General features: G+C 40.4%; 32 protein-coding genes, 3 long non-coding RNA genes, 2 other non-coding genes and 2 pseudogenes across 58 annotated transcripts; 14 read left to right on the forward strand and 25 right to left on the reverse strand.

Moving 5' to 3' along the window:
- Window positions 1–8,309: 8,309 nt before the first annotated feature.
- LOC136776110 (lachesin-like) lies at window positions 8,310–37,526 on the reverse strand. Its single transcript, XM_066731479.1, has 10 exons — window positions 37,294–37,526; window positions 24,504–24,595; window positions 20,452–20,558; window positions 19,059–19,244; window positions 14,901–14,984; window positions 14,415–14,538; window positions 13,526–13,663; window positions 13,305–13,424; window positions 13,016–13,186; window positions 8,310–11,951 (listed from the first exon to the last, which is right to left on the reverse strand). The coding sequence occupies exons 2-10, from the start codon at window positions 24,571–24,573 to the stop codon at window positions 11,656–11,658; spliced, it is 1,296 nt and encodes a 431-aa protein (XP_066587576.1). The 5' UTR covers window positions 24,574–24,595; window positions 37,294–37,526; the 3' UTR covers window positions 8,310–11,655.
- Window positions 37,527–51,547: 14,021 nt separating this feature from the next.
- On the reverse strand, window positions 51,548–56,661 carry LOC136776102 (zinc finger protein 300-like). 4 transcript variants are annotated; one of them, XM_066731464.1, is made up of 9 exons: window positions 56,438–56,661; window positions 55,359–55,590; window positions 55,065–55,286; window positions 54,792–54,986; window positions 53,433–54,003; window positions 53,180–53,360; window positions 52,855–53,092; window positions 52,359–52,772; window positions 51,548–52,302 (listed from the first exon to the last, which is right to left on the reverse strand). In XM_066731464.1, the coding sequence occupies exons 2-9, from the start codon at window positions 55,578–55,580 to the stop codon at window positions 52,057–52,059; spliced, it is 2,289 nt and encodes a 762-aa protein (XP_066587561.1). In that variant the 5' UTR covers window positions 55,581–55,590; window positions 56,438–56,661; the 3' UTR covers window positions 51,548–52,056. The 4 variants fall into 4 exon arrangements, with proteins under 4 accessions (XP_066587561.1, XP_066587559.1, XP_066587560.1 ...); XM_066731462.1 differs by lacking the exon at window positions 56,438–56,661 and adding an exon at window positions 56,212–56,423; XM_066731463.1 differs by lacking the exon at window positions 56,438–56,661 and adding an exon at window positions 55,889–56,200.
- A 546-nt stretch (window positions 56,662–57,207) lies between these two features.
- Window positions 57,208–58,563, forward strand: Muted (biogenesis of lysosome-related organelles complex 1 subunit 5). Of its 2 annotated transcripts, none has more exons than XM_066731458.1 (4): window positions 57,208–57,440; window positions 57,578–57,660; window positions 57,740–58,024; window positions 58,396–58,563. In XM_066731458.1, exons 1-4 carry the CDS (start codon window positions 57,422–57,424, stop codon window positions 58,561–58,563), a joined length of 555 nt encoding a protein of 184 aa, XP_066587555.1. In that variant the 5' UTR covers window positions 57,208–57,421. The 2 variants fall into 2 exon arrangements, with proteins under 2 accessions (XP_066587555.1, XP_066587557.1); XM_066731460.1 differs by having other exon boundaries at window positions 57,241–57,440; window positions 57,740–57,928.
- A 74-nt stretch (window positions 58,564–58,637) lies between these two features.
- Window positions 58,638–59,565, forward strand: LOC136776099 (transmembrane protein 199). The gene is made up of 2 exons (XM_066731457.1): window positions 58,638–59,055; window positions 59,119–59,565. Exons 1-2 carry the CDS (start codon window positions 58,638–58,640, stop codon window positions 59,373–59,375), a joined length of 675 nt encoding a protein of 224 aa, XP_066587554.1. The 3' UTR covers window positions 59,376–59,565.
- Window positions 59,566–59,722: 157 nt separating this feature from the next.
- Window positions 59,723–60,761, reverse strand: LOC136776101 (chromatin accessibility complex 16kD protein-like). The gene is made up of 2 exons (XM_066731461.1): window positions 60,366–60,761; window positions 59,723–60,227 (listed from the first exon to the last, which is right to left on the reverse strand). The coding sequence occupies exons 1-2, from the start codon at window positions 60,498–60,500 to the stop codon at window positions 59,832–59,834; spliced, it is 531 nt and encodes a 176-aa protein (XP_066587558.1). The 5' UTR covers window positions 60,501–60,761; the 3' UTR covers window positions 59,723–59,831.
- Window positions 60,762–70,632: 9,871 nt separating this feature from the next.
- Window positions 70,633–71,793, forward strand: LOC136776098 (uncharacterized). Its single transcript, XM_066731456.1, has 2 exons — window positions 70,633–70,718; window positions 70,805–71,793. Exon 2 carries the CDS (start codon window positions 70,848–70,850, stop codon window positions 71,787–71,789), a length of 942 nt encoding a protein of 313 aa, XP_066587553.1. The 5' UTR covers window positions 70,633–70,718; window positions 70,805–70,847; the 3' UTR covers window positions 71,790–71,793.
- An 80-nt stretch (window positions 71,794–71,873) lies between these two features.
- Piezo (piezo type mechanosensitive ion channel component) lies at window positions 71,874–88,220 on the reverse strand. Its single transcript, XM_066731455.1, has 36 exons — window positions 87,959–88,220; window positions 87,483–87,597; window positions 85,963–86,047; window positions 85,509–85,724; window positions 85,201–85,427; window positions 84,470–84,904; window positions 84,144–84,275; window positions 83,489–83,600; window positions 83,300–83,409; window positions 82,953–83,219; window positions 82,529–82,858; window positions 82,283–82,428; window positions 82,063–82,209; window positions 81,861–82,006; window positions 81,641–81,783; window positions 81,379–81,555; window positions 80,783–81,299; window positions 80,151–80,689; window positions 79,672–80,080; window positions 78,858–78,920; window positions 78,464–78,600; window positions 78,031–78,219; window positions 76,999–77,304; window positions 76,860–76,936; window positions 76,415–76,498; window positions 76,098–76,169; window positions 75,596–75,863; window positions 75,363–75,532; window positions 75,126–75,281; window positions 74,865–75,047; window positions 74,652–74,799; window positions 74,370–74,584; window positions 73,315–74,294; window positions 72,766–73,003; window positions 72,447–72,674; window positions 71,874–72,367 (listed from the first exon to the last, which is right to left on the reverse strand). The coding sequence occupies exons 3-36, from the start codon at window positions 86,024–86,026 to the stop codon at window positions 72,223–72,225; spliced, it is 7,776 nt and encodes a 2,591-aa protein (XP_066587552.1). The 5' UTR covers window positions 86,027–86,047; window positions 87,483–87,597; window positions 87,959–88,220; the 3' UTR covers window positions 71,874–72,222.
- A 365-nt stretch (window positions 88,221–88,585) lies between these two features.
- Window positions 88,586–90,604, reverse strand: LOC136776320 (peptidyl-prolyl cis-trans isomerase 6-like). The gene is made up of 5 exons (XM_066731748.1): window positions 90,359–90,604; window positions 89,920–90,124; window positions 89,623–89,825; window positions 89,404–89,546; window positions 88,586–88,820 (listed from the first exon to the last, which is right to left on the reverse strand). Exons 1-5 carry the CDS (start codon window positions 90,416–90,418, stop codon window positions 88,724–88,726), a joined length of 708 nt encoding a protein of 235 aa, XP_066587845.1. The 5' UTR covers window positions 90,419–90,604; the 3' UTR covers window positions 88,586–88,723.
- On the forward strand, window positions 90,589–93,598 carry LOC136776318 (carboxypeptidase B-like). 3 transcript variants are annotated; one of them, XM_066731745.1, is made up of 7 exons: window positions 90,589–90,679; window positions 90,808–91,020; window positions 91,168–91,329; window positions 91,621–91,815; window positions 92,436–92,745; window positions 92,819–93,050; window positions 93,170–93,598. In XM_066731745.1, exons 4-7 carry the CDS (start codon window positions 91,629–91,631, stop codon window positions 93,527–93,529), a joined length of 1,089 nt encoding a protein of 362 aa, XP_066587842.1. In that variant the 5' UTR covers window positions 90,589–90,679; window positions 90,808–91,020; window positions 91,168–91,329; window positions 91,621–91,628; the 3' UTR covers window positions 93,530–93,598. The 3 variants fall into 3 exon arrangements, with proteins under 3 accessions (XP_066587842.1, XP_066587844.1, XP_066587843.1); XM_066731747.1 differs by lacking the exons at window positions 90,589–90,679; window positions 90,808–91,020 and having other exon boundaries at window positions 91,066–91,329; XM_066731746.1 differs by lacking the exons at window positions 90,589–90,679; window positions 90,808–91,020; window positions 91,168–91,329; window positions 91,621–91,815 and adding an exon at window positions 92,244–92,311.
- A 1,094-nt stretch (window positions 93,599–94,692) lies between these two features.
- On the reverse strand, window positions 94,693–96,664 carry LOC136776317 (odorant receptor 49a-like). 2 transcript variants are annotated; one of them, XM_066731743.1, is made up of 10 exons: window positions 96,580–96,664; window positions 96,363–96,477; window positions 96,152–96,271; window positions 95,975–96,092; window positions 95,644–95,908; window positions 95,449–95,574; window positions 95,292–95,397; window positions 95,135–95,221; window positions 94,894–95,026; window positions 94,693–94,821 (listed from the first exon to the last, which is right to left on the reverse strand). In XM_066731743.1, the coding sequence occupies exons 2-10, from the start codon at window positions 96,465–96,467 to the stop codon at window positions 94,721–94,723; spliced, it is 1,161 nt and encodes a 386-aa protein (XP_066587840.1). In that variant the 5' UTR covers window positions 96,468–96,477; window positions 96,580–96,664; the 3' UTR covers window positions 94,693–94,720. The 2 variants fall into 2 exon arrangements, with proteins under 2 accessions (XP_066587840.1, XP_066587841.1); XM_066731744.1 differs by having other exon boundaries at window positions 95,109–95,221.
- A 1,773-nt stretch (window positions 96,665–98,437) lies between these two features.
- On the reverse strand, window positions 98,438–103,763 carry LOC136776204 (transmembrane protease serine 9-like). Its single transcript, XM_066731585.1, has 15 exons — window positions 103,749–103,763; window positions 103,330–103,434; window positions 103,205–103,270; window positions 102,977–103,103; window positions 101,704–102,019; window positions 101,281–101,587; window positions 101,045–101,209; window positions 100,959–100,969; window positions 100,532–100,619; window positions 100,186–100,209; window positions 100,084–100,127; window positions 99,495–99,587; window positions 99,119–99,418; window positions 98,694–98,994; window positions 98,438–98,605 (listed from the first exon to the last, which is right to left on the reverse strand). Exons 1-15 carry the CDS (start codon window positions 103,761–103,763, stop codon window positions 98,438–98,440), a joined length of 2,130 nt encoding a protein of 709 aa, XP_066587682.1.
- LOC136776301 (trypsin-like) lies at window positions 103,671–105,189 on the reverse strand. Its single transcript, XM_066731725.1, has 4 exons — window positions 105,120–105,189; window positions 104,730–105,045; window positions 104,301–104,607; window positions 103,671–104,207 (listed from the first exon to the last, which is right to left on the reverse strand). The coding sequence occupies exons 1-4, from the start codon at window positions 105,181–105,183 to the stop codon at window positions 104,037–104,039; spliced, it is 858 nt and encodes a 285-aa protein (XP_066587822.1). The 5' UTR covers window positions 105,184–105,189; the 3' UTR covers window positions 103,671–104,036.
- Window positions 105,190–105,866: 677 nt separating this feature from the next.
- LOC136776205 (trypsin-1-like) lies at window positions 105,867–106,869 on the reverse strand. Its single transcript, XM_066731586.1, has 3 exons — window positions 106,541–106,869; window positions 106,121–106,427; window positions 105,867–106,034 (listed from the first exon to the last, which is right to left on the reverse strand). Exons 1-3 carry the CDS (start codon window positions 106,867–106,869, stop codon window positions 105,867–105,869), a joined length of 804 nt encoding a protein of 267 aa, XP_066587683.1.
- Window positions 106,870–108,247: 1,378 nt separating this feature from the next.
- Window positions 108,248–110,579, reverse strand: LOC136776300 (trypsin-3-like). Of its 2 annotated transcripts, XM_066731724.1 has the most exons (4): window positions 109,421–110,579; window positions 109,035–109,350; window positions 108,618–108,924; window positions 108,248–108,535 (listed from the first exon to the last, which is right to left on the reverse strand). In XM_066731724.1, exons 1-4 carry the CDS (start codon window positions 109,479–109,481, stop codon window positions 108,365–108,367), a joined length of 855 nt encoding a protein of 284 aa, XP_066587821.1. In that variant the 5' UTR covers window positions 109,482–110,579; the 3' UTR covers window positions 108,248–108,364. The 2 variants fall into 2 exon arrangements, with proteins under 2 accessions (XP_066587821.1, XP_066587820.1); XM_066731723.1 differs by having other exon boundaries at window positions 109,035–110,579.
- A 150-nt stretch (window positions 110,580–110,729) lies between these two features.
- LOC136776299 (trypsin-like) lies at window positions 110,730–112,555 on the reverse strand. Its single transcript, XM_066731722.1, has 4 exons — window positions 112,399–112,555; window positions 111,999–112,317; window positions 111,573–111,882; window positions 110,730–111,042 (listed from the first exon to the last, which is right to left on the reverse strand). Exons 1-4 carry the CDS (start codon window positions 112,466–112,468, stop codon window positions 110,875–110,877), a joined length of 867 nt encoding a protein of 288 aa, XP_066587819.1. The 5' UTR covers window positions 112,469–112,555; the 3' UTR covers window positions 110,730–110,874.
- A 2,176-nt stretch (window positions 112,556–114,731) lies between these two features.
- On the forward strand, window positions 114,732–117,271 carry LOC136776303 (uncharacterized). Its single transcript, XR_010823052.1, has 5 exons — window positions 114,732–115,161; window positions 115,224–115,448; window positions 115,693–115,901; window positions 115,965–116,033; window positions 116,096–117,271. It is a non-coding gene; the product is annotated as an uncharacterized lncRNA (long non-coding RNA).
- A 3,618-nt stretch (window positions 117,272–120,889) lies between these two features.
- On the reverse strand, window positions 120,890–123,415 carry LOC136776304 (uncharacterized). Its single transcript, XR_010823053.1, has 5 exons — window positions 123,000–123,415; window positions 122,713–122,937; window positions 122,260–122,468; window positions 122,128–122,196; window positions 120,890–122,065 (listed from the first exon to the last, which is right to left on the reverse strand). It is a non-coding gene; the product is annotated as an uncharacterized lncRNA (long non-coding RNA).
- Window positions 123,416–125,590: 2,175 nt separating this feature from the next.
- Window positions 125,591–129,196, reverse strand: LOC136776206 (transmembrane protease serine 9-like). Its single transcript, XM_066731587.1, is given in 9 exon segments — window positions 125,591–125,849; window positions 125,918–126,224; window positions 126,555–126,870; window positions 126,969–127,144; window positions 127,857–128,023; window positions 128,090–128,396; window positions 128,746–129,036; window positions 129,038–129,061; window positions 129,156–129,196. Coding segments are annotated over 9 exon segments (1,797 nt in total). The 3' UTR covers window positions 125,591–125,681.
- Window positions 129,197–130,089: 893 nt separating this feature from the next.
- Window positions 130,090–131,590, reverse strand: LOC136776207 (trypsin-1-like; annotated as a pseudogene).
- Window positions 131,591–133,208: 1,618 nt separating this feature from the next.
- On the reverse strand, window positions 133,209–138,124 carry LOC136776208 (transmembrane protease serine 9-like). The gene is made up of 10 exons (XM_066731588.1): window positions 138,064–138,124; window positions 137,676–137,991; window positions 137,023–137,329; window positions 136,779–136,937; window positions 136,473–136,532; window positions 136,015–136,206; window positions 135,879–135,939; window positions 135,474–135,789; window positions 133,867–134,173; window positions 133,209–133,796 (listed from the first exon to the last, which is right to left on the reverse strand). The coding sequence occupies exons 1-10, from the start codon at window positions 138,122–138,124 to the stop codon at window positions 133,629–133,631; spliced, it is 1,947 nt and encodes a 648-aa protein (XP_066587685.1). The 3' UTR covers window positions 133,209–133,628.
- Window positions 138,125–138,726: 602 nt separating this feature from the next.
- Window positions 138,727–140,073, reverse strand: LOC136776286 (mast cell tryptase-like). Its single transcript, XM_066731708.1, has 4 exons — window positions 139,949–140,073; window positions 139,566–139,857; window positions 139,169–139,496; window positions 138,727–138,998 (listed from the first exon to the last, which is right to left on the reverse strand). The coding sequence occupies exons 1-4, from the start codon at window positions 139,992–139,994 to the stop codon at window positions 138,837–138,839; spliced, it is 828 nt and encodes a 275-aa protein (XP_066587805.1). The 5' UTR covers window positions 139,995–140,073; the 3' UTR covers window positions 138,727–138,836.
- Window positions 140,074–141,763: 1,690 nt separating this feature from the next.
- On the reverse strand, window positions 141,764–145,432 carry LOC136776249 (carboxypeptidase B-like). The gene is made up of 8 exons (XM_066731642.1): window positions 145,258–145,432; window positions 144,511–144,777; window positions 144,288–144,387; window positions 143,895–144,000; window positions 143,618–143,782; window positions 143,088–143,301; window positions 142,323–142,735; window positions 141,764–142,237 (listed from the first exon to the last, which is right to left on the reverse strand). The coding sequence occupies exons 1-8, from the start codon at window positions 145,395–145,397 to the stop codon at window positions 142,062–142,064; spliced, it is 1,581 nt and encodes a 526-aa protein (XP_066587739.1). The 5' UTR covers window positions 145,398–145,432; the 3' UTR covers window positions 141,764–142,061.
- A 279-nt stretch (window positions 145,433–145,711) lies between these two features.
- On the reverse strand, window positions 145,712–177,722 carry by (blistery). Of its 3 annotated transcripts, XM_066731605.1 has the most exons (21): window positions 177,004–177,722; window positions 165,947–166,055; window positions 165,754–165,791; window positions 159,998–160,174; window positions 156,855–156,935; window positions 155,767–156,048; window positions 155,545–155,708; window positions 155,101–155,250; window positions 154,724–155,021; window positions 154,407–154,644; window positions 151,693–152,012; window positions 150,983–151,569; window positions 150,630–150,843; window positions 150,374–150,556; window positions 149,651–150,178; window positions 148,949–149,313; window positions 148,739–148,828; window positions 148,294–148,408; window positions 148,019–148,205; window positions 147,289–147,940; window positions 145,712–147,211 (listed from the first exon to the last, which is right to left on the reverse strand). In XM_066731605.1, the coding sequence occupies exons 1-21, from the start codon at window positions 177,100–177,102 to the stop codon at window positions 147,049–147,051; spliced, it is 5,040 nt and encodes a 1,679-aa protein (XP_066587702.1). In that variant the 5' UTR covers window positions 177,103–177,722; the 3' UTR covers window positions 145,712–147,048. The 3 variants fall into 3 exon arrangements, with proteins under 3 accessions (XP_066587702.1, XP_066587703.1, XP_066587705.1); XM_066731606.1 differs by lacking the exon at window positions 148,739–148,828 and having other exon boundaries at window positions 177,004–177,721; XM_066731608.1 differs by lacking the exon at window positions 149,651–150,178 and having other exon boundaries at window positions 177,004–177,720.
- LOC136776227 (putative sodium-dependent multivitamin transporter) lies at window positions 169,247–171,735 on the forward strand. The gene is made up of 6 exons (XM_066731609.1): window positions 169,247–169,298; window positions 169,383–169,496; window positions 169,616–169,837; window positions 169,927–170,270; window positions 170,347–170,466; window positions 170,562–171,735. The coding sequence occupies exons 1-6, from the start codon at window positions 169,293–169,295 to the stop codon at window positions 171,475–171,477; spliced, it is 1,722 nt and encodes a 573-aa protein (XP_066587706.1). The 5' UTR covers window positions 169,247–169,292; the 3' UTR covers window positions 171,478–171,735.
- A 1,536-nt stretch (window positions 177,723–179,258) lies between the features above and the next one.
- On the forward strand, window positions 179,259–194,262 carry LOC136776398 (KICSTOR complex protein SZT2-like). 2 transcript variants are annotated; one of them, XM_066731900.1, is made up of 21 exons: window positions 179,259–179,520; window positions 179,588–179,781; window positions 179,865–180,179; window positions 180,244–180,321; window positions 180,381–180,789; window positions 180,877–181,097; window positions 181,180–181,817; window positions 181,886–182,629; window positions 182,712–183,075; window positions 186,060–186,360; window positions 186,451–186,642; window positions 186,772–187,371; window positions 187,459–187,835; window positions 187,930–188,026; window positions 188,108–191,167; window positions 191,250–191,344; window positions 191,422–191,860; window positions 191,940–192,303; window positions 192,374–192,756; window positions 192,836–193,872; window positions 193,961–194,262. In XM_066731900.1, the coding sequence occupies exons 2-21, from the start codon at window positions 179,758–179,760 to the stop codon at window positions 194,087–194,089; spliced, it is 9,867 nt and encodes a 3,288-aa protein (XP_066587997.1). In that variant the 5' UTR covers window positions 179,259–179,520; window positions 179,588–179,757; the 3' UTR covers window positions 194,090–194,262. The 2 variants fall into 2 exon arrangements, with proteins under 2 accessions (XP_066587997.1, XP_066587998.1); XM_066731901.1 differs by lacking the exon at window positions 179,259–179,520 and having other exon boundaries at window positions 179,567–179,781.
- Window positions 194,263–194,654: 392 nt separating this feature from the next.
- On the reverse strand, window positions 194,655–212,124 carry HUWE1 (HECT, UBA and WWE domain containing E3 ubiquitin protein ligase 1). Of its 4 annotated transcripts, XM_066731895.1 has the most exons (28): window positions 211,953–212,124; window positions 211,143–211,850; window positions 210,526–210,612; window positions 210,224–210,442; window positions 209,917–210,156; window positions 209,760–209,822; window positions 209,438–209,665; window positions 209,078–209,349; window positions 208,740–209,016; window positions 207,967–208,656; window positions 207,623–207,892; window positions 207,045–207,554; window positions 202,535–206,937; window positions 202,280–202,421; window positions 202,071–202,176; window positions 201,126–201,980; window positions 198,460–200,783; window positions 197,995–198,352; window positions 197,866–197,919; window positions 197,569–197,789; window positions 197,236–197,473; window positions 196,886–197,161; window positions 196,614–196,802; window positions 196,354–196,541; window positions 196,144–196,277; window positions 195,870–196,035; window positions 195,574–195,764; window positions 194,655–195,505 (listed from the first exon to the last, which is right to left on the reverse strand). In XM_066731895.1, exons 3-28 carry the CDS (start codon window positions 210,568–210,570, stop codon window positions 195,403–195,405), a joined length of 12,762 nt encoding a protein of 4,253 aa, XP_066587992.1. In that variant the 5' UTR covers window positions 210,571–210,612; window positions 211,143–211,850; window positions 211,953–212,124; the 3' UTR covers window positions 194,655–195,402. The 4 variants fall into 4 exon arrangements, with proteins under 4 accessions (XP_066587992.1, XP_066587996.1, XP_066587995.1 ...); XM_066731899.1 differs by lacking the exon at window positions 211,953–212,124 and having other exon boundaries at window positions 202,286–202,406; window positions 211,143–211,287; XM_066731898.1 differs by lacking the exon at window positions 211,953–212,124 and having other exon boundaries at window positions 202,280–202,406; window positions 211,143–211,287.
- A 166-nt stretch (window positions 212,125–212,290) lies between these two features.
- On the forward strand, window positions 212,291–213,862 carry LOC136776400 (uncharacterized). Its single transcript, XR_010823063.1, has 3 exons — window positions 212,291–212,590; window positions 212,651–213,231; window positions 213,727–213,862. It is a non-coding gene; the product is annotated as an uncharacterized lncRNA (long non-coding RNA).
- alpha-PheRS (phenylalanine--tRNA ligase alpha subunit) lies at window positions 213,731–216,978 on the reverse strand. Its single transcript, XM_066731902.1, has 8 exons — window positions 216,672–216,978; window positions 216,259–216,599; window positions 215,971–216,192; window positions 215,787–215,902; window positions 215,504–215,688; window positions 215,063–215,424; window positions 214,898–214,999; window positions 213,731–214,825 (listed from the first exon to the last, which is right to left on the reverse strand). Exons 1-8 carry the CDS (start codon window positions 216,810–216,812, stop codon window positions 214,174–214,176), a joined length of 2,121 nt encoding a protein of 706 aa, XP_066587999.1. The 5' UTR covers window positions 216,813–216,978; the 3' UTR covers window positions 213,731–214,173.
- A 542-nt stretch (window positions 216,979–217,520) lies between these two features.
- Mlf (myeloid leukemia factor) lies at window positions 217,521–221,474 on the forward strand. Of its 3 annotated transcripts, XM_066731804.1 has the most exons (7): window positions 217,522–217,838; window positions 218,734–218,923; window positions 218,991–219,279; window positions 219,345–219,486; window positions 220,146–220,226; window positions 220,443–220,504; window positions 220,783–220,923. In XM_066731804.1, exons 1-6 carry the CDS (start codon window positions 217,786–217,788, stop codon window positions 220,459–220,461), a joined length of 774 nt encoding a protein of 257 aa, XP_066587901.1. In that variant the 5' UTR covers window positions 217,522–217,785; the 3' UTR covers window positions 220,462–220,504; window positions 220,783–220,923. The 3 variants fall into 3 exon arrangements, with proteins under 3 accessions (XP_066587900.1, XP_066587901.1, XP_066587899.1); XM_066731802.1 differs by lacking the exon at window positions 220,443–220,504 and having other exon boundaries at window positions 220,783–221,474; XM_066731803.1 differs by lacking the exons at window positions 220,146–220,226; window positions 220,443–220,504 and having other exon boundaries at window positions 217,521–217,838; window positions 220,783–221,474.
- On the reverse strand, window positions 221,473–224,826 carry LOC136776351 (uncharacterized). Its single transcript, XM_066731805.1, has 5 exons — window positions 224,676–224,826; window positions 223,275–223,608; window positions 222,988–223,177; window positions 222,346–222,897; window positions 221,473–222,264 (listed from the first exon to the last, which is right to left on the reverse strand). The coding sequence occupies exons 3-5, from the start codon at window positions 223,141–223,143 to the stop codon at window positions 222,085–222,087; spliced, it is 888 nt and encodes a 295-aa protein (XP_066587902.1). The 5' UTR covers window positions 223,144–223,177; window positions 223,275–223,608; window positions 224,676–224,826; the 3' UTR covers window positions 221,473–222,084.
- A 3,377-nt stretch (window positions 224,827–228,203) lies between these two features.
- On the forward strand, window positions 228,204–231,770 carry anchor (integral membrane protein GPR155 homolog anchor). 2 transcript variants are annotated; one of them, XM_066731467.1, is made up of 10 exons: window positions 228,204–228,261; window positions 228,585–228,707; window positions 228,780–228,926; window positions 228,997–229,286; window positions 229,365–230,173; window positions 230,258–230,472; window positions 230,545–230,678; window positions 230,745–230,889; window positions 230,968–231,154; window positions 231,258–231,770. In XM_066731467.1, the coding sequence occupies exons 3-10, from the start codon at window positions 228,838–228,840 to the stop codon at window positions 231,756–231,758; spliced, it is 2,370 nt and encodes a 789-aa protein (XP_066587564.1). In that variant the 5' UTR covers window positions 228,204–228,261; window positions 228,585–228,707; window positions 228,780–228,837; the 3' UTR covers window positions 231,759–231,770. The 2 variants fall into 2 exon arrangements, with proteins under 2 accessions (XP_066587564.1, XP_066587563.1); XM_066731466.1 differs by having other exon boundaries at window positions 228,217–228,707.
- A 431-nt stretch (window positions 231,771–232,201) lies between these two features.
- On the reverse strand, window positions 232,202–236,424 carry Elp5 (Elongator complex protein 5). 2 transcript variants are annotated; one of them, XM_066731475.1, is made up of 3 exons: window positions 236,337–236,424; window positions 233,069–233,281; window positions 232,202–232,992 (listed from the first exon to the last, which is right to left on the reverse strand). In XM_066731475.1, the coding sequence occupies exons 2-3, from the start codon at window positions 233,127–233,129 to the stop codon at window positions 232,208–232,210; spliced, it is 846 nt and encodes a 281-aa protein (XP_066587572.1). In that variant the 5' UTR covers window positions 233,130–233,281; window positions 236,337–236,424; the 3' UTR covers window positions 232,202–232,207. The 2 variants fall into 2 exon arrangements, with proteins under 2 accessions (XP_066587572.1, XP_066587571.1); XM_066731474.1 differs by lacking the exon at window positions 236,337–236,424 and having other exon boundaries at window positions 233,069–233,434.
- Window positions 233,188–235,409, forward strand: LOC136776209 (FK506-binding protein 15-like; annotated as a pseudogene).
- LOC136776106 (uncharacterized) lies at window positions 236,159–238,890 on the forward strand. 4 transcript variants are annotated; one of them, XM_066731471.1, is made up of 6 exons: window positions 236,159–236,241; window positions 236,782–237,072; window positions 237,153–237,261; window positions 237,344–237,688; window positions 237,775–238,096; window positions 238,157–238,890. In XM_066731471.1, the coding sequence occupies exons 2-6, from the start codon at window positions 236,804–236,806 to the stop codon at window positions 238,693–238,695; spliced, it is 1,584 nt and encodes a 527-aa protein (XP_066587568.1). In that variant the 5' UTR covers window positions 236,159–236,241; window positions 236,782–236,803; the 3' UTR covers window positions 238,696–238,890. The 4 variants fall into 4 exon arrangements, with proteins under 4 accessions (XP_066587568.1, XP_066587567.1, XP_066587566.1 ...); XM_066731470.1 differs by lacking the exon at window positions 236,159–236,241 and adding an exon at window positions 236,549–236,678; XM_066731469.1 differs by lacking the exon at window positions 236,159–236,241 and adding an exon at window positions 236,577–236,710.
- Window positions 238,891–239,030: 140 nt separating this feature from the next.
- On the reverse strand, window positions 239,031–289,600 carry mbo (Nuclear pore complex protein Nup88). Its single transcript, XM_066731468.1, has 13 exons — window positions 289,339–289,600; window positions 251,221–251,390; window positions 244,332–244,445; window positions 244,067–244,256; window positions 243,875–243,969; window positions 240,877–241,084; window positions 240,630–240,790; window positions 240,471–240,556; window positions 240,137–240,384; window positions 239,916–240,029; window positions 239,609–239,835; window positions 239,281–239,529; window positions 239,031–239,176 (listed from the first exon to the last, which is right to left on the reverse strand). The coding sequence occupies exons 1-13, from the start codon at window positions 289,546–289,548 to the stop codon at window positions 239,107–239,109; spliced, it is 2,142 nt and encodes a 713-aa protein (XP_066587565.1). The 5' UTR covers window positions 289,549–289,600; the 3' UTR covers window positions 239,031–239,106.
- Window positions 289,601–290,043: 443 nt separating this feature from the next.
- On the reverse strand, window positions 290,044–290,117 carry TRNAT-AGU (transfer RNA threonine (anticodon AGU)). Its single transcript has one exon. It is a non-coding gene; the product is annotated as a tRNA-Thr (tRNA).
- Window positions 290,118–290,388: 271 nt separating this feature from the next.
- On the reverse strand, window positions 290,389–290,462 carry TRNAN-GUU (transfer RNA asparagine (anticodon GUU)). Its single transcript has one exon. It is a non-coding gene; the product is annotated as a tRNA-Asn (tRNA).
- A 186,023-nt stretch (window positions 290,463–476,485) lies between these two features.
- Window positions 476,486–478,240, forward strand: LOC136776305 (zinc finger protein 2-like). The gene is made up of 3 exons (XM_066731726.1): window positions 476,486–476,702; window positions 476,783–476,944; window positions 477,420–478,240. Exons 2-3 carry the CDS (start codon window positions 476,792–476,794, stop codon window positions 478,134–478,136), a joined length of 870 nt encoding a protein of 289 aa, XP_066587823.1. The 5' UTR covers window positions 476,486–476,702; window positions 476,783–476,791; the 3' UTR covers window positions 478,137–478,240.
- Window positions 478,241–489,884: 11,644 nt separating this feature from the next.
- LOC136776210 (kinesin-like protein KIF20B) lies at window positions 489,885–494,985 on the forward strand. Its single transcript, XM_066731590.1, has 6 exons — window positions 489,885–489,954; window positions 490,006–494,263; window positions 494,335–494,412; window positions 494,461–494,473; window positions 494,540–494,630; window positions 494,717–494,985. The coding sequence occupies exons 1-6, from the start codon at window positions 489,885–489,887 to the stop codon at window positions 494,983–494,985; spliced, it is 4,779 nt and encodes a 1,592-aa protein (XP_066587687.1).
- The last annotated feature ends 81,731 nt before the right edge of the window (window positions 494,986–576,716 follow it).

The raw sequence follows: 576,716 nt of genomic DNA on the forward strand, positions 1-576,716 counted from the left end.
GTTTGACCATTATTCATTCCATATAGCAATAATTATCGTTTCTTTCCTGTTCGAGAGGGTTAGCTCAGGGGAGTTGGAAAACTAACTTATATAGTCCAATGGTACAAAGTGGTTGGCATTAGGCATTCCAGATGATCGTGGATGTTCCGGCTACGGAAACTATTGCCACTGCAGAAGCATCCACGTAACAGTAGAGCAGCGCACAGATGTCATCGATGCATTTCGTGTTTCAACCAAATGAAATTAGTGTCAGAATAGGGAGCTGCAGTTTATTCTATACATAGCCGATTTCCATTAACCGTTCGCGCACGAAATTCTACAATATTTATGAAATTATATTCGTAATACGTTACAGGCATAACTATAATTTAATTATAAGGTTGCGGTAACCAGGTTTAGCTTTCTTTCTCTCCGCCTCGTTTTTTGTTTTCTTCAGCGTGTATTACAAAAGCCGCAAAGGATGCACGCGCCAGTCCTCTAAAATTTCGTGAAACACAAGGCTGACTCCTCTTCCCATAGCAAAGACAAACTAATTAACATCGTCCAAAAGTCTAGGACGACTGCGCACAGCTCTGGTACAGTGGCCCCACTCTCCCCTCCCCTCCCCCCCCCCCCCCCACGTGCGAATCCAATAAGAAGGACACTACAAAGAAAAAGTGAAATATTTGTCCCGGAGTCTTTTATGAAGGGAAACAATGGGAGATAAGATTTACGACATTGACAGGAAGATTGAGAAGCGCAGTGAATAAAAGTGCGAAAGTGAGGAGCAGCAGAAGATGGGGGGATGCGAATGGTGGAGAAGAGGAGAGAAGAAGTACAAGAGGTGAGGGGGGGGGGTGCGGGGAAGAAGAGCGTTAATTAACAGTTGGTCTCGATCGCGCGATTCAGACGTCGAACTATAAAGATAACAGTGAACAGGGTGCTCCTGGGCAAAGCGAGTTTCTGTGCCCAGCCTGTTGTTCGAGTGCCCGAGTGGTACATACTATGTATATCTGGCCAAGTCTCCGCTGGCGGTGCGCGCGGCTGGGATGTCGGTTGTTGTTGTTGTTATCTCGAGCTGTTTCCTCGTAATTGTCTTCCCTCTTAGCAGTACGAGCCGCGCGGCGGCTTGTTATCTAGTGAATAATTCAATAAACTGCCGCCGCCGCGGACTTTGTAAGCGAAAATTTCACAGTTTAGATGCAAAAAACAATGGAGGACCGCTTCTTACGACATTCGTCTTTTTAGCCTTCTGCCCCGCCTCCCTTATCTTATCTGCTTTGCTCTCAAAAGAATAGATTAAGAGAAACAGTATATATAATATTTGTGTGTGTGTGGGCGTATGTGCATGTGTAATATGGTAAGGTGTGCGCAGACATTACTGCAAAATCTATGTAGATCGAGTCCATTAAACTCTGTTTCGAATTGTTATTATCGAACTAGTGTTTGCGCACATGAGTTTGCTGCAATGTATACATGCAGGCAGCATATTACTATAAGTACTGTAAGCTATGAATGGTTTTTGTCTCTTTACTTGCGCCCCTCGGAGCTTCGAGGACTGAAACTGCCTCTCTACACCATTCTCCAACATTGTGAATATTTCACGACACACAAATGTTGTCTCGGTGCTCCAGCTATTATTTTTCGGAAGCACTTAAAATGCACGAACGGGCGTTTAATTGGTTTTTCACCATTCCCACCATAACTAAACCTTTTTATGAAATGAATTGAACCATTTCAGCAAGGGTACTCTCCTTCGGAAGAGAAACAATTTATTATAACGAATATTGCGCTTGTCGAGCTGGGAGTCATGAATCCTTCGTAATACTTTGCAAAGTAAGGAGACACAGATTGGAGATTAGTAGAGGGAAAATTAATAGGACGCAGCCTGACAGGAGAACAGTGCAATCCACCTGAGACCATCCGCGTCCAGATTGGTCTCAATGTATCAGCAACGCTACGAGAGAGAGAGTGAGAAAGTGATTTTAAATAATTCATGCGTCACTCGGAAAATTAATTATTTATTATTTACATTAATTTCTATCCGTCGGAATTGTTTTTAAATATCGAATTGTGCGGAGCGAAGAGAGAGAGAGAGAGAGAGAGTGAGTGTGAGAGAGTGGGGGAAAGGAGGGAGGGAGGAAGATAGTAGGAGCTTTGTCACGGGTGCAGTGTGGAAGATGCGATAAAAGGCTATTATCTGCACTAGCGAGGTAAAAGTGATGACACAAGTTGGAAAAAGTCTAGTGTGGAAGAAATGAAGAAATGCTGCTGGAACTGCTCTATACTAGAGAGAGAGAGAGAGAGAGAGTCGTTGATGGGGGGGAAGCTCGATGAAGCAAGTGGTAGCGGTCACTTGTACGGACGGCCGTCGTTAATCAGTATGGCTACCGAACATAACGCTGCTTTATGTATCACACTCACGCGCAGCACGAAGGAAGCTTCGCCTGAGGTTATAGCGCGTTATCTCTCACTTTGGCTGACTATAGCGTTACGATGATCGTTATGACGTTGAATTTACGCGTACACGTAGCTCGTTGACCGGTTTCGTTAACTGCTTTTCCCCGTGAGTATACAGTATCTCGCCTTTTATTTCAAAACGCCTGCCTAATAGTCCTTTGACTTTGCCAGCAACATTCCTTTTATTGTACTAAAAACTGCTCGCCTTCATTATTTTTAATATCTCATTAGTAACGACTATAGCATTCTCTCTCTCTCTCTCTCTCTCTCTCTCTCTCTCTCCACAATTTTTTCAAATTAGCATCCTTCAAATATATTAATCTTCTCGCTCGTCTATATGATAGATTACGATCGCTTCAATTTACGCTCGTAAATTCTAGCGAGGCCAACGTATACTTAAGTGGAAACGCTTAGAATCCAACCAGCTTCTCTTCCAAACTTAATGCTACTTTATGTATTATCTAACCGTGTAAGGTATACGCTGCTGCTGTAGTTTATCGAGCGTTATCTCTCTCCTTCTCGTGTGTCCTTTATCAAAATTTTCCAGTCAGAAATACTACGTGCTGTAAATAACGGATCATTAAGCTAGTTGGATTTTGTTAAATTAAGCAATGGAAACGTGAAACGCTATTACTTCTATTTGGAGGATTGCCAAGAAGTATTGAAAAGTATTTGTCACGTGTTGACCAATCTTTCTTATATGTATTTACATGTATACAGAGGGCAGCAGACGGAGCTGCTGAGAATATATATTGCTTTACCTACTAAAATATTCGACCGTCTGCCAGCTAGTGTAAATCTCATTCATAATAACGAAGTGTTCGCGCGCGCGCGCGAGAGCGCATCTATCGCTTCATCGTGTGTTGGCTTTTCAGCTCCCTGAAATTTCGTCCCAGGCTATTTCTATTTACTTATCTTCAACTTTTCCGCATGCGATTTCATCCACGCGAGACACGCAGTTAAAGTTTGAAAGAACGAGGAAAGAAATCTTTCTATTCTCCGATGCAGAAAGCGAGTGGATGACTTGAGCGAAGAATATAATTCTCCTATACTATTTTGCGATTTCGCTCGCTATGCCAAGGATATTCTATTATCGTCGTGGATTCTATCGTATACTAATTAATTATCGATGGACAGGCTCTCGAAGAAAATTCAATCTCCTCGATCTATACCGTAATTGTATATAATATAGAAAATGAACATTGGTATATACACATATTATACCGATATAATACTATAGAGAAAATAATGAAAGTATGAAGGAGCTGACGGAAAGTATCGTTGTTTGTTTTTCATTATTTTCTCTTTCCAGAATGATCCATTTGTTTGTGGAAAGAGGGCGGCTTTTCGTTGACAAAGTGTCACTTAGGGCTGTGGGCGGGGGAAACATCTCTCTCGGAAGTAAAAGTGAGCCAGTGCCAGGTGATAAGGCGATCCTGTCTCTGCACAGAGCAAAGTAATCCTGAGTTATGCGAAATACCACCAACGCCAGCACTTTCCTCCCTCTCTGCAGCGTTTCACCTCCAGTCCCACATCTATCTTTGCTCGTCTATGCCTTGTGTATTCGTTTATCGGGCCAGATAAATTATTGACTGTTCTACTTTCGCTCTTCCTCTCTATACTTCCAGTTCCATCACTCGACGATACTCCTCCGCACGATACTATAGCTAATGACATTCGTATATATATATATACACATCTGCCATAGTACTATACTATATATATATATATAAGCTTGCTTTGAGAGAAAACGTGTAGGAAGATGGGAAGGTTTTCTCACGTTTCTGTGGCTCTAATCAAAGTCGAGCAATGTGAAAAGGATTCGCGTACGTGCCGGGCAAAGGTGAGCGCTACAATTGCCGTATGTGCGTATAAAATAGGCAGAGAATGGGGGGGGGGGTGTGGAGGGGGGAATCCTTGATGCAATTTAGCGCGTGAGCCGTGACAGGCAGCCGAACGACCATAGTGAAACGCACGAAGGAGGCTGTCCTGGCGTAAAGAGAAAGCATAAAATGGGCCGAACGCCCACCACGCCGCTCGAGAGTCCCGACCGACGCGAAACGGCTTACTACTATACTATACTATAGTATACTGCTATACGTGCACTCGCATGGCGAGCTAAACAAAGTCCGGCCCGCCCAGTCCAAGAGCCCGGCGCGCATTACTTTACGAGCGGAGAAAGACGTGATCCATTCCGTTCCGTTAATGCGACGCTATACGAGAGTATCTCTATAAAAGCTACTTGCGATCTTTTCCCACCTGCACTCTTCAAGCTTGTCCGACAGCTTGTAAAATTGTTGCTTCGTCAGGGATATCCCCTTGCAATAATGCCTTAAGACGGAATTAACCCCAACGATGTTGGCTTATCTTCGCAGTTCTACCTTCTTCTTCTTCTTCTTCAGCTTCTTCAGCTTCTGCTTCTTCTCATTACCGTTATTATTATCATCGCGATTCCTCCAATTCCAAGCGCCAAAATAGCAAGAGAAAGCTTTGATAATACTAATGAAAGACTACATTTTGCGCATTCCACTTAGCAGCACCCCCCCCCCCCCCCTGGCGTCACTGTAGTGGAACGTACGTACATCAAATCGTGCTGGCGAAGCAGCATATCTTATTAGAAACAAATATTCATGTCACATACCCGGCACCGGCTGGTGCCAAGTGTTTGACTCTTACCCTACCTACACTGCACGTGCGTGAGAGAGCAAGCTCGGCATATCCTTGCTCTACTCAAACAACTTTCAAATAATATTGAACGAATTTTACTGTCTTTTCCTTCTACGCCCCTCTTCCCATCCATCCCTCTTCTTTCCTGGTACAACACACACACACACACACACATGTTTATATATATTGATAAAATCAAATTCTTCTCAAATTTTCCTCTCGTTTCAATTTTTTCCGCGGAAAACAAAAGCACAAACACGCGCGACGAACAAACAACTCTATTCTTCCTTCAGTCTCTCCCCACTGACAGGAACTATTTTCAGTAGCCGCAGCTTTGTGCAATGGAATCAATTTGCAGAATTGCAGTTTCCAGTTTTATATTCAACAAGCAGTCTACTACAATATTTGTTAAATGGATTCTCGCTTACCTCTTTTTTATCTCCCTCGTTCTCGCGGTGGCTACAAAAAATTTCGCTAATAATGCAAACACGATTGTAGACACTGATTTCATCGAATTTTAAAAGAAGCTGAGCCTGCGTGTCAGTCGCGGTTCCAATCGGAAATTCGTCAAATTTAATATGTCCCATAACACATGCAATACGAGATATCGCGCATATCTAGACTATCTTAAGGATTCATACAGCTCTCTTTTACTTTACTTTGCAGGCACGTAGATTCAATATTAAATTCCTCAAATCATTGGTTTATCAATGATGTATGCGTCAATGAGAATTTCTTCTATTCAAACATGAAACGTTTCCATCTGAAATTTCATCTACTGAATTAACGTTGATCATGTTAAATATTTAATATTTAGAAATAAAATTTAGCTTCTGTTGCTGCGGAATCTCATTATTAATAAAGCAAAACTGCTCTGTATTCAGCATTGGTCGCTCTATGTGCTTTCTGATTTTCTTTCGGTCTATACTCGAGCTGGACCTACCATACTCTATATATATGTATATACATGCTTCCCAAGGAGATTCCGAATAGAGATGGAATAAAATAGTCGACAAGATTGGCTTCACAATGTTTCTTAAATACTGCATTTCATGTAAAAAAAGAGCATCCCTATACTTGAGCAATTTCATTCGAAATTAGGAAACTTCCGTTATACTTCGTTAAGTAAGTTATAATGAAGTATATTATTCCATTAATAGAAGCTTTACGTACCTGAAAAATGTAATCTTCGTTTTAACCAGCTTGGAAGTAGTTTGAGTACTTCATAACTAATATACTATTTGTTTTCCATGGACAGCAAATCCCTCGGGAGAGCGTCATGCAAAAGTCAGATGATGTTTAATCTCCTTGCGCCAAATCATTTTTCATGTAAACTTTCATAAACCAGAATTCATCGTCGAAAATCGAAATAACAATAGAATTGGTCAAGCTTTTCTTTTATTGAAATATGGATCAGTTACAGCGTATGTTCACAGTTATGTACAGACTTGTTCGACAATCTTTTTACACAACTAATATATTATACAATCTAAACTTACAACTTAACACGAACTCTTCCTACGTTATTTAGTCGATCATTTAAGATCAATTTTGTGTCAATTATTAGAGCGAATGTCTGACAGCCCAATCTGAAGGCCATTGCAAGCTTAAAACATTAATTATTGTATAGAAAAAATGCACTTTGCAAATCAATCTAGCTTTCTCTCTCTCTCTCTCTCTATAATATATTATATTTAGCCTAAGCTTTTTAAAATAGCAGATAAGCTATACATCGCCGTTTAGTTATTAAGTCGTTTGATGGATTTTGCTGTTAGAGATTCGTTCCACGATAATTCGGAAGTAAAACCTTTGTGGCATGATCAAATAAGAACACTTATCGCAATCTCAAACCAAAGTCTTAAATAATTTATCGTACAATGTAAATAGCATATTTCTATAAAAACTAGCAACAAATAGAAACAGCTATTTACATATACATATACTACATATATTATAAGTACAATGCATACTATAATTGTATATATGTATAATAATATTGTATATATATATATATTTTTTTTTAAAGTAGTATATTAACATTAAGGCCATTTTATTTATAAAAAATCATGCTTGATCCTCCAGTAACGCTTCTTGGATAAGAATCATCTGATCGAATCAACATCGTATTATCTCATTTGCGCGCGGCGATTAAAATACGGGCACCCTGTAATTGTTTCTACTAAATTTAATGCATATCATTTATGGCATGATCAATTATCGCAGCCTCGTTCGTAGGAAACCGCGAGAGATCAGCATGAATGTTGGTAATCGCATCTCAAATAATGATGGAATTATATAGCATATATATTCTAGACTGGCATCCACATTGAAATGAGCGAATTTTCGGGCTGATAGAAGAAAGAAGATTCGGTCGTACCGCGTATACGGGGACGGGGGAGAGGGGGGGGGGGGTAGTGTTGAAAAGCACTGATACCGGAGAAGTTAAAAGAAAAGAGGGTGGGATGGGAGGGGGAGGGAGGAGAGTATGCAACGTGGTGGGAGATCAGGGGAAGAAAGCTCGAGTGCAAAGGACGTAGATGAGTGGGGGGTGGGTAGGGGAAAGGGGTGGAGGAGTGAAAAGAGGGCTGGCGGCGGAAGACTTCCGACTTTCGACTCCGATGTATATATATATATATATATATATAGTATATGTACAGTGTGATATAGCTCTGTGCTGCTATGGGACTGCGGTATGAGGAAGCCGTAAGAAGAGAAGACGAACGCAGGGGTTTTCACTGAAGCGTGAAATCCTCTTCACGAGGTGCGCCGCGCGTTCGATGGGCCATATTTCACGTGGCCATTATGCTCCTGGGGTAATAATACCGCACAATTACTGAGATCTCAAGTTCGCGAAAGAAGGGAAATAAAATCAGCATAAAGCGAGCCACCAAATGGTGCTGGCAGACCTTTAATGAAAGTAGTGCTGGGTGCGGCGGGGAAGGAAAGCATGGCCCTTAAATTAATTCGCGATGAATTACGTCCGCGCCAGCTGTTCAAGCAGTTGTGTTTATTTATGAAGGAACTAAGATCTTCCTCCTAGAGTCCTTAAAGGAGGATTTACCGTTAATTTCTCATAGTGACCGTGAAGCTCTCTTTTTTTTCCTCTTTCCTTTTCTCTCGAACCCCACCCCCACCCCCTTACTTATATTCCAATAGTGATTCGGGACCAACCCTCCCCCCTCCCTCGAACGTATAGCCAGGTATATCAAGTTTCAAATGTCAAATTAAGCATTCCCCATGCTGCAGTCCGTTTCCTCGAGAGATTCAAGAAATATTCATTATTCCTAACAACAATACTTATTCGGTTTCCGTATAATAACGAAAGTTCGGCTCTAGCCCGACTCCCTTTCTCGTCATATTTGGAATGTTAATCGAGCGGTTAGTCTCGCGTTACGATCTCGTTCTTAAAGTTGAAATATTGTGTGGAATAATAATGACTCGTTGCGAATAAATTGCTGCTGAATCAGCGGGGCTGAAACGAGGGAAAAAAGATTTTCGTGTGCCAACGACGCGGTGAGTGATTCGAATGATTTGAATTTCGGGACGTAGTGTGTGCTATGCATGTATGGTATAACAATCAATGATGACTCGCATTCGGGGAGTTGGTTGGAAAGGGAGAACGGCGCAATAGAACAGAGTTACTGCTGTGCAATAAAAGAAGAACTGCCACAAAATAGTGCAGCTGACATTGCAATTCTTGCAGGTGTTGAGAGAAAGGAAAGACGAATGGAATGAGGTAAACTGTAAAGGATTGCCGAGGGATAGGGATAGAAAGAGATAGTGTGGTGGTGGTGGACGAAATGGCGGCAATGGAGGAAGAAGAGGAAGTGGAAGAGGAAGAGGAGGTGGAGGAGGAGGAGGAGGAAGAAGAAGAAGAAGAAGAAGGATCGTATGACAGGCTTGGCTGCGATAAAACTGAAGAACTGAGGAACGGGGGAAAATTCGATTTATTCAGCAGTAAATACACAGAGCATCAGGAGAACGTCGCGTCGACGTAAAGAAGGATACGTCCTAGCGCGGCCAAGCTTCAGCCTGCAGTACCTCTCGCCCAGCTTTCAGCTATCGTTTGACATTCGATCCTTAGCTCGGATTTAACCCCCTTTCCAAACAAGCGAGAGCCTGATTAAAACATATTTCCTCCCCTGCCCCTACATAGTTGACTCGAAAAAATAAATATACCTACTATATATGTATATTACGTTTTATATGCCTTATGCCTTATTGCACTGCCCAAATGGCTCATTCATTGTTTTAACTATTGCGCCACGATGCTTATTACCGAAGCAATAAATTATCCTGCAATATTTCACGCTGCTTGATGTTCGTTGAGAACAGTGAGAGCTCTATTTATTTATTCTTTCCAGTCTATCCAAAAGTGAAAATAGCGAGAGTTTCGGTCATTTGTTTAAAACAATTTTCTTTTCGTCAGAATCTTTAATTCTTTCTCACACGCACACACGCACACTCTAGCTAACTGACTAAATAAAACGTTAATCCATCTAAAATAAAAATCTGTTAAGGAGATGTATATAAAAATACTTTTGGCTCATGTTTATTATAACAACAGCATTATCCAACCTAACGCTAAAAATTGCTCGATCCCTATGGAAAAATAATCTGTCCAAAATTGGAGGTTGCTCGTTTGTTAAGAATTTCATTTCGTTCGGCTAGACTAAAATTCTGGAAATGGATTCTAATTGATTTTCAAGCTAAAATGGCATAGTTAAGTGGAGTTCAGCATTAAACATTTAATTGAGCTACGATGCATTGGTTTTTTTTTCAATATTTGCTTGATTTTATCACATTCTTTATCGTCTATTCAAATAAAAAGCCCGGTTTCGTTAATTATTTCGTGAATTATACGCTTGCATTGAAACCAATTATAAAGCAGAATTAACTGATTTGACATTATTACATATCTGTGCCCTATTGCAATTAATCACGTTACACTATGACTATTAATAGAAAATCAATATAGGGTACATATTAATCTTGCATTGCAACGATTTCGCCTAAAGAACGATTTAGAAATAACAAACGAAAGGTGTGGTTCTTTCGATTAAATTATAATTACTGCATGCACAAATAGTCAAAATAATAGCATAAGTCCTGCTGATAGCTTGGAAGTACGACAAGCATTACGAAAAAGCATTCAACATTTTGAGCATAATACTAATTTAAGACACAATGGAGGAATTAAAGGGTATTGTTCGGAATACAGTCATTTTGCCATTATTGTCAGACTAGATTCGTGAATTACTTCATTTTCCGATCTGCCAACAAGTAATCAAGCTGTACAAGGGAATTTAAACTCGATTCTTTTTTTGTTGGAAGAGAAACGTTAAGTAGGTTATAAGAGTAAATTCGCTGAATAAAATTTCACGCGGAAGAATATGGAAGTCGTGACAGCAACAACACATCTGTAAGTACGAATTATTCACGAACGAGCAAGCAGTTATAGTAAATTCCGGGCCACTTATTCAATCGGTATACTTTGATGAAAGTTGGATCGTAAAAGTTGTCGTGATACTCGTTAAATGTGGTATATCTATTAAAACGATGTCATAAGAGCTTCCCATGGACGTTATGCCATTCGCACAAAGTATAATCTCGATGAATTATCGTTACCCTGCCGTGTCAGTATATTCACACGCGTATGAACTCTCTCGCAAGACCCTCTCATACGTGCACACGTCCAATGGAAAATTTGCAAAAGCGCGCTGCACTAGTTACTTTTTTTTTCTTCTTTTATTTTTTTCGTAACAGGACAGGTATTGTATGTACAATTAAATGCATTATATGTATATCATGTGTTATGAGCCCCGCTCAATTTGAAAGTACGCATCTGCGGCTCTTATATAATAGTAGAATCTACACTCGTACATCTCTGACTCCTTTTCTTCTTGCCACCTCTTTGGCAAATAAAAAAGCTTAAAGAGCATTGACTGCGTTGTACGAGAAACACATAATATATTTGATACACGTATATCCTTGAAATACGAGAGATTCGTTTTAATTAAAACATGTAATATAATGCCTGTGCCGATTCGCCCCTCCCCCCCCCCCCCCCCCCCGCCCCCTCTATCTTCTTATATAGCACGATCAAGTTTAATGACAATTTAATTTAAAGACTGGTCCAAGGAAGATAATACTCGGCAAATATTAATTATATTACCTCTTTATTATAAACTTGTTATTTTACGGTGATTGGCAGAATTCCTGATTCGTCGAGCACTCGAGCGGATGACTGCAATATGAGGTTAATTGATGAAGTACAGTTTTACCTTTCGGTTGCTGTACTCTAACATCTGTGATTGACGACTCGTGGCAATGATGGTTCCCGGCTATATATATATATATATATATATATAGCATATAACGGTAAATCAATGTAAATTGTAGGAAAGAACAGTAATTCCTCCGTGGAGAAATCCGAGAGGTGCATCACCCTGAAGAAGGACGCAGGTTATGATCGAGTGATAATTATATAGCCAGAGCGTGCGGTCAGTTGTTAGTTTTTAGAAGCATCGGGATCTCCACTCGAGTGTTTCATTGCCACCTGTGACACAGACATACCATCGACCAAATGATTACGAGCGTTAGGAGAGGAGAAGCTCTCTGGAGTTGATTCGCCCTAGAGCTCATCTTAACTGCTGGTCTCTTCCTGCTGATCCTTACAGTCGGCGAGGCTGTTGCCACTGAAGGGAAACCTACGTGACCGTGAATCGTATTGTCCTGCACAGCTGGAGACTTGTTCTCCATATTCTCCAACTCAGCGGAACCGTAGATTACCTCGTCTTCTTCGTCGTAAAACTCTATCTGCTTCTTGTCCGTACCTAAAATCTCTGCAATGTAAGAGAAAGCATTATCCGCTTGTAATCCGATTAAAGAAATGGCAAATAGGGATTTTTTTTAAATCTATTCTCTGAAGGAAAAGGGAGAGAAGATTAAAATGCTGACAGCTCGGGCTTCGCATCCTTTAGGCAAAATAGATTGGCGCGTTGGCGGTGGGGTTGAGTGGCTGTATAGCGCGCGACCCCAGTCGGAAGATCCAATGTCGTATAGTATATAGTTTAGTATACGCAGTATAGTATAGACGTATAGGAAAAGGATGAGGATTGACCGAACGAAAGACGCTGTCGTATGATACAGAAGAAAATCCTGGGAGGTTTCTACCGCAAAGTGAGGATGCTTGTAAACGTGAGCATGTTTGCTGTAAGAAGAAAAGCTTCTTATTCCTATCATCCCACGATCAGTCTAGAGGAGAGAAGCTTTCCTCCCTTTACGAGTATAGACCTATATGTATACTCTACCCGGAGAGACCGGTTAGCCTCCACGCGACTTACTTGATTCGCGTTGACGCAACAAGAATAACGCAGCTAATACGGAAGCGATTCTTGCCTAAAGAGGCGGAAAATCAAAAGTCAGTTTCTCGTCCGGTAGGCTGGTCGAGCCGGTTGCTCTAGTAATTGTACATATATATAGGGTATGTACTTTAATTCCTCCTATATAGACACTCAATTCTAATAGATATTAATATTATATAAAGTAAATCTTTTTTTAATTTATTATATTCTTAGTTACATGTATATATATATAGATTCAAAAGAGAATATCCTTCCAAAATTTTCTACGTTGCACGGTTAAAGAGTCGAATGAATTTTTGCGCAAACAATTCGGTGAGAATTAAAATATACACCCTGTATTGCAGCATTCTCCTATATATATATATACGTATACATATACCTACATAGTATATGATCTTCCAGATCTCCGCTTTATCCTATACATATTTTATCATTAACGTATACGTTTATGTTGACGTTAATGACCGACATTTCTGCATCTGCATGCGTGTATACTACTTCGATAACTCAAGTCTAAGTAGTAAACTCGACAATGAACTTACCGTATAATCGTATGCTGCTCTCGACATCCCCCAACGAGTTCTTCGCGGCGCAACGATACGTTCCCACGTCGATGTTTCGGAAGTTTCGAATTGTCAGAATCATCCTGACTTCGAATTGGGATATCGAAACTGTCTGAACAGAGTGCCTAATGCTCGATATTATCATAGCTCCTTTTAACAAAAACATACACAATTTTCTATTTTTATAAATACATATATATATATATAAATACTTATTACAATGATAAATCGAACGATTGCACGGATATTAGGACAAACCCAGACTCACCCTTATCCGTGACCCAATAATTGATAGCCTTTGGGTAAGCTGCAACGAAGCACTCCAAGCTCACATCTGTACCCAAGGGAGCTCCGACCAGCTGATTCGGTACACGGATTACTGGTGGAACTGCAAATCGAAACATTAACCGACACGTCACGTCGGATTAACATTTTACCATTGAAGAAATTAAACCCTTTGGTTTTCTCAATAAGCACTGCGCTACTTACAGTGGACGCTTACGGAAATTCGTTTGCTGACAGTTGGTGGTACGTTGTTGCTCGCGATGCACAAATAAATTCCCATCTCGTTTCTCGAGATCTTGGACATTTTCAGATCCTCGCCATAATATTCGGCCACTGAAATCACTGCAGGCATATAACGTATATATATTATGTACTATGATGGAAGCTGTGTGTAATAACATTCGTGAATAATAGACACGATTTTTTAGTGTTTCTATTATTAGATACATCATATATAGTACACTAACTCGACGGATTATATAGGCTTACGTATCGGAGAGCTAGTAGTGCACTAAGATTCAAAGCTTCGGTAATAATTAATTTCTAGATAGGGAATACCAGGCATTTTCAATAACTATCTAGCTGGATTATGATCGATATTCGTAGGTAATGCCGATGATGATGGCATAGCATGGCAGACAGCTGCGCGCATAGCTGAATCAAGTTTACCGTTCATCGTTCACCGATCTCCAATTCGAGCTGCCGCGGGAGAAATAGTTTTCGCAAAATTCTATACCCACTAATTCTATAACAGACAATGTCTAGATTAAATCCTCGGAGTTCTATATATATATATACACAGTTGGCACATCGCAGAATACGTTGTACTTCCGCTTCCGCACAATTTCCAACATTGCTATATGAGTTTACCGCGCGAAATTCCACGACTTGATTAAAAATTCATAAATGTTCTCCAGCAGTTTTTGCTATGAACTTGTAGTGCCCGATCGAATCACATAAGTGGGTCAGTAGAGCGTGGATTATACACGGTATAACGAAATGGAGTAGAATGAAATATCAATGATAATTTAGCGTAAAGCATATGGTTCGTTGTTTCCGGAAAGGTAAGAATGTCATTTGGAGTAAATCGTACCGTGAGGTTTCTGGTTCTGTGCATTTCCAGCAGATGACTCCCGAATTGTAATGTTCCTCCCATCTTCTCTGCGCCAAGAGACGCGAGGCTGAGGAATGCCTCTTGCTCGGCACGTTAACTTCACCTGCACGTGTTATGAAAACAAAGTTAATAAGGACCAAACACTCACCCTTCCCACTAAGCAAGCGCCTTATATTGAAAAAATCCCAGATTACATATTGTCTTGCCATGAGGGGAAAGAATAAATTTCTAACAGTCCAGGGCCCCGTCGGAGCTCTATATTTTTACAACACGCCTGTCTATGAATTTCACACACACACACATGCACGTACGATTAATTTGAAAATTTTCCAGTAAACCAATCTTCGAGCGAAACGATCTTAATCATTTACTTTATTCCTATTCGTACGTGTGCGATTACTCTAAATTAACCAGGACGTGACTATTATTTTACAGAGTCTTCGAGCTGCAAAGTAATTATTGTACCTGTCCACCCTCGGTTACCATAATATCGCCCGACGTGTCTTCCGGTATAAAGTCAGGTGGAACCACTATTTTCAGCAATCCTACCTGAAACGAAGAAAAACACGGTGCTTGGGTGAACAGTGAAACAGAATTTCCTTGTATAATGTTATTGATGAAATTTCAGAAAGAAAATTAGAATTATTATGAAATCTTCCTCCATTGTTTCAGCAATTTCTGAATAGAGTTCCAGTGATAATAAATAAACCAAGTACAGGAGTGTACGTTGAGATATAATTGTATAGACGATAGAGCGACGCCAAGTTGCTGCCAAGTTTCACGAAGCAGGGTTCTCAGTTGGTATATAATATGGAGTATTAGTAACTCTCGAGGTGAAAACTCTAAATCTCACTTAGTAAGAGTTTTTCACACAATTGCACGGTTGCGCGGATTAAGTCTGGCGGCTTAGCCTCTTTGTCGAAAACTATCTATATATATATGCGTGTATAATATAAGGGTGAAATCGTAAATATGGGAATTATCATGGGCCATTTAGCGAGGTAAACGTTTTCTTTAGAGGTGGTGGTTTCCGTATAGTGGATATTTGGGTTATAAATAAGAGATTGCGGCTCTTCCGTTAATCCAGGAACAGCAGATATCTGGTCGTGTTTCTTCCTCGTTGGGTCGACGCCGAGACGCCGCCGCGCCGGCTGCGCCCTGATGTGCGTTCGCGCGTAGCCTTGCACCCGTGTAATTACGCGAGGATGTAATCCACGGGACGACGAAACTTCAATCGTTATAACCGAGTTGTCTCGCAAGGCGCCGAACTGCTTCAGAGTTCAGACAGTCCCTCCCCAACGAATGCGGGAGCAAACTCATGTCAGCTGAGGAGGCGCATTTATCTTTTGCTGCTGCCGCGTTGCTGGGACAAACTTGCCGACACACAAGCCTCTCTTTTGTTGTTCGCGCAGCTAATTCTCCGCTAACGGCGAACCTTCCAGCTTTTAACGTGTTTCGATTACGTAGCTCGACTATATATATAGGACGAGGCAAGCCTCGTTTCAATATTCCTTCCTTAATAGCGTGCTCATTAATTAATTAATGCTATTGGGAATATATACACATGTACAGAGCGAGTCGAGGTTGGTCTTCGATAAAGACATGTGTGTGTGTGTGTGTGTGTGTGTCATGCATGTGTATATAGCGACACTCGGAAAATTGACCGTCGCGTCAGGACTCGAGCTCAAGCGTCGACTGTGTCTCTTGATAAAACTGTCAGTATATATATATGAGCGCAGTGCTGCTAATACCTGGAAATCCTCGGCAAACTTGCATAACTACATCGGAATATCCGAGCTCGAATTGGCACGACTGCCTCGTCGAACACATTTTCCGCACGTCCGCGCGCCGCGTCTGCGTCTGCGTCTGCTGCGTCTCAGTCTGCGTAGTCTGCTAGACTGCACACATAAATCTCATTAACACGGCTTTCAAATGATGCACGGTACACCATGAGGAATTTAACCAACAGTCCTCCCCCCCTCCCTCTTAGACTTAACTCAACGTTCAACCGTAATGATTTTATTTCTCATTGCAACATTTGGAATTTTAATCATATCTTCTGCAGTGTCCATGGTGTGTGTTTAAATTTATATATATATATATATATATATGTATATGTAATATTTAATTATTCTTAGGATTAAATCGAACCCTCGAGTCAGCTTTCATATCGACGTATTTATTTTGGATTTTTTCATTTTTTAATGTACATTTTATTGATTTGGATAATTATATATATATATATACGAGAGACGATCGATTGTATATGTTTGAAATATATATGATCTCGTATAGAAATGAATAAAACTTGGATTCAAAGTGCACAGGTGGAAGCAAGTTGAGATGGTTTTTCGTCGATTGACCAAGGCATTCGATGCTGTTTCTTACGGTAGGGTGTTCATTACTTAGAGTCTTGCACTATTTAAGATTACCGTAAGACGGACTTTCGTTCGTTCCGAATCCGTCCTGCGAAGACTCGCGAGCTACTACTCTCTAGCCGAAGCGAATTCAATCTGAAACGTCGAGAAATTAGATCTCTGAGTTAACCTGCAGAAAGAAACGGAAGGTGAAAGATACCTTGACTGTGCAGCCTGATACTGAAAGTATATCTGAAATGCTTAATCAAAGAGCCCTGTGCACATACACCCACAAAGATAGGTAGTATCTCTAATTCAATAAAGATCTTCACTGTGCGTTCTTCCTTGTGCTCCAGCAGCAGCATTCTATCCCTTGTACTAAATGTATATTAGTACGGAAACTGACGACATTTTTCTCAATGCGATTTTATAAGATTAGGGACATGCGAATATCACGTACAGCACTCGATTGTGTTTAGTGGGAGAATGTAAGCCTTACACTTATTGTTCATTCTTAGGAACGTTTGTGTAAATGTCAATTGAAAATATATAGAAAAGCACTGGTGTTATAAACATTTAACCTATTTTATTGTAAGTGTATCATTTTACTAAATATAGGAGAATGGTATTAGCAGACCCCTCTAGTTTATCAGTCTGTTTTGCAAGGGTTGAAATATAATGAAAAATTTGATTTTATAAAGATTGGAAATAATAACTGTAAATCAACAAGAGAGATTCATATATCTCGAGGAAAACAAGATTACAAATTTTATATCTCAATGAGCTTATCTCTTACGAGTCTGAAAAATCGATTATAACTATTGGCGCGCGGAATTCGGCCAAAGCTGTCTCGCTTGTGCAAGACGTATTTTTTAAACCGAGTAAAATAATTTTATAAAGTATGAAAACATTTAAAAATTGAGGTCTTGGTTGATACGGAAAAAATTCTCTGTCTAGTCTGCGACTTGATAAGCGTTTCTTACAATCTTGGAAATTCGTGTAATATTGAATAAGAAGGATAAATAGCAGCAGTATTTTAGAGAATGAAGGGCAATATTTAATTCGCTTGTTTTTGATTGAAAATCAATTGGCGAATGCATTTTTATCATCGTTTTTTGTGATTTGATCATTCGTATCACGTTTGATAATCAATTTTATTTGTTGCTGATGATTATTAAGTTATGGTTGAGAGTAATTTTTCTTATATTAAACGTATTGTTAAAAATTTCTATATTTATATATGATAGAAAATTTGATATATGCAATCACAAAAAATAAAAAAGAGTTGGTAGATGCGGATGATATAAAAGGCGATTACGAACCACTTATAACAACTTAAATTAGATCAATTGTGTTCCATTTAATGTATGACTTTTCGAATATTTTGTTAGTTTAACAATTTCTATCCAAAGCTGTATTTTTAAAAAATAGAATCTAACGTTCATAATAAAAAAGTATCCTTCGTTCCCTAATTTAACACTTCATCATTTAATCATGACTATGAAAATTGTCAATTAATAGAATTTTTTAAAACCTGCTTCTTTTAGTTTTTTTTTCTTAATGTTTAAAATAATTTTAACATTAATAATATTAAGCATCTACGAGTGTGAGACTCAAATTTCCACACTGTACAAGACCGTACATCGTAATGTTTGTAGTTTGCTAATTTTATAAAATCACATTGGAAAAATGTCGCCAGTTCCTGGGCTAATTAATAGCTCCATATTTTAGCTATACATTATACACATACTATTTATATATTATACATATTGTCAACTCTTTCAAATGAAGCATAGAGACACGTGGATAGTAATACCGCCGCAAATTGTATTTAACCTAAATTAATGACGTTCCTCTCTACTCTCAACGGACTGGGTCCCCCGCACATCAATTATACAGAGAAACGTGACAATTCCACAGAGATTAAATTGTTGAAAGGACTCAATATTAGGCATCTGCGCTTAGAGCGATGAAAGATCAGATTTTTAAAAGCGATTTAACGAAAACCCAGGGAGGGAGTCCTGGCCACTCTATTTCGACAACTGAGTTCCGGCTTACCTCGACGCGACCCGTACAGTAGTATAAGCGCACTAATGCGCCGACTGGCCAAACTCTCCTGAGCCGTGCTTATACTAGAAACACTACTACTCGTTCGTGTACATACGTCTGGATCGATTAAAAGTTTCGCACGTGTTAAGAAAATAAAACATGTAGGTATATACTATATATATATATATATATATATATATGTATATAACATTATTACTTGGCTTTTCATAGGATCGGTGTTGATTTGGCACATGTAGAGTCCCTCGTCTTCCGGCTGGACGCCTTTGATTTTCAGGTGCCAAGTACTGTGATCACTGTGCGACACAGAGATACGCTTGTTTTGCGTTATCACGCTCTCGTGGATGGCCTGAATTGCCTTGGTGTCGACCTTCACCCAGCCCACCTGCGGCAGAGGAGTGAAAAGCAAATAGAGATACTAAATGTGTACAAGTGGAATAAGCAGACATAAACCGATACATATAGTGGTATAAAGAGACAATAAAGAGACCTGTCGACATTGGCGCGACGCGATAGCTCGCTGCGCCGGAACTGGAAATCGCTCAGACTACGCGGATCCTCCTCGCAATTTCCCCAAGCCGACAGCGGATGCCGTGTGTTAGGAGAGGCTGAAGGCCTCTTCAGCATCTCCTCTCCTCTCCTATCTTTCGCGAAACTTGCCTTACCTATCTCTCTAGCCAAACTTTCAGCGCTATTTGCATTTTCCGTATAGAATGCTTGGAATACATGCTACACACGAAGATGATACGCGTTTGCGGGCGCATAAACGCGTGCCCTGCCCCTCCCCCCCCCCCCTTCTCATCCCACCAGCTCCGTCAAGTTTGCGTCACGCCAGGATTCCCGCTAATACATCTATACTACTGGATGCAGTATATCATTATACAAGTGCCAACAATCTCGTCTGGCCTTCATTTTTCTTTCCACTTTCGCGTATAGTTTTTTCTAGACAGTTGAACGTTCTGCATATATATATATATATATATATATATATATATATATATATTAAATGCGTTAAATGTAAAGGCATAGCGAGCACGTTAAATAAACTAAGTATATAGTATACCAAGCACGTTAACTACACAGTTTCATTGCTATTATAAACGCCTATCTACTGCATTTATTATTCGCTCCGTGCATGTAGCAACAAAGTCACACCAAAGCGACAATGTGTGCTCGTGCATATGCGTACTATCAGCGTTATATATCGTAGCTTTTGTAATTTTGACTGGGATTTTTTCCTATATACGTATACGTATATACCGTTCATTTACACATTCTCGTTATGTCTGTGTTGGTACACGCATAGAACGAATATAACACACGCGTATAGACGCCTTTCTAGTCGTACGTACATACTTCCTTACTACGTAGATGTACAGAAATACACGATAGTATTGTAGCGCGAAGCAGAGCACAGCAAAGCAAAGCGGACTGTATTGTAAACCAGCTAAACAATTATATAATCATTTTGTGGCTCCGCAGACTGAATAATTGTTCACACATTATACATATGTATAGCCTTGTCTATTGTAGCAAGTACATCTATCCGTGATATTTACAACAGCGATAATTGAATGCTTGAAATAACTCACCCTGTAGCCCCCTAGGTGATTGACTACACACGTGAAAAGTGCATCTCTTCCAAGAGCCACTGTCAGATTCTCGATGGGTCCAGCAATTTCCGGTTGAAATGCACCACCTGCAATATATAAAAGTGGAATATAACGTGGAACGTCGGTGGTGAGGAATGCACATGATAGTTTGACCAAAAATGGAGAAATTTTCAGGAGTGGCCTGCAAGCACACGGAAGGCCAAGTGAGAAATGCGTAAAACTACAGGTCTGCGAGGGCTCGCGCTTATTGTGCGGGTTTTAAGAAAAAGAAATAAGTATGACCCCCGCGCGCGCTAAAGGAATTACGCTGTTTCAAGCCAGGAACCAAAAACTGGATGAACGCTGTCGGTCGGACGGAGATGAATAGGCTTGTAAAATGTATTCATCTAACTTTTGCTACTGCCCATCAAGCGTACCACCGCATTCTCTATGGTTTCTTGACTTCGAAACTGCCTTCGCGCTTTTGCACTTGCTCGTTCGCTCGTTCGATCGATAATTTAAAACTGGGTCGTTACAGCGATTCATTACTAAGTTTCGTCGGTTGCGGAGCAAGATCTTAATGCACTTGTATGTCTTTCCCAGAATATCCCAGAAAATGCCTTATTACGCGAGCCTAAGATCCTCGACAAAAACTCAGTGAGACCCGAATAGAACAAAACAAGCACGTGTATGTAACCTAGATTTAAAGAACAGTCGTGTTTTCTCTCGACACTCTCCTGCAATTAAATCTGCAAATCTTATTTATTGTTAAATACGCGTCGTATAACGTGTACCGTGATAATATACAATTTGTCATATTCATAATCTGAAAACTTAATTATTTGTATCGTTATTACGGAAATACGTATACTGGTATAATAACAATTAATAAATAATATTAATCAATTGCAATACTGTTAACTGCTCGAAAATTTATAATCAATTAGCTCATTAATTAGAATTTAAAATTGTATTTAATAGCTGTCAAGCTTGATTTTTCTCTCAATTGCAAAAGTTTCGAATGAATTTGTCTCATGCAAATAATGAAAAGATTATTATTAGCTGAGGAAGAGAGGCGGAGATAGGGGTGATTGTGTGACGAGAGTCGAAGCTCAGGATCAGAATTGATCAGAAGGAATAAGGCGAGAGGGAAGAGTGGAGCTTTTGAGCCGCATTTATTTTGTAAGAAGTGTATACATTTATCCGTTAGGTAGCTGCTAATAGATGAGCAGAAGTGACAATCGCCGTGGGATAGTCGAAACATGGGATGCCAGAGATTATATATAAGGGAGAATTCTTGACTTTACATTGAACAGATTCTATATACTCTGCTGAATAATTAAGTGAATTATTTGTTAAATGTTGCATTATGCAATAGCAGATGCTTTGCATGAAAATCCTTTACGAGTCTAGGATCGAGATGATCAAAAGAATAAGGATCCGGAAGATGGTATGGCGAATTACATTGCGGCGCGGATTGAGCGCAAGAAACTTTACAGCGATTTGAAAAATACATCTTGGGTAAGATAATGGCTGGATGGAATAAGTTGAACGATCGCAATTATAAGTAGCTTTAGCATTCGAGTGGCAAATAGTGGACCGCGACACTTGAATGTTGAAAGATAGTTCCATTACTGCTGGAACACTCTCCAAGATCCCGCAATAAAGTGTCGTAATAAAGAATGACCCAATTTGCGATAATAAAATGATATTGTTTCGCGCTTTATTCCAGGCGAATAACAGTTTTCAATAAACAGGAAATGTCAAACTTACTGGAGGGGTTTCGCATTAACAAATTGACATCGTTTATCGGCCATTCATCGACGTTTTCGACAAATGCAATTACATGCAGTACATAAATGACAACGAACGTCCACCGCTGAACGTCATTTGGTTAAACTTAATAAGAAATTTCGTGATATAAATTTAATGCCATGCATGCAATTAATGATGGCAAGCGTGACGGTATAATTGTGTTAAATACTGAATATACCTATATATATGTATATATTGTATATGGGAATGCTTAATGAACATTAATGAAATAACAACAAAGCTACCGGGATTTAAATCAATACTGGCATAAAATCAGATTTCTCGGGGTTTCTTCATATTTTATAAAAGCGTATGGTGATGAAACATTTAACAGGAAGATTCACGTTTCGGAAGAACTCATTTCATTTCTTCTCATGACCAAGCACACTGGTCGGCAGCACAGCTTTCCGACTGCGAGGCTACACAAACGAGACCTCGAGACTTTAAATCCGTGTTCAAGTGTATCCCGCATGTTAAATGCATCGGGATTCATAAATACAGATGCATCAAGTGCAAATGTAAGCACCTCTGTATACGCTAACGAGGAACCATCTTGAAAAACCAATACTTTCTCCAAAGCTGCCACACTAAAAACATTTGTTTCATTTCCTTCTTTTTTATTCGGCTCTCTCATCAAACAAATTTGAAGAATAACAAAAATTAATAAATAAAACAAGGAGATAACTCTTGCAGCGCCCGTTATTGCTATATAGCTCTTAAAAGGAGGCAGACCGAAAGAATAATTTAATTAAGAATTTATAATTACCGAGAGATCTAACGTAATATCAATTGGAAAGTGTATCGAAAGAAAATTGTGATTGGGAGGTCAAAGGGAAGCATTCGTATTGATTAAAATATGTCGAAGCTTTTGAATTTAAGGGCATTTAACATAAGTAGCAACTCAAAATCTTTCAATTTAATTAATTCTCCCACGTGAATAGCCACTCCTTGACGTTTCACCCTTCGTTAGGCGCGCGTAATTTCATTTGGTATTTCCTCCCACGCCACTTTGAACCAGCGACCGAGTCCATTTTATTTTTCACGAAACATTTATTTGTGCGCGATAAATATTTCATAGTCACGTACCGGTATTAAATAGTCGATTTAAATGTAAATTGTTGCCTTTATATAGTCCTATTAAGGAAAATTTTAACAAATTTTCTTAGCAAAGCTTTTGTGTCTCTTGCAAGTGGAGCCGCTTGAGACAAACGGTCATCAGTTTGAAGTCTCTTCTATATATATATATATATATATATATAGGTATATACACTGTATATATCTCTCCATACATGGTATACTGTACTATTTTTTCGAGAGCACGCTTCAAATAACGTAGTCTATGTATCATGGCGTAGTGAACCTTATACTGCATGGAAGCTCTACTATACATACCGTGCTATTACTAAACTTGACACTTTAGTTACTTTACTGTACTTCGCCAGTTACAGGCCCCTCAGTACTCTTATGACGTTGCAACGTTTGCAGAAGCTAAAATTTATGTCAGCGAACATTCCCGTATTAAACAGCTATACATTTTCCATAAGTTAATTAACAGTTTTATGGTTCAATCCTTCTTCATTAGATTGAGCAAAAATTGTAGCTAACGCGAGTTACGCCAACTCATTATACAGAATATACTATTTCGATAAAGCACGCATCTGTGTTACGCTAAAATTTTCCCTAAACATTAGTCGAACATTGCTTAACGTTAGTTTAACCCGGCAAACAGCGTTATACTATTTTAACTCGATAGTTAAATACGCGAATTTCCCTTGGCTTTTTCGAGTCAAATTCTGTGCCACTTATTAAACACGAGGAGGCTCGGGGAGAGTGTACACTATCATGCTACACGTGTTCATGCACACAGGGCCAGAAAATTCACAAGCTTTTTCCAATTGAATCGTGCAATCAGTCGACTGCACCATTAGCCCAGCAACATTTATACTTGCTGAGCATCCTGAAATTCTGCTGCACGTGTCTTCAGTTTTCTTACCGATCTTATATATATATAGTATATATGTATGTATATATAAGTATTCAGCAGACGTTGGTATAATACCAAAATCTTGCTTCGTCATTTCTTCGGATGGCCTTTTATCGATCGAAGCACACACACACTTGCAAAATTATTTTTTACGTTAATCCCTTACTACAAATTTTTGTGCAGAGAGTGTAAATCGTATATTGATATTCTTCTTATAGAGTAAAGCAGCAAAGGTATAGTGATCGTTACTCACCGAAAATATCATTGGCAGAGATCAGGACAGCCAGTAATATCATTAAGAGCGCCTTTTGACGATCCACCATTTTGTTACTATCATGGATCTAACTGAAAAACAGAAGAATCGAGATTATTTTTTATACCCCAGAGACTATTAATGCCATTATAGAATACAGTGTATACATATCAATAGAGTGGATAAGAGAGGCGAGTCTGATCATTTTGTCTTGTTTCTACTGGAGGGAAGCATCGGAAAAGGAAAAAGTGGTATTTACTAGCGTATATAAAATGTTTGGGCATATCGTCGAAGAGTAGTATACTATACTATAGCTCCTCATTCACGGACAGAGAATTATTTGTATAGGAAGCCAAATAGAAACTTCGATGTTAAGTAGAAAATGCTGCTTAGGAGGAATTACTTTTCGAGCAACTAATGGCTAACTATTTCTCTTTATTAGCTCTTTAGTTTTGCCGGGATACGGTAAACATTACTTAAGTTTCCCGTTCTTTAAATACCATGCAGTAACCTGCAGTCTTATCGGCACCTCGCGTCTTCAACATTTGTCCTCTAAATATTTACAGCTTTCTTCATTCTCGTCCTCTGCCATACAGCAGGACTCATACACTCTTGCAGGGTGTAGCTTTCTGCAGATGTAGAGAAAAAATCGAAAAGCATGAATATTAAAAGACGGGGCCATTGGGAAATGGCGCGGGCCAATACTAAGACCCTGGCTATATATGCTTTCACCAGTAGGTATTCCCAGATGAGATTTCTTATCCTTTCATCTACGGTTCGCGCGATGATCAAAACACCTTACATTTTTAGATCGATATAGATTGATGTTTACCATGTCTGCTGAAATTTAGATCTCTGCGAAATTTATTTATGAATCTGATTGCACGAATGCGACGTAAAATACGTGAGAACAAGTGTATTGAATCAGAAACAGTTTTCCAGAGTGCAGAGTACAGAGAAATGGTTCAGGTTGCTGCGACAGCATCTTTTGCGATCGCTTCTCGCTTATTAGACAATCTGTATTACGAATCATTTACATTTTCTGTAATTTATCATCGTCGAGGGAGAGAAGCGGCGCTCTGTCTTGACAGCTGTGGCCGAAAACTTGAGAGTACCGTACCAGGCTGGAATTTTAATTCCCACAAGATAATTATTTCGCTCGTCTGAATGTTAATTCCTGCTGGTATTCCAACCTAAATTCGATTCTTTAACTTATTTGAGCAGGATTCAAGAGAATTTTTAAATTAGAGCTACATATATATATATACTATACGTTCCAGTATATAGAAATTAACGTTTCAGAAACATATAGTTGCCCATTTGTCGTCCAGAGCCCATCACTGATACGAGATTTTTGTGGTAGCATCTTATTGCACACGAGGGGACCAGGTAGCATCGGACGAGCAATAAGCTAAAAAGCGAATTAATCTGTTTAACTTGATAGGATGGGAGGGGGAGGGGGTGGCAAGAAGCAAGGCTAATCAACTACAAATTTATTTGACCACATTGGGAGTTGCAGACTTAGTTTGGTGAAACTAATTATTGCTGCTGGTACGAGACGAGGGTACCTATTGTATATACTATATACATACACTATTCAGTCTGCTATCTATATAGTATAGGAAGACAAATTCACATTGCAGAACATTGGAGAATTGGGATAAACGAATGTGCAAAAATCCAAATTACACAATCAGGCTGTTCGAAAAAGCTAATAAGCAAAGTTGCCAAGGCTTTTGCCCGATGAGCGCGGTGTATCTGTTTGAGGTTTGAGGTTTGTGTGCGGGACCGATACAAATGGGATCCCCTATGTGTGTGTGTGTAGATAGCACTCGCGGGGGTGTGACGAAACGGAGAAGAAGAAGAAGAAGAAGAAGAGTCAAGTTCGGGACTTTCCGGTAGTTTCCGCACGGTTACAAATAAGCAATGACGATGCAACCAGCACCCATTCTCGCAACAAGTTTCGAATGTGATGAGCGGCGGGGGTCTGCGGGATGCAATAAAACTTGCTGCTAGCGCGAAGTTAATAAAATGTCGGAATCCGGTAGGAATTCGCCCCTCCTCTGGGCATATTATGCCAGTAGGTACTATACCACCTATACTTGTATATTGTAGAGTTGCAGGGAAGGGAACCTCGGCTAGCAGATATCCCGACTCATAAACTATGGGCGCACGACTTTATTCAAAGTGGATTCCGACGTTTGCCGCGGATGGATGCCTCGAAGAATGGTAATATTGAGTTTGCCTCTCACCTACTGAGAAAGCTAGCCCTCCAGCAGATTGAATTTACTTTAATAAACCTAATTATATAAGTAGATATACCGCGCACCGCGCACAGCACCGTCTACCAAACTTCTTCGGATGAATGTATATAGTTACTATATGTATGTAGCATAATGCAGGAATTTAATGCGCCGGCTCTCAATTTCATTCTTCGCGCTCTTCCCCGCAGGCCGTTTTTACCCAATCTCTCGTCGAGGAATTATTATATGGCAATCGAACACAGTTATCGCATATCTATATATATATATATATATATATATATGTAATACGTGTGTCGTAGACGCGTTAGAATTTAGAAACGCGATTATTGTACCGATCCGACGAGGAGCGGAATAAGAGGAGTTTCACCGCTCGAGGAAAGTTTGTAGAATGGAACGTTATAGATAAATGTCAAGATATTCAGCGGGAGAGAGAAGCAAAGAGATTGAAAGACCGAACGGAGACGGGACGCGGGAGCTCTTTGTAATTGGGATTTATTTGTAATGCCCCCAGCAGGTGGCGCTGTAGCCTGCGTAGACAGAAAAAGACACCATTGATATTCCAAACTTCTAACGCAGAGGAAAGTTTTTACCTCTAATGAAGCAAGGAACCTGCAGCCACACTGCCCTTACGCCGTCTGGTCGCGGCCCTTTTAACGAACTTCTCTTCAGGAAATAACATTTTCTATAGCCTTTCCGCTTTTCAGAATTCCAAGGGCAAAGATTCCTATAAGCGTTGCAGGGAGGAGTACCAAACACCACCTACGATTCAACGCCTCCTCCGATCTGATTAAGCCAAGAAATCTCGACATTTTTCTCCCACCGACCAATCGACCTTTAATCTACGATCATCATCCTCGTTGGAACAATCAAGTTTTCGAATGTTTTGCTTAAGAGATACAACGTGAAAGAGAGTCTTTCATTATCAGTGCGGCCTTTTCGCACGCTACCTTCTCATCTCTCTCTCTCTCTCTCTCTCTCTCTCTCTCTTGAGTATCCAATGGAGAAGCCATAATGATAAAAAGAATAACGGCCCTACCATCGACGATATTGCGAAAAGGCCAGTGGCGCGGTGGTAGCTGAACAGACATTCATAGCACTGATAAAAGGAAGGCTACTGTGTAATCCCCTTGCGTCTTTAGCTTCGCTGGATACGACAAGTTCCCGTCGCAATGCGATCCCTCCCCCCCCCTCCTCCACCCCCTTCTTCATCTCTGTCCTCCCACAATCGAAAATAGCTATGACTCCCTCATTTCGACAAAGAGCTTCGATACACGATTCAAAGTCCTATATAATTAATAAACCACGCAACCTTCACTAATGTCCTCCGAAAGATTTATTGGTATATATAATATATATATATATATTTTTATTTATTTTCTAGATAATTATTTGCAATATATTACGCGCGATTATTTCACCCGACATTGAGAAGGTATAATTGAAAATCAAGAGATTTGCGTCATGAAAGTTGGATTAAGCCATCATATGCGATGAAAATAAATTGTACGAAGGAGCTTGTCTCTGACATGCTGACTAATGATCGATTGATTAATGTGCCAGAGAACTTATGCGGAAGCTAATTTGTTCAGATTTTCAGGAAGCGCCACGATTTCTTTGCGCATGCACGAGTGGCTGGAAAAATGCGATATTTGCCGGAATTTTAGGATTAAATAATCGGGGTAAAGCAGAAAAACAAACAGAAGGGATTACTGCAGTATTCTCATAATGGAGCGCCTATGAAAGAAGTCGTGTTCGTTCCTGAAAACTTTTCTCCCGATTTCACGAGGATGCAGCTTAGCTACAAAGGGATTGTCTACCATATCTAACTGATATAAATGAGTATGTATGTGAATGCGTACTATATATAGTATAAAAATTCCCCCCCAGTATAGCTATACTATATATATATATATATATAGAAGTTAGGAGTGTGCCGAACTGAGCGCGTCTCGCTCTCAGCCCTCAGCCCTCAGCCCTCACGTCGAAGCCAGGACAGCACCACCATAAATCTTTCAAGCTGAATTCCTTACCTGTGCAGGCGCAACACTACCGGATACCGGAGCTCGGCGCAATTATCCTTCAATTATTTCGAAACGAGCAGTTACCATTACGACTCAATCAATCACAGATATCAACTCATCTTTAGCAATAAGTGGAAAATTATCAAAATCCTTGCCTCTAAAGTCATTATAATACTGCATTCTTTGCGGATTCGTTCTAGCGAAGAACTCAGTTATTATCCAGTTTTTGCGTGTAACCATTATACTACCTTCCCTTTCATGAGATTACTTTAATGAAGATAAAAATGCCATAATTCTTCAAATGCGGTTGAGCCACAGAGAAAGTTTTTAATTTTCCAGTAAGACTCAGCATCGAAAAATTTGCACCTTTTTCCACCAGAGTTTATCATTTTCGTTGCTTATCCTTTAAATATTGTCCAATCTTTATAAGAGACTCGGAGGAATTAAGATTATTATAAAAACAATAGAGGAGACTGTGGATCGTAGCGAACTGAAGTTTCGTTTAAAAGAAAAAGTCAAATAAATTTAGTCTTTCATACCGGTTTTCCTTGGTTCGTCCTGACAGTGATGAACGATGTATTCGATAAAGCTGTATAAATACATAGCTCCCGCTTGAATAGCTCAAAGCCTTACTTATCATTGTCTCTCCTCCGCTGTGCACTACCAGAGGAACACGCAACATATATGTACTATAGTTATACATGCCACGTTTATCGAAAAATTTTCCAACTTTACAGCACACGTGAAAGTGAGATCGGTAGCAAAATGGGGGAGCTTGTGACTCTTGAGAGGAAGCACTCTAAGTGGATTTATACCGTACTAGCCGGAACATCTTTAAATTTCAATAAATGTTGTATCTTTATTCAAACAATCAATTATAAAATATTTAAAAACAATTAGAAAATCATAGAAGATAACGTACTTCACTGCAATAAACTATATTGATTAGTACCATTGAAGAATTTTTATTTTTATTCGTTAAAGCATATATACCTTAAATTTTCACCAAGTGAAATTGTTTAATATTCCTGCAGGGAAGGGAAAAATTTAATTTCTTTGATTTACTTCAATTTTTCATTGGAATAAAAAAAAGCAGATTCATAAATACATTTATCATATTTTTAGAAAACTTTAATTAGTGAATTGGTAGAGGATATTTTAACGATTTAAAATGATTCCTGAAAAATGAAACTCGAGGTAAAAATAAATATTTTTCAATGAAGCTATAACTGGATAGTAAACAGAGAAAGGGTAAAATAATTAGGTAATAAAAAACTGCAATAAGGTGCCAATAATATCTATTCCAGTGAAATAAATCATTTCTTTATGCGCTTTGCTTATTTTTCAATATTTCTTCATAAATTATATTCAATAAAGTTCTCATTCAAATTTGAAGATTGTCTAACTAGTAAAGTTTGAGTTCATCAAGAGTATTATCTTGAGGTATCCAATTCACGTTTAAGTCGAAGGCCGGATATACGTGGGAAGTGGAAATCTTCCAATTCTTAATGTACATTTTGTAATCAACACATAGCAGTGCGAGGATTCTATCATTTCTATCAGGTTAGAGAGCATACGCGTTTCTACGTAAATATTTGACGAATACCTTGGTAATATCCAAGCTGACCACGCCATATATCTTTCATATATGATCTGTGTCGGCATAAAATGCATCACGCATGCGGCCAAGGTGCTTCCCATCATTCGAATAAAAAATTTAAGCGCAACTCTCCTCGCGAGAATTCAATATTTATAGTACCCCTACTTCCACTCCCCTCTCTCCTTCTCTTTGATCGACTAATGAAGGAAATTCTTGCTTAAGAACGTTAAATAGTTCCGACAACGCGTATATAGTCTTTCTTTTTCGTTGACCAAACTTTTCCGCTCTGGTAATTTACGATAAAATCGCCGAATTACCGAATGATTTACTGGGAGCTTGCTTCACACGAATCTGCTTATTTAGTCTGATTATGGTTAGCCTATATTAAAGTGTATTCACTGCAGTATATGCCATGTATAGTTGCGTGCAGCGAATGCTTCCTGTACAGGTCCTCCACACAAACACACATCACTTTCCTAGCTTCCGTTTTCGCCAGGACTATACGTATATAGGATGTCTCGATTAGAGACTACTTAAACTCTTTTTAATATCCTGAAAAATCAAGTTTTCGAAATATTTTAAAATTCAAAAATTATGTTTTTCGAATAGGTATTTTTATTTTGTTGGACATACACATGGGGTAACTATGGGGACTAGCTGTAACAAAGGTAAGTTGAAACACGCTTGATAAAACGCAATGGCTTTTGAAATTTTTTATCAAAATTTTCACTGAAAATTTCTAATATTAGTTTTATTACGTAAACACAATCAATGCCTAATCGAAATGAAAATGTAAGAGATAGAGGGACACTCTGCGTTTTAGCCAATAAATGCGAAAAAATATATATTTTGATAAGATTAGAGTAAAATTGTTAAATAATTTGTTCGTGTATTACATGAACGAATAAATGATTTTTAAGATAAAATAGGTATCACTAAGTAATTATAAATAAATTTAAAATTATACACAGCTGTCTAAAAATTTTTACAACTTTTCCCAAGCTCTCATACTGCCAACCCGAATGTATTTAGTCCGGAAATCCTTGTTTTATTGATTACAAGTCTATTTTTAAACAGATATGGATTTTTGTATTGAAAAATAAATTCCTTTTGATTAAAAATAATTGACACTTCTTGGTAGGTGAAAATAGGGTGTTTCGGTAAAATAGGTCGTTTTATTTTTATTAGATACATAACTCAAGCCATGTAAATTGCCAACAATGAGTTTCGGACTAGCGATATGCGGGCGTCAGAAATAACGTACAATGTTTTTTTCAAAATGCATCGTAAGTCAACATTCCGGTCCGAATACTGCACTTCCAGCCTGAATCGGAAATTGAACGTACAGACAAATGAAATGGAATATTTGAGAAAAGTGTAATAAATTTTTTCAAATTCTCGAAAATATAATTTTATAGAATTTAAAAGGGATCCACTTGTAGTTTTAGACAACCTCCATAATACTTGCTTTATCTATTCTTTGTTTAAACAAATTCATAAAAAGTATGATTAAATAAAAGTGTATGTAAAAGTACCTGTATAACATAATTGAGAAGAATAAGAAAGGGAAAATTAGAAAAATGATAGTGGTATTTGTATGGATTACATTCGCTGCCCTCAACTGTACATAGATCCGGCTCTTCAAGTTCATTACTTTCAATAAAAAAACTATAATACATCCCGTCCCGCACAGGTTGCCGTGCACTTTCCATGAATTATATGCTACAAAATGCCGTGAAATCTTTCATTACATTAACACAATAATGAAGCAATTAAATTATATTTCAATTATCCATCTCGCCCTCCTGCTCTTTCCAGAAGGACCGAACGAAGAAAAAAAAGAAAAACCCATTAATTTATAGTATTGCATATTTCCAGAAAATTGAAAAGCATAAAATCAACAGCTGCATGTCGTGGACAGAATTTAAAATCGGTTTTTTCCATCATCTCTTGGGATTGCATAACCGCAACTTCTCAAATAACATCGCCATCAGTAAAAACTAATAAAAATCCAATCCGGGCAAATCACGTTGGAATGATTGAAATTAAAAACTTGTATCAATATGTAAACACGCATTGGCCGATCAAACAAGTTACGGCGATATAATAAAGCCATTGAAATTCGTCAGTATAATGAAAAATATTTTCCTTTATGTAATATACATATATTCCATTGGCGAGAATAGTTTTATTTTAAGCATACATTTTCTTTGATTAAATTATAAAGAATCTCTGACCATAATTTATAAGAATTGTCATGAGAATTATTATGTAAATTATAAATAAACGTCTACTTCATTTTCGATAATTAACGGAATAATTGCATTGATTTAAAAGTGATTAATGCTGCTAACCCGAATAAATTAAAATAAATTAAATCAGACGAGATCGAACGAATAAGTTAAAAATTTAGTGATATTCCGAGTGAATCTTAATCTCGAATTTTTACAAGAGCAAGACTAAAATAATCAACTGAAGACCACGCAAGATCAAGATCGGTTTGAATGAAGCAAAAAGTTTCAGCAAGACCACCGTGCTATTTTTTGGATTCAATTAACGATGAAATTAAAGGGGAAAAGGTTTAATGGATAAACCGCGAGCACATTTATTGAGTTCACATTATGCATTCTCCAGAGGGCGAGTACTATAGGTAAAAATTTTGAGCCGCCATTTGAAAGGCTGAAAAAAGGCCATTATTCTCTTTTCCGTCATTCCTTGAAAAGAAGTCTTACGTATCCTTATCAGTGCGGCCCATAAATCAAACCACGTTTGAAGAGCGCACGCATTTGAATCCTTCTCTGCTGATATGGCAAAGGGAGGACGATGCATTTCCCTCTAATTGCATTACAAGAATACTATTTATCAAAGTCCCGCAGCTGTGCATCAATCAAGATATAATACATAGCATTGATATAATGATGAAATTCATTATTTCCATATATATATATATATATATGATGACGAGGAAAAATCCATTAATGAAATTGTAATTTCGCCTTTTTCTTCGGGCGAGTTGAGACTAAGCCTATAGGACAGAGCTAGTAGTATAAGCAGTGCACGAATAAGACCAGACATTGCAGCAGCAGCAACGGGGGGCGCGCAAGAAAATTAGCAACGTTTGCTTCGCGTAAGAGTTATGAGGGCTTTGTAGCCAAACTACTCATGAACATTAAGGGTCATTACAATGGCTATAAATTGTGGCTACTGTCCGCCACAATATTTATGTTATCAATTCTCCACTGAACCTAGCACCATCCGAAGATGCCAGCGACGCTGTAAGTACCGCGGCTCGTAATGCAGTCTTACTATTACAGACAGCCAGGAAGCTTCATTATTGAGCCACCGCACAGTCCCGGCCGGGAAAAATCATCCAAACTATATTGTCCCTTAATGCTTATATATCGGACGGACGGAAGCTTCGTTGAACGAAGATTAAAAGATTTGCAGCGACGCGCGATCGATTATGCAAAAAAGGAAGACTGGGAGATTGATCAAACCGAAGGTATATTATAAAGTATAGATTTATGATTCGCACAAGTGTGCAGGTGTGTTTTGTGTTATGTCAGCGAGCGCGGGCGGGGCTTCGGTATTTCTTGATGTCCGGTGCATTCCTGCCATTTAATGTAGTAGAAAAATGTTTTCATGGTCCGACCGAAGTGCTCGAACGGAACAGTGATGGGACCTGCGGGGTGCAACGTGCGCAAGGTGCATTCATATCTCACGGAGATGTATGTGACGCGAGTATGATGGTAACAACGCAGCTGTAATGAATAAATCCTGAAGTTTTTCAGGCCGCAAAAGTTCTGCAGGTAGCCCGCGCGCGAAAAAAGCCAAATAATACTTTCCGTTTTGCAGCGTTCCACGCGGCAGAAAAAAGGAAAACTACGTATAGAGTACCCATAGGAAAAAGTGGCTCGAGCTATGCGAAAAGGCCCGTGATCTTCATTCGACTGTAAATCAACGTTTCACGGCCCGTATCTCTAAGTTATGACCACACGCACAAAACCAAAAGAAATGTAAATCGCGCTGCGCTCTCTTACGTGCTGTAAATAAGCTCTCTATCTTACTCCATTTCCCTCTCTATTTCGAAAAACAGATTTTTACGGGATTTAGAGCTAAAGTGCGCGAATATCGCATAAGAGATACTTATTACTATATATACTTCCGTTTATGGTTCGACGCGTTAACCAAAATAAAACGTTTCACAGCTGTATCTCTAGTTTATGGCCACGGACACAATTAAAAGAAATATAAACCGTACGCTCCCTTATGTATTGTAAATAAACTTTCTCTTTTACTCAATTGTTTCCTATAAAAACACACAGATATTTCAATGGTATTGAAAACTAGCACGCGAAACAGTTAACGAAGGTGCTTATTACTGCTTGCGGAAATTGTTCGACGCGTTAATCCAAATAAACGTTTAATGGCTGTATCTCTAAATTATATCCACGCACAGGCGGAATAAATGTAAATCGTGTGCTGTTATATATATATATATATATATATATTGTAAATAAACTAATTTCTCTTTCACACGATGGTTTTCCACAAAAATACGAATTTATACATAGAGTACTGAGGAACAACGTGCGAATCTGTCAACACACACACACACTGCTGCTGATTACTACTTCCGGTGATGGGTCGTATTATACAGAGTTGGACGCGATACTAAAAGTAAACGTCTCACGGTTACATATCTCTAAATCATAGCTACACACACATAAGCAAAAGAAATATAAATCACGTGCTCTTATATATATATGTTCTGCATAATCGAGCATTTTCTGTCTTATCCAACTGCCATCCTTTTAAAAAAACCAAGAATCGTATACTATTAAGAATCAGTGCGCGAATCTGTCAACGGGTGCTTATTACTGGATTCGGTGGTGGTATTATATATCGTTCGACACGTTAATGAAAATAAACTGGCGTGTGGCATCGGGCGATGCAGGAAGCAATATTATACTATGCATATACAATATATATAGTAGGTACATGCCATAGCGCCATAAAATGAATAAATGTTTCGGTAAACAGCCTGCGGTAGCTAACCGATCATGTCCAGCAAACTTTTCGCTCATGAATAGCAATAAGAGATAAAGCAATCAATCGATCAAACGAATAGCTCGAGACGCAATTGATTGTTTTAAAAATATATATTCTCGAGTACTGTATAGAGTGTACGATATGCGCGCGGAGGCTGGCAAGGCTAAAATAAGTCGTGGAGGAGGAATGGAAAAATGCTTGGCAACACTATAGGGGTAACTGCTCATTACCGGTAAACCGAAGACGGGGAGAAACAGCGTATTGTGCGGTTGCACCGCACGGCGGATTTAGAGATCGTTTAGCGGTAGGCAAATTTCACGGGATCAACGTTATGGATAATACAATGAACATCATTACACCACTATAATATCAAACAAAAGGACAAACGACTATCATTAATTTTATGGGGATGATTTATTATTGACCTTTTTTCCTTCCACCTAATTCTCTCTCTCTCTCTCTCTCTCTCTCTCTCTCTCTCTCGCTAACTGAATTTTTTCCCATCTCCCCCTTTCTCTCTTTCTATCTCTACTGAAGTATATGTATAATATACCATGCTGTATATAAGTATATATAGTGCAGCTGCTAATTAACGCGTTTCGACAATTCGGTGGGTAGAAACGCGAGCGCCAGTCTCTTTGTGACTCGTGCAATGTAATAATAGTCGGTTCAATTAAAGAATTATTATATGTATATTATACGTCTAATGCGCAGTTAAATTACTGCACTACAATAATTATGCGGGGAAAAGCCGTTTGTTCCCGCTAATTGCAAAGCCAGTTATAAATTAGCATAATATTTTAACCGTGTAAATGACAAACGAATCAGCAGTGGCACGTAAAGTAATTAGTTGGCCTACCGCTAGTAAAGCTGCCCATACGCGCTATACTTATTAGCGCCCATGCGTATCACGCATTTTAATGGAAAATATTTCACGTGTCCCCCCCCCCCCCTTCATCCCTGAAAACTAACATTTTTACGATAATTGCACCGGGTAGAATTCCAACGATCGATCAATGCTCCTGGCACATGTATAAAATCATCTATATATAACTGAATAATTAAGAAAGCTCGTGTCCATGTAGGTATATACTTTAGAGTTCTCAGCCCATTTATGGTTCGCCTGCACAAAATCTGCACTTTAATTACAGCTCGATCAGTATCTTAATGAGTCTCAGGAATTAAGCCGTGATCTAGGAGCTGGAACGAGCTTAATTTTTCAGCACGCGTGCCATTTACATGTTCTCTCTCTCCATCTCTCTCTCTCTCTCTCTCTCTCTCTCTCTCTCTCTCGACCTTATAACCAAATAAGCTATACAATTGAAACCTACAATTCACTTAATTATCTTTTCAAACTCAATCGCCAACTATTTCAATTCAACAAATTGCGGTCATCTGCATATATTCCACTAATATATCGATTGTTAAATAATTACCAGAACTTGATTATTATTTAATTACCCTAACCGATATAACTGATTAAAATTCAGATATCCATATATGCACGGAACGAAGGGCGCAGAAAAATCGTTCGATATCGCGTACAAAAAAGTTGGACAGATTTTCAATTAATTTTATTAATATACGGTTGAAAATCCGCGAACACTGCAGCGCGCGAGCTACACCTTTATCATCCACTTGAAAAGTTTGCCGCGCAAGTCGCGACTGAGAATTTTCTTCGGATAAGATTCTATTTTTTTTTCTTTTTTTATTCTTCCTCACCGTCTACAATAATAATTAACGTTGTACGCGAAAACAGGGTAGAAAATGAAAGGAAAATAGAGAGTGGAATATCCTTGGTCGGGGAGACTCCTAGCGTGAATTTTCCGTGGCTTTTCGCTTTTAGGACTCACGTGTCGAATGAGCAGGAAGATCGGAGACATCTGGAATTTTGGCGAAGGCCGCGTGGGTACACTGGTGAACGCGAGCGAGTGGTGTTATATATATATATATATATATATATATATCGAGTAAAAAGGTGCGAGTTGTTTGGGATTACTCCGGAGGATAGCCGCGAGGACTCGGCGAGTGTACGCGCCCGCCTCGTGCACGTGATAAGAGGACTGCACGAGGATCTAGGACACGACCGCGCGGTTCGCCGAATGCCGGTACACTGTCGACGTCGAGTCGAGTCGAGTCGAGTCGAGTCGAGTTCGAGTAGCGGAGGCGTCGAGACTCGAGCGCTCGCGGCTGGCTGGCGCTCCTGCCGCCTGGCTGCTCCTCCTGGCTGCTGCCGGCTGTGCCGCGATGGTCCTCCTCCACCACCGTAACCGACCTACGGCGTACGCGCCGCAACGGAACGGAGCACCTCGCTAGAGCAGAGTAGAGAGAACGAGAGAGCGCAAGCTCGCAACTCCATCGCATCGCCACCGCCGCTACCGGGATATCACGGCCAAAGCTTTTTTTTACCTTCGGTATTTCACGAACAAGCCACGCTAATTTCTCTGCTTCCCAATTAGCCTCTCTTGAAAAGAGAATCTTCGTTTTTCGCTGAAATCGACAAATATTTGAATAATAATTACAAGGACACGTCCCGTCGTTTGCATTTATCTGATTTATCGCTTCTGTATATATATATATATATATATATACTGTTGAGTTTAAAAGAGAATCGGAGAGTGATAATGGAAAGAGAGAAACGCAAAGTGCACGGGTATTTGTTCGTCCCTGTGCGAATTGTTGATTGCGCTATATAGTGTATCGAATATTATGTTTGGTCAAAGATAATAATGGTACGTGTGATTTTGGGCCAAGGCACATTCGAGTTTTAGCCATGGTTCTTATCCTGCGCAGCAGGGAGGCTTTGATTATCTTACAAAGTTGTAATTACATTAGTGTGTCAAGGGCTGCATCACTGGCGTCTGAAAATTAATAGACGTCTGCTTTCGAGTATAAACCGTACGCTACAACCTGCCAAGGATCAACTGCCTTATGATGGATTTCATAAAGAGTCTCTCTTAGTCTCTTAGGTCCAGCGTGAGTCACTTTATTCACGAAGGGCATCTCCTGATTAAAAATAACCGAGTTAACGCAAATTTTCTTCACGAAATAATCCTTTTTCTCCGAATTTTCTTCAATCTCGCCTCGCCTAACGCGATAGCTCGTTTTATTAATGATTTTTCGCAATCGAGCGTTAATTTCCCCTCGGATCCCCTTATTCCCCAAACAAGATTAATCGAACAATGTGATCTGCTGGTTATTGAATTTATTAAAATAAGCCTGCTCTGGCTGTACACGAGTGTTGAACTGTCCATTACGCGGTTATGGCCATTTTATATCCTCTATATTAGTATTCAATTTAATTAATTGAAATATCTTGTATCGCGTTGTACGTTTAGTAAAACATTTCATTCACCGTCTCTATACATATTGCTCGCTACATATTACCTATACATATATACATATTATTACACAAGTACACGGGCGATCGAGTTCAAGAAATAGCGTTGACTCGCAGAAACGTTAAAGTTCCTCGTTGACGTTTGTGTGGAATTAATATGCCACCGACTAATAAGGAATAAAAGCTCCAGTTACACGCTGCCATGGAAATAATTAGCTCATAATTACGACTAGAAATATCAGGCGTCAAAGCATCCAGGCGAGCGCGCAAATTCCTTTCGCCATTTGATCGCGAAGGAGAGTAATGTTTCGTTCTCTCAAAGAATTAGGTACTTTAAAAAGGGTTATACAGTGCAGGGAGAGCACGAGAAACAGCAGTGAAACGTAATGCTTGAATTTTCATCGTTCGCGCGGGATTTCAAGCAAGTTTCGTTGGCTATATGCATCAGGGATCGAAAAACTGGATCCAAGTAATTTACATGGTTGACCGCGAAGTGCATGGAGGATACACGGGGTGAAACTCCCTTTGGCTCGTTGCTGGCTGGCTTTAAATCGAGTGGCGCATGGGATGCCTGAAAAGTGCGGACCATAGCAATTACCGACGCGCGAGTTTAAGCGACACCGAGTTCGCGCTTTAAAGTTTCTTTGATGTTCCATCGCGTTGCTATAGCTACTATGCCATGTATCTATTTTAACGATCGAACGATCGATCTCGACTAAGCTCTTTTAATTTTTTGCAAAAAATCTCTCATACTCGTTCTGCAGCTATATAACTATATTAAGGTATAACCTTGTACCTTGAAATACTTTTTTTTAACTTTCTTTAACTTGGGCAAAGTAATTTACTGAGATTCTTTTATGAATTTACTTTATGCATAAATCATTAGTTTTTTAAACTTCATTAGCTGGCTTTTCATTTATATTTATTGGCTAAAAATATTCTTTTGATTTAAGCAAAATTAACAAATGTTCCTAGGTACAATAAGGCTCTCGCTTATACTTGTGGCTAATACTATGTCCACAAGTAGATTCTACACTGGTTTTTCAAGCACTGAGGAAATTGTGTACAGTTTTTTTTACTATTGCATGATATATTTCAACTACGCGTAATTCTTTAAACTAAAGCAACAACATTTGAAAGTCAGTGTAAGAAATGATAAAATAGCAGCAATTTCAGAAAAAAGTATCAATTGACCATATTTATCTATATGCATAGCCATTATAACTGCCAGGTATCTTATACACTGTACTATAAATGAAACAAGAGGAAACTCCATCACCCAAGCGCTCGTATTTTCATCAGCGACCAACTATCCTAATGTTTCGAGCTTCGAATCAATATTCGACGCATGAAACTGATAAAAAAAATCAGTATTTTTTTGAACGAATACTTGAAGGAAAGTTGTATATATATACCAATATAATATTCGTATATTATGGCCGATGAGAAACTGGGTTGAGTATTTTAGGGGTTTCGCAGCACGTGTTAAAAAGGTTAAAAAGGTTGCTTTTCCCCTCCCACTCTATCGAGAGCCACCACCACAGGAGAGATTCTACTACAGCTGGTATAGGTATATAACTGGGTCAGATGAAATTGGCTAACGATAAGTATTTTAGGTGTATAGTTCGCAGCGTGTGTTTAAAAGCGTTTCTTTTTTCTGTTCCTTTGGTTGTAAAATATATGAGGAGGGGGGGAGCAAACGCGTATATATACTATATCACGCACACTACTACAGGTAGAGCACGTATATACGTATAAGTATAGCCGGGCGTTCAGTCAATTGTTCGCTGGGTTATCGGGATGTGACTTGGTAGCGAAATGGGTGATCTATCTGGATCTATCCTCGACGAGGAATAGGAATAGCCTGTTCAGGCGAGACTTTTGCTGTGGAGGAATGCAATACTATATATATATATATGTGTGTGTGTGTGTGTATATATATATATATATATAGATCGAGGAGCGCGAATCTGAGTGAAGCGTGGCCAAGTCTCCTTCTTTGCGACATCAATGAAGTTTGTATCTGGCGCACATGGCGCGTGTGTATCCCGGTTGAGTTAGTGACGGGCGAGCTGTCGCCAGTGTGTGCCAGCTGTTTCACTATACCAGTCCCCTCTGCCGAAGCCGAAGCCGAAGCCCCTTTCTCAAGCACTGGTACTGCTGCTGGCTGCCTGCTTGGTTGGTGTTGGTTGGCGGACGGAGCTTTAACAATCTTGTATGACGCAGGACGCAGGACGCAGAAGCTTTGCTCGTGCGCCCCAGCTGTGACGCCGTTCGGCATATCATCGAAATATTATTTCGACGAATTTTAACTTTCACCACCTACTCTCCTCCCTGACTCCCGCTGAATCTTCTTCTCTCCGAGCTAAAACTTGCACCCCGAACCGAACAGACCGGGAACAACTCGGCATATTATTGGAATATCGTTTGGACTTTGAAGACTTTCTATACGGTGCCCCCAGCCCTCCCCCCCCCCCTCCCCTCTTCCTACTCCTCCCCCTCCGCCACCCTACAACGGTATCCAATCTGAATCTTCCTTCGTCCTTACCAGCATCGTGCACCTTCTCGATTGAGATATTCTCCTGATATGCACAAATTCGTAGCTTTCTGCCATAGTCTTAATTTATAATTGGAAAATTGATTATACTGCGAGTATTATATAAAATAATGCTACATGGGTGAACATTAATTAACTCGCTTAAGCTGCTTTAATTTACAATACGGCAAGTTTCCTATAATTTATTGTATATCAATATCGGATAGTATAGATAGACGTTAAAAATTCCTCGGGTAATTTTTTCATCAAGTAATTTAACATTCGTATATAATTTACGCGTGGTTGTAACCTATATAGTCCATAGCTGACGAAGAATTTTCTATTTTTCAATAAACAGTTGCGCGCCTTACTGCCTCGCACGCGTATAACCACGTTTGTTGTCAGAGTCCATATAATAGTAGGCGCGCGCTCGCGCGCGCATATCACGCAGGATGAGGGTAAAACTTTTGGAACGTGGACCATATTAATAACTCCCAACGTATACGGTCGATCGGCTTTCTCACTCGTGCCAGTAGTTCAATCGATTCATCACTTTGATGACGCGTAATAAAAAACAAAAGCAGCTACCACGCGTTCCTGAATCATTCAAATCTCAATGTCTCGCTTCATGCATCTTCTTCTTCTTCTTCTTCTTCTTCTTCTTCTTCTTCTTCATTTTCATCTTCTTCCTCCTCCAGCTGTTTGTCGTCGAAATTATTAAATAAATAATTATAATCGTGTTGAGAAGATTTATCAAGTTTTCGAGAGTGGGAAATTAGATTTTAGAGTATTACTGATGTGGTTTGCAGGTGTCCAGGGACGTTGAGTGGACACTGCTAAAAGGGATGGTAAATGGTCATTATAAGCTCTTTTCGTGGCTGCTCGGAGTGCTGTGGTTTATACAAGAGCTCTATTTGTGCCCGGTTCAGTTAAATAAAGTAGATCCGCGCTGACCAAGAGTTTGAGGCATTGCTGCAGGAAAAGGTCAAAAGGTTTGTTTAATTAATAAAGCGATCTTGGCATAAAAGCGGATATTATTACATGCACATGTACTGCAGGTATATATATATATATATATTCAGGTATACCGTTACATATTTGACGGAACGATAGAAAGCAAAAGCAGAATGCAGAGTAGCTGCCAATAATAGCGAAATCCTAACGTCCTTTATCTCCGCGAGCCAGAGGAATTTTTTCACCACCTGTTCCTCTTTCATTAAGGGAATAATATGCAGCCGTTGAAATGAGGGAATAATCCGGATTATTCCTCGACTCTCCTCCATCGTCTCAAGCCTGTCGAACGGTACATAAAGAAGCTAGGCGCGCGCTATAGCTTCGCAGTTTTGTGGCTATACAGAGTACCTCGAATTTTCGTGCAGGCTCACACGCACGCATATACTATTATATTTATGTGTATCGTTGGCGGCTTTACGACAGAACCAGGTTAACGTCTGACACAATATTTCAAGAGCCGCTCTCGAGGCGTCGCGTCGGCTAGAACTAAGCTAAGTGGAAGAAGGAAATTCCTGTTGCACGCGTAGAGCGTCCCGCGATGTGCTTTGCTACGCGACAAAGCAGCTTCTAATTTCGAGAGATTGCTCTTTAATTGCAGCTGAAAGTTCAATAAGTACGAGACTGTCGCTACTCGTATTCTCTCATTAGGCGTTTTATATATTTGCTAAAAATGTCGTGGCATTTGACAAAAGCTCCAATTTCTCCTTTGGCTCTGTAAAAATATATATATATATACATATACATATACACACACGTATAGAAAATGGAGAAAGATTTGGCATTGGTGAGCGGAGCAGAAAGAGAGAGATAAGGTGGTAATGTTTCTCCTAATTTTTTGAGGCTTCTATATGGAATGGTTTAAAGATAACGCTAGCGTTGGGAATGGAATGGAATGACATACGCGACACGTCTTATAGCTTAGAAAGCCCATATAAGAAGTTTTAAGATAGTTGGCTGGCATGGCGCTCGCGTGGTGGGCGCTGACTCAATGTACCAGAGGAAATCGCTGACTTATGGGTTGGCTGGGGTGGGAGGGGCAGGGGAGGGAGGAGGGGGAGGAGGAGTCATACCTTTTTTCATAAACCCTACTGAACCCCCAACCTCGCGACTCTTTTACATTGTAGCCAGATTTCAGCGATTAATTTTCCCCCATTGTGCTGGCCCCTCTCTGGCCTCTCCCAATCCCCACCTGCTGCTGCTTGCTGCTGCTGCTGCTGCCAGCTCTATATACTACTATTCCGCCGCGCGCAGCCAGACACGATTCTTCAGCCTCTTTTCCAGCCCTTTTCGCTTTTCGCATTGTCATTGGCAAACAAATCCCAATGCCGCAGGTATTAAAAGTATCCGCTCTAATAGAACTCTAGTAGCATCCGGTCTACAAAAATTCCTTCCCCGCAGCGCTCGATCGTCTCTGGTACATACCACTTCATGTATGTATTTCGCACAATGCGAATCTGCTGAGTGTTCTAAACTTTATCCCTATGGCATTTATATCTCCTGGACTCAACGACGCTCTCTTTCGGTTATTAACTTTTTCCGCTTCTCTCTTTCTCGCTCTATATATGTGTATGTATACACTGTGTACCGATATATACATTCTTATATCTATATATATATATATAGTATATAGAATAAGTGTCTATGAAATCCGGACACGGTAGATTATAGGGCTGGAGAGCCGTAGGGTGCAATAGCAAGGTGTTGTTTGGTCGAGAGAGAGCATTGTTTCACCCTCCTCTGTCAAAATGTCGGACCATTGTTTAGATTTTTTCCTCTTGATGTGGTGATGATAGCAATATTGGGGAAAACGCTTAACGCGCTATGAATACATATCAGAGTTGCTTTCACAGTCTCACCATTGTAACTGACCTCCCCCCTCCCCTCCCCTCCCCCTTCCCCCCCCTTATCCAGCTCTTCACCGAACATCCAAACAAAAGACTCGTAGAAGTTTATCTTTCATTGTAACATTTACAGCACCCATCGAAATAACATTCCTCCATCGTCGCAAAGTTTGCGATATCTCCCTATACATAGCCGAAAAACAATCATCCGGATCCTGTGCTCCAAGTTTTAATCACCTTCCTCCCGCACAATCCCAATTCCATATTTATTTCTATAATTCTCCTTCCGTGTCTTCCGGCGAAAGTGAAAAACTGTAACTCTCCATTTTTATTCAACAACTTTCAACTTGATTTTATGTTAATCCCGCGTACAATCCGGCGGTACAGCCTTCACGGCTAATTCTACTAATTTAGATTTACAAGCTCCGTTCAGGTTCGGCTCAGACGCTTCCTGGCAAATCTAACGCAGACTCGGATATTTAATCGAACTTTATAACTTTTAAATCCACTTCGCAAAAACCGCGCGAGACTAAGGGAAATCATTTATAGAAACAGATTTAGCGTCGTTTCATTGCGAAACTTTTCTTTCTCTTCTTAATTCTCAATCAATGCAGAGAGAGAGAGAGAGAGAGGCCGGACCGATCCGGCCTTTAGAATTTCAATAAGCAGATTTGTGTCTATAGTGTATAAAATAAATTTTTCTGCTATAATAATACAGGCGAGGTATATTGGTGTATATATATGTTGAATAGATACACGAATGCTTCGTTTGGTGTGTGTGTGTGTGTGTGTGTGTGTGTGTGTGTGTGTGTGTGTTTCCTGCAATATAATATATAAAGTAGAAAGAGTTTCATCAGGATGTAACGAGTGAGAGAAAGGACGCGGCGCGTTCAAGAATGGACCAATTGAGCTTAGGCAGGCTTGAATAAAGAGAATAAGGTGAGAACTGGCCGTACTGTCACCTGTCACAGATAAACTTTTTTCTTAATGGAAATAGTAAAAGTAAGCTCGGTAGAGAGAGGGGGATTTTCCTGTTGGATGGGTTATAATGAGAAAAGTAATTCCAATTTAAATAATATCCCCAAGCGCGGGAGAAAATAATATTCGCGATAGCGTTGAAACTCCTAGAGAAGAGGGAACTAATTCTATTGAGATGGGCAGGCAGGCAGGTCAAGCTTGCGCTTGCTCCGTGTGCTCCGTGATTTTTTATTCCAACGAAAACAGATTCCATTTAAAGGTGGGTCTCTAAAGAGTCTGCATCTGGATTTGCTCGTCAACTGTCCATGCATAGCACGCGTGTATACGTATATATATGTATATATATACATTATTTCGATCGAAAAAGAGCATAGGTAAAATAAGCGGTAATTTCTCACGATAAAACTTGAGTGTGACGTAAACAATGCTTGAAGAGGGACGCGGACATTGAGAGAGGGGGAGCTGTGGAGTTGTTTGGGGTGGATGAGATAAAAACGGACAAGGAGAGGACCGAAGAATAAGGGCGATGGCGGCGTTAGAGGGCTGAGAGAGGAAATTAAATAGATAACATTTGCCATGCTGAAACGAAAGAAAAAAGGGAGGGGGGATTTAATCGCGCGACATGAGATAATTTCATCGACGTTTTAGGTGCTGAACGGCCAATCCAACTTCCAAATATATAAAACTGTAATACATATATATTGTATAGAAATATATTTGAAACTGCTAGAAATTATTTGTGATGGAAATACATGCCATAATATAGCAACCCTTACCAGATTTCAATTTCAACATAGTTTTAGAATATAGATGAGTCAAGAGCTCACTTATTTCTCCACATCACTCGCAAAAGTAATCTCAAATATTAAGGAAGATTTGAGAAAGTTATTAGATTTACGGGGAAGATGAGGTATGATTAATTTATTGGTGCTTCCAGCTTCGGATATAGCTACGCTGAAAATTTCATTTTGCAAGAAGTTGCAGTGTTTCATTGGATTGACGCATATTCGGCTAGAGGCGAAGGTATATAGTACTATTGGCTGGCCGAAGAGTAGGTATACGCATCTCGAGACTCGAGGCCGAAGCTACGAGAGACGCGACGAAAGAAAGGAGATCCATTCCGGTAGTGATGGAGCAGAGCGGAATAGGGGAGAGGGCATGGCAGGGCAAGACAGGGCAGGGACGGAAGTCGTGAAAACTTATGGAGGTCGTGAAGAGCGTGTGTGGCTACTCGGACCACTCCACTCTGCAGCCCTGTCAAGCTTTGTCTTCACCTCCGGCTTTACGATCGCCAAGATTCATGAAGAGTCCCAAAGTCACTTGAATGAGAAGCTGCGGACAATTACACAAGCCTGCGAGCCTGAGACACTGATATATTATACGTTATAACAAATTCTCCAGCCAACTGGAAAACTTGGGAAATGACGACTGATGGTGAGAACTGTCAAACTTGAAAGCCTGGATACTTTTTCTCCTCTGTTAAAGGGATTCAATGATATCGAATGAAGCGGCTGCCGTATAAACACGTGAATGCTTTTAGAAACTTGCCGTTCATAACTTTATAAGCCAAAGAAATACCTGTAGTGCTATTAATGCTACTAGTATTCGAAAGAGGATTACCTTTAGCTTTCTCTATCCCTCTCTCTCTCTCTCAAAAACACCATCATCCCGGAAACATTTGTCTAATCTCTGATAAAAACAACGGCTAAACCATAACGAATAATATTTTTTTATTTATATTGCAATATAGAGTGTTCTACATGTATATATATATATATATATATATTATAGAAAATCTTGTTTATCTTTAGTTTCTTTCTGACCTGAGGTATTACGTACGACGTGGTTAAAAATGAGATTTGATAAAAAGGGATCGTTTTAAAAGAAAACTGAATAATTCAACTCGGCTTTGAATGAAGCTACAGTTTCTTCTTCTTTTTTTGTTCTTAAGTTATGCAGATTCCTGGCAATTTACAGATACTATCGAGACGATATCTTGCATTATCCGGAATAATTTGCATTATCGACTCGCCGGCATTAGCAATGAAAGAAGGGACTCGGGGACATTAAATAACAGATACAGTTGTGCCGGTGTCGAAACGGCATTAAAAACTTGCTGCACTCTCCCTGGTGAAATTGTAACGGGTATAAAGTATGGTGAGGGAGAGAGAAGGAGAGAGAGAGAGAGGAGATTTGGCAGAGAAGCGCAGGGGTAGAATATTAATAAACGTTGCTTGTTGCGGTCACGAAACTTATCATTGTCTCAGCTATAAAATAAATCTAAAAGTATATTTGTGCATTTAAAGAGCAGCAGCTTCTTCTGGAGAATTCCAAATTATTGCTTGGAAAATATTACAAGGATCTCCTTGCTATAGTACACTCGAGCCAGTCCAAGTATCAACAGGTTTCTCATCGATATTGCCATTTTAATAACGTAACAGTTTTCAGCATCTCTCGGCAAATTAACTCTAATCAAAAGCATCAAAAGTTTATTATGTAATATATATATATGATCATTGGGATTTGGCATGAAATTAATAAACTTGGCTTATCGCTCGGGAGAGATAAGTGGATCTGTTGTTTTTCCCTTTTTTCTCCATCGATAAAAGGAAGTATAGGTGCAGGTAGTAGGCGCAAGGTGTGGCCACAGGGGTTCTTCAAGTAGGACATTGGGCCATCAACGTTATCTCAAGGTGGTGATTGATCGAAGCAGGCTTTTATAATAATTACGCGATCATTCCAATATTGTTTGCCGTAATTTTGGCGGAAAGTGTTGCCAATTAGTTTAATTGGGCAGCAGCTAGCGTAGCTCCGATATACGATAGCTCTAATGTAAACTTGATTTGGTCGGAAAAGAAAGATCTATTAATCTTATTAATGTTGGGGGGGGGGGGGGGGGGAATAAGAGCAGAGCGCGCGGGCAGCGAGCGTCTTACTACGGAATGTACAAGTAGAAGAAAAGCGAAGCTTCCGAAGTCTTGGGTCGCGTCATAAATCGCAGCGGTCGACGTGCAACCGGTAATAAAGACAGCGTATGCTATCGATTTGTTCCTTAACGCGCCGCGCCGTACAAAAGGAACAAGGGGAAGAAAGATGGTCCAGGAACTGAAAAAGCAAAGAGAGAAAATAAAGATAGCCAGGAAAAGGCAAGCATGGAGGAATTAAGAGATTCGGTTGCTTGAAAAGGGTGAAAAAATATTTGATATTGAGCAAGTTACGGTGAGAAGATAAGAGAGGCAGAGGGAGGGAGGGAGAGAGAGAGAGAACAGTAAGATAAGATATCGAGAAGGAAGTGGGAGAAAAGAGGCTGCCAAGCACAGAGAGTCGGGCCAGGGGTTCGGAGGAAAATGTAGAAGGGAGATGGAGAGATTCAGGAGGCCTGTAAAGATATTAGGCTAAGGCTACGGAGTAAGCATGGAAACCCCATCAGCTCGTTGCTCGTAAATTTCTCTCGAGCTGCCGAAACTCAGCTTGCTAGGCCTACATAAGAATATACTGCAGACTGTCTGTCTTCAATCCACGGCTATTCTACTTTTCTCCACACTCACCTTTTTCCCTCTTCGCCTTTGCCAACTGTGGCAAACTTCTCGATCAGGAATCAGCCCTGCCACGCGGGTAAACGCATAATATATATATATATATATATATATATATATATATACATCAATTCTTCAGGTACAATCGAGACTATTGATTTTTCGAAATACTTGCATGGAAACACTCGCTATCGAGCTTTTTAATGGACATATCACTTCATTCAGGGCGTCTTGGTTTTTGTTGCGTTTTATTTTTCACTTTCTGCCTGTCATGTCGCGCGGCAAACAGATGGATAGTATTTTGTCGAGTGGATTCGAGCCACGAATATTCCCTGAAAACTGGATAAAGTATATCTATATTTAATAGATTCAAATTTTCTCGCAATTAAATCTTTTGACGAGATCGATATTTAACCGCAGAGCTTAATTGCTACTTTCCTCATCCATGCAGTCAGAAATACATTGCGCGGTACCGCTCGACCTAAAAATTACCATCTCGACGCTTCACATTTTTCATGGACCAAAGGAGAATCTTAGAACTATAGTTATAGCGTTTGGAGAGTTATCGTATATACATATATGTATAGTATATATATATATATAATATAAGACGTATATATAGGAATTGGGTGATACTATCGGGAATTCCTATTGTCTTTCTCGCTGAATAACATGCATCAGCCTCTCGGGAGCTTAGAGATGGGGAAAGAGTCAAAGTAGATCGAGAGCCAGTAAGGATTAGCATATTATTTACAGCAGGGACGTCGTCTCGTCTCCAACGTCCGAAAACAGTTGTCCAAACTTTAAATCTCTCTCGAAGAAAGTAATACTTGGCTACTTTACGATTACGCCGGTGCTCGCTGCTCTCTCGCTACTCGCGTCTCGCCTCATTAAAGCGCGATGCTCTACAAGTTCTGTCAGGCAGAGGCAGTCGCAGCTCCCTGGGCTTTCTTCGTTTTCGCCTTCTCCCCCTAGACAGGCACGTACGAGCGTCCAGCAAGGAAAAGAGAACCGGAGCCACATTCATTTCAAGTCTAATTTTCTGTCTAGAAATTGAGCTGAACCCGCCTTGGCGAGTCAGTCTTATGTATACCGACAACTCTTTATACTACGTGCTTCCACAAAAATGAAGCTCTACCTTCCTTTCTTCTTCTTCTTCTTCTTCTTCTGCACTCCTTAATATTCATCACACTTACAGGGCAATATCCGATCTTATAAATCTGATTATATTTGGCCCAACTTGTCAAATGATTTGAAGGATATTCCTTTCTCTGTCTCTCTATTTCTCTATCTCCCTCACACACACATACACACACACACACACACACACACACATATACACGAAATAAGCCCCATCGCATTTGGCAAAGTTGGCAAGTGACCCCGGCGATCTGTGCAAGACACTGGCTCAACTTTCTTTCAATTGAAATCCGTGATTCCGCCGGAAGATAAAATGAACAAATTACTTTTTTCGCCAATGACAAAATTCAATTAAAAATGGAGAACTGCTCGCGACATATGAATTCAAAGGATTAAACACATATCTGTTACCGCTTGGGATGACAAGAGCTAAAAGAGCCCCCTGAATTTTCAAAACTTTTATGTCTTTTTTAAATTAAAGCGCGATAGGATATTGCATTGGTCCAGCGACTAAAAGTAATCATTTTATTACGGAGCAAATATTTTCGGATATCAATTTTTGTTCAAACCAATATTTTATGTAACCTCCCTTATCGCTATATGATTCATTATCACGCTCCTTATAAAAGGGTCATTAATATTATCCTGCAGACAAGCAAACACGCTTTGGCACTAGCTGTGATACAAAAAACTTGAGAAACTATAACTACACATTCAAATAAAATTGAAAAAAAAAGATATATTAACACAGAGTCAAATAGGCTTAATTAGCAAAACGTGAATGAGATTGATACTGGCTCGGTAAATGGATCTACTATACATATATATGTGTGTATGTGTGTGTGTTATATTAATTCAATAGAGAGTAAATGAAAATAATTCCATGCAAAATATCACGTACCGAGGAAAACATGATAGTCGAGTTTGGGCCATCATTTGAATGGGTGATTCGCTAAACATTGCAATTCAATTAGAACGTCGATTAATTAATTAATGTGGGAAGCTTAGCGTCTCCAAATCCAGGACACATCGATCTACTATTATTACGGATTAGCGGTGAATGAAGGTGGAAATTTCGGCAGAGCAATCTTAGTAGAGATACTATACATACACAGTATAATATATATACACACATACTATATAGATAATTGTTTCTACATAATTAAAGCCCATTAAGACTCTTCGAAAAATTAAATTGCAGCAATTCATAAAAATTGGGATACTTTCTCTCTCTCTCTCTCTCTCTCTCTCTCTCTCTCTTGTTTTTCGACGAGAAACTTTTATCACGAACACATATTATACTTTACCTCTGATGGGGCAAATTCAAAATAGATTTATCGAGGTTAATGGCTTGGAGAAATATCAGAATAATTCATGATTACCGTTTGTGAGAAAAGAATTAAGCTCGCACACAATGCTTTTGAGTTAAGGAGGCGCAACCTCTCAATGGCGCATAAGGAGCATTAAGAAGTCTTGAATGCTCGACACGAGAGCTCGCAAATTCAAATATTACTCACACTCAATTTAACTTATTGAGAGCCACGCGAGAAACTGGTTGATGGTTTCAGCTTTAATGGCGTAACAATTAATCGTTGAATGGAAATTCGGTAAGGGTATTATGTTTTTTATGCCATTTATCAAAATCATTCTTGACTCTTTATTGACATATCCACTTAATAGTAAATGCATTAAGAGGAATAACTATTCAAGAAAACTTTCCTCTCTAATATGTATTTTATTATTCTTAAAGTTACATAAGTACAAAATATATCAGGAAAATAATATAAGTAAATCAATTGTGAAAGTAAATTGATTACATTAACATTTTAACATGTGAAGTCTTCGACTTGCTTCCTTCATTCGAATCATTGTTGAAAAGGAAATAAAGAGTAATTTAAAAGTTACATAATTATTATCTTTCTCTCTCTTATAGAATAAATGGATGAGATATCAAATTGCGCGCGTAAATACACACGCATACACTCTGACACAACAAACGAGCAACGCGCATGCACACATACCTTATATTACACATATGTATAGTATATATATTTCATCGTGTTCTTCTGCTTACAAGTACCTCAGTTTTCTGAGGATCTATAGTCGTACATTACAGTTATTAATTCAATACGTATATCTAATCTACTTAATAATTATTTATACTGGATAAGCCGCAATGCAGAGTCAAAAAACTTAATGGTTTATACCTTATTATGTAGAATTCTAGCTTTTCACGTATTTTGTACTAAGCTTAGCCAACTTCTACCGTCGCTACCTACGGAAGAAGGAAATCTTATTTGCACCAAACGCACCGAACCTTTGTCATTATTGGTCATTTCTCGATAATCCGAGCTAGTAGCAGGTACAACGATTGTTTCACCTTCCTCACTGTCATTGTAGCTATACACTTCCTCAACCGTTTCTACATCATCTTCTTCTTCTTTGCATTCCATTATCTCAGTTTCGGCTAGAGCGATCTGCAATTCGTCACAATAAAAATACAAAATTTATACATATTTTATATTTCTCGTACCTGACCATCCACAGAAAGATTATCAACTTCTTCAGCAGTCACATTTTCCTCCGATGAAATATTTAATACGTCCTCTTCATTGTATATTTGATCATCGCTGCCTTGTATTATTACATTTTTCAGTTCAGTTACATACATTCCAGTGTCTTCAATCTGATCAGCATCGGTGTTTTCCATCAACAGTTCAACATTGCCCTGAGAGATGTTAATAGGTTGATCATTTTCCGTTGTTAACCGTGGTTGATTTACAACTATAGTATCATTCAAATGGCCTTGTGCTTGCATATGAGCGTATAATAGAGGCTTTCTCATAAAACCCATGCCGCAGACTAAACATTCGTATGGCTTTTTATCGCTATGTATAAATCGATGCGCATTTCTATTATCCCTGCTGTTGAATGCTTTGCCGCAGACCTACAGTAAGCAAAAGGTTTCATATTAACATTGTCAACAACAAAAATTCAATAAGGGCATTTATAATAAACAAACATCTTACTTCGCAAAGGTAAGGTTTTTCTCCTGTATGAATTCTCATATGCTTCTTAAAATGCTCAGGATAGACAAACGTAGCCGAACACACCTCGCATTTATACGGCCTCTCGCCGGTATGCACGGCTTTTATATGATAATCTAGTAATCTCCTTCTTTTAAATCCTTTACCGCAAGAATCGCACTTGTATCTTTTGTCATTATAGTGCGTTGCTCGCTTGTGTGATTGAAGATTGGACCGTTGGCTAAATATGCGAAAACAAACATTTAATTTAATATTAATAGAATAAGCTGTAATACAGCTGCTTGTTAATAAAACAAGTACTAAATACCTGAATGTAGCACCGCAAAATTCACACTGGTATGGCTTTTCTCCAGTGTGTGTTCGTTCATGATCTCTTATTTCAGCCTTTCTAGCAAAAGCTTTATTACAAATTCTGCATATGTATGGCTTGTAGCCCGTATGAACAATGTTATGAGTCTCTAAATTGTGCGAGGAACCAAATGCTTTGCCTGCAATTTAAATGTACGTCCACAGTATTTCATGAAATTCAACATGACGAGAAATAAAATTTAAATACTTACCACATTGAAGGCACACGTATTCCTTAATCCCGTTGTGTGTTCTCTCATGTTGATTTAGATTTTGTTGACTCAAAAAACTTTTGTTGCACTGAGAACACTCAAACGGCCGAGGCCGAATTTCGTGAGTTTTTACGTGCGCTTTATAAGTATACTTTGAGGCAAAATCTTTTCCACAGGTATTACAGACATATGGTCGAATGCCTGTATGTGTATTAATGTGTTCTTCCAGCAAATTGCGGGAGCTGTATCTTTTACCGCAAGTTTCGCAAGGCCATGATTTCACTTGCGGATAATGTATTCTTTTATGGATTCTAAATAGACGCAAGTTACTAAATATTCTATTACAAATCTCACACTGGAAATCGCCTTCTTCTTTCGCGACATGATCATCCAAGTGGATAGATAGCTCGTTTCTTTTTCTGAAATCTAAACCGCAAATATCGCAAATATACAAGCGTGTATCGTGCTCGGTTTTCATATGAGCTATAACCGTTTTTGCACAACCAGAAAATTTAGTACTGCTGTTAGGGCACAATAAACAAGAGTACGTTGAGTCTTCTTTAGACACAATCTAAAATTAATAAATGAAATATTACTACAAGAGGACTAAATTGCATTTGAGGCATCTATATGAGGGTACTTTTCTATTTGTAATTAAATAAACATTATATTTACAACAATTAAACTTCTTATATTATAAATAAATAGTGCATCATAAAAAGATTAAAAACAGCTAAATAGTAATAAAAAAAAGATATACCACAAATGTATTGGTGCCAAACACAATTTCAAATCTTCTATCATTTACTTTTCCTTTTTGACCATTTTTGCTTATTTAGAAATTTCTATTGTTGACTTCATTTTAATTTTTGAAGAACCATTTTTATTTACAAAGTCAACTTTTTAAGTTTACTGAATTAAAGTTTCTAATTTAATTGAAGAAAAGAAATAAGAATTAATTCCTCAATTTTAATAAAAACTTTTTTTGATAGAAAATTGATTATGAAGTACATTTACATTAATTTTAACAAATTAATTCAATAAACTTGTAGAATATACTTTAATGATTGAAATATTGCTTCAAAAATTGAAATGAAATCAAAGATAGAAATTTTAAAGTAAACAGTGGAGGCCGAAAATGAAATTAAACAAAATGGCGGTTAAAATTGCAATCAGTACCAATAAATTCATAATATTATTTTGTAGTTTCGTAATTTATAGTTGTTTGTAATATTTTGTGATTAAATACCTAATTATAATAACGTTATTTTTTTTTTATATAAATGCTTTCTAACTAAAAATGAAAAACTCCCCTCATATATGTACTTAGAAGGCCTAGAGAAATATTGTTATTTTTACCTGTTCTTGGATACTGTCCCCTTTTGGTAAAGGTCGTGATTTCTTCCCTTTCTTCTTTCCCTCTTCTTTTTCCTCCTCTTCCTCTTCGTCCTCCTCTTCTGGACTATCTAAATTCAACTGGTAATCATTATCTTCCACAGTTACTTCTTGACTATCAACTTTTCGTTTCTGCATTTCTTTTTCCACGTGCTTAAACTACATTTCAAATTAAGATAACCTATCATTATTGAATTACACCTTCAATTTCTCTCATATTATAAATTGTCAACTTACATTTTCCTTAGAGATATGATCATTTTTTACATTTCCATCAGTCTTTGCATTACAATGCTCTTCCGATGTTTCCATGTTTTGGCTTTCTGCATTTTCAACATAATCATGATCGTTATAATCCTCATTTTCATGCTGTAAATTAGTTACGATTTTGATTGTTTTCTTATAATTATTTAAAAGTTGAAGCTTTACTTCTGCGAGTCTAGATTCCAAATCATCAACCTATGAATTAAACATGCGATGGCTGTAAATAATGTTAGAAACAGAATTTTACAATCAAATTAATGAACTCACCTCACTAAATAGTTTGTAGCATTTCTTGCAAATAACCAGAGAATGTGCAGTGTCCTCGTTTAGATCAGTATCTAATACAGTAGATATTAGCTTAATAAGAGGCTTTTCAGATGCTACTGATGAAGATTCGTTAAAAATTCGAACGCTGTTTCTCGTAGAGACTCCTACTTTACTATTGCATATTAAACAATGAGTAGAGTCTTTCTCTGAATCAGCTGTCATCTTTCTAATTCTAAAAAGGAAAAGAATTCAATTGCCTATAAGATAATGTTTGAGCTGATTATAGTTTTAGGTTACAAGTTCATGAAGTGTAAAGCCCGTTCTATAATGAGCCGTATGTTACTGTCGGATGACGGAAGCATGCGCATTTCGTGTTTCTGATGTTATCAGACCAATTCAAAATTCCGAATATGGATACGTATATGTATTTCACCCGATCGGCATACGACAGTGTCGTACGACACATCGAAGAATGGGCTTAATGAATATTACAACCTAAATACGATCGTTCAATGTAAATATTCACATACAATCTACTGTAATAAAGATTTCTGTGATTCAACGACTGAAAAATTTAATCATATGGCACTGCAATTAATAAAAATACACTTGCTGCTCATGCACTTATAACTAGCAATATACTCGAGATATATTAAATTATTGAAATCTGTTTGGAAAACTTTGCAAAAAATGTTGTTCGACATGATTGGATCTTATATACGTTGGTGATGTTGAAGTATATTGTATCGAAACCAAGATAAAAGAAAATTAAAATAATATCGTGTACAACATATTTTGCGTGTTTCTTGTCACAGATAAACATATAATAACGTAAAAAGTTGCCAGCACTGACTTAAAATTTTCGTTCCTGTTTTCGAGCGATTGGCAGCGAGCAAAACAGTAGAGAATTCTTGATACCAACGCTACGCCATTCACGTCTTAATGATGACAGGTAGTTCAACAGATCCAAACGAAAAGTTCAACAAGGACCATTTTCGCTTGTTACAAGCTTTGTAGGCAGTTATGGCGGTTACTGTGCGGGTGGCGGGTAGGTGATGATACTGGTAGTAGTGACTTACCTGTATAGTTGCGTCGCGTCGCTTGCTTGTTACTCGTCCACATCAAAAAGCCCTCTACCGGAAGTACTCAAGTACCTTTGAGAATGTTCTATCAGACGCCATTTTCTCATAAAAGAATCAATTTTTGAATTTGAAATATATATGTAATGTTCTCTTAAGAGAAGAAATAATTTTCTCCCCATGTAATAATTATTAATGCGTTTTTTTCAATAAAGCTCTTAATTACGAAATACATTAATAAGACTGGAACTGAATAACCAGCGCTTTTAAATGATCTATATTATTTTGTTAAAATATCAAGCGTGGACAATACGGCGGACATATATTATTTATTATTTACTTAATAAAAAATATCTGCGGCACAACGACAACTTCGGTTATTTCGACCTGGTTCGACCTTCCCTCTATCTCATTTCACTCCTGTCCATGTTTCATTAGAAGTTTGTTCTTTTTCGTCGTACTAATAAATCTGATGTAATTAGTGTAAAACAAACATATTCCAACTTATATTATGCTAATACAGCAGCACAGCAAAAAAAAAAAAAAACAGAATTTCGTAGATATAATATTGGATGTATTTTAATTGATAGAGCTGTGTGTGTGTGCTTAAATGCTGAATATTGTATTCCTCAATTACTTAGCGCTTCTTGAAATTCGACTAATCATGTTGAAGCAGTTTATAGAAATGTGTTAAAGTTTTTATACCCACTGAATATTTTTAAATGTGTGTTACATACATATGTATGTGTGTACAAATTCGTATATTTACACGATCCGGGTCTAGTAACTTTTAAATTATTTGTCTAACAGTTTTCACACACATTTCTCTAAACAGGCCCTTAACTCAACGTAATGTACATATATGTAGTAAATGTATGTAATGTACATCGTAATGAAGTGTGAATTAAACACACCCACCCATCAACAATTGTGGCATCACTGCTCCAGTCAAGTCCAATTCAATCCTAAACAAGCCATTGCAAGATGGCGACCGTCATAAAAGGTGTGTAAATTGTGTAATTTGCAATTGGCGATAAGTACAAATAATAATAAATTTGCAGAAGCACATAATTGTATGAAATCTTTATTTTACTAATTATGGTAATAACTATTGAGTGATTCGTGTCATCATTTTCTCAGACATAGGAGAGATTTGGACAAGGCTTTTTGATCACAGACCATTTATACAAGGTGAAATTACATTTTTCCTCCGAGAATTTGAGGTATGTGACTTTAATACACAAAAATGAGTAATTCTTATTATTATTGAAAGCTGTAAATTAATGCAAAATTTTTCAATAGGAAAAAAGGGCAGACAGAGAAGTGGAACGATTGTTTAAAATATTGGAATATACAACGGAACTTAAGCAAAATCAATTAAATCGTACTGAACAACTCGGTGATTGTCATTTACCTAGTCTCAAAGCAAATGTTGATGTTGCTCTGAGTATGTGCGAAAGAGTTCTTCAACAAGAAGAAAGCTTTAACAGTGTAAATATACTTTTTATAAAATTTGAGAGAAAAGTACAATTTTTTATGCATGTTTTGCAAAATGAAAATAATATTTACATAATATCTAAAAGGAAGGTATGACTTTTCATGTTTATTTGAGAGAAATCAAAATATATATTTCATTAACTAGCTGGAAAAAGATATTCCATTTCTATCCTGAGAATTGGATAAGAAAAATTATACTCGTCCCTCAATTTTTATAAAAAAAAATATTAACCATGGTGAGAAATCAATTATCAATGAAATTCAAAGTTTGATTGCAATCAACCACATTAATAGCCTTTATTTTTGACTCTTGTATCAACTGTGCATTGTGTATAACAAAACATTGAAATTTGTTGGGAATTTCTCTCTTTCTCCCCTTATTTAATAATATACTTCTAGTATGTTATTAGTTTTTTTCCCCCTAATTTTGGTTTTCTGAAGACATCCTTAATTTGTTTTAGGACAAAGCATTACAGAAGCATCGAACAACTCGTAAATATGAATGGGAAAGTTTTATTAATGATATGAGTGAAAAATGCCAAAAAGTAGATCAAACGTTTCAAGAAAAAATAGATGAAATAAAAGAATTTTACATTGACCTTGAAAAAAAATTACACATTGAATCATAGAAATAATTGAGAGGCATTACTAGCAGATTAACTTTTTCTATTTGTTCCCAAAATTCTAACAAATTTTTATAATAATGCCAGTGGAGCCTATGGAAGATCCTACTATAAAAATAAAACCAGGAGATGACTTAATAGATTATATTTGTAAAAACGTCAAAAATTCTGAAGATGTTCCTGATGAAATTAAAGCTATAAAGGCAAAAAAAAAAAGTGAAAAAAAGAATACACACCTGAGAATTAGACACATTAAATGGTTGAATGAACATTTAAAAGAGTATAGAAAGCAAAGTGGGGATAAAATTTATGTACATGAACTTTTGAAAACATCAGACATAATATTACCAACTCCTAAAGTAACACCCAGAAATCCTGAACTTGAAAAAAGAATTCAAAGATTAAAAGCTGAACAAGAGGCTAGAGAATATGCAGCCATGACCAAAAATGTTGACGTGAATCGAAAACACTTGCCAGAAGACACAATTGCCTACCAAAGTATGATGCTATATTATTAAAAAATTGTTGTATTATAAACTAATCAATTTGCTACATTTGCAGTGAAGCAGATAAATAAACAACTCATTGCAGTTGCTCAATTTATATTCTCAGTACTGGCTGGTTTTGCCTTTGGATTTATCGGAGTAGAGCTTATTATTGGAAACTTAGATTTTGGATTTAGATTGTTACTAGGTATAATTTGTGCATTGGTGGTGGCTTTAGCAGAAATTTACTTTTTAGCTATCAAACTCAGTGAAGATTACATTGAACCATCCCCTTTAATTACACCTAAACCACAGAAACTACATCAAGAATAAGAAATATTTTATAAAGTTTTTCACTACTGACAATATACAAGAGAATTTTTGTTATATAAACATGGCAGCCAATATTACCAAATATAGTCTCACTTCATGTCAGTTGTACCAAGCAGTTAACTAAGAAATAATCTAAATTGTAATGAACAGTTAAAGCAATGATAAATAAATGCTTTAAAAACTTGTTAAATCTGATACTTAAATAACAGAACTCTTATATGTTGCTATCAGGAAGAAAAGCCTTATATATAAATTCTTACCTTTATGTGCATATTTATGTCTATGAAATGAATAAATATTAGAATAATGTAATCATGTAATATGGATACACAGGAAATGTTTTAACATTTTATAAAGTTATCCAAAATATAGTTTTATTTATTTTTTTAAGAAAAATTAAAAACTATAAAGTTTCACATTTAATGTGAATTATATATTATTGAATGAGAAATATTCTTATTGTTTATTTTCTTCATCACTACCACTATTTTCGCTTTTCTCACTGACAGAATTTGATTTATTATTCTCTTTATTTTCACTTTCATTTTCACTTCCAGAAGAATTGCCATTCTCTTGTTTAATGTCATCATCACTGTCTGAACAAGAATCTGTCTCTGATTGACTGTCACTGTCCGAGTCAGAGCTGCTTTCTGAAGAACTGCTGTTAGATGAATTTTTTGATGCCATCATTTCCTTAAATTGTCGTACAGTAATTTTTCGTGGCATTATCTCCCTTAAGAATTCTAAAGTTTCATTGGTCTGAACAACTTCTGCCAAATGCTTATAATCTAACGAATGTCCTTTATTGCTCTGCTTGTGAGCTTCCTCTGTTAAATAGTGTATAAAAAGCTCCTATAAGCAATACAAAATTGACAAGAAAGGATGTCATTATTGAAGATTCGACAAAAGAAAGTTTGTTTACAATAGCGCCAAATCTTGGCACCAGCCAGTTTTAATATATTTGTGTAAACTACGTTAAAGAAAACTCACTGTAGCTTTTGTAACTAAATACAAGCCATCCTGTCCAATGGAATCAACGTACGGTGAACTTTTCATAATTGTTTTTACCCTTGAAATAGGTAAACGCAATTCCTTCATCTTTGGAGGTGATCCTTGTGTGGCCATTGTCAACGAATTACTGCACTGGGAGAACTAGTGGGAACTGATCAACTGATTACTGCAGATTGTTACTTTATTGTTTTTATTATCCAGAGTTAATCAAACTACAAACTACAAACTACAAAAGTTAAAATGCTGCCAAAACAATTATTAATCTTCCCTTTTCATTTTTGGTCTGTCAAATACCAAACCTTACAGTTTTTGCGCCAGTTTGCCGTGTTAGCACTGTTAGCGGCAGCACCAGTTGTGCCAGTTGTGTTTGATTGTCTGATATCATGAAATCCCTATTGATTTGAGTGATTTGAGCTTAGCACCAGCGTTGCCAAGTGTAGTATAATTATACTACCGTAGTATAATTTTCCTATAGCGTAGTATCCTTAGGATACTACGCTACAGTTTCTGTTCCCTGCGGGATCCTACACTATAGTTTCTGTTCACTGCGGGATCCTACGCTACAGTTTCTGTCCTTGCGGGATACAACCAATGCCAGGTATGGCTTTTTCTAATGTTTCGATGCATTTAGGAACTGCTTTAAAAAGACACCAGCGCTCTTACTATGTACTACTATGTAGTACTAATACGCGCGCCTATGTATAACTCATCCTCGCTTATCTCGTATATACACAATGGGAAATTAAATCATATGTAGCTCAGGCATCAGATAGTGTAGTAATGAATTAAATAATATAATTCAACCCGGGAAAGAAAACTATAGTATAATTAACGGGAATCCATATACCGACATTACAGGGCGAAAACTATTTCGCATGCAGCGTCGTCATTTGTTGACGGATTGTAAAGTTATTACAGGTTTTTGGGAATGCCAGAAGCTTATCTACTAAGTTACGTTAGGAAAATTAACAAAAAATGAAAAAAAATTTTTGTTTAAATAAATATATTAACATTATTGAGAAACAACAATTAAATCGCAAAATCCCCCAACGTACTTTACTAGATAATGTTCATACGTTTCCAAAAAGTCCACAAAAATGCAAATCTGTCAAGAAATGACGATGCTGCATGCAAAATAAATAATTGAAGAATTTCGTGTTGGCGACTTCCCGAACACGAAATTCTTCCATTATTTATTTTGCATGCAGCATCGTCATTTCTTGACAGATTTGCATTTTTGTGGACTTTTTGGAAACGTATGAACATTATCTAGTAAAGTACGTTGGGGGATTTTGCGATTTAAATGTTGTTTCTCAATAATGTTAATATATTTATTTAAACAAAAAATTTTTTTCATTTTTTTTTAATTTTCCTAACGTAACTTAGTAGATAAGCTTCTGGCATTTCCAAAAACCTGTAATAACTTTACAATCCGTCAACAAATGACGACGCTGCATGCGAAATAGTTTTCGCCCTGTAATGTTGGTATATGGATTCCCGTTAAGGTGTGGTGTGCTCTTGGCACTTCTACAAGATTCCCAAAGATCAGAAAATTAATTCGAATCATTTACTAATCGGAAGGGATCTTGTAGAAGTGAGCCCCCCCACCACGACAAGGTGGCACACCGTCGGGGAGGGAGGCGGCGCCGCCTCACCTGAAACAAAAAGAAAACAAAAATATACTTGAAAAAACGAGTATTTAACCCGAAATGTGGAAGGATTTTCAAAGAAAATATTTCCACATTTCAGATTCTAATTAGGAATTTCAAAGACAGACAAAGATATAAATTAATAAAGCATGCTAAAAAAAGTGAATGAATAGAGAAACTAACTAAATTGTTACTTCTTTCCAGCGGTTAGTTGAGAAGCTTCCTCCTCTCGAGCGTGAATGTTAATTCACACAAAGGTCAACCAGATCATGACTGATACTCTCCTCAGTGACTAATTACCCTTACTTTCTTTGTCCCTTGGTGTGGATCCGAGTTGTCACACGAAGAACTACTACGTCGAGGAAACGATTTACACATCAATAAAGATGGACCCCTATTAGGTGAACTTAATGAGCCAACGTCGAGAGTCCACAAGGACAAAGTAAGTAAGGGTTGATAGTCGCTGAAGGAGGATCAGCCCGAGCCAGTTGACACTCGAGAGTCCACTTCTCAATAAACACCTGTACTTGAATTAACAATGAATGAAAATAATAAGATTAAATTTATCTATCCTTGAAATTATTTAAATAAATGTGGACTTAAGTAAACGGACTGGTAATTAAGCCCTACTCGTTGACAGCCTTGTCCTACAAGAGTCCTTCCTAAAACATAAAATAAATTAAACAAGTATGAGAAATAAAAAAATAAATTATTTGCCAGTACGTCCTCTCCCGATGATGTCCCGATTCCAAGTGAGGGTTTGACTTGGTCCAACCCAGGATGGCAATGGCGCATGATTAGTGTTGGATTTATGTCGATATTGGGAAAATGCGGTCACTATCCATGGCTCTCTCCCGCTCCAACTGAAACAGAAAGAAAACAAAAATAAAATTGAAAAAACGAGTATTCAACCCGAAATGTGGAAGGATTTTCAAGGAAAATATTTCCACATTTCAGATTCTAATTGGGAATTTCAAGGACAGACAAAGATATAAATTAATGAAGCATGCTACAAAAAGTGAATGAACAGAGAAGCTAACGAAATTGTTACATCTTTCCAGCGGTTAGTTGAGAAGCTTCCTCCTCTCGAGCGTGAATGTTAATTCACACAAAGGTCGACCAGATCACGGCTGATACTCTCCTCAGTGACTAATAACCCTTACTTTCTTTGTCCCTTGGTGTGGATCCGAGTTGTCACACGAAGAACTACTACGTCGAGGAAACGATTTACACATCAATAAAGATGGACCCCTATTAGGTGAACTTAATGAGCCAACATCGAGAGTCCACAAGGACAAAGTAAGTAAGAGTTGATAGTCACTGAAGGAGGATCAGCCCGAGCCAGTTGACACTCGAGAGTCCACTTCTCAATAAACACCTGTACTTGAATTAACAATGAATGAAAGTAATAAAAGTAAATTTGCCTATCCTTGAAATTATTTAAATAAATGTGGACTTAAGTAAACGGAGAGTGTTTACTTCCTACTCATTGGTAGCTTTGTCCTATAAGCGTCCTTCCTAAAACATAAAATAAATTAAACAAGTATGAGAAATAAGAAAAGAATGTATTTGCCTGTACGTCTTCCTCCAACGACGGCTCGATTCCGAATGATGGTTTGACTCACTCCAACCCAGGATGGCAATGGCGCATGATTGGTGTCGATTCGTTATAGGGTTTATATCGTTATTGGATACGGGGTCACTATCCATGGTCCTCTAGCGCTCGACCTGAAACAAACAGAAAAATTAGAATAAATTTGGAAAAAAACGAGAATTCAACCCGAAATGTGGAAGTATTTTCAAGGAAAATATTCCCACATTTCAGATTCTAATTAGGAATTTCAAAGACAGACAAAGATATAAATTAATAAAGCATGCTACAAAAAGTGAATGAAAACAGAAGCTAACGAAATTGTTACTTCTTTCCAGCGGTTAATTGAAAAGCTTCCTCCTCTCGAGCGTGAATGTTAATTCACACAAAGGTCAACCAGATCATGACTGATACTCTCCTCAGTGACTAATTACCCTTACTTTCTTTGTCCCTTGGTGTGGATCCGAGTTGTCACACGAAGAACTACTACGTCGAGGAAACGATTTACACATCAATAAAGATGGACCCCTATTAGGTGAACTTAATGAGCCAACGTCGAGAGTCCACAAGGACAAAGTAAGTAAGGGTTGATAGTCGCTGAAGGAGGATCAGCCCGAGCCAGTTGACACTCGAGAGTCCACTTCTCAATAAACACCTGTACTTGAATTAACAATGAATGAAAATAATAAGATTAAATTTATCTATCCTTGAAATTATTTAAATAAATGTGGACTTAAGTAAACGGACTGGTAATTAAGCCCTACTCGTTGACAGCCTTGTCCTACAAGAGTCCTTCCTAAAACATAAAATAAATTAAACAAGTATGAGAAATAAAAAAATAAATTATTTGCCAGTACGTCCTCTCCCGATGATGTCCCGATTCCAAGTGAGGGTTTGACTTGGTCCAACCCAGGATGGCAATGGCGCATGATTAGTGTTGGATTTATGTCGATATTGGGAAAATGCGGTCACTATCCATGGCTCTCTCCCGCTCCAACTGAAACAGAAAGAAAACAAAAATAAAATTGAAAAAACGAGTATTCAACCCGAAATGTGGAAGGATTTTCAAGGAAAATATTTCCACATTTCAGATTCTAATTGGGAATTTCAAGGACAGACAAAGATATAAATTAATGAAGCATGCTACAAAAAGTGAATGAACAGAGAAGCTAACGAAATTGTTACATCTTTCCAGCGGTTAGTTGAGAAGCTTCCTCCTCTCGAGCGTGAATGTTAATTCACACAAAGGTCGACCAGATCACGGCTGATACTCTCCTCAGTGACTAATAACCCTTACTTTCTTTGTCCCTTGGTGTGGATCCGAGTTGTCACACGAAGAACTACTACGTCGAGGAAACGATTTACACATCAATAAAGATGGACCCCTATTAGGTGAACTTAATGAGCCAACATCGAGAGTCCACAAGGACAAAGTAAGTAAGAGTTGATAGTCACTGAAGGAGGATCAGCCCGAGCCAGTTGACACTCGAGAGTCCACTTCTCAATAAACACCTGTACTTGAATTAACAATGAATGAAAATAATAAGATTAAATTTATCTATCCTTGAAATTATTTAAATAAATGTGGACTTAAGTAAACGGAGAGTGTTTACTTCCTACTCCTTGGTAGCCTTGTCCTATAAGCGTCCTTCCTAAAACATAAAATAAATTAAACAAGTATGAGAAATAAGAAAAGAATGTATTTGCCTGTACGTCTTTCTCCAACGACGGCTCGATTCCGAATGATGGTTTGACTCACTCCAACCCAGGATGGTAATGGCGCATGATTGGTGTCGATTCGTTATAGGGTTTATGTCGTTATTGGATACGGGGTCACTATCCATGGTCCTCTAGCGCTCGACCTGAAACAAACAAAAAAATTAGAATAAATTTGGAAAAAAACGAGAATTCAACCCGAAATGTGGAAGGATTTTCAAGGAAAATATTCCCACATTTCAGATTCTAATTAGGAATTTCAAAGACAGACAAAGATATAAATTAATAAAGCATGCTACAAAAAGTGAATGAAAACAGAAGCTAACGAAATTGTTACTTCTTTCCAGCGGTTAATTGAAAAGCTTCCTCCTCTCGTGCGTGAATGTTAATTCACACAAAGGTCAACCAGATCATGACTGATACTCTCCTCAGTGACTAATTACCCTTACTTTCTTTGTCCCTTGGTGTGGATCCGAGTTGTCACACGAAGAACTACTACGTCGAGGAAACGATTTACACATCAATAAAGATGGACCCCTATTAGGTGAACTTATTGAGCCAACGTCGAGAGTCCACAAGGACAAAGTAAGTAAGGGTTGATAGTCGCTGAAGGAGGATCAGCCCGAGCCAGTTGACACTCGAGAGTCCACTTCTCAATAAACACCTGTACTTGAATTAACAATGAATGAAAATAATAAGATTAAACTTATCTATCCTTGAAATTATTTAAATAAATGTGGACTTAAGTAAACGGACAGGTAATTAAGCCTTACTCGTTGACAGCCTTGCCCTATACTTGTCCCTCTTAAAACTTAAAAAAATTAAGCAAGTATGAAAAGTAGAAAAATAATTAGGATATTTGTCAGTACGTCCTCCTCTGATGACGGTTTGACTCCAAATAATGGTTTGTCTTTCTCCAACTGATGGAGAAAAGGGTACAGGGTTAGTATGAATTCCATATCGAATATATATCGATATTGGACTGTTTTGCCACTAGGAATAGTCCGCTTCCACTCCACCTGAAAATAAGAAATGTTAATAAAATTTGAAAAAACGAGTATTTAACCTGAAATATGGAAGGTTTTTCAAACAAAATATTTCTATATTTCATTTTATAATTTGGAATTTCAAGAACTGGCAAAAATGGTATTTAATACGAAGATTCTACCAAAAACATACGATTTTAAAAAAAAGGGAAAATGGTATTTGATTCTAGTTATTAATTGAGATGCATCTTTCTCTCGAGAGAGTGAACGTTAATTCAATTAAGATGTGCCTTTATTAGTTGAACTGGACGTGTGGGAAGATAGAATCTCCGTGGAAAATGAAGTTGAGGTGATTCCCTTTATTTTAAAAGGAATTAAGAAACCTGAAAATGATACCCTACCTAATACCGAAAACTATAATGACTATCTAATTCACAAAGCTAAAGAGCCTACATATAACGCCAATCTAAACCTAATGAAAAACAGAAAATAAGCGCAAAATAGAAATAGACGATACGGAGGATCTGAAAAACATTAAAAACAAAACAAGAAATGATTTTAACCGAAGAATGGCCAACTGTAACCTACTGATAGGTTTTTGGTCATTCTTTAGTTAATAAAAAAAATTTCCACGGTTTTACCCGTGGGACTCACTCATTCAGCGAATTCCCAGCCATAATTCATACATATTCTGCGATAATACCGAAGATGGGAATGGTGATGTTGATGGCGATGATAATGGCGTTTATGATGACGATGGAGATGAGGACGCTGACGTTATGCACTCGCGAAAAAATGATTTTTAAACGGCACTGCGCGAATTCTTTTTAAGGTACACTTCTCGCGACAACCGCACTACGCGACGAGCAGCTCACGACTGACACTACGAGACTCGGATTATTCAAAAGGCACTACGCGACGCGATTTCTTTTTAACGTACACTACCGGGATAGCCGCACTACGCGACGAGCAGTTCACGACTGTCACTACAAATTCTAATTTATAAAACAGCATTGCGCTACGCGATTTCTTTTTAACGAACACTACGCGAGAGAACCGCACTACGCGACGAGCACTACACAACTGACACATCGAGACTTGGATTTTTAAAGTAGCAGTGCGCTACGCGATTTCTTTTTAACGTACACTACCGGGACAACCGCACTCCGCGACAAACACTTATCGACTGACACTACGAAACTCGGATTATTCAAAAGGCACTACGCGACGCGATTTCTTTTTAACGTACACTACCGGGACAACCGCACTACGCGACGAGCAGTTCACGACTGACACTACAGACTCGGATTTTTAAAGTAGCAGTGCGCTACGCGATTTCTTTTAAACGTACACTACGCGGGAGAACCGCACTACGCGACGAGCAGTTCACGACTGACACTACAGACTCGGATTTTTAAAGTAGCATTGCGCTACGCGATTTCTTTTTAACGAACACTACGCGATTTCTTTTTAACGAACACTACGCGAGAGAACCGCACTACGCGACGAGCACTACACAACTGACACATCGAGACTTGGATTTTTAAAGTAGCAGTGCGCTACGCGATTTCTTTTTAACGTACACTACCGGGACAACCGCACTACGCGACGAGCAGTTCACGACTGACACTACAGACTCGGATTTTTGAAGCAGCTGTGCGCTACGCGATTTCTTTTTAACGAACACTACGCAGGAGAACCGCACTACGCGACGAGCAGTTCACGACTGACACTACAGACTCGGATTTTTAAAGTAGCATTGCGCTACGCGATTTCTTTTTAACGTACACTACCGGGACAACCGCACTACGCGACGAGCAGTTCACGACTGACACTACAGACTCGGATTTTTGAAGCAGCTGTGCGCTACGCGATTTCTTTTTAACGTACACTACGCGAGAGAACCGCATTACGCGACGAGCACTACACAACTGACACTTCGCGACTTGGATTTTTAAAGTAGCAGTGCGCTACGCGATTTCTTTTTAACGTACACTACCGGGACAACCGCACTACGCGACGAGCAGTTCACGACTGACACTACAGACTCGGATTTTTAAAGTAGCATTGCGCTACGCGATTTCTTTTTAACGAACACTACGCGAGAGAACCGCATTACGCGACGAGCACTACACAACTGACACTTCGCGACTTGGATTTTTAAAGTAGCAGTGCGCTACGCGATTTCTTTTTAACGTACACTACCGGGACAACCGCACTACGCGACGAGCAGTTCACGACTGACACTACAGACTCGGATTTTTGAAGCAGCTGTGCGCTACGCGATTTCTTTTTAACGAACACTACGCGAGAGAACCGCACTACGCGACGAGCACTTCACAACTGACACTTCGAGACTTGGATTTTTAAAGTAGCAGTGCGCTACGCGATTACTTTTTAACGTACACTACCGGGACAACCGCAATACGCGACGAGCAGTTCACGACTGACACTACAGACTCGGATTTTTAAATCAGCAGTGCGCTACGCGATTTCTTTTTAACGTACACTACGCAGGAAAACCGCACTACGCGACGAGCAGTTCACGACTGACACTACAGACTCGGATTTTTGAAGCAGCTGTGCGCTACGCGATTTCTTTTTAACGAACGCTACGCAGGAGAACCGCACTACGCGACGAGCACTTCACGACTGACACTAAAAGACTCGGATTTTTCAAACTGCACTACACTAGCGACAGAATATGCAGTTTATCTCTCCTATGTTTTCACTTGTCGCTTGTCGCTCGTCGCTAGCAGCGACATATTCTGAGGCGGGTTCTGAATGTAGGAACGAAGGAAACGGGTAATCGCTAGCAGCAATCGCATAATGGTTTCTTAGGGGTAGTGACTGTGGTGTCGTGTTATGGTGTATGACATTTGAATTTAATTTGCATGTATAAAAAAATTGTGAATATTCAAATAATAATCAAAAGTTATGAGGTATGCACATATATTGAATGAGGAATTAATAAAGGTTTCATATATATTTGAAATGAATGTGTTTTCTTAAATCCTTGTTATGAAAATATTTCCTTCATTTTCCTATATAGCATGAGAGGATGAAAATTATATAGTTCATATATCAGAAAATAATAATTTACATTAGTAAAGTTATAATTATCCTTAGTTTGATAATTTTATTAGTAAAATTCATTGTTGCTACATGTTACTCATAATAAAACTTAATTGAATTTATTTTGTAATAAAAATGTTACAATTTAAGATTCTGTTTTTAGTAAGAAATCTGTACAGGGTGAGGAACTTAAACCGCCCCAAAACATTAGTAGAAAAAGATGCATATCTTTTTAACTATAAGAGATATTCAATTTTTTTATATGACCTTTGCGAAAGCAAATAACAAGAGGATTCGAGAATGTCCTATGCACAAATTGAATATCTTTTATAATTAAAGAGATACTCGTCTTTCCGCATCTATATTCTAGGGCGTTATAACAGCTTCACTCTGTATATATGCCGTATTATTTTACAAGCAAAGCCTGTTTTTTGGGTTAATTATATTCAACGTTTTTTATATATTAATTACAATAATTATTCATTATATTATTTTAGCTTCATATGTATCGGCTTGCTATAATTGTGACAAATGTATTTTCAATTTGAATTTCCATCCATTTTTCAAATTTAAAATTCACACGATCCGCCTGTTCCGTTCCGTTGAATACATAGTATACAGAGCAGCGATACAGGCGATACGGGCGATACTAGCGATGTCGCTGAATAGTTGGATAAATTCAACTTTATTTCAGTGTCGCAGAAAGTGTATACTTTATCCCACGTGACCATTTGTCGCTAGCGACGAGCGACAAGGCCGACAAGTGAAATCGTACCTTTAATGGCCAAAACACGTCCGAAAGCACTGAGAGCTTATTATACCTAAAACACTATACTTCGTTTCTTCTCTGTGAATCACACTTACTATACATTTTGCGTGGTATATTCAATTCTCGCCAACAAACTATACAGCGTAGTATCTTCCAACATGGCGGACTTGGCAACGCTGCTTAGCACGGCCTTCACACTAGCTGACACTATAGCAAGAAGCAAGAGTTTGCATTAGTTTGCAACTGCAATTGTTGTAACGGTGGTGGCGCCAGTGTGGCCAGATCGAGGACGATTTCTGTGCGCAATGAGAGCTGTGCGCAGTGCGCACTCCGGACAGCGTGGTGGGGATAGAAATTAGAAACCGTCCTCGATCTGGCCACACTGGGTGGCGCCACTAGCAGTATTAGCTCAGCTCCCGCCTCCCACCTCATTCCTCCTCTTATTTCCATTTAAACCATGGTTTAATCGTTTAAGATTTAAAAGTTCAAACTAATTTAAGAAAAGATCCAAAGGGATCAAAACCGCACAGTGAGCACACACAGGGGGTATGATTTTTATTAATTTTTAATTCATACACAAGTTAACATTAACCCCAACGAAAAATGTAATTATATGAATATATTTTCTGTAGGTTTTATTTTAAATACGTTAATACTAGAAGTATACAAAATAAAATGAACGATTCATTCTTGGAGGATCTGGGACTGGTTTCCGAAAATTTCACTTCGGTGTCTACTGTAAATTTAATGTCCGGAAATATAGCAAAAAAATGTATAACATCTACACCATTAATGAAATTGCCTATCAAAGATAGCACAGACCCAGAAAATATAAAAAAATCTATCGTTTCATCTGTATTAAATAGACATGAATCCAATTCAGAAGACATTAAGAATTTAAGAAAAAGAGCTAGTGATAATAAAAAACAAATCACTACAAAATTGCCAGGGAAACTATTAACTGATATAGAGTTGAAAGAGCAAGAAGTTAAACTGAAATTATCGAAAAAGTTAAGTAAAACTACTGAGAAAAGACTGAAGCCTTTGGAGAGTAAATTTAATGCGAAGGAACCTCATAAATCAAATGAAAACAGGATTAACATAGAGGATCGTTATAGGCGATCTGCTGGATCCAGGCAATCCAGACTATCAGACTCATCAAGTAAAGAAAATAAGCAGCCTTGTCAAGTTATAAGTGAACCTTGCTTACAGCAACAACATTCAAAAGAGAAAAACTATTTAGATGATGATGGCCTCCTGAGAAAATCTGATTGTTTAGAGACAGATAATATTGCTCCTATGTTAGCTACTCTGAAAGAAAATATTAAAGAAATTGTAGAAACTTCTGTAATGCAGGAAAGTTCAAAAATCTTGAGATCGATGCAAGACTTGCACATTATGTCACAATCGTCTCTTATTAAGCAGCTTATAATGCAAGAGGAACTACTTCAAGAATCGTTGGGCAACCTCAGCCTTGATAGAATAAAAATATTGGTAGAGGAAAATACCCAGTTACACCATAATGTTGATATCCTGCAGAGAGAGAATCAGGAGTTGAAAGAGAGACTAATCAGAATGACTGACAAGCTAGAATGTAGAAAGACCAATGACAAATAAAAAGGCATTTCATTGTTGCATTAAAATTTCCTCTCTATCTGGCTTAATTAGATATGAAGGGTATCGCATAAGAAATTTCAAGAATAAATGCTCTGTATGTATATATTTTCTTAAGAAATAAGATAACCTTATTATAATTTAATAAGAATTTAAAAAATGCGAATGTTTTAATAAATTTGTAAGAAAGCAAACGGGATTTGTATTGTGACAAATATTTATACACCTTGAACACCATTATGATTAATATACTATATTTTTCTTTATAAAAGTTTTTATGAGATAATTATTTTCTCATACTTGCTATATTCGCTCGCATGTATACATACACACGTACATTACAATGATAAATTACAATACAATTATATGGATTTCCTGAGATTTTTACTGTTTGTCGACCGTCAGTTTATCTATATTATTTGGCAGCAAGTGTCAATCAATATCGTTTTGAAGTTTCGGCAGATTCATCGTCAACATGGTTATCATCCTCATCTTGTTCATTTAACTGTAGCCTTGCCGCGTATTCTTCCTCTTGATTTTCATTATCGGCAATCTCACCTGGTTCTGGTGGCCTTGTCCATCTGTACACAAAATAATTGAAGGTGTAACTAGAATATCTATACAATATATGACAGAAGGAAGACAAAAAAAGTATCGTACCTAATTAAGGTTTCGGGTGATCTGTAGAGGAATATTAATTTAGCGAAGAGATCTTCTTCTAGGCAGAGATCGCCACTCTCGCGAACCAAATAAATGTCCAAGCATAGTCTTAGTATACGATCGACGAACGGCATGTCGTCGAACATAATTTTCGGTGCCATGTCGCTAACTATTCTCCTCATCATTTGACTTATAACAATTACCGCTGTTGTATATAATCCTAATATTCTAGGGAGAAAATATGATTATTAATACCATTTCAAAAGCAAATACTAATGTTTAAAAAATTATGATCGCGGTGTATCAATCGTTTTTTTACCCATAGCCGCTGATGAAGCTTAAGCCCTCCGGAAATGCCTTATCATTAAACAGGAACAACATAATGTCTTTACAATTATTCTTAGGGATATTTTTAAGCAGTACGTTATACAACGGGTCGCTGCAGTTCTCTTGCACGACCCACCATTGCTGCTGAGGACCAGTATTGAGTCGGTTAACTACTGGGGATAACTGAAGAATAATGTCCCTGTATATTGACTGATTGTTGTTGGTTGTCACTGAAAGTTCATTGAATTTTTATAATTCTGCCTTAGACTAAAATACTATAATTTACGATTACAATTTCAACTGCGTTTGCCCACATCTTAGATAACTTAATTCTACTTTCAACATTCCCTCATATAAAACACAAGCGTGTAATTTTTTCGTGTATAGTGTAACATCGAAAAACACGATGATACGAACGTTTTCGCATAATATTTCTTTGCTTTAACGTCTGCAAACGAACAAACCGAATAGAGCGTGCGCATTTTAGAAAACGTTACGCGTCAGTGTTCTATATAAGCGAACGTTACAAGTGTAAACGTACAGTGTGGTGACGTCATGAGCTGTGGAACAACATTGGTAGTCCTACTGGTAACTTTGAGAAATTTAGGCAATGCATTCGGCAAAGTTACAGTTGCATTAGTGCTTCCATTCAACATTTCGATCAAAGTTTCTCTCATTGGATTTGGTTGGTCACCGATGATAGCCGGCATTTCGACATTCCTCATGCTTGTCGTTACTCCTGACGAATCCTTAGCATCTGTTTTCCTCGACACTGTCCACTCTATGTGAAAAATTACAGTGTTTGGAGATTCAAGCTCTTCTATTAATCTTTCACGATCCGGTGGTGATATATCCCAAAGCGTGCTGGAAGAGGAGCCGAGCATAACCGCCGCAACATCACTGCTTATGTAATTCTCCAAGAAAGTAACAGCCACTCTGTCCTTGCTGTACTGATTGGACATATTCCTAAAGTCATCCTCGCTGTATTCGATAATCGAGCTTCCTTGAGCAGCCATGTTATAGATTGGATCATAAGATCCTATCCTTATCTTCATGGATACGTCGTAAGGGAGATTGGACACACCAACTGTTCCTCCCAAGGCAAATAATAGCAATGGGAACCATATGAGACCTATGATTACGAATAGAGCTCCACCGCCAACCATGTATTTGCTCATCTGGGCTTTCTTGACGCCACGAGGTTGTGGGAAGTCCGACTCGACTCCTCGCATACACTTGATCTGATAGATACTGGCAAAGATATCTTCCATCTTGAACCAGTCCATTATGGTCATTGACGTATCCGTCCATATCCAATCCATAACAGCTCGCAGCTCAAAGAGAAAGGGAATAAGCATAAAACCTTTGAAGAGAACGTAATTTACAATGCTATAATTTTTGCAGAGAAAATTGCCCAATATTCGGGTAGGGTAGCCCTGGCGCAATTGATAAGCTGCTAACAGTAGGTAGAAGCATTTGACCATATACCAAATTTGTGGTGGTAATCTATCGTTGAATGGTCTGCAAAAATCAATAAATAAATATCTTGGTTTCATTTTCCTGTCGCTTATACTATTTCTTTCTTCCACCACCTACCTTTCTGTAACACTGGGTAGGATAAAGAACATCCAAATATGTACACCAAATATAAGGACGTAGTGAAAGATCAATTTGCCGAGAATAGACTTTCTCAGGAACAAAGCTCTATCCGCTACTATCAATGCGAATTGCAGCAGTAGCATTAACAGAAATGGCATTGGTACGCGATTCTCTTGCAAATAAACCGCCACTCCACCATCACCTTGTTGTGTCTAAAAATAAATATCTATTGTAAATTACCGTATCTACTGATATTTCAAAACCAATCATAATACGTACTCCAAACGCTGAGAATCCAAATATCAATAGGAGGAAGTTGAAAAAGTCACAAAGGAACATGTAGGCGTAGACGTTTGTTTTTTCCTTCCCAGTGAACGTAAGTATTTTCGAGAAGAAGTTATTTATTGGTTCGCAGTATTTATTGAGCCTATGAAATAAAAAATTACAGAGAAATGATATGACATGGAGCGATATGTAATATCGATCGCTTACGTTATATTAATGGCTTTAGAGAATTTCTCGTCGGTGGGGCTGATTTCTTGACCGTCAAGAGCCACTATCTGATCCTGTTTCTCCTTCGAATTTTCGCCTTCTTCGGATGTATAACTCGGCGCACTCCCCCCTACGGTTAAGCTCAATCGTCTTTCTCGCTGTGCCACTGCGCCCCCTACATCTCTTTAATACGAAAGATTTTTTAAAAATAATATCGCATAATTATAACTTTAAAAATAATTAATTCTTCTCGAAGCTTACAGGGCAGACCGTTCTCCTGCTTGATCATCTTTTGCTTTCGACATATCCGTATTGTTATCAGATTTTGGCTTAGCTGAAATTACAGTTAGACTCGAGGGAATGATTTTTCTTGGTATGGAAGATGCAGTCCATTGGCCCAAAGATTTTAACATGAATCTAACGAGAAACAATTTCAATGTGTATGTTATTACTTTATTCAAACAAAACGTAAACAAAAACAAAAAACTATACAATTACCTGTGGAAAAACACCATAAGAAGTACTAATAAATCCCACAATGCGTAATTAGGTTTTCGTTCGACTCCAATTATACGTGGACCATATAATGGATGACCCGAGCCGAAACCAGTCTTCTGATTCCAAGGTATTAGTTCCAGTTGGAATAAGCATTTTACAATGACAATCGCCTGTAAAAAAACAATAAATTACTAAAATAAGTTTAAGATAGAGACACCAATTAAAAAATTAACCTCGGTGTATGCAATTAGAGTGATCCAAAATGTTTTGGAGGGTCGCGGGATGGTAAGAGAACCCCAGCAGAAGACCATCAGTGGTAACGGAGTTGAAAGCACTGAAGCATTCTTGATTTGATGAAGAAACACCATGAAGTAGCATAAAAGGCTGGAGTGAGCCAGAATTCCGAACCAGATGGATGCTGCTAATTGAATGATAGGTGGCTGATCGATTTCGGACAATTCCGCACCTTCGTCCTCGAGCCGTGGGACTTGCGAGAAAATGCTATTACGTACATACAAATTGAAGCTGATTAGAGAAAAGTGGTGGAGGGGAGAGATAAATAAATAACTAAATAAGAAAAGAGAGAACGGAATAAAAAATCTCTTGGACTCAACAAGCAAAGGAATATTGATTTATAGAGGATGTAGGAACTCTCTGAACCGATCTCTTGTTATTTCGTATTATAATTTTATCAAAGTACAAGTTTAGTACTATCAGATTATTCAAGGGACTTACGGGTACTCTTTAGTTTCAACGATATTCGACCGCTCCATGCGCCGTTCATACCACTTTGACAGAGCTGTACCTCTGCACGAGAAGAAACATCATCGACCTCAGCAAACAGTGTTCATTCGTGTTTTAAAGGGGTTTACTTAATACATTAAATATGCAAATCACTCGGAGAGTCCTACAAGGATTTTAAAGGTCTGGGATTAGGAAGTAGATCTGCAAAGGATTCAATTATAGGAAACTGCTAAAATCACCGATTATTTATACATATATACATAAACATACGAAATTTCTACAGCACGATAAATAAAAAGCTTTCTTACCGCTCATCTCGCGTTGGCTTTGATTGGCTTGGCTCTGCAGAAGCATTCGTTTCCACTTCGTCGATATTTTCGTCAGTGGTTAATCTATCACGTTGAGTACACTTACTATAGTAATATCTAACCTTATTAAAACATGCTCTATTGGGGCTATTTTCGCTTAAGCATCTCCTTCTCCTCTTCTTCCTCCTCCTTTACTACTACTACTACTATACTATACTAGTATGACATTTTACATTACATTAATTATCATCATAACCATCCTCATCCTTCGAAATCTCTACTATAATTTATATACACATACATATAATTATAATTATGTTTAGAAAACAGAGATCAAACAATGGATACCGATTAAAAGAAATGGACTTAAATTCCAAGCAAGTTGCATGAGGATGCTACTGGTCTTTTCTTAAGATAATTCAACGTAAATAGCATTCGCGTTTACCTTTCTTGCATCAGAGGAATAGGTTGCCACATTTTGCTTATTCCTAGCCGATAGCCAACTCTGAAGTCTGGTTTAGCCTGTAAGAAATAAACAGAATGAAGTAAATTTACTGAACACGAAAGCAATAATTATTCCTCACCTTTAACAGCTTCTTTTCTTTGGCCAAAACTTTTCTTATATACCTATAATCGCGTGAAAAGCGATTTAGGTATCTCGTCATTGAAATCAATGCACTGTTCAGCACGACCCAGATAAATTTGCAGTAAGTCAACACCGAGATTCTCTTCTCCGTTTCGTCCTTCGAGCTCCCACTTTCTTTGCTCCCTTTTCCCTCTGTCTTATCATCATCGGAGTGCTCCCTGCTTTCCGTAAAATCCACCGTCGCCAGTTCTCCTTCCCTCGCTTCGATTTCCGCAGATGACAAACTTCCTCTGTCCGCCTGTGTCTAACATTATTACACGACTAAGTAAAAGGTGAGATATACGTCCTACGCCATAGCATTAATAGAGACAGCGTTAAGCGGTTAACTATACATTGCTACGGTAGCTAGAATTAGATAGGAAGAAAGGAAAGGAGCAACAAAAAAATTTGAGAAAACAGATAATGAAGAAGAAGAGCGGGGATCGTATGCACCAACGATGAGCCTGGCAGCAGCTTACTACGGCACGCGGTGAAAACCGGGGGTTGGAAAAACAGAAGAAAAGCTCAAGAGCAAAATTTATTAGATATTAGGCAGTGCGAATAAAGAGTGCTAAAGTTCTTTTCAGTTTGATCTGTATATATAATAAATTTGCATTAGTTGAAGGATCATTACTGTAACAATGATCGTAAGAAAAGTAAAGAGTATACGGTATACAGGGTCCGCTATTTGAAACGTTCCAGAACAGAGATGTAAGCTAGACGTGTGTATATCTCAGTCACTACAAGAGATATTAAATTGTTACACAAGAAATTGACGAAATTTTGCTATTTACATTCAGAAGGGCCTTGCGCAAAATTTTATATCTTCCATAGGTACTTTAATACAAATAAGCACAAGCCTTTTCTTACATCCATAGGAACTTTTACCAAGAGGACCTTGTATACAAGAGAGTGAGTATAGATTGTGTGAGTGAAATAGGATTCGAAATGCAAATACGGATCGATTCATGCAACCATTGTAGGGTCTCACATCAGTGGCCGCGGCAGTTTCAGTTTCGGTTTCAGTGTCAGAGCGAGCGCTCAGATAGGACATGGATGATTTCTTGCGTGTCAAGGGCACGCTCCTACGACGAAGCCTCATGGCATCCTGCTGGTTCCCGCCATACATGGCGACATGTGTCGCGATTTCAATGTCAGTCTTAATCAGTGTTGTCATCAGCTGCAAAGACCACACTCTTTCTTTTAAAGTAAAATTAGTCAAGATAGAAGGGACACACACATACACACGCACACACGCACACAGAGCGGAATTCACGCGTTATCATTACTGAAAAATTATTGTCGAATTTTGTGTATGTGTTATGCTTTTTCTTATGTTAGCCTATTGTGCTAAAATTAAAACCAAATTTTAATGATTTTCTTTTGATATATATATAGATATAGAAAACACTAGTATTTGGTACCTCGGACATGGTCATCCTACGGCCACCCTTATCTCGACGTTCTTCATCCCTCCGCTCCGCTTCCGAGTCCATTACGATATCGGTGAGATCGTCATCGTCCAAATCATCGAACATGTAGTAGTCTCCTGATCTCACAGCTAAATTAGAACAATAAATACGTCTTATTAAAACATAGGGACACAATAATACACACAACAGGGATACACAACAATCTTTGTACAATCTATGTAAAACGGTTCATGCGTGTTAATGCAATTTTACACGCACAGTTAAATATATATTTATATATATAGATCTATAATTATCAATAGAAATGAGAGAGAGTACGTTACAGTATTAAAACAATGAAAATTGGGATTTGGCTGGAGAAAATATTATATACACAAGAATTTACCCTCTCTGTTGGTCTTTGGCGCACGATGTCTGTACAAAGGCCGCGTCTCCGGGAATAGAGTATCTGACGAACAAACAAAAAGTAAAAGAAAAAGAGGAAGAAGAAGAAGCGATTTAAAATAAAGGGCAGGCATTTAGAGTAATCAGAGATTATGCGGTGTCTTTGGTACAGCGAGGATGACGACGATCTAGAGTTGTCTGGCGTGAAGAAGCGTCGGAAGGAAATATGTACAATCGAAAGAGTCACAGGAAGCCGGCTGACACAGTTGACGTGTACTGATCGATCGTTACATGTTCGGTGCGATCTTGGCCGAGGCGGTGGCGAGAATACTGGAAATGTCTCATCCGGTGATGCGCCGCGAGGGTTTAACTCGCTACTGGGTGGGGAGCCGAAAGAGATGCGAGTCGGCTCGAGGTAACCCTCGAGGCTGACAGTCATAACGGCTGAATTTGGCGTGGGCGCCTGCAGAAGAGACGCGGCACGCGGTGTCAACGGTGGATGATCATCTTCCCGGTCTCCATCGAGCTCTTCCTTCCCTATTTTAACTCCATCTTCATCGTCGTCTTCGTCATCGTCGATCGGCGTTTGATAGCCCTGCGGAGGCGTACGCCCCGATGACAAGCACGAACTCATGCTGGATGACCTTGCCAGTGGTGCGACGGTGTTCCCTTCTTCGGATCAAACAGCCATTTCATTTTTAACTTACTTCTGCCCTTCTAATTTTATATTTTCGTTTCTCCCGCGCTTTCCGACTCACGCATTTTATTTTTAATTTTTTATTTTTATATAAAATAATATATCCCTACTGCCTTACCGACTTTATGCGTTTGAGGCTCCCTGTACGTAGGACCCTGAATCTTCCTCTGGTTGGCCTTGATCTTGTCCATCTTGAACTTGAGTTTCTGCAACACGGTCTTCTCCACGCTGTCCTGCAGTTCTATCCGTTTTTGATGAAGCTCCTCGAGCAGCTCGGCACCACGCGATGCAAGAATGCTCATAGCTTTCGTCTCGTCCACTATGTGGAAAAAGTAGTAGCTCTTGAAGAGCCTCTTCTGTATGAGAAGAAAACCGAAGCAGAGGCCGTCCCATACCATGCCGATATCCTCCCGTGGAACTATGCAGGTTTCCGATGTTCCTGGTACTAAATCGCTGGCTGAGCTCTTGAATTTCTTCAAGCAGGCGATGCCTAGTAATTGAATTATCCAGCAAGCTGACTCTTTCAACTGAAATGTGCAAAATAAATAGATAATACACGTGCTGCATAATAAGCATGTGTTATATGCCTTCGTTTACCTCTGTTATCAACACACAACTGACACCTTGAAGAAGCGCTTTGCAAAAGATTACAGTAACATTATAGCCAATTAACAAGTTCCACCATTTTAATATTGTCTTTACAGGCCTTAGGTAAAAATCGCTCCCTTGCCAGAGAAAGACAAATGCTCCGATCAAATAGCCCAGTGAAAAGATATTTGTCCTTTTAGTTCCAGCCAAGAACATGATTGATAGGGTGAGCCACATGAGACTCATCAAACCTCCACGTTTAAATATATCCAGCCAACAGTGTATGTGCGATACGTAATCTTTCACAGGATTCACGAAATTTGGTTTATCCATGTCTTGAAAAACTGAATAATTGTGTCCAGCTGCAAAATCTCTGTCCGGCGCAGAGATACTTCCCTCGATACGGAATACTAAGCTTTGACGTACTATCATTAATAATAATATAAAATCGCAGATTAACTTTCTCGCATTTGGTGGAAAGTCGGGGTCCGGGAAATACATCCAGTCTTGCAGCTTTCTGAGTATTTCGTTCTCACCCCATGGATAATCTGCGCATAGGAAGAAACTTTCGTTATTCGAGCGAACTTTTCAGAATGTTATGTGTCGTTATACAATATATTAATATAAAGATTTAACAGTACCTATGCAAAACCATGTTGGAGGAGCTACTACTGAAGCATATTGAATAGGCAGTAGAACTATCGCAAAGATTTTTAAAATAGGCCAAATCCTTGATACAGTTTTCCGCTTCAGAGAGAAGAGAATGATCAACCAAACACTGTACAGGACTGAAAAGAAATCCAGTCTGGTCCCGATCAATGCTACGATACCAATTAGACAAAACTCAAGGCCAAATTTGTAAAATCCATAATTCAAAAGAAACTTGAAGCATTGCGGTAAGCCTTTGTCAGCATCTGATCTCTTGATCGAAGGGAACATCACTTGGGGAGTGTCCAAAGATTCACCCCTCTTCTGTCTATGGAACCACTGGCGAACAGTGATAATCTTTCTGAAGGTGGTAATAGTGATTATTCCAATGTAGCCTTTCAGCAATTCTGCTAACATTCCCGGTTCAGCCTTTCTCATGCCGATCCACTCAGCAATGTTGTAAATTGTATTGTTACTTGCGAATTGTCCATTAGTATGATTCGAATCTCTCTAAAATAATGGGCCAATCAGTTAGTATCCATACATTAGAAAACCGAGAGATTTAAAATGTATTATCCCTTGGACTTACCGTACAATTCACGTCCCAATTTTTATGATCTATGTACTTGATTTGGTAAAGCATTTTTGTGACCATTAATATAGCTATTACGGCTGCTATTATATTAGCGGTCAATATCTTTATGTTTCTTTGAAAGTTTATCATTACCACTGTGGTAACAACGAAGAAAAAATTAATGGCGCATACCTGTAAAAAGGAAATTCTTTCAATCCAATCGAAGAGAGAAACGCTATTGTACATGATAGATAAAAATGAGAAGCGCAAACGTTACATCATTGACGCACAAAATGATGACTGAGAAAAAGATAATTTTTAACATGTGAATCTCAAGAAAGAGCCATGTGTAATTGTAAACATTGGCTGCGTGCTTCATTAAATTTCTGTAGAGGGCTAGTCTTTCGAGTCTCGACATGCCTGCAAAGACACACGCAAACTTGGTGAGTGCTTGTTCGTTTCGTTTAGTTTGATTTAGTGTTTAAGCTTTTTCATACGTTTCAATTGCTTGAGTGTGTATATCGTCGACCTCTCATCTTCCGATAAAATAACTTCCGTGGGAGAAGTAGCTGTTGCAGCGGAGGGTATATTTAAATTTGGTGAATGACCAAGGCTAGCTCGCCTGGAGTAAGATCCTTCCGTTCTGAAATTTAAGTAAAAGTAGAATTGCCATAAACTATCCGAATTGTTAAATCTTACCCGATCCTCTCGATATTGGTCACTTCGAGGAAACCTTGATGAAAGTAATGAATTTGAAGGACTGTGATAATTACGAAAAATGTTGGCGTAAGTAATCTTAAGAACAAATCTTTAGTCTCGTATATTTCCAAGCCAATGTCCATTTGTCTACAAAATTTAAAATTTTAATAAAAATACTTGTGCGTATCGAAAATCAATCAGCCGATTACAGTAGACTCACAAATCTTTGTCGATGTAGAGATACTCCCAATAGCTTGGAAAATTATGAAATTGATAGGTGTATACTAGAATAAGCATGATTACTGAATATCCAATAACAGTGAGCCAGAATGCGTACATCATTTTTCTCCAAGCGACCCATGACATCTGTCCAGAAATAAAGCAAAGTTAGATTAACCTCGTTTGCAGCTGGGTTTTCCTTTCCTAACAGTATATATATCTATAATTTCAAAGAAAGAAAAAGTACCTGGAACGTTATAACGAAGAATAGGAAGAGAGACATATAGATAATACGGAAGACTGTCATTCTTTCGCCAGTAATACCACATATAAATAAAGTAATGGCAACAACAGCTATCCAAAATTTAGTCATTAAGGTCTTGACCACTTTTCCAACGTCTTTCATGAATTTACTTTTGATCTCTGGAGTTTCGTGGTTGATCGCCGAAGTGGTTGCAGTTGACACAGATATATGTAATGGTGCAGCCATGTCTCTCAATGCCGACGTTTCCCTTTTTCGCTTCCTCTCGGCTATGTACTGTCTCATGGTTATCCAGAACATGGATATAAATAGACACTGTTGAATAGTGAACAATAACCTTATCAGTTACAATTACGATGGAAGCCAATTAGTTGTATTATTCATAAAATAATAAAATTTTCAACAAAACCTTAATAATAAGATTCCATCGACTGCTCTGATCGATCTTGCTAAACCCTATCTCCGAGATTTTCACACCATTTATCACAGTCGGTAGTTCATCCTCGTTTAAATCCATACTGTAGACATATTGACCCAAAAGAAGGAGAGTGGCATAAAAAACAATGAAGGGTGACCATTTCATCATCGAGGCACGTTTGTCGGGCACCATCCACAGAAGCAGGGCCCACAATAAGAGAACAAATGTTGTCCAACTGTGATACATTATGCTCCATGCCTGTAATAAACACAGAAAAATTATACACATACACCATTATATATAAAAGAGTTATACAAATTATCAATAGTATCATTCACCATCATTATAATATTCGTAGCTAGATACGACGAATTTACGATCAATTGAAAGATGGAATATACAGCTAGGAGAATATGCTCAACGATTCCTGGCGTATCATCAGTAATACCTGTAAATTGGAATAATTAAACGATTGTACTTTCATTACTCTCATTGTCCTCTTTTTATCTCATTTAGTGTCAACTTACTTCCACTAAGACTCTGCAATTGAATACTGTCATCTCTTCTACCATCATTTACAATTACACTGCCAGTGGAATCCTGAAGAAGTCCCGTTCTACCAGAGCCAAATCTCATCAGCTGTCGAATAGTTCTTTTCATTATTCACTTGGTTCTTTCCAGAATTCTTATTATCGTGCAAATTGATCAAACGAACGGTACAAGAAGAAGAAAATACAAGCTATTTAGCTCCAAGGCGCACGAGAGAGATTAGAAAACATTTAAATAAAAAAACAGAAAAGAGGATAATGATACGTACGGGCGTCGTCTCATCCGCAGCTGGTATCGGTGAAGCAATGCGCGGCTTCTAAAACAATGACGAGCCAAACATAGCAGCATCCAAAAAGAGACTTGCGATCGAGCAAAATGAAAGTAGGAATTTAGAAGGAAATCTGTAAGGCGACAGCAAGTGAAACAAAATGGCAAATAGATTTTAGCATTTGCGTTAGTGCAGAATAGAGCAGAATCTTCGAGGATCCAGTGATTAAAAAAGCTTGGTCCATGATGAAAATTGACTGGGATAAAAAAGTGAAAGCTGCACCATCTATACTAGTGTAAACATCACACTATATATAAAATGTGTAGTACACATCTACGTAAAAGCCTGTTAAGTGTGACTCTTACGCGAGCCTTTCTTCTGGCCGATTGCCATCTTTGAGAGGGTGTCCTAGGTCGGATCGAAACATGCCTTGACAGAGGCAGATCTAAATTCTCCATTCTTTCGCTCAACCGTGTTCCTTTCTCTACCTGCAACTGCTGGTTAGTAAAACTTAACAGATACCGATCATCGCAAGATTTTCTTTTTGCGCACATAAGCACTCGTGTTAAAAGGACGATGCTATTTTCTCAAGCACGGTATGTATAGTATATATTAGTAGTAGAGAAGGGATCATGTTAATACGGTATTTAATTATAAGAAAAAAAGAGAAGAGACGGAGTAGGCGGCTTACCGGCTTTTTCTTGGCGATGAACTGTGACTGAAGCGCGAGAATGTAATAGAGCCAAAAGAGCCTCAAAGGATATCCGTAGATAAGCCAACCCGCGTCATTGGTATAATCGACGTGTCTTGGATCGGTACAATTGGTATGATAAACCGCGACTAGAGAAAAATATCTAGCCCATGTGCTGTTTAGAGGAACGAATTCTTGAGGCCATTGGTTCTGGTAGCTCAGCAGGGCCACTATGTGCAGGGAGACTATCAACATGGCGAATCGGCTTATCGCAGCAAAGCCCCTCCTTAGCTCTTTGTTGCAAGCCCACCATGTTCCCGCGCCGAGAAACATCAGAAAGTAGAATGCAGCCTCGACTGACGGTCTCAAGGACGCTGTTATGCACAATGATCCAAGCACTACGTATGTCCCGATACGGCCCAGGAAATTGATTATCTGTAAACAAAGCATTGTATGTAATAATTATTGTACACGGTGTACAGCTTAAAACCAATGCAGACAATTAACGTAAATTTCGTTTAAATTTGTATCCATAAGAGATATAAATTTTTTGTTTAAGATCTATTAGAAACGTCTTTTGATTTCAACTTAATAAAATATTATACAAAAGATCCGTATCTCTCATAATTACGAGGATAAAAAAATTTACTTCCATGGTCTGTTATTTTAAGTAGCAAATCCTATATAAATATTCTATAAGAAGACTAAATTTCCAGCCAATGTTTTTGAACCTTTGCATTTCGATGGTTCATTTTTCTGTTAGCGCTCTCAATCCTAGCCGATTCCTGCTGATTTTGTGCATCATCGCTCCCCGTTAAGTATCTACACATTACATACACCAGAATGGTTGTCGGCAAGATTATTATCTCTGGTGCTAGCCAGTAGCAGATTTCCCACAGAGACGCATCGTCCAACCTTACCAGTCCCACGTGCCTCAACAGCTTCTCCAGAAATTCACCTGAAAGCATTATGCGATCATTAAATAAAACTTGCAAAACGTTCCAACAATAAAAAAATACAAAAAAACAAAGATACTCACAATTTTGCAAAAAATGTCCATAGGTTGGCAAGGATAAAAGAACTATATGGAAGGTGAGTAACGTGAAGCTGACCAAAAACGACAGGCAAACGGATATTCTGAGATACGTTCCAGTGTGGCCATTCATGGATTTCCTAGTTGGTACCGGGACGAATGGGGAGTACAGCACGAGGCACAAATAAACCAGAGACAATCCTATTGGTCGCCATACCGTACCTGATAAATGCGAATATTGGAAAAGAGAAAAGCCGGTTAGAATTTCTATTATAAAACAGTACTTCGTGGTATGCGACGTCCGAAGTAGAAAGTTTAATTTTAGACGAAGCACAGACCAGCGAAAGCTGATATAGTAATTCATCGTTCTATTCTAATTCATTGCGAGTAATCCGATATGTCTCGTCACATTGTTCATCGATGCGCATAAATTTTCTTTCGATGCAGTGTATATACTCACATCCCGCCAAAATCGCCGGTAGGATCACCCTGACAAGAGCCACGTTCAGCCAGTAGCTGGCCATTCTGCTCGCTACCTCTTACCACTGCAACATGAATTTTTCTACTTAAATTGTCGTTCCAAATAAATAAATATAAACATACATGTATATATACGCGCGGTACAATCTATCCTCTCCCATTCAATCTCAAAGGGACGCTCCCGCTCCCTATTAATTAAAAAGCAATAACGAAAACGCGCTCCGTTCCAGGAGGTGCGGCGATGACGATGGGACAGTTTTCGAGCGTGTCGAGTAATAATGCTACTATGCTCTCTCCCCTCCCTCTTCCCCTCGTACTCTCTTTCTCTTTCTCCCGCAGACACGGGCAGAAGCACACCGCGTCCTTATCCTAACGTTATCGCAGTCAGGTCACACAAGAAAAACAACACAATTGCGTGGTTGTTTGTTAATCGTATCAAACGCAAAAATCCATTATGAATGTGTGAGCGATATATATACTTATTCGGCTTATTTGCTAGTGCATTGAATCATCGTTTAATTAGACCGGCATTGGTCGCGATGGATTTTATTATTATAATCCGGCTTATCGTTTCTGTAAACGCATTTGGATTTTTATTTCCATCGTGTGGCGTCGAATATTTTGACCAATTTGACGGAGAAATGCGGAAGAAATTGTATTTTGGTGCTGTCGCTTACACCGGTCAGCGCGTGGCCGCTCGAAAATATCTTTTTATGGGTTTCGCAAAAAATAGGAACGGCGACGATAGAATCCAGCTCAATCTGGGTCGTAGGTTTTTACGGAAAAAGAGAACTGTAAAATTTTGAGTCACCGCCTCTTAGTCGCAAAGGGCGTGTTGTATACACAGTATAGTATGTATGCTATCCCCAGTGTGTCAATAAAGAAGATAAATCGATCGTCGAAAATTTAATTATACCTTGTGGATAAGATACCTGGCTCTTCTTTGTACTTTTGTGTATACTACAAATGGGATAATAATTTGAAAATAATAATCTAGATAGCTAATATGCTTGAAAGGTTGGTCAAGAGTCTTTGGTGTAATTTTATTTGAAAAAGCTTAACAATCAAGTCCGCGCCCCTTCCAGTTATTTTTCCTGTGGTGTAGTATTTCATACATTGGACACGCGAGCGAAAGGGGTTAATTAATAGGAGAAAGTAATACTTATTAGACGCAATAAGCAAATTAGTTTGTTTGCCAACATGCCACCCTTTAGATTTCTGCGAATCTACTAGGACGAGTTGATTGCAAAAAATCTAACACTATACGTTTCATTTCTGACTTTTGAGAGCTTTGTATCAACGTGGAATTTCAAGGTTAAATATAATATACTCGTAAAATAGTATATGTCGATGATTCAACCATGCCACGCAAGTATGTAGATTTTATTTTATTCCTCTTTTCCATTAACTTGAAACAAGTATAGTGCCATGTGTGATGTTGTATCCAGGAAGCATGAAGAACAGCTGTGCAGTAATAAAACACACATTACACATACATACCTTTTACTATGCAAAGTTATTATGGGGAGCGTTTCCAAAGCATTTCAATTATCAGTTGAGATACACCTCGATCCTCGAAACCACAGGGAACTGCAGGTTTATTGCGGCAGTTTCTCTGTTAAAACAGGTCAATTAGCGTCCAGCTAAGTCTACTAATTATCTTTCATTCTGAAGATAAAAAGAGAGCGAGAGAGAGAAAGAGGAGTGTTTAATCGGAAGTGCAATTTATACCGATGACAAATCTATCCATAATGACAGAATCGCGCGAAACGAGACTGCAAAGTGTGAAATTGTGAAGTGAAGTGAGGAGAAGGCAAAGGTCAGCAAAAGTAAAAGAATGTATATGCCAAATGTCAGCCAACTTCGCCTATTACCGGTTTCCAAAAGCTGTATCTTCCTCTTATTCTCGCTCTCTTTCTGTGTATATTAACTATAACTACTACCACTTAAAATAAAAGGAGTGACAAAGTGTTTACCAATACACTGTCTAACATACGGTGATTGAGAAGCACTAATGCCGGGTTTCCGGGTTCTCGGAACATCCAAGATGCAAACTATACGAGACGCACGATACTAGACCAGTCCAGACTGGCCTGACTGCAGACTAGCAGACGGCACTACGCCAGCAGACAGCATATCAAAACAGGATAAGTTGTAAAACTCCGTCTCCGACTGACTGTGTGCGAGAGACGAGACCGAAACTGAGTTTTTCTGACGCCGCTGTGATTAAAGCGACCAGCGGATACCACAGAAACAACATTGCTCTATCACACACCTGGTGGGCAAAGACAACATCCGCGTTTTCTTTCCGCTCGGTTGGTAAAACATAATTTTTTAAAGAGTTCTCTGTGATGTCGGTATATAAGGGATCGCGTAATAATGCAGCAATTCCAGTAGACGACGCCACCTACCAGCATCGCTACTATAAACAGAGCATACACGCAGATAAATATTGTACACATATTAATCCACACACACGCAAAAGCTTCCAATCGACGCGTGTGCAGCTTCTCACGGGTCTTTTGTACATACGATGATACGAATGAGTTGCAACGACCAAGAGCTGAGAGTAAACGCGATAATTTCAATGTTTTCTCACACTATTCTTTATACACATTTATTTTATTTCACCTTAATCTTTAACACGTTTTTGTTCGACCTTACACAGTTTATGTACAGTAAAAAATCATTGTCGTAGATAAAATCTGGAAAATTGTTCCAGCTATTGAGAAGTTCGCCGCCTATACGTCCAGCTGCTTCATCATCCAATGGAAGAAGCCAAGAATAGAAAAACTAAAACTTAACGGTACAAAGGTTGCTTTGATCCAGGCCCAAACGCTGTAATTTGACGAAAACATTGAATTTTATAGATTCATTGGATATGCCTTATCAGAGGTAGCTCACTAGAATACGACAACACATAGCATCAAAATTGAACTTGATTCCTAAATAATGCTACTAGCGGGCTCGAGCGTTACTCGCTAAGTGACAGTGATTACCAATTTTCTAATAGCCTGCGTTAAAGATGTGCATTCGACTGACATGAGTGAGAACCACTGACGTACATATCTTGGATGGAGTATCAACTGCTACTCTACAGGTCACATAGGGGAATACAAAAATATAGCCAATGGCGATGATAAAGGATAATAATAGATCGTAGATTGGCGTGTTGACCTACTTCAGTGCACTGTCTCTTTCCATTCAATTGACCCATTTACAATAATTGTTTTTTTTTTTGTTTTTTACTTTTTCGTTATATTTTCTACGTGAGGGAGTGGAGGTATGTGTTCGTTTCTTGACTCTCTTTCTCTCTCTTTTATCCAATAGATAATAGGAAACGAATAAAGACACGATTCAAAAAGCACAGAGTAGGCGGAAAAGGAAGTGCGATAATACAGTTGCTACACTAGAAATTTACTCGTATGGTTCGTCGCTTATGGTAAATGGCGTAGTTTTCGGAAGCAATCCGCTCTCCAGGATCACCACTGGATTCACTGGTTTGTCATTTGCATCGGTTTTAGTCTGTTCAATCTTGAAGACGACGTCTTGACCCTCTATCACCTATAACAAGAAACACAAATTATGATTAAAATAATTTTTTAGTCGGAAAACATTTGTCAAGGTAAAAAGGCTATACCTTTCCAAAAACGGTATGATGGCCGTCTAACCAAGGTGTTGCTATGGTGGTGATGAAAAACTGACAGCCATTCGTGTTCTTGCCAGCATTCGCCATGCTAACGAACAATGGCCCGGAATGCAAAATATCAAAATTCTCATCATCGAAATATTTGCCATATATGCTAATAGATCCACTACCATCGCCCTTGTCTATATCTCCACCTTTCACGAGAAAGAAAGAAATTTGATTGAAGTGAATGTAGAATGACAAAACACGTACATAAATATATGTACGAGCAAGTGATATCATTCTCACCTTGAATCATAAATTTCTTGATGACACGGTGGAACATCGACCCTGCGTAAGTTCTTCCATTTATACCAGTCGTAGCGAGTGATATGAAATTATTAACTGTTTTAGGTGCAACATCACCAAAGAGGCCAATAACGATTCTTCCAGCTGGATAGTCATCGATCATGATATCGAGATAAACTTGATCGGTGACTTTGTACGACGCTGCCTAAAAGCGAGAATACCGGAAGCAATAAATTAGCATAACAATCTTTGAATACGGAAAAGAAAAGCCTCGCAAGAAGACATCCCTTTATAAAGATTCTCTTGTAAGGCTGCTCCGATCTGGGACAATTTAACTCGTCCATGTTACGGATTGCATAAGAGTGCAATTAATTACGCCAAAGAGCAACTAATAGAGAATGTATCTTTAATAAGGAAGTATTGTATAATTACACGATACCTCGATGGTCGAGGAGGCAGCGAGGAGAAGACAGATGACGATTGGTAGCGAGCACTTCATGGTGTGGAGCGGGCGTCTCTTTGAATGACGTGCCAGAGTGGTCTGTTTGTTTTATTAATACGCTGTGGAAGCAGAGGAAGAATCAGCAGCGGATGAAGAGGATGAAGAAGGACAAGAAGAGTAGGACTGTTTATGTATCAAAGCGCGGCTCAGAGTTGGAAGTCGGAGTTCGACGGCTGACGGCGACTCACGGCCCACGGCCGTTGATGCGATGCGCGATGCGTTGCCACTTGCCCTCCTCTACGCGCTCCAGCTCCGCATGTGGGTTCTCAATGCTCCCGCAGCTAATTCCATTGACCGATACTCGATAGAGCAGCGAGTCGCACAGCGTCGTAATCTCCACCTCCTCTACTCCCCCTCTCACCTCTTTCTTTTTCTTCTTCTTCTAGTGTATTATACATATAGGCTTTCGAGAGCTGAAAGAAAGATCGATCAAAGGGAAAATACACTTTACTGTAATGTATTGTATATGCCAGTGGCGTTCGTGTTCGTGCTCGTCGAACGATCGCCCGGCGGGTCGGCCACGAGCGTAAAATCCCGTTAGCTTCCGAACGTCGACCGTGCCGAATATTATAAAAGGTAGAAAGCCTCTGGTTTCCAAGGTAAGTTTCGGAAAATGAAGAGACACGCGAGGTACTCGTGGCAATGCTCCTTAATAATTCTATTGGGACATGCTTTTATTGTTCTTCTTGTTTCCTCCGTGGATGGGTGCTCTCTGAAACGATCTCGTCGTCAACTGGACGATTTAGGAATTCCCATCGACGAGGCATCTCAACCTGCGCAAGATTCGGTAGTCGTCAAGGCCGTTGATATTCCTGAGGCAAAAATCAGCTACGAGGGAGCACAATTATGGAGGGTTCGCGCTACTGGAGATCAATCCGATTATCTCTCTTATCTTCAAGATACTGGAGGTTTTAATTCTTCTCAAGTTTCTTCATACGAGTGTGTACTACCGTGAAGACGCACGAGAGTGCGATCATAAAAACTCGATTATCTCCTTAACAATAGAAGATATCAATTTTGTTCACAGAAGCTTTTCAAATCTGCTATCTCCATTCTAAAAAGTCTTGCGCAAAAAATTGATATCTTTATTAATTTCGGAGATAAATGGGTTTTCATAGTTATATGTTCTAGTGTGTCTTCGAGTGGTATAGAATAAACTAAACATAGAGAGTAGTTTTGACAATTATTTTCATCAACAGATGTATCCATGTGGTCCGGCAACGACACAATGCTGGATGTTTTGGTACAACCTGAGGTCATTCCAAGAGTATCCAAATTTTTGCACGAGAGGCACGTGAATTACGAGATTGTAATATCTGATTTACAAAGAGCAATTGAGCAGGAAAATCCAACTTTGTCCGCCGAAGAGATGGAAGAACTTGAAGGGAGGAAAGGTAAATCTCGTTTGATTTCTGAAAGGAAGAAAAGCCTCTCGAGTTGATTTTTTCATGCTTCGATGTTGTACTGGTGTGCGTGGCTAAATTATATATGTATGTATTGGATTTAACAACGTAGTACCTAATAAGATTAAGCGTGCCGGGGTCATCATCCTCTTGGGTGTGGAAGAAACCTGGTAACCCAGTTCCGCTCGATCCACAATGACGATTGAAATGAACAGTTATAGCTAGCGGGCTGCGATTGATCAAGCGGAGGGTATATATTATATTATAACATATATATACAATATTTAGCTACGCACATGCAGCAGCACGCGAACACTCCATGCAGCAAATAGCAACGCAAGACTGCAGAGATTGAGAAAGCAAAAAAAAAGTGATTTTTTAGCCCGATACGCTTGGTGGCAGGGGTTCAAGCGCAAATATCCACGTCCTCGTCCAATTCGCTATCCCGTACCTTACGTAGTACATCAAGGTCCTTGGCATTTTAGGGGTGAGCTATGCTTATTGCGCTTAGAATACGCTTCGTAGCTAGCAACTCGCGTGCGACCTTTATCAAGTGTCAAGTTCACTCTGATCGTGTAGCTACATACGTACTATATACAATGAACATAAAGGCCACAGAATGGAATGGAGCAGCTATCATCGATTGGAGGATATACACGGTTATCTGGATTACCTGGCTGAAACATTCCCGGAGCTATGTTCGGTCATGAGCATCGGTAATTCGGTCGAAGGTCGTCCACTGAAGGTTTTGCGCATCAGCAATGGGAAAGCAAACGTGCCAGCACTGTGGATCGACGGGGGGATCCACGCGAGAGAGTGGATCTCACCGGCTGTAGTCACTTACGTCATCAATCATTTGGTGGAGAATAGCGAGGATCTCGAGGCTGATTATTATATACTGCCGGTGGTCAATCCTGATGGGTAATTTTATATGGAAATTTTAATGATATTATTGTATAATGGAAGTAATACGAACCCTTGTTTCTTCATTTAGGTACGAGTATACGTTCAGAGGCGATAGACTGTGGAGGAAGAACAGAAGTAGTCCTGAGAAAGGGGGTGTCTGTATCGGGGTTGATCTCAATAGGAACTTTGGCTATCGGTGGGGAGGCCTTGGAACCAGCAAACAACCATGTCGAGAAATTTTTGCTGGTACCGCACCGTTCTCCGAACCAGAGACTAGAGCCATTCGTAATTTCTTCGAAGCTAGTGCGGCTAATTTTAAGGTAAGTTATATATATATGTTGTATATAATATATTATGTAGTTTTTATAGTAGATAATAAAGCACACTAGAGGGTAAAGTGGAACTATATATATATTTATGAAGGCTGCTTGGTTTTCAGGCCTATCTGACATTTCACAGCTACGGACAATACATCTTGTACCCTTGGGGATACGACAGAAGGGTACCACCGGATTACGCGGACCTTGAAAGGGTCGGTCGTCAAGCAGCACAAGCTATGAAAATTGCCGGTGGTGCCGCTAGTGTTTACACAGTAGGAAATAGTGCTACCACTTTGTACGCTGCTTCCGGTGGCGCCGACGACTGGGCAAAAGCAATCCTGAAAATCAAATACACTTATACGATCGAATTGAGGGATACAGGCAAGCATGGATTTGTTCTGCCTGCTCAATATATCGTTCCAACAGCCAAGGAAGCACTCGCCGCTATAGATGTGGTCGTACAGGCCTCTAAATTATAATTAGTTCATTGGTATATTTATATATACATATAATACATATAGTACATGTTCGTTCATAACTTATTTATTATCTGCGCAATAAAAATCATAAGAAATTACATAATTATAATAATGCTCAAACCTCAATTGTTCAACATAATCATTGCTATCCAAGGTAAGTAAGCCAATAATCGTGTATAAACGGAGGGCGCATTCTTAGTACCGTAGGGAAATAAATCCTAAGAGACAATGCTGATAATTTCCGTTTGATCAAAATCGTTGATAGCTATATATCAACGGTTCCCCGGAATCACCCTGAAAATTCAAATAGTATAAGATGTATCCTTGAAAAATCATATAGGTTTTTTGGATTTTCTACAAATAATTTAGTAGAATATCTATACAATAAAATTCATGATGATTCTTGAAGGTCATAAATTAATAGCATTATCTTATGCCCTTTTCAAGCAAAATAAATTTGGTCTGAAACATTTTTCAATATAATTTTGTTTATATTAATTAATTAAATTCACTGCCTCGACGAAATCACCCTATACATGTCAATACCAGAAACTCACCCTTTCGTGTAACCAACGTCCAGCAGTCTCCAGCAGTGATGACTCAATTATCTGTCAAAAAACTTCCGCCACAAACGTGTCTCAGTTTTATGCCTCTTGCTCGATCACCCTAATGAACCGATACCAACCATGAATATTTTCCCCTCTTGGCGTTGACACCACCAACGACTCTTGGCTCCCTTTGCACTACAAACCAAGACTCCAACTCTTTCCACTATTATATTTGCTCGTTGTCCTCCTACTGGAAACTTTTGAAAAATTCGCGATGCATAAACTCACCAGCCCAAAGAATAATGCTTAGCAAAGCATCTTTATATTTAAACTCGTGAGCTCAGCGGTCGACTGCACGTGTTTCCAAAGTAAAAAGGATGTACTTCTTCCTTTAAACTGGAAAACTCGTCATTCGACTTTGTAGAGGAGTGAAACTATTTACTGCGTTTTTCCTATTTTCCATCTAAAGAAAACCAAGATGGACGTATCTACTTCAACAAGCAGTTTTCCATTTCTATTACTACACAAAGTGGTAATTGAGAATGTCAAAAGTCTGGTTCAACTTTGCTAAAAACTATACATGATTGCATATAAATAAGACGCTTAAAATGATATGTTTTTGTGAGATTGCTTTTATTATTTGTCAATGATCATTGTAGTAATTCGCATTTTTCTCATATGGGACAATTGCTTCGATCACATTTCTCTGAGAACCATGAAATACGATAGGCCTGTTTGCAGGATCTAAATTAAAATGTAGTAATAATTGTGAATCCTCGATAATTATAGTAGACGTAATCGTCAATTGTTTCTTACCGTACGAAAACAATCGAGGGAGGGTTCGAAAAATCCATAAGCGGATAAGCGACAGGGTTTGATGCTTCTTCTGATCAATAATATTATTAAGCTTTGAACCTCTCTGGAGCAACGATACCATTGACCAAAGTACCTATTATCAATATAATCAATTGTAATTCTTACGATAAAATTAAGCTACGTCCATTTCTCGCTTAATTATATACAATATTTACGCTTTTACAGGGACGTCCGAACTCACGTTGATCAACCTCTGACACATGAAATTAACAATGAAGAAGAATGCCAACAGAACAATAATTTGCAACAGAGCTTTATAATTCTCGATCTAAGAAATATGGAGGAATATTTATTATATTATAAAATATATTCAGAGTAATTAGTAATATTTTACTCACTTGAAAGTTAGTCAATTGATACAATGTAGGACTCAGTATGACAACCACCCCAACAACAATGATAAAGCAGCTAGCTCCATAATATGTCTCCATGACCTTAACGAATCTGAAAAAATACGAGTGTACCAGAAATCACTGAGAATCTACAAATACTTACTCCGTTGCCTTTTGATGACGTTCTATACACAACACAATGGAATGACGATAAGCTACGTCCACGATAATTGACTTGTTCTTCGACTTAGCTATAATATCGTCTTCTATAGCGTATTCCAAACGATGACTAAAATCATTAAATAAGAGCTATATATAGAGATGCTCTAAAAGCATTGAACGAATAAGAATTTTATACCATAAAATAGCAAACATTCCACAAATCTGCTGTATAAATACGCAAAACATAGCTGTGTTTGCTAAGCCAAAAATACATATTTCAATCATAACCAAATAGCTGAACATTAGCATTTGGCTGATATAAATCTCTTCCTCGACGAATGCATAGCCATGAAAAATCATTTGCTTTCGTCGGGTTTCGTTGAGAGGAATGAATGTGTCCAGAATGTTCGGCATGTAAAATGTCACAGGTATCATTATTATCAATGGTATGCCAATGATGACTGTATAGCATAATAATGCACAGGGATTAGTATATAAAACGTTATGCACTTGCAAATTTAACTTACTGAACATAAAATAACTGAACAATTTGGCATGTTGGGAATACTCCCTGTTAATTTCATCTTCCACCTGATTTCTTTCAGCTGCCCAATCCTCGCAAAGTCTGTACCAAAGGTCTGCCAACTGTAATTTTAATTAGTACATCTGTATTGTTAGAAAGCTGTTAGGAAAGAAAGACTTACTTCTTGCATGTTGAGGCTTAAAGAAATAGATGTCCCAAGTGCACATGAGACGATGGCGAATACAGGCAAAATATCCAACACGACATCTTTATCGTAGTCAGCCACGACGATACCTGCAAACTGTCGTCGATCAGCTAATTTATTACCCAAACATAGAAAATTAAAATATTGCCTCACGATATAAGTAGTACCTATACATGTCAATGAATACCTGCATAATTAGACAAGCTGTGAGAACTACGTTATAGAACATCGCGCGAATGAAACGAAACCAGCCTGGTAAGGAAGGCCACTGTCCGGATAGAATAAGAAACATTATGTTTAGTCTGTAATATAAATTTGGATTTACGTCCATCTCTGCGTGAATCTCTCCAGAAGACAAGACAAAGTCTTATTATATTATATAATAGCAAGTTTTTCGATTATACCCGAAAGGGGGACTATATACTTTCTGTTTCACACGTTATCCCTTTTGCTCTGGACTTATTAAAAAATCATTGCAAGATATCGAGCCTGTGCACGTACGCATATTCGAATAATAGTAAGTATTTACCATTTATTGCCAGTTTTTATTTTTCAATCCAAGGCAAGTACAATTATAGCTTGATAAATAATTCAAATATATAGGTATTATTAGTATAGGTAAGTAAGAATTGCGTGCTATGACACGTGCTGTTTCGCAGCTTGAAATAAAGTCTAGTTAATTATTCATATGCGCAGGAAGCACAGAGGGTAAGAAGCAGTGCGCTGTAGGTGGAGATTCGACAATTTCAAAGGGATTCGTTTAATTGGCAGCAATGGTATCTCCAATCGATTCCACGAACGAAGAAATCTTCGTGTAGACGGAGGGAGTACTACGTGATCTACAAAGATGCTTGCCCCAGGAGACAATGCCTACTATCTCAGTCTCGCTATTGGATTTAATGGCTATCAAGTGTCAGCTGGAATCATCCTGAAGAACCGCAAGGAAAGAATAACGTATGTATATAAATTTATAAAGGATTCTATCTAAAATAGACCATAAATATCAAAATACTAGCATTGCAAGAAGAGACTCCACCAGTCAAGGGACCTGTGTAGATGTTCGACTCTTGCAATGATGAGCGTTCTTCAAGGTTCTCGATGGTCTCTTTGCAAGTTTGAAATCTACGATTGATAATTTATCATTTGCAGCTAATTCGGCCATGCTGGAGTCTTCGTGGTGGAGATGGAATCCCAAACAGAAAACACAACTGTTCCGGCAGGCTCTGTACAGGGTGAGTGTAAACTGATCGCAGCGATGGATTTCGACAAGGTCAAAGGCTTCTTCAGGTTGAGCAGTCCAATGTCGTAAGGACCCACATCCCTATATACGCATCGATAGATGAATTCGTAGAGGCGGAAAGAAGATTTATAGAGACAAAATGCAAAGAGAAAACACTAGATTGCTCTACAGCTATTAAGTATATACTATTTATTTGATGAACCTATTACAGATTATCATTTGCGATCCTATCGAAAAGCAATAAGTCTCAAACAAAAAGTGTGATGTACGTTTGATAAGATATATACGTTTGATTTGCTGTGTAAAATTATTCGAAATATTTAATTTAATATCGAAGATTAAGAAAACAATCTTGCAGAGAATAATTGATAAATTCGCGTGGCGCTACAGTGTCAGTTTTATCGGTACACGACAGACGCTAAGTGTGCTATTTTGATGCCCATGAACAATGTATTCTCTTGTAGTCATGTTTTATCTAGTTTAGGAATTACGTTCTTTGTATTACGCAGTTTCAAATGTATAGTTTCGAAGGAAACGAAACATTCATATGTCAATGATGAAAAGATGAACACTAAGTCATAAAGCTCATTTATAGATTATTATAGGTGTTATTAATAATTCGATAACAGAATAATTTGATTTTACCATGTGAAAATTTATTTGTCCATATTTTATCATGTAGATCGACAAAACTCGTGCTAATTTGGAGACATTGATTCTATTTAAACTAGAATGATTGTTTAAAGTGACTTCTATTTTGATAGCTGTAAAAGTTTTCTACAGCATGCGACTTACTATTGGACTAGCATCAAAGTCTTAGCAATAAAATCAAAAAATCGAATGACAATAAGTGTTGGAAAAAAAAGGAAACATCATATCTTAGTTACTCCATTTGCAAATGCAAAAGTATAATATTTAATTAAAAAATGTTGAAGTTATTATTAATATATTGTTTGCATTAAAAAAAAATCAGCTTCAAATAACAAATGATATATTAAAAGTTCGGTGCGTTTAAAACCTATTTAATTGTCAGCAATAGTTTTTTGAATCCAATCGATGTACGAAGAAACCTTTGTAAAGATGGAAGGAGCACCTTTTGTACCACATGGCTCTATTCCCCAAGAAACAATACCCACTAGTTCAACCTCACCGTTTGATTTAATGACAGTTAAGGGTCCACCCGAATCACCCTGAAAAATCAGACAAAAAACAATGTATGTACACATCAATCTGTAATATTATATTTTATATATAGTATAAATATTACGAGATACTAACAATGCATGCAATTTCAACGGTTGATGTATCTGTACAGATGTTCGTCTCCTTCAATAATGTGTTTATCCCAAATTTCCGTAGCAACTTTCTGCAAGTATTATAATCAATGATTTGTAATTTGGTTGTTTGCAATTTTTTGCTATATTCTGGAACGTCGTTGGGAATTAGGCCCCAACCAGAAAGCACTACAGTCCCATTGTACTCTGCGCCGGCTGCCGGTAAACTGATCGTGGAGACACTTGTCGTTATGGAGAACGGTTTCTTCAGCTTGAGAAGTGCAATGTTGTCAGCGCTTCTGCCACTATATGCGTGGATAGACGAATTCATAGAGACACAAGCAGAAAGATATATAATTAATAAATATCAAATGAGAAAACAGAAATCCCCCCTTTACTCGTAGTGCAATTAAATATCATCACCCTCACCCAACATAGCCTTTATTCATGATGATCTTTGCAACCTCAACCTCTTGCAAGGTATCTACAATGATATGGAACTTATTTACTCCTGCTACAACGATAAGCTTTTCCGGTTGACTGTTATCGATCACGCAAGCACCAGCCGTCAAGATCCATTCGGGACTTATAATAGCACCGCCACAAAAATGAGCACCATTTATACCTTTCGTTTGCAGAGAAATTTGATACGAAAACTGTTCTATTTTTGGCGTCGATACTCCCTCTGCACTTTCTTCTATAAAATTGATAATATTGGTAGATTGTAGCCTGTTCTTGGTTTTCAAATGATGGACACGAAATAAAATGAAATATTGTTATATATAGACGAGCTGATATTACTCACCATAATGCCCAAGTGCACTTCCAACTACTAGGCAAAGGAGTGATGAGTTTCAAAGACTGCATCTTTTTTCGGATTCTGATTGAACTGAGCTCTCTGTGAATCACAGATATTTACATACTATTTCATCAATGATCTAATTACAGCTAAGTTATCGCTTGAAATCCCTATCAGGAAATGTCGAATAAACGTGTAAGATGTGCCTGATAAGATAGGACCTATGGTATGCTATATGTAAAACTATCAAGAGACACAATTTTAGCTTAAATATTAAGAGAGAAATTCTATATACGGAATAGTAAACGGTGTATTACAAGCAACAAGAGTTAACGATTATGGATGGGTATGAGAATGGTAGTTTGTGTGCAAACAGGGGATACTATTTACACTTGTGCTTTTGTCAATTATTTGTTTCCATGTAATAGATGAAATTTTTTACCACAAGTTTATAATAATTGACTATTTTTGATGTAGTTAATTATTAGGCAGAAAATTTTATATAGCTAATTTTGTATCCGCACAAGTGCACTAAGGTGTACCTTTGCTTTCCACTTCAGGGATGAAATCGAAGTAAAACTCTTAGCGCATTTACATGACTGAGATTGGCGTGAAAATAACTCTTTTTAGCCCGATAAACTATATTGAAAAGACGCACTTCTCATGAACTTACTGTGATAAAAAAGAATCGATATACTTGCAGGGCTCTATTGTAATAGCTCTATCGGTATACTTCAAACGCTAATTATCTTATTTTGAAGCTGACGATCAATTGATTCCTCGATATTAATTTATTATCAATTTTCAGATATGTTCTTTATATTACAATGTGTATAGTGTATGTATAATTTTAAAAGAAATATTAAATATTCATTTGTATTTGTGTAATGATTACAATATTGTTTATTTTATTCTATAAATCTGGTATGATATACAACATTATTACATAAAATGCTTTTAAGTAAATATGGAATAAAATTGTAATTACAGTATAGTACGTTTTATGGTACAGTAATTAAGGCAAGTCAAGCATTTGTAAGTACGCTTTTAAGTGAAACCGTCGGTAGTTGAAGCTTAGCATTACAGCATACAACATCATCATATGTTATTATAAGTCTTATTAAAAACTTTCTAAAACATAATATTTTAATTTTAACAAATCACAATTTAGTCACATACATTTTACTTTATCAGTTAACAGAACTAGTGTACACTTGGGGAAATTGATTATGTAAAAATCTAAATAATTATTTCAAAAGATTACAGCTTTGCTAGTCAGGAGAGCTTCCCCAGCATCAGAATTGCTACTAAATTGGCATTTAATTTCTAGAAATAAAACCTAAGAACCGATGAGAATAATCGAAGCAAAAAAAAAAAAAAATAAATCTCGTTATCTGTTATTCCAATCAGAAGTCCAAAGTTATCATTTTTAACATTTTAATAAATATAACTTAGCTTTCTTATTCATACACTGCCAGCATCTTCAAGAAGTAAATTCACTTTAAACATTCAAAGAATCTATTAATAACTCGAATAATATCAAAAAGATTCTTTTAATTGGCAGCAATACTATCTCGAATCCAATCGATATACGATGACACCTTGGTATAAATGGATGGAGCACCGGGTGTACCGCACGGAGTTATTCCCCAGGAAACAATGCCCACTAACTCAGTCTCGTTATTCGATTTAATAGTTATCAAGGGTCCACCAGAATCACCCTAAAAACCAGAGAAAAAAGAATAAATATATTTTTAACATATAGTTGTAGTATAAATATTGTAATACTAACATTGCAAGCAGAGAGTCCACCGGTCAAGGGACCTGTGCAGACGTTCGTCTCGTGCAATGATGAGGATAAGTTGAACTTCCCAAGGGCTTCCTTGCAAGTCTGAAAATCTATGACTGACAAGTCAATTTTTTGCAATTTTTCAGGCCAAACTGGTTGCTTCGTACTGGAGATGGAGCCCCAACCAGAAAGCACTACCGTTCCGGTAAGCTCTTCGCCGGCTTCCGGTAATCTGATAGCAGCAACAGCTTTCGACAGGGTCAACGGTTTCTTCAACTTGAGCAGCGCAATGTCGTAAGGATTCACACCCCTGTACGCGTCGATAGATGAATTCGTAAAGAAAGAGAGAGATTAATAGAGACCAAATGCAAAGAGAAGATACCAGATTAATCGTACAGTTATCAAGTATATATATAGTACACATACCCAGCATAACTTTTGTGCGTGATGTTCTTTTCAACCTCGATCGATTGCTCAGTGTCTTCATCAACCCCGAGTTGGTACTTTCCTGCTTTTACGACAATTATTCCGAATTCCGGGAGGTCGACCATGCAATGAGCAGCCGTCAAAATCCATCTCGAATTTATAATAGTACCACCGCAATAAAATATAGAACCTGTGAATTCCCAATGCAGGGAGACTTGATGCGGAAACTGACCTTTCTTGGCAGGCGATCCTCCCACTATGCGACCCTCGATGGAATCGCTGAATGTTGGTGCATTGTAGTCTATCCTTGGCTCAACTGATGAACATGAAGTGTAAAGAAATATTATTTTACACAAAATGTTTCAGTATTTGTCTACCCTAATGAAAGGGTGGACTTCTCAGCTTATTTTAGAAGTATTTCTCCTCGGCTCCTTTTTCACATCAGTAAAAGGGTAATTTTAGAGTTATTAAATTTTTTAATTTATCAAGTGCGTGACGTAAAACAATGTGTTTCACGACGCGATTTACAATCTAAATAAAATTCAGACATTCGTTCACTATCTAACAATATTATTTAGCAGCTGTGTACAAGCTATTGTGTAATTACTTGATTGATTATCGAGTAAAGTGAAGCTTCAAATTCCTTCTTCAGCAATAAAAAAATTAATTTGAAAAATAATTTTATTTTTATTTCCACTTGAAATTAATAGCCTTCAAGATTCCTGTTAACCAATTACTCGATCAATTACTTCAACGTCCCCACTAGAAAGATTTACGTATGGTAAAAATATTTTTGCCTTTCATATTTGGACTCATGAAAAGATTATATTCATTTCATTTCAAATTTCGGAATAAGTTTGATTTAATATTAATTACAATAAAATTGTAGCTCCTATTCATAGTAAGAAAGTACATTGAACTATTTGAAAACAATAAATGTATATTGTTCAAATAGTTGAAGACATTCCTATGCAAGTTCTTAAAAAAATTTAAACTAATTCTTGCAATTATTCAGTGAATACCTGTTATTTTTTCATACATCAAATGACACTGCTGATCGACGTTATCTGTCCAGTGTGACGTTAAGTACGGCATTTTACATTACGCAATTAGATATATAATTAAAAATATTAATAACTCTAGAATTTTTCTTTTATGAAAAAGTGTCTTTTGAAACAAAGTCCTAAAATAGGTCCCTCTTTCACTGAGGCATGCGAGTACTGCAACACAATGTAGTGCAGTGTGGAAAAAGACAATAAGTTCAGTAACTCACCATAGTGGCCAAATACGCATCCCAACAATCCCAATAGGCAAACAAGAGTGAGAACTTTCAAAGACCGCATCTTAATTCGAATTCTGATTAGTATAAAGTCTCCCGTCGAACTTGAGGTATTTATATACTTTCATAGATTAATTAATTAAGGATTATCTCTTGTTATCCTATATCGAAAAGCAGAAACTTCGAATAAAACGTCTGATGTGATTTTTGAAAGATAAATACCTGAGATAATTCGTGTAAAACTATATCAAATGATGCAACTTCAAGTTGTTGATTAGGAGGGAAATCCTACGCAAAACAATTGATATGCTTGCGGGACATTATTGTGTGTTTTATCGGTACATTGCCAATGTTGAGTGTCTTATTTTTATGTCTACTACCAGTGAAATCCTTTTTAGTCGTGATTCATCAATTTCAAATTGTTCTTCAGCATTTTCATTTTGACTCAATAACTATATGACCAAGAATAATTACTTATATAATCGTAATATTTCTAAATTTTTGTTAATATTTTAAATAAATAGTGTGTATTGATTCATAATTGGAAACATTCAGTGGTAAACGTTTTATTCTTGATTTTATAAAACTATTTTTAGGTTGGATTTTAATAAGAAGATTAAAAATTCTTAGTTTCAATGGAATTTTTTATTGATATTACATCCTATTTTCTACAACGTCCAATATTTTTTTAGTTCATATTAGTAACTTTATAATACAATAATTTAATTTTACCATGGAGCAACTCAGTTGCGACTAGGTAGTTTACAAGGTAACATAGCATAGCTATACTATTTGGGGAATTGATTACTTTACCACGTAAGCGGTTAGCAACTAGACTAGCATAAGAGGACCCAAGAAAAAATCCAACAAACAAATCGCAATAAATGGAGCAAAAAAAACGAAATAAATTTGTTAATCAAACAAAAAATCCAAAGTTTTATTTTTTCTCAACAATTCATATTATTATTATTAAATTGTCTATTCTTTAAAATGAAATTTCTTCTTAGAAATGCAAGCGATGCATTAAAAATTAGATAATTACAAAGTAATTGATTCAGTTTTTAGCAATTGTATCTTGAATCCAATCGACATACGCAGAAACCTTAGTATAGATGGAAGGAGCACCGTCTGTTCCACAAGGGAAAACACCCCAGGAAGCAACGCCGACTATTTCAGTTACGTTTCTGTAGCGATTAAAGGCTATCAAGGGTCCACCTGAGTCGCCCTGTAAAAGGACAGAAAAAAATATGTATACATATAACACATTTGTAGTATATATTATATTTAAGGTGTATAGTACGAATATTATTATACTAACGGCGCAAGCAACGGCTCCGCCTGTCAAGGGACCCGTGCAGATGTTCGTTTTTTCCAATAACGAGTTCCCTACGAGTTTTTTCAAAGCATCCGAACAAGTCTCATAATCGATGATTGTCAAATTTGCCGTTTGCAATTGACTCGGCATAATTGGCCTGTCTGTCGTGGAGACAGAGCCCCAACCGGACAACACTACATCCCCGCAAGGCTCGACGCCAGCTATCGGTAAACTGATCGGAGCAACAGCTTTCGATAGGGTCAACGGACTTTTCAACTTGAGTAGTGCAATGTCGTAAGGACCCACGCCACTTCACGTGTCCATAGATGAATACGTAAAGACAAACAAAAATCAAAAAAGATCGAATTAAAAGAAAAACTCCTATATATAGATAACTTATATTGCACAATTGTATATCGCGCACTAGCTTACCCTTTAAATTTTTCGTGCACAAATTTCTCATCCACATCGATCGATTGCTCAGTCTTTTCATAGATATCGAAATTGTTCACTCCTGCTGTAACGACAACCAAACCAAACTTTGGGAGGTCAGTAATGCAATGAGCAGCCGTCAAGACCCATTCAGGGCTGATAATAGCACCGCCGCAAAAATGTTGAGGATAATAGAAATCCCATCGCAGAGAAACTTGATGCGGAAATTGACCTATTTCTGCCGTCGATCCTTTCGTTATGCGACCGTCCACGAAACTACTAAATTTTGGTAGGCCTAGTCTTACCCTTGGCACAGCTGATAAGCAGGTGGGAAAAGGGAATATTATTACATATATATGCACTTGTAAGAGACAGATTAAGGTAACTCACCATAACGGCCAAGCGCGCTTCCGATCAGGCAAAGCGCAGCGATCACTTTTAAAGACAGTCCCATTTTTATAACTCTAATTGATATGAACTCTCTGTAAATCTGTGGTATTTATATACTATTTCGTTGCTAGCCTAATTAAAGGTTTATCACTTGAAATCCCTTCCACAAATAGGAAGCTTTGATTAAAAAGTGCGAACATTGTTTGATAAGATACAGACTTGTGATACGCTATGTAAAACTAGTAAAACTCTATTTCATATCGAAGATTAGAAGGAAAATCATATACAAAAGAGCTTATATATTTGTGGTACACTATCGTGTCAATTTTTTCAAGGTATTACCAATGTTAAGTGGCTTATCATGCTACCTGTTAGTGTCCAATTCCATCAGAGTCGTGTTTTACCCACATTAAGAAGTGTTTCTATTTCTTTTAAGCACTGGAGAGTTTGTAGTATTCAAAGATTTGAAAAATATTCGCATGTATTTTGATAATCGTATAATATTCAAAATTATAACTTAGACGTTCTATGCAATAAATCCAATAAATAAATAACAATTAATAAATGGATCACAAAATACTTAATAGGTTTGTTATTACAATGACAAATCAAAATCAATATTTTTTATTATTTTAATCATAACATTTTGAATTTCCTATTACTACAATTCTTTGTATCATTATATAAAAAACATCGTCTTCAAGTCCAAAAATGGATTAAAAATTCGGAGATAGCAAAGGAGGGCGTTCAATTTACAGCCACTTTTTCTTGAATCCAGTCAATGTATGAAGACACCTTGGTATAGACGGAAGGAGCATTAAGTAAACCACAAGGGAGTACGCCCCAGGAGACCAAGCCGACTATTTCGGTTTCGTTTATGGCATTAGTGTCTATTAAGGGTCCACCTGAATCGCCCTGCAAAACGAGAGAAAAACTTATTACGATTAACATATATATGTAATTTTATATTTGAGGTATATGGTATATTATAATCTACTAACGTCACAGGAAGAAACACCACCGGTCAAAGGAACCGTGCAGACCATCCTCTCATCGAAAAATGAGGCGGAGTCAGACTTCTCGAGGGCCTTTTTGCAAGTCTGAAAATCAATGACTGCCAAGTCCGCCTTTTGCAAATCATTCGGCATAATTGCGTCGTCTGACGAGGAGGTGGATCCCCAACCGGATAGCACTACTGTTCCTTTAGACTCTGCGCCAGCTTCCGATAAATTGATCATAGCTACGTATTTTGATAGGGTCAACGGTTTACTTAACTTGAGCAGTGCAATGTCGTAAGCAGCTAACTCTCTTCACATGTCGATAGAGGAATTCGTAGAGAGCAAAGTAACAGATTAAAAAAGACAAAATTAGAAGAAAGATTCCCAGATAACTTGTATAACAGTTGTATATTGCACACTTACTCCTTGTATTTTTCGTGCACGATGGCCTTTTCAACCCCAACCGTTTGCTCAGTATCTTCCTTGCCCCTAAGCTTGTTTATTCCTGCTGTGATGACAAGGTTTTCGTAAGACGGGATACCATCCATGCATTGAGCAGCCGTCAAGATCCAATTGGGGCTGATAATAGCACCAGAGCAAAAATTGTAATTGTTTGTGTTTTTCATTTGCATGGAAACTTGATGCGGATATTGACCTTTTGCGGCCTTGGATCCTCCCGCTATACGACCGTCTATAAGATTGCTAGCTTTTGGTAAATTGTGGCCTATCCTTGGCACAACTAATAAACACATGGTAAAAAGATATGTTGTTATATATATATATATATATAGTGGAAAGAGACCGGTTAAAATAAGTTACCATTGCAGTGTTTTAGTGGCAAAGAGCGCTACTGATCAGGCAAAGCAAAGAGATAACTTTCAAAGACTGCATCTTTTAGCGGACTTGGAATAATGTGTGCTCCTTGTGATTCTGAGATGTTTATATACTATTTTATTTATGACCTAATTACGAATTATCTCCTGTGATCCCTTCCAAAACCAGGATTCTTCGAATGAAACTTGGGAGCTACATCTGATAAAATAGAAACGTGTGATACTCCCTGTTTATAATCAGAAAATAGTTCAATTTCAGATCGAAGATTAATAGGAAAATCTTTTAAAAAAGAATTGATATACTGGCGGTACACTATCGTGTCTGTTTTATCGGTTAATTACCAATGTAAAGTGTCTTATCTTTCTGACCATTAGTAGCCAATTCCATTTTAGTCGTGTTTCATCCACTTCAAAGTATATTTTTTCTATAAGATTCTCTCAAGTTTGTAGATTTCAAAGAATTGAAAAACGTTCGCATGTATTTTGATAATCGCAATACCATACATTTACAAAATTATAAATTACATTCTCTTCACATTCCTTTTTTTTAATAAAAATTTTTTTTTTTTCATTCATACCTTTAGTAGTATTCAATTCTTCGAGCAAATTAATCTAAGAAAGATTTTGTTTTTGGAATGTTGCCTTTTATTCAATGAAAACTGGAATAGGAAGTACTATAACAAATGTTATATATATATATAGAGAGAGAGAGAGAGAGAGAAGCATAGGTTATTAAAACAAATTAATAATAAAAAATTATTTAAGACTGGAAAGATAACATAAAAGTGTAGAACTACTTTATTATCCCATTCCCTAGTATAGTTATATAGCTTTTAAGTTATTTCAATCGTCGTATAAGGATATTCTAGAATAAAATTTGATTAGGTAAAGCAATTCAATGGCATTGAAGTCATATTTAATGTTTTTATCGAAAACCTTCTATTAAAGAAAAAACTCTATTGGCAAATAATCTTTATTTAGAATGAAACATTAACTACATAAATGCATGGTAATTAATCTAATCGTATCACGCACAGACATGCTTACCATTAATAAATTTATACATATAAATATCAGCATTTCCATGTTAACTTAAAATGTATCAGTAAAAGTAATAAATAATATTTTAGTGTTTATAAATGCTCATCATATTTTAAATAAATAGTGTATATTGATTATTAACTGGAAAATATTTAACGATAAACATCTTTTGTCGATTCTATAAGAAACGGAGCGAAAAAACTTCATAGATCTGTTACTCCAATCATAAATCAAAAGCAATAAATTTTATGATTTTAATCAAATCATTTTAATTTTCGCATTACTATACATTATTTCTGCATGTTTGTAGAAAATAATTTCGTCTTTAAATTCAAAAATAGATTAGAAATTCAGTGATCGCAAAGGAAAGCGTTCAATTTGGTTCAGTTCTCTCTCGAATCCAATCAACATAGAAGGACACCTTGGTGTACATGGTAGGAACTGGTTGTGATCCACAAGGGTTGCCTATGGTGAAGGCAACAAGGCCAATTAATTCGATCCCGTTTTGGGAATTAAGGCCTACCAAGGGTCCACCATGATCGCCCTAAAAACGAGACAATAATTATTTACTATAAAATTGATGGTTTTGTATATGAAACATATGGTACAAATATTATAATATTAACAAGGCAAGCAGAGACTCTCTTAGTCAAAGGACCCGTGCAGACCATCCTCTCGTTTAGATCTTCGGATCCGACGGACTTATCGAGGGCCTCCTTGCAAGTCCGGAATTCTAAGATTGGCACGATCACCATATGCAAATCATTCGGCATAATTCTTTCGTTCGTCGAAGAGATGGAGCCCCAACCGGACAACACTGCCATTCCACTAGGCTCTGCGCCGGCTGCTGGTAAATTGATCGCAGCTACATATTTCGATAGGGACAACGGTTTATTCAACTTGATCAATGCAATGTCGTAAGCAACGACCCACCTTCGTGCGTCGATCGATCGATCGATTCGTAGAAACAGATAATTTAATAAAAATACAATTAAAAGAAGAACTTGTAACTTGTGTATATAATAATTGCACGAGGCACTTACTGCCGATATTTTTCGTGCCTCATGACCTTTTCAACCCCAACTTTTTGCTCAGTGTCTTCGTTGCCTCTGACCTTGTTTGTCCCTGCATTAATGATAATGTTTTCGTAGGAGGAGAAAATGTCGAAGCATGAAGCAGTTGCTACAACCCAATCAGGGCTTAAGATAGCCCCACCACAAAAATGGAAATCGTCTTCGTCTTTCAATTGTATAGAAACAATGTATGGAAATTGCCCTTTTGCTGCCTTGGATCCTCCCACTATACGACTTTCCATAAGATTGTTAACTTTTGGTAAATTTTGGGCAACTCTTGGCTCAACTAATAAACACGAGATAAAAAGATATGTCATTATATATGTAGTGGAAAGAGACAGATTAACATATCTCACCATAGTGACCAAGTGCGCTTCCAACCAGGCAAACGAAAGCGATTACTTTCAAAGACTGCATCTTTTTTCTAACTAGGATTGATATGTGCTCTTTTTGTAAATCTGAAACGTTTATATACTATTTTATTGATGAAGTAATTACAAGCTATCACCTGCGTTCCCTTCCAAATCCAAGACTCTTCAAATTAAATGTGTCAGGTATTCTTGATAAGATAGATACATACTTCTGATTCGCTTTGTTAAACTAAAATTAATAAAAGATTTAATTTCAGAGAGAAAAGATTAATAGAAAAATCTTACACAAAAGAATTAATGCACTCGTGGGGACTATATTGTGATAGTTTTATCGGTAAACTATGGGTACTAAAGTGTTTAATTTCGATAACTATATATATATATAACTACGTATTTTCAATATTCCCGTATAGATCTTTTGATTGATTTGTCTAGGTGTTTATAGCCTTTGTATTGCACGGCATCCAACATATAGTTTCAAACGAGACAAAAAATATTCTTATACATACATTTCTAATGATAATTATTACTGATATATTTAATCCCACAAAAAACAAGCTTCGCTTGTAAAAAAAGGCGGCAAGTACATCAATCGTCCAGCATAAATAATATAGTAAAATTATCAAATTAAAAAAAGTAGTGAAATCCAAATATTAGGCAAGTATATTTTTTTACCTTAACAAAAGTTACATTTTCGAAAAAAAAAAGGAACAAAAAAGTTACTTGCCGGGTCCGTAATGTCCATGGACAGTGGAAAATGAATCGTGTATGGTTCAGGTATAGCGTAGTGTAGTAAATTTGATGTTAGAATAAAGAGTGAAGTTAGCCGAACTACATACGATTCTATTACTGATATATTTAATATCGCTAGAACTGATGGTTTTATAAAATTCCAAAGATACTGAAATACGTACTCTTTTAAGGAAAATAAGGATTTTTACCATGCTGATCAAATATTAATATTAAACCAGAAAGCAAATCCTTACATTATTATATATAAGTCCAACTGACAGCATTATAATAAAATAATTTAATTTTATCACATAAACATTTAGCTATGCATTTACTCTCATGTAAGCTATACAGCTAGTATACACTTTAGGAAACTGGTTCTATCAAAATCGAAACAACTGTTTTAAAAGACTTAAACCCCACTAACTATCAAGCTCCCTTTCCCTCCCTAAAATGCAACGTATTATTGCACTGACATTGAAGCTCTAGCAATAAAATCAATAAACCAATGATAGTAAACGGAGCAGTAAAAGAAAATATTATATATATGTTACTCCAATCGTAAATCAAAAATAATAATTTTTATTTTTTTAATAACAAAATTTTGAATTGTGTACTACAACATTGTTTTCATCTTTAAAATATAAATTAATTTTAAAGTTGTAAACTATGTATTAAAATTTCGGTAAGAGTAGAAAGGGATGGTTTTAATTGGCAGCAATAGTATCATGTATCCAGTCGATGTACGAAGAAACTTTTGTGAAGACGGAAGGAGCACCAAAAGATCCACAAGGGATAATACCCCAAGAAACAATGCCCACTACTTCGGCCTCATCTTTGGATTTATAGGATATCAAGGGTCCACCTGAATCACCCTGAAGAAGCAGAAAGAAAAAATAATATTAATAGGTTATTTCATAAGTCGAGGCCAATGCAGAAATTTTATATAGAGGGACAGATTCTGAGAAGAAAATTCTTATAAAAATTTGTAATACTGTTAATCATTATCGAGTTACATAAAAACACATTTATATCAAAAAGTTGTATAAATTGTTATGCCGTTTGGTAAATATTAAAAAATATTTATAAGAATATTTTGTAGACATGATAAGATTGATAATAAATTGATTAGACTTTCTTCATCATTAGTATCATATCTAAAAAATCTCTTATAAATTTTTCTAACATGATTAATATTTATCTAGCTGCATACCATTTTTTCAGACTTTTAACACAATCATATTGTTAAACCACTTCGAAAAGATTAAAAATATTAAAAAAATGTCATTTTTTTCTTCTCAAATCAGATTCTATATTCACTTTGCCAATAAATAAATCCTTTGCAATAAACTCATGAATTTATAATATTATATTTAAAGCATAATATAAATATTATAATACTAACACTGCAGGCAGAGATTCCACCGGTCAAGGGTCCCGTGCAGACGTTCGTTTCCGCCACTGGCGAATATCCTCCCATGATTTTATTCAAAGACTCCTTGCAAGTCTGATAATCAATAACTGGCATCTCCACCGTTTGTAATTCGTTGGGCATTTTGACATCTTTCGTTTTGGAGATGGAGCCCCAACCAGACAGCACTACCGTTCCTTTAGGCTCTGCACCAGGTGATGGTAACTTGATCGGAGCTACGTATTTCGACAGAGTCAACGGTTTCTTCAGTTTGACCAAAGCAATGTCGTAAGGTCCCACACCACTGTACGCGTAGATGGGCGAAATCATCGAGACAGAGAAGGAATGAAGGAAAACCAAATATGAGAACAAATCAATCACTCTTCTCGTATACAGCAATTAACTATTGTGTATACTTACTTTATACCAAATTGCTTGTGGACGATGCTCTTTTCAACTACGATCGTTTGCTCAGTGTCTTCATCGACGTTGATCTGATACTTTCCCGCTTTAATGCTGAAGGTACCGTAGTTCGGAAGAGCGAGTATGCAATGAGCAGCCGTCAAGACCCAATTAGGGTTGATAATAGCACCACCGCAAAAATGCTGAGATTCGTACAGTTTCCATTGTAGAGAGACTTGATGCGGAAACTGACCTCTTTCGGCCGTCGAACCTCCCACTATGCGACTGTCGATAAGATTGCTAAGGGTTGGTAGACTGTAGCCTATCCTTGGCTCAACTAATGATCGCCAGATGAAAAAGAGTATTATTATGTAAGTTTAATAGAAAAAGAAGAGAGAGATGTGTGATAAAAACTCACCATAACGACCAAGTGTGCCTTCGAACAATCCCAAAAGGCAGAAAACAGCTGGGACTCTCAAAGACAGCATCTTACTTCCGATTCTAATCGATTTGAGCTCCCGTTGTATGTCTAATGTTTATATACTATTGTATTGAAGCAACGATAACAGGTTATCGCTTGGAATCGCTTCGGAAAATGATAAGCTTGGAACAAAACTTATAATTTGCGTCTGATAAGATAAAAAAACGAAGATAAGCCGCGTAAAACTAATAACTGTCGCAATCTTAAATCGAACATTAAGAAGGAAATCCTGTAGAAGAGATTTAATATACTTGTGCGGAATGCTACACATGTCAGTATTATCAGTATACTGGAAAAGCTAAGTTTCGTACTTTGGTGCTTATAAGTGGGTATTTTCTTGCAGTCATTTTTACCCATTTAGAAGCGTTCTCTTTTCTTATTGCAGAGTGTCAAGTGTGTATTTCTGTAATCAATGAAAAATACTCACGTGTTATTGTATAATCCCACAAAAAACAGACTTCGCCTGTAAAAAAAAGACGGCAAGTGCATAAGCCATCTCGCATAAATAATATAGTAAAATTATCCAATTAAAAAAAGTAGTGAAATCCAAATATTAGGCAAGTATATTTTATTACCTTAGCAAAAGTTAAATTTTCGAAAAAAAAAAGGAACAAAAAAGTTACTTGCCAGGCCCGTTAATGTCCATGCACAGTGAGAAATAGAATCGTATGTGGTTCGGCTAACTTCACTCTGTATTTTAACATGAAATTTGCTATACAACGCTATAGCTGAATCTTACACACAATTCAATTTCCCACTGTGCATGGACATTACGGGCCTGGCAAGTAACTTTTTTGTTCCTTTTTTTTTTCGAAAATTTAACTTTTGCTAAGGTAATAAAATATACTTGCCTAATATTTGGATTTCACTACTTTTTTTAATTGGATAATTTTACTATATTATTTATGCGAGATGGCTTATGTACTTGCCGTCTTTTTTTTACAGGCGAAGTCTGTTTTTTGTGGGATTTCATAACGTTTTGTAAGAGTATAATATTTAAAAAATTAAATAATTCTTTTAATTTTTCTACAGAATTTAAAGAAAATTTCCACACTTCTCATTTGTTGAAACAGCAGCGCTTAACTAATAAAATAATATATATTAATATTGAAAAAATATCACAGTCAACACATTGAATTTATTGATATTTGTAATGCATTCTGCATAAATGAACTTCATAATTAATGCCCCGGCTACTTGTTTAATGTTTTCAGTTTCACTATAATAAAAGTTTGATTAAATTTTTCATACTCAATAAACATACTTTCAACATATAAAAATAATTAAGTAAAATGTATGTTTTAATTAATTTACATTTTCTGTTTATCAACATTTGACTTTTACCACCATCTGACCTTGCCAGACTTCACTAGTTTCATCAACTACTTGAGTTGATACTGGGGCAAGACTGGACAAGTAATTCGCAAAGCTTTGAATAAGCTACAATCAAGCATATATTCAAAGCTGACAATGTCATTTTGCATACCACGTTTCTTTTTAGCACCAATTACTATCACATTTATGCTGCTAATTCTTGACAAAGGTGATATAGGAGATACATTGGCGAGTCGTCCTTATAACATTTCCTGTGCCAGAGTCCTCAAATGTGTTCGTTTCGCTAATTTCTATACACTGTTGAAACTGGTCGGATTTCTGGTGCTGCAAAATGGAGTGGAAACCATTAATTTTTGGACTGAGTTTCAATTGAGAATAAACGTACATTTTTTCATCCATACCAATGACCAGTATACTGCTTTTGGCCTAGAATACTAGCATAAGTAACGGAGGAAAACAATCAGCAGTTACTAACTCAATTTTACAGAATTTCATCTAATGAATTTCATCCTTAAATTATGGCTGAGCAATAGATGACGTTTTTCTGAATATTGGCTTATTCTTACTTTGCCAATCTTTCAATGCTTTCATCTTTGCCTGTGTCAAGTTCCAGAATGCAGGAGTGAAAAGCCCAATTTTTTATTCAACTCCAATAGTCAGTATGTGTGCGAATCTTCCTCCTTGGATTTTTAATTCCATTGTACCAAATGTATTTAAGTCAAAGCACAAGTATTACTATTTGCTATAATACACTTGCACAATGACTGTAAAATACTAAAAGAAAACACTATGAGTAAGCCTCAAATCAAATTCATCATTTAACAATCTTAATCTTCAAAGAAAATAAATATTTGAAGGAACATGAAACATCTCAGTTACCAGTATTTGATTTGGTAGTGGGTCAATTGTCCTACTTTTCTCTAGTGACAAGATGGCGTCGACGGTAACACTTTCCATGAGGTGAACACAATCTATGTTGTCAAATGAATTGCAGAAAATATAGGGCTTAAAGATCAGTCATGTGTTTCCGGTGGGTACAGTGTAGCGAAAAGAATATCATGAACTGTCAAAATTCGAAGATTTTGAAGACGATAATAATATTTATAAATATTTATGGAATGTTCATTTATTCAAATTAAGAGGAGAATTATAGGAAAAACACAATTTCAGATGAGTAACTCAATTCACATAAAAATAAAATAAAAGTTTACTCTAAATAAAGAATGTTTACTTTGCCTTAATTTTACTTTTTAAAGATAAAGCGCATGGAATAATTGGTTTTTATTCACATATTATGGGTCTGACTCTTTTATTGAGATTATATAAAGAAGCACTTTAGCTTATCGTACAAGGATAAAAGGACAGGTAACCTTGTTTTCAATTATAGTCATACAGTATAAATACCTTCACTTCTAAATAATTTACAGCGGATATAGAAGATAATTGTTGTTGCTCCTGTTCCCCCCAGCAGAGCATCAGTATATACAGAGCGGCTAAGCACAAATCATTAACTGATGTACCATAGTTTGCTTAATGGGATAATCCACCAACATTTTATAGAGCCATGATCGAAGTTGAAAAATATACAAAGTTAAAACTTTAAAAAAAGAATACATATGTTGAGCAATTATTCAGATGGCTTAACATTAGTGGTATGAAAATGGATACATTCATAAATTAGCTTTTTATAAAAATGTTAACTTTAAGATATAATTTTGAGACACATTACTCTAACAATGTCAGTAGGGAAGTGCTATTCAGTGGTCTAGGGATACATTATACATATGATAACTAAATATTTTGTTGATGTAGGGTGAAATATGAGAGTTTTCATACGTATTTCAAAAGTGTTGCAGAGGTTTTCTCTCTACTATAAATTTTATTTATTTTTTATAGAATTGAGGATGGAATTGCTGTAAATATATTGTCTATCATATTTTATGGAGCAAAGCTGTACGCAGCAAACCTATGTTAAAGTTATGGTATAATTGGAGAATACAGATTCTACAACAAAGGACATAGTAGTGGAGAAACTGCGTGAATTTATTCCTATTTGCTATAATCAATTAATTATTCCCTTCGCAGTACCCAGTATTTGAGTAGCGGTAAGTTATTGTAGTTAGAAAAGTATTATTCTTATTATTTCTTTTTTAATTCTCTTATTTTAGATACTATGAGCGCACAAGGTTAAAGCTGATAAGTTTGAAAATATTAAACGTGATTCACAAAAGATACCGGTATGTAATGATTCTATACAGAAATGAAACCTCCATTTTTGTCAATACTTCTTTTTTTATAGGTTTATATCTTAAATCTAGTTTGTGTAAACTATTCAATATATTGATACAGCTCATCAAGAAATAAGGTATTAAAATGAAAGGGAAGAATCAAAAAGATGTAAGGATAAGAAACAACAAAATTTATTTTATATCTTATACCTTAGAAGAGATATATATAAAAAAGAAAATAGTTAGAAATGAACACTGACAAAAGGGAGATTATAATATTTTTAAGGAAAAATGTATCTGGAGTTGAAGAGAAAAAGAGATCGACAGATTAAAGGAAAATATTAAAAAATGTAATAGGAAGAAATGAGAAGAGCAAATAAGAGATAGCTAGATACAGGGAGGGGGAGGGGGATATTATATAGAGCTTTATAGTTTACATGTTGCAACACGAAGAAGTACAAGAATGATGGAATGGAATAGAAAAGGATGGATCAGAAGGGAAGAAGGATTAGATGTAGATTGACGAAGCAACGGGTGGAATATGAAATTAAGGATACATTACTGTATTGAAAATAGAACGAAATAAATAGAATGACAAACGGTTGTAAGGTGTAGGCTACATAGTGAACGAAATATAAGAAAGTTGATGCTGTGTGCAGGGAAAGCAGGAATGAAAATTGAGAGAGCTCTTGGCAAAAATGTTGTTAGAAGGGAGGATTAGACTTAAAAATAAAAGTGAGGAAACTATTAAGAGAAGAGGAAAGAATTGATGGATAGAAAAATCATACATGTAATTAGTATAGTAGATACAATAATATAGAAAGAAACAGTTGTAGATGCAAGTATGAATGGAAAATATTGAATAAAAGATTATGTATAAGCGTAATGAAACAATTGGAAAATAAATACATCAGTAGATTGTATGTACATAAAGTATTAATTTATTTTTTTAGAAGGAGAATCTTTATAACTCTTTGCAGGAGCTAGTAGAATTTATATAAATGCAATTGAAACTTATGTTACAATGGAGTAAATCAAAGTTAAAAATAACTATATTGAATAGCCTGACGAAAAACTTCTTTACTATATTTATAAATGGAATTATTTTCATGCTAATTAAAATTTTATTTCAGATTGAATGAATCCTTGATTAAAATATCTCTAATTTTTTTCATTAAAAGTTTGTTCTGATATACTGATGTAGATAAAAACTCGTCAATTTGTCTAATTTTTGACTCATCGCTCATTGTTTGTAATCTATTTAATTTTTCCCAGCTTTCCTTTAACCATAAATCAAAATTTGTTGTACACTTCCGTCTGTTGGTGGTAGTAATAACCAAACCATTATTTAGTTGGCTTATTTGTATAACCGTTTTGATGATCAAGTCTTTTAATTTCACTGCAGATTTAAAAATATTTTAACTTTGTGTTTAATAATAGATGAAAAGATTACTTACATATAAATTTATAAAGTGTTGGCCTATGTCTCATCATCTCGTTTAAAGACTTATGATAGCGTTCTTGATTGTTGTTCGTTCGCCGTTCACATTGAAAAACGCTAAGTACATTGGCATCGACTTTTTTCATCCAGAAATCCTCAATATATCTTATTAGCTTTATAAATTGAACGATTTCTTTTAAATCATTACTGGCGTTAATGTTATTTTTTATGATTTCAAATCCAGTTTTAATGTAGGATGAAGGCAGCAGTGGTAAATTAAACAATTTCCTTAATAGAAAAATTCCCTTTATGTGAACTTTTACTGATTTCCCTTTTAAAATACTGTAGATTTTTAATTTCTTTGCGTATTTCCTAACATTCTGAAAGCAAAAATATTAGTTCCGGTTGCTTAGGTTTAACACATAAAAGTTATACTTACATACACATAATGAAAATAACATCCCATTAATGTACAGTGTGGAAAAACAGTTTTTATTGCATTTTGGAGTGCAAATTCGTAATCAGAAATTATCTTGGAAACGTTTAAATCTTTAAGAACAGAATCCTTTAAATACCTAAATAACCGAATATATTCGATTTCAGTTCTTCCGCTCATTAAAACCCATATACACGGTAGAAACTTAAATATTTAAAATTCATTAATTAATTGAATTGAATTATAAAGTTGAAAAAGGGTCGGTATTGCATACAAAAATATAACATTACTTTATTATTTATTCTACCCATAATTGTCACCAATTGAGAAATTCCAATTAATTTGGGCATTGAATAAAATGTTCCATCAATGCTATATTCATCACTTTTCACAAACATTCTTATCAATTTAACGTCATATAAAATTACTTGACAAGATGCGTCTAATTGTACAACATCAATTGCGATGTAGTGATTTTCTTTATCAATATTAAATTGTAAGGCTTGCATCCATATTTCATTCATCTGAATGAGACCTATATCACTCAGTTTCTTTGGATTAAAAGGACAAGTTTGATGTCTTTTCCGTTTTAGAGTACTTCTTAAATATTTCAAACTTAGAAATTTGGATGCTTCGATATGTCTATATTTCAATTAATTGAGGAAAAAATGAACCATTGAAAAAAAATTTGAATGTACGTAGTGTTACAATTATATTTTATAGTTTATATTGTCAGCTTACTCTTTAGATTTATAGTCATAAGCCTCTTTAAGCGAAATAGGGACAGTTTTCACGCAATGGTATAGATCCTCACGAAACGAGGCGCTTTTTAAAAACTTTCTATCTTTATCGTGATTATGATTTTTAATGGGATAAAATTGATTTCGTACTAATTTCCCGCTTCCGCGGCATTCACGCAATTTGCATTTCAGGTAACTACCAAAAGAAAAATTATATTAAATATTTGCTTTCATTATTCTTAAAAACATAAGTATATACTTACGTTACTTCATTTCCAGCTTTGTCTATTTTCTTCACGTTTTTGTAATAACAAAAACCATCGTCATATATAATTTTTGTCGTTTTATAATGGTTCATTTTGGTAAAGATGAGAAATTGCGCTGATTATTCTAATAAGTTGACACATATTATGACAATTGCAAGTTTCGCACATATCATTTGTTTATAAGCGCATTGGAAATTGTCATAATATGTGTCAACTTATTAGAATAATCAGCGCAATTTCTCATCTTTACCAAAATGAACCATTATAAAACGACAAAAATTATATATGACGATGGTTTTTGTTATTACAAAAACGTGAAGAAAATAGACAAAGCTGGAAATGAAGTAACGTAAGTATATACTTATGTTTTTAAGAATAATGAAAGCAAATATTTAATATAATTTTTCTTTTGGTAGTTACCTGAAATGCAAATTGCGTGAATGCCGCGGAAGCGGGAAATTAGTACGAAATCAATTTTATCCCATTAAAAATCATAATCACGATAAAGATAGAAAGTTTTTAAAAAGCGCCTCGTTTCGTGAGGATCTATACCATTGCGTGAAAACTGTCCCTATTTCGCTTAAAGAGGCTTATGACTATAAATCTAAAGAGTAAGCTGACAATATAAACTATAAAATATAATTGTAACACTACGTACATTCAAATTTTTTTTCAATGGTTCATTTTTTCCTCAATTAATTGAAATATAGACATATCGAAGCATCCAAATTTCTAAGTTTGAAATATTTAAGAAGTACTCTAAAACGGAAAAGACATCAAACTTGTCCTTTTAATCCAAAGAAACTGAGTGATATAGGTCTCATTCAGATGAATGAAATATGGATGCAAGCCTTACAATTTAATATTGATAAAGAAAATCACTACATCGCAATTGATGTTGTACAATTAGACGCATCTTGTCAAGTAATTTTATATGACGTTAAATTGATAAGAATGTTTGTGAAAAGTGATGAATATAGCATTGATGGAACATTTTATTCAATGCCCAAATTAATTGGAATTTCTCAATTGGTGACAATTATGGGTAGAATAAATAATAAAGTAATGTTATATTTTTGTATGCAATACCGACCCTTTTTCAACTTTATAATTCAATTCAATTAATTAATGAATTTTAAATATTTAAGTTTCTACCGTGTATATGGGTTTTAATGAGCGGAAGAACTGAAATCGAATATATTCGGTTATTTAGGTATTTAAAGGATTCTGTTCTTAAAGATTTAAACGTTTCCAAGATAATTTCTGATTACGAATTTGCACTCCAAAATGCAATAAAAACTGTTTTTCCACACTGTACATTAATGGGATGTTATTTTCATTATGTGTATGTAAGTATAACTTTTATGTGTTAAACCTAAGCAACCGGAACTAATATTTTTGCTTTCAGAATGTTAGGAAATACGCAAAGAAATTAAAAATCTACAGTATTTTAAAAGGGAAATCAGTAAAAGTTCACATAAAGGGAATTTTTCTATTAAGGAAATTGTTTAATTTACCACTGCTGCCTTCATCCTACATTAAAACTGGATTTGAAATCATAAAAAATAACATTAACGCCAGTAATGATTTAAAAGAAATCGTTCAATTTATAAAGCTAATAAGATATATTGAGGATTTCTGGATGAAAAAAGTCGATGCCAATGTACTTAGCGTTTTTCAATGTGAACGGCGAACGAACAACAATCAAGAACGCTATCATAAGTCTTTAAACGAGATGATGAGACATAGGCCAACACTTTATAAATTTATATGTAAGTAATCTTTTCATCTATTATTAAACACAAAGTTAAAATATTTTTAAATCTGCAGTGAAATTAAAAGACTTGATCATCAAAACGGTTATACAAATAAGCCAACTAAATAATGGTTTGGTTATTACTACCACCAACAGACGGAAGTGTACAACAAATTTTGATTTATGGTTAAAGGAAAGCTGGGAAAAATTAAATAGATTACAAACAATGAGCGATGAGTCAAAAATTAGACAAATTGACGAGTTTTTATCTACATCAGTATATCAGAACAAACTTTTAATGAAAAAAATTAGAGATATTTTAATCAAGGATTCATTCAATCTGAAATAAAATTTTAATTAGCATGAAAATAATTCCATTTATAAATATAGTAAAGAAGTTTTTCGTCAGGCTATTCAATATAGTTATTTTTAACTTTGATTTACTCCATTGTAACATAAGTTTCAATTGCATTTATATAAATTCTACTAGCTCCTGCAAAGAGTTATAAAGATTCTCCTTCTAAAAAAATAAATTAATACTTTATGTACATACAATCTACTGATGTATTTATTTTCCAATTGTTTCATTACGCTTATACATAATCTTTTATTCAATATTTTCCATTCATACTTGCATCTACAACTGTTTCTTTCTATATTATTGTATCTACTATACTAATTACATGTATGATTTTTCTATCCATCAATTCTTTCCTCTTCTCTTAATAGTTTCCTCACTTTTATTTTTAAGTCTAATCCTCCCTTCTAACAACATTTTTGCCAAGAGCTCTCTCAATTTTCATTCCTGCTTTCCCTGCACACAGCATCAACTTTCTTATATTTCGTTCACTATGTAGCCTACACCTTACAACCGTTTGTCATTCTATTTATTTCGTTCTATTTTCAATACAGTAATGTATCCTTAATTTCATATTCCACCCGTTGCTTCGTCAATCTACATCTAATCCTTCTTCCCTTCTGATCCATCCTTTTCTATTCCATTCCATCATTCTTGTACTTCTTCGTGTTGCAACATGTAAACTATAAAGCTCTATATAATATCCCCCTCCCCCTCCCTGTATCTAGCTATCTCTTATTTGCTCTTCTCATTTCTTCCTATTACATTTTTTAATATTTTCCTTTAATCTGTCGATCTCTTTTTCTCTTCAACTCCAGATACATTTTTCCTTAAAAATATTATAATCTCCCTTTTGTCAGTGTTCATTTCTAACTATTTTCTTTTTTATATATATCTCTTCTAAGGTATAAGATATAAAATAAATTTTGTTGTTTCTTATCCTTACATCTTTTTGATTCTTCCCTTTCATTTTAATACCTTATTTCTTGATGAGCTGTATCAATATATTGAATAGTTTACACAAACTAGATTTAAGATATAAACCTATAAAAAAAGAAGTATTGACAAAAATGGAGGTTTCATTTCTGTATAGAATCATTACATACCGGTATCTTTTGTGAATCACGTTTAATATTTTCAAACTTATCAGCTTTAACCTTGTGCGCTCATAGTATCTAAAATAAGAGAATTAAAAAAGAAATAATAAGAATAATACTTTTCTAACTACAATAACTTACCGCTACTCAAATACTGGGTACTGCGAAGGGAATAATTAATTGATTATAGCAAATAGGAATAAATTCACGCAGTTTCTCCACTACTATGTCCTTTGTTGTAGAATCTGTATTCTCCAATTATACCATAACTTTAACATAGGTTTGCTGCGTACAGCTTTGCTCCATAAAATATGATAGACAATATATTTACAGCAATTCCATCCTCAATTCTATAAAAAATAAATAAAATTTATAGTAGAGAGAAAACCTCTGCAACACTTTTGAAATACGTATGAAAACTCTCATATTTCACCCTACATCAACAAAATATTTAGTTATCATATGTATAATGTATCCCTAGACCACTGAATAGCACTTCCCTACTGACATTGTTAGAGTAATGTGTCTCAAAATTATATCTTAAAGTTAACATTTTTATAAAAAGCTAATTTATGAATGTATCCATTTTCATACCACTAATGTTAAGCCATCTGAATAATTGCTCAACATATGTATTCTTTTTTTAAAGTTTTAACTTTGTATATTTTTCAACTTCGATCATGGCTCTATAAAATGTTGGTGGATTATCCCATTAAGCAAACTATGGTACATCAGTTAATGATTTGTGCTTAGCCGCTCTGTATATACTGATGCTCTGCTGGGGGGAACAGGAGCAACAACAATTATCTTCTATATCCGCTGTAAATTATTTAGAAGTGAAGGTATTTATACTGTATGACTATAATTGAAAACAAGGTTACCTGTCCTTTTATCCTTGTACGATAAGCTAAAGTGCTTCTTTATATAATCTCAATAAAAGAGTCAGACCCATAATATGTGAATAAAAACCAATTATTCCATGCGCTTTATCTTTAAAAAGTAAAATTAAGGCAAAGTAAACATTCTTTATTTAGAGTAAACTTTTATTTTATTTTTATGTGAATTGAGTTACTCATCTGAAATTGTGTTTTTCCTATAATTCTCCTCTTAATTTGAATAAATGAACATTCCATAAATATTTATAAATATTATTATCGTCTTCAAAATCTTCGAATTTTGACAGTTCATGATATTCTTTTCGCTACACTGTACCCACCGGAAACACATGACTGATCTTTAAGCCCTATATTTTCTGCAATTCATTTGACAACATAGATTGTGTTCACCTCATGGAAAGTGTTACCGTCGACGCCATCTTGTCACTAGAGAAAAGTAGGACAATTGACCCACTACCTTTGATTTTGCCCCATCTCCATTTTCTTTATTGCGTAGTGACCTAACTTCTGTAATATTTGGTTGTCTTAGCATCTTTTGTAAACATCTACTATTGTAAAATTTGTTCAAATCCAAATACTGGTCAACTTGTATTTTACGTAAATGAAGATTCTTTGGAATGTTTCACATCTTTCAAATAAGCTTTGCCATAATTTAATCCGAAATATTTGTTCGTATATATATGATATAATCTATCGGATAGTTACAATCAATGTCAGTTTAAAGAACAAAAAGCAAAACATGCATTTGATTAATGATTTCATTACTTGAAAGTTTAGCATATGATTATTAAGTACCTTAACAATTTCTTTCAATTAATATCCTCCTGATAATGACCGATGCACATTAATGTTGAAAGTATACTTCTCATTGGCACAGAGTTGTAAATATTAATCTTATTTAATTCAGTCAGCTTTATCCTCATCAATGAATATGAAAATGTTCTGTCTTAATTTAATCTGAAAAAGAAATACCCTACAAAGTATACTACATCCTGTATTGTAAAATAGAATGTTATACTTATCTTATTCGCGAATCCTTCAGTCATTGTTAATTGAATTATTTGTGATTGTAGAAATTAACAGATGCAATATCGCAACACGATGAATAACCTCACTGCATTAAATAAAAATAACCTCACATTACAATTTACACAGTTCAATATAGTCGCCGAATTGACAGTTCACAACCATATATAGTTTGGTCGTTGAGTATATTATGTTGCAAGCGTTGTGAAAATGACATCATTTTTCTTAGCGACTAACTTCAGCCCGAGACATACATTCTGGCTGGAAAAGAAGAAGATTATGGAGAAGAATCTGAATTTCGATATATATATATATAGCTAACATAGTCTGAGATCTCTGGATTGCATTAACCGATTTTCATGTTTATGGTCTCAAATGAAAGCTTGTTCAAAACCAGTTTAGGAAAAGCTTTAATTAAATCATGACAATAGATCATTCACGAAGTTAAATTGGTTTGAAAATTGGGACGGCCGAACTAGCTGTATAAGAGAGGTAGTGCTCGACGGCGGTATAGACATGTCTTTATCTACTTTTGTATGTACTTGCCGTCGAGACACTACCGTGTCTCTTGATAACAAAAGCATAAACATATACAATGTGTTGTATAGCTTACGCATTCTTTTCATATCTTTTTTTCCTTTTAAAAATCCGATTTTATATATTCACCTTTGATAGGATCGAGCCTGGGATACATCTCATGCTCGTACGTTTTATTTCTGGACCACTCAACATAAAATATATAATGTTTGTATTTCATAAGATCCAGATTTACCGTTACTACATTAAATATACTGCTTTTAGGTCCCTTTTAAACTCACTAACATGGATTTTGAACATTTACAGAACCCTTCCTAGCTAGCACGAATATAAATAAAAGTAGTTGTAATAAGCAGTCGATTATTGCTGCAGTTTTTTTCCCAGTAATACCCAAACATTGTTCTCTTATGAAACTGTTTAAAGTAACGATCCTCTATAAAGACATAGTGGTACACTTTGATTAATAGTTAATAATAAAGAAAAATAAGACCAAATGATATATGTAGAAAGAGAATTAATATTATTGGTATATTTAATATTATTTCAACTAATAATTTTTTAAATATCCAAACGTACTGGGTTGCAGTTTCTTTAAGAGATTTCGATTTTTACCATGGTGGATCGATTAACAATAATCCATATGGCATTTATACGTTATTACGAGATTTATTAAAAAATTGTTAACATAAGAACTTTTTCTAATCGCTAAGCAGTAATTTAGTTATGTCTATTTTAGCGTAAAAAAGGTACAGCTATAGTATTCTTAAAGAAATTAATTCTGATAAAATCAAAATAATAGTTTCAAAGGATTTCAAATTCCTTAGCAGTAAAGAATCCCGTTACCAAGTAGGTTATAGCTGAACTAACGTCGAAGCCCTAATACTGTTTCCAATAGATCGATGAAAAGAAATGGACTGAAATAAAAAAATCTCATCATATATCTGTTACTCCTGTCTAATCGTAAATCCAGAGTTATAATTTCAACATTTTTAATTAAACTAGTTTTAATTTATTATCAATACATTCTTTACACTTTTAAAACAAGTGTTCATCTGAAATTTGTAAACAATATATTAACAATTCGATAACTTCAAAAGGATTCTTTCAATTGGCAGCAATGGTATCTCGAATCCAATCGGTGTATGAGGACACCTTGGTGTAAACAGAAGGAGCACCGACTGTTCCACAAGGGAATATACCCCAGGAGGCAATGCCCACTACTTCGACATTATTTTTGGATTTATAGGCTATCAAGGGTCCACCTGAATCGCCCTAAAAATCAGTAAACAAAAAAATAAATACATACTTATTTATAATAGTATAAATATTATAATACAAACACTGCAGGCCGCAACTCCACCGGTCAAGGGACCCGTGCAGACGTTCGTCTCGTGAAGTGGCGAGACTCCTTCGAGATCAAAGACGGCCTTGTGGCAAGTTTTAAAATCGACGATTGGCAACTCCGCCATTTGTAATATATTGGGCATAACAGCAGAATTCGTGGTGGACATGGAGCCCCAGCCGGAGAAAACTACCGTCCCGGTAGGCTCTGCACCAGGTGATGGTAAGTTGATCGGAGCAACGTCTTTCGACAGGATCAACGGATTCTTCAGTTTGAGCAAAGCAATGTCGTAAGGAGCTGCCTCACTTTACATATCGATAAACAAAGTCATAGAGTGAGGAAGAATTAATAAAAATCAAATGAGAAGAGAACCTCTCAGATCACTCGTACAGCTATTATATAAGGTAATGCGCTTAATTAACACGTTCCAAAGCATAGAAGCATTAAATAGAAGTATATAGTCATCTCCTCAAATATAATATAAAAGATGTTAATATTTTGCACAAAGCTTTTTTTGAAAATATCTTTAAAATAATTGATATTTCTCAGAGGTAGGTAAGTGAATAAATATATTTTATTTCTACCCCTGGAACGTTATATTTAAGTGCTTCATTCTGTATTACCCGTGCACTTACCCAGTATACTTATCATGAATGATAATACTTTTAACCTCGGCTACTTGCTCGGTGTCTTCAATGCTGTTTAGCTGGTACTTTCCTGCCTTAACGAAGATGGTGATATCCTCCTTACTTGGAGGTAAGCAGTGAGCAGCAGTCAAGACCCATTCGGAATGTAAAATAGATCCATCGCAAAAATGTGTATTTTCTGTTTCTGTCACATGTAGAGAGACTTGATGAGGAAACTGACCTTTTTTGGCTTCCGTGCCTCCTGCTATACGCCCTTTTGGAACATTACTAAATATTGACGGGCTATAACTTATCCTTTGTTTAACTGACCAAAAAATATATAATTTAAGTTATTATTATTATATATATATATATATATATATATATATATATATAATGAAAAGACAAATTGAAAAAACTCACTGTAATGACCAAGCACGAACTCCACCAGGCAAATGAGAACGATGAGTTTCGACGACTGCATTTCAGTTCGAATACTGATTGATATGAGTTCACTGCCAATCTGAGATACTTTTATACTTTTGCATCCATGACATAAGCACGAGCTATATATTGCTACCCTTTCCACAGTAAAATAGCTTCAAAGAAATTGTGTGATAGACTTTTGATAAAATAGAAACCTGAAGTACTCAATGTATATATAGTAATTGGATATGGAGGGCTAAAAACGGATATATATATATATATATGAACTTTTCTAAATATTTTGTGATAATAATAAAATAAATGAATAGTTAAGCAAAAATAAAATGTTAGGCGATAATAACAAATTAATAAGTGGGATGATTAATATAAGAAGTTATGAATGATAATAAAGAAAGAACAATAATATAAAAATAGTATTATTGATATATTTAAAATTTTAGATTTATCAATTTCATGAATACTCGAATGGGCTTTAATACATTTTCTATTGAGTATACAGAATTTTTCCATTTTGAACAGATTAAATTGACACTAAGCAGTGCAATTCATATGTTATTATAAGTGTAATTAATATAACTTTGTAACGTAAAAATAATATAAGCTTACCGGTAAAAAATTTAGTTACGCCTAATTTATTGCGTAATACAAAATAGCTAGTGTATATACTTATAGAAATTAATTCAGACAAAATTAAGACAATTGTTATAAAGCATTTCAATTTCGATCGTGACAAAAGCATCAAAACTAAGTGACTTCCAATCCAATCGGTAACATAAAATTATAATGTCCTGCATTTTTAAAAATAATAAATTTCGAAAAATGCAAACTATATATTTTAAAATATTTCTTTCCAAGGGATTCATTTAATTGACAGCAATGGTATCTCGAATCCAATCGAGGTGCGAGGACACCTTGGTATAAATTGAAGGAGCACCACGTGTACCGCAAGGCATTATGCCCCAGGAGACAATGCCCACTACTTCGACCTCACCTTTGGATTTATAGGCTATCAAGGGTCCACCTGAATCGCCCTAATAATCAGAAAAAAATAATAAGTACATACTAATTTATAGTAGTATAAATATTATAGTACTAACACTGCAGGCAGAGACTCCGCCGGTCAAGGGACCTGTGCAGACGTTCGTCTCGTGAATTGGCGATGGTCCCACAAGGCTCTCAATAGCCTTTTTGCAAGTTTGAAAATCGACGACTGGCAAGTCCACCGTTTGCAATGTATTGGGCATATTTGGAGAATGTGTGGTGGATATGGAGCCCCAACCGGAAAGAACTACCGTCCCGGTAGGCTCTGCACCAGGTGACGGTAAACTGATCGGTGCAACGGCTTTCGTCAAGGACAGTGGTTTCTTCAGCTTTATCAACCCAATGTCGTAAGGCGCCACGCCACTTTACGTATCCATAGACAAAGTCATAGAGTGAAGGAAAATTAAATAGATCAAATGAGAAGAGAAGCTCCCGGGTTACTCGTAGGGCTAATATATATGGCAAGACGTTTAATTAACACGTTCCAAAGCATTAATTACAAGTAATTGGTGTCTCCTCACGCACATACAAAGGTATATAAATGATGTTAATATTTTACACAGCCTTTTCGAAATTCCTGTCTATTGAAATTGATAAAGTCTTTAAATTAATGGATATTTCTCAGAGGTAGATACATGAATAAATAAATTTTATGTTTTAGCTCTGGAACGTTATATATAAGTGCTTCACTGTGTATAATCCGTGCACTTACCCAGTATATTTATCATGGACGATACTTTTCTCAACCTCAGCTAATTGCTCAGTGTCTTCTTTGATGTTTAGCTGATGCTTTCCTGCTATAACGAAGAAGCTGTAACCAGGCGGGATAGCGAGTATGCAGTGAGCAGCCGTCAGGACCCATTCGGAGTTTAAAATAATTCCGCCGCAAAAGTGTGAACTTTCTGTTTTTGACACTTGTAGAGACACTTGATGCGGAAATTGGCCTTTTTCGGCTGCCGATCCTCCCGTTATACGGCCTTCCGGAACATTACCAAATATTGGCAGGTTGTAACCTATCCTTGGCTTGACTGAACAAAAAATAATTTAAATTATTATAATTATATATATATATAGGGAAAAAATATGAATTGAAAAAACTCACTGTAATGACCCAGCACACACTCTACCAAGCAAATAAGAGCGACGACTTTCAACGACTGCATCGTAGTTCGGATTCTGACTGATATGAGCTCCTGGTCAGTGCATCAGAGTTATTTATATTATGTTGCATTGATACACCAATTATGGATTATCACTTACGATCCCTTCCAAAAATGCAAAGCTTTGAATAATCCGTGTGACGTTTGTCTTAAGAGATATAGAGACCTGAGATAAGCTGTGTAAGACTAGTCAAATATGAAATTTTAAATCGAAGCTTAAGAAGCAAATCCTGCAAAAAAGGATTGATATATGTTCGTGCTATTATCGTATCACTCTTATCGCTGAAAATCGTTTTAATTAAGAATATCTACATATATATGAGCTATGCGCTGTGTGTATTGCAATGTAATTGCAGTTTTTATTCTTTTCTTAGTATTCTTTTGCAGCAGAAACAAGGGATATGATTGATTAATATATACAAGAGAGGAGAAGTGGAGATTTTTGTCAGGCAAAGAAAAATTGATCGCGCGGGCAATGATTCATATTGATTATTTATATTACATATGTTTGAAATGTTTAACCAAGCTATATCTGTTAACGTCTATATATACGGTGGAAGAAATGGAGAATTGAAATAAGCTAACGAGCGTTTCAGTTTTCTTTAATGTAATGATAAATAAATAAAAAATTGGGATGATTAATATATAGAATTATGTACGATAATAAAAAGAGGAGCAATAATATATAGAGATAATATTATTGATATATTTAATGTTGTAAAATTATCAATTTTATATAAATATCCGAACATGCGCTCTAATATATTTTCTACTGAGTATATACAGATTTTTTCCATGATGAACAAATTATATTGAAACTAAACAGCGCAATTCATACGTTATATTGTAAATCTAATTAATACCTTTGTAAGTCACAAAATAACATAATCTTATCGGTAAACAATTTAGTTATGCCTTATTTATCATGTAATGCAAAACATTTTGTTTGTACTTATAGAAATTAATTCAGACAAATTTAAAACAATTATTTTAAAGGACTTCAATTTCGACAGTGAATATAGCATAACAACTAAACGGCCTCCGTTCCAATCACTAACCGCCAATAATAAATTTTTACATTTTTAAAAATAATAATTTTCTCAAAATGCAGATAATATTTTTTTAAAAGAATAATTCCAAAGGATTCATTTAATTGGCAGCAATGGTATCTCGAATCCAATCGATGTGCGATGACACTTTGGTATAAACGGAAGGAGCACCACGTGTACCGCAAGGTATTATGGCCCAGGAGACTATACCCACTAATTCGGTCTCATTTTCAGATTTTATAGCTATCAAAGGTCCACCGGAATCGCCCTGAAAGCCCAGAAAAAAAGCATATGTGAAAATGTAAACTACCAGAGAATTATACTTAATTCATATAGTACCTATAAATATTATAATACTAACATTGCAGGCAGAGAGTCCACCAGTCAAGGGACCCGTGCAAACATTCGTTTCGTGCAATGGCGTGGGTCCTACGAGATCCTCCATGGCCTGCTTGCATGTCTGAAAATCGAGGAGTGGTAATTCCGCTTTCTGCAATTCATCCGGCAAAATTATATCGCTCGTGGTGGTGATAGAGCCCCAGCCAGAAAGTACTACGGTTCCGGAATGCTCTGTGCCAGCCAGTGGTAGATTAATCGGTGATATGGCTTTCGACAGGGACAATGGTTTCTTCAGCTTGAGAAGTCCGATGTCGAAAGGGCCTACTCCACTATGTAAGCGTTGATGGATGAATTCGTAGAGTCAAGGATGGAGTTGACAAAGATAAAATTTAATGATACAAAAAAAAACCCCAGATTACTCATAAAACTACTACACAGGGTGAAATACTTGAAAAAGAGTTCCAAAACGTATAGTTATAGACGCAGGTATAAGATATTTTGGTAACTGTAGAAAAATTGTCAAATTTTTGGCACAAGATCTTACTGAAGCTTCTGTATATTTGCATTCAAAAGAATTTATAAAAAATAAATACTTCTTAGACGCAAGAAATAGATAAATGAATGTTTATATCCTAGTTCTGGAACGTTATAAGTGTTTTACTTTATACTATATTACACACTTACCCTTCATATTTTTCGTGAACGCAGCTTTTTGCAACTCCGACCGTTTGCTCGGTGTCTTCCTTAACGTTGAGCTTGTGCTTTCCGGCTTTAACGTTGAAGGTACCGTAAGACGGGAGAGCAAGTATGCAGTGTCCAGCCGTCAGGACCCATTCAGGGCTTATAATAATACCACCGCAAAAGTGATTAGTAAATATGTCTCCCATTGCAGAGAGATTTGATATGGAAATTGACCTTTTTTGGCTGTCGAGCCTCCCGTTATAAGGCTTTCCGGAACATTATTAAATATTGGCAGGTTGTAACCTATGTTTGGCTTGACTGAACACATAGTAATTTATATTATTGTAATTAAATATATATATATATATAGTGAATAAAGAGATATAATGGAAAAACTCACTGTAATGTCCTACCACACACTGCGCCAGGCAAATGAGAGCGACGAAATTCAACGACTGCATCTTAGTTTGGATACTGATTGATATGAGCTCCTGGTGCATCAGAGACACTTATATATTGCATCGATGCACCAATTACATGTTATCGGTTGCAATCTCTTCCAAAAGCGAGAAGCATCAAGTAATCCATATAACGTTTCTCTTAAGAGATATAGAAACCTGAGATAAACTGTGTAAGACTAGTCAAATGTAAAATTTCCAATCGAAGCAGAAAATCCTAAGAAAAGGATTGATATATGCTCGTGCTATTATCGTATCAGTCTCTTATTGGTAAAAATCGTTTTAATTAACAATACATATACATATACGTATAGTTGTGCATTATGTATGTGCTGCAATGCAATTGCACTTTTTATTCTTTTCTTTTTTTTTGTAGCAGAAACAAGGGATATGATTGATTAATGTATAGAAGAGTAGAAATGTGGAAATATTTTTGTCAGGTAAAGAAAAATCAATCAAATTGATTCATATTGATTATTTATATTACATATGTTTCACATATTTAACTGAGGTGCCTGTTATCGCCTATACGGTAGAAGGAATAGACAATTGCAATAAGCTAACGAGCATGTCAGTTTTCGTTAATTTGATAATAAATTATTGGGGTGACTCGGTACTATATGAGCTTCCACAAAATTTCTAAATATCAGTAAATTTGTTCAATTATTGACTCAAGTAATGAGCACGTGAAAAAAAACAGATATAAAATTTTTTAGGTATTTCGTGACAATAATAATATAAATGAGTTGTGAACCAAGAAAAAAATGTTGGGTGATAATAATAAATGAATAATAGGGAATGATTAACATAAATAGTCATGTATAATAATAAAAAAAGAACAAGTATATAAAGATAATATTATTGATATATATACATATATATATATACAGGGTGTCCCACGAACGGTGGCCATGCCAATACCATCGGATAGGGGACAAAAATCTAAGTAATAAAGTTATAAAAACTTTTTTCCTAGCACCCTTGGTTAAAAAGTTATTTGCAATTAAAGATTATCAATTAAAGTAGCCTTTCTTAAAGAGGAAGATTGTTTTGGTCGCATTATAAGGCCAAAAATGCTAAGATTCTGTGAATTAAAATACTAAGAAAGGCACAAAAGCAAACATGCACTTGAGCCTATTGAAGTGGTCGAAGGTCGATCGGCAGTTTCGAGTGCGAGTGCCATAAAAACAATCAAAACATAAACACACCACAGGCTCAAGTGGATGTTTGCTTTTGTGTCTTTCTTAGTATTTTAATTCACAGAATCTTAGCATTTTTGGCCTTATAGTGCGACCAAAACAATCTTCCTCTTTAAGAAAGGCTACTTTAATGGATAATCTTTAATTGCAAATAACTTTTTAACCAAGGGTGCTAGGAAAAAAGTTTTTATAACTTTATTACTTAGATTTTTGTCCCCTATCCGATGGTATTGGCATGGCCATCGTTCGTGGGACACCCTGTATATACTATATAATATTTTAAGATTGTCAATTTAATAAATAACCGTACATACTCTATTACATTTTCTATTGAGTATAATACAGATTTTTTTCACGGTGAACGAATTAATCTGAAACTATGCAACGCAAATCATAAGTTATTTTAAATCCAAATAATAACTTTGTATATAATTCAAAATAATATAATCTTAATGGTAAGCAATTTAGCTATGTCAATGTTATCATGTAATGCAAAACAGCTGCTGTACACTTAGAGAAATTGATTCAGACAAAACCAAAACAATTATTATAAAGGGCTTTATGTTCCATCGTCACAAAAGCATCAAAACTAAGTGGCTTCCAATCCAATCGCTAACCAAAAATTATTATGTCCTGCATTTTTAAAAATAATAATTTTCTCAAAATTGCAGATAATATATTTTAAAATGAATAATTCCAAAGGATTCGTTTAATTGGCAGCAACGGTATCTTGAATCCATTCAATGAACGAAGAAACTTTGGTGTAGACGGTAGGAGCACCGATTCTTCCACAAGGGGATAAACCCCAAGAGACAATGCCCACTACTTCGGCCTCACCGTTGGATTTATATGCTATTAAGGGTCCACCTGAATCGCCCTAAAAAACAGGATAAAAACAATGAATACATATTGAACATACATAGTAGTATAAATATTATAATACTAACACCGCAGGCAGTGACTCCACCGTCCAAGGGACCTGTGCAGATGTTCCTTTCATGAAGTTTCGAAACTCCATCGATGTCTATGACGGCTTTTTGGCAAGTTTTCAAATCAATGATTGACAACTCCGCCATTTGTAATATATTGGGCATATGAGGATAATGTGTTTCAGACATGACGCCCCAACCGGAGAGAATTACCGTCCCGGTAGGCTCTGCACCAGGTGATGGTAAACTGATCGGAGCAACGGCTTTCGTCAAGGTCAGCGGTTTCTTCATCTTTATCAATCCAATGTCATAAAAAGCCACGCCACTTTACCCATCGATAGACAAAGTCATAGAATGAAGGAGAATTAATAAAGATCAAATATGAGAAGAGAAGCTCTCGAATTACTCATACGGCTGTTATAAATATGCTAAGACACTTTATTATCACGTCCCAAAGGATACAAGCATTAAATGTAAGTAATCGTTATCTCTTTATATGTATAGGGGGAGTCCGGGAGAATTCACCAGGTGGGAGACATAAACCATTTGAAATATATTTTTTAATATTTAGGCAATTGAAGCGAAATTTTTTTGTAAATATATACTTAAGCACCGCTTACTCTAGCGCATGACAAAAGAGCGCTATGCAAAGGCACCTAGTTACTATTAAGGAAAAGTTGTTTGGACGTGTTTCAAGTATAATATTGCAAACTCCTCATTTTGCTTCCTATTTCTTCAAATTGTAAGTTATTTATTTGAAACTTTGTATTTTAACTCTTAATATTCTCTAGTTTGATAAAATAAAATCAGTTTAGTATAAAATAATTTCAATTTTTTTTTAACAAAATAATCCTAAGTGGTATAGGGTGGGAGACACGATCCATGTTGTGAAGAGAGAGATAAACCACTGTTTTGCGTTTTCGTAGGCACGTAGTCAATTTGGAAATTCTAATAGAAAATTATTTGATTACTTTTCAGATGTGAGATGCCTTTTCAATATAAAAAGAAAGTAAAGTAATAGAAAAAGAAAACAGCTCGCCGTGGCAGAAGGCCTAAACAAAACTTTATTTGTATTCAATGCAAAATTCTAAAAGATAAATAAAAAGTAGTTTTTCCTCAAACATGGCTTGTTAATAACTAATTTGTGTATTAAATTTAATATTTAATGTTTACATTTCCGACTTCTATTGGTATGGTGAAGTCTCCCGTCTCACTGGTTTAAGTTTCCCACCTCTGGGGGAGATTTGAGTCACTTTACAGTTTTTATAAGAATAAATGCCACACTTTTCTTGATCAATGAATATAAACCTACAGGTTACCTGTATTTGTCAATACACCAAGCTATCTATCTTTAGCCACCCGTTTCATCTATCTATATTGTTTTGTTAAGGAAATATATTAATTTTGTTGAAAAGTGGCTCGAGTCTCCCGGACTCCCCCTACATATAATAGATATTAATGTTTTGCAAAGAATCTTTTTAAAATTCCTGTTTGTTGACATTCAACAAATCTTTTAAAAATTTGACATTTCTTAGAGGTATAGATTCATGAAAAGATATATTTTTATGTTGTAACTCTGGAATGTTATAATTAAGTGCTTCACTCAGTATTATCCACGTACTTACTCAGTCAAATTATAGTTGATGATAGCTTTTTCAATCTCGGCTATTTGCTCGGTGTCTTCCGTGATATTTATCTGGTACTTTCCTGCTTTGACGAATACGGTGTTAATAAACTCACTAGTGGGTGTGCAGTGACCAGCTGTCATGATCCATTGGGGATGTATAATAGTTCCGCCGCAATAGTGTGAACTTTCTGTTTTTGATACTTGTAGAGACACTTGATGCGGAAACTGGCCTTTTTTGGCTGCTGAACCTCCCACTATACGCCCTTCCGGAACATTGCTAAATATTGGCAGGTTGTAACCTATACTTGGCTTAACTGACCAGAAATAATTTAAATTATTATATATATATATATATATATATATATATATATATTTAATGAAAAGAGAAATTGAAAAAACTCACTGTAATGTCCTATCACGCACTCTATCAAGCAAAAAAGAGCCACGAGTTTCAACGACTGCATCTTTGTTCGTATATTGATTCAAATATGTTCTCTGCTAATCTGAAATATATTTATACTATTTCATCAATGATATACGGACGACCTATCTATGCTATCTCTCCCAAATCCGAGAAATTTGTAAGAAATTGTTATGATGGACTTTCGATAAGATAGAAACCTGAAGTACACATTGTATACTATAGTAATTGGATATGGTGGATTAAAGAAAGATAGATAAATGAAATTTGTTAGGTATTTTGTGACAATAATAAATAAATGAGTATTGAACTAAGAGGAAAGTGTTGAGTGGTAACAATGAATGAAGGCAAAGGATGGAAAAGAAATGAATAATTATATAGAAAGATTAACATAAAAATTTATGTATAATGATAAAAAATGAACAACTGTACAGAAATAATATTATTGATATATTTAATATTTTAGAACTATCAATTTTATGATATCTGCAATGCTCTAATACATTTTCTATTGAGTAGCCAAATTGTTTCGATGTTGAATTGATGGAATTTAAACTGTACCAACGCAATTCATACGTTACAATAGATCTTATCATAAATGTTGTGACACAGTGTCAGTAAACAATTTATTTGTCCCTACTTCATCATGTAACGTAAAGCAGCTAGTGTATACTTATAGAAATTGATTCGGACAAAACCAAAAGAATTGTTGTAAAGGAATTGAATTTCGATAGTGGTAAAAGCATCTCAAGCAAGAGGCTTCCGGTCCAGTTGCTAACCAAAATGAATAATTTTTAGTATTTTTAGAAAAATAATTACTTTTTCAAGATTGCAAACCAAATATTTTAAAGTATTTTGTTCCAAGGGATTCGCTTAATTAGCAGCAATGGTATCTCGAATCCAATCGATGTATGAGGACACCTTCGTATAAACGGAAGGAGCACCTGGTGAACCGCAAGGAATTATGCCCCAGGAAACTATACCCACTACTTCGGCCTCATTTTCGGATTTTATAGCTATCAAAGGTCCACCAGAATCGCCCTGAAAACCCAGGAAAAAAGAATATATAAAAATGTAAACTATCAGCATTATACTTAATTCATAGTATAAATATTATAATACTAACACTGCAGGCAGAGAGTCCACCAGTCAAGGGACCTGTGCAGACATTCGTTTCGTGCAATGGCGAGGGTCCTACGAGGTCTTCGATGGCCTGCTTGCAAGTCTCAAGATCGACGACTGGTAATTCCGCTTTCTGCAATTCATTCGGCATAATTGGACTGTTCGTGGTAGAGATAGAGCCCCAACCAGAAAGCACTACGGTTCCGGAATGCTCTGCGTCGGCCAGTGGTAAATTAATCGGAGATATGGCTTTCGACAGGGACAATGGTTTCTTCAGCTTGATCAGTGCGATGTCGTAAGGGCCTACGTCACTATACATGTCGATAGATGAATTCGTAGAGTCAGGGAAAGAGTTGACACAGATAAGGTGATAAAAAAAAATTCTCAGATTATATTCATACAATTATTGCACAGGGTGAAATACTTGAAAAAGCTCCAAAACGTAATTATAGACGTAAGTACAAGTATTTTGTTAACTAGAAAAATTGTCAAATTTTGTGCACAAGATCTTACCGAAGCTCCTGTGTATTTACATTCAAAAGATTTTATGAAAAAGAAATATTTCTTAGATGCAAGAAGTATATAGATAAATCAATGTTTATATCCTAGTTCTGGAACGTTATAAGTGTTTTACTTTATACTATATTACACACTTACCCTTCATATTTTTCGTGAACGAAGCTCTTTGCAACTCCGACCGTTTGCTCGGTGTCTTCCTTAACGTTGAGCTTGTGCTTTCCGGCTTTAACGTTGAAGGTACCGTAAGACGGGAGAGCAAGTATGCAGTGTCCAGCCGTCAAGACCCATTCGGAGTTTATAATAATACCACCGCAAAAGTGCTGAGTGGCTATGAATCCCCACTGCAAAGAGACTTGATGCGGAAATTGACCTTTTTCGGCTGCCGAGCCTCCCGTTATACGGCTTTCCGGAACATTATTAAATATTGGCAGGTTGTAACCTATTCTTGGCTTGACTGAACAAATAATAATTTATATTATTGTAATTAAATAAATGTAGTGAATAAAGATGAATTGAAAAAACTTACTGTAATGACCAAGCACGCACTCCACCAAGCAAATGAGAGCGACAATTTTCAACGACTGCATCTTATTTCGGATTCTGATTGATATGAGCTCCTGGTGCATCAGAGATATTTATATATTGCATCGATGCACCAATTACAGGTTATCGGTTGCAATCCCTTCCAAAAGCGAGAAGCTTCGAATAATCCATGTGAAGTTTGTCTGAAGAGATAGAGACCTGAGATAAGCCGTGTAAGACTAGCCAAATATGAAATTCCAAATCGAAGCTTAAGAAGAAAATCCTGAAGAAAAGGATTGATATATTCTCGTATATAGTATTATCGTGTCAGTTTAATCCGTATATAAAAATCGTTTTATTGAAGTATAACCAAATAACTGTATATTCCAATGCACTTGCACTTTCTATTCTTTCATTATATATATATATATATATATATATAGTATATTTTACTGCATCAGAAAGAGGGCAGTTGATTGATCGGTGCATACAAAGAAGAAAAGAAGATTTTTGGCAGTCAAGGAAAAATCGATCAATGATTTATATCCATTATTTACAGTAGGTATAAACACATGACACATTTAACCGAGCTGTCTGTTATCACGTATACTATAGACGGTAGAAGGGACAAAGGATTGAAATAAGCCGACGAACGTGTCAGTTTTCTTTAATTCAATAATAATTTATTGGTGACTTGTTAATAAATTGTTACAGCGGTGATCGTTGAATTGATTGTACTATACATGATTGGAGATTCTTGTCAGTAAAGTAAATCGATCAGGCTGGAATGTAGCGATGGATCCAATCGACGTAGCTAGAAACGCGAGTGAAGATGGAGGGAAGATTCACTTTTCCACATGGATAATAACCCCATGAGGCAACACCAATTTGCAACATTGTTCCATTTACCATCTGAACCAGTGCTCCACCGGAATCACCCTGTTCGTACATCAAATATAGCATCATATTTATATAATAATACGTATATATATATATATCTATATACAATATATACAAAACACGATAATAATACATCGCAATAATATAAACTATACCGAGATAACGCAGTGCAACTACAACTACATACATATATATACAAGTTTACTCACCGAACAGACGGAGGCACCATTACTGTTAATCGTGCAAACTTGCGTATCGTAGATGTAGGCATTTGGCACGATAAAGTTCTTGTGCGTTTGTGTAATATTGAAGCATTGATCGTTCGGCAATAAATTGAAATTAGCCGTCTGTAATATATAATGGGTTGGCTTAACCGGGAATAGCTTTCTCGATATGGACCCCCAGCCAGAGAATAAGGCGACACCGTTGCTGAGATCCCTCTCGTTATTTTCGTCAAGTCGAATGGCCTTGACGCGCTCGTTGAACACGAAAGGCGTCTTCAATTTTAACACCGCTATATCGTGCTGCGAGTGAGACCTGTGACAAAGGAATCCGATGAAAAATTTTGTGCGAATCCAATCTAATTCAATGGATGCTCGATATTACCCTTGGTACAAAGGATGGAAATAGGAGCGTTCCGCTTCGGATTCTTGCTGAAGACGACCCTCGTTCTTCGCGAGATAATGCTTCCCAGCTAGAACAGTCGTCTTTCCGAGCCTCCTAACGCAGTTACCTGCGGTGAGAACGTGTTGCTCGCCGATTATCGAACCTGAGCAGATGAATTTCTTCGGGATGAAGGGGGGCAGACTCCAATATATAGCTACGTGATGTGGAAATTCACCGGGTTTTGCATTGTGGCCACTGGTAACTCGCGGTGATATACCCTCGGTCCAGCAGACTGTGTAAAAATTATTTTTTGCATCTCACTATGATAAACTACGTATAGTCACTGCCTAGCTTATGTATTCTATAAAAGCTCATCGACTTACCCTGAACTAACAACAGAACTGATGCGACTAAACTTAACTTGAACATGCTTGCGACTCGAAATTAACATACTATAAACTCCAAAATTCGGACAGTGCAAAGCTCTTATATATAGGAAAACTATCTTCAATCGGAGCGTGGTATCTTCTGCTCGATAAGAATCTCTGCCCTATCGTCTACAATTTGCTTACATAACAGGCCTTTCTCTAATCTGAGAATCTTTTTTAATCTAAATAGAGCAGTTTCTTTCTCGGTGAGAGTGAAAGTGGGAGAGAGGGTAACAGCAAATACGCTTTACCTTTGTAGATATATAGGTAATGAACTAAAACGTGTTTGCTTTTCTTGCGATACTAACAAACAAGGGCTGAAAATGGAATTTTCCCATCAGTCAATTTAACAAAGTGCTGTGGAAAGGATTGAGAGTAATGTTATAAATTTTGAGTACCTGTTATTTCATTGAAATTTTTTGTACAACTTTTGTCGTGTCATTGTACATATTACAATGTAATAAGGTGAATAAATTTGTAACATCGAAACGGAAAGTGAACAATATCTTCATTGAAATGTTTATATTTTCCTGAATCCAGTTAACGTAGAAGGCAATACTTGTGTTTACCGAGCAACCTCTGAATTCCGCAAGGAACGCATTCACAAAGGATGATACCAACCTTGATCCATATTTTTCTGATAAATTAAATCAAAGGGCTAACGGGATCATCGTGAAATAAAATAAAATTGTGGTGCAATGACATCAAATATTTATAAACATACAATAAATAGTACTGATCGAGCTAGAACCAATATCATTAAAGTTTAATATGCAATTTTGAGTATCCTAGAGGGTGACATATTGATCAAAGATACTCTTCTCTCATTCAATAATTTCATCGCATTTATCATTATAGCCAGCAATAGAACCTATAGTATCCACTTTCAAGACTTCTGTCAGGACTGGTAAGATTTTGGTCAACGTGGATCCTCAACCGGTTAAGACATCCTCTACCTCGTATACTTTGTCTTTGACTGGCAATTCAACCGGTTACACGCGATCGTCCTAAACCAACGGTTGCTCCATTTTCAATATAGCAGTGTCGTGTTGAGCGACGTCTCTGTCATGCAGAAAATACTGTGGACCTGTCACTGCGCAGACTACTATAAATTATAACTAATTGTACTTTATAATAATTCTACTCTCTTTACTCCGAATGAACATACGTAGCACGTACTTGGAATATATTTGTTCTAACACTATAACCTCGCTCTTCGTCAAGTATATAATGTTTACTAGTGACAACCCTCAGCTTTCTGATTTTCAAACATATAGCGACCAGGCGTTAATATATATGTATATTTGGCTTAGCATGGTACCGCTATACAGACATGAATCCATTTTCTACGAAAGGAAGTATACCCCATAAGACAGCCAATTATGGTATACGGATATTGACTTGCTTCGGCATCCTGTCCATTCGTTACGCGTGGCTCAAAGCTATAGGCGTGGACCTAATATCCAGTTACAACATTTTAGCATTCTTTCTTAATATCCGACGGATCAAATAATTCTGGACTCTTCTTACTATGAATCATTAGTTAGAGTTGTTGCTAAAGTATATTACCTTGGCACTCTGCCCTTGCGGATTAATACCGGCTATAATCATCGATAAAAAATTACCTACTTATATAAGAAGCAAATATCATTACTTAGATCAGTATCTTACGAGATAATAATTTTATTTTTGCCAAATTTTGTGAAACATACGATTACCAAACCACTGAATTCTCGACTTTGAATCCTATTGATAAATTTATTGGAAGGTTCAGATCAGGGCTATCAATAACAAAATCAAGAGGTATAATAAAATTTTAGGTATATAACAGAAATGTAAGACGAGACGTTATATTAAATACGAGACTCAATGGAAGATTCTTAATCGTTACAATAAATAATAATTTGATTAATGAATCAATCAACCGATCAATTATTCCATCCAATCCGATCGATCGATCCAAAGATGCATTTACAAATATAATAATAAATATAGACACACATACACACAAATGCACGCACATACTGCAGTATTTATATTTATAACGTGGGAAAAGGAGATTTGGTGGTTATTTATTGGATGTGACTAGACGTGCCAACGCTCGTATTCCTGCCCAAGTTTCACGAGCCGTTGGAACGATCTGAGCGGCGGGTAAGAGGAATCCGTAAGTACCGCGATCTCGAAGCTCCAAAGTGTAGGCATATTTTATTTCCGCTTCTCCCTTGGCCCAATCGTCCGAAGATCCTGCGTGGATATTGTTTAGAGATTATTGCAAGAATTCTAACCTATACTATATATATATATATTATATAGCGAATGAAAAAATTACCCGAAGTGGGATACAACATGTCAGCCGCGTGGCCAACTTGGTAGCGAGTTCCATGAACCTTGGCAATAGCATTGGCAGCTTTTCTGGCTGCACTGGCCAAATCTGTATAGTCCGAAGCCTTGCTCTTGGTGTAGCCCCAAGGTACCAGCCACATTTGATTGTAAGAATGCAGCGTCAGATACATCCTGATGGTCTCTTTATTGGCTAGAATGTAATCTGCGATGGCCTTGGTTTCGGGCTCGGAGAAGGCTGATGGTCCTGCGTAAGTCTCGTGACAAGGATCGAAGCTGGCTCCACCATCCTTGTCCTCTCCCCAGTGGTAAGCAAAGTTTCGATTTGGATCGACACCCTCGCATTTTGCCCACAGCCACCTCGTGTAATGGGCCAGTAGACCAAACAGAGTCGACGTGTATCTGTCAATAGTATTAAGATGCACGATTCATTAAAATCTCCCATCTTCTAATACAATTTATATATCTACAGTATATATATATATATATATATAAAGGGTCCAACAGTTAAAACTATCAAGAATATTAAGATTTGTATCTTTGAAACTATAAGAGATTTAATTTTTTTTTATTTTGCATAGAACCTTTTAAAAAAATCTTACAATTTGCATTCAGAAAAAAATGTTATATAAAATTTTGAAGACTATTTACAATAGTTAGAGAGATACGCGTCTACTCGCATCCTTGTTCTGGTTATACTTTTTAACTGGCGGATTTTACATAAAAGAATTTTTGTGGCCTGTTTTCAGTATACCTGGCTTCGCTGGACGCGTCCCCGTGATTGCTTCGAGTTTTTCGCCAGAGTCTGTCGCCGGTATGACTGTACTCGTAGCCATCCGGATTAGCAACTGGCAGAATCAACCAGTCCGAAATGTCCAGCAGTTTTGCATAACTAGAGTTCCTCTCGACCAACTGACTGAGAATGTAGGTCGCTACAGCCGTACCGATCCATTCCCTCGCGTGCATGCCTATATATTGTTGTCATTGTTGTTGTTCTTGCTCTTATTATTATCATTATTATTATTATTATTACAAACAAGTTCACCATAGCCTCCCGCATATCCTATGCACACGTGTACGGCACACAAAACATCTGGGTCGATCCCCATTCAAGATCGTTAAACGCGAGTAGCTTGTCAATAGAATTGTACCGTTTAAACTGGCTGAAAAACCAGATTTAGCTCAAAGCTTGCAGCATATGGAGCATATGTGTTACAGGGATAAATGACTTTTGATGTATACTGTACACGTGCGTACTGTGTGCTCGTCTCTCTTTGCTCTTACCAGCATCGATCCAAATGGCAGGTTTTGGCCCTCCCCCCTCTTTACCAGGTCCTGTCGAAACCTTTGCCATCCTAATGGGCTGTCCTTCGAAACTATGACCAATCGTTGTAATCTCCACCAAATTCGGATATCTCGCCGATAGATATTCCAGGTACTTCAAAATGTCTAGAACCATTTGGGGGGAGAGAAGAAAATTTAAGACTCTCGTTAAGCCAATCTCTCTATCAAACTACGTGTCTCTTGTCCATACATATATATAGATCTTACGAGGAGTTACCTCCGTATCTGTGATAACGTTTCCATGTCATGGAATGGCCTTGATTGGACACAAGGTCGTTTCTTTGCTCCTTCGACATTTTTGGATTTTGATAAGCGATGGTTTTCTGAAAGCAAACCGATATTACTCTAATGTACATGATAGATGAAATAATCATTCGATTCTAATAAGTTTTGCTTTGATCGTTCAGAATTATAAATATTTTATTTGTAGTGTTAATAAATAAGATTTGTAGCAATTTAGGAGTTCAATTTGACACAACGAAATATTTATACCGAAACTAAGTAAAGATTTGATTGTTTGAACATTCAAAGCAAGATTTATTTAAATCGAATAATTAGTTTTATATTTGTGAGTCGATGTAACTCCAATTCAGATGCTCTTCGCGCTTACCTGAAGATCGGATATGAGAACTTTGAATTTCATTCCTCGATCTTTCAGATAATCCTTCACGTCGTCCAAGACTTCCGGTGAGACCACCACGTCGGTTGTCCTGATTGAAGAATTTAATGGACGAGTTAGACGTTACATATGTAATATTCGTAATAACTGTACAAAAGCAAACACGCATTTGCACGTTCATCGTGATAACACGAAGGATCGTTAATAAGCAGACCTGTTGTCAACCGGTTGTGTCCAGAATTTGATATGACCAGGCTCAGCATTGTACAATTCGCCAAGGTCCTCGACGTACTTCTCCGCCACCGGAAATATTCTAATCAGCTGATGATTTTTGTAACTTATCCTATTGGAACGTTGCCTTGAAGTCTTGTACTCCATACCGAACATGGAGCCAGCGAAACTGGATAACGAGCTCAGCATGTTGTCCAGTACATCGATAAATGACCTCTGTCCATTCTCTCCCTTTCTACCTCTTAATGGACTATTGAAAAATATACATTCATCCTTTAATTCGTATTTTTGTTTTAAGTATAAAAATTAATTCAAATCAAATTAAATGTTTACTTTAGATTAACCCTGTCTTTCTCTACGTGCATAAATTTTCTTTACACGCGTATAGGAATTTTAAGTAACAAAATATATCTATTATTTAACCAAGTTTTATCATTATTTATCCATTCTACAAAAATTTAAATTTTTATTCAATTTGTTTAGTCCCCCATCTACCCCTTCCACTCCAGCTAATGCATAAGAACCGTAAGCAATTTCAAGATCTCCTACCACTGCCTCCAGTTGCAGTATATGTATATATAGTTATGTGCGTAAAGGAAAATATCCGTTACATGCAAAGAACGCAAAAGAAGCATCGTTTCCTATACCGCGTATGTATATATATATATATATATATACGAGAGATGAGATATTGATCGAAGATGAAAGAAAAACTTGAGGTAAAACTTACCTTTGACCGAAGGGTATTTCAGCGTTGGTTATTTTCCCCGGAGAATCAATCGTTAACGAAGAATCAGATAAAATCGGTTGGACAAATATCAGTAGAAATGCGATGCAACAGTAGAGAAATGTTCCAATGTCCAGAGTCATGACGACGATCCGCGGCCTTCGGGCCTTTGGTTCGGGAAGCGATTACTTCGAAGGTTTCACGATGACTGGTAATATTGTCCTGCAGTGTTGGAGTAACCGGCGCGGTTTCGCTACTCTATCTCCCAGTACAAACAGGTCTTACGGGATTCTCATAACTAAGATTCCCACCTTCCGTATATACTTTCGGTACCTATACTCCATACTAGAATATCGGCTTGATCGCTCGTCGTATTCTTCGTATAAAGCATGATACAACGATTGTGGGGTGGGACCAGGAACAGGAAATTACAAATAAATGAATCAGAAGCGTTGGCTGCGCGATAAACAATATTTTTTATTATTATTGTTACAGCTACCGCTAAACCAAATCGGTACATGCAACAATGTACAATTACTGCCTGGTAATAAAGACGTAAATAAGTAATGGTATAAGAGAAATTATCGTAATGACTGACGTTAAATTAATGTTACGTTTAAAATCTTTTGTTAGTCGAGTTGGAAGAGCGCGCAAAAGTCAAGGGGAGGAGGGGAGGGGAAGAAGATAAAGCGAGAAATTAAGGTTTTAAATTTTAAAAGCCTGCTGCTCGACGCGAATCCGTCGAGTCGCAACGGCGCTCGAAATTATTCTAATTCTTAGCCATTTGAAAGTAGCTCGAATTTTGACTAGTATAAATAGCATAAAATGGGAGAGCCCCTTCGTCCATCTATACTCCTTCTTTCTTTCTCTTCAAGACTGGAGGGGTCTCAGCCGCGAAAACTTTGGCGCCTTGAAATGTTAATTGAATCGTTAAGAAATAGGTGAGTAAGATAATAACGAGAAAGCAATATTATTATTACTGACCTCGGTCAAAAGCTGCTTTAGCTCTCGAACGGAAAAGAAAAGAAAAGAAAGAAAAAGGAGGGATGATAAAGGATAGGCCAGACCAATCATGCTGGGGAACATCGCGTCCCCTTTACAGTACGATATTGTCGTAACTATATATAGTTATCTACACTTATTATATTTAATGTATACTAATAATATATATATATATTAATGTATACGCGATTTTAATAATTGACTGCTTATCGTGCTTCGCGCAGAACGATCGTTTGTGTCTTCGTAAAGTTTCTTTACGAACGAGAACAGTAGTAGAATGTAGGTAGTAATGGCAAGAGAAAACCTCTCTGATGCTTCTCTAAATAACAATTAGCGAACTTTGACAATTTAAGGCGCCGAGCATCAACGTGTAATATATATTTATATCGTATCGATCATATGTACAGTTATTTATTTATAACAATATCGTTCCGCTCGCTGTAACAGCGATAGGTATCGAATAGCGCGTAGCAGCGCTATTAAATTAGAGCCGATACGGATTTAACGATCAGCCGGAATAAATTAAATATTGCTCTTCTGCTAAGATTCTCGCATTCGATATTTGTGTTTCTAAGGATCGATCGGTGCATAAGTACGATTAATAGTACGCTACTCGATCGATTAATTCGCAACAATAACGGCATTAAAATCTGTCCATCGTAAAATGGTGGATAGCTCTCGGCGCCTTTATATTATACATATATGTATAGTGAATACTATATATAGTATCTTAGAATTAGCGAAAACTTTGGATTATCCGTGATCGATTACTGTCCGAGCTATGAATCTCTCCTAAACGATGTTGGCTTTGTTAACGTTGGAGTTTCCCATCATGACCTTATTGACAAAATTGACTATGGCTGTGGCAGGCTGTTCCGGCTCCAATTCGGCGAAAACGTGGCACTGGTTGTCCGATTTGTGCGCAGGTTTTCTCGCCACGAAACCAAAGCAGCGACTGAAAATCACACCTCCGTTAATACGCGAAGCAAAAATATGTGAAAAATCGAGAAAAGCAATCTCTCGTATACTCACTGGGCACTCAACGGTCGAGCCAGAATATTCTCGTTCATAAAGTCCCAGGTACGCTCTTCGGTATCCAATCCGCAATAGCTGATGTTATTTGTCGGATAATGCCTACGGAAGAAAAGCTTCCTGGCATTGTCCGTCAACGTGATACCCTGAGTGGAAACTTTGAAATGAACAATTGTGGCGGACGGCAATGGTTTCTGTTCGAACAATATCGTGACTGCCTTCTTGATGGCTTGGGGTCCGGTCAAAGACTCGGTGTCAATGGTAAAGAGATACAGAACGTTGCAGGCTGCTCCCTGGGCAAGAAGCTGATGCGTGCTGTTGGCGCCAGGTGAGTCCAGGGCCTTGGCGGCAGCTTCTGGTTCAGGTAGCAGCAGCTGGCAAGGTAAGGCCATAGCCATGAGACTGTGTTGATAGACCAATGCCGAGAGAGAGCTGAAGACAGGCTCGTTGGCGCATCCCTTTAGGCGTACTCCTCGCGAGGTCGGCTCGATCAGGAAGTGCCTGACCAATTCATTCGACGCGTCTCTCGGACTGCTCGGTGCCCCAGGAGGGGGCGTTGCCACTTTCAACGCTAGACCAAACGCCCCCGGAAAAGAGTTGCTGTCTCGCACCACGAATGTTCCTGGCGATGCATCTTTCAGCATCGAGATTGCTGGCAAAACATTGGTCGATTAGATCGCAATCGTCTTATTACGTACATTTAACACGCTCAAACGCAATTCTTTCGTACCTTGCTCGCGTGATATGTTGGGCTTATACCAGATCCTGCTGGTATCGCGTACAAACTTGACATTTGCATCTGCCACTTCTTGAGGCTCGCTATTAGAATGAACACTCGAGCGTCTCGAGCTGTAATAATGCACCACCTGAGGGGACGAGTGTCCACCATTGTTTATCGAGGTATAAGAAACGGCACTCTGTAATCAATAATTTATGATTCATTAAATTTCGTATTTTGTGAATGCACGCTCGAACCAGCACACACACACACACACACACACATACCTTTGGACTTTGGGCCAATTCGATGTAGGTCGGTGCCCCTCCTGCTGGATGTCGAATAGTCGATTGCATCTGAGTTATCATCGTCTCGCTTATCGGAGAAGTCGGACGGTCCTTACTGTGAAGTATTTTACAGAGGAGCGTTACATAAGAGAAAATAAACGCATTGCTAATAAACAGTTGTCAATTATTGTGCAGGAAGAATTACGGCACACGTGCATCTATTGTACCAATTTTAAGGAGATTTTACGTGCTAGAAGCAATGATTGAGAAGGACAGTGTATGTATAGCATTACGCTCCAATTACAGTAATGTACTCGAACATTTAACAATTTGCTGGTTAGTGATTCGTGTAATTAATACACATACGTGTAACATACAAGTGCACTTTCAAGATTCACGTGGAATATCAGTGCAGTGAACATTTGATCTCTGACAATATTATTACCTATAGTCGAACGACGTCGACTGATCAGTGAGCGGCCATCGTTTATTATGCATTTGTTTAAGCAAACCGCTTGCTGGGAAACTCAAGCGTCTAAAATCACCAATTGTTTCATCATTGCCTAAAGTCTCTTAGTTTCAAAGACTATCATTGAAAAATCGAATTGTTTTTCCTGTTGTTTTAGAAAATTCTATAGATTTTACGACTCCTTACCGCTGTGTTGTCGGACTCTTGGGTGGAAGTCCCGTCTCCTTGGAGGCTTCCCTTCGTTCTTCAATGAAGATGGATCGTTCGGTGGTGTAATTGTTGTTATTGCTCACGGTCTCAATATGGTTCAAATTATTGCTGACGATATTATTGTTGTTGTTGCTGTTGCTGCTTGTATTGTAAATATTGTTGGACGTGACGTAAGAGCGATCCGTGGCAAAAGTTACCGTGGGCGAGGAGTTGTTGGCGTAAGGCGTTCTGGGATGAACCGGAAACGCAGGAGTCTGTGGTCTCGAGGCACTTCCGATACCAACGCTTCCGGGACTGATGCTCCTGTCGGTCCACGAGGTATTGGCAGAATCATTGTAAGACTGAAATATAAAAAAGATTGTAATTTCATCCTCGTTCCATTTAACACCAGTGATAATTACAGGTATTAAAGAAATAATTAAACATAAACAAACCAGAAGAGCAAGAAAACATATGGGGAAGAAGTGATATTATTCTCAACGTGCCCCGCAGCTCTCTCTCTCTCTCTCTCTCTCTATGCCAAGTAGCTTTACGTGCAATAGCAAGGATGTGAGAAGAGTTAAAGTATAATTATATCAATTGTAAAAAATTCATTCTTTCCTTGTGTGTGTGTGTGTGTGTGCATAAACCGCAGAAATGACGCAAGAACGTTAACGAGGCAATGGAGACGGGACAAACCTGGATGGAATTATTGTGCCATGCTTTTGGCGACTGCAGGTTAGGTGAGCTATTAGTGGCATTGTTTCGTGCTTGAATCTGATGATTCTCTCGAAGTCTATCAGTGCAGCCATTGTTGGACGGAAGAGAGGAGATCGGTGAGATCTCCGCCAACGATCGGATGAGGCTGGTGATAGGATCCGAGCGATTTGGTAGCAGAGATCGTTGACGTTGAACCATCGTCAGCAATCCTACGTCCACCGCATCTTCAGTTTCCTTGCGAAGTGCGGAAGAGTTCTTGGAGTCCCTTCCGGAATTCCGGGGATGACGCAAGATTTGATTGCTGCGTTCCGCTTGAGAGCAGTCGCTTCGAAAAGCTCTATTCTGATCCACGCAGGTATTAACGCCATTGTGAAACGACTTTTGTTGTCTGAGGAAAGCGTCCGCGCGTACGAAACTATCGCTACGGGAGTCTGGAGGCGGAGGCGGAGGCGGAGGCAGAGGCGGTTGCTTTTCGGCTAAGGCTGAACGGGGAGATGTTGGAGGGCTCTGGAAAGCAAGCCAAGCTCTACATGCTACAGCGCTCTATCAGAGATTTATATAGATCGGATGTGTAGAGCAATGTAGCGAGATATAGTTATGAAGCATCGCGCGGCCAATTCGTAGTTTACCGTGTGCAGTTCTCTAGTTAATTGTTTTAATATAATGGTAACAATTAGTCGAGTGCGTTGAATGCGCACTTACTTGATTTTCGTTGTACTTTCGATAGTCGTAGGCCTTCTTCGCGGAGACAAAAGGCCGTTCGTTCATCGTTTCAGCTCGTGGCCTGGCAGACGCGAGACTCCCGTTGTACTTTCGTGCGTGCGACGATCTCTGCGAGAGCAGAGGGCTCGCCGGTGCTGAAGTGTACAGAGATCTGCAGGGCGTCTGAAAATACAGCTTTGACTTAATTTATAAACTTTATTAATAGTATGCCATATTTATAGAATCATCTTTATACTTGTCCGGACAAAGAGCTAGCGGTCCAATTATCGTCGTCGTCGTCGAGAACCGCGGAATCACTGGCGTAGCCATCCTGCCTCAGTCTGCCCCTCTGCAGACTTCTCAGCTCACCAATAACGCGATTTCCCGTTTCTTGGCGCCAGAGCTTTCCAGGATTCCTCTCGTCTCTCCTCGCGGCTAATTTCAACTGTTGCTGTCGCAACCAGGACAACCTGTTATACAATGATAAAAGATCGTGAGAGGCTTCGTTTGGGCCGTTCTAAATTTGTAAATATGTCAGAGAGCGCGGTTAGGCGGGCCTCTAGAAATAGTAAAGGGGATTTTTCTCGATAGAAATACAATCTATCTCACCCATCGATGTGATCGTTGTTCGTAGGTTTGCTGGTAGATCCATTGGCAAAATCTGACGGAGGATCGGGAGTATTCGGAGTGAGAGGACTGATGGGTCTCGTCGATTGGAGATCCGTAAAGTCGATAGCTGGACTAGCAGTTATCGATTTGGCAGTCGCTTTCCTCACGAGAGACGGGGACGATAGCTTTTGCTGCTTTATCATGTCCGTAGTCGCGCCATAAGAGAAAGGTTGACTAGTCTGCCTTGCATGGTACGGTATATCCTCGTCGATGAAGTCGATGTTACCAGGTGGCGAGAACGAGTCCGTCTGCTGCTGAACTTTCTTGTAATAAGAATCGCTCGGGACTGTCGCTTTCCCAGGCTCGCTATATTCGTTCCTAAGGGTGCTACTGTAGCTGCCACCGGAGTTGTACGTAGGAGTACTGCAGGACTCTTTGAGTCCGTAACTCCTGCAGGAGGAATCCTTCAGAGTGGAGTAAGTCGAGGTGGAGCCATGGCTGCTCCCATAATTGCGGCCATCTTGGATAAACATTTTGTCCGCTCTGTCTCGATTGTAAAAGCTCTCGTTCGGCGGATCTGGCATTGACTGTTGAGAGGAGGAAAATCGTCATTGGTATACATACATACATATATATATATATATAGTTATTATACATCCGATGGAAAATGAAGGATTAATAGCGAGGTCACGCGTGGGTGGAGCACTGACCTCAACAGTAAGCATCATATCGTGCAATAGCTTGTCAAGATCACCGTGGGCCTGGCTCTCAGGTTCAGGTTCAGGTTCTGGCTCGGGTGGGCTGGGACGTTGCGGGGGAGCACTGCTGATACCGCTGTCCATGGAAACCGTCAACGGCGAGCCACGAGTAACGGCCGTGCCAGTCCCTTGATGCACCACTGCGTAAAGGGAGCCATCGATGGGTCCGCAGGTGTAGCCCAGGCCTCTCGGCGACGTCTGCACCGAGGAACTAGTCCCTGCAGACGCTGCTGCTGCCGCTACTGCCGGAGCCAACGAATTTTCTCGATCCTCTGCAATGACGAAAATACAGCGATTACCATAACGGAGAAAACCTTCGCTGAAAAATCATCCACTCCGCACTGCACTGGCGATTCGCGGTTTCTCCATTCTACGGGCTTTCACACAGACACGTGTATCGGCGTACGTGTGGGCTCTTACATACGTGTGCACGCTCACGCTCGCGCGTACCATTTCAGTCGCTGTTCGATCCTTCTACGGCAACTCTCCGTGCAACTCGCTCGCTCTTTCGCTCCTCGCCTCAATCCCAATTTCATTTCTACGAATTATCTCGCGTCTTCCCGAGTCGCCTTCTCTTCTTCGACCCTGCGTGCAGCCTCTTTAATATATGTATAATATAGAATCAATCGAGTTTACCGCACTCTGATGAATCACCAGTGTTTTCCACACTGCGATCGAGGCTATTTTCACTTTGGTCGACGGATATACATATACATAGAGGAAAAGTTGGCCGTTGCTGCTGTTTCGTGGCGAACGACACTGTTCGTATTCCTGGTGTGGAGACTGAACTGGGACAAGGACGCGTGGTTTGTGCGTAAAGGGAAGCTTTATACGTATACGCTAGGTGGGGGTCGCTCGGGCGAGCTGGGTAGGTGGTTGAGCGAAGCAGCCAATTAAAAAATAATGCAAGCGGAAAAAATCAAGGATCCCACTGTTCGTTGCGTCACTATTGTTTACTCTAGTCGTTCCAACGAGTTTTCGTGCCTCTGTTTCTTCTCGCACCAATTGTAGTGCGACTAAGAAAAGAGAGAATATATAGGGAGGAGGGGGGGAGGGGGGGGATAAGAGGTCGTTTTGCATTTGCACACCGAATGTTCCGGCCGCGTGTGTCTGGAGAAACCATAATTAGCCTCGGACAGTGCTTGAGACTGGTCGTTAACCTTACAGACTGACCTAAATCAGTAAAGTTTCATTGGTTGCTTTTTCTAGTAAAATTTGAATGAAAGATGACCGATAAGAGCAGGCCAAGTAGAAAAAGGGAGATATTCCCATGTACATAGCTACGTATACGTAAAAGGAACGAAGTCGAGTGTATCGCTGGCGACAACTACCAAGTACGGGATATTTTTCTAAAGATCGTGCTTTCCGAGAAGAAACTTTCCCGCGTACACCGTGTTACGGTAGGTAGCGCGTACATATATATATATAATATTATTTAGGAGGAGGAGCAGAGAAAAGCCATGCATTCGGATTGGTGCATGTGTTTTGCTCGAAGAGTCTTTGAAATGGGAATTAAAGTCGATCTTGAAGAGAAAGCTGAATTTGGTGAATGAAAAATTAAGAGTGAGTGAGTGAGAGAGAGAGAGAGAGAAGACTCTCGTTAAATCGCAATGAAAAAATAAAACTGACCTTTTTTAATGACGGGGCTAGATCGTAGGATGGGAACCTCGCGAAAGATCCGGTGCAGCGTAGGGTCGCGCGAAAACTATCCAACTGACTGTTGAATGCTGTCCTCCTGACTGACGCGCTCTCCTTCTCTTTCGATCTATCTATCTATCTCGCTCGCTCTCTCTCACTCGCTCTCTCCTCTTGGCGTGACGGTCCATGCCAGGAATAAACCACCAAGTACGCCCCACCACCAAAACCGCACCTATATACCATCCTCCCACTCTCTCAATTTTCCGTGTCTTTATACGTTTCCTACGCATAACCGGGACCCCCTTATTCTTTCTTAAATACTATACTCTAGAGCTCTAGCTATTATATATATATATATATATATATACATCGAGAAAGCAAATTGGCATAGGATGCTGTGATAGCCCTACGAACGCGTGGGTGAAATTTATATAGAAAACGCGAGGCTACGCTACCTACACGCGTTTTCTCTTTCGATTAATTCGAATTGACCCGACCGAACCTCCTCCTGCAGCAGATGATCGCCTTCCGCGAATCATCGAGCAATCTCATCATCAGCCTCCGACCTTCGATCTATTTCAAGAGGCCCGATCCTACCATACCGACGCCACCACGCGTTCCTGTACCATTCAACCAAAGTTTCCGATGCCAAAGCAAACTTCCATCCACTAGTTCCATCTAATTGCTTACATACATATACATACTGTATTGTATATCACACTCTCGAATAGAACCCTCCACATGTCCGATAGGTTAATGAAGCGACGTGAGCAAATTAGTGGAGGGAAAACTCGTTAGACGAGCTGATTAATTAGCTGGAACCTCGTCAAATTAATATTACGAATATCAACGGATAAGAGCTATTACGTTCTCGCAATAAAACGGTAATTATAGCTAGACGAGGACCGTGCGCGTTGCGTGTAAACATTAAAATATCTTGACCTCGAATTGGCCGTTACGTCGAGTATAATTACATTGCACAGTTTGCGTAATCTTTACGTCTAATCGGATCGTCGAAAATGACTCACCGTCGTCGCTCATTTCGAGATTCGTATAGCTGTCCCAGTGGAGGATCGGATCGTGATGAGCCGAGGCACGAGGAACACCTGGCGTAGGTGCCGGTACCGGGCCATCCTGACGGCGAGCATCAGTAGCGAAGTAGAGGGTCACAACGCTATCCCGTGGACAGCGTGGATCGTCACAAGCAACGTCCAGCTCGGTACGAGAAAATGAGACGACATTCTCGGTGATTACGCAGGTGTGAAACTTTGAACACAGTTACAAAGATATTAATTTACATCCTTCGCCTGTTAAATGCACACACGAAAATCAATCGTCCATTCACCTGCAGCGAAAATATCACTTCTCGGCTCTGTTTCGAGTAAACCCGGTGGTAACATTTAACAAGGATGTCGCCTCGCAAGCGAAGACCGCCGAGATTGACGGTGAATTCGTGCGCATTCGTTACGGAGTAAAGATCCGACGTGTAGACTGGAGTTAGGCCTTCGTACACTTTGAGAAACGCTCGACAGCCGGTAGGTTCGAACAGGGGTACTCCCAGGACTGTCAGGTGAGTCAAGTACAGGGGAGACTGGCTGATCCTCAAGGATCCTGAGAGCAGACCACTGAAGTATTCGATGTATCTAGAAATACAGAAAACGTGTTACTCTCGTTAAAACGCTTCGTTAATTTCTCTGGATGAAGAGAGCAAGATATAAATACCTGCGATGCGATGGAACCCTCAGCGGTCCAATCTTATCGTGAAGGAACCTCCTCATGGCGAACCTGTCCAGAGCCTGATCCCTCCCACCACATATACTGCTGTAGTTCATGTACGCCGAGACTGCCACACCCAGTCGCTCCTTGTTCCCCCTGTGCATGAATGTTTAACTCATTTAAATTGTGAAAATCCATGATCGACGTGACTCGACATCAGACCTATTACAGGCTTGCCATCTACTCCACTTTTTCCTACACCGTGTCCTCTTTCGAAAACGTACTACAAGAGACTTTACAATTCTCCTCCATTTGCAATATTCTAACAAATTACAATGTTCTCCAGTAAACTTATTTTTAACAATCTTATATCCTTTACTTGAAATTTAATACATAAAATGTAACAAATGTCAAGCCTATGTTGGTGTATATTATAAATTAGAGAAAGACCTTGAGTGCAGAACCACAGCACGATTATTGGCGCCTTTTAACCAGGAGTCCAGCTCCTTGCAGAGTGCGCAAAGTCTTTCCAAGCTCGGTGCCAGGCCTTGCGGCCATCCAACTTCTCTCGTGTTCGCCTCGGCATTGCGACCAGGAGCCGATAAATTAAATATCTGCGAAAGAAAATGAGTAAATCGTTTTCTCGGTTATGCAAGGCCTTCGAAACGGTACCATGTAATTGTTGGCGTGTTTTGCCCGCAGTAGGCTAGTGGCGTGCTCCAGGACTCCCCGTACATCCTCTCTGTACCAAAGAGCGATGATTCTCTCGGTAACGTAACAGAGCTCCATTACTTCCGTGACGCGTCCGCCTCCCCCTCCACCCCCTCCTCCTCCTCCTTCTGAAATTGTTGCTGTCGCTGGCGACGTCGTGGTACCCTTTCCAGCGTCGATCTTCCTCGACGCTGAGTCCGCGCCAACGCCCAGCGTCCTTGCCAGCGACGTGACTCCTTGCATCTGGAACAATCGTCATATATATATATATATATATATATAGGTACATAAACAATAGACTTTGCTTCTTATTTGCTACGCGCTCTCCCAGATTTCGCGCCGCGCCTGCTGGACTCCAAAAATACATTTATAGGATCACGCAAAATCACAGGGGGGGCAAGAAGCAACGTTTATTGAGAATCGCCGCGCCAAAAATATTCCACCTTAGGAAAACATTACGTTATACACAGGGCGAGGCACTTAAAATGCACCAGAGTTGAAATATAAAAATTCATTTATCTCTGTGACTGTACAAAATATCAGATTTTTAATAGGCTTCTCTGAATGCGAATATAAAGTAGTTTTTAGTAGTTTCTATAAAAAAAATTTAATGTTTGTTTTACAGTTACGAAGGTAGACGTATTCTTATACGTGTATATTCTGCAGAGTCTAAATTACCTAATTCTGTATAAATACACGCGTAAGTCCGAAAGTTTCAATTTAACATAATCAAAATGTGTAGACTTCGATACGATTACTCCGTATATCTCGAGATTCCTTGTTTACAATTCGTGGAATTCCAACACGTCTTTCCTCGAAATTGTTATTATATAATACACGCAATACTATATACAAATTATGTATATATTCACGGGTAAACAAACAAAACTCTCAGACAACGTATTATACAATTGCAGGAATTCACAGTAGAAAGAGGAGATCCGAAAATGTGTGTAAACACAAGAAGGTATATGAAGCAGCGATTATATTGGTGTGAAAATGAAACTCGTGGATTTCCAGGAATACAAGAAAAACGCAGCATTGCTCACCTGCTGTTGTTGCAGATGCTTTTTGCTTCTCGAGATGGTGGTAGCATTCTTTGGCTGTGCAGTCTGGTAAACGCCATTGTGCTGAAAGAAAAGAGCAAGCGGAAGTTTGCAATAAAGAAATCATAGTGTTACGTAATGATAAAGATCCAGGCGTTGTATTGTACTATATAAGACGGACAGTCTCAGACAGCTAGCAGACACACTGGCAAATGTAGGATATCACACGCACACGCACAAGCACACACCTCGCTCTCAATATGGAGGGCAGTATGCCAAACCGTAAAGGCTATACGGTGCAAGAGGGTCTCAGTCTCCTCCTCGAGCGGCCGCTCTTCCGTTTCGTCCTGCAGGGCGTTCCCTTCGTCGTCCTCCTGACGTTTCACACCGCAACGCCAACAATTCGCCCGCAAAAACGCCCTCGACAACGAACTCGCGTTCGAGCTGATCATTTACAATTTTTTGTCACGCTTTTTCTTCTTTACAGCCGATTAAAAAACGCCTGACCTTTCGATCGAGCTACGGAGATCCATATCCGGTTTAGTCGCGAAACCAACGTGACTGGTATACGTGCTTCATTATCAGTCCAGTCCTGCGCTACGTTCACGCACCACACCTATATATATACATATAGGAATATTGCAAATAGCGATATTTCGATTTTTCCGCATACGGAACCGCAAGGATGGAATCTTCCTGCTACGTGTCGCAAAGAGTTTTTGTCGAGTTCCTCGTCGAGTCGCGTCGAGCTTGCGCCACGTTCACGCACCAAACGCGGACCAACGTCACGAACCCTCGCGCACTGATTCGCGGCCGCACGCGGAGAATCGAAGGTACAAGATACTTGCGTTCGCGGCCGGTGACACTCGTAATTGCCGTATACACGTAACGGGAGCCCCCGAACCCGCACGATGTTGACGCGCGACTCGCGAGACGCAGGAATGCCGCCGCCCCGATCGGTCCGCCCGCGGAGCAGCCGAAGGGATGAAATCCTCCTGGTCGCGCGGGTGCAGCAGGCTACCGGCTGCCGGGAATCCGCCGCGTCTCCATGGCGACCGTGCCGTTGCAGCGTTCACGCAAACTCGCCCTAATGCCCGAAACCCGCGAAATTCCACCTTACACACTCCGACCTACCACTGACGAGCTGCAACTGACCCTTCCTGCTCAACACAGAAACCTCCGCGGCGTTTCACTGTGCCACTCCCCAATTCCGACCTTAATTTTTTAGCCGCTGCCATGCCGCCCCGACAATCCCTGCATAATTACGCGATTGGCTCAAAGTTCGATCGACCCGTGACCAGCGGTATTCCGCGCGATGATATCATTCCGAAGAACCGTGCTAGGTACACGTTCCTGTATATACACTAATAATATTGTCAAAGCGCTCGGTATACGAAAGCGTGCTACGCATATGTATACTCGCGTCCTTCGAACGAAAGAGCGCACTGCTGAACGACTTATCTGACCACGGTGACCTCTGACCTCTTTGTCTCCCGATCATTAATTCTTCTTTCCTTTTCAATACGCTAGCAAGCAATTATCCGTGTTGCGTAAAGCAGCGATTTGTCCGGCTCGAGAGAGGCAGTTTTTAGTCGCAGAGTTTTAACCTTATGCGCGCCTCGCGATAAAAGAACCAAGAATAGACTCTCTCTCTCTCTCTCTCTCGAGTATATACACATGGTATATATATCATAGCGTGACTGACGGCGCCACGTAATATTTTTGAAATCGGCCAGGTCTTAGCGGAATCGCCGACGCGAGGCGTTTCGAGGAACGACGAGGCTTCGGCCAAATGTGCGGAGTCAGCTGATCAGCGCAGCGCGACGTGCCTCGTGTCGGTTGACTTTTCCTGCACGGAGCGAGATTTTGCGAGCGAGAAACTCAATACAGATTACTTACCGGATAGATAGGCTGCTGCTGGCGGATCGGACGCGCGTTGCCACGATGAATAATCGAGCCAACTGCCGACGGCATATCATGGAATAGATATGTATACGTATATGCGTGCTGTCGAAGGAACGAAAAGCCACGCGTGTTGCGCGAGCGAGAGGCGAGAGCCGGTTTGGGCGGTTTGGCCAGTGAATTGGCGCTTGCGCTTACGCCTCCGCGCGCACCGTTCCTTGCGTCGCATCCATCGCGTTGTAGCGCTCTTCCGCTACAGTACGAACCGAGAGAGAGAGAGAGAGAGAGAGAGAGAGAGGACTCTACAGTAGTAGTGGTAGGCGAGTACTAGCGGCCTCCAGTCGCTCTTTTACTTTTTCCAAAAGTTACCCCGAAGGATTCGACTCGGCCGCCGAAGATCGTCTATATCTATATCGTTGTTACGCACCGCTGCATATATATGCGTTTTACGGATAAATCCGGCACAAGCCTACCCCCACTCAACCCTCTGCATCCAATACCATCAGCACCCTTCCACCGCGAGACTCGCGTGTGTCAACATCTGGATAGTCTCTCCCACCAGACGACGCAGACGGCTTTATCAATGGCTATTTTCATAAATTAATCGAAATAAGACGGCGCTAAGCAATATGGAGAGTAATAGAAGCGTGATTGAGGATGAAGGACGCGTTAAAAAATTCGCAGAGCCCGCATACCTATATAGGACGCGAGACGACAAACGATCCGCGATCCGTCTACGCGGGAACCGGTTTTCAAGATTACGTCTTGCGGTATGCTCATCGAATTTCCGTCGATATATAACGAGGACCATTCACCTCGCCTTTGAATTATCTACACCGACTTTGCCTAGTGTATATTTAAATATATATATAGTCGTCCTTACGTAGACACGATAGGAAAAGGCAGATGCTCCATTAACAGACCTATTTTCGTTCTTTTTGCTTTTCCACGCTTGACAGAGACACGAAATGAAACACGTGTTTATAGCGCAGTTAGTACACAGCGTGCGCGAGCTACGCTCTACGAGATGTAAATCGACGGTTGACGATTAGCAGTAGCGCGGAGCGCCCCGGTCGCAGCCGATGGAACGTGTTATTGTTTATGTGTCGAACGAGAATACGCGCCTGCGCAGACTCGACCTACATCGAGTGCTGCTGTACTTCGCAGTTCGCACAGCAGCACAGCACAGCGATCTGCGATGCTACGCTACTCTACTGATCATTGCTACTCCAAGTTGCACTCACCGCGACTCGTTGACTGTTGATCGGACTAGGGCTGGAACTGGGGGTGGAATCCGGCGTGGAAAAGTCGACGGCTATCGGGGATGGAGAATTATTGGCCAGTACCGTTGGAAAGGCTCTAGCTGGATCTGCCTGCCATTGTTTGTGGATCTGTTGAGAGGTGTCCCGAAAGCGTGCACCCTGGAAACGAGAGAGACAAATGGAGAAATGGTCGTGAGGAGTTTGTAAACAGAGGAACGGGCGATACAACGCTGCATCGTAGGAACAGTGTGCCCTTGAGGAATCGGATCATATGCAAATTGCGTGAAATACGTGCCACGCAAGATGGCACACACGCTTCGATTAGTCTCGGATATTTGCCTACGGACAATCGACAATTGAATGGAGAATTCTCGTAATCGTCATCGGCTCGCGTGTAGGAACAGCTTTGATAGATATACCATTACACATACGCAGGTATACATTGTGCAAGCAGAAGGTTCGATCTTATAAAGAAATATCTATATTTGGAAGTGGCATCTGGATTTACGGTCGAGATACAGTTTCCGTGGCCTCTCACGACCAGTCTTACCGCGTACCTCGCTGAAGAGGTCGTCCAGTTCTTTTTGAGGGATCCTCGTCTTCATCCCAACATTCTTCGAGATGAAGTTCTTCGTAGAAGAAGAAGAAGAAGAGGACGAAGAAGCAGCAGCAACTCTTTATCGGGCTCGTCTTGCCAAGTGTACGTTGTCGGATGGAAAAAAAAACACAGGGAGGAAGCTCAGCGAACGAATTTCCAGAAATTTCTATACCACAGCTTCCCATTCAGCATTCTTGCAATCGTTTTGGCGCAGCAACTTTTCGCTGGGTGCTTCGTTAATACCGAGCGAACGAATCTCAGAGTTTATTGCTGCTTAATCTCGATCTATGAAAAGAGGTCGCTTGCTTATCCTCCATGCCGAAGCGATATGGTGCATGTATACGAGGGATATCCGCCTCGCTCTCACGTGACCTGCCATGATGTCGTGCCTCGAATAACACTAAATGCCGACGCGCGAACGACGTTCAGAATGTCAGCCGAGAGATTTTTCTTAGCTTTTCAAACAGCCCTCCATCACGTATTTCTTTCAATCCTGCATAGACGAGCTATCGTTTCGCGAGATTTCTCTCCTTTTGGAAAATCTTTCGAGGAGATTAATGTTAATTTATGTGGAGGAGAATCACCGGTGGTTGAAGAAAGCTCGGGATGGCTGGCGAGTGAAAAGAGTCGCATAATAATGTATGAGCTTGACCGGGGCAGAGGCGATACGCGCGCGGCGCGGTTCAGGTGGTTCAGCGTGTTTGGTGCGACTGAGAGAAGTTGGGAGTTGGTACTGGCTGGCGGTACTGGCCAGGCTGGGCAGTACTGGCTCGTGTGTGCTGCGCGCTCCATTCCTTCCCTTGGCTTGCCTTGCCTTGCTAACTTGCTTGCTTGGCTCGGCGGATCACTTGGATCGCAAATGCGCACACTCGCTCATTCACTCTCTTGCTCTCCTCTACGTGCATACGTATATATATATATATATATATATATATATATATATATATATATATATATACATAATGCTTATGCCCCCCCCCCTCTCTCTCTTCTCTTCTCGCTCGCTATTCCATTGCTGCCCATTCCTCGTTGAGACGCCGATGTATTGCCCTCTGCCCCGCTTCCTCAATTGTCTTACTGTCCTCTCACGTGATCGAATGCCACTTAATTCTCCTCTGCCTCTCTGCTATAAGACTAAAAATGTCATTTTCTCCTTTTTTTCTCTCCTCTTTATTTGCAACGCACGCAATTTTTATTGAACAACCGGAAAGCTAGTTCGACTATCGCTAGTCATAAAATATATATATATATATACTGGGTGACTAGTTAACTGCAGTGTCCAGACGTTTAAATGGAGATAACGCGAATAATTACAAGAAAAAAAAATACTCTACTATTTCTAAACCTAAATCTTATACGAAATAAACTATATAAATCCTAAAAATTGTTTCATTCAAAATTTTGTATTTGTCGGAGAAATTCTGTTCAAGTATAAATAATAGAATAATATCAAAGCAAAGTTCTATACCAATAAACAGTATCGAACCAAGCAGCTTTTAATCTTCGAAAACTTCTTAATTACAGAATTAACAATGTTAAACGAATTCTCTTTTCCCGATTATTCAAACTATTAAAATTTAGTTCTTTCTAAATTAAGCAGGCACCCGGTATAGCAGTGCACCAACACGGCGTACTGTTTCCACGAACGTTATCGAGGTTTGCGCTACAACGTGCCACGCGTAACCCTACCACACTACTACCATACATATGTGCGTATAGCGTAAACAAATGTAGCAATCGAGTCCTAAAGCCAGCCAGCTCAGATTTTATTGCCTCGGGACAAAGGGGGGATCGTAAGTGTCACGTGATCCTTTGACAAATAACTCAGCCTGCATCGTTCCTCCCAATAACTCGAGTCGAACCAACGGAAAATCTCTCGGTAAAATATACATACGTTACTCTGTATCGAAATGCATGATTAACTGGAGAAAGAGAGAGAGAGAAGTATAAATGTCATCTTGATAGGAATAAGCGGACTAGTTTTGCAATACTGCAGCGAATTTATCTTCTCGTCTCGTTAGTCGCTCGCACTTGGTGACCAAAGGTCTTCCCAGAGGTTATATACTATATACACACACACATATATATATAGTATATATATATATATATACGATAGGTAGGATAGCCACGGCAAAGCAAACAACCTTATGGCAACCCACTTGAAGCAAGCACCACCCACGTGGCCGTAACCGATCCACATACGCAGCCCTTTACTGCACACCTATATATATATATATATATATACTACCTCTACACTAGAATCCTCTTTGCATTCCTTCGGAGGCCCAACTAAACTCGTACACTACTAACCCTCGCGGCTGGGCCTTATAAAGGTGAGAAAAGCTAACAGATTGAAAAAAATCTCTTTTCTTCCTTCTCTTTCCTCCTCTTCTTCTTACTTCATTCCAGTGAAAATCAAAAGTACATATACATACTACACGTGCTAAGTATACCCAGCAGAGTGTTAATATCGCTAACGAAGCGACCTCGCGCGAAAGTTTCTGCGAAAAAGCATCAATATTCATTAGTGATTGCTTTTACGAGGCAAATGAATTTGGTGTACCATATATATATATATATATATATATATAAGGTAACCGAGAGACCTGGAACACTCGCATGAAAATTGGCCATCAATCTGCTCCTCCCGATAGCACATTAACCACGCGACGGTTATTGCGCGCAAAACACAGTCCAGTGGAGAGTTTATTATTGTTGGATTTATGTATACGTATATACAGGCTGTAGGTTCGCCAACGAACAGTGCCATACCTGTCAACGCGCGCACCTTATCTAATCAGACCTACTCTCTTATCTCCACGAGCATTTACTCGCGGCCTAAGCAGCCGCTTTCAGTATTTTCTGCTTTAATACAGTATATACATATATGCGGTAGAAGAAAAAAAGCCGAGGGAGGATCGATCCCTGAAAAGTTAATTAAGCAAAATTTACCCTCGAGTGACAAAACGTGGACTCCCCGATGAATTATTCAAGCCGAGCAGCGTCTGATTACAAACTAGCAACGCAAGGTCCATGTAAAGCAGCGAATCTCATTAAATGGTTGAAAAGGCGTTTAAGAACGTAGACGCAAAAAGGGCTGGAATAAATGATGGTAAATTGGAAAATACCTGAGCGGTGGTTGAGCCGTGGCCGTTCATATTTCTCCATTCATCTCGAGCGCCGCGCGATTTTGGTCAAACTTTCTCGATCAACGACGGTGCGTGCCTCTCGGCGAGCAGAACCGAGCCACTGCAGCGGAGTATTGCACCGAGCAAAAGATTCGTAAGTCACAGGTCGGTCAGCACGAGTCAAGGACACTCTCTCGACGTTCGCGCCACTAATTTTGGCACACTGGCAGACTGGTTCGACGACCTTCCTCACCTTTCTTTCCCTCTTCGTTCCTTCTCTCATGCCAGCAGCCAATTGCAACAACAACAACAACAACAACGAGAAAAAACAACATTAATATCAATCCCACGATCTCTTCCTCATCTTCTCTCCCGTATAGAATCAAGTGATATCCTTGGTCCCGGTCTCCGTTCCACTTGGACAATTCATCTTTGAAAAATCAGCGGAGAGTGCAGCGTGGATGAATTATATCGACGAACGAGTTTCGAAAGAGAAGAATGAAACCTTTCCCACGTCCTTCGACTTTGAGCGCTTCTCGCAGACTAGCCGTGTAACGCCGTAACTGCCGCGTTCGTTCGGTCGACGAATCACGGAACGACGGACGGACGGACGGAGTAGTTGTGCTACGGAGAGAGCGCGAGAGAGAGAGAGAGAGAGAGAGAGAGAGAGAGTGGTACAACCACAGACACGAAACCACACAGCTATATATCGCCACAGGTAGAGAGCAGAGCAGAGCAGAGCAGAACAGACTCTCTCGGACGATCCGCGATATATGCGAGAAACGAAACCCCGCCAAATACGCCGACACGAGGTTTCCGCGGCCGACCGGTACACGCTATCCCTCGACGCTCTTGAAATTCCTCGAAAAAGTCCCATCGAGGGCCATATTGCGCGGAGATGGCGATATATTCCTCTGGTGGAATCGTTCACGGATCTTATTAGTCATTAAGCCGATATCGTGCATCCGCGAGCGAGTCGAGAGCCAATGTCACGACTCTCCTGCTCCTTTTTCCTCCTAGGCCGGATCGATAGCCCCGACCTCATCGCTCCAAATCCCGTTAAAGCCCCCACGTACCATGACTTTCAAGCGTTCATCCGAGGGACACGCCTACTACACGCCTGACTCTCCTTAATTTACCAACGTGTTTCCGCGATGAACGCGTCAAATAGCGTGGATCATCGTGTATATATATATATATATATATATATACAGTGTATTATAGAGAGAGAGAGAGAGAGAGAGAGAGGAAGGAAGAATTAGCAGGAAATTGCAATTGGAGAAATAAAGAAGCGAGGAAGTACCTAAGCGGCGTGGCGGTAGTGTTTTTGACGAAAGTAAATGGATAGTGGTTTGCTAGTCGAGGATCACGATTTCATCCTCTCCCTCCGGAGCCGGAGAGATTCCTGGTGACCTCGCGCGCTCGCTCTACCGCCTCCCCCTCCTCCCACTACCGCTATCTTCTCATCTTTATTCCTTCGGCTTTTCTCTCTAGCTATATACCAGCAACAGGAATTATGTGTGCTGTATATGTTATAAGCGCTGGACTAGCTGGCCAAGGAAACAAAGGGAAAGAGGAGAAAAGAGTTTTTTTTTCTTTTTGGCTAAAACATTTTGTACGTTGCGAGTGTATACAAGTTCTCGCAGTAGGTAGTGTAGGCACGCCGTGTAAAAGCGTCTATATAGATAGAACGGCAAGTATATCGCGCGTACATGGTCGCAGCATCTCCCGTTTCCTCGGTTCTTGCTGGCTGTTTACAATCCTGGAAGCCCGAGGAAACACGGTTTTCGTCGTCGTACTTGGTCAGGACGGGACGCAACGGTCGATGCACCGTGCCTCCTCGAACAGCCGCAAGCTCCTCTTTGTACCTCCGCTACACTGACTGCACTGGCCCTGCCCTGCCCTGCCCTGCCCTGCCCTACCCCGTTCGACCAACAGTTTCCTCCCCCATACGCGGTAATCGTAACACGATCGTGCGCGCGCACCATTAATTAACCACATTTTTCACTTACCTTATCCTCGCAGCTCTTGTGGCAGATGTATTTGCATACTGAAAACAAACAAGTTTTCTTTCATTATTTTATGTAAATATTTACATCGGCACGCTCGCTCTCTCTCTCTCTCTCTCTCTCTCCTCACCCTGCCTCCCTCTGTCCCCCGAATTACCAACTACCGAGAGAGCCACACTCTGTTTTACCGACTTACCTCTGCAGCAAGATGCCTGCTTGATCATCGCTTGATGGCACAAGTGACAGGGACGTGATTTGCGCAACTGCTTCGTTCGAAAGACATGGCACTGCGGCTCAAACTCCTTCTAAAAGTCAAGAAGAGGAAAACAGCTGAGTGAGTGTGTACGTGTATGATACATTGCGAGTCTTCGATAGTGAAAGCCTCGAATAAATATTGGCCTGAGAGCCAAGTTTAACGGGTTCAAAGCACTGCGAGTGCCATAAGCGTTTCAAGTGGAATCAAAAGTGCTTAACTTCTGGCCTCGCCTAACGTTACGACGCTCTTTCCCGGAATTGAAGACAATTGGTCGGAATTGGGCCAAACTATGAAATAATCTATTATATTGCCTGTGAAAGAAAGGGAGGAGGAGGAGGAGGAGGAGGAAGAAGAAGAAGAAGAAGAAGAAGAAAATGAAAAGAGTGGAAACACAGAGGCCGCTTTGTCATCGGATTGCGCTTTCACTCGAAATGATTGCTGCCGCACGAAGCTGCTGCTGGACTTGTTGCATTAAAATCGCCAGAGGCCTCTCGAAGCGACCCACGCGCATCTAATATCTATTCGTCCCTTTCCGATCTCTATCCTCTCTCCTGCGAGAACTCACACACTTTTTCCCTTTTTCTCAGCCATGCATGCACGTTACATTATACACGCGTACACTCCGCAGGAAATGGCCGTCGACTATTCTTGGAGCTCGTGTCAGTAAACGCGGTACGCCCAGTAAACCGTACTGCAGCGACTCGCACCGTTTGCACGTGAAATCAAGCAAAGTTCCGAAACACGCGACGCCTCGAAAATAAGGGGACGCGTGTAAGAATTCGGCATGAATGCGTTAGCCGTGGTCTGTTTCCGCGTCGGATTTACCGCATGGCCGACGACCAAGGGATTACCAATCAGGGCCAGAACAGCCTATCCCTCTCCCAGTTTCTTTTCTTTTCTCTCTCTTTTTTTTTTTTTTTTTTTTCTTATTTTTGCACGCGAAGAGCACCGCGCCCGGAATGCCAATGGCCGCACTTTCTGAGTTATCGCTTAGCTCGGAGGGAAAATGCTGCCTGAGCGCCCACACGATGCTTCGACGCTCTGCTCTTCGTTTCGTCGCGTTAATATAGTGATACAATATATATATACCGATATAAATTGAGTAGACGTTATAGAGAATCGCTTCGTGCTGACAGCAGGACTAACGCGGAATGGCAAAAATACAAAGTGTCGCAGTCGGCAAACTTTTGCAATCCATCTATATACGCGCACGAATACTATATATACATGTATATAATACATGTGAAAAATAAGGAGATTAGGTTGCGTCGAAGAGCTGCAATGAATAGTAAAACGTGCCATGACGGATGAGCCAGATGAGCGCGCCTCGTCTCTCCACTCTATACCTCCGAACTAACCTCTCGCGCGTTTCAAGTTTCAGAAGGGTTTTCTGCGACAAGCTCAACCGGTTCCTCCTCGCGTCATGCACGTTCCAATTTTTCTGCACTATTGCCTCGATTGGCCGCTCATTCGCTCGTATCAGTATTTCCTCCTCCACCAGATGATACTTCTCATGGAAAGTGGTAAAAAATCCAAACTGCTTTGGCCTGCTTACTGCTCTCGAAGCGAGCGAACAGTGCTTCTTTCTTGGCTTGTCAAAACAAGACGCGAAGGGGGGAGGAGGAGGACCGAGTACCGACCGATGGCCATGAGACACACACGTGTCTCCGTATAGGAAGCCGCTTTACTCGGAAACATCATAATCTCTAGCTGTTGGCCCGCATGCTTCGTCTAACAAATACAACACATATATCTTTCTTTCGATGGACCCATCCCCCCCCCCCCCCACCCTACCGCCATCTTGGAATTTCCACTCGAACTACCCGAGTCCAAGGAGTCGATGACGAGCAATCTAATTATAATATATCCAGGAGGATCGTCATCGCCGTCGCTCGAACCGGTTAACCAGCGACTTTCCTCGTTAACTCGCAATAAATGCCTGATTTACAAACTGCTGTTTCCTCCGCGCCGAGATTTACCAAAGTTTCCTTCTCCAAGCTGTATGGGCACTGCTATATGTATACATTGTTCGAGTGGAGAAAAGTAGGAAAGTGGAACGCTCGTAACGAGCAGAGTCTACTGTTAGGAATCTTCGAGTTTATTCTGCTTTTGGACTCTATACTCCATCTCCCATGTGTCGTCGTATATATAGATCTTTCATCGTAATTATCAGTAATTCCACATATATCGACTGGAGCGATCGGCATTCCGACCTCGGTCCGCCGCCTGCAGGTTACTCAATCGTTTCTTCTGCATCCGGTGTGTACGCGTAACCTTCGAGCAATCGTATCGACGCATTAGCATATTAAAATCTGATCGTTTGGGAAATTCAAAGTACCAACGATCGACTTATCCCCGTAGTGATCTCGTTAACGAGGCTGAATATTTTGCGCGACTCGCTGTGCGTTACGTGTTTATTATAATGCTACACCGCAGTGCATACGTCCCATTGTTCGCGCTAATCGGTTTAAATGATATAAAACTGAGTTCAGTCAAGGACTTTGACTCATTCATCGAATATAGCTGCCGCGTGCGATCTCAAGACAACAAAATATGTTTTCAGCAGCCGAGTCGCGTGCTGCCGGAAATAAAGGGGATATATATAAAACTTTATATATCGCAGTTGCGCATTATTGATTTCCGTACACATAACAGCATCGTGTATATATATATATATATGTAATTACAAGGACGACTCAACTGCATTACTGTAAATGTTTAATGGGTGATTAGCTGATTTTTGGCTGCCATGGTCAACCAAACGCACGCACGCAACGCACGCACGCACGTACGGAAACAAAAGGTGTGCCAACAATCGAGGGTTACGAACTTGTGAATCATCGTGCGCGCGCTCTGCCTGAAAAAATGATTGACCAAGCTTCGTGGAAAATCAATTTCATTGAAATAAGTTTACGTTGGCTATATTCAGACGTGTCTCGGGGTCCGGGGTCAGCAGCCCTCCCCTAATTCCGTCTAATTGCGTAAGTAAGTATAAATAATAACTATATATAGGGGCCAAGTCGTTAAGTTAACGAAGGACGGGCATCGATCGATGGGGGAAGCGAGCATCAACAGCATTTTTCCACTACTGCTAAATACATACACTCATCCAACGCACGATTCATCCCGCGATGACTCGAAAACCTCTAATTTGCGAAGAACAATGAAATAGGCTAAAAATGCTGAGGCAATATTTTACATAAGCTCGAATGGAATACGTCGAGTGCTGGTACGAGCCATCGAAACAGTCTCGACGATCTTTCCGAAGCCGATACTTGGAAATATCATGCAAGTCTGTAAATAACCGCACTAATCTGCGTATTCTTTGAAATTCAGGGTGACCTCTCTCTCTTTGATTGCGTTGTTGCTGTTGCAGAAGCAGCAGACCTTGCAATGGCCGGATTATCTGGTAATCGGCGTAGTCCTCGCGATTTCTGGCCTCATTGGTCTCTACTACAGATTCACCGGTGGTCGACAGAAGACTGTGGAGGTTCCGCGACTTATTTCATTATAACTATATATATATATATATATATATATATACATAATGCCACTGTTCGGTGATTCGACTTTAATATTTCGTGCACGCGGTGGTTTTTTTATCGACAGGAGTACTTCTCGGCGAATCGTTCGATGAACGCACTACCACTGGCAATCGCCTTGATGGTCTCATTCGTGTCAGCAATCACCCTCCTCGGAATAAGCTCGGAGAATTATGTCTACGGTACGCAATTCGCCATTTTTTATCTTGGCGCTGCCATAGGCACGCCACTGGCCATGTACCTCTACCTGCCAGTTTTCTTTCAACTAAATACCACTAGTGTCTATGAGGTGAGTGATAAAGGAAAATATATAGATTACATTAGTATAAATAAATACCAGAGTTAAAAGCTACGGCGCCGTGCTTTCATAAATAACAGTATCTCGAGAGAAGATTCGGCGTAACGACCAGATTAGTCACGAGTGTAGCCATTTTCGTGCAATTGATGCTATACACCGGTGTCGTCCTCTATGCGCCCTCCTTGGCACTAGAAGCTACGACTGGTCTATCCGGGACTACCAGCGTACTGCTAATAGGACTGATTTGCACCTTCTACTCGACCATCGGTGGCATCAAAGCCGTTCTCGTAACCGATGTCTTTCAAGGCTTCCTCATGTTCGCGTCCATCCTAACCGTGCTTGGCATAGCTAACGAGGAAATCGAAGGAGGATTGGCCAGTGTCTGGCGCTTGGCCAACGAGGGCGGTCGAGTGAATTTTTTCGAGTTGGTTATTCACGCTCACGGTGAAAAGAGAGAAAACTTTCGACTCAACGACGACACACTACATTGTAATTCACAGTTTCAGATTAGATCCAACGGTACGTCACACCTGGTGGGGCCTGTTGTTCGGCGGAGCCTGCTTGTTCCTGTCTCTTTACGGCGTAAACCAAGTCCAGGTGCAACGATTACTTACCACCAAGTACGTGCTTTATGTCAATGCTCGGTATATACCCCATAGAAACGCGTAGAAACTCAATTAATAGCAGCATTGATCCCGCAAACTTTTATCCGCAGGAGCCTCCGGTCGTCGCAGATGGCGCTGCTATTGAATCTGCCATTCATGCTAGCCTTCGGATTGGTCACGTGTTACTCCGGGCTTGCGCTCTACGCCATCTACAAAGACTGCGATCCAACACTGTCGGGGAGCATCGATTCACCGGACAAGATCATGGTGTTCTTTGTGGCGGAAAGAATGTCCAGGCTGCCGGGACTTCCTGGTCTTTTCGTCGCTGGAATCTTCAGTGCCAGTCTCAGTACCATCTCCGCCATGTTGAATTCGTTGGCAGCGGTTGCTCTCGAGGATTACGTTAAACCACTGTGCAAGATATTTCGCGTTGAAATCTCGGACGAGCGTAGGACTCTGTTGGGAAAGGGTCTGGCTATACTCAATGGTGTCATCTGTCTGCTCTTGGCCTTCCTGGCCAGAGAGATGGGAAGCTTGGTGGAGGTGGCAATGTCGATTTCCGGAGCGATCGGCGGTCCCGTCCTTGGCGTTTTTTCACTCGGCATCTTTCTCGAGAATGCAAATGAGATTGGCGCTGTGGTCGGTACGATAACTGGCCTAACCCTCGGCCTGTGGGCCACTTTTGGCCAACCGCGGCCCATCGATCATGGCCTGCCGGTATCGATAGACGCCTGCAACTCGACGATCCTCTCGTCGACGCCAGCACCGACCAATCAAACGCAAGATTATTTTTATTTGTACAAAATATCTTACGTCTGGTACACTCCCATGGGAATGCAAATTACCATGGCCATAGGCATTTTGGCCAGTTTCATAGCCAGCCGAGTGTTTCGAGTGAAGCAACGTCCATTGGATCCCAATCTCTTTACGCCGTGCTTGGCCAAGAGGATCAGACGTCGCATGGAAAATGCGGAGGTAATTCCTAGCAGCCAAGTCTTTGTACTGGAAGCAGATTTAAAAAGTTGAAAGAAATGTTACGCCACTTTTGGCAAATTCCGCAAAACGAGACCGTGATTAAAAGGCAAGCAGTTTTAAATGATGCAAATACGCCAGCGTTTCTTTGTTGGCGTAAACGACAATCCTGTGTGTGTGTGTGTGTGTGTGTGTGTGTGTGTATACGTAGATTACATGTATAAGCTAGAAAAAGAGATGACGCGGGCGTGAGAACGTTGCCTCTACTAAGCTATTCTAATATCCTATGGCACGGTGTATTTAAACAGGAGGTCCCCTTGTACCACGGCGTGACTCGTTAAAATGATCAACGATTAAAAGTTTTTTTTTCCTTTTATCGATCCAACGGATCATTTTCGGTAATCGTCTCTCTCTCTCTCTCTCTCTCTCTCTCTCTCTCTCTCTCTCTCTCCGTCTCTTGCACCGAAAAGTTCTCAGGTACCGTGAAAGTCGAGGATGCGGCGTTGTGTACAGGTCGTAGGTTGTAGCAAAATATGAGGAAGAAGGGGGAACCCTCATGAATGGTACGTTGACCAGCAGAGCCACAGCCACTGCAGCGGCCTATGCCTCGAGAGATCTTTCTTTCTCTCCGACGCAGCGCAGGCAGCGTGCATTCACCGTGCTCGGGACGAAAATTCAGAGTAGGCGCGCGAGGCTAATGCTAAATGTTACGACAGATGGTAGCATCAGCTGTTCGGGGCTGCCCCAACAGACCGCGACGATTTGGTAAATCAAGCAATTTATCGGCTACGACTTTCGATCGAAGCGTGCCGGAATTTGCAGGTTATGTTGCGCTCTGCATCCCCCTCGCGCACAATAGTCTTTTCATTTACCTGCCACGTAATTCGAGATGATCCCAGGAAGATCAGGCAAAGTATATTCTATACCATCTTGCTGGGAGGTCCAAGGAAGGAAGGTAATACCTACTCGCGGTACTCTTCTTATTATTATTCTACTCTTCGGTTCATCGACTGACCAAGGTGACCAGTCGACTGTGCTTCCGAAATGAAATTTCTCCAGAGACGTTGACGAAGAAAAAATTCCTTTTTTCTCGCCATTCCCTTCACCGTCATTTGTCTTGCGTCATAAATATTCTCTACTCTTGGAATCTTGACGCGAAAACATGGTAATACCTACTTGGTGCTCTTATTATTATTATTACTCTCTACAGCCGACCATCCAAGACGACCAGTCAACTATGCTTCCGAAATGAAAATATTGCCGAGATGTCGACGAAAAACAGATCGTTCTCCTCTCATGAATCCCTGCACTGACATTTATCTTCCATCACATCATGGGTATTCGCCAGTCTTTCTTACGACACAAGAATGAGGAGGAGGAGAGAGGTCATAAAACCCGATGCATGCACGATCTTCGCTTGTTTCCGGGATATCGAATTTTTGCCAGTGTAACGCAACACAACTCGTCCCAACTGCCGCAGACAAATTTATCAATCCGAAGATTCTACGGGTTATCCGTGTCAGAAGATTTTAGACTATAGCACTATTTATAGTGCGCGCGTGATAAGCAGACTACTCTGACTACACTACATTGTCATTGTATATGTGCACTGGACATTTTTGTTGTCTCGATTGTGTTCGGAGAATACGCAATAATGCCAAGCTGTCAAATTTATTGTCGCGTCACGCCCGCAGAGGAAATCAGGTCGTGAAAATCGCATTTCCTGCGCTCGAGCATCGTGTATATTTTATATATATATATATATATATATAGAATATGTATTCGGAACGAAAGAGAAAATTCATTACAGCATGGAGAAATTTGTTGGATCGATTCCATTGTTGCTTACCGTTCGTTGACACCGTTCATGACACGTGCATCACGCACGCCACGAAGGATCGGAAAAGATACGTGACCAGGTAAATGGATCGTTCGATATTATTCTTATAATTCCAAGAAAAGTATATATATAGGTGCTGCAAGATCGGCAAAATGGGTAACATCGTTGTTACACGATGCTACAGCGTCATTGTCGCTGACAGCAACACGCAGTCGCTATTAGCAAAGCGAACAAATATTTATTCGGATCGAAAATTACACGTTGTCAAAGTGTTATCCACGATAAGCTTGCATTATGGTTGTTATTCCTCCTGCTGCAGAAGCAAGCATTGTTCTTGCGCAGTGATTTATTATCCAAGATTTAGCAGCCTTCCCCCTCCCCCTCTCGAGATATTTATCATCCCTCTGCAACTTTTATCGCCTATCTAATCAACATCTATAGTATACTGGTCAGTTATTGGTAGTGCAACTAAGAAGGAATCGTCAGTCTGACTAGCCAAAGATGGTATCTTTGAGAAATAATAATTGGTGAGGTCAGACACCGTCTCACGAATAGTTATTAGTTTATATACAGGGTGTCCAACTAACGATTGCCATGCCAATACCATCGGACAGGGGACAAAAATCTAAGTAAAAAAGTTCTAGAGACTTTTTTCGGTAGCACTTTTGTTTAAAAAATTATTTGCACAATTAAAGATTCTCGATTAAAGTAGCCTTCCTTAAGGACATTCCAGCAACATAGGCGTATTTATACAAAATAAAGCTACTGCCCCGCCACTGCATTTTCAAACACCATAGTCCATATTGTTGAAATAATTTATGATTATTTTATTTTAGAAGAATAATTATTTCTTATGTTCTGGCATTTTATCATATAGAATAGCGCATGCGCATGCTTATATATAGTCCTAACGAGACATTGCTAAATTGCTACACCTGGTGCATTCAAAGCGTTAAAACTTTTAAAAAAGGTCCGCTTGCCCATATCGTAAAAAATGATAAATGTTCCTTAGATCTTTATTAATAACATATTTAAATTGCAGCTATAGTTTGGAAAAACTCGTTTCACAATAACAAGAAATGTCACTCTGAGAGGAGTTTTTCCATAAGAAGCAATGCTAAATTTAAAGAATTTAACTTCGAATATCTCATAAAATCACCCCGCTTAGCTTATTACGACCTTAATAAATTTTATTCAGGAGTCTTAAGAGATATTATTTTTCATGTTTATAAAAATAAAATTAGGAACACTGTTTTTATGCTGGAACGTCCTTAAAGAGAAAGATTGTTTTGGTCGCATTATAAGGCCAAAAATGCTAAGATTCTTGGAATTAAAATACTAAGAAAAGCACAAAGCCAAACATCCACTTGAGACTATTGATGGGGTTGAAGGCCGATCGGCAGATTCGAATGCGAGCGCCATAAAAACAATCAAAACATAAACACTGTCGAGAAAAGCTATAAGCTAAGATTGAAACTTTTGCAGCTTTTGTTTAACAAATTGATTACTTATATTTTTAAATTGTACGTTTTTTTACGATGAAAATAAGGTCAAACGCAACATAATTACGTCAATTCTAGAGTTAATTAAAAGTTTTAATTGATTAATAGTATGGCTAAACATAGCCGTAAATATGTCACGTTTGGACTCATTTTTATCGTAAAAATGTACGTACAATTCAAAAATAGTTATTATTCATTTGTTGAATGAAAATTGCAAAAGTTTCAATCTTAACTTGTAGCTTTTCTCGAAAGTGTTTATGTTTTGATTGTTTTTATATCGCTCATACTCAAAACTCAGCCGCTCGTTTTTCAATAGTCTCAAGTGGATATTTGGCTTTGTGTTTTTCTTAGTATTATAATTCCAAGAATCTTAGCATTTTTGGCCTTATAATGCGACCAAAACAATCTTTCTCTTTAAGAAAGGCTATTTTAATCGAGAATCTTTAATTGTGCAAATAACTTTTGAACTAAGGGTGCTAGGAAAAAACTTGTTACAACTTTTTTATTTAGATTTTTGTCCCCTAACCGATGGTATTGACATGGCCATCGTTCGTGGGACACCCTATATATATACTAGTAGTAAAAAGACAAGACCAGAATACAGTCTGCTGAACGTAACGGTTCCTACGGGTTTTCAAGTATTTTTATTATTATTAAAGAAAAATGCTTGGAATAAACAATATTGAGCGTTTTCTCCTAAATAAAGTAAGAGAAAGTATTGTATAAGTAACAATATACTGTCATTTTGAGTTTTTTATAAATGGAACTTTTTTTTGTTACATATTTTTCTAGCTTACTTCAAGAGCTTCCCAAGATGCTGCATTAATTTATTATTTCATTCAGTGGTTCACTGGGTATTTAAATCTGAAATTGCATAAAGGATTCGGCTGAAGTAGTGTGCTCTACCGCTACACAAACACACAGGTATAGTCACTCGCTTATAATTTCAAATCGAAATATCTACTGAACGAATGGATGAGATAATAAATTTGCATGGTGTTTTGGAAGGCTCTCGAAATAAATTACAAGAATATACAATAAAAACATGGCGTTCTCGTTGAAAAAATAAAAGGTAACCTCAATCTTTTATTTTCGCAGTTTATTCAGCAGTAAATGCCGGTCATTTCTAATTCAAAGCAGTTTCTTTTTAATGCTATACGAGATAAGCGTTTGAAAAATCGAGGCGACCGTTACGCTGAACTTTATACCCTGTAGATGTTTCGATTATCGAGTATTACAATTGTCGTACGAGCGAATTGAAGAAGGCAGGACATAAATTTTCATCAATGATAATTTTCGTGGGAGCACACACACGGTGTACCAACACCACCGTATACACAGTATATATGGACGGTGGACAAGCAACCGACAGGGTTACATCAGCTGCAGGTTACATTGGCCGTGTATATAGCAAGCACGCGACCATTACGTGCCTCGATCCTAAGCTTCGATTGGAAGGCCAATGTCAAAGCTAATGGAAGCAGCAGCTTATCACTCTTTTCCATAATAATCTCATTTGCTTCTAATGCAGCGTTAAAAACAAATGCAGCTCGCATCAAACCGTTTTAGCTTCCCTTCCGGCAAGCAAGAACCAATTAGAAGAACGAAAGCAAGCAGTTAGATATCGAGCAGTATATCCTTATTGCTGCGTCAACCGCGCGATAAATTCTCTCCGTTTTCCCTAAACAGAAAGAGGAGCACTCATTTATTTGTATACATATAGCACAGACTGCCTCACCACTCTGATTGAGAACATTACCAACACAGATGGCCGCATATACCAAGCGCCGAAAACACTCTGGCTCCCGCGCGATAAGCAACCAATAAACATAACCCTACCTTTTTCACCTAAGAATTTTTCCCTTTCAGCTTTCGAGACGAAAGAAAAACTGTATACCGATAACCTTCGATGATTTTCTTTTCCGAGAGCCACCAGTCACCCGGATTCGAAGATTTATTAGCTTCAGATTCACACGTTTTATACACACACACACACACACACACACACACACGAGAAAAGCAACGTTACGTTGCTTCGTGATGCAACGAAACGAATCGCGCGCGCGGTAAAGTATCGAACAATGATTATACGTTTCGGATCTTTCGGCGAAGAGAGTTGTGGTAATTGGCGATTGTGCAGTAAAGAATGAAAAGCGAGGGGGAGAAAATAATCGCGATTACGGTACGCATTATTAGGTACCCGCATACGTTTTAATAATAATTACAAGCTAATCTTACCTTCACCAACAAGTGGATCGGTTGACTGACGTGAAGTTGTTTGCTCCTCCTGACCTTTCCAGCGGCGTCTCCGCCGCCCAAACATTTCATCCACGGCATCCTCTCTCTTTCTTTCTCAAAACGTTATTAGGATCGCGTCGATAAAACGGGGTAATAAAAAACAATGTAATACCTTACAAATCAAAATATTATTTCCAAGAGCACAATCGCATAATACTTCATTTCGTCCGCTCGTTGCAGGAAGTGTCTTAATTGCAGCTGGTCATTGTCGCGAGGCAATTTGCTTCGCCAAGTTACGCACGATCGGTTCCATCTGTGCGACCAGTTGCGTAATCGGTAGCGCGCACCAAACACGACCTTTTCTTTTGAAAATAGTCATAATACACGTTGAATACCCCTATCCATATACGCACGCCAACATACTACTCGTTCCTCTACTACGTTCCATGTAGAATATCAATATCTATCATAAACTGCCAACAATACAATTTGCAATGACCGATTTGCAAGTGAACATCGCTTGACGTTTCGTCACTATCATCATTATAAAATTACCGTTCGATTTTACTCGAAGGCTTGGGACATTCCTTAAGAAGAGCACGCGTCAGAATGTGAATGGAACACGTGAGAGCGTTGAGTATGGCAAATGGCAAGAGCGCGTGGCAAAACTTTCTTATGCTTGTTTGGAACTCGAACCGGCTTGCCTCGTGGTCTGGCACAGACTGACAGGACTGGCTCTCTCTGTCTGCTGACTCTGCCTGGCTCTGGGCTCTGGCCTGTGCCGCCTGTGCTCAGTGCTGTGGCTCGCTGCTTGGCTGGACAGAAGAGAAGAAAGAACGGATACAAGCGTGTGTATATGCATAGCGGGTGTATGTACATGCTAGCAAGTAGAGCCGAGGCCCGAGAGCCGACGACTCTGAACGAAAGCCAAGTCGGTTCGGTACTCTATCGGTACGCGTATATAGTCGCTCGGTACTCGGTATGTATATATATATATATATACATTGTTATATGTATTCGGGCCGATCCAGCTGCGATCCAGCATCCAGACGGCATCCACCAATCGAAACGCTCAATTGCTCGGCCTAAATGCTCAATTGGCACGCGAGTGAGGCATGCGAATTCGTACGAAACACGGTCGTTGCAGATAATACTAATAACATCAATTATAATCCTCCTCCATCGTACATACGCAGCATAAATTAAGTTTACAGGCATTTAACGAATGCCTAATTATCCAATTTTTCTTTACCCAACGGAAATATTAAAAACCATGTGAAATGTTTTCACTAGTTTCACTATATGGTATACCGAGTACCAGAGCGACAGAGAGAGGAGAGCGCTAACTATAAGCAAAACTGAGCTCGAGCCTGAGGCACGGCGGTTTAAACAAATAATCGCCGTGCACTGCGTAGGCTGAAACACGTCTCACGTCTTTCAAAAGGAAAAACCAAACGGACAGACTAATGGCAGGAAGCCTCGAGGCTCGAGCCGCTCGAGAAAGCGAACCGATTCGCATGTCCAAACTTTTCTCTCTCGACGATCTATCTTAAAATTAGAATGGTAGTTCGATTATGCCATTATCGCTTGTGTGTTGACTTTCTGACTGGAGACTCTAAGCGTGTACCGTCCGTGCTGGTCCTTACAATAATGAGAAACTTCCTTTTATCGGTTTAAACCTGCCTCTTTTAGGCTCATTCTTCGTAATTCTCAATTCAATCGTAATTGTATAAGCGCCGCCCTCGCTCCTGCTGCTCTGCGCATCACCACCTGGTCCGCGTCCGCCTGGTCGGTTGAACATCTGTTCCATCTGTTGATCATTACATTCAAACATTACCACGAGTTACGGACACTCGCTCATCGCATAACGCATTATTCACATTTCACGTAATATTTACCTCTGCCAACTTCTTTACCATTTTTACAGCTTGCTTCTTTTTTTTATTATCCTTCTGTGCTGTCGATTTCTGATCAGTTCAGCAAAGTCCAATGCTTCTTCCTCGCTTCTTTTTCTTATAATAGGAAATAATTATGGTAACGTAGATCATGACGTTAACGAATAGGCTAGAGTGGTACGTACTGCCGGTCGGTTCTCACTGGTAATTTACATCAGTCGATAAAAGAGAGTTTTTCTGGACCACCCCTTCCTCCATCTACACTACTCTAGTACTTCTCTCAGCTCAGCTGTTTTGCTCCGTATCTTCGACTGGATTGGACGGATGAACTCATAGAGCTACAGTTTTTTTTTATAGATCTGTGTGTTTATAGTAACAATACTGATGCGTTGTTCATAGTTCTAACATTTATTTTCAGTAATACATTTTTCCTTGCTTTAGAATATGATAACAAAATTAAAAGATGAGCCCAATGTTTCAATTAAATAAAGCGCATAAAATTATCTACCTATAAAATTAAACGATATAGAAATATTCAGTGACAGATGTAAGGATTTACATTTTTTTTAAGTTTATATAGTACTGGTGAAGAGTGATATGATGTGAAAAACATAAGTTAATGGTATATTCTTATAATTTTTATTATTGTTACTTGTTATTTGTTATTATATAGAATTTATTATGCACAGATTCAGATAATGACCTTTGGCCCCATTGCTTGTTCATACGATTAATTGGATAAGTGAGAAATTAAGATTGCTATTCAACAATCTGTAAGATCATTACAAGATGACAGCATTTTATTTGAAAGAAAATATATCTTATGATAGCTACAATAAATGGACAATTTAAATAAATCATGATGGCCAAAGAACAGCATGAGGTATTAAATTAAAATAATCTTGATTGCTAGTACCCAAAATCTATATTGTCTCCAATTTTATATAATGTATAATTCATATTTAGGAAAAAACGGTTTTGGAAGCAAATACAGTTTTTCTTTTAATGAAGAAAGGCTTTCCTATATCTCGAAATGTAAGGGCCCAATGGTTACTTCAGCACTTAGAATCCATCATAGACATCCAGCAAAATGTGACAAACGATGAAGCTGCTGAACTGGAAATAGTCTCAATATTACCTTATGAAGCGGGTTCTACTTGGTCCATTGATACTTGCCATCAATTTTTATACAAAATTACATCAAACTCAACAGTAATATTTCTTGCTCACAAATATAGAATGGTCTTTAGTTTAGACTTGAGTCCCTCCTTAGCCACTGCTGTGAGTATTTTCTAGCTTATGCATTTATTCAATGTGCTTAATTTTTTTTTATGCATTCCCTTAGGATATACAACATGGAGAAATTGTAATAGACGAAGTTCTTCTAGCCACTAAAAGATTCCTTGAAAATATTATTAGGCCGGTAAGTATTCTTTCCAGAAAAAAATTGAAGATTATCTTTCATTATTAATGTATTTGCAGTTTACAGTCCCTGGTAGCTCTCGTCTAATGAAACCAGACATTTATATAACTGTGGTAGCTCATACATCCTTTGTCACAAGTCCTGCACAGCAAGTGCTAATCCAAGGATGGCTTTTAACTACAGAGAATGTTGGCTATCTAGTGCAATTAATAGAAAATCAATTGAACCTCCTGGAAGAAAAAGTAGCAGTAGTTACAGCGACTGCTAATCAAGAGCTGGAAAAGGCTGTGAAGGCAAATGAGGATTTTTTAGGGGAGGATATTTTTATAGAAAATAGCACTTGTTTAGATAGGACTAATAGTAATTGCACAGCTAATACCTCTATAATATCTCCTGAAGCAAGTTTGATAAATATGCTGAGGTATGGTATGCTGGCATTGACCCTTCTACCAGAGCACAGTTGTTCACGTATGTATTTCATAGAAACTAAAATAGAAATCACACTAATGATTCAATGTATGTCACATTTATTAGAATTTCGGTTTATTTTATTAGATTTAATAGTGGTTACCGATGGAATAATTGGAGCAACAAATATTCATGTATTGGACTCTATTATACACCAATTGCGCTCAACGACTGTTGCGTGCAGCTTCCTTCATATAGGTAGTCCATATCACCCCCATTGCGGAGACGGCTTAATACCTTACCAAGACCTACTATACTTCCTTGCTACTGCCACATTAGGCAGCTACATGCCATTTATTCCAAATTCAGTAAGTATGTTTTTTTTACAAATGTCACAATTTGCAATTAATTCATTATAATATATCTTGTGTTTCATTGATAAATTAACAGAAAGAGGCAAACATTTTGGACATGAACATTTATCACAGGAATTTTTTATGCTGGCAATTGTATCGACAAGCATCTTACGAGACTTGTCAGAATCATCAGAGCAGCTGGACTATGGAGAATAGCTTATTCCATGGGCATAAGTCGACTCAACTTTTGAGAAAGAAACATTTTGACGATAAAGTAACCTGTAGTTTAAGCAGTTTATTGTGCTGTCGCTTGAGGGAAGGATATTTAATGAAGCGAGCAGTGATACGCGACGAAATGCTCGAGATTACATTCGTCCTTTTATGGAAAAGTAACGTATTTTTGGAATATTTAGTAACATGTCCATGGTCTGCAAAATCACTGTCAATGTCTAACACGATTACTTACATAATCACAATTGAGGCACCTTACGAATTTTTACACGACATAACATGTCTTTCAAAAAAGCCTTTGAAGTCATTGTATCGTCGAAATGTGGTGACACGATTTTGGAGTGCATTAACATCTTTAACGGAGAGTGATAATATGCTAGCGCATTTTAGCTGGTTTCCTAGCTCCGGCTGGACCTGGTACAGTGTACCGGACACTGTAAGAAGCGGCATGCCAGTCTTCTATCTATCTGCCTATCCATCGCCAAGCGCCGTTCAATTGAGGTACGTCAATTAAACCAGTCGACATAATTTCTTGTGTTGCATTTATTCCTGTTATATAATTTTTACAGCGATGCAGCTTGTCCACAATTTGGACAAATTTGGCAACCCGTTGTCTCTCTGGATCCCTTACAGTGGTCTCGTTGGATGCACGCTCAGAGAGTGACCCTCGTATTATCACACGACAGACCATTACCGAGGCATCTCCATCAAGCAAACCAAAGTGGTCGTTTCCAATGTGTTCAATCGCGTCAGGCAGCAGCAGTCCTCTATGCAATGCTAAAAACCTGGGCGACGTTTGTACTCGTGGAGAATCACACTTACGTGCAATTTATTTATAGAGAAGCAGAGAAGCCACCCGTATCCTTCTCTTTGATTAGAATAAGCAGTAAAGCTCTCTGCGTTGTATTGAATATTGCTTTTGCCGGTGGTACCGAAGGGGTAGTCCGACACAATGTGGTAGCTGATCTGGCCGAAAGACTTTCTAAATTAACTCTGCCAAATAGACCGACCGAACAGCGTGAAACTCCTTGTTGCACGATAATACATAAATCCTTGGAGAGGATATTAATTCGATACGAACGTATGCCTGGAGATTTGAGCATGGTTATCTTTCCCGATGGGACACAGCCAACTCCTACAAGGTCCATGCTAGTTACAGGAGGTAGCCTTACCACCACTACTCTATCAAGATATTTGTATCACAACCGATGGCTTTGGTATGTTAGAAAGCCACTGGTCCAAACTATTCCAGGAATTACATTGCCCAGGCTAAGCATTGCTGCAATTGCAAGAATCTTATCAACCGTGACTAGGTAATATATGTATATATCGATTCTGTCTTTAACTCAATTTTTATGTCATACGATTATTATCCATTAATTATACATCGTTTAGAATGCGCTTGACCGAAGGATTTAATTTTGCCTATTCGGCAGCAGGAATTATAAATATGGTTTCTGAAGTCCAGATGCAAAATCTAGGAAATAGCGACGTTTCTTATCCATGTATGATTCAATACATCGTATTTCCACCGCATGTCGTGGCCAACGCTCCAACGGAACACGAGAGCGCGTCCGACGACGACACCGACGAGGGCACGGCTGATGGAGAAATAAGCATTGAGGATGGCGAAACTACCGGTGATTTTCAAATTGTCACTGAGATTTGGATCGAACCTCAATGCGGTTATGCCCTTGCTCCTACCCAACGTCAGTCATCCTTCATGCACGGTTTGCAGTATCACCAATTGTCGGAAGCTGTAAGTCGAAAACGTTCGATCAGAAGCAATATATATCTTTATTTATATATTAGGTTTCAAGTTCGAAAACAGCTTTCTCGTTTAATTCATTTCGCAATCGTTCGGCTTACATCTATCGATAAGATGAAGATAATTTCTCGGTATTTTACGAATGATAAGCTATATCAGTCTTAAATTACCTCTTTATTAGATTTTTCGAAATAGTCACAAGTCTTTAAAATACATTTTCTGTACTTACCAATTATCCAATGCTCGAATTTTTATTATACTACATTTTGTACATATAGCACGTACGAGGAGAGACAATTAATTGTCTGAAGAAATTAGGAATATTATTTTGTTTGGTTCCGTTTCTCCTTATATAACTAGAAACTTTTTCTTCTTGTTTACCTTCATTTCTTATCTAAAGCTAACTTGATAATACCTGTCGGTAGAAATATATATTATATGTATATATATATATATATATATATGTACATATATAAAAAATTATTACGGTCATTGGCACTCTCAAGTGGTTTATTTTGTTAGATGTTACATTTATATATACATTATTTTTACAGTTCAATGTGCATAATCTGTGATCAAATTTTATGCAAACACTTGAATTATTCCTCCGAAAGTTACTGTGTTTTTGAACGATCTGTTTCTCACCAAGCTTTGACAACTAAAGATTAATAAATATTAAAGTCCGGAAAGAAGAGATGATTACCAAGATAAATTAGATTTTTCGTTATAATATACACGATTTTCATAAAAAATATAAGCTTCGTCAGTGCGCACGAATCAGCGTTTATCTCAAATCTTATCTTCCGTTTGGTCTCGATAGTGATACCTGTAACTCTCTCATACATGCAAGTTTGGTCTCGAAAAACGTAAAAGGACATATACTTTCTAACTGAAAGACGAAACAGCACTAACTTTACTCGTTTTTCCAATGTAACTTTTTTTAGAATATCGCTACGCTATACCAATGGTATTTCTAATTTTATTAAAATTTATTCTCTTTTATTATTACGACTCTAAAATCTGACGCAATAAAAGAAATATTGCTGGCCATCGTGCAAGCACAAACCTATAATCAATAACTTTTACACTTCGTTCTTTTCCTTGGATTGATATATTTCGACGTATTCAACATTTTATTAAATTCCTGGCTCTCCATTAGCATTCGTCTTACACGATTAAAGATACGAATTGGAATTTACTTAAAAAGTAGATAATTGTTATCTGGTATTTATGTACTCGCAGGACGTTAATCAGTAGATCAAACTTCAAGGTATTCTCGGTAATATTTGAACTAAAAATTGATTCGTTTCTTCTGTGAAATTTATTGAAAGGAAACAGCTCACGTTTTACGTCTCAATGTTCCAGATTAATCGTCGAAATATATAGCGTGCGCTTCGATATACTTATAATTTGCCAAATGATGAATAATTAATTTTGGTCCTCGATGATTTTGGTATTTCATCTATTATATCCCGAAGAAAGAAACGCGTATAGACGTCGCTTCTGATTAACATTGGATATGGTCCCATTAATCGAACAGGAGAGAACGATCCAAGGAATTTCGACAAAACTCACGCCTTGGAAAAGAAAAGAGAAAGAACGGATATACCTGTCAGCACGTATCGTTATCGTTATCGGGGTGGGGCCTCGGTTTCGATGAGGGTCTACAAGAAGAACGAGGTTTTCCTATCAGTTACCTCTCAGGTATATATAGGGCCCAATTGTGTCCTGCACGTCGTAGTAATCGATTTATCTTTTCACGACGCCTCGTCCACCGATACTTTGCATTAGTTCTCTACGTTTCTTCATGGATCTTTCCACGCGCAGTCCGGATCTATATACTCTATATACGCCCGAATCTGCATACAATTGCACAGTGACGTGGAAAAGACTCGGGCGATGCGGTTGCGCCTCGAATAGCGTATTTTCTATACATTCGTAGAAATAATTTATTTACATATTAACGAACTCGGTCAATTTGTTTCTCCGTAAATTCTCATTGTATGCGCGAATTGATATTTTCGCTAGAACGACGCGACGACGGGCCAATAATTGTTTGTCGAGACTTTTCATCGCGAATGTGTTATCAACTAGCTATAGTTATCGTCGCTACCTGCTGCTAAGCATTCTGTGGATTTTCAACAATCTCTCTCTCTCTCTCTCTCTCTTTCTCCGGAGTCTCCACTCGTTATCTCGCCACTGCGTGCGAGGCTTCGCCCGGAGGATGATTTTTGCTCCCTTCAGTTCCTCACGAGCAACGTGAACGGTGAAGCCTCTCTCTTCTCTTTTCTCCGCCGTCGACTCGACTCTCCGTTGGATGGTCGGACTGGCCGCAGCATCAGCCCGCCCCGCTCAACCCTTAAGTTGGAAGTGATGGTCTAGACAATGAGTAACACGGCTCGAAAATGTTGTCAGATCTAACTCTTCCAGCTCAAGGTTGCGTGGATCTTCGTCGATCGTTCTTCGTGCTAACATCCCGTTGGAACTCTCTGTGTCTCTCTCACTCTGTCTCTCTGCCCCTCTCGTTCGCTCCCATTCTCAGGAGCGCTTTTTAATATAGTGGAGTTTTATTTATCAAGTGCTACGGTACAAGTGGAGAAGTGGTCTCTGCGCTTTGTATTTAAAGTGAGATTCAACTACTCCAACTTGTTCCTAATCGCTTGCTTACTTCGAGCGCACCCACCCTTAATGCACATATGTTTTATATTTATTTATTTATTAAATCATTATAATTGCATGTAATCTTTAACATTATTGTCTATTAAACCAATCAAAAAAATCTTCTTTTCTTTTCATTTCCGCACTATCGTTTCAAATACAATGGTTTCGCTTATCAGTGCGTGGATTGTACCTATGTAGTATAAGACTGATATGAGTGTGGAATGAATTAAAAGTAGGAAAACAGAATGAGAATAATTAAGAACGAGGAAGCAGTAAAGAGGGAAATGTATAAATCTCTGTATCTTATTCCTTAGTTTGCAAAAATAGATGGAAAGAGCATCAATGCATTATTGACCTTGGAATATCTAAGTCTACTCAGCCAAGTTACGCCAACGGAGAAAAGCTCTGAAATTATATATGGACAATCATTTCAAGGTGGCAAATTTGTTGATCTAAGCGGACCTCGGCACAATGAGCATTGGAAAAATTCTGAATTTTTTGAGGGTCCGCCAATCATGGACGAGAGGATTCATCCGATGTATTTTTCTTTTGATATATTATCCGTCCTACCTAAATGCCAGCTAGCGGAGCTCTTGTTCTCCATGTTTGCAAATGGTTTGATCATTTAATTGAATATTATTATGCATAGTTATATTAATGTATAACTTGAAATAATTAAGAAAATCAGATTCTTTATTGACTTAGATGCGGATTGTGGAGAAGGGAGCAAGGAAAGCGCCAATAGAATGCTCATGGAGGGATTTCTGGAACATATCAAACGTTTGCACAATAAAGAATTACTTTTAACCTCGGCGGAATCTAAGAGATTTACGGAAATGTTAGCAAAACGACCCCGGGAAGAAGGTTCCCCCTTTCTGCCCTTCTTTTCCCAAGGAGGTAGATGCTTTATTCTATTCCAATAACTTGTGGAGTCATGCGTCATGGCCAATGTAGAAATAGGGAAGGTTCTATACATATACTTTAAGCACTGTAATATATCACTTCAAACAAATTAAATAATTCCAGAAAAATATCAAGAAGCTGATATCGACAGTCATCCCTGTTGGAGGTGTTACGTAAAGGGTGTCAGTACCAGTCATGTAATAGTTACTATTTTACCAGCATCAGAAAGAGACGTGCAGCTATTAATGAATCATGGAAGTAGCAGATCTGCCTTTAGTAGTAACAATTCTGAGCAAAATTACGAATCGGAACAATTCCTGAGGGAGACGATTGACATAACGACTGCATCGCCTGGTTCTCAATCCACTGATCTTAATACTTCTGAGGATTTGATCGTTGAGATTCAATATGTTAAGGAGCCCAATGTTTCTGATCCAATACGTACCGGACTTAAAAAGGAGGTTACTATTAATCACTACGTTGAAAAATCAAGGGAAGGATTAATTATTCCGGTTTATGTGTGCGATTGTTCGTTGGCATTATTGATCGATGCATTGATAGATAAATCGCCATCACCACGAAATAAAGATATTTATAGGGATTACACTTTTCGGATTGGTCAAGAAGAGAATATTGATTTTATTAATTTAAGAGCAGCTTCGAATTGTAGCAAGCCTCCCTCCCCCGAACCAAAGAGTGAAGATTCCGATAATATTGCGGGTGGTTAGTGGTAATTCAATAACTAGAAAATGTACATTTATGGAAGGATAGAAAGCTCCCTACATTGATCCATCTTCTTTTTTATTATAGATCAACGAAGTCTCATGGAGCATTGTAAATTAATCAGCTTAGCTCATTGTAACTGTTACGTTGTGACGGTTTACAAGTCGTTGGCTCTTCAACAGCATCTGAGCTATGAGGATATGGAAGCAGCCGTTGAGCAATGCAAAGAAACAGTCATTGAGATCAATGTAACGAAATACCTACGGACTGTTTGCAGGCATTTGAGTACTGCCAATAATGACGCTCCGCTGTCTAATTTAAAGGAATGTACTTGCACACACGTTAGACCTCTACACAGTTTGATCAAGGATAAATTCGAGCAACTGATGACCGTTGCTTTTAGGCCGGTTCCAGCGCATCCAGAGTTCTATTATTGCTCACCCTCTTGGTCTTCGGATAGAATGGTTTGTCCCCTATTTTTTTTGCTTTCCATTAATAAATAGAAACCATGAGAGACTTGAATATCACACAGATAATTTTTTTATTTTCTTTATTAAGGAATTAATGGGCTCTGATAGCGATGACGATTTAGAGGATTTTACATTTCATTCAGAAAATATTGATTTTAAATTAGATACTACCAGCAGTACCAAAGGTATTTATTACACCCACATTCCTCTTGTTAGTTCCAAGTTAACAACGTAGATCCACATAAAATTGAATGTTTTCTGTCTAGTAAATCAAGCAAATGCCTCTTGGCCAGTTACGAATCATCAGAACGTAGGAAAACTTTCTGGCTGCACTTCTACAGAATCCCTTGCGAGCGATCTACAAGAAGAAATGGTTCATGGCAAAGACCAGCCTCTCTTCTTGCAATTGAGTTGTTCCGTTCACAGTTCCACGGGACTTTACACGATTCCTGTCAAACTCTTGCCAACTTGCTTTCTCGAAATTATTGACAAAATGGATGATATGGACAAAGATGCAGTTTCTAGTCTATCCGTGGAAAATTTAAAAATCACATTGGATATTATATGTTTAAATCTACCGCGAGAGGTTTTAGAAGTTAGCTTGGAGCGCCATTCCAAATTGCGATCGACGTCATATTGCAGCGCTTCACCTCGAGGAAGCGTACGAACGGAGAGCGATGGTAGTCCAGGCAATGAAATAAGAACCGAGCCATTACCAGACAAAATGTCTCATCTGCCAGTATTTCAGCATCATGCAATAGGTAATTTAACGGATGAAATTGAATGGCTATTACAAGACGAAACTGCTACTGCCTTGTTGGATAAGCCAATACCAACGGAAGATACATTGGCTTTTGTTGCTAAGCATGTGTCTAATTCCCCCGGTAGGCCCAGCTGTTTGGAGGACAAAGTGCCACTGCATTTTGTCTTTAATTCGGAAAGCAGCGGGCCTAAGTTCTTAGAAGAACTTAGGAGGCTTCAGATAGACAATTATTGTTTGCTTCAAGAAGGCAGTCTTTTTTATATTGGTAAAAAAAGAAATCAGAAGGACACTGACCAATTTAATAAAGATACAGGAATGAAATCTGATCTAAATATAGGCGAGGAAGCAGTGGGTGAAAACTGGGATAGCTTGAAAGGCAACAGAAAGGACGATGCGACTGGTATGGAGATGCGTACCAGTAGACAAGATTCCGGAGATCCACCCGGATGTTACTCTGAAATCTCTAGCATAGGAGAAGGAAAACCTGGCACGGACGATGGCTATGATGGAGATAGCAGCAATTCCGAAGACGATCTTCATTGGCTGTCCACGCTGGATCAACGTAGAAATCTTCTTCCTAATTTTTGGCTCATCCTCAAGGTCGATAATAATTTAGTGAATACTTATTTTCACTGCAGATTTTTAGAGCTTTCGTCACCAGAAATAGAAAATTATTGGCGAGTACAAAAACAGGTGATAGTTCAGATAAAGGCAATGTGCAGGCGTGTGAATCAGTACCTGCTTCTACAAAATTTGCACGATACACGCATTTGTGATCCTCTCCTCGAGTCAGAATCGAGCGAGGATCACATCAGCAGGCAGGAGGTAAATTGTGAGTCTATCGGATCTTTTCAGTCCCAGAATAGCGTAATAAATTTAACACCAGGCATGTTTAGATGCCCCATTGTTTGGGAGGTACCATTCTGCTTGCATCCTCGTCTGAAAACTGGACCGGAAAGATCTGGACTCTCCCGAGGAACAAAAGCATTGCAAGGTGTACTTAATAGATTCTCAGTTAACAATCGAACAAACATGTTCGTCTATCAGGAAAATAATCAGAGCGTATTCTACTTGAGGCTTCAGGAACAAAGTAGCGATGGGAAATCCTTGCAAAACAAGCTTTCGGAGAGTGATGAGAAATTGGTGGTTTCTCGTAGCAGCAGTGTAGCATCGTTATCTCAAGCAAAGGGCTCGGGATCAATAAACGATTCCATGCTGATCACTGATACGAGGCCAAGGGTTCGGTCCTTCGGTGAAAAAGAGTCTGATATACTTAGTAAAACTGGAGACTCCATTGTCTTAATGGTCCACGGAATTTCCGAAGCTGGTCCAGCAGTTAAGCAAGACCTGGTGCAGGTTCTGCAGAATAGACTCGATGATGCCGTGTTAGATGTTCTCTCCATTATGCTCGCACGAAATCCAATGTGCAAATTGACGCCGGTAGATGTTCATTTTATTCAGAAGCCGTACCGTTCACCTGAACGTATAGTGAAATTAACCGTACCGTCTCATTGCTTGCCGTACGTCGGTAGTTTGGGATATTATATCAGGCAAAATTTGCTACAGTTTTTATACACACCAAAATATACGGATCCCAGAGCTCATTACCATTTTCAAGATTACTCGCAACCAGAAGACTCGGTTAAAAGAGTTTCCGAATCTGATATATTTTTATACAATCAAAGTCATTCCAGTGGCAGCAAAGGCATTGCCTGCATAGCCTCCGCCATTACAAATCCACAGGGTGAACCGATCGAAATGAAAGGAGTACAACCGGATACTTTTACTTCTGACTTTCCAAATTTGAATTTTCAAGATATTGTAAGCACGACAATTTATGACAGTAGAAATGACGAAGAGCCTCCAGAAGCATTAATCGAATTTAGGATTTGGAAACAAGGCCGGGTTAACTTTGAAACGCTTATTCAAAAATTACGTCTTGCTGTCAAACACGCTGTTTGGGATTTGGTAACGGAATATAATCTTTTATCACTGCCTCTTACAAAATCTGCAAAAATTGCTAATGAAGTGGAGAACTTTTCAACCAATAACGATAATAATTACGATGATAACGATGACAAAGCAATGCAACAGAAGATCGACGACGAGGAGAATGGTGAGGAAGAAAAGAAGAGAAGACAGAATAGTCACGAGGAGGGAATTCTAAGAGAGATCTATTATCCTACTTTAACATCATGGTTTCAATTCGCTTTGGAGATGGGAGTTTCATCCGTGAAGAAACACGAAATTTGTATACATCGTAGACATCCCATTGCGATCACTGTTCGCGAATTTCAATCTTTGATACGTTCTCATTCATCGGATACTACATGTCAAAGCTTTATTCCTCAAACCCAGCAGCCATTTCTACAATCATCGTTTGATCGTGTTTGCCCAGGGTTAAATCAGAACCATAATGAATCAACCGTATATGTATCGTATGACTTTAATAATGATGATCATCATGGTGCTTTTACAAAGTGTTTGTTAATTGCACGAAACTCCCAGCTATGGACGGATTCTTACAGTAAATCCGTTGAATCGGAATTACTTGTACCGAAAGGTGTGACAATCGTTGCTCTAAATTTGGTTAATACGGACCAATCCTCCATGAAATATTATATAGATATATCCTTATCTTTCAGAACAAAAAGTGTTGCAGAAATTTAATCCACTGATCCTGGAATCTAGTTTCGTACCTCGACAACGAATCTTGCTAGCGGAAATTGACAGCGATCGTGTAAGTTTAAACGCTTAAATAGAATTGATAATAATAAACTAGTTTTTTTTTTTAATATGTATTTAATATTATTCCAGATAAAGCTATACATGTATAATTGGTCGAAGGAAAAGTCAGAAAAATTAATCAAGCAAACTACAAGTTTGGGTAATTGGCTTTCCTCGCGATCGAGTTTATTTACAAATATTATTATGCAGAAATTAGGAATTTTTCATCATCAACCAATGCAAACGGACAGTTTTCATCAAAGAGAATCAATCGCACCACAATATTATCAAATATCTGACATGGAATGCCTGGCTAAATTTCCTCATTCGGATAGCAAAGAAGCACAGCGCTTCGCTAATAGAAGTCAGTCTATAAAAAATAATGCATATTCATGGAATCATTCGATCGGTCAGGCAATGAGAGATGCTAAACCTAATTTCCCTCATAATAATACCAATAGTTCCGATCCTATTGTCAGAGCTGCCTGTCACTTGCAAGATTTGCGACATCGTGAAAAAAGAGTGAAAGGTTTGTAACCGATTTGGTCCAATAATCAATGTTAATTCATTTTAAAAGATGTTAACTAATTCGACTTTTTTTATTAAAGAGGATTTAAGTAGACTCTATGCAATGTGGCAAATTCGAAGTACATCTCCGAATATACCCATTTCTTCAGCAACACTGAATACTTTCAAACAATATTCTCGTATGATACACTTCTGCCACACACCTGTTTTATTTTTACCCTCATGGCGTCTTCAGTCTGCTGCTACTAGAGATCATTCATTAACGCCTTCGACACCTCCGGCTGCAAATTTGCTGCAGCAAAATTCTCAGCAGTCAAATACCAAAAATAAGGAAAATCTTAAATGGCATCAAGAACTTTGTAATCTAATGTTTTCCGAATATAAGCAATACCTGCAGACTTTGGGCTTCAATCCTATTCAAATTGATTGCCCAATGTACAGATCGTTAGTATTGTCACAATTCTAAGTTACCTTTTAGCTCTGTCTTGCGTTAACATAGTAATTTATTTTTCAGGGATGAACAATGCATTCACAATCAAACGCACTACTTGAAAAAGTCAATGCTAGGTGGAATTTTATTGTTTGAAATACATTTATCAGAGCCATTTTTTATTGTTAAATTGCACATCATTGAATGCAGTCGATTGCAAGTAAAGAACAGCAGTATTATGGCTAATCAATTCGTGCTAAGTTTTGTGGATACCTGCGATAAGATAAAAATTAATATGCATCTACATTCGTTTACTTATGATTTTCATCTGCGATGCATTCATTCGTACATCGCTGAAAATGGCTCCTGGTCATTACAGCACGGATATCACTTGGCTCAATTCCTTGACGATTTTAATAAATACTACAGCAAAGCCCCAAATTTTGCGAGAAATCTCATTTATAATGGTAATTAATATCTATCATGTTCTCTTAAGTATTAAAATTTATGAAAATGAATAAATTCGATACATTTTTCACATTTTAGATGTAATAACAATAGAAAATTTGGTTACGCCAGCACGTACATTATACACATATCTATTGCAACATGAAAAAACATACGGCATGCGTGTACTTGTAATGTCGGGGGAAACTGAAGAGAAGCAGAATGGCGAGCATGTATTAGTTAGATTGCAAAGCACACCGTTAATAAGGTACCGTGATGCCCAGGATGCAAAATGTGCTGATGACTTTGACGTGGCGCTTGTAGTTTCACGTTTGGAACAATCGATAGAAATAGAGAAAACAGAAATCACTTTAAAGTATTATTTAATGTTGACCAGTAAGAGGGAGCTTTATCCGCAAAAGGAAGTGGAAAATAACAAGCTCGGAAAGTTCCGAACAGTTTATAGTCTAGGAAATACAAATAATGATAGTTTGTCAGGATCTTCTTCTGCATTGTCTGGGCTTCAAAAAACGAAAGAGTTATCGACTGACGATTTAACCGAAAGCTCAGTGAGCTATACAAAAGACGAAAAAGGTCCGAGCAATGCACCAGTACCACCGCCAGTACCAACTTCGCCTTTAAGCGCAACATCTAATAATTTAAATTCAAATCCAACTTCGACACATTTAGTAGAAATTCGGCAAGAATCTATCAATTACTTAGGATATTATTCATCCCACGAACAACTGATGCAACAGATGATGATGACTCAAGCTCAAGTAGCTCGTCATGACATTACGGATATGATAAAACGAGGAGCTTCACAATGTAGAACACATTTACTTTGGAACAAATTGCTAGAAAGCAAATCATCAATGGCATACACAGAATTCATGGAACTTTGTTCCCTAGCCCATGTTGAGTCTCTATCTAAATTAGATCCAAGGCTCAGTCCTCTTGTTAATCAGCCAATCTCATGGTATCAAGCTCTCTCTAAAATTTTGCAAAATAAATATCAGGAATGTCATAAACAATTCAACACTCCAGACGGTAATATCACTCATCATTTAATACTACATCCAAGATTCCTTCAAGCTTTCATGATGTTAACAATCGATCTGCATACTTCAAGAGGGGTAGGATTTGTTGCTTTTGCCATTTACTACATATGCTATGCTCTTTTACATCTGTAGTTTCAATTAATTATTCCGCTCTCTCTTTTAGGAGCTTTGCGCGGTTTATCAAAAATCTGTAGGCCATAAACCGTACAGCATGGAGGACGTCTATGACTTGATTGAGGGATTTGTGAATGCATGCTGCTTCCACTTATGGATAGGCCTGTGTACTCAATAAAATAATATCATTGCGCATTCCACAATTTATTATCTAAACAGAAGAAACTGGTGGTCAATATGTGAACTTGTAAAAATTCTGTAGCTAATTGATTTGATCTAAAAATATGAGCTGCCGTTATACAATGTTTGTAAATATTATAAATATATACATCTATATTTTTCTGTTATAAATTTTTGTCATGTGTTTCGACTCTACTCTATTTTATAAACCATGTTTGCAAACTTTAAAGCGAGCTTCAAGCAGGACCTACTAATTAAAGCCCTGAAATATTAATAGCTCTTAATTTTAACTAGTTTTTACTTGATATAAATAACAATAGATTTAAAAAGAAGGATGAAACAACGAGAAACAACGAGAAACAATTAGATGCTATTCCCTCGGTCTCCAAATTTCATATTAATCTCTTCAGTGTACTATAATACACGTCAATTATTTCCAAAATAGTATCGTATCACTCGTTGCATGTATGCCTTATAAGAAAAAAATTGCTTAAATTTAAACTTTATTTTCTATTTTTAGCTTCTTTAAAAAGAAAAGATACACTTTACAAACACATCACATATTTAAGAAATTAACATGAATCAATTTTAATGATTAATATTAATAGTGTACAATCATACATTATGCCGTGGATTAATAAATTCTTGGCATTTTAACGTTCGTTTGTTAGGCCCTTCCTGACCGCTCTCATTGCCTTTCGTGCTTGCATTAATTTACGCAATTCACTTTCTCTGCAGTTTGTTTTAATCGCTAATCCATTTTATCTTTGTATCCCTTATTTCTTTCGTCTAATCATCAAACCCGTTATTACATTGTCGCTGAACAATTTAAAGTGCAAGTATATTACATTTTCACTCTCTTTATTTCTTTTTTTTATATAATAAACTAAACTTCCTACTTATTACAATACATGTGAATCTTATCATTTATCTTATGCATTAAACTTAACTGTTATTTTCTATGTTGATTTGTTGGGAATTATAGTTAAGCTTTGCATCTCTCTTCCAAGATTCCTCTCTTAATATAATAAAAGTATTTCAGTAATTACACCATACTCATGGTACGTATATTATATACACACACGCGCACACCCACGCACACACACGTGTATTTATATGCATATAGCGATTAAACGTTTACGCAAGATCTTGGGTGAAGGTAAGCAAATTTCAATATTTTCATGATTTCATCGCACGAATTAGCGATTATAAAGGCTGAACTCCATATAATGTATTTTTGAATAGGCAGGACAACACATTTATGATAAACTCCTATAGTATAATGAAATCAGTATAGACAGCGCAAGTGAATTATGCGAAACCAAAACCTTCGCTGCATTCATGGATCGCCTTCAGTAAATTTGTCCTCAACTTGTCATACGTCTCGTACACCGGTAAATCCAATTGATTAAAACTAGAATTAATAATAAATTAAAGCAAGTTACATATAGACTTTTTATGAGTTAATATTCCTATACAAACCATGTATGAGCTGAAGGAAGCCTATCCGTTGATCTATCGTCTCGATGAATTTGGAACTTTTGAACACCATTCATTCCTTCGAGTGCTGCAAATCCTTGCAGTGGAACTTTCGATGTACCAGTTACAAATTGTAGGAATTTAGCCCTATCTGCCTGATCAAATCCACGTAACGAGCGCCAGAACCATTGTATCTATTCATACGAAAAAAATAACAAAAAAATTTATTATCTCGATCAAACAATCAAAAAGATTAATGAAGCTTGACATGTAAATTTTTTTTTCTTTAATTTACTCACTTGTAAAGAAGTTGCGCTATATTTATGATATTCGGTATTTGCCTTTAAATCTTCAATATCAACATTAGGTAAGCCACTAATTAGTAGCTCCAGCTCCTGCTCGTTGAATATGGATATCAATCGTTTGGGGATGATATCATAAAATCCTTCCAAGAATGAATTTAATCTAGTTTAAAGAGACAAAAAAGAAACACGTGAGATATATTATACAAAGTAGCATGAAGAAGTTAAATAGTCTCTTAATTTCATCCTTTACAAGTTTCTTAAAACTTACTGTTTTCGAATTGCACCTGTCATTTTCATTTGACACACTAGTCTAATGTATTCAAGTTTTGTTTCTTCGGTAACGATTATATTGCGTCCATTGGGTATCAAATCTCTAACATCATTTACGCCAAACTCATTCACCTAAAAATGTCAATGTGTAGTTAATCAATCATAAAATATGCGTGTCTTAATTGAAAATCATGACATTTTTCTATACCTCTGTGGAAAATGTCAGCTCGTATCCTAAATCAGATATATTATGTTCCGTAAGATATACAAGACCCTTGTAAAAACTATAATCTTCACTCTCCATGTCTGTATGTTTAACAAGTATACCAAGTATGTGCTTGTAAAAACTACGTGTAAAGTAGCACTCCAAGAGTTTGTTATCATAGATCGCTTTGGCTGAAAAAGAATCCATTATAAATAACCTTATTTAATATAAGTATCTGTATAAGAAAATAATGCATTTCATACCGATTACTCTACCGACGAATTTATAATATAAGAGATGGTTTGGATTGCAATGAGACGATGAATTTATCATATATGTAACACGATCACCAGGACTCACTGTGAAAAGTGCGTACATTGGGTTGAAAATTTCCCTGGAAATGATCACATACCATTCTCTCAACAAGCCTCCTGCATCTTGACCTTCTTCTCCTAAAATTTTAAACAAATGTTTGTAACAACAAAATGATGCTTGTTATTAATATTACTGTTAAATAAAGTAATTCAGTATTTACCTTCAAAAACAATGTAAAATCTATTTTTCCATTCATCCGCTCCTCTTCGATGAAGTTCCCTGAATGAATCTTCAAATACGTGACTCCTGCGTACATGAACTGCAAGCTCTTCCCTTCGAATACCTTCGTCCATTCTTTCCAGTTCTGTTCTAAAATATCTTCTTTTTACGTCAAAATCTAAGACTCTGGTATGATCTACCAATACAGAAAATGGTCCATCTGCTAAATGTGCAGTAGTTTGCCGGAGTATCTGATTCAGAACAGTCCTATGAGTTTCTGTAAGAAAAAAAAAGTAAATAAATAAAAAGTAAAGATATTATTGTATATAATAGGATAAAACGAATAAATACCAGCAAAATTGAGGAACTTTAATTGATCGGGCGGCAATGTTTTCGGTGGAACGGGTTGCATATCCCATGATGTATTAATCACTGCGTCCGATGTGGATGCTCCTTCGTTATCAGAATAGATTGGAGAAATGGGAGCTAAATCTGGTACTCCTTCCCTAGCTTCAGTATTACTATTAAGATTACGTTCGCGAGACGTACTCGATGACGAATGGACTAAGAAAAATGCTTCTACTGCGGGCTATAAATATTAACATTATTATATTAAAATAAAACGTATTTCTAGTAACAAAATTATTATTCATAGAATAAAGAATGTTAAGTGAAATGTTTTACTTGTAAAACGAGGACGGCATGATGATCAGGTGTATATTCTAATTCCAGTAGACACGCGCTTAAAGTCTCCCAGAGATTATCCAACACCAAGCTCTCGCTCAACAAAGGCAAAGGAGCTTTATCTTCATTTTTTGAGAATGTAGCTTTGAAATTGTTTGACTGTGATGAATTTGCTTGATTTGTATCCATTGGAACATTGTCAGTGTCAATGTTATCATTATCTGAAATATCAATAAAAATTATATTGAACCGATTGAATATTTTTGTAGCGTTAGTCGACATTAGAAATTATATTACTTGGTTCTTGTGTTTGACTCGCTGTATCCATTACTGTATCGGCAGGTTGATTAGCTAAAATATATAAACATTTTTTGTGACATATGATTATCAGTATCATATATAATCAGAGCGTCTGCAATCCCTTACCTGTTTTCTTACTATTAGCTAAACGCACAGCTTCCCTTATCTGTACGATCACTTTAAGTATTCTTAAGAAAAATGCTTGACTAGATGTTTTGCTAACAAGAGCAGCCATCGAGGGTAATTGCAAATCAGTGCCAGCCTTTATCTTGCTCGGTGCAGTAACCACTACACTGTCATTTGTAAATCTATCTACAAGAATACCACGTACAGAACCACCTGAACTGGTGGATGGCTGCTCATCGATAGAATTTCTTCGATTCAGTTCGCGATTCAAAACTTTTAATTCCATCATTAAATCATTTATGTGTTCGCAAACCATATTAGCCAATTCCATAGCACCTTCTAGAAGTAGCTTGAGAATCTGATATATGAGAGTTGAGAAAAGAAAAAAAAAATTATTTTAATGTGTATTCCACAAATCAATTATATATAGATATAATGTATTAAATATTATCATTTTTAACGTACCAACTGTCTGGTGGGATCGGGACAATGTGACAAATTAAGCAAAAGAGCCGTAGCATCTTCGAGTCCCTCCTCGGAGCAGCTCTTACTAGTTAATACTTGCACAGCTAGCCTGAGATGTCCTTCAGGAGCAGCGACACTTTGTTCCTTGCTTAATTCAGACTTTTTGTTCTTTACACTTTCTGGACGACGATAGGAGTTAACTTCGGTCAAACCAATTGAAATGAGAGATAACAGACGTAACAGTTTGTCCGTTAATTGATTGCTTCGTTTTATGACGGACCAATTTAACATAGAAATCAGCTGTCCAAAAGCTGAAGCCTCGAAACTGGTCATACAACTTTCCGGCTCACTACCAAGATTTAAGTTTGAATGAGTCCTCGCGACAGATTTTCCTTTCTTAGAAGCACACGAGTCAAGCTTCAATAGCATATCCCAAAAATCAGGAAGTTCACTTTTCCCGGGTTTAGAGGTAGATTTTGATTTAGTCCCAGAGTCTTCTCTATTGTTCGTGCTTAAATCCTTATCTTTACCAGGTTCCTTGTCGTCATAATCCTTTGATTTAATTGGCACAAAATATCCGGGGAAGCCCTTTGCAAGAGAAATCAATAGCTCCAAAGTATGCCTACAGACGGTTGGCGCAGCTTGCGGATGGATTGCAATCACGCTACCTTGCCTTTCAGATTTTTTGCCAGCATGTCTCGTTACGTGAAATACATTCGCTCTACAACCAAGGGCAGCATCGATACTAATGTTTAACCAGGATTGTGAGTTATTTCTTGACTCGAATACTTTGGGAGAGCAATAATCCACGGGTAGTAATCCTTTGCGCTTAAGTTTACTGCCAAAATCTGTGACCATATCTTTATTTTCATCGTTACTTTTTTCCATTATACTAAGAAGAGCTTTCACCACCCATTCTCGGGTACTACCGTGGTAACATAGATTGCGAATCACTCTGTGCAAACGAAGCGTATTGATCTTGGGTTCATCGACGAACAATAAGACTAACAAACAAGCCATTGATTCGTGATCCAGTAATTGCCTTCCTCTTAAACGGAGACCAGCACCCTGGTGAGCAATACCAGCATCTCCACGTGTACCGAAAGAATTCCACTGGGCTCTTTGGGGAACAGCTTGAATAGCAAAACGAGCTCCTCGACCTCTCCCAGTATGCCTCAAAATGCTGGAAAGGGCATTTGTACTTTGGCTGACATGATTCAAAAATCTTTCCTGCATCATATGCCGGTTTCTTGCCTCCCATTCTCTACGTAGATTTTGAGCTTCTTGAGCTAGATCGGGCGGTAAAACCGATATCTGAGATTCCTCCATATCGGTCAAAATTGCTTGACGAAGAGAAGGCTGCAAATTTTGGAAGAACGCTGCAGCATCAACGGGATCTTCGGGATTTGCCGAGGCAGCGGCGTGTCTCTGCTGCTCCAGTCTTTGCTGTGCCAAAACTTCCTCTTGTAGGGCAGGTGGCAAAGCTGCAAGAAATTCAGGGTTTACCTCGACTGGACCAGATAACTCCTCTACAACCGTAGCCTGGGCTCGTTGTCTTATACGCTGAAGTCTAAGCTGTTCCGCAATTACTTCGTCCCGCATATCTTCGGGTAAAGCTGCTAAAAATGAAGGATCAATGCCATCCAGTAATTGTTGCTCTTGAGATTGTTGTTGTTGTTGTGTCTGCGATTGCGATGGTTGTCCCGGTTGCTGCGATACGACTTCATTACTTTCTTGACTAATACCTGTCGATGAAGTCGAAGAGGTTGGATCTTGACTGATAGTATTGATAGTATTGACGCTATCGCGTACGGTAGAGGCAGATTGCCCTTCCTCGGTTAAAATCGTTCTCATCCAATGTGGAGAGGCATTACTCTCTCTTGATAATTCATCGGTTATTTGCCTAAAATCTGCTAAAACCACATTAGGCAGGGAAACATTATCGTTCGTCGTATTATTTTCCACATTAAGCTCAGGCTGTCTCAATCTTATTGCCTCGGATGCACTTGGCCTTAAAAGAGAATCTACAATACTCTCCGCAAGTTCCAAGGTTGCATTACGGTTTGCTGTACGAGGGTCTCGTGTATCTACCGGTTGTTCCTCGGACGGAGGAGGTGGAGGCGGTGTTCGCGTTCTCGTTTCATCCTCCTGTATAGTTACTTCCATTTCACCCGTTACATCTATGATATCTTCGTCTGGCGTTCTATCTTGCCTAGCGGTTTCTACAGTAGCTTCAATTGCAGTAACAGCTTGAGCAGGATCGTCTCTTTGTGATGTAGAAGCGGAAGATTGTTCCTCCGCAGGAGTAGCAACAGAAGAACCAGCTGAAATCGGGAAACAATATCATCAGTGGAGATTGGATTAATCATAAAAGATAAGTCTTATATTATTCGACATCGCAACGTTCATTAGGCGGCGCATCGAACGGTGATAAAAATGACTGTTTAGAAAAGAAAACAATGAAGAAAAGAAAATAGTGCAAGTGTAGGAAAAATATAATAAATATAGTTAATGTCTTACCATTAATGGAATTATACTTTTGCAATATGTTAGACACACTAAATATTAATTTCTGTACAAAATTTTCTCAATGTTTTCCTTTCTAAGTCAGTTCTTAGGTGGCGTTGATCTTTGCATGTGACAGTAAATAATGCTAAAATACTCACATTCCATATGATTTGTTCTCTCCCTTTCCTCTTTGCTTTCCTTCTCGTTATCCTTTTCGGTACCATGCTGCTTCTTTCTTTTTTCCTTCCGCTCAGCTAATTCAGCATTTCTATGTTTTTCTAGCCCTGGTATTAATTTATGTACAACACCTACACAACAATCTGGCTGAGAATCTCCATCTAATAATTTACTTTCCTCAATCCACCAATGGAGCGTTGTAGGAATATTATTTAATGTAGCAGCAAGACTAGGGCCAAACAAATAACCAGCTTGATCGACAAAATCAATTTGTTCCTCTTCTTGGTTTGCAAAAATGCTGAGACCACCGTCCATTACTACAACTCGTGTATCCCTGAAGCTTGAAGCTAACACCTGACTTGCCGATAACGGAAGCGATTGAGCCGCTGGTCCTAGAAGTCTTTGTAATATAACAGGCGGATTTGTATTACGAGGATTTGAGGTTAATTGTAAGTACTGATATCTTCGATGCCTGTAGGGTCTTTGCCCTCGATTATTTGCATCTAAACTGGCTTGAGGTAACAATAGTGGATGTGTATTTATGCTGTTACTCTCGGATATCGTATGCGGATCCTCTAACAGACCCAGCGGTAAAGGAAAACTAGTATTCCAAGGAAGACTAGAACGAGTCATGATGGGTGTAGAGGAATTGACACTGTCTTGATTTTCCATATTGTGCTGTATCATAACAACATTTCCACCATCACGCTCAGATGATGGGAACATGCGAAAAACTCCTCCACTTTCCCCTACGTCTTCTAAAAAGTCAATGCCGTCTTCCTCGTAATTTGAAGAGCCCTCTTCCTCCTCCTCTTCTTCCTCCTCATTTTCCTCTCCTATGTTAAGACATTATATGTGTACATTATATATACTGTATTTATAGAGACATATTTATGTAGATAGGAATATCATTTTTTATTTTTTACCGTCATCTTCCTCTTCATCCTCGTCATCGTCATCATCCTGAACTTCATCCTCATTATCGTCCGATGGATTACTGTCAGAATCGGAGTCGGAGCTCATCAACTCTTCCTAAAAGGTAAAACATAGTGAATACTTGATTGAAAAACTGTTGTTATTGTTACTGCCTTCACACATAATACAATGGAAAGCATATGAAAAAAAGCGACGTTACTCTTACTGTGGTGTCGCGGGTCGGTACAAAGTCCCCTTCGGTATCTCGTATAGCAAGACTCTCATCATCTATATCCATTGGTCTATGAGGACGGGAGGTTGGCTCTTCTGTCACGGCTGAGCCGTCTCTGGAAAATAATCCACTACTTGATTATAAGTACTGCAGGCTTTTGGGGACTTTATAGGAATAATAAATTATGAATAGGAATTAAGTAGGAAAATTGATAAGGAATGAGGAAGCAGCAATGAAGAATACCTTTCAAGTAGCTGATCCATGATGTCTTCCAACGCAGCTTCATCTCCTTCCTCATGTACATGACTTTCAGAGTTAGGCTCAAGGCTTTCTGCGTTTACTGAAATGTCATGTTCGGTATTCTCCGCATCCTCATTCGCCTCCTCTCCGACAGCATGCGTAGCCTCCGAAGTTGTGGTGTCAGTTTGCTCACCAATAGGACCTTCCTCTTGCGCAGTTCTGTTTTTCGGCTTTGAGAATTTATTGTTAATTGTCCCTGGCATTGGCTGATTGATAATTCGCGAGAGAGTCTCGAGAGGTTTCAAAGCAGCATTTATAGTTCCAGCCATATTAGGGCTGGATAAATCAAGACTGTGCGGAATCTTGGCTAAATCAGTGATAATTCCTTTTCGCAACATAATGCGAACAATGTAATTAACATTGTTATACTGGTGTACTTTTAAGGAAGCCCTCAATTGAGTGTTGGAGGCAGGGGGGCAGCTATCGATCATCGTTGAGATTAAACCAATCAAGAGCTGCAGCTGCGAGTGCTTTTCCGAACATTCGGGAAGAGCCAACGTTCTAGTTAAAGCAGCCTTCACTTCCGTTACTAGAGTGGTTTGAACATCCGGTGAATGATTACAAGAGGCAATGGCAGAAATCAACATTCTTGCCATACTACTGCATTGCCGATCGCTTGAATTTTCCGGTAGAATCGGTAAAAGCTTGTCCAAAAGAAATGCTAAAGCAGTAGTATCTTCGGTTACCATTTCGCTCTGTCCAGCTCTGTAAGTATGATCAGTAATAAGCGTGGCAACAGCCACATAAGATCGCACGGCTTCCGCCAAGATCTTTAATATTGCTGATTTAGCCAGTAACGGCTTCTTCGCTTCTTCCGGTCCGACCTTGCCGTTATTAGCAATGTCAGTATACGTTTTTAATGGTATTATTTGAGAGACTTGATCATCATCGTCTAGAGGATCATTGGAATTTGTCGCATTGTTTCTTAATAGGTCGTTTCTAGTTGATGAGGACGATGATGATGATGCAGGATTTGCCGTGCTTGATGTCGCATGAGTTGTTTTCTTCTCAGGGCTTCCAGTTGGTGTCGTTGCCGCATCATCTGCTATGATTGGCATTGGTTTAATTAAAGCATTTAGCAAATCTCGGATAACGCCTATCGATACTTCTTCTATCATAGGTAGGCCAGTTGAATGACAAGGAGGTAAGGCTTTAACGATCAACCTGCTATCAACGTCATCTCTCTTTAACACACTTATGTCGACTCTTAATATATTCTCACAGACCTCTCTGTAAACTTCGGGATTCCGACAAACGGCACTACTAATTTGCCTTGTCATAAATAAAATCTCTTTATAATTGGGTGGGATGTTGCTTTGCGTTCGCGTACGTATGACTTTTTCCATAGCGAGTCTAAGGGTGCGAGGCTCTTCCAAAGTGTGCCTGATCAAAAGCGTACTCAAATTGATAGAACCGATGAAACTACTGGCTTGTGTCATCTCAAGCAAAAGTTTAACGCCACCTTCACGTGCGAATACTTCTGCATTTTTAAAGTCTCTCGTTAAGCGCAGGCAGACCTTCATTAGGGCGTGTAGAGCGTCCCGATCGACGGGAATAGCTAACAGCTTCACGCAAGCACGCACGATACTTGGTGTTATACTCGGATCCAATCCTTGTATAACTGTATTCCTCTTATCGTTTACTGGGCTTTCCTCTGTATCCATATTGGAGTCTGAACCAGAACTACCGTCTTCATTGGTACCTGCATTACCACCAGCGCAAGTACCACCACTTGCACCAGTACCTGCACCAGTACCAGAACCAGTGGCATTGCTTGAACTAGTACCACCACCGTTATTAAGCTTGTACAAACCCATAGATATTGGACGTCTATTATCAGTGTCCTCGTTCACTTGTGTCATACTGGTAAATGTTATAAGGTATCTACGTCCTCTACACGTTATTTGTACATTATATTCGCCAGCCCAATAAGCATCGTTGATTATTCTATTATTCATTGGTGAATATTGGGTCCATCTGCCAGTACTAAGATCGAACCATTTCCAAAATCTAGTCGTTACTTTATGCATCAATTGTTTCCTCTTAGTGAGCATAGCTACTTTTTCCAAACGATCGATCAAAAGCAACAATGGAGCTAGCCATTTTGGGGTTTTGGAGCTAACACTACTACTATCCTTGGCATCTTTAATAGCTGAGCTTCTCTTCGTCGTCAAAGGACCTTCACTCGCCACCAAGAGGCGTACCAATTTATCCAAAATTCCACATTCCTCTACAATTTGGGCACAAGGAACTCTCATCTCTTGGAAGGTTCCCTCAAAGAACAACGTGTAAAGGTAGATTCGTCCAGTGACTTTACCTGCCTCTTCACACTCTACTAAGAGATTTCCAGCAGTCTCGTTTCCGCTTTCAGCAATTCCAATAAGGTAGTCGACCAACTCTCCCATCTCACGAATCAACTGTCTCAACATATTGTCTCTCCATTCGTCCCCGTTTCGTTTAGTAATTGTGACGAGTAAATCACAAATTCTATAAACAGTGTCTGGCATCAAATCCAACAAGTTAAGACATTGCTCCAAAGCAGTGCGAGTAAATTCATCAATGCTCTCGGTTATAGTAGTTTCTTTGGATGGCTCCTCAGAGGGCGGCTTACGAGTCTGGGAAGTATCGCCAAGTGACATTGCTATCGCATGCATTATTTGGTCATCATCCACTAACTCCAAATCCATGATAAGACCTTCGGTAACACTTGTTTCGCCCACTGCTGATGTCTCCGGTCTGCGCAAAGTGGCCGGATTTGTTAATAAATAATCGGTAGCTTGTTCAACTGTCATTGTGTGCAACAAAGCTTCTATGCAGTGTGCCCTACTAAATCCCATATCCATCAATTGTCTCAAATGTTCAGGATTGACGTCCGATTCAGGTTCATCATTGCGCTCAGATGTAGCAGCGGCTATAGATTCGCTGGCACCACTCGCGCCAGCACTGGCACTAGCAACTACTGCCGCCGCCGTACCTTCAGCATTTTCTTCCTTCTCAGTCCGTTCCTTGATTATTTTCTCCCCGCGTAATATATGTCGCAATATCGAAAGAATATATTCGGTCATTCGGGCCCCATAAGTCTTAAGGGGTTTCTTGCCCCACATTAGCATTACTGCTTCAAATGCTTTTTTGTGAATATCTTGAAGATATTTTATAGGATCAAAGCTCTCGTAAACCTTGTATATTCCTGTACATTTAGAAGATACAACATGTGGCGAATCCAAAATGGCTTTAGGATTAACCATCTTCTCCAGTAGCATAAGCCAAGTATCCAAAAACTCTCCAGTTCCATCCGGTAAATTAGGATCTTCCAAACCCTCGGTTACGGGAAACTGTTCTCCTCCCGAAAGTGCCCAATAAAAAGTTGTAAAGAATGCATTTTGTCCTCCTAGTTTGACAAATTTCTGTAGCATCAAATGATATGGATATCTTTTATCATCGAAAAGCATAGGTGAGGTAAAGCCGACAGAACATATCAAAAAGGTTAATTTAAATTTTCGAATTGGTGTTGGGGGCAATTTATCGTATGATAGGCCACGCATTAACAAACAATTCAAAGCAGTAGCGACACTTCTTGCGGCTTGCGACGGAAGAGTCGGCGTCAATGGCAATTGTTGGTTCCTACGTTGTCGTACTGGGGAACCCATGCACAGCTTAACCAGTAAACCGAATAATTCCGCCAGTGCTCTTCCAAGTCTTGAAGAAGCTCCTAGCAATGGTTTAATATATTTTAGTTGGTGAGAGTTAGGTGAAACCCTTCCTGTACTGGTGGCAGGTTTATCATCTACTTCCATTGAGACAGGAGGCGGGTCTGTGCTCAAAGCCTCCATAGCAGTCGTCATACCGTTGCTGCCCATGTCCGAGCACATTGCATTAGACCAAGCGGAATTCTCACTTTCATTTCGTAGTTCAGGTGGTATTAATTTATCCATGTCTTCTTTGCCAAAATCGCTTCCAGCTGGAAGACTATCCTCGCTACAGAGTGTCAATAACAAAGTGCTTTCCCAAACTAAAGACATATATAATTCTGATAAACCCTTCAGCACTTGAAGACCTAACTCAGATCCCCAGTGATTCATTGACAGATTTCGAATTTCGCTCTGACTGGTACGGCAGACATGAACAAACATTACCACATATCCGTGGGCAGCGTTCATCGCATGAAGTAAAGGAGTAGCCGCATCACTGGTAAAAGCAGTCTCAAGATTTGGAGCCGAAGCTAATTCATGTAACAGCACTGACCCTCCAGGAGATTCCATGTGACTGTGCAGTGGTTTCAACAAATTTAAAACTTCGTTCAACTGGGACAGCCCAGTCTTTAGTACAAGTGGTTCGTGAGCTAAATTCTACAAACATAAAAATAAAATATATATACATATACACACACACACACGATATAATTAAAAGATATAACGAATTGAGTGTTTTCATGCTTAAAAAAAATGAAACTAACCAGAATACTCTTGCATACGGAGGCAACTGCTTGAGCAGCTTGGGCAACTGGATAATCCACGGGTAAATTAGGTAAGCCAAGAATCGACAATAGGGGTACAAGACCCTTTTGTGCTACGAACTCTCTGCAATGATCATCGGTCGAATTGTTGCTAAGAATAGCATCGACAAACTTCATAACATTGTGAATATAGTCAACCAATGCGATAGGTGTTTTTTCTCTAGGCTGTGGCGGTGGGCCAGGTTGAGCTGGAGATGGAGATGGTTGCTCCTCGCGCTGTGGATGGGAACTGGTACTAGCTTCCTCTTCGTCTTCGTCCTCTTCGTCGCTACTGCTACCACCACCGCCACCGCCACTCCCCCCAGAATCTCCTACTCCCACCCCAACTGATTGGCCAGAAGATTGACGATTTCCAGAATTTACATTTGACGGAGAATTCTCCGATTTGCTAGCAGCTCGCCAGCATATATACCTCTTATCGCAACCCAGCAAACACAATTCTTGAAGAAGCTGTAATGTAAATCGTTCAGTAATTGGTTTTTTTTGCTTTCACAAAAAGAGTTAGTGAGTCTCTTTACCTTTATAATTGCAGCTATAGCGTCAGCTTTCAAGCTCGGCTGATGTCTCATTAATTCATCCATTGCATTCCCCAAATTCGTGGCTGTATCTCCGAGCGGATCAGCACTACGACGTCGTCGCATTGCAGAAAGATATGCTGGCGATAGTAAAACTTTGAACAATCGTTCAAATGGACGTCTCTTACTGAATGATTCGAGTCCGCGTTGATTTAAACACAATGCACTGAACACATTAGGCAAAGATCCTATTACTTCCCTTGTGGCAGGAACCTTAAAAAAAGGATAACATATCAATTAAATTTCTTTAATTAGATAGTGTCAAACACGGTTATGCGAATACTTACTTCTTTTACCAGGAGAGCATGTAACACAACATCGGTCAGTCCGTTGTCCTGCAAGGACGACAAGAGAGATGGTTCTTGGAAAACATATACTGTTACAACGTCTGTTGCAAGTAAAAACAGTGATGGACCGTAATATTCCGAATTACTTATAATATGTTTTAGGGACGATGGCAGTGTACCCTCCATCACGTGTCTTATGCTGTCTGAAAATGTTGTATCTTGTATTGTTTTCTTAAGAGAGTTTAGCATAGATTTTAGTAGCGCTGCTCGTTGAGGTAAACAAGTTTTTCCAGTCTTGGTAGTTGTAGTAGTAGTAGTAGCACTGGCAACGGCAGCAACAACAAGAGCAGTAATAGCGCCAGGAGGAAAAGCAACGGTAGTGCTTCTTTCATTCTTTTCATCGGGCTTAGAGCTCATGTTATCATCTTCCGAAAATTCCATAGGATTTCCTGCTTCTTCTTTATCATCGAAGCCATCATTCAAACGACTCGATTCTTCTCGTTCTTGTAATCTTTCTTGAACATTTTGTGGAATATCCTGCGGCTCTATCTCAAAAGGTTGCTCTTTTCTGCACACATTTACTTCCATGTCAAGTCTGTTTATAAAACTTGCCAAGCCGCCATGCGCTTGAAATCCTTGCATATCTATGTTTGTTATTAAATCTATAACTCGGACAGCTCTGGTAACAAACTAAAAGCCCATGTAAACAATTAGTTTTAAGCGCTTAGGAAAATACTTTGTAAAATCAAGCAGAATCTAATCAAGCAATTTACCGTTATATGTTCTAATTCACTTCCAGGCCAATTTATAACTTTTAAAAGACTTTCCAGCATTCCGCAACTGACGAGTGCATCTCCGCCCGCTTCGTAACTTGCGAGATGAAAAAGAAAACTAAAAATAGCAGTAGCAAGTGGAAGAGGAAAAGATTGACCATCTGCCTGCGGAGATGTCAAAGCTGATATACAAGTTCGGACCAAAACTGGCAAGAATCCGTGGTATGAGCTCGCGCCGGTCACATCAATTATCATATTTAACCGTGATCCAGATTTTCTATAAGATAATCATATTTTAAATCCATCACATACACAAATATACATGTACAAATACATACTTTGGATAATGTGGATTTCTGTCTAAATGTATTATACTTGTGAGAGTACGCAATGCTGCAGCACGAATTTCAACAAGATGCGGATGTGGAAGTTCCAATAATTCTACTAGCTCTTCCAGAAGACCCGCGTGAAGAAGACTGTGTGCATTTTCTTGAAGTGCATTGCTATATACAAGCACGGATAATGCTTGAAGGCGTGCTTGAACGCATTGCAGTCGTCTTCGATAATCGGAGAAACTATGCGCCAGCCGTATATGTGTTAACAATGCCATCTGTCATGGTTGTAAGATAATTTTTATTTAATTTTATATATACTATAATTTTTAATTAATATTCAACCCACTAATGCAAATGTTATACCTGTCTGTCTTGGGGTACATTGTAAATTTTTAACAAATCATTCATAATTTGTGCTGGAGTTTTACCAAGTTTATCAACGCCTTCTATATGTATATATGTTACAACATTTGTTTGTCCAACTTTTTTTGTATTCGAATTTGATGTACATGTACTTGATGATAAGTCTGAGACCATTGGATGTTCAGCATAAAATTCAAAATGTAATGTAGTGGCACTAGCTGGAAAATGCTAATTAAGAAGCAAAATTTAGTTACGATTATTTTTCTTATTAACCACAAGAATGAAAACTCATCATATACATTTTACAGATTTAAATTCTTACTTTATCTGGATGCTCCTTGCAGCAATCTGCCAAACCAAATCCATTTTCTTTTCCACCCCAGCTCTATAATTCAAATTTTAATTTGCAAGCATCTCATTTCTCTGGATAATTCTTTACTATACTAAACAATTGTACATATAAACAGAGAAATACTAACCTCTGCTAAATGATTTAGCCTGCTAAGCAAAGCTTGCCTTTTATCGCTGTTCAAACGTGTTATAAAATTGCTGCGCTTACTAAACATGTATAGAAGATTTAGTACACCCAGAACCACATGCATGTCGCAACTAGACAGCAGAGTTACAAGGTGTTCCATGCTATTATATAAATGTCTTGAAAATGAATGCTCAATCAATAATGTTGTAAAATGAAGAACCCAAAGGAGTAATTCTTTTGTCTGTGGAAAACATTTTTTTATCATCCTAATTTAATAACTTTTTAAACATTTATTAAAGATTACAAACCTCTCTATTTTGAGGAAGATCGCAGGCTAGCTCCCATGGATTATCTGGGCTTCTTGCTGCAGCTTCCTCCAAAATACCATCACTAAGATCTAAGACATCAATCCAATGAAATAATTCGCATTTGCTAAAAGTCCAGGCATCTATTTGTTTTAGTTCCTCTAACAGTTCTGCCCGAGAGCAAGAACGTAGTTTGTTTATAAGTGCCTGGCATTCTGCTGGCTGTAATTCAATCATAATCATGCATTATTTATGACCCACAAACATTTAATTAAGGTCTAGCACAGAAGAGGATAAGCTCTTACCACTTCTGAAGTGCACTTTTTTAACCTGCTCCTTTCAATTTTCATTTTGAGAAAGAAAAAGATTCTTGTAGAGAGCCTACCTAGAAACTGTAAAAAATATTGATAATATTGTTTTTTAAAAGCTGTATTTTAATATGTTATAAAGTCAAGCATTTGCCAGGTATATGGTTATGACATGCTTTTCCATTGCTAAGTCAAAAGGTGAAGTGGTTTTAAAGAAGAGATGTCATTATATTCTATTATTTAAAATAGGATCTTTTGATGGATTATTTGCAAGAATACTCATAAATTTGAGAGCAATGTGTCATATAGATGAAAAATATTATATGTTTTAAATTGCAAAGTCATCGATCATTAGAGCCTAACCTATCTTTGAGTAGAATATCTAAAATAACAACAAAGGGAGGTCGTATTTTGGATGTTTGAAAAATGTCCTCGTAAATACATGTCGAAGGTGAAATGAGCGTCATACAAAGGAAATGGCGGTTGAAAATCAGGTGGTATAGATGAGTGGAGTAAGATATAAAGAATTTTTACGTAAAGGCGAGAAGATGGATTAGCTGTGATGCGTCAACCTCCTTCAATATGAGAATCAGAACCTTAGTCAATCAACTTACCCAATCGCAAGGTGATTGAAGCTTGCGAGATTATCTCGCACTGTAGCTCTTTTGTCTTCAGGACTCTCGTTTTTGATGCACTTGCCAAGATAATAGCAATACGACGACGTTACGAACATCGCGGTCGTATTCCGCACAGAGATATAGAAGGACAGAAGATAGACGAAGCTGCCTGACAAAGCTGATGAAGAGACAGAGACGAAAGAAAGAAGAGGGGATGGAATATTGGGATTCAGATAGGATAAGGAGGGGGGAGGGACCGTGAAAGAGAGTGTTTGAGGGAGAGAGGAGGGGAGGGTAGTGATGCTTGGTGCTGCTGTGATATATTAATGCTGCACCGTCTTCTTTTCTTTTTATTTTTCTAACTACCACTTTGCCCCCTTGGCACTTTCACTGCTTTCAGTTTTCAGACAGCTCAACACAGCTTAGATTGAAGATTCAACTAGACTCACTTCTGGCAGCTCGAGCTGGACACCCAACCGGCGGTTCAACTGGCAAGCTGGCATACCAGACCACTGGCATAAGTACTATGGAAAGTCTAAAAATCACCAGATCGCCAGTCAGCATAACATTAATTACACTACACGTCGCACCAGCAGAGCTTACGAATAATTAATAAAAGCAATTAAGATTGCAATGATGTGCTTATGAGGAAAGCAAACAACGTTCACAGGGCTGTATTACAGGCTTCTCTAATTTAATCGTTGCCTACGGTGGAAAAAAAACCGTTAACGTGTGTACCGATCTTCATTTATCTGTACTTTATAGCTATACGTATAATGCCAATCGCATTGATCACCGCCATTTTACCGAGGCATTTCTGCAAACAGTTTTCTTTCCTTGATAGATGTTAATGGATTGCAAAGTCATAGATTTTCTTCAAGTACATTCAGAGCCACGGAATTTTTCGCTTTTGTATAAATGGCTGTAACGATCAACGCGACAACTCGTAAATTGTACTGTTATTCTTGCTTAGACAGTCAGACAGTCAGACCCGAGAGCGAGAAACGAGAGAGAGTAATAACTAGTAAAGTAAACTGGTAATGCAACTCAAAGTATACATATGTACGAGAAGTATAGTATGGAATATAGGTGGTATAGGCCAGTATAGGCTAAAGGCAGGCAGGCACTAAGCGCAGTAGGCACCAGTAGGCACAACCGCAGCGCAATGATATTTATCACAGTGTTGTGTCGCAATGTTGCGGGATATATTCTTCCCTTACTTATGACTTATGATCTCCAAACGCTTACCAGCATAGGGATTGTGAGATGTAGTGGAGAAACAAAAATCTTACGATACAATCGCAGCACTATTTTAAAGTAATAACGTACCGGGTACGCAATGCATAGTGCGTAACCGGCATAATTGCAATATCTGCAAGTGCTTTGATTCACACTTCTGATTCTGTTATTTGTTACAGTAGTTTATCTGTTGTCTCTTAAATTGTGTATGTATGCCGAAAATTGATTCGTTAATATTTCAGCTAATTTCATTCTTTACTTTCTAGGACGCAAAATCCACGTGTATAGCAGTATCGCACTAATGCATTTCTATGGTATTGGTATCATTCAATAGAAACAACAATTATGCAATTGTTAAGCAATTCTTTTTAAACGTCTACTGTTATTGGATATAATTGTGGAATCTAAAAGTAATAGCCAATAATATATATCGATCCATCAACAGTTATCTCTGCCCTCTGGGTGCATTCCGAGCCATGCATACTACATACATACATATGCGTGCTAAAATTCTATAACAAACGTGACGTCAACTATATACATACTTTGAACTGAAGTTGAGCGAAAAACGCTTCCCCTGAAATGGTTACGCTCTAGCGCTAGCCTCTAGTCTACGGTGCTCTACCGCCTGAGGATTTTATTTTAATATAGAAACTTGGCAGTACATATGTACTACATACTAGTACATACATACTAATGGCAGTGGTAGACTTGCTTAGAATGCTTAGATAACTAATCAGCTGTTCAACACTTCAGCATGGTTCAGATTGGTCTTTGAGCCGCCTTGAGACTTGAAAGTTGAGATTGAGGGTGGTTGAGAGGGTCTTGAATCTGGAGTATTTTATAGGTAAGTAACAATAAAATCGTTTTTTGAGTTTCAGAGACTAATTACGTAGTTTAATTGTTCTTATTATTTAAAAATAGAAAATTAAATTTAAAAGTATGTCTTATAAAAGTGTATATGATTTTGTTTGTTTCTTCTTTAAATGTTTTGTAACTTTGAAATTACTTTTATTTTACAGTGCTAAATTTAAAAAATTAGAGCAATGAAACAGAAAATCATCAACACAAACAGAAGTAAAGAAGAAGACACTGGGTGCTTTCCAGTTAGCTTAAAAATCGACACAATCGGACACAAATATACAGTTTGTGTGACATGCAATGTACCATTTGTGTCCGATTGTATCTGACGTTGATTTTCAGGCTAACAGAAAGCAGCCAATAACATTACATTTATCACATAAATGTCAAAAGGCACTAAAATAGTTATACATATAGAATATTGTCAAGAAACTTTAAAACTGTCAATGATGAATAATACAGATTAATTGGTTTTATACAGGATAAGAAAGATGGTAGATTGCTCCACTGAATATGCAGTTGTAATAAAACAGTTTAAGATTTAAATATCTAATAAACTGTTTAGTTATTCCAAAGAAGATACACTAATGGAAAGGAGAGAAAGCTGTCCCAAAAATGGATTAATTTTGTAAAATGTGGAAATTTCTAGATAAAAGTAGTTGAAGATGACAATCTTTATAACGAGGAATACAAATTATTAATTGTTTTAGAAACAAAATCAATATTTAAATAATTATTAGTAAACTCCTATTACCATTGGTTTAAATTGTTGGATTTAAAAAAAAGTTAATTATATCTGCTAAATGTGTGTATTTATTAGTTAAAAAAGAATTTTAACATATAACTTTTTAAGAAGTACATACAATTGTTTATTTATAAATATGTACAATGTAATAAAATAGAAACATTTTGTTATCAAATATTGCATCTATTTAATCATCTTTCTTCTTTGCTGATGCTTTTTTAATGACCCTACCATAAATTCTACAATAGAAATATTTCTATCTAATATGTTATTTGTTTTTATATTTATTTCATCAAATGTTTCTCTCTTGTTCCCATGCAATATACAATGAATTATTTCTAAATACATATCTATTTGATTGGCATATTTAACTCCATTACTCTCATAAATCAATAGAGTTGGATTTTTAGCTTCAATTATACGGTTTAAATATCTGATTACATTAATTTCTCCCATAATATTCTGCATATCAAATAACTTCATTATTGGGTCAATTCCAACATTTTTCCAAATTAAAGTTATATCTATTTCAGGATTAACGATTTTTCTGTTAAACTCTGAGCAAAAATTAGTCAAATCTTTTGAAATTTCTTTCACTGAGGAATGGGTATAAACTGATAAAATTACACGAAAGTGGCCTTTAATAGCTTGAAGTAAAGGTTCTAGAGAATAAATAGGATAATTTGGATCACAAAAAATTACCAAGTTTTGTTGCTCTATGTTTGATACGTTATATTCGATTGTGAGGAGTCTTTCATCAGTTTTATCATCAGTATTTATTACATTTTTTTCCTTGTACTCTTCTATTCTCTTAGATAAGGATTTTTGACTGGGCCTGTACATCAAAACCACAATTTAATGATTTAATCAAATGTATTATTCAGCAAATACAAAAATATTTAATTACTTGTCTAATCGACATATAGGATTAGCATGAACTATTTCCATATCCACTTTTGGTCCAACAAGATCTCTAATATTGTTCAATCCATATTTAATCATTGTGGGCCTAGAATTAATTTTTGTATTACATCATATCATTAAATTATTATTTTTTTTTATAACTCTTTACCTTTCCAAAGATAAACCAAATCCAAGAACATTTACGTTATTGGGAATGCCCATAGGTAGTAACATTTCTGGCCTAAACATTCCACTATTGCCAATTTCAATCCATTTTTCTAAACCATCATGATAGCAAAATATTTCCATGCTTGGTTCAGTGTATGGATTATAGGCAGGCTTGAATTCAAGCTGTGTAATGCCAAGCTTTTTGAAAAACTCGTAAATAATTCCAATTAGGTCTCCTAGTGTTAAATTATAGCTCGCTACTACTCCTTCGACTTGATGGAATTCTGCAAGATGCGTTGCATCTAAAGTTTCATTCCGAAAAACGCGATCAATACTAAAAAACTTTCCAGGTTTAAATTCTCCCTGTAATATAATTTATAAACTGTACAAATTATGTTTATTAACACTAGATGTTTGTAAATAGTGTTAGTATACTTCATACATTTTGCATAAGATTGTATAAAATTCGAGCGCTAACTGCGGTGGTGTGGGTGCGTAATAAATTCTTTTCGGCTTCCTCAATTTTCCATTCATAGCCATATCCTGTTGATCCATAATCTCCAATACTATGAATTTTTTTAATTCTTTCCAAGTACTCTTTTGGAAATTTTGTAGAAACTTTTGGCTCTGAAATAAATTAATTAACACACACATATACAATTATATGTAGGGAGAAATTAAACACAAATCCATTTACTTTCATAACAGTTCTCTCAATGTCTTACCAGAAATAAAGAAAGTATCATGAGCATCTCTAGCAGGATGCTGCTGTGGTTGAAACAAAGCATCAAAGTTCCAAAATGAATTTTCTACATAATTATTAGTTGGCATTTCTGAAAAACTATACAAAATATTAATAATGTTTTAAGCATAAAAATAAATTATGAATAAAAAAATATTTATGCATACCCCATTTCAATAAAAATTTTTTTAAATTCGGATCGTACTTTCAATAATGGATGAAGATGGCCAGCATCTAAAGATGCACCAAGAGCATCAAAATTATATGGTTTAAATTTTTTCTTTTTCCACAAATCATTTGCAATCAAATCAGCAGTTAATTCTGCTTCAGGTTTTTCTAATTTTGTTGAAAAATTAGTTCCTTTTGCAATAAGAATACTTTTAACTGTCCTAATGAAAATGTATATTTATTAAATATTTTACCATTAATGGAGGAAAAACAATGAAACTACCTACGCTACTTGAAGTAACTTTCTCTTTTTATATTCCTGCTTAATGTTTTCAGACAGGTTTGCAATATCCATCAGGCGCTCTTGAGTAATATCAGTAATTTTAGATATCTTTCTTTTAACTATGGAAGCACCAGAACTCTTATCTAATTCAATGAAACCAGCCTCTATTGCTTTCGACAATCCAATTTTAGCAAAGGGAACAGAGTTCATAATTTCTGAGAGAAGCAATCCATTCTCTGGTATGGCCATATAAACATTTGCTTCTGGACTACCATGTTTTACAATTTGCTGCCCTTCAGCTGTAATTTCCCATTTTTGTTGAGAGATTTGTTTTAATGTTATAAGCTAGGAAAAATATAAATTATTGTACTTAAAAATAAATTAATCAGATAACATATGCTAATAAATAAAACATACGTCTTCAACCGTTTCAAGACTCTTGATTGCTCCTATGATTTTTTGATGTTCCTCATTAAAAAGTTTAGCTAAATCTAAAGAATTAGCTTCATAATTTTGACTCAAATATTCTAAAATTTTTTCAGTCAGGGATTTCGCCATTTTTTTAATCGGAGTAGCTGAAGAATTTTAAACTAAATCCAAAATCCAAATTATTCTAAATCCTTCGACCTATTTCTATACAGTATACAGTGGTATACAGTAGGTCTGAGTTGAGTAGGTATGTATGTACATAGTACATATATATATACCCGACCGACACCGACCACAACCGACCAGTTGCTAGTGTTGCCACTGGTTGGTGCCAGTGGTGCCACTTGGTGCTGCCTGCTGGTTAGTTGCCACTTGCCACCCTTGCCACGGACCACTGACTATAGTAAATAGCTGAAATGTGCAAACTGCAAAGCTGCGTAGTGTGGTAGCATTCAGCAGAGACAAATGTTGAGGGAGCGGTGTATGTTATTGGCTATTACTCTTAGATCCTATAATTTTATCCAATAGAAGTAGAAGTTTAAAAAGAAATCTGGTAACGTTACTGAGCTGCTACCTCTGCTGAATGCTACCAATAATTCCGAGCCCTGGCCCCTGCCCTGGGTCCGATGTGTCTTTTCGCATGCCCATTCTGATACATACATACATACATATGTATGTATATCTATTTTTCTTCCTACGAGGCTCCGAATCCTCCAAATTCCGGCGACAAGAACCATGAAAAACTATCCTGACAAATCCGTAATTCGACTATCTTCACTCTTTGTGCTTTTTAGTTATAAATTATAATTTTGGGGAAGTTGGCGACAATGATGAGGATGATTCTGTCCAACTCTGTATGTACTCTGTAGTCTGTCTGTGTGTGATTGTCTTTGATGGCCGCTGCCAGTCGTTTTACGGATTGAACGAAAGTATTATAGATTCTCAAGATTTCCATAAAATTGGAAAAAGGTGTCTGGGCGTTTATCACAGTATAAATTGTTCTCAACTTTACATTTTATATTGTTCAAACTTAATCCCTTATACTATATATATATATATAGCTATTCTTTAAAATACTGAAAGCTTTTATTCGACATTCAAAATGTCTCTGTTTGGGGCATTGACGGGTGTTTTTGACGATGACCCTATACTTGGGTAAGCCCATTTGTACTAATTAATTCCATAAATTAATTCTATTTTATAATACGTATCTTTATTTATTAATGATGCTCTCAATATTTGCATATTCAAGATCGTAATTTTTTTCTACACAAACTACCACTTTTGATTGTGTTTTTCTATGATAATTTATTTTTTATTTCTGCATTTGATTTTAGCATTACAAAAGAATTAATGTACCCTTGTGTGCTCTAAAATATATCTTTTATAATTAATATCTTTAATTTGTTCAATCTTATGTGCTATTGAAAAAAAAATGATACCTTTTTTAATTTATATTTTGAAGTTCAATTTTGTTCTAAAAAAAGTTTATAATGATATGTGTCAAAAGTAACTTATTGCAGGATATATTTCAAACTAATTTCAGGAATGACACTGCTATCAGTTTTCTTTTAAATTTATTTTATTCTTTTTATTTTGTGTTATACCTATCTTATAATTATACTTGACTACATTGATCACAATCACTTATTACACTTTGATATAGCAAGTATAAATGAGTATAATACTCAAGCGGTATTCCATTATTACTGCAAGTAAACTTCAAGTACCGAGAATCTATACTTTATATGACATAAATTATAGAATTTTAATACTTGTAGCTTACTTGCAGTAATAATGGAACACAACCTAAGAAGAATTATTCCATAATTTTTAAATATGATGGTTGCTATGTAGTTCAATTGTTTATTATAATTTATTTGCTGTAAAACAGATATATTCACATTTAAAAACAGGATCTGATTTCTTATTCAATTTAAAATTTATAAGCATCCATGATTATATATAACTGTAGTTAGGTAAAAAAAATTTAAAGTAGTTATAATGAAGAGAGAAAAGAATGATATCAGAAAATCACAATTTGTAATAGATCCTTCATGCAATCCATGAGATCAAGCAATAGCATGATGAACTCCTTATTTGGCGACCCTATGGGGATGGCAAGACATCATCAAGCTTTGATGCCTCCTAATCCAATGATGCCTCATATGTCTCAGGCTATGATGCCTCTTGATCTATTTTCTATGCCACCAATGAACATGAATGCTATGTTTAATTATGTGAGTATCATTGATTAAATATAGACTATGATTTATTTAGCTAATATTTATAAATTTTCACATATAGGAAAACATGGCAAATGGTGGAAACTGCCATTCATTCGTTAGCAGATCTGTAATGACAATGGGTAGAGGTCCAGATGGAAGGCCTCAAGTTTATCAAGAGACAAGATCTGAAACAACTGCCCCTGGTGGTGTAAAAGAAACTAAAAAGACTGTTTGCGATTCCCGCACTGGTACCAAAAAGATGGCCATTGGACATCACATTGGTGACAGAGCTCATATTTTGGAAAGGGAGCAGAATATTCATAATGGGGAGCAAGAGGAGCATCAAGAATTTATCAACCTTGATGAAGGTAAGCAAGAAATAATTAAATATAAGTTTAAGTTCAATTTAAATTATTTTGTGTTTGTTACACAGATGAAGCAGAAACATTCAATAAAGAGTGGGAACAAAAAGCAAGACATGGTTATGCTGGATCTCGTCATGGCCATAGTAGCAGAAGGTTACCAGAACCTATAAGCTATAAACAGCTAGCTTTACCAGATTCAGCTTCATCAAGGTCAGTATATTTACCTCTACTATTACTTCAACATAATTAATTTTTAATATTTATTTCTGATTTTATGAGGTAAGATTTGTTTCTTTTTGGAGCAGAAAAAGCTTCATAAAATTAAATGAAATATGTATCTCAATAACTTTCACAAAATCCTAACATAGCTGATAATATATTTCTACATAATGTAAAACTTTTCTATATGGTACTACTAAGTAATTGTTGAGAGTAGATTCTACCATTAAAATATGTTCTATTTTCTTACCATAGTGTAGTGTATGACCTATATTTAAAGTATGCCATGTATTTTTTTATGTATTAGTGTATGAGTAGTATGTTAATGTATTGTTACACATTCTGTAAATATTTGAATGTTAAGAGCTTTAAATGTCTCTAGTAAAACTATTAATTGAAATGAATTGCACTGCAGATATAAGAAGAAATGTGGAAAGCATTATAGTAGAAAAGTTTAAGTGGGGACAGAGAAAACTGGAATTTCATTATTCTTTCATTTAAGATAATCTCTTTTATGTTATACATTATTTAATAAAATTTTGCATGTGATGGCTATTTCTTTTAATTGACTTAGTTTATTTCTATATGTAGCTAGGTTTTATTTAATTTTTCTTTTTTTTCATTGGTGTGGTTATACTGTGCTTTCGTAGTCAGCAATCTAATCATCCCAGAGGAACTTCTTCTAAACGTAGAACTAGGCCAATGAATTCTAGCTCTTTACCTACCTCACGGTAAGTTATTTTGAATTTGCCTGCATTTGTTTCATATAAATTCATGGATCAGTGCCATAGTGCCTTTTTTACAATGTCATGACGTTTATTAGAAAATGAAACACAATAGCGATTCGTCTATCTAATACTTATACAAAATTTACATACATATGTTATATGTATAGTAAAGTTTAGACATTGAATTTGGTATGGAATATTCGATATTGTGTATTGCAGGTACAGCCGCAAATATTAATAAATTAAAAGAATAGCATTCAGCAGTGAGACTCGCGTAATATGTAAGTAATGCATCATCTAACATTATTATTACACATTTGGCAATATCACTTTGCTCACACTGCTGTTTGAGATACTTCTCTTGGCCATTATTTTTCGTATTAGATAGACATCTTACATTAATACCGTTCAATTCAGTTTCTTACTAATATTTTCCGTTTTTATATTAATTCTTTACCAGTAGATGTCATTTGATTGATTTTTTCATAACTAATGCAATTTCGGAATGTTAAGCAAGTACATGTTTTCGACTTCTATGAAATCCAGATTTTTTTTTTAGCTCCGACCGTCGTTCATCACCGGAAGGATTAACTTCTGATGTTAAAGCAACTGCAACACAGTCCAGCGCAGCTCCTGCGAGAAGCAGGAAGCGAGAGCATACCCCTGATCCTAAAGCCACTAGTAATAAGCGACATACAGTATCTGATAGCAAATCCTAAAAAAGTTCCATTCTGTCTAGGGATCGCTTAGTTCTCTTGTGCAAATCTGCGGTAGAGAAAAAATATTTAAAAAATAATAAAAAAAAGATCCCTTCCGATAAACTAATATTATCTATGATATTCATATTAAACAAAACAAGTATCCCACCATTATTATTAATTTATACATGCTTCACTGAATACTTTATATCACATGGCTTTATACAGCAAGAGATAGCGAGTTCGCTAAATAAAATAATTACAGGATTATTTTTTATGTCAAACTAAGGGTTTTTTCGGTTAAAGTCATAATGTAGGGATAGGGATAGGCATAGGCAAATATAGTAGTTCAGCAAAACACATGTAACAAATGTTATTAAAAACCATATTATCTTTTCTGTTCAGTTTTAAGAAATATTCTAGTAGTTTTTAAGTATTCTTCAATGTTTGGAGTAATTACTTAATTATAATGAATTAGCAAGAGGCTAAACACTTCCTGTATTGTAAAACTTATAGATGGATTTTTATTAATAAATACGTACTGCATATAAAACCTTGTTTACAAAAATTTATTTTCAAGCAAAATAATACATTATTGCAGCTATAAACGAAATGAGAGTTCATTAAATTCTTTATAGGTTAAAGTACCCAAAGCAACCTAATATAATATAAAAAAAAAGTGTAACAAGCGTAAGGATATTCTTTAGAAAAAAATATTTGTAACATGATTCACTGAGATAAAAATTATTTTCTCCTATTCTATTGATCACTAAAACGGTAATTTAAAGTTCAATACAAGTAAACTTGAGTCTGAAGATAAATATTCATAAAATATTTGCAGCAAACAATAGCAAAGTAGTGTTTATATACCAGCCCCTATTATCCATATCTAATACTTAACACATTCTGTGTGCATGTCAATTTTATACTCTTCTGAATCATTTGCTATTTGTTTTTTAGGACAAAACAAAAAAATATAAAATTAAAAAATGTAATAAAAGATGAAATCACCAAAACCCTATTGTATAAAAATAAAATCATGTTAGATATAATGAAAAAATACTAATAAAAGTAAATAATAGAAAAAGAAAGTAAGAGGAAAGCGGGTAAAATAGATCAAATAAAAAAATTTCTCGACACCTTCTAGGGTATATTGTTAAATGTTAATTATCTTCTGACAAGCTGTTGATTCTCCCGTTGATAGCTAAAAGTTGTGCCACGAATGACGAATCGTTCATGACAGTTGCGAGAGTAGAAATTAGGCCTTTCAAAATGTCCTGCGTCATATCTAACTGACTTGCGCATTCTGCGATGACTTTAATTTCCTCGGCATCAAGTTTGACCTGTTGATAATAACATTCATTATTGTTTTTAGATTAGTAAGATATTACTATCTCCTTGAAATAATGAAACGTTAAACTTACGTGGGATGAGCAGTTGAATTTATTAAATGGCATTTTAATCCTCTTTTTACCATTGTTGGTTTGATAGAAAATTGTAAATGTCTGTGCAGAGTTATCGAGCTTAACTGGGAAATATATACCAGCTGTAACGTGTCCTTTTGTGTCCCTGGCAAGGAGACTTCTGAAGTTATAGACTATATTTCTACGTTCAGTAACATCAATGGCAGTTAGATATGGCCTTGCCACATAAATAAGAGCAGATTGTGTTTGCTCCAAGGCACCAGGTCGAGTCTCTCTCTCATGCCATTCGACATAGTCAGGATCCTCTGCACATAGGACATAATTGTACTCTTTTTTACATTCTGGTTCATCGGATTGTGTGAACCAGCCAGTGTGAGGATAAAGTTTGTCAGCCATCACTGTAATTACTCGAGCTACATGATAACCAGGGTCAAGAAGCATTACTCCTTTCCTTCCATTGATTTCAATTTTCACGCATACCAGCACATGCTCTTTTTCACCACTGTCAGCTGCTGGTGGGCCTCCAACATAGCTGGAGATATCCCCTATAGTCTGTAAAAATATTTTTGTTATTAATATGACGAATTATAAGAATTAAAAATATAAGTAATATTATACTTCATGCAATATATGAATACATACTTCTTCGCAAGATACTAAGTAAAGACCACTTGCTATACCAGGGAATCTTTTATTCAAACGAGTTAATCTGTTTAACAGTTCAAATCCCAGACCAACACAGGTATGATGTTGATGAGTGATAAGAGGTTGATATTTGCGATAAAAACGATCCAGCATACTTTCTCCACTTGTTTTATAGCTCTTGTAAAACCTGTTAGGGTATTACAAAGATTATATATCAATGACCTAATTTTGGTGTAAACAGGAAACACTTCTAAATATTTCATTAAATTGATTCTTATTCTTACCTGAGGAAGTTGCCTATAGTATCATATCGATGCTCTCGCAGTAAATGCTGTGTTTCAAGCTCAACATTTCCCGCTAGTTCCTCATACTGTTCGACTGTAGCAACAGTCAGGGCTGGTGACTCATAATGGGCCCAAACCGGTAGGGGTAGCGGCACACCCCTGATCCAGGGCCCGCGTGCTTGACCCTGTGGTTGGCACCATGTTTCTGCCGTCTCGAGTCAACTTGGCCATTCACTGCCCCAACGGCCAACTGTTGGCACAAATCCATGCTCATCCCTGCAGCTGCTTATTGGCTCCACAGGGCTCTCTTCGTATTTTATACTCTTCTCTCGCTCTATAAAGGAAATATAAGATAATTTATAAATGCAGAAAATAGAAATTATAAATATCTTAAAAGGAAACTATGCTTGTTGCTACTGAGCTTATTCGCTTCAGCTGTGCTTTCTGTACCATAAGTGAATTAGTCATCACTCTTCGCTCTTCATATAAATTAACACTGTATAAAGTACAGAAAGTGTAAAAGCACAGCTAAAACGAACAAGCCTATTGTCAGTGATGTTATATAGAAGCTTCACTACTATATATTTGGAGCATTCACTATTGATATAATGATTAGATAGTACACTGAAGATTTCAATGGAAAGAAACTAAAAAATACCATATATCCACTGCTATTTGAGTACGCGAATCAAAACCGTGCCGTACGACAGCATTTGTGAAAGAAATGCAGAGAAACTTATCGGTTGTGTTGTTGGTTTCGTGTCCAACATGGCGACAGTTGGACGCATGGTGAATCAATACAAAACCAAATAATAGATATGTCGCATGCCACGTGTCTAATGCGACCTTCGTTATACGATGCTCAGCATTTAATGAAATATCTACCTATGTTTTTATCTCTTCCTCTTACTTATCTATATTACCAAAGAAATAGTTTAATTAAGGATTTCCCCGTTTCTTTGTTCAAGATCAAGAAACAAGCCAAGCATTCGTGACAATTGCTTATTTGTAATCGGACCATCGAATTTCCTGTATACATATAAGCAAAAAAATTCTCATAATTTATATATTATTGTTTAGTCGACACTGTTATGAAAATCGTCATATATTGCTATAATTGCTTAGGTTATTCAAGTACTGTAAACAAAATTTAATAAAACACCATTGCGCAAAATGATATATCGCGCTTGTTACCTAATTTGTAGAAGAGGTTGGCAACGGCATGTAAAGCATTTTATTTTTAAAGTAGGCCAAGCGAAGGTTGGCAAGGTGAGATTTTTTTCTAGTATTCGGTAAAATAACGGAAATTTTTATTCACAGAGAGAAAATAAGATTTAAGATAAACTGTTGATGATAAAAATTGGAGAAAGGTAAGTAGATAAGAGAAAGGTTAAATCTTACCCATACAATGAGCGCACCAAACAAATAAAAACTTTCCTTCTTCGAGTCTGTGCACAATTAACTTATCCGAAGTTCGAGTTGAACTGGTCAGCAAGAGCGCGGGCGGAAGATTATATAGGTTCAGCGCAAGTACACCCCCTCCACCTTACCCCTTTTCCTATTCTGTCATGCCACGTGACTATTAACTCTCGCTTAAGATACGGACCATAGGACGCGCAATTGCGTGACGTTATGTTAAAAACACACCAATTGCTGCCATTCGACACCGTACACCCAACTCTTATAACCATAATATCAAAAAAATGAAGATTTTTGCTTACGTATTCAAATAAAACTGCTATTAATACATAAATTGTACGCATTTCTGTCAAAAGCCTTATTAACTAATATACGTTAGAATAAGAGACTGCTCTCTCTCTCTCTTTTCTTTCTCCTTTTAGCCCCTCTCTCATATATTTTCCAATGTTTTTAAACTGAGTAATTTTATCATTAGAACGGAAAAAAACAAAAGTATTAGAATTTTTTTTGTGACGCAGAAAGATAAGAAACAGCGCCCACCAGACGTCAAGTGGCAAGAGTTTCAATGACGTCACAGGGGTTTTCAGGGGAAGTTCCGTTACCATGAAATTAAAATACCGAAGAAAAATTCTCTACTTAGAAATTCCAGGTATAGTCATTAAAAGGATTGTGCTAGATGAATCACGTACACGATAATACATCTATATACTTTTCCTGGGCTATTTTTGGCCTGCTTTATCGACCTTGGGGTAAAAGGGTGCTTTCTACCAAAAAAAAAAAAAAAAAAAAAAAACTCGGAGAGATCTTCTATTTACTTTAGCTTCTCTTGTCATACTGCACACATACTTGTGCTTCAAATCATACACACATTTCATTTGATACATATTATGACCAATTGTATGTATAATCATGGAACAACAGTATAGTACATAGTTCAACGCTGAGACTATCGCCACGTGATATTATTGTGATCCAGTATACATTTCAATTAAAGTTACGACGCAATAAAATGATAAAAACCACTTATACTTTGTGTTGATTGAAAGAAAAAATGATTTTTACTTTCACGGTATACTTTTAGGCTTATAGCGAACTGCGTAAAACAGCTAAAAAACATGTATAATCTCGTTGTTTTTCCTTTCCAAGTAATTAACGCGCTTATTCTTGAATCGATTCTAATCTAATCTTCACGAGTGTAGTATATTTTTTTGTTGAAATAATAATATGATAAAATTAATTCTATGTTATTACTTGTTTTGAAATACAATATAACGGTTATTACCCTATAAGCATCGACTTACTGCTATCCAATAGCATTATTCATTAAAATACGATAAAATTTTATTTGTATGACGTATGTGTGGAATGTTGCATAATGCGGACACAAAGTCTAGGGATAATTTGTACCATTATAATGTCTCTTTCTTTTATAAATGTGTGGCAACGGGATATGAATGTTTCGTATATATACAAAATGATTCATCTTATGTATACATCATAACTGATTAGATGGTAGACTCTCTCTTCTCTGTGTGTTGGATTCGTAGAATTACGACAAGGCCGTTTCATTGATCTTATCTAAGTATATAAGTACGGTATACCAACGCTATTATCGATTATTATTTTATTATAAAGTTACGCAATGAAAGAGACTGAAAATTGTAGACGTGTAAGAATAACGAGTAGCGGGTTATTAACTATGGTCAAATGTTATATAGGATTGTTTGAATAATTGTCAGAAAAAGCTTTGCATAATTTTTTGTAATTTAGCCCTTAATGAAGAAGCCATTGAAGATTAAAAATTATTTAAGTCAAATCCTTTTTATAGGTAAAGGAGTCTGCCATTCTACTTCGATAGGTCAGACCTAGTCACAATGCTCCATCGATCAATTAAGACAAATTTTGGAAGTCGATTTTATGCCAGTAAAAAATCAGAATTCTTTTTTAAAATCTTCAATATTTTTAATACATTTTAGGAATCTTAAGAGTCTCAGAGAAAACTCTTTTTTACTATCATAAAATAGGACTAAGAAAGAATCTTATTACTAGCTGTGTGTGTGTGAATTGTATATATATAATTATTTAGATTAAAATCAAATCAAAGGTCACAGTGCAGATAATACAGACTTAGATAATAGTGAATGTATCGATAAGTCTAAACTTTCCTTCACTAAATAGCACATGAATAATAATTTAGTAAAACTATAAATTCTCAACCTTAGCCAAAAAGGGCGTTTAATTATAGTACTGTAACATATACGCTTCAATATATCCAATAAGTGGTTAATAAAACTTTAAATCCTATATTGTCCTACAATACAAATATAATTATGAGAATATCAGCTGATCAAAGTTACATCATGATTTTATCTGCGATTCTATACATATATGTACAAATAAACGTCACGTATATAGGAATATCTTATTTATCTAGATCTTTAATAATTGTGCAATGTTGCTAACGATTATATAATGATTTTATACACTCTTCTACGGTCCCTTAATACAATAGATTATTATCAACCTAAAAAGCGCGTGAAGAGAAGGAAATCTTATGATGAAAAGGTCGGTTAAGTTCAGATCTTAATTAAAACGTTGTTAAAAATTCTTTCAATCGAGACTTTGTATTTGGCAAGACAAGTGAGCGGAAAGGACCAAGACCAAATACTACTGTTGTATGTGGCAGTAGCTGACAAAGCAAAATTTAAAAAAATTAAACAAAATTTATGACCTATATATAATATATATATGATTGGGCAAATCGACAATATTTTTTAATGACGATTACGAATATCGCTTCTAGCTCGTATTTGTTGTACTGTATCTTCTCTAATAATAATTTTGTTTATAATCTATTCAAATTTTGCAACTATATACAGTCTTGATAATAGCTCTTTGAAACATGTAGAATTGATAATCACGTTAAATTTGTATGCGAAAGAATAAAGCTGCGTATGCATTTTTGGTATTTAGCTTTATTGTTTGTTCAACTTGACAGCGTTAAAACGCAGAAAATATGTATAGCTACAGCGTTAATATCTGATTTTTCCCTTTGTTTTGGCATGAATCCAAAAACAGAAAACGGGGCATCGCTATAACGTAGTTTTGCGATTGTAAACTAAATGTATTTGTTTTAATTATATATTTGTTAGAATATATTATACATATATATAAATCTCAGAATTATTAATTATAAGTTTAAGTCTTTCTCAGCTCTTAAAATAAATTATATATATATATATATATATAATCAATATTAATATATTGTGTAATTTCTTTTCGAAAAGTTTTGATAAAATTATAGCGCTGCTAAAATTTGTTTTAAATAATTCTTACTTATGTACTTTTTGTGTCTTAGAATAATATTTTAATGATAACGTATACTATGCTACTAGCAGAGCAGCTATAGTATACCAGTAAAAAGAAGTTATTTGAAAATTGGTGATGATGAGCGGGGTGTTGCGCAACTGCAAAAATGGCCTTTTAAGCCACGTGATCTGCTGACTACTAGCGCTATGAGCAATGCACTTAGATGTGGATGGAGTAAAAATTTTATTATGTTAAATTTGTATGTAGTCACATCTTATTCGGCTACTAATTTTTCTTATCATATCAGTGTTATTATACATTATATGCATAAATTATTTGAAAAAATTGCAAAATTGGTCAATATATATACATGCATATGCATGAGTTAATTCAAAAGATTTCATGTATGACTATTTCGTTTGTTGTGTCAAAATTATGATGCATGATTCAGTGCATGTTTATCATTAAAAATTTATTGTGCTTTTGTTCAAGAAGTTTCTATTAAAAATCAAACTATTCTCTTAAGATAAAGTTTAAACTAATGTAAATATTGTCTTGTTTTCTTATGACGCTAACATGAAGTCATTAGGATCAACTGTAATTATATTAAGTGAAGATTATTTGAGTTTTAAAAAGAATGTGAAAATATCAGAAAGGTGATAACAGATATATGAAAAATTTAATAAATAAAATAAAAAATTAGAGGTAAGGGATACCAATCTTCAATTACTCTGGATTGAATTTTACTTATTAATAATAGCTTGATTTATATTTCAGAATATAATAAAGAGATTATTTATTGAAACAAAACTATATTAAATCTCAAAATTTAAAAATGGAAACCGATCATATTAAGGATCCTATTGATCCTATGGACAATCTTTATCTTGCGTTAACACAATGTTTTGCCATTATAATTTGCGGGTAATTACAATTGTCAATATTTATTTGTTGATAAATATATTTCAAGATTTTAGTTTAATTTCTATTGCAGGTATATTGCAGGAAGATTTGAAGTTATATCAAAAACAGAAGCAAATGGCCTAAATACTTTTGTAGGCACATTTGCTTTGCCATCTTTGATCTTCATGTCTTTAGCTAAATTAGATTTTTCATTAGTAAACTTGAAATTTTTTTTGGCTGTACTTGTAGCTAAGAGCTGCGTATTTATTGTTGTTCTTGCTGTATCTTTGGTTATAAAAAAGCCACCTAACCCTGGACGTGCAGCTCTTTTTGCTATATTTACAACTCAAAGCAATGATTTTGCTATTGGTTATCCAATGAGTAAGTATTTTACAAATTACTTTCGACACACTATTTACCAAAGAATTAAGTTTTATATAATTATGAATTTCTTTTTAGTTAATGCTCTATATGGCATAACACATCCTGAATATGCAGCATATCTATATTTAATGGCTCCAATATCTCTTGCAATTCTTAATCCTATTGGTTTTATATTATTGGAAATTAATAAAAGGCGTTTGGAAGAACAAAGAACTACTTGGGAAATGATCTCTTCAATAGCAAAGGGTGTTGTCTTTAATCCAGTATTGTTAATGGCAGTCCTAGGTATTATGGGAAACGCCATTTTCAGCCATACTGTACCACTTCTACTTGCTTCTATTCTTGATGTTCTTGGCAATGCTTTCTCAGCCAGTGCTCTATTTTTATTGGGAATAATGATGGTTGGTAAAATCCATAAATTAAAGGGAACAGCTCTGGTCATACCTGGAATACTGATCTCAATAAAATTACTTATACTTCCACTGGTTATAAGAGAATCAATTATTCTTTTAAATGTGGGTGAAAACTCTTCTGATACTCAGGAATTAAGTACATATGGATTCCTTTATGGAACTATACCAACAGCTCCAGCCCTATTTATTTTTACTTTACGTTATAATATTGAGATTGATCTGATAGCATCGGCTATGGTTGCCTGCACATTTTTGTCTGCTCCACTTATGTTTGTATCAGCTAAGCTTATTAGTGTCTCTTCTGGTTTAGCTCCAGGAAATTATACTCACCAATTAAGTATATTTTCGTTTGATACAAGTGCTATATCGGCGACAGCGTGCATCTGGTTGATAATTTGCTTTGTTTTGCTTGAAGGCAAAAAATATAAACGACCAACTCATAAATATACAAATTTCCTTGTAATAAGTCAGGTAATGAACTGTTAATATTATAGTTAATGTATTTACTAAAAGCTAAACTTTAAGATGTATGAATAATTTGATCATATTTCACAGCTTGCTACTGCTATAGGTGTTATAATTTGGTCCAAACTTGAACCAAGAGATTTGAGCTCATCATTATGGTATTTACAATTTTCACTAATTACGATTGGAGTATATGCAAGCCGATTATGGACAGTGGCTATCGCGGCAGCTTTATTATTTTTAAGCTCTCGTTCCCAAACTTTTGTAGAAAAAATGCATAAATGGCTTATACCAATTGGATGGGGGTATGGATTCTTTTCAAAGTATACAAAAATTAAAAAAAAATAACCTTGAGATTTAAATTTACATTTTTGCAGAGTACCTATTTTTGTTGTTGTCTTGATGTGTTTAACTGTGACACCGTCACCCGAAACAGTTAAAAATCCGAATTTTCAAATGGGAGCTGTACAAGCAGCTGTAACAGTACCGTTATTACTATTTTGTTTAATTGGTAAGTTTTTGTAAGATATCAATTATTATTGTTACTTTAATTTCTTTTTTTCTGCTCCACTTATAGTGACATTAGGATGTTTAGTATTACAACAAAGGTATCAACGAAGACATGTATCGATGTCGTATTCACATTTAAATGGAACTAGCTCCACGGCTCAGAGAAATGTTATTGATGTTGAAGATCTGGTACCTTCTGGAAGTACGCCTATGTAAGAAAAGAATTACAATTGTTATTCATTTCACAATATTTGAACAAATAACAATTATGATATTTTCGTTCAAAGCAGATTGCGAAATAGTAACATTAATTGCGACTATGAAAATGGTTGTCAAAGTGGTTTATGTGGTGGTGACATTATTAATAATTGCGAGAATGACGTGGGAGAAGAGGCTATTACTAATTACGACTCTGATGATCCACAAATTCTTCGTCATATTGTATTTCTTATATTTCTTCTCTGCTCAATGTTTATTGTGAGTATAGAGATGACAAATTTTTCCATCAAACATAGAATAATTTGAATAATCAAGTATGAACTACATAGTTTTTTCTTCACTAATAATCGATTTATTACAGGGATTATCTTTGTCAATTGGTACGTTGATAATGGAGCAATTAATTGGGGTATATGCAGAACTAGCATTTTTGGATGTAGCTTTGAATTTTGGTCAGTCATTAATTGCGTTCGCTATTTTTGGATTGGATCCAGGTCTTGGTAAGCTAGGACGTTGGATTAGACAAACCTGTCATAATTGGCGAATAGGGAGAGAGTTACAGCTTCCTCATGAAGAGGCTTTAACTCCTGAAGCAAGGGCCATTCGTGAGCAATTTAATCGGTGTCATCTAGATGAATGTCGCGCGCGTATATCAATATGCCGTAGAAGAATGCTAAAAATGTATAGAGGGGTATTTTCTGGATGTGATCTGGTTAATTGGTTAGTAGAAGCTGGTGTAGTTCAAACTCGGGAAGATGCTGTCAAATATGGACGTGCTCTTCTAGAAAGTAGAGTATTACAGCACATCGATGGCACGCAACATTTTTACGATCAAAATCTTTTGTACACATTTAGCGCATGAGCAATGATTTCTGTATTGTTAGAATTTCATTCATTTAAACATTTTATACTTAACCATAGCTCTTTTTAAACTTGCATTATTGATTAAACATACGGCTAATTTAAAGGTTCTAAACAAACTGAAACAATAATATGTTTTACCATAGACAGTTTTAGTTGTCTTTTCCTAGAATGTTTATTCTTCCAATAAACCAAATGAAAGGCTGTGTAATAAATATACTTTATTTAGATGATTCATAATTGTGTGGAAAAAATGTCTTTACTTTTATTTCCTGTTGCGTATTATTTAATTTAGCACATTTTTGTGATGAAAAAGCAGTTTTATTTTTTATAGAAATATGTAAAATTGAATGTATTATGTATTATAAGTAATAAATACATGACAGTTATGAGTGAGCTTTTTATATCAGATATACACATATTTATTTACAACATACTTATTTTTGAAACTTAAATACATAGATCTTCATCTGGATCTTCATCATCCAAATCATCTGCAACATCTGGTTCATAAATAATTTTAGATTCATTTGTTATACATGCAGTATGGGGCAACAGTGTTTCTTCTTTTTGTTTCTTTTCATTTTCATTTATTTCTAATCTAAAAGAAGATTCAATCTTAACTTTTTCTTGTGGTATGGATACTGGTTTTTTACTAAGTTCATTACTTAATTGTTCAGTTTTTATTTCTAATGTACTATCCTGAGTAACAAATTCTGTATTACGTACTACTAAACCTCCCAATTTATAATGTATAAGTTTAGCAATATAATTATTACAACTTGAATAGCCACCATGAAACTTTTCTAGTTTAACATAAGTGTTTCCTAACGTTTCTATCCGTGGTATTTTTTTCCAAACACAGTCTCGTCTATAAATACAAATCAGCTGCTTTACCTTACGACTCAGTTTTTCTATAAAAGCTACTGCTTTTGCAAAACCAGTATAAAGTATTAAAGAACTTAGGCAATCAAGAATAATTTTAGAATCCTTATGGGCATGTTGAAGTATCTTCTCTAATTGTAAATCATCGCTATTTATTGGATTGTCATTCTGTTTTACTGTATAAAAATCAAGAATATTAATATGCTTAGACTGAAATATATCTGAATAGTACATATATAAACATTTAGGACTAGAGAATGAGAAAAGATCATAAGTCACATCTGGATCTTTTTTTATTGACATTTGTACCCATCCAGCAATGAGTATTCTACCGTACATGCAGTCCATCCCTAAAATAAAAGTTTATTGTTACTATATTAATTAAATATAGAGTTTATAGAACCTGAATTAAATATAATTGTTTACCTTCGTCAATAACAACTGTTTTGATGTCCTCAGTAAGAATCAAACTACTAATACTTGTCATGTTTGATTAAAAATTGTTTAAAAATACTTGCGGATTGTGGAGGTATATTTAGCAGGTTATGTACGATACAACAAAAGCCAGCCGAGGGTCCAGCCGTCGAGGTCAAGCGGGCCAAGCCATCCACATGACTGACTGGTAACTTACCAGTTAATCTTGTATAAAAGAAAAGATGAATATGTATCAATTATTTCAATAATGTATGAAATCATTTTTACTGTTCAAGCTAATAATTATTGCAGTTATACTGATGATTTTAAAAATAATTAGGCAATTTCATTTAAAAGATGATATATCATGCATTGAAATTGCCAAGAAAATAGCATTTGCTAAGTATTTTAGCAAAGGTAAAAATTTTGATAATATAGTTATATCTCAAGATTTAACTCCATCTTTTAAAACATTGATTGCTAAAGAAGGACATAATGTAACTGCCAAATATTTTATTAATACAAAAATTATTAATCAACCTACTTTGAATACATTATATGGTGTATGTACCAAGACACTATCAATATTTGTGGATGAGAATTAGGAACGAATACTAATAGGTGCCAGTATAGGGCTAAAAAGAATACTATTTCTTCCACCTTCAAAACAGGTATTTTGCCTCCTCTTTATATAAATTAAATGTTCTAATCTAAAAAATATAAACTTCTATATTTCATATAATATGGAAATAAATTCTATTGCACATTTAGATTAGCTTAGATCCTGGATTCCCAAAAGGTCAGATATTTTTATAGAAATTGAAATATTAGAAATAAATCAATCTATGTCTGATATAAATGAAGAGGACTTTTCTGAATCTATGTCTATAGCTAGGGATAAAGCATCTATACTGTATCGCGTGACAAAAGTTGGTCAATCCATGCTTCCAAAATTGCCAGTATCAGCAACAACAGATTCTGAAGACATAGAGGTATAATTTTAATACAAATTACCATAAATGACATTTAATTCTGCAACATTTTTAGAAGAATATTCCACACTGGCCACCAATGAACAAAAAAGTATGATAATCTTATTAGACTTGTGTAAAGTACAATTGAGTATTTATATTCTAACTGTTCTGAAAATACTATCACTTATTTTAGATGTCTAAGGTAGATAACGTTTTTCAAAAGAAAAAAATGGAAAAAAATAATTTTGAGTCTGGTGCTAGAAACATACATAAACAATTTAAAACAAAAGTGAAAAGTATACAGTAGATTCTCCTAATGGTTTATTAGATCCTGATGCAACAAAGTCACCACAATCGTCTAAACAACCACAGGTGCTGATTTTCAAAGAGTCTTTATAGTTTTGCTTTTAAGTGCTGAAATTCTATACAAATTTATGATTTTTATAAGGGTTTAATTGTGACTTCTAGTTGCGCAATTCTGAATTGGACAGTCAAAACAATCCAGTTCCCCCATTTATGATAACTCATTCAATAAATGAAAATCTTGATTTAAGCACAAATATGGTTCTTTATGAAAACAGAATTGCAAATGCAGAATTAAGAATGGGAATGTCAAAAATAGCTGATGATGTTAAAAACTTATTGGACAAGGTAACAACATCTATGTTTATAATATTTGTTAGTTGTATAGTATTTATTAATTATTTTCTATTATGTTAGTTTCATACTTTTGAACTTACAAATATAAAAAATACAATACTGCAAAAAAATACAGAAACAATGTTAAAAATGATTTTAAAAATGGATACTGCCCAAGCAGATAATAAATTACAAGATATAAAACTTACAATGTTAAATGAAGACTTGTTGAGTAACTGCATAAATAAAGAAAACAGTAATAATGGTAATAATGATTGTATTTAATCTTTTTAAATTTATTAAAACTGTTTATTATATAATTGTTCAATAAGATACTTCATCCCTCAAACAGAGACGATAAACAACAAATTCAAATAAATTATGAATTACGGGAGACAATCAAAATATTAGTCATTGCTAGAGGAAGCAAATGACTCTTTAGAAAAAGCATCAGAGGAGACGGAGTTTGTCAAGAAACTAGTAGCACATTATGAAATTGAAAATTGTAATTTAAAGGAACAGCTTTCTAAAGATTCTTCTAATACTGAGGTATGAAAAGCTTCTTCTAATGATAGTAAAGTATGATTTATGATTAAAACATATGTATAAGATAGTCTCATTTCTTTCAAAAAACTGAGAAGAAAAGAAGGAGATACTTGTCCTGTTAAATAAATAAAATCTGGTGGTTTTAAACCACGTAATAAAAAGCTGAATATTAATACAGGTACATCAGACAAAGTATTTCTAATTGTTATACATAATGCTGTAATCCTGTGGTATTAATAAGTGAACAGTGTATTTAGGATTTAAAGGCTTCAACCGTTTTAAATTTATTACCATCTTAAAACTTTTCATTATTTTGAAATATGTAAAGAGACATGTTTTGCAGTAAAAGCAATAGGCTTTAAAACAGAATTGTTTTACACTCTTGAGAAAAAGAAAAGATGAGATTTTAAAGTTAAGACAATTTAGAGTACAGTTGTATTAATAGTTTTTCCAGTTTTTTTATAAATCGTATTTATTTGGCAGCAGGAATGATGGATATTTTCTAGAATTAAAAATAAGGAAAGATAAATAATACATAAATGTAAACACACAAATATTGAATTTAAACCAAATATATTTTATTTTACCATCGCAAAGAACAAGATAAAAATTTTATTTAACTAATTTTTAAAATTCAAGGTGAAACATCTAAGGTCATTTGAAGATCTTGCAGTCCATACAGTATTAGAGTTAAACAAATATTCAATATTATTTTTGTATTTTTTTGTACAGAATAACTCGTTATTGTTTTAGTGGATAATTAAAACAAACCAAATAAAACTATTACTGATAAACTGTTGTTTTTATAGTGATATATATAATTTAACTCTTTTAAGCTTGCTAGCGATTTAATTTTAGTTTTTAGATAAAATCCTATGTATTTAAATTTTATTGATTCTTTTGTAATTAATACTAAATACTAAGGAAAAAACAATAAAGTATCAAAAAGGGTTGAAAATTAATTTTATAATCGTGATTCGACAAATCGTCGTGTTACAATAAGTATGGCGCTAAAGCTTGATACATGTAGGTATTCTTGTTAGTAAATATTTTTTACGGTGAAAAAGTGGCTTTTTCAAATTTAAGCTGACATTTGCGTCCAGCTGATTTATAATAATTACCGAAAAATTAATGAAGTATAAAATAGTAGTGAAACTTATCCGGCTTTAATGAAATTCTAGTTGTCTGTATCCACGGTTATATCATTTTGGCTTCTACCACGCCATTCAATAATTACATAACCTTAAAAAATATTTAAGTGAAAAGATTATAATATAATCTCATAAGCTTTTATCGTTTATAATGATCTATTTTACGATTAAAAGTTCTGTAAAGATAATAATTTTAATTAATGTACGTTTCAGAAATTTTTGGATTGTTTTCTAGTACAAGCGTGAAGGTTAAAAATGACAATCTATTTTCTCTTAGATATAATCTGTAAAATTATTTACTTTATTGAAATTGTTAGTAAATAAATATATATTTATTGACCATGGTAATAAATAATTTTAAGTATTGATTGCATTAAATGCAATAAACGTTATTTATTCTTTATGGATTATGCAGGGTATGAATAGGTATTTTTATAATGGATGTAAATATCGTGGAGGCTGATAATGCATCATTTCATCTCGGAGAGCTATTTGACAGTTATGAAGAGTTAGAGAATAAACTTGAAAAATTTTCAAAACAGAGTCTTGTCCATTATTGGAGAAGAGATAGTAGAACTGTTAGTGGAGCCTATATGAAAACTGCTCGTCCAATTAGTGAGCGCTTAAAATACTATTCTGTCAAGTATGCCTGTATTTATGGCGGCCAAAAATTTCTTCCACGTGGAGCAGGTAGAAGACAATCTCAGTAAGTAGAGCAGCTCTATGTTTGATCTATTATAAACAAGCTTTTAATATATTACTAATATATTGTTTACTTTTTCATAGAACTATTAGAACTAATTGTCCTGCACATATAATGCTCAGAGCATCGAAAGATGGAACTAAATTGGAAGTAACTAGTGTTAATAATGAACATAATCATGAGATTTCTGAGGTAACCCATTTAATGTCATTTATATGAAATTGTAAAGACTATTTGATCTTCAAATCCTAATTTTGACTATACTTTTTAATAGGAACTTTTTAAGAATCTTCCACAGGAAAGAAAATTATGTGGAGAGATTAAACAGGAAGTACAAGATCTTATGCAGTTACATATAGATCGTAAAAGACTGAAAGAGTATGTGCGATTACGTACAAATAAGATTTTGCGCTCTAAAGACTTATTTAACATAGCAGCAGCTAATAAACAAAAAAAAGAAATTACACCTGAGAGAGCGTATCAGCTTTTCAAAAAAATCCATGATATAGAAAAAATGCAAAATAAAGATGGTAAAAAAATGTTGTCAGAATCTGAAGATGAAATAGCACAAACGATTAAGAAGATTAAGAAAGAGCAAGAATCACCCTGGGGACAAGATGTAAGATCTATTTGTAGATAATGATAAAATTATTTATGTTTCGTTGTTTTCCAATATATTTTTAAATTTAACGTAAAACTTTGTAGAGTTTATCAACTGAGCTAGATATAAGTGAAGGAAATGAGGGCGAGGATTCATATAGCAGGCAGTTAACTCAAGAAGAAGTAACAAACGATATTGATACCACAGAAAACGAACTGCTCAAAACAGATAATGATAGGAATATTATAGCATCTAATGGGGAAATAGTGGGAGAATTGGTTATGGAAGATGGAGATCCGTCGGTGATTGTCGAATCTATTGTTAATGCAGATGGTTCTGTGTTTGTTGATGAAAGAGATTTTAGTAATTATTGCAATAACCATTTATCTCACAGGACAGATGAAAGTCAATCTCAGAATTCTCAGGGTAAATGTTGTTTTATAATTGGTACAAAAGGAGATTAATATGTAAAATTGTATAAATTAGTTTTAGGTATTGAAGCAATAACACCTACACCAAAAGTAGACAAAATAAGGGGAAGTGTATCTATTTCATCACCTACTTACAGGCAACATAGATCATTTCCTACAGATTCTGAGTTACCTGCAAAGTCTCCTAGTGCATTTCAGGAAGGTGCTAATTCTAGGATTTGGATAATGAAAGAAGCAGCATCTGTAGATGTAGACAAAGATTACAACATTGACAATGTCGGTAATGGACCAAGAAATATTACAGATCTAAAGCATGACACAGAATCAAGTGAAGTGATATTCTCGGACGAAGCAAGTCAGCAACTATTGCAAGAACAATTAGCAGTATTACGTGCTGAAAAAGGCAAATTATTTCATGAGGCCGAGATGTTAAAATTAAAGAAGGATAAATTAAAGTTACAAATTAGTTGCTATACCAATGAAATCAAGAAACAAGAAATGGAAAAAGAGAAACTTAGACTTGAAATAAAATTGCTTCAGTCAAAAGTTATGGAGGATAATAATGATGTTTCTCATTATATTTTCGTGCCTTAAAGTTGATATCTAATTATAACTAATGAATTCGTAATACAATGTACCATAATTTATGCTGAAAATATTAAAAATCAATGATAAATCATTTCATTTTAAAGCGTGACGTTACATAGAAAAAAATTGTGTGCAACACATTCCTTAAAACAGTATTATTCCGATAAAATTAAATGCTATTATTGATATTTATAAGCTTACCATACTTTAATACTATTATTTAAAATAAAAAGACCTTTAGGAATTTGAATAATAAATATATTAGAGAGATAGAGAGAGTCAATTCTTTTTTTTTGCCAAAATATAGATCGACTTTAATAAATTGTCTTTAAACTCACATATGTTTGTAGCTAGGTTTATTTATTCTAACTCATAATTCTGAATTTTGATTTCATATACGAGATTTGAGGCATAAGACTACATTCGAATTTCAACTTCGTCCTTAAGTTTTTTAAATTCTGATATTAAAAATTTTATATCTGTTGACCTGTAATGAAACGAAACAGAATAAATATTTATTTTATTTTAACAGTGTGTACCTTGAAGAATGCTTTGCAAAAAATTTAATTTCAATTTAGGAAATATACTTACATTTTGAATAAGTTATCTTTATAAACCTTTTCTTGAGTGCTACTGAGAACAATTTTATTTTGTTTTTTTGAATTTTTATAATCTTTTAAATGTACAGACTGTTTGGACAATCTTTCCTGCAGTTGATCTATGCGAAAACGCAAATCTTTCGTTTTAGAATTAATTTGTATTAACTCTTTTGCTTCCATCTTTTCGATAGCTGTCATGGACGGCTCTTTGTAGTTCACTTTTTTAACTACCTCCTCGGATCTAAAATAATGGATGTCATTCTTTTCGATTAGATTTTCGAACAGCATCAACAAAGTATAAAATATTTATAGTTGCTTACCTTCGTTCTAAATCGTCTTGTTTAGTTTTAATATCTTTAAAGCGATTGTATAACGTATCTGCAGCATTTTTAAGTTCCATTCTCGTATTTAATAAACTTTCAATCTCTTTTAGTAAATGCGCTTTCTTAATTTTTAAAGTGCGTACTTTTTTATTGATCTCTTCTCTTACTTTATGAATTCGAAAAAAATATTCTGAGCGAAAGATATGCGTTGAATGATTTAACAGCTGAAAACAAATTAATTTGATTATTCTGTCCTTGACAATAAGCTTTTTGTGATAGTTTTAATAATAAATCTATGAAAAACCTGTAACGATTCTTGCAATGACATTTTAGATTGAATACCGAGCTTGGTGATTGGTTGTGAATTTTCATGTTTGAGTAAATTTTTTATGTGAGTATAAAAATCTACTTTGCTTATCTGAAAAATGAAGAAATATCATGTATTTAATTTCTTACTCAAGTTAACAGGATAAAGAATTTATTCATTTTCATCTTAACAATAACAAGTTTTAGTCATATTCTTACGTCTGTAGCTGGGTTTTTCATAGGTTCGGGTAGTTGAAGCCTTTGCATATAATAAAAATCGACGATAGGTATATCAACAATATCGCCATTATGGAGAACACCAATAAGAGTGCAAGGTTCTTGAAGAAATCCTAACCCAAGTATTGGGGTCAGCTGCTCAGAATCCGTATGTTTTGTTCTAGTGCATATCAGGTATTGTGAATTCGACTGATTCGTTAATTGCGGTAAATGATCATCATTAACACTATCTAAAAAAGAGTGAAAATAGTAATCGTTTTATATGTATTTTTAATTTCCTTCTAAATTAAAACGCTTTAAATAATTAAAGTATTACCTTCTACTGCAGCAACAAATTTTTCTAGTTGAGATACCATAGGCAGGCCAACCATATGAACTCCTGCATTATGGGAACAAAAATATCTGTAAAATATAATTATACAAATATTAATATTTGATTAATGTTGCAAATAAGCTTAAAAAACAATATAGTTACCTAGATTTATTGCCTTTATCATGATGTAAGTGTATGGGACAAGTATATTTTTTATCCGTATCTGTATAGAGAAGGCCTAATTCCATCTCGATGCATTCGTAAACATACAGAGCTTCTTCCGGTGTGTTAAGACTGTAAGTGGAGCTGTAGTGTGACAATGTCTAAGAGAAGGATTGATTTAAATATAAAGTATGAATTTTTCAAGAAGTTCTAAAAGTCAGGAACTTATATCAGTATAAGTATGCACCTTTCTTTCATCGTCATCACAGAGGTCTTCATTCCCGAGGTTTGATTCCCGTAGTAAAATTGAATGATAAATTTTTCCAGTACACGTCGCAATGACAATAATTGGGGGTGTTGTTTGAATGCATAGAATTGAACAAGAATCTATGCCATAGTTATCGATGGCTGGAGGATACATTGACAGAGGTCCCATGACAGTAGGGTAAACGTAACTAAAAAAAAATTAAAAATAATCATGAATAGAAAACATGTGCTAATATTTAACCAGTTTTCTTAACCCTTTAACAATCTATGTCGTATATAGGCGACACGTGCAGTCGTGATATTTTTGTGTCATGTCGTGTATATGCGACACGATACAAAAAATATAATAGACTATTTTCAATTGATTTTCCTTGAATATTTATAGCTTTAGAGTTCGCTGAATCCAAATCTTTCGTCAAATTTAGAAAAATTCGAAATACAATTGCAAGGAATACTTTTATCCTGATTTAAAATGTCACACAATGGATAAATCATATCAAACCCAATATGTATTTACATTTATCAAAATATAACTCAGATTTGGATTCATCGATCCCGGACATAGCAATACTGACGATTTCAACTAATTCTCTAAACTTTTTTCTTGAAAACATTTTTGTCACGAATAGTTTATTTTCACCAGACTATCAAAAGAGTTTTAAAATAATATCAATCAAGCTTGTGCAGACTATGAGAATCCTTTTGACCCTTTGTCTTTGACCGTTACAAGCACACGAAAACACGACACGTAAACACCACACACGCGCTTTCCATTGACAACATAAACTCATACATCAGCTATTACACGAATTTTTACAAATGTAAAATCCTTTAATTTCACTATGCACACTGCACTTTACTATTATATTAAATTTTGACAGAAATAAAAACTCCGGTCACTTTCACTCTCGAGTAAAAATTCGAAAAACTGTTCCAACGGTCGTTTCGAAAAAAATGATGGCACAGGGATATCACACCGGGAGAGCCTACTAGCATAAGTCCAAAAACGGGACAATATTACATTGCATTTTTACAATAAAACGCTTTTAAATCACACTACACACACTGTATATTTACTATCCTATCAAATATTTCTAAAAATAAACGCTTTTAATAGAACTTCACACCTCACTTGGGTATTGTATCGTATTTTACGAGATCTTTTGATTATTAATTGATAAAAGTGGGAATATCGGTGAAATTATTGAAGAAAAGTGATGAAAATGCACTCCAGCGCGATAAAAGTGAAAAATTCCGGCCACTTTTTGCACTCGCGGGCAGAAAATTCGAAAAACTGTCGCAACGGCAGATTCGAAAAGTAAAAACAAAGATGGCGGAGGGATATCGGGAGCTGAAGAACTTGCCCGGGTAAATCCGAAAACGGAACTTTTCAACTCCACTGCACACTTCACGTCGATATTCTATCGAATTTGTACAAATAGAAACGTTTTTAACAACACTGTAGACATTGCACTGCAGTATGATGTCAGAATCTTGGAGAATTGAGTGCTTCCGGTACCACTTGGCACTTCATTTGGACATTTTATCATATTTTGAGCGATTTTCCCAATTAAAAGTGAATAAAAGTGCGAATTTCGGCGAAATAACGGAGTAAGAGCTAGGAAATCGCACTGGCGCGCGAAAAAAGCGAGAAAAAGCAAAAAATCCGGTCGTCGGCGGTTGAGGATTTCAAAAAAGGAAACGTCGCGGCCGCCATGTTGGGAGAAAAAGATGGCGTCGGAGTGGGGAGAGGGTAGAGAACTTGCTCGCTCTGAAATCCGAAAACTGAATTGATACCACTTTTCGGATTTCAGAGCGAGCAAGTTCTCTACCCTCTCCCCACTCCGACGCCATCTTTTTCTCCCAACATGGCGGCCGCGACGTTTCCTTTTTTGAAATCCTCAACCGCCGACGACCGGATTTTTTGCTTTTTCTCGCTTTTTTCGCGCGCCAGTGCGATTTCCTAGCTCTTACTCCGTTATTTCGCTGAAATTCGCACTTTTATTCACTTTTAATTGGGAAAATCGCTCAAAATATGATAAAATGTCCAAATGAAGTGCCAAGTGGTACCGGAAGCACTCAATTCTCCAAGATTCTGACATCATACTGCAGTGCAATGTCTACAGTGTTGTTAAAAACGTTTCTATTTGTACAAATTCGATAGAATATCGACGTGACGTGCGCAGTGGAGTTGAAAAGTTCCGTTTTCGGATTTACCCGGGCAAGTTCTTCCGCTCCCGATATCCCTCCGCCATCTTTGTTTTTACTTTTCGAATCTGCCGTTGCGACAGTTTTTCGAATTTTCTGCCCGCGAGTGCAAAAAGTGGCCGGAATTTTTCACTTTTATCGCGCGGGAGTGCATTTTCATCACTTTTCTTCAATAATTTCACCGATATTCCCACTTTTATCAATTAATAATCAAAAGATCTCGTAAAATACGATACAATACCCAAGTGAGGTGTGAAGTTCTATTAAAAGCGTTTATTTTTAGAAACATTTGATAGGATAGTAAATGTACAGTGTGCATAGTGAAATTAAAAGTTTTTACATTTGTAAAAATTCGTGTAATAGCTGAAATATTAGTAAATGTTTGTCAGTGGAAAGCGCGTGTATTGTTTACGTGTCGTGTTTTCATGTTTGTAACGGCCAAAGGCAAAGGGTCAAAAGGATTCTCATAGTCTGCACAAGCTTGATTGATTTTATTTTAAAGCTTAATAAACTATCAAATTTTACTCGTTTCGGTACAAAACGATACAAATTTTATCTTCTTTTTGCACTCTTGGAAATAATAGAAAATATAGACGGGTCTTTTTGTCGCATGTGTTTTTATGAGTTAGCCGTTCATGTTTTCCATCATTTCCAGTAATCCAAACAGATGATAAAATTTGTATAGTTTTGTACCGAAACGAATTAATTTGATAATTTATTAATTGAGATTTGTATTGGAATTTTATATGACACATATACGAATCGCTTACTTGTTATAGATCTCATCCCGAACCATCAGAACTTCACCATTTCCACAGAGAACCAAGATTGGCCATTCGATTTGACGCCAATCAAGTTTTTTTATCTGTAAAAATACATATTAACAGTGTATAAGCGAAAGTGTTCGAGTAATTTATTCAATAAAAAAAAAAAAAAGAAAATATATAACTGCGCTTCTTTACTTGATTAATATTCCTATTGGAGTAATTCCCTGGCTTTTGTAAAGTTGGTGTGGCAAAGTCAAAATCAACAGCTGTCTCGCCCAAATTCGAGAAGTCTGGTATTTTGGACGGTGAGCCCATTGGTGCACGACCGACTCTCCAACGTTTTATAATTGTTGGTGCCTTGTCCGTGGCTGAACAGTCGTAAAGCCTTGAAAGAATTTTAAAATCAACATTTTCTCGAGCTTAAACTGGAGATTCAAACGAATGGGAGTTTTTAACCAACCCGAAGGAATTATCAGACGTGAGGACCAATAACTGTGAATCATTAGTGGATGCTGGATGCCATCTCACTCTTCGTATCTCGCTCATAGCTTCAATGCCAGCAATAGTGTGACTTCTGTAAATAAAAAAATCCAATTGATCAAAATAAATCAACGAGTAACGTATATCGTGACTCTAAGCTAAATGGAGCTAAGGGAAAAAATTATTTATCAGTGTAAAAATCCGCTTAATTGATCGGAGAGTGATGATAATCGTATGTAATGGTGATTAGTGTGCGTGGAGCGCGTTAAAAAGAAGAAGAAGACGTTAATGCGTTGGCGTACATATCTGTCAGAGGTAGTGGGATTTGGAGTTTGCAATTACTATCACAAAGAGTTCTCAGCGACAGCGTGCCTACAGAATTCTTAATAATTGATAAAAATGTATGCGCAGAGTGGACGGGGAGGGCCGAAAAGCCCGCGTAACTACCGCCGACCTACGCGAGTGGTCCTCCTCTCTGACAAAAGGGACACGCAACGATTTATTCGCACTTTTCAAGCGCGCCCACCCGAGAATTTTTCTTCGTTTCGTCACAATTTTGGAATTATCAAAATTTATGCCCGGAGCCCCTATGAGCCTCTGTACTCGTTCGGTACCTATATATATATATATATATATATATATATATATATATATATTTACACGCAAAGCTAGCTCGCGTTACATAAGAGCGAGAATCCTCGCTCGTTATAAGCCATGCACATATTTTCCAAACGAGCATTATTCATAATTAGACGATTTTAACGATGAAGTGGCAATGACTAGATTCGATGAAACGCAGATACAGAATATTACCTTCCTGTAGCTACACTATATATATATATATGTATAACACAATAATCTAGTATAATGGTGTGCTTTATAGATGATTTTGCGTCCCACGTAAAATTCTTTAGGAAAAGAACAGTAGCAGGTAGCGGTGCAGCTGCTCGTATCTAATTAAGAAATTCTTACACGGCAGTGGCATGTATTTTAATGCAGCCTCATTTTCCTAGGCTTCGCCTTTCCTTCGTTTTACTGCAGTGGGAACCAGTCTAGAAAAATTAAAAATAATTTTTCACTGTAAACGTATTAACCCTTGCAAGGGCCAAGTCTTTTTCCTTTTGCTTTGTTTTCGCAATTTGTACAAAGAACACCGCAGCATTCGCATCAAAGTAGACATGCTCCATCTCTCTCCCTCTGTCATCCACGGGATGTTTAACATCGGTCGAAAAAGGACCTTTCGATAATTATAGAAAAACTGGAAGGAAGAAATAGCAATAGAGAGGATGAGCAGTGGACTAACGATGGGATACATATATATATATATACATATATAGAAAAAGAGAGTAGTCGGCTTCTTTTCTTTATTCATGATAAATTTGAGGAAAAGCTCCATCTCCCGTTCGTTTTCCTCGGCGATTAACCTAAAAATTCATTAGATTATAAAGCCATTAATGCTCAGCCACTTGACCGAACACCATTCTGCTCGATTGTACGATTTCCACGGTCGACGAGAGATTTTCTCTTACGTACGTATGTATATACAGTGCGGACTATATAGTTGCTTTTTATTCGTTATGCAAATGGGCTTTTTATCGAAGAAAGTGCAAGGATGCGCAGGCTGCTTACGCTCTACGTCAAGAATAGATCCTTTATTACGGCGATTACTCAGTGGATCCTCTTGGGGACAGCGTTCAGCCCGGCACTTAATCCATGATGGTGAATGAGAGCGCGTAACGACGTAATATCGCTCGGTTACTTTGAATATTTTTACTACGTTCTCTCGCGGAAGTGCGCCACGTGAACTAATGAGGCTAAAGGACTTGCGGCTGGTGGGCCTGACGTTGGTAGTCGATGGGGCGGCGCGGTGGCTTCCTCAAGCTCGCCTGCAAGCTTTACTCGCGATATAATGAGAGAGCCATTATGATAAGTGGGGATGCATAGATTAGACATAACTCGTTAACCCGCCTGCGCTCGACGTTTACCTTGTACCATCATCGGCCGCCACCGTATCGCACTGTTACACGATTTTTCAAAATCTACCATTGATTTTCCCCCTTTCATACCTACTGTGTACATATATATATATATATGGTATATCGAAATTCGTTGGAATATATATATATATAATTATACAGCGTAGAGCGAAATTGCTCTGGATGTGCCTCGCGCGAGTCGAGTTCAACCCGAGGTGGTGAAAGATGCGCGCCCTCTGATACGGCGAGAGGAGGGTGGAGGAAGGTTCGCGTTGGGGAATGGGTAACGGGTACCAGGAAAGAGGGGGGAGGGGGTCGGCCCATAAAATCGGGATGTTGCGCAAAATATAACGAGCGCGTTCTCCTGGCTGGCTGACGCTCGCTTGCCGTAACTCATCCTGATCTCGCTTGCTCGGCTTGACTCCTGGCGCGCGCGACACCTGCGTCGGCAACTAAGCCCGTTAATCCTGGCCCACCGTGCACCAAACTCTCGAAGATGCCACGTTCTCGACTTCGAGACCTCTCCTTCCCCTCTCTATCCCTTGACTGCTAATGCATCTCTGCTTTTCTTAACCACACATTTGTTTCACGCGCGAGGGTTTGTAAATATATATATATATATATATATGTAGATGCTTGTGCGTGTGGGTGTAATGGTAAGTTATGTACTATATAAGAACGAATCTAACGCGGGAAGAGGGAGAATGTCTGGAAAATGGCAAACGGCAAACAAAAGGATTCGGTTGTTCGGTCTGCGAGAGAGATACGTATAGAAGGGGGGGGGGGAGTCCCATTTATTATACGTGGTATATGGGAGGCAGGTGCTGTGTGTGTGTGTGTATGCGCGCAGAGAGGAGACTAGCTGGCACACGTACCGCGCTAATTAAAAGAACCGACCAAGCAGGCGTCTTTCTTTCGCTACGAGCTGGTTTTATTTCGTTACACGAGAGGAAAGGACAGCGTCGACGTCCACGTCTACCACGAGAAAAGACAGAACGAACGGAACGCGTTTAGCGTATTTTAATTTTCCTCCGGCGTACTACACGGAATTCTTTGATTAGAAGCGTTCCTCCACACCTACGTATACCTTGCACACATCGTTCTCGGTCCATCTTGCCGCCGCGCGTTTATGCATTCACCCTCTATTCTTTCTTTTTACCCCCCCCCCCCCCCTCCTTTTACCGCGTAGGTAAGCTTGCTTCTCTTTGCGTGGATTTTTGCTTGGGCACCGTCTACACATGCACGTATATATATATATATATATATATACGTATATCTGCAGCAGACGAACAACCTCTTTTACCCATCTCTTATATATACCGTTTCGTCCATCTTTCGTATGCCCCCGTGAACCTTGCAACTGATTTCATTGTCCCTTTTTCATTTAATTTGCGTCCCTCTAATTGCGATTTTTTGCTAATCATTTCTCTGTATAATTAGCCGAGCGGAGATGCGGATCGCTGACGAGTGACCGCGCGCGGTGGGGTTAAATCCCAATTGCGATAGATCAGGAGGAATCGCGGCAGGCCTGTTTTATGTACAGCAATGGGGACGTAGCCTTGGTCCACAGCGATAAATTCCGGGGGAGTTGATAAAGCGTGATATAGAATACAGCACCGGCTGTAAACGGATTATATATTTTTTCCCCGGTGGAAGCGACATTTTTCAAAAGGCGCGGATATCATCAGAGACAATCTAAATCACGGCGTGGGAGTATCGCGCACCCTATGCTCGGACTCTGTAAACAGGAGTATTGCCAACCCTTTTTCCCTTTTATCCCCCCTCCTCCCCTCAATCTCTCTCTCTCTCTTCCTATACATCCGTTGCAGTTATATACATATATATATATACATATATATATATATATATGTAGGCGATGTCAGGTGGTGGTCGGGCGATTTTCGGTCGTTGCTTGCACATATTGAAAAAAAAAACAGAAAAAAGGGGGAAAAAAATAAAAGGTGGAAGAGTGACGCGAGAACGGGAAGAGCTGTGGTCGGAGGAGGGAAAGTAGCGTTACGCGGAGCCGGAAGTTGTGTGAAGAGGATGAGGACGCGTGCGTGGGCGTGTATTACGAGTGCGAGTGTGAACCGCGCGTGGTTACCGGAGATTAGCCTTGGGTTTATATCGGGATTACATATGTAAAACCATTAGGTTAAATCATTTTTTAAATAAACGGGCTCCACGGTCCGGTCCATCGCAGCGACAGCGATACGAAACCGAAAGCCCGGAGAACGAGGGAACGCATACCGGAGGGAGACAAAGAGGGAGAGATTGCTTTCGTTTGCTTACGCTTATTCGATTCAGTGAAATATTTGATCGCATTAATCCTACTTGGATGAATTTTTTCTTCTCAGAGATTTATCGATTCAACTATTATTTCTTTTTCATCGATGCGCGATAATGACAGGTTTTTTTTTGGCAGGGATGCTAAACCCTTTCTATATTTACATATTCATGCAATGACTTTATTCATTTCGATATATAGTGTATAATTTTAGTCTAATTAATTTGAAGGATTTTAAGTAGAACATGGACCGTCGTTGCAGCATAATATTGATTTTTTGAAATTAGATAGGTGAGAGCTGCATAATGCAGACGAGGTAGGGGAATTATTCATAGACATAGGTCGATTTTGAGCTAAAGGAAAAGGGAAGGCGAGGTGCGTCGTTTAGGGAGCGAGAGAGCGAAGGAGAATTTCGCTGAACATTAAGGTAGTCAAGGGTCGTGGTAGGAGGGGGGAGGGGTATAAGGTCCTCCCGGCCGCATAATAAACACATAACGGTAATCCTTAAAACAATAATTAGCCGCGAATGTCAACCAAAATGCGACGATCTTCTCGGTTTGCTGGGATTGCCTTGTATTCGCTATTCATTGCTGAATTAATGCCTCGACTTGTATAGAGTTATATGTGGCTATGATACTTATAATTACATTAAAAGACGGTGAGTACAGAATAAAAATTGCAAAATGTAGCGTAAAAGAAGAGTGGTGAGTATACGGTATCCGGAATCGAAGAATCGACGAGGGAAAGGTATATAAGAATATATTATACCGGTGTATATTTAATGAACGGAAAGACACGTTTATTATCAGAAAAATATCTATATATAGATTCAAATGTAAAGATCCAACGAGGTAAGAAAATGAAGGGTGTAAGGGGAGAAAATTCCTTTGACTGCTGACGTTGGTTGGTATACATAGTGGAGAGGGAAGGGGGAAACGCGCCGCGCCAAGTGGTAATAGTTTTAATCCGGTGTCTTGAAGTCAGGATTTGGCGGTGCGACTGTTAGTGGCTGCTGGTAAGTCCAAGCGAACCCACTTCGCGCTCTAATATCATAATCCAAATAATCACTATTATTGCCGCCATTTGCTTAATCCACGGCTCGGCCTCTCCACTCTCCACGCCATTGGCCCAAAACCTGTTAATTCGAGAATCCACGCGGCGTTAAAAGAACGAGCCACCATATCCCGTCGACGCGTTTCACATTTTTCGCCTCTCCCATATACCGAACGCGCGAGACGATTAATAAAACTCGCGCGGTGGAGCGGAGGTGCTCCGCGCGCGCGTAAAATCGCGCGCGAGATATTTTGTCAAGGGTAAACAAATGCTGCGTAAAATTAGCTTCCACTGCAGCATCGCTAACTGCGTGAATTAAACGAGACGACATTTATGCATTGGCCAAAGTTTCGTAAAATGTTAATAAGCTACGATACTTGTTTTTCTTTTATTCGAGAGAGCAAAGATCTTTCGCATTTACCAAAAGTTTCGAGGACAATAACGCATAAAGTCCATTTAGCTTTGTTTAAGCCAGGTGGAAGGAAGGAGACGTTAAATCCCCGAGATTCGTTCTAATGGCTGCGACTCCCTTACAAACTGTTTCGCGGTTCGTTATGGTATATGCACTCCGTGGTAGGCGCGACTTCTTATAAATTTATTCGATGCCAAGTCTGCCATATATACAGCCAGCTAAAATCACCCGTTGAGCAAGGAAAAAACTTTAGCCTTGGAACATAAGCTCTCTTAATTTTCTTAGATTGCTCGAGCAGCTTTTCTCTCACTCCCATCAAAGTAGCTAAATTAAAAACTTACGAATATACGTCAGACGTATACATATATCGCCTCTCGTTCTTTCTTTCTCCTTCGAGTAGATCCACCCTGTGATTGTGCATATATATATATATATATATATATATATATATATACATAGGGAAGAAAGTTGAAGCTCGAAATCGATGTTTTAATGGAGTCACTTGCGGGGAGAGGGGAGACTATAGCACTCGACTCGAGGATAATCCGTAGAAAGGAGGTTTTTAATTGCCCGACGTTCTAATCACCCGACAGATTATGGGTGGGTGGTTTGGTCGAAGGAGGAGCGAGGGGTAAGGTTAGCGCGAGACAGTAGTCTCGGTGTGGCATGTGTCGTTGATGAGGCGGTTAGTATTCAGCGCTGCTTTCTGCCATGGGAACTTTTGAAAACTAACCGAGCAAAGCCACCTTAATTCCATAAGAGGGAGGCCAAAGGGGTCCGGGCGTCATCGTAACACCCTCTTAATTACAGGATATTAGGACGCCCAGGAGCCGCGGCGGTGCAGGAAACCAGATAGCGCGATTTATTAGACGTTCGCGAGTTTATCTCGCTTTTTAACAAGTAGATTTCTCAGCCACTAGCCAGCCGTCGTCTTTGCTGCACGCGAACAACGCTTCTCGTTTTTTTCCCTACTTTTACATCGCAGCGATACAAGAATCTGTGATGCATCTCTCATCTACATTGTCAGCAGAAACACTGCAGACACTTTCCTCCGATCAAACCTATATATATATATATATGTATGTGTATATATGTTAATTCATTTCCCTGGATTCGTTGAAACTTTGATCGCGTTACTTACACACACATGATTTCCGGCTTTCCTCCTTGGAATACTCCTCCTTTACCCCATCGCTTAGGGAGTACCATAAGCAGGATTCCCAGATTACCCCAGAGCACCAACTGTGTGATTGTTTCGTTCAAGAGAAGAGTGGTTACCTCGAAAACTGGAGAATCCGTCGGTAGGAGCGTCTGTAAATGGACAGAAAAGAATTTTATTCTGTTCTTGATTTAATAAAAATTACATTTTTTTACAATAGATTTTTGCGATAATGGGATCAGTCGTTGGACCTGCAACTTATAAGGAACAAGTTATATATATATATATATATATATATATACAGTTACTTTTCAGGTGTTAAATGAAAAAGTTTTCGATGTTATCTTAGCTAAGAGCCGGGACGAGTCTCTTGTAAGTAGAGCTTGTCTATTAATTAAATTACGTAGGGTGTTAAAAGAAGAAACGAAGAAGGGAAAAGGTAATGGCGGTGGAGAGGACCTTGGGACGGTGTTGAAATAATTTTCGAGCGAATTAAAAATTCATTATTACACGCGCCAGTGATCAGGGCGTAGGATTCTTCGGTCGATCGCGTCGCTTCCATGCTCGGATTACTTTTTGCTTTATCTCGAGGCGACTCGAAAACTCCGTGACCTCTGACCCCCCTTCCGTTACAGCCCATCTCTCATCGTCTATCGATTAAAAAACTTTTATAATACGATCCTGCTTCTCGTTTGTTTTCCAGTTGGATTTTTATCACGGAGCTTCGGGAAAGAGGCAGGTGCGCGTAAACCGCGCCAGCCCCACGCTTTTCCCTCCACTCCAGAGCTGCACAAGTTTTCTTTCTCTCTTCTTTTTTCCTTCCACCAAACGCCGTTACTCGTCGTCGTCGTCTTCGTCGTCTGGTTCCGATATTTAATTTTCAACCGAGTTAGCGAATGCGAGCGTCATTACGAGTGGCAGTCTATCTACAGTTAAGGGGAGGGGGGGGGGGGGATATCGGTGGGGTGCGCATCAACGAGCAATTACTTCTTACCCAGAGGCTTCTCATACAGCAGAGTCGCTGAGGAGTTCGGCAAGGGTGGCCAAGAGAGTAAAAGTACCAAACTCACCCCCCAGCTACTCCTCTTATTTAACTATATCGAATATCTCTCGTATCCGCCTGCAGGAATCAACAGACAATCTCATCGAATTCTCAAACGAACGGATCATATTCCTCGCTTCGATATATATAGATATATACATCGTATACCTTGATAGATGGATATTTTATCGTAGCTATATCGTTAAAAATTCAATTGATGTAAAAGGGCCTACTGTGTGTTATTGCAAGAGAGTGGTAGTACTACACTGCAATTATAGACATAAAAGTATAGTAGTATGGCAGAAGAGATATAAAATGGTGGTGAGAATATTGGTTAAGAGACGCACTGCACTTGCCTGAATAAAATGCTCGTAGGTACTAATATAGCAATTCTGATTGGAGGAGTCCAATTGGACCGAGGTGCAGGAGGAGGTGGATGTAAAGTTTCGTGCGTTTAAAAGACCTCATTAAGAGAGAGAGAGAGAGAGAGAGAGAGAGTGGGTCTCTCCAGGGGTCGTTGGCGGCAGAATGTAACGAGTGTCGCGTCTACCTCCAGTTGCCGTATCCGTTCCGCCACTAGGAACACATTTATTAACGACAGCTCGTCTCATCCGAAAGACTACCCTCCCCCACCCCCTTCTTCGGGCTTTTTCGCGCGTCTGCACTCTTATTTGCCGAATTTCACGCATACTTTTCTCCCTGGTGTTGAAGAAAGCGCGGTTTTCTGCTTCCAAGGACCCTATTCACTTTGGTAGCTGTCTGCCGGTTCGTTTCGAGCTCGGGAAAAAAGACATCGCATTGTCGTCGCCTTATTAATCTGGAAACGTCGTGGGGGCGCCTAATGCTCGGAGGGAGGGTGGAGGAGGGCGAAGAGGAGGAGGTTTGCGGACGCCTGGACGGCACGGAAGTTGGAAGCTGCCGCGGACGGGCCTTTGAAGAAATTAAAAGAACAGAGGGTATAATGCGAGAGCATCCATTCCGGCCAACCCCTCGCCGTCGTTCCACCCCCTTACCCCACCTCGCTCCGTCTCTTAAACACACACATAGAGAGAGAGAGAGAGAGAGAGAAGCTGGAAAGTCGGCAGGACCCATTAACATTCTCGTTCTACGCGCTCTTTCGCTAAGCACCAGTCAGATAGACATCTTGAAGCTTGTCACGGTTTCTTAAAATCCACGTCTCGCCCCACGACTCTTTCTCTCGCCTCGTCTCGCACTCACCTTTCTCCTCTCCAGCCAAGCTTAACGTTTTCCTTTCGACTCTTCCCTCCCCCATCCCCACAATTCCCCTCGCGCTCTCCTCGTATATCTCCGCGCTTAACATCATTCATATTTGATACACTTCTCTGAAATTCCAGCTTTTCTTTATATTCTTCACTCTCCCACGGTATAATACAACATCGAGCAGATCGAGCTTTCTCGATTAAACTGGGAAGAACAAGTGGGGAAAGTATGCAATGCTGATAAAATAACGTAGTTTGGAGGAGACGTTGAAATGGATTAAGAGTATAGCTATATACATATACACATATAATGGTTGTTACTCGTCAGAATTAGTCGCGAGGGGGTGTGTTGTTGTTGGGAAAGCAGGAGAAGGAATCAATTTTAATGAAAAGTGAAGCAGGCAGGCAGAAGAGCGTGCGTGTTTCTGGGAAAGGTCGGTTGGGATAATGTAAGGTAGTCATTGGCGTAAGGACGGCAAACGAGGGCGTTAGTCAAATAAAGCAAAGCAAAGCCAAGCCAAGTTGAGCTATAGTTGGACATTTGTCCATATTAGGGTGTTGTCAGGCCACGCGGCGATAGCAGCGCGAGCTTTCAACAGCCGCGACGCGACGCGACGCTACGCGGCGGACGCGGCCAGCTTGTGCGGCAGTCCCCACACACACACATGCATATATACACAGTTATAGAGATCTCGCGTGTTTTGAAATTATATAGCGAGAGCATCAGGCATCGTTAGTCGGCTTGCGCGTACCATTTCAGCGTTAACTATGTGTATCTTAAGCACCCGTTACATTGTCATTCATCAGTCTGCAGAGGGCTCCTCTCTCCTCTCCATGCATACGCGCGAGCGCACTTTAAAGCCTCGGCTCGCGCGCAACATTTCCAAACACGACAATGTTCAAATCTCAAAATTTGTTTACCCTTTGGCTTTGCCTCGAGCGAGCTTTTCGACTGCGTTTCCCGTTAATCCCTTAAGACGCCAATTTCCTTCCGTGGCGCATCTTACCCGATGCAACCCATCTGGGAGCACATTTGCATCGCCTAAGCTTTACACTCACTGCAGTTTAAGCTTTAAACCCATCATTAAACTCGTTACAAGCTTTATAGCAAACATTTATTAGGATTTATTATCCACAGTCTTATATGCGTTTGCTATATCCTCGATTAGGCGTGAGATTATGGGCCTCGTTATGCGCGCCTTTATCTATATATATATATATATATATATATATAAGCAGATACATACGTTAATCGAGTAGCACTCAAGGATGATTAGAGGGAGGTATAATTGTTAATTAATTACAGAGGGGTAATTGGATGCTTGGACACACGCGTTCAGCGTGTATCGCTGGATAGTTCCATCGTAAGCGACACGTTTGACTTTACGAGAGTCCAAGTTCCAAACTAATAAGGCAACACGACGCGGCGCGATCAAAGAGGCGGGCAAAGACGATGAGTAAGACAGAAGGGTCCAAGTTTCGCTATGGAGACGCGAAGGAGGTCACCGATTACGAGCTTGATCGTCTACGAGAGGCAACTAAATTGAATAAGTTGAACAAGTACGGCCTTCCTCAATCTCGGCATACGCTATTGCGTCTCTGTGGCTAATGTCTTTCTCGCTCTCTATATACCAACGCGTTTCAGTTTTCTTTTTTATTCTACTCCCCCCCCCAACTCCACCTCTCTTGCTACTTTTCACATCGCTCCATCATTCGGTCGAAATTTAAGTAGTAGATACAGCTATATGAGGCGGCCATTATTGTTAAAGTAAATGAACGAGAGGCAGATGAAGCAGAGAGAGAGAGAGAGAGAGAGAGAGAGAGAGAGGAATATATAGGGGTGGCTGAGAGAAGGCGCTAGGTGGTCGGGTGTCGGTGTAAATTTGCATTGAACGAAATGAGGTGCTATGGGGCATTCCAGTCCGAAGTTAATAGCTTCCCAACGATTAACTGTATTTCCCCACCGTCAGCCATCGCGTCCCTCCATACTTCCCTCTTTCTCTCTTCTTCTACTCTGCCATGTTAAACTTGTCACGCTCGTTCGCGAGTATCCTCTACCCCTTTCTCGTTTCATGTAGCACGCGCCATGTACCTATATCCCTTCTAATAATGTATGTTCCGAAGGTCGTGAAATAACTGACTCTAAACGTTCAACAAGAGTTCGCAATCCCCCTTCCCCCCTCTCTGTCTCTTTTAGAAAATTAAAAATTTGTACAAATCAACGAATTGTGTAACGATGATTCTCGTCGATCGAATCGTACGGGTAAATTAATTATTTCTGCGAATAAACGTGAATCGCCTCCAGGATTCTACTCGGCGCGGTATGCGCGGAAGCCTGTAAAAGCCAATAGTTTTGCTGGCGAGCGCAAAGGCGCCACCAGGGGTTATAGGGCATAATTTAGTGGACAGTTTGATATACAAACAATCTTTAATGAAATTCTTGGTGTTCATTAATAACGCATTACAGCCTCGCGCGGAACAGCCACCGCCGTTGGCATCGGCACCAGGGAATCCTCTACTTACTCACACTCACTCTCGTCTGCTCTCTTTCGCTATCCCTCAGCTCTACCACCATACATCCCCCCCCCCCCCCACGCTTCTACCCCTCACTGACACTCGGCCTATCGTGTTTATACTGGCTTATACACACGTGTTAATTGTCATCGTATCGTTTCCTCCGTTTTGCCAAAGTCGTGGAGGGAACGTTCTAATAAAATTCTCACTATAATCTTCAAGAATAATTGTTACGAAAATTTATAAGAAATTCTAATAAAGTACGCTTCTCCGTGTATCGAGTTTTAATTTATAACAATAATGTGGAGTGGTAGCGAAAGAAAATCGTCACACACGACGAATATAGTACAGATAAGAGGGACGTCGAGTTTCATAAACGAACTTCGTCCTGTCGTGCCGCACCCTGAAGAGAATTTGTCCCCGTACACGTATACACGTCAGGTTGGCGAGCATATAAGGCTGATCGCTCGTTTAATCAAGCAAACCGCTAACGCGATTAACTTATTGCGTATTCGCGTCGTCATTTCGTAAACACGAGAGACACGAATCAACGATGATACAAAATAGCGTAATTTCCATTATGGCTGGCTAACTTATTAGGTGCGCGTAGGTTTCGACGAATCACTGGGTGCGTTCATCGGCCACCGTTTCGCCACTTTCGATTCAATTCATTTACCATAATTAAGCTTGCCGAATGATCATATAGTTGTGTGAGGGCTCAAACGATTTGTATTATATACAAATACACATATATATATATATGTGTATACACACGCATTGTTGTTTTCTGAAGCAGAAATGTTGACGTTTTAAGAGTGAAGGGTTTTGGGAAGACTCATAAATACTTTATATGTCGTTTGAGAGAAATAGCGGGAGGCGCCAACGTGACCGGCACGCATGACCGCGGCCATGCAGTGGCTGCACGCATATAAACTGGAACGTCCTCGTCCGGTGAATGGTCAGGAAGTTGGTGTGTACAATGTGAGAAGATCGGTAGGAGGGCTGCTGACCGGATGACTGGCGAAGGACTGAAAACTGGACGTGGGGAGGAGGGGGAGTATGGAGAGTCGACGTGCTTTAGTATATAAAGCGTCGTCGAAGGGTGCGAGGGAGCTAAGTGAGAAGAGAAGCCCGGCCGGCTAGGAACGATATAGAATTTTAATATAGTGCTTTACGAGCGCGATTGTCCGCCATTTTACGGCCGCTATAGGACGGCCATTTGAATTCTTAGATCTGCATACTTTGCGGAATTGCGTGGTCGCGCTACGATGAGCTCATCCCCGCCGCAATGCTGAGGCCGGCTGAGGCCAACCACCCTCTTTACTCACCCCACCCTCCCCCACCCCTCTCCCATTCTTCTTTCCTTCCGCTCGTCCTCTTCCTCTCCCTCTCGTCCACCAATCAACAACTGGACACGCTCCACACATTCCTGCTCCTCTTCCCATTTTACCAACAACCAAACTTGATGGCATTTTATTATATACATATATATACAACTCGTCTCGAGTCGATTGAAAATTAAATATAACTTATCGTGCATCACGCTCACACACAATTGGGGTGGAAATTTCACCGAATTCCTCGTGCGTGACTACATACGAGAAAAATGTAAAGAGTGGCGTCTGGCCATGCGATTAGCATAGAATTCGAGCTCTATTGACTTATTGTGGCGCGAACGCCTTCTTCGTCCGCGCTCGCGAATTTCGTTCGATAAAGAGGATATAAAAGAGAAGGTATACAGTTCCCTTTGAACGGGGGTCTCATCTCCCGTCACTTGTAGGCTTCATTCCGACGGGAATTATAGCTCTGGCTAGTAAACCATAGAATTTAGGAACCACTGTGTCGCACATATCGATATATTATTACGAATTCAATTAGCATAGAATGCCGATCGACTTTGGACTGCTATAAAAATTTTCAATTTTTCCAAACACGAAGCGAATATCGCTTGATAATCCACTCTTGATAAAATATATTACGAAGAGACCAAAGCTGCATGTTCCACCGTACATGGCGCGTCGATGCAAATCAGGCGAGCGTTAAATGAGATTTTCCGAAGGATTTTTCAGGATCGTTTTTATCAGTGGAATTTTATTAGAAGAAGTTTTGCTGCGATAACGAAGGTGAGAGCGGTAAGTCAAAGTTTTCGGGTGCAAATCATCCTCCCGCGTAGTACTGTGAATAAATGAGAGAGGGGAGGAGCTCATTGAGCGTACCTTTAATCAGCCGAGCTGGTCTTTCGGCATCCGTAATCGCTCGAACGAGCTGGCGGGTAACTCGCTCTTGCTCGCGCGCACGCGTCCTCGAGAGGCTCGCCTTGCGATATAAGCCGTATCAGTTATAATTTACAATGTTATGGCGATTTTATGTATATCTTGCGAGCCGTAGTCCCCGCCCAGCTCCGGAGAAGTATTATTTAAATTAAACGAGGCTAAACTAAGCGAACAGGGGCATCGAAGTGGCGGAGAGGTGCCGCGGTGGTATGCAAATTATTATCGCGGGGCGATAATTTAAATGCATATTTCGCCTCCTATATCATTTTATTATTGCCAGCCAAGTTAAGTCGGTCCGTGGCCCTGTGCCCACCGTTTACGAGGATGGTGCTGCTGCTGCTGCTTCCCAGCAACGTTACCGGCACACAGCGCGAGATCCGCACCCCCTCCCCTTTCACGCCAACTCCCCTCCCCTCACCCTCCCTTCTATATCCCTGTGACTCCCAGTATTAGAAACGCTATCGAAGCGTTTTCCCCTATAATCCTCATTGTTACTGCCTCCAGGACCATAATATCCTGTCGAGGAACGGCTAGCGAGCAGGATTAATACTCGCGGACTAATTGTATACGGTAGGAAATGCCGACTCATACAGCTCGATGCTCAGAGTTCCCCTATCCCTCCCCCCCCCCCTTCTCCCAACCGCCCTACCCTCACCCTCTTTCTCAGCAACGTCTTAGCTACTCGGTCAATCGTGCGTCGTTCGGCTCGATTCCCCTTTAATCGTTCATTACGCGTCCAATTAAAGCCCCGTCTCATTGAACACCTGCCAATCCAATTTCCCTCCTTCAAAGGATTCCCGGACATTTTAATCGAGCTGCTTCCGCACGCTGTATACTATATATATATATATATATATATATATAGTTTAATAGCACGCTTTAATAAAGTGGTAATTGTTCTTTCGCAGTGGCGAATAATGGATGGAGGATTTTCTTGGAGCAATGCAAATAAGTGGAGCGAGCGCGAGGGGGTGGGTTGAAATCCGTGGCTTACAAATTCTGAGGACGAACGCAATGTCGGTGTGGGCAGTCTCGGGATGCGCGCAATCTCGATTTACATTTCACGGTGGACCGGGCGTAGCGAGTGACGTGGGGGAAGGTCCGCTGCGGGTTGTGGGAGGTATAGAGAGGGTTAAGCCGGCCGGGATGGCAGTGGTGGACACGAGTCGTGTGTGCCGCTAAGGTAGAAAAGGCTGAAAATGTTTCAAGGACCGCGAGTAGGAGGCAGCAATACACACGGCTATATATACAGGGAGAGTCGGGAGAGAAGCAGGGATAGGGCTTTTTGTAAGAACGCAAATTACAAGGACAGCGCGCAGAGGGGCTTGTGCGCAGATCCAGCGGTTCGGCCAGGTTCTTCCGCGAGCTCCGAAGAAGGGTTAAAAGCTGCGGCCAGTATTTTAATTCCCGACCGTTATCGCGCCGGGGGCTCGGGTCAGTAGCGAAAGATACATGTAAGTTGACCCCGCCCTCGAGACCTCTCTGGACGCTTATGAATATTAATTCCGCCCTCGTAGGCCACCCTCGCCCCGAAACCATCCCCGACAGGAACAAATTAGATCTTTCCTTCCATACATTTCCCTTTTATTCCTGCGACTCCTCTTAAACATTGCCGTTGCCACTGCTACGTCCACCAGCAGCCGCGCAGCCACGCCACGCGGCTCTACCATCTTTCCTTCTCCATTGCAGCCACCGTTCTCCACTCTGCACCTTCCTTCAACAACCGCGACTCGATCCTCCGTCGCTGCGCTCTTTCCTTTATCGTTCGATGTTTCTTCGGAAAATCCTTGAAAAGCCACTGAAGCATTGCGATGACCCTAATATTTCTCACGATAAAGATATTTTTTATTTACCAAGTTTGTAGCGACGTAATATATTATATAGGTATATATATATATATATATATATGTTTAAAGTTTTCTATTATCGCCCGAAAATTTCGTGAATCTCGTGTATTCTGGGAAGAGCCGTGGCTGATAATAAGATCCGCCCCATGTGAAAAGCAGAAGAGGCTAGAAGGGGCTAGAAAGGGGTCTAAGATACGACACTCGTGCTGCGGTTTTAACTCTTGGTTATATTCCTAGCTATGAGATTGCCAGATTCAAGTAGGCTGTGTGTGTGTGTGTGTGTGGGTCGCTGCTAAAACGTGTATTTCGAGGATACACGGACGGACCTGAAGCACGCACCCTTCGAAATCGCACGTTGTGAATCCGCGTTGGAAACTAACAGTAGGAAATACCAGGGGTCGTTCTAGCATCCGAAAGTAACGGAGATAAACTTCTCGTGCGCGGAAGGAGTACCAAATGTGTATATATATATACAATCCCTCCACACGGTGATATCGAGCCACACGAAAGGGTTATACACGGCGGAATCCGAAGGATTTATCGAAGCATTGAAAAATTCATGTATATAGATGCAAGAGACCTATGTAGTATTTTATTTGAGTTTGTTGATCGTACGTGTACGAGTGGAGGAAATTTTAAAGTTCTATAACGCGCGTTGTAGAGGTCATGTTTCTTGGCCCCCGGGCGGTTCTTACCATCCAGAAAAGATCCTACTTGCAACAAACTCCCTGGTCGTATATATACGCAAGAACTTGCTCCGTTCAAGAGTTTAAAATTTCTCGAGACGTATCGCTTTAATGGATCTGTATATTGATAAGTATACAAGTGTACCTTATATATATATATATAGTATCGGAGCAAAGTAGAGCAATAGAATCGAATGGCTATATGTGAGGGGAGCACGTGAGACGTATCGCGAAGAGAATAATAAGGGCGATGGGTGGGTATGAAATAAATATAATTAAGACGTGTTAGGCGGAGCAGAGCGTGCTTTCCGACCCCCCAGGCGGGACTTGGTACACCGGAAGGACGACGGCTCCACCTCGGTCGTACGTATAACTCTGCAAGAACTTGCTCGTCTCGCAGCCCGAATTTCCGGCGGCGCACTTCCGCGTATACTAGGCACACTATAACTACGACTCTGTGTTTCGGTTTCTCTTAATGGATTTCGCTGTAATTGTAAAATATCTTGCGAGTTCCACGCGCGTGCATTTACAAGCGGACACGTGCAAGCATCGCCTAGCTCTCATCCCTTCTAGCACCATCCCTCCGCGTTAATTCCGTCTGTACGTGTAACAAGTAACTTTCTGAATAGCGCGGGCTACATTTGCAAAAGCAATATTTTTTCGTCTTAGGGAAAGACACGCTCGCTCGCCGGACTCGCGCGGTGCCTGCCTGCGAATAACAATAATATATGACAGGTTGAAAAACATTTGCCTCGCTCCTCCTAGCTCATCCCATATTGCGTATTATCCCAGCGTATACAATATTATAGGAGCAATTATTCCGGCAAAACTTTTAACGCAAACTGATAATTCCCGAGCACCAACTGTCACTAATTTCCTTTTTAATGCGAGCAATACACTTTTCCATTTAACCGAGGCCGCAACGCTCCGTTCGTTTCTCCCGTTGCTTTGATTACCGCTGCTTTTACAGCAGGGCTTCCAACTGCAGAAATTTGTTTCTAGGAGTGATTAAAAAGTTGCACTTTGGACGTCGAGTTCCTCGGAAGCAAGTTTCGCCAACATTTATTAATATTAAAGGCGCAATTAATGGCGCAATATAGGCATATTAGGTAATTCTCACTTTCCGCAAACACGCGTTCTTCATCGTAAAAGAGCATAACGAAAGCATATCGTAGACGAATAGCTGTAATTGCGAAATGAGAGCTGTCACTTTTGTATAACCGGCTTTGTGCACGTGGAGCGGAGAGCAGAGTCCGAAGGGAGGACCGAGCGAATGGTGTGTGGTACGCGACAATGGCGAATGTGCACACGGTGGTGGGGGGGGGCGCGGGGTTAAGAGAAAAGGCGTCAAACATTAAACATAATGCTTCTCGGGAAGAATGTCCCTGCGGTAGTAGCCACGTAAAGTGGCTATTTGTCACGTTATTACGCACGTTTGATACGCCGTGTGAAAGCCGTGCACGTGCTCATTCCTCTATCTCCATCTTTCACGCGGCGAAGAATGCACGAGTAAACGCTCTTCCTAATGCGAGTCGATTTAAAATAGAAATTTTTCGTGATACGCGTATATCTCTATGGGAATCCCCCCCTTTAACTACCGGCGCCTTTCTCTTCCCTTCAAATTTCAGAAAAACCCTTGCGTTTCCTCCCAGCCTTTCGATATATATGTATATGATCTTTACCACGTATATATATACTTTCCTTTTACATCGCATATATAACTCACTGTTATATGCTATAACCTTATACTTTATTCCTTAATCTTCGGTAGAGAAATGACGAATGAGAAATGGGAAAAATGTATAAAACTGATAGGATGGAGATGTTCTATTTTAAAGAGGCTTCTTATATGTTTTACATGTATATATATATATATATGTGCGTATATATATATGGGAGATTTAAGGTTTGGGATTTTGTGTGTTTTTCCAAAGCAGCCTCTGGTGGTTAGACATTCCAGCCGATCAAACGAGGCAGAGAATATCCCCCATTCGTCAGGCTGTCGTGAAAAGAGAGTGGAGCCTCCGGAACAAATTGCCAGGCAATCGGAGAAACGTCGCTGAAATACCGAATCGGCTTGCGAGCTCGCATTATCATATTCACAATTTGCCCCAGCGCGTGTTTTCCTCGCGTATATCAGAACGATCCTCATATTCTATGGCACGCGCTAGGCTTTATTTTACCAATTCTGACAGCTTTGCGTCTTTGTCAACTTTTCATTCGAGTATCCACGATCAGCGATTTCACGAGAGAACTTTTCCATTATATTTGCAATATATTAATGATCATCGATCTTAAAATTACTTCCATTATTATAATTTTATACAATCTTTAAAGATTTCTACCTAGAGAATTTGTAATAACAATATGAAATAATTAAATAACCACTGTCCTGACAAATGCAAAGTTTTCAGTGTAAGAAATTTTTGGAGACAGAAATTCAATTGGATTGATAAGAGAGAGAGAGAGAGGGAGAGAGAGTTGATTTTACGTCGATAAGCAGCAGGGATTGTGGAGTTTTGGCAAAACATTTGGAGGGAAGCAAGTAGATCGTCACGCGAGTAATAAATAGGGGCCATTTGTAATAGGATGGCTAGGTAACCGTTTGGCGCCTGGCGTCGGGTAGCGTCCCGGCGCAGCTTCGTGCTTTTTGCTATCGATAATAAATTACCCATCGCGATATTTCTTATTGTTAGCGGGGTGCTACCGAGTGCGTCTGAGGGCTTTGATCGGTACAGGAGTCTATATATATCCGGTGTCGCAGTCGTTAATCAAAGATATACTATACCTTCGGTTCACCCCCCCCCCCTCCCTTTCCCTCTTGCACACGATCATGGTTTCCTCCATCTCGATGTATCGCTGTACGTTTCCAGCTACTCTCCTCTCTCTCTCTCTCTCTCGGTTGGTTCTTCTCCATTTATCCACCCCCTGCACTGCACTTGGTTCTCCATCCTCGATTTTCGTTTTACCGTTTCTTTGGCTTCCTCTGGATATCCAATAACTTCAACGTTGTACCGACCATCGTCTTATCCTGCAGAATTACAGCAGAAAATGACCCCGAGCTCTGGCGACGACGTTATTCCTCGACTCGATCCCTCAATGACATTACAGCACTATATTCATCTATTAAGGGACGTCTATCCGATGAAATATCACCTGTCGTTCAATGCGCAAAAACCATTTCACGTGAAAAGGAAAAATGATTCTAGGAGAATAATCGATTTCTAAGAAGCACGAAAAGGGCGACGACGCAAAGAACGATGGTAATTGCGGGATATTGGGGTAGACGCGTATGTGTGTGTGGAGACTCGGGAGAAATATTGAAATTACCGAAGCGTCAAATCGGAACGATTTGTAGGATTCCGTGAAACGGTAACTACAGTAGCTAGGACGATATTAAGAAGGCCATTATCCTGCGACGAGAATCGTATCGCTATAGACCGCGCAAAGACGGCCGCATTTTCCAAGCCATAAAGATCGGATATTGCGAAAATTATTCAGGATAATTTAAATCAAGCCGCTCACCCGCCCACTGTAGATTTTCGTTAAAGCGGCCTCTCGCTCCTGCTTTTAGCAAGCGTGAGGCAAAGTGCCATAAAAACAAGCATATAAATTAAGCAAAAATTGCTATTATAATTTAAATAGCCCATTCATTTTGACATTGACATTTTAATAGTTCATTACGAGGTTCGATAAATCAAAGGATGAGAAAAGATTCGTATAATCGCGTAATTCGCCTACCTCGCGCTTGTATCATTAGCTATATATATATATATATATATATACTGCTGACTGCGAGCTCGTAATAAAGATGGAAAGGTCTGAAAGCGGCAGAAATTATCGCTCGCGTAAGCTGTGGGAAAAGTGGAGTGAAAATTGAAACAATAATATACGACGTCTGTCCAGTGTGGATAAAGGAAAATACTCGTGAGTCGAGCACGCGTAGAAGGAACAATCGTTTTTATTGGCACGGGAGAGCCTGAGTGGAATGCTTAAATTCGCTGGCAACATCGCTCTATATATATCTATATGTATAAAGGTATAATATGAGAATCGGATCCGACATTACGCATGATGTATGATGCTCGCCGAATACCCTTGGAGAAGTAAAATGACACGATTTCTTTCTCCGTCTCTTCTTCCCTTCCGTTCGCGTTGGAATTTCGTGCTTCGTATATTGATGTTAGTCCCCTTGTGCTCTCTGCTGTTTCTCCCCCCTCCCCGCCCTCTCCCTTATCCCTAAACGCACGAGGACACGCAACGCGCACACAGACCACTCACACGCGCTCGGAAAAGGTCCACCACTGACGGCCCCACAGCCGATTTAGGTAGCCTCCCTTTAACATTCGTGCCCAAGGTCATTCCGGATCAGGCTTGTCACTTGACGAATCGAAGAAATCGAGAGACTCTCCACTGTAGCCTAATCTGGATCAGTTGGATAAGCTCTGGGGATTCAATGACGAATGATGCTACTCGACGCGAAAAATTCTCAGCGATAAATTAAATCGTTATTCTTCGTGGTCAATATATACTTATATATATATATATATATATATATAACTCTTTATAAAAATAATCATAATATATAGCTTTATCGCAGCAATTTCCAATCTCTTTCCGTCCAATCCAACTGTGTGCATATATAGCGACATCGAAGCGATTAAATCTTCTCGCCAGACGCCTTACGAGTAATTATATAATAGATTCTCGAAATCGGTTTCTGGCAAGTTCGAGCTGCAAACTGTTTTCAGTCAAAATTGATCCACGGCGAGTCTCGTCGGTATAAAGTTAGCGACTTTAATGTATTCGGAAAGAGCGGCTGTCGTTTTCTGGACGACTGCTTTTGCAGTTCGATCTTCCATCGCATTAGCTGTCCCTTCTCTCTCTTCTTTCTTCTTCTTCTTCCTCTTCGTCCTCTCGTTCGGTTCAACTACGAGTGCGCGGCACGATCCAAATGCTAATGGTTTAATTGAATTCCGATTATCCAAAAAGGTTTCCCCAGCGTGGTTGCTCGATCTGTTGTGCTATGAATCAAAAGCAGGGCGCGCCTGCGACTGACGTAATTATTGAAACCTCGATTTCCTACGAGCTCTCTCCGAAGATAATATATACCTTGCCCCTTTTTCCACTGAAACTGAATGGCAGTCGCATTAAAATATTAATGACCTTGAGCGTATCGAAAGCAGCAGTTTTCTCAAACTCGGTGGCATAAATCATTGTATCATTTATACAGTAGATATTCCTATTGACGATTTTCTTCGTATACGGAAAGGTAGAATCAACTACGACCATTAAGAGAAAATTCGAGAAAGAGGACTTGGAGCAAGATGTTTCGAAGCTGCAGATCAAAAGTTTGAAGGGCTTTAGCAGACTTCGTACATGCCTTATACTCTTTTTGAAAGACACATGAGAGATCGCGCACTCTCGGCTCGGGGCTAAGCCGAATTCCCCCCGGCTCGCGCGACTTGCCAAGAGTGTGGCTTCTTTTCATACAGATACGTCACCGAATATATATATTTAAGAGCAGAAACATAGCCGATGGGCTATGTCGCTTGTCGCATCCATAAATCAAATCCGTCGGATTGTCCGAAGAGACGATCGCTTTCTTGAGTTCTGACGGAATATCATCCCTCCACCCACCCCCTGTCCCTCTCGTGCCACTTTATATCCCCCTTCGCTTATCATTTTCATCCTTAATTCAAGCCACTCGACTAATCTTGTCTCTGACTTCGATTCTCCTTAAAGGGTTGCGCTTCTGTCGTACCCACTATACGAGCTTTGATCTTATATTATCTGTACAGATATATGTGGGTCGTTGAATTTTTATTCTTTTCAAAGGGAAGTAGACTGAAACGGTCGTTTAAATGATAATTGATAAATAATAGAAATCTATGTTATATTTGGTATAGGAATAAGGTTGCAGTAGAGGGCTTATGGCATATGGGTCCGATATCGAGAAAGGATCACCTGTTGCATGATGGAACGATGGGGTTGGGGCCGCGAGGGTTACGCTTCGAAAGCTATTCAGGACTTCGGGGTAGAAACGACCCTCGATCGGTCGTGCGCTGACCAGCGAGTGGCTATATATGTACCTTCCAATGTCCCGTAATCGTGGCCCAACTCTGGCTTCCTGCAAGATGCCGCAAACGCTTTAAAGGGGAAATCCTTGGGCTTACCAGAATTCTGCCTCAACTACACTTAGGTACTTATTGATATAACGCAAACCCAAATTAATTTGTGCCTATTATTATACGACGCGACGCGTCTTTGAGATATATTTAAAGCAATTGCGTATTATATATAATAATTCGTGATCATCCTTTCTTTCTATTCATCGTGATGCGAGGTCACAGGCAATAAAAGAATGCGAGGAATTCTGGTCTGTCGATTCCCACCGAGGTCTCTTCGTAGGATCAGTATTAGGAGACAGTAGGGGTGTCCTGGATCCCTTTGGGACTTGACTTGACGAGCAAGACTGGAATGTTTCATGAGAGTAGTGACCGACGCCTCGCCGTCGGGCCAATGATCCATTATTGGATAAACTACTGCTCTTTACCATAGAATGTCCTCATTCCTCTTACGTAATTGAATTACTGCACAGTGCGATTATTTAAAAAGAATTTTTACAATGTGACTGGAATTGAAGAAAAAGTGCTATGATTTGGTTGGTTTGAAACGTATAACGAGGAAAGGTTCGAATTGGAAAATAATGTAGTAGGGTGCATTGTGTGAAAAACTTCAAAAGAAAAAAAAAACAAACTCATTTTGATAATGGCGAGCATTACCTATAGCAAGTCTGGTAGAGATTTGGCGCTAAGCCGTCGTTGGCTGATCACGGAAGGAAATCTTGGATATTGGTCTGTGGTTGGTTGCAAATGAACGCACGAACGTGAGATTCTTGCGTCTCGGAAATACACCCCTGATGATGGCAGCTCGTACCTTGAAATATCGACCGTTCGATTTATCCGATTATCGAGTTGTTTCTTTTTTCAACAATAACTACTTTCCAAACTACTCAATAGCAACACGTTCCTCTTATAATAATCTACACATATATACCTTGAAGTATATATTAAAACGTACAAAGATATGAAAATGAGGGTTAAAGTAATTTTATACGCGTCGTAGATTTTTAGAGGCTGCGCATCAAGGAAGATATAATTATTCAATTGTAAATTGCAAAAATTAGCAGGGAGTTGATTAAGGTGTATATAAGAGAAAGCACACACGATGTCTCGAGAGCAGGGAGGTTTTTAGGTGGCGTGGCTCGTTTAGCGCGCTTCATCGACTGCAGCGTCATTAGCAGTCTTTTTTTCGCGAGCCGGAGATAAAATAAAGTAGAAGAGAGCGAGCGAATGAGTGGTTCCGGGACTTGGTCGCGGTCTACGTCGAAGCAGGAGCCGCAGGAAGGTTAATTTTAACGAATTCAACGAAGCAGCAGCAGCAGCGGTAGTGGTATAGCGAGAGGAGGAGAGGTCGGAGTTTAACAGGATAAGCTAATTGTGGGGTATTGGCTAAGAAGTCGGGACAAGTGAGAACCGGTGAAGGGAAGTGGGAGGTAGAAAGGGCTGACAGGCCGAAAGGGGAGCAGTTTCTCTGGTGGGTGCTAGTCGTGGATCGTTAGCAGCCGGCAGACGACTGGAATCACAATGTGCAGCTTCTTACGAGCAAACCAGCAAGGCTTCTCTATTTTCTGTGGACAGTCCTTCCTTCGATCCACTCTGAGTCAAAAGGAGCGGCTCAGGGGGCAGGGGAGGACTCTATGCTACACTCAGCGTTGACTTTTACCGAGTGGCTAAGTTAACACTATGCTTGCGAAGTAGCTAGACCTTTCACGGATAATACACTTTCTGCCAGGCCATGTAGCGAATTCTCAAACGACTCTTCCATTTCCCCTCCCCCAGCCCCTCTCCAACACTCTGCCAGCTCGCTCGTTAAGCTAAACAAATTCATTTCGAAAATCTCACTGGGTTAAAACTTATCGAGAGAGATCATGCGAATGGCAATAACGACGATAACGAGAGGAGGAGGGGGAAGCGTTGTTATTATTATTATCTATTATATATATAAAAGAGCGAAATGAAGAAATGGGAGAGGATTGATGAATATATCGTAAAGCGAGAACATTAGCATCATTAATCATTTTGAGAATCGTCAGGGAACATAGCGTTTTGTGAAGGATGGACGTATAATAGGTATTACGAGCGAAGGTTAGTCCAGGGGCGGCTTTATTTCCCATATAGCTCTCATATGTCCACCTCACGAATAAAGAGGCCCTACGTGGGTCGTGGGTAATGCTTTCATTGATTATTTCATTGGTCTTGATCACGCGCTTTGACTAAAATATTGCCTTTCGCTGCGTATGCTCGAAAAAATCAAATTGAACGCTATATACAAAAGGTCTGCGCGCGGTCCTTTCTATCTGATGGCCTGTAATATATATATTACAGGCATGTAATCCATGATAATGAGAAAAAAAGGAAAGTTTGCGCGAGGGAGAGGATTAGAGATAAATATGTTGAGAGAGAGAGAGAGAGAGAGAGGGAGAGAGCAGTTTGAGTGGCTCGGTGCTTCGACAGTAACGGAAGAAGATTCAAAGCTGCCTCAATCTTCGTTTTATATTGGAGGCTTAGATTAAGTCCGCTAAGAAAAATCTATTCGAGCCCCCGAATACTGCTGTAGAGGGTGAAGATGGCTAAAGATGGGAAATGGGAGTAAGAAGAAAAAAAAAGGAAGGCTCGCTGTGTGGTGGTATAGGAGCAGCAATATGGATGCTGTCTCGTGTCGGTGGCGACTCTCTCTCTCTCTCTCTCTCTCTCTCCCTCGCAAGAGATATCCACACTTTCCTAGAGAGAGAGAGAGAGAGAGGGGGGGGGGGGGGGAGGGGTTAGCCCGAAGGAAGGGTCCGAGGAGAAGAAACGATCGGTAGGGAGCGAGAGGGAGAAGAAGCGAGCACTGGTGGATTGGCCTCTCGCTACTATACACGTAGCTAACTCAATTTAGATCGAGTGCTGGGCATTTGTTACCAGCCTTGCCTTCTCTACAACAGCACTCCGCTTCATTTTGCCCGAAGCTTCCAACGTTTTTATTTCCTTTTATTTATCTGGATAAATAAGTCAGTCTTTCTGACTCCCCAACGTATTCGCCACTCACTCCTAACATCCTTTATTATCGATGCCACTTCCTAATGGAGACTTATAGCTGAATTATTAGAATTGATTCGACGCGCTACAGCTTATCTAAGTATTATGGATCGTACTGGACAAATTATCGATTTTTTCTCATTTTCATTCCACGTATTTACCTGCCGCTTCTCTCTACGCGCTGACCACCATTACGCGATAGCAAATCCCAGCATGGGGGAATATCTAATGAGGTAGTTGCGTGATATAACTGATATTAGTGAAATAAGTTTTACGCGAATGTGCTAATGGAATAAATTACAAATATAAATAGCGCGGAATATTAGAGAATTGAATACATTTAGCGATAAAATAGTAACCTATTTATCATGCTTTCTCGCCAAACGTTTTTTTTTTCGTCTCAAGGATTTCTTCGCATTTTACGTTGCAATAAATTAACATTGGAAATACGAATGACTAGAAATCAGAACCATGGCAAGTGCGACGCGTTCTGAGCACTGTCTTTCATAATTATATAATCGTGCTTACCCTCGTGAGAGAGGATTTAAAATTTTTTCCTCGTGCGTCATCGGGAGGAAAATTAAGGTAGAAAAGAAAGTCGATATGGGGGTATTCTGAGTTAGCACGTGCGGTCTGTCGAACGGTCTTTCGCGTCAGAGTTAAAAAATACATGGATAATAATTTTTGACGAGTACTCGGTACAAAAATTTCTTCCAGTCCTATATACACAGAGGAGAGCACTCTTACAGAATTCTCAAATTTGTATACGCACGGTAATTTGGACGAGGAGTAAAATAGTGCGTTGACAGTATTTAAAGCACATTTTGCTCATATATGATATATATACAGTTTCTGGAAAGTTTATACAAGTTGAAGCAACGTTCTCGCAGCAAGAGGAGCATTTGGCGAAAGTTACGTGAAATACTGTTTACAGGGATAGGTCGGTAAATTTCTTAAAAGGGTATATACAGCGCAGGGTTATACAAAAAGTTTATAACTATTCACACTCGAAGCTCTTTCGGAACAGAGTCGCGAAATGTGTCGGTGCAGAGGTATTGTTCGCGAACGAGATTTGCAGCAGGGTCGTTAAAAGAGTGTGGAATGGAGGTTGGGGGGGTTGATTCTCAAAAAGTTCGCTCCCGAAGACCGGAAGGCCCTCGATGGCGAGGGCGCCGGTAAAGAGGAGCGCGCGAGCAGGGTGAGAAATAGAAGGAGGAGGATGATGATGAGGGGGTGGGGGCGCAAGGGGGTGTGGGTGCATTGTTCGCTGGGTGTAAAAGGTGGGCTAACAGCAGTTTGCTGAATCGAGGCGGAGCGGGGAGGCGAGGGGGAGCGTAGCGAGGCTTGCTCGCGTAGGTGAAAAGGATCGGAATGAGAGAGAGAGAGAGAGAGAGACATATATATAGAAGATGCACGTGGTAGGGGGGTGTCGGAACGAGTATAAGGCCGTTTCGCGAGTGTAAATGCCAAGTGAACAGTTCGAGTGAACAACCCTTGACGACTCGCGAGGCCCTCGACCTTTATAATCCGGGCATAATTACTGGGCGAGCGGCAAGCGGGCTGTACACATATATATAGGTAGGCAGCGCGGTGGAGGACAGGCAACTAACAGCAATTCTGCTGATAGCAATAGTAACGGCGATAGAGAGAAGCAGGAAAGAGCAGCGGAGAGTACCTATAACGATGGCGGCGGCGGCGGCGGCGGCGGCGGCCAGTCCTGGCGTGCACACGAGAGATTAATTGTTATTAATTATTTTGCCGCGCGCGACGGTGCAGGCGGGGTAATTTGGTCGTCGGTAGCAGCGCGGTCGGAGCCACAGCAGCCACCGCCGCGGCCAGAGTAGCGACGTCGGCTTCGCCGTTTAACAATGAGACCGACCGCGTCCTTTTCAGTCCGACCGGAAGCGGACGCTTGAAAACTGCAACTCGCGCCCAGCGCGACCATCCCTCTCGCGACTTCCGCCTCGGCTCTTTCAACTCCACTCGCAATCTCGCACTTTGCCCCTTTTGCTCCTTCGTTTTTTCCACCTCCCTCTCATCCAATCTTGGTCCATTGTTCGACGCTTTGCACTTGATTCACCCACCCCCGCTCCACGCGATCTCCTCCTCCTCTCAAATTTTTCCTCCCTTTCGATAAACAAATTTCTGGGAAATCTCTTCGATCGACTGTCGTTTTATGATAAATAATTTATTGGATTTTGTTGGATGATTTTTCTAATATTTATTTGTATATTTTTAACCTAGGAAGAATATATAGAGGTGTGAGTGTGTGATGGAGGAATTTACGCAAGGTTAGAGAGAGAGAGAGAGAGGGAGAGATCATCAGTTTGGTCTGACAATAATCGCCCACGGCATCGTTTCACTAACGGGCCGGTCAACGCAGTAGCACTTTCCTAAGATTCGCAGGGACATTGCCTCCAAGGGGTCGACGAAAAGAGTGGACTGTTAGGGGACAGGGGTTCGCGAGAAATGTTGTTTGCGACTGATACGGGTGCCATATTCCAAACGCTCCCTTTTGCCCGGAGAGTCAGTAGCAGACTCAATGACACACGCAGACCGCTCCTGCCCTAAAGGGATCGTCCACGACGGATTTAAGCGTACGCAGGGCGTTGTCTTCTCGTAAAGAGAACCACAAAAATCTACAACTAGCGTATCGTAAAACTCCATCTCTCTCTTCAATTTCTCACGAAACTTTCGCTAAGCAAACGACATTTATTACTTCCAAGAATATTTCACTTTTGTTTAGACGAAACATGCTTCGTAAGAAAATTCTTCTTTTCACCAGACCGACGATTGTCGTTTCTTTAAAAACTTTCAATTTTCATTCGCGCTGTCAAATATATATTGTTTCCAGCACTTTTATTCTCGAAAAATTAGTTTAATATTTTTTCCCTACATTCACTATACTGTAATAATTTTTTACATAAAGTTTTAATGATCTTATTTCTAATAAGATGTCATTTAAGAGGATTAAAATAGTTTTATTGCAATATATTGTTTACAAGAGTCTTCGGTTAATTATAAAATAAATAAACGTGAAAAAATGCGTCCAATGAAGAGTACAAACGTTAAAAAGAGAGATATACACGAGAGAGAGAGAGAGTGAGAGGCGTAAGAGGAGAACGGACTAAAGGCAGTACACACATGAAGGCACCGAAATGTGTATATATATATATATATATATATATATATATATATATATATAACAATGTAGGGAAAGAGAAACCGCTGGTAAAGGGTGAGGTTGGTCGACCGAGGCCTGTCCGCTATTAAAATAATTCTCTCTCTGGCTGCAACCGAGCGGAAAGAACTTAGCAGTGCTCGCTCGGCAGCGCCTCCGGATTTCGCCCTCTTTCTCCGCGTCAACGTCCTCGGGATGCTCGCCGCCGCCGCCACCGTCCGTCTCAACCGGCGTTGTTCCACTAGCAGCGGGAGCACCACCACCGCGACTCGCATCAACCCTGTGTGTTCTGGTAAGCATAGCTATTTTAATTGTGTCGTCCTCCAGCAACAGCAGCAGCGGCAGCAGCAGCATCCCCGGCAGGATGACCAGTCCGCATGGGACCACGCAAAATGAACGCAGACGACGGCTTTCCGCGAGACTCCGCTCACCCAAAACCTCCACTATGTGGCTTCATTATTATGCGCTTTACACGCGAGAATTGCGGAGGAGGAGCTGATTGCACCACTGCAAAGCGAAGGACACCGGTGCAATCTCCTCCGACTCGACCACCAGAACGAGGGAACGACTATCCCCTCTCTCCCCCCCCCCCGCCCCCCCCATCACACCCCCAACGCAGATGCAACTTTCACGTCTAATCTCGAATTCTAAGTGTTCCGTCATTCCCCCATGTCCGTATAATTCTTCCTAACTGCAAATCCACGCTCGACAATTTTTACACTTTTATCCCCGACTGTATACACGAAAGGTATATAAAGAAATTTGCAGAAATCTAACGAGTGGAGGAGGGAGTAGAGAGAGAGAGAGAGAGAGAGAGAGAGAGAGAGAGAGAGAGAGAGAGACAGTGGGTAGTAACGCTGAGCGATCCACGGTAGCAGCAGTAACTTGGAGCTTTCAAGAAACGATCCTCGGTGTGAGAGATGCGCATCAGAGTATAAAAATATTAGTAAATGCAGTAAAAGATGCATTATGGCAGGTAAAATAAATGTATAACTTGAAAGAATTACGAGACGGGTAGTCGCGATGCTTATGAGAAAAGAACTTGGTGCTGGAGGAGAGATAGAGAGGGGGTGTGGTGGAAGAGCGGTATAGCAGGGCTCGAAAGGTTTATAGTTGAGGTGGATGTGCGAATGAGCGGGCTTGAAATGAATCCGAGCGAGGACCGAGTACGTGGTAACTTGGTGAAAAGCTGCGACAGTGGGCGATTTAGTCGCGTGGCTTTTCAACGCGCTCCGTCCACGAAGCAAGCCGAGATCAACGAGACGTTCTTCTTGCGTTGCAGCAACGAGAAACAAGATTAAGCCAGGCGAAATACGCGCGAGGTAACGTAGGCTCGTCCTCCTTCTACCTTCTTTACGTTCTTGTTATTATACAAACGAGGGAAACACTTTTGATTCGTCGCGCCTCGCTATACATATATATATATATATATATATATATATGTTGCTCGAGAGAATCAGGACTACACGAGTTCTTTCCCCTCCTCCCCCCCCCCTCCTCTAGCACTATATATTTATTTCATCAACCCCAAATGTAAAGTCTTATTCCCGACTGCACAACGTCTCGCTATATCGTCGAACGTTTGTCAAAATAAGTAGAATAATGGGAAATTGGGTCGTCGTTTGGTCGGTTCGTTAAGCATCAATTAAACGTGTGCAGGCGGCCTACCAAAGATATTAGAGGCATCCGAGCGAGTGGACGACCGAGCAAAAATAAGTAATTAGAAATACCACATGGATAATATACGGTGCAATTAAGGTCGAAAGAGGGCCACCTAGCTGGCACGAAGCGACCCCCACTCCGCGATGAGTATAGCTTCCCGGGGGGCTAGTGGCGCCGTGCGAAGGGGGGTGGAGCCTCATCCGGATGCGGATTCATAATTAAACACGCCCTTAAAACAAAATCATTACGGTTGTGTCGGCTGGGGCGGCTTCAACTCCCCCTCCCCCCCCCCCCCTCTCACCGTCTCCTTCTCCGAGGTGGCTGGTTCTCTGGTTCTGGTGCTTGGCTGATGTCGCTGCGCAAGCGGCGCTCCAGCCAAGCGGCGACGGGGTGAGCGACTGTACTCGGAGAACCGAGAGACGTGCCAAAGGGTTGCGAGAGGCGGTATAGTTTTGCCAATGTCCTCCTTTCTCTCTTTCTCGTGGCCCTTCCATCTACCTGAATATACACCGCTTACCATATATATATATATATATATACATGAATGTAGCATATATATATACCTTGGTACCAGGGTCGAGGATTACACCCGCCAAACTGGTATACATATATCTCCCCATGCATGCACTCGGACAATCCCTTAAATCTCTGCTTCGAGCTCCAGTATTGTCGAATTCTGAAAATTGAACATTTTACTATATATATATATATATATATATATATAGAGAGAGAATGGGCTAGTTTCAAGTCGCGCGATCCTCGGGAGCTGGCAGGGGAGCTCGATTGGTTGCTCAGGTTGGATTTTCCACGAGTCGCAGGACACCGGTACCTTAAAACGAAAGCTCCGGGGTGATACTAGGGGGGAGGGGGTGGTCGGTGGTATTCGCGGAAGCGAGGACGAGCACATCCTGCGGTGGGGGAGAAGCTAGTTCCGTATAGCAAGGGGTGGTATAGGGTTGGGCATGCGAACCTACCAAGGCATCCTGGGATTCGAACTGGTACCACCCACAGAGTCCATCGCGCCGGTCCGGCCGCCCCGTCACGAGAGAGCCTTCGCTATTTTCTCATACCGACTAGCGCAGAAATTCCATCCCCACTCGCGTCATTGTCCGCTCCAACCCCATCGAGTCATCGAGTACCCTCGCGCATTCGTTAAGAAAATTCTACACGCACGCACACTCATACAAGTATGATACACGCGTGCAGACTGCTTCGCCGCGCCGCACCGCGAGCGAGCCACAATTCCACTCTTTGTCAAATAATCACTGATTAATTGGCCCCAAAACGCATATACTTTCACCGAGGCGTTCCTCCTCCTCGCGAGTCTCAAAATATTACTGCAATTCATCCGCCGTCGCGGATTGAGATTTTAATATAAATTCCTAAATGCACGCTTTCTTAATTAAAGTTTTCCTCCTTTTTTTACTCAATTATGATGAAAATTAAGGAAACGACAAAGACGCAGTAAATTAATACGTTGCGAGTAGTGCGATATTAAATAAAAGGATAGCAGGGGAATGGGGCGGAAGAGAAAACTTGGTACTTTGAATAAATTTGTGAATTGTCAGTGTTTAGGGAGTGGAATTAAGAAAGCGAGATCGTTCAAAGTTTCGTACGGCATCACGTCGCACTGCTCATTGTCAGACGATGTAGAGAAGATGAAGAAGTTGGGGGGGGGGGGGGGGTGGACGGAGGGGATAAGGCCGAGATGCAGCGAAATGAAACGTTCGCAAACGAGTCACGATCCCCTAATTAGGGGGCTAAATACCGCTGACGTTTTTTGCCGTTGCAATATTATCATATTTAGTATGCGCACTTAGGAAGCCAGCTTAAATAAGCCCCGGGACCTCCGGAGCTTGGAAGCTCCAGTGAGCACGAGTCTAATAAGTTCCACTGGTCGAGCTGCAGGCGGACTACCAGTCGTATATAGTATATCTACTGAAACTTTAAATTCTTCCTTCGGGTGCCTATGTTTCCATTCGTGCACTCGTGCTCCACTGCTCTGTCAATAACTCCTTTTCTCCATGCAGAGGAGACATGGCCAGACTGTCGGAGCGTCGAAACACTCGAGGAAATTATTAACGACCTTGACGATATAGCTGCAATGCCAACGATTATTCTCCTGCAGTTCCCACTCATTCGCCTTTCGATTCGTTGCTAACGGGCGTTCAAGTCTCCTCTCTCTCACCTATACATATTCTATACACATTCCAATCTCGCAAATGCACTCTGCCCATTAATCCTCCAGTATTTTCAATCGACCAGCAGAGACGTCAAGACTTTTATCACGAGTCTCGTGGTCGTGTGGCTATATGCGCGTATACATATATGCAGTCTCCTACTAGCATAACTATATATGTACTATATAATATTCTGGAGGAAAATTGCTAAATTATTTCTTGGTTCGTGGTATATGCATCATTTGTAAGTTGACAAATAAGTATTTAAAGGAGGAGGGAGAAATGGACAGAAGGGAAGATGCGAGGGAAATTGCTAGATCGCGTCAGCCCGGTAATCTTGGGAAAGGTGGAGGAGGGTGGAGGTGGAGAGGGTGGAGGGCGAAGGGCGAAGGACGAAGGGCGGTAGACGCGACAGTGGCGCGGGGGTGGAAAGGTGGCTAAGAAAAGTTTTGCCACAGTAGAAAGAGAATGAACTGTAGTGGGCAATGGAGGAAGGCTACGAGTGGTTCTAATTTACCGGGACGCAGGGACTTTGCGTCTGAGGCTGGAGCTAACTGCTAATTTAAGGGTTAATTCCTTGGGAGACAAGTTGGCAGAATTATGACGAAAATATTCATGGCATTATGCATACGCTTAGGCGGACGCCACCGTCGCTAATAAAAATTAAAAAGTCTAATTGCAAAAGGTCGTCTTAGTGGTATTAAGGCGCCTATCAATTTTCTTCCTGGTCTTGGGCTCAAACAGTTAAACAGGTATCAAGTGGAATAATTGCATTTCAGCCTTATTAGCAGATTTTTTCTTTACGAGAGTCACTCTTTGCACACCGGATATCCCGATGCATGGATTTCGACATTTTCCTTCATCCCCGACTCTTGCGTCAAATCAAATGTAATATTGAAGAAACGATCCCATATTCGTCGTTGGTGAATAGAGGTAGAAGTGGACGAAAAGAAAGCACGCTCGTGTGCCAGCTTAAATGGCACACTGGGGTCGTGTTACGATGAAATATATCCACCCGTTTTGTGTCATCACAACCTGTATACTTTCTACTTTCATCTCTCAAGGGTGACTCCATCGAGGACTCGATGGATATCAAATCTTTCTGAGGTAAATTTATCGAAGAGAAGAAAATAATATCAGTCTTTTCGCGACTAAACTTTGATTATCCGTATAACCTTGAACAATAAACTTCTAGGAGTGATTGATATTTTTATACATTTCGCATAACGTACCGTATTACTTTCTCCATACATGAAACCATCCTACGTATACATACAAGTTGGCAGGAAAATTTGCTACAGAAATTTTGAAACAGTGCGTCGAGTTTAACGTTTGAATTAGGAACTAATCCTTTGAAAATTATTGCTCTTCAGCATTGACTAGAGCAACGAAAAGGGCTATGCTTCGGTGGGAACCAGCTCAAAGGCCGCTGACGTCATTTACACTTTGGAATTTCGAGGAAAACGTTGTGCCGGAGTATTTAAATTGGTAGCAAGTGGAAGCGAATGACGCAAGGATCGCTACTATATTCTCGCGATGGATAATAGACGATAAACAAGGGCTCTTAACTTTACCAGTTGGTTTGAACGTAACGTAAAGTGAAACGTAATAAAAATACCGTTCCATTTATGCCATTTTTCTTGGCGATGGGGTAAGTGGAGCGTAAGATCGTTGTCACTAATTGTAAAGGAAAAGATGGGATTCGGCCACGTAGCTCATTCCATGGAAGGTGGTTGTAAAAATAAAAGAAAATTTATTTGCGTAATTTGAGCGGAAAGGCTGAAAAGGGACGGAGGGGGGGGGGGGGGAGAGGGAGGGAGAGAGAGCATATGTTCAAAAGGTACAATCGCCCCTCGGTTGAAGCAGCTATATATACCGAGCGAGCGACAGCATAGTCATCGCAGCAACGGGGCAATGCTAGCTATATAGTATACTACCCATCCCCAAGCAGAGTTCAAAGATGTCGACACAGTGCTAACACTTGGTTGGAGAGTGGCAATATAGTTTCCTTAATGGCGCTTAAAAAATCTTAAAAAGACGATATTAAGAATGTGACTAGGGTAGAAGGGGAGAATAAGGAGCTCCGGAGTAAGGTGGATTCTGCCGACAGGCAGAGGTGGAAGGGTCCTCGAGAGGAGGACTACGAGCCTGGTTAATCGCCGTAAGACAACCGGAGAAATGAGCGACCAGTAACACGGACTGCTTCCCCTCTTTCGAGCCAGCCTGACCCAACAGGGGAGCTTTCTAAGGAAGTGTCGAGTGACGGGAAAAAACGCGAAGAGATTAAAGATGAACCTTCAGTGAAATGGGCCGTGAGTTTATAAAGACCCTGTCCGCTTTCGAGAGTATCACCCTTCTAGCTTCTTCTTCTTTTTCTTCGTCTTCGTCTTCCTCTTTCTCATCCCATCCCCTGCACCAATCGGTCTACTCTCTATCAACCCTGTTGTCTTCGAATTAAACCTATCTGTTCTCGCGCGTAAATTCAGACCAATCTTTGCATGAGTGGAGCTTATCAGGAATATCAGCTTACACTTTTTGCATCTCACGTTCAATATTAGTTATTTTTTTATTCTTTCCACGTTTTGATATATTTTAATAATAATAATAATGATTGCCACGGGTAGATTCGATTCTGAACGATGTTTGGGAAGCTGAGAAACTTTGCATTGTATCACTATGGCGTTTGCCATTGCCACCTTCCCATCCCCATGGTGGTTGGCTGATGACGAGATGCCCCTTGAATACAAAATATCAATCAGATTCAGGGGTGCGTCGGACGAGAAAAATACTCGGTAATTACGACAGACCCACTCCAGCGGCTTCCGACCCCAACTACCGATTAAATACATTCATCGCGTTCGTTCCTTTTCGAAGATTAAGATTTCGATTTCCCTTAAGGGTCTCTACTCGTGAAAAATGTGTCAGGTTTAAGGTCTCGCTTCAACTTTTAATTGTCAATCTTGATAAAATCGAATAAAGTGCTCGTGCTTGTGTACGATATAAATGCGTGGCTCCTTCGCCGTGGGTGGGGTGATATACACCACTTTACATGTTACACATACATATATATATGTGTGTGTGTGTGTGCGTATAACGATACGATGTAGTTGAATGTTTGCAAAGCTGATGAAAGCAGCGCCTAAAAGCATAAAATACGAATGTATATAATTACAAAAAGGAAGCATATCTTCTTGAGGGAAAGCAACGAAATTTCCAGCTGCGGTCTCTGCAGCTCCCTTATTCGTTCACGTGAATGTTACAGAAATCCATGTTATATATCGCGAAGGGAGCAAAGCATTATAACGAATCCTCCAGCAAATTAAAGGAAGGACCTTCGTGTATTTTCCCTGCAAGAATTCATACGTAGCCGGTTAATTACAAAATTCAAATTAACGCGAAAAATGGCGCAAACGGAGGGACCGGCGTTTTTTTAAGGATCTCCTTTCTCAAGGCCGCGGACTGGTCTACTTATTACGTTTCTCGGTAGCTCGCAGCTAGGCAGTTGGTTATTTACCTACTCGAGGTTTTAATTACCTGCCCCCTTGCTTTGTGTCCGACAAAAAAGTAATCTTAGAAGTGCATGGAAAGAACAATGAATTTGCTTAGCAGCACTGATATAACTATACATGTATTAAGAAGAAAAAATCACTTTGAACACAGTTTCCTCGCTGTTTTATCGGCGTAGAATGTGGCAAGATTTTGGAAGAAATTTTTTAAATGGTTCGACTAAAAAAGAAATGAAACAATAATTTCGTCCTATCGTCCGTTAGCAGACCGAGTCTGTATCTCGCGAAATCGGTATGCGGGAAAAAGCAATGTGCGATCGTACTATATATACAGTGGGCAAACGCACATTCAGAACCGATGTTGATGTCTTTGTGCGAGCAGGAATCCGAGTTGTATCGACGTTACGAGCGGCATAAAAAGTTATAGTTACATTATAATAAGCCGAACAGGGCCGTATTGTGTTGCTATCAACAGAGTAACATAGCCGGAGAACTCTGCTTTATATGTCATTGTCGATGCAAATTCGCCAGAAGTATATACTAAAGGCAGCAGAAGTCTACGATTTATCGGCAAATAAAAGAGAAAGTTCCGATTATTGGGGCGTTTAAGGGATCGTAATATGTGCAGCTATGGGATTTAGGTAGCCTAGATAGAAGTTGGTAAACTTTACGACACGATCAAAAGACTTTTTTTAAAGAGAAAACGCACGTTCGACAATTTTTAACGTAAATTCGTAGACTAATTTTGCAGTTCTTATTGGACGTTCGGAATATGCATAAAGATGAGATTGAAAAATAATTGAAAGGCCGGTTGATATAACGTTGGGTGATATCGCTTAGATATTAGAAGGAGGATTTGCTAAATAATATAGGGCAGCGAGTGGAGAGGGAGGGAGGACGGAAGGGCGAGCGAGCGAGCGGCATAAAGCCCGTTCGGCGAGACGAAGTCGGAATAAACGGAAATTACCGGGGCCATCTTGTAATTATACGGCTAATAGGAAGGTAATTTAGTGTCTCGAACTCGAGTTACCAGCGGGTAGGACCAACGCGGTAGCCGGGTGCGGTCCGCAGCTCGCGATGGCGCGCGGCCTTCGCGGAAAATTAAAATAATAAACGGCATCGTTAGGATTCATCATCTGATTTTAATTTCCATTCCGAAATGATTGCGCATTATCTCTCGGAGGGCCGTAACACCGTTTCTGGATTTACTGCCGAGGGCCAAGCAGCCAGACGTTTCTCGGCTTGCCCGACTTCGCCACTTCCTCCATCCATTCCAATTTCTTATGGTTATTCCTTTTCTTTATTCCTCGCAGCCTTATTCCCCATCCCGCTTCCTCCATTTCTAGACCCACCCGTCTTCCTGCCCATCACCTCTGGCGATTTAATGGCCAACCAGAAAACAACCCACTTGCATATACTATATATATATGTATCTGTATACGTCACGGTTGTTGAGCTTCGCGCAGGAGGAGCAAGGAACGCTGCATGTTTATATATATATATATATATATATGTATATAATGGTTGAAGATTCCTCAAATTGAATCAGAGCTTCGAGTTTCCATCGTGTGACGCAAGTTCCCATCAAATACAAACTTGATAAAAAATACATAATAGGATTCACCAGTGGACTAATATAACGACCGGCCGTTTATATATATATACGAAAGTGGAGGCAGCGAAAGGTGTTTCAACGTGCTTTTTACGACTGGGAATGACAAAAAAAGGTCCCGACGACAGTGGGGAGGGCGGGAAGAGAAAAAAAATGGGGGTCGACATTTTAGCGGGAATCCGCCGGTGGTAGAGGTGTAGGTTCGTTTCTACGAGCAGGCCAGCGTTATCACGATCGTTACAGCCGTTGGCGAAACATATTCGCTTCGGGCGTGCGTTGCGGCGATTTTGGAAAGTAAAGTTTATCGCCTTGCGGCCCCGTCGCGTCGTGCCGCGCTCGCGCGCACCCGCATAATGGCCCGTCCGCACGAAACGCGAGAAGCACCACGTCGCTGCAATGCCTCCACAGTTACTCTAGGTGTGGACATAATTTTTATGCTTTCACGCCAACTGCACGACCATCCATGCCTCTATGAACTATACTTTGAATTCTCTGCCCTTTTCATCCTATATATATATATATATGTATTACGCTATTTTTCCATGTGTATTGTACTCTAAGCAAATTATGTAAATAAGGAAATAAATATACGATACGCGAAAGCGATCGATTAACGTTACGAGCAACGCGAGAAACTCTTATTATCTGATTTATGTTTTCAGCACACACGTGTCGTTTGACTCGTAAATTCACAAGGACGAGAGTCGGTGACGTTGACACAGCAGTGTTCCAATCTTGTAATTTAGTTACACGACCATTCATAGAGTACCTTGAATTCTCCAAAGTTATCATAGAATAATCTACATTATTTTTTATCAATCTTCCTTGCATTTATTCCAAACAAATTTTTGTAGAATTTATCATTTTTAATAAGAAAATGAGTATGTAATATTCGGGGGGGGGGGGGGGGTGGTTAATTAACGTCAAAGTAAACGGTGCGAATGATCGATATCGACTGATTTACGACGGTTCGAGCACGCGTGTCGTTTGGCTATAGTTATATAAGTATACGAGCAGCGCGTGGACGGTCGAGACTCTCGGCTCTCGAGGCGCGCAGTGGTGTTGGCACTTGGCGCCGCGATAGTGTGTTCTGCCGGTCGTAGTCTCGTAATTTAAGTGTGCCACCGAAGACGCGGCTTCGCCATGCGACGCCGAGCATTATCATGGTAATTTGTTAGAAACAAACATTATAATTCCGCAGGTAGCCGCTCGGAGCTCGCAGTGTGTCGGAGAAGGAAGGAGCGAGAGGGGAATGGAGGGGTGGTAGAGCAAGGACGACGAGGGATGAACGAAGAAAGGGGTAGCACAGGGGGTTGGTTGCGCGCTCGTTGGCAAAGCCGCGAGGAGGAGGGTTGAGTACCCAAGTTAAAGGCGTAAGATCTACCGTGTTTTGGACAGTGTCCATTGTCTTGGGATTATTTATTGGAGACGACACCGTTGGCCCCGTCGACGTCTTGCGAACGGGAACCAAGCAGCTAAGATGGCGGCTATATCGCGTATAACGAAGCCGGCATTTATATCTTGCTCTCGGAGCAAGACGCCATTACTTCGCCGGAACTCTTGCGGTACAAATACTATAACGTCTACGGCAACCTGCCCTTTCAACCAGACTACCGTATATATATATATATATATATATATATATATATGTATACAGAGTTATCGAGTGAATATTATTCTCGTGCTATATATATATATATATAGGGAGAAATTAAAGAAAAAAAAAAAGAGTCGCTTCTCTGGAGGGGACGAATAAAAAGAATATAAGAGTCTTGTCGAACGAGTGGCTGGATGAGGACGAGGGACAAGAGGAGGAGGGAGATCTCGAGCCACCACTAAAATTCGTGCTGTGTGCCACTTCCTGCGCGAGGTGGAACCTTGGAATTATTAGATATGCAACCACGACGCCTCACCTCCTACCGCCATTATTAAACTTAGTTATGAATGCCCATTAAAACTGTAAAGGAAATGCATTAGCACGCCAAGGCATCCTCGAGCTGACAAAGCTACCCCCTGCGGAACGAGAGCCATCCACGATCCACCCCTCCCCCCTCCCCCCTTTATTTTAAAGCCCCAGTCAGTGTGGCATAGGCGAAAGAGCAGTCCGATACGATCGAGACCGTTCTTCTCTCTGCTTCCAATGAAACTGCACTTTATTGAAATGATCATCGTGAAATCTTAATACTCGCCTCTCTCACATCCAACTCCGACCGAATTGAAAAACTTTCTCGACCACCGTACGCAAACTTCTATCGAGACTGCGTTAAAATTTCATAAAGCTCGGAGAAGAAGATGCTAATCGAATAACGATTCGTGATCGTGCGAGTATAAGAGTGCACGGGGGGGGGGGGGGACGTCTTGTGGGATATTTTCAAAGCATGGACCAAGAACTATTCGCAGCTACAAAGCCACGGTGCTATCTAACAAAAGACATGGGCGGATTCTCGGGGAGGAATTCTCCGCAAGGGATTATTAGCGTAGAATTATTGTCATTGCGAGAGCTCGTAGCCCTTTCACCGCTTATAGGCTATACAAGCGACGATAATGGAGCATAAACCGAGGGTTTGGTAGGTGCAAGCTTCTTCCTTACAAGACGCAGGGCGTTTCGTATTTTAACGGTCAGATTTGACAATAGGCGGCCTTGTTCTCGTATACGACTTCGCGAAAGTCAGATAAAGGCGCTCGCACTCTTACATCTTGTAAGACAACCACTATACCTTTTCCTCCTCTATCCTTATAACTCTACATAATATTACGTATTGCAATAAACTCTGGTTAACTGTGTCTCTGGGGCTACGTACACACCGAATATTCAATTTTTATACCTACCAAACTGTCTTATTCAAAGATGCAAAAATAATTGCTGTATTGCTTAAATTTGAAATTTTTATATATGGTTATATACTGTGTGACGTTTAATTAGTTTGCATATATCACTTGGTGATAATTTGTAATTTTTCCTAGCGAGGTACGAGATTCTAACAAAGCGAAAAACTCACCTTCCTTTTTCTCTGTTATATTTTCTTTCGATAGAAAATACTGGCAGGTACACAGAACACTTGATTTTTTCCTGCCACAAATAGTCTTATTCAAAAATACAAAATATAATTGCCATTGCTTAAATTTGCGCGAGTCTTATAGAATATATACTATATATATATATAGAACATTTAATCATTTAGTACCACTTGGTGATAATTAATGGCTTTGGCCAGCGAGGTGCGAGATTCTCACACAGTAGCATTCGCCTTTTTTTCTCTGCCTCTCCTGCCTTTTTTCTTGTTTTCTTTTTTTTTTCAACTGGAAGAGCATGACATTTGAGTGTCCCGAAGCGCGGAAGGAGGAGGAGGAGGGAGAAAGGGAAAATGTATCCGTAGCGGTGGTCGTGGAACGAAATACGAATGTCGGGGGGATAGGAAAGGCTGGACCAGCCGATGTCTACCACAAAAGCCATTGTCCGCCACTTACTGAATTCGTCGAGCCTCCCTCCTGGGCCACCCTGTGCACACAGCAGCCAACGCCACCGATGTAAAACACTTCCCGTGAATTTTATTGCTCTACGTACCTCTCCTCGTATACCTTCGCGTATGCATGGTCACCTAACCTACACACACACACACACACACACACACACACACATATACGAGATCCACTCTACCACACTATCCAACGTCTCTCCACCACTATACCACAGTGCATGTGCAGCGTTCGCTTATACGTTCGGGTGTAAACCTGCCGACTCTACGTTCTGTACATACATTTGCAACACGAAAGATATGTACGGGACAGGGTAGAAGCGCGTGTACGTATATGCGAACACACACAGGCGCGCAAACGGCCGAATGCAATTGTATAAGAAGCTGAAATACTTATAGTACGCTATCTTTGCGTGTGCAAGTAAAATTTTATGTATCCCCTCATGTGCAAGCTGCAATAAGTAAAGGTAGCTGGGACGCGGTACATTCGCAAACGTCACGGTAAAATTACTTTTTAATTATCGTCGAGCGGATTTCGCTTATTACGCGATATTCCTCTCATCCTCCGTCTCTCTACCTGAGACGCTCGGAATTCAGCGGGATTTTCTATTTCGCGGTGCCACACTCCCTCTAGCCCGTCCAGTACTTTTAATTTAGATAAGACTACCCTCGTACGAGCGACGTGTATGACAATTAGGAAGACCCCTGTAGGACGTATGAATATTACGAAACAGTAACCCATTCTCGCTGTAAAAGGATTTTCTTCATGCTACCGCATTAGGCGTTGCATTAAAGCTAAAAAGAAAGAAGAACAATTTTCGACATGCAAAAAACATTTCCATTGTCGTATAAATTGCTGAAACTGCCGTCTCTCTCGGTATGTATAATTCGATTAGCTCCTCTTTTTCTTTCCTAGACACTTGAATTCTATTAAGAGTCGCTATAAAGAAGGAGTCTAATTTTCTACGTGTTTTTTTTTCTTCTTTTGCCTTCCAAAGATCGTTATCCGGATGGGAATGGTATCTTCCGAGTCGGTGTGACGAGTGGACGGGAAGAGCTGTAGGAGGAGAGGAAGATGGGGGGGGGGGGGGGAGGGTGAAAAGTTAGTTAGGATAGCGTGCAGTGATTTTTGGACAGGTACGGTAGTCGAGTGTTATCTCGGAGACAAGTAAGAGAGCGGGCGATTTCATTCGTCTGGCGGTAAATCCGCGAATTAAAGAACTTATTCCATTTGGGCAGCCAAAGGGGTGTGAATGCTTTTGCGCTCGTATTATCTGGAGTCGAGAGGGTGTAGGGACACGAAGGGGGGGGGGGTGTAGAGAAAAGGGAGAAGCAGTGGGAGGGAGGGAAGGGGGGGGGGTGAAAGTGCGAGGGCGCGAGCGGAGCAAGAGCGAGAGAAAACGCGTTTAGACGTTCGTTCCGCTGGTAACAAAGATAACTCTATGCAATAAAAATGATTCAAAGTTTCCCGCAGCGGATGGTGGTTCCGATGGTGGAGCGGTTGACAATGGCGCGTCTTTGTCTCCGACCCTACCCCCGCAAAAGCCCAGCGAACCTCTCCCCCTCCTCTTCTTCCTCGCAACTGGCCCGGATCGCACACAGCCTAGCCTTCTCTCTCTCTCTCTCTCTCTCTCTCTCTTTCCCGCTCTCTCGCGAGAGACCGTGCTTCGTGCACATTCACCTCTCCTCGCGCGAATCCCCCCCCCCCTCCTCTCCCTACTCTCTTGCCACGCCGTCCACCGTATCCTGCGACACCTATCTTCCGGTTTAAAGTCCCGTCGTGCGCGCCAGAGAGGAACCTCGCTAACTTTTATTATTTACGGCCGATATTTCAGTCGGCCAGAGCGCATGCACGACTTTCCTGCGGATGTCTCGTAAGAGCACCGCGTCCTCGCTCGCCTCCTCGATATCAACGCTCTCTCGCCGTCTCTGAAGAATCTTTGCTCGTGCTCCTCCGGCAAAGGAGGGTGGGGGAATTTACTTCTTACTCCACAGTGCCTCTTCAATGGTAAACATTTCTCGCACCCAACTCTCTTCCAACAACTTTATACTCCGTGGCAGCAACGTCCAAGCGCCTACCACTACGTAAAAATATGCTATGGTGTATATAGTATACCATACACATGTGTATTTAATTTCAGAATCAGTTTCCCCTTACGTAGGGAGCTTCTACCGCTGAACGTAGAAATGCGACGGTAGGAGAAAAATTTGCGTTATTAAAGTACGCAAAAAGCTGAAATAAAATGAAGAGAAAGCAACGGGTGTAATAAACTGAAAGATAAAATAAAGTGAAAAAGAGGAGAGAGGGAGAGGGAGAGGGAGAGAGAAAAAGGTGAAATGTGAGATGCGGAGAAAATAAAAGGTACAAGATAGCTTCCGAAAAACTCCCTTATCGAATCAACGGATGAACGGATGAACGGACGATCGGTATCCGGAGAGAATCGGACTCATTCCCTTCCATTCTCTTTCTCTCGACAGTGCCTTTATCTACGTACCTTCGCATACTAATACGTAAAACCGTGAAGGGTCTGAATTTGCATTTTATTCGCAGCGTGGACCGCGGCTTCGTGAGTACGGTTCCTCCACGGTGTGGACATTTATTTTAATTAAATTACTCCGGAGCGTCGAACAACCCATTTTCTATAAATTATCCCCTCACTGCTCTTTTGCGTGCGCGGCGAGGCATTAATGTACCCGCTGATCCCACGGCACCATTGAAATGAAATAAAACCACTGGCCATTCCCATCGCGATTTCACCATGCTGCTTCCCCTTCATTTGCTGCGTAATTATTTTTCACCAGTACACATCTATTATTCAGTCAACAAATATTAGTCTTTTTCTCGCTTTATCGATCGATCGATATTATACTTACATCATTCACGTCCTGATAAGATTGCATCAATTTTCAATCATTACTCGGTTAATCTTCGGATTTATTATTCTAATGAAAAGTTTTGTAATCGAATATAATAAATTAGTATGTGCTCTTGAATGTATAATCCTAGTGAAAAGAGAGTAATAGAATGCATTTTTTTTAAATTTTATTACTAATTCTAAAAAATAATATGTTTCTACAGTGGTATTTTGGGAAATAAAATTGAATTAATCTCTATTGGGCTGGCAAAGGAAATTTCATAGAAGCATGCACACTTCGATAAATAATATGAGTAATAGAGGACATTGCATTCTAAATTTTTAATTGGTTGCTTTTCAAATTATTGACTGATGTATGCCAAGTTTTAAAGAAATAAACCATGATTTTAGTCAAACATAATAGATATAGAAAAATCGCTGTTTATTTCTTTGCAATATAATGTAGAGTAGTAAAACAAAATGTTAGTCCTTAGAAAAAAAATATTTTAGTACAGGCTGTCAAAAAAAAATGCGTGTAAACAAAACTGTGACAGTAAACACTCAGTTGTAAGTATTTCGTTATAACAGCAAGTAAATTATAATATTAGCAATGATTTTTCTTGCAACACTATAAAGTGGGATTTTTACCAAGGTCTGATTATTCATCCTTATATAATTGTATTTACTTTTATGTACTAATTTGAACTCTGTCTGTTCCTGCTGATGTAAATACTGAATAACGCCTGCGCGTTGTCCTGTTTTGTAGGTTAGTCGGTACGTCCGGTTAATACATGTTTTGACAGTAAGTACGTAGTTATGATAAATTATATAATCCCCACCTTTAGATATACTCTTGGATATATCTTTGGTTAAAAAGAAATTAGTTTTTAATGATTTATTTACCTGATAAGGAATATCTTCGTTGTATTTGCTGCGGGCAACAACAACGTTCATCACAAGTACACAACATTTATTCGAGTCCCACGCGTAAAGCATGTCATCCTCAACTGTTATAATATTCCATGTTTCTTTATTAGTGCCGGTTAAACTTTTCTTTAACTCCTGAAATAAACTTTTCTCATTGAAACGCAAAGGATCTGTACATGAAGACATGACGAAAGAGAGGTTAGCTTAGCACAGCACGCACTCACGCCAAACAACAACGAAATTTGCCGCGGATTGAATCGATGTCAGCGCAGCCTATCAGTATGACACTCTGGTAAAACCAAACTCCCAGAAAGTGTTGCCAACCACTTTACGTTAGGTTAGGTTAAGCTTTGGGTAAAGCTGGGTTGGTAGAGAAGTTTACTGTACTCTACATGGCATAATAAAACATTTTATTGTGTTAAAACAGTAATCATGATTCTACAAGCTCTTAATCGTAGCTAATTTTTTAGGATAAATGTTAAAACATTATTCTTCTAAATAAGAGCATAAAAAAAGAAGATTAAACTCAGATGTATTTTTAAATAAGTAATTTCGATAGTTAAATTAAAAATATAAAGTGTGGATAACAATGTTAAAATTCATATCTTGTAAAAATGAGTACTGCTTTTGCAGTTAATAATAGAAAAAAGTATCATATTAATTTAACACTACTCCAACCAAAGGCCCCGGAGGGATTCGAACCCTCGATCTCCTGTTTACTAGACAGGCGCTTTAACCAACTAAGCCACGGCGCCGAACGAAGACAGTCTTCTTTAAATCATTACATCAGAAAGAATCTTTTTTATTAAGTATATTTAATATTAGTTTACAAACTGATGAATTTTTTTAATTGGTAATTATTTTCTTTTTGAATTCCAGAACTTGCATGTCAGATGAACATTAACGTGTATACAAAATAAAGGTAATAACAGCCTAAAATTTAAATTTTTACACATATAATTATAAATTAATAAAATCTTATCAATTGTTTAATAAAATAAAAAGATATAAAAGAAAATAAAAAAGCGCCCCCGGGTGGGCTCGAACCACCAACCTTTCGGTTAACAGCCGAACGCGCTAGCCGATTGCGCCACGGAGGCATCTACAGGCCGATGAGTTAAAGTTGAAAGAGATTATTCCCATTGAGAAAAATATAGTTTGATTAATTATTATTTAAATAATATTACTGATACAAGTATAAACGTTGTTTTAATTTCAATGACATGTATATAAATCGCTAAACTTATTAATTATTAGGTATAAAACTATTCTTTTATCAGCTATACAATTAAAATATTGCATCACGCATTATAATAGAGAGGTACAGTGTCATATCAATATACTGAGCGGAGAGAACCAAGTGATATTATCCTGATATTTGCGTACCAACTATATACACACTCAAAGTAGGAAAAAATGTATTGGATGTAAAATATTATTTTGCAAATTACACGTGGGCGTAGGATTAGATAAAGCCGTATACCCAATGGGATGACAATATGTTATGGAAAAGGGAAATAGTCAAGCAGTTGTATTGAAGCTATATATACGGTTAATTAAATGGGGTTGGCTCATTAGTAACTGTCTATATGCAAGGCGATGGACGAGACGCGATTGGAGGGCTGTCCCAAGGTGATTTATCAGTCACGATGGATCACAGATGTTCGACTGGTACCGAGTATAGGTCACCGTAATAGTGATGAATAGTTAGCTTATTGAAACCGTTTAAGCCCTGTTCTAATCTACATTAACTATATCTAACATATATATATATATATATATATATATATACATAAGTATAGCCTATACATCTTTGCGATAAACATCTCCTTTGGTTTCAGCTGCGTTTTTGTCAAACGCGAATCTTGATAGTCTCATTGAAAAAATGGAAAATTGATGACAGTTGTAGAATATCCACGGAGATGAGGCTACAATTCTACGAATAACTTTCAGGCGTAAGCAGGATGTCCTTTAGTTCGAGGATGGCGACGTTAACGGTCTGTTTAAATTGTGCGTTTAATTACAAGTAAGAGACAGTTGCCAGAAAATTTATCGGTCACTGTTACTATCCCTTCTTCGTTCCTAATCTACGAAGTAGATATCTAGACGAAACATAGGAGAGTACATCCTTAAGCAGCAATAAGATATTCCTCATTGTTTCGTAACTCGTGTGTGAAGATAGTTGCATTACTTCTGTATATACGTTAAAATAAATCAGTATTTTATTTAGCAATCGATTTTCCATTAAAAGTCAATGCGTCTCTATACAGTTTTCTCCGTCCTGATATTCTTCCCTGAATAGAAAGCAAATTACGCAGTATATATATATATATATATATATCTGTATATGTATACGAGCACGCATTTGTACAAACCGTTTGCAACGATGTAAAGCCGAGTTTCGTCCTAGAGCCATGATTCATCATGTATTCATTTCCAATGTGAATTATTTTCCGCTTGGTTTGGCTTCCTTAAAAGCACGGAAGTGTGGTGTGCAGATGAAATACACGATCATCAATAATTTATCATAAAGCAACCAAAGCTGCTATTCTAGTAAACCGCTGTATCATTATCTTCCCATGTTAAATACAGCAGACAATATAATATTACACCTCCATTCTTGAATTATTTCAGATGTTAAAAGCATCCGGCAAGAAAATGAAAGAGATTTTAAAGTTACAGGTGGAATTGGGAGAATATTGTGCTGGTACTTGGGTATGTATGCTATGGATTTTGTTGGCTATATCCTCGAGATTCTTTAATTAACTAATGGATCGCGAAGTACGGAGCCTAGTCCAAGATCAGGAGCACCCGGTAGACAATACGTCTTACCGCTCGTAGGTCATTGTGGCGTTGAAAGGGAGTAACTTATAGGGGCATTGGGAATTACCAGTTTATTATTAGGGAGATAGCATAGAGGGCCAAGATCAGGGGTTGCTGTTAATTCTCCTAACACTTGGCTCCCTGGAGAGAACACGCTGCCTTAAGACTTACTCCTTCTCCTCCACCCGTTCCCTTTGCACAGCCGACATCTTGAATCGCTGCCCTGTTAATTAGCACGACTTTAAACACGCCCACATGCTACAGCAATCGGGATTCACTGAAATGATTTTACCGCATCGCGCTTTCGGGATTACTCAGACTCGCTAATTCTATAATCCGCGTTAAAAATACAAATAGTTCGGATTGTTTCCAAGTAACGGCTTAAACTGCGTTTAGACTAATACGTCCGAACAATTCTGCGTTGTTCGTTCGTTGAAAAATTGTATAGATTCATGTTTTCTACAATAGTATATACTGCTATTGATAATTTATAATGTAAAATAAATGTTATTTTACAAAAAATTGTGTGATAAATTTTCGTGACTAATCCATAGTGGAGGAGATAAGAAAGATTTGCCAAGACCTTGAAAGATGTTGCGGCCGTGGCTTTGACGTATGGAAGATGTCGGATGTGGGTTGATAGGACTGTGTCGTCGATTCGTCTTCCCTATAGTCTGCTGCTTTTCGCCAATCCTTTTCCGCTCTCCTATCCTCTGGTACGCTACACAAATGGTGAACGCATCTGCTAGCCCTCCATCCTTGAATTCCCCAAGTACACAATAGCTGCTTCTATTTTCCGCCTTTTCGATTTATCAATTGGTTTCTTCGGGGCGCTTCTCCTTTTATCGTCATCCTACTGAGATTGGTTTCCCAAACACATTTCCCGAGATACGTTTGCAATTGGACGCCATACGTTGCGGAGTACAGCGAGTCAAGCTGTCCCTATACAATCTTGTACGCGATCCATATGAAGGACCTCAAGTCTTTATATGCTTCGGGCTAAATTTAATATTGCATAATACTTAATATTATGCAATATCACAGATGATTCTATATGGGTGGAGAAAGAAAGTTTGCGATAAAAAATATTTCTAGCGAGCCTCGCTCTCCTTCGCGAAAGTCTGTAACGATGTCCTTGAGCTAACTATGCCGATAAATCAACAGTCTTAATGAAAATGTGGCGCTATCCGTTGCCAGAACGCTGAACGAGCGGTCCGGACCGACCTCCCCGTTCGTCGTTTAAATGAAATGAAAAGAACGTACAGCACTGGAAAATACCCTCCTAAAAATATCAAGATAAGACCTACCCAGTGGTGAGGGCTATGTTCGGGATGAGAGATGGCGCAGTTTGCTCTAGGGAAAAAGTATGTAATTACGAATTCGCGAAATACCTATATAAGAAGTGGAAATCTTTCCTCCTCTGGTAAACATGGCATGAAAAAATCCTTCTCCAGTTTATATCATATATTTAAGCAATGTAGTACTAATTATTATATACCGCATCATTCATAATCCCCGCATATACAAGAAACCAAGTTACTTTATCGACGATGTTGACGAGTCAAGCATTCAACTGTTTATAGACTGTGCGCGTATCAATTTCAAGCATTTTCGTGATCCAAGATAGGATTATATAGTATATTATACTAATCCGAACGTTTCACGCGAGCCCTAATACAGCCTCTTATCCAATGTTACCTGCAACAATATAATTAGCAGAGTTGAATAGGTGTTTGCCACAATTGATATGCTACGATGGCATCAAGCATTTTACAAAGGCACAATTTCTTAATTAGATGGTCAGATAAGTGTGAAACGAATGCGCCTGTCATATGGCTGTCTCAGCTCTCCTATTCTATTTCGCTTATATTTTTTTTTAATTAACGCACCGTGTACTGTCTCTAATATTATTCTCCTTCTCTCACAATCGATCTAATTGCGAAACTAATTTGCGTAATTATATAGCTGAGAGAAACGAACTTATTTCGTGATATAGCTATGAAATAGCTATAAAACTTGACTTTCCTTTTTTTATCAGCGCGTTATTACAGCGTCCTTTTATAAACCGGAAAATCTTCAGACTTTGGAATTAATAATGAGGCTACTTTGCTAATAACAATAGAAAAGTCGAAGCTGACAGTAACGACTGGTCAAATTTACGAGGCTTCCGTTGGTTTTAATAAATTGAAAAATCTCCACGCGATGTTTTATCACTAGAGTCTTTGACGCAATATGTTGTGAGCGAAGCATACATGCTATCGTGATATCATATCGCCATAATGAATGTACTTCATTAACCAGTATCTCATAGAACACGAGAAAAAGAAATGTAGTCAGAAAATATTTAATCGGGATTATTCATTTTCGCGTAATTAGGGTAAAACAGTTGATAAAGTCCCTTATATTTCTTCTATATAGATAAAGATACGAATTTTATAGTTTGTTCACTCGCAACAATCCAATTTCCCGTTGACTTGGCAAAGCCAAAGCCTAGACGAGTTTCGTACTTTAATTCTTCCTCCGGTTCATCAATAAAACTTTTCTAGTCTTTGTTACTATCGTTTCAGGCTTTGAAGCGTCGAGAAACTATTGTTGCTTTTTCCCATTCATTTGTTTTATACAAGAATGGAATGATATCTGCTATACATATAGCAATATGCACGGGAGGAGAGGCACCCTCGGAAAAAGCCTGCTGTATCTTTCCATATAGGGCCAAATAAATATATGCGAATATATCGGAATCTGGTTGTCGGAGAACGAAGGGGAAACGGTAGACAGACGTCTAACGTTCGGATGGCGGAAATAGTAGACGACAACTTCCGATGGACCGCATTGTGTTTGGAATCGCATGCAAAATCTAAGAGGAAGGAATCGAATATGAGCGTTCTCCGGCACGACGTTCTTTTCATCGGAATTCGTTTCTTTCGATCGTGCCGAATACGATAAATATACACGAAACGTCTTCGCGGAGTCTGTATCGCGAAAAGATGATAAAAGGAGGCGCGGAGTTGCTCGGAAAATTCGTCGAGGGAATTTTCTCTCTTGGAGCAGCGCGATGAAATTTCTTAATTACCGCGTGGATAGGAATTGTTGGTCGCAGGAGCAGCTGAGGCGTTGGTCGTTCTTGCACACGATGGCTACGGTGCTTCTAGATTTGTTCACATTTGCAGAAGACAGTGCGCGTCCAAAGTGGTCGAGCGCGCGTAGACCAACGGTGGACCACGAACGTATATATATATATATATATATATATACGTATGGACGGGGTGATTCTTTAAGCGTGAAATAAATAACTCGAGGGGCTGGGCCGAAACGTGACACGGGCCAGTTTTCCGACCCTTCGCTGCGGCCATAGCCACGTCACGTTAACGAGAAAAAACCAGGGGAGCACATTTTAATGTCAACAATTAAAAATATTGTACATATATTACCAGATGGCGTCGCGCGTCCCTAGCCTCGCCATCTTCAACCATCTTTCACTACCAGAAACTCACGGTTTAGGTAATCCGTTTTATTATATTTGCGCAGGTAAACTACGTTTGCGAGCAAACTTTTTTTTAGGTGTCTGCAAGTGATTTGTGCCAGGCTATGCATAATTACTCGTGTATGACTCTACTGGTCCAAAATGTTTGTTATCTCGTACTCCATATCTATATATATATATATATATATATATATATACATATAGCACTACCTCGTCTTTGCATCGTTAACGATAATGTTACAGCTTTGCGGTATGTGTTTGTGCGTGACCTTCATGAATGTGCAAGAAATCAAATAATAGGCTAGCAGCTGGGATCTTGGAGGTACGACGGTAATTATAGCCAAGGCAAGTGTATACAGCGAGCGATTCGATGACGAATGCAAGAATGGCGTGCCAGTGGTTCGCGCGGGCGTGCATTCGTTCGTCCGCACAGGCGGACCTGTGTGTTGTGTGCATGGACATGGATGACAAACGAGCGTTAGAGGGTCGATCGAATATTGGCATGCACCGTGCGCGGGGCTCTTGTATATATAAATGAATCGTGTCCCTAGAGCCGTATCTTATGGGAACGCGAAACATTAATGGACAGATGCGTTTCCACCGACCATCCACGGAGACGAATGGTTCGTGCTCGCTCGTCGATTAATTTCCACCCAACGATTCTGTCGCCCAAGAAACAGAAATCTATTCGCACCGTTGATCCTCGCCTCTTTTATTTCCTATCCTCTACTTATACTTCTGAACGTGCTACGGATCGATCCAATGATCGTATACGAAAATCTATTTACGCTTTCAGACATGCGTAAGCATAAAACACTTAGGTGACTATATATATACTATATGAAGGTATCGAGGACTCGTGTTCTCCTCTGCTACACAATATTCGGTCAATTATTATTAACGACAAGAGCGTGACCGGTGGCCATAAGTAAAATCGTAACTATGTGAAAGTGTTTCTTTGCGTAGGTCAAAAAATTCCTATCTTTGCCGATAAGATGGATGACGACATTCTTTATCAGTAATCTCTTTTTTCGCGTACAAATCACTGCTGGTGATTTCTGAGAAAAATTTTTGCAGGGCGGTTCGTATACGGGGATTCATAAATGTCTACTAGCAGCGTCGATCATGCAACAAGGGTTGACTGGGTATTTGCATAATGATTGCAATTATTATTGCCTACTGCTACTCGTAATCTATAATGCAGTTGAAACGTTAACCGCCAATGCATCGGGGACACGAGAAAGCCCCGTTAACATTCCCGAGGTAGAAGGGATCGTGCTGTACGTATTACACTCGCAACTCTCCAGGTAGCCAGATTGACTGGTCACGTCGTCTCTAGATCGTCGACACTATATATATATATATATATATGTGCTGGTGAGAACATTCTGCTATTTAATAAAATTGCAATGTATATGCGGTAAATTTTCAATTTTACTATTTTTCCAGATTATCGATATATCGATTAATAATAATCAAATAATTATCTTGTTAAATTGTTAACAGTGCAGATGAATAAATATTTTTAATCCAGATGATTGAATAAATGTTGAAGGTATGTTTCGTTGCAGAGAGTGAAGCGAGCAATTTTATTGGAAAGGAGTGAAGGTCGGTATTGCAGATATCCATGGTAGAAAGCTTAAGGGTAGTAGGTAGACCGACTTCTTATCGACTGGTAACGCTATGCAAAACGGCTCCCAGGCTTCCCGATAGAAAGGGGTAGCTGTTTATTGTCTCATATCGAATATGGTTGCAACTCCTATAAAGGTAAAATGATATCTCTGTTTTGTTACAACTGTGTGAGAAATAATACAGGATATTGTAACTATACTACTGTAGGTCCAATTCACCTTGAAGTTTGGAGAAAATTTAGAAGCTTTTGATATAGAGGTTGAAAGTTTCCTTGTTTTCGCATTATTAAGGAGGCTACGAACGATTTCAATAGCAACCATCAATTGCATCCTTTCTCACAAATCCTTGGCAGTTATAAGCCAGTATTTCAATTCCCATGTATATATATATATACATACGTAGCTTTTATTATGGAAACCCCGCGTGAGTTATGGCCATCCAATAGAGGGAAAGGTATATTGGATTCGCGATACGCATTTCGCGTGCTTCGCGATACTCAAATTTCATTCGGTAAATCACTGCTGCCTTCTTTGCTTCAATCTCGAGAAGGTTAAAAGAATCTCTGATTTCGTTACTGTAAACGGAAAAACACCTTCTTCGACCAAAAGAAAATTGAATCGATGAATATTGTTGAGAATAGAAAAAAAGAAATATTTATTCTGATTAATTTCGAAAGATAGAACGTAATCAATTATCGAGCGATGGCATTAAATTAAAAAAGTGACATTGTCAGTCTCGCGTCTATAACTCACATTAGCAGGGTATTGTCCTATCAATTTTCTCCCCCAACAATATCGTAAAGATGGGAAGATGGAGACCCCGGGGTGTAATCCTTGATGTGTCTTATCATATTATAAAATATCGTTGTACCTATATATACATATATATTATGCACAGTACACTATATAACCGTTACAAAGGAAAAACTTTGGGATAAAATTTCTTCCTCCAGTTCGATGAATTATGAGAAAAAATAGGAGAACGTAAATATTTCTTAGGATCTCTATACATATATATATATATATATATATATATATATAGTGTGAGAGGCATAAATATAGGTTTGTTGAAGAATCGAGAGTATTAGTTTTGAGCAAACATGTGTAGGAAGAGCGAGTAGGAATAAAGAGTGGGAAGGGTGGAAATGGTAAGAGAGAAGGTGGAGGACGTTGGGCATCGCGCGCGGTGGTTATCGGCAGACCCCCTCAATAACCCCGATACAAAATTCTTTTCACGGTGGTTCTGAATGCCTATAGGAAATATGTGAAAGGCTCCGCCGTCTGATTCAGACGGGCCGTGTTGGCTCAGGCCTTTCTGAACGTATACGGAATGAGCGTTTGCAAGGCGTCTATAAGCCCTGGCTCGTAATGAAACATAAATTATTCAATCGAAATCAGCCGCGGACCGTGCGCTACGGCTGCCACGCCACGGCGCCGCTGTTTTTACCGAAAACGGCCTTTAAACCGAACCCTCGAACCTTTTACGGCATACACGAGGAAACGAAAAAGCCGGAACAAACTCTGAGCCACTTCCTCTCCCCCCCCCCCCTCCTCCCTCCCTCCCTCCCTCCCTCCCTACCTCGCTCGACCTTCCAGCAAATCTCGCGTTTCACGTTTTTCTTCGTCTCGTATCATTAAGCTGCTCCATTATAGACTCGGCGCTTCATAGTCTTTACCGTTTTCATCGTACACGGCATCTAAATAGGGAGCTCTCTGCAGAAAACCCTTCATTACGACTCTGAATTTTCTATAACGATACCCATTGTACCACGTGTCAATGGCAACGCTAGACTTTATTCTTCCTCGCTCTTTCAGCCTCGGCTGATAAGCTCTCGATAAGCGCGCTAAAAATTCAACGATATATTTCCCGCAGCCTTCATCCACCCTCGATCTTTCCTTCGTCGAGGAAAGTGCAAATTTTCCAGCTATTATTTATTTAGCGACGCAACTGCGCGGGCCTATGTGGGTGGTAATTGGAAACATTGAACTCTGGCTGCTCGGCGTAACAAATATATTGGAAAGTCTGAGAAAGTAGATCCATCGCTCTGCGACTTATCAGGAATACCGTATATATATGTATACGTGTGGCTTGGGAGATGTAGTTTCCCCGAGGACGACCCTCCCATTGACTTTGGCAACAGGGCGTTTTAAAATTGAATGCACAGCTCAATTCCGGGTGTGTCGACACGCGCGTTACGTCATCGGGGAATAGACGACGCGTTTAGGCAAGCCTGTCAAACGTAATACACGGGGCCGTGTATAGAGGGACGACTCGCGCGCAAATTCTCCAGTCTTTCCTCTCCCTGCCAACACACACACATATATATATACAAAGGAGTATTCTTTATTTTAGGAGAAATCGAAACGCACGTGGGTGCAATTTATCAGGAAAAAATCATCGGAGCGTAATATTGTAAAATCGAGAGAGCACGGGTATGCGCAAAAGATTTTTATGCAAATCCTATTGATACTCGATGGCGGTGAGTGATAGCGTACATTTGCTACGTACGGAGCAGCGACGTTTTCACAAGTGGTTGTGCGGGTCAGCCCTTCCAACAACGGTGCAGGGCACGGACCGACACGTCGCTATGATTGGTCGATACTTTTCAGACTTTGGACGGTCAAGCTCTCCAACATATAGAGCAAGTAGGGTAAATCACGATTAAAGTCGCTTGTTCGAACCAACCCCACCACTCTATTTATACACCCTCGCCTCATTCCGCCCTCATCGTTCTCTGCTAATTGCGCGCGATAACTTCAATGGAATGCATGTGTTTTAGAAATTATAGCCACTACCACTGAATTTAATTCAACTTTGAACAACTGCATTACGCAAGCCCACTACTCACCGCATTTTAATAAACTCTTCGCTTTTATCTTAAACGCGTATTCCACAGCGAGTAAAATTTTGAGGGAATTGAGAGAGAAAGAGTCTCGTCCTCCTCGCGCAGTCTCTTCATCTCGACACTTTGACGAGGGAAGAGGTAAATTTGTCGGGTGTGTCGCTCGATTCGAGTGATACGCGCTTAACAGGATTGTTTATATTTTTTAGAAATGTGCGTGCGTCGAATGGTGCGTGACTCGAGGCTGGCCGATTACTACGCTGGCGCGAAACTCGATCCAATTTGAAATATAACCTACTCGTTATTAATAAAATTTGCATTTACAAGGGCGAGAAGGTGTCACGGCACGACATACGAGTCAACGCAACACTAACGTATGGTTAATAGGATTTCCGTGATTACGTTCTTATATTGTAATCACATCGTCGCTGATTTGCTGCATTTATGAAACTATGAAATATTCCGTCAGTTTTACATCTTGTTACAGGCAAAAATCAACAGTGTCACGCTTATACAGCGATAAAAACTGAAATGTCTAAAGAAAAAATAATAAAACAAAAGAAGAATATAATATTGCTAACATATGCTTACATATATTATATATATATATATATATAAAAATTTAGGTGTATTAGAGATAAAAAAAAAAAAAAAAATGCGAGACCAAGGAAAAGAAGCTTTGAAATAAATTCAGCAACGTTTTCAACTCCAGGCGGCATGGCGTCGAGGTCATTCGGGTCGAGGGGTTTGATTACTCGTTATCGAGGTAACTCTACCGTCGTCTGGCATCTGATAAAGGCTCGCGAGTAATTATTAATCATAGACCGGGCAGTATAACGATCCATCCGAGTCTTATCTCGGTGTCGAGTGATGTATGCACGTGGCAGAGGTCTACTGCTCGGCAAGAGTGTAAGAGTGTGTGTATATGAGAGAGAGAGAGAGAGAGAGAGGGAAAGCACAGGGGTAGTGCGAGCCAAGAGGGTGGAAGCAGTTGCCTCTGCCCGGCTTGTTACTCGTTTACTTGCCAGTAGAGCCGCAATACTTCACCAAGATAACAACTAATAATCGATAGCAGCATTGCCAGGTACGCAGGCAGGTACACCTACGTAAGTACAGTACACGGTCTCGAAAAGACCTTTCCTCAACCATGCCATCCCCCCCCCCCTCTTAAACACTCGTATAAGTTGAATCGAGGGAATAGTCGTAGTCCCTCTCAACCCCCCCCCCCCCCCTGAATCACCCTCGGTGCAGCGTGCAAAACGCTCGTAGGTCAAAGGTTGCGCGCTTTAACTACTTTGTAAATTATCGCAAGACCAACAGTCATCGCTTTGGCACTATCGCCTTTAGCCAAATAGACGAAACGCGTCTATAAACTCGGTCCAGATTCTTCGCTAATGGACTGTGCGTTATCACGCAATCGCCTGAAATCGTTGAGCGCTAATTCCGCCCTAGATTCGACGCACTTTGTTTCAGGCCATCTGGCACACGAGGCAGCAACGGAATATCAAGATTAAATATACATAAATTAGAAATTAACATGTATGGACACACATGTATCATGTTTGATCGAGCTGTTCGTTTCGTTCTCCGTATATGTGTATGTAAAGAGACTAGCGATTCGGTGGGTTCGGTTCGGACTCGCAGCTGTTGCGGGACGCGCGATCGAGGTGATCGAACGATAGACTGGAAACATAAAGTAAAATACGATGAGCGAGGGATAGGGAACTAGCGGTGCTCGGTGCATCGAACGGGCGAGGGGTTCCCCCGGTTCCCCGCTGAAAGACACCGCTACTGCATTATAATCGAACGCACGCAATAAGGCCTATCGTTGCCAGTCGATCGGCAATAAAATGCAGAATTTAAAATAGCAATTATCTCGTGCCGTGTATCTAGATGACTCGCCGACGTGCCACTCGTTTCTCCTCCAACCGTATACTGTCCTCCCATTATCATAGATACTAGTGTTTTTTCCGACACTCGCAACCGGTTCAATAATTAATATATCCCATCGACGACAATGCATCGTTGTTCCATATCGTTGCTAGGCGATCACCACTGCAAACACGCGTCTTTTACAATGCGAGGCGCAACTGCGCGGCAATAAGGGTACGCTTCGCGTTAAATCGTGTCAACCTTCGATGGGTCGTTAAAGCGATTAATTCGCGTCCGTAATTTTGTCAATTTATTTGGCTCCGAGTGGACGGATCCGTTTGCTCGCGATCACGGAGGAAATTCTCTCGAGGAAAACTCGTGTAATCGTCCGCGCGGTGATATCGATTCGCGTCAACTGAAATCTCGTGCGTAAAATTCGGTTTGATTAAATATATATCTTTTACGACTTTGATATGTCCTGCATCGCTGTGGAGTTGCGATCGATAGTGAATTAATTCGAGCTTCGAGCCTAGGGATACTCGTGCATGTGTATACACTCATCGGTGATAAATAACGGAGAAAGTTGAGATTTCGCGAAAGTTCCGAGGAAAAAGTTTGTTTTTTCTCAACGATATAGCCAGTATCGGGAATATATATATATATATATATATATAGGGATATACACACAGGGAATATCGTTAGAAAGTTTATTATCGTTAATACACGCAGTGTTTAACGGTGTTTCCACGTGATACGAAGTTCGCGGGTCTAGCGAAACCGTGCAAACGCAGATAATGAACAGCGCTTAGGAGGGTAATCGTAATATTCTCATGCTTTCCAAATGTATCCTTTCGAGCTTCGTGCCTCTAAGAAGGTAGAGTGTCCTGGCATCCCGTGGGGTGGTTCTACTTTACGATCAGCTCGTCCGCGCGTACTTGGCAGTCGGCACAAAGGACTCTACGCCACCTCGTTACGGAGGGACCCGTTAGAATAAAGTGTGATTAGGACGATAGTTATGGCATTTTGTATTATAATTCCGCGAGGGTAGGTCTTCTCCTAGCTCGGCTCATCCTCCACGGAGTCGTTAAGGCCCGCCAAGTTTTCGAATCTACCAAGTATCTACCTAGCATATACGGATTCCAAAGTCGAACACTCTCGAGTCTCCCGATGCAAATCCGTTTCTTATTTGTCGCGGAGATCGCAGCTACAAAATAGCAGTTATACAGCTGTATACAGCAGTCCCTTTTAACGTTAATGCTCGAAGAGCTGTGATATCCGCTAATCCCTCCCCCCCCCCCCCCCCCACCCCTCTCCACTGTGCACGCCTCTGTGCAGCAACTGGATTTATCTACGTAGTGCCTTTGCCGGCAGCTGAATTTTCGCGGAGCAATCGAAGTTTCGGGGAAGTTAATCAATGGATCCGTAAGACCCGTGAGAATTGGGTAGAGAGTGGCCAGCCGGTGGCTACCCGTATTTGATTGTTTAATTAGCAAGATGACCCTAGCATTTCCCGTGGGAGCATCTCGAAGAAGCCGGAGCTTCGGCTTGAAAAGGAGGGATTCGAAGTGGGAGGTTGAAGGGAGATTCGTCGTGGGACAGCTATATATATATACAGAAGAGAGGGTGGAAACTAGAGATTCGAACTGGTATAATAGCTGAAGAAGAAATGTCGTAACGAATAGGAGGCTGGTAGACTAGACGTGGACTACCGAATAGAGCGGTGTGAAATGCTATGGCGAGGGGGAGGGGGGGAGGAGGAGGAAGTAAATGGTTACGTTGCGTTTGCGTGTTGCAGTGGGAGGAAGAAGAGAAACTAAGACCGAAGAGTTAAGAGACGAATAGAGTGGGAGGGAGAATGAGATAGTGGCATCTTTCAAGGAGTGATACTCTCTGTGGAACTGCAAAGAGCGGACAGGCTGGATTTCTGCTGTATAGGGGTATTAATCCCTACCCTCAATTACCCTTTGTCTTGGGCGCAGCTTGGTCCACTTGTTAAGACACCGCCACTGTTTGTCTTGAGGGGCAGGCAAGGGGCTGAAGCGGTCGCGTAAGTCGCTCTGTTTCGCTCGGTGCTTTACATACATCCGTAACCGGAGACGAACTGCTACGGGAGAGCTACTGATCGTTGTGGTCTTGCCTTTGCTCATGCTGGAGCCTCATTCGGTTCCCACCTATTTTCTTGTACCACCGCATCTATTTGCCGATCGCGCTCTAATTTCCTATGTATGTGATTCTTTCTTCGCAATATTTACAAGCACGAACATCGTGTACAGTCTAGCTGGTACGTATTTTGTTTTCTCAGCTATTCCTTTGACTCTGGATTTTCTATACATATATATATATATATATATATAATCAACGAATCAAGACCGTTCGACGAATGCTTTTGCCGAAGCTGGAAGTCTAAGACTCGGGCAGGTTGCGGCTCGAGTGGAATGGGAGGGGTGAAGAAGCGAGAGAGAAGGAAATCCCGTGTAAACATTTGCAATGGATTTGCGAGCTATTCAAACGGTTAAATTCTCTTAAGAATTTGGTTTGTAGAGGGGTGGTGTGGCACGGACGATGAGGCGCCTTCCTTTCGTCACCCTACGCCTTCTTGCTTTCCACCCCTTCTCTCTCTCTCTCTCTCTCTCTCTCTCTCTCCCTCCCTCCCTCCCTCCCATGTAGGTATAGACGAAAGGCATACCGAGGAGCGAAGCCTCTGGGCAACGACTCCGCTCCTTATCCGAAACGCACGCCGAGACGGCTCGACTACTACCACGTTCCTTCTCCCTCGCTTCTCTCTTACCCTTTGTATTTCTAACAATTGATATTCTTCCCAGTGTAAAGAAACGGACGGGACTCACCCCTCTGCGCCGTTGCCCCGATGTCGAACAAATAATACGAGCGGAAAATCCGACGAAATCACCGCACAGGATAAATTTAGAGACCCTCCCTCCGCCCACCGATTTTCTCATCCTCTCTTGACTCTTTCGGTTTTCGCACCAATCTTTTAACAGCTACTCCGCGCACCGCCCACGAATCGCCGGTAATCCGCTTTCTTTGCGATTTATGGCGCCCTTCTCGTTCGCTGTCATCACTGGCTATCCGCGATACACTCTGTGTATAGCTGTATATATGGCCGATACAATCCTTTCCTTTTCTACTTGGAGCAACACGATCTATAGCTTCGTTTCTCCGGTGCACTATAATGCACTTTGTATATATATATATATATATATATATATACACGCGTAACTGGTTTATTCCCATTACATATCTTCGTTAGTTATTCGACCGTTATCGTTTTATCAATCTCCTTTAATAACGGCACACATACATATAAAGTTTTGGTAAAATTTTTCAGCGCATACCCTCGCCACGCCACGGCGCGAATATTAAAATGTAATCTGAGAGGAAAAATACGAGGGTTCTTTAGTCCGCACAAGCCCGATAAGCAGCAGGCCTGTCGGAGCTTTTTACCTTAGCCGCACGGTGCCAATGAGGGATAAAGTCTGCGATCGGAGGTAGAGGGGGTGGGGGACCAAACAGTACGCCCCCTCTCCCCCTCACTGACACGAGTCAAAGTTGGAATATGCATGGCAAAAGGAATATGGCTTATTCGCGTGCCACCGAAAGTTTCTGGCAACCGGCCGGCGTTGCATGCACCGGCATTAATATATAATTGCTTTACAACTGATTTCTTTTTGTCTTTTTATTTTATTTCATTCTTGCAACGTGGCACGGTCGTCCTCGTCGCCGGTAGCTGCCACAGACGGGCCAGTCATAGCGGCACATGCGTTAAGGATCGCTTTTCTTGTCCATTTTAATCCAGCACCACCAACGCTCTGCTATCGTGGTAATTACTATTCCGGTCTGATAAATGCCGTATCGTTCTACTGCAACTCGTTTCTCGCGCGGAACAAAAAAAAACTGCCTCGTTGACAGCTCGTCATAATTTTAAACAGCGACGCTGCACGATCCTCGAATGCGAGCCGTGACGTCACTTGTTTCGCTTCTCCGATCGAGTAATTACAGGCTTTTTTTTAATCGATAATAGTTAGGCGATTCGGTGGGAAAAATTTATTGCTTATACCGGCTTTGCGGGAGTCGCGCGTTGTTTCGGTGATGCTGATGCGAGGCCGTACGGTGGCGCCGTCCGATGGCGAAACTCGGAGGCGGAATGGCTTATCCGCGAGGAGTCCGAAGGGGGGGGGGGGGGAATAGTAGCGGAGCGCGCACGAATTTAGGTTAGGAGGGGGTAGGTATAGGCAGGATACGGCGTGCGGTGGGATTGGAATAGGAAGAGGAAGAGGAAGAGAAGAAATTTGGTACGGGGTTAGACGGTGGGAGGATCGCGAGTACCTCGACAGCGCACTTTGCGATACGTCGAATGACTAATACGTTGAAACAATAGGCTGTCGTCGAGCACCCGACGGGGGTGGAGGACTGATGGCTGAGGGACGTAGCACGGTGCAGGCTCGAAGCTTGCTTGGTCTGGCTCGAGGGATTCCAATGCACCACTTAAGCGTTTCTATATCCGTAGCTTCGGGCGCCTATACGTACTTCCGAGCTTTTATCGCATCGTGCTTGCGCCACTCGTCGTCGTCGACGTCGACGACGACGACGACGACGACGACGAGATGAGTCGTTACCGTTACGATCGTTATTAATGACGTAATTGTTATAAGGAAGTCAACTTTCCCATCATCGCGTCATTATATCGTTACACAGCCTCATTATTGCGCTTGCATAATAGGGTACTCTCGTTTCTTCAGCCATCGCAGCTTTTCCCTTTTCTTCCCATTCTTGTATCGCATGCAGCATCGATTCGACGTTTGGCATTTTTCAGCATCTCCTCGCGAGCCCCTCGTTTCTCGGTAAACCCCTTTCTCTCTCTCTCTCTCTTGCTGTCACTGGTTCACCCTTCCTTCCTCACGTACGCACATGTACGATGGACAGATTTAGAGCATGCAGCATTGATTCGTCGTACGGTCGTAGAGGACTTTGTTCCACGCAGCGGCTCGCGAGATGCGATCTCTCTCCGCAGCGGTCGTTCTTATATCCGGAGTAATTGAAAAAAACATCGAAATAGTATAATGTAATTAGAAGATCCTGCGAAGAATCGTGTGTATGCGTGCGAGGCCGTGGGTTTTTCCTTTCTTCTTTTTGTAGAATTGCGAGATAAAAGTTATTTCACAGAGGAAGGATAAGCTTTATTGCAGGATACGGATACATGCAAGGGGAAACACATACGGAGAGGATAGCCGTCTACCTGGTACACGTATTCCTGTAGTCGTACAAAGTCCAAGTTCAAAGTCCGCGGATACGTGGTATGAGAATCGCGAGTGGGAGTAGGGTTTGGGGAGGTAGAGGCTTGGTGGTTGGGTTGGGTCGGGGAGGCTCGATCCCAGCCGACGGTGATTGCTTCTCCCCCAGCCTGCCTTAAAATTGACGTCATATTCGTTATCCTTTCGACCCTTCTTCCACGCCGTCCCTTCCTTCCCCGTCTCCCGTCTCTCTCTCCCTCTCGCTCCCTGCCCGTGGGCATCTCTTTCTGCATGCGTATAAGCTTACATCAACCCTTCTCTCCACGTGGCCACACCCAGTTCCCGTGTCTCTCCCGACTACTCCGACCAGAGACTCGTTGAATTACGTCTAGAAAAAAGGAATAATTCTCCATAGCAGCTCGAACGCTCGAAAAATTAGTCTCTCGGATATAACCCCTTTACTTTGGAGCCCTTTTTTCACGAAATATTCCTCATCGAACAAAAAGGAAGAAACCGAGTCGAAATTGCCTCCCACGCGTTACAAGGATCCGCAGCTTGGTTCTTTTTCTCCGTGCACGCGTGTTTTTTTCCTCCCCGTCCTTTTACGATCACCGTACTTTGCAATCGCGCAATCCAAAATTTGTGGCACGGAAGAGCGACGAGTAATATAATTCTCCAAGCGTCTTCCTGCCGGCAGTAGCTTTTAGTTTCCATTTAGTTGGACTGAAATTATGAGTGCGTGTTGTAGGAATTGCTCGTTTAATTGAGGGAAACTAGCGGGGTACGCGAAGCGACGAGGCGTCGTCGGCATAAAATTGAAATGCATGAAAATGGAGTTAAGTAGTTAAGTGTCGTTCGATGTATGAAATGGTCGGAGCCTTGACTTTCGTCGTACGATAACGATGGTCGTCAATATCCAGGACAGTGGCTTTCGAGATGGCGCAGCGCCGCAGAGGGAGAAGGTAGCTTTGCGAGCGAGCGAGCGAGCGGAATAGCGGGCATCCCTTACGCGGCACCGAACCACCCCCTGAAAGAGCTTCTATATCCCGGGAGAGAGCTTCCATTACTAATCCATGCAAAAACCGGAATATCTTTATCCCTCCGTGCGCTGGGGACGTATTTCCGGAATAAATTCCATCGCTCGCCGTGCGAAAACTCTTCTCTTCCTTCCGCGCTCGCTCTGACCTCCGACTGTCAACCTTACATTTAGACCCAAGAATATTCTTTCTACCTCTACTCGATATACCTTGTATATTTTTCTACCTTTCCACTCACGAACCTCTCAAACATTCATTTTAATCTATTCACAGCTGATTCTCCTCTCAATTCTCCGTGAAATTATCCCAAATCTATTTTAAATATTCAATATCCACCTTTGCTTTCGTTCTTCGCTATGTATATCTTCTCTCTCTCTCTCTCTCTCTCTCGTTTGGTTAAATAATTTTGTTATTATTACTTGGGCGAGAAAGAAAATGCTTCGGTCACTAGATTATACATACATGTATATATATATATATATATAGATAGTGACCAAGAGGTGCGCACCGATAAAGGGGTTGAGAGTCTAAAGAGGGTGCGAGAGCTGGAGGATCCAGCGGAGGTGGCAAAGCCGGCTTCTCGGGATGGAATACGAATATGAGAATTAAAGCCTTCGAAGGAATTAAAGCGTATAAAGCAACGGAGAAATTTTCGAGAATCGCATTGGTCGAACTATACTTATATCCTCCTTTTGTCACTTTCCTACACGAAAATTTGTCCGATCAGTGTGGTGCCAAACTCCTGATTTCAACAGTATCGAATATCGAATACCGTTTCTACCGTTACGTTTTAACGCATCGACGTTTATCTCCGACAGAGTTTCACGCCGCTTAATTATCCCCTTATACAGAATATCGTGAAAGGAAAAACGAATTAAAAAAAAGAAAACCTACCGAGCAGTGGAAATTAAAGCATATACTATCGACAGGAATAAAGAGAGGAGGGGATAAATCTCGTTTCCCTTCTTCGGCTTTCTGTTTATTCATATACGAACGTACTCTCTCTTCAGCATTGATCATTCCAGAACCGCAAGCGCATTTCCGCGCATATCGAAAATTTCATCTTCCACTAGCTCGCTTTTCTACCTCGAGCCGCAGTCGTCTTGAAAAAAACTGCACAGGCACGCGGTTCGTCCAGTAATACGAATTTGGCACAATCAAGCAGACGTATATGGACGGGCAACCACGCATATATCCGAATACGCGAAGCAAGGACACTTTGTTTAATCAAGTTATTTAAAAATATCGAGCGAGTCGGTTTGGAACGAGATTCGGTGCAGGATACTTCTTCGAGGGGAGATGCGTCGCGGGTGAAGGGGTGGTGGGTGCATATGCGCGTGGTTAGAGTGACGGCTCGCAATGGTCACAGATTCGTACGTCACTGAGTCAGCAGTAGCAGTTGGCTCTGTAGCAACCGCATCTCTATATCAATCACTTGGCCGGTGGTCATCCTGCAGTCACCCTTCGACTGCGTTACCACTGGCTTTCGTTCGGGCCTGCCACTTCTGCACGCTCGCACGTCCCACTGCCAGAGCTCTGCGTTTCCTCTCATACCCCCTCCCATAATACATTCCCTATTGCACTCTACACGCGTATCGGCATTACCAACCAACAGCAGTGTGCCAGCCTGCACCGCTAACCAATGCTCGGATTGATAATTTATGCCCGTTAATTATGACCGTGCGGTTTCCTACTGCTATTCGACCGCGCGCGTAATCACAATTTCGACTTTAGGAGTTTCCACGGAATCAAGGACCTCGCTTAATTTCTCATCCAACACGAAAGAGCAATCGAATTCGATCGAAGCGTGTGGTAATTCTAAATTTAGTCCAGGTTGCAGCAAGAAGAGTCAAGGTCCTACGAGTTTATATTTTTCTTCTTTGTCCAAAGGGGGGGAAAAATAACGAAGCCTATATATCCTCCGTCTGATCGTTTTGTTCCTCGGAGTGTGTCCGGGATGATTCGAGGGAAACTCGTCATCGGCCTCGTATGCCGCGTTCACCAGCTTTCAGAAGAGCAGCGAAAGTACGTTTACCGAGATATAATAATAACGCGTGGACATTAATAGTCCAGTTGTGCCGTACCCTGCCTGTGACTATATATATATATATATATATACACTATCTCCTTTTCCAGAGGCAGTGATTAAGAGAAAACTGGTGCTTTCGAGATAGGAGAACGTACAGGAGGAAGAGGTAGTGGGGATCTTAGCGGAGCTCGAGAGGGGAAAGTCGGGGGTTGGGCTCCAGCAGGCTCATATCATTAAAGCAGCGTTATTGACAAAAGCCGACCGTATATGCGCGCGAGTATACCACTATATATAGTATATATATATATATATATACGCGGATGGGTGGCACAAACCCCGAGGCGTCTCGCAGATCAATGGGAATATTGAACAATTGTCTCTTTGGCTACGGCTGAAACGAGCGGCCAAGACAATCAGCTCTCTCCGAACAATGCGTAGCTTAATGACGCGCCGCTACCTAACGTTTTCGTCATAGCGCTGCTGTTATTGCTGCTGCTGCGTGTATATACCGCTGGCTCCGTCGCGACTACCCTCGGTAAATACCGTGCCGAGTCTCGACGCCGCAAAAAATGTCTATAATTAAAAGAGGCGCGCAGTTCGGGGAAAGATCCATATGGAAAATACTCGAATGAGTATTAGCATCTTGACGCGATATATGCAAATTAGAAAAATCAGCTTAGTCGGCGGAAGAGGATTTCTGTCCTAGGCAGAGCAACTCCGAAGCAAGAGAGAATTTATGAATTTGAGTTTTGGCAGGAAGTTGAGTTCTCTCCTTAAAGTTCACTCTCTAGGCAGTGGCAATGGCATTGGCGGCGGTGTGTTTTAGGGATCAATAATTTATGTAAATGTGTACGCGGCAAGGGCGCTACCGTGTGGCGGTGAGTTACAGCCGGAATGAGGATGAGGATGGGGGATGGGTAAGGGGATAGAGAGAGAGAGAGAGAGATGGGGATGAGTAGGTGTAGGTAGGTGGGTGGTTGGTTGGTTTGCTTGGATATAGGCAGTGGAAAGGCGACGAGGTTTAGGGGTACGACGAATCTACCAAGGGTGGAGAAGATCGCGACACGAAGGGGTTTGACGTCCAACCCTTTCATCGATTGTACTTCTCTACTCCCTTTTATCCCTTCGTCTCTCGTATATATACATATACATACATCTATATATATATACAATACTGCGCCACTTTCTCCTTCCCTCCCAAAAGCAGCCATCGACTAATGCTCGATAATTTCCATCGCGTTTGTTCGCGCGAATATTTCGTCGACTTTCCTCCACATCCGACGCAGCCTTCTTCCTTTTATCCACGTTTCGTCCTTTTCATCCCGCGCGCAGCATTCTCTCCTTTCGTTCCGATGTGCTCTTATTTGCCAAATTCACTGGACGGAAAACCTACGAATAGATCACCACCAAAGTCCTTAATGACTAATTTTAAACGCTGCACCACACTTTACTACTTTAGCCCAGCAATTATTTCCCATTCTTTTGTTCCTCCTCCCTGCAATTCCTCTCCTTTTCTTTATTCGTCGACTCGCGCGCGAAGCGTCACTCGGATTTGCCAATTGTACCCACCGCGAGCCAATGAGGCATTTTGCAGAAATTCTACTTTCATATATAGAGAAGAAGAGGAACTCCCGTGTGAGCGCTCATGTGCGTGTAAGTATCGTAAATATTACGACGCGCGTTAAGAAGTTCGTATCTCAAGGTTGATGAGCATCCATAGTTTCTGAGAAGATGGACGAGGGGGTGAGAATGGGGGAGGGGGGAGCAGTAATTTCGACCCTTCGTCTTTCTCCCTGCTGCTCAACACAGTGGCGTCATCCAGTCGTCCCCTACCCTTTGATCCCCCCAATAATCAATATATTCTAACATAACTCTAATGGCCACCCCATTTGAATACGACCGATGCCATCCCTTGGCGCTCCACCATTTCACGTACCTCTCCCGACAATACCAATCATCCAAAATATACCCTTCCTTTACATCGATCTATCCCGCTTAGTGTTTCGCTTCACTCTTTTCATAATACTCGTTGTCTGCCAAACCTCACTCAGAAAGTGGTATTAAAACTTTGCTGAATGAGAAAGGCCCTCGGCATCCTCCATCGAATCCACCTCCAATCAGCCTAATATTTCGAACAGCAATCTATATCTCCCCGAGCTATATACACCTCGACATGGCAATGTAGCCAACAGTCTTTTCGTTTAAAGCGGAGCTCCATCGAAAACTATATGCAGCTTCCTGTATGTAACAAAGACTCGAACACGTGGAAGATGATAATTAATTGGGGTATTTGAAAAGAAAATTCAATTAACGGTTTATTACCTATATACCATAAAGGGAAGCTCATATTCCATGCACGTCTTTCTTGGCAAACTCACGATGATACAAGCTGACATGCATTATCGGTAATATTGGTGGTTCAGTAAAAGCCTTATTAACGTGGCGTGCCATCAAAGATACGTTGAATAATTCACTCAGACATTATCGCCATCCATTGTTCATCATATACATATATAACGTATTAAATATAGCACCAACGCGATGCAAATGAAGCCGAATTTAAACTCCTATCGTTATTAATCATTTAACAGTTTCTCCTTTAGGAAATAATATTCTAATATAAGGAATGGCAGCGCTTCGCGAGGGATAATAAGTTTTGAATTTTGAAAGAGCAATTATAAGGCTTATGATATTCGTTGAATTAAATACGATTACCGTAAAATACAAAGAAGCTCGCGGCTTTGGGTCTGATGCATCTTATAGGGGGGGATATATATCCTTAGGAGAGAGTCGCGCGGCGATGTATTAGTGGTGGTGGTGGTGGTGGTGGTGGATAAGTCGAGTGGACTAATAAATCAATTCCACCGCTGAAGCCGATAGGACCTGCTTGGTGGTGGGTGGAGAAGGAAGTAGTAGAGGGAAATGGCTGTTCGGTTCTCCAGGTTGGTTTTTGGTTTCGAGCGCACTCGATCCGAAAATAAGGATTTACATATTCATGCAAAGATCTCACGCCGGAGAATCCAGCATAGAAACCCAGTGCCTACCGGTGCGCGAGTGAGGCCAGGATAGTTTGTAATGGGATTTTCTTCCACCCTCATCACCCCAGTCGAATACCACTTTCTATCGCGCTATCTCGCACACTCTCGCCTTTTATTCTTCGCGCTGTTAAAGCTCTTGATGTATCGACGAAGCCTCTCAATTCAAATCTCTACCTACCAAAATTCAATTTCGTCTCATTCATTAATTTTCTTCAATCTCGTCCGATAGCTGAAACAATATTATACCCTGCTTCGCTTTCTTTCGAATAATTCTGCAATTTTTAACGAGGAAGGATGTATCGTAAATCGACTATATATGGAGCGAGTAGAATTTCTACTGCATTGTATAGAGAAGCTGTCGTGTCAGCAATTACCGAGCGATAATTTAAAAAGTTTCCCGTCGTCTAGAGATCCTGGACGAAAAGAGAGTAAATTGTGTTTGGCCAAGTGCGCCAAGTAGATGTGTCCCAGGAATACTCTCCGTTCGATCGAAAGTTCGTGCCTAATTCGACAACAACGTGTCTTATAAAACTGCCAGCGTCCAAATCGCATTGGGACGACCTCAGACACGATTCTTCCTTCCCGTCACGTACGATTTATTTAAACTTTGCTTTTATCGCACCTCCTATACGATTATCTATATACGCTCTGTAACATTTTCGTCTATTCGCTCCGGCATCCTCAACCCTATATCCGCTGGTATTGCTTTACACGTTAACTTGGTCTCTCAACGCACGAGATAGCTCCGGAGAAAAAACGATTCGTGCAAATTCACCAGAGCAGACGAAAGAAAAAAGCTTTGATACACGAGCGAGATAAAGTAACAGCGTGTGATAAAATGAATGGTTATATTGCCGAGGGTAACAAACTTAAGAAAAGTGGAGGATAACAAAATGATACCCTGTTTATGCGAATACGATAATATCATAGGCTCTCGAAAGCAGGGACCATAAAATTCAAGAATAACGTTACTCTTCTTCGGCTAATAAGTATATATATATATATATACCTACGCAGAAATGCATCGCGAAAGAAAATTGATTATCGGATTAATGCGGTATTCTTTAAGTAGAATCTCCTAAATTTTAAGTCTATAATTTATTACAGGTAACTCTAGTTATATTTTCCTGTGTTTTCAGGCGATTGGTATTGCGAAGGGATGTTCGTGGTTTAATTCTAAGAAAAATAAGGAAAGAACGAATGCGGCCCATCCACTGTGGCGACTTTATACTTTAAATCCAACCTATAAATATCACGCTCTTTTGGATTTGAGGCTGGTTTCCGAAAGATTGGCTCGCGGTATCCTTCGTGGGAATCGCTCACCGCTCGGCATCGATATATCAAGGGATGAAGCAGTACCGTTTCCCCCACAAGGCGTACGAAGCGATTCGTCATCCCCGTTCCTTGTAAAACAGGCCACTGGTTTTACGTATATTCCCTCTGCTGTGGCCCGTCTAACCACTGCCTCATCGATGCTACAGAGTGAAAATTTACAGAGTACCTTGCCACTTGGGAAAGCGTCCATCGAGCGTCAGGTGTTTTTCCGAAAGTTCATTTCTTTCGATCGAACGGAAAAAGCGAAAAAAAAACTCTTTCTCTCCCCCTTTCTTTCTATACGCGAAAAACAAAATAAAACGATGTAAGCTATAGCTCGAAATCGATAAATTCTCAGTATAGCATATATATATATATACAGTTAATGGAAAGTGGAGTAACTTCAATTGATTCGTGAAATTTGCATGGTTTCCGAGCAATCGAACAGTTTTGGCTGGTGCGGTTGAGGAAAAATGGTGGAGGGTATATAGGTGGGTAAGGTAAATTCCCACGGGAAGCAGCGAAGCGAGCTTTCGACAATCGAAGATGGAATGCTAAAGAGCCGAAGGGTTGAACGGTGCGCCGTGTCGTCAGCTCGCTGAAGCAAACCGACTCGAAGCAAGCAAGAGGCGCCCAACCTCTCTTTAGCCTGCGCCAGGCGCTGCGCGCATTTAGATAAGTTAAACTATAAATTAGACGGATCACTGGTAGCTACTCGAGGAAATGTTGTCGGCGCCTGAATATGTATGATTTATACAAGGAACCCAACTCACCGATATAATTCCTGCTGCCAGTCGCTGGAACGCTCGAACGAGCTATGAGCCAGTAGTATAGATAGATGCAGCACACCCTTTAAATCTTCAAACTTCGATTCTCCGACTCCGCGTTTCACTCCAGTATATATATATATATATATTAAATATTTTTCTCGATATATATATATATATATCTGCTCGGCACAAGCAGCACAGACAACTCTCCTCTCTAATCTCTAATTTACCTCGATAAATATTATTCTCTGAATGTCGGAAAGGGACGGACATGGTAAGGTAAACGTCGTCGTCGAAAGATTTGCTTGCGCATATTTATGATTAAACCTACTTCAAAAGTGTGTCACGTTTTAATATCTTTCGCCGAGCAATCTCCAGACAACATCCAATTAGCCTGGCAAAACGGTTTCGTGTGGAATACAGGATCCGAGAGAGGGAATGACCGGGAGAGCGGTGTCTGTCGTGGTGCGAGTGGTGTATGTGGCAATGTGGCATCCCTCTCTTATACGCTTCTTCTGGGATAGCGCACGAATTGAAGTCGCAACGTGCCTCGCCGGTGTTGATCCCTCGACCACCCCCGCAACCAGCAAAGACATCGCGTACGCCGCAGTTGATTTAGGATTCCTATATAACCGCGATCGAGCGGACGGCCCACCGTCCCGAACGGAATACTAATCAAAGATACACAAATTCCGCTGGCTAATACTTCAAATCCCCTTTAGCCGGGATCCTAAAATTAAATTATTGGATTAGACGCTGACAACGCCAACCCTTGAACGCAACTCGCGCTACGCGCTCATTGCGCCACCGAGTTCTTATTCCACGAGACCTTCAATTTCAATTTTCACTCTTTTATCCTGATCCACTCGCATATGTATAAAGGATTAACAATTTTGGTAGCTTTCGTTTGTTCGTGGTCCATTACTATATATATATATAATAAGGGTTTCTATCGAGGAAAATTTTGTCCGTTTTCCGATCGGAATATAACAACGCTTCATTGGTACATGCAGTAAGGAGAAAGAAATGAGCCCGAAGCAGTCCATCCCTCTCGAGTTACGTATATATATATATATATATACATATAGTGGACGATATCGCTGAGTTTTTGCTTTGCTCTCTTGCCCTTTTACCGCGCCGATGGTCCTGACTCGCTCGGCTCGTCGGTTTCGTCGCGCGACGAGGAAACGGGGCTCGGCTGTATTTTCATATCAATGATTTTATGACCGCATCCTTCTACCCCTGCAAAGGCCGCTGCGGGAGCCCGTAGGAAATCTATATTTTATCGCGCGTGAAATTCTTGCTATTTATTCGCGTATAAGAATTTAAATGTTCCCAAAATGCGAGTTGGCCAGGCAGACGACCGTGCTCTCCCCCGCGCGCACCTAACTCCCCCCCCCCTCCCCCCTCATCGGGATCCCCGCTTCCCCACCCCCTCGCCACCCTCGTCTTGAACAACACAGCCCGATCGTAATCCTCGCATGATTTAAACTTGCAGAATCGCTCGGGGGGAAAAAAAAGAAAGGAGGGTCGCGCGCGGCGGGACAAAACACCGAAGGCAGCGCGGAAAAAGCCGGAGAAGAAATTCGCAGCCTAGATTAAGTTCGATTCGCCGTGGCATATTCTCGGTGCTTCGCGCAGGAAAACACGACGTCGGTATTTTAAAATAACGATGCCATTAACGTGGAGAACTATATGACAAATCGAAGGAAAACGCCACATTTACGAGGGTCGCCTATATATATATATATATAGAACATTTTCAAGGATAACCTTCCTCCTCCATATAATAGAACGATTCACCAGCGTAGCACTCGAAAACGTTCGTCCCGTACATACGTTCTCCGTACGATTCTCCGATACATCGAATTCTCGTGCTATGACGTCATTGGTCATCGAGTGGATTATATGGGTCAGTATTCGTACGGGATGGAAATTTGAAGGATTGGACGTTCGTGGAAATGGAGAGGTGGCGCCAGTATGCCTGGCAATATATATAGGGAGCTAAAACTGTATGCACGTGATAGGGGAGTGTGTAATAACGGGTGTGGGTCGTTTGACACCAATAATAACCCTCGGAGGCTAGAAGCGCCAAACGCCAAGCGGCGCGGTGCGCTTCGTATGAACTCCCGAAGCAGTCACCTCGCGGCCATAAAGTTCGAGTTTACAACGTGAAATGGACTGGGAAGCAAAACGCGCGAGTAAAAAAAAAATAGGAAGAGGCAAAAGGGAAAAGAGGAAACGAGGAGACGAAGGAAGGAAGGAGCGAGAAGGGAGTGTACGTATAACGAGGTAGCTATAGGGTATACGCGTGTGGGAATGCATTGGCGGAAGAACGAGAACACGCTGTGTGTTTTCGTTGCTATTGCTGGCCGAAAGAAGGATGGGGATGGAAATGCAGCAGCAACATGGGTATGTAAACCTAGCTGCGTGGGCCAGAGTTATATATATATATATATATATATATATGTATGTAGAGAGGGAGTGGGGTGCGTAGAACCGACTGCACTGCAGCAGCCACTAGTATTGGAGAAGTAATATCCAGTGCAACGTTCCGGGAGGATGAGTTTTAATTGGAATATGGATCCGCTCTCTGTCGTTTCCCGATACTCCGATAAATTATACTACGTACCATTTGCCCCGGAAAGCGCCACTTCAATTCACTGGCTGGTGTTCGATGCGCAACACCTACACCTAAAGAGATGATGCGCGTGTGTCATTCTCCAACCGAACGAGTATGATGAAGCGCGGCGCGCGCGCGACCGCCTTTTAAGCGAAACCGCCCGATTCCCAACGATTTGCCGAGCCTTCATTTATTCAGTCTCGAAATAAAAGAATTGTCCTTTTATTGCTGCCACGTACCTCGTGATCCCACGCAAATGCTTCTCCATACTTTTTTCTCTTCTTCGCCTTTCAACATTTTCATTATTTTTAATGCATTATTTCCGCTATTTGGATTTTCTCCTATATATATATATATATATATATATACGCTCGTTGATGTTGTTCGGGCTCTTAACTTTTAAAGCAGCCCGCGACACTTTCGTGTCCTATTGTTGCTAGAATTATATATATATATAGTGTATTTTTTCTACATTCACTTTTCGTTGATATAGCAATAGCTGTGAAATTGGTTTGGATAATATCCAATGGACGGAACGTATATATAATGGCTATATCTATACCGTATAGTAGAGGGTTGTGTTCGGTAAGGGAAGAGAAATGCCGGGCATTAGGTCTGGGATAGCGAGCAATGACGGAAGTTGATTCAGCATGTTTCGCCGGGGGAGCGTCGGTCTCGCGAGTTGTGATCTATACCCTGTGTATACCTTCTGCCTTCGAGACTTTCTCCGGGGATTCTCCTTGACGTATGTGGCTACCTGACGAGAGAAAACAATCTTCGAGAATATATCGTTCTTACCTGTCGGGACATCCACATGGTCCCAGTGACAGCAACAGATGCCGTCGTGTCGCCCCACACGATACGAATATTGAAATTGCGCTTCAACGATTTTTCTCTGCAAAAGCAAATATAAGCTCCGCTTGTGTAATATCGCGTAACGCGTGGAGCATGTATTTTTTCGCCGGAATGATTAATAAAAATTGCATTTCTTTTTCTCACGCTGAATTGCTAAATTATGAAAAACCTTTATGGGCTCGTATATGTGTGCGTGTATACGTGTGTTCTTTTCATTCTATTAAAAGTAAGCGCGGCTCGTCCTCCGTTGGTAGGTTGGGTTAATAGCGATCAGCAGTGCTGGCGAAAACGTAGAAATCGACTGGACACGATACAGAGAATCGGGGCAGTATAGGGTGGTTGTTGCTTTCTACTATCTGTCTTCGGGTAAACGCGTGCGGTTTAGCCAATTCGCCCCTTGACCGAGAAAAATGGCTATCAGCCTTGGGAATACGTTTACGACCGTTCCGAGCCGAGTAATTCTATTACGGAAGGATTTTTTCGTTTTATACTATATTGGGGAGGAATTTTTTACGGAGCCCTGGTCAGAGCATTTGTTCCCCTAATAAGGTTCAAAAGCTTCCGAAGAATGCCAATACCTTGACATGGATTGTTCCGAGTCTCAACCGAGGACTGCAGACTCATCAGTTTCGTAACTTGTCGGATTTTCATCATTATTATAAAAGTTATTAAAAATAAAAATATCTGAATACAAAATTATATCTTGATGAATTTACACAGGTATTAGTTACACTGATGTAATTTGTGAAATTTATGGATTATCGAGAATATTTGTGGAAATCAGGCCACTTATCACTCGATGTTTGACGATGCAAAGTATCAATCTCTTTCGAGGATTGAGTAGCCCAAGCGAGGCGTGCAACTCCCTCGTGTCGTTCTCTCACTCTCGATATCATGGTATTTGCATGTCTTTTATGAAAATTCTATAGTTTATGGGAACATTTGTATGTATTATCATATTAGCATATTCCAAAAGACAGCAATCTCAATATTGGATAGCAACGCTGGCTATATCGCTTGTTTACTACCTCTTCGTTTCGGCCCCCTCTGCATAGCACACGTGTACGCCTTTCCCTGGCGTATCGCGACCGTAAAGGCCGTTTTCTTTTCTCTCGAATTTTGAATACGAGCTGCGTATACGGGATCAAAAACAACGCCACGTCGATGGCTGAATTCTGCATGTGGAATAAGCATAGTGTCATATTTCAAGACTCAAAGTACATTTAAATCTACCACCAAAAGTTTTAGTGTACAGGGTCATCCCCATGTTTTATTTAGCAACAATATACTCCTCGTATATATATAGCAGCCTTTACCAAACTACGATTTCTATAGTCATAGCTAATTTATGGCTAATCGGAGAAAAATACGAAAATTTCGCGTTGTGCATTAAAAAAAAAAGTTTTTCAAATATTTGTCAAGAGTGAGAAAACGTTAATATTTTTCTACTATTAAACAGTCATAAGATATTAATAATAATATCGAAGTAAGCTGATGAGCGGCTTATCTGCACGTTCATACGTCCTTGTTCGTTAATCATTTGGATACTTGAGATCAAATCGTTTTTAGCATTTCTCCCATACGTGAGGATTTTCTCTCCTCACGAATATTATACAGGAAAGCTCGTACGTTGCCAAGCAACCACCAGCGAAAGGGGCTCCTTCTTGCGAGCGTTATACCAATATCGGCATGATTTTAGCCGCTTTCCTCATTTGGCTAATCATAATTTCATACAATAGTAATAAAGTAAGGAATTTTATTCAACCTACAAAGGCATCGTTTTCAATTAAAGAAAAATCAACAGTTAAAAATATCCTCTATTCACAATTTGAAAATAAGCACGTATGGATATCCTGAGATCACTGAGAAAAATGTTTATTCATACCGACACGTGTGACAAATGGGAATAACCGAGTAGGCAGCCTTGCGAAAAAATTGACTTTGTAAGAAAATCAATTCGGACCATTGAGGGGGAACTTAAGATGTATACAAAGAGACATCGAGGGGCTGAATCATGTTGTTTTGTTGACTGACACGTGACATTTCATATTCTACATTCTACGTTCTTATGTAATCGGTGATCCTACTAGAAAGCTATACACACATCACTATATAAATCTTGAGGAAACGTCGTACTGAAAAACAAATGAAGAGAAGAAGAGATAGGAAAAAAAAACTATCATAACCGCGTATCTAAACTATAAATTTATAATTTTAGAAGATCAACAAGCAACGAATTATTATAGTAGCCAGAGCATGAGTCGCTATATCAGTGTTAAACGTTTTAACCAATATAACTGAAGATAACGCGTACTTCGAGGGAGACCATGCAAGTAGGGTAATAAGACAGCCCGCAGCTAGCAATAAGCATCTTCGACGACATCGTCATCCTTGACGTGGCGAACAACGTCTCTGTTGCTGCTGTTGACCCTGGGATCGATGCTGGCTCCTATTACGCTTGATCCTGCATGATGTTGTTCATGGAAAGCAGCTATGTCGCATCGGAGGTTAATCAAGCTAGTGCGGCTTCTAATACGCTGCAAGGCATTTAATCTCGACAACTTGCTAACGACCTGACCAACACACTATACATTTCCGATAACAGCGACAGTCCCCGTGCAAGAAACATTTCCCCGATACCCCTTCGCTGATGGCTCGATACTTCTCCGACCATTCGTAGTTGCGCTACGTATATAACTCCTTGGTTCTTGGTACCAGTATACCCCCCCCCCCTCCCTCCCCTCTTCATCATACTATATATATATATATATATATATATGTATTATTTACGTCCGAATGTACGTTGGCAGAACTAAACTGGCACGGATCGGTAGAGGGTCAAATGTATCGGGCGTAGCTAGCATTTAATGATAAAGGAGAGAGAGAGAGAGAGAGAGAGAGGGTCGAGGAAGAAGAGGCTGTTGAATCTATGCGTGTGCGAATTCTCGAAAGGGGTGCGAGAGGGGTCGGCATTAGTCGGGCGCCGCTGCACGTTCCTGCTCTCGTTGAACTGTATCTCTATAGCGTTACTCGTCCCATAAACACAGAACACTATTCTCCAGTCGATGGTCTTCGGATACGGTGGCGACCGCGTCTGGGTTCCATCGGTACACACATACCTAGACATGTAGCTCTATCGGTATGCGCAGTTTTGCCAACTAACGCCGTGCTATGCCAACCAATTCAATTTAAACTTCGAAGCAGCGGTACCTCGATGAAACAGATAGAGATAGAGAGAGAGAGAGAGAGAGAGAGAGAGAGAGAGAGAGAGAGAGAGAGAGAGGGTGAGGGGGTTGAACGAGGTGGCGTAGGCGAAGAAGGACTTTAGGCGAGATTTCTCGTTGGCGCACGCGCTGCCTTCGCCAAATCGCCTGAAATTAACGCGAGTTATTAGTTGACGGCGATAATTAGGAGGCAATTGCGCGGAAAAGCGACGTGCTCAAGGGGTTGCAACAAAGGGAGAAGTAAAAGGCCAGTGGAAGGTCCGACGAGTCGGTCGTTCAACCCCTAAACACGATACATATATATATATATATATATATAATATGTAGCGGTACACTTTATTTTTCAGCAACTCGAAGACATTTCTTCGTCGCGCAATTTTTAGAAGCTAGAATATATATATATATAGGTTATTACTCGAACCGTGGCGATGGTCGTATTTGCGTCTGTCATTCCCGATATCGTTGGCATTTTTGCGAGTGCACGTTTTCCTGCCGAGCAGCGAATAGCAAAGTTCCTGGCGTCGTTGGAGGATGAGCGGCGAACGTCGAATTAAGCCGGAGACGTTAGTGGCGGCATGCCTCCGTGCCAGCCGGGATATGGTGTTTGTGTGCTGGTGTTTACGTGTGCCTATGTGTAAGCCAGGGAGTAGGGGGTGAGAAGGGTGAGCACAGCGTACTTTCTCGCAGCATTCATATTGGCAATACACTCGGGAAACTGCGGCGCGTTCCCTATTTCCATACGCGCGGCTAGGGAAAGGAAGGAGCACCGGTACAAAAGCATATTAGATACTTCGAATATTGGCTGCTCCGTGCACGACTGCGGTCTACGTATTATTCTCAACGAAAGCTCGCGATGAGAGAGAGAGAGAGAGAGAGAGAGAGAGAGAGGGAGAGATGCAGGATCGTCGATTTTCCCGCACGCGCACAATACACTCGTGTGACTTTGCGTATATGTGAGTGCCAAGTGTATATATACATATATATAGACACGAGCAAACGTACGCACTTTAAGGAACGGAGAAGAGGGTGGGACGCGGATGGCTGGGAGGGTGAATCCTCCTGACGAGTGGGGGTGGTATATATGCGCCCTCGTTAATATTCATACGATCCGCGAAGCACATCGAGAGACACACGCGCTCACTCTCGGAAGCGGGTATAAAGTATCGGTAAATAAATCATAATGCATTATTGCGTATTTGAATATGTTTGATGCAAACCGAAAAGGATATAAGGGGAAGCAGAGGCGCGCTAACGCACGCTTCCCGGTGATACTCTCGCGGAACGATCAAAACTTTTTGATTCGAAACTTCCTGCGAAGGAGTCGTCGCGCTTCTTTCCCGGCGAAATAATTCTGTCGAAGAAATTTGCTCGGAGTTTAATTTATCGGAGAAACGGCCGCGCGTCTGGTGTAATTGAATAATTAATGAGAAATATTAATAGCGGGTCGTAATACGCGTAGCGCGTAGTTGTATAATCGCGTCTGTATGTGGGAAGCGGAGAAAATAATGTCCGTGGCATTATCGATTGCACGTAATATTTCGGTGATTCATTGTAGCCTCCCTAGTCGAATCAGCGGCAGTGGTAAGAGTCGGCCATTGTACTCCGAAAGTAACGCAATATACAGGCCGTGTATAACGAACCGTCGCGTCGGGATGTATAGGTGATATTGATGTTTTAAAATACATATCTGCATATACGTATAGCTATTGGCCCCTACGCTCTTTCTCCGCGCTAGGATAAGGGTACAAAACTTAATGAGTCGGGGAGAGTTGGTCCACAACGGGGGTGGTTCGAACCCCCACGGAGAGCGAGATTCTCGCACCCGGGGGACTCTCCTAACCTCACTTTCGTGTTTCTTTTCTGCCTCCCTTCCTCCTACGCCCACCGCCATTTTTACCCGTAACACTCTCTGATTTATTGGCATTTTCCGAACCACCGCAGTAATGAGACCGAGCTTTCAAATTCGATGGGGAGAAGAAACTAGCGATTCGCTCCTCCACTCTTCTCAAATAGTCCCGCTTTTCTTCAAACTCTCTCTCTCTCTCTCTCTCTCTCTCTCTCTCTCTCTCTCTAATAAAAGAATACTACCACAGAAACGATTATTCTTCGCTCGATTATTCCTATTGCACCACGCGTTGTTTTATATGTATAAAGGGTGTCCCACGAACGATGGCCATGTCAATACCATTGGGTAGAATACGAAATTCTAAGCAAAAAAATCTAAAAACTTTTTTGCTAACACTCTTGTTTAAAAAAGTTATTTGTAATTAAATATTCTCGATTACAGTCTTAGCCTTTCTTAAAGAGGAAGATTGTTTTGGTCGCATTATAAGGCCAACACTGCTAAGATTCTGTGAATTAAAATACTAAGAAAATCACAAGGTCAAACATCCACTTGAGTCTATTGAAAAACGAACGACCGAGTTTCGAGTACGAACGATATAAAAACAATCAAAACATAAACACTTTCGAGAAAAGCTACAAGTTAAGATTGAAACTTTTGCGATTTTCATTTAATAAATTAATAATTATTATTTTTGAATTGTATGTATTTTTACTATGAAAATGAGTCCAAACGTGATATAATTATGACTATTTTTACCGATACTATTAACTTAATTAACTCTAGAATTAACATAATTATGTTGCGTTTGGTCTCATTTTCATCGTAAAGCTACTCACAGTTCAAAAATAAAAATAATTAATTTGTTAAACGAAAGCTACAAAAGTTTCAATCTTAGCGTATAGCTTTCCCCGAAAGTGTTTATGTTTTGATTGTTTTTATGGCGCTCGCACTCGAAACTGCCGATCGGCCTTCAACTCCTTCAATAGGCTCAAGGGATGTTTGGCCTTGTGTTTTTCTTAGTATTTTAATTCCAAGAATCTTAGCATTTTTCGCCTTATAATGCGACCAAAACAATCTTCCTCCTTTAAGAAAAGCTACTGTAATCGATAATCTTTAATTGCAAATAACTTTTTAACCAAAAGTGCTAGCAAAAAAGTTTTTACAACTTTTTTACTTAGATTTTAGTCCCCTATCCGATGGTATTGTCATGGCCATCGTTCGTGGGACACCCTGTATATACAGAGAGAGAGAGAGAGAGAGAGAGATGATAAATTTCTCAACTTTAAGATCGAACGTTCGCGCGAAATTCGTATAGGCGATAGGGATGATAGAGAGGAGGAGGGTGGTGAAAAGAGGGTACGAAGTGATTATCCGGCGTTTCTTCCTGTAAATCTTAAGTTACCAGTTGAGCTGTGGAAGACGCTCTGATACGGGGGCAGGTGTCACGGTAAACTCAGTTAATTAGACAAGAGGCAACCATCACCCCCTTGGCACCTCAGAGGCTTGTTAATAACGCGTAATTACCATTATACACAGCGATACACTCTTCCAAGCCAACGTTACCAACCCCATTAGATAAGACGACACCTTATTATAAGCAAACTAACGTGTCGGTGTATCGCGCAACCGCAAAACTTCAAGGTCGACGCTTGTTTATAAAACAAGAGAATGCTGCCTCTTCCTTTTGCTAATGAACATAATCATGAGGAATATTACTAGTGGTATACTCCAGTTTTTCGTAAGAAAATTCTGTGCTTTTTTCATCTTCTCTCCTCCTGTATATATATATATATATATACCCTGCATCCGAATAAAAACTAATTCGTTGCTCGAATTTATCGACGTGTGCATCGCGCGTTATGAATTATGTGAGAAGAACGATGAAGAAACAAGAATATGCATGTATACATAGTATTTGTTTGAAGCGATTCACGAGTGTTACTAATAGCATTTAACCAATGTCTGCTGCATTTAATTACTGAATCCAAGCGAATCCATCCAACACAGGAGCCCTCGAGCGTTGACTTTTGGCAAACTTTTTCCATGATTTATGTTATAATCACCGGAAATGCAAAGTAAAGAAGCTAACATCGTTATGCTTACACCCTACATCGCAACTTTCTATCTGCCGCAAACATTTCGAGGTTGACAAGGAGCGGCCGCTTGTAAACATAAAGTGCATTTGGAGGTAATGCGACGTGTACAGTATCATGCTAGGTTTTCAATGCCAGCAATGTAACCACAACAATTTTGCGTTTTGATGCCCAGTACACTGCCGCTGCTAGTTGCTACCTTTCGCAGCGACTCACGCACCCATGGTAAAATGATTTCCTTTTACACAAACATCGCGTTAACGTACTTATACTTTCTTCTTTCCAAACTTTTATACTTTTTAATTAATCATCTAATTTTCTGCTGCTCTTCCTACCCATTTTAGCATGAACTTTTGTTTATCCCCGAGGTGAAGAAACGTTCTCCTTTTGCATTATTCTTTTTTTGTCAGGAAAAATAAGTTATTTAGATGAATGACCGTGTGGAGTGAATCATTTTTTACATTTTATTTCGAATATTTCGTAGGGATTTCGTGTAACAAGTTGAAAGTTGTTAAAAGGATACACGAATACACATAGAGATCCGCTGCGTGCGAGATGTTTATTTGTAGGAAGAGGCTCGTGCGTATAAGAGGCGCGAAGTGCGAGGAATGAGAGTCGTGTTAAAGACAAGGCGAAGATGACGATGGCGTTGGTAAGAGTAGCGACGATGCCTCCGCATCGTATTAGAATCCAAATGATCCCATTAAGAGAACAACGATAAAACTAACAAAGACGAAGCGTCGGTACGGCTCCGTATTGCCGTGGCTCGTTTCGAAAGTTGAAATTGAGGGGTGTCTCGGCCAACAAGTATGTGTACACTGAGAATGTACGTGTACATCGAGATATCTGAAAACCTGGAGGAAGCCCTGTAATTTTCATTAGTTTTCCTCCAAGTTTTACTCTCTTGCATTTTATTGAACTTTCGCTGCGCTCGAAGGAGCCAACATCGGATCATCCATACATGTGTCTCTACATTATTATTATTTCCCAGCTCTCTCGATAACAAACACTCGCCTCGTTGCTATACGTACAAAGAGATTCAGAGACCGTTTCTTGCGGTACTTATATTCCGAGAATGTTAAAATTTAAAAAGGTAAGGATGCGAAGTCGAAAGAACAAGAAAACATTTAATTGGAAACTCAAGCTTCAAAAGAACGAATCTACACGTATGAGCTGACCGTATATAAATATGGTATCTCATCAAATTTCCCAGAGCAAAGAACATTGAAAATGCTTATAATGATGAATTTACAAGTAATATATTAACTGTTTTAATTATTCTATTCCCGAGAGCGTTTCGTCGATAGAAAGGGAAATGGAAATATTATATGTCTAGTCACAAGTTTTGCATATAGTACCTGAAAAGATAGTCGAGGTACATGGAAAGCTTGGAAATTTTCATCATGCGGTTGATTTGGTTCTCCGAACGAGTGAATAGCTCGGCTATATGTGAAATATAATAGAAGAGTGTGGCTCGCAATGAGAACGAGTACGAACTACCGTAACCTCTTGTCTTTGGTGGTGGTACCACGTACGCTATTTGTGAACGCCGCGTATATGCCGCACGGTTGAAGCTGTTACACACGTTCCTGTATCCTCTCACCCTTTGCTTCCACGCTTCATCTGACTTTTCTCCTCTATCCCTCCCTAACGTCTTTTGCCACCCCCCCCCCCCTCCCCCCTTCACTCTCTCTCTCTCTCTCACTCTCACTCTGTGCTCCATAGAAGTATACGAAAGCATTTAGACCTCTCCCCGACTCATCAGCTTTGTGCTTTGCCCGCGCGTCGTGCCAAGGGGTAATAACGCAGCTTTGCGGTCCTCAAAAACATGAATTTTCACTTCAACTTTTCGTTAACTGCTCTCTCGCACACCTAAGTGCAAAGTTAATTTTTTAATTATCCCTGGGTGTCAGCGCGCGTCTCCAAGGGCAATTGGGAAGTTGGCCTCGTGGAAAAATGACACCGCGGGAGCGCTACGTAGTGATTACGACGATTGTTGCTCTCTCATGAGCAAAGTAATGCCACGACGCCATCTGATTACAACCCCGTCCTACATTACTCGTTTTTCCTATTAGATATATATATATATATGCTTTGGAGAAACAAAAGTTGTACAGCCCTTAATTAACGTCGCAACATTGCGCGGCCTATACGCTACTTATCCTTCGATCCATGAGGGAACAGATACGATATTTTTACAACTCACTCAGCTTCGTCGCTCCAAAGCTCATTCTCGTCAAAGTTTTAATGCACATATATATACGTAGCACCGTTATTAATTTCAAAACTTTTGCAGATTTGCATATTTTCACGCAACAGAGGATTTTCTCCTTGTTTATTTCGACGGGTGAGATTGGTCGGCTTGGCGGGTTCGCGCAAGACGATCCGAACGGTCGATTCTGCAAAATTGACGCAATATCCATAATCCTGTATGTAGATATCTGGAATGTTTCGGTCAGAGCCATGCAGATTCATCGCGACAAGGACGCGGGAATGGTAGAGAAAAGGAAGGAACGTAATAGGTTAATAGGGCAGAAGCGTGGTGGAATTGCGATCAAAGGAGCGATGCTTGTCTGCAGGTAGAAGGTTGAAACGAGTGAAAAGCGTACGTATGATGGTGATGTTTTATGATGAAAGAGACACGAGACATTTGGGTAGCGTTAACGCTGGTAAAGAGTTCATGTAGAGCGTACGGGTTATGGCGACACGACGATGATGGAGGAAGGTGATGGGGTGCGGGGGCAGAGACGGACGATTTTGCAAAAGAGAGTGGAGAGAACGTTGACGCAGGTAAGGCCGTTTCGTCAGTCGCGTGACGGTTGTCGCGGAATGAGAACGTACGGCCGGTCGTATTTTAATTCCGTGGACAAACCATCCCTTTCTTCTTCCTCGGAGGCTTTTCCTCCTCCGAGCACGGGGCCGGCCTCTGTTCCCTGTTGCTGCTGCTGCTGCTGCTGATGCTGCCAGACAGACATCGGAGCCAGCCACACGGTGACTCTCACACTCGACAGTGTGCTGCTACCATACCTATATATATATATATATATATATATAGCGTATACAGAGGCCACGCGCGGTACTCAGCAGTGGCCTCGGCAGCCTCCAGCCTCCAGCTACTCCACCGACTGCGTTGACATTACGGCGCATAATATTTAATAATTATTTTCATTAAAGTCATAATAAAGTTTAGAATACTTTATTAATTTATAGGCCAGGGAACACGTTTAAAGGGTTGCGCGCGTGCTTTCTACTGCCTCGCGACCATTCGTATTAATTATCGTCCTTCACCCTGCATCTCGACTACTACGACAAACTTCTTTGACGCCCTTGACGCTCTCCACCGCCTTCGCCACCCTTCCCCCACCCACCCCCACACGGGTCTCTCCCCCTCTTTTCGACCAAATGCTCGCATTAATGCGCGCTTCGTGCGAATTTTTCTCAGACTTTGGCAAAACGATAGAGCCAGGTTTGTATGTGTGTATATATATATATATATATGTATGTACGCAGCGTGCAGATGCGAATATGAAAACCGCAAAAAAGCGAAGCACTTCACAAGGCTGTTCACTCTCGGAGAATAAAGGGGTTAACGAGATGGAAGGAAAAACAACGAAAGGAGAATAAATGCATCTTTTCAAAGGAGGAAGGATATAGTTTCGTAATTTTTGTTCCAAGAGGAGAAACGCGCACGCGGCGTCTTTAAAAGCGAGTATTCGCACGAATGGCCATAAAAGCAAAATGCAAGACTCGGCCTCAGACGTGGTGGTTGTACATCGCGTTTGCCGCACCCCTGTTTATTTTATTATACTTGCTGCTTTCCGAGCTGGTCTCCTTATACTTCAATTGAAATATCTCTATATGAACGAGGTAGATGTATGCAGAAAGACTGCCGGGCTTTGGGCAAATCGCGTTATCCTACGGACGGCCGGTCGACCGTCTCTACCTACCTACCTAGCTTCCATAAGGAATTAAAATAAATACATATCTTAATTAAGCCCGGCTCTTTCGCAATCCACCGAATCACCAGAATTTTACATAAAAAGAAAGACGCCTTTCTGGCCGCGCGTAGATTCTGTCCTTTCCTACAGAATCAGAACCATATATATATATATATATGTCTTGATCTAATTCCATTGAGCTATATAGGCACACGCATACTTATATACACACCAGGTACACCGGAGAGACGGGAGATCGATCGCAAGGAAGATTCCTGGATTTTAGTTAATAATAAATCAAGCGTTACGTTACTGTCTAGTCTAGGCAGAAATAAAAGGACGAAAGCGAGCGTAGCTAGAAGCTATTACGCTCGTTTCAGCATGTAAACACAGAGGCGACTTGGAAACTTCGTTTCATTTGGCAAAATTAGCGCGCAGCGATCTAAAACTGGAAAAGAGAGATGGCTGGGTGGGCGGTGTACTTATTATTATTTAGGGGGTAGTCCCTTTCGAGTGTGCAGAGGCGGTATTACATATTCCCGGCAACGACCGCGCTGGACGTGCGAGACCAACGAACTGGGGAATGTAGCTTTTTATTTCGTCACTGCCTTTGCTGGGAGCAGTGTCAAAGCGACCGGTCCTCCTCAAAGTATAATTATTTTAGTTAGAATTAAAAATGTGCAGACCCTCCGGCTACGGAGAGCCGTGTCCAGCTACGAACTCGTTCGGACCAACAGGCTCTGGCCATCGATCGTCTACTCGAACACACTCGGCTCGCTCGTCTTTTCGCTCCGCGTAGATTCGACGTAACGACGTAAATTTATTACTCTTTCCATTTAAATCCGTTTCTTTCTCCTCTATCCCGCGGTGAGTCCGAGACCGAGCAGAGGCCGAGCACACTGCAGCACAGTCCAAAGCCGGGCCTGCGAACTCTGGCAAAACGCTTGTATTCGCAAAACGCATTTACCCGTCCGCATCGCAACGTATTAATTATATTTTCTTTGAGCCGAGCAAACAGTAATTACAATATTTTTTGCCGCTAGACATTTCTACCGCCCTATCCTTCAGCATCGTAATTACGTCGAAAAATATTTCTCGAGTACGCAGACCGCACTATAGCCATCCACGCGCACGCTTCAATCTCGGATATGTGTGCTTGGGAATAATCGAAATTATGTATGTATGCGAACTATGCGAGGCTCCGACGACTCTTCGATCTTCCAGCAGCTTATTACCCTCTGCTTGCTGCAGCTGTATGCTATATAATGAAACAGATCGATCAGCGAGCAAGGTCTACGAATCTTCGAGATAAGCGTCGGTGGTATAAGGCTGAGCCTCGGCGTACCAACGAGCCGGTAATTACTTTTAACGAGGACCGTCCCACGGAAAAATATGGCTTGCTAGCAAAAACTTTTCCAATTTTAATCCGTCATTCGAGCGGTTACGCCGAAAAAAGCGCCAACTTTCGTCCTGTAACAAGTTGTTGCTCGGGGGAGAGCAAACAAAGGGCGTGGTATCCTGCCAAGGACGGACGCGAGATCAGCCCGGAAAACCTTGCCTCCCGGCCTTTACGTGCAAAATTGTCAGTGGAAGGAGTTCGGAGCCCTGGGATCGTAGATCGCTTCCTCCAGCAAAGTAAAATCAACGGGGCAACCATAAATAAAGGAATTAGATCTTTTAATGGATGTTAGCCGCTATAATTTTCAAAAAGTTCACCCCTTTTTTTGGCCCCTTTGCACTTGTATTACGATACCTTCTGCGAAATCCCGCTCGCCTACCGGGACTGACGAGACTCCAACTGGTAAAGGAGTAAGACTCCAATAGGGTGGAGGAGTGTGCTGTACTTGGAACATATATATTCATCTCTCTTTCACGGTTATTCTTATTTAGATGTTAATCTCTATGTTTATCAATTTTAAAGGAAACTACATATTCCATAAAATTGTACTCCTATGCTAATTTATTAACGAAATAATTAACTTTCTATTATTTTTTATTAATGAAAGCAGAATTTTTATCTCTGAAATTTTAAGCATATCTGACTATAATGTGGCTTGAATCAAGCAAGAAAATTATTTCAGATAAGCTAAAACCAAGCATTGTGGCCATCCCTCCTTCCCTCTATATTCACTGTCTCCCAACAAAATGCTTCGTTGCTCTAGGAAAATTTGGACTATTTTTCCTCGTAATAATTTGTCAAACCATCGTTTTATTACTTTAGAACATTTAAGTTTATTCGTTTCAGTAAAAAATTTGGTCCTCGCGCAAGAGTATGTCTTTCGTAGGAAATATGTACAAGTTGATAGAAAGAAAAGGGTACGTGGGACAATGTTGAATAAGGGAGAGAGAGAGAGAGAGAGAGAGAGAGAGGGAGAGGGTGGGTGTCTGAGAATTTCGTAGAGTTAGAAATCGTAGAAGTAAGCGTGTATCCACCTACGCGAAGGATATTACATCTTGGGGACTTGAGCATAGTAGCAACCGGTGGAGTTATATTAAACAGGAGCGAGAAGAGCTCCGGTGGCAACTGCCGTCTTTCACGCGGCACTGAAACCTTCTCTTGGCACCCCGTGAGCCAAGAATCCTGCTAATTAGATGTATAAGGAAGCTACTTGTAATAAGGTAGAGTCGGGTGTACGCGCGCGAGCCTCTTCTCACCCATTCTTCCTCAACCGTCTTTTCCTCCCAGTCATATGTAGCTTTCCAGGGGAGTCTTCAACCTTTCTCTTCCTAATACTCGATCCAACTATATGTATATATATATATATATATATACACGGAGAAGAAAGTCCTAATCACGCGAATCGATTCAAGTCAACTATAGGAAACGCAAGATTAGCCCCGTTTGGTCCCTTGTAATCAGATGTTCATCATTGGTTGAAGAATTTTGAGAATGAGAAAGTATCGAATACGGTCTGGTGTGGAGTGAATGGTGTAAGTTTAACTGGGAGGATGAGTGCGAGGGGATAGAACGCATTGTAGTTATAACGAGGAGTCGAGTAATTTAACCCTTCTTAGAGTCGTCTTGTCTTCGCCTCTCTTCTTTACCCCAGCAGTCTTGTGTCGCCTTATCACCTCCCTCTTTACGCCGTAATCTCCGACCCCATCGTTCAACGCTGCTTTATTTAGACGCCGCAGAGGTGATCGCTTGATTAAATACTACTCCTGTCACTTTTACTTTCCTCCCACTTAATGGTGAAGCCAATGCAAGATTTTTGATATAAAATTCTAATTCGTTGTACATGCAAATACATTTACTCGATTGAACCGTATAGTAGAGTAACGTATATATAAGATGTATTAGTTTTGTCATGCTGCAACCAGTACTCGGTTTAATAATAAATAAAAATGTATATCTGACACTTAACATGGAAAGATTATCAGGAGGAAAGACTTGGTTTGCCAAGTAAGATAAATTGAAGAAAAATCTGAAATTTAGTATATAAGATGTTTCAACGTTCTGCAAGGGCACTCTGGTCTTGCGTGTTCTTTCGTTACAGTCAAGTTATCAGCAAACAAAGAGACTAGCGACTTAAGTTTTGAGATTTACACGAGAGCTGCAGCAAGAAATCATCCCTCCAATAGGGAGCGGGGATTTACTATTTGCTGTTTCTACTGGCGAGTTTCTAGCCGAAAGCTTATAATTTTGACGACCCAGATAAGCCGTCGCGAATATCGTGGTTAGATGTAGCTGGAAAGTACCGCGATTTCTTCACCGCGTCTTCGCACTGGTCCTCGCTTGTCCTATTTAGAACGAGAGAGAGAGAGAGAGAGAGAGAGAGAAAGCCAGTCCAATTATCGACGTGGTAAAATTATGGATTAGGAAAACTACCCCGTAAAAAGTCTTGACAAATAAAAGTCCGAAATTACTGATGCGAGCTTCGTTATTTCTCTGTTTTAGCACTACTATTTAAAATCACAGATAATCTCGAGTAACAAGTTAGGTTTATTCGAGTTAATAAAATAAATTAAAGGAAGAGGAAGAAAGCGGAAGAGTCGGGTTAAGATGATCAAGAAAATTTGAAGGATTCATTGGGTAGGTTAAAGGCATGGTATAACATGGTGGGTTAGGGGTAGTATACGAAAGGGTAGATTGACAAAATCACAAAACTCGGTTTCAGGGTTCACCGTTGAGTAGGCCTTCTCTCGGTCGGTCGGTGGCAGATAACAAAAATACGAGGCAAGTTTTGGGAGTCCATAACCCAGCAGCAGTGTGAACCACCCGGACATTAGCATAGTAATGAATATTATTACATTTCGGCTGCACACTCAGTTTAATTCCATCTTCCCAGTCGTAAAGATAATAAGCGAGTGGTGGCTGCTTCGCGTTGTATTCTCAACGCTGCTGGCTTCACGGGGTTGGAAGGTTGATACGAGTGGAAGGTGTTTGGCGTGCTGAGAAACGGATGAGGGGTGGGGACAGGAGATGGAGGGGTAGTTTAGTTCGAAGGAAGCGGAGGAGGCGGATGCCGCGGGGGTGGCACGGCTTTAAGAGGTTCGCGGGAGAAGTAAATATAAACTTGGGAAAGTGACAAAGATAATTCTAATAAAAGCGACGGCGAGGACAAGTACGATGCCTGCGACGTCAGCGGAGCCAGCCTTCGCGCCGACGACGACGACGACGACGACGGTGACGACGTAGCCACACCACCGAGCTATACCGAGACGACGACGACCCAGAGTACTCCCGAGTCCCGGTGTGATTCTCCTCAGCTTCCACCCTACAGCTCCCCCTCTTATATATAATTTCTGACATATTCCTCCCTATTCCTTTGCTTTTCCTGCTTCATCCAAAATTTCCCTGGTCATTACCTCACCCCTCCCTCCCATCCCCCCCCCCTCTTTCTACCCCTTCACCCATATAGTACTACCATACAATATTACATCCACTCGCCATACACAGCAATTTATCAGAATTTCTCTCATTTCACACGTATATAACAATATAGCGTATAGCACGGAAGATAATGAAGGAATATCTTTATTGCGTGTAACCGGGCATTATTCGAGCGAAAATAGTAAATTCTAATAAAGCAGCGTATTCGTTAGCCCGGCAAAGTGTCCGAGGGCCTATAAAGCACTTGGAGGCAATCTCGGCAGGCAGCGTAATGATTGCAATTGTCGAATTGCCGCGCGATATCGCTCGCGATATAACTGCTAGCGGGTCGAGCCATATGGCATAGGTTGGTCCATGGGCATCGCGTGTGCGAGCGATATGAGCATGCGATTGCAGTCGCGTCAGTATATTTTCACGGTAGAGCCGACGGGTGACCATGCAGTATGTATATTTCCATTCCGGCGTTACGAGGTGCGCGGGATGATTTTATATGCAAAGAGTAGTTTAGAGCTAATTGTTAATAATAGGATTGGTAAGGTGGGAATTCGCCCCGGCGGCCACTCTGACTGGCCCCACCTCGTCTCTCCCCCCCCCCCCCATCCCTCCCATACTTCCACATCAGAGCAGTACACCATATCGCGCCAGCCACCCCATCTCGTACAACCCCGCAAACTCGACCACCACAGCCGCATCTCATTTGGCACTGGAGTCAGCGCGAACTCTGCGCGATCTCCTGCAGCCTACACGTCCGTCCGTCTGTCTTTCCATCCCCGTCCGACAATCCGTCCGTCCATCCGTCTCTCCGTATGTCGCTCATTCGTTTATTCGCCCGTTCGTTCGTTCGTAGGATCGTTCGCAGCTACCTACCTGATACCTACCTATCTACCTATCCACCTACGTGCTCGTCACCATTTCCCTACGAAATATAAACGTATACGCGCCACGTACCTACCTACGTATTATTACGTATAAACGCGTAATTTTGAGTTATACGCCGGCCTTGTTAATGATAATTAAAACGCCTCACTCTACACTTTTTGCCTTGGAATATTTTCTGAAAATTCTCGCTGGATAATGGCGTCACCCTTCCTTTTCCACCTTGCTTGTCTCCCTCTCTGTCTCTCGCTCTCTCTTCCTCCTCCTCCTCCTCCTCCTCCGTGTCTCCTTCGCTACATTCGCCTTCTAACCAGCAGAGTCGCGAGAGGCGCGGCTCGCGGCTCTCTCTCTCTCTCTCTCTCTCTACATATATATATATATATATATATATCCCGTCGCCTCTAAGCGTTTCTAGTTTTCGAAATTAACGAGGTCATGCTACTGCCCTCTTATTACAACAATGTCATTTTTTCAGAAAAAATGCCACAAAGATTTGTAATTTTTCTGAAACGCTTTGCGTAAATATTGCTTCGTGAAAAACGTAACATGAAAGCTTGAATATAATTGAAGTGCTGCTTCGCAGAATCGAGGATATCTCGTTGGTCAAATCTGACGATAATAAGGATCCACTCGTAAATGCGGTTAAAACGATAAGTTGGCGAGACAAGTAATTATTTCGGAGCAAGATATCTGTGTTGGAGTATATCTGGCCTAAGGGGGATGGAGCCCATTGGATATACAGTTACCGAAGCGTGAGCCGTGATAAAGTTTCGTCGGCATAATCAAACGATTAATATGTTTATTATTATTATATCGGCAATGCCTTTATACGGAATAAATTACGGACCTGTATTGTATGTCAGCTATGAACGAAATAAAGGGACGAAAACTGCCAATCTCCATTTACTCTCCTCTTCTTAACCCGCTGATCAATTTTAAATCAAACAGCACACGATCAGGATCGATTTGGAAGTAGCTGCAGGAAAAAAAGTGTAGAAATGGCCGGAACTCGCATACCATTAAAATATAAAATCTTGAGTTTTCTTCAAATTTTATTACTGCATAAATGTAATATTTGATGATACGACTACTCTCATAAGCAACCGGTGGTATTGTCGAAGAATGGCCCATTATCCGAGTACCTGCTCGTCAACGATTTTTCTCAACCTTTCGTTATGGCCTTCTTATTGGCTATACCGTTAGAATGTTATAAAATTTGCATGTTTTTTCAATACGAAATTTTCATAGTACCCATCACAGCATATAGATAGCCTCTTCGGTATTCTCGTGGTTTCGGTATAAACATCGGATAATAGTTATGAAAATAACTCAAAGTTTGGTTTATTTGATTACCAAACTGTTTTATACACGCGATGATATATTTTGATTTTCAATCCATTAAGACTTTGGCTTTATTTCCACAGTTGGAATAGGTTAGAATGATTCTCTATGTAGCTTTGATTTGAATTGGTGTTGGAGTGTAGGAGTGACGGTGGGTACATCGTGGTGTCAGTCCGAAAGGTCGTTTGAGCGATCGCTCGATTTCAAGAGTTTCGAAGCTGAAGGGGTGAGAAGTGGGTGTCTATTCGTCGTAGATGGTTCCAGTTGGAATACATCGTACAAAATATGGCAGCCAATGCGATTCTCTACGGAGCAACTTTACAATCCGGCCAACGCCTCCACACCCCCCTATATCTTGCCCCGGTCCCGCGACTCATCAGCATGAATATTCATTATTCGATGATATTTCTCGAGCACCCACTCACCCCTCGCGCAAGAAGTCCCTCCCGGCGTTCACGTAGGATCGTTAATTCGTAACAACGATCGGCAGCCATGAGACCTTTTGCCGGCCGTATCAGGGGGAACCGAGCTCGGTAGTACGCTTCACGAACAAGAGAAGATAGCCTGCAAGCTCCGACTCGCTGAGAAATATACTCTAACCTAATAAACTCGGCAACCTCTTGATCGAGTCCCTATACTATGCACTCTTACAATATTCATTTTCAATTTCTCCAAACACAAAAATGTCATTTGGCGAACAAAGATACGCTATATATACATAGATTGCTCAATGGTCCAATTAGATTTAGAATACTTCGCATTCTTGTAATACGTTTCTGTATACTCTCTATAGAAGCCATGTAATAAACGTTACAGCTGGTTGATCCGTCTCTTGGGAAATGTGCGTCTTTTTGGAAACTGCCGATAGACTTGGTGGAAAATCAGTCCATATATTCGTAGTGAGGTCGATGATGGTGGTGGTGGTATGTGCGAGCTGCGGCCTCTCTGGGTCTGTGCAGTAGATATGGAGGCAGAGAAATGGGTGTTGAGGTTAATAGGTAGCATAAGAAGGGTTGCTTTAATGCGCGTCCGTTCTGAAATATTCAAGTTCGGACTCGGCCGTTGAGAGAATCTGCGGTGCTGCAGATACTCCACGATGCCTATGCCTGTATTGCGCTTTATATTATAGTATATATATATATATATATATATAACCTCGGCGTATATACGTATATCTCAGTCCCCGCTTTTCCGTATACGTGTATAGGTATTTACGAATATACAATTGCGCGAGGCTATAAGGCTCGGATAGGATAGGGAACTAACGGATTAATGAAAGCCAATCTACGGGGCCGGTAACTCCTTCCTTCCCTTCATTGAACGTCACCGCGCTATAAACAAACCCCAGAGATTTGGATGGCGAACGACTCTGCGCAACACACCCCGATATCTGCCTTAAAATCACTCGCTTATATATAGATACATATACGGGTGATGTTCTTATTTTTCCCCTAACTTTGGACTTCATTCAGAATTAATTAAAAATTAACGTAGAGGATGATGTAAAATTTGCATGCAGTCGCTGAAGATTGATTTTCAGGGTAACTGAAGGGAATTGTATACTTTGGCAATTTGTTCGTTATAGCAATAAGGATCGTTATATAATGTTTGGCAGAAAATTTTCAGACGATTGTGTAACGGCAATGAAAATTTGAATCCGTTTGAAAAGAGTGACACGGGTGGCACTTAGCATATCGTAAAAGTGTTTGGCGAATAAAGAAAAATAGGAGAGAGTGAGAGTGAGAGTGAGAGTGAGAGAGAGAGAGAGAGGGTTTGTGGAAGTGATGAAGTAAGAGCGAAGGGCGGGACGTATATATATCTGCGAGTATAGCGATGGAAGAGAGCAACGATGGGGAAAGAAATCCGTGTTGAAAATCCAAGTGAAACGGAGAACGTATACGGACGCGCTGTGTATCGCGCATCATAAAGATTACTACTGAACAGCCAGAGACTTTATTGTCACGCGTTATAAATGGTGACGTCGAGTACGTAAGCCCAGTATTCAAATGATATTTTTATCCATGCCGCCTTTCAAGTGGAAGGATTTCGACGAATCGCATTGCCGGATGATATAGAGGACGGAGGAAACTCTCTTGGAAGCTAATGTAGCTTTATCGAAGAAGCCATTAAGTTCGATGCTCATTGGCAATCTTGGCACCGTGTCTCCGCTGCTGCGTCGTCCCTTCGTCGAACTTTGGAACAGTGTGGCAGATTATTATGAAAAATAAAAAATTCCGTTTTAAGCTTGGAAAGATATCGCACCGACTCGGGTTAGGTGGGAGATATACACATTTACGTATATAAAAAAAGGGGAATAAATTCTCTTAAGAATAATGTCGATGATCAGGATTATAGCCGTCGCATTACCAGGCTGATAATTTAAGACGAAGAGTCGTGGCATAATGAAATTTTTCCATGGGGTTTGGCCGATGTCGGCGGTTCTTCCGTTTTCCAAGGAAATTTCTATTTCAGTCGGTGTAATCGAGGGCGGGACTGTTGATACGGAAATACGGCGATTTCTCAGGGTATTAAGTGCGACCCGCGACCTTTGATATTAATAACAATAATGGTACACGGTGTTGGTATGGAGGGCTGTTTTGCTATTACCGTCGGAGACTCTGGTAAAGAAAGGTAGGGGGCAACTTTTGAAGCCAGATACAAATTGCAACTCATTTTTATGCCATTTTAATATCGCTACGCGTCATTAAATCTCCCTCCACCGCAAGCCCCGATGCCTCGACCCCTTAAGAAACCGCGACGTCTTACGGTATACACTTTTCTAACGGCAACCTACCAGGAATGAAAAATTCGTACGCACCCATTAGCGTCTCGAAGGCGGAAGTTCATGGAACGACACAAATCGTACCTATATATATATACGCGAGAGAGAAAGGTAACAACGCGTTGAAAAATACGATCCGATTTTAATGCGCCATCGCGTGGCTCCGTGTGTTGCTCGGTGAAAATACTTAATTTCAGTGTACCGTGTTCTGGGAGAGAAGAAGAGTCGTTAATGGAATTTTCCAATCGTTTCGAGTGTTATATAATAAATAAAGAGAGAATTGTGATAAATAGACGAGAAATTGTTGTTGAGAGGCGGTATATGTAAGGTACGGTAATGCGACTAATTTGAGACGTTGCATCAGGAACAGGAGGCTATAAAGCTCCGTTCTTTCTTCAGCACTTTGGCGGGATATTATTAGCTATTTTACCGACGGAAGGAAACGCTTTTACGCTCATATCGTATTTTAAGTTATGCTAATCTTTGGAAGGAAAAGTCAAACTGCCTTGTATCTCTTAGTGTGGTGGTCGCTGCTCTTCAGCATATATACTATATACAGCAACTAGAGGAGGGTCGCTGTGCATGTATATATATAAACTTCTCATCCCTCGCTCCCCGTTCTCCCGCGCTCATCCTCATACGGGACACGCGACGCGCACCCTATATATATATATATAGTTTATTCCCCGCGCAACGAATTCTTATCCCGAAACTATGTAAAACTATTACACGTGTATCGAACTTATTCATAACTGGCATTTACGAGGACGCTACTCGTTCTTTTATTGGACGACAGAGGCGCACGCTCGCGTCCGTAGATGACGATTTTATGCCGAGTTTTATGAGCGGAAGGAGTACGCTGTGAATTGGGACTTTGAAAGTTACGAGGTCTTGAGTTGGCTTCCGCCTCGCGCGGACCTTCTCGAGTTTGCGACAACGCGCTCGACAATCTTTTCCAGTTGATCCCTGCAGGCATGGCGTCGTCAGTTTTCTCGGCAATTTGGTCGGAGCGTAGCGATAGCTCATCAGCATCATTGCTCTTAACTACCGAATGAATCTATTTCACGGCCCGTGCAATTCCATTGAAAACATGGAAAACTTGGGAAACTTTTCACTCTCGAATTCCCTTTTATAGGTAAGCAAGACTTTGCCTAGTTTGCTTATGGTAATACCATTTAGAGCAGCTGTATTTCTTACATGCTTCTCTCGCGTCCTCGGGACGCAGCGAGTGGCAGCTCGGGCCGAAGAAAGTTGGAGACAGGCGCGCGAGGTTTGGATTTGCCGTGAATTTCCAAGTAATTCGTATAATCGGAGCTAGTTATCAGGGAGAGAAGCGGAGTAGGTACCTATATGTGTGTGTGTGTGTGTGTGTGTGTGTGGTGCATGGGATATAGGGGTGGAGTGTGATCGCGGGTTCCTTACGAGGGCGCCAAAGCACCGAAGGGTAGTTTGGAGGTCGAAGCTTCGGGCAAGGGGGGAGGAGGTTTGTTGCACGATAGTTCGGACGATCTATGACCCGAGTTCGCTAAGAGACCACGAAAGGGTGGATTTACTGGTCCGTCCTGCGTTCACAGCACACAAATCCAAGTGACCGCTCAGGACCCTCTTCTCTGCAGAGCTACCTCTCTCTCTCTCTCTCTCTCTCGAACAACTTACGGCGCTCTCAAACTATTTCCGTGTTGTCGAGCATGAATCGGCACGACGTGGCCCAAGCTCGAGGAATTTACCAACGGCGACATTAATAATGCGAATCCCAAATCGATGTAACGGTACTTGCACCCTCGTTTCGATCTCACCTCACTGGATAACCAATCCGAAGCACTGATTACAATTATATATATATATATATATGTATACGTATATAAACCCGCCAGATTCTTACTTTCCACAAGATTGCAAGGACCATTTATTCAAAATTCACTCATTATCGCACTTTAGCTATTAATGATTTTGTCCATGGTATAAACTCCTATTCAATATAGTTTCTTTCTTTTCCTCTTTCTTTCATCTAGTGAATCGACTGAGCTACAGGACACGAGCTGGGCTTGAAAAGAAAAGCGGTGCTCGTTAGTTACGTGAGAAATTAATTATTTGCCCGCCATCACCGCTGCTGCCGTTGGAGTAATGGTGAAAAATGTCTGGATTGTGTGGGATTACATGGTAAGAGGGCGGAGGAGAAGAAGGAATAGGAGGGAAAGGAGGGGGTGGGGGGAGGGGAGCTACGGGAAAAGAATAAGGAGGAATGTATCGGTGCGGCTCGTTACACTTAAATTGGAGGGAATGACTGAGTAGTCTCGTTATTCATCACGAATAATATAGAAAAGGACTTCCTACTTTTTGCTCTTACTCAGCAACGATTCTTGGTCGGATATCTGGAACGCTTTTGTTGAACAGCGAGGTTTCACGAATGTCTCATTCATTATTCGCAATCGGTTGAGAAAAATTCTCAACGCTTTAATTAAAAAGTATTGTAAGACAAGGAGAAATTATTATAAATAAGTTTGAGGATGACTTTAGGCCGGAGAACAAAGCTACAACTTTAGCGATCCATCAAGCGCCATTGAGTTTAAAAGAAACGGTTTGAAAAGGGCCTGGGATCGAAGGTAAAACGACACGTCATCTTCTATTAAATGGTGTTTATCCAGCTCGTTGAAGCAGCAGCAGCAGCATCCTTTAGCCACTTTGGAAGGAGTAAAACCACTGGGAGGGGGAGGGATTGTTGGAGTTTGAACTGGCCCTGGTGGTAGCATCCTCTAAGATCAAGTGCTTTCCAGTAGCCATAGTCAGTACCTTCGCACTAAGCCATACCCCTCTGGTGACCGTTCGTCCGTTCGCTTCTACTCTACAGGAAGGGGTAGATTGATAAACCAACCACCTTTGTCCCTGCTGACCGTCCCTTCCAAATTCTTGTGGCCGACCACTGCAGTCAGTGACGCTCAATGACAACCTTGTTTCTGATAACATAAGCCTTCGCCTCCGATAGACATGCACCAACACGTTTAAATCATCAATCCCCAGACTTTTGTAATCCCCAACTCCATTCCTCTTGTAATACATACGGTGGTGACGTAACGAGTCAAGAAATTCCAACGATCATATTTTACGTAAACAACGTAAAACCTTAAGGGAGAAAGATAGGTACTTTTGCTGTATGGATCACGTCGGCATGGCGTGATAAAGGCGAATTGGACAGACCGATGAATTCCCGTGTGACCGGCCATACCCCGCATCTACTGGAACTTGCCTAACAGATGTGTCGCTAACTTGTAAGTCGCGCTTTGACTTTCGTGAGAACGACTTCGTAACGTTATAGCGACATTCATCGCCGCTGCCCACTGCTAGATACGCGTCGTAAGCTCGCGTGTCAAGCCAACGTCTGGGCACGTCGCTAAATTGAAACAGAAGGAGGCTTTTCACCCCTTAACAGTCTTCAACGTCAAATTCATTGATCGTTATATTCTTCGTCATACCGTTGCTCCTTTTTCATTAAACACAACAATTGTATTTGTTCATTTAAATTTGTTATTATAAATTTAGTTGGTATAAAATTCCACGAGAGTTTATGTATACGAACGTTTGTGATGAGAGAGGTTGAGCACCCTCAAGGAGACATTCTCGAAGCTTACGACAGTGGGTCAAGCTTTGCCAAGAGGGAGATGACCAGAGGCCTTGGGAGGAGTCGCAGTCTTCACAAACTGATTGGAGGAGAAAAGACAGCAAGAGTATTCCAGCCGAAAGTCCCCAGTGCGAGCTTCCAATGTTTCGGGTAATTGGATAGAGAAAATCGAGTATTAGTCGAATCCAATACCCCTATCTTTCCCTCGTGTTCAACAATTGACATAGATACTATGCTGTATATACCGAGACTCAAAAATCACTACTCTAACAGATTCTACTTTATTTCTTCTTTATCCAATTAAAGAATATAAAATCTATCGAGAAAGTTAATTCTTGAGCAATTATTCCTACTACTCCTATATAAGATATTCTATCACTCGAAACATTTAATATTAATAACAGGTTTATTGGAATATATCACATTCTATTACAGCCTAAAAGTAGCATGTGTATACTCATTAGGGGATTTTGGTTGGAAGGGTTCGATCGTACAAGCTTTTGTACTCTTGATTTATCCTAATTACAATTTCGATAATGGAGTAGGGACTGGAGTCTTCGAGGCCCTTGCATTCGCATTTTCAAACTCGAATGTGGGTGAGGTAGAATCAGATTCGAGTTAAGGTGAGGTCCAGGGCTGTGAAACAGTCATTGTTAGCTAATTTGCCATTAAATCATCGCTGATCGCAGTATTATCGTTGAACGAAGAACTGTTCGTGTGCAAAGGCAAGGACCAGCAATAATAGCCCTTTGGAAAGTTATTCGTGTCGGTTTGGGGTCCGATGAATTTTACTTTATATTAATCGTCCACATTTCTACTTCACGTTCTAGGGAATAAAATCGTAGAGGTAGGCTTTGTATGTGAGATATATCCCATTAGGAAAAACAGATTAGATTTCGGCCCTTATCCCTTTGACTTCACTCGCCAGTAATTTTCATTTTAGCGCAGCCTTACTCAGGCGTCACCAATATTATTTACTTTTTCACTCCGATATATGCCCTTTATGAGCTTGATAGGTATATGGGAATAACTTTATACTTCGTGTGTTAAAATAATACATTCGTTAATCTCAAATACAAAGGAAATGGCTCCGATTAAGAAAAAACACTCGTTTCTGTCAAATGGACCACAATCTAAGCTATGACTAAAACCTCCGGGTATCGTCGTTCACGTTTGAACATCGTATGGTGTTTTGCGCGTCTCGCGAAACCGCGGATTTTGTGTTAGTCTGTCCCCAAAAACCACCACTGGCATCATTACGGACATTTGCTTAATAGGACTACGTATGTGTTTTTTATCCGTTTTACCAATTTCGCAACATAGTGCATAGCATGTAACAACAGAGTGACGTAATAGGACTCTGCCTCGAGACCATTGCACTGATAATCTCGTGAAAAAAGAGGCCATTTATGGAAATTGTTAAATATGAAGGACAAAAAACAAGTATCAGAATATAACTTGGAATTGGAGATGGAAAATATAATAACGTGCTATTTCAAAGTATAAAGACCGATGGCTGTGCTGTTATCGAATTTTCTTAGTGGTTTTGCCTTAGCTTTTGGCATCTGGTGGCTTATGGTACGGTGAAAGAAGAAGAAGCGAGCGCATCCGAATGGCTCCCAAGAGAACCGAGTTCGAATCCCATTACCGGACTCGCACCCGTTAAATAGGTCTCGCATCGTCAACCGGAAAATATACACCTCGACCCTGCCTTGTCCTCGCGTAGGCGAATGCATCTTACATGTCGCACAATTTTTATTGGAAATCAGAGACACATAAAGATAAATAAAGCATCCAAACTTTCAATACATTTGACATACGACATCCCATTAAACATGAAATATCTCATATTATAGATTTATTTCGCGACCATCATACAAATTATTCAGAATTTTTTTAAAACGTTATTTATGTTTTCCCAGGGCAAATTTAAGAAACGTTTTTTCATAATGGCAAAACATATTCATTCTATATACTGTATGTAGTGATTAAAGTAAGAAAGTTTTAGTTGGTTCATATTTAAAAAGCGCATTAATGATTTTATAGTTCTCGTTAATGTAAACTAGAGTGAATGGAAGTAAACAGGTAGGGATATAGGATGAACGTTTGACATTACAGTTGTGCCCTCCCTCCGGCATCAGAGTCGTTCATTTCTTCTTTTGGCTAGGCCCCACTTCTCCCCGCAGTGTCGTTCCATCCTCGAACGTTACAAACGAAAGGAAAATAAAATGTAAGTGGAAATTTATCGCTCCGGGCGATAGGAGATGTTTCCGTACTTTTAAATATTTTATAAACTTTCTTCTTCTTCTTACCTCCATCGTCGCGGTTCCCAAGAGCGCCAGAAGGACCGTCTCGAAGGAGAAAGAATGAGAAATAGATGCAGCGTAAAAGAGAGGGTGAGTGAAAGATAGATAAACAAAGAGACAAATAAAAGTAGGGTCTTGGATAGAGAGAAAGAGAGGGGGAGAGCTGAAATGTGTGGGAGAGAGAGATGCTGAATAACTTAGACTGAAAGAAGCCTTTCTACCCTTGTTCGTTGATTTTTTTCATTTCAATTAAATATATACATATATCTCTTCTACGCATATGAAATGTGGTAATCCTATCACAACTATAACTTTCAAAATATTGCAAATAATTTACCGACGGTTTTAAATTAATTTCATAATAGATATGTAAAATGATAAATTCATTCGTGTATTCGATTTGTTTGCGGGGCTCTAAATATATTAATAAAATGATAAAATCCACTATTTTTGTTCTTTTTAACAGAGTCGACGCTCTTTGTTCCATACACGATAGCTCGTTGAACGCTAATCGTTGCCCCTAAAGAGTTCCATAGGGATCGCAGGTGGTTTGAAAAAAATCAATAATCGGTAGCCGCGCGAAAGAAGCATTGGAGAGTCCCCTGCATGCATAGGCAGGTTCTATTAGGCGATAACACGCGAACGTGGTACGTTAGTTGGATGACGCTGCGAGGGCTCGTGAAACTTGTGAATATTTGATGCTAACCTATCAGCGCCTTTCAATACGGTTATCTGAAAATTGACAGGACCCTCAGCCGCACGTCGAAGCCTCTTTATAGAGTTCCCTCGTTTTCCCTTCCACCATCCTACCATTATTCTCTCTCGCTCTCTTACCCCCTCCCTCCTTTCTATACAACGATGTTCAAGCACTTCGACAAATGTCTTCGTAAAGCAGATCATGGTGGACGGGGTGGATAAGTAATAAGTTCTTTTTTATCGCTCTACCGAACTAATAACGCCCCCTGTTTCTTTTCGTTCCATCAAATGCCATGAATTATTTAAGCGGACTGGTCGCCTAGGGTTAAAACTGTTGTAAGAGCTATCTAAATAAGACAGTATTCTCGAGCTTTTTCTCATTAGAGATCTACTATCGACACTTGTTCAAATTTATTCAAAGGACGATAATGGAGATGTCAAAATATAAAATTTCTTATTGAAGGAAATGATATGTAATCATTTGGAAAAGCTAATGGATTTAAAAATGGAAGCTCGTGCGTTTCGTTCATTTTTAGCGTGGAATTATTGTGCTTTCTTTGTAGTATATATACAATAAGCATAGGAGAAGAGATTATATGGTGTGAGATCATGCATAGCACGAAACTGCTGCAACGAGAAATGTTAAATTATGAGAGTTCGCGTTAACCTCCCGGCATCCTCTTGCACGAAAATACGTGGTTAGATGGGTAGAGTGGGAAGATTACTTTTCGATAAGGAATAATTAAAAATTTTCTCGTTTAAAGTAGCTAATTCCATTTCTGCGTAGCCCGGAGGTAATGGGCGGTCGGAAATGCTGGGTACCGGAAAAAAATAACCGCTAAAATAGTCGGAAGATAAAGAAGATAGAGTCTCGAGCTGGCTGGCGGTAATTTACATCGGCGTGTGATTCTGGAGTGAGTCGCGAGGAGAAATATTTCAGGCTGTTATACTACTCAGATAACGGTAATTAAAGATTACAGGCTATGGCTATCCTCCTTTAATTGGATATAGCAACCCATCAAAATTATTGATTATCGAGCGTACCGTAAACGCGAGCAATTAGTCCAAGTCTGTGTGAAGGATGATCCTCAAAAATATCCTTAAAACTCGTAGCTTTCTTAACTCGTGGATAAACGACATTAGGGAAGTTTAAATCAAATTATTGGAAGAAGCAGGAGACAATGGGGAGAGACCACGTGACACCTTCGGTCTGTCCAAAGTCCTGGTCAACCTAGACTCGAACAAGGATCATAAATCCTCGTGGTGGAGACTAATGTAGTGGTAATAGAGTATAAATGGGGGTCACGACCCGAGGTCAGCCCATCTTACACCCCTAAACTGTCGTTCGCCACCTTCGCCCTTATGTAAGGACCGGCCGAGACCTTAAACTCGCATAACACCCACCCACCATTATTTCGAAATGACTTATCGGCACTCTATTCCCCAACTGTGTCGATTTCACTTTGCCTCAATAGAGAGAGAGAGAGAGAGAGAGAGAGAGAGAGAGAGAAACTAACCAAGTGATGCAAAACAAACTTTTACTTCCTTGAAAATTATCACCTACCTATCCGTTTAATATCTTTTGTAATGCCGCTCGAGTTCAATTTCAGTGCAAAATTAAAAGTTACTGCTTGAATGTTTGTGATACATGCAATTTTTAACGAGATAGTTGGTGTTATTTCAGCGAAACAATTTTAAACAGATCCGTAAGCGACCGAAATTTGACAACCAGTTGTAGCTTTATTCTACAAAAATGAATACGTTATTTTTTACATTATATGTTTTGCTATTGAAATAACTAATTTATTTACAGCGTAGTTAGTCAGGAGTGGCATAGAAAGCATAGAAAGGGTACGCACAACACTTTTTTTCGTTTTAATAAAGCAAGATTGAAAACCCAACGACTTTATGAAAAAATATTTGATGCAGTAGGAGTAACAGCAAATCCTCGGTTTCCTGTTTAGTGCTGCCACCTCGTGAATCTATAACGAACTGCTGCGCACTGCTGGGACAAAACTTGTTCCGTCTTCCTACTCGTATTCTATTACCGAACTTGCGTTATTTTTTTCCTTCTATTACAAAATAAATAGCTTTTCATCTTCCATGGGTATATTTAGCCAAAATATGAAATATTCTCCCTTCGAATCAAAAAGCTTCTATTTCCTTTAAGTAATATTTTAAACAAGCATCTTTACCGATATAGGAATTATTTTCTCTCGTACAGGCAAGAAACGTTAAAGAGCTGCTACGCATCCACGAGTGATAAAGAAATATTTCTACTTCCAAAAAAAAAAAAAAAAAAAAACTGATGCAGATATAAATTTTGAAGAGAGCAATTAGCTATCACGCTTTGCAGTGTCCTTCGATAGAAATCTCATTCCGGGCGAGATAAGAGAAGGATCTCTGGGTTATTCGTGTATCAAGATGAAAAATGTATATATTGTTCCAGGATGGGCATTCAATTTGATCTGCGGTCAGAAATTTGAGGCTCGGCGAACAATGACGGTCGAGTTACGGTCTCCCGGATCCTGGTGGGTAGTGCGGGAACTCTTTCCCCGAAAGTTGTTTCAAAGTTCACGGGACAATGGGCGTACGTATACCCCCTTTGCCATTTCTCTCCACTTGATGGCAGATACACTGTGGGAGGGAAAGGCGCGTACTTGGTCCGTGCGCGTCTCTGTGTAAGTACGTAGTGTAGTGCTGACCAATGTTCGCTCGAAGATACGGTTGACGGGTCTGGTACGGCACGGGCCTCCTGCGTCACCTACCTCCACTTTCTCTCCCTCCTTCGGCAACCCCACTCCCATATAAACCTCTTTCTCTTCCCCTTCGCTCTTCTCTTCTCTTCTTCTCTTCGCGTCAAGCCTTCTCTTCACCTTGCTCATTCGCCACCGACGCATTCAATTTCAACACCCACTGCCACGTGGTGACCCAACCCGAACAACCGGTCAACCTATTTGTAACTCTGGACAATTGATAACGAAACTTGCCAAGTCTCACGAATTTTTCCTTTTCCTTCCAACACTGATGGAATGTGTCTGTCTATGCCCGTTTTAGTTTCCCCAATGCACCTACCGTGTTGTATCTCGGAAAACTTTCCTCGTTCCAACGGGATGTATTGTACTGTTCTATATATATTCTCCTAAGAAATTAATTACCGTTGGAATTATATGGTAGTATCTTTTGGTGTTTTATGTCTTCGCTGAATACGGGTCAATCGACGTCATTGCATGCTTATTCGACAGTCGTTACATTCGCATCGATTCTTCACTCGCCTCTGTACAAGAGAGCCTGTAGCGATGGTGGTGGTAGACGCCTGGACCATTGGGAAAATAATTGCGCAGTGCTCGGCTACGGCAACCCTTCCCTTCACTTTTCTTTATCTTAATGAAACTCCATAAATAAGGTGTGTAATGCCATGGAAAGATTCTCCCCACTGGGACGAAAAACCACGGCGCATCGAATCGCTAAACTGGATAGGGGAATCTTAAATGATTAATCCTTTCGTCGATTGAAATTTTTATCAGTCACCGCAAGGGAATCGAATATTTTTCGTTATATGACTGGAAAGTATTAGTGTATAAGAGGTAAAGGGTCCGCGATGGATTGTTGAATAATTTTGTGGAATAAAACTTGTGGTAAGGAAGGTTGTTAAGTCGAAGGAGAATACCTTTTTAGACGAGATTCGGGATCTTCGATATTAAGATTCAGAGAGGGGTCTGTTTTTTTTCAAGGAAAAGCCATTTGACGCGATGGGTGATTTGGAAAAAAGGGTTGATGCACAATAAAAGGGGATCTACATCTGTAAAGAAGAGCCAATAACTCATTGACAAGGATCTTGCTGGGAGGGATAATCGCCACGATTTTCCCCAAGGAAGTGCTTTTACGTGTTTCCCTTTGATTAAGAATTGGCTCAAAAAATAATTATTTTTAATTTGTGACCACGATAAGGATTTTATTGTCCTATTTAAACAAAGACTGCTCCAACAACGATAAGGCAAAGCATAAAAATTGACGATCGCGTTCAAAGAGATGATCTATATTACGACATGAATTACTTGTAAGAATTTTTAATGCCATTTGTCGAAAATAATTGCTCGATTAGGAAATTTTAGTTTCAGAGCTGTGCTGAACTGCAAATCAAACTCCTTTTGTCATTGCAGACAAAGCGAGTGGTCAGTGAAGCATACTCGAAAGTTAGCTACATAAGTTAGGCACGGTGGTAACAAGGGAGGTCGAGAAGGAGAAATAGTATGGAAGAAGATGAAGAGGATGGAAGAGAAAGAGGGAGAGAGAGGGAGGGAGAAATAGAAACGCATTTGAGGGGCATGAGAGAGAGGAGTGGAATGAAGGCGACACTCGCTCGAGGCCGCGCGCTATCGCGCTATTGAAACGGCAAGTGAAATATACGAAATAAATCTTGCAAGACCCCATTCAGCGGAGACAATAAAGCGTCCAGTCTATGGACGCTGTCGAGGGTAGCTAGAGCGTATTGTGCGACGTTGGGGTATACGAACGAAAACGCGAACTCGAACGGTCTCACACCCTCCACATCCTTGTCTTTCCCTCTCATGGCCCTCTCCACTTCACCCTGCCTCCTCCTTCCACACCCTTCCCTCGTCCAACTCTACCAACCCCCTTCTCCCCCTCTCCCTCTCACCCCTTCTCACCACCCTCCTGGCCACCTCTCTCTCTGGACACCCTCTGCCCAGCTCCCGCCCACTTTACTTGCCTCGTTATCTTTGTTCATTTTCTCCTCCAACCCCTCAGCCCCTTTATCCTCCCGCAGTACCACTTTGCCTGCGTTTCCTCGGACATCTACTTTCATCACTTATTCGATTCACGGTTATCCACTCTCGACATATATATATATAGTATATTTATTCTCACATTTATCTTGTGCAATTTCAATGATGACAATTTGTACGAAGGACAAATTTTTTGCAAATTTTGTAATTCCTTGTTATAACGATAAGTAAATAGCTTATCACTGATGTGGAAAAGATCCTTGCAGAAGAAACTTGCGAGAAAGAATCGCATTTAGTTAAAGGTCCACACATTACTGGTCCACACCTTTCTCCTTCTTCGGACCAGCAGACTTCCTTTTGCAACGACTCGTGCTCGATTCGTTCACGCGACTCAGCTGACCGCAGTTGAAAGTTTCTGATGCGAGACTAGCCGCAATATAATACCACGCTTCGAACTACCAACAAAGTCATACGACAGCCCCTCCATTTCTCGGTATACTTAACTCTGTATGTACAATATAGTTATTCTTCTTCCTCGATATTTGTCTTTTGGCATAAATCGAGCTTTTTGCGATACCAATGAAACAGCTGAAATTTATTAGATTTGAATCAGATGTACGAGGTGGACAAGCAGAGTAAAATACAAGCATACGAGATTGATCTGACGGAGCATGGCTTATGATAATTGCTGAGAGGCGATAAATTCAAGAGGAGCATTGATATTAGCCGGCATAGAGGTGGACTATCCAGGAAATTTGTGGAGACAGATTGGAGAATCTGGTTTGCTGCGGAGAAGACGCATAATAGCAGCTAGGTAGTCGTGTCGTGGTTTCGAAGCTCGATAGGTGGCCGAGAGACTACCGGACTGGCTTCGCTCGGATGGCTGTTCAGACCGAGGTCAGAGGTTATTCCGTGGCTTCGATAACGCGAGGGATCCACGGATTCTCTCTCGCGGCGGTTAATATTGATTTACGCGGAAGGTCCGGAAGCCTAATCCGGAGGGGCCATAAACAGATCAAGTCCAGACTAAATCCGGCGCAAATTGTTACTAATTCGCATCTTAATAATGACTGCGTCAGAGGCGTCACCATATCTCAGAACGTGGCAAATTAGCCTCGATGACAAATGACACTCGGCCTTGCTGTGCGAGTGCTGCTTTCTCTCTCCTCTCCCCTCCCCTCCACCACCCTTCTGTGACCCTCGAAGCAAAGATCCTTACTATGCAAATAAACATCCTCTTCGCCATATATACGAACAATGCCCGATAGTATCCTTTATCCTAAATCACTTTCCCCTGGTACGATTAAATTCTATCGTGGATCCAATTGTTTTACGTTGAATATTCTTAAAAATTATTACGTTATGAAACTATTATATATTGTTCATACTCGAACAGAGAATGTGTAAAGAGGATAGTATGGTGAATCGAATCAATTTTAATTTTCGTTAACCCTTTCCAAGTGGATATTTTCGTAGAATCCTGTTCTCATGCAAGATTAGCAGGATACGTGCGAGTGCCTCAGCTGTGATTAAGCGAGGCCAAGCAAGTGCAAGCATGCTCATGGCTGGTTGAGAGTGCGCGCGTCTGCACACGGATGGCTGGTTGCGTACGAATCCTCTGGACATACCGCAGCTTGGGTTAGTGATACGGCTGCCTATTCAACATGTGCAACCGTCAACGTGGCCAGATACAATCAATCAAATCAATTAATCATTTGATTGTCCGATCGTGTTGCGACACGTACGCTTCTCAGTCTAAATTATGGGAGATTCGCTCATGTGCTTCGGGTGACGAATCCTTTACGGCTAATAGTCCTGTGACTGTGCCTCTTATTATTAAATCTCACCTCTCGAATAAACTTGTTATAATTTTGTTGTATTGATATTCCTCCTTGTATTGCAGTTTTCTTTTCTGTTCTTTTTTTTTTTTTTTTAATAAAATATTCTCCAATCCCAAAATATAAAAATACGAGCTTTTGTGCAGGACTTTGGGATAATAATATATAAGATGATTAAAATTAACGAGATGATATTGTATGTAGAAACGATATAGCATATTCTCGTAGACCGCAAAACGGCGAACGATGCGTAGAAAGCCGCGATTAATATGGATTTTAGCGTCAATCCTATAGACGGAACGCTTGAACCATTCCATAGCTCGTATTTGCAGTTTCACCAGCCCCGCCAGAACTGTATGATATCGAATGTCAGTCGCAGGATCCGTCATTTCGTCCAAACCGATTCGACCACACGTCATTGCGGTAAGATCTTCACCTCCGTTTATCTAGACCGGATCTGATTTTCCGTCCAAGCGTTTCATCGAAATTCCCTTGCATTTAACGTGACCGCAGAGGTCGCGCGAATTCTCCTAACGTTACACCGAACCGAGCGTCCTTTAAATACTCGACTCGACAATTTCTTTAATTTTTCATAAAAATTACATTCTCCCGGACGAAATTAATGAAATGATATAAATATAAGAAAACAATTCGTTTTTCCGCCAACTATACTCCTTTTGGCAAATATTCCGAATGACCAAGACCAAATACCATATATATATACTATAAAACTACATATATAGAGAAGGAAGTTGATTTCCGAGCCACGTTTTCGTGGACAAAGTATAGAGAATCGGTCAGAAGTCGAGACACGAATGTGGATCGTGTGTGTAGAGAGTGGAGGCGGTAGTATCTATCCGAACAGATGCATTGTCTATGACTCTGGCTTTAGATGGTGGCATTATGTGACGTCATAATTTGCATACGACGCACCATAGCTGCTCGTAGCCAGCGGTCCCCTGCTCAGCCGCCTCCCAAGCCCCATTACTCCCTTTCTCGGTTCGCGACCCTCCTCTTGTTTCTGTTTCTGTCCCACCATGCACTAACCCCGTGGCCGGGCTGAGATACTACCTCCCTCTATTTACCTACCTAGTCCACCTCAGCTACGTCCTCTTCCTGCACCATCCACCTCCATCTATGTCCCGTATCTATCTAATTATTGTCGCGAGCCCCGACGGTCCAGCCACCGTGATATACCGCATGCTAATAAGCGACTAAAGACCGGGTACCATGCCAGCCTGCCCATAAATCTTAACGACCGATTCTGCATTCTGAAGCGCCACGAGAGCCATCGTCTTGGGACGTCGCCGAGGAATTTGCCTCTTTGCACCAAAGCCCTTCGAAGCCCTTGCACCTCGTCCTTTAATTTATTCCCTTAATTATCCAAATTAACTCGTACAATTAATTACAATATTCAATGAGCCAGCGTACGGTTTGCGCGTTATTTTTTTAATGGACGAGGAGATGGATGGTGTCGGACATGTGTATACTATATATATATATATGTATATGTATAAAGCAGATATCAATAGGTGCGATCAAGGTCCGTAGGGAAGATAGGTGGTAGTTGTGGCTGCACTCGACTTCTGGTTTCAATGTGTGGACTCGACTGATCCCTGTATCGGCTGTTGGGGTTGCGCGCGGTGTATTTCGGGCCGCTCGACCCCTGCGCGTGATGCAACACTGACCACACATCAATTCACTGCAAATGGACATCAATACTGGTAATTAATACATCGCGCCTCTCCTCTCGAAACCCTCCTCCCCTTCTCGTTCCCCCCGAATCTCGACCATACCGCTGGCTATGTGCATATACCTGCAGATATCGCTGTTTCTCTCTTGCTCCCGGAGTAACGTATATTATATATACCTATATCTATTCATCCTATTAATTCTCCTTCTCGTTCTCGTATTACCGGTCCTCCTCTCTACTCTTCTCTTCCCTTGTCGAAACCCATCGGATTTTAGCCAGAATTTGCATGTAAGTGATATTCGTGCTCGCGGTTCCGATTGACGGCTCTTCGCAGTCATTGAGGGGAATACCAAGTCAAGCACATGCAATCTGTTTCATACGAGAGTGTACGTCTATCAGAGGCACCTACATTTAATCCCGGCTCCGATTTCACTACCGATATTTAACCGATGCCATTTAACACGATACGCTCTGGACCACTTATGCCTCGGACTCGAATCCCCCGTATATCCTCTTCGACTATCGCTGCACCGGGCCAGCGTCGCATCGTCCAATAGGATTTTCCTCGTGGACTCGATGAAACGATAAAAAACGCATTTGTGCTATGAAAATTATGAATAATAAAGCTTTTTTCGCCAAAAGGAATTGATGACGCGAAATAGAATAAAGTTTTTAATGGAAAACGATATTAAATTCTTTGAAGAAAAAAGAGTGCGCATATTTGCAGCTATATAAGCACTTTCATTAACAGCGCGGAGGAAGTATTGCCGACTGAGACAAAGGGTGATTGACGGAGAATAACGAAATCGGCTTAACTGGTCCCCGGGTCTTATACTCCATACATCGAAAAGTCCATCGGCCCTGAAGCCGACCGGCCGCCATTTACGAAATTACTGTATACGTACGAGACAATTCCATCCCCTGCGCCTGTCGCAGAAAAAGCTCTGCGAAAATCCGGGCGTCGCAATTTATCTGAGTAATACGATTTAACGTGACGCAGGGCACGAATGGCGTGGAAGAGAGGAGACTTGCGGAGGTGTGGAGTGCATACACGAAGGCGAGGAGAGGGTTGCCTCGTGCTGCTGGAAAGCTCTAGGTAAGCGGAAGGGGAATGGAATGGGAAGAGGGAGGAAAAGCTCGATCATGGCCCGTGTGGCCAGCCATATGTAGGTACAAGCTCCGATGGGAGACGATAAATAAAAATATATCAAGTGCAACCTTTTATGCCGCAAATTGATACATATGCCGCTCGGCTTTCTCGCTGCTTTTTCCTAACGGGTGCTTCGATTATTTTCGTCTATTTGCGACAGCTTACCGATCGTCCCATAGTAATTTTGCATCCTCGATTATTCCTCCCTTCATCGCGAATCACGTAGTATTTATTGTATATTATTATTACAAGAAAGATGGTTGCTTTGATTCAATCCGTACAATGTTTCATACACAATTGATATATATTTAATTTGTTCTAAACGAATTAATAATAATTGTAATAACGCCAAATATATATTATAGAATTTTTTTATTTGCTGGAAATTTCATTTTACACGAGCATTTGGATAAATTTCAATGTATATAAATGTAAGAATAAATCGTCACCCGGTATATAGATTCGTTGCAACGAGTCCATTCGCGTAGAGGGTTTGAGGATGATCAAATTGGTTATCAAAGGGTATTACTGCTGCGCTGCAGTGCCGATACCCACCACTCGATTTGATGCTGGGTCGTTCCAGCACGAGCTCGCTGCAGGTATAAGAGCAAGAGAAAATATTTACGCCTGTTTCGGCTCTATCCGATTTCCCACTTGTGGCATGGCCTTTTTATTAAAAGCCCTTTAACTATTTCCCAATCTGAACTGCTTGAAATATCGAACATACGATGTTTCATATCCTCTTTCCTCCATTTCCCTTTTATCACAATTACATACCAGTTATCCTATTACTGCATCATTCATTTTAAAATGATATCTTTCAATTCAACGCCATTGTAATGAAATGTTACTCTTATTCCTTTACGCAGAAAATATTTAATAAAATGAATAACTTTGATACACATCTCATCATTCATATCAATTATAATTATTGCTAATAAAATAATTACAGCTCGAGCACGAATATTGCTTATATACATTATGATTGTCCGTGTTCAAACCCGTAGTTTGTAGTCTTGACGATCCTCTGGTTTACTAATTGCGAATAGCGAGACGGAATAGGGAACGCAGCTCTTTGTTACATGGTGCAATAATCAATGATCAGGCTAATTGAGTGGGATTGATCGCATCGGCGATAAGGATACGCACATGGTTAGTGGTATACAGCACGTTGGACATCGTTGCATTACTATTGGATCGTGATGCATGCCCCTTTAGTCCGCACGTCATTCGACAAAGTTATTACAGCCTCGTCGATGACACGGCTTGCTTGACTGCAACATTAATGACCATGCACATTGGATAGCTGACGTAATCTTCAGCCATACTAAATGCTTACCCCAGCAAATCCAATTAATATATCTATATATAGATTGCAACGCTCGTTTTCATTCTACCATCAATAATACCAAATACAAGAATGACCATCGAAATTTTTCTTTATTTCCTCGCTCCAATATACTTTCGAGGTAAAAAATCACGTACTGCAATAACGTAATATGGTTTACACCGGATACGCGGTGTACCGGAAAGCAATGATGCGTGGAAGGAAGAGCGTGTTACTCGAGTAGATCGTTCCAAGTTGGAAGGTAGAGTCTGTGATGGTCGTGGAGAGTCGAGTCGAAAGGCGAGACTTGCCGGGCGGCCGGTTGCTCGTCGCGGACACAAAGGGGATCGGTAGCCGGTGAAGAGGCTTTACTCTTCTCCGGTGTATATAACCCAATGTAAACGCCGGAGCACAATCAAAGGTAAAACAATCTGCGTGACAGACCGGTAAGAGGTCGTGCGATTCTTATACGCTGGTGGAGATCGTTGGTAACCGATATCCACGTAGCCGCATCCACCAAAGCTGCCTTGTCGTCGTCTTCCGATCTACCAAGAGTACGCGCGCGCGGAATCACGGACTGCCAGCGGTCATTTAACGCGACTACCTTCGCTTTTCTTCCTCTACTCTTTTCCACCCCCTCCCTCCCACTGCTACACCTCTTTTCCTTCCTCTATCCTCCTTCCTTTACAGTACACTGCATACGCCCCGCTCGCCAACTCGTATTTACCTTATCGGATTTCGCCGTAGTTTCGCCACATCCTGCAGTTCGTGTTCCAAACCAAACTTTAATCACCTCTAAATAACAAACCTCGCATGGTATCGTTGGAGATTCGCTTGGTTACTTATACTTCTCCACGAGAGGGAGAAGACTCTACATCCTTATTGCATTTTTATATAGAGTATTTTCTAAAAAAATTGTACATCTAGTAGAATAGCAGAGTTGTTTCGTTCCATTTAAAAGGTATATATATATATACACGAGAATTAGTGGAGAGCAGACAATTTCGATTTGTCTCGTTACAGCAGATGAATGACGGATCATTATTGGCAGGAGGACGGTCCGTAGCGTTGTTTGGCTGGCCGATCGATGGTCACTGTCACGAGCCACCGCAGACCAGCTATCGAGTCACCGATCACTCCAGAAGCACCCTCTATCTTGTTCGACTCGTCATTTTTACACGTCGCGCATATGCAGCATTTAGCTCTGTAACAAACAACTATACATATATATATATATATATATATATATAGGCAAAGTTGGTATTTAGATGATAAAGGAGCAGAGGGTGGTGACTGGCGACGTTATTCCATATCGCGCGTGGAGGCAAAGTCGAGTGGGAGATACGGCATTGGTCAACGGACGCGGATAATGACGCGATATTATGCATAGGATATTCGGCGCACATCCGCGGGCGTATTCTCCGGCTTGATTTATCGTTGTCTTCGTTATTAGGAATGCACGTACGCCGCTTGGCCATTATGCGAACGAGGGGCCTGGGCCGAGAGTCTGACCGTCCGTCAGGCCTCGGACTGTTACAATACAATGTGTGCATATATATGTATATAGTATACAGTGCGAGTACGAGGGAGCATTGAGACACACCTACGTCCGACCAGATATAGATAGACAATTAGCTACCGTCACCGTCTATAATTCTGCTAGATTAGTGGCCCGGCGTCCTACAGGAATACCGCCAACGACTCGCTATACTGTGGAGTACCGTCGCTGCACCCTGATATCTATAACACACACGTACACATGTGTATATATATATATATATATATATATATATATATACATACGCGATAAATAGATTCTAGTTGCGGTTAGACGGCTCCATTTGGAAGGTGACGTGTCCTTTCTGTGGCCCGCCTAATTATCGGGCCTAATTATCATCCAAACTGGCCACGAATGGATCGTCGCTCCAAAATTTTCAACGCTTTGCTTGTCACTCGTATAACGTAGTGGTGTATAGGTTATGGGGCAGTTGTGACGTAATAGAGTTGGAAGATGAAAATTCATTTATCCGGGTTACTTCGAGGCATATAAAGTTTTTTGCGTGAGACCCCTTTGAACGCAAATTTATAGAAAAGAGTTTGAAAAAGGCTCAATGGAAAAAATTGACACCTCTTTTATAGTTAACGAGATAACACTTTGCCACGTCTCTCTCTCTCTCTCTCTCTATATATATATATATATATAAATGCCTCTATACTCCGAGGCACGTTAAGTACCTCGCAGTCTGTATACGCGCGGAGAGGAATAAAATAGTAGAATAGTTGGCGGAAAATTGGCCATATTATGTATGAGTTTGTCAGTCAGAAATGGTTGAAAGGAGGAAATGGATGGTGCTGGAGTTTTAGCCGGAAGAAGATTTGGACGTTCCTTTGGGAAGTTTTATGCTGGTGGGAAGGAGAAGAAGGGAAACTGAAAGGGATGATGGTCGCTGGCGAAGCGCTCTCGCTTTGTTCCGGCGTGAAACGAGGGGACGAGGCGAGGGACGTGGAGGGGATACGGCCTCAACAGTGGACAGTGATAAAATATTCAAGAACGCAGGAGGGTAATATTTCACGTAGGAAATCGGTCGGTTGATTTTTATAATACTGGTCAAATATAGCCAGGGGAGAGATCGCGGGCGAGAGCACGGCGAGGCCCTCGCTCGTGTCTACCGTCCAGCACAAAGGGCCGCGGCATAACAAATAGATGTATAAAGGGTCAATAAAGCCGAACGTAGGAGGAGGCCACTGTGCGTGGAGTACCGGTGGGAGGGAATGCCAAGGGGGGCAAGGAGTGAATCCCGAGCCACCGTCGGCGAATAAATCTCAACTCACTTTCGCCCTTGGCGTCACAGCGGGACGCTCAAAATCAAGGGTTGACAAGGGCTCCGCGCGCCAAGGGTGAAAAAGCCGCAACCCTCTTTTCTCCCGTTGCTTATCGATAGTCCACGTCCCTATAAGATATACGCGCTAATAATACAAATTATATGTTCTATATATATATATATATAATATCTTTGACACGCGTTTTTTCTCTTCCAGGAGAAACGATCCTGCGCGCGATATCCATTGTGCACGATTGTTTAGCATAGCTATGCTTTTAGACGCGATAATAAAAGGTACGAGCTGCAACCAGTTCGAATTCGCGATAGCGTCTATCTATTTATGCGCTCGTTCGCATATCTGCAATCTCTCTCGGCGTTGGCGGGTCGAGGTCCGTGCGAGTCGTGTGTGAAGTCTGGAACGACAGGCTGGTCGACTCCCGCGGGATTCACCTACTCCGCCTCAATCCAATCTCGATGCCGGGACAAAATCTGCCGGCGTACATCACCTTTATGGACCGCCAGAGGTGCCCCGGCTCGACGTGTCTATAAAGGCCGCACCTCTGGGTCATTTTACGTCCTTTAAACTGGAGTTTTCATATTTCTTCGCGCGTGTATCCGCGTCGCGAAATTGCTCTTCCGGGCTTATCCTTCCTCTCCCTCTCTTCCTCCTCATCCTGCAGTTATATATCCAAGCTCTCGATCTTGCGCTCCTCGCATCCCAGGTCGCGTGCATCCGAAGGGCGAAGAAATGGACGGGAGGGTGAGACCTCCTGCCGATATGGCTCGTCCCTTCGGTTGAAAACAGCGGATCTTCGGATCCACCCCGGAGAAGGGCCGTCGTGGAAGAGCATCCCCCGATAAAACCACAGAGGGATACATCTTCGACTCGATAAAAAGGCACTTGGTGGCTATCGCCGCCACCGGCTAACTGCCGCTTTCGGAAATATAGCCTTTCCTCTTGTTAGATTCAGCTGCGAATTTATCTCGTATATATACGGTTCTGCATAAAACCTTATCGACCTCGAAATCTCGTCAAATCGCTATTGACGATATACGCGAACCTTATTTGTCCTTTTTTTCTTCCTTATTCTTTCAAGATTCCTGCGGTTTTATTATTATGCAAATTATCCTCGGAGAGAAGCACAAGTTTTGGTCGAGTGAAGCTAAAACGTTCTTCTTGCGGTCCCCTTCGATATTGAAAATTCGAGAGAGCGAAGAGGATTGCTATTGCAACGTTGATGAATAAAATTACACCGTTGTGTCTCTTGGTGGAACGTGTGCAAGAGCTATTATACATATATAGTTGCGGAAAAAACTTGGCGTATCTGACTATTCGTTGGCTGGCACTGCGGTTAGTCAAAGCCAAGTCTCTAGCAATTTTTAATCGTTAGCAGTATGATGGCGGAGAGGTCCCCCGCGGCTATTAGCCTTGACGTTTTTCCGCGTGAATCGTACGGGATATTTATAGAGAAAATCAATATCGTGATGCGGCGAAAGAGCGTAGGACCGAGGTGAAAAATCAAGATGAATATGTGCGAATGCCGAGGGTGCCGTAGCGACGCGTCACACGATCAGAGCTCTCGTCGCACGCGCTATCCAGCAATTTCAAGAGCAATATGCAATAATATTAAAATTAATGGCGCGCCCTTCATAAAAACAGCGGGCTCGGCCATGTGTCCCGTTGGAACGCACGCGATATGTTACTACGCGAGCTAGCCGCTAAGTGAGCGCGAGATTGGAGTGGAGTATGGGGGGAGGGGAGGGGTGATAGAGGGGGGGGGGGGGGAGGGGAGAGAGAAGAGACCTACGCGAATAGGCAGAGGAAGTAGGAAAGGAAAGGGGTTAGCTCTGTCCGGCGAAGGTGAGGGGATAGCACTGGCAGAGCCCACTCGTAATAATCTGCGCTAATTTAGCTTCTGGAATACGGTAACTGTATCGTTAATATTCTGAACCCAGTTAATAATAGATGTTGATGCGCCATTTGGGCCGATGAGATTTCGGGGTGGACTTCGAGGCTGAAGTGGACCGCGGCTATCCCCGCCGACCAGCAGAGGTGCTCCAGAATGCCCTCTACGATTCTACAGAAGCCGCGTTAACGCTCCTTATAAATGTTAAATTGCCACGCTCCCTCGATTTAAGCTGCTTTCAAAGTTTCATTTTTACTCTTGTTAGTAATAAAAAAACACGTAGGAAAAATTACGAAAAGCATCGTAAAAAATATCACTGCTCTCCGACCGTATCCCAAAGACTATTTTCAATCGGGAAAAATAAATTACTCGAAGGTGCGGTAATAATTCATAGCTCTCATTGTAGTTTTAGTTTTCGACGAGCGATCTATATAACGAGAATCAATGATACGCAAAAAAGACTGATTTCATTTTTGGACTCATGTTATAGACGTTAATTGAAAGTATGAAAATTATTTGAGTAGAACTAGACAGGTTGATTTAAAAGGTCGTACCCGCGAGACGCGTTCCAGATAGCAGAGACTCATTCCTGATCCCTCTGATCGTTCAATAATTCAGAGCTACATTGCGAGTGGACGTATGCTAGCTGGACGGACTACGGAGGCGTGTAAGCATAAATGTGAGAGTATACGATGAATGTGTAGCGCCACTGTAGAAAGAGATAACGATGGAGAGAGGAGAGAACGAGGTGGAGAGGGAAAGGTGTGGGGGTAAGAGATATAGTTGTAGAGACACAGGGAAATCATAGAAGGGAACGAGAGAAGGAGAGGGAGAGGGAGAGGGAGAGGGAGAGAGAGAGAGAGAGAGGAGGGAGTATAGCGAAGCCACCGGTTACCTCTTTGGTCAGACAAAATATTTCTCTCCGCGATATACTGAACCCCTCCAGGGACCACCGTTCCACCTATGCAAAGTCCATCTCCGAAAGGGTAGTCCGACGTTCGTAGACTCGCAGAGAACTCAGTCAGTCGATTCCCTGCATACACTGATAGTTCCTGCTCGCTCCGCTCTGCCTTCCGGAAAACGGAAGCATTTGTCTTTCATTTTCCACGAAAAAACCTAACTTTTCCTATAGACTAATTCCATACTTTGTCACTGCAACTGTATATAGAAATACTTGCAAGGAATTTCATGTAGAGCTTTAAAGTACGACGTCTGACAAATTATAGTTTATAAATTTAAATCATAAAATTTGCAATTTCCAAATAAATTTTACTTTCTGCAATAAGAAAGCTCGAGATTTGAAAAAGTTGATCAATTATTGATCGGCATCGATACGTCGTATTGGTTACTCGCGTGAAACGAATTCTTCCTTTTGGGATAACTGTCGTTCTGGTTTTTTTTTTTTTTTTTTTTTTTGAGGGAGTGGATAAGCTGCAGGGACGGTATACTATATCAGCTTTGGGCTGACTTTGGACCCTTGCTACAGCCACCCTTGGCTACGTCGCGTACAAATTCAATAAGCGATAATCAATGCCAGTCCGAAAACGTATTCGGCCGAGTAAAAATCGTTCAAACAGTCAATCAAAAGTCGTCCAAGTCATTTGTCTCTTTTTGAGCCGGCAGATTCCATTTTGCTGCATTTCCCTCCATCCCCTCTCTCGTCTCTCTTGGCATTTTCATTCCCACCTTCCACTCTTGCCCGTCATATAGAGACACTTGACGTAGCGGTGTCGAAGAACGATGCGGACTGAATGTTCGGGGAAATAAAAAAAAGAAGATCGTTCGCCTGCTCGCTCATTCGTTTGTTCGTTCGTTCGCTCTCATGCTTGAGCTTTCACGCGTGAAACGTAAAATTAGGCACGTCGGGGCTCGTCGGTAACTGCCATCCGAGAATGCCCTTGTCATACGTACCTTATGGACAAATAAAACAATCCAAACGTTGTTGCCAGACTTGGCTTTACTCGCTGCTATTACCATACCACTTGCCTGTTTAACATGCACTTGCCTCTCTATAATACCGTATTCCTCGAGCTCTACACTAAAAATCAAACGTTTTCAGCGATCCTCCTCCAAAATTTATTTTCTCCACGCTTTATTACGCGAGTTTATTCTTTTGTTTTTTCTCTTTGACGACTATTAGAAATATGTATATATATATATATATATATATAATATTACAATATTATGGAGCAGTATAGTTCTAGAAGGCACTTTGAAAGAATTCTGGAGATTCGTGGCTGACAATGAGGAAAAGTACTACGCAATGATTTGATGTAAAATCCAAGTATACGTCAGAGGACCTCGACGGCCCCGGTAATAAAGGGAGACAGCGGCCCGAGTGCAAATTAACCTGAGTAATGAAAACACAATGAAATTATAATAAACCAATTGCTGAGCTGATTCGTAGTCGGGAAGGAGGCCATTCAATAATAAAACACGTATCCACCTCTCCACGTAGACTGGGTACGGAGAGAGAGAGAGAGAGAGAGAGAGAGAGAGAGAGAGAGAGAGAGACGAGTCGACTACGTACCTGCAAGAGAATTAATTTCTCGAGAGCTTTTATGCTCTCTGACTGACCAAACTATATCCCACCCGCTTCCACGTTCTCACCCCTTCCAGTCCCCCAACCACCCCTTACCTCGTTCCCTTCACTCTCTCTGTATCTTTCTCCAGTTGTACATCCATCTCTGTTTCACGTACATACATATGAATACAAGATCACGTTTGTTCTAAAAGCGCAACACTCTATGTTTCTCTCTATTATTATGCATAAGCAGAAACACCGAGAGGCCTAACTGATGACACTCAAGAGAGAATACTCTAAGTAAGTATAGTAGTTCTTCGGGTCCTTCCGACTATTCCTAAGAAGACTTTACGCGTTGCTGAATTAAATACTTATTAACGCACTCCAAACAGAGAAAGGAGAATGATTGATAACGGGGAGAGAAGCAAATTTTCCTTCAAAAATGTAATCAAAATTACGGCTGGATTGACGCAGCCTTATTAGCCTATATATATATACGTGAACTATTGTATTGTATACGCTATGTATACAGAAAATACATTTACACATGAGTGACTGTTAGCATGACGGGCCACCGTTGCGAAAATACACTCGCGGACCAGGTAGCTAGCGGCGCAAGATTACTACACGAACGAAATTTCAAAATACACTTATGGCAAGTGCGCGCCAGGGGAACCGTATAACACAATGATCAAACAACGACCGGTACTGTAAAGGTCTGTGCCGTATGCTCGACCGACGAAAGCCACCGCCACGCCACCGTCCATCAGAAATTCATTGTCACATTGAAAATTAATTAATAATAACGTCCGAATGAACACGAACGTTTCTCGTAAAATTCATTTCTAAATAGGATCATTGCAAAGTTATTCCATTTGAAAAGTTTTCCAACTGTGCGAAGGTTGATTCGTGAAAAGTCCACAGTCTATATATACAAAAGACTATATATATATATATATAAGAATATTGATCCGAAGCGATGGAACTATTTGGTATGGAAGTTTGGTGAAAGGAGTAGGAAGAGAGGGATGGTTTGGTTTAATATATGTGAAAGTGAAATTTTTGTACTGGTGAGGAGGGCTTCGGTGGAGCTATATAGGGCTCCATCTTTGCCACGAATGATATTAGCGTATTACCACAAGGACGTCCGGTTGTTTCCATATTTAAGGTCCGGTCTTTTCGGACGAGGGTTTCTCGAATTGCCGATGCAGGAATTTCTCTATGGCGGAAATTCGTTTGCTCTCGCGTAGAAGCAGGGACGAGGGTGGAAGGGGGGTGAGGAATGGAGGGGACCTGGTGGAAGGAGAGAAGAAGGCTGGCGCGTATGGGGGCGGGAGGTTTCGGATCTTTGTTGCGGTCCGACGTGGTTAGAGACGAGGAAGGTGGTGGAAACGCGGGGATATGTTTTCGCAAATGTAGGTGCGGCTCTCAAGCCGCCCCTTATGAAATTATTTCGACCCTCACGGCGGGTGAGGAAGGACGCGTTGGCCGCTGGTGGAAGGAGCGAAGAAGGGGGTGGGGGAGGGTGTGGGGGAGCGATGAGGCCGAGGGTGGAGCCACGGACGCGGCGCGTTGGGAAAATAGCAGCTCGGCTGCAAGAATTATTAGAAAAATTAATTATTTTCCCGGTCTCTTAATTAATTTTACAATTACTTTTGTCTTCCTCTTTCCGTCGGACTCTTTGTCTTTCTCCGGCTGGCTGAGGGAAGAAAACAAAGCTCGAATAGTAAACGCGGGGGGAGAAGAAGGTGGCGGAAGGTGAGAGGGGTAAGCAAAGGGTCGTGGAAGGCCGTTGCGTCGGGGTAAGAGAGCCAGAGGGTGGGAGTTAAAGGGAGGGAGATGCAAGAGTAAGAGCTTTCACGGTTCCCTTAGTTCGCCTGTCTCTCGTATCTGCGTTTCTAGGTGCTCACAGTTTGAATATTTAAGTAGCTCTCGTGCTTACCATCACCGTTCGAAACATCCGATGGCTAGAAGCTAATTTATGTGTAAATTTCGACGCGCAGGACGAAACAGCAAGGTGAGAAAGGAATACTAGGGATTTGTTCGTCTTAGAACTGCTACGGAAAAGCTTAACGAGCGGATAGTAGAACATTTATGAAACTGGACTTGCTAATTTTCCTCCATTCTTTTCCAAACTTTGTTATATCCGCAGATCCATACTTATATAGTCTATAGCTATATCACAGCTAGAAGTTGTAATAATCTCCGATCGTATTGTATTCTCTCCTCCATCCTCCCCCCCCCCCCCCCCCTCGCCCTCCTAACTTTGTTTATTAATTTAATTAGACATTTTCACGTATATATCTCTATAGAATTTTGAAGAGGCGTAGCTTCTTGAATTCTTTGTAAAAAGAGGTAATCCGAGTTCCGGCCTGGCGTAAGTTAATTACACGTTAGTAGAATACATGTGATAGAAGCGAGAGGTGGGATGCACGAACGTACGGCGAGCGGCCCTCTCCAAAAGTTTTGTCTTCCGCCAAAAAGGGGCTCAGGGATTCTCCATGAGATAGCGGACTATCGCATCCTTTTCCCCTTTCTGGGATTTTTTGCGGGTCTGGCCACGTCTCAATTATAGAAAGCCTTGCTTCGACTGCCACGGACGAATTCCAATTAGTCGCCGGGTGGCCCGTGTCGTGAGCACCCCGTATGGGGTTTCCCGGATTCTGTACGAGTTCCTTTCATGAACCGACTCGTTCATTTGCCTTTCGTCCATATACCCCACCCTCTTCCCTTTCGACCACTTCTACTCTTCCCTGCTCTCTTCCATCTCTCCTCTACATTTGCATTACTCTCTCTCTTTCTCTCTCCCTCTCTCGTTTATCAGGTACTCTTTCCATTTTCCTTCTGCTCTTTCTACCTAGCGTAACCTAACCTGACCCACTACAGGATACAGAGAGCGAGAGGGTTAATAGGAAGATGGGAATGAGAAGGAGAAGAGGGAGGCTGCTGTCCAAGCTGGACGGCTGGATTAGCAGAGCGTCAAAGCCAGCTACGAACTTGCTTGAAAGTGGGTGCGAAAACTAAATACGTTCCCGTTTACTCGATCAACTCATTTTATTCTTCGTCCGCCGTATCCTCCAAGATCAATTAAGCCAAATCGACGATAAGATTTTGCTTTTTCCTCCTGATTGTATCATCGCGATATAACGTATATCGCACTAAAGAATATATTTACGTCCTATCTCACCTTCATCAGGAGAATCAGAACAGTGCGCGCTGCAGGATCGCGATGCGTGATTGCTCAATGGCAGAGTGTAATTTATGGGGCATATCGGATGTTTCTTCGATTCGGATTGAAGTGGACGGAATGGTACAAGAATGTTGTGTTTGATAAATGGTGGTAGGGGCTGATGGACTACGACGTCCTAACGTCGATTTGGCCTTGAGCGAATCGGATGAGATTCAGAGCGGACCTTATCTATAGTTTCGGGAGTAAGAAGAAGGATGAGGAGGGTAGGCAATCTGGTGATTTGGTCCTGACCTGCTGGCTCGCACTCGCCGTAGGGGACGATAGTTCGCAGAACGCATCACGGACGGATGAGTCGACCTTTAATATGCCGTTTGAATCGGAGCTTTATACAACGTTACGAGGAGAGATAGCTCCCGGCTTGACGTGTTTGCATTTGAGCGAGCCGAGAGTATTGGATGCATATGTTAATCAGCAATATGGCGCAGAGCAGATATTACCCTCCCTATAGTATCCTGGAAGGCCATCACTGCGAACGACCTCGATACCCCATCCCCGAATGTCTCTTCGTTCATGACAACTCTATCCTAGATATTCATCCAAGCCTCTTTTATGCTCCAGGATTTCGGATTTCTAATGTCCTTTTGAATGCATCCCTAAATATTTATCCATATACACACTTGCCTCACGAGACGAATTGTCGAGGGTCGAGAAACGCGATTGGAGGATTATTGGATCGAGATAAGGAGAATAATTTCGATCGAAAATTTTAATATAATAAATATGCTAAATGTTTTTCCTTAATTGGAATGGTTTTCTTTAACCTGTGACATAATCATATCTCTGCGGAGGAATTCGTCTCAGAATTGATCGTAATGAGGAATGATAAGACAAATCTTTGCATTTGGCTACCTCGATACGAATCACGCAGCTCGACGATTCGAGATTGAATTCGAATAAGAAATCCATAAGGGAACATCCTTTGGTGATTAGAAACCTCTTCGACTTTGATCGTTCGGGCGTCGAAAGTCGCTCGGTCTACCCTCTCTTTCCCCAACTTGGAATTGCCTCCCCCCACGAAGCTTCGTGCACACCGAGGTTCAATCGGAAAAGCAAATCTTTGGCATCCCTCGCTCGTTGCTCTCCAAGGTCTCCGATAAATTTGTCAGACGACGTAGGATTACCTGGCCTTTAGACCGGATAAGTGCATACAGACTTACAGACGTATTCGAGTGGGATAATCTTTGCCGCGAACCACCAATCCGTTTTCCTTGCTTTAAACTTCCATCCAAATAACCTGCGAGACTGCGAGACATTCGATTGCCATTATAACCCTCCAAATTCACTCAGAAACAGCTTCGGATGCTTCGATCGAGTTAAATTTCTCTCCATGCATTATTTAAACGTTATTTTGCACTCTGATATTTCTAATTGATCGACTCAGGGCTTTGTGTAATAAAAATTAATTCAAAGCAAAAAAATCTAGCATATATCTCCTGTACGAAAATGGAGTGGACGATTAAACACTCGATACGTCGCGTTGAGAGAGTCGGATCTTCGGGAAAGAGTATACTTTTAGAGAAGTTAGAGGGAGGGAAAAGAGGAAGAGCGAGGAGCGTAGAGATATCGGTCGAAGGGAGCCGAAGCAGCCGCATCCCTTTTATCCCGCCCAATCGTTCGCGATACATCGGGGCTCGGATTACAAGCGCACAAATCTCTGGCCTGGTTACCCTCGTACGGGTGATTTAGCGGCTTTTCCGAGAGGATTCGGGGTTTACGATGCGGCTACAAACTCTTTTATATCAATCGCGAATCGTGCCATTCGGACTCCATTCAACGCGCACGAACAAAACTATCGAAGCGCGTGACCCTTTCCACACGAGTGTCAACCTCTTTCCATCGAGTTTCCCCTCTTATTCCGACATTCCCATTGAATCTCCATCGAACTCAATTAAGTTTGCTCGATTCATTCGACTCATTCTCGTGTCTCATCGTGACAATATAATATCGAGACTGTCGATTCTTCGTTGCGATTTCTCGACGGATGAAAAATAATTGCTTATACAGCGCAGGTATTGTATGTACGAATGGTAGAAAAATGCCTATTGTCGTTGATTTGATATTTATTATTGTCCGTTAAGCGACGATCGTTTAATGCGATTGGTTTAACGATTCGCGAGGCTTATATATATACACACACGTTGCCGCTGAAATTGGAAATTGGAAGTGTGTATCTGGAGAGCGAATGATATAGAAGCCATTTCTCGTGACACCTCGAAATTGACTTGGTCGTATTATTACTTATTACTATTCCACATGGCGCGTGGAATTTCCCTCGAGCGGATACAATCATGATGAGATGAGAGTCGTTATATTGGAAAAATGGAGAGCGGAAAAAGGATTTTTCTTCATGCATTTTTCCCCGCTGACATTTCATAATCTCTGCGATAATCTGCTGTAATCCATTCACTCGCTCTGTTGATATTCAGAAATCTGTTGAATCCCCAACTTAGCGAATCAATAAAGAGGCAAAGTTTCATCCTTGCCGATTCAATTGAATATAGCTTTATTATCAAATTGACCCGATTCATCAAGTTTATTCATTGTTCATTCGTGTACCGTATTGACTGGATTTCGACTGTTTGCGCACTGCTACGCGCGGATACAAGAATAAATAGTTAAATTAGATTTTGAAAAAGAAAGGGGAAAATGGGAGAGAAGGATGAAAAGAGAGCAGGGGGAAGTTTCTTAGGAAAAGGAGAGGCATTTTCGCAACGATTTTGCCCGTAGAGAGTTTCCCCTTGGCGGAATGATTGCGTTAAACCGCGTAACTAGGGGCGAACGTGTAGGCGCGATGAACGCACGTTGCAATGTCACGGAGTGTCTTGCGGGGCGAGAACTTTGGAATCAATCAGCGCGCCCGGATGCATTCGAGAGAATTAATATCATCGTCGCCCCAAGCATAATCGGATTACCATCCCGTAGACGGCGACTACGCTGACGACGAAGACGCCGTTGACGTCGTCGACAACGACGACGACTCGATTCGAAGCTGCCTCGAAAGACGCTAACGTCGTCCTACGAACGTGCCGAATTACCAAAGTTTTTATCGTGATTCGATTACTCCTACGCGTCGCTTTCCTTATAATATGCCAAAATCGCGAATTGCTCTCAAGATCTTGCAATTCAATTTCGTCAGTCTTGCGATATCATGCTCGATTCGGTAAGAGTGACTGCGATACAGACTGCCCTATATATATCAATATCATCTCTTTTCTTCCCTTTCGAAAAATAATGATACTTTATATATTTCGTAGGTATATATATATATATATAGTTTTGAAAATGATTTCATTGCTGATTAAATTGTTCGAGATTCGAGGTTATATTTATCGCCGTAGGGCTGATTAATATAGCTCTCTTCCGAGCCTTCAAAGAGCTCTTATCTGGGAATGCCATTTGGATGAAAGCAAAGGCATTATCTTCGAACGCTGCAGTCTTAAAGCCTCATCCGATAGACGACAAAGGGTGATACAAAGCATCGCACACATATACCTTCTCGCTCGATTTTATCCGGCCAATATTCGCGCTGCGGTCGTACAGTAGGACAAAGTTTAAGAATTTCTTAAGAAGAAAAAAGGAAGGAGGATGATTCAGTTTACTCGCAGCGAGTCGACTGTCTCAGTTTCCAAGCGGCGTCGTTTTGCGTCGTCTTTTATAAGGATTTGATCCCTCGGACCGAGTATTATATATCGTGGTCGATCGGACAGCTAAACTTTCGTCCGCCACGAGAATCACAATGCTGGAGAAAAAACAACGCTCGCTTCTCCGGCCGGCTTATCTTTCGGCAAACGCGACACATAAGCATCAATTCAATGTATGAAATCTGTCAAAATGAATTTCGCCTGGGAGCATCGACCGACGGGCCAAAAGCCATCATTTTTCTTCCAGCCACGAATGTGATCTTGATATGAAATATCGCTGCGTTATTAGATCTGCACGCCCCGACCAAACCTATATATATATATATATATATATACAGGTATTCTTTATCCATTTTCTTATTATAGTGTATATATATTTCATCACCGTCCATTCAACATCTTTCATCAATACGTATATATACAGATATACGTACTTGCTACACGACTAAACTCGAAGATTAGCGATCGATATCAGAGCGTGGCCAGCCAGATCGAAGAGTTTTATTAAGACGTACGAGTTTTTCCAGGAGCGTTAGTTGTCTTTTACGATCGGCAAAAGGCAATAAGCACTTAACGCATCAGTAAAACCAATTAGAAATGCGTTCCTAACACGTTGTGAGAAATCGACGACTCCGAAGCGAGCCTTTTTATGGCCCTTTCATTTCTTAGTTTTCCAGCCAATCGTGATTTATGGATCATTTTATTGGTAATAAAAGCCGACACACTTTTTATATTTCCCCGGATTCTATTGTTAGTATATTCCTGCCACCGCGCAGTGTATATCGGTGCATCGAGCCTCGTAGGTGTTTTAAACGTTTCAATCCAACCAAACTTTTCTCGCTCGCACAATGCTAAGCAATATTGCCTACTAAAATCACCCGGTCTCTCGCTATAATGAAATTGGCAAAGCGTACACTTTCCCACACACACACACACACACACACACACATACTAGCGCGCGCGCGCGAGTCGACTAACAAATATGCTGTAATATGCATGGATCGTTATGGGATACGATTAAATTACGATTTTTGATTCTGAGAATTCAATAGATTTCGAATCCAACGCTGTAAATGGCTTCATAAGTTACGAAAGCGAGATATTATAAGTATGCGAGTGCGCTTTGAAGCTTGGGCGGAATTTAATGGTGGAAGGAGGATTTAATGGTCGCGGTGCGATACCGGTTCGATCTGTCGAGCATCTTGTCGCACTGGCCGCGAATACCTGGCGCAAGTTTGATGTGCGAGCGAAAGGATTTTTGTCGCGTTTCCACGAGGATTATTGCAGGGATAGTCTGTGTGGCAGCCGTATCGAAACGCTTCGAAGCTCGAACGACACGCCATTAGTCAGTCACGCGACCCACCGACTAAACGTAAATGTTTGTTTATGTGCTCGCAGGGAGACGCGGACATTTATCGATGTTCGGACATTAAAAGCAGTGCCATAGTTGCACGTTGCTATCACGAAAACGAAATTACAGGGAAAAAGGTTGAACAGCAGTTTGTTGCTGCGTCGAGTAAAAAATTTAATTCTTATTATTATGGGAAGGAATGGAGTAATGACGAGGCTATATGGCGATATTTATATGCAATATCCTCGCACGTATTGTATATGTAGGTCGTGATCGAGAGGACTAACTGGAGGATGGGATATCAGGATGTAATTAGACCTAGGAGCAATAAGATGGGTCGCGATTTATGTAGTGTTAAACATGTGGTCAGCTGCGTAGTCCGACCCTAGGACCTAGGATCTTCCCTTAATTGGAAAGCCCGGAAGTTTCCAAACAGTTTAACTGGCCGTTGCTACGATCGCCCGGTCATCGGTAAGGTCGCGCAAGGGTTTTCCTGTGCTCCAATAATACATCCCTCCTCTGACAAAGACGCTATAATTCCAATCCAAAACACTAGAGCTGCTATATATATAACTCAGGTTTTTTCCTCGTATTCCCTCCTATACGCTCGTTTTATAGACACTCTTTATCTCAGTCTTTCTGGCTAAAAAAAGACTTATCCGAAAACGCGAGACCATGCTCGCGGTAATTGCTGTAAAAAAGAAATACGACTTAAACGCGGGATCTTGAAATTACTTAGCCACAGTATTCTGAAACTCGTGTTTTTACCACCGCAGTCGTATAAGGGTATTCATGAAGAGGTTATGTTGCTTTTAATTATTATTACAGAATTGTGCAGGGACCTCGTAAAATTGACCGAAGCAGCCCTATCGTCCCTTCGGTCCATTTTGAGAGCCCCTGCGGCTTTATCGGCCCGTTTCGTTTCGTACATATACCATGTCCCAGTGATTGTATTAGGACGAAGGAAGCTTAATCGAACCATCCTTCGACCGCTAGGGCAAACTACTGCAGGATCGTTTCAACAATTGTTGTCCGGAGGCTCGTTCAGGATCACACAAATCTTTGGTCTTGTAATTGCCGGACCAATTCGGATATCTTTGACTTCCAATTTGTACGACTAACGCTCCCAATTTTATCATTCTATGCTGTACAGCACACTGCAACAAGAGAAAAGAGGGCTAGGCTGCTATATATTTTCTTTCTTTAACAACGCATTGAATTTTCCCCTTAAAATTACATACGAAGCTAATGGAGGAGTGTAAAAGGTGATGATGCTATAGTATTCTCGGAAGATAGTAAGTTGCGATCAGGTGGCTGGATGCCTCCGTGCATTCTCCCTTATAAATCTTCGCGGCACGCGATGATCGAAAAATATTACAAGAATATATCAAGACCGTCGGCATCTTCTCAGCCCGTGGGGCGAGGGGGTTGAGTCGAGGTGAGCTACCCCACAATGGCGCGCGTTTCGTTCTTATACGGGCGAAAGTGTGAGAGAGTAATATGGGAGGTGCGAAGTGTGCAGAGCGACGTCTATATCCGAAGACAATGATATGTGACTCGGGCAATATCAATAATTTTCGCATTTTTCTGCCGCGCTTATTTTCCCGCTTGACGTACCCCTCGTTCTGTCAGCCAAGCCTGGCGAACAGTCCTCTGATAACCGATTTCCATCTTTTCCCCCCGCGTTTTCTCCTCCCGCTCCCCGGCTCCACATAGATCTTCTTCCCGCTACCTTAGCCCAACTAAATATTTTCTCGATTTATGTCGCTATTTCTTACATGTATTATATATATATTCCTCTGCCTCGTTATATTCTTCCGATCGTGCACACCTAACCGATATAGAGGAATAAAATCATTTTCTACGGAGCGTTAAATAAATCGATTAGACCTCGAGCTGCAGCTTTTATGGCTAACGCGTGATCATGGGGCACAAGGAATAGATCGTATACCGTAACATTTTAGCGGCGCTGTTAATGAAGGAGAATAATAGTTCGATACCAATTAGCGAGGAGCTGACCCACAACGGTGGACCGGCCATAAAAAGAAACTGCCGTAGGTATATATAGATGGGTGGGTAGGTATGCCTCTAGCATTAAGTACCCCAGTAGCCAGTGCTACGGCTGGACCAAGTCGACCATCGTTAATTGAACGCACCGCTCGTAACAACAACCCTCCTACCCCGTCCACGTACTTATTTCGTGTTCCTCTCTTCTTCGCTCGCAAGACCTTCTACCCCTCTCTCCCCCGCCGACTTGATTCTCCTTCCCCATCTCGGTGGTCAGCCTCGCCGTTTCAAATCTATACCACTTACTTTTATGGTTCCCAAGCCTAGTCGGCTGTGCACCACCTTCCCTCTCCACGAGGGAATAAAATTCCACAACCCCCTAACCGCTGCCGCTCGCCCGCCTGTCCAATTTAGCCAACTCACGCATCGTCTTGCCTCTTAACTGCATTCTTCCCAAACTATGTTTGTATATACGTATATGTATATACGCGCGTTTCATTGTTTTCTTTTCTCCCTTATTATTAGCCAAGTATCATTATTGTTTTAGGCAGCTATTAATAGGGGAGATTGCCAAGAGCTTCAAACTGCTCATTTAAATTCAACGTGTTATTTCTATAATTTGCCGTTATCCCGGTTCGGAGCTTATTACGTTATACTTGGTAAAATCGAATCGCGATAATATAATGGAGGAGGATCTTGGCCGTAGGAAATACATGATAATTATATGACTTGCGATTACGCGGGAAAGATAATTGAATTAGAATTTTGCACGGATCCGTGAGTGTCCCTCTCGCATATCCGCGGAGAGTAACGAAATAGGGTAGTTCCATCCTATTATAAAATCAACTAAAACCATACGTGACAAAAAGGAAAGTACTGGACTAGTCCTTCGAATTAATTTAATTAGAATAAAATGGTCAGTACTGGTTACGACGTTCCTCTATATAATTCTAGTATTAACTCGATTCAGACACGGTTTGCGCACTCGAAGCGTCATCGGAATGATTCGAAATTTTTGGTTAATCCAAAGATGACGATACGACGGTGTATATATAATTAAGCAAATGATTGTCGCGAGCAATAAGGCTTCCCGCATAGACGTGGGATGACGTACATACGAGGGTCTGCCCGGTGATCGTTGGCGCGAATCAGATAGTCGATGATGAGAAAGCAAAGTGATATATGGGCATTCGTCTTTGGACTTTCCACGTTATAGCTGAAAAAGGTTGCGGGGGAAGAGGACGTACGCGTGCGAAGAAGTAAAACGCAGATTCTCTCGGCGAATATCTCTTATCTGCTTGTAATTCCTCGCCCACGCTAAACTCGTCGGCTTGTATCCCTTAAGGTCACGCGCGGAGTACATTAGCGAGGTTTAAGGCATGAATGAAAGGGTCCGTGCTCCGCGCTGGGTGGTTTGTTCGCGGTTATAAGGACCGCGGCTGCCACAGACAGAAAAGTTTACGAGCGCCTCTCGTATCTCGGGGCCTTTCCCGTTTCTCCTTTTCCTCTCGCTCGTATATCAAGCCGTGCGGTTTCAAAATTATTTTTATGCCTCGCCGTCAAAGGCTGCAGGCCTGTAGCGGGCCCCTTCTTTCGGATACCGCAAATTGTCGCGGTTTGCGCACCAGGTGACGATTGACCACACGCGAATCGGCTCCCATCGATCCGTCAATTAGCAATCGATTATTCTTAAACGACTGCTTTAACGAATCAATCTGGTCTATGAGGCAAATTTTGGTGATCGATGAAATCGTTTGGTGGAAAATTGAAGAGGAAAAGATTTTCTTCCACTCTGTCGTCATAGCTATATCGAAGGACGAAGAGCTATACACCAGAGGCTGCTGTTTCCTCTCGTTCGATAAATCAGCAGTCGTAAATAACATCAAGTGGCATGGATTTTTCTCTCTTCTCCTCTTTTACTGACAGTCCAATGGAGAAATAAAGCGACCAATAGACTAAGAAGAGCCCTTCGACTACTTTAGCCCTCCTATAGAGAGAGAATAGTCCTTTTCACCAAAGGATGATCTTCATTAATTTGATTGATTAGAGCCGGCTATAGAATCGGCTAAAAATACTGATATATTCTTCGCAATCTGAATTTATTTTATTCTAGTAAAATAGTAGTTCAAAAATTTATATATCGAGGAACAAAAATAATTTTTTATATCAACTATTTTCAAGTTGAATAAATCTGTGAACTTGCGGTGAATATTGGAACGAAGGAGACCGTTGAACGTTTTTCTTGGCTGAATAAGTTGGTCATTGTTCAATAATCGTCGATATATGAGAAAGAGAAAGGATAAAGATAGGATAATCGACGAGAGGGCAGGGCAGGGCAGGCAGGACACTCTCGAGGAGAGTTTCTTACATGGGAGGTGGCAAAGAGCGAATGACGCATTGTCTGGGTTTGCGGAGAGGAACACAAGACGCCATAAGTGGTGCCCGTGTGTCTTTCTTGCTTGAGAATCGAAGGGTTCTTCAGTGTGTATATATATATCGGAGAGCTCTCTTCGGGTATCACGCTGCTGGAGGCACGTTGATTTATGTCGCCCGAAAGATTTATGCGGAAGAACCGCGCGATTGAGTCGCAACACGGCGCCGACTTATCGCGAGTGGGTAGAAACGACACCGCGCGAGAAAAACGCTAAGATGCTGAGGGAGGGAGAGAGACAGAGAAACAGAGTTCGAACACTCGAAAACAACGAAACGACGCCTATCGATGCCACCATATTCCTGCGATTGAGGAATTTATTAGCTCCCTTACCTATAATGTATACTCCATTTTTGAAATATTTTTTCAATTCATGTGTAATACTATCTTCCAATGTTGGTAATAAAATTTATTTCTCGTAGTCAGATCGGATTCGAAGAAATTTTACTACGTATGTTACGTTTTATATAGATGGAAAAGTCTATCCGCAAGAATCGATAAGTTTTGGAAAAAATATTATCGCGACGAAGTGCGAGTAATGAGTGATAATGTAAAGTCACGAGTGTGTAGAACCGCAGCCCTCTTTATTGGTACTTTTGCGTAACCACAACATACGACGCCGCGTTGCCGACAAAGTCTTCTATTAGTTGCAATTAGACCGCTGTCCGATAATAAATATCAATTAATACGACAGGACTGAGAGATTTACGCGGCGTTGATCACTTTTTCGCTCACGCGTGGAGTGCGATTGTCTGGTACAATAAGAAAATTATGATTCTATCGACGTGAAAGAAAACAATGTCTGTGGATACGAGGTTATCCGTGTAAAAGCAGTTTTGCATTAAAGAATCTATAAATCAATCAAATTTACAATCTGTAAAATTCATAAAATTACATTAAAAAAATCCAGGTCTTCAAACTCACGATCTTCATTACGTACCTATTAAAGTAAAGGTTAAACGAGGTACAAAACAGCTTTCAAGTACAAATATGATATTACAGTTCTTGCTCCAAAAGTTTCTATTTAACTATATTATATCTATATCAGCGAGTATATAAAACTCTATACAAATATATCTAACCGACCAAGTTGAAACGTGGTTTGCTTGAACAAAGAAGCATTTCTATTTGGTGATTCTGTAAAGTTTCTTGTTTCTAAATTTATTGCACATGCCTTTTTTTCATCTGTACGAGAGGATCGAAGTAATAATGCAGAATGGGTATCGAAAAGCATGGTTGATTGATGCTGCAGCTTTGGAAAGAGCGGCTGGGCAATGAGAGAAATCAATAAAGAAAGAAGAACGAAAGAAGAGAAGTTCTATCGGATGACAATGAATAATCGGGGAGAGATTCGAGATGACGAACGATCGAAGATACTCGAGGGGCTAAGCGATCCTTCAATGACGGAGAAGTACGGTGTAGGCTTTAATGGAGCCGATAAGGGCCGCGAGTCTTTGCCTATTGGTAGCTATTACTTAGCGCTGGATAAAGTGGCGACAGAGAGCAGTGTCTGTTATTAGCAACAGATCGGTGACAAACGGTTCGCCGGTTAACTCGAGAACGATGGCCCTCGAGATTCGCTGCTGCTTTACTCTTGTTTGATGCGTGCAGGCTATCTGCCTCAGCACGACAACGTTAATCACCCAAGGAGACCCGTCGACAAATTGGCCGATAATTCGAACGCTAATAGCATTTCCCGAATATTTCGTAGAACAGGCTCGCTCGGAACGAAAGTCGTGAGGAATTTTGCGCTCGAATTCCTCGTGCTTCGATCGCGATCGCTCTGATGGATTTCGGTACTCGGTTGGACGGAAGGATATAGATCGAACGGTAGGTTTAATTAAAATTAACAATTACTGTACGACCAACGAGAGGGAATTGTATATTTTTCCTGCGAAAGCGTGTGTCTCGATTGAAACGTTGCCGACAATCAATGTTCCACGTCGAAAAGAAAGATTATTTTCAACTATTTTAAATTATGCGATACCGCGGGATCGGAGTTACCGTCGGTTTATTTTTCGCAGCATCTTATTATAGTAGTTCAAAATTCATGGGAAAGGTTAGTCGGGGAGGCAGTTCTTAGCTTTGTGACTTATCAGGGTATGGAGCTGGAGACTCTTTTATCTGCATATAGCATCGAAGGACGCGTACCTAGGTGGTAATAAAATTGTCTCGTGGAGAAGGTATAGTGTTGGGACGGAGAGAGATGTCGTTTTAAAGTATGAGGCTACGAGTCGCGATTAAGCGCGAGCAGGTAGATTCCCGCGTAGAAACAAACGAGCCGCAGCTCGACTCATAATTTTCCGCGAGGCGATTGGTCGCCAGAAACGGTATTAAAAAATTGGCCCGCGGCTCCGGGCGTTTGTCATCCGGCCCCCATCGAGCTGGCCCCCGAGTTCTTTGGCGTCGTGCGACATATTCGCACCTTGCCAATTCGCTGATAGCAAAGTGAGACCGCATCGCTTAAATCGGATACGAGAATGGACTGAAGCAATAAAGAGAAAAATCAAGCTTGCATACTATATATATATAATACTGCAAAGAAGATATAGAACTTTGCTGTGCTAGTATATTTATTTCTGGTTAGAAGATGCAATCAAGGAGAAACAATAATGCTCTTGCAATTGCTGGTAAACGAGTGTGCGCTTGGGGGAAGAAGGATCGAAAAGATGCAGATGCAGAGAGGAGGGGGGGGGGGGGGATAGAAAAGGATCTTTATCGTGGTAGGTTCGCACAATTCGCATAATAAATAAAGGATTCTCGGCGGGTATGGAACGGGTTCGAAACCGGAACATATCTCGGTCCTCGCGAGCTCAGCGACAAATAAACTATTATCGCTCGCGACAAGTTCTCTCACGCCTGGTCCATCGTCTCGAGCGTTCCGATAGGAGGTCGCGCGCCTGTGTATGCGTTACCTCACCAAGAAGCGTGGACGTGTGCGTTCATGAAGGGCGGGCTTCAGAACTCTACCCCACACATGGGCACGCGTGAATCAAACGCAAACCCGCCCAGGAATGCTTTACGGACATCGAAACATAGCAATGCTTTATGGTGGTCCGCTGCTGAACCTGATTTATATAAGTGCATTACTGTAGCGAGAAATACAGAGGAGAAAGGGGGAGCGAGAGAGGAAGGAGCGAAGAATACTGCAGCGTGCTCGGTAAGAAGGAGACGGAGAGAGAGCCATTCGTATTCTATTGGCCCTGTGAGCACTCCGCACCTTCGCTCGGCTACCACGAACTCGGACTCTTCGACCACGGGGTCACGGGTCAACTTGTATCTTCGCGCTTGGATACTCGCTCTTATTATTTTATTTCCCGCATCAACATTTCCGTCCTACCATTTGTCAAATATTTTATTGCCATCTATTATCATCGTATATGTTCCAAGAGTGATGTGTCTTTAATTATAAATATGCGAAGAATTTATCGTGTCCTTGCGAAACAACAATTGTATATTATTCAAAATTATATGCGAGTAATATTAAAAAATAGGAAGGAGTATATCTATAAAGAACAAAGGGGATTATTTAAAGAAAATTTTGCACGATTCGTCTTCCTCTTAATCGCTACCTCGTTATGAGACTGTCTTTATTGGCGATAGACTCTCGAGAGGTCGAGGATGCCAGGCGATCAAGCGCAACTCTTATACGGTCACGCAGCAGGATCGTTTACTTGTGTGAATAAAGTCACGTTGGCGCGCACACATCTGTCCACAGTATCAGCCGTATTATCGCCTACGACATTACCTCGGCTTTGACTAATGTCCTCGAACGAATGCCTACGCTTCGCCGATTTATAATGCCGGTCAACGAGATGTGGATAAACACCGGGTACCAATATATTTCAGATTATGGCTAAGCTCTGGCCTCCGAGAGTAACCAATGCCACATCCTATAAGGTGCAGAGAGACCAGAAGCGAGAGGCCTTAAAACCAGACCAACCAGCCACTCCAACCAGAAATACGTCTGCACTCCACAAAGATTTCTCGCGATAAAACCAATCGATCCTCGTATTTGCCACGCGAAAAACTTCAAACTCTTCCCTCTCCACTCTTAACTATTATATATATATATATATATATATATATATATATATATATAACTCGACGAAATACCTTTTTCTCTGGACGAAAAAAAGAGAGAGAGAGCAACAAAAAAAGAATACAATAAATTATTATAGCTTATACCAGCGGAATGACGAAGAGGAGATTTTCCTTAGAAGCAAAGTAGTGGAAAGTAGGTTGAACGATGTGGCCAAGTGCGATTCTGAAACTAACGTATCCGGGCATCCCGTGAATTCGTAAAGCGAGGATTCGCGAGGAGGTTTTGGTCGAAGAGCGCGAGAGGGATTCTGGGGAGAAACGGAGTGAGACTTGGAAAGAGGAAAAGGGAAAAAGGAGAAAGGAAAAGGAGGAGGTGGTAGTGGTAAAGGTTGAGTGGCGAGGGGAGCGAGGAAGGGGGCATGTGTCCCAAACGACGTATGCACGCCGAGACACGTAAACGATATATCAGGGGGTTAGCCGCTGGGGACGGACGAGCCGGGCCATCTTTCTTCCACTTATACGTGTGATATTCACATGCGCAAACGTGATACACTCTATAGAGAGATCCACTGGCAGATAGGAGAGAAGGTGCACGGCACACAGCACGGCAGGAGCACGAGCTCTCGTGAGCTGTAAATGTATTAAGGTTTGACGACTGTGGTGGGAGTCTTTTGGCTCTGGGGGGTTGGAAGATCCTGCTATACGTACCTACGTTCCTACGTACGTGGCTACGTACGCTTCATGCTCGCCCACTATCCACTCAACGCCCTCCACCTGGAGACCGACTCCCCGTATCCTCCCATTTCTTCCCAAGGAACTTGCGAAACTATCAGCCGATTGCGCTCCTCGATCCTTGTATCGTAAGTGTCATTATTAATTTCAGCTCCGATACGATCAGAATGTTCGTTTGGTAAGTCGAGTCAGGTGTGTGTTCTGCAGAAACAGCTGGTTTGTAATTTTAACGTGATATACATTATAATATATTGAACGTGGCGCGAAGAAAAGAATAGGAGCGCGGCTGAGTTGGAGAGCCGGCTCGTTTGTGAGAGTTTGCATTATTACATCCTTATATTATATCGCGAAAGTACAAATGTCCGTACGTATGTAAAACTCCTAGGCAGGGCCGCGTAGAGCCATAATAATATCTGTGCTGATAAATGAGACACATAACCGTACACGGAGCTGCCCCACACCGCCCTCGGGCGACGCCATCCCTTGCTGGAGTTGCCACACGATGCCCACCACCACCACCATCACCAGGGAAGCCGGCACACCACCCCGTATGTCTTGGCTTATTCCACTTTTGCGGCGATGCATTACGAATTTTACAGTTTACAAACGGCCCCGCTATCTCCTACGACACGCGATCTTTCGAGCTACGGCGCGCATAGCCTCTGTTCTGTGATAAAGCCCACCACAGCGCGTATAGTATGGCTATATATATATAAGTGTTGCATCAAGAGTGCTCCGGAAAGAAAAGCTATCTTCAACTAATACAAGCTGATTTCTCTAATCGAATAGCTTATAACTTAACGTTAATTATTTTCCACTCGTTTCACTTTGATTGCTATATCTTGGGATTGTATCGATTAAACAGATTGTTTTTATTATAACAGTGGTGCTGTTGTTTATTGTTTCTTTGGCTATTGTTTTGATGGATTTTTTGTTATTTTTTATTGTCGATATATTCGTATGCAAATTACCAATGCATCGAATTAACTCGGATCCATGACTAAAATTTGCGAATCGAACCAATGCTGGACTTGGAGGACATTTCTTGATTCGTTAACGTTAATGCGATTCTTAGCGTCGAGCTGGGATTAGAGGGATCGCCATAAATATCGAAATGTCGTTGGGTATATCACCCAGAAGTTCGGATCACATTATCATTCTAAACGTGCGCTGATCCAGTAGGTAGGTATGGCTCCTCGAACGGTTTCTACATACATACATAAACAAACTTTGTTACTGTGCAATCCGGAAATGTTCACATGAGTCAAAGTCCAAAGCAAGACCAAATTATTCTACCGAGTTACATTTATGTTCCGAAGTAATGTGATTTCCAAGTCAGATATACCATTTATAAATAATAACTGTCTTTATGTTATGATATATAGCATACGATACTATAATAACGATAGCAATATAAATGTTTTTTTGCTGTTCGATTCGATGTCCTTTTACTCAATTTAGCTACGATTATTGCTGGTGTCAAGAAGAAATTCGAGCCGAGGACAAGAGAAGAGGGAGTTCTGTGTCGTTGTGTAGGGAGAAGAAGCACGGAGAACCGAGGGATTTTAGTCCAACTGCACCTCCTCGGCACGTACGAGAAGAAAAAAAGGTAAAAGTGAGGTCGTGGGGGAGGGAAGGGGATGGAGTGGGGGCCCTATAAATTACTATCTCTTAAAGATTAGGCCCGATGTCGCGACCCTCATAAATATAAGTATATTTTTGCTACATAAGCCGATTTCGTTTCTACCGATGCCTTCGAAACGTAGCGACTTCTGCCGAACTGCGCGCAAAATCCTTTCGGTGTCTTCTGGTCGACTTTGCATTGCTGCATGCATTTCTTTCCCCTTAACCCCGTACACCCCAGCCGAGTACCCAGTGCGTCTTTATAGACCAGGAGATTAAAGACGTTCTCGCATTCATTTTTCGTTTTGTTTCGTCCCTCGCTACTCGAACCACTATCCTTGCTGGTTATTCCCTCCGATAAAGCTCATAATTCGCTTGAAAGCAAATCTCTTTTCGATTTTCGCGAATTTATAGATTCGAGAATGGGATTAAACACGTATTAATTTCTAAGGGGAAGGGGGAAGGATAATCTTTGGCTCCATCGACTAGCATTGATACTGCAGCTGAGCTATAATAAGCGTAGAAAAAGATAAAGTTCGGATGATACTGTGCGAGCTAAAGCATCGGCTATGGTTCCTCTCTCTCTCTCTCTCTCTCCCCCTTTCTCTATAACTCTGTGTTTCTCCCTCTTCGGAGGATTTCTCGGGTCGTTTGAAATTGGTATGCAGCACGACGTTCCAACAATATGACAATTTATATGGATTTGGAAGAGTCTTCAGCGTCTCTTCGAATCTGAAGCCACGAGTTTTACCTTCCGTCTCATTCAATGGCTTCTCCCTGCTATTCTCTATTTCCCTTACAACCTCGTCTCTCTTCCTGCTTTTACGCGGTTTCTTTCTGCCCTCGGTCTCCTTCTCCGTCACCTGTTTACTCTCTCCTTCTCTCTCTTTTTCTTCGCTGTATACGCGCAGCTTCTGGCCAGACCGCTGCGCTGGGCATCAACGAGGTTTTATCTCGCATTCAGAGACTCTACGTCATCCCTCGCGAACGAATCGACAATCCTCTTTAACCCTCACCTCATCGTTGTCCCAAACTTGCCTCTCAAATACTCCCATCACTCTCTCTCTCTCTCCGTCTTTTCTCCCCCTTGCGCTTCTCGTCACCCTCCGAGCCACCCACTCGATTTCAGATTATTTGACCACAGTTCGTATTCGCACTCTCTCTCTCTCTCTCTCTCGAAATCCACAACTCCACCTACGTAAATATATATAAACGTATAAAGAAGCTTTTGAAAGCAATCATTTGCATATGAAAGAGTAAAGCATTCTTCTGTTCTTAATAATGGAGCGTTCGATCATCGAGAATAGCGGCACTGATTGCATAAAATGCATACTGCTGAAAATCTTATGCAGCATTTAGAGTATAATGGCTGTACGAGGAATCTTCATCCACGCCTTATTGCACAAGTTACGAGACGATTTTGTATATCATGGATAATACGTTATTTAAAAGGTATTTTATTCGACGACAAAGATATCCTTTAGTAGACCCAAATGTGCAGTTTCGCACGCGTAACGATTTTGCAAATTGCTCTTCTATGCTAATATCGATAAGGTAGGAACAACGCGCGACCATACGGCCACCCAGGGATTTTCCTTCGTATATCGAAAACTGTCCTTTTTAATGGAGACTCTTCCTCGTTTACAAGCTTGATAATCTGCCAGAAAAATGAAAATGTCACGTTATGCTCGAAATATTTTAATGCTATGGGCCGCACAACAGAACGTTAATCGATGGAAGTTTAAGTTATCAACTCGAACAAAAAAATCTATATCGAGGAATATTGCATGGAAAATGCGAAAATTGTTACGAAACTTCCTTGCCCTGTACGCAGCCTCCCGTAGCTGAGCATCTTTGTAGACTTAGCTCAGCTTCCATCGAGCACTAAGAGATGGCAGGAGTGGTATCATCTTCTTTGCACTTGAAACTTTGATTCTGTTTACGAAACTGAATTATAACTTACGAACAAGAATTATTATATCTATAGAGAAAACTTGTTGATGCAAAGCAGACTTATTAGCAAGAAGAAACGAATACTTTTCTTAATCAGATTGCTCGATAATAGCCTAGTTTTTTCCTCGACCAACCAGCTTCATAGCTCCCTGCGCACTTGGTCCCATCCTGAACATCGAATTGCCTTTGATTCGCCTCACCGAATCTTGAATAATGAATTTTACTTTCCCTCTTTTTAATTTAAACGTCGCAATAGCTGCATGTTTTTCTTTCGGATTCAATAGTACCGAGGAGCTTGTCACTTCCACAACGGATGCTATATATACAAAGGGCTGGTGAAACGTGAGTAGAAATACATGTCTCAGTTCGGTACACGAGGACAAATGTAATATAATGTTACTTCTCGCTGACACTCGACAATACACACATTTTTATATATCCAGTTGAGAAAATTTCGTCTAGCCAGATCATATGCTTCCGTACACACGTTCGTTCCTACGATATTGTCCTTCCTGCAATATCTATCCTTCATTGTTTGCTCAAAATCGTACATGCATCGCTGAGCATTGATACGATATTGTATATTCTGTCTGGGCACACATTCTCATAAAAATAATTTCTTTTCTAGCTGCATACATACGACAGATTCCAACGACCAAAGCTCCATATTTGAATTATTATGCCAGTGATAACGCTATCGCTGTCAAAAATTATCCACAGCATTCTCCTGCACGATTCGTAGAGAAGTTTGTGCCACGCACATATGCATCGGAGCAGATTGCAATTTTTCATGCAGTAGTTGCGCGCAGTACGCGACAAGAGCATTGATTTTACTCTCGCGTATAACTAAGATCAACGACGTGCAGTTATATATACAGTATATGAAAAGAATCGCGCAGGCTTCGTGCGCGATAATTCTCAGAGAAAAAGCAACGTCGTCGATCTGTAAGCAAGATCGAGACTATAATTCAGTGGACGGAAATATTCGCGATATTTATTGGCTGTGGAAAACAATGGATCGATATTGTTCTTCGATTGGGCATCCGTTGCTGGCTGCGCTTACGCACTCGCAGCTTGCCGTACCGTGGAATGTGTCATGTACCGCGACTGTGCTGGAATGATAAAAGTAGAATCCCTTGCGCATGTGCGTTCCTTCGCGAGTGGATGTGCATTTGGCATGGTGCGTTTGGTTGCTCGTATGTTTATATGTTGACCGGCATAAATAATATTTAATATGACATCGTAAGGCGGAGGCGGCTTCGCTTTGTACAATATATTTGGTATAGAAATGTCACCGATCGCGTATCTCACTTCCGAACGTGGAGCATGCATACCTACCTTCCAACCGCGCACATACCATCAAGCTACCAGGTACATACGCGAAGAAGCACCTTATCTTCGTTCGGATTATGCATCGAACATGCATTATGTCCATGCGCGTTTCTTCAAATCGAATTCCCTGCATTCCACCAGGCGCACGAACACTCGTTTATTTCTTTTTCTTCAAATTAAGAGTGCTATCGCTTCGTGATTTTCGACGCCATCGTTGCAACTGTGATCGATTAGTCGATTACACGAGTACAGAGCTATAGTCGATTCTAAAGCGTCTGTGTATATAGGTTTTCCCACAGGCATCGGCTATATTATCTAGATTAAATTAATTATTGCGAAGGGACGAACGGTGGACAGGCAAGGTTTATTTCGCTATTCAATGGGAGATAATCTTTATCACAGAGGAGAGACAGTATTCCAGAACATATACGTACTTGCAACGAATACACGATGCATATAATGACATCGATTACTATCGCAGGCAAACGGCCGGGGAAGAACCGAAGTAGGCATCCCCGATCGCGGCATTGTCGAAGCGACGATCGAGCCTGATCGAAAAAATGATCTTTGAACAAAAGACATATCGGCAATTTGAATATCAAATTCGATGCTATTGCAGGCGAGTCCGAGTGTCGAGTTATCCATAATGATATTCAAATGAAGATCACATAAGGTATGGTGGTTTAATAGGGGTTACGAGCTCCTCTTTGCGTTCGTGTTCCGCTTTATTCCTCCCCCCCCCCCCCTCTTGCCCCTCAGCCTACTCCACTCTCCCCCTACCAAAGTCCTTTTCAATTACCCTTCTTTTCAGCGGACGCGCTACACCGTACCGCCTACACTCTTGACCCTTTGATTTTTTCTCTAATTCCCCTATACTAAATCTTATCTAAGCCTCGTTTCGTTTTTAGTGCCGAGCTTGCGAGGCCAGGAACGAGTGGTATAGGTATCTCCACTGGAAGTACCGATGTCGGTGACGAACACTAACGATAAACCATATAATGGTTAGACGCGACAAATGCACGTAGGCAGGTACTACGGAAGATATACGAATAGCTAGCTCTCGGTGTGTTCGTGGTGGCGGTACCGGGCGAAGGATACTGGACGGAGATTCCCATATGCATACAATTGATACAGATATACCATCGTCCTTATGTTCCCGTCGCGTTATTCTTGCCAAGGCATCCTCCTCCTTGCTTTCTCCGCATGCCTCCCATAGCTATAGTTTACCGAGCACGTACAGAAAGCCGAAGTTGTACATACGCTGCCATTGGATAGTATAGATCGGCGCACGGCACTTTTCTAACGCACTGCAGCGCCCCGACACTCGAATCTTGTCCCAAGCCTGTACGGCGCCTTATTGCGCAAGACCATCCGAGACTTGGAAGCTCGCGGACATCTGTTCCTGTCATAAGGACTGAGATTTACCGAGGAACAAGCTCGTTGATCTTAAGGCATATCGATCGGCGTATCAAAACACATTGCAATTCAGGAAAATCATATTTTTATGCTGCGACCTTTGTGTAGAAATTTCTGCTAGATTTTATCCCGATATTCTTGGCGATCGGAGGTGAGCCGGGGTGGGCGGTCCGGGACTCTCGGACCGTCTCGCTCCGGCACAATCTCCGTCTCCTTTCCTCACTCCCTATTTCTTTTCAACGCCGCTAGATGACTATGGCGCGGACCACAATCTCGCTGGCAAATTGTTGCTCGCGTCCTATTTAAGTGCGCCAGCCGCGCCAAGGACGAGCTCGTTCGAACTTGTGTCGTACTGCTCGAATCCACGACCCTGTTGTGTATGATTCCTATTAATATATTTCCTTAACCCATCTGCGCGATTCCACTCGGAAGCGCGCAGTCTTGCTCCCATGCGATCACTACCACGTTTGGCAATTTTTACCGGAACCATACCGGGTCAAATCTCTCTCAAATTTCTGGTCATCCCTTTCGTGTTCTTTTTGCTTTTGTAGTGTTGCTTGTTTTCTTAATTTTGAAATTCTTCGAGTATTTTGTGCTGCGTATAACAAATTTTTGGATAGTACATTTTCGTTTATTAATACCATCTCTTGTTTCGATTTTTCTGTCGTGTATTTGCGTAGCTGTTCTATAAATGATGTGTGTTCATTTAAATGTTCTTGTCTGTCTGGTCAATCCTTAACTATAGTCTCACTCCATTTATTAATGGTTGATTTTCTGAAATTGGCAATATCTTCATTTCTCTGTTTCCAATTCGAGTAGTCATTATGTATGAGTTCTGTCAACCTATTGTTCATACTGTTACGTTGGTGATTTTTTAAGAGAAATTTGTTAATTAGCGTACGCTCTACTCTCATAACGTGTTCTTTTCCTCTAGTAAGAATGAAACCAATATCTCGAAGAGAGTTAGGTATTAAAGTATTGTAGACTATTCCTTAGTTTTGTTGGAAGTCAGTGGGAAGAATAAAAACGATCAAACATTCCTTGTAGCTTATTTATTCGGACGTCTCCTATGAGCTCCGTTCCCGCGTCCTTCGACCAAACACAACTAACTCCTTCTCGCTCCAATATTAATTAGGCAACTATAGAGCGCGCCTCTAATTCGTCGAAAGTCTTAAAAATCAGGAGACGGACAATCCTGCAGTATCAGTGTAGTCATTCGTATCCTTTTCTTTTCTTTGAATATTTCTCAAAGCTAACGCTCACTCCAAAATGTGCACAAAGAAAGGTATACATTTCTTTTCTGGTTTTCCTTTTTTTCAAGTGTGGAATTCTCACTCTCGGAATAGAATAAGGATATATTATTCTATGTGCTGTAATAATTGCATTGTACCTCTTCAATTCTTCTTTATTATATTCAAGTTTTGAAACTGTTTTATTCATTATGTAGATATAATGTATTCAATTTTATAATTTTGAATATCAATAATCAAGTATATATAGAGCTTTTTAAATAAATTGTAATGATTATGTTTATGTAATTTAACGACCGAATTTCTGAGGAAATTTTGATAAGTCGTTTGAACAAACAGGTTTACTTCTTGCTCAACATTAGCGTTCTCATATTATAATTCGTGTACGAGTGAACTGTTATTATAAGCATTCCAGTACGAATCTTACAATGGTGGGATACGTAGGCAAGCGTATGACGCATCGCATAACCAGTTCTACGTGATTTGTGGTTATTCCTGGGTGATCCAGTCGCGATAATAAAGTGGCAATAGGGCTTGTTAGAGATCAACTTTAGTGTTTATCGTCATGTTCGCGTCTCTCGACAGTTATCGGTGGATTAGCGTAATCGTTCTAAATATTTAAATAAGCAGTAATGGTATTAGCTTCTAACGGATATTTTAATTTCAGCTTGAAAGATCATTTCTGCTTTGTTGTATATTTTATTGTTGCAACTTTATATTTATTCAAATTGATCCGTAGTCATTTAACGTTTATTAATAAGAGTATTTCGTTCAGTGATACGATTACTTTGAACTCGTCGAGCGAAAGAAGTGGATGGCGACACGAACTTTGTTCTCGAATTAAATTTGATTAAAGAGCGAATGCGTGAAAATGTTGGAAGCCGATGGCTGCCGCAGGGCACTCCGGGCAACTAAAGTCAAGGTAAGGAGGCCACGATCGTTGAGGTTGACTCATATCGGGGGAGCTTGGTCCATTCGCATGTGCGGCACGCACGCACAACAGTATTTCGAGTTTGCCGACATACAGCCTACTCCCTCGACTTAATTATTTCTGTTTCAATCATCAATAATTTTCGCTCCAGTAAATTAATTTTCGGAAAACCAAGTCATAGGGTCTTTTGCGAAATACACCATAACGTATGGTTTCGTTCAGTGGACTCGTAATGTTTACGTGTTATTCCAGTCATTTCGGTTTCGATTCTCGAGTGGCCTTTGTGTGTGTCGGTGCTCATATGTTCGTGCAATATGTTCCACGAGTGTGTAAGTAAGTGCTCGTCGCGTAGGTGAGGCTAGGTCAGTCGAGAGTAAGTCGAGGTGGCTGCATTGTTGCCGATTCATTGTTGGACTCGAGTCTGAAGAGAGATACAAGTAGGCCTGGCTAAGTTGGTACCGCCTACCAAACTGACCCCGATGAGGATGGAAGGACTCGTCTACCTCGTCCAGCCTGCCCGGCCCCACCAACACTCTTATTCTCATCGAACTCAACGATCCGATCACCAACACACGAGCAAACCTTCGCTCGCTACTCTTTCCTCGATCAAAGTTTTATTACCTGTTTTCCTTGCCAATCTTCCTTCTTATTTTATTCTCCATTTCTAAATTATAGTGTAAAAATAGAAATTAACGATCGAGTCACCGCGATCACGAATGAAACGCGATAGTTTGTAATAAATTTTTAATTATCGCTGCAGCAATAAAAATATAAATCGATGGAGAGCTATATAATAAATGATAGTGGAAAGATACCGAGCTGAAAAGGTAGACACGCGAGAATAGCTGGCACTTTTAGGGCTGAGAATCACACGTGAAGCCCTCTCTGCAACCATCGCACCATCCTCTCTCTCTTGGCCTGCTCCACAACCAGGACTGCTCTCTTCATCCCTCGACTTTCGCTACCCTCTTATGTACCTCTTCAGCTGTAACCTCGCATCGCGGGAATTACTTTGTACTTTGTCGCCGTTCCACTGTCCCGCCTTTTGCAGAAATGACTCTTTATGCAATTAGAATTATGTTCACCGGAGCTTATTCTACGTATTCTAATCAAGAATGATAAGTTCCATAAACACTCGGTTCAGCGAATGATTATAATAATTTAAACAAAGAAAAAAAAACGTTGCTTCTCGTCGAGCATAGATCCCTATTTGTTCTCTTTTTAAGTAAATTATTTATATATATATATATATATATATAAGAGACTTCGACATTGGTGAAGATTTAGATGAAGCCGAGGCATATTAGCTCGCACAATTGTATCTGCTGCACTGGAATCGTATACTTCTCTCGAGCAAAACGGGATAACGAATAGCTGGCATTAGTTAACAGGATATCAGAAGGTTATCCCGAGTCGGCCACCAAGGAGCGAGGACCTCACCCATGCAGTCGATGGCCAGTGTAACGCAAAGAACGGAATCCTAAGGAACACAATGCCTCGAATCTGAGACTCTATCGCGATATCATCCGGTTATAAATTGGAACACCGTTTCTCCCAGGCATTATGATGTCTCTAATATGTCTTTTTCCTCGTTGGTCACTGACCGGCCGATCTCCGAGTCGATCGCCACTTTTATTTCAAAGCCCCTCGTACTCATACTCCTTCCTATGCTCCACCTACTCACGGAAGTTTTCGAATTCCGCGACCTCCCGTGGCTAACTCACTTTGTACCAACCTAAGTATTTCGCGCATCTCTTACTGACAACAGCTACATGCGTAATGAGCCGCGTTTCAGCCTTACAAAGCACTCTCGCTTAGCATTGTTAAATTTATTTGACAGCTTTCTCGCGACTCTACTGTTTCTTTTTTTTTTACTCCCTCTCTCTCTCTCTCTCTCTCTTTCTACCGGATGCTTATTTTAAGTGCAATGTTTTGTCATAAAACGCTGCAGATGAATATAGAGGGCTCGGTAAGGAAGAAAGTTTCTTTTTCACATCGCTGGTACAAAGTCTCGGCAGAAATGAGTATAAGAGATAAATAGTATTTTGTCCATCTTCTTTCTTCCATCGGCAAGCGCGTTGCGTGCGTGGGTGCGCTTCTGCGGTTCCTATCCACATGCTTAAATGTTTAACATTACACGTGCAATCATTTATAAGTGCTGAGGTGGACAGCGATCCCATAATTTAAAGCGGTGGGCAGAGGGAGTTTCTGGTAACAGCCCTCCGATTGATTTCACGCGTGTATCAGGGATGGAAGGAAAATTGAAGAGAGAGAGGGAGAGTTCTCGTAGAATTTTCTTTTCAACGAAAGAAAGTTCGAGAATAGCATCAGGATATATATATATAATATACTCGTGATGGTGCGGTTTATCGCAGGGAGCAATAATTGGATAGAGGAGAGGGTATGCACGAAGATATCGATATAATCAAGAAAGATGAAGTGGTGTTTTGTGTATGTGCAAGGGTTCCATGAAAAGTCAGCTGGTGTATACGAGGGAGGGTGTATATACATACACGTGAGCGGATAGAGTGAGCGGGGGCCCCCCACAGCGGCATAAAGGCAGACGCCACGACAGTAGCCGTGTACGCATGGGTTAGACAATGCCGCATGCATTAATACACTTCATATTAGTCCGTTTTAATGCGTGTTTGCTGGCCATTGTGAATGAGCGACACTGTTTATCACCGGCCCCCGGAGCCCCTACCCCCCGGGTCGGGAGGCCGCATTTGTCTCGTGTGCTGCTTGCTACTCGATCGGGGGGGGATAACAAATCCGTATATGCCACCTCCAGTTCCTCAACTTCCCATTCTACACAGCCTTTCTTCCACACTCGGATCTGCACTATCCACGCTTCCTTCTTTCTTCCCGCTGATATCGCTACGATATTTTCACAGCCACGAGAAAACTTCTCCTCCGTCGATACGTATATAACTCGCCCTTCGCGCATTATACTTATTATTCGCGACCTTCGTTGGATTCGATTCCGATCATTTTATTTCGCGCCGTGTAACGCTCGCGCAAACGTGTACACAACGACAGTGCAATAATGAGAATTGATGAAAGACAATTGTTGGGAACGATGGAGCATGTAGCACCAGCTGTCGTATGAAATCGAGAGTTTTGCCAGGGAGCTTATGTTGGAAAAACAGAAGGAAGTTTTGGGCTCTTTATTGGAGTCAAAGAGAGCTATAGAGGCGTATGCAATAAAAAGACTAAGGGGGAGGAACGTGTTGAACATAAGCGCGCACACACATCGAGTAATGGGCTAAAAGGAAGAAAGAATCTTTGGGTAAATATAGTTTGCTAGCTAATGATGCTGGGACATCACCCCCACACTCCTCCAACGCGCATACACCGATATTATTTCTGGCATTGACTTCGGTCCGCGCGTATAAGACTCAAACGACGAGTTATCGTCATTGCCCATGACTCACAGTAACCGAAATATTGCATATCATCCGATAGAATTTATTACTCTCTAAAATTCTTCGCAATAAACGAATTTCACAAAACTTTTATATTATTACTCGATCGTTCTACATCTTCAATGAACCTTGCGGGATACAAGTTTTTCATTCCTTCCACAGTGGCGTACGTAAAATATTCCGTGCTCATTCCTAAACCATGATAAATAATGTCTGAGTAGAGAATTTCCTCGAATTAGATGGAATATTGAGCGCAGATAAGTATCAGTTATTCTGTTCGTTGGTTATTTTATGCTCAGAAATACGCAGGTTCGCGGAAATATTTGTAAGATGAAAGAGAGACCGACGTTTGACAAAAGGAAGAAGCAAAGATCAGTGAGGGGAAACGTTTTGACAACGCTCCCAGCATAATAATGTAGAAAATTCGACCATGACGGAACGGATTATCGTGGTTGAAACCTGTAAACAGGCCAATGTGTCCCGACACTCAATAATTTCGCAATATCCTATACTCCTCTAAGAAGTTATATATATACATTCTTGCCACAAGCTGATTTTCTCGTTGATCCACGATAAATGTTAAAACTTAAAAATTTACCGTCAAAGGTACTTGGCAAAGTTATATGATACAAATTGAAATAGACTTTCTGGAATTAGCAATAAATCTTCTAGAGTAAATAAGCTTATCGAAGACATTCCATTTGGGTAAATATTATGGTACAGACAGCATGGTTGACAGTTAGGTATACGAGCAACAGAACATACCAATGACTCGCTCTTTAGGAAAAATTATTCGACTGAGAGTTTGGTGAATCTCAACGGAAATCCTTTATCCTCAAATCGCTGGAGATAATTTGGTCGGTGTAGACACGGCAAATATCTGTACAAGAGATCGGAATAAGGGTTGTCGAGTACCGGTCTCGGTAGCGACGGGGATACCGAGCGCATAAAGACTATGTAGGTTATAGGGGGACGGGATCACTAATACAGAAGATGTTTGCGGACCTGTTAATAATGCTGCGTTTGCTCACCAGGTTATTAGTGATGGCAAACACTTAAATTGTTTCACTGTGGATTAGTAATAATAAGTGTATCTGCAAAATTTCGCGCAAGGTTTATCGATAGCTTTAATGCTATTAGCGTCCGTACAAGATTTACACGTAAAGCGCGCGTTTTAAGAAAATATAAAATAATTTGGAAGAGAGAAGGGGGGAAGATTGTATCTGTGTGTGAGGTCGATTAGTGGTGAAAGGAACTATAAGCAAGATTGGAGTGTGGTGGCTGTTGACGAAGGACCAGATGCAACTTGTCATCGATCCCAGGCCTGGGGCAGAATAATTTAGCCCTGTATAGGAAGACCCGGGTAAAATATAGCGCGCGACGTCTTGATATCGCGTATCGCGTGTCTTCGGTATCGCTGTTGGCGGTTTTGCGCTCGTCGCTACTTAACAAACTTAACTCAGCATCGTGTGCTCCTTAGTCCCAACGTCATATGCCCAGGCGGCAGCCAGCCGAGGAGGACACGGAAATTCTTAACACTGTTAAGATATGTTAATTTTGTTTACCTATAAGCTATTAAAGGCACCCTAACCTGCTTAAAGGTAAACCAGTTTAGTTTTCGCTGGATGTATCCACGTTGGATCCTGGGGGATATAATGCCGTAAGCGCGCGCGTGCCTCCTTCTGCTATGCCAGAATGGCTTTTCCAACGGAGGGGGAGGAGGGGGGAGCTGCCAGAATTTTCACTTCGAGACTACCAGATCTTATCGTATATATATAGGTATACCTTGACAAACACGCTACCAGTATTATCGAAATTCGACGTCAGCCATGACAAACAAGTACCGCGTGAATAAGATAATAGCTATATAGCCCCTTATTATTAACTCCTCTCGACAATATTATTTATCTCTCTCTCTCTCTCTCGCAAAGTCTTCGGTACTCATCTACATAGATTTGCAAAAGGTAAAACTTCCATTTCTGAAAAGTTCTCGAAGAGACTTTGTGCGATCCCGAGGCGATCACGGTTTTTGATCACGAAGGAAATCACAAGAGTGAGTGGAATTTTTGCCTATAAACGGGCTCGATAGCAGTCCACGACATTTTCCATCTATTTGTCGAGATCTTTTTCGTGGAATAAATATGTAAATCGAAACTTCTCGTTCCGAGCACGATGCCTTCGCGAGAGGCCACGGCAGTCAGCGCTACTCTTGACCTCCCCATACTCTTCTCAATCCTCTCCCACACCGTTTGCCTGTTTTGCTAGCTTGCCTACCTGCGCCAGCTTGTTTTCGCTTACCTGCCAGGAACACCCTCGGTTTCTCTTCCCGATATCTTCTAGAGACGTCGAACCGCAGCTTCTCTCTCCCTCTCTCTCTCTCTCTCTCTATATATATATATATATAGTATAGCTCGATATCAAACCGAACCTTTGCTCTCTCCCTTTTCCCCTACCCCTCACGACTACTAAAAGGAGAAGGGGGAGGGGGTAGAGAGAGAAGGCAGTATCGTTTGAATTATTCAGCGCGCGCATTCATTGCGATTTACAAACAGCGACGAAAGCCCGTCGATACGCTAGCTACTATACATATATACGTGTACCACACTTCCACGTATCCGTCTACGAAATTCCGATGACGATCAACCGGATTAGTTAACTTATGGTCGTAAATTATTAAAGCCCAGAATGTGCGCTAGCGACAGGTCGGACTTGTTTAGAGCTTTGGATTACGATGACTCTCTTTGTATATTTATGCTACTTTTACTTACTGTACCGAACGAGTGAATCGATACTTTTATTAGTATAGAATTTGCGCTGACGATAGAAAAAGAAAAAAATTATCAATTTAACATTATTCACAGAAATCGATAATTATATATAGAGATGACGATGAAACATTTATTTGTTCGACGTTTATAAGTGTATTATTGAGTTGCGTTAATGAAGCATTGTTCGATTTTGAAGCAGATGAGACTAAAGCTGATTCCGGTTAACAGCAATTATAAGCTCTGATTGGCGATTAGATTGAAAGCTAATTAGTAGCGGACAGCTAATTTCGTTTTAACCCCACCTTACTCCAGGGCTATCGTTCGTATTTTCGTAAGCGTTAATAATACCATGAGCAGATATCTACCCGTCCAGCTGTCAGGTATGCCCACCCGCTGATATTCAGAATCGAAAGTAAAGTGGACAGCGATCTCGATATACCAAGTTCTGTATAAACATAAACGATGATTATTTATACATTCTATCAATGCAATAAATTTCGTACAAGGTGTGGATAATAGATAATAACCTGTTACTGCCTTGACTCGAAAATAATAAAGAAAATTAATTATAGTTAATTAAGGTTCAAAATTGTCCTGTAGTATATAATGTAAGAACTTTGTAAATGATCAGAAAATAAAAATTAATATTTGGCGTAAAAGTCAAATTAATATGTATATAAAAAAGAACAAACGATTATAATTAGATGCTTGGAAAAGGTATTCGATTGGACTGCGAAGGAAGGAGAACCCTTCGTACTATATACGTGGGATCAGCATTCGTAGCAGCATACATCCTCAAAGTCGATTCTGTCATACTTTGACAACCAGGTCGAGACGCCCCTAGCTGACATAAGGGATTCTCAAACTCTCTCTCTCTCCCTCTCATTCTTTCTCTTGTTGGGAATATTGTTCTTCTGTATGCAACTTTTTCTTTTGCAGACAAATCATTTATATTTTAATAAATTTCTTAATTGACTATTAAATATAATCCATATACAGATATTTATCTATAAACTGTGATTGTTACGAGCTTTATCAGTTTCAGCCAAAATGCATCTTCTTTATCTTGAATGAGATCCACTGGTGTGTGAGAAAGACTGGTCGAAGACACCTTCCCGTAATATGTTGCTGAAGAATTGTGGAAACGTCAGCTAACGACGATCGAGACCCTAATATCAAACCTGCGATTGATAATTATGGCCTTCGTAAAAAGTATTTGGCTGAATCAAAATAAAAGTCTGTGATGTAATTAATATTTTTCATAAATCTTCAAATAAAGATAAATGTACTTTTTTATTTAAATTATTAGTTTACTTAATTATTGCTTGAAGAGAAAGTAAGAAAAATACTGTTATACAGAGTCTCCATGTGAACGTGCTAAAGAAGTCTGTAGGAAATTAGAGATTAAGAGGAGCTCGAGGTGACATTGGGGGAGGTGGAAGGTGGACCCCCTACGCATCATCGTTCGGCTATTTTTCGGTTCGATCGTAAAATCTAATGGGCGCATAAACCGTGGAAAAGGCATTGGCATAAAAAAGAGAATCGTCGACGATAGAGTATTATTAATACTTTATGTTAATTACCATATCGTTTGGTTCGTCGAACGGTCTTAAATCGACTTGCTAAACAGCTATGCTTGCCCATAAATTTGCTGTCACTGCTTGACGTTTGATTAAAAATTGTTTTCTTCCTGCTCCTTTTTCGATGCAGAACTTTATCCACGACTATCGACATGTGTTGTCACCTATATACAATATAGGAACGACACGCGATAAAGCATGTTTTACAATCAAATATCTCTTTGTGGCGGTATAAAAGACTTGGTGGGAATCGTTTCTTAGCTTATAAAGTTTCTCCTTATAGATAGTTTAGCCCTTAAAATGTGACTTTCATTTCGACACATCGTTTTTAATGATTTTTTTTATGCATATTTAATACTCATGTGTCCTATATCCCTTAAAAGTAAAGTTGTCGACGAAAGCTGATGAGAGTTGGGACTTGATCCTGGTGTTTTCGGCGCTCTCTTCGAAAATGTGTCGAAGGTAAGAGTGAAGCACATAGTGGTCGTAAAACACATATATAAAACCGCATGCATGAATATGAATACCAACGAGTTTTCAATTTTGTGCGAATACTTTCGCGACTGTCACCCTCCCGAGCCTTCAGAAACTTTTACGGGCCGTAAAGAGGACCGTCCTAGCCGTTTTTGCCTTAGGGATTAGCAATGAGCGAACGCAACAACACGGCTTATTAGCTTTGCCTTTGCCACTTTGTGCTCGACTTAAGGTTTCTCTCGTTAAATTTTTGTTTCATCTTTCCACCCGTATTTGCAAGATTATCGGATCTAGAACAATATCAGCTCTCCGAGCTATAAGTTCAAAACGTGCACATTTATATATATATATATAGCTATAGACTAGAAAACATGGAGCCATCAATCTGTTAGCGCGCGAATGAGTGAATTGAAATGTGAGGAAAGGATCTGCGGAGGTAGAGGGAGGGGTGAGAATGATGTTGGAACGAGTTGAGCAGAAAGTTTTGGCCCGTTATAATTTAACGGACAATTAGATTGCATTTGGAAGCTGCCGAACTTTCGACTGCGATAATATCGACTAGTAAGCGTTATTCCGCTGAAATCGCTGTCTTTCAGCGGATTTCGAATTGCCGGCGCTGCTCCGCAGCCTATAGATGGGCCCCTGTACGTTCCTATAGCCCTCCGCATGACGCAGTTTTGAGGGTTTGCCAGAAATGAGTAATCTGCACACCATTCCTCTTCCTCCCCGCAAGCCTCGGTAATTGTTTGATTACTCAGCACACTGCTGAGCCACGTTTAAACTCAAACTAAGGCCTTAGCCCCAAGACTGCTTTCCAACGATTTCACATCGATGCAAACCCGTATCCGTAAGGGTAAGGCAATACGCGTTCACCACCAACCTTATCGGGATTACCACCCTAGGGAGCGTTAATTAGCGATCATTAGTTAATTGATCGGCATCCGCAGACCGACACGACTATAGCTAGAGCTGCTCTATGCATAACGCTCCCAACTTCTATTATGGTATAGCGTGCTCGCTTATCACTAATTCTGAAATTGAATCGATCCCTTTCCCGTGACATAGATTGTCACTCTAATTTCGTAGGGAAGGATAAAACCTCGTAGAACGAGAAGCGAAGAGTAATTGAACCTTTTAAAAGCATTATCCGATCGTTCAACTTGCTACAATTTTCAGTGGATTCCTCCTCGTAACTAACAAAAATAGTGGGAATAACTAACGCAGGCTCGAAATTAATAATTTACTTTGGAGAACGATCCCTGATCGCATCTGCGACACGGTTATCGAGTCAGAATGCCTGAAACATCCTTCCAGTCTTCTCACGGATTTTCGACAAAGCGTTCTTATATAGTAACACGGAGCACACCAGCATCGAATAAAACCAGTCACAAAAGGGTGACCCTCGAATCTTCGGAGAGTATCAATCGCGGATCAAGACCTTGCAAGATTATTTCCCCAGAAAACTCCTTTCTGATCTGTTCTTTCACGGCTGGCTTAAGCAGGGATTCGACCAAATCGTATATATTGAAGATATATACTCTTTTCAGCCCTTCATATATCGCCAAAAGATCCTTTGATTTATCCTCACTCTTACCTCCTTCGTCGCTGGAGTTTAGTCGCTGTATAAGCTTTCTGTTTTTCCAAAGCCAAAAATATTGTAAACCTTCGAAACGATGTATTCTTATTGTTATTATGTGGAAGAGTCAAGACTCGGCTGTAACGAGAGGAGCTTGAGGAATTATGCACAATAACATAAGTTCTTGTTAAGGATGAATGAAAAATTTGTCTCGCCATAAGTTGGGTTATTAAAATTTATTGTTAAACAATCTGTGATCAGTGGAATGAAACCGTCGCTGATATCGTGATCGCTGGCGGTAATTGTTAATGAATAAACATAAGTCTGGCACAATGGATTTCATATGGGACCGGATGTAAACAACAATGGAATTTTTTGTGCACTGACAGGTGACCCATTCGTTCTCCGAGATGATAATTCGTTTAAAATCGACCACTTTAAATGATCAACTCGTTTGCACTCGCGCACCATCTCAATTTTCGTGCCAGTTTATCGTCAATAATATCAGAAGCTGTGATTTAAAATGCAAATACAAGCAATTCTATATCAGTCAATGATTTACCCTACAGCACCATAACCATCGCTTTAAATGTTCAAGCGCATCTTGCATATACTCTATATATACCGTTGAATTGATTAATTTATTTTTCTTTAGTAAAATGCATATCGGATTTAATCTCTATTTGCCTGATTCTCATATAGTATATATAAGTATGTATGCTCAAGTGCATATCAAATGGCGCAAATAAAATATAAAAAATATAAAAAATCCTACCTTCGTCATTTTGAGGATTTAACCCGTGAAAAGTCGGTCAAGTGAATCCAAAGCGTGAAGAGCTCGATACAAAGATACTTTCCGCATGGCAGATTCGAAATAAATTTTCTCTCTTTCTAGCTTTGCGACTGTAGTAACGGACGAATGGTCTTCTCAGATACTTATCTTTATATAGTGAAAGGAATATAAAAAACGGGTTCGATGTGTATGCTGTGTGGGAGAATGGTTCCTACCGCGGTGCATATGGTGTACGTTGAATAGTGTGACCAAGCCGTAACAAAAAAATACATGCACGCGTGACCATTCTTTGTCACGTTCGTTTTTTCTATCGCTCCCTTAAAAACGCTCGGTGGTACTGAAACGCGCATTTTCTCTCAATATTTTAAATCAGTCCTAAATATACTGATAATGCATGCCATATTTGCTTCACAGAATTGTTTTATCTTAAATATGCACTTTTCTCTTCTGAAAGTCTCATTATTTATAAATTGCAAAGACAGTATATATTTGCAAGATTTCCAAGTGTGCGAACATTTGGTATAAATGACGGAATATGGTAATTACACGTAAGTCAACTCGATATCTGTGCTACAGTGAGGTCTGTGAGCCTTGGGCAGTGGGAGGTTTCAGTAACGTGTATTAGCGAGGGTAGGAACGCTTTGCTCCAATATTTTGACGTATCTAAATAAAACAAGGAAATTTCACTTGGATCGTTCGAATGCGAACTGGAAAGAAAGAAGAGACGAAATTTCGCTCTGCTCTGACTGGTAAAATTATTGCTTGCGCGTGCCAACGGAAACAGCTGCAATGTAAATCTGCATTTCGACAGGTGTGCCGTTGATCCCACTACACCAACGATTTTTTTAATGGGCAGATTTTCTCGTTTTAATTATACATTCGCCTCGACGAAGAACCAATTTGTTAATTGCAAAGCTCACTTTTAATGTTTCGCAATCATTATTTTGCGATTGAAGTGCGAAAGGCAAAAAATCAAAATGGCGAAGAGTGGTTATGAGAGTTTTGATCGGCCATCGAAGCACCATCCGAGGCAAACCTATTCCAAGTTTTAGTGTTCGTTCATGTTGTCCGTAGTACGGCGCGGATCAAGGGCCAGTGATTGGTCGAGAAAGTGGAAAGGGACCTTGCGGCCCTAAGGCCCCTTTCGAGATCGACCGTCCTACCGCCATGGGGATATACCTTTGACGGGTCAGCAACAAGAACAAGTATGAAATCAGCCCCACCGACAGACAACAGACTCTATCAGATGGTAATTATGTGTACGGCTGATACAGGCAGATACGATCCCAATATACACCTATATCCAAAATCTCTACAGGGTGTTGTTCGTCAAATACAATCTTTATAGATCCTCTCCACCCTTCTACATTATTATAATTATTTCTTTAATTAACGTGCACTCGTTATTTAAAGAAAAAAATTATGAAAAATGCATACTAAACTCTTATTATTGAAAAGTACATGATTGATTCCCTAAGAATTTCAGTTTAATCCATTAAATAAAGTAATCGATTAAACATTTAAAAAAAATATTATCAATGCAACAAACAATAAATATTGAACTCGTGTTGTTACTTTAAGGGCGTAATTTATGTCAGTTACGGGCAATGTTCGCATTACTGAAAATACGATCTGCTTGTCATCCGTAACATCCGTGCGATTGCTTTTGAAACACCCGGTACGTAAAATACGTTCGAGACGGTACGTTAGCGACTGACATTGTGAGTGACGTACGATATGGAGCTTGAAGGCATCGGCCAGTCTATAATATATAATAAAAATGCATCTACACGCCTCGATGAGTTGATTGTCTGCTTGTCCGGATGCCAAAACGTCCGAACTCGTGCATTTCATATCGCGTTTATGCATTTACCAAGAGCGCCCGACTCGGTCTTCTTACTCGGGTGGCCGAGAGATCGGCCCACGGCGCTTCTTCGTCGTCCTTCTGCTTCGTCGTCGTCGAATAATAACGATAATAGAGAGAAACTTTATCGCCGCGCAAGGTGAAGCTGCCTCCGGTATATTATAGTATAACGAAGATATCCCCTCAACGATCCGCATGAAACTATTTTAGCGTAAGTTGCTCAGCAGCCAGCTTGACAATAATCACTCGCTTGTTGTCGAAGTCGGAAGGAAATGCGGAAGGTCTGCAACCAAAAATTCTATTAGATTATTGCTATGTGGATGAGCGTCCTCGTATGCTCTGCAATAATATATACTAATACGAACGAGAGAAAGGATATTTCGATGAGAGGGAGGGAGAGAGAGAGAGAGAGAGAGAGAGAGAGTGAGAAAGGAATAATGTTGACAATGGGAGTTAGGCTAATATCATCCTCGTGGAAATCAACTTGTGGAATCGGGAAAGACGCAGACGCCCACCTTTGATTTAGCCGAAGACGAGCTAATTCGCGCCTTCCAACTTGGTTGCGAATGCATACACTCTGGTAGATTTGCATACGAGTTCTCGTAACGCAGCGTTACCTGCTTTAAGGTAAAGCCGGGCACATGTCACATTCCCATTATCTGTGTTGTCGTATAGGAAAGGGGAGGGGTAAAGGGAGCTGAAGGGACAAGGAAGAACAGAGAGAGAGAGAGAGAGAGAGGAATAAGGTGCCAGAAGAGAGGGAGAGACAGAAATGGGGCAGAGGTAAGTACTGGGTGCTAAGGGCTGTTTTATTTGTGTAAGAACAGCCACTTTGCTGTCTCGAGGAACGGTGAACGCGCGTATAAAGGGCAGGCGTACGCACAAACAGACAACTCCGAAGTCACGATTTACTCGTCAGCTTTCCTCGAATACGTATAGCTTAACCCCTTCTTGGGATGATTGTGAACCGACTGTTCAAGCAAAAGACTTTCAATCCCTGAAACTCTCTTACTCGAATCCTCGCGAAATACGATGGCGCATATAAAACTTGAAGAAAGGACGAGCTTCCGTGTTAAATACTTATTACAGCTATATATATCAGTCGTGTAAAAACTTTTAATACAATCGCGTTCGTTTTCGTTGGTTACTCGATCCAAAGCATTTTGCTAGATGAATCCCAAACTTTCAGAGATACATCTCGTAGCGAAGTTATCGTCCGTTAACAAACCTCTTCGTTATTGCTCGAGACGGCAAAGAGAAGGCTTCCGCTAGCATTAGACACCCTCGTGGATCTCTGCAAGAGCGATCCTCCGCTTTGATCTTGGTCAACAGCGAAACTATAGACCCTGAATCGTTCCTCTCTCTCTCTCTCTCCCCGTTCCACGCCCGTAAATCTTTTACGAGCGTACGATCGATCGATCGAGTATCGTTCGACCGGTAGCGATCGCCGATAGCTCGTTGGGACAATTGAGGGGGACGTGGGAAAAGCAATGAGATTTCGCGAGGATGCAATTAGGCGATAGGACAAAGGAATGATTTGGGACAATAGATATTCCAAGAGAAGCGTGTGGCACTGGCCGGAGGTAGGCAAAGGGATGAAGATTTGACGTTCTCTCTGTGATACCGGTTGCTGATGTCCAAAGGTGCTCCTTCCACACTCGGTAGTTGATGCGCCTTAGTCTTAGCAAATTGTACAATAACAATCTTAGTAGTAGCTGCCGAGAAGTGGCGTCGTAGCAGCCCGTAGCCGCGCCCGTACACCAGTGTTATGTACATTAGCGGATGCTCTGGAGGCAAGACAAACGGAATATTACACAAATACCTTTCGTCGACCCTGCGCGGCACCTCGCAAACCCGAACACAACCCCTTCCCGTCATCCTCCAAAGGCGCCATCTTACCTCGAAAACGTTTCATCTTCTCCAAAGAGAGTAAGGAGCATGCCGTTGCTGGATGCACCTCCGAGGGATTTCGCAGGAGTTTGGACAATTGCAGGATAGGCGGCCCCTTTCCAATTGTTTACCCTAATTCGTACTAAAGGCACCAGGCATCAAAGTATCCCTTGCCTTCCAACGGCACTATACGAGTATCGCATGTATACGACACCATAATATTGTCAATTAAAACATTCCCATCTCGCTCCATATTTCCCAATATACCTATACGATAATAGTCCTGAAAAACTTTAATCTTTTTCTTCGTATATTTTCATAGAGACTTTCCACTTTCGAGGGGAAAGAAAGAAAAGAAAAGAGAGAGAGAGAGAGAGAGAGAGGAAAAAGCATAGATGCTTACTGGTTTTGCGGGAAAAGAAAGGAAATGTCTCGGCGTGACGCGACGTATCCCGGCGACGGGACGAAATCGAGAAGGAAGTATATAGCGAGGGTGCGGGTTGAGGAGGGATGTGGGGTGGAGAGCGGGTTGACACCAATGCGAGGGAAATCAGCCCTCTCGAAGGGTGGAGCTAGTATTTCAGGAAGACTTCCTGTAGCCCCTCGCGTCCCATTGAATTCGTGGCTAAAGTCTGCCGAGGTCGGAGGTGGTGGGTTTAATAAGAGACAGAGAGCAGGAGCCCGTTGTAATATCCGTTTTGTATAATCGTGCTGCCGGTTCTCCTTTTATATCGGGTAATTTTTCTCATCAGAGTCGGGCGCCCGGTGTCCCGTGGGATGCCTTGGGCAGTGGGACGTCCGCCGCGTTCCGTCTCGTCCCTTTTCCTCTCCTCTCTTGCTCTATCTCTCTTCTGCCCGTCCATCCGTTTGTCTGACGGTGCAGCATTCAGAGAAACGTATTAATACATAATCAGTCGGGAGCTCCCTTTGCCTCGCGCCCGCTTGATTTCCTCCACTACTTACTGATTGCACCATCCATCTATTTCCATTCCTTCCCACTCTCTCTCTCTCTCTCTCTGTCTGCCATTGTTTACCCACGAATTACTATATTTTTGCAAAAATTATTCGATTCGTTACCTGTCGATTATACATTCCATCAACGGTAAAGCACCGAAAGAACCACTGCTTCTTTGTTTACCAAAATCTCATATACTATGCAGCCATAATTCTCTCGCTCAGAGCTCTTCCATTCAACGTGAAATATCGAGATAAAAAATTTCTTTATAATAAATCAATTAAGTATTTCCGCCAGAGCATAATTTTCTTTCTTCGAGAATAAATAGAGATGCGGTCGGTACAATAGGGTGCTGTGGGTGCGTGTTCATCTTTGAGACGTTACGCGATCGTGGAGTATTATCTAACGATCGGTCCATTTGAATACGTAAGGTTAGATCGGTTCCTGATCGGGGATCGGCCCTTTCTCCTCCGTTCGCATTTAAATATTGGCCTTCTACGGGAGTGGAGGGCCTCCCATTGACGAAGGCGCGCGCAGGTGTACTGCATTCGCTTACACACGCGTAACGAGGGAAGGACACACACCTTTATACGAGAGCAGAGCGCACGCACCCTTTAACAGATCTCGACTAGATTCCCCATTCTCAGCTGGGCTCGGGCGTTTAGGTCTGGGTGCTCCGCGCATCTCAACGATAAAGCACAAGGAATTCAGGGTACAATGTAATGTGTGCTCACCAATCGCCTGCGTTCAAGGGTCGCATGGGAACTCGCACGAGGCTCACAAGAATAACCTTGAACTCTCCGCGGGCGCATTGGGCCTTTCTTTCGATTCTAAAGGAAGATCGAGGTTATATATATAGTATTGGTACCAGTTCTTGATTGACCCAGCTGCCTTCGCGTTGCAAACTCTTCAGTTCCTTTTCTCATTACGTTCTTAAGATTTTCCTAAACTAAATTAAAGCCTCCGTACACAATGCACGCATATATACATGTATACTAGGATTCCCTGACGTCTCTATTAAACTAATATCATAATTGGTAGCTTGATGCTATGAATAATTAAATTATAAGCGATAATTATAACATCGGTATTATTCGGTATATATATATATATATATATATATGCAGTGGTCTTTGCATACTCTGAAAGTGGACGTCACAGGGATCCCTCGAAGCGGATTAATTCGTCGAAATTCAGGAACGTGCTCGGTGAAGCATGCGCCTGCGTACCTGCTAGGAGGAAATCTCTATCCGACTAACATAAGTGATGTACAAGAAGAACGAGAGACAGCTTGCAGTTCTCGCCAAGTGACGCTCGTTGGCCCGCAGGCCCTCGTTAAAACTCCCTTTTTTCACGCTCGAACGTATTAATATTAATAGCCTGCTGTTTTTAGCCGGGGCTTCGCGCGAATGAGCTTTTCATTGGACTCTCGGCCTCGAGGGTCGCGAAAGATGCTCGGCGACCGAGCGATTTGCCGGCAATGACAAAACAGCCACGTCAACTCCGGCCGGCGCGTAATTTCGTTAACTTACGCTAATCGTTCCAGCTTTTTTCTCATTTCGATATATAAGTACTTCAGGTATGTACCGCCAAGTACCAAAGTATACTCGAACGCGCGTTGCATCTTGAACATTTTTTGCCTCTCTGCCACTCTACTACTCACCCACGCAACTTTTGAATACGTTTCCTGAATTCTTTGCCTTTCTTTATTTCCACATTCACTTGTCGTCTCAATTATCCATGAGGAGGTTAATTGCATACAGCTTCACAATTGCTGCACACAATTAAAACTGTAGGCTGGTAACTGTATCGTACTCTCTGTATGATCATTTGAACTCTTTGTGGAAATAAAAATCAATAATACGGCTATAAAACTCTGTGGGAAAACACTTTTTTTTTTTTAATACTATACGAATTTATATGCATATCGCGATAAGGCGAGCATTCGATAAAAAGGAACTTTTTCGAGTATCAAAGTACACATTATTTATCAGTATTATAATCCAAATAGCACCTACACACACTTCAAAATTTAATAAAATTATACATATGAAACAGTTTTCTGGCCAATAGAATTTTGTGGAATTAGATTACTTTGACAGGATTGATAGCGAGTGTAAGCTGATTAAAAAAGGAGAAAGTTTTTAGCTGAGTTTTATATACCTCGATATATATGTATATAATATACATGTACGTACGTGGTAATACATATGATGCGTGGAGAATAGAAGCGACTAACGAGATTTATCGAAAGCTGAGTTGAGAGTTCAAAAGTGATAACTTTTGTAGCATCTGGTCAGAATTATGAATAACGAATCGTGAGCGCAGGGCAGCATCTATCGGAAGTAGCTATGTTCGCCGATGTGCAAGCTTAAAATTGAGAGAAAATGTAATCGCAGCCGTCGACTGCCATGGCAGCGTGAGCTTTCATTGTTAAAAAAAAGAACTGTTATTAGCAAAGTTTTTTCCAATATATTTCAGTAAAATTGTCGCGCTACCGGAAATAATCAGCGTGAAAATTGTTTCTCTTCTGGGAATGGAACTCCCTGTGGATAACACGATTTAATTGTAATATTTCCTTATAAAAGGCAAAATGCGACGGATAAAAATTTTAAGGGTATAGCATTATACCGAACGACGTGTATTCTACTGCTGAAAATGTGTGGCGGTAGCGTACCTAAAGATAATAATAGCAATTGATTTAAAAATAAATAGAGAAAGAGATAGGAGGTGGATTATTGCGATGGAAACGCTCTTATCGATGATTGTAATTGAAGAGACTGATGTCGAGTATTTAAGGAGGACCATTTACAGAGGGAAAGATCGAGTCATTGTCGTTAATGATCATCAGCCGTTTTCATTCATCCGGTTGACACGCCGGAACCAGGTGTGGTCCTTTTTAAAGACGCGGGGGGTGGTTTCTCCAAAGCGTGAGGTTGGCTGAAAAAAGTTTCGTTACGAATATTCGAATCACGATACAACCACCCGTGCTCGGCCACCCACGTCCACGCTTCTGACACAAGTAAACGAACCAGTACTTTGCAGTTTCAAATTACTATCTCCTTTTCACTGCCTCTGATTTCATAGACGAATCAAACATTATAAATTATAAAGAAAACTTTACGTAGCACATTTCCTTTTTTCATGCAGCGATAAGCACGATATAGAAATGTTATTTTGCCAGCAGAGATTTTTATAATGACAAACGAGTGTGGCGTAATCGTAATGATTACCGACGCGAAATCGTTAACCCTTACATGAAAAAGTATACACGGTGCTGCAGCGTGGATACATACAAAAGAGGTTGACGGCGACGCAAATGCATTTCGAGTTAGTGGCGAGTACTCATTGTGCGATGTTTTTCATTTCCAGGTGGATGCACCTTGAGCCTCGTGGCGTTGGACGACAGCCGGAATCGTTGCCGTTAACGCGAACTTTGGAACTACGTCACGCGTGATAAATTCTTCCCGTGTGTTGCGTGCAGCGCAATATGCACAATCTTTGCCGTCCTTGCTCGAAGGGCGAGAATGATTTTGAGACAGGATCCTCGAGAGAAAGGGAAGGACGCAGCGATTTAAGCCATCAGTGCTCCACCATCCAGAAAGGTATAATGCACAACGACCTAGAAATCTGCGTGGAACAATTAGAGAGAGGGAGAGTTTCAGAAGTACATTTTGTACACTATGTATATAGGTATATATACTCTGTAGTAGAAAATTAATAAAATTCAACATTTTACACGTGCAAACCCGTCCCTTTATTATTTCCATGAAATAAACGACCGATGATCGGAAGATGCAAGGATCGTCTTTGAAAGATCAGTGATAATCACATTGTGCTCTGATCCTCTTTCGGGTAGCTCAACTCTCAATTTTTCCAAGCGAGTGGATTGACGGTAGCGTTCAAACAATGGCCCCCGATCAAGGAGCAGAGGCGGACGGAGGCGAAAAGAGGAATAGCGAGAGGGTGAAGGGGGGGGAGGGGGTATATGCGGAAGATGGGAGGGCAAGAAGCAGAGGCTGTATTTCACGGAGATTTGGGCCGAAGACATTTTCACCCGATAAATAGATGATACGCCCGGCAGCAGCGTGTTATACACGACGACCGATCCTTATTATAAACTCTAACTAGCTGAAGCAGCCTGCGCAGCTACGTATACCACAGTATATATGTATATATACGCGGCCTGCCAAGGGCTACGACGATACTTGATGGGATTCCTAGCCGATGGTGCGGACAATCCTATCTCGACCCCCTTCGAAAATCACTCGCCTCGTCTTTGGGCTTCGACGCTCGTTATACGCGCGATGCACTGACGCTAAGTCGCTGTATACGCGTCTTCCTTCATCCAGTATAATAATGGGTGCATCCGGATCGCGTGGCTACGCAGCGAGACTCCCCAACAACGTCGTCCTTCGATACTCGCGTTGATCGACAATCTGGAAAATCCTCGCGTGTGTAAGGATAGCACTATGTATATACATATATATAGGAATCAAACAATTTAGAAAATGTAGAATTTGATGAAACGACGTGGAGCAGCGAGGAAAGTCTCGCAGGAGGTTTAATACGTTTTTATCCTCTCCTTTTTTTTCTAGACTTTATTTTTTTTTGTCACGCCGGAACGAGACTTCTGTTGAACGTACAATATGCAAGCTATTCTACATACGTATACGCAGATCGGTGCAGAGTATACATACATATATATGTATACTATAGGTGGAAACGACAGCAGAGCGATGGTCCTACTGGTTCTACCGAATATCTGCAGGAAGTTAAACAAAAAGGAATCCCAGGGGCCCCTGAATATTCTGAATCGATTAAATAATCGAAGCCTGCCATCTAGTTGTCCCTATACGACTGCCTCCTACCAAGCGACGCGCCCGGCATCCATTCAGCAGGCTCCTTCTTTTCATATTCAAATGGTACCATTGACGCTTCAATGAATAATACTCAATGATAAATTTGTGGGCGTATTCAGGATGGACCGCGGCGAGACCTTGAAATCCAAACGTACTCGCGCGCTCTCGCTCGCTTACATAGTGCGCGCTACACTCTACACAGTGGTGGAGACAGGTGACCTCCAAACGGCTGGATTGCTCTAGCTAGGATTCTAGAAGAAAGGGAGGATCACGAGAATGGAAAGTGTGCATGCATACGTTTAAACTCTTCGCTTCCCTCTTCACGTTCCATGAGAAACGTTCGTTAGGAATTTGCTGCACAACCAACTTTCCTCCTCCCCTATATTTCAGCTCACGTTCAAAACGTGTATCTGCTTTCTTTATTGTTTCCATACCATTTTTTTTTCTTGTTTTTATTTTACTACACTTTGCTAAAAATCGCAGAGATTTTGCTTCTTCTAAAGAAATCAATATAGCTTTGTACTCTATACTTATACTCTATTGGATTGTTTTCATCGGCATTCAATGAACCGTGCAACGTATATTTCAGGATTTCAACCGTTTCTTTTGTTTATTGAAATGCGCAGGACGTTTCTCAATCAGAAAGGCAAAGGCTTTGTTTCCCACTTTGCATATCGAATTTCTCAGCGCCAGATGCGAATGTCTTTTCCGATCCGTTGGAATCCCCACAGGGTTCGAATCATGCTTATACAAAATGGATCGATAGAGATTTGAAAAAAAAAGTAACGCGCGTCCGAGCAATAAGATTATATTATTGTTAGTCGAGACTTGATTAAATTTGCAGAAAGGAGATTTGTGCGAAAAATTATAAGAATCCTGACCATTTCTATTCATTTAGAGAAGAATGGATATTTTCCGGTTGAAATTACGAAGGCCGATAAAATGTTCCATAAAAAATTCAGATTAAGAACAGGAAAGTGCTAATTCCGGTTGATTAGCATCGACAAAGTCAGCGTTGCGATTTTTTACAACTTCGTTGAGGTCATCAAGTAGGACGTTGGACGCACCACTGGCTTTATGGCGACCATTATGCAAAAATGCCAGCTTAGGCTCGTTACGTTCCATCACGGACTACTTCCAGCTAATGAACTAATAATTCGCTCCTGCGATAATTATTGTCTGCAAGAATCTTAAGAATCAACGACTTCATTGAATATTGCTTCCAACGTAAAAGCTTTCTGTCGTATCCTTTTATAACAACAACGCATGGAAGAATTAATGAAGGGCGAAACTTAAATAGGGAACAAAATCTGAGCGTATAATTATTGCAAATATCTTTCATCCATCCGCGATTTCAGATATATCAAAAGTATTTCGTGCATAATTAAGTTTTGGTAACAGTACTGAAGGAAATTAGATGCTTAACGAGCTGAGAAGTTTGTACTTCATCGGTGCAATTATCTTCTCCGTGCTGGAAGAAAAATCGAGTTAATTATCCGAAGGGATAATGACACAAGAAAAAGAGCGCGAAGCAGCGAATTAAAGAGTGCAATATTTTTCCTCTGTTTTTCACAGTCTCCTGAATTTTTTTCCAATTCCCTAGTAAAATAGTAATTATCAGCACACGAAATATCTTATTATAGCCGAAAATCGTTAAAAACAGCTTCTAAAGGCATTGATAAAATAGTATTGATTAAACGATTTACAACGAATCGGGTTATTATTTAGTAAGCGTTATACGTTATTTGATGTTTTAACTCGTACTTCGCTTAATCATGATATATCAGCTAATAGATTTTCGCTGTGATAATAGACGATGGTTTATAGAAAATAAAATATTTCGAAAAATAATAAAAATGCTCTTACCTACAGAGGTAAGAATAACTTGTATTTAAGTACGAGCAAACTAATGCGAATCTAACGATTGCACAGATCATTAACCTGCAACAATCGTATTTCTCGTTCGCATCCCTTACACTTTCAACCCCTCTACAAATTAACTTTTGCTTCGATTTACTATTAGCAAACTCTCTTTCTTGGGTCAAAATTTCAATTACAAAATCAATATTTCTTAACGAACTTTCAATCTGTTCGCTTTAAAGATAGATCGACTACTACGAAGAATTTTTAATCATCGTTCCTAATGAAGCGCGTACAGTGATTTAGCGATGAAGTGAGAATTACTATGTCCTAAGATCGGTCGATAGTAACTAATTGTTATTATAAACTTGGAGTATAGGTTTAATCGTAATAGCTTTGGGCTAATTGGATAGATAATTAAGGGTAAAGGTAATTACAAGCGTATACAGTGCATATACCAGCGAGATCTACGCTCCACACCACTCAGTAGTCGATATGGCTTTAGGCTATGACACGTTTATAAGCCGCCAAAGGCTGCCGCTGCTGCCATTCAAATTTTTGTTACTTAAGAATAATTGTTTTTCTAATTGGGTCATTTCAACAATTACTTTGCAATTCTTGAGATATGTATTTAATGACTTCTTAGTATTGAGAAACGTTTAATCCACATTCTAAATTATTAAAATAAGGTCAGAGTGGAGATTAATAACTATATGCATCAACTTTCTTTGTCAATCAATAAACAGCAAAAAAAAACCTTACGAAACCATTTATTAGAAACAGCTTATCAACTTTATCTTTGATGCTGCACTGTGTAAACCCATTGCGATAGTTTCCACGGTTTTGCAGGAAATCACATTCCCTTCGGCTAGTACACAAGTACAGTATCGTACGTATGCTCCTGGTTTATGGCATTGAAATGGTCCGGCGTTTCGGCAAATTACCAACTAACGTAAATGCTAGCGACAATAGCTCGAAGCTGTAGTTACTGCGATATGATAGAACGCGATGACCCACGCACAACCAAGCGAAGGTACATCGCCTCATTCAATATTGAAACATTGTACATTAGACCAATAATGCGCTTATAATGGATTATTCTTACTTTAGTCGACAAACTTATCAGTTTATATTAATACAAAGAATTGATTAAAGTTATTTTCCTACATATCTACATGTCTTCGTTCTCTTTCCTAAAGTTTATCCTTCGCACCAAACGGTTGTAATTTTTCAGTCTGGAAGAAACAAGATTGTGGGAGTAAAATGGAAATCAGAACGAGGCGACTGAAGAAGACCAACGCAGCAGCGTTGAACGTATTAGAGACGCAAGTCATTATTTCGCAGGGAAGTGAATCGAAACACGACTGCAATGTTTCACAAGAGGGTTAGCGTATAGGGTTCAGTAGGTAGAGTAGACAGTGGAAGAGCCCTGATTATTTGTATTTTGCAGGGTCGAGAAACGAGTTCTCAAGTGCGGCCGACTCGTAGCCACAATGGCATACGCGGCAGATAATGACGAGCGCGTTGAAAATACAAACGAATATGGCACGAAGTGACACCTTTCAATGATGCTCCTCCGCGTGCAAAGGCGTCGTCGATCCAGTGGCAGCTACGAGAGCGTCATCACACTCCAGCAATAAATGCGGGAGATGAACCCTTTACTCTTAATGAGAGATCACCTACCTACCTTGCCATTAGTTTCATTCAAGTATTTTTCACGCTATTGTGTCTTCTCGATTCTCTCGCAGCTGCTCTTTGATGAGCTTCGCGATGGTGTTTAATTATTATTTTTGACAATTACAAATATGAAGAAAATTAACTCGTCTTTCATGATCGAAATAGACTCGTCCTTGTGTTTAATGTTTGATAGAATATGGTATATAAGTTGAAAAGTTATTTTTATCCTGAATTAAAGTCAACAAGGATACATAATAGAGAGAGAGAGGGAGAGAGGAGAGGAGAGGGGGAGGGTAGCAATCGAGCTCGATCGATTCTAACCCATACCCCCGCTGACGGACGACAAGTGGAGTTTGGACTTGTTAACGAGGTTACAGGTTCTCGTAATCAAGAAGAGAAAGGGAGGGGTGCGAGAGAAAGAGAAACAGAGAAAGAGGATCGAGAGTGAATTAGAGACGGAGGTGACGACGCAGGGAGACGTTAGCTGCTTCGACGGAGGTGTGGCGTTTGCGGGTGCTTCGGTACGGCGTGCAGATATTCAATATGCCGCGGCTGTTAGCATCTACAATGTTATTCATATATTCAGAGCCCCGCATAACGTGGACGCGTGTTCTCCTTCGACGTTCTACGTACGAATGTAGAGCTATATATACCGGTAGCGAGATAACGTAGCATCCAGGATTCCTCACAATCAAAGAGAGCTAAGAAAACCTTATTCGTCGTATATCGCGGCAAACGAAGCTCAAATCGGCCTCTCGCACGTGATATATGAACGCGCATTCATGACTATTAATATTACGAATGGCACCTATACAGAGCGTTACCGCAAATGGCAAGAGGAAGAGGTTGAAAAGTTTGGAAAATACGTGATAATACGATATCGTAAAGCAATTGGAATAATGTAATACTTTGTCCCCTCGATTCTTCGCAACGGAGATACAATTGTTGATGCTATCGGTGCTTGGCAAGCGAGCAAGCGCGACACACGCGAAACTGAAAAGAAAATAGTGGAGAGAAGGAGGGAGGATAAGAAGGAGAAGGGACGGAAGACCGAGTCTCGAGGTAATGGGTATTGGAAGAAATACTTCGGGCAACCCCCTGAAGGCAGACACTAAACACCGAACGGTACAGGGGCGCAGTTTGTCTTGGACCATTAGGAGAAACGCTAGTTGGCTTGCTGCACGGGGGTGGATAGAGCGATAGGGGTGGAAAAGAGGAAGCGGTTGTTTTATGGCCCAGCATCTGTTCGACGATCGTCTCGTTCCGATACCACTTTATCCTCGGCGTTAGCTGTTTCCTAACTGTTTGCGAAACAAGCATGCTGCTCTCCACGAATCTAGAAAGCTTTGGAGCTTAAGCGCAATTCATACCCTTCCTCCACCGCATGCCTTACTCTACCAGCCTCGTCTTCTTCTTTCTGGACTCTTTGCACCTTATCCCCCCTCCCCATCCTCTCTCCCGTTCCCTCTACGGCAACGTAGTACTTCCCGTCCTGTCTTTTTTGTCCTGGATAACGATCGCGTCTATTTCTAAAACCTTGATTCACCCGCGCTATTATCTGGCACTCGTTTCAGCGAACGATTTTTACTCGCTTAAAGCCACAGCCCAATCTGTTTTCTACGACTAACATATTTTTCCACTTAACCTTTCTGGATGGCGCAGGAGGAGGAGCTGGCATCAGGATCGACTCGAACATTGCCATGCAATGTATATATACTATTAAACTAGAAGAGTCCATAAGAATGCGGAGAATCGAGCGGAGGCCGGCTAAAGTTGTATCGTAAATAGGAAGAAACCAATCATCCCTCTGCTGCTTTTCGAATTATCCAAGCGCGAGAACTGGGAATGAGAGGGATGGCAAAGTGGGCTGTGGGGAAGGTGGGCTTGCGAGAGGGATGGGATTAGCGTCAGGAAGCGGCGGATGCGCTTGGAATTAAACGATCGGTAGAGAAGTGAGGAAGCGAGGGGTGGTGTTTCGGGCGAAAGAGGTGGTTGGGGTAAGAGCGAGAGGGAGAGAGAGAGAGAGAGAGAGAGCAACTCTCTCGCAGTGCTGCAGTCAGAAATTTCGTGGCGTTTCAGCCGCGGCGCGTCGGAAGGAAACGGTATTAAAGCGGACGATAATCTTCCGGATACAAAGCGCCGTCCAACAGAGGTACGGGAAGAGTCGAGGGGAAGGAGTAAGTATTCTTTTTGCTGCGGGATACGTACGGAGTAGCAATAAATAAACGTACGGCGTACAGGGAGTCGGCGATAATACGTGATCCCCTTGCGTTGAATACTTAATGCTAAGTACTCGCTATATCTGCATACCCCTACGCCACCCCCGCGTTCTCCGACTATCACACTCGTTCCTCCTCCTCTCTTCCCCATACTCGCAAGCCTCTGCACAATTGTGTGCACCCACACAGCCATTCCCCATTCTCACGTAACCGCTTATATCACGCGTGTACCGCACGAGATCCACGCGCAAACTTTACGTACGCGAATGATTCTTACTTAGAGACTGCTCCGCACAGCCTCCGCTACACCGTGAATTTCCACTTTTGCCTAAACCACTAACGTCATGCATCAGCTCAGACGCTGTCCTTCCCTTATGGCTTTGCATAATGTTACGCGACAAATCTACGCGAGCGCATCGCGATTATAAACATATTGAAGCGTGTTTATTGACGCTACACGGGTTAGCTCGCGCCTTACCTCTCGTTCCGAACGATTCGACTCGTGTGTTTGCGGAATTGCGCGTGTGAACGACTTTTAGGATAAGAGCGCGCGCGCGCGCGTTTGCTCGGCACGTGTACCATATACTCGTGCATCGCGGTGGAAGAAAGGAGAGTAAAGCACGTAATATGAAAATGGTAAGAGGAGGAAGAGCCTCTATTGAGTCGCGGCACAATAAAATAAGAGAAAATACTGCATGATGCAATGGGGAGGAGGGAGTAGCGAGGTTTTTGCCGGTAGCACCCTTCTAAAGTGTGGGGAATCTCTCTCCCACTACCGTATGTGGGGACTGGCTCCACCGACGGTTTGCATGCATTATGCACGAAGATAATGCTCTTGGATACTTTGTCTATATGGGAATAACGCGAAAAGCCGTGAGTGCGCGAGCATAACTCTTTCCACGAGATTCTGACGCGGATCGAAATCATCCTGAAGCGTATATACCGGACTTCAAGGGGATTTCAAAAGATACCATCTTTTATGCTGTAAACCACGGTAGCTCGCGCTTCTTCTAATCATCGGACTTGCTTGTTTTTATGAGTTTTTCAGTATTCGCCAAGGAGGATGTAATCAGTTGGTATCTCAATATTGCAAGAAAAAAAAAAAAAAACAACAACAACTTTGGACGAAGCTCCATTCCGCAGGTGAGTTTTCCTATCGGAGCGGAGGCTGCAAAGACAATTTCGCGAGAAGGTAGTTGGGGAATTCCCGGAGGTATCGCCTAACATCCATTTTGACGTTGGAAGAAATCAACGTTGCAGGCTCGTTCGTAAGGAACCTTTCCGAGGAGGAAGCAGCGGGTCTCGGTGTGTAAGTTTCGGTATTGCCGGTGCTGGTGGTGAGACTCGCGAGACAAAAGTAATTTGCTGGCGCAGCGTAGGAGGCGCAACTTGCCTGTCTATTTTGTGCAGAAGAGGATTCCCGAGGGTGCATCGGTCCAGCAGGTATATGTACGCACAAGCACGTACGAGTACACGTGTAGAGTCGCGACGCACGATGCATCCCATGGTGACTCTATCTCACCGAAGGGGTATACGCTGGAGGAGGAGGAGGAGGAGGAGGAGGAAGAGGGAAGAGGGAAGAACTGGAGAAAGAAGGAAAGGGTGTACGAGGAAAATGGCCATAGTCGAAAAGGGGCTTGTACGGTACATGTACTGCTACTGCTTGTCTCCAAAGGACCAGAGGGTGAGATATCAAGGGGAATGGGGCGAGAGTCTCTCGAGCCAAAGCAAGTCGATATACAGACTTGCATATAGATCTGTGGATGATATATACTGTATATACAATATATACGTATATACATATTGGGCTAACCTAACCTAAATTCTGAATGAAACGGGGGTTGCATAAGAGATCAGGGGCGTGATGAAAAACAAACAGCGGTTTAGGTTGCTGTTTGATCTTCGGGTCGGCCATTCAAAGAACTCTCGACTCTTTTGGTATTATCTATTGACTGCGTAGGATCGCTTGCATTTACGAATCGCGCGCCAGCTCTCTCTCTCTCTCTCTCTCTCTCTCTCTCTCTCTCTCTCTCTCGCTTTACATTTTTCCAACCACTCCCTTCTCGCTCTACCCTTTTCTTCTGCATCTACGCTGTAGTGAGTGTATAGCGGAGATACGCTGACCGGGGAATACACATACCTATACATGCAGTTGTATGTATGTATATAGTATATACACGAAGAGTACGCAGATACCTTTGCAGAAAGCCAAAACACCGACATCGATGTTGCCGACTGCACAGAGCAACGCCACAGTTGCTTGGCATTTGGGAATAGCATTTAGGTACCAGTCACCTTTCATCTTTAGCCCTTGATGATGCGCTCCAAGTGCGGAAAAAGAAGGCCTACCAACAACGTGAAATTTCACAAGCCCGGTGAAGCTTAAGCTTATCTCGATCGTACATCTTGAAAGCTATTTAAAACTGCGTACTGACGAGACACATTAAATTCTTAATGTTTCATCCCCTATTTTACAGTTTTCTTCATCAAACGTGCTTTTATAGCCGGCTTTGAGAATAAAAACAAATATCCTAACTTTTAATCGCGAACGTGATTAAATAATTCATAGGTATATTTCGATGGTGAATTTCCAGAAATCGTGTATGGGGTGGGGTCTGGGAGATTTCACATCCACGGTTATAGGTTAAATATGTACATTGTAGAAACGCTAGAAGAAAGAAATCGTAAAAAGCCTGGCTAAAAGTTTCCATTATCTTGTATGATCCGCTTAGAATTCCATATACTTAATAGCATAATATTTTTTGCACTCGTATTATATTTTTTATTTTTAGTATTCACTCGTATAGTACTCGCAGAACCTTATTCATTTCCAGTTTTTGCAGCAACTAATTCACCGAGGAAAGGAAAATTTGTTAAATAGATCCATGGTTAATAATCGAGTAGCTTTTGTAGTCGATTCTACAGGAGGACCGAGGTATAGAGATAAACGTGTATTGGCTGGATACACAGTAGGCGCGTATATTTGATTCGCGTGTTGGGTAAGGTATGCTATGTTTGGCCGTGTATACACATCTATACGCGTACATCACTCTCCCCCTTACAATCAACCTTTCTACCCTGCGATCTTCGACGCGGTTGCCAGTCTTCCTGCAGGAAACTCCTCAAGCCGTCTTTTCAATGCCGCTTTATTGAATATCCCACGAGTGGAAAATCAGTTCAACTTTCCTGAAAAGCGCTCTGCAGTACCCACCTCGAGCAGTGGTTCGAGTTATCGCGTTCAATGAGATTTCCTGCCGATCAAAATCGTATCGCGGAAGAGTAGACTCCGGAGGGGTTTCTAAAGATAGCTAACAAATTGTATCCTCTTCTCCGATGAAATGACTTTATACTTCATTGTACCTCCCTGCTCTCAGAGAGACGAGAGATCTATACTTCCTTCAGTCTCTAAAAATTCATATTTCTATAATTACTTCGTAAAGCGTGGCTCTCGTGTATTTATACATACTTTGAAGGATTAATTTAATCCATTCGAATCGAACAAATCGGTTTCGCGTTGGGTTTATTTGACGTGAAAAATTGATAATGATTCGTAGGGACACGTGGCATTTTTTTTTCGTTTGGTATGAGAAACACTCTGGTTATCGGTATTGTGGCAGCAGTCGCGAGTAGATTGGAAAGGATCCGTTTTTTTCTAAATGGCAACGTGAAACGTCACGTTTGACGTTTCCATGTATCATCCGTCGGTTTCCATTAGGTACACAGCCATAATATCGCCGAGAATATGAAACGACTACGTCGGAGTGAGCGCGATGCGGTATAAATGTATTCAGAACGCGCTGCAGGAAAGTATCGGAGGGCGGTTGGCTAAAGTGAAAGAGGAGGAGAGAATGTACGCGCGATAGACGAGCGAAAACTACCGGGGGCGGACTACCCTTCGCGGTGGCGCGGATTTCTTTGCATAGAGAATTCGATCGTTTGTCAAATAGACGCCATCTTGCGTAAATTGCCACGCCAAACCGACACTCTCGAAATTGCCTCTTCTCGCACCCCCTCCTCTAATAACAACGTTGGATAAGACACAATTCTATTCTTCTCTTAAATGACATTATTAAATCAACGTGCAATTTAAACATCTTTTTCCAATATATCCCATCATTCTATATTGCTATACTATATAGTATCTTCCAGGTTTCGTTCGAAAGATTCGTTAATTTTCCCCAAGACAAAATGGTTTATCGTATATTCATCTGAGTATGCAAGCGCATTCTACATGTGTATATAGAGTCAAGGGAAGGGATAAGCTTTAAATCTCGATACACGCGTACTCGTGTTTGTGTAAAGAAGACGAAGACTCCTTTCCTCTCTGCTTGTTTATCTCGCGATTCGTGTCACTCGACTTTGATCGTTAGCTAAGAAGTGAATAATATTAATTAAAATGTTCTTTTGCGACGCAGTTCTTTCTTGGCCCCTTCAGAATATTATGGTCGTAGAACCCTCGCCGAGGCCTCGCAGCAGCGGAAGGGGTGGAACCAAGTCCCGACCACACCGACACTCCACTTGTCGCGCTCCTTGTCAGATATTTATTCGTTCGTTGGCTTTTTTTTATTTATATTCGAGTTCTTAAGAACCCCGCCTTATTTGCAGTCTCCACCTTCTCGGATCCTTTAAACGGAGCGACTGACGACGGATTGAAAACCCTTTAACCATGGAGGGCTTTTTACTCGGTGGAAAGGTCGTTGGTGGTGGTTGCGATGGTCGGGAGAAAAAGCAGGAAAGGAATTAATGGACGCATTCGAATGAATTTTATTAATTGAATCGCACGCAGGGTGCCGCGGTTCGACGCGACCCTTTGTAAACGCGGGGTGACTTGTTGCAGCCGCCTTTTTAAACTTCCCCATTCCAGCTGTTCGGTGACAGACAAACCTGTCGTTGCCTCGAATTGCCTTTTCCCCGCTAACATCCTTGCCACGATGGTTATTGCCGGAGACAGAAGCGCGCCAAAGTAATTATGATCAATGCACCACGCGGATTGAACGCTCACATTCTCGTCTGCTGCTCCCCCCCCCTCCTCCTCCTCCTCCTCCTCCTCGCCACTCCGCGTGTCTGCGAGACGCTTTCATCGCCGATCTCCGCTCACAATACATCTCTTCACTCGCAATCCGTTAAATCATCCCGCACGGATCACTGCTTCCAGCAAAACAAGTATACCGCGAATACCGCATGCCATCTGAAGAATTTTTCATTTAAGCTGAATTGAAAATATCGTCTGTGAAAAGTGTACTTTGGAATTGCGTGCTTTTTCTCCCCTGATATAAATCACACACACACACACACACACACATACACACACGTAGACGCAAGCAGGAGAATTATTTTTAAAAATAAATCGATATGAAGATATGTCCGTATAGAAGCGATACTCGTATATATATATATAGGAGACACTGTGCGCGTGTCGCGTAAATAAAGCATAAGGTGAGAAAAGTATCGACTCTGCTAGGCACATTTAAAATAGCAATATGCAGAGCAGAAAGCGCATCCAAGTAGAAAGGTCGCGCAGTGGTAGAGAGGAGAAGGAAAAAAAGACAAAGCGGTGTAAAACTGGAAAAGGTAGTGCTCGGAGTGTTCCGGGATACAGAATCGGAGAGGCTCGTCGCGATAGGGGTTGTAGCCTGTAGGTGGTGGAAGACAGAACGTAAAAGGAACACTAGTAGGTATTAATATTTAGCATCTCTCTGAAGCCACCACCCGCATTCAAGTAACTCCGTTGGATTCCCATCTACCCCTACTTCGCATCCTATATAGTCCTCCCCGCCTTCAGTCAGCCGCCAATCTTCCTTTACATCCACCGGTACTTCTCTTTACCGTAAAATATGTAAATCTAACCAATATTTCTAAAGATACAGCAGCATATATAGTATATACTACGCGCGGCCTCTTTTATGATGGAGTGGAGCGCGGTACGGAGCGCGCGAAACCAGCGGATACTCTTTTACCCCCCCCCCCCCCCCCCCCGTCCATATCTTTGCCTACCTGTGTTTCTGCTTAGCGCATCGTATCTGTTTCTGTCTTTATACATCTTTCCCTAACCTGACCAATCTAAATACGCGATGCTCCGAGCGGATAGAAACGCGAAAAATCTACCGAGCTGAGACGTACTCTGCGAGTGTACTCGTCTATATCCGTATAATACTCGTGTGTTTGCACGCACGTTACTGCGGTATATCTGAATGGAGCTTGAATATCATCCATGAATATTTCGCAAGCTCCTATTGAAAAGAGCGCCCGGTGCACTTAGCATAATACGATAACAGTGACGTGCACTCTCTTCGCGAATGAATCGATGGATAAATTTTGAAAAATTTATAAATAACAAACAGTTATATATTTATATTAGTTTTCCAATTGATATTTATATACGTACAGTTTTGTAATTCGATAGAGGATTTACTTGGTTTTTTGGTCCACGTCAGTGATATAATTTTAATAGTTTATTTTGATAAAGAGATAATGGAAAAAATTGTTTTCATTAAAATTTATACGACTTTCTCCCTGGGTATTAGCTTAGGGTGAAATTCCTCTTATTGTGGTAAGGGCAATTGATGGAGATTAGGGAGGCACAGCATCGTTTTTCAATTCTCGCTTTAAGTAGCATGCGACGGATTGCTTGGCCGCTCCCCTCCCTCCCTCCCTCCCTCTCTCCCCTGCTTCCTTTTTCACGGAAGAGTAGTCGGAGGATTTGGGGATATTCAGAAGTGGCCTCAAGACCGTGGCTGATTATGTTTATTCGTGCACACCGACTAACTAAGTATATTTTCAGTTCTTCTGATGTTTCGCGGATGATTCCAAATTGCTGGGTAATGGCGGGCTGGCATTTGCCAAGGTGGTTACTGCCGCCCGAGCCCACCCTTATTTCGCAGACTGAGGGTTTGTAATTTGTGTTCGGTGACGCGAGCTAGCACCGCTGCTTTGACTCGACTCAAGTAATTTCCCCTATTAACTTTACGTGATAATTACTGATATGCCCTTATGTCAAGAGTCGTATGTGAATTTCGTTGCTTTTTTTCATCTTTCCAGCAACTGTAATTATATAGCTTGGAAGAAAAGAGCTGTCATTTTATATAGTAATCGTGCTTACTAATGATCGTTCATTGCATCTTTAATGTTTCGCAATAATAGGCAATACTGCGCAACGCGTGGATATTCTTCGACGAGGCTCGTAAAAAATTGAAAATCTCAGATCAGACTAATGAAGCAATGCAGTAATTTGGCCGGTTAAATGTACTAATAAAGTTTCGCGCTCTCGGTGAAACAGTCTGATATCTGGTAAACTTGGCTACAAACTGACCCTAATACTATGGAGTTTGGCACGTGGTTTATTGGATTACCGCAGTAGTCAACCATTGCGGACAGGTTTGTATTTTGCATTCGCCAGTTTTATCTCGTTTCGCGCACATCTCGTTCGCATTCGTACTGGGTTTTGTTTACCCATTCATTTTGCACCTGTAAATTCAGTCTGTTATGAATTGTTGATAAAATGGCTTTAGTGCAGTGTTATTAAAATATAAAAATATCTGCATACCTTGGCGTTAAAATCTCAATGGAATTTGATAAATAAAACAAAGGAAGAAGCTAAATTGAACGTGTACATTTACAATGGGAAAAGATCAGTCCACTCGAATTAGTTTAATCATCCATCCATGGAGCAGACCGTCTAAAAACGATGAATCGTCACCAGGCAAAAGATAGAAAAGGTACTAAAGGAAAATCTTGCCACCCCTTCTATGTGCTTTCGCGCCAATTTCCAACAAATTGTAATTTCTAGAAACAAATTGAATATAAACGTGGCGTAATTCGAATGCCTTCTGCAGCGGCACCGGCACAATAATGATGACGGGTTGGTAGGAACCAGACGCGGCGACCGGAGGAATCTGAAGGGAGTCGAGTAAAACCAGCACAGGGACCTAGCCATGCGCGAAACAGCAATCTTTCGAGGCAATCTCTTTAATAAATGAAGCATACGTTCCCGCTTTTGAATTACGTCTACGTAATACTTCCTCTCTCTCGCTCTCTCGCTCTCTCTTTCTCTCTTTCTCTTTATTGTGTCCTTATTTCTCACTGTGTACGCCTCTCTCACTCTTTCTCCATCTCTCATACTCACAGTTCAGTGCTACTCGTATACCTATTATTTCTCTCCCTCTTTCTCTCTCTCTCTCTCTCTCTCTCTCTTTCTCTCTCTCTTTCACTTGTTCCTCCACTATTCTTTATTGCAATAACAGCACATATAAGCTTTGCAATGAAACAAAGTCTTCAATGGGAACAACTGTTACTTGCAGACTTTTTCTAAATCAAAGAAAACAAGAAAATTGTATGTACTCTATAGTATACATTCATAAACTTCTTTAATTGCGAAACTCTTCATATATTGTACAAGTTGGATTAATGTTAAATGGTATAATAGATGGGAAAGGGGGAGATGAACAATAAAATGTTGCCATTTTCCTCTGCTATTGTACAAATGCGTCCAGTGAACATTGGACGCTCCCGTTAAAGTGGTATTTTCAATATCCGACGGTCAGGTATGCGGGGTAGACGAAAGAATTTGAATTTCCTATGGAAATCACGTGGAGTGGTCATCGAAAATGGAATGGGTCTGCTTTTAGATAGGCAGGACCATTTAAGAACTCGTAAGAATTCTTACTCGAGAATGGGAAGGTCAAACGTAAACGTATATTTTGCTTGCTTTCCTTCTTATCCAGGAAATTGATTAAAAATACTAGAAACACGAAATATATAACCTTTCGTTATGATTTTTCGATATATGCCATTTATTACAACAGGTACAATTTAAATATTAATTTTCGTAAATTCGATTATCCTATAGGTATATAACATTAGGCTAAAGCTCTTTCATTCGAATCCGAGTTAACAATAATACAAGATTCGAGGAATCTGACCAATTCCATGAACAAGAAAACAGAATTCGATTGGGAATGACATGGCACGCGAGGACCCTTCGCTTCATCCCTTTTGGAATTGGGGAATGTCGAGCATCTGCAGTTTCGTAAATACTAAAGCCGATCTTACCTACCTGAAGTTGAATACGGGTGACGATAAGCTCTTGACGAGCTACCGTACAACCAATGCCATATGTTTACGTACCATGTATACAAATGATATAGGCATATGTTTATTTAATTAAAAAACGATCGTATCAGCTCTGAGGGGCAATAATGATTAAATGGTTAGCAGGAGAAAAACGTACGTATCAGGGTTGCTGTCGCGATTTTGCTTCCTCTTATGGCGCGCTTTACACCAAATTAATAAGGACGCTCACGCTTGAGACACGCGAGTCTAATTTGCCCCGTCTTTCGTTGCAGACGTGAGCGAGGGTGGGGGCAGGGTGTCAGTCGGGTCGGGATACGCGAATAAGCGAAAACACGACGTTGCTCTGACACGGAGCTGAGGTTAAGTAGATGCGTCTTGACGAAGTCGATCTAATTAACTTCGAGGCCTCTCACCCCCTCGGAGGCTTCGGCCTAAATATCGCCATCCTGTCCCAAATGCGATCCACCGACGGTGACAGACTAAGGGTTTCTCGCGTGCACCGTTCTCTTCATGTTCGTCTTACGAACAGTGCGAGGCTGATACGACTGCGGAGGTTCTTTTAATTTAACGATTGCCACCGACTCTCCATGGCATCGCAGCTTCTGCGTGTACCCACTTGCCGTTGTGTCGAGACCACGAAGACGAATATAAACAGAGGAGTTTCGCAACGACCACGCAGAAAATTAACTCGTGATACGTGACATTAAAACGAATGCTTTTTCAATTTCCCGTAAATAGAGTACCGAGTGTAAAGCTATAATAAACTGCAAATATTGATCCTTTATATAGAGGTATTAAATGCACCGTGAACAGCATCGTATTGGGGAATCCCTAGTCTTAAAGAGCCGCCACAAGAATGATCGCGGACGTTTCTTGGCGTGCGATAAGTCGTAAATCTATGGCACAGGAGCTCGTAAAAGGACCCTGAAGTGCTGTCCTTAGCTCACCTAGCCCCGCGTAATCACGAACCCTTTGCTTGTGCGGAGCATCGATCCGCTTCGCGCAGTTTCAGCCAAGTCTTCCTTATATCCACTGTCTATCGTAAAGGTAACCTATAAATTCTTGTAACAAAGATTCTGCGAACGGGTAACCTTTAACGAACTGGGGCCATGCCATTACATATTTTACGATTGAGATCAATTCGATATTATGCAATGTTAACGATGATGAAAATAGATTCGGTTAATCTTCTACACTATATATATATATATTATCTCTTAGAGGTTTCTTTTGTTTTTCGAGAGATAGTCTGATTATTTGGGAAAACTGAAAGGAACTGTAATACTGAGCCTGGATTTACGTTACTTAATCCGGATCGGAAGGCTGAGTATGATCTGTTAGCGACATGGAGCATTTTACGAGCTGCCACTCTGGAAATCTCGGAGCGCAGATTCGTAATCCATACGCACATACGTTGAAAGACTTATCAGGCTGGCGTCGGTGTGCACGTGTATATGAATACATTAGGCGTGTACGACTGGTGGTGCTTGTTCCTCCTGGATTGTTAGGGGTGGTAAGACACTCTTCTCCTCAAGGTGGTATAGGTATGGGTGTGGGTAAGTAAGGGGGAGGATCTCTCATTCAATACGGGTGTATTGTTCGCGTCTTATCGTAATATCTCATAATTAATATCTCTGCATTGTGGTATGGATGGATAGGCAGGCTTCGCTGCCAGAGCCAACTGATAGCGAAAGCGTTTGTGCTAGTCCGTTTGGCTTCTCTCTCTCTCTCTCTCTCTCTCTCTCTCTCTCCCCCCTTATACATCTCTATCACTCGTAAACTTTTACTCTCTTTTATCCCTCCGTTTACTCCCCTTTTCCCTCCTCCTAACAGTCTTTTTTTCGAGTTTCACGATAGATAAGCCATAGCCAATTTCAAAGTAGGCAGCTCCAGTATCATAATGAGATCCTGGTCATATATCGAGGATTGTCTGTTCCGGTTAATGAAATGAAATCCTTGTAAATTCTGTGCTACCGTATTCGAGCAATTCACTGCTAGATTAAATAGCGTAAACAATTCGTATCGGTAGTGTGGTAGGATTTACAGGTAAGATCGAGATTCGAGTAAATTCGAGCAGGAAGTATATACTCTTGCCACGGACAATCACATCTAGTGGCGAAAGCAGCCAAGATGCACGGGCCGACGAATGGGCTGTGTGCATTCAATTACAGAGTGTACATATACAAATATCTTTGCTCGCAGTTGATGGGATGTCAGCGGTGTCTTGGAAGCGCACTGCCATTCAGTTGGCTACGATTCTCCGAAATGATGTCCTATCCGCGTCTGTTTATCGTCTACTCCGACATTTGGACAAGCCCTTTCTGGTCCGCGATTGCAAACGAGCTCAAAGCTCCTTAATGCTATCCTTCGACGGCCACTGTAATTCCTACAGCGATCCTGTCATGAATCCTCCTTTCTATGGATCATTCTAAGGTCACTGTCTCAATAGTCCCTCTAAATAAATCAACCCTAACTATCTGATCCTCTGGCTACCCAAACACATGCGACGACGTCTTTGCGTCCAACATATACCCCCTAAATTTCCTGCTCGGACCTAACAATAACATAAAGTTATGTATATATACTTGTATCAAACATAGTGCTTTTTATATTTAATTGATAAGTCGTTGAATATACTGTGAGAAAATAATTTTTATGTAAAACGAGACAAGGTACTTTTATTTGAAATAAATTATTCTTAAACGGAAGCCCTTACAAAGGGAATTTTTGAAGTATATAGCGTTGGAGTTTTTTTTAAAACAAGACGCAACTAAGTTCTTACTACAGGGTTGATGGTTCGGGGAGGTAAATCAAAAAGTGGCAGGAGGGGAAAAGTGTTGAGTACGCGGTAACGAATGTGCGCCGACCGGAAAGTAGCAGTGGAAAGTGCAGTTTGGGTAAGGCAGGGTTGGCGTTGAAGGGTTGAGAGGGTGGGGGTCCGCGGTTTCGACTATCCGAGGGTGCGACTATCTTCTCCAGGTGGTTTTTCGGGGCACGAGCGGACGGGGGCTGCAGGAAGCATTGGAGAAGGGACAGGGGTGGCTAGAAGATAAGGCGAATCAAACCGTAAATAACTGCGGAATGGTGGAAAGGAAAAGGGGCAGGGGACGACGCCTCGCCAGCTGCAAAACTCGCCGAGTTTTATAGTTGAATCGCATGACTCCGAATCTCCATACATTCCACCCCCTCCATACGGGCTTCTCGCAGCCTGCCTTTTTCCCTCCCACCCCTCTTCCTTTCTATCTTTCCGCCTTTTTGCACCAGTCTCTTTCTATCATTTTTTTTGCTGCCCCATTCGTCGGCCCATATCTATTTTTATATCGCCACCACCTTCCGTTCGCTTCTCCGATACGTGTATACCTGACCACTTTCTCTCTCTCTCTCTCTCTCTCTCTCTCTGGCCCCTCCTGCGTAAACCAGAGGAAACGCGAGGAGGAGTGTCTCACCCCGTATACACTAACGTTTCAGAGAGGCCAACGAAGAACAAATGATTAATTTCATATTCCTAGATATTTTCTAACTTTCGCACGCCACTTCTATAATTCATCTGCACGATTCTTTTTCGCTGGCCGAAGAGTGGAATTTTTACAAGTTCTGCATGAATGAGGCTTGGCCGCGAAATATTTTATGCCACGAATATGGCAGCTTTGATACTTGGATACGATAGGCCGATTGGCGAGATAACAACGGTATAGTACATAAATGCGTGCATATTGGTGACGGTATATAGGAGTATAGAGAGAGAGAGAGAGAGAGAGAGAGCGAAAGAGAAAAAAGTGGTGTGCCGATGCAGCTGAAGAGCGAAAGGTGCACGAAGGAGGGTGGAGTGTGCAGGCCGAAGTCGGTACTAATGCTAAAAGTTTTAACGAGTTTGAGTGATCGCGGTCGATGTAACCGCAACAATAATAGCAATAGTAATAATCATGCCACGGCTGCGTGGCGGTACCAACTTATCGCGTTGCTCCGAATAAAGCCCCGACCTCTCATTTCTGTACACCCTCGTACTCTTCCGGGAAGTTTCTCAGGAAGAAACGAAAGGAGTCGTTTCTTTACCTAACCACATATCGAATTTTTGTTATAACCTCGGTTTTACGAGTTACGATCAATTCATGTATATTCTTGCATTTATTAATTCTTGCACAGTTATAAACGAGATTCTGCATCCATCAATATCTATATATTTCGTGCTCGTACCATCAAATAAGAGTCCAGCCGACTTGTACAACAATGAGAAAATAAATGAATTCTTTGCGAGTGAAGCGATTGGAATTAAATTTGGTTGAATCGAGGAAAGCGAAAGAAAGACCCGAAATTTATTGGATTCCAGGTTGTAGTCAACCAACACTTACTCTTACTTCCTTTCATAAATGATCGATCTGATATTTTCCACCCTCAATGCGATAATCCAGGTCCGGGTTAATATATCGAGGTGTTCAGTCAACCAGTGTAGCGTGGTGGTGTATCTGTGTGGAAGTGAGGGAGATACAGAGGGGGCAAGGCGAGGAAATAAGTAGAAACGCGATGATAGGAGTATAATAAAGAAAACGGGACCAATACATCACTTGGTTGACTGTTCAGCGCGGTAGAACCGCCAAAATAGCAATTACCTTCGCGAAACCAAATGAAATAAAATTGCATTATTTGGTAAGTCACAGCGTACTATCAATCATATAATGTTATATACATGCTTGGCACTCGTTGAAAGAGCTACTCTTTCAAAATTAGATTCGTCTATAATCAGCAATTAGTGGCTTGGCAACAAAAGGAGTGGACGAAATTAGAACCAAAAGTATATATATAGGCAATATAATTAATAATAATTCGTCAGGCCACTCCAATAAGTGACAATGTTATTTAATCGCGAGCAAGAGCATAATGCTAATGTCCGTTTGTTAAAGTAATTGCGATACACATCATTATGCCGAGTACTTGTAGCAGTCCGCTGGAAGTTCTCGATACGCGAGACGAGGCCGCTGTAAGCCCGCAGCGTATTCCATTTACCGTCGCGGCGCTTTGGTAGACGGTGCGGCGTCCTGCGTAGTTTGTTAGCATTAATTGTAATGCTTTTTGGTCCATACGCGATTACACGATGAAATAATCCCTCATTTATGAGTTAAGTGGTCTGTGGAACTCGACGGCGCTTCTGATGTAATGCTCTTGGCGAGTGCAGCAGGTCTGAGGGCTCTCGCTCTCGCGGAAGCCAGTGGAGCTAAGAATGAGGGAGAAAGGGAGAGAGAGAGCGAGGGAGAAAGGGTAAGCAAGTGAAAACGGGCAAAGAACGACTCTCAGCCCGCGAGGAGAGCGAGCTAAAGAGAAAGAGAGGAGTATAGTGGTCGGAGGGTAGGTAACTACGGTACAACCACGCGACCCTACGGCGACGTGAGCCTTTGCTCGCATTATAATTACATTCTGTCTTCCGTAAAATTGCAAATAATTAAGATTCAGTCGATATGAACGTAAACGTAATATGCAGCATGTTGCACGATCCCGAGTTTTATTGCAACTTCTATGTACTACCTCGATTAGTGCACACGCAGTAATAATGAACTCTTTATATCGACATTCTGCCATTAAACATTTTCTCTTGCCGAAACTAAACTTTTTACCTGTTTTTCAAGTACACGTACGATATGATAGTTTCAATTCTTTTTTTGTGCGTAATATTCCAATCATTTGGCTTCTTCCGCAGACGGAAATATTGTTCGCAATCGTCTTAAAAGCTTTGATTTAATTATAAGACGTGTTATGGGATTCTAGTTTATGGCGGTATGTCGAAGAAGTATGGTATGATATATGGAGGTAATATAGTACCATATTTCTATCCCTGTCCCTGCTGGATTAAGGCTATACACTTTCGCGACCAAATATCTTCGGCAGTTGTCACGTACCGGCTCACCCTACCAAGCTCCTTTTACCCTGTTTCAATGTTCTGCATCCCTTACTCTCTCGACTTTACGTTATTTGCTCTCTTTCTTTGGCAGCTTCTCAAGAAGGAGAGTCGAGTGATAAATAATACTATCGTTTATTTTCACAGGAAATCTACAAAGGACTTTTAACTATTTTTTATTGGATAACCAGTAAAGGTTAAAAATATTTTTTAAAATATTTTTTAATGAGTGTAGTACTGAAATGACGTATCGATTCAAATTAACATTTACGTAATGAGTGCGTAAGAGTGCGTTACGGATAGCGACGCTTATGCCGTGGCTCTCCCGTCTGTTCTACTCTTTTTGAGGCAACCGATACAAAGGGCATGGAAGAGAAATGAAAGTGGACAAAGATATCTTTTATACTCATATGTCTCTTCTCTCTTTATGTATTTTTTTCCGCTTTTTTGCTCGTCTCTCCTACCTCCATTCTATACTATATGTATTTCAGTCCGTTCGTGTATCTCTGTGTCTTTTACGCAAAACTGTTTGTAGCTGAACATTATAGTAGATAGGCTAGGATGGTTCTATGACCGCGTGGCGAGGGGGTCGGGGTCCCGCGGGGACAAGGGAAGTAGGGGAATTGCCCCCTCTCCTCGTGTGGTTGTGCGCATGCGGTTGTGCGCATTATCGCGTTCCCCCGACGTTAAACTCGTAGGGTACACAAGTGGCCTCCCCCCTCTTACGGTAAGCAGTGAACGCCTTAGAGAGAGAAGGAGAGAAACTGCCATGTGCGAGCCAAGAGAAGCAGTTGGTTACTTTAAACGATAAGACGCGTTACTTAATACATTATCGCGCTCTGCAACAATGTATGCGAAATGGACTCGTACTGGAAAGAGAAAGAGAGAAAGAACATTCGTAGAGAGCGATGCAGTGATCGCTCCCCCTTATTTATGTTACAGTATCTTTGACGATCGTCATATTCATTTGTATATCTATCGTCGCAGATACTTACCATCCGCTCTGTAATAAGAGCGGAGCCTACGTGACCTTAACTTCAGAAAAGTGGTTGGGACGTATGTGAAAAACACGACAACATTCAGAACAGTTTTCAAGCTGTAGATCCCCCTGGAATATTTCAGTCGAAGCATCGTCCGATGTCGGTTGAATGGAAATCTTCAAGGGTTTTATGTTATGATTTACATTTTTTTTTTTTTCTTTTTTATTTGCAATACTTATATATTACAGGGTACAGTGGATTGGTGGAGAGGTAATTGAAGAAACACCAATGTAAGGGAAAAAGCCTTTCGGCATAAAAAACCCTCTTTATTGAAATACAAATTTACTTATAAAAATATATAAATAAACCAGGAATTGTACGTCCTGTAGAATTCCAATAAAAACAGCAACAGCAACAGCAACAGCATCTATAATTAAAAAAAATTATTTAAGTAGCTTCTATACTACATTAAAAGCACTCTTTGTCGAACAAAAGTAGTACTACGATTTAATAAATCGCTGCGAGAGAAAAAGTGAATGCGAGATTCCTTCGCTATTAAGCCATTTTTTTTTTTTTTTTTTTTATATTTTATTAGTCTTTGACTTTTATTAACTCTTACCGATTTGGTGGTGGTGACTGTCTGTCATACAACCCACAAGCTCACATAGGCTGCATATTACGTAACCGTAATAACAATTGCCTCCTACGCGAGACTGCAGGTTGCTCCCCTGCAGGTTGCTCCGCTGCAGGTTGGTCCGCTGCAGGTTGGTCCGCTGCAGGTTGCACCGCTGCGGGCGGCATCTGCAGGGCTACGGGCAGCGAATGTGGTCGCCGCAGTGGCTGCTGGTGCTGCTGCTGTTCAAGTATCAAGCGATACCCTCTTAGAACTGATTGCTGCTGCTGCTGCTGCTGCGGCTGCTGCTGCTGTTCTTCATTATGCCGAAATGGCCTTACTATTGCAACTGGTTTGCAATATTTTTTTTCTAAATCCTTTAATGTTAGTTTCTTGTCAGGTAAGCTTATTGGTCGTGTGGAACTCATGATGTCTCACTGAAGACTGAAGTGAAGAGTGCTCTCCTCTACGTATTCCAGATGAAGTTTACATATCTTTATCAATACATATTAGCTTTCTCTCTCCACTTCGGATGAAGTTTACATCTCATTATCAATGCGGAGAGAAGTTTATATCCATTTCTCAATACGTATTAGGTTTCTTTCCGTTAACTCCAGATGAATTAGTAAAAGGTATATTTACAATAATATTTTTCAATTTATTTGATAAAAGAAATAGTAGAGGTTAATTTACAATGATATTTTTTCAATTTGTTAGATAAAATAATTTAATAGTAAAAGAAAAAGAAATGTGGTGGTTCCTCTTCTTCTTCTCTCTTAGTCTGCTTTGAAGCAATATCTTTTTCCTCCTCCTCCTTCTCCACTACTTTTTTCTCCTCTTCCTTCTTCGTTTGCTTTGACTCAATATCTTTCTCCTCCTCCTCCTCCATTTTTTTCTCCTCTTCTTCTTCCTTCTTCATATCCTTTGACTCAATATCTTCCCTAGTCTCTTTCTCTTCGTCTTTCTTCACTTTATTTTAAAAATACAAACAGGTAATAATAATAATAATTATGAAAAGGTAAAAAAAAGATAAAATAAATACTTACATTCTTCCTCCTCTACTTTTTTCTCCTCTTCCTTCTTCGTCTGCTTTGACTCAATATCTTTTTCCTCCTCCTCTTCCTTCTTCGTCTCCTTTAACTCAATATCTTTTTCCTCAGCCTGTTTTTCTTCGTCTTTCTTCACTTTATTTAAAAAAAAAAAAAACAAAGAAACAAACAATAATTATGAAAAAAATGTAAAAATAAATACTTACAGTTTTTATGCAAATAAAGATGCAGTTTCCGTTCATACTCTTCGAAGTAACGATTGAAAAAATCGTTAATTCGATTGACGTATTCCTCTGTCAATTCTCTGGGAAGAGTGGGTGAAAGAGGAACAATATCCTCTTGAATCATGATTAATTTACACTTTTCGCAGCTCATTTTTTTTTTCCTGTGTGCAGCACCGACAACGGTATAAGATTGAATGAAGAATTGAGGACTTGTGTTCTCCTCTTTATTTCTCTAAATAGTTTTTAAAGAATCACATATTTGCTTTTATCCACTTGGCAAAAACTGACACCTCCTCGTAAGGACAGTGGATACGTTCATTGTCCAAGTTCTTCTCTCGAACGTGTAAATTGCACGGAGTTTTTTCAAAATCATATAATTTAATTAAATCCTTAAACTTAGGACAACCATACACTTCTAAATTAATATTATCCACATTCATCCTATTCAATAGATTTTTTTCAATGTTCCCTCCCTTGTAGGCTACTACGGGATTCTCGCACGTTAGGCAACCTCTAATAAAATCTTCCACATCCTCCTGCTCGTATTTCTCGAATCCCGTATCACTATATTTTATACCATGAACCATATTGAGCAAATACCACACAGTTTTTTTGTCTTTCTCACTAAGATTTTTCATACTGTCACGCAAACGAAACGATGCGTAAGAAATTTGGTTACTTTTTAAATCAATTATAGCTATATCTTTATATTTAAGTTCTTTTTTATAAACTAAGAAACCTTCTACATCCATTATGTGAGTTATTCTATACATTGTTGCGCTCGTGCTATTCTCGATGAAGAAAAAAACTGAAATGAAACATTCGAAGAAATATCTCCGTAGAGAGAAAGATTTTATCGTTTCTTTAAAATATAAAGTTACATTTGATAAGAAGTCCTTTCTTTCTTAATCTCTAGAAGATATTTTTTTTCCTATTGTATTATACTGTGAAGAAACTATAGGTAACAATGGGGAAAAAATTTTCTTAGAAATTATCCCCTCCTTTTAAAAACATTAAATTTTAATACGTTATTTGTTCCCCTGTTGGAGGGGGAAAAAAATTTTCTTAAATGCGACAAAAAAAAGATCGTTCATTCTTGCATCGAGCGATTGACGACGACGACGACGACGACGATAATGACACCGACATTCGTTGATTTTCAAGGTTTTGTATTGACCGACAAGAGTTTTATAGTTAAAGAATTTGCGGTGTTGCGTGATAATGAAGTGTATCACAATGTATTTTCACCACCATTTCAAGAAGCTTGGTTGAGCGATCTCGAGAGAGAACAGAACGAGTAAGTATTTTTTTTTAAAAATGTAATGTTTTGTATATAATTTTTTTTTTTTTAAAGTTGGCTTTATTTTAATCGACATGGATTCAATTGGACCGACGGTCATTCACCTTATTACAAGCATAAAGATGTAATAAGAAAGTATGTAACGTCGTACGAGGGAGAGGATTGGATTTTCGTGAAAGGACGGGAGAAATATGATTGGTTGAGAAAAATTTGCAACTTAGAAAATATATACAATGCGAAGGAGTGTGAGTGGGGTAAATTTAGTCTTGGATGGAGTAAAAATTTCGAACCACCGTTACCCAAGTGTATGAATCATTATGGTATATGTTCACTGCAAAATGTTTACTTTATGAAATCTGTATATGATCAATATATAAAGGAATAAAAGACTTCTGAAAAAAAAAAAAACAATGTATATCAATGTCAGTATGCATCTCAGACGAAACAATGGGATGTGTAGATACCCCTACTTCCATTCTCTATTCGATATATATAAGCGTTACTCTTCGCGAGAGACGCATTCGCAATTATTAATTTATTGTTGTTGTTGTTCACCGTATGACATAGTCATTTCTTTAAGAAACACACAAAATGTCGACGGAATTGCGAAGAAAATTTTTTACAATTAATAGTGCGAATGAGTACGACGCGTGGGTACTGGAATGTCGCGAGCATATTCGACGATTGAGCAGCGCGGATCAAGCTTTACCCGTTGGAACGCGTCAGAAGAATTTCGCCGAAATCGCGTGTATAAAGTGTCTGTTGCTACGAGCGCAGAGAGAATTGAATTATATTAAATCAGGGGCTGGTTGTAGCAATGACGTACAAGGACTTACCTGGGAGGAGCTTGATTCAGCGTTTCGAAGTCGAATATGCAGCGGCATGGTAGTTAATAGTAATTATATAGAGCCTAAGGATTTTTTAGTAGACGCGGAAGTATTAGTGCGTACGCGTATAGATAAGGTATTTGTTAGTGCAAATAGTGTTAAGGTTAATTGTGTATTTAACGGACAATTCATCTCTAAGGACCAGAGTGATGATAAAAACATTAGTACGACTAATGCTACATTGTATAAGACTGATAATTTTAGTGATTGGTATAGGAAAAACATTTTAGACGTTATTATACAAAAATTAAGTGAATTTCAAGAGCGTGATAGTGGATGGACTTTGCACAAAATTCATTATTTACTAGTTAACATTAATCGTTTTAACCCGTTGCACGCGGGTTGTAAAATTAATCTGCCATCCGCTATCACGAGTAGGAAAGCTCTGATAAATTTAGAAACCAGTGATAATGCATGTTTCGCGTGGTCCGTGACGGCGGCACTCTATCCGGCAAAACCTACGGCTAATCCAAAGCGCACGTCCTCTTATCCACATTTTCGGACGGTTTTAGACGTCGGTAGCCTAACCTTTCCGACTACGCTAAAACAGATTCCGAAATTCGAGGTGGATAACGACGTGTCGGTGAACATCTTCACCTTGGAGAATGAAGAGCAAAATAGCGACGCAAAAAGCAGAATTGTGCCTCTTCAGGTGACGAAGAAGAAGAGATCGAGGCATGCTAATCTTCTTCTCGTCAACGATGAACAGGGAGCTGCACATTTTATGTGCATAAGGAATCTCTCGAGACTGGTGCGAAGCCAATTCACCAAGAGAGAAAATGCTCATTATGTATGCGATCGGTATGTATTAATAATAATAATAATAATACTGAAAAAATACAAATATAACTGCATATGTTTTATATTAAATTTTTTAGATGTCTCCACTACTTCCGCACAGTGGAGAGGCTCGAGTCGCACGAGCAGGATTGCGCGCAGCTCAACGATAATCTCCGCTTGATGTTGCCGAGCAAAGCCGAGGATCGCTGGGTTTCCTTCAAGAACATCAAAAATGGGGAACGAGCGCCATTCGTCGTATACGCGGATCTCGAGTGCATATTATTGAAAGTTGAACAATCGAACAGTAGTAGTAGTAGTAGTGATATTTATCAGAGACATGAACCTATTAGTGTAGGCTATTATTTAAAAAGTGCTCGCGATGCGTCACTCTCGAGGTACGACGCTCGTCGGGGTGCCGACTGCATCGAATGGTTCGTACGCGAGCTCGAGAACATTGCGCGCATCGCGAGCGAGACGCTAAGTACTATCGTGCCCATGCATAATCTTAGTTTTAGCGAACAATTGCGTCACTATAATGACCCCAATTGTCATATATGCAAAAAGCCGTTTCTTCCGAATCAACTACGAATTCGCGATCACGATCATCTGACCGGCAGATACAGAGGACCGGCTCACAATAATTGTAATTTAAATTTCAAAGATTCGCATGTCATTCCAGTAATTTTTCACAATTTATCCGGCTATGATTCGCATTTTATCTTCGAGACGATCGCTAATTTGTACGAGGGATCGGTACATCTGCTGCCTGTACATAAGGAAAAATACATTTCATTTACCAAATATTTGCGAAAATATAATATACAGTTGAGATTTATCGATTCGTTCAAATTTATGGCCTCCAGTTTGGACAAATTGAGCTCGTACTTGGCGGAATCTCAGCTGACAAATTTGAGGTCACAATTTTCGGAATTGAGCGTCGAGCAGTTCGACTTGCTTACGAGGAAAGGTATTTTTCCTTACGACTATGTAGATAGTGCGGCTAGATTGGAAGAGACGGCTTTACCACCGCGCCAGTCGTTTCACAACAGACTGACCGACAGCGATATCAGCGAGGAAGCATACAATCATGCCGTAGAGGTATGGACCAAATTCCACATGCGCACACTTGGGGAGTACAGTGACCTGTACTTGAAGACCGATGTCCTATTGTTGGCCGATGTTTTCGAAAGTTTTCGCGATAGTTGCATGCTAAATTATGAGTTGGATCCAGCCCATTATTATACGCTACCGGGCTTCACCTGGGACGCGATGTTGAAGCATACGGGAATCAGGCTGGAGCTTTTCACGGACGTGGATATGTTGCTGTTCGTAGAGCGCGGTATACGCGGTGGTTTGAGTCAGTGCTCCCATCGTTACGAGAGGGCCAACAATCGGTACATGCGGGACTACGATCCGGCGGAACCGTCGAAATATCTCATGTATTACGACGTAAACAATCTGTATGGGTGGGCAATGTGTCAGCCGCTGCCCACCCATGGATTCCTATGGATCGAGGACGCTGCCAATCTCGATGTCTCCGCTATACCCACGGATCATCCCGAGGGTTATATTTTGGAGGTCGATTTGGAGTATCCGCGCGAGCTTCACGACAAACACGCGGACCTACCGTTCTGCATGGTGCGCGAGAAACCGCCGGGCGCTAGCCAGGAGAAGCTGCTGGCCACTTTAAACGATAAGACCCGTTACGTAATACATTATCGCGCTCTGCAACAATGTATGCGTAATGGACTGGTACTGAAGCGTATACATCGTGGTTTAAAGTTTCAACAGTCCACCTGGCTACGCGATTACATCGAGCTGAACACGCGTTTGCGCACCGCGTCCACCAATGAATTTGAGAAGAATCTCTTCAAATTGATGAACAACGCGGTTTTCGGTAAAACAATGGAGAACGTGAGGAATAGAGTTGACGTGAGGCTCGCAACCAAGTGGGAGGGAAGATACGGGGCGGAAAGCCTGATTTCCAAACCGAATTTTCACAGTCTCGCGATTTTCAAGGAGAATTTGGTCGCGATTCAATTATCGAAATTGTCCGCGAAATTTGATAAACCCATTTACGTGGGAATGAGTATTTTAGATATTTCAAAAATTTGCTTGTATGAATTTCACTATGACTATATGCTTCCTACATTCGGCGGTAAATGTAGAGCGATGTATACCGACACGGACAGTCTGATATACAGTGTCGAGTGCGACGACGTTTACTCGGTCATGAAACGCGATCTCGCGCGATTTGACACCAGCGATTATCCTGACGATAATCGGTATGACTTGCCACGCGTCAACAAAAAGATACCCGGTCTGATGAAGGACGAGAACAATGGTCGTATCATGACCGAGTTCGTAGGACTGAGGGCAAAAATGTATACTTTCAAGGTGCAGGACTGTGCGAGAATTACCAAAAAAGCCAAAGGTGTCAAAGGTTACGTTATCGATAGAAATATAACATTTGACGACTACAAGGATTGTTTGAACAATTTCACCGTACAGTCTCGCAGTCAAAATTTAATAAGATCGAAGCTGCACCGAGTTTTCTCGATCAGTCAGCGGAAGGTCGCCCTCAGTCCGTACGACGACAAGCGTTTCGTTACACCCGACACCGCGGCGACTCTACCCTGGGGACATTATAGTCTAAAATTATAATTTATTTATTGTTTTTATTTATTCGCTTTATTTAGTTATTTATGTATTTATTCTATATTTTGATACATCTTAATAAAAGTTTTTATAAAACATTGCTCTTATTTATCCAGGAATTGTGCGTACTGTCGAATCCCAGCCACTTAACGAACACTTTTTCGCCCTTTCTGCGCAATACTCTCTCCACCAGATACACATCGGGATTGATGGTTTTCGAAAGCTCGTATTCGTAAAATCCACCCAACAGTTGCGTGCCCCTGGAATCCTTGAGGAGATACGTAGCGGGATTGGTACTCTGCACTTTCGCCACCTCGAATATTTCGGTCGTCCAATTTGGCGTGTAGCCTTTGGCGAACATCTGCTTGTATTTACTGATTCGTACGAAATCGCCGACTTTGAACTTGGCACGACCTGCGACCTTGATGTTACTGTATACTGTCTTGAGTAGCTTATCTGCATGCTCGGGTTTCACATCCACGGGACGCATTCCCGTGGTACGATGCTTTCGCGCATTGTACGCGTCCACCAACTCTTGCAGCATAGCGCGCCACTTGTAATTACCGTTCAACGTAAATCGTTTCCACATTTCCGTCTTCAACGTACGATTCCAGCGCTCGACTATCGACGCTTTCATCACGCTGTAGGTCGAGTAGTGATTTATCCCGCGTTTCCTCATCAACGCCCGAAAGTCACTGTTGTAAAACTCCTTGCCGTTGTCGGTCTGTAAATTTTTCGGACATCTGCCGTCCTTCAGTAGGATTCTCGTCATTGCCGTCGTCACTTCTCCGCCGCTCTTGGTCTTCAATGCCACCGCCCAAGCGTATTTTGAGAGGGTATCGATTACAGTGAGAATGTACTGGTGACCCGCATCGACGTAATTGCGCATATCAACAAGATCGGCCTGCCAGAGATCGTCGAAGCCGCGCACGATGACTCTTCTGCGTGGAAAATTTATCCTCGCCGGTGCGTGGAGCTCCTCCACCAACTGTATCTTTTCTTTGCTCATTTTTTTTTTTTTTTTTTTTTTTTTTTTCGAAATTCCTAATGAAAAGTGTTGCTAAGTATTGCTCTTTCCAGATCTCTTTTACTCACTTTATCATCCAATTTTTCGCAAATTGTTTGAAAAATTTGGTCCATCTTTTTCTCAAATTGTTCATTATATGTATTCAATGCCATTGTCAGATATTGCTTGAATTCAAGCAGTAAATGCTCTAAATTGGGTTCGTGTTTCCTACTCTCACCATCCAGTCCAATTCCAAATTTATTTATCGACATTTCAAATGCACTACTTTGTATTTCAAAAATCAGTCTCTTTTTCCTCGCTATTATTCCTCTTTTTGATGGCTCGTAATGTCGAGAGTAAACATTCTACGATGTATGTTAAACAAATGCAAATTTCACAACAGCAGGAATCAGACATTTAATTTTTTTTTTTTTTTACCTCGTACTACCGAAAGACGTTGATATTACACTGAGGTAAGAGTGTAACGTGCAACTTTCTTTATACGATGAGATCCTCCTCGCGCAACTCCTCGATTATCGACTGTATCTCGTTGTGATGACTCGTATTACCGGCAGCCACCGACGCGATCAAAAGTCTCAAACGTTCGATCAATTCATTCGGATCGTTCCAATGTACGTAGTTGATTGGTCCCTCGGTGACACGCATTAGTCCTTTACCCCTTTTTTTCGATGCTGTTGATGCTGCGCCTGACGGTTTACTTGCGCCCGACGGTTTACTTGCGCTAGACGGTTTACTTGCGCCCGATGTTGACGCGTCAGAAGTTGACGATTTTCTTGCGCGTGATGTTGATGGTAACCGATAAGGTGGTAAAATAGGTTTTCCCAATAGCAATGGTTTCATAATTTCTGTATATTTTGCACCTCTATTACCTTTGATTTGTTTTAGACTATCGTTTAACAGTTTATGCGCTTTAGTTTGATTGAGAATACTCTTGTATCGTTCCAAATCGTCGGGTTCTATAATGGCTCGATTGGGTTCTCTCATGAAAATTAGTTCATAAGTACCTCTTGTACCGGTGTATAACTTCTTATCGAGAATAATATCTCCCTCATGACTTATTTCAAATTTACATTTACCAAGCGTCAGTTGATCATCTTCATAACGAGGTCCAAAAGCATGATCAATCAAGTTCTCCCTATCAGTCAGAAGTAATTTAATATACTTGCCAGGGATCGGATGTAATTTAATATGTTGAAAGACATGTTGAAACAAGCCTGGTTCCTGTTTTTCATCAACATTTAATTTTTCTAGCAAACTTTTTTTTGAATCGGGCGACGGTTGATCGGTTATAGAAGACTCGTCGTCGTCGTCGTCGTCGGTCATGAAATCCAATGGATTCGTAATAGTTTCACTAATATTACTACTACTAAGATTCTTTGCTCGTTTATGCGGTATCGATGTGAAGTAGGCTCCCCTCTTCAATTTATCGTTGTATTTGACAAACGAACTATTATTATTATTATTTGTGTTATCCTCCGTTTGCGAAACGAGTTTCTTCAATGGTTCGACTATCGGCTTGAATGTCTCGTTCAAACTGCTCTCCATTATCGCCTTCTCCGATTTCAAGGCACGATGCTTGTCGCGAATCACCTCGCTCGTCTTGGCGATCCTCTTCAGAAGCGATTTTTCATCCATCGCGATGCTGTATAAAACAGCTTTCCCCCGAATTGAACGGTTTTTAACCGACCTGTTGCGATGCTGTATTCTCCCCGAACCGACACGGGTTTTAACCGACCTGACACGGTGATCCGAACAGCCTGCGCTCCAGTATCAAACTGACACTCAAGGCCGTGATCGTGAAACCTTACCGGCATGATTATCGACATTCACAAGGCCGAAACCTTACCGGCAAGGTCGAAACCTTACCGGCCTGACAAGACCGTTCACTCGATCGTGGCGTACTCGTTGAAACCTTTGCGATAACGACCGTTCCTCAGAGAGCTATCCTTGTCTATTACTAGGAAACCGTAATCGCGACTCCAACAGGTCGAACACAATGTGAGAAATTTCTCATACGACATATCACTGTTGACGTGATCGTTGAAAATATGCTTCAGATTAGTTCCATCCTGCTTAAATATTATTAGCAAGTTTGCGTTATCTCGTATCAGATGCTTCGGTATTTTCGCATAAGTCTGACAGAGGTAGAAACAATCGATGTTGGCATGTCTACCCATGCAAAAGTAGTCCCTTATATTGTCCTGCTTGTCGTTGGCCACATCGTCGAATATGAAAATGGAATTCGGCTTTGCATCCGCGACGTTCACAACCTCGCAATTGTTGGAAAATTGAAAGTAACCGATTTCCTCCGTTTCCTGCAGAAGCTGCTCCAGATATCGATACTTCGGTTGCTGCAGCGATTTCGAGTAGACGTACAGGTTCTCGAATCTCACACCGTGCGGACTCTCTATGAGGCTCAGCAGCACGTTTGTCTTACCGCAATTCGACGGACCGCAAACTATGCAGCGTATCGTAGATGGTAATAGCGATCCGTGACGTTTTTTTTTTATTTGCGCGGTAGCATTGTGAGCATCCAAATTTGTCACGCGAATAGTCGGCACGTGCTTCACGAAATGCATCCTCGCTATTGACCTTCGGCAACAGCCGTATCGTTCATTTATATTTCGCGATTCACGGAACTATTCGGTCAGTTGCCATTACGATGGCGTTCATGCTAGTCGTCGTCGATTCCCTGCATAACTTGACGAATCATCAGCTCGAACACATACCGAAGATCGTATTGCTCGAGTACTTTCCAGACAGTATCGCGAGTGTGTGGGAAAGATTACCTCGGCACATTCGCGCGGACTCGGATGTGCAGCAATATCAATATTGTTTGCAACACTACAATCTACCTGATACCACTCACCACGACGGACCACCGAGACGGATAAAAGACTGTTACGTTTGTCAGCAAGAGAAGCAGTTGCTCTAAATGTCTGGATCGTTCTTCAATAAAGTCTTGAAAAAATTGCCATTTGAGCTGCACGTGCCCGGTTACAATTATTGCGGACCCGGCACTCGACTTCGCGAAAGATTGGAGCGCGGCGATCGTGGTATAAATCCGCTGGACGAGGCCTGCCTCGATCACGACTTAGCATATTGGCACAACGAGGATCTACCGGAGCGTCATCAGGCCGATAAAGTGCTAGCGAGGAGAGCGCGTGAACGTATTAACGCAAGAGACGCGACCTTGGGTGAACGCGCGGTCGCCGCAGCCGTATGGGCATCGATGAATGCTAAGCGTAAACTTGGCTTGGGATTACATAATATTGTTGCGATGAAGAAAGCAGTAGCGGCTAAAAAAAAGAACAACAACAAGAAAAAAATTGGTATTACGAGGAAGAGAAGAATTCGAATGCCGAGGAAACGGGGTGGTATAATACCTATACTTCCACTACTAGGTGCAGTCGGAGCATTGGCAGGTGGAGCATCGGGTATAGCGAGTGCTGTAAACCGTGCAAAAGCTGAGAGAGAACGATTGCGGGAAATGCAACGTCACAATCGCGCGATGGAAGCGTCGCGCGAGAGAGGCCGAGGTCTTTATCTGAAACCGTACAAGCGAGTCGTCGGAGCGGGTATCCGTGGAAAAAAAAAAAAAAAAAACAACAAAAAAACGGTCGAGGAAGAAAATGAATGAGGGAAAATTTCGTCGTCGTCGCGATGCTCTCCCGGATTCAGGTCCTACTAGTAACGTACAATTGGCACTCATCTGCCGACGCATACCATACTTCCGTGGAGTCTTTATGCGCACATCTCTGCCGCTAGACGGACCGCGGTGCAACGAGTGCGCGATCGTGAATCTCGACGATCAATGCGGTCCTGGTACCCACTGGGTAGCCTACGTCAAGCGTAACGACATCGTCCTATACTTTGATTCCTTCGGAAATTTGAAACCGCCGAAAGAATGTGTGCGTTACTTTGGCCCTAATGTTACAATCTACTACAATCATGATCGATATCAATCGTACGATAAAAGCAATTGCGGTCAGTTGTGCGTGAAATTCCTGCGAGAACAGATACTTTGAAACAAAAATGTCTTTCACCGTGACATTATCGGATCGTAAATCAGTATTAAATTCAGATTTCTTCCCCCCCATCAATCTGCAAGACGATCGCTACGAGATCGGTCTCGTGGACATGCAAACGTTCAACTCGATAGCCAATGTGGACGAGACGAATAATAAGTTTTACTACGATAACGATAAGGTACTGACGATACCCAGAGGCTGTTACGAGTTGAGTGCCATAAATGAATTTTTCCAGTCTGAAATTTCTGCGAGACATGAAATTAAAGACAACATTGACAGCGTCATTCTTCTACGAGCGAATAACAATACACTGAAGAGTGAAATATTCTGTAAATATTCGATTGACTTTGGAAAACCGAATAACATTGGCTCGCTACTGGGCTTCTCGTCGAATCGCGTGATCGAGCCGAACGTCCAGGCTGAATCCGACGATACCGTGGACATTGTGAAAACAAATATTCTACGCATCGAGTGCAACATTGCGGGTGGTGCGTACACCAACGGTAGACCACGACACATTATTCACGAGTTCTTTCCCAGCGTACCACCGGGCTATAAAATCTCGGAGGCACCGAAAACCGTCATTTATCTACCGGTCATCGTCAGAGTAATCGACCGTCTCACGTTACGTATCCTCGATCAGGACGATCGTCTCGTAGACTTTGGACGTGAAGAAATTACCATAAGATTACACATTAAGAAATGTTAATTTACAAAAGTAGTAGCGAGGATTATAAAGCGGTGAAACTGGATGAAACGTTCGCTAGTCGTTCGTCCTACGTGGAGTCGAATACACCGGCTCGGAGTGAAAATCGCGACAAGAGGAGCTTCCTGCTAACGAGAAGAAATATCGAATTTTTACAATCATTGGGATTCACCGTGAAGAGATTGGGCGAAGGTAGTACATAGTGGAACAATGGCAGATCCCTTGAACGTCACCGCACCGCTGACCTACGACAATCGCATCACGAAAATGGAGATGCATGCCTATAATCCGTATGCGAACGCCTCGTTGGCGAACAGCGACGAGATTCGCATTCCCATACAGCAGCAAGATTTGATACTCCTGCCGTGCGAGAGTTATCTCTACGTCGAGGGCCAGCTGGTGGAGGGTACGCGTGACGCGAGCGCCACCAACGATGATACAGTTACGCTCGACTGCAATTCCGCGGCTTTCCTCTTCGACGAGATTCGTTATGAATTGAACGGTATCGAGATCGACCGATGCAGAAACGTCGGTATTACCAGCACTCTGAAGAATCTCGTTTCCCTGAGCACCGAGGAGAGCGCCAGTCTACGTCATTCCGGATGGTTCGTCGCTACGGCCAGAGACCGGCTCAAAAAGGAGGCGGCTGTTAAGAATTTCAGCTTTTGCGTGCCCCTGAAAATGCTGCTGGGATTCTGCGAGGATTATCGGCGAGTCGTCGTTAACGCGCGTCACGAGCTCGTTCTCATTCGCGCGCGCGACGATACAAACGCCATTTACTCGGCGGTGAAAATCACCGATTCGTCGATCAAGCTGCTACGAGTGCAATGGAGAATACCCCATGTGACTCTGAACGAAATTACGAAACTCCAATTTCTCGGTATCGTCGAGCAGGACAAGAGTCTGTCACTCGCTTTTCGCGCCTGGGAACTTTACGAGTATCCCCTTCTGCCCAAGTCGCAGCGACACACGTGGTCCGTGAAAGCGTCCACGCAATTGGAGAAGCCGCGATACGTCATTCTGGCGTTCAGAACGAACAAGAAGAGTAATCAGCACGAGGATGTGCTGAGATTTAATCATTGCAAAGTCCTCGATGTCAAACTCTATCTGAATTCCGAATCCTATCCGTACGATCGTCTCGACACTGATTTCACGAAATCCCGCTACTCCGTCCTCTACGACATGTATGTAAAGTTTTTCACCTCCTATTACGCTGGTGAGAAACTCGGGAGACCCATGCTCGACTATACGGACTTTTTGACGTACGGGCCGCTCTTCGTCATCGACTGCTCGCATCAGAACGAGTCCATAAAAACCGGCACGGTCGACGTTAAACTCGAGATCGAGTGTATGGAAATCATTCCGGATAATACTACAGCCTATTGTTTAATCATACACGATAAAATTGTACAATATAATCCTCTTACGAATATTGTTAGAAATGTAAGTTAAAAAAAAATAAGAAAACAATTTTTATTAAATAAATATATAATAAACAACAAATTTATTCATTATTTTTTGATACAAAATACCTATCAAACTTTAGACTTAAATTCCACGTTGTGATATTTTCCTCCTTTATATAACATTATTAAATTATTGGATGTTGCAGCCTTTTGTAGGTGCTGCAACTGCTCCGTATCTTCCGCCAATTTTGCCATTCTCCCTGGCAAGAATACCCAATCGGTTGTTGACAGCTTTACAATGATTTTCATTCCATATTTTGTCATAATTTTGTCCACTTCGGAAATATCGTACTCTTGATTTTCCGTCAAGCTATTTAATTTCACAAAATTTTTTGGAATGACGCTTCCCAATTCATTGATTTTATTGAAATTCATTTTTATCTCTATGAAAAAAAAAAAAAAAAAAAAAAAAAAAAAATGATTAGTCTCATTAAAGTTAAAAACTCAATTAAATAATGCATGTACTAATCGAATGAAAAAAAAAAATATCCTTACCTTTTTTATGTAACAAACAAGTTTCTTTTTAATGCGTTCAAACACACACACAAACTTATTTTTTCTTAATAGTTTAAGCACGCGTGGTACGACTATGCAGCTCTCGTTTAACAGACTGACTTTTTATATGAACGATATTGTCATATATTAAGCGTATGCAATGTTTGGAAGGGGTAATTTTTGTTTATTTTTTTTCTTTTTTACTTGCGATGAATTTCCATTGTGATTGATCTATAGGTTTATCACAGTATAACACAATAGGAAAAAATATCTATGGATATCACTATACGGGGATTATTCAGAGGGTATAGTGTATCCTTCTTAATTAAGAAAGAAATAATGGAAGGGGTAATTTTTTTTTTTATTTGCGATAAATTTCCATTGTGATTGACCTGTAGGTTTATCACAGTATAACACAATAGGGAAAAATATCTATGGATATCTCTATATACGGGGAGGGTATAGTGTATCCTTTAAGAAAGAAAGAATGGACTTCTAATGTAATTTCATATTGAAAACAAACGATAAAGACTCTCTCTCTCTCTCTCTCGACGGGATTTCTTCAGAGGCTGCATTCAGTCCTCGAACGTTCATCAGTGCGGATAGTAAAGTAGAAAATTAAAGAAATGGAAAGTGAACGTTGTTTAGTGACAATAAATCTAGTAGAGGAGGAGGAGGATAAAAATCAAGCAGAATCGATGTCTGATTACATCAAAAGAATTAACGATTCTCATAATCGTTATTTTGAAGAATATGAAGCAATGCTTCATCATAATATGCACATGAACTGTAAGTACTTATTTTAATTTCTTTTAAAGAAAAAAAACCCTACCCATCCATACAGATTGTTTATTTCAATAAATAGAATCATAAAAGAATTTTACGACACATATATTTGAAAACTGTTAACAATCCCACTATTTGACCAATTTTTTTTTTTTTATTATTATTCAAAACGAAGAATTACGAAAAAAAAATTTTTTTCTTTTATTTTTTACCAGCCATTGCTTTAGAGGAGAGGGAGGAAGAAGAGGAGATGGTGGAAGAAGAGGAGATGGTGGAAGAAGAGGAAGAAGAAGAAGAAGAAGAAGAGTTTGTGATTTTTGTAAGTATATTTGCTTTGTTAAAATAGTTATTACAATATCAAAAAAAAAAAAAAATAACAAAATGTTTCTCAAATATGTCCCAGGTGAAAAATATGGCCACACAAACGGAGTCCATTGCTACAAGAACTGAGGCTACGCAAATGGAGCCTCAGATAGATCTCACACCACATTACTGGTGTACAAATTGTACAAAATATGGTCACCTACGCATCAATTGTTCACTACCAGAGTGGTGTAGCATTTGTCATAAATATATACATCATGCAATTGAATGTAAAAAAAATTTCTAAAAAAAAAGCATTGTAAATAAAACCTTTTTAATACTTCAATAAATTATAATTAAAAAAAAAAAGATTCCCTTTTTTCTAACTTACGAAAAAAAAAAAAAAAAAAAATATGGGGGAGCGATCACTTGATCGCTCTCTACGAGTATTCTCTCTCTCTCTCTTAGACGTACACTGCTTAACGTAAGAGGGGGGGGGGGGAGGTCGCATCATCGCACTACTCTCTCTCTCTCTTGTATGGCTTAACGTAAGGGGGATGGGGGGCTCTCTCTCTCTTGTACGGATAAACGTAAGAGGGACCACGTGTGTACCCTACGAGTTTATTCTGCTGGAATCTCTCTCTCTCTCTCTCTCTCTCTCTCTCTCTCTCTCTCTCAGGCGTCCACTGCTTAACATTAGAGGGGGGGAGGTCACGTGTGTACCCTACGAGTTTAACGTCGGGGGAGGACGATGCGCATGCGCACAACCGCGCACGAGGAGAGGGGGCAATTCCCCTACTTCCCTTGTCCCCGCGGGACCCCGACCCCCTCGCCACGCGGTCATAGAACCATCCTAGCCTATCTACTCATTATATTGGCGAAATAAGAGCTATTGGGAGCTCGTAAATCTTTTGAGAGGTGTGAATTTTCAAGATATATGCCTATTTCTCTCTATATACTAGACTTTTATTTTTATTCTTCTTTTCGTTCATCACATCTATTTCCTCTGCATTATAGATACAAGGACAATTTATCCAAATATACTGGAAAGAAAATACTGATTTATTGTATAAAATCAAGTATCACATGTTTTACTGAAAAATACTCATTATTACTTTTTTTACTGTGTATAAATGTTGTATTTATTTAATAAATATTATTCATTGTTGTTTTAAATACAGCTGCAGGTTACGATGTTTGCGAAACATTTTTCTGTATATTTTTCAATGGAATAGAAATTAAATTCCCTGCGATTCGTGCATATCTGTATATGATGAAAATCAATCTTGAAACTAGCTCTCTAATAATTCAGGAAAAGTAACTGCTTTTCGTGCAACAATGGTCTGTTACAGCGGCACGCAACGAATTGATACTTAGGGTATACGAAAGTTAAACAATATACGATATACGTATGCTTTTGGATACTGCATTATTTTCGTTATATCTTATTGACTATTTGTTTTTGAGAATGCAATAAACTCTCTAAATAAAGCAGTCATAGATCAATATTCGTTTAAACATAAAGTTTACAGCATTAACTCAAATGATTGTTTAACAGAACTCGAGGTTTGCTCGGTAAGAACAATAAGATCTTACTAATTGATCAGATTTATAAAGTAATTGTGCTTTTATCATTAGTATTAATAAATTATTGAGTACATTTACTCAGGAAGTTTCTGACTGGAGCTAAAATCGATGTAAAACTGAGACAGCGACAAGTGTTTTTCTATTAGCTAAAATCGAGAAAACGATTCTCGAGAATAAAATCACGAACAGTTTGATAGAAATTAGGGCTGGGAGACACTTGTTCAAAATCAGGCTGGCGGGGTAAGTATCGGAGGTGTGGAGGGTAGACTGTGAAGCGTCGTCATTAACTGCCAATCACCGCCATTCATCAGTCGAGAAGACGCAATTGGGATAAAGGAGGGTAAAAAAAGGAAAGTGCTGCAATATCTGAAGGGAAATTTTAATCATTTATTTGCGAGAATCGAAAAGCAAGAGTAACTTGGATGCTGACGACGAATTTTTAGCTGCTCACTCCTCTCCCCGTTCCTATAACATTTAGCGTGATATTATTTTCACGAGTCTCTTATAAATGTTGCCATTCTCTATAGATTGGACGTAAAAATGTTCAAGTATAGGAACGTATGTGAGTTCTATAGGTTCTTCCAACGATTGAACTCTATAGACAATAGATTGAACAGTACTCGTTGCAGCTTTGATATATTTTTTCAAGACCTTTATGCTTATGTGGCAATATTGTAGATAAGTACTTGGCGGTACTTTGTATCACGGCTTAATTCCGTTAATTCCATTAGAGGCTCAATTAGTAGCTACGTAACTTGGTCGTTTGTAACCCTCCGTATTGATAAAGTCGCGTGAAAACAGGTTTTACTTCACTAATGATTTTCACGTTCACTCGAGCACTAACTTTCTAACAAATAGGAAAATTAAAGCCCCCGCGTCCAGCCTGGCCCGACTTGACTCCAGGCTGACGGGTATTTCGTTACGACTTTTTTATAATTAATACCTCGGCTGGTGAATTAAGTCGGTGGTGGAAGAGGAAAAGAAGCGTTTTGTAAAATAAATACCGACCGACGAGCTCCCGCGGTGAACGAATCAGCCCGAGCAAAGTCGAATCGGCTCGAGCGAGCTTCCTACAACTTTTATACAGTAGCCTCTCTTTGGAAAAGTATTTGTATTCGACATGATTCTAGCCACCCTCTCTTTTCCCTTTCTTCCTCTAATTCCTCTTTTTGTCTCTCCCCCCCCCCCCCCCCCTCCTCTCTCCCTTCTCTTCGACAGTGAGGACCACGAGTAGAAGTCAATTATAATGGAAGATTACGTGCCCGTGATCCCGTTTCACAGTTATAAATAGCTACAAAGAGTATTAAGTCCTACGAAAGTATTAAACTGAAGAGTCATTGGAAGGAGTCCTGTTACGTGGGTGCAAGAAAGACGAGAGTAAATTGGAGAGTTTTCGTTTCTATCCGTGAGCTTCCTCGTAATATGGAACCCCATGTTGAACCTCAATATTCCTCGTATTTTACGATTATCTTTACGCGATGCAAACCAAGCGTAGGTACTTTCATAACGAACGAACTCTCAAACTTTATAACAACGAATGAATTCGTTATTAAACCAATATAAGAATGCTTCGCGTGCTTCATTAATAATAGATCTCTTCGAAGATGAATGTTAATTTATTAATGATTTTCAGCATCGGCTCCAAACTGTAACTAGAGTGAACGATCAAAAGATAAAAAATGAAAATTGTGGAATTTCGTAAGTGTATATGGTTTTGTGGAAGGTAATAGAACAATGCTTTTATGCTCGTTAGCGATGCGACAATGATACGAAGTAGCCTAATTATTCGAATAACGATGCTATACGCTTGGTGCTGGATCGTTTCTTTCAAAGTCATTCTCTTCGGTGTTCCTTTATCATTGTTTTACCTTCAAAATGCTGGTTACCTCATATTTATAGCTATATAGATACCACACAGATCAACACGTACGAATAATAATTTAATATGTATACGTGGATGATCGAAGCAACAATGACGGTGTCGTTTAGCAAGCATACGTCGATGAAACTGCTGTACAATTACTACTTGTGGTATCATTTAAAAGATATATAATAATGAAACTATCATATCGAATTATTAGATCTATGTATACTATTCTTTAATTATCAATCGCGAAATAAAATTTTTATTTTCATGTAAACCTATTTGCATTCACCAAAAGTTGTTCTTTGTTTATTCTATCCATCGATATAGGGTCAAAGAAAAGACTATACTTAAAACAGTATACATCCCGAAAGCTCTTTCTTTTTATATTTAAAAATAATTTGTGCATTACTGTTAAACAAAGGTTTTTGAAGTTTTCCACATTATTCGTATTACATCGAGCATTATCAGGTATGATAAAGATGAAAGGTTATAATGAGAGAGCAAGAGAGAGCGAGCTTGGGGGGATGGTCGATCAGTTGGATTTCAGAGGCCTTATCTTAATTATTCCGAAAAGTTAATTAGTTTTTTCCTCCCTTCGACCCGTGAAAACCCTTTGAACGTTTCCGCGTCTGACATGGACTTCGCGTTCAAGGAGACCTCGGAATGAGAATAACCGTCCAATCGCGAAGCACCGACGCGGCGCGGCGGCCGCATAATTCGCTAGGCGCTCTCTTTTGTGCCTTTAATTATTCTCTCGCTCAAAAGGTGGAAAAAAGCACACACTCGTCCGCTTGCTCCGAGCTCTACCATGCATTATCACAAGAATTCTATGTGCCTGTGACCGTTATGTATAAAGCTCTACGTTTCAACGTTGAGACTTTCAAAGATAATGTCGTACCCGCTTGATATGAATATCCTAATATTCGTTGCTTTTCTGTCGGCTATACGACCTCTTATATGCATAAGCGATCTATTTACGGGCACAGGCTTTTATCGAAATATTTTATTTGCATATTTCATTTATATAATATGGTAAAAACTGCACAAATAATTGTTCTCGCGTCTCGTCTCAGCTATATTTCAGATATTCCGTACGTGCGTTGATATTCAATTTTACAGGCGATTCGTCGAATGAACGTTTCGGATGTTGAGAAGCGTGGTGCGCGCGTAGCACTGATCGGTTTGAGGTGGATCGGATTTAATCCTTGCGGACAGTTTTAATGCGACAACTTATTGAAATAATCATGAAGGGATTTGGGAGTGAATAATAAAACATTTTAAGCGGCAGAACGAGCCTGAATAACAGGACGACTTCGTCATTCCCATAAACCTCCATCTACAACAAGCGTGCACGCGACTGTCCGTAGGGAGTAAACAGGTGTCGACTGGCGCACGTACACGAGGTTTACACGAGCGTCACCCTAGCTCGCACGGGCCCCAGCATTCCCAGCGACGACAGGGACAGACTCATAAAGAGAAAGGAGCGAACGACAAAATCACAGGAGTGAGAAAAACTGCTGCGCTCCCCTTGATACAAATTTTCCTTTTTTTTTAGCAATGAAATGCTTGTGATCAAAATAGAAAAGGAATTCACCGTAGTACTGCAGTACACCATAGTTCAATCACTCGCTTTTACACTGCAATTGAATTCAATGAACAAAGAAACACATCGCTGATACAAACTTTTTTTTCACCTTTCCGGAAGTAGACATGGATAATTACACCGATCGTCAAAGTTATCAAGTACGATTACATATTTAAATTTTAAAATCCATTAATTGCAACATATAGCAATTTAAGAATAAGCAAACATGCATTAATTGGTAAGAGCGATGCTGCACACAGTCACAGAGGTAATCAAGAATATCAATGGAGAAGATTGTTTTCGTAAAAGTCCGTCGTGGAGCAAAGGCAAAAACGACGCATTTAATCCGAGAGTCCATTGTGGTATTCGTCCAGAGTATCGGTAGTATATGGCATCAAAAAATAACGGGGGGTTTTAGAGAAATGAAAAATTAATTGCTATATGAACAGAGGGATTTGATGAGAGTGCTAGCAGTCATTGTTGAGCGTCGTGTGCGTATTGCTTTGGCTGGAGTGTGTGCGCGACTATATACGCGGCTGGCAGACAGCGGATAAATATATGTATCAGTCGTAGTAGCGGGGTAGCGGTGGGGGCGGGACAGAGGAGAAGAGCAGAAGCAGTGCAGCGACAAAAGTAACTGGGAGGCCGATTGCAGTCTTAATGTATAGAGGGTAGTTCTATTCGCGGGCTGTAAACGGCGCGAGCGTTGATGTCCGTATCGACGTCACAGCTCACAGCTGCTGCACGTTGCAAGAGTTGGCTGCCTGCGAGACTATCGTCACCGTGTTGCTGCCACCGCGCCGCTTTTTCACTACGTCGCGACAAAGGGCGTTTTTAGAATATTGGTATCGAAGCTGCCGACGAACGCTTTGAACATCCGTGCAAAATCCACCGACTCGGTTGCTTATTTTTTCTGTCCCTTTTTGCTTTCGGTTTTTTTTTAAGCCAACCCTATACCCGCCCCTCTTTACATCATTCCGACTCTGTCGGTGTTATCGCAGTGCACCGCGACACTTTTCCAAGGGGCCGTTTACTGATCGTGCCTGCTGTTCATCGCAATACCTTCACCTTTTCAAAGATTCCTTCGTTCGCACATCATTGAATCATGCCATTAACGCTGATATTCCCCCAGGCCTGCTACTGCTGTTTTTGTTATCGTTTCATTCGAATAGCAAAGGCGCGTCTCTTTGTACCAATAAATAATAACGAATTTTTTTGCCATTGGTCGGATGCATTCTAAATATCCGTTCTTTCTTCCTTCTTTTTCAAAATGATTTCTGTGTTATTGAAGCACGTTTGCACCTCTATTCATACTTTTTTATTTGGCAAGTAATTTGTTGTAGCATCGACGCGTCAATTCTGAAAATACATTTCTGAGCGCGCTTTTCAGTATTTTGCATCAAACGTCGAGTCGAATGTAGAATGAAAAGCTGGAATATTTGATATTTTCCTTCCTTCGCATTTAACTCGCGTTTAATGAGTAACGTATACTACTCGTAAATTGTTACAAATTCACGTTTCACTATTTGATGAAAGCATTCATTTGGTTTGAAATAACTAGTATATATTGACAGCTTTAAAATAATTTTTGTTCCTCCAGGTTAATAATAACATAGGCAGGGAGAAGCTATAGAGGCCATTATTCTCAGACGAATATTTGATTTTAGCAGAAAATGTATAGATGGAATATGCATTGAATGGAAGGGAGAAACTTTTCGCTGGTTAGCAGACTAATTTGCATCGTATTAAGAAGAAATTCTCTTTTCTCCGCGTGAAAACTAAATGATTTTATATCCTTGCGTCGATGCGGCATTAATTCTGAAGCGTAGAGAGATAATTGAGTCAAGAGTTTTTGCTGGGAGAGCGCAAATTGCCCAGTAACATCGCGTCAAACATCTTGTTGAGTTCTCGTGGCCCCTTCTAGATCCACCCCCTCTCCAAACTCTTCTCTCTCACTCTTTCTCTCTCTCTTCTCGAGGTTGGCTCCCGGGGGGTAGGAAAGAATCGCCTTCCGCAGCCTTTCGTACACCGCGGTACGCTGAACGTTCGTTGGACGAACATTGAAAGAAAGAGTGCGAGAGAGGGAAATTAAAGGCAATGACAAATTCACGTCGCGCAGACAATTGGAATAAATAAAGGAATAATAGAGGGATGTCGGGTAGCAAAGAAGGAGAGACGAAGAGAGGGATAGAAAAAGGTAGGTGAGGAGTGCGGAGAAAGTGGGTACTACCCCTTGACATCTGTAATTAAATGAAAACAAAAAGAAAGTAATCGTACGCTCTCGGGGCGAGTCAAGGCAGCAAAATGAGGGAATCAGATAGAGGGAGAGAGAGAGAGAGAGAGAGAGAGAGAGAGCGAAAGAGAGAGCTAGGGACAATGCTCTCTTGCTCGGCCGAGAATGAAATGTCACCGGCCGGATAGCGGACGAGCGATTCGTTTAGATCGCCGTTCTTCCGGCCCCGTCTTTATATTCCTTGGATTCTCTTATCTCGTTCTCTCTGACTACGAAAGAACAAATCGTCTCCCGCTTGCCCTCCTCGTGTCCCACTTCACTCACACCCACTCCATTCCCTCTTCACCATCCTACTGCCTCACGGAAGATCAACAAAGCAACTTTTCAAAGTCACGAGAAGCGATTTCTTCATTTGTCCAATCAAGCTTCTAATTCTTAATTATAAGACAAACCGTACTCTCACTGTACTGTGATATGTTTAAAATATATTATGAAAAAAATTCAATATTTACAGGGGACATAATGTGGAAGGTTTTGAGTGATTTAAGAAAAAAAGAGAAAGGTAAAAGACATTTTATCGATAGCTATTAGCGCCAGCTGTTGATGGTAGAATCTGATCTTTCATATGTAGCAGAGTCCACTTGACAAAGCACTTTAGAGCGAAACATTCGAGCGAAAAGCTCGAGTTCGATCTGGTCGAGCGTGGTGTCAGTGACAGTGACGTATCGCTTTGAAATCGTTTCTGGGGTTGGCGCGAGAGCTTAATACGCGGTGGCGGTTCCGACATCGGAAAGCGTTAGCAAAGACATCACAAAGTGATCTGCAGCCATCGGGCAACGCCTGCAATATGCCATCAAATCCCCGTAACCATCAATATCTTTTCGTTCCCACTGAAGGAAACAGCCCGATGGAACTATAGCTTCTCTTTCCTTTCCTTTTCACTCCTTTTACTCTTAGGAACCACCCGCTCCCCAGCCACACTGAAATGTTTTACATTGCAAAATCAATGACGACATCAAGCCGCCCTCCATCTTCATTCGGGGGGGGGGGGGGGGGATACTCACACAACCCTCCACTCAATTCCGCTAAATCACACAATTATTGAAAACGCATTTAGATCTCGGGTCTGATATTCCAACAAAGCCACGATATGGAAACTGGCATATAAATTAATCGAGCAATTCTAGAGAAAGCTTTTTTAATCAATACTCTTTGTAATCGTGTTGCTCTCATCAGTAAGAAAAGACTATTTTAAATTTAAATAAAACTCGTATGCAATTTTACTGAAGAGGAAAGCTATAAATATTATAAATATGTAAATCAGTGCAGAGGATGGAGTTAATACTTAGGTATATGCATTCTACCTATATATACTATAATATGTATATTTTTATTGTACGTAGCATGAATTTTGAGAAGTTACCCTGGGGATAAAGTTACTGAACGGAGAAGCAATACTTTATGCACCGTCCAATCTCGCGCGTGATTTCCCTCGAATCGAGAGAAGCAATCAGCCCTTTTTAAATACTCAGTATCGGCGAGAGAGCTAATAAAAACTCACTTCGCGGATTGGGTAATAAAGCTCCAATCAACGGCTTAATTATTCGATTACGGCTGGAATCCGTTGGGGTGAGCGCGTTAGGTGAAATGTTCCTCGTTGAAATTTCAGAGGACGGCTCACGGAATCGAAGATAATTAGAAATAAATAGTAACGAATCCGCTTTTCGCCCGGACCGGTCTTCTAGCAGCAACCGAGGTCTTATTGCTTTAATTAAAAGAAGGGTGCGGGGTTTCGGGAGTAAGGGTGATTTCCGCGCGCGTAAGACGTAACGCTGAAACTCTACCTTCGCTTCCCTCTCGCTTCCTCTCATCCTCCGCCTCTACAATTCTCATCCCTTGCCACCACCCTCCACCCACTTCCTTCGCCCCCCCCCCCATCCCACCCCACCCTCTCTTACATCTTCCTTCGGCTTCTTATTCCACCTCTTCTTCTTTCCCTGATAGGATTGAGAGGCACTTCGAGCGTAAACTGGAAACAACGGCGGAAACGGACCGATGAGTTACGCCTCGATTGAGACAAAGCGACGTTAGTTCCTGTTTATTAGTTCACCGTTTTGTTTCGCTAGGATCTTTGCCTCTTAAATCCCTTTCTTTTCAAATATTTCTCCCCCTCATTGTTTTACCTCGCATCGAGAGTAAAAATAGTTCCTCCTAAATATACTATATTTGCTAGAAAGTTTTATTCACATTGCATATATATATATATATATATATATATATATGTATAACATAATCAAGTACAAACTTTACTTATCCAATAATTATGACATTAAAACAACGTTGCAGGAATCTCATTAAAACTGATTATTCAATGTAAACGAATCAATGCTGGATAATAAATTTTGGCCAAAGCTTTGAAATTCTATCGCGAGTTTGGCTGCAAAAAGACGAATAATCTCGGCCTCGAGGCGCTTTATTAAATCTGCGTTTGACGGGATGCGTTACGTTCGACGATTTTTATGCCTGCATTCTGGCGACACATTGGCGGCTTTAATGCGGCATAAAATTTCACAGCCTGGATGGAGAACCGGTAATATATATTGGCGCCACCTATATTGAAATACATATTTCATGCGCTCGTGATCATCACCCGTTTACTTTTACCGTTCTTCCTCTATCAACTAACGAATATCAAATCAAGTTGGATACAATTTTTCTATTCATTCAAAGCATTAAAGAATTCAGATAGGTACACAGAACGTGTCACAATAGTTTCCTTAACGCTCAATTAGCGTTTGACTTTGCTGTATAGCCAAGGGGTGTGGGTTGTGGGTCTGTCGTTTTCCTCACAGAGACACATGTCAATTGTTAGACATTAATATTATTCGAGTTAAAACTGTGTATCGAACGATACGAGGATCCAACGGTACAGCTACGAAATCATTCGAGAAATATGACTCGAAGCGCGAATTTTGATGGCTTTCCGAGCGAAGGAAGTGAAGAGCAAGCGCTTTCAAGATGGCGTTTCTCGCGGAACTTTATTAGATATTTTCTTCAATAGGATAGAAATGCAAATAACAGTTGTCAAGTAACTTCCTTCCAGTGAGTAGGGGAAATAGGGTGAGATAGAAAGAGAGGTTGGAGAAGATGGAAGCAAGACGCCGTCGGAGTACCAATATTGAGCCGTGGTAAAAGTCCAACCCCTTCTTCCTACTCCACCTCAGCGTCTTCGCCAACCAGTCTCCACCCCTCCCATCCTCACCACCAACCTCCAACCTTCGTTCCCTCGTCAGTGAATATTGTAGAATATTGCATTTCAAGATTTCCTCTCGAGGTACAGTCGGACGCATTAACCCTTTGCTAGATGAAGACAACTTTACGAGCGTGCAAGCATAGAAGCATACGCGAATCACTGTCATTTTCTTTCTTATTTTAATCCACGTCAAATTTGGAACACTCCTCCGCGAAAATAGTCACTTTCTTTTTGAAGCGATTTAAAACCATAATCCACTCCAAGTTCATCAGCATTTCCTATATTTCTGCTTTTGTTTATCGTTTGTTTTTGTTATTCTTTAACGAAGCGTATATAGAAATAACTTTCCGTTGAATAATTCTACTACGCCTGATTCGTTAAATCAACTGGGCGCGTGATGTGAGTTACTCAGAAGTAACGAAGAATATCGAATTATTGATATAACCTACCGTATGCGTTATGACACAGTCATTGATAATTGCAATTGGGAGCCGCTCTTTCGTCATCCTTATTTTCGTCCATGATTCATTCATAAATGCATGCTTTAAAAACATGGTACCACTGTTTTGATCATCGACTCGGTTCAATATTTTGAGAATATATTGGTACGGAAAGTCTCTGATTTTTCATTAACAGAGATTTGGAGCATAGTATGAATTTAGCAATTTTAGTTTCAAAGTCACACTGGCAATGTACGAGTATTTTTTAACATTAATATTTTAACTCAATTTTACAATGCCGGTTACAGGGGCCTGGATTAACGAGAAAATGGAAAAGAAAAGGAGAAAATAGAATGGATGAGAGGCTACGATTGTGCAAGCGAAAAGTCTACTTGACTTGCTTTCGTATTTCACCACCACCCCCTTATTCTTCCCTCCTTCAAAACCCACATTTTCTCTGGATTTTATAATTAATTATTATAATGCGCTCGATGCCCAGAATCTGTTATTTCTTCGGTTAAGCTGTAGATTATTTTTTAACTTAAAAAAATTATATTACTATATAAAAATCGTCTATATATTCCCCTTGAAGAATTACGGATTGCGCGTGCCGCACTCGAAACAAAATTCTATAAGTGCATTACAATAATATAAACCTAAAAAAGTTATCCCTCGAATTCCATAGATATCAAATATTGAAAGAAAAAAATATCATTACATATATATAATACTGAAAATTAATACTAACATTACACAATTTCGATACAAAACGAAAAGATCCGATATCGTTCTGAGCTAACTGACAGTTCAACGATAGGGATTCTAAAAATAAAACGCTTTACAATTGTTCGTACACAGTCGATAATTGGTTTCACTTTGGCAGTGACGTAATCCTGTAAGACTATATATTCGTAAACAGATCACAAAGGGAATATAATGGATGCTGGTGTGTGCCACAATTGACACCAAGTACCAATTAAGTATAAGAATACCATGATGATCGTATCGGGTCAATTGAAGATAGTCGCTGATCGCAATAAGTCAGTAACGCTTTTAGTAAATCAACTATTCGCTTAAACTTTTGCAAAGCATTAAATCCAATGTAAGAGGAAAAGTTTTTTCGATGCATAAAATATGCTCGCCTGTGTTCCTAATAATAGACGAGAGGCTCTCTGTCTTAGAACGGAGTTCGAAGACGCGCGAGGAAGCTCCGCTACTCATCAGATAAAATATTGATCATGGTTTTCTAGCAAATATGCAGATTGTACGCGATGGACGAAGAGTAGCTGCGGGAAAGACTATGACGGGTGAGGGTTTTAGGAGGGGGCCGCGCACTGCCTTTGTAGGAAGTTTGAAAACTCGACGAGTGGATTAATATCGCGGAGTTCTCGTTACTCGTTGTTGATTTTGTCTGTCTCTGCCCGCACCCCTTCCTCTCGCGAGACCCCGGCAAATCTACCCCCGCGGTAGACGCAACCCGTTCCTCCTCTCTGTTGCAGCCTGCATCCTCACCTTGCCTCTCCCATCGTGCGAGGAAGCTCAAATGTCTCTAATGAACCGACTTGTGTGTGCTTGTATCCGCGGTTACCTCAGCCGTTTTATCCCAGCTGTTCACCAACCTAACTATACTACGCACACTCCTTTCACATTTATTATATACCGAACTTATTAAAATTTTACAACAAACAATATGGTCGTAAGATAATCCATATACACTGATATCCATGGGATACTCGATCCGTTAATATACAATTATAAAGAGCCGGAGTGTAATAATATTTATATAATGCTGCAACGGTCGTGATTGGATGCATTTTCGGATAAGATGGCGTCTCCTGCGTTCGATAGTACGCGTACGAACTCGTCTCTAGCGTGTCTTGCGAACTACGAGGCGTCTACCGACGGTATTACGTATTAAAAATTGCAGCCAACGTGAATTTTTCACAAAGGAAAAAGTATTCAGCGCCCGTTCCTATCATCTATATTAAAATCTAATATGCGAGCAGGTAGAGGTAATATCTATTACAGAGTAATATCGCCCTTGAAAACCTTCCACGAGTACTTTGTCACATTTACCGTTAATATTCGAGGGGCCGACACTGTATTAAAGTATCCTATAAACGTATGTGGCAACATGACTATATACGATCATTGTATGGGAATGAGTTGGCATCCATACATTTTTTTTTTTTTTTTTTTTTTTTTTTATTATTTCCAGTTTCTCGAAGCCTTTTTGCTTTGTTTCGTATAAATTGGCTCTCTAGCGCTGGTTGGGGTAGCCAAGCGAGCGGCTCCCTGTATTCGGAATCATTTTCCCATTTGCGAAAGCGACGCTCGACACTGTCGCGAGATTATCCCTGCCCCATAACCGCCGTCCCCATCGGGAAATTATGATTAGTCACTTTTGCAGTATACCGTTCAATTGTCCATCGCTTAATTAAATTTACAGTTCATCGATATACGAGTAGCCAAATGGGACAGGTGATTAATTTATTAAAAAAAGATGTTTCTTCTTTTCTTAAGGATGAAGGGTGTGAGTTTCAGAAAAAAACGTAACGAATCGATCAAGCTAGCAAAGATTTCAGCAGCGTTGGGAATCCGTAAGGATTACAAAGCTCGCGCAGGGCAGTCATACGTCAGAATAAAGATTACAATTAACGATCTAGCACACGAGTAAAGAGCGTCGTAAAACGGGAAGAGGAAGTACGACGAATGGATCCCTGTGGCGTGCAATAAAAATTTATATCAGGGTATTCGCTTCGGCCGGATAGTGAATTCAAACGGGCGTGTAATTGGCAGTATCGTAAAAAAAGAGTGAGGACACCGTGATGGGAAAAGAAACAGTGGCTGCATTGGGACGAAAAAGGAAAACGCGCAGGAAGTAGAAAGAAAGGAACGCGCGGAGGCAGCTAAGATGGGAGAGACGCTCGGGGGTTGAGCTGTCTCCATAATTTTTTATTCTAAAACCGCTCCGTCTTTTCGAAGAGCGATATTGTTAATATGCAAAGGAGCTTCGGAAAAATGGGGTGGCGAGAAATAAGGATATAACGGCGGATGGCGTACTATAGGGCGATGAAATTATCATCCTTATGCTTCGAAAGATTATCTTTCCGAGCGAATATTATAAGCGTTCTTCTCACTGCAGCCTTTCATTTTATATAAGAATATATATAGATGTAGTCGAATGTACAAGTTGAGTATAGTGTGTGTATAAACAGAGTAATATAATTTTTAGGGGATCGATATAGTTTTAAATATTTTTTTCTGGTCTAGCAATAATTTCTCTATACTTTACAGGGGGATGAGGGAGGAAGGTCGAATGTTGAAGCTGGGACAAATCGTGAAGTCGCGAGGCGTATCTTGAAAATGGCGCAAGGTCGTTTAATCAGCGTTAGACGAAACAATGTTCTCGCGGTGGAGGGCACGGAGTAGTAGTTCAACGAATTGTTTTGATAAGTCGCGGAGACAATACGTCGTTAAGACACCCGGGCTTTCTCCATGCCGGGAGCGACGAAGTCCTGGATAGGGGAACATGGCGTCCAAGAAAGGGAGGAAAGGGAGAAAGCTGGTAGGTTAGCCAGCGAAGACGACGATGAGGATTCTCCAAGTTTAGATTAAACTCGCCATGGATAAATATTCGTAATGGAGCGCCAGGGTGCCATAAATTAGCATGCTGCCCTCTCCTGTCCTTCCCGATTCGACAATCTCTGTAGGTCTCTGTATAGTATATATATACAGTAACGACTTTGCAATTTTCTACCCTTAAACTTCAACATCGCACATAACATATATCATATAAACTTGCTACATTTTTTTACTACTCTCTCTTATATATATATATATATATATATATATGGCTCTAATTCCGAAAGAATAGAAATTACATTAGCCCTTTTGTGTCCGCGATAGATAATCGATAATTAATTTCAACAATTAATTCATTTTCAAAGTTAGATTAGTAAATTAATAGGTATGTTTACAAGACAAGCTATAGCGCCCACAGTGTACGAGACTAGTTTCCATCTATAGGAACTATGTTAAATGGGTTGCGACGCAGGTGATTTCATTAGTAATCGATCGATCCGCAACTAGATTAAGATGCTGGTAGGGTTAATTACTAGGACGATAATAGGACTTCTGGGTTGTCGATCGTATAGAAACCACCGGCGTTCGTGGCGTTGCTCCGAGCTAGTGAACAAGGATAGAGAGAACGAAGGCAGGCGTGTATAGATAGGTAGGAGGAAGGAAGGAAATAAACTACTATTAATCCACATTGGAATTGAGCATTATTAGGGGATGTAACCAGGATTTCAGGCGGGTCGGGTTAAAACCTCTCTCCCATTCGTATCTGAGGAATATCTGGAAATCGTTACTTTTCCTACTGACGAGAAATCGTTTTCCCCTGCCAGTATCACCTTTCTCTTGCATTCGCGGCCCTTTCCATCTGTAAGATTAGGTCGACCAGATTCGAATTTACTTTGTTTTACCGGCCAGACCCTACCGATTTTGCTTGAAAGGGACTTAATTGATGCTACACAGGATTGCTTTGACATGTCACGAAAGCTTCGATGCCAGTCTCCTCGTGTAGCATTTTCCATTTAAGATTTTCTCTCACTCTATCAACTCATTTATTTCGTTTCGATTAACCAAAATCTCGGTCCTATGGGAAAACCTATATATAATCTATGATAATTGATTTGCTAAAAGTAATTTTTTCTTACGTCAAATCAACAGTTACCGCTTTTAAAGGAAAGGACAAAAAAGAAAATGTTATACAGGAAAGAAAAAGGATGAAAAATGTACGTGAAATCCCTGTAGTATATCCCTTTTGTTCACATTGCGCCTTATTACGTCTACACGTATAGAGAAAAAAGGTTCGATGTTCGCGGGGCTGCTGCCTTCGGGATTGAAGTGGATTAATTGGTTGAACACTCACGGGGGTTGCCGAGACCACCTCTCACCCTCTTTCAATTACTTGTGATCTTTGCCGCCAACCCTTCGGTGTTCCAGCTTCTTCGAATGTATCCCGCGTGCCTTGAAAATTCAACCTTTCTCTTTTTCTCGCCTTACGTTTTTCTTATAAAGACTCTGCTCAGTCCCAATTATTTTCAAAGACGAGAAAGCTCTGCAGCAGAGATATAAAAGTTATCCGAAATAAGAATAACTGAGACACACAGATTCTTTCAATTCCAGTCGAAAGTATAGCTGCTTTCATCCGTCTACCAATAAATCTAAGCAATATTTTCTGATATTTCTTAATTAAGCTTAGCCCCTGCAATGAGAATTAAAATTAAAATTAAACAGACGACAGAATTTGTTTGCTTAGACTTTTTCCCATTCTCAGGGTCAATGAACCTCCTTCCCCCCTAAGGCGGTAATGTTTCTCGTGTCGACAATGGCGAAAAAGGCTGCCTTTACCGGACCAAAGCTTTTTTTTCCTTGTTTCCCGTACGAATTCCCTCCATAATTCACGAAAAATCTAATTAAACGTCGCTGGATCGCGGAGTCGAGCTGCGATTATTAATTAGGTCGCGTTTTAAAGAGTCTTACGTTTAAACGAGACTCAGACTACGTCGATAAGGGACGGAGAGAAGCGAAAGGACCGTAAATCTTGCAAATAGACAAAGCGACAGGGATCGTCGATAAGGAGACAGCGAAGGCGCCACTGGGATAAAAATTTACTACGAATAATTGCTCGGTAATTTATAGTCCTCCGTTCGAGAAATTGGATAGACAGCGACGATGAGAATTACTTGGCAGGGGGTACAACGATAAGATATGAACTTGAAATTCGGTAGGAAAATTTCGTAATAAGTCATCGTGATTTATATACTTTGTGCTTGAGAATGTGTGTAATCTTAATCTGCATATTTAAAGCGATATATTCAATTTGTCCTTTCCAATAATTTATCAGCGATTTATAGAAATAATTTTCGCCAAGTAGCTATATCCTGATTTGCAAAATGATTCAGTATAAGCGAAAAGATAGGAATCTTATATATATATATATATATATATATCGCAGGAGTGCGATAAAAATGGAGGTGCTGCATGTGCTAGAACACTTTGATCATGGATGTTTTTGTGCTAGCTTGTTATTCGATATAAGGACAGGGGTACGCGTGGCGTTAATTCTGGGAGATACTGTCAACCCGACGGCGATTATCAATTGCCTTGTCAATTACAGCCCGTCCAGGGACGACGTGCACATGCTGCTAAAACGCCACTCCCCCCTTTTCCGTCGACTGAATCTCGTGCGAAGCCTGATCGTGCAACGAATTATTTAATTACCACGATCTATCACCAGGTGTCAGCTTCCAGTCTATAATGCATGATCGATCATGAGCCGACTTCCATCCAGCAACCCTTTGCCTTCGCACCTTGGAAATTCTGCGTCAGGTTCATATATATATATATATATATATATATATCGGCGTACAACCTCAAGAATCTTTCGATGTTGTCTCGGGGCTAAACGCGAGAAAGATTTTCCCTTAATGAATGATCCAGCTTCTCCAGGACACCTATTATTGATCCTTTCGGAGCAGAATTAATTCCGAGAGATAAAATAGATCGACTCTCTTTCCTTATCCGATTCATTAAATTTCTGACGATTTAGCTCCGTCTTGAAATGCGTTTAGCCAATTCTCGAAATTTATTGTGCTGGAGGAGAGTTTCGAGCGTAAGGTATAACGAGCGAGCGAGCGAGCGACAGAGAGAGAGAGAGAGAGAGAGAGAGAGAGAGAGTATATAGGAGAGATGTGAATCGATTAAGATATAATTTCAGGGAGATACGATTAGGTAGATCGAAACGACTGCTTTGGCTGTTCCATCGTCATTTTTATCGGCACGGATAAGACAGCCAAGCTAATTCGCATTCCCCTTGATGTCTGGTGGAGTTAACGGTTTTAGAGGATGAAAGACTTATAGATCGGAGGTTGGCTGGAAGCATCGTGAACTTGGAGCGGATGATGGGTACAGCGGCAGCAGCCAAGGGCAGGTGGCGACGCGAGAGGGTAGGAAGGACGACGAGCAAAGGAGGCGAAGCAAGAAATTGATATAGCGTACGAAAATGAATTGCCCCTTTGCCGAAGAATGTTCCTCGGCAATCTGCCCTGCGCCTCGCTTTTTATGCTTTTTATGCTCATTTTCAATTTTACCCCACCCCTGCTCCCATAGGCGACGCCCCCAGGTTTCCCATAAAACCTGCAGTATTACCATACCCTGCTCTCCTCCACCCTCCGCTATCCACCAAACCTCACCCCTTCCGCCGATGACAGGATGAATACAAACGGACGTATTATCGGCACCGCGCGCGCTTTCTTTATTCCGCCAAACTCTTTTTCACTTTACCAGAGCCTTAATAACAATCGGCTAACGTACAGCTTTCGCAGTGTGTGCCTCGTAGAAATTCTTTCGCTAGACTGATGTACGACATTCTAAATATATATTGGAATACATTCCATATTATTGCTGCGCCTCTCGAAATAAATTGATGAATATAAATTGGAGTAAAAAATGAATTAGTCACGAAAGAGTCCCTCACATATCTTCGTTAGATTGGACGAAATATGGAGCGACGGAAAATGAAGTTAACAAGTCTCGAAAGTAAATGACTCGAGTATCCGATTCAAATTTAAAGGGGCGAGCTGTTGGTAAATGGATAGTGGAGAGCTGGGTGAGGGGGGAGGGGGCGAGGGGACTCGACGAATCGGCTCTGGGAAGATAAATTCCAGACGGGGGTGCGGAATCAGAAATCTAGCGAGTTTCTCAGGCAGCCATTGTTGGCGCGAGATAGGGCCGTGTTCGTTTGTTGCTTATTTGTCGCCGGAGAAACGAAACGAGCCGGGGAAATGGCGAGTCGGCATGGGGATTGCTCGATACCGTACAAATAACACTAGCAGACAACCATGAGGAGGACCGAGGACTCCCTGCATTTCTGCTTGTGGCAAACACCCTCCTCTCTGATCCACCACCTATACCACTTTCCCTCTTCCAGACCTCCTATTCGACGTTCGATGAGTTTGTAGATGCTATCGACTCCAACCCAGCCAGACACGAGGAAACTCCAAATTCCCCGATAAAAGCTTCCCCGACATCCAAAACTAATGGCAATGCCTTTCTTACTAATTAAATGGAACAGCACGAGAGATTTCACGATATGCTTCTCTATTAATTACCATCTTCGGGAAACTCTAAATTACTCTTACAGTCTTACTTGCCATTTTCAATCAGTGTATCATCAATAATGCACCGTTCGAAGCGAGGGTAAATTCGAATGGCGAATCTCAAAGTTATCGGAAAATTATTTTCATCCAAGCGAGACAATAAAGCTTCTCGCGAAGCTATCGTCGTTTGGAAACAGCTAGACTACAGCAGCACCAGTGGATTTGGCCTAACAGCGAGAAATAATAATAAGGATGATAGGAGTAAGGAACGCGTCGATTCCGTCGGAGTTTTCGCTTGGACGATCGCGCGCGTTTTAAATGATATTCTAATGGGCCGCGCGATAAAGTCCTTAAAAATCACTTTCACCCACCGCAGCGGAGTTTTTGAGACAAAGGAATTAATGGAAGCCGCAGAGATTCGCTTGCTTCTTCTTCGAGCGTAGCAGCCCTTCTTCCGTTTCTACGGCTATCAATAGCCCAGCCGAGAATTCGGGACCCGTCAAACGCCGTCGGTTATAATTTATTCAAATTAGCCCGGGATTATTCATGAAAAAGTTTTGCTGGAGGTGAGACTGCCAGTCGCTTATCGGCCAACGGTCCCTCAATATCCGTTACGTAAACTTTGCGATTCAGATTTTCAATCTTTTTGCATCTATATATATATATATATAAGAAAGACCATCGAGCGAGCCATGACAGAATACGACAGCTATATAGATCACACCTCTGTATCCTCCATCGATAAAATAATTAACAAATTGAGGTAATTAGAGAAGTTCTAGCCTGGATGAACGAAATGATTTTCGAGGACACGTATACGTAATTGGCAAATGTTTCTGGAATACCTGGCAGACGTAGCCAGCATGGTAGTGGAAAAAATATGGGAAACCCCATCCTTGGAGAAGCCGCGGAGTCGGTGGGGGAGGACATTATATCACCTCACTCATATATACGATAGAGGAAAAGTAGGAAGGCTGCAGAGAAGCGGTAGTAGTGGCAGCAGCAGATTTGTACACGCATACGAATCTACGTATCGGTGACGTACTTTGGCTCGGCGTGTATAAGTGGACGCGCGCGCTCGCATGCGAACAAGCAGGCAAGCGCAAGGGTTGAATTTTAATTATTTTCTCTTTGGTAGGTATAATATTTCAATGCTCTCCGGAGCCTGGCCGACCGGGCTCGCCTCTCACCGCCATCTCTGTCAAGTAATGTTATTATAATTATACGCGTGTGTGCTCGCTCGGTCATTTCTTGTGCCCGTCCACCCCCCGGCCACAGCTCTGCCCTATCCCCCTATCCCCTAGCCCCTTCCAACGATCCACCTCTCTCTCTTTCTCTTTGCCTCGTCTTCCCCATCTCCCACGTCGGTACTCTGTTCGACGCCCTCTGTACTCGGGTATTGTGCAATTAAAATGTCGTAATTGTCCGTCGGAATTCATCTTGAAATTCGTGCCTCGCGATAACGCCGTATGCGTGCCTCAACCTTCCACCGTATCTCAAAAACACGACATCGATACTGTTCACATTAATCCCCATTGGCTCGACATTATTTCTTCTCTGCTATCTCTCTTTTCTCTTCGCTCGTACAAAAACACAAAGAACATTTTAATACCCTGCAGTCCTGTCAATAATACAACGTTTCTTAATCCCTGCGCGCAACTGAAGGAATCTGGATGATCAAGCTGGTGTCTTGAATCCAGGCTAAACCATTAATATATTCTAGAATCGAGATTTAATGAAAACCGAATTCAAAGGAGTATAATTATATTGCTTTACAATTTAATATTCCTTAAAGCCATACGTCAAAGAGGTAAATTTTAGCGAAATAAATTCAAGTACGGAATATTCGTGGCTGCATTGAACGAACGAAACCACGCTAAGTATAAGAAGATTCCCTTGAGAAAAAACGAATAGTTGAACATTTTGAAATTAATTTCAATGAACTAAATTGAAAAATATAAGAGACGTGGCAGATGCGAGTCTATTACGCGACTTTCCCCCTCCTTCCCCCTCCTACCCCTACCACTCTCACTCTATCTGTTATTATGCCCACATCTAGTTTGTCAGAAGACCTTCGTCCAGACGACCTTCGCTCGATACCCACCGTTGCCGCAGAAAAGCTGGAGTAGTAGCACCGTGATAAAGTCCGGCCAACGCATGTATGCGATCGCCTGAAATTCAGAATTGCAAATTCTTTAATTCGCGAAACGCAATGGCGTCACCGTCGCCGTTGTCCACGGAGGAAATACCTTTACTTGACCTATACAAACATCGCAGGAGACGAGGGATGTGTGCTCAAAAATTTACATAGGTACATTCTGATTAAAGTGTCCCAGAAAGGAAATTTAATGCAGGCAGTGCTTGGACTCGTGTGCCCGTCCAGTCTACATTATCACGCGTCCTTCGAAAACTTTCTACTGGAAATCTTATTCCAAACGAAAGGATTGAACGCCTTATCGGAGGATAAACCAATGTATCGCACAAATCGTAAGCTCGCATTGTTAGTAATCGACATCCTTATTTTATTGTTGAAATAACGCAACAACACAGCTAAAATTAAATTATTCAGAATTCTGAATTTATAATAATTTAAAAGCTATGTGTGAAATAATGAAATGAAGGAAATGTGTAATGTGGATGGCATATTTTAATATAATCATGGGGAGAAGATGGGGAAAAGATAGGTGGGCCAATGTGGAGAAAGAATCCATATAAATCTAACCCAGCTTGCTGTACACACGTATCTCTTACATTTGAGCGAACGGGCGAAAGAACACAGAGCTAATGCAATTTTGCAATTACAGCAGGGCTCGGCTATCCTTTTCCATCCATCGTGCGCGAAAGTGTAGAGGAATGCCGCCGCGATATCGTGAGAGTATGAGAATATTTAAATTTCGTACCGTTGCTGCATCGTTATTCTTTCATCTGTTTTTCCTTTCGTAGACGTGTTCTCTGTCTGTATGCTGCATAGTGGAAAATCCACCCTTTCTCCCTCCCTGCATCATCACACATCGCCATTTCTCTTCTCTCTCGTCACTAATTAGCGAATCGAATAGTTAAGCCAAAATTATAATTTTCTCTACTTTTATATTTTAATTAATAAAGCGGAAAAGCTAAAACAACCCGTAGAATATAGAATACTCATGCATACTACCCAAAATTCTTTATACATTTCTATTAAAAGTGTTTTTATTCTTCCCACTGTAACCGTAATGAGAATATACCTGGCAAAGAGAAAATTTGCAGCTATATCCGTATTATAATAAATTTTTTTGGCCTATGATCTATCGAGCTCCTTCCGTGGATAATATAACCTAAAGAATATGAGAGAAAGCGCTTGATGTTTTTCTACCAAATTTTGATGACCAATATCAAAGAGATACGATTAATGAGTAGTAAGTATGGATAGATCAGTGGGAAAGAGAGGGAGGGAGGGAGGGAGGGAGGGAGGGAGAGAGAGAGAGAGAGAGAGAGAGAGAGAGGGATGTTATAGAGAGGGCCAAAAGATTTCCTTTGGTGGAAAAAGAGAAGCGTGCGTAAGGTCGAATCACAGTGGCTCATAACGAGCCGTACATTATGATTTAATGCTAACATGGTGGTAATGTCGTCAGAGAGACTCCTGCGTATAAATAATTCGTGTGTCCGGACGCCCAACCCCGAGGACCTCGATTCCGGGTCGACCGGGGGTAGACGAGGGTGGAGAACGAGGAAGGAATGGCTCGGGGTTTGGCGCGCGCGCGCGCTCGCGGAGGGAGAGGCAGGTTTTTAATGCGGCATCTCTGGGGGCGACGAGGATTACCAGGGCTAAAAAGGAAGTTTTTAATAATTTTTCATTTTCTCTATATTTATTATCGCACGCTTCCTAACCGGGAAGGGAGGGGAGTAGTTTGCCCAGAGACAATGGAGGGTCCATACACTACCCAACGTCCGTGGCTAGTGAGGGGGTGGAAGCTGGATTCACGATTGTCAGTTGTCGTTGTAAAATTTTAATTCACTCCTTCCCTCATTTCCTGTCTACCTTCTCTCACGATCTTGCCAGCGGAAAGTCTATCTGCGAGTAATCACTTTGATCTACTCTCTGGTTTCCTCTTTATTTCATATTTCCTTTTATACAATTTTGCCTACCCCCTCCCTCCCCACTGTGCCTTTCATCGAAATAAAACAAGAAATCTGAATACTAAGTAAATTCATTACGTCATAGAAACCTTAACAAGGTATTGAAAATATATTAACGTTTAAGAAACTTTATCCTTTGTTTCAGGAAATGAGGCAGAATGGCGGATGGATCGAATGGCAGTGGATACTACGTAGGAACATTGGCTCGCGAGAAAATTCCCTGAGCAGATACAGCGAGTATCGAAGAGGGCAGTAGAAGGAATAGGGGTGAGACTAGGGGAAATTTGTCTGTGCTAATTTGTCGCAGAGATCACAGAATTGGAGCTGACACGGCGTCTCTTCTATTGGCCTGAAACATTGCACTGTGTGTCTTTCTTCCGAGTTACCCATACCACTCAGTCAAAGCATCTCATCCTGTTTTCTGCAAGCTCTGTTTCGAATTACCACCGACGTAAACCTTTGCTTCAACAGAAGCAACATCACACCGAGTCGAGGGTACACACAAAGTATCCGAAGAAGATAAATGTTAATTCAATCGACCATAAGTAAAACTAAGCTTCCATTACCATTGTCATTCCATTAGCGTTTCTTTTGAATACCAAATTTTTAAATATCAGTATCAGTACCAAATATATAACAATAATTCACTTATACAGTAATATATTGGAATAAATGAGAGAAAGCTCTCACTACCTGTGCATTAATCTGGAGCGCGTGGCAACAAGCTTTATGAGTCTTGAAGTATCGTTGGAAGTGGGGGTAAAGACATCAATGTCAATAATAATTAATTGATTACTTAATTCATAGTTACCATGACGACCGTCTCTCGCAGTTCCCTAACCTTCAAGCTACTCTGTTTTTCTCGTTTCGAAGAAGGAGAGTGTAGATACCCTTAAGCTTTTCACACACATAATCGAACAAAGCTCGATTGATTGCTTAGGTGCAACAAATAATATATAAGCTATCGCAAACTCTATTCAATTTTACAAAAAAAAAAAAAAACACATAAGTATCAGTGATAAATAATATTTATAGTTATGTACATGCTTATTTATGGCGTTTAAAGTTGTTGAACACAAGTTTTACATAAATAATGAATGCAAAATTACGATACAGACGGGTTGAAGGTACACAGATTTTTAGAATGTAATTATGAAAAAGCGTGAAAGAGTGTCGGGGAGAGAAAAAGAAAGGCAGAAGTCACTGGATGGTGGATAAAAGCATTGATTACGCGAGTTTGTTGTGAACGTCGCATTAGCTTTGCTTACGGGCTTGCAAGCAGGCAAGGAGAAACACGAAATGAATATTCAGAAGTTATTAGTCTGTAGTGAAATGTGACGGGGCTCACCCTTCTCGAAAACCGCCCTGGCCTCCGCACCATCGTCCGCTTCCTTCTGCTCCTTTACCCCCACCAGTTATATAGATTTTGCTATATATCCCAGCGGATGCTAGCGAGCAAGCGAGATGCTGCTTGTACTTACTATAGTATACTATACTGGCGCAGTCGAAGAAGGGGTTGAAACCTCGATGAAACGACCAGGTTGGATCCGGGGGTGAGCGGGGTGTACCGCAGCTGTATCTCTATAGCTCTATGCATAAGCTAAGAAGCGTTATTGACGACTTCCGGAAGAGAGCAACCGGCGTACTTGCCCCAAACATATAATTTACCAATTTTCCCTCTTGTTCCAATTTTATACACTATCCGTGCGACCGATGACATAAGACAAATAAGATTTATCGAGGATAATGGCACGAGAGCTATATCGCTAGGAATACCGAGATATTTGATTAGCAATAGAACGAACGTACTATGTCGAGATGCTTCTTCGGAGATAGAGGGATGGCATTTGCGGAGTGTGTGCATGCTGCGTGAGTTAAGAAGTATACGCGTGTGCCGATAAAGATCTCCGGCAATCTTGTAAACGCCTACGGATGGTAGCATCTTGGGAATGTGTCGTGTCGCGAGCGATATTCAAATGGCATCAATTTCTGTGAAATTGCTCCCTGTATCCGGCCGCAAGCTGACTGCAGAACGAGTCGAAGCAACGGGAAGAGGGAGCAAACCGTATTGGCAGATAGCTGCGATGTCGTTTTACAGCCCCTTATCTGGATAAGTTACGACCGTTCTATTCAGAGTATCGTCCGCTATCTCTCTCCATCTATCAGTTTCTGATTACCTTTCCTGCTTTTCGAAATTTCATCTTACCATTGTCATCGATTTGCATGCATGTCTTTTGTGTTCCCGATATAGTCCATTGTTTAAATATATTTCAGTTATTTTTCTATATAAACTGCGTTTATTGGACTTCTCGAGAACGAGCAAAGAGTTTTGTTTAAAATGGAAATGCGTCGAACTTCCCCTAATTTTTTTTGCCATGTTGTACATCAAGACCATTCTCTCCGTCTACTGATATTACGTATACAATATCTGTGTATCGAAGTCAGTTGATCCTGTAAGGTTCTCTCCCTTGGCACAGGGCCATACATCATATTTTCTTCTTTATTAAACTCATATTTTTCAAAAAGTCTCACCTTACCTATCTGCGCACTTTTTCTCGTAATCCAGAAATCAACTGAGAAGGAAGAAATATTAATTTGAGGTAAGGCGAAAACGAAAATTTTTATTATACCTATATATGTAAATATTGCGTCGAGATAAAATGAAGAAGATAATATGAAAATAGTATAAAGAGGAGAAAAGTTGAAAAATTCATTAGCTGTATTTATAGGATCTACTTGTACAACAATGGTAGTTCACAAGTAGATAAAACTCGGTGAGAAATTATTGGTTAAAATAAATAGTTGCGACTTTTAGTGGGAGAAAAAGATGGGCGATGAAGGACGAAGGATAGACTGATAGGGGAAACAAAGTGTGCAAGTCCTTTAACGAGGCTGGCTTTCGAGAGTGTATATATCGCGTGACGAGTTCACGTTGTCACTTCACGGCTCGAAAAGTTAGGCTATTTTCCTTCGACGCGTGGTGGAGAGATTGGCAGTTTTGAGGGTATAAAGAAGAGAGCCTCCAGTTTTAGCTGCCTCATTCCCTACGCGACCCGAAACCGCGGTCCGTTATAAAGCATTCTTCCAGTTTATTAGACCAAGAGTCCTGGGCCTCTCTTTATATTAAGCATGTGAATTATTAATGCGCGGCAGTAACCATAAAATGCTGATGAAAAAAAGTTGCCCAACTCGACGGATGCTTCCAATGTTTAGATGGAAAGAAAAGCTTTTCCGAGATTGAGCGTACCGAGAATTGGCTGGTTAAACGTTCGACGTTTATGCTAAATTTTGCAGAAATTTTTCTTAGCATATCAGAAATGCTATACACTCTGCAGCGTTGCATATTTAGATTTCTAGTATTATATAAGCTCTCGACTATCGGATTTCATCAGGAAAATCAAGTTGTACGAATTGTCAGGGATCGTTATAGAGATTGAGCCTGAGATGTTATAAAGTATTGAAGGTATAGGAGTACATGCATGGAGAAAAAGAAGATATGCTAATCGAGAATCATTATAAACAGTGTTTTCGCATTTGGCTCGACCCTTGTCGCGCACGGTTCGTTCCTTTCAATATCCATCTGCGTCTCGTAGAGTACGTATTCCAACCTCCCGTTCCTCACGAAATTTTGTGGCCATTGAATATTTCATTCGAAAGATCCGTATTTTTCTCCGGTTGATTGTCATTCGAAGAGTTCCAGAAGCGACGTTGGCTGCCAGTGGGTGGGCGGAGAGGAGCCAAATCAATTATTCATCCGAATTGGCCGGGAAAAAGTCCTAATTATCCGGGGCAAATACAAGCTTAATACGCAGAAAGTGTACCACCTGCCCCTTTCTTTCCCATCGTAGCTCTGCTTCTATCCACGCTTTTCCCTCCTCCGCCAGACGTCTCCCGACCTTCCTTCTTACCGTGAATAACCATTTGTATTTCCAATTAGCTTTGCTAATAAGAAGACGGAGGCATTGCTGTAGTTAAAAAAAAATGTATAACCTCATCCAGCCACTAGGGAAATAAAGAAAAGCGCTGCTCGGTATGACAATACTGGCGGCCAAGTGAGGTTATACTGGGTGAACTACAATTAAAAATCCTCGTTCACCCTCGCTTAACCCTGCCTTGGCCTTATGCCGTATTAACGACTGGGACGTACTACGAAGGGCTCTTCAATGTTGTACCAAACATTGTCTCCTTTTTTTCGCAATTTAATGCTTGACCCCATTGCTCCCTGCTCATCGCTCTGTTTTTATTTCTATCCTCTATTTTCTTGCTTCTTGCCACATTTTTCCGTCCACGTCATTTCATAAATCGGTAGGTCACGAGAAAAAGTTGAACGTCGCTATAGATTGGATAAGGAAACGAGAAGGACCCACAAATGTTATATTATTATAAATAATAATTGATGGATAAGGAATCACACTGGTCTGCTAGGGTCATCGCTCGCATGGAAGCAGCCTATTCAAAATAACAAAGGTAGCCACGTGTTTGCAAACTTAGATTATGTTGCCGGCGACTCCGCAATCTGCCGTCATTTCAAAGTCGCAGAGGTCGCGCTAATATTGCTCCTGTCTGAACAACGGTTGCTTATTATCCTTAGTATTGTCCGGTGGGTCGTGAGACACTAGTCGATCGGCCATAATCGAGTTAGTATAATTTGAGAAAAAACTTTCAGAGACTGACCAAAGGCTCATGGTAACTTTAAACGTTTGAATTTATTGCCTCGTCGAACAGTGGTATTATATCTATGCGAGATAACTAATATTTTTGTTTATTTTCCTGTCATCGGTTAACGATAAATGAAAAGTAATAAAGGACCTCGGTTATTTTGTATCTAATTTTTTCTTGTACTCAAGTTGTGATTACGCGACAATTAATTGTTTTAGGAGGGCAATATGAGAGTGAAGACTATACCTAGGCAAAGAAAATTGCACAATTATACAAGTGTTGTTGCAGCAAGTACGGATAAATTCACAACTCAAATGGATATTTCTTCGCAGGAAAATAATGCTAAACTTCAAAATAGACATACGTGGAAGGAATGTGAGGTAAATGGTGATTTTGCTCTCTTTGACAGTTGCTAGTAAATTCGTTAAATCTCCTCTCATTGTGACAGTCATCTAACTATGTGTATGTATAATCGAGGGCAGTGAAAGTGAGACAGCCAGTTACCTCCACTACTTCAACAACCTATACGTTTCGCATGGAACGGAAAAATTAAGTGGGGGTAACCAGCTGCCTAGTTTTCGATGTCTCGAATGTATTACAAACATATGATTATTTCTCAATGTACTTATCATACCAGGGCATTTCTAATAATGTCAACACACAACTTCGTTTATATTATTATTACTACATCAGATATGGTATATTCTGTAAATATCTCTCTTTTCATTGGTAAATAATTCGATAATATTGGTAATAAGTTGCTTTAAAGATATCAGTGAATTTTTAATGATAGACATTACATTTCCAATGATCACTAGGTCGTTCTTCTTATTTGTTATTACTAATTTTGTGCAGACACCAATTTCACATTCTTTGGATAGTGCAATACCTAGTACATCGAAATGTGTTAATCCAGGGCTAAGCTACTACACTCCGCATTTCAACGGCAATCACAACAATAACATCACGAAGGTCGTTGACTTATCAACAGATTCTAATAAGAATAGCGATCGAGTCTTACCTTGCAATTCATCATCATCGGATTCCGATAGGTTTAAAGACACCTTCCTTTATCAAATAATGACAGATCCAACATTCCTGGACACTATTCAGAAAAACAAGCAAGCTAAAAAGCATACTTGTCCATTTTGCAAACAAGAGTTTCCAGACGACGAAAAGTTGGATGACCATATGGACATAAAAAAGGATAAATCGGATCAAGTAGTTTGTTGTGCTTGCAACAAAGCATTTGCGCAAAAAAGATATCTTCGATATCACCAGAGGTGCCATTCTGATAGAAATAAGTTTACATGCCTTATTTGCACAAAAAAATATACTAGGTTAGATAATTTAACGCGGCATAATGCATTCCATGTAAATCCAGATAAGTTTCCTTGTAATTTTTGTGAAAAGACTTTTGCGAGAAAAGACTTATTAAATAAGCATCAAAAATGTCACGAGAACAAAATGCGATTTTACTGTGAGACTTGCGTTAAATTTTTTAAAGGTCCACTAACACTTGATAATCATAACAAGTCTGTACACTCACCTCCATCAAATTATAATCAGTAAATACGACCAAAATAGAATATTAAATTATTGTTATTTCTATAACTAAGTATCTTGCGTATTACTGTAATACCTTATTGTAATTGTTACATTGCAAAAATATACTAAAATGCTAAATTAAGAAATATTTTATTTATACCTTATCCATCTTCAAACTGTATCCTGGTACTTTTATTTTATAATTTTAAAGTATATTCCAAAAAGGAAAATATATCTTTTTATAATAATAGGTTTTTGCTTTATTTACAATCGAAATACGTGTTGAAGATAAATTGACACGATTTGCTTTATATTCAAAGTTACATAATTTCGCCAAGGAGAAATTTGAGTTAAAACTTCATATCTTTTCAATGTGTTTTTGATTTAAAAATTTCCAACTAATATTCTTCGATGCACGTTTCGTTTGTCACTCGTAATTTAATGTAATTAAGTCGAGCGTTAAAATATTGCTCTTAATTCGCCAACGGTAGGCTTTGTTTTGCATGCAGTTTTAACGCGAGCAATGGGGTTTTACTGGCACTCTCTCTTATTTCCCTCCTCTTCATATTTCTCTTTTAACTCTGACTGCATGAGCAATAAGTTTTTTCTGTAAGAAATCCATGCGCGTACCGACAGCTTAATGCATTCACGATGCACGTATTTGAAGCGATTCTCATCTCTGTTCTTTCCGTAGCCTCTATATAATTATATATTCAATCTCCTATGAAAAGAATTTCAAGATTCAGATCTATTGAAGACACAGCGGTATCGAGACGAATGTTAGAAATGAAAGAAAATAAATATGTTTTGTGGCATTACCTTTGTCGTTATATAGATCATTCCTTTTTTCTCTTATTTGCTATTCCTCTAAGGGTTGTCTCCTTTGATCTTCTTATATGTGTGTTACGTATCGTATGCGTGGACATGACCAAAAATGTAGCAAAATTTTCCGGAACGATCTGGTAGAGAGGTTTGTGGAGATTCCGCGGTTGCTTTGCAGGGCATAAAGTCCGGTTCTTGTTCAAGCCTCGGTCCGCCCTCTTCAGTATCCTCCTACAGCTGTAACTCCCATTTGTAGCAAGAATATTTAATAATTTATTTGAGCAAAAAAACGTATTTAAGAACATTAATAGAATAATTTATCGGAAAAAGTCTTTTCAGTCTGTAAGATGATCTTTATCTGACGTATGTTTCTACCGATCTCCTTCCGCTACCGTTATTGTTTAATCTCTTCGTGTAGCTAAATTTAAGACATTTTACTATATAAAAATCTCTTTGATGTTTCACTTTACATATAATATTTACATATTATCGAGGGAAGACTTTAAACTTCTTGAAGATATTTTGAAAGCTCCCAAGTACTTTCCTCGAGTTTGCTGCATTAAGAATTCAAGGGGCAAACAAGGTGGCATTTATTCATTCTGGTATTAATGAAAAGTCTTTATGGTACAACTTATACAGATAATAAGTTCGTAGGAACGTAGAAAAACAGCTATGCTTATGAAATTTAGTATCATAGTTATAGCATTTATAAGAGATACGTCTCTGTTTCTTATTAGTGGGACCAATAATATAAGGCATTGATCCCACGATATCTGACCGTAAAGATAATTTGATAGATATTAATTTAGGCTTATGGAGACGAATTTGGTGAAGGGCGCAGAAGGTGTATAAACGAATGGTTGTTGCTACGCAGGAAACAAACAGACGTGAAAATACTGGATAAAATGGGAGAAAAAACTCGAAGCAGCTTCAGTATAGAATTCTTGGAGTTCCTGACTTTTGCCGCAGTATGCTTCACCATCGGAGGTGCAGAAGAGTGGCGTATATAGGCAAGTAGAAAAAAACGCAAGTTAGCGTAAACGACGATGACGACAGGGAGACTAAAAGAGCACTTTTAATGGAATTGTGTGCACTCAAACAAACATGCCAAATGCTTAGTAGCTTTTAAAATTACATGGGATTCTCTCTTCTCTTTTTATTGTTCCGCGCAGTCCTCGCTAACTTCATTCTTTCTCACGCTAATTTTCGCAGCCACTAGTGTTCATTAGCGGAATCAAAGACTTTTCAATTTTTTCTTGGTCAATTCTTCGCGACACAGGAATCTTTATAACGTTAAACTCTTACTTTATTAGTAATATATATATATATATATATATATATATATATATATATATATGCACACAGGAGAAATAGCGTATGTATAATTATTTACATTTCATTTTGAATGATTAAGGGACGTGCAGTAATTATATTTGGCAAAAAATTTGCTAAATATTCCTTGCCGACTGCACCGGTGGAACCTTTCATTTTTAACTATTTGCGAATGCAATATGAAATAGGAGCCTCATTAATACTGTTTGAAATGGTGTAGATAAATCCTCACGCATAAGATTTAATTTTTCATTCAGAATACGTAGTCTATGCGGGAACAAGAGAGTCGTTATGGAGCCAACGACGATCCTTTGAGTTTTGCTCGCTCAGATTAATATTATATTAATGTTGTGTGTCAAAAGGAACATCCTTTTCCCATCCTCATTTGCACCCTTATCGTATTGCTTACCCTAGTGCAGCATGTTCGTCGATGCTTTCTAACTTGGTTAAAAGTGATGTGAGTGCATCGTGAATAATTAGTAACGAAACTGTAATGCTATAAGATTATTCATTAAATTTATTTAAGATTGAAGTGTCAGGCAGAGTTTTTGTATACCGAGAGAGAAATTCAATGAAGGGACGAGCGAAGCAAAGGAAATCGGTCGATGCTCGAACAGAGGAAAAGATCGAAGGAGAATGTACATGGGAAGGCTGATTGATATGTACGAGTGCGAGCGAGAGAGGGAAATTGTGCGCTTCAGCGCGCAAAGCAGTTAGTCGAAGGCGGCCAATAATCGCTGATAATTTATTAAGGGAAAAATGCGCGCGATCCGGGCTTCCCTGGGCTCTCCGTTATTTAAGAAAATAAATATTTGATATCCCAAACAAAGGCTCGCCTCATCTCCCGCTTTAAAGCTACAGGAAACGAGAGTGGGAGGGATAAGGTGGATGAAGCAAAGACGAGCAGTACGGGGGTGTGGGAGTAGGAAAAGGCAAAGAAGCAAAGAGGGAGGAAGGGAGAGATCGGCACCGCTAAAAAGTGTCGAAGGAGGGTTGCTAAAGTCTCGCGCAGACGGTCTACCAAGAAATGGGATGGAGTGGCGACTCATTGGCCGTGAAATATGGGCTAAAAGGTTCGATAATTGATTACACAGATTTTTTATGCCGCAAGAAGCCTTAATTCTCGCCGCACCCCACTCGGAATAATACCGAGTGAGTTAAGAAACCCAAACGACGAGGTCGGAATATCGATGCGGCCCCTTCTCTCTCGACAATCTTTCAACGACCCCTCTTCCTTATACCACTCTATAGCCAATCTTCAAATTTTCTAAAATCTCAAGTATACCCTTGTTAAATGTATTCATTAAAAAATTTCCTTATAATCGTTATAAACTTTATTACGCACGAAGGACTGGGCTAATAGAAATTAACAATCGGTTAAGAATAATAAATGAATGACAGGTCGCGTAATAACATAATATAGCAGAGGTTATTTTCGCTGTATACTCGTAGTATTGGCCAGATACTTATCCGAGATTGATCCAACTGCCAATAAAGGGACAATATCGTTTGCTATAAAGAGAGGGTGCGTCAAATGTTTTCTGTGTGAAGGAACACGAATCCTAATATTAATTTTTATCGAGGCCCAAAGCTGAAGTCTCGAACGATATGGGAGGGGAGTTGGTGGCCGGGAGACGCGTATATTGATTAAAATGTGGAAGAGAGAGGGCGAAGGGCGCTTTGTTTCGCGAAAAAAAATCATCGCCAGCGCTAATTTGAAAATATTGAAGCTGCCGACAGCGAAGAAGGGAGAGTCGACTTACATAGTCGACTGGTTACGAGTGTTCGATTAAAAAATATCACGTCGCCGATACCGATATTCGCTTTTGTTTTTCTACTAATTAAATTGCTCTCCCAGATTCTGCTCCCCTCATTCTCTCCCCAAAGTAATACCCCCGTATACGTATATATAATTCTCCTTCGTATAGCTGCTCCTCGCCCCTTCGCACGAAAACCGCACGGCATCGTTTGAAGTTTTTCTCTCAGCCGACGAGCCGAACGGCTTCACCATCGATTCCACTAGATGTGCTAATTAATTGGCGAGAAAGAGTTCGTCGATCTCACTTTAGTTGGCCACTCTCTCTCTCTTTCACAAATAACCAGCTTTGGTACTCGATCGTTGCTTCTCCACATCCTGTACGAAATTTGATTTAAAAGCAGCTACAAACGAGCGGCTTAACGCGTGACGTAGCCAATTTTCGCTCGTGTTATTATAACAATTGTCGCGTTCTAGACGCGTATTAAAAATCGATTAGGTCGAATAGTCTTATCACGAGCGAACTACGAAATATTTACGAGTGTGGAGATAGAGTCGAGGCTTGCGTTACTGTGTGCAGAGAGAGAGAGAGAGAGAGAGAGAGAGAGAGAGAGAGAGAGAGAGAGAGAGAGAGAGAGTTAAGTCAGCAGTTTAGTATTGCAGGAAGAGATCAATCGATTGTACGGTCTAGATTGCTGAAGGAGCGTGAATGAAAATTGATTCGATGGATGTCATCGTCGGACACTCGTAGGGTGCTCTATAAATAGTGGCACCGATGATGGAAGGCTTTAAACGAGATGATATGGCCTGTGATCGACCCAATCAATGCATCCACTAAATCATCGTCTAAACTGACGGCTGCAGTATACGCGCTTAATACGGAGGCCATGAGATGCTGGTGGGCGACCGGAAGAGTCCACTCATTCAGCGATTGCCGATGCATAGCGTCTTTACGAGGCCCAGTTACCACTCTCCGACTACACCAATCATCCTCACAAATCATCGTGCTGTGTTTGCCATTTCTCTCTCTCTCTCTCTCTCTCTCACTCATGCACACACACATACTCGTCGTCTCTCTGTTTTACATGGACACCAAGCGCAAAAGGCGATAACGCGCTGATGCGTACACTTCGATATTGTCTATAAGCTTGTGACTCGTTGTTCGTTGACTACGTATAGATTCTGACAGGTGTAACCCAACAAGTACTTCCGGTTATTATTCTCTATCGAACGGGTTAGGAGCATGTATTCGCACAGTGGTTAACAGATCCCTACATCAAAGCAGGGTAATTGAGCGCTGTACATGGAGGGGTGCGATTGAATAGTGGCGTCCTCGTGCTATCAATCATTATTTGCACTAGGAACAATATAAATGCAGTATTAAATTCTGGATATTTTTTTGTAAATTGTTTGTGGACGGCAGAAGCGACTAATGAAATGGCAACTAATAGCGATGGAGGTTGCGTCTTGGGGTAAGGTTTAATTATATAAAGCAAAATTAGTTCCAGAGAAGGAAGGATTTCGTTACTTTACCAATGAAATAAGGAATGGTTTGGTCCAGCGAGGGCTAGAGAAAAGCTTTGGACGGGATATGGAGGGGGAGGGGGCGTGTGGGAGGGGTAAAATGATGATCGTACTCTGGCAATCGGATATCGACTTTTCCATTATCCAGAAAAGTTGTGGTGACCGTAACGGCGAAATTGGCTATACCGGAAAGAGGCTACTACGCGGAGGTGGTACGAAGACACTAATACGAGGTGAGGGTGATCCGGGGGTGGCGGTCGAGGGTGGAGGATGACATTAATTCTCATAACATTTTACGAGGCGGTATCTGACCTGTGTCAAGTCCTTTCGACGCCCTGGAGCACGGTTTAGGACTCATAACTCCCAATCACCCTAAGACATGCAGTCGCGAGCAATTCTCCCAGTACCTAGTCGCTCGTTTTATCTTGAATACTTGGAGCTTAGCGGAGGTACACGCCTGCCAGTTCGGCCTGCCTCAATCCTATTTGCGATTCGCTAGTTTTTGTTTCTTTTCTTTCTCTCGGCCTTTATTTATTTCCTGCCCCCTCGCAAATTGTCGGACTTTTGGTAATGAGCTGGAAATCAGAAAATATCGCAACACTCAAACAAAATGAAAGCTTATTTACTGTATACACTCATATACACACGGCACTGAGAGTTAACTATAGTTTTTCAACTTCGATATATAAATAATTGTAGTTTTTATCATTTTAAAAAATATACTCTTTTTTGACCAATGACTTCTATTCATAAGACGAATATCGAAACAAATATATATATACAAGAACAATGGAGAGAATGTATACACATATATGTGATATATTATACATGTTGTGTCGTTAAAGCTTACTGCGAGAGTATCCGTGTTCAATTATGCCTATACTATAATACTTGGCGCGTATAAAAAGGGAGCAGGAATGCTCTCTTGACTACTGAGCATGTCGAAGGACAAGAATTCCTTTTGATCTCGCTAAAGAATTCGTTAAGTCTCGCATGCGTAGTTTGATATTAATACACGGGGAGAAAATACCAAACGCTCATTCTCTTAGCGTGCTTGAAACTTGGCTGCTCGCGTGGCCCTCTTTCCCTCGCTTTCGGCACTTACTTTGTTATCAATGAAATAAATGAAATTCGTACATCGAGCGACGTGTCACATTGATTTATTAAATAAAGCGAGGAAGAGAATGGAGGAAGAGAGGAAAATTGTTTTTGCAAGCAAGCTTTAGAAGGAAGAAAAATTGCTGAAAATACGTAAAGAGCCGTGTAGTTTCGTTTGGCTTTCGTCAGGGAAGAGTGTGATGTCGCGATAGAGGTGGTCTGGAAAATGCTGGTCGCACGATAGAGATCGGATAGGAGGTGGAGAAGGTTAGGTTGCTTTTCGCTGGCGAAGTGCATTTGGCCATCAAATAACATCGGCAGCGCCTATAACCGGCTTACGTCCCGACATAAAGTCGGCTTGGCTTCTCTTCCTTCTACGGTCTCCTCTCGCCGCATCGCCATCTCGAACCACTAACTCGTGATCAGACCGCCTAACCACTGCTCAACTACCGCCGTATCAGAAGTTGCGACTCTTGGGGGGGCTTAAGCTCGCGATATCAGTTGATTGGGTCTAGCAAGTATCGCTGGAAAGAAGACCTACGGTCTCTATATACTCTTTTCGACTCCACGGGATCTTATATTAGAGCTTAATGTCCGGTATTATATAACTATAGAGTTTTCCCGCGATAAATTAACCTTGAATATCGTTCAAGAACGTTCGACAAGAGAGAGTTTGTCCACGATAAAAATAAACCACTCCATTGAGTGATTTCGTTTAATTAATTATCAATGTGCAGTGAAGTGTAAACTCTTTATGCCAGCTTTTACCTTCTTCTATATACCTGTGAAAATGTAATTTCATTTCAAGTTTATACTGTCACACTTTATTGTACAAGAGTAATGAAACTTTTGGCTTTTGTAATAACGCCATGATTGCCATTGAACCTTTCCTAGGTTAATACTCGAGTTTAGTACACCTGTTCGCAAGCGTACCTGTCTGCTCTTTCAGTGGCCCCGATATTTCCAATTAAACTTTCCGCGCTCCACTATACCGGCTAGCGCTTTCCCGGATTAGCGAAGATACGCACCGGCTTGTGGTGACCTTGCGGATACGAGGGGCTCAACATTCGAGGAGGGGACCAATAACTTGCCAATATCGGCATTACTGGAGCACTGAGCGCAATATAAACGTTTATGACCCAACGTGCGTCCATTCGACCCTCTGACCGAGCTACTCCCGGTTCAATCCGCCGCTTTTCCACCAGTGGCTCTCAAACGTACCTTACCGAATAACACAATTTTACTCGATTCAATAATGTTTTTCACCCAAGCGTGAAAATTTCCATGAAAGAATGATCGTCGAGCCTGCAGGTAAATAAGATTTGCAACTCAAATGTTTCCTCGCGTCGCTTCTTCCACGAGAGGTGAAAGGTTAACGTTATTATTTTACTCGTAATAAGGTGGATTTAATTTGAGATAAGGATATTTTCTTGGAGATCCGAGAGAGCGGAGAGCTACTGTACGCGGAGGTACCTATATAGCAGCATCTATAAGACATGAAATGAAAGAAGGGCGAGGATCGGTAGCCAATGTGGCTGCAACAGAAGCTCCTAGTCTCATTGTGGCGTCGGAGTCGTAGTCGGGGTGACGTCTATGCGCGTCAAGCACTATAGGTCTCTGCTCATTCTTTCTCGTAGAGATACTATGGTATTTTCGCGTGTAAGCGCGCATATGTGTACGTGTGTGCGCGGATGGCTGCACGTGTGTCCGTAGAAGACACTTAATGTTTCTCTATCTATAGCGGTCAGGAGGAAACAGCAGCCGGGATATTGTTATATACGACATTGCGAAGGACCCCAAGGGCAAGGGAAGGTGCGGAGAGGGTCGCCTCGCGAGATATCGCCCACCGCCAATTACCGCCGACCAAGAGTTATTGAAAAGATCTCCCCAAGGGAGAAGCCCCGTGGAATCGCGCTACCTACAGCTAATGAACACTGATTACCGTTCGGCGGATGCTCGTCGATGATTTGTGGCTGCTCCGTGCTCCGCAGGGTATCCGTTCTTCCACTTTGGCCCACATTTACTGATTAATTTACCAATATCGCACTTTTAAACCTTCGAATTACGGCTCTAACGTACGTATTTATTACTATTATATATATATATATATATATATATATATACACGAAGCTTGTAAATTTATAATTATATCCCTTCAGACTTTTTTTATTTTAACCTTACTACGAGCCGTCGTGTTTGCTGTTTCATTAATGTTGGTTAGAGTATAAGAGAGTATAACAGAGGGTGTTTATCGGAAACGAATCAGCGTGGAAATTTCTTGCAAGCCGGCGTTAATAATAAGGGTGTTGGCGTAAGGTATAGACAAGAAGTACAGGAAGCGAGGTTCGATTTTCTCACTCATACCGCTGACAAGGAGCCATCTCCGCCTTCTCCATCCGGTAAACGACATAATTCGCTAACACCTCTAACTCCTGATATAACAGAGTATTAGTTTTGATGCTGTCACAAGCTCGGCCCTATCCCGTCGACGTTTCGTAAAGAGACGTTCCCGGATATGCTTGGAGCCCGTACCTCGTAGCGAGTCCCTCTTTACCAATTTTCCTCCTCAAAGCTCCATCGTCTTTGATCAGCTCTCGCGACGCCCCTATAATGTCTCCCACCCCTTTACAACCCCCTCGCACTAATCCGTGTGCTCCTCCCTCCCTCTTCCACCCCTTTCGTTCTTACTCCCGTACACACCGGCCACGCTTAATTCTTCCTCGCGTCATCGTTCAGTTTTTCCAACAAAACGACACAGCATTCGTTTTTTCTGTCTGTTATGTGTATATATATATATATATACGGTTTGTGACGTAGGGAGCTTTATTGGTGGATATGATAGATTTTTAATGACAAGTTTCATGGGTAGTACAACGGATGGGCTGTGTTACGTCGATGAGATTGGCATTGATTATTCCCTGCAGATTAATTCTGGCACGTTCCAAGGAAAATCTAGACATCGACGTAGGACTTTGCCAACAACTTCGCCTCACCCTTACCCTATCTACTGCTGAAATTAGGGGTAGAAGACGGTGCTGGAAAATCTGCTTCGTCTCATTGATGCTAATGCCTTCTTTTATGATCATCATATTTATAAATGTATCCTGCCGCTTCGCCTACGTCGCATCTGCTCGTCTGATGAAAGGATCTCGTTAATTGGGAATACTGATGGCAACGCGAAAGATGACTACGCCTGATCGACCCTACCCCCGCCTCTTAGCTTTTCTTTCGCCTCGTCTCTCCATCCATCCACGCAAGATCACGGCGACGGATAAGACCCGTGGGATGTCGTCAAAGGGAGCTTATATTTATGAGACTTTCGGCAAACAAATGGATAAATCTAATATCTGCCAGAAGAAACGTCGAGTATACTCGAGCAACAACCTTCTTTGCCATACTTTGCCTAATACAATATCAATCCTCTAATTTTATAGTATTTCAATGAGGAAGGAAATAGTGTGTCTAGAGTATTCTATAAGGCACAAGAAATATCAATTTGCTTTGTTCAAACAGAAAGGATAATCTTATTATATTAATCGATACAGCGAGGTATTCTATTTGGAAAAGAATCAAGGGTTGACGACACGTCGTATTAATTAAGTTAATGTAAAACGTGGGAGAAAATCTTAAGTCTAAATAAGCTATAGTCATTATGCTTATCTGGTATTTCTTTTAATACTAGTGTGAATTACTGCAAAATCAAAGTTGTCTGGTATAGTGCTTGGTTCTCGTCGAGCGGCAACATTAAAACAGCCATAAAACAGACAGACGATGATGATCACCGAGCCAATGGTAGACAGTACCAGGCGAAATTTGTCAGTATTAAATAAATAACCCATAAAGCAAGAACATCAATCCCAGCCCGTAAAGCATTAACGCCCGATATAGGGAGACGAGGTAACGGCTGTTATTTTTCATACATGTCCAACGTGTTGTATATTCGCGTCTTACTCCCGCACACATTTTATCTTTGGCAAGAAAGACTGGCCTCTCTCTCCCCCAATCTTCTCTTAACCGATTTATACCTTCCAACGCTCCAACTTTTTATGATAGCTACTATATCGGCTCGTATCGCGAATTATGTTGAAGATCAAGAGTGATGTGTCTATTAAGGCGTAAATACTTAAAGGTCCCTCGAGACTGTGTTATACGGACTAAACTCACCTATACAGCGAGCTTCGACATCCATCTTCTATAAGCGATTTCGTTGGATCAGTAAGTAGAAAGAAGAAAAAGGAAGACCGTGAGAGACCACCAAGGCAGGCTCGATAGGTCAGAGTAAGGGCTAGCGTGTCAGCATCTGGAAACTGAAAAACGCACAATGTATATATATATATATATAGGCTGCACCATGAAGAGTCGATAGAACTTTGGAGGAGCATCAGTGTTAGCATGGTTCAGAGGCGAAAAGTAAAATAATATATTGTGGTGGGGGTGGCGGCAAGTTGCGTGTGGAAAGAGGGCAGTGGTTCCGGCCTGTCGATACAAGGAGTCGATTGTGGTTGTTGAAAGGCACCGCCGATCCCTTTTGCACAGAGGCCGACTGTGACCGACTGCGCCCCCGATATGATTCCGATGCCGAGATAGTGCCTCGGCGGACCATCTGACATTCTGACCATGCCGCCGAGCAATTTACGAAGCCTCGCGCCGTCTATTAGCCACGATTTTCATTGGCTGGGCTTAATGTGCCGCGCGACATGCAAATGTATCGCTGCATCTGCACTTTGAAGATTTATCCAGCCGCTTGGCCAATCCGTCCACTCTGCATTTCCGCGCAACTCCAATCTTCTTCCTCGCTACTTTCTTTTTCTCCGTCTGCACGGAATCACCCATTCATAATTTTGCTATTCATGAATCGAGTCGCCCTTCGTGCAATTCCCTTCCAATCTGTAATAATCATATTTGCAGATGTGTCAATGTATACTTTCGCTGAACGTGGATAAAGAATTCTGTCGAAAGTTTGTCGATTATCGATGTGCTCCAAAATCTCAAACCTTTTCACGTAACCAACAACTTGAAGACTGTCATTTTTAGTTTTAAATATCCGTACAATTTTCATTGTGAACTTTGCGCGATATGTGTAAATTCTAAAAACTTTTGAACATGTTTGAAATATTTATGGGTGGTTGAGAAAAAATGCTGATTTTTATATGTAATTGCGGTCAGTTAAATTCCAATTGTTTCACAGTATTTTTTAACGTGCGAAGTTTATCAAATTAAATGGTTATGTTTAACCTATAATGAGACGCATTCTGTCACCAGAAATGCTGAAGGTTATATTGTCGGAAATATTTTCTGTGGAAAGGATATGTTAATGTAACTTTATTCTTGATATTAACATAAAACTGCTAAATATGACAGTACCTGAAAAATATACACTGGAAGCCAGCTCGTCATTAATAGAAAGGTCATTACAAGAGAACGAACAATTAGATTTACAACACTGCACGGAAAAATCGGTAGCTTCTAATAGCACGGATTCAGTGAATGATTTCGAATCGCCACTTGCCTTACAAACAATTAAAGTATATTTAAGGCTCAAGCCCTTTGATTTGAAACAGAAATCTGAAGTAGAGGAAGAAGATGTTTACAGCGTTCTTAATGACACCACGCTATTGACCAAGTTTCCACCGTGTGATAATATTAAAGCTACTAAAAAAACGAAATCAGATGACATCGTTAAGAGAAAATATATATTCACTAAAGTATTTGAGCCAACTACGTCGCAGGAAGATTTATTCGAAGAATCAGTGAAAGCACAGGTTATTGAATTTTTAGGAGGCCAAAACGGGAGTATTATAACTTATGGTACAACTAATTCTGGCAAGACATATACTATGTTTGGGGAAAATATGCATCCGGGCATTGTTGCGCAGAGTATGGAATTGATATTTTCTACGATCAAATGTACTTCGTCTCCATGGTACAAACCATTGGAAAGCACTAGAGTGGTCGCGTTAGATGAAGCTGCAAGAATCGTAGAAACTAAACGAAAAAAAAGGTTATTGAGCATTCTGAGTCACGAAAATGAGTCTGACAAAGTTTCCCAAGCTTCGGGAAAGGATCAGTCAGAAATTGACATTAATGTTGAAAATATTGATGAGCGAAATAAAAAGTACGATGAGCCCGTGTATAGTGTTTGGCTATCATTTTTTGAAATTTACAACGAGAATGTTTACGAACTGTTGAACGAGGATGAAAGGAACGACGTGCCTTTAAAACTAATGAAAGACAAGTATGGAACGTCATATGTGAGAGACTTGAAGTCTTTCTATGCTACTTCAGCAATTGAGGCTCTCCAGATCCTGTCTGCAGGGCAATCAAGGGCAACTGTAGCACAAACTACTTTAAATTCCAAAAGCTCCCGTTCCCATTCTATTTTTAGTGTAAAATTGTGTAAATATCAGGAAATGGATGCACCGGAAAATGTTGAAGTTTTTACATTAACATTCTGTGACCTAGCAGGCTGTGGACGATCGAAAAAAATGTTGGAAGAGGGAAAACGTTCGATCGAAGCACGTAATATTAACAATAGCCTAATTGTTTTAGGCAGGTGTCTTAAAGCTGTTTGGACTAGTCAGTCGTCGAAACATAGCATGAAAAATATAAAGGGTCCATTCAGAGAGTCTAAATTAACAACAATGTTCCAAAAATCATTATCAGGTCAGGATCATCTATCATTTATTGTTACTTTGGATTCTAGTTCAGATTTGTATGTTGACACTCATGGCGTTTTAAATACTTGTGCAATTGCTAAAAAAATCGTAATAGACGAAGCGAATAAAGAATCAAAAAAGCCTTACTTGCTTGATAAGTCATTGGTTTATGCTACTTTATCAGTATCTGATGAGTTTCCGGAAAAATCCAAATCTGCAGTTACTCACAATTTTAGTAGACTATTGCAAAAACAAGATAAGAAATTGCAAAAACCAATAAAGCGATTAAAAAAATCTTCTATGGTATTGCCTTTAAAACAAATGCAAGATGGAACGCCAAGGGATGATTGGGGATCGATGAACGCTGATGATTGTAATATATGGTATTTTACTAAATATCAAAAACAAAAGAAGGAAAATAAAGAACTTGTGAAGGAAATTGAAATGTTGAAATCGAAATTAGTCAATCATGAGCAAGAAATACACGAAGAACTTGCAAATAATTATGCCAATGTCATCGATGATCTTGAAACAAGTTGGAAAGAACGAGCTGAAAAAATGGCAGTAGATGCTGCTGAGGAAGCAGTTAAGAATATTGTGCTGAAATCTGATAATCATGAAAACTCGACTCACTATATTTCTTTAATACAACAAAATGAAGATTTACGTAAGCAGGTACACGTGTTAAAATCTGACGCTGTAAATCGTGAATTAGAAGTTCGAAATGATTTAACGGATTACTATAAAAAAATAATCGATGACCTTCATGCTAAGTGGAAAGACCGATTAGAAACTCTGAAAAGAGAGGATGAAGAGTTTTTGAAATGGTCTGTCAATCAACTGGAAAGTTTTTATAAGGAAAGAATTACTAGTATCTTGGAAAATATGAAACTAAATAAAGATTTGGAATCGAACGAAGGAGAAGAATCGAACTGCACAAATTGTGTATCGCTTCAAACTGAAATTTCGCATGTTACATCAAAGACCGTAGTCATGAAACAATGTTTGAAAAGGCTTGAAAAACAGAATGAAAACCTCGCGGTAGAAAAAAATGAGGCTGAGTCAGATTTGCTGCAAATTAAAATAACTTTAAATAAATATGAGACCCTAGCGAAAGAATTAATTGGAACTTTTGATGGAAACAATTCTTTAGAGATTAATAATTCGATTGCGTTAATGGACAGATTAAAAGTAGCATTCGAAGAAAAAGTAAAAGCTTCGGATAATTTGGAAAATGACTTGAGAAAAGTAAAGGATGACAATTATTGTGTTACAGCTAAGCTTTCAACAGCTGAAGAAGAAATAACAAGATTGAAGGATATTTTAGAAGACAAGTACATCGAAATTAATACACTGAAGCAAGATTTATTTGATAAAACGAAGAATGTAGAAATGCTTGAATTGCATATTAAGCAGCAGGACACGGAAGATGAAAAAAAAAATAGTGATTACTGTTGCGACACCTGCAAATCATTTTTACGAATTAGATCCGATTTGTCCAAAAATGTATTGGTTCATAAATTGTCTTCTTCATGTTCCAATTATAATGATAAATCAATGTCCTCGCTACGTATTTGTTCTGACTCGTCGGGAAAAACTTCGTTTAACCTTTCCAGCATTGAAAGCTCTTCTCTCGAGTGCACGAAACTTACCAATCCAGAATCTCTTCGATCAAGTGAAGAAATCAGTCATGACGATTCTGGTATATGCACCAGTAGCCAAGGGCGATCTATCCTTAGCGAATCATTGGACACAGTATTGCTCACGGACATTCACACCCAAACGTATTTTGAAAGTAATGACTGTGGTCTCGAGCCCGAAAGATGTCATAAATCCGTTCAAATTAATCAAATGTCTGATGACCTAAATAATATCAAAGAAATGGTAGAGAATCTAAAGGAAATTGGAAATATGAATAAGCGTAAGCTTAACGAATATGACAATATAATAAAATTGCAGCAAAAAGATTTGGTTCGAATGAATGAAGAGAAAAGCGAAGCTACAATTAAATATCATGAGGTTGTAAGAGAATTGCAAATGAAATCAGGTGATTATGAGAAGAAAATTAACGAATTGTCAAATAGGCTAAGAATTAAGGAAGATAGCGGAAATCGCACTTCGAAATGTTTAGAAGAATATTTAGAAAAATCTGCTACATTAGAAACTCAGATAACTGCTTTGCACACTAAATTAGAAAGATCTTCCATTAAATGCATTACTGAACATATACCACGAATCGAGGAGCTAGAGAAGGAATTATTAAATAAGAATTTACGAATAAATGATATGGAGTGTAAAATGGCACACAATGAGTGTGATATAAAGAGAATATTCCAATTGCAAGAAAAAGTACATGATTTTGAAAATATTTTGAGCAAGTTTGAAAATGAAAGATCTGTCTTATGTAACGAGCTTCATAAACGCTCAGAAAGTCTATCGAGTCTCGAGGGTAAACTCAGAAAGTTCGTAATGGACACTGTAGAGCAAGAGAGTGACGTTTTGGCCTTAAAAACGCAAATAGGAAATATCGAAGATACAAATGTTAAAAATAATTTGAAAGTGAAAGAATTGAACGAGCATTTGACTGATATGTTGAAAACCATAAAAATATTTAGAGAAGAGTTGCTAGATTCGGATGAGACCCGTAAGGAAATTGAGCGATATTCGGATCAGGAAATAAATAACTTACGATCGTATTTATCGAATTTAGAAGAGAGTGCTTCACTTTTAGACTCACTTACGAGCATTGGAGATGCAAAATCAAGTTTAATTGACATTTTCAATAAATGGGATGCTAAAATGGATGGTTATGAATCCAATAAAGAAGACATCATAGTGAAGTATGATCAGCTATTAGGTAAATTGGAACACGATATTGAAAAAAGTAAAGTAGAACAGGATAAACCTAATGAAAATTCTCTATGTAAAACTGTAGAAGATATAATGATTTCTTCCTACATTGAGTGATATTAAGCGAAATCGATCTTAAATTGTTAAATGAATGTATTGCCTCATATTTTTATTCAAAGTTTAGTTTGTATGTTATTAAAGTTTCTTCATTTTGCTGCATCGAATTATCTGTCCTTTTAATTTATGAAAGTCTAGTGATAAAGTAATTAATATTTAATAGTATTTATGTTGTTCAATGGCTGTTTGGTAGTTTATTGTGCGAGGTAAATAATCTAGGAGCCATGGCACAAGCATAATGTAAGGAGATTACCGATTGGCAATATTATCAGAATATTGGTCCGTCCCCTGAGAGAAGATACTACTGTCTAATGGCGAAACGTGGTTCGAAGGTCGTTACACTAAGCAAGCTACCCTTGATACGTAGGAGTTACCATGTTTAGGTGACTCGTATGGGGGAAGCTCTGCCTCGGATTTTATTGGCAATATGCTATAATTTCTGATATTAGATGCCGCTGACGCTTTTGGCCACTCATTATACCGTGTTGCGTCCCTTTACGTGATCTTTTCCTGCAAAGTAGTCGCTCGGCCCTTTTTGCGGATACTGATGGATGAAATTATGAGGAGGGATATCGAAATTGGATTTCGAGTTCCTAAGTGGAATCTCCCAAATTCTGGGGGGTATTGCGGGTCAAACGCTAAGTCGCAATTGGGAAGACCAAATGGAAGTCGTATTATCGAGGAAGAATATATCAAAGAATCGAATGATTTACTATAAAAGCATATCTATATTTACCTTCGGATGTTCAGAAAGAAACTTGCTATACGTACTTTCATAAATATGGAATGATAATATCTCGATCACGTGGTAGGAATAGATGTCTGATGTTTTAAAAATTAAGTTTTTCTTGCTAGGAAGCAAGCAATTTATTTTTGGATATTACACGAATGACTCGTAGGTAAGCTCGTTATCGGAGTAGCAATGATGGGCAAGTGTGGTATACACGATACCGTATCGTGGCACCCATTTTCTCTAGCTCACCTCTTCGTTGGTGATTTCTTCGAGCAAATGTACCGCGAACTTTCCTCTTTCAATTGGCAATAAGATTTGATCGTTGCGGGAAATATCATCCAATTTCCTTTCTCTCCCAACCAGGCAAGAACATTGCCACTGTTACACCGCCGCGCCACCACCACCCCCGCTTTCACCCTCTAGCTTAACCATCAACTACCACCGGTTAGACCCCTTTGCACGCCGGGTCACTGGTTATAAAGAAACCAGGAACGACCCCTGCTTGCTCCTTCTTTCGTCGAAACTAAGTTTTCTCGCGACAGCCTTATTGAGAATATTAAATGATGTCCTGAATAATATAATATTTCATCGAGGCATCTGCCTCTTCAACATTAAAAATTAATAATTAAATTAAAAATAAATATCATAATAATATTTTGGTTAATAGTACAAAACGTCTTCGATCGATCGTGCTGTGATGTACTAACGAGAAAGAACAACTGTTCGTTAATAATAGGAAAAGCAGAAGCAGCCGAAGCTAAGGGTAAAAGGATCGTATTAAGGAAGCGAAGGGTGAAAGTCATCCGAAGGCGAAGTTCCTTCAAGACATTAGTTTATAATTCGGCAATCCCGGATCAGTATTTGTCACGATTAGCCGATCTTCCTTCCTGCTGGTTTTGCGAGCGGTAAGCTCACGTAGCCTTCCCCTTTCTTCACTCCGTCTTCTCAGATCTCCCACGAGTTTTCATTAATTTCACCAATCCGGCCGAACTATTGTCGTAGTTACGCACAATTTCAAAGCGACAAAGCTCAAGCTTCTCTGCGATTGACATAGACGAAAAGGCACGAAAGGGGAGGATTCGTGCAAGAAGCTGTAAACCCTGATGGAAAGGGCTAAGACGTTATACATATATCCTATATATAGACATAATATAATACCTCACCTTGTGCATCGCTTTACGTTCAGTACTCCACGCATCATTATCTTTTCCCGTTAGACGAATGAATTTTCACGTTCGATGTTTGCGATGGAAATAAAAGAAAATGCTTATTTTAAAGTTGATAAGAGAGTATAAGAGGAAGGACGATTGGCAAAATAATCGATAGGAGAGGAGGTAAGTAAGGAAGGGAGAAACGAGGGTGAAAGGATGAAGGTGGTTGGTATTGGAGGGTGTGCAGAGAGACAAGTGTACGGTAGAAGCAGAGCAGACGAAGCGAGCGTCGAACAATAAGCAATAATAGGTAATGCAATTCAAACGTTGAGGCTGGCAATACTAGGAAGCTGACGGGGTGGTTACAATGCCGGGAAATGCAAGGCAGGCATTTCCTGCTGAACGGCAGAACGGAGACAATCATACAATACGTCGGGACGTTCGAGCAGTCTATTGCATATTTGTCTTTACGCAATTTCTACTCACGCGTATTCATCATATTACACAATCGTGATTTTATCCCCCTGTAGCGCGACCACGCTATTAAATCCGGACGATTTATCGCGCGTTGCTTCTCTTTGACAAAAAATCTAAACTTTATGGACGAAGGTGGATTCTCTTGAAAATTTTAATATTAATGATAATTTTATTAGAAAAACTTTGACTCACTAGACTAATATTTGGAATTTTCGGAGAGAGCGAGCAGTCATGTGCAATATGGTGAATTTGGAAGGGCGTAGAGAGGATGAAGCAGATGAAATCGTTTGTTCTAATATCGCGAAGCGTCCCCCAAAGCTCGAAGATGGAACTTTGTCGGTGGAAATTGTCCGGGTGACGTTGGAAATGGGCAGGCGATTTCCAGCGAGTCTCCTTGTATCTTTGGCATACCTATATGTATATAACACACGTGTTTTCGACGTTACCAACTGGAGACAGCCACCGGTTTCTCAGCCCCGAAATCTCCAGGGACTAATTCGTAAGATTCAGTTCGACTCTATACAAGAAGACGAGACTTGCCCCGTCTCGTTTGGAAACTCACCTTCTGCTACTACGTCTATATGGACAAAAGTAATCTACCCTTATGAAAATTTCTTTAGATATTTTACATTCCCTATCATTCATACCAGTAATAATTTCCTAATATGTAATATTCTTATGTACTATATATATATATATATATATATTTATATTGACTAATATATTTTAACAGTTAGCTAAAATATATATAATTGATCGAGGGATTGCACACACATACACACATGTTCAAATTTGTAAGAAAATGATAACTGCACAAACAGTGATGTTCCCATGATTTTGATGAATGTCTTCTTATAAGGGTTTACAGTCTGCAGGAATACAACAAATCAGATTCGGGCACAGGCATCTGGCCCGAAGCAAACTGAACAGGGCAGAATCCCTTGGCACAACTTACCGCGATTTTATTCGTTTTTACATATGACCAGGCAAGCGATAAGGATATACCCGTGATATTTCACGTTTTTATTTTCGACCATTTTGCCTTGAGGTGTTGCCCGGTTCGTGACCCTTCATGTATATAGAAATATTATATGTATAGCAAGGCTGATATGCGAAATAAGTAGCCTGCGGCAATGAAAAGCCTGATCCCTCGTTAAGTTTTGTTCGTAACGATAAAACAGACGCGCTTGGACCTACAACATTTTTAGATTCTTCTTTTCCTCGTAATCCATATAATCTTAACATTACGCGTCTCTCTATCTTATTTCTTGATATGCTTATTTTTTATGAACTCAAAGTGGATATGTATATATATATATATACATATATTGACCACTTGTGTGTAAAGGGTACGCTTAAATGTCACAAACCTAAGTAGAAGCGAGCGAGAGTCGGTTACATACATCCATGTAACAAGAAGACGCCTTGCGGCACGTGATTCGAGTGGCTATTGAGATGCTCGGTTCTGGAGGATACCCTGACAGAGGAGCAGCAGCCACTAGATATTGGAGGCAATGAGGCGGGCTACTTTTAACAAGACGACTCCGCATGTTCTCCACTTCACCGATCCTCTCTGCCCCTGTACTCCGATAGCTGACATACCCCGTATACTCGTTGTCATGAGATCCCATGAAATTACTACGAGTACTGCGACGAACCCATTGATCCCGATTCGTTAACGAGCAAACCACGGGACTGCCTTATGCACAAGGGCAACCGCGCATCGTCTTTTCTTCAAAAGTACCTTTTCGATGCTTCCCTCCTCTTTTCGAGAATCGAGTTACCGGATTTTCCCAACCGGCTTAAGATACACTCCGATGCTACTTTAATCTCCCCCAATTTATGTATCGATTCCAATCCTATAACCAATTTATTTCCTCTTCTCGTATATTTTTCAAATTCAAGCCTCAAGAATAATCGTAGCTTTTGAAAATTCTAAATTTACATACTTAATTTTCATCTTGATTTTTAAAATTTTTATTGAGTCTATTATAGCAGACGTACATTAAAATTTTGCAGAACAATGAGCCGATTTGTCGAAATTTATAAGACACGCTTTTACATGATTATGCAAATATAAGCACTCGAGACGAATAAGTTTCCTCTTAATCTTAAGCATTAATTTTTTCATTTTTAGTCTTTGAAACGTGCTCGCGTCAATCGTACATTTGTTTGCACCAAATAATCTTAAATTTACGTTTATTAGTTATATTTTTTTACGTTGGATTTTATAATGAGAAAAAAACATATAGGGATTGTAGAAGAGCAGTTTGAAAGTAAGGCAATTTTTCTACCGCTAGCATTATAGCGAGGGTGGCTGTTAAATCTCGACAATAGACTTGAAAATATAATCTATACACATATTACGAAGACAATATTCCTATACGTCAGGTCGGCGTCATAATTACAGCTCGCCTATTCTAATTAAGCGCAAAGCTATTAGTCGTGTCTTTAAAAAAAAATGTCTAAAAAGAAACGTGCGACGGCAGTCACGAAGAGTTCGCGAATGCAGGTTCGACAGGCGGCAGCAATAAAAGGGCAGACATCGATAATTAGCGGTTTTTACGAGCGTGTTGAGCTCGCGCCATTCCCCCGCTTTTTCTTATCTTTCGTTCCTTATATTCTTCCACTATTCTATGCGTACGAGCAACGACCTCAAGGCAGAAACGCCGCACCGGCAGAGATGAAGATTTCAATTCCTGGAATGAAAATTGCCGAATTGACCTGAAATTCCGCCATAATAAAGCACAATCTACTACCCACATGAACGGCAGACGAGATCCGTGTTTTTAGTTTACCGTACATTATATCGCCCGCTGCGACCGGACTTGGTCGCTCTCTTCGGAAGAAATATTCTAACGGGTGGCACGTGCAAATCACGCGCCTATAGAAAAAGCCTGCAAAAAATACCTAGATCATTTCTACAGCCAATAATCGCTTACTCGTTAAATATTTTACATTTTTGTCAAATTTTGCGTAAAGTAAAAGCACGAAGGTGAAATTTTGCAAGAGGACTAACTCTCTGCCATTGGGAAGTTTAGGATACGATGGAAAAGATTCAGGGACAATACACTTAGGCCTTATCCAGACAAGCAGAGAATTTGAAGAGTCATAACGAGTGGATGATTGAGAAAAGAGGCATTTTTATGTACGTCGCTGATAATAAAGTACAAGGGCTTGTGTATTTTTATTAATTAACATACACTTTTACTACTTGGCGTGAGACTCTACCGCGAGTCTCTTGAAATTCTGTAATTTATTAATAAAGCATTTTATCAATCATAATAAAGTTATATTTTTTTACATGGAAAATAAATACTTTCTACACTTTTTTCAAAAATGAAATAATTGTAATAAAGATGGGAATTAATTAATCGATACAATTTCAATAATTAGATAAAAGTAAAAACAATTGATATTTCAATTCGTAGAAGTTCAATTGGTGAAATGCTGGTGGCATGGTTCACTTCAGTCTGCTGTGTTTCAGGGTCACCCAGTACCTCAGATTTCCGGAGTGATGAGTAAGATCGCGTGTGTGGAAGGGCTTGGGTAATTAAGTTCTCAGCCGGCCTCTCCATGGCGCTGGAAAGCCTGGTAAGACGGCTTTATTCCTTGTCGTGTCATTATTTGCGTATTGGTGCATTGTTTTATGAGTATATGACCTAGAGCGTGTGGGCTCGAGTATGCGCTACCTTCCATTCTCGTTTTGCTTGTGTGTTAGTCTACACTTATACCTTTGCCTACAGCGAATTCTCCTTTGAATATTCACGAGGCTATTTCGTTCTACTCTTTGGATTACCGGCTGATATAGATGAATCTTCCTCGATAAACGAGTATTCGACTTTGTTATCATATACGATGCATAATTTTACTCATAAATAAAATCCACTTTCCTCATATCTTCTTTCGTAGAGGCCATGCGCTATGTGTTTAGTTGGCAGTCGACGGTGGGGTGGCTTCGCTATAGTACTTCACTGTATCTACAGAGCTATATAGTAAACTATTGATATTCTTCAGTACTTATCGAAAACAAATAAATTATTAAATATTTCTAAATTTAATGGTACGATTTAGGTACTTATATTTTTTTCATGAAACTAGCTTCACTGATCTATGCATTTGTCGAAGTCACTGCGATATTACTTACAACATTGAATCTCACAAACTATAAGGAATTTTTAGGTCGATGCAAATATCGTAATACTTAGAATTCTGTCATATAAAAAATATCTAAAATGCAATAACATAAAAAGAAAAAAACTTTTAGGTCTATAGATTTTACGTAATAGGAGTATCGTGATTACTCCTCGCTTCATTTTTATTTTAGAATTTTTTAAATAGCCCATCACAGAAATATCAACAATTTTGATCAAAACTAGAAAACGATACCTCGTTTTCCGTAAAGCGGCTTAAAAAATAATGGCAATAAAATTGGCAAAAGTAGTCCGATCAAGAAATGGGGAATCAAGAAGAAATCGAAGACTCCGAAGAACGCGTCGGCTTTACTTTGTGTGCGTACAATCATAAGATCATTTGTTTTTTTGCGCGCGAACTGAGAAGAACTTAAATTGATGCAAGTGTTTTGCGAGAGCGAGACGGGTGTAGCTTGGCTTTTACGCCAAGTTCGAGCGAGGTTAAAAGACAGAGAGGGAACGGCAGAACTAATTAGTCACAGAGATTCTCACTGGAACGTTCTTCGCTCGTCGATAAATATATATATATATATATATATATATATATATTTGAAACAGTTAGGGGATTTTCAGGATGGACGAATCTCAATATAGTATCTAATTGCATTAAAAGCACTTTGGCATTCGAATCATAAGAGGTTTTTGTATATGATTCAGTGGCAAATTGCTGGGAGCATTGTCTCGTGTGTCAGTGGACAATGTGCAGTATGTTTGCTCGTTGGCGTCGTCGGCTGTGCAGCGATAAGAACGCGAAAAAAGGCCAAATTGCGCCAAGAACACGACGATAAATCACGAGGGCTGGGCTTCTGTTAGCGGAGTTCTGTGAAAATCTATTATTCCTCGTACGACAGTCTTAATGAGGCAAAAACCAGTTTCAGAGTCATTGGCGCAGCTGCATCTGGACTGTCGACTGACGGCGCGACTTGTCTCGGACTCGGCTCCGCTCGGATCCGCTCGGTGGCTTATTGAATTAGACGGAATTAACGAAATGAGTATAGCTTCCATATGTCCATACAGTTCTCCCTATAGATTGCTGCAGTTACACGAAAACACCAGAGGATGCTCCTTCTTCAGCTCGGCAAGAACCTAATGAATTGCTCTATTTTATTTCTCATAATGAGTTTACGACTGTTGCATTTATTCTTATACGCACACACATACACACGTATGTATTGTAACATAATTTCGAATTCTTCGAAAAGCTGCTATACACGCAGTAATAAAGTAGAAGGTATTTTGAGAAGGCGTTGAAAAGAGAGAGAGAGAGTCAACGTGGTCCTAACAAAGAGAGAAAACTGAAAAGAAGTTTCTAGGGTCGCATTGATACGCGAGTTTGTTCAGTGTCACTTGCCATTAGAATGCGTGAGCGAGTGTACACCGAGAGGGTCCGTTTTGTGTCGCGGGACAGTTTCATCCGTTACTCCCCCATACGTGTAGTGCGTGAAAGAATGGTCTGCGAACTGTTCGCGGGACCGAGTCCAGCTAAACGATATCCCGATACTTGAAATGTAAAATTTGCACCGCGGCCATACACAGTCGGACACCGCTCACTGCTATCGACATCTTTTTACGGACACGTGTCCCCCACTATGGATTACTCGCTTATTTTTCCCACGTAAAACGTCGAAGAAAAATATTGTCCCTGACAACTCGAAATTTACCCTCGAGCGATGAATGAGAGGGTTGAAAATCCGACGTTTACCAGTAGCTGCATATCACTTGCAGATTTTCACATCCTATCCTGATGCTCACTGTTCTCGAAAGTACCTCGATTAAGTCATTTTCCAACACAGCTCACAGTTTCCTCTTTTCAGAGCCATACAATTGTTCGTACATAGTATATTATCTCTAAATTCCTTTCGTGAAATTTACAAGTATATCAGCAAATTTATTGTAATATCGATCAGTCGATTGTTATTGTTCTAAATGGGTAATCAAAGGTCAAATATATACGTCAGATTGGTAGAAATATCTTTAGAAACATACATGTATTTATCGCATATTTTTGTAGTTGCGAAGCGTTACATCTGCTATCGACAGTTTCACGCTAGCACGCATACCGTAAATGAATTATTTCCAGAGGCTGCTATAACACGTACGGCTGGAACAAAAAATAGTTTGAAAAATATCACTACGGGGGTGTGCAGTGAGGTTCGAAGGAAAATATTGTTGCTGACACTGCGATAGCTGCCTCCCCCAAGGGTGAAAGGTGGTTGAAATGTCGACGCGAGCGTCATTACTGCAATGCCGTTACAAACCACTCCGAAACGTACCAGTCGAGCATATAGTACCGACTGGATAATGTATTGCGTGAATTCCTCTGCGCACCCCACGTTATAGATACCATTTACTTCGACTGGCCTACATAATAAAATAATTTTATTCTTCAATGGTCATATATATGCGTATCTCTTGTGGAATAGGACAGTGGCTATTTTCAATAAATATTTTAAACAAATGTAATACGTAGCATTACATTTAATAAATGAATTTTACGATTATTCTTTAATTTTCTGTCTCGTTAAACTTCCTTGTAGCTATAGTTTATTGCGAGCAGAGAAAAGCATGGAAAATTGAATCTCTTATATAGTATCATTTGGTCAATATAGATATGTATTTCTATCTTATGCGACTCGCTGGATGCAAAGAGTTCAATAGGAAAAGTCAGCGAACGGTCGGTCGTCTCGTTTCAGTCGGCCGGATTTTCATATTTCACTTCAATTTCCACTTCAGTCGTTCAACATACGTCCCCAGGAAAGGTCGGACATTCGTGCGGAATTCATAGAGCTGGACGATGGGGTGCACGGAATTTACATTCACCGCTTAACCGCTGGATGGCTCTTGTGCCCCGAAATTATTTAGCAGTAATTACCGCCAACGGTGTCTAATGACATGGGTACCGAGACAGATCGCCTACGCCACCTGAATCGGAGCGTTTTTCATAAAAATCCTCCAATTGGCATCACAAATTAGTGTTTGCAACGAGGATGAATTCATTACTGCACGCTGAGCCTTGATATCTGCTTAGGAAAAACTGTGGAGCTCCTAATTAACAGGCTTGGTATCATTGCTATGACAAACAGCAGTCCAACTCGTGCTAATAAAGCGGAGGAGAGTGAGGTATACACACACACACACACACACACACACATATATATATACACACGCATTCATCGACAAATAGAAATTTTTTCAGGCAAAAGTATGAGCCACGCGAGAGACGGAGGAGGCTCTTACAGATATTTAGGGCTACAGGTATCGAAACATATGTGGACGGTACAGCAGGATGATTCGGTAAAGCTTACTGGTCGGACTTGACGATCCGTCAGCAGCGGCATAACGTATAAGCGAAACGATGATAACATCAGTGGCACTTATAATGCAAATTAGCTGGTGACACTCGACTCGGTAACAGAGTAATGTAATGCGCGAATAAATAGCAACAACTGGCCAAGCGCATCGCGCTGTCAAATGCGCCCTGAACTCTCATAAAGCACCGTTGGTTGCACGGTTGTCGGCGTGGGCGTGAGTTGTAGGTATGCTTCTGATGGAAATATTGACTATTACGCGCGACCGGGAATGTGTATCATTGAATTGCCACCATAAATATGCCGAAATTCTGCCCGGCACATTTCATACTTTTGATTTATTCCAGCGCGTTAACGGGATCGCGTTACACGCCGGGAGACACGTGCCTGATGCGCGAGGCTAACCGTCTCGATCCGCGAGCCCTTAAGCACGTACGTTCCTGTCGATGACAGCGACCCTTCGTGACTCGCGATCCACTCGGGACTCCAAACCTCGTCCGATCCGTGCTCGACGGTTCTCTGTATATATATATATATATATATATATATATATACATATGCATGCACCATTCGACTTTCGCTGATCGCTGCTTCACCAGCAACTTTTAATCGCGCCTTTACCGGACCGCTCAATTATATCGCTTATATCTACAACCGTTCATCCTCGTCCGGCCATTAACTTTCGTTTGTTTGCACGGTGCATTCGCAGTTGGAGCTATAAAAATAAACCATACATTACTATATATATGTATATATATATATATATATATACATATACGTAGAGCTGGACCTGTTGGACAATTGAATTGAAAACGAATGTCCCTCGGCGGAGACATTTTAAAACCAATGATGAACGTCCGAACGAGTGCAATGATATAAAATAATCGTGAAATGGAAAATTAATCCGCTTCGAAATTCGTGAGCTGCCATAAAGTAAAGCGTTTGGAAGATGAAGCCGGTGCAGGATCGTGCGAATGCAGTCGAAACGAATCTTACTCGACCGAGGCCTCGATGCATTTAGCAATTCAGTAGGTAAAAAGAGACTCGGGTAGTTCGGGGATATTCCGTGCAGCAGTTGACTGGAGAGCATTACTAATTTACAGAGCGGCATAAATGATACGTTCAATCCTGCGGCTGAATTAATAAACACAAATAAAGACTTGGTCCGTCGCGACAGTCGCCACCGACCTGACTAATGATGTATTTAGCACTTGCAGTTGAGTTCAAGCCGTGTCACGTCAGTCTCGAGTTGACTCGCGTATCGTGTCGTATGCACAGCTTCATTAAAATTTACCTTATAAGCCGGTAGCGTTGACATATTCACCGCTAACATAATGAAGCAATGTTTCAATGAAACCTCCACGGATTTCCTCCCTTGCAATCTTATATATTTAGCCTCTTCTTACCTTAATTCCTCCCTTAGAATTCACAGCAATACACTTTTTTTACTTCTGCAGGGTACCACTGTACCCCTTCTGGCTTCAATGTTATCATCGTTCTGTACACGCTATTTTCGATAATAATCGTATGTATTGATCAAGAGCAGAAATTTTCAGATATAAACGATTGGCTGTCGAGCGAGTTTGTACAGTCTAATGCAAAATATGGTAAATTTACGCAGACCTACTTTAAACATATAGTTACACGAAAAAGGAGGAGTTGGTAGTCGGTGGCACAGCAGTGGGAATAGAGGAGAATCACGTGAGGTGTGTATAATAGTAGACGATGCATGCTGCTTTTCGATGAGTTAGCGATGTATCGATACCAGCGGGTACGACGTTATTAATAGAGCGACATGTGTTGCAGCTCTCTCGTATTGTATCGATAGCAGCAAACTCGACTCCAATTATGCATAAATTATTGGCACACTGGCCCTGACAATAGGTCGAATATTGATGAGAGCATCAATAATAGTCTGTTGAGCCATGCTTTGGTGATTCAGTAGTTGGAGATACGATTTGTATGCGCGAGTGAAATTGGCTTAGTCTTGAAATACGATCGACGTATACCGATATCCTTGTGTGGGATCGAATATGACGATAACGCGATGGAATCATATATATTGGATGAATTAAAAATAAGGCAGAAACGAAGGGATTCTTCAAGGCGAACATATTCGAGTGGTGACGCGCGCGCTCGGTATATTATCGCTATATTATTTTGACGGCACATTTATAACAAAGCTGCGCAGCAACGAAATTTCAGTATGGAAATTTCGAAGCGAGGCGTTGCAACGCATCTGTCGAGTAATTAATACGCTCGGAAAATTCAGTGATCATCAGGGACGGACTTTCGTAGCCATAAGGTCGCACTTTAGCGCAATGCACAGAAATGCAAAACGCATTGCGTTGCATTGGTAGGGGTGGATGGCACGAAGAGGAGGCCGAATGGTGCTAGTGGCGCGGCCGTGCTAGTAGTGCTGCTGGTGGTGGTGAAATTTATACCGGATGCCAGCCACCTAATAACGTTATTGCGTTGTATGAACTCCACACGGTGAACAAACCGGAGCACATTAAAACCGTCGTAGACCTCGCGAGTATAAATAATACCCGCGGTCATTTCCGATGCCATATTTGCTTTATTAGGACGACCTGAAATTTTTCGCCTACGTCGCACTAACCTGATTAATTGCAGGATACAGTTTAGTTTCCTTTCGGGAAGTTACTATTGCTTTATGACATTTTCAAAAATTGACGCGCTCCTTTCATCGTCCTATTGCCCTCGGATATAACTCTGATAATGCTGACAATGGATCGTCTTTGTTGATGCACGCGATAAAACTATATAATACTGTAGAGAGATATAATATAGAAGTGTATATTGTTATTGGATTATATTTATACAATCTTAAAATTTTTATAAACAAACAATCTTTGAATTTTACTAGAATAATTATATTGCAAGCATTTCCAAATTTTTTGTCAATACCAGGAAGAAGGGTGCGTATACTCAGTAAACGTATACAATCTTAAGTAAACATGTCAAATCAGGCTAACTCTCAAATCTAACTACTTTTTTAAGAACCTCGAGTAGCTTCCGAAATCTTGTCTTGTTTGAATCATATTTGAGTGGCACTTGGCTTTAAATAATTGGTAAACAGAAAATCCAAATGCTACCCTAGACATAGTCAGAAGGAAGTATACTTAAAAGCTAATAAGGTTATTTATCAGAAGGGTCTATAGCTAGTGATTTAAAAGTTCACTCGAGGGAAATCTGCTTTTGCCTATGAATATATCGACGGGTGGAAAGTGTTTCAATGGCCCAATGACCTCGAGATTACACGGATCCTGAAATTCCCAGGCATGGCGCCAGCAGGTCCCGCGTCTGTTTGCATCGTGAAGTGTCTGCTGGGTGGCTTTTCCTGCCCAAACCTAAGGAGAAGTGCTTCTGGCCTGCGGGCACAGGAATTCTACCTATACTCTACATATTCCCCGCTCCGTTCCTGCAAGACGTTGCCAGAGAGACAGCTCGAGCACACTCGAATGCCACTTGATCCATCGACGCCATCGAATCAGTCACAACCAATATCACCCAGTCCAATACGAATTCAACTTCTATACCATTTTCGCCTCGACAATTATGCTTCTGAAAGAAAATCTTTTTCCCTAAATAAAAACAAAGGCATGTTTAAGAATTATTCGTGTTCGTTACTTTTCCACTGGAAAAGCAAAATTAAGAAGAAGTGGAACGATAAAGGAGCGAAAAAATTAGGATGAGTGGATGAAATTGGCAGTAGTTAATTACAGTTTATCGCGGGAGGAAGCAGCGGAACGCGAGCAAATAGGTGGACAAAGCACGTCTGGTCGGTGCGTAGAGCCGGGAGATACAATGCCAGTCAATAATGCGTGTGATTTGTGCAATAGGCGCCTATTGCATGTGCAGCCGGCGCCACACCATTCGCCGTCGTGAAATCATTCCGCCTCGAAACATCACCGATGCACACGTGCAACCGGTGCGATATCTGCTGCACGCTGCGCATACACTGCAAACTGCATTGCCGTAACGTGCACTTCTACCGGTCATTATGTATCCGTGCATACTCGATACCTGCCTATCGGACCGGATTCTAACCCATCTCTCGATGTGCTTCCCAGACTTGGAGTCTCCTCTACTACTACTATATATACAACTTTACTGACCATATATATAGAATAATCATTGACGAATTATCATTAATAAATTTGCCATTCTCTCCTTTCGATCAGTTTTAACAATTTATTGACTAAAATTACAATAATGATAATTAGTTGGTCCAAATAAAAATTGTCCCGTAATTAAAGAGCTGCGTAGGAGTGTTTGATCGACAGTGTTGCTTATTATCAATCGCAGTATCGATTACAAGAAGCAATTTTCCCCCGATTCTGCATGATGTTGGCACTTGTGCGGATCATGAAGGGGACAGAAGCGATTTGCACGCACGCTGTGCATACGAGCAGTTGTCATCGATGCTCCGTTGTCTGTGTACGATCGAGACATGCACGCACACGTGTATATAAACGCGTACACAAGCGTGCTCTCGCTCACATATACCAGCCACGTTTCTGCAAACGTTTCGCCTGGTTGTTTGACGTTGTATCGCATCGTTTCAACTCGATGCTCGGCCAGCATTGCGATAGTGATAGAAGATAGGATACATATTATTACCGGAGAGCGTGCTCCATTTCACACATTACACAGCGTATGATCGCGTCACACGGCTGACGCCTCCCGCCATATTGCGCGCCGCGACGTCCGCGCCTCACCATTGCACACTCTCACTACCGGCAGGACCGATTCGAATTTAACGCTAGGCAAAACGCCCCGCTGAATTTCCACTCAAAATTGAAATTGCGATCAAGCCCGATTCTTCCCTCCCCCAGCTGCATTAATCCTCCGTTACAACACACTTTTACCACCCTAATCCCCGCGAATCAATCCCAAATTTCCTACCGAAATTATCTCCATTTATAGACTTTGTACATTGTGTTACGAACGTTGTGCTATTATGTTTATTATAAGAAGCCTAAAATAATAGTCATAGATATATGTTATAATACGATCTGTATGTGGTGTAATAATGCGTGTATGCGCGTTCCTACAATTGCCTGTTTAACTTTTATGCCAGCATTACAAGTCATTTGCTTTTTATGATCATTACTGTTGCATATATGCACGAAATAGATGGTTGTAATATTGTATAAGCGACAATTTTATTTGACGGTAAATTTATGCAAATGTATAGATAGAACGATACTAATTTCACCGAACGCAACCGTGATCATTGCTGATTCCCGTGCGTCGTGGATGATGCAAATAAATAAGCAATTACGGATGATGATAATAAGAGAGGATAAAGAAGGGGAGGGGGGGGGGAACTTTCACGGTATGGAATGATGCAGCGAGACAAAGTTGAATATTGACTTTCTCCGCAATTGGAGAAGGTGCTTTGTTCGGAAATAATTCACTGCTGGGAGACTTATCGAGGATTGGGGTGGCATACATAGACACACACACATGCATGGTGTATTTTGATACAGCGAGAGAGGGTATTGACGGGACGGGGTGAATGTATATTTGGGGAGGGGAGAAGGTGGTGGGTGGCATTCGACGCATCGGTGTCGACGTAGCCGGATCACCGTTCTCGGCTAGGGCTGATGGTAGACCTTCGGTGCGTTTACACACAGGCACAGCCACACCAACTTAACCGTGCGCGGATGTGTAAGCGCGCGAAGCAATTGAACGGCGAATGATTCAATTTGTCAGACCAATGAGTTTGTCAGGTGCCACTCCATGCCACGCTGTACGACGCGTGAGAGCTCGAATTGGATTTGATTTAACGTTGCGCGTATTGCTGCGCATTACACACTAGAAATATCGCAAATTTCTCGCACGGCATTCAATTACTTGTCCTCTGAATACAATATGCTGAAAGCGCCCAATCGCTCAACGAAATTCTCCATTTTCACATAATGAACACTGCGCTCCGTCGTTCTTTTATTATTCCAACACACAAATACACGTGGCTCCGACTCTCTGGGAAGTATAAAAAAAAGGTCCTGCTACTCTTTTCTTTTTTATGTATAATGCCATTGGATTTATTCGCTGCATTACTCGGATATCTTACTTTGTATAAACAGCAAGAAAAAGGTATATGGGGATGGAAGATTTTCAAAATCATTTTAAAAGCAACGCTACAGGGCGACTGATTAACATCGAGATTGTGCAACGACGTGGCTCCTCCACGTGGTGCCTCGTATTTTTTTTTTGTTTCTTCAATGAACGACGTACCGAGCAGCCCGCTTGTCCTGACTTAATTAAATGGTTTAAGTCACAGACCCGACGAAAATCCGTGGCCGATACTGTCGAGGCCGCGGAAAAATATTTTAGCCGGATTAAAGACCTAAGCTTCAGAAAAAGGTTACGGAGTTGCTGCGAGCATGCCGGCCCACCGGCAAATAAATTCTAATGTGGCGGCACTATAATTGCGCGGTTTACGTTCGCCGCTGCCCAAGGGCTGTACCGAGCCAAATTAGCGACGATCATTATTTATGTCTCCCGAGGAAAAGGGGTTAAAACGACTACCGGCTGCTGGAGTCTTTCTATAACGCCCGAGACAAAGGATAGTTAGGTCTTCACCGCTGATCCTTCCGCAAAATTACTCACCCCGTCGAATCGTATTATTCAAAGCCACGCGATGCACGCATGTACGCGCATTAATACGCATCTCTATATTTTCCACCAAGGACATACCCTTACCTCGGTTTTTTCCCTCGATATCCCACACGTATATACAGCAATATTATGTTAATTTACGACACAATCAGCCGTGGAGCGTAATTCTTTTTAAATATAAGTATTTTATCATTTATCTTGTGCAAGCAAAACTCTATAATCAGCTCGAATGCTTTTTACTTCCAAAAGACGTGGCTGTACTGCAGTTTCCTCGCAGAACAAACAAAGGAAGTTCGGAATTCGAAATTCACTTAGGAAGGTGGATTTCAGGTGGAGCTTATCAAACCGATAAGGTTGACGATAACAGGTGTTGTGTGTATTTTTAACAAAGTGCGATGCTATAATTCACGGGGCACCATGACACTTAGTCTGGACTTTATAACGTGCTTTATGGGTGCAGGTCAAACAAGACCGCTCGATAAGTAGCTATCTACCACGTTAAACACATTATGTTAACGCGTTACTAACGTGTCTACGCTGAAGCACAGATAAGCAACAAGTGTGCAGCTCACGTCGAGCCGTTTGGGGAAAGGCATTGTGTACTCGCTTCTCGTTAATTGTCTCCTGACTCCCTCCCACAGTCCCCTCTATATTCCTATACCTCTTTTTTATCGGTTATTCCTGCTACTATGAGAGCCCTAGCAGATGAAAATATTACGTTACATCGATACCGAAGTGCTGCCATTATTTCATCCTCTTCGCAGGATTTCGGACAAAAGATCGTTCCCTATGATGCACAAGTGTAAACCTGTGTAATTTATAATAACCTACATTATTATATACAGCTATATAGGCTTCACCTTGATAATAATAATTTTGGACGATGCCTAATATATGCGTCAAAGTGGTGCCAGGTCGAAAGAGCTATTAGATCGCATGGTTACTCAAAGTTTAGGATGTACGATATAACTGCACTGTAATCAGCGTATCAATTATGAATTAGTAGGTCGGGGTAGGGAGGTATATCTATATCGCTTTTATCGCTGCGAAGGGAAACGTGCTGAGACGATGCGATGGGAGCAGGAATAATCGGAAAGCTCGTTCGGGGCAATTTTTTTGAATGAAAGAGCCGATGAAGTTTCCTTATGGTCAGCAGCAAATATAATAAACTCGGGGTTCGTATATCCGCGCTTATGGTAGCGGCTGGCAGACCCTAAGAAAAAGCAGCGCGCTCGCTCCGCGTTCGCATCGGGCAAGAAAGGGAGACGACTCGGGATCGTCATATTTTCTGATTTTCCGCCAATAAACCCCATTACTATTTATCAGGCTAATGCGTCCTTATAACTCCCATTAACAACAATCTATATATACGGTCTAACGCATTAGTGGCGGGTTGGCCATAACCCTGGCAAATTTATTATTGGCTACGAAAGAACCGTTCCTTCTAATAGGCTATAGGTTTGTTCTTCAAATTATGCGGATGAACTTTTCATGGCTTTCTGAAAAGAGATTAAATGCGATCCTTTAAAAGTGCTTATTTTGCATACGCAAGCTACAAATTAGATACAGTCTAATATTTCTTCGTCTTGTTCATAATCTCGGAACATTAAGAGGGAAAACTGTCTTCCGTTGAAAAAGTGGAAGAAGCTGAAAAGTTTACGAGTTTAAAAGTAAACAAGAAAAGGATTGCGGAGCGTAGTGGCAATAACGCTCTCAACAGATGCTGCGTGTCTGTTACGAGGAGCTGCTTGCTTGTAGAAAAATAACTACGTTACATTGCAACCTGGAACTGACCCTGGACAGACTAAACACTGTCATATGTCATGCTAAACAATATTGTAGCATTCATTTGTATATACAGATATACAAACATTTCACGAAAGGCCCTGTTTTTTTCGTGAATGATAACTTGCAACTGTTTTAAGAGCCTTAAAGCGAGGAAGGCTTAAATACTGAAATAACAACCTCCCATTCGGCCATAAAAGTCGCCAGTACGGAATTTTTTTTTTTTTTAGCATGGGGAGTGTCATTCGAACAAAAATAATCGCCTAATATAACATATAGCATATAGAATAAATGTGAAATAGGTGGCAAGTTTAAATTAGCGTTTGAAAGTCTGGAGAAGTACCTTGACAAGGAGGACATTCGTAGGGAGAGTGGAATCTCATGAGCTGGTAAATTTCTGAAATTTCGTTCGCATGGCATCCACGCCAAAATAACGGGCATGCTGCAGAAGGAAAGAAAATTCTTCGCCCCGCACGAGTCTTAGAACAAGCTTTCCAGTGCGGTGGCAGCCAAGGAACCAAAATTCACCACAAGGTAGCATTATATATAAGCGTCGTAAAATAGGAACCAGGTGAATCGTATAATTTGGAGAAGGCTGACTTTGGAGTAATTTTCGTTTATGCCCACCCCATCCTTCTGCGCTACTGGCGCGCGTTACCGCTTTTGCAGCTACCGCAGTTCGGAGCACACGTGCTGTTCATATCGCGAGGGCGGCCAAAAATGACAAGTCTCTCTAATATAAAAACAACCTAATGATTCTCACATTTTACTTCAATTTGCCACTCGCAAATATTCTTGGCGCACGGTGTGTTTGGAATGTTGGAAGCATTGCTATAGTTGCTGGCTGTTCCATTGGTCGGAGGGGGAGGAGGGGGGTAAAGTGGAGCAGAGTACGAAAGGTAGGAAGAATCGGCGATTCGTCGGTATTTCCATGGTTTGGCGTATCCGTTGTATGAATTTTTATTACTGGGAGCCGAGTAATAAGGCAAGAGTTGCATACGTCACCGAAAAATTCAGCGCCTGTTCACGGTGCATATTTCGTACGTACTCAGCAAGGGCCCTCCGAAAAAAATTGCTGACTCCTCTCGGGAGTCGTTCCGTTATCGCGATGTATTTGGTCTTCCCCGCGAGCCGTCCCCCCTCCTCCACCAATTCGTTTTCCCCTTCCCGCTCATTCGTCCAGCCACTGCTCCCTTCCGAAAGCACCACGCGCCGTTAATGTCCCAGGTATACTTTGGTAAACAACGGAGCAGCAGGTTGTTCAGATTTTATTTGTCATGTCTGCCTGCACCCTTCTCCGCCTTTTTGCTTATCGTCCCCGAACGGTTTGCCCAACGCATACTCGTGGTCGATTCTTTCTGTGTCTCTTTTCTCCAGGGCCTCCTCCACCCCCACCTTTTCGCCTTACACAGACACAGGAATAAACACGTAGCCCTTCTACTGTTTCGTTCGCTTCTCTCTCGCTCTCTCTCTCTCTCTCTCTCTCTCTCTCTATACCTTTTTCTCACTCGAGAGAAATCTGTAACCAGGCAAATATTAAAGTTTCCCCCTCGCGCGCACCGATAACAGGGTCCTGCTTTCGGCGAGCACGATAGCATCTTTATTTCTCGCGATCATAAAATTTTACAGTTGGCGGATATGCCGGGATTTTTATCGTCGCAGCAGCCCGTCTCTTGCTTTTATACCGAGCAGCCTTCGCTTCTTCAGATTTCCATGCTCGAGCGTTGAAAAAAGTTCGTCTAATAGTATCAGGTTAATGACGTACGTATTTCAGCCAATGCTTTAATCGTGTTGTTGCCTTTGTCTCCGCCAAATAATTCCTGTGTTTTTCCTATAGAGTGTGCTCGGTAGCGTAGGACAGAGGTGAAACTAAGAGAGAAGGGGAGGGGAGGGGGGGGGGGGGGGGAGAAAGTCGGAAGCTAAGAGTTGCTTGAGTTTACAGGACATCGTCAGGACGATCAACATGCTCGTTGGCGGCTGATGTTTGGTAGAAGGAGAACAAGTTGAGTGATGCACCGCAGGCAAGTGGCGGTAAAACGAGAGGTGGAAAACGGGAAGGAAGAGGTGTAAGTGGATGAGGTAAGGTCGAGCCACGTGCAGCGCAGCACCGACCGACCGGTCCGTCGCTTGTGTAGCACGGCTACTTCCAGCCTTGGTAGTGGCTTGTGCGTCCATTAGAGCGCGTCCCTAAAATTATTTGTGACAGAAGGACAATAGGTGAACGCGAGCAAACAAGTTAGCCGTCTCCTGATTTTGCGGAGTGGCAGCCTCATAATTGTTACGACATAACCTCCAGATAATCGCGTCTAAAGTTTCAGGACGTTTCGTACAGTTAGTTGGCGGTTTGGGGAGCCGCGCGGGCATTTAGCCCGTATTGTCGTGCATACACCGAGCGTGTATCCACGCTCGGAGGCATCTTTGCCTACAGGGTCGTTCAAACGGAACGTATGTGCTCCACGCTGTCGTCAACCATCTTCTCTGCCTCCACGCATTCTAACTCGGCATCTCTGAATTTGCTAATGGACGAAACACTGACTCAACCAGACAATGCGTGCCGCCACTTAAATGTCACGGGTCATTGTGTGCGTCGTTTGTTGCCAGCTTGCCTGCCCGTCCATGCTTGCTTCTTGTCCGTCTTACCCCTAGTCACCCTCCTCCCTCCACCCCCTCCTGCCATTACTTTAACCAAACCGTATCACGCGCTCCTCTGACCGCACCGAGACATTTCGTCAACTCACTCCTTCTCTCTCATCGCATTTCATCCTCCCTCTCGTATCGAGCATATTGCATATATATATATATATAGTTTCCAGGACCTATGCGAAGAGTATTGTACGATTTCTCCCGAATCTTCGTCAGACTGAGAGGGGAAAAATGTAGCATTGGTTGGGGCAGAGGGGAAGAGAAACGGAACACTAACGGAGAAAGGGTTAGGGGGGGGGGGGGGGGAGGACGAACGTCGGCATGCAGGAAGCCGTAGCGGATAATACGAGGGCGAGCGACCGCACGAATTAACGCTTGTTTCCAAAAGCCCTAACGTGCCCGCGACAATTCTTGAGTGCTGTCTGCTGCAGTGCCATAGAGAGAGAGCGCGCCTCCCTTTCCCACCCCATTCTCCATCGCGCCACCGTTTGCCGCCACCTCCGCGGCAACCAACCCCTTTCTGACCCCGAGAGCGAAGCAACCACGTTAAACGTTGGTAATGTTAACGTAAATAGATTATAACACTCTGTTAAACAGGCAGGCAGGCAGGCAGGCAGGCAGGCCCGGGCCTTGGCTCGTGCGAATTACTCACGGATCGCGTGACACGTTCCCCTGTCCTGCCAACCGTCGCTTTTGGCTATCATCCTACGTACTGTATGTACGCGTCGACGATGCTGCAACCCCCGCCCCTCCCCTTCACCTACTGCCCCCTACGCCCTCTCCCCCTTTCACCGCTTAACCAGCCGCACCGTCGAGAACACCATGCCACGAGTTTTGGGACCGGAAGTGAACGTTTACGCTTCTCTAATTATATTTGTCAAAAATACCTCTTTTCACAAACTGCTAGGCTCAGGAGCCGTTCAATAATCTCCGCTCGACACGATTGCTCTGCAATGCTTTGTACAGATTTTACTGTGATCGTGCATAATAAAGCCATACTATATAGGGATATTTTTACGAGTAATATGCATATTGATTTTTAGTTCTAACGTAAGAAACTATAGTTGTCTTCTTAGGGATTACAGCAGATAAGACTTTATGGACAATTTCCTTTAGGCTATCTTGCTTAAAGTCTAAAAAACTCATTTAGCTAGGATCAATATACAAAATCAACACTGCTTTGGAAAATCCTTTCTTTCGAGCATATTATACAACTATCAGACTTTGTACTTAGTTATGCAATCGTCTTATCGCGAAGGAAAATGTTTTTATCATCAACTATTATCAAAGGGTAAATTAGAGTAGATGTGAAGAAATAGATTGAAATATTTATGTATGATAGTGTCGATACGCCTATGATTCACAAAAAGTATGAATTTCCTGCCCTGCTTCTTCCAGTCTTAACTGTTCTCACGCGCTACCAGAATTTCTGCCCTGAAGAGAATTCTTCATAAAAAATTGTCTAGTATTTTAGTGCGAATGGCTTAATTGGCGAGACGTCAAGTAACAATTTGTCAAGACTCAATCAAGCCTACTTTTACGACAGTTGTACTTGGCGTGGTACACGCGTCGCAGTGATTCCTCCTTGCGCCAAAAAAGCCCAGTCGCAAAAGCAGCTTCCTCCCGAACACCGTCGTACTTTATAGTTCCTTAAAAGCCAACAGAACAACATTCGCAGACTAAAGGTACTGGATGCTTCTGCTTCACCTACTCGTAGCAACCCACGTGTGTAACGCAAGTAACGACGCTTCTGAAGTCGTAAGCATCGTACACGGTAACGCTGGCTAATGCATTTTTACGGGGGTTAAAATCATTTATAAGCTATAAATGGGGATTATTGGCCCGGTATTCCCCTTACGTCCCAATAAAAGTACACTTTGTCCTGGCTAGACACGGCCAGTCACTCCAGCTCCTCACTCGTACGTACTTCTTTTATCTCTTATTTACAACTCTTTTATTTTCCAATTCCATCTCAATCAGACCCACCATTGTCCCTTTGGCTTTCAGTAAGCCACGAAGCCCCTAAATATAAGGTGTCCAGAATTAACGTCCTTTCTCAACCAGCATACGAGCGCTCGATATTGCTCTCTTTTCCTTGATAACATGTACCCAAAACTGTTTGATCGTAAGAACACTGAAGCTGAAAATAAAACCAAGCAATATTTTACGACACTGCAGGAAGTATCGCGTTGTCTGGAGCCAAAAACAGTAAATTTCATTAGATTATTAAATAAGTAAAGATATACATACAAGAAGAAAACCTGATAATCAATTCGTTCATAATAATTGCAGGAAATGGAGTATCGTGTAAAAATTGATAGTTTTAAAATAATAATTGGATTTTTGTTAATAGTGGTATTGCGGTTTAGAAATAAAGATATATGGCGTACAGATTGAAGTGTACGTGCACTTGCCATTTGCCGTAACTATCCGAGCCAGGAGCGATATCGCTCCCGTAATACCCAAATCCATGCCGCGATGGAGTAATGTCTGCTTCTCGTATAGATTGCTTGCCCGCGGCTGTATTCAATGTTCCACGAATCACAATAATTCCGATATTGCCTTCCGTCTGTTCTTGCTGACTATTCTGCTTATTAGTAAGAACCAGCAGTCTGTGTAATATTCAAATTGCGTGATTATACTATAGCATGTAGTATATTTTTTGCTTTCTGCACAAAATACATCCTGCAACGAATGCTATCGGTATAATTCATTTTGCCAATTGGCTGAAAATAAACTCCTCGCGAAAGCTTTTATTTGTGAAAGGCATCAAGAGAGAAAGGGAGAGAGAAAGGGGAATTGTTCTTCCCGATAGGACGTCGTCGATATTAGTCGGTAGCTCGTTGATAAAAGAAGCAGTGGAAGCGGAAACCGAGTTTTTAATTTGGCGCGTGTCACGTGACAGGTTGGATGAGAGAGGCGGATGGCGGATTTGGCTGAGAGTGAACGGGCCGAGATCGGAGCGGAACGAACAGGCAGATGAATCCCTCTTTCGTATTGTCTGCCTTTCAATGGAAGTGCCCACCTACCTCTCTATTCCTTCGCAGTTTTCGAGCATTATTTTCGGTGACAAATATTATTGTGTCGAACAATGTAATGGCTCCCAATGCTCGCTGGCTCGCCGTCCCTACCGACCGATCCCGAGAGCCGAGAACTGCAGCAGCGTCGCCGTAGTCGAGCTCGAGCACTCTCACCACACCTATACGGCTCGTCAAGCTTTCACTACTGCAGTAATCTTCGACATTATCTCAGCAGGGTAGCGTGCTCGCGGCCATATTGGAAATGCTAATAGCCGGCTGAGTTGGACGACAAGAATTGATGAAGAAGCTCTGACAATCTCGGGGATGAAACTCGACGGCTTCTGCTGAAATTTAATTCACGGCGATTGATGCATATATGTTATATTGTTCCATAACTTATCTGACTAACTGCTGCTGTGCTAAAGCTCTGGCAGGAAGGTATATATAGTTATGTCAGAATTTCACAAGTCTGGAGAGTTATCGAGATTGCGGAAGGTATGATTATCCGAATGGAAAGAATAGCGAAATCCATCCGACCGGATTTTTGCCTGCGGCATATTGCAACGATGAAATAGCAGTCTCAACCACTGTCTGATCGTCATTGTTGTCATTTTTACGGGCATTAAAGTCGGGCATTGGATGCTTATACGCGACAAGCTCCGATTCGTCACGCAAAACATCTAGACTGTAAATCCTTCGCTCTTCAATGTTCTCCAGGCTAAAAAAACGTTTAATGGCTTATCCGTATATAAATCGAAATAGAAGGTTTTTAGCTAATGAAATTGTAGATTTTGATGAATATGCCATTCCGAAATTTAATATAGTTCTCTGTAAATCGATATTTTACCAAATGAATTTATCATTATAATTTTAGCGATGAAACTTAAAATTGGATTTAATTAATTCTCGGGTGAGAATGGACGGTGAAACGAGCAGTGTTTCGGTAGAATATTCGGTAAGAGGGATAGGGAGTGATAGGAAATCGTCTTGGTGGAAACAAGTTCGGCAAGAGGATGGCAAGCAAGAAGCAAGAGATGGGGCAGGCTGTGTGTTGGATTCGGCAGCTAGTCCCCTTGGGCATACCGAGGTTCGAGCAATGCGCCATTTCATCCGCAGACTGCCGATATCGCCAACAACCCCTTCCAAAATATCTCATTCCTAAACGCCTCGAGCTCTCGATGGATTACAAACCTATCTATTACTCCCCTGTCCCATTTCCTTATCCTCCAGCAGCTTACTGCTCGACGTGCGGTCTGTAAAACCGGGCTTCATCAACGGACTGCCAAAAACGTCGTCGCCTTATCGATTATCTAGACTAAAACGGGCTGGAGTCTTTCCATCAATCAAATTGCTTTAAGCATTTTCATTCCTCAAAGAATATATATATATATATATATATTCCCTCTTTCTCCTTTATACACGTACAAAAGAATCCAGTAGAAAATTTTAATAATCACCATAAATACAGAAAATATAAAAATTGCTGCATCGATTAATGAGTATAACAGAGAGTGGTAGTTTGGAGATACGATTTTTAGATAGAAAGTGGCATTGGTAAGTGAGTCCAGCGGAGAGAGGGATGTCTGCCTCTCCCTCTTCCTTTCCCATGCAGAGAATGTCAACAGTGGATTCCGGTATGAAGAAGACGGCAAGGCGCGACGGTATATAGATACAGACTGCTAGGCAGCGACGCCTCTTAGTCTAATTGAAAAGTCGGCAGAAATTGAAAATTGCGATCACAAATTGCGAGCTGCTTTAGACCCGTGGCAAAGGGAACGAGCCGCGCGCGTCGTTGAAAGAAAGAGAGAGAGAGAGAGGAATAGAGTGGTTGAAGAAGCGCGAGAAGGACGAGCAGTGGTAGGTGATGAGGGGGGAGGGGGAGGAGGGTGGGTGCAAGCTGACGTATTAGAGCACGCTAGAATGAAGATTCAGTGCAATGTTTTGTCTTCTCTCGCTTAGGAAGGATGGTGGTGTCGGAGGGGGTGCGAATCCAGACCCGTATGGGCATTCTTGTAAAGAGTCGTCAATTGTACTGTTCTATGTACCCGCTGTAAGGGTTGATTTCCTCGTGCCTGCATCCATCCATCCATCTATCCAGCCATCCGTGCCTGTTCTCGCGTAGCGAGCGTTCCAGCAACAACTTCATTGCTAAATTCGTCTCCCCCTCCCATCCTCGGTATCCGAAGACATTTGGCGCTTCAAGCAGACCCGTGCATACGCTTGATGCACCAGTAGCAAGGAAAATGGGATGAGTGCAGACTTAAATTCTTCGGGACAATGCACTGCTACGAATACTTAAAGAATAATAGCCCTTCAGTCAGGTTACTCTCACTTTATTTAGACTCAGTGCCATTGTATTTTTATATTACGCGCTCCATGAACAGATTGATATATCCGTTGATACGCAAATTCTTTTCATTATGTTTCGGGAACTTAATTAATCATTACGGATAGGCAGGGGAGTAAAATATACGGACACGCTCTTTCACCTTGACGAAATGCTTTGAATGCAAGGCTATGTACGTTACTCGAGTATCTTTTAAAAGTTCAGTGAAATCGTGCATGCGCTTTGAATATAGCCACGCTTTGGGTAAGTACAGGTGGAACGTTTAAAAAGCTGCGTAACCAAAGTAAAACGCACGAGACGTTAATTTCGAAGCGTCCCTTTCAGCTTTACACGCACAAGTTTACAGTTATTATTGCCATTGCTAAGCTCGTTTCTTAATTAAAAGCTTCTTCTTTCATTCTTCAAATCGACCAATGCAGATGACTTTCTTGGTGACGTTGCCCGGACCCTCGACGCGCATGAACGAATCAACAGTGATAGTGGCAACGGTGCAGTACTTAATTACACGGCAGGATTAAAGCGACACGTTGCACGTTCCCCCTGTCAAAAGGAGAGATCCGACGACACTTCGATGGTGCCATCCAAGCAAGCCGACCGTATGCACGCCTCGATGGCGCCACGTCGTCTACTAATTGGAGATTCTCAAAGTTATCGCGCGACTCCCACCGCACGAATAAATTTCCTGCTAGCTCTTCAATTCTATTAATTGGTGGATTGGTTGGGTTACATAGATCTCTTGGATGAGGACGAGTGTACGAAGCACGTGAAATTGTCCAGGATTGTTCATCGAGCGTTCCGAATCGACTGCGTGCGAAGGATAATAGCGGTCGAATGAGAGGGACCTTGAAAATGTATCGCGCGTTGGCTGGAAGCAAATTTGGTATCATGCTTTAATCACGTGGAGGTGTCAACGTTGCAGGGTAGGCAATGGCTCTCTCGAATCTTGTAGTTTGAACGTCCTCCGTTGGCTCCGGGAATGCGAATTGAGAGATAAAAGTTGTCAAGGTGAAGTTCAGCCTAAATCCCTCTCTCTTGATTCAGCTCGATGGTCTCCGGCGATCTTCGTCTTCGTTTCGCCGGAGCTTTCCATCACTCGTGCTTCTGTGCGCGCCCACGTGCTCTTCAACTCTCGCTTGTTCGTTCTCCTGGTCGAGCGCACGGCACGGCGGCCCCTCTAATTTTCTTCGGAGTTCAGCTATGCGAATTACATTATGGAATAATTGCGCGGGTCGTTATTCCCGGCTTCTGTTTCCACCGGCACACAGTCACCATTTTCATCTCTCTCTCTCTCTCTCTCTATATATATATATACTATACTTACCGAAGGATCCACACAAAAGCGAATGCGCACTTTAACGCCACGAGCTCGATTCGGTAACCAAAATGCAATTGCAAATATACGCACATTTGCCATTGAACCTCCCCCGAATCTCTGTAGAGGATAATTATGAGTTCTGGAGTGGTGCGCGTGTCCTTAAAAATAGATTGCAAATTTTCTTGGAGCATAAAACATAACTCAGGTATTTCATGGCTGTTAATTTCACCGAGCGATGGGAATATTACGAGATTGATGTAGCTTCATTAGATATCCGAATATCCCGGAAGGCAGAGTCAGGCAGCGAGCTATGCATAGGCAGAGTGGAGGAAGGAAAAGCAGCTTTAATTCTCCAGTCGATTCGACCTCGAAACGAGGAGCAGGAGAATCGACGGAGAGGTACGGTTGAGAGTCGAAATAAACGGCGGAACGCCATTTTAAACGTGCAATTGCATTGCTAGGAATCAGACCCATTCCTCTCTCCTGCTCGTCCCGTACTCTCCCGTAGTCCTGCTAGCGTTTCCAGAGCAAGCAGGTCGCACCACTCGTAGCCATCGTCGCGACCCCTTCCACTCCTTCCATCTTTGCCTCCGCGACCCTTCGAGATTGCTGAGCTATTCTCGCGACTGAATGTTTCATTAAGGCCACCCGGTATTGCTCTTAGATAACTCTACGAGGGGTAAATGAAATTTCCGCCATCTCCGATATCGCCACGTCGCACCACCTTCTCCCAGCGCCCCTTCCACCCCATCCTCCTTAAACTCCATTCCCGGCCCTTTACCTACCTTTCTTCCACCCCTCTCCCCCTTTCGCCAACTCAGTAACACCCGCACTGTCATTGGCCAGAGTTTAATCAAAGGCCCACTGCTACTTCGATGTAACGAAAGCGTGGAATGAATCCGAGTTCTGTCCGTCCGTCTACCGAGTGAGATTTGTCCTTCTAGAATAAGGACAGGCAATTACACTCCGAGACAATTATTGAAAACCTGGACGCGAGCTTCTTACACTCGTATATACACGAGAGTCGATATTTGGAATTTCGCCTGTTACTTTGGTATAGTAATAACGATCGGGTGGAAGGAGCCGAGAGAAATTTTCCATACGAAGCAACGAGGAGTAGTCGAGACGGTGGATGGATAGCCAGAAGTTCGAAGAAAAAGATTGGAGTGCGATACGAGGGACGAGGGACGAGAGAGGAGAGAGAGAGAGAGGCAAGGGAAAAAATAAATAGGATGCAAGCACCGAAGCGTCTGGCACTCGTAACGATCTCGCATCAGCCGTCAGCCGTTAAATTCATCCAAAGAGGTGGAGCTGGATCCCAATGGAAAGAAGGCAGGATGATGCTCCGTGCTCGCGCGCGGTGAAACCGTAGGCGACACACGGCACAACTTTGGCTATGGGCTACATAGGCTGCGTAGGTTTCCGGGAATGGGTTAAAAGGGGTGAGCTAGGAGAAGACTCGTGGGTATATATGTACGTGTGCGCGTGCACGTGCGCGTGTGCCTGTGTAGAGTACAGTGGGAACCTTGCGTGGCCTACATCGAGACGAACTTGAATGCTCGAATGTTAGAAATGGCGAATCCTCATTTGCCGTTTCCGTGAGCGCGTGCATACACGTAGGTAGATGGTAGTGCGAGGGGGGGGGGGTTAAAAGAGGGGTGAGACGACGGACTTTGAACGTGAGGTCGCGCAGGCAAGTAGAAGGGAGGTGCGCTCGCGTGCACGTGCTCTGTCTGCTCCGTTGCTGTCTGCCGTGCTCATTCCCGCGATCTTCAATTAATGAAGCTCGGCTGCAGTCGCGTCGCATGTCAAATAAATATGTCTCCTATCCCACTCTCCCTCCCGTTCTGCACGCTGCTTCCTACCCCTTCGCTCGCTTCTCCCACCTCTTCTCCTCTCATCTCTTCTCGTCGCCCTTCTTCTTCGATATTCCTCCTCGCTTTCAGCTCTCTATACACTTTAACCCTCCCCCTCCCCCTCAACCCTCTCTCTCTCTCTCTCTCTCTCCTTCCCTTTTTCCCTATGTACATCCCCCACCATAGCCTCGTTCCATCACCCTTACAATCAGCCACCTTCCTTCTCCTTCGACTCCCTCCGCGATCACCCTATCGTCCACATATGCGCACCTATATACGTGTAACGATGTAGATATATGCATACTGCGTTCCGTAAGACTGCCTGATCTAGAACTGAATCACCGTCTATTCGTACAAACGTGCCCCTGACAGATCTCATCGTTCTCTTCCCATAGTCTGACTTATTGTTAACCTCTCTCTCTCTCTCTCTCTCTCTCTCTCTCTCTCTCTCTCTCTCTCGCTCTTACTCTTACTCTTGAAAAGCACCCGCTTTCACGATATGGTATACGAGTTCGATCCTAATTGGGAGCGTAACGAAGCTTTGCTTTCAATTCGCCTGATGTTTATGAATGAGCCTGCTGGAGAAGCTTCATTTATTTCATTCTCCTTCGATTTTACTTCGACACGTGAGTATTGTCTATTTCGAGGATCGCGTGCTTTCGAAAACTGTACATGGATGCGCAGGATAAACGCGAAAACTGGAAAAAGACATGCCTCCGGGATTAAAGGGACAGGAACATTGGCACTGTTGTGTAATGTCACTAAAGATTTACAGTGTGTTTTGAAAGACTGGATGCGCGGAGGGGCTCGGAAGGAAACAGGATAGGAAAAAAAAGAGACGAGCCTTATATAGGAAAGATTGGACGACTTTGGAGGGAGCGAGAAGTTTTCGTCGAGATCTTTTTATTCTTATTAGCCCAACAGTGATTTCTGCAAAATTAAAATTGCCTAAGGAGGTATCATTTGCCTCCCCCATCAAGCCATTCGCGTTCCCCTGGCCCTTGCTCTACTCCTGTCGTCGCTGTTACCTCTCGCACACTCCACTTTTCTTCGGCGTCCTTCTCACGCCAGACACTTCTTTGCCTCCTGCCGAGTAACCAACCAGCCAAGCAACCAACCAACCAACCAACCAACCGACCGACCAACCAACCAGCCAAGAGCTTCTCTGATGTTGCTCTTACAGATAAGTGGTCGGCTCTCGGGCTGCCTGCCTGCAGGCACTATTGGTCGATGCTTTTTTCCATCCTACTTCGGCTACCGTTTACTTCTCATTTTTTTCTTTCCTTTTCCTTTCCCATCTTGTCGCGCCACCACCACCCGCTCCCACCCCCTATTCCTATCCATGACTATACTCGCATTCACCCTCGATGTTTCACCTCCCCTCGATTCCCTCCATCCTCTTCTCCTCCCCTGTTTACATTTTATTTTACATCACGCTCCTTCATTATCTTTCTCATTTCCCACGGTAACCCGCTGGTCCGTGACAATTGTCGGAAATGGAAAGGAAGTTCACGAGTCGATGATGCTCGCTTTTGGATTCTCAAAAATTTCCCACTCATTCAGAACTGAATTGTTCTTCCAACTTTAGAAAACTTTCGCGCCCTGGTATACTACTATTACAGGGATGCTTCAGCTTCATGGATATAGAATAATAATAATAGGCAGAATTTATTAATCTAATTGGAAGAAGTTATGCGAGGAGGTTGTGCCGGCACGTAGAACGATAATTGGATACCAAGTGGATACCGACGTGAACAACACAGTAGTCGAAGACACATCGTTTAAGCTCGAAGGAGTCTCAGATTCCGGGATAGACATCGACCACTTTCGGGGAGACGCCGTGCAATTAAGCATAAGGGGTGAGGAGAGTGAGAGAGAGAGATAACGAGAGAAAACGCTTTTGAATGTCAGTCAGTGGCGGTTCGGTAGGAAATTCCGGCCAATAGATGGATGGACAAGGTGCTTTGACTTTTGGGAAAGGGAAGGGGAGAAGGGATGAGAGCCAAGTGGCAAGGAGGGTGTACGCTATCAAACGGACGGTATGCCGCGGTATGCGTTCGCTTCCCTTCGCGAATCATACTCACGCTTGCTTGTCCGATAGACAAATTGATTTGGAATTTTCGTGGTTTCACGCTTAATCGAGCTACTCCCTCTCGACTTCCTATCTACACCCGATCCAATCTTCCTCCACAATTTTAACCGCAAGAGGTTTATCACCGACACTTGGCCAAGACACTCTGATTTCTTTAAAATTAAATACATGTCGCACCAAATTATCGACCGTCTTTATTATATAATTTATATAAAGAAGAAAATTGAAACTTATATTTGTTTTAGTGCAAATTATATTTTCGTTAGTGTAAAACGTGAGACATTAATCTTTGACTTCAATCACCAGTAATGATTCACGTTGCAGATAGTGATTATTTGCCTCGGAGAGATAAAATAACATCAGAGATTATCCGAGGAATTCTTATTACCGTAACTACATTAATTTAAATCGATGTTTACAATCCGGAACGTTCAGCCCTGAAGCCACGCTATAGGATATCATGCACGCTTGCTAATTTCCGGGAACACAAGAGGTGTTTGACTTCAATCCTCATTAGAATTGAATTTACATTGATTATTATCGAATCGTACTTTCAAATGCACATAATAAATTGATCCGTTAATTGAGCTGTTAATGAGGCGAATAGGATATATAAATCCGATATGGTTCTTTTATTTGCCATAAGTAAACCGAGAGCTTGTACTATATATATATATATATATATATATAAAAGCAAGAAGCAAGAAAAGGAGAATTAATTGGAACGTGAAGAGTTTTGAAGAAATTTCAATACGCTGCAGCGTTGGTCGTCCAGTATTTCGCAAGAAACGAAATGTAATTTCCATAGCACTATAATTATCGCAAATTAATGTTGCTTCACCGTTGCACCGTGCGCAATTATTTAAGGCGTTGGTTGAATCGGGGACCATGGGGGAGGACAAAGAGAGAATCAGAAAGAACAGGGGCAAGAAAGAAAAATAGGGAAAGCAGTTGTTCCAGTATCAGCGGCAATGATTCACCTTGCTAGCGCTGCGATTTCCTGCTATAGGCTTTTGCCAGACTGCCGCCGTTTCTATAACGGAGCTTGAAACCGTTCTCATTAACCCCCAAGCGAATGCCATGCTCCGTCTATTCTCTTGTATATCTGCATTCTGCACCCAAGAGCATTCGGTGGATGCCTACTTTGATTTGTCTTGGAATATTGCGTCACTTCCCCTCTCCTACCTCCCGTATTCTCCATGTCACATTCAGTTGCATCCTTATTTCCATACTATACCTTATCTTATTCCATCGGCCTCCATAACTCTTCAGCATCCCTCACTTTTCATCAGTGTCGACCCCATACCGTCCTTCCTGCTTGTCATTGAAAGCTAAAGACCATTGCTCTTTCTATTATAGATTAAATTTTTGCAAGGCCTTGCCATTTTTCTCAGTCCGTCCAAGAGTGTGAAAAGTGTAAACAAAGCAACATTCGTCTTACTCTCGTATACTCGTTACCGTTAAATTTATTGTAATTAATTTCCCTATCGGAGCAGCGAATCGCCGGACGTACTCCGTAAGGTGCAACAGCTCTGCGTACGCATAAACGTCGTTCAATCTTTCTTATTGTTAACGTATGTGAACTCTGCGTAGCACGAAAATTCCTCAAGTTTATAAGCTTTCGCAGCATTAGTAGCGACAAATCATTTCATTCCTTATGATCCATTCCTCTCGCAGTATTTTACTAATTAATATATTCGGTAATTAAGAGTGATATATATAGGTATTCAGAGCGAAGAACAATCGCACAAATATTAGGAAATTATTACTGATACAAGTATAGTTAAATACCCCTGTTTAACGATGGTATATTAAGTTTTATAATAATCCACTGCAGAGTGCATTAAAAATGGGAAGAGCGTTAACGCGTTTACACGTATACGCACATTGCACTCGCGCGAACTTGAGTATATACGAGCGCGATCCGTAATTAGCGATCCCGATTAAGCCTATTTACGAGGGAGGCGCGCTCACACTCTGGCAGCTATTGTATTTTAATGGCGCATTGCCATGATCGCCTAAAAAGAAGGAATCCCCCGCGGCCTACGAAAAAGGAAGTTGAACCGTGGCAAGCCGAGTGTAACTTGAAGATTAGCGAATCGGACGTACGAGATCAGTTGGCTTCCTCGATATCTCTTATGGATTCTTCTTACGGATTCCGCAGTAACTGTAAAGCGCACAAGTGCGTGTCGCTGTTTTTCGTTACCGTCGATTCGGGGAAAGATACGGCGCTTAAAGTTAATTGAACGTTGTTCCACACGAAAGCGTCGAATTATCTTGCTTCTCGTTCTACCAAATTTCAGGTTACCGCTTGTATATACACGTGACGCTCTTATTAAATTACGTGTCTCACTGAATTGTGCACTATTTCAGCGATTCAACGTATCGCGATGACGCAGACGTGTAGTAAATTCGCGTTCGACAGTCGCAGTCTTCCCTTTCTTCCTTATTTTCAATCATAGGATAATCTTGACAATAAATTTCATTACGTTACACGTAGCCAAGATACGTTAAGAAATTCGGGAAACAATTAGCTGCTACAATTGTTGCGTCAGACTTAGTTCCCAGCCAACCGTTTCTCATTGTGCCAAGCTTTGAAGCGGAAACCAATAGGAGATTTTATAGCTCTCTACAATGTTAGATCGCATGTGCTTCGAGTGCTCATAAACTAAATTACTGATTTACATTCAATGAAAGAATAAAAAGAGGTCCGTATTCCCCACAAGTAAATTCTATATATGGAGCCTTTCGCGTTTATTCGTAGGAATGAAAGCAAGTATTGGTCTATCACGAACCTGCAAGAAGTGTACAGGGTATAATGACCTTCTTAGTATGGAGGTAACCAGCCACTGACTACACGGATAAGCAATAATTAAGCGCATTACGATGCGCGAACTGCGTGTACGAACAAATGCGCGCTCATGCGTTGAGTTTCTCAACCCACGCGACGACGGCTTCATCGGTTCTGAACTTACTTCACTTTCAACAACTTTCCTCGGCCCTTCTTCAACTGTGTTATACTTTCACTTTTCAGATTCCTATAGAACTAGTCTATTACTTATCTCTTTTCCAATAACTTTTCTGTATTTTATGATAAACCACTCTTGAGTGTTTAATATACGCAGCTGCAGAATTATATTAAACATTTAACACCTTATATCTAAGGATCTTTCAGCGCAGAAGCCTAATGAGATGGGCTTCCTGATTAATAGCCTTTATTCTCATGATTGTTAATTTCTCATCTTGAGAATTTTTATCAGGCAATTAATAAAACATTTATCGACTCTCGGTATTCCATAGCATATATATGCATATAGGCCATATTATACCAAGCGTGCTTCGTAAATGCAATTGTGCGTGTAGGAGTTTTAATAAGGTTGATATATTTATGTGATTTTACGTAAGTATAGTTTTCAGATCATAGAGATCGATTTCTGATGTTTTTTTAACGTTGATAATTTTGCAAGAACGTATGCGTGTTGATCTTGACATGCGGTGTTTCCTCCTATATCGGTTGGATGCATCTTGAACGTACCCAACGACGTGTAATTATTCAATGAAGGTAGTACCTTTAAGCGTACATTGCCGATTGATATTGTAGATTATAAACACAATTAACATTAGCATACCTAATGGTATCAGCTATATGGGCCGGTAGCTATGCTTTCCATAGATATACGTAACTTGCGTTAATCGCCTTTAGAAAAAGTTGTGTTGTAGCTACTGCCCGTTACAGTTGTGCAAGATTACAAAATTGCAATATATGTTATACTGCACATTATCGAATATTGATCACGATTACACTTGGAAAGAGATACGGTTCGCGTGATATCGATTGATTTTGCTCAAGAAGAATATTTTATTACATTCAGAAATAATTTTTAAAAAATATATAGTAATGCTTGGTTTGCAGTTACTTAATCATTTGTATTATCTATACAATAAAGTAATGTTTATTGCGTAAATAAATGGGAGTCATTTAATCAAGTCGGACAATTTACAGAGATAATCAATCATGTCGTATTTGTTATAAATCTGTTTATTCGATAATAATCATTACATATATAATTGCTCGTATTTATTCCTCCCATAAATACACAATTTACATCGAATGATAACTGAAATAATAAATTGCTGAAATATTTGCCAAACAATCAAGAACATTGCTCTCCAACGAATATTGTTACAAATATTACGTTCTCTTTTTGAAGAAGCGTCGAACGAGTCTGAAAATCAAGTAGCATGCAGGATCACGGCGAAGGGGTACGTTACAGGGAAAACAATTAGTCACGGCGGTGGTTAGATGTCTTGGTTCTTTAAATCGCTGGCATCTTGTCACGCGTATATAGATGGAGGTAATACGTAAACATAGATGCCGGGGAAACTTTATAATTAGTATGCGTATGGCCGGACGAGTTTTGAATAATTTCAGGACGGAGCTGGCGGAGGTGGCAGCAATGATGGTGGCGGTGGCGTCTCGACTTGGTGTGGCGAACTTTATCGACATTAATTAAAAACGTGGCGCGACAGTCACCGCGGTTCGCACCCTTTTGCGGCCCCATGCTTATCGCTTCGACCGGGCGTCCGGGGTAAACATTGTGAAAAAGGAAAGGACCATTGCGAATCCGTTATCAATTTCTCTCCTTCTCTCTTTCCTCATCGGCCTTGTCCTTTCGATGTCCTCGTTGCGCCTCCTCCTCGTCGTTATGCTATCCACCCCTTTGACACCCACCCCTCATACTTTCTACAACCCTGCCTGACTGCCTGCTTGCCCCTCGCGACCGACGAAGCCTTCCTTACGAAAGGGGATGAATATTCATGCCCTCGCGCCACTCTCCTGTTCACCATATCGGACGTCAGTGGCAATCAACTGACACTACACTGAACTGTCGAAGCCATAAAACCGTGTGCCGCTTCCGTTCCTTCGGCACGAATAGTCCGATGAAATCGTTCCTGTATATCCCTCTATTCATTAATAGCGCACCAGGGCTGTATAAAAGTATAATTGCTTTCATTCGCAATCTGACGCTTGGAAACAAAATCGACTAAAACCAGATTTACTGACATCGTACGGATACAAAGACTTTGTCTTTGTTCATGTCGAAGCTAGAGTGTAAAATTGTAGCTCTCGCATATTTTTTATGTCACCATCGTATAACTCTAATTACGAGATTAAAAGTCGTCTACGATTTACGAGAGATTGAGATTTTTAAGATTTATTTCGGTGTATTATTTATGATAGAGAAAATTAAAGTTTGAAAATTTTAAGTCGATGGTCGGTATAAGTGAGAACCACTGTTTGTAAATCAGTGTCTGATAACATTTATAATGCTTGGCAGTTCCGATCCCCTTTAGAGTCACGGAGCTACCGATAGAACGATAGAGCATGCTAATAAGGAATAATAATAACGATTGCTATAAGGCCACGCCATGGTATCTGAGGGGCGCCTACCCAACCATAACACTTTTTATTTACATTTAGTAGTACTCCTCGTTTGATTAACGTCTCAGTTTAAAAGTAATAATTATTCTACCAAACTCTATACGCTTCTCTCTCTCTCTCTTTCTCTCTACCCTCTATATTAAAAATATTGATTTTTCTATATTAATGCGCTTCTCAGGCAAGTTTAAATAAGAGAAGACTGCGAGAGGAAGACGAACATGAGAAGTGAAAAGTGTTGAGATCAGAAAGATTTAAAGTATATATTGGTGAGAAGTTGAGAGTTGCGAAAGGACAGCGAGTGGAATGGATAGTTCATGGCGTAACCGGAAGTAGGATTATACGCGCGAGCAAGAATACTCGTCTAATTGTCCGGGTGAGATAATTTCGCAAGATTTGCATGCGTTTCCCTCGTCCGTTAGGACGAAGTGCGTCAGACGGGCAATTAGCGATTACTGATTAAGTCAAATGGGCAGACTAGTTCAGTCGAGGGGCGCACACGCGTATCGTGGAGCGCGGGGCCTTAAAGAATCATTGAGACAGCTGTATGGCATTTGGGGAAGCAGAGAGGTGAGAAGGGAACGCGAAGATGGCTGAAGGCAACCGATTGATATCAGGTGGGAGGAATGATGAGTGCTTCGTACAGCTCGACTCGACTCGACTCGACTTTCTTGCTCGTCTACCTGCTTTGATCTATCCAGACGATTCTTATTGTATGCTAATTAAACGCGAGCCTAATCAGTAAACTTCTTCGCGCGGGCCACAGTCTTCCGGCGTCTACACAAATCTGCTAGCGAATCGCCGTGACGTAAGTCAAGCCCGTATTCAAACACGTGCAATAGCCTTAAATTAATTACTGGCAGATTTTTGCTCGGTCGCTTTCCGAAAGATCGCGATCGTACGCAATGACTGACTCATGCGAATTTTACTTTTGGTATTTATCTAGAAAACAAACACTCGTTTTACTGCACTGTAATATTATTCCAGAGTGTCGCTATTCTCTTGTTTTTGCCCTGATTTCGAACAATAATCATAACAATAAAATTGAAATAGAATTTGACATATCTTAATCAAATAATCGTAGTTTTTAACCTCGAGTGAAATCTAAGGTACGCAGCTTTCTTTTGCTCTGGTCTCGTCCGGTTTTAAATTTGCATACTTGAATGTTAAACGTGGATAAACGGCAAAGCGTGAGAATTAGAAGCTATGTTGCAAATGTCAGATGCATTATTTTACTATAAGAAGAATTTTTCTGCTTGACCATCGTTGCTGAAAAGTTCAAATGCCTGTTATTAAGTTTAACTTGGTAGGAATTGTGGTCGTTCTTATTTTTAACATAATTAATAGTGAATATTTGCGTTGAACGATATTGCGCGACGAAGGCATTGTTAGCGTTAGGTAAGGGTGTGGGGTGAGGGTTGGGGGAGGGGGAGGGGACCCACGCGCGTTCTCTTTACCGCTTGCCAAGCTTTGGACGTGTGGAGCTATCGCGAGCTTGCGGGTAAAGGGGGTCGCAATGCGCGTTTTATTTGCATTTTAGTACGCCGCTGTAAAAGTTTTAATTACGTCCATCATAAGAGTCGGCACGGTCCGTCCGTTTGTTCGTACATACGCTCGCACACCCCTCAGGCTCCGTTTGCGACCAAAAGCAGAATACGTTAGGTGCAAGGCTACGTTTTGCCCCTTTGTGTGAGCGGAAAGAGGAGGAGGTAGATGGGGAGGGAATAGAGGAGTGGCAGCCACTGCGCCACAGTTAAGAATGGGAAACGAGCCTTTTACGTTATTCCCTTTTCCGTTCGCTTCCTTTTCCTCTTGTTCATTTCGTAAGCAATGCGCTATGACATAAAAATAAACAGCTATCGATAATTCGCTGCTGCCACATTTAAAACGATGATCAAGGCTGCATGATTTTGAATCATTCGATTTCTATTGGTGAATATTCTAAATAATCTAGCATGCAGGAGTGAATAAACCTGGATTTTTTATTAAATTTACACTAATTTCTATATAAGATTATCGGAAATTCTGACGTAATGCAAAAGCTATTATTGTAAATATGAAATTTTATTCTATTCACCTTTCTCGGATTCAAATATAATATTATGCATACATCAGACATCAGTCTTCGTGTTCCACATAAATTTTATTTCCAGTCTGCACTTGTTTCATCTAAGGTAATGCTTACGACAGAATTTTAAATAATTCTTGACATATTTTTAGCCTGCTTACCCCTTCTGTCAATCAGCTTTGATTCGTGGAAACAACGAGCATGGTAACCATAAAGCGTCAATGCGCTTCCGCTGCACCATTATATGACTAATGTTTGAGCAAAGAACCTAGTAAGACGATTTTTTTCATAATTTGCAGGAAAACATACATTTGAATTAAACGAGCTCTCTTCTTAGAATAAGAATATCCAACGAATTAAAGAATCAGTTTGTACCCAGAGAGAATCACAAACATTGCAATGATGGTGCACTCTTGCGTCGAATTAACTTTGCTCGATCGGACGTATTCGAGGTCTAATTAGAAGAAACGCTTACATTTTATGGAAAAGTGGGTTTCCGCCGATCTGAAACCGCTATCGGACGATCATTGGGCAACCTTCTTCGCACAAGGGGTTCCATTGAAAACTGTAGCTGGCTCCCACGTGCTGAAATATAACTCGCAATAAACCAAAGTGATAGTAGGTTAAGTCCTATGATGCTATCTAGTAGGTAATTACCTCGCGGACTCTAGCAATGGCCTATGTACAGGATTCTGAAGCAATCCGTCGCCTGTCGTCGAGTGAGAATAAAGAGCGGCAATACGCTCTTGTTTTTTTTTTTGACTCTTTTCAGGGCACATCCGCTTGAAAGGAGTGGATATTTACCGGAGAGAGTTTAGTGAATACTATAGCTTACGTGCCAAATAAATGGTCGACTTCCTTCGAAATTCTAACAATATACTCGATGATCAAAAGAAATCGAGTGTCCGCCGTACAAAGAGATGGAGCTAATAAAATTATAATACATTTGTCGAAATCAAGTCACTAAAGGACTATACCTTTCTCTCGGTCTCTCGAGTAATTGGCCTTTCGATTGCGACGCTTGGTAATTTATTTTAACGGATCATTGGATTATTCAATGACCTTTTTGCTTATCCGATTCGAAGTATAGGTCTGGAAGATTATCTGCTTGGAAGCGTGTACGTTCGCTGCTCCACGGGTACTGGAGTGCGAAGTGCAAAGAGGGGCTGGGAAAGAGTGCTGCGGATAGAGGGGGGGGGGGGGGATGAAGAAAAGAAGAGAGGCTTTCCTATCGTTGCCAGTAACGTATTGCCAGACGGCCTCGTATAATCAACAGATTAGCCGTGGAATAGATCAGAGGTGATGGTCCACGGAGACTCGGTTAGCTAAAAGCATCGGGTAGCTGCCATTAGTGGAGGGCTGATCTCGTTTTTGTCCACGAAAGTATGTATATATGTATGTGATGCGTGTACGTGCCGCGCCGTATGGAAGTAGGAAAATGCGATTATAAGTCACACGAGGTGTCCGCTATCCGAGAGCGTCTGCTTTCTAGACGCGCGGGATTGATTGGATACGGGCTCTTGCTACGGCGAAACATGAAAGACAAAGGCTCCCATGCTATAAACACCGAGAAAATGTCTTTCCCTAAAAGCCAAGGATCACTGGCGACCCGTACTACCATTCTTCCTCCCCCTTATGTTAGCAAACCCATTCGATCAAATTTCCCAGCATCGACTGATTTTATTTCCGAAATAAATAATCTTTCCCTCGGATGGCAAAAGCCACTCCACCATGCACGTACGAAAGCCTGGTGTAATCGATTAATGAAAAATCAATATTTTCCTGTATTATCACCTATATATAATAAATATATACCGACGAATCATTTTCTAACGATTTAAATACGGTACAATAATAGCAATTTAATCCGATAATAACGTGAAAATGTATTTGGTAACTCGCAGTACGTATATAGTCAGGTTTTCAGCAGACAATTTCGTATGAAGGTTTGTGTCAATTTAATACGCGCACACATAGTCGATGCAAGTACAGCGACACATAGGGAAATGGAAGACTTCGTGGTGCGTATAGGTATCCCAGGGATCTCCCATCGGGAGATTAGCATTTCTGCTTTTCTCTCAACAATTCCTCGTTCCCGTATGGATTATCCGTTAATCCGCACGGACCAAGCGGTCGGGAAGAGTAATTCGGTAAAGCGAATCTTCCTCCAAGTGGCGGTATCAAGTATTATTTCAGTATCGTTCTTCATTTAAAATCTCTCTTCCAGGGAGAGGTATACAGCTTTGCGCGTTAGTGCGCTCCAAAAGAAGCTCTATACCAATGAAATTAAAAACGATAATATTAATAATTATTAAAAAAATATGGGGAAAGATTTTTAGCTTCTAGACGATCCAACGTTTCTTCGTGGTTAAAAGACGAATGACGGTAGATATATTCCAGTTTTCGCGTGCTTTTATATATACACTTATATTTCGAAAGGATGACGGTGTGGACTGCATGCGCATATACATATGTAGGTTAAAAGCGAGTACGGTTGATTCCTCTTTGAAAGATATGGAGCTTTCACTGCTATATATTCCTATGTCACCCTCTGCCATCTTCTACCCTCTACAAATCAAAGCTGCAGCAGTAATAAGCACCCCGTGTAGCTTTGGCATCAGGAGGAAAGAGGTAAGAGGGATGAGAAAAGAGAGAAATGGGAATGGGAGAGAGGAATCCGCGTTGGGTTGGTGAGTAGGGGTTGAGGCAAGGAGGAGACTCCTCCACGAGTGGTCATACGTGCTCGGACTGGAGACGGGGGGTAGGAGTCGGAGGCGCTTGGCTGGCGCTTGGATGATGCATTATTGAGTGGTCTGATGGGGGTGTATAATCGCACACATTCTCACTGGTCTGCTAATGGACTTTAGCCACCCGTTTTCAGCCCTGCCGCCCTCCCCCCCAGTCCCCTGTTATTTACCAACATCGTGATATTTTCACTACCTCAAGATTCATCCTTGGTTATACCCTATCTTGGTATTACTATATATCATATACACACCTATATATATATATATATATATATATATATATATATAGCTTTCCACGTACTTCACACGCATGTCCAAACAAGATGGGTGTACAGTATCGTGTCTTCAGTGGATACAAATACAATCGCATATTCCTCAGCCACTTATTCTTCATGCTCGTAACTTGTTATAAATTATAATTATACATACAATTGTAATAGTTTGTTTACGTGTAATATTTATAAATAATATACGAGCAGGACAGTTTTGTAACACAACAGAATGCTACGTCTCTTGAAAAAGCTCTAATCCAAGGGCTAATTATAAACCCAATTGTGCTCTCAAGAAACACAATTATGCTTCGGAAAAACGAAGTCCTGCCATATTCCTACACCCCTGTGCCAGCCATTTCTATGTTACTATCTACGTGCATACTTCCACGGACACCAGAGACGCGTTATTATTGGATTACATTTTTAATCCGACCTCTCATCCCCCAACACCTCCCCCTTGCTAGCATCCCTACTTCCTTCTCCACCTCCGAGCACTAGCACCATCGCCGCACCACCGCCCCCAGTTCCATCTCTTCTTCTGCTTCGTCCCTCTTACCAGCCTGCACACGCTCGACATCGTGTGTAGCTACGACCTCGCGGCGCATCCTCTACTTTCGTATTCCGAATGGAATTACTATGCAGGAGATTTCATTTGTTATATATGCACGCTACAAACGAGCGCATTTTCGCTTAAGTTAATCGAATCACGGTACCTCTGGAGTATATGCATTTTGAACGGGCGGCTCCTTTCGTCGTTCACTCAAGTGCCACAACATCGAAGTCTCGATTTTGCAGTTTTTTAAGAAACAGTCAAAGCAGTAACGACTCGCCTCTCCCTACAAAATCCACCAATTCTCAAACTCTCTGTGTTACAGGAAATATTTTTTCAGCTATTGTATCATCGGTAATATCAGTGGGGGATAATTATTATAAAATAGGGTAGTGACGATTGGGTCTACCGAATTCAATTGGAAAGCGACACAAAGACGTTTCTTTATTTCTTTTCTTAAAACGTCAAGGATAACGAGATATGATAATCGTATAATCTCCGGCAAACTTTCTCATTGACAGTTTGGTAGCGTTGAATCGAGGTCCAGCAATTACAAGCGTCAATCGTCGTACCGCTCGACCGACCAAATCCACAGCGTCGAATCATGATCACGCGCCTGATCGTGACCGTGCCGCGTCATTTCGTAGCTTGAATGAAGAGGCGATCCTTTCTGATCCACACGGTAGCTACAGCAACGGAAGCGTTCCTGCTTCTCGACGCTACATCGCAACCCCCTTTTACCACCTTTCCAATCTATCCTCGTTTTACTCGTGAACGATCAAGGCTGATCGTATTGTGACAAGGGAGCGATTGGTACGTCGACGAGGCAAAAACCATCCATTGTCCTGCAGTCACGTATATATCAAAAACCCACGAGTCATCTTCCATCCCGATACACCTACGAATAAAAACTAGTTGCTGACTCACGTTTCTGTTTCATTCTTAACCCGCTACCGGAAGGGTCAAGCACGAACACCTATGTAAATCGATTCCACATGATAACATGATATTTTTAAGTCCAACAAGATAACTATTAGGCACTCCAATATATTCTTCGATCTTTCACATCGTTTATTTTTCTAAAAGAAACTGTAAATAGGTTCTTTTACTCCGAACATTGTTAAATGTTGATCTCTCATGAGCTTTAAGTTTGAAACCATTTTTTTATTATCATTAATACTTGAATTCGGCAGAAATATCTGTCACTGTGCTTTATAGTTTATACGTGCTTCATAAGGAAGGAAGTGATTTTCTTTATAGCGATATATTATACTCAATCAACAACGTGACTCGTAAGAATCTGTTTTATGAATTTCGTATTATTTTTTGTGACTATTCAACGAAAAATACTTTCGACGGATGGTTTTCAACCTATTCTATCTATACTCGTGTGAGAATAGAAACTGAAAAAGGATATAGCTGACAACATATTTGACGTTCAATAACCTGTAATCATATCATACGCCCGTCTTATAGAGTACCATTCCTCATAGACGATTTCTCCGTCTAGTAAAACAAGTAAAAAAGTTAAGATACCTAATAATTGTAGACTCGTACAGTTTTGATTCGTATCTTGTTCGAGCGAAATCTGAAAACACGATTTTCACGAGAATTAGACGGGGCTAATTATGACAGAGAGTGCCAGGACAATTGTAGGTCGTGCAAGAGCAAATATGAATGAGCTACAAGAGCGACTGTGCTTCGTGAGAGAAGCAACAATCTCGATAAAACCTAATTTAAGACTTCCCAAGTATTTGCAATCTATTAAGGTACTCCATGCAAGAGAGCTCAACAATTTCGCTACATAGGTATTTTAACAAATTTAAATGTGAAATAAATACCTTAAGAGGGGGGGGGGGGTGTGGTAGCTGCGGTTTTACACGCAAGTTTCGTATACTTGTAATTGAAGGAATATCTATAGCGATGTACCCATGACACTTTCTTGTTAATGGCAAAGGTCAGACTCTTCCTGAACGTCCGGTACTTTGCGTGGCTTCTTTAGAAAATTACTTTGGGCCGACCGGCTGTAGCTTAATGCGCGAACAGTCAGGGGGCTTGTAGGGCCAGCGCGGACAGGATATGACCTCCCTGGAGTGTCCCTTCGTCACGGGACACACTATACATGCCGAAATGAGCCCACTTTGACTGTTCAACCACTATTGCAAGTCTCATCTTGGAAATTACTTCCGCTGTGATGTTGCCGTTTTCCTACACGTGCGATACATACGCAAAAGACCTTGTCATGAACTATGTCAACCGAAGGAGAATACCTCTAGGCTGCCACTAACCAATATTTCTAATTATTTTTTAACGATATTCAAATAACTTCCTCCAGCAAAATTTCCTTCGCCAACATCGGATTTAGCTCATTTGGGAAAGCTCCGGGCAACAATCCGCGCAGGGAGGTTACGAAAGAAAGATTAGTATTTATGCTTATAACGCGCGTTAGTAAAGCGGCTTTAATAAAATGAACTATGGAACGAAAAAGAGAGGAGAAGGTGAAGGATTGATTTGAAAATAATGGAAAAGCGGATAAAAATCAACATCCATTTAGACACTTTGTTATAGCATGTAGATGTTTGTTCCGGTTCTCACACTTTACAAAACAAATAGGTAACGTTAACGAGGGTCAATCAATAACGTTGGATAACGACCGGCTTCTCGGTAAAAGCTGCGATCAAGCCGCATACTCGAAACTCCGCCTTTGAAATCTTGTAGACGTCTTCAACGAACTACCTCGATACCGCCCGCCTTAAATCTTCCATAATACTTCGAAGAGCTAACGAGACTAAAGTCATGGTCGCGTAAAGATAAAGGAAACGCTCCAAGGGAGAACTAAACGCAGAATATTCTTCAGCTTCTCATCGATGCCACATATTATATATATATATATATATATATATATATATAGAGTTAAACATTGGTGAATGATGATTGATATTTGTCCTCGTATATCATCGCTGGAAATGAAATAAAGTGTCTATCTGTTACCCATACTCGAAGATTTAATCCAAAATCTTTGAAATCCTTTTTTGACTGTAATTGTCACTCGCATAAGGGTCCACGTATTTGCCCGAGTCGAAGAGATATATTGAATGGAAGGAATGCAGTGTATAAAAGTTGTATTGCTACTATAGTATAGAATGGAAGAGCGTTCGTATAAGCAACGATTTGTAGAGAGCAACGGGCATGACTATGACAACAATGGCGCACAGGATCTGTCAATCCGTGTACACGTCTTCCATGAAGGCGGTTTCCTTCTTCGAGAACACAGAGGCCATCCGGGTGCCCCATCATCGCTAATGACATGCACCGGCTCCTTTCTCGTGAGCATAGCTCGAAAACCGAACGAATAAAACACGAATTCCTTTATCCGTCTTCGAGTTTCCCCTCGCCCGACCGTCCTCCAGCCCCGTGAAACTCGTTCGCCCTTCTTCCTGCTCGGGCATGATTAATATAAAATAAATGATTACTCGGCATCCGGTCCCACAGCAGAGACTCCGCTGCCACCGACTCCCGACCAATCCCCTCCACGTCCCTCCGTCAACCGCCTAACCTCCCCCTCCCACCCCCAACACTCCCCCTGCTTCTTCGGTTTCTTCTCCTTTTTCTTTCACGATTATTCCGCGTAATTGTTTGGCCAAGTCACCACGGCTAGTTTAATGTCATTTCATGCTCATTGTCCATGCCAATTGTCGAACAGTGCATTTTCGAACTCGAAATCCAATTCGCCTACAATTCTCTTCAATTTCTTCCCATTAATTTCTATAATGAAAAAAACCAATTTAGCATTTCAAGGATGTTTGGAAAGTACGGCTGGATGTCGTTCGAGTGCTTCTGGTTTCGAGAGGAGGTCTGTAAAGAGGGTATTAAAAAGAACATATATCTGGTTTATATTGGTATCTTTTATCCCTTCGTACACGTCGAAACGTGAGCAATGAAGGGAATTCCGGACTGCTAGGAAATCCTTTTACCCTTCGTGTCGACGATGTCGTAGTTAGGGGTGGGTGGGACGGAAGGAAATGGCGTGATTGGAAAACGTGCAAAGGCTGGTTTGCGTCTAGACGTGGGGTTGAGTGATCTTGTTTTCTCTCTCTTTCTCTCTTTCTTATCGACGAGGGAAGCAAAGGCTAGAACCTCTCCCGAAGGAGCTCCCTTTTACCCTTGCGACCTCAAACCGAACGATGGTGCGAGCGAATCCCTTAAAAAACGGATTTACAACCTGTTGCTGCCGGAGCCACTTAAAGATTCCCCTCGATATTGAAAGAATATCCGAAAAGGAGGGCGACATAGTCCATACCGCCTCAATATACCCGAAACCCCTCCTCATCCCTTTTCCTATAAGCGTACGTACCACCTTGTAAATTTAACATTTTTCAATAAACCCAAACTGCCACGAGCTGACAAGTACCGATGAAATCGTAAACACATTTAACATTGGATCTGCATCCACAGGCATCTTCCATTTTTCTCTCGATTAATCCTGAAATAAAACTACAAGTATATACTACAAAAATAATAAAGCGAACATCTTTAAAACGAGCTTTGGCGACAGCAGATTACGATCGATAGGACGTGGCATTGAAAGCTTAGCAACGTCGATCAAAAGAGCGAATCAACGAAGAGCGTGACAGTGGCTCGTGCGATAAATCAGGAAAACGGCGTATTTCCCCAACTTCCGGCAGCAGTTCGTCTTTGAACGTGCGTGGCGCAATTGCATTGGCGTGTGTAATTCTCGCCTCCAGCTTGTCAATGGAGCGCGCGCGTGTGCGTTCGCGAACCCGAAGAGACGTACGCGTGCATGGCTGTGTGTGTTGGCTCTCCATCTGGTTCCCTCACGTGCAAATAGATAGCGGAAGGCGTAAGTATAGGGAACGTGAGAGAAAGTAGTCGAGGACGAGAGAGAGAGAGAGAGAGAGAGAGAGAGAGAGAGAAAGGGAGAAAGAAGTTGATAGTGGTGGTAGATAGGAACACACACACACAGATCACTATAGGCACGCGTGTATGTGTGTGCAGGGTGGCCGTGAGGATGGCATACGTAATCGGGAAGGACGCGTAACGGTAGAAGCGCGAGCTCGATTTTGCTATTCATTAGAGCCGTCAGTGGGCAAACAAACAGTGGGTACTCTCGTGTGCGTGGATATGTGATTAACGTGTGGAAGCTCTGCGTAACCGCTTCGATATCGGGGATGAGAGTTGCGTCAAGCTCTCGCCTCGCCTCGCTTCTCGCCAGGGATTGGAAACGAGGACGGAAATGCACAGCGGCGCATTCATCGCATTCATTGGGGAGTGGGACGTTCAACATCGATTGACTCGATCCTCCTACACCTTTCACCGATGCTCCGGAACATACTCCAACGCGATCGAGCTAATCAACCCTCTGTGCGCCGCGCGCGTTGCCTCTCCCTCCTCTTCATTCAAACCTTCCGTTCACAAGCTTTTTCAGAGAGCCCTCTTTATACAAGAGTCGATATCATCCTACCAAACAATTATAAAACCCTGTAGTACACTCCTCGCCAATAAAACCAATACTGCGTTATCTCTCCTCCTCTCCATTATCGCCTCCCATTAGCGTTATGATCATGTATATTATTATGTTGCATTTTTTGTCTCAACCAACTCGATTAAACGATTGCAAAGTCTCCGGAAGATGGTTTAATTTAACGCGATGAGCGCGAATAAGCTATAGCACTAACGCATTTCAATAATTGCAATTAAATTTCTGACCAAGTTAATTTGAAGTCGGTTGGTCCAAGAGGCGTAACCACATAATCCTGCAATGTTCGGATTTAGTTACTGCTTAATTATATATTCAAAGTACGCATCGAGCATGTACACAATGGATGATCAGAATATTCCCACGTTAGCTTCTAGTGTATTTTTAATTCGCTCAATTTATAGTACCGCTGATTAACATGGCTACCCCACCAATTAGCAAGAGCCATATGCATAAATATGCAGACAGTTCATCCATCGATCAACCACGAAGAATATACATTACAGCGTTTCACGCGAAGCTGTTGAAGGCCTGAAAACAGAGTTTGTTGACAACATCCATTATATCGATGGTTTAACATTCGAATGGGGGGAGGGGGGGATTAAAAAGATGTAGAGTTTTGGATGAAAGGACGAAGGAAAGGAATTAAGGAACGAATGAAATGTAAAAAGAGAGGAAGCGTTTGTTCGTAAGCAGGAAATAGGTTGAGACGGTTCGTAGCCGTCATTCCCGAGGGAAGCTATCGGCTTGCGTATCGAGAGGAGGGCGAGTGGTTCGGGATTGGAGGCAGGAATGGGGGTGGGCATGCAACAAGTAGTTCGGTTTTCGAAGCCCATTGAAATTGATGGCTTTCCCATACCATGACAAACTCCCTCTGAAGCGTAGCTCCGTTCGCGGATGAGCTTACAATACACCGAGGCTTTTATCGGTATTGCTAAAGGGAGAGTGGTGTACGAGTGTGATGGTGCGAGGCTGCAGGAGGGACTGAAAAATAGAGAGGTGTTCGATAGCACGCTGTGGCGAAGCTTGCGGCTTGTATTACTGCATTTTCACCTTGTCACGACTTTTCGCTTTCCCACTCTTCACACGCTATCGAACGTCAGGCCATTTGCCACTCCGCTCCATACGTGTGCACTCGGGACGTCCGTGCTTCTCTCTCATCTTGCAAATATTCCCAGATGGATTTGCACAGCACGAGAGCTATCAATGACAGGTCGAGTAGCACCGATAATAAATTGAAATGGATTTCTCTGGAATAAATAGAGAGCCCTATAAAAAATGCACCGCACGCTTTGGGAATACGAATATGCGGATTCACTCCAAATAGAGGAGGAATTATCGGTTTATTTTCGCTTTGAGAGGCAATCGTATAAACCCTACTTCTCTTCTTTTTTCAAGCGCCACTATACTGATTCAAACGATTTAAGCAGAGTTTTCCTATCAACTTTTCCATTCTCTTTGCTCTCATATAAATGAAACAATTATGAATTTCAATAAAACGAAATCTAATTAGTCTTTGGACTCGGCATCATCGTGTAAGGATAACAAATTATATGCTAAGGGGAAGAATCTTGTAAAAGTATTGTATATATGATGAAATCATAGTGAGTGCAAAGAAATCAAGGGAACGCTGCAAATTTCGCAGATGAGCTGCAGGCTTGAGAATTAGAAGGTTTGAGGGAAGAAAAATACGCGAAGAAGTGGAGAACTGAGTACCGAGACGTAATACGTTTATAATGATAAGTTGTCATTAGGTATGGGTATGAAGCGAGAGTAAAAAGAGAAATAAGAGAAAGAAAGGGCATAAAGGAGAACGGAAAGGAGTAAGTGGGGAGCAAGAGAAATGATGATCTTGGTGCTGCGGGCTAGGTAATAGCTGGCGGTCGAAGACTCACGATTATTGATTAGTTCGGAGGCCCGATCGGTGCCGGTGATCCATCAAGGAAAAAGGCCCTGAGAGCCCTCTCGTGCCCCACTATGCCTCGCTTTGCTGTGCACTGTGCATCCTCCCTCCCCCTCGTGGCCCCGAATCTTTCCGCGCACAAGGCACGCCAAAAGACCAGTCTTTAAAAACGCATTACCGAACCGAACAGAACCTCTGAAACTAAAGTCCCATATCCTCCTTCTGTCCCTCCCCTCTACAAGTCCTCCAATCAGGCCGATACGTTCGAGTCGGACCGATCGCACACAGACCATTCAATTATTTTGCAATCAACGAACCACCACAGGCCTGCCTAACTAGTCGGCTCGAGCAGGTTAGACCACTCTCTATAAGTTTGCTCCTCGCCTCGCCATTATTCGACTAAATGTTTCTCTCACTCGTTATGAGCTCTACTGATACTGCGCCTGGCAAAAAATTTAATAATATTTAGTATCGAGCAAAATTCTTAATCACGAACAAAGCGTACTATTTTAAAATTCACATCTTCCCTGAAAGTTTTGCCCTCCCTAACTTTTTCACGAGTCTTAAACGAGTTATCTGGTGCTAAAAGTTAATTTCCTAAAGGCAAAATATACTTTGCATTTCATAAAAAAAAAAAACCGTCAAAAGAGGAACAATTGGTCCAAAAAATAGGAATTCTTTCAGGTTCAGAAGATCATCAGGGCGTGCGACATGTTGCAAGATTCATCAAGTTTTCCAGAGTCTCGGAAGCTTCGGGCATTCTCGAATGCTATCAAAGTGGCATTCTCTAACTGATTGTCCCCTGGAGGTATGTCGGATCGCTCGATGTCCCCGAACTTTTACGATAATCAACTGGAAATAACTTTGTAACTTTATTACGGAACTTTTGCAGACAGGGGTTCGAGCATTAATAAAAAATCCGTAGCGAATATAAAATTTTTCAACAGTGTTTGTCTCCTCGCGTGCGAGAAGATGAGCTTTTTCAATAATGATGAAAAAGGACTGTTATATGTACGTGTATATATATATATATATATATATAGCCGCTCTTTTTTATGATTGTCGAAAAAATCACAAAAGTTATATTATAATAAATACGTTCGTCTGTTATTATACATTCAGCGTCGCGCTGTACGGTGCATTGTAGGGAGTGTGCGGAAAACAATAATCGTAAGGTTTCAATAATAGCTGAATGCACATAGAAATAAATAATCTTTAAAATTGCGTGAATACGACAGCGCAAACAAAAACTACCGCATCGCGTCGACTGGTAACAATGAATTATTATTCAAGCGGTAACGAATGTTTATGCGACGACGATAACATTCGGTCTGGGAAAAAATTGATTAAAAACCGTTACAATTTTTTTCTGTTAGCGAAACCAACGTGGATAAAATGTTTTATCTGCCTCTAGCATTTCACCTGCTATGGGTAGGTATCTGACGATTTGCATACGTACCGATACCATGCTTGAAAAAGAGCGTATGGCACAAGTGGAATATTTACACTCTGTTGGTTACATTACTGATGAAACCCGAAAAAGTTATGTGCGCTATTCAGACTCGTTTTATAACTACTGTAACGAGACCTCAAAGCTGAGCTATTATTACATGATAATATTAATGTCTGCGTTTCAGCCATCAATGAAGCTAATTCCGCACCCCTTCCCCTCCAATATTTACATCGAATTTGAATGAAAAGAAAAACATATTTGCTGAATTATAGTTAAATCATTTTTCTCTGCACGAGAACCCGCGCTTTTTGACAGATGCTATCCTCTTTACGCGATGCTATATATATATAAATCTGCTATATCAGATAATGAAGTGTACGGCGTGAATAATTGATTAAAAGCATTTTTTCTATTTAACGAAATACGTTAATGTCGTTTGAAAAAGTAGAGCACGTTAAAATATTTTCTTCCATCGACATCGGGTTATGTGTTGCTAAACCTTATAAACCATGTTTTCCTAATGTCTACCATTTGGCGGCGCTCGGATCCGTGAAATTATAATTTCGTCAAATCGGTATTAGGTCGACCATGGCAGATGGGGCCAATTTCGAGAGACCAAGTCGAAAATCATCGTTACGCATATTTTATCATGTTTTATTTTTATATAACACATGCACGTATCCACTGAACTCTGAACAATCGTGCACAACAATCTGTCATTGTCTGAGCCAGTTCAATAATCGGAAGAAGCATATTTTTTTAAATTCTTTACCGAGAAAGCTTACTGTATAGTTTGACTTTTAAAATTATTACGTAAATCAATCCGATGAGTTTACGTAGCATAATCGATGGCGATTATTATGCAGTATTATCTACCTGAAAGTTTCGAAGCACGATATGTTTTAAAGCGTGAGTCACTCGCGTGCATAGGGCGGCCACGATACGTTTCTCGCTCGACGTTGATAATCAAATTCGTCGTGGGATGACGAATCGACCAATTAAAGCCCGATCGCTCGTCACGATAAGGGCGACTGGTCGATGAACCAGCCCGTATTAAAGTCACAGCAGCGGCTTTATAATGATAGTACGATAAAGTAGTATAATGCCGAAGTTGCTCGTTCTCGAATTAAACTCCCTTAATGGTTTGTCTGATTCTAAAAATACTTTAAGTTGACTTTATACTCTTGACCGTCAGTATTTATGTCTTCTGCTTTGTGCTTGAAACTTCTAACTAGCGGCTTCTATGAATGTAGGTGCATACGTCGATAGAGAAGAATAGACCAAAATTAGAGGAAACTAGCTAGACAATATACTAGTAATAAAAGGGTTAATCATTGGAATTATTAATCCTAATAAAAAAATGATGACGTGGGAAAAACAATCGGGAGACTCCCAAAAATCTTACGAGTGAAACTGTATAACTGTATTGCAGAGAAAAAAATGTTCCATAAATGAGCAAGCTATATGATTTCATTAATATATTTTTGAATGATAGACGAAGTTGAGACAAAAATGCTTAATACTTAGTCTTTCTATAGCTTATAGCTTATATTAGACCTGTAAACTGATTTCACAAAAGCGATATTTCTTCGTACAATATAAATTTTCATATTCGTATTATAATAGTATATTCGCTAGGGCACACAAGCTGAATAATGAAAGAGCATTTTTTTTACAAGAGATGACAATTATATTTCCATTAGAGATTTCGAGTCGACCCTTTCGAATTTCTAATAATCGTGCAGTCCGCAAGCCATCGGTCCCACACATCCTCTAATTCCTACCCATTAAAAGGGATCCGTGAAATCGTTACTTCGCATTCAAGAGCCGCCCTCATCGTTCGTGAAAAATTTTTAATAATCTTAACTGAAAGAAAACCAAACAAACCACTGAATTTAAGGAGAAATTCTTCTATCGAGAATACTTTAAATTTTATGTATATACTTGATTGATAAACAGATAACTCTGTGACGCATAGAACGAAGAAAATGGAGAGTATATATTCCTTTATCTATGTTTTTATATAACCAGTTTTTTTCAATCTTCCTTTCCTGTCACGTACCAAAGAAGACACCGACTTTTAATCGATTTACGTTGCAACAGCAGATTTTCGAAATATTACGCTGTTCCAAATATGACTAGGATTTATCGAGTAATCAATAAAAAACCGCGCAAAGGAGATAAAAACTTAATGCGGTTGGAAATAATTCATGAGAAAATAATAGTGCTTTTTAGAAATAAAATTTCAAAGTCAATGATATCAGTTTTTTCAAGAGAGCCATTGCAATAAAAAATAAATAATAATTTACTTCTCCAAGGACGCGTTTTCTTATATATATACAAATCTAAATTTTGTATTTTTGGACTAACGTAAAAAGAGTTGATCAGCTAGACTCGCTGTAAAACTTAAAATGAAGTACTATTTCGTGATTCGAAGAAATGAAAATTTACTGAAAATCCACCGTGTTAGCTGCCGAGAAGTGGCGCCACGCTATCCAGCAGCGGGCGTCGCTCGAACTTGAGTATACCGAGATGAGAATTCCACTTTCCGGTGAAAATTGTAAGGGAATCCTTCACCTTTAGCAACGCAAAAACTTTATGTGGTTTGAACGTAACAGTTCTTACAATTTACCCATACTCTCGCGTATTTTTATCCTATTTTGCACGTTATTAACGTAGTTGTTATTGCCTATTGCTATAATCTCTTCAATATTTCTATCTAATTTAGTTTCTATTCCAACTCAATTAACAAAATGTGAACAAAAACAGCTAATTACGTCCATTAGTTAATAATGGGAATGAAGAATGAGAATTTGACCATGCTTTGAATATATCTATCAATGGGATAAAGACTAGTTTGAAACGGACTTAAGTAACACTGACGGCAAGACTTATTTTCCTCTGACAAATAGTTCCCTTTACTCAGAATGATGCTGGCTCGTTATATCGCACGTGTAATATTACCACTCGGAGAAATTCTAACGTGGAAGAAATCGTTAGGTGGTAAAAAGGAGCGACGAGATAGTTTCCGTCATTTATCGGTGAGAGATGACTGCGGCAAGTGCCTGCGGAACGCTGCCGGTGCAGATAATGTTTTGCTGCAACAGGTGAGGCAGGTGTTCGACCTGAATGCCGTGCTGCACGCTTCTAATAACCTGGATCTATGGATCAGGTGTCCCGATCCATTTGAACTTACGAGAGACGATAATTGCCGCAGGCCAGAAGTACCCGTACAGGGCGAAAAAATTATTTCGAGTCCAGTAGTCGATTGTCGCTCTTGCGAAGATGTTGAAAGATTAAGGAACACGAATGTCAAGGAAAAGCCGGTAGTCGGTGAAATCTTTCAAGAGCGGACGCTTACTTAAGCCGATTGCCTGTTTTTTTCACTTATATCACACTACACGAAATTCAATAATTTACACGATAGTGTTTAAAATCTTTATCCTCGACATGGATTTACCTTCCGATATAGGTTCCTGCAGAAATAAGAAAAAGATATGACGAATGATTTTGGGTAGTCTGCGTGGAAAAAAAAAGAAATATAATATAGAGTATATTATAGGAGAGGATTGCAATCGTTAGAGGTGAAGCACAAGCGGTCATTCCATTTAATTTCCAGCTGCAAGAGACGGCTGCTCGAAGAAAATCATCGTTCAACGGCAGACCCCTTAACCTCGTCCTCTAACGACTGAAACAATTTGGAAGGAGCGCGATTTGGGAAAGAAGTCGAACGATTATCGAAAGTTTACGACAGTGACGATGGAATCGCGAGAGCGTCCTTAAGACTTTCTTCTATACAGAGGACTCCGATGCCGGTCCCTACTGTCCCCACCACCATTCGCCATTTCGAAGTAATCAAGAGCCTATAATTTAGCCTGATCGAAACGTACGGGCTAACGAACAAAAACGATCATGGTTTTTCGTGTTAAAAATCATTACGAAGCCGAAGGCCCCAATGCTGGCACAGAGAATCAGCCGACTCTCGCTCGACTGTATTAACGATCAACGATTCTGCGGAAGAACAATTTATAAAACATAAACTTTCTCGATCTCCGCGCAATTATTGCACGATAAAACCTCTAACGATTTCTGAACGGTAGGAAATCATGGACAGATCACAATCTTCTCTACAATGCTCGTTAATCGCAGGACAAAATATAGAAATAAGCCTGACCACCAGGTATCCTCCGATTGTTTACCACTGACACAATGGGTGATCCTTATCGACATCGAGAGTAGCGCGCATAATTCTCACTCTGCAGTTGTATCATTGAGGGGGAGTGGGGGGGGAGGGGGGGGGGAAGATAATAATTATCAAAGCATGCGTAAATATTTCATATAGAATGGTGCATTTACCTGACTAATTAACATTTACTCCCAATGAGCAAAATCTATGAAAGCACGATTAATTTCTTATTCCCCGTTGTACGCGTACAGGACCATAAAATGCCACATAAATTTTGCAGTGCAAATGGTACAAGTCGTGCGAATTGCAAATAAACGAAGGTTAATAAATGATTAGTAGATCGCTCGAGATGTGAAAATCCCAAATGTCAGTGGTGTAAGAGGCGAAGCGTATGTAGTATATATGGGAGCATATATGTCATACTGGGCGTATAGCTGAAGCAAATATTGGGTAAGGAGGGGTAGGTGGGGGCGCAGCAGGGGTGGAAGAGGGGAATCCGTGGAAATCGTGAAAAATACCACGGCAGTCTCGAGTATCCTTTCGAGTACGATTAGCGTACTCGTAGCGGCGTTCCGCCGTTATCAATTCTCCGGAGAACGCCAATAAAAGAGACAAAGGTAGTACGCGGGGAAACGCGAGGCGTGGGGGAGGCAGAGTAGGAGGAGGAGGAGGTGGAGGTATATAGCAGTGGATGTGGCGGTGGTGGATGTCGAGATCGGTGGTAGGGGAAGAACCAAGTGAAACCGGTCGAAGGTGGGGAGAAGGAGGGGAGGTCGACGGCGAGCCCCACTCTTCCCATGCATACGTCATATTCGGGGTGAGTTTTTGCCTCCTAGATCCCAGAGAAAAAGAACGACGCAAAGAGTGTGAGAGAGAGAGAGAGAGAGAGAGGGGGGGGGGGGGAGATTTCGCAGCAGAGCGGAGCAGCACTATCTATATTCCAATGTTTTATGCATCTTCCCCGCTAGAAGGTGCACAATCCCGCCTCTTCGACGTCTCGATGCTCAACGGCTATGAGTTTTCCTTTCACTCGGACTTTAGCGCCATGCCCTTATCACCACCGAGCTTTTCCTCCCGGTTCTCCCACCATTTTTCATCGTCCTTCGATAAAATTCCTCCCCCCTCGCTCGTTCGCTTATTCCTTTTCAAGCCTTTCGGCTTGGCGTTCATCAAAGTTTTTAGAGTATCGCTGCAAGTTGCATTACGCAGGGACATTAAGTTTGTTATATCTCCTTATCGTAATGTTTTATAATATGCGGAATTAAATGGAAAACAGTAAGGCCGGTATGCAAAGCAGCGGGTTAAGGGGAATAAGAAAATATCTCCGCGGAAGACGAGGCACTAAAAAACATTTTCTTATCTCGTTAGAAATGGTAGGGCGTAGATAGAGGCATGATAAAGGAAGGGATGGGAAGGAATAAAATTTTGTAGGTTTTTTCGTGATGCGCAAAGAATGGTTTTCTTGCCGAAGAGCACTCGAGTTGGCAGGGCCTGCTTATATCTAAGAATGACGCTTGAGCACCCCTGTGAAACAGGCGGACACATAGTATACGGTGGGAGAGCCGGGAGATGGTGGTTGTGCAGGGAGAGATGAGGGATGGTGAACGGGGATGTGGGGATGGTGGCTCGGATACCGAATCGGGAGCAGAGGGGCTCGGGGGTTGGTTCGAGGTGGGTATAGGTAAAACGGCAAAGCCACAGGACGTAACGTTGAATTTATCCGCGGCGTATCCGCATACACGAAGGTATCCGTCTATCTTACTTTATCCCTGGGACGCGCAGCAGCGTATGACAGCCCCGCTAGCTGATCTATCGCATAAAACATAAAGTGGGGTATTCCATTTCTAAGGCCTTCCCCTACCGCCCTCTCTCTCTCTCTCTCTCTCTCTCTCTCCCTCCCTCCCTCCCGTACCACTCGCTCTTCAGCTTCAGCTCGAAATACATCGCGAAACGAGGCGCGCGGAAAATGCGTGCCCACTGCTCGCGCGCACACTTTTTTTTTCATGACGACCGTACACCCGGCGATTGCATTAATTTTTTACGCTGGACCAACTCCTTCGATGCCACCGTACACGTACCGATCTCCATTTCTTATTCTTCGCGCTCTCGTTCGCCGCATTAATTATTATAGACGAAGCAGCTAGCTCGGGTATAATTCAATTTCAAATCGTCCTGCGAACCTGCTGCTGCTCAACGTTCGAGATACGTTTGGTAATTGTAATTTCCTGTAGGTGATCGAGCGATACTGCAGATTAAAAATCGATTTGGATCGCTGCGACGTCGACGTATTATACGCGTAGCGCCGTCTCTCGTGGCGTGCCGGATGCCTTTTTTTTCTCAAGGAAATTATAGGCCGAGGATTGGATCGCGTGAATGTTCGACGGTACGGCCAACGGAGGGAGCACCGAAGGAGCGACCGAAACGAGGAAAAATGATTCCCATCGTATTTCTTACACGAAGCCGTCATTTGCAGCCGTGCTTCCTTTACGTATCATTTCACGCGAGAAAAAATTTATATATTCGCTACATGCCACGGACCAGGAAACGTACAACAATGTATCGGTTCCTTCGGTAGAGATACTCTTTCTTAAGACCAACTACCAATTACTGCATGCAGTTATACCGTGTCATACGCTCGATCGCAAATTCGGTACTTTCCAAATTGTATAAGACCGAAGCATTCAGCCTCCACCAAATTGCTAATTTCCGTTCACAGCTGACATCTGTATGGGATACGTGATAAAAAATCAATAGATTTTTCGAGAGAGAAAAATCGTGCGATTTATATCAATTCTGTAGCTTATGTACTAAATCCTTTGAATTTTTTGAGGAAACTGCGAAATATACTTTTTAACGATATGATTTGTGCAAATAAATCTTGAATTCTCGACGGTGGAAATTTCGTGGATGCTCGGAACGATTATAAAATATAAAAAGCAAAATAAGGTTAAGATTCGTTTGCGAGGGGCCTCAGAATGCAGGGAACAATTGGAATGAGTGAGAGAAGTGGAAAACGTTGAAATGAGGGACGGAAAAGAGAGAATTAGGAGGAAGAGAGAGGATAGAAGGGAGCAAAGAAAGAAGGAGGGAAGGAAAGATGGAAGGAAAATAGGAATATTGCTCTGTAGAAACGGTGGTACTCCGAATGCAATCCACGTACCGACTGCTTTCAAATATTAATGTCACGTGACTTATTATATCCAAGGCGTGTGCGGTGGAGCGAGCAGTGCGCCGCAGTTCTCGCAGGCGCCACTGCTTTGGCTCTACCAATAATCAAAAGTAGCCAGCAATGTAAAAATTAATTTAGTACTAAAATTACCAATAGCGCCTTTTGTAGTAGAATAAAATCACAATATATTTATAAAAATATCAATACTTACAATTATTAAAATTATACATATAAATTTAAACCACGCAATCTTCGGGGATAGCTATAGCTAGCACAATTGGTGCAACATTCTTCACAGCTTATGAAAGCCCATTATATTTGCCCTATGCGGTAGTGTAGCAGATATATATATAGTAGCAAGAGCGTTAAGGAAATAAGCTGAGGGAAAGAAGGGTGTTGGTAGCGTATAGTTGGTAAAAGGTACGTACAGGAGAGAACCGAATCAGTATATAGGAATGAAGAATTGCGAAAAAACACTCAAGCGCGAATCGCGGCTTTTAATCCGTGCGTTCATTCTCGTGGATTCCTTTCTAATTTTTACGCGGTCGCTCATGTGTAATCAAAAACGGAGGCAAAGAGAGATATGGAAGGCCGAAGAGGGGAAAAGGAGCACTTTCGACGCTGCTGCCGCTGCCGCCGCCACCGCCGCCGCCGCGTCATAGCAACCACCACTTCAACCCCATCGGGTTAACTCCTTACCACTTGTGCGAGAAAATAGCGCGTGACTGCGCTTGTCGAGGCAAAATATTTCGCCGGATCTTCTGAACATTCCGATTATTCGCAACGGTTGCCTTCCTACAGACGATTAGCGTTTATTCTCTCGTCTCTAGCTATATATATATATAGTAGCGCGAATTTCAAGGACGACGGGAGACGTTCCATCAATTCTGTAAATCCGATAACTATCCGATCGCGCCAAAATTTTTCGCGATAAAAATCAATTAAGGCCTCGAGTGACCGATCGATAAAATCGATCGAAAAATTCGTTCGCTGCTTTGCGTGAGATTGCTCGAGATTTGCATAGAGTGCCTGCGGCGGTTTATTATGACGTCACACATGGTCCAAGCATCGCGTGCACGCACCCATCAAAGGATTGAAGCATTGTTCGGATGGTGGGGAGTGACGGTCGATAAATTTACAGGTTTGCTCCACATCGTGCAATCGATCGAATCACCGATAATTTATTTCGTTATTATTACACTTATGACTCGTTCCCTTTGAATTTATTTGCCGTTGGTAATAATGTCGAAATGATTGATATTCGCGGATCGATAGCTATATAATGCCTAAAAGTGTGGAGGCAAATGTGAGAACCTCTGCGCCGGTCGGCGGTAATTTACAGTCGCGGGGCTGGCACCAATATAAAGGGGCTGATAATGATCTTAAATTATCGATCCAATTGTTTATACACCGGTGCGATTCTATTTAATGCCGCTTGCAAGCGAGCCATCCACCTTACTATACCACTGCTGCTTACTTACATATACCTACCACCTAAAACGTCGACCTATGCGTGAATATAGCCGCGGGCATTAAATTTATCGTCCCAGCAGCACGATTTCCCGGCTAACTGATTCACTCGACTAATAGCAAGAGGGTTGAGGTCTGATTTATTTTATCAAGTATGCGATATAAGTTGACCATATCTGTTTGCTTTTTCGTTCGCAGCAATTAACTATACTGATCACAAATCATAAACGTTTGCTGTTAATTTTCTCGAATTTGCTATTACAAGCATATGCAATTTTTAGAATATTTTTTATGACTGCGAATAAAAATCGATATATGGGTTAAGAGGAGGCGAGACTAATGGTGTGTAGAAACTTGGTCACGCGTCATATAATGAGAAGACGAAGAAGAGAGCAAAAGCTGCACTAATCTTCGAGCGGTCTTTAATTTAGATTGAAAATTCAGAGCCTGGGCAATCGTCATAATGCAGTCATTATAATTCTGTATCTGGAGGGAAAGAAGCAGCGGCGCGAAGAGGTCCCGATCGAATTCGAAGCACGCTAAAGTTTTTGTCGGCGTAATTTTTGTGCGCAGCGCCGTGCCTTGAGGAAAAAGAAGAAAGAGGGGGGATAGGGGGTAGGGGGTGGGGAGAGAAATGGAGGAAATTCTCTGCATTGTCGGTGCTGCATCACCTGGTCATTGATGACCGTGAGCGGGAGGTCTCATCCTTTTTTTTTACACGTATGTGAACTAAACTTATATATATATATATATATAGTATACCCCGCGAGTGTGAATGTCCGCGTGACGAGCAGTCAAATTACTCGGTGAAGCTTCTGTAGCGACCGCTGCACCGTTGCACTGCTGCAGGCCTGCTTATCGCCGCGTGAAGGCGACGCAGAAAGGGAAAAAAGCGAAGATTGCTTTATACCTCCAATAATCGAAGTCTGCACCATCGATCGAATCACTGTGGGTGGCATGAACAATACGACCGGATGTTCTCCGCGTACCGATCATATTTCTTATTTGACATCCATTCTATCGGACATTCTCCACACTCGATTACCATCGGACTCGAACACGTCCTCAATTATATTAAATTATCTTCACTTCTAATATCAAATTATATTTCCTTTTCCTCCGATCACAATCTTGATGCAGTGACACGGGGTAGTATAGAAGCGTCAATGCTCAGCTATTAATTGGAAATGCATTAACGTCAGCGATCGAACAACAGATTCTGATCTAACCATTGCTAATGCAGACCTAACTATTTAATGAGCGACGTCCGCTACCCGGCCATTATTTAACGAGTCGCCTGCACCATGACCAGCAATTTTGCTGACGGTAGTCGATGCTGCCAAACACGAATTAAAACACTTTTAAAGGCTTAGGATTCCTTATATTCTACTTTGCTAGATCATTTCGAGCAATTAACGATTAAACGCGTTCAAATAAATTATTTAAAAAATGTGCCTATGGACCATTTCATGAGAAAGCACAAGTGCGATATATAATTGAAATTATGCAAACATACAATTTAATTGTAATAAATAAATATTTGTGGTTTTCACATAAAAATAAAGTAACAGAAAAGTTTATATCTAAAAGTGTTAATCAAGAAACGTTGAAATAGAAATGAAAATTGTACGCTTGTGTTATTTAGCCAGTATTGAGTAGTGTGCGTAGGTGGGGAATTCCTGCGAGTCGGCGAGAAGTTATAATAAACTCATTGCCATAGCTCCATATAGACTTATTTCATGTAAACAACGGAGCAATTAATGTACGATTTATTTCACGCGATGCCGTTTCATAATTGTCATAGCAACTTCTCCAGTCTGAACAATAGCTTTGATGTTGGAAATCAGGGTCTTTGCAAAATCGATCGACGAATAAAATGTTTTACCGCAGAATATATTTATACATTCATGGTACGTTCTACGCATTGCGCAACAAAGTTTGAAATATATTTATTGGTAAATCTGTACACCAATATAAGCTCGACAAATAAATTCCGTCCACTTAAAAAATTACTGTCATTAAGTGGAAAGTCGTAAACTGTGAAGAAAAGTAAAGTTGAATAAAGTTAAGGGAAGCTTGAATACTGGTGAGTTTGAATAACTGTGACGATTTTACGTTATCGTCTGGTGTATCGGAGCACATACGCACGCACGTGTGTTCGTGCCCATTTGAATTAGGAATACACACAAGATGCCCGAGCCACAGAGAAGGCTAAATCGATCGAGTAAATTCCCCGCAACGTATTGAGTAGTTTATTGCTTTCATGCATTTGCATGCTAAGTAGTCGCGTGTTCACGTGTAATACCACCGTCCCTGATACCATATACCCTCAGCAAGAATGGCCTATCTAGCCTTCGGTCTTCGATATTGCGACCGTGGGACACTTATAAATTGAGATTTTATCACGCGGTTAAGTCGGGTATACGAAGGACCGACCGAACATATGCGCCTTGGACAAGCTACGACTCTCTATAATTCACAGTTCCTTTCCGCTTTTTGCTAATTCACCACCTGCATCTTGCAATGCGTTTTGCCAAAATCCCTTTTGGAAAACTATCAAAACCTATCTATATCGTTCAATGTCCTAAACTCAATTCTAACCTCTATATTTTGTTTGACTAAATTTTATTCATATATGCACATTTCTAAATATACATACATATAACCGTGATTCAGCAGAGCTACGCATAATTGAATTCACGATATACATATATTATTGTGTACCAATTTTGTTATTTGTCAAGGTAATAGATTTTACATAAATTGATGTACAACTTGAGGAATTAACTTCTGGAAATGAAGGTGGCTAAAACCGCGTGAATGGGAAAATCTAATCGACTCATGTCCGAAACTGTCGAGACCACGTTCTACAGGGGTTACCCGTTACGTGGTAGACGATTGATGTCTTCTCGGCTCCAACTAATAGGATGTCGAATCATCGACACTCGCGAACGAATTTTAATAATAAATAAAACAATCAGCAGCTGTGCCAGGAGAAGATTCCCAAGAAAGAGTTTTCGTTCACAATGAAAGATATATTTGAAATATAGGGTATAGCAGTTAGATTTAGAGATGCTTAAAGTGCTCATCGACGGAAACTGGCCCATCGAGTTTGCCATGCCAAAGTGGAGTTCGAGGGAAATGAAGGATTCCGTTCTTGTACATCAAAGCTACGTCGTAAAGCGCTGTCGCTATCTGGCTACATCGAAACCTACTCGAAGTCGTGTCATAAACTTAATAGGAAACTCGCGAATGCACATCGCAGTCGAAACTCGATTCCAACCGAAAAGAAGCAGTCGGAGTAAAATGAGAAATAAAAAGAGAAAAGGGAAAGGAGAGAGAGAGACAGAGAGTAGAGATGGAAAGAACAAGAAGTAGCTGGTGGCAGAAAAGAATAATTAGAAAAAAAGAAAGAAGGAGTACGGATCGAAAGAGAAATCACGAAGGTGCCCGGTTGGAACCCCTGGGGCGGGGTGGAGGGATCCTTCAAGTGCCTGACGTCTCCCTGGCAGAGCCAGAAATTCCAATTTCCGAATTGGAGGTCGGCCCAGGCTGGATTACGCCCGCGGCGTAATCGTACCTTTATCAATAGGGGATCGTAATGAGTTCGAAGATAATGGCGCCCTATCAGTCTTTGCTAGAAACAATGATGGATGTAGAGAGCTGTTGTTTTCGTGCCCTCGTGGCAACAGCCCCACGGGCACCACGGTTCTACACCGCGTTTCTCTTCCTCCTTCCTTCCTTCCTTACTTACTTACTTTTATTCCTAAGTTCTATACTTCAACTCTCTTCCAAACCCAGTTGCACCACCGACTCGAGCAACCAATGCCACCTTAAGATATCCCCGCGAGACCACCCACCCACCCCCTCCCACCTTCATCGCTTTTACACAAAACTGATTATTTTGTCGACTCGCATGGCACGCGAGCCTAGCTGATAATTCGACCTTAGTATACCGGATGCTCGTAAAATTGCGTAAGACCACCTTGAAATCTACGTAAAGGGAGAGGGTGCAGTATTTTCGACGTCTATCGTAAGCTTCGCACGACTCGTTCATTCTTCAGCCTTGTTTTCCTGATGTTTTTGTGGTTTCTGTACTCTTAAATATGGTTGGCCAAATAAATTTGTACTAGAAAGAAAACGTCCGGCTATTGGTCAGCTTCAAATCTCTTTTCTTCTTATATTTTAACCTGCTATTGTGGAAAATCACGATTCACCACACGATACATTAAAAATGTGCTTCGAGCAAATCAATGCTGGTGCATTAAGACAGTCTAGATTACTTTTATAATAACGTGCCACGGCGCTATCTAGTTAGCAAGTTGCAAGTTTCTCTTCTTCTAGCGTGCAATTGTAAACTTGACCGACAAAACGGACTCGCTACACGCGAAAGTCATTCAACTGACAATACAGCCAGACATGTCAGGGAACTCGTTGGCGAAAATACTGCAATTGTACGTGTGCAAACGTCATAAGACTAAAACTTGATTGCTCATATATTTTCGCAGCGATTTAAATATTCGCTTTCCATCAACACGCCAAACTTCACACTTGCACTTTTGTTCAGAGAGTTACCACCACGGTACATACGTAGCAATTCACAATTGGCACGAGAACACATATTCTCTTCCTTGTACTATCATTTGCATAACCTTTACTCCCCACGATATATCTTTTCGAATGGCCAATTGAAACGGTGCAAAATAACAGGGAATTATTAATTTTAAATGAGTTCGTAGTTATTACTTTATACAACGAAATTGTTAGAATTAAATAGATTTCGGATCTGCTGGTGCGATATGCGCGAATTGTTCGAATGGGATATGAGTAATTTTCTTGAATCTTTGACCATGCTGTAAGCTATTGAAAATAAGCTTTGCTCGTAGCATGGAAAAATATTATCACAGATATTCGTGGTGTTACCGTGATTTCAGAAAGGGATGAAGTACGAGCGATTTAATAGTAGGGTGCGATACGATTTATTTTATTGAATGTTAAATTTCATGTAGGCACTAGGCTTTAGAGCGTCGAAAATTTATCCTTCGGCATTTAATTAATTCACGGGACGCGATAAATTCTCTGTAATGTATTTGATTAAAGGATAATGCCTCCGCCATTCTCTCCCTCTCTTGTCCGTTTTCTCCGACTCGCCCTTTTTGGGCCTGTCCTCTTGTCCTCTAGTAATTTTCACCCTACTCCATCTCCCTTTAATCGTAGCTCTCATTCTATCCTTCGATAAACTAGTCTTCGGATCCCGGGAAAATCGGAAGAGCATCGCCGTCTCATTATCTCGATTGCTCGATCTTCTTTACCTAAAAACAACAGGATCCAAACCAGCAGACCCTACCGTCCGCCACGAATACCCTCTCTGACATTTCAATTTGTCCCTCTTCCTATTATTTTTATCTCTTCTGACAGTACACTCACTACACGATTACAGTCTTATTACCACTCACACATGTTTATATCGACGAGTTAGAATCATTAATGAATGGAAAATTGATCCTACAGTGTCATCAAAATTAGAAAGTGCAAAAATTGGGAAAATTAATTTTTAAACTAGAAAAGAGAAACTAAATGAGAAATTGAACTGTATATAATAGAGATAATAACAGAGAAGAGGTAGAAATCGAATGGAGTATTAGATGGTGCGGGAAGGGAGGGAAGATAGAGAGATGCAAAGTGATAGAGAGAGATGGCAAGAACAAAAGCTACGTTTCCACTCTTGATGTCGCGTTCGAGTTAATTAATCCTCTCGGCTCCACGCAGTCAGATACGTTAGAGACGGGTATCTTCCTTTAATATCGATAATGTACGGCTTTCGCGCAAGGATGGCAAAATAAGGGAGGGAAAAAGAGATTCGAGGACTAATATTTGATCAATGTATATATATATCTACACACACATTGCGCTGGGACATGTAGGGGATTATTACACGACCGTTTGTAGCGCGAATGTAGTGAGTATATACCTATATAAGTAGACACACTGCTAGACAATTGTGCGGACTTGGTCCAAACCGGGATCGCCTAAACGCATTCGCGCGTATCGGAGAGTTCGTAATATTTACCTTACCTCAATCTACACTGGCTTCTCTAATTACTTACAGCTTGGTTTCCATGTTGCGATTGATAGCCTTGGCTCGTTATTTGTAAAACCAGCAAGAACCGTGTCTTTCACTAATACTGACAACGACTGTACATATGCATAAAGAATAACCTTTATATACATATACCTGACTGACCTCTTACAAATTTCTGCATAGCTCTCCAAGTATATTAGCTTTGGTATAACATACAAGATTTTTTAAACCAACGACATATTATTTAATTTAATTCTTTCTCCGAGTTTAACCATCGACCGTACACTTGCTTTGCTATAGTTGAGGAAAAATAGACATATTAAACCTTGAACCAAAAAAGCGCAGGATTTTTAATTATATTCTGCTCTGCATGCGAATAAGAATTATAAATACATACACGCACAGTGTTCTCGCTGCATGGTAAATCAATTGTTAGCTGTTAGACGATGCGAAAGGAACTTATATACGTGTAGTCGGTGACAAATTTAGTAGGTCGGTTAATGTATTAGCTTTGCATACACTGTATTTTTATGAAACGCTTGGAAACATTTTATGACCCTATTCTAGACCCCGACTGCCATATTAATTTTCAATTAATCGCGGCAGAGTATAAAATCAAATGTTCGCTCTGACGAGAATAGCTATTAAATTCAAAGAAAATTTCATTAATATTTACACTATTGCTGCAACTCGATTAGAGAGAATCTGGAACAAAGTGTAGTATTTATATCTTTAATAAATATCTTTAACAAATTTAGCAAATTACTCATCGTGTTATTATTATTTTGCCATATGTTAAGGTTAAGTATCCTACTGATCATAGAGCTGAAGTCTCGTGGTCTAATAGGTGTTAATAGACAGTTGGGATTGCATTACAGCTCTTCCAAGTTTATTCAGTCGGAGAGGAGAATATACGATAGGTTAAGTTACTTGAATGGCACAGCGCATAGATCCGCGGGATACGTTCGTAGCCCTTGCTATTAATAGGCGTAGATGCCGTGGTCTATATGGTCGGAGCGCATAAACTTTATTTGAGATTAGGTTTGCCGCACGCAACAGCAACGAGGAATGGTCGGAGCGAAGGACGAGGCGACGGAGGGCTTCGGTCAGGATGTCGATTTTTCTTATAGGTCAGCCCCCATTGCACAACCTTATCGCCTCGACTCGCGTTACTCTTAATTGCGAGAGTGAACATTAACGCCGCCCACTCACCCTCTTTTCGTCCACCCCTTCACTATTTCGATTCTCTTCCGTTAGCCCCCCCCCCCCCCTCCACCCCACATATACCTACCCCCTAGCCCTCTCTAAGAGTCTTGAAACATTACTGTGCATTATCAACCTCATTTTAAATTATGCATTAGACTTTCAATGAAATAAATAATGCAGATATTGTCAAGAAATACGTGTGGTCGACAATATAAAGCATTATATACCAGTTTAATTTTTCCATCTGTGGAATATAATTTTAATTTGAGCGTGGAATTGAACTATTGCTTATGCCTTATGAGATCCCATGAGACCATGCTTGAATTATTGGCACGGCGCTGCGGCTGGGTATTACGCTATTAGCATATCGGATAGGTGGGCTCAAATCCCATGACCTTTAAATTTAAAATCAACCGTCTAATGTTATGCTGAAGGTGAGAAAACACCCTTCGATATTAAAAGTTGCGTGGCTGCGAGATATTATAGGGGGTAGGCCCGATCCTCCCCGCGCTATTTCTCCCCATCACTCGGCAAGTTTGCCCTCCTCACGTACGCTGCAGCCTCAGCTCTCTCCTTGGACTTTATAACCGCGCACTGGTGGCTATAACTCAACCAGTTTGTGTATCGATTCGTGTTGGCTGCCTGCATTTGCACATTTTACGCCGCACCAAGGTGCACAGCGTCAGATTATTGCACGAATTTGTCACGATTTTTAAATCATAAACTCACTCTCCATCCGAAATATCAACTCGAACATTAATCATTTATTTTCCAGTTAATTGTCTATCTCATCTATAATTATTGGTTTATTCCTAAACAGGACGCCTGGTTATATATTCTCCATCAATCGTAATTTTAAGTTTCGTATAGTATTTTAATAAAAACGTTCCGAACGAGTTCTGGAAAATTCTATCCTATAACGAAAGGCTGAATAACACGAGTATCGATCCATCCGTATATGCTCAAAGCTCGGTAATTTATGAGTAGCACATTACGCGCTACACTATAAAGACTATCGCGAGCAATCTGGTAAATTGGTTTTCGACTTCGGGTCGAGGCCGCTTGACGAAAATCGATTGGCGTGATAACTGGTCGCGAAGTGTTATTTAGACCGTACGGGTAAACCTTGCGGTTGAGACTGGATTCACGCATGCGATATATGTATATCCTTTAAACGCTTTAAACTACTTTAAACCACCATCGAGCACGTCCACCCACTAAAAAGCCCCTTTTCGAGCAGCGAGTCCGAGGCAGTGATGGATCGTGGTTGGTTATCACCACCTCCGGAGCACCTTGCCCCAATCGCCAAACATCGAAACGTCTAGAAGGGGCTGGATTGTGGTTGGTTCGCTAGCACCTCCAGCATTATCATGCACCAAGTTAAGAGGGCACTTACCCGTGGACAGCTGCTAAATAGGGGTCGTTTCTGTTTCAAGTTCGACCGATTCCTACATGCACCAGACATCGCTAAAGCGAATCAGCTGACAATCAACTCAGCTTCGGTCACGAAAACTCCAAAGTCATCGACCTGTGAACTACGATATATATTTATATATATATAGAAAAATAGTACATCTCTTCCTAAGAAACTTTGACATTTTCAGAATACTGTAGAAAATAACATTTTACTTGACATTTAAACATTGAATTCGGAATTACACGAAAATCTGCGGTAGAAATAAGATAAACTCAAATGAACATTCGTGACTAGAGCTGGTTGTTCGCTTTACGTGCCTGTATTCTATAAAACTATTCGCCCGTCCTTCTTTTTGGCACATGTTACTTCGGCGCTAAAATATCGATACAGGAATATATTTACGGCCATGTGGAGACCGTGTAAGTTTAGCAGAAACAAGACTCTCTGCGCCCCTGGCTGGATCCGCGTAGGTACGATGAATATGCAGCGAAGAATCGTGTATATTAAGTATCAGTAGCCACCTACCTGGAGCTGAAGCGTACATACCTGTAGGCATACTGCTATGGATACTCTGGATCCAGTTGATTCTGCTACTTTGCTCTCTTCCTCTTTTTCATTCCACGCTAAAGCAAAATTATTGGCCGTTCGCCGATCGTCCAATTAATAAAAAAAAAAGAATGTGATTAAATATACTATATATTATACTCTTAAGTAGATATATATCGTTGATCCGAGTTCAGTATTCCATAAATCACAGATGGTAAACAAATGCATCGTAACAGACATAAATCCATAACTAATACGGAAGAGATTAAAATTTAATTCCGCAAGTTACGTTGACGCCCGCGACCGAAGTAAACCCTGCTTGTTTTCCTCCGCTGATTAATCGAGTTTTAATTGAGTCAGTCCGGAAATATGAATTGAAAAGCTATTAAAGTCTGTGTGCTGCGACGAAAATCTTTGATCCTATTAGTGGTGCATTGATTAAACCTAACGATTTGCTCCGGAAGGAATGTAATAATAAAACGTAAGATTTATATCGTCGGATCGAAGGTTTATATGGTGGATCAGTGGTAGTGTCGGGGAAGGTTTGGGTCGCACGATCTTGGGTGAAGGATGACGAAAAAGAGAACGAGGAGTTGTGCGACGGCGACGGCGACGACGACGGCCACTTCATCTGCTATCCTGTGGCAAAAGATCGCAATCAAGGGAACGGAATCGTCGTTACGCGAAAAGTTATCGACACAGCCGGTTATGCTGTTTAAAACAAAATCCTGCCTGCTGCCTCGTAAAGTCCGTTCATTAAACGTCGAAGGTGGCCCATAAAATCGGTGATCCGAAGCGTGAGACGCGAGGAAGCCAGGGGGAAGCCCGGCGGAAAAAAGTGAGTGCTGGACGGGCAGGTATAAGCTATAGCTCGGATGGCTACGCGAAAACACGCGGCTATCCCATGCCCGTGCCGGAATCGCGTCCCACGACGCTTGTTGTACGTGTCGAACCCCCGTGGCGCCACGCCACCATCTCGCACACTCTCGCTATATGTGCTGCAACCTTTCCTTTGCCTCTACCCCTTCCCCTCTATATACTATAGCAGCTATTCCATTCGAACCACGCCACGTTAGATCGGTGCTTGATTAAAATCCGCGGATCTTCGATATATATATATACGAATCACCGAACTTTATCCAATCCTCATCCTCTTCTTCTTCCTCTCTCTCTCTCTCTCATTCCCCTCTTGGCCCTCTTTCCACGAGACTTCGAAGCTACGAAGCCTTTCCCTGCGTGCTGCTGTCCCAACTCTTAACCATAAATACCTTTACTTACTACTACTAGTAGAACGACTACTACACTATTAATTCCCATCAATGATCTGTTACTTCAGCAGTCTCTCTCTCTGGTGCTCGCACACGCAAACCAATCCAGTGAATCTAGAAAACCACCTGCAATCTTACCACGAGTATTTTATAGCCACCCTTTCCATTAGTTATCATAAAATTTTAAAAGTCTTTGCAGTAGAGAAGACTACGCCATTAGAACTATATACGGACAGACCGATCGAGTTTTTGTTCGGATTTTAATTCCAGTATTTTGTATTGTACAGAGTTATAATTAATTAAACAAAATACTGCGTAGTGTTCCTAACAATCAAGGTAAAAGCTATACTTCGTACTATTTAAAAAGAGATGGATGAAATAACGCGAGGCCGATACAATAAAGCTATTTGCCCCAGGGACTCCTTCGACCAGTGAACAAACAAATATTGTAATTCGCATTGTTCCCGTCTCTTTTTTGCTTTCTCCCAGTAACGATTGAATATAACGAAATGCAAACACGACCCGTTGTAATCGCGGGGGACTCTGAAAGCGGCTCTGAAGGAACGTTGGCTGGGGAGTATTTCGACAGGGATGCTTCACAAAGTATCCTACTCTTGCTTATTAGGTATATTGGACAAGGATCGCTCGTCTGCCAAGACAAGATGCTTCTGGAATTCGGTAATTAACGGAATGGCAAATCTCAAACGCTGTGTCGCTTTCAACAGTTAATGCGTTTCGCAAAATCATTTGATTTTAACAGTGCAATATCAAATGTTACATGCACGACTACATGGTCAAAGACTTTATTTTCCGCAAGTGTATTTTTATTTAGTTTATTATTACTTTTTAATACCGTACAGAATAGTGTTAATTTTGTTTTTTATGGTAAAGGAAGCAAACAACGATTGCGTTGTATGTCTTATTTTTGTATCCCATTAAACGCAATCTTCATCTTGGAGTAGTTTTCTTCACAGACCATAGACCACCTCGAATCGAGCCTGAGCCGAATGACAACGGCAGATTGTTCCTGTCATTTCCGACCCACCCGCAAAGTCTAGTAGCGATCATCCGGAATACCGTGGAAAGACGATGCAATTTCCTTCCATGTCTCGAAGCCGTCTGAGAAAAAACTGCCGCAAACCTCGGATAGCGCACGTCAGCGTAGCTGGATAATTGAATTTTAATTCTGTAATTTCTCCTCGTCGCAGTCCAATGCCAATCCAGCATACTCTTTAGAAATATCCGATCTGTCGTCTCCATACAAAAATTTCTCATTGCTCCAGCCTCGCAGACCCTTCAATTAATCAAACCTATCAAAATCAGATTTTAATCTGCGAAACGAGTCAATTAAGAGTGAGATAATTATGATAAGACGCGTAAATTGATTACGGAAACGCTCTAATTGCTGGAACTATGACTGACGAAAGGTTGCGATCGATAAAGAAAAGTAAGATTTTCCAGTGAAAAAAGCGTTCACACGAGCATTTCTGTTCGACCAGCTACAACTATCTGTCACTGACAGAGGTAACATCGATTAACGTTACAGAGGAGCACGACGCAATCTGTCTGCGACGCGAAACCCGCCATTGCGACTATCGCAGAGCTACGACTTACCTCGACCACGCCGGAGGATCCGTTCGTGACTTCCTAACACGTAGCTACTCTATTTCACCTTCATCTACCAGCTAACACTGAATGACCTCCTTTATAACAGACCAAGTCAGCGCTATCGATCGCTTTATCCCGCTTATCCCACACTGGCACAAAATCTTCCAGAAAAACTTACTATAAATTGAAACAAGATATTTAAACATTATGTGTTGTCGCGCGATCAATTCTAATGGATTTACAATAATTTTATCAAAGGGTATAGCATATGTTCATAAGGACATGAAATATCTTAGCAGCTAAGCGATGTCCCGCAGAAGGTTAAAGAAGATACGAGTTCGTGAAGGTAGCTTAATCGGAGTTCTTTCAAGGACGAGTGGTACCTGCCGGTTGCCTGTTTGCAGAGCCTACTTTGAGCTGATGAAACTGAGAGAAAGACCAGAGGCTAAAAGAGTGGCGTACGTGGATTCACATTTACACAGCTCGAGTAAAGCTGAAGAGTGAAGACTATCGTAGCGGGTAATTCAGCGTGTATCTCGGTAGCAGCCTGAATCAACCATCAACCACAAAGACAAACTTGTGATGCGGTGGAGAGACGTTAGGCTTGCACACAATCATCCCACATGCGGCGAAAGAGTAGCATCTTCTTGGGAAAGAAGGGGGTGAGCAGTGAGATGAAAGGAGGAGCCGAAGTAAGATGAAGAGCAGCGGAATAGAATGAAAGAGCTGAAGATGAGGAGGAGGTGGGGAAGCAAGAGGAAGAGAGAGAGGAGAGAGAGAGAGAGAGGGAGGGAGAGGAATGGATAGAAAAATCAAACAAAAAGACTGGGGACTGCTGATGGGCAGCGAAAGGTTGGCGCCATCGCGTGATTACCAATTTGGAATTACCCGCTTGCTACGTCGACGGATGATACGAAGGACGGGAACGGATTATCGAAGAAAACACTCCACGGATACAACGAGTCTTGCGCGGACACACCACTACTCACTCGTACTCTCAAGCTACCTCGCCAGCTCACAGGTATTTCCCCAATTGCTTCTTTTGTCTTATGTATAATTTGTTTGCAAAATGACTCTACCGTATTATTACTACCATCCATATAACAAATTCGAAATCGAAAGTCTGCAGTAATAAAACTCTCCGGCGTCTTTATGGTTTGCTTAATTGAATCTAGTGCGTAATAATGTATACGCTCGTGTACAGCACCGACCAATGATAATTTTACCAATTTTCATCGATGAATAATAGATGACCAGTCGTGTACGCAAATATATCGTAACAAAATAAATAATACAATAATTAATAACAGAAGGATATAAGACTCTCGGACCATGCGGTTCTCGAAGGTCGAACGGTTGAATCGTCCAATAATGTCGATGTTCGAGACTGCATTCCAAGAATGATCGAAGCTATTCATCATCGGTTTCGTGTGCGTAAATTGGTACCTCGCAAACCTCATAGATACAGGTAGGTGAGCCAAGTGAATGTAAACGTGCTATTTTTCTGATACACGTACACGTGGCGAGCATGGCAGTGGCAAGACACTGATTGAATTGAGGTAATATCAGGAGCAGTGAATAATGATCGTCTTGGATTTAAATGTGACCCTGCCAGCGATTTGTTTCAGTATTTGTGTGTCTATGCGAACGGGCGTGCACAAGAAGCAGCACCTCTCAAATAGATATGCGAGTGTGCGTGAATCAGATAGTGTGTAGTCATGCCAGGTGATTATATCGCATTATATGAGAAGTCTGCTACTGTGTACCCAGTCCTCAGAAGCTCTCCGGCCCTCTTCAGCGTCCTCCTCTCCCTTTCGTTTGTCGAGGAGGAACTTTTGACCGATGGCGAAACCCACTGGTAGCTCGTGTGTTCCTCCGTTGCAGAACTTCTCATTATCGACCTTTTGAACCATCAAAAATATCTTATCAGACCTCTGATACGATCTTCTCCCTTCGAAAAAGTAACAATAAAAGCTTCTCAGGAATATATCGTGCTTTTTCAAATTTATTTGACCTTGTAAACTTCAACAACGCTATTAATGTCTTATACGTAAATAAACTTTTATCCCTAAATTTCATCATAACAACCGTAACAAATTTGTGATAAAGCATTAAAAATATTAAAGATAATTATCTAAATAATCCACATGGATGTGTGAGCCGAATTGATAGATCCGATTAATAATGTAGAAAGTGACTGAATGAAGCTTTTGTGCATGGAAAAGCGTAGCGTGGGTTTGGCTGGGGGATTCGGCAAGGTGCCGGGTAAGATACTTGAGTGGAGGAGGTGGATGAGATTCAGCACTCCGGTATAGAGTCAATAAGATCCCTGCCGGGCATATAAGTTCGGCCCGGGTGGTCCCTGACTCCCGGGCACCCGGTACCAAGCATCCAGTAGGGGCCTAAGAACCACGTGCTGGAGGCGCCCCTTTATCTGCCTGACGCATAAGACAATGTGGCCCACTTTATCTCGATTGATATGCGATACCACATCCACCTATCGTAATATTATTTTTCATTATACACGGTGTTGCTTGCGTATCGTATCCTCTATATTCTCGGAAATAAGCAAAGGCTTACCCCGCCTATGGATATTCAATAGAAAATTCAAACGTTCTCAATTCACAATTTATAATAATAAAATTGCTTCGGGTCGTATACAACAAATATTATGACTGCACTGCTCCAGTCATCCAGTTTATCCAGTTGCATACAGCTTCGTGCAGTCTTCTTAAAATTTATGGATTATTGTTAGAGTCAATACATAGAATGGTATGGCTGTGCTCAAGATAAACCTTTAAGTGACACCCGTTGTATAAAACGCGCGACGGTTCTTTCATTCAACCGGTTCAATGATATCTCCGATGTTTCGCGATGATTTATTCGACGTAGAATGGCTGGCTTGGGTTACCCAGGAGTCTCTTCAACCGTAAGTACTCTAAACAGAAGCTATTGTCAACGTCCACGCGAAGATGGACATACCCCACGCACGAAGCATGGATCTTCGACGGTGCTACACATATATAATATACCCTCGGAGCCGGTGAGTACGAATCGTGTGCATTCATGTTTGATCATCAACCGTTGGGATCGTTGTGGTTTGGTCATAACCTTTGATGCGAAAGGACTTGGACAAAATACCTGACAGAGCTCTGATAAGATCGCGAACGTTACTCATTCGGTTTTTTTTTATACAAAAATATATATCTTCTGGGTAGTATGACTTTTGAAATAGGAATTAATCTCTCTATAATTTTATCGAAGCATTCACTTTCTCTCAAGACGCTTGAAAATTTTTAATTTAAATTCAGAGCAGATTGCTATTTGCTTTTGAAAATTTTGGTATTGTAACATTTGGTTCAATGCATCAACCGTTATCTTGTATAATCCAGGAAAATTCTTGTAAATGACCGTGAGAACGAAATTTCTACTATTATCACCCTATACATTGATCCACCCAGCTGTTTGAGTTCATCGACTGGCTAAACTTTCCTGTTACGCCTACGTAACATTCTTTTCGCGAACCGGTCATGCCAAAACCACAGACCAACTGAGTCACTTTCCGGTATATTTCAAAGATTATCCGGAAGTGCGGATCGTGCCGAGAACACGCAAGCCTCGGGCTATGGAGCAGACTGCCCGCTACCGATTGCCTGACATTCGCGCGGTATTTTGAAATGGTGATTGTCCATTCAAAGCCAAGACCATCAAAGTGCATGCGGTTAAAAAGAACTACAAGTCGTTACAGGAAGTTAAAAAAAATCCAAACAAAATATAATTCATTGACATTTGAACCTTATAAATTAAACTTCAATCATAAAAAAAGTAAGTAAATAAATACAAACTTTATATACAAGGATTTAAATAAATTCAAGCAGGTCAATTTAACAGTTTATCCAGCTTTTAAATAAAATCACAAAAATTTATAGACCCGAGAGTCTTTGACATTTAGTCTTTGACCGCTGCACACAAGCACAGGAATAAAAAACAAAAACACAACACTGCACGCATTCGCCACTACAAACAATCAATAGTATTTCTGCACTTATTACAAGAATTTTTACGAAATCCAAGGTTTTATTTTCACCAAACGCTTCGCTTCAATATTATATTGTTTTATAAAGGATTGCTTAATTATTAATTTCACTTTCGTAAACGCACCGCACTTCACTATTATGCCTTTTTTCGAAAGATTATTGGATTATTATTGAATAAAAATGGGAATTTAGTTGAATCCATTGAAAAATAATGGCTAGATTGTATGTCCGCGCTATAAAAATGAAAACTCCGGCCGCTTTCACTCGCGGGAATAAAATTCAAAAAACTGTCGCAACGACGGATTCGAAAACTAAAAACAAAGATGGCGGAGGGATATCCGAAGCGGGAGAACGTGCCCGGGTAAATCCGAAAACGGGACTTTTCAACTCCACTGCACACTTCACGTTTATATTCTATCGAATTTGTACAGATAGAAATGTTTTTAATAACACTGTAGACATTGCACTGCAGTATGATGTCAGAATCTTGGAGAATTGAGTGCTTCCGGTACCACTTGACACTTCACTTGGACATTTTATCGTATTTTGAGTGATTTTCTCAATTAAAAGTGAATAAAAGTGCGAAATCCGGCGAAATAACGGAGGAGAAGCGAGGAAATCGCACTGGCGCGCGAAAAAAGCGAGAAAAACCCAATAATCCGGTCGTCGGCGGTTGAAGGATTTCAAAAAAGGAAACGTCGCGGCCGTCATGTTGGGAGAAAAAGATGGCGTCGGAGTGGGGAGAGGGTAGAGAACCTGCTCGCTCAAATCCGAAAAGTGGTACCAGTTCAGTTTTCGGATTTGAGAGCGAGCAGGTTCTCTACCCTCTCCCCACTCCGACGCCATCTTTTTCTCCCAACATGACGGCCGCGACGTTTCCTTTTTTGAAATCCTTCAACCGCCGACGACCGGATTATTGGGTTTTTCTCGCTTTTTTCGCGCGCCAGTGCGATTTCCTCGCTTCTCCTCCGTTATTTCGCCGGATTTCGCACTTTTATTCACTTTTAATTGAGAAAATCACTCAAAATACGATAAAATGTCCAAGTGAAGTGTCAAGTGGTACCGGAAGCACTCAATTCTCCAAGATTCTGACATCATACTGCAGTGCAATGTCTACAGTGTTATTAAAAACATTTCTATCTGTACAAATTCGATAGAATATAAACGTGAAGTGTGCAGTGGAGTTGAAAAGTCCCGTTTTCGGATTTACCCGGGCACGTTCTCCCGCTTCGGATATCCCTCCGCCATCTTTGTTTTTAGTTTTCGAATCCGTCGTTGCGACAGTTTTTTGAATTTTATTCCCGCGAGTGAAAGCGGCCGGAGTTTTCATTTTTATAGCGCGGACATACAATCTAGCCATTATTTTTCAATGGATTCAACTAAATTCCCATTTTTATTCAATAATAATCCAATAATCTTTCGAAAAAAGGCATAATAGTGAAGTGCGGTGCGTTTACGAAAGTGAAATTAATAATTAAGCAATCCTTTATAAAACAATATAATATTGAAGCGAAGCGTTTGGTGAAAATAAAACCTTGGATTTCGTAAAAATTCTTGTAATAAGTGCAGAAATACTATTGATTGTTTGTAGTGGCGAATGCGTGCAGTGTTGTGTTTTTGTTTTTTATTCCTGTGCTTGTGTGCAGCGGTCAAAGACTAAATGTCAAAGACTCTCGGGCCTATAAATTTTTGTGATTTTATTTCAAAGCGGAGTAAGCTATCAAATTAATAATAAAAAAATACAAGTGGCTTGAATGAACAATTCATAAGCCTGAGTTTACTAAATCTACACACGTGGAGAGAATAATGGCATGTGTATATTTCCCATGGATGAACTGGTCCGGAGGAAGGTGCCGATCCGTGATTATATGGTATCGGTGTCTTACAATAAGCGTGCAGCAAATTCCTCTTGGAGGTCCAGCAACCGACCATAGGACGGTGGAGCACCCTACACCACCCCCAACTCCCCCCGAGGTGTGTCCCGAATGAATGGTCGGCTATCTTATTGAGCTATCAATGGTCTGACTTAACCCTTCGCCTTACCTCTGACGTACAATACCGGCAAGCAGAACCTTTGATCTTCACCGACCACCGCGGTCCGGTAACCATATGTTTCTTTATGATTTCGTTGCACTTATTATTGCTTGCAACACTACTGTTACTCGTGCGGCTAATTCTCAATGACAATTGTTATCCATCGGTAAAATTTTTCGCCACGTAAGCTGTAATAAACAGAGAGGAAGAGAGGGAGAAAATTGCAATGTGACAATATAAATAAATTTGAAAGTGATAAGTAAAGGACGCGCATATTCGAGAACACTCAAGGAGATTATGTAGTATAGAAAACGCTAGTATTGCCAAAACCTTGCTTCAAGCAGTATACAAGAGGCAGTATGCAGGTTTCTTGGAAAAACAATCAACACTGGCCTCAGCCTTCTCGGTCAAACTGTTCGTTACTCCTGCACGTATTGGTTTTAAATGACCATAGAGCAACTGTGGATGCGAGCCAAACGGATCGCGAAGAGACGGGACGCGCGCTCGGCAATGAGTTACCGGGAGGGTACTATAACTCGTCCGTTGATATACGACTGTATCTCAGTACCATTTGGCAGACGTAGATATATTATATGCATTCCACCACGACATAAATTTATTTATTCTATAATTATCACATACAATTGGTAATGCGCCCCACATAATGAGCCACGGGATATCACTATACCTATTTACCTGCCAATTGTCAAATTTGTCAAAGATCAGTGAAGCTGGGAATTGTCGGAGTCCTCGTGATTCATCATACATGCTGTAAATAAAAAGACTATATTTTAATAAAGATGGATGGTAGGGAAGTCAATTGATTGGTTTCTTCTTTTTTCGACAATCAGTGAAAAAACTCGGTCCCTTAAAAAAAACCTACTTTTCGATGGCACGGTATTTTCAGAAAATTATACTTGATGACTCCATGGTATAGAACTCGACAGAGGGTCTTGATTGCTTGTTTTTACTTTAGTTGGATATTATATTTGCGCAGGTAAAGGATTTCAAGTTTCGTGCAAAAAATGCAAAAATAAAATATGAAGATAGCTGGACTTTTTCAACAAAATTCGATAGCTGCTCAATTTTCAAGGCGTGAACAAAGAGAGAGAGAGCGAGTGAGAGGGGAGGGGTGGGGGCTATGGCAATTGTTATGGAAGACCGTACATTCAGGAGGAGTAAAGTTTGAAGGAGTAATGGTACGGGGGTATGACCAATCAATTACTAGTAGTGCAGCTCGGCCCCACACACAGCACCAATATTACCGGGACCATTACCTTTCGTCCGCTACACCTTTGCTGACTACGGAGAATCACAGGCTGCACGCTTACAAATTCGCTCACCAGTACTGTTCACAAAGCGATATTTGCAAGAAAATATCCATTTGCGAAAATGACTATTTCACTACACCATTTCTTTCGACAATTATGATTGATTTTCATTTGTCCAGACGAGTTCCAATGCATCGTTTTACGAGAAAGAATGGAGAGGAGCTGGAGTACAGCAGATGGATATTTTGTAAATGCTTAGCCAGGGATCACCAACGTTGTTTTGCCTGAGGCACGTCCGATGCGTCCTGGTCACGGGTTGAACCAAAGCTATTGAACGGAGCCAGGCGAGAGAAGATATTTTAATTATCGTACGTACGATCTTTGTTGCTTTATGGCCTCTTCATGGTACTCTGCTTCGCATTCTATCGTAACCTACAATGCATTTCGTTCAGTAAACATTTGTCTAACGTAATTGTAAATAAGTAGGTAAGGAAGACCGCATAAATATTTATAAAAAAATGAGCGCTCGCATAAATTAAAATAATAATTATTATTTCTTGTAGATTTGCATTGTTACGGACCCGTGCTAACTACGCAACTGTAATGGGCATTAGTACATTTATGATTCAGTCGATGATCTTTAATTTGTTTATTTTGCATAACCCTTAATAGAGTTCATAAATCGTTTTAAGCATGATTTTAGAGCAAGATGTACTAGAACGACGAAATGCGTCTTTAAATCATAGATGCGGACTTACTGCTTGGTAGGATCAAAGGCAAACATGTTCATCGTTTTCTGATATTTTTATTTTTTCTTTTCTTCGTGTTTTTGATGTTTTGCGCCGTTTTTCTTTTTTTTTTGCAATAAAAGACTAGCTGTAATTATACCTTCGCTAAGATTTATTTAGCTTTCACGAGGATGCGGCTCATCGAAAGTGTTTCAACGTTTTTGCACTTTTTGCCAAGTTGGAGCATTTTGCTTTCTCGAAAGAACTTCTGAGAATAAAAGACTTTGAAAAGAGGATTTCATCAATGCATTATTTTTGGAATGTTGTGTCTCGCGAAATTAATTTCCTCCATTCGGTCTGTATACGCTGAACGTTGAAGCGTTAGGGCGGTAACATATGTTATCCCTGGGAGTAATATTTTAGAATTAAAGAAGCGATACAGAGTAAGTAAGGTGGGTTAATATATAGCTTATTTAAATAAGACTCCTCGTACTTCCACGAATTATTCGTAAAACAATTTTACTGGTAATGACATCAATTATGAGCTTTTCGCGCTGTTTCGTTCAGATGCTGCAGAACGGCTGAGGCATAAATCGCAGTACGGACCACCCTGCTCCTGGCTTATTCTATCTCCTTATCCACAACTCATTCAATGCAGAGACTCGCGAATCCGCTGCTTGATCTACCCATTTGTTCTTTTATACAAAGAACAATATACCTACGTGTTTTCCTTCCATCTGAATAGAGCATATAAGCCATTTCAATAGAATTATCCACCATCCTCCACTGGTCGGTGCAGAATTGTTAAATATTTGTCCACGCGAAAGCCAGATAAATAAGCCGTAATCTCAGAGGTCGTGGCATAACGCAATCTTGTCAGCACCTTGACATTGAGAGGTTACGTTGATTTATAAGTAGCATAATGTTAATTCCAGTAGTTAAAGAGGATTAAGAAATGGCCTCTGGCGACATCGTCTCGAAGCAAAGAGGGTTGAAAGATCATCGTTAGTTCTTAGAAATGTCTTTGAGCCTCGTGCAGTACGTCGACGAAATTGAGTGGACCGATTTTCGCTGTATGCGTCGTTAAGCTCAAATCGCAAAGCACGTGTGCTACGTATCCTCATCTCCAAGTCTAGCTGTATTTACAGAGGCGTAGATGTACGCATTCACAATTTTCCTTCTTTTTATCCCTATCCTTCAGCAAATTATAAATATCCACTCCGATCCTTGCAGCGTTTATGCTTTCTGATATAGCTCTATAATACCGAATATAATAATCAAGACAATGATTTGCAAGACTCGAGTTGTTTTACGAGGGAAACGAACATTTCTCATTCTCTCCTTTTTGTTTAACAAATGATGTAGATCGTCGTGAGATTTTATTTATTGCTATAGTACAAGACAGGAGAAAGGTTTGCGATCGGTATTATACGAGAGATATTGTTTATAATTTGCCGAGTTTAAGAAATAATGATTGATAGATATGCATAACAGTGCCAATGAATGGGTAAGACGTTTTGTACGTGGTATGTTGTACGCCAATGCGTGCGCGTGCTGAGGCCACGAGCGGGGGTGTTGGAGGAAAAGTAAAGTACGCCGCTGCACCTGCTTCTCGGTCCATCATGCAACGTGTCACCCACGCTACTTTACTGCACTGCGAACCGTGTTATGCATCTACAAGACAAGGCAGTCCGAGGATCTATGGAGGGATTTCTGTGGTAATCGAGAGATACGCGCCATCGCCGTGGTATTTATTCCACTCGGTCTTCTCTCTTACTCATCGGTACCTCTCTTAAACTCGCTTCGTCTCGCTCCACCCCACGCCGAATGGCCCTTTACTCGCTTCTAACCATATCGCAAACAGCTGCTTGAAGAATCGAACGTAAAGATAATTTTGCAAACAAAAAAAAAACTCCTTTCACTGCG

This window comes from Prorops nasuta, unplaced genomic scaffold, assembly GCF_024137725.1.
Source record: "Prorops nasuta isolate Cenicafe-Biocafe unplaced genomic scaffold, Cenicafe_Pnas_1.2 PNAS00009, whole genome shotgun sequence".
Lineage (NCBI taxonomy): Eukaryota > Metazoa > Arthropoda > Insecta > Hymenoptera > Bethylidae > Prorops > Prorops nasuta.

Coding starts and splice junctions, on each gene's coding strand:
- LOC136776101 (XM_066731461.1), bottom strand. CDS start 60,500: ATGGCCACACAAGGATCACCTCCAAAGATGAAGGAATTGCGTTTACCT. Junction 60,228..60,365: donor ATTTAGTTACAAAAGCTACA/GTGAGTTTTCTT, acceptor TATTGCTTATAG/GAGCTTTTTATACACTATTT.
- LOC136776305 (XM_066731726.1), top strand. CDS start 476,792: ATGAGAGTGAAGACTATACCTAGGCAAAGAAAATTGCACAATTATACA. Junction 476,945..477,419: donor ATACGTGGAAGGAATGTGAG/GTAAATGGTGAT, acceptor AATTTTGTGCAG/ACACCAATTTCACATTCTTT.
- mbo (XM_066731468.1), bottom strand. CDS start 289,548: ATGTCTTCATGTACAGATCCTTTGCGTTTCAATGAGAAAAGTTTATTT. Junction 240,557..240,629: donor GATAAAGGCAATAAATCTAG/GTAACTATATTG, acceptor TATATTTTACAG/ATATTTTTGTTCCCATAATG. Junction 240,030..240,136: donor TGAAAAACCCAGCTACAGAC/GTAAGAATATGA, acceptor TTCATTTTTCAG/ATAAGCAAAGTAGATTTTTA.
- LOC136776098 (XM_066731456.1), top strand. CDS start 70,848: ATGAACGATTCATTCTTGGAGGATCTGGGACTGGTTTCCGAAAATTTC.
- LOC136776318 (XM_066731745.1), top strand. CDS start 91,629: ATGTGGTCCGGCAACGACACAATGCTGGATGTTTTGGTACAACCTGAG. Junction 92,746..92,818: donor CCGGTGGTCAATCCTGATGG/GTAATTTTATAT, acceptor TTCTTCATTTAG/GTACGAGTATACGTTCAGAG. Junction 93,051..93,169: donor CTAGTGCGGCTAATTTTAAG/GTAAGTTATATA, acceptor CTTGGTTTTCAG/GCCTATCTGACATTTCACAG.
- LOC136776099 (XM_066731457.1), top strand. CDS start 58,638: ATGCCAGTGGAGCCTATGGAAGATCCTACTATAAAAATAAAACCAGGA. Junction 59,056..59,118: donor AGACACAATTGCCTACCAAA/GTATGATGCTAT, acceptor CTACATTTGCAG/TGAAGCAGATAAATAAACAA.
- LOC136776317 (XM_066731743.1), bottom strand. CDS start 96,467: ATGTTTCTTATTCTATCCGGACAGTGGCCTTCCTTACCAGGCTGGTTT. Junction 95,222..95,291: donor ATCAATTGACTAACTTTCAA/GTGAGTAAAATA, acceptor CATATTTCTTAG/ATCGAGAATTATAAAGCTCT. Junction 94,822..94,893: donor CCCTCGATTGTTTTCGTACG/GTAAGAAACAAT, acceptor ATTTTAATTTAG/ATCCTGCAAACAGGCCTATC.
- LOC136776208 (XM_066731588.1), bottom strand. CDS start 138,124: ATGCAGTCGTTGAAAATTGTCGCTCTCATTTGCTTGGTGGAGTGCGTG. Junction 137,992..138,063: donor GTGCGTGCTTGGTCATTACA/GTAAGTTTTTTC, acceptor TTATTTGTTCAG/TCAAGCCAAGAATAGGTTAC. Junction 136,938..137,022: donor GTGGACTCTCTGCCTGCAGT/GTTAGTATTATA, acceptor CTGGGTTTTCAG/GGCGATTCTGGTGGACCTTT.
- LOC136776320 (XM_066731748.1), bottom strand. CDS start 90,418: ATGAAGTGCTCGCTACCAATCGTCATCTGTCTTCTCCTCGCTGCCTCC. Junction 90,125..90,358: donor CTGCCTCCTCGACCATCGAG/GTATCGTGTAAT, acceptor TCTCGCTTTTAG/GCAGCGTCGTACAAAGTCAC. Junction 89,547..89,622: donor ATCATACCGTTTTTGGAAAG/GTATAGCCTTTT, acceptor TTCTTGTTATAG/GTGATAGAGGGTCAAGACGT.
- LOC136776351 (XM_066731805.1), bottom strand. CDS start 223,143: ATGCTGGATCGTTTTTATCGCAAATATCAACCTCTTATCACTCATCAA. Junction 222,898..222,987: donor ACTTAGTATCTTGCGAAGAA/GTATGTATTCAT, acceptor ATATTTTTACAG/ACTATAGGGGATATCTCCAG. Junction 222,265..222,345: donor AATTCAACTGCTCATCCCAC/GTAAGTTTAACG, acceptor TATTATCAACAG/GTCAAACTTGATGCCGAGGA.
- alpha-PheRS (XM_066731902.1), bottom strand. CDS start 216,812: ATGGCGAAATCCCTGACTGAAAAAATTTTAGAATATTTGAGTCAAAAT. Junction 216,600..216,671: donor GTCTTGAAACGGTTGAAGAC/GTATGTTTTATT, acceptor TATTTTTCCTAG/CTTATAACATTAAAACAAAT. Junction 215,689..215,786: donor TGATACTTTCTTTATTTCTG/GTAAGACATTGA, acceptor AATTTATTTCAG/AGCCAAAAGTTTCTACAAAA.
- Mlf (XM_066731802.1), top strand. CDS start 217,786: ATGTCTCTGTTTGGGGCATTGACGGGTGTTTTTGACGATGACCCTATA. Junction 217,839..218,733: donor GACGATGACCCTATACTTGG/GTAAGCCCATTT, acceptor AATTTGTAATAG/ATCCTTCATGCAATCCATGA. Junction 220,227..220,782: donor AGCTCTTTACCTACCTCACG/GTAAGTTATTTT, acceptor TTTTTTTTTTAG/CTCCGACCGTCGTTCATCAC.
- Muted (XM_066731458.1), top strand. Junction 57,661..57,739: donor TTTTCCTCCGAGAATTTGAG/GTATGTGACTTT, acceptor ATTTTTCAATAG/GAAAAAAGGGCAGACAGAGA. Junction 58,025..58,395: donor ACATAATATCTAAAAGGAAG/GTATGACTTTTC, acceptor AATTTGTTTTAG/GACAAAGCATTACAGAAGCA.
- LOC136776286 (XM_066731708.1), bottom strand. CDS start 139,994: ATGTTCAAGTTAAGTTTAGTCGCATCAGTTCTGTTGTTAGTTCAGG. Junction 139,858..139,948: donor AGTTCTGTTGTTAGTTCAGG/GTAAGTCGATGA, acceptor ATTTTTACACAG/TCTGCTGGACCGAGGGTATA. Junction 139,497..139,565: donor TTCCATCCTTTGTACCAAGG/GTAATATCGAGC, acceptor CCTTTGTCACAG/GTCTCACTCGCAGCACGATA.
- LOC136776110 (XM_066731479.1), bottom strand. CDS start 24,573: ATGGTGGATCGTCAAAAGGCGCTCTTAATGATATTACTGGCTGTCCTG. Junction 13,664..14,414: donor ACAGAACCAGAAACCTCACG/GTACGATTTACT, acceptor ATATGCCTGCAG/TGATTTCAGTGGCCGAATAT. Junction 13,187..13,304: donor TTATTGGGTCACGGATAAGG/GTGAGTCTGGGT, acceptor TTTTGTTAAAAG/GAGCTATGATAATATCGAGC.
- LOC136776398 (XM_066731900.1), top strand. CDS start 179,758: ATGATGGCCAAAGAACAGCATGAG. Junction 179,782..179,864: donor TGGCCAAAGAACAGCATGAG/GTATTAAATTAA, acceptor ATTCATATTTAG/GAAAAAACGGTTTTGGAAGC. Junction 181,818..181,885: donor CCAAGCGCCGTTCAATTGAG/GTACGTCAATTA, acceptor TAATTTTTACAG/CGATGCAGCTTGTCCACAAT.
- LOC136776301 (XM_066731725.1), bottom strand. CDS start 105,183: ATGGGACTGTCTTTAAAAGTGATCGCTGCGCTTTGCCTGATCGGAAGC. Junction 105,046..105,119: donor AAGCGCGCTTGGCCGTTATG/GTGAGTTACCTT, acceptor CCTGCTTATCAG/CTGTGCCAAGGGTAAGACTA. Junction 104,608..104,729: donor GTGCACGAAAAATTTAAAGG/GTAAGCTAGTGC, acceptor GGACACGTGAAG/TGGCGTGGGTCCTTACGACA.
- LOC136776205 (XM_066731586.1), bottom strand. CDS start 106,869: ATGTGTTTATTAGTTGTGCCAAGGATAGGCCACAATTTACCAAAAGCT. Junction 106,428..106,540: donor GTGCACGAAAAATACAAGGA/GTAAGTGTGCAA, acceptor CGACATGTGAAG/AGAGTTAGCTGCTTACGACA. Junction 106,035..106,120: donor GTGGTGTTTCTTCCTGTGAC/GTTAGTAGATTA, acceptor CTCGTTTTGCAG/GGCGATTCAGGTGGACCCTT.
- LOC136776227 (XM_066731609.1), top strand. Junction 169,497..169,615: donor GTCGACAGAAGACTGTGGAG/GTTCCGCGACTT, acceptor TTTTATCGACAG/GAGTACTTCTCGGCGAATCG. Junction 169,838..169,926: donor ATACCACTAGTGTCTATGAG/GTGAGTGATAAA, acceptor CATAAATAACAG/TATCTCGAGAGAAGATTCGG.
- HUWE1 (XM_066731895.1), bottom strand. CDS start 210,570: ATGAAAATTGAAAGGAGCAGGTTAAAAAAGTGCACTTCAGAAGTG. Junction 201,981..202,070: donor GGATGAAGAGGAAGATGACG/GTAAAAAATAAA, acceptor GTCTTAACATAG/GAGAGGAAAATGAGGAGGAA. Junction 200,784..201,125: donor GAGAACAAATCATATGGAAT/GTGAGTATTTTA, acceptor TCCCGATTTCAG/CTGGTTCTTCTGTTGCTACT.
- LOC136776106 (XM_066731471.1), top strand. CDS start 236,804: ATGGATGTAAATATCGTGGAGGCTGATAATGCATCATTTCATCTCGGA. Junction 237,073..237,152: donor GCAGGTAGAAGACAATCTCA/GTAAGTAGAGCA, acceptor ACTTTTTCATAG/AACTATTAGAACTAATTGTC. Junction 237,262..237,343: donor ATAATCATGAGATTTCTGAG/GTAACCCATTTA, acceptor ACTTTTTAATAG/GAACTTTTTAAGAATCTTCC.
- LOC136776102 (XM_066731464.1), bottom strand. CDS start 55,580: ATGACAGCTGATTCAGAGAAAGACTCTACTCATTGTTTAATATGCAAT. Junction 55,287..55,358: donor GCTACAAACTATTTAGTGAG/GTGAGTTCATTA, acceptor TTTAATTCATAG/GTTGATGATTTGGAATCTAG. Junction 52,303..52,358: donor ATCTTTCTGTGGATGGTCAG/GTACGAGAAATA, acceptor GACGAATTGCAG/ATCGCTCTAGCCGAAACTGA.
- by (XM_066731605.1), bottom strand. CDS start 177,102: ATGCCGTGGATGAAATGTTTGGGCGGCGGAGACGCCGCTGGAAAGGTC. Junction 150,179..150,373: donor GAAAGTACAACGAAAATCAA/GTAAGTGCGCAT, acceptor CTTGCTTTCCAG/AGCCCTCCAACATCTCCCCG. Junction 147,212..147,288: donor GCTCGACCGTTGAGTGCCCA/GTGAGTATACGA, acceptor TGTGATTTTCAG/TCGCTGCTTTGGTTTCGTGG.
- LOC136776249 (XM_066731642.1), bottom strand. CDS start 145,397: ATGACTCTGGACATTGGAACATTTCTCTACTGTTGCATCGCATTTCTA. Junction 144,388..144,510: donor ACACAACCGGTTGACAACAG/GTCTGCTTATTA, acceptor TTCTTCAATCAG/GACAACCGACGTGGTGGTCT. Junction 142,736..143,087: donor GACGCGTCCAGCGAAGCCAG/GTATACTGAAAA, acceptor TACTATTGACAG/ATACACGTCGACTCTGTTTG.
- Elp5 (XM_066731475.1), bottom strand. CDS start 233,129: ATGACAAGTATTAGTAGTTTGATTCTTACTGAGGACATCAAAACAGTT. Junction 232,993..233,068: donor AACAGTTGTTATTGACGAAG/GTAAACAATTAT, acceptor CTTTTATTTTAG/GGATGGACTGCATGTACGGT.
- Piezo (XM_066731455.1), bottom strand. CDS start 86,026: ATGGCCAGCTACTGGCTGAACGTGGCTCTTGTCAGGGTGATCCTACCG. Junction 81,556..81,640: donor TCATTTTGTGCGTCAATGAT/GTAACGTTTGCG, acceptor TCCTTTTTACAG/GTATGCGCCATTAATTTTTT. Junction 72,368..72,446: donor TCACCCGAAACCTTAATTAG/GTACGATACTTT, acceptor TTTTGTGTACAG/ATGGACAAGGCCACCAGAAC.
- anchor (XM_066731467.1), top strand. CDS start 228,838: ATGGAAACCGATCATATTAAGGATCCTATTGATCCTATGGACAATCTT. Junction 229,287..229,364: donor TGCTATTGGTTATCCAATGA/GTAAGTATTTTA, acceptor ATTTCTTTTTAG/TTAATGCTCTATATGGCATA. Junction 230,174..230,257: donor ATTTCCTTGTAATAAGTCAG/GTAATGAACTGT, acceptor CATATTTCACAG/CTTGCTACTGCTATAGGTGT.
- LOC136776210 (XM_066731590.1), top strand. CDS start 489,885: ATGAGACGCATTCTGTCACCAGAAATGCTGAAGGTTATATTGTCGGAA. Junction 494,264..494,334: donor ATGATTTCTTCCTACATTGA/GTGATATTAAGC, acceptor TTCAAAGTTTAG/TTTGTATGTTATTAAAGTTT. Junction 494,631..494,716: donor AAGCAAGCTACCCTTGATAC/GTAGGAGTTACC, acceptor TTCTGATATTAG/ATGCCGCTGACGCTTTTGGC.
- LOC136776300 (XM_066731723.1), bottom strand. CDS start 109,423: ATGGTGAGATATGTTAATCTGTCTCTTTCCACTACATATATAATGACA. Junction 108,925..109,034: donor AGGCACGAAAAATATCGGCA/GTAAGTGCCTCG, acceptor CGACGCACGAAG/GTGGGTCGTTGCTTACGACA. Junction 108,536..108,617: donor AGAGAGTCTCTGCTTGCCTT/GTTAATATTATA, acceptor TCTCGTTTTTAG/GGCGATCATGGTGGACCCTT.
- LOC136776299 (XM_066731722.1), bottom strand. CDS start 112,468: ATGCTGTCTTTGAGAGTCCCAGCTGTTTTCTGCCTTTTGGGATTGTTC. Junction 111,883..111,998: donor CACAAGCAATTTGGTATAAA/GTAAGTATACAC, acceptor CTACGCGTACAG/TGGTGTGGGACCTTACGACA. Junction 111,043..111,572: donor GTGGAATCTCTGCCTGCAGT/GTTAGTATTATA, acceptor CTGCTTCTTCAG/GGTGATTCAGGTGGACCCTT.
- LOC136776204 (XM_066731585.1), bottom strand. Junction 101,588..101,703: donor ACGCACAAAAGTTATGCTGG/GTATGTGTACTA, acceptor CGACGCGTACAG/GGGTGTGAATCCTTACGACA. Junction 100,128..100,185: donor ATTACAATAGAGCCCTGCAA/GTATATCGATTC, acceptor TTTTCAATATAG/TTTATCGGGCTAAAAAGAGT.